The sequence below is a fragment of the Heterodontus francisci genome, chromosome 10 (assembly GCF_036365525.1).
Source record: "Heterodontus francisci isolate sHetFra1 chromosome 10, sHetFra1.hap1, whole genome shotgun sequence".
NCBI classification, from domain to species: Eukaryota; Metazoa; Chordata; class Chondrichthyes; order Heterodontiformes; family Heterodontidae; genus Heterodontus; species Heterodontus francisci.
Window position 1 is genome coordinate 35,443,641 of NC_090380.1, and position 576,716 is coordinate 36,020,356.

The 576,716-nt window shown below is 43.7% G+C and overlaps 2 protein-coding genes across 3 annotated transcripts; one reads left to right on the forward strand and one right to left on the reverse strand.

Moving 5' to 3' along the window:
• Positions 1 to 76,017: 76,017 nt before the first annotated feature.
• Positions 76,018 to 116,417, forward strand: LOC137374395 (pyruvate dehydrogenase E1 component subunit alpha, somatic form, mitochondrial). Of its 2 annotated transcripts, none has more exons than XM_068040437.1 (11): positions 76,018 to 76,157; positions 101,746 to 101,814; positions 103,713 to 103,886; positions 104,747 to 104,873; positions 105,812 to 105,903; positions 106,081 to 106,173; positions 109,725 to 109,880; positions 111,525 to 111,596; positions 113,419 to 113,486; positions 115,348 to 115,456; positions 115,910 to 116,417. In XM_068040437.1, the coding sequence occupies exons 1-11, from the start codon at positions 76,107 to 76,109 to the stop codon at positions 116,069 to 116,071; spliced, it is 1,173 nt and encodes a 390-aa protein (XP_067896538.1). In that variant the 5' UTR covers positions 76,018 to 76,106; the 3' UTR covers positions 116,072 to 116,417. The 2 variants fall into 2 exon arrangements, with proteins under 2 accessions (XP_067896538.1, XP_067896539.1); XM_068040438.1 differs by lacking the exon at positions 76,018 to 76,157 and adding an exon at positions 76,295 to 76,313.
• A 2,659-nt stretch (positions 116,418 to 119,076) lies between these two features.
• On the reverse strand, positions 119,077 to 316,487 carry map3k15 (mitogen-activated protein kinase kinase kinase 15). The gene is made up of 28 exons (XM_068039951.1): positions 316,142 to 316,487; positions 272,209 to 272,348; positions 268,229 to 268,422; positions 261,701 to 261,869; positions 260,039 to 260,145; positions 247,576 to 247,746; positions 242,940 to 243,052; positions 240,988 to 241,147; positions 237,361 to 237,511; positions 224,150 to 224,257; positions 219,547 to 219,596; positions 214,528 to 214,623; positions 209,673 to 209,757; positions 207,902 to 208,035; positions 194,665 to 194,792; positions 166,189 to 166,325; positions 165,299 to 165,404; positions 162,456 to 162,613; positions 158,113 to 158,296; positions 155,107 to 155,284; positions 148,986 to 149,160; positions 144,938 to 145,123; positions 132,203 to 132,308; positions 130,634 to 130,856; positions 129,021 to 129,133; positions 128,181 to 128,287; positions 124,470 to 124,546; positions 119,077 to 119,140 (listed from the first exon to the last, which is right to left on the reverse strand). The coding sequence occupies exons 1-28, from the start codon at positions 316,485 to 316,487 to the stop codon at positions 119,077 to 119,079; spliced, it is 3,966 nt and encodes a 1,321-aa protein (XP_067896052.1).
• Between the last annotated feature and the right edge of the window lie 260,229 nt (positions 316,488 to 576,716).

Sequence of the window (576,716 nt, forward strand, 5' to 3'; positions counted from 1 at the left end):
CCCACCTAGCTTTGTATTGTCAGCAAATTTACACTCTGCCCCTTCCTCCAAGTCATTAATATGGATTGCCAACAGTTGTGGCCCCAGCACTGATCCCTGTGGTACCCAACTAGTTCCAGCTTACCCACCTGAAAATGACCCATTTATGCTGACTCTGTTTTCTGTTAGTTAGCCAATCCTCTACCCATGCTAATATATTTCCCCCAACACCATGACACTGAATTCCCTGACTCCTGCTGAAGCGAAGTTATTCACCTGTTGCTTCATGTAGAATGTAGCTGTAGACAAACATTCTGGTATTTTGCTGTATTTATGGAGGGGGTCAGGGAGAAAGTCTGAGCAACCTTTCTTTAGGAGATTAAAATGGATTGGCTAGAGTATTTTAGAGGTCACTTGTACATAGTTTGTATCCTAGAGTCATAGAGTGATACAGCACTGAAACAGGCCCTTCGGCCAATGGGCAATTTACCTATCAACCTATCCCTCCTTTTCACTCAGGACCATAAAAACTAACTGGCCTCATGCAATATTTGTCAATTCACCTCACCTTGGAAATGTTTCTAAAGACTTCTCCCACAATAAGGTACATCATTGTTGTCTATTCAAACATCACTTAAATCTCAGCACTTTCGGGACTATTTCTTCTGGCAAATTACTCGGTCCAGTGCAAGTAAATTCTTAATGGATTTACCGGACATCCTGGTTGAGGTTCAAAGGCTGAAGCTTTGGTGGATAATTCTGAATTTAAGCCAAGATTATTGACTTTTCAGTAGTCCAAATAACCTTGTAAGTTTCCTTTGGACTTCAAAAGCATTTTTTTTCATCTTGTCAGAGAGTAAAATATATATATTTGGAAAAACACATTTATTTATGTTATCAATGCAAATATTTATTTATAACTAATGTCTTCTTAAAAAGTTCATACTGCTCTTCATCTGGGGAAATCCAACAACTGGTAAAAACCTCTGTTGGTAGCAATGTATAAACAGAACAATGTGTAAGTGTTTCACAAAAGGGGTTTGGAATTGGAGGACGGTTCAGATTCAAGTGTTTAATTTATGTCGCAGATGTTGCCACATTTTATCTGAGGGCTGTTGTAGGACACAATGGTAACCTGGGGAGACACTAGATACTGCCTGCGTCTTTTTATTACCAGAACTGACCTTTTTCTGAACCATGTTCAACTGCTTGGAGACAAAATGTCAAGTGAGATAATGTTGTCGGTTTAATACCAGGATATAGGGAGTGAGCTTGGATTCTTCGCTGTTGATCAAACAGCTGACAAAATGGAGTTTTGTTTTTTACCTGATTGTACTGCAATAATCATTCAGTAATTTATGTCAGAAAGGGAAATCTTTAGTTTGCTATTTATTACTTTGATTATGTTTTGCATTAATTAAATAATTAAAAGCTAGTAGTCTCACATTCCTTGCCATTTTGATGTTGTTGTGCAGAGAAGTTCAATGTCTACTTAATTTGGTCTAAGGTGCCGAGTATGGCTGTACCTTTGGTTCGCTTACATTGACAGTGCTCTTACTTCTGAACCAGACTGGGGAATACTACAAAGCCTATCTGCAGCACTGTTTTATCGTAATAAATTGCAAAGTATAGTTTCATAACTGATCTATGGCTAACTGTGGCTACTTCCAACGAGTTTTCACCCCCTCTATTGATCCAGCTCCAATTAAATTCATCCGAATAACTTAATCTCTAACATTGAAGTTGTGGTTTTCCATCCAGATCTATTTAACCAAAGTTGATTCGGTTTAAGTATCAATAGTTGCTCAATCAATTTTTAAAAATACTTAAAAGAACAATTATTAACCTGTTGTTGTTCTAGCTGTGGTCCCAAAGGTATCTCTCTCCTATATGGGGTAAGGTGAGGAGACAGGTTTTTCATGAATTACCACAGCCAGTACAGGAATTGAACCTGTGATGTTAGCCATCTAGCCTGCTGAGCTAACCAATTTCCTCCTCCAATCCCAGTACCTTGTGCTCACCATAAAATGCAGTTTCATAAAATATAATTGATTTAAATCACTGGAAAATTGTCAGGGCCACAAATGTGAAGCACTTGCCTCTGCACCTGATTCTTCTTTCCACACTTCCACACGCAAGGCTCTACCCAGGAAGGGAGATTTTACCAAATTGACTGTTCTTTCTTTTTTTTCTTTTGGGCCTCCTTATCTCGAGAGACAATGGATACGCGCCTGGAGGTGGTCAGTGGTTTGTGAAGCAGCGCCTGGAGTGGCTATAAAGGCCAATTCTGGAGTGACAGGCTCTTCCACAGGTGCTGCAGAGAAATTTGTTTGTTGGGGCTGTTGCACAGTTGGCTCTCCCCTTGCGCCTCTGTCTTTTTTCCTGCCAACTACTAAGTCTCTTCGACTCGCCACAATTTAGCCCTGTCTTTATGGCTGCCCGCCAGCTCTGGCGAATGCTGGCAACTGACTCCCACGACTTGTGATCAATGTCACACGATTTCATGTCGCGTTTGCAGACGTCTTTATAACGGAGACATGGACGGCCGGTGGGTCTGATACCAGTGGCGAGCTCGCTGTACAATGTGTCTTTGGGGATCCTGCCATCTTCCATGCGGCTCACATGGCCAAGCCATCTCAAGCGCCGCTGACTCAGTAGTGTGTATAAGCTGGGGGTGTTGGCCGCTTCAAGGACTTCTGTGTTGGAGATATAGTCCTGCCACCTAGTGTCTGTATCAATGGCCTTGGTGAAAGTTCCTGACTTCTTCCTACTTCTAACATTTTAAACTTGCCTTTCCTAGAGTTTGAACCCCTCGCCAGAGTAAAGAATTTATCAGATCCCTTTAGTAATTTTGAAAACATCAATTTGGTCACCTCAGGATCTCTTCTTACTAAAAGAGATAAAAAGCCAAATGGCAATATATAGACCCCGCCTGTGGAGTTTAGACCCGGAAAGTGCCCCAGACCCCAAAGAACACTGCAGATAATTTGGGGAAAATTTTTCTAGAGAGACCCCTGGTTTCATGCCCAAACCCTGGATATGTCAGTTTAAAAAGGAGGGGCAACATCTATTCATTAATGCTGTTTAAAGTATAGGATGAACCTTGTAGCTCCCTAAAACATGGTTTGATGAGAGAAAAGGGAGGGGCTGGCACTTGATCTCAAATGTTTTCTCAATGAAGTTCACAAATGCTAATAATGAGTGGATAGGTTAAAATGAGGACAGTATGTTGGCCCCCAGAAGAAACGTGTGCACAAAGTTAACACCATATTCTAATTCACCGGGCCAATGCAACCTCCATATTACTTTCAGTATTATTTTATCCAGCCTCATAAGTAGGTAGCCCAGAAAAAGTCAGAATATTTGGATCAAATGTGTGGTTTAGAGCAGTTCTTCACAGGGCAGTATTTACAGTCTCAGTGTTACTAGATATTACTACAAGAGTTTTCTGGTGTCTATAAAAGTACCGAGGATTTTATAGCATGACGTTTGAAAAAAATCAATAGTTCCTATTAAATTATTAATGAGTTTTGTGGAGCTTTTTTTGTCTTGATGTTATTTATGGGTAGTGCACCAGTGACCTTGTCCATGAACAGATCACATTTTTCTAATTTGTGACTAGGACGAGTGAGGTAAAACTGCCAGAGCATGATCCCTTTTATTTAATGAATTACTGGGTCACCCCTCCACCACCTCAAGAGTTAGAATTGTGCAAATTTAGGGTTTAATGCTTAATTTTATTTCACCCATATAAATAACCTAAATAATCCATGGTTGAGGAGGGGAACACGCGAAATGCCATTTACATTTTGCTAGCAAGGGCAACCTGTAACTCATTGTTCTAATATAGACAGTATCAGAGTTGACCACCATTCAGTGCCCTCTATTAGTTATTAAATGATGGAATGTTACTGCCACTAAAATCCAATTAAAGGTTTTTTGAAACTCTAAACCTCCAATCTACTGATCTATGAAAAAACATTTTCCTTCTAGATTTATCACAAGTCCCCCATAACCTGCTTCCAATGCTCACATTGGATTCCACCAGCTTCACTCAGCTCCTGACCTCATTATAGCCTTAGTCCAAACATGAACAAAGGAACTGAATTCCAGAAATGAGGTGACAGTGACTGCCCTTGACATTGACTAAGTGTCACATCAAAGAGCCCTCATAAAACTGAAGTCAATGGGAATAAGGGGAAAACTGGTTGGAGCCATACCTAGCACAAAGAAAGATGACTGCATTTATTGGAGGCCAATCATGTCAGCCCCAGGACATTGCTGCAGAGGCCCCTCAGGGCAGTATCCTAGGCCCAGTCATTCTTAGCTGTTTCATAAATGACCTTCCCTCCATCATAAGGTCAGAAGTGGGGATATTCACTGATGATTTCACAGTACTCAATTCCATTCATAACTCTTCAGACAATGAAGCAGTCCATGCTTATATGCAGCAAGACCTGGAGAATATTCACGCTTGGGCTAATAAGCAGCAAGTCACATTCACACGACACAAGTGCCAAGTGCCAGGTAATGACCATCTCCAGCAAGAGAGAATCTAATCACTTCCCCTTGCCATTCAATAGCATTACCATCACCGAATTCCTGGCCATCAGCATCCTGGGGGTTCCCATTGACCAGAAACTTAACTGGACCAACCACATGAATACTGTGGCTACAAGAGCATGTTGGAAGCTGGGTATTCTGCATTGAGTAACTCACCTGCTTTCCACCATCTACACACATAACATAAATCAGAAATGTGATGTAATACTGTCCACTCCAACAACACTCAAGAAGCTTCACATCATCCAAGACAAAACAACTGGATTGATTGCACCCCATCCACCACCTCATGCATTCACTCCCACCACCACAGGTGCACCTTAGCTGCAGAGTATCCCATCTGTAAGATGCACTGCAGCATCTCGCCAAGGCTTGTTCAACACTACCTTCCAATCCTATGACCTCTACCGCCTAGAAGAAAAAGGGCAGCAGGCGCATGGGAACACCACATGCAAGTTCCTCTCCAAATCATGCTCCATTCTGGCGTGGAAATATATCACCGCTCATTCATCACTGGGCCAAAATCCTGGAAGTCCCTGCCTAACAGCTCTGTGGGTGTACCAACACCACATGGACTACAGTGGTTCCAGAAGGTGGCTCACCACCACCTTCTCAAGGACAATTAGAGATGGGCAATAAATGCTGTCCTTGCTAGCAATGGTCATGTCCCATGAACAAATAAAAAAATGTATTCTGTTGCTCACTCTTGTGATTTTTTATGTGCAATCGTTGTATATTCTAACAGTGGTAATTTCCACAATAAATGAGTGGCAGGATCCCCTTCATTGTCTGCCTCAGCTTTTATTTGTGTGCAATCATATTAAGGCTGAGTTTGATGGATTTTTGATCTACAAGAAGTCAAGGGTTATGGGAGACTGGCAGGAAAGTGGAGTTAAGACTGCATTCAGATCAGCCATGGTCTTGTTGAATGGCGGAGCAGGCTCGAGGGGCTGAATAGCCTACTCCTGCTCCTATTTCTTATGATCATATGCTCTTACGAATGACACTAATATGCAAACTGTTAATTCTTCAATAAATATTTTAAACAACAAAGCAGAAGAGTTAAGCCATTGCTTCATTGCATGGTTTGTAAGGAAAAGAACTTGATGGATAAATGTCATGACTGATAAGTACTTTGGAATAGTAAGACACCTAGTCGAATTGCCAGGATACTGGCAGGAAGAGTAGGAGTAAAGATTGGATGAGTCAAGAAAAAGAGGAAGTTGAGGCATTCCTCTCTCATCTATGTTTCTTTTTGTTTAATTTTAACTAACAGGTAATGCAATAAGATAAAAGTTAGGTTTACAGTGCATGTATGCCAATACACAAAGTGTGGTAAATAAGGTTGGTGAGCTGCAGGCTCAAATAGCCACATAGGAATATGATGTCATAGTTGTTACTCCAATGTGTTTTGCTGAATGATAATTTTTGTTAATCCACTGACTGGAGATCTAAATTTGTATTTTTTTTTTTTAAAACATTTTTAAGAAGACATTTTTCAAAGATGACTTTGCTAGCAGCTTAAGATAGCTAATTGCCTAGTTTGCTACACTGTATCCTACATTGCAAAGGACAGTGAGGAGGGAGACAAAATGTCTGCATTTCCCAGCAAGAACCAAGATGCAGGAAGTTTAAAGGAACTACCTGTTCTTTTCAGCAAGCAGAGAAATACTGCTAACTGCTATGTTTGAATCACTGAGTGACTGTCATGTGATATGCCCCTCCCCATCTGTAGTTTTAAGCTGGTGTCCTCTCTGCAGCAGAGGAAAAGCAACTGGACTCTGTCATGAGCAGACACTAAGTGGGGGGTCCCTCTCTCTCTCCATTTCAGCCTGAAAGCTTTCAAATCCTGTTTGTTGACTCACCATCTTTGCATACACCAGCTACAATCTGCAACCCTGTTGGAGGAAATCATCTGCATTACTATCTCCAAGAGACTCACTGAGCCAGTCATTTAACTCTTCAAACTGAAAGCCTCGGGACCACTGAATTCAGCTAGAATGCAGCTGAATCACCAAACTCCACAGACTGTGTACCTTTTTAATGGAATCTAATTCAACCAATCTATCTTTCCTCACTGTGTACCCTATTTGTGTGCATGTAAACCACTAGTGTGTGTGAGAGTGAAAGTTGGTGTGTTGTTTATTATTTTATTCGTTCGGTTTAGGTACAATACAGTTAACCTCTTTCTTTGTTAATTCAAGAAAGTCCATCTGATTGGTTCTTGTTATGACCATAGCAAGTAATCAAACACCTACTGAGTTGGCCAGTAGATGCACTTTAAGAAAGAATTAAACCTGTCGTGGTCTAACAAGGAAAGGGAAAAGAGGGAAGCCCTTCAAACCCTCCTCACTTCACTGTTTCATAGTGATAACAGAGACCAGGCTCAAAAAAGGGATATGAAATATTCTTTGACTCAAGCTGTTCAGGAAAGATAGGGAAGGAAAGAAGGATGGATAACTGTAATGATTAAGCAGAGATATCCTGGAGGGGTCAAGGACTGAATCTATTTGGTTAGACTTAAGAAATAATAGAGCTAACATTACACATCTTCATGTATTCTGTAGGCCACCAACTAGTGAGAAAGATATAGAGGAGCAAATTTGCAGGGAAATTACAGAGAGGTGCAAAAACTATCTTCTTTGGCCTCCTTATCTCGAGAGACAATGGGTAAGCACCTGGAGGTGGTCAGTGGTGTGTGGAGCAGCGCCTGGAGTGGCTGTAAAGGCCAATTCTAGAGTGACAGGCTCTTCCACAGGTGCTGCAGAAAAATTTGTTTGTCGGGGCTGTTACACAGTTGGCTCTCCCCTTGTTCCTCTGTCTTTTTTCCTGCCAACTGCTAAGTCTCTTCGACTCGCCACACTTTAGTCCTGCCATTATGGCTGCCCGCCAGCTCTGGCGAACGCTGGCAACTGACTCCCACAACTTGTGATCAATGTCACAGGACTTCATGTCGCGTTTGCAGACGTCTTTAAAGCGGAGACATGGACGGCCGGTGGGTCTGATACCAGTGGCAAGCTCGCTGTACAATGTGTCTTTGGGGATCCTGCCATCTTCCATGCGGCTCACATGGCCAAGCCATCTCAAGCGCTGCTGACTCAGTAGGGTGTATAAGCTGGGGATGTTGGCCGCCTCGAGGACTTCTGCGTTGGAGATACGGTCCTGCCACCTGATGCCAAGTATTCTCCGGAGGCAGCGAAGATGGAATGAATTGAGACGTCGCTCTTGGCTGACATATGTTGTCCAGGCCTCGCTGCCATAGAGCAAGGTACTGAGGACACAGGCTTGATACACTCGGACTTTTGTGTTCCGTGTCAGTGCGCCATTTTCCCACACTCTCTTGGCCAGTCTGGACATAGCAGTGGAAGCCTTTCCCATGCGCTTGTTGATTTCTGCATCTAGAGACAGGTTACTGGTGATAGTTGAGCCTAGGTAGGTGAACTCTTGAACTATAGAGTACTGATAATGGGGGACTTTCAATTATTCTAATAGAGACTGGTAAAGTAAAAAGCCCGAAGGGGAACAAGTTTTTCAAGTATGTCCAGAGAAGATTTTTGTTCAGCATGTTTCCAGTTCAATGAGGGAGCAGACATTGCTGGATCTGGTTCTGGAGAATGAGGTGGGTCAAGTGGATCAAGTGCTAGTCGGGAAACATTTAAGGAACAATGATCATAGTATCATAAGGTTTAAATTAGTCATGGAAATGGACAAGGAGCAATTGAAAGTAAAAATACTAAATTGGAGAAGGGCCAATTTCTGTGTGGTAAGAATGGATCTGTCGCAGGAAAATTGTAATCAAAGATTTGCAGGCAAAACTGTAATGGAACAATGTGCTGCCTTAAAAGAGGAGATAGTTTAGGGACAGTCGAGGTACATTCCCACTGAGGGGAAGGTAAGGCAACTGAAGCCAGATCTCCCTGAATGATGAGAGAGGTAGACAGTAAGATGAAGCAGATAAAAGGGGTGTGTGACAGATGTCAGGTTCATAAAACAAGTGAGAACCAGGCTGAATATGGAAAATTCAGAGGGAAGGTGACAAAGGAAATGAGAGATGCAAAGAGGGCCTATGAGAAGAGACTGGCAACTAACATCAAAGGGAAGCTGAAATCTTTGATGTGCATATAAATAGTAAAACAGTAGTAACAGGAGGAGTGGGAGCGATTACAGACCAAAAAGGGGATCTGTGCATGGAGGGAGAGGTCATAACCGAGGTACAAAATGAATACTTTGCCTCTCTCTTTACCAAGGAAGAAGATGAAGTGAAGTCATTGTGAAAGAGGAAGTAGTTGAGATACTGGATGCACTAAAAATTGAAAAACAGAAGGTATGAGGTAGATATTGGATAAGTCACCAGGACCAGCTGGGATGCATCCGAGGATGCTGAAGGAAGTAAGGGAGAAATTGCAGAGGTATTGGTCATAATCTTCCAATCCTTCTTAGATACATGGGTCGTCCCAGAGGACTGGAAAATTAAAAATGTTCCACCCTTGTTCAAAAAGGTGTATAAGGATAAACCCAGTGACTACTGGCCAGTCAATTTAACCTTGGTGGTGGGAAAGCTTTTAGAGATGATAATCCAGGACAAAATTAACAGTCACTTGTACAAGTGTGGGTTAATTAAGGAAAGCCTGCATAGATTTGTTAAAGGCAAAACGTGTTTAACGTTAGAGTGGGCTGAATTTTACTGGCCCCTCGATGCTGCTGGTCGCGGTGCGGGAGCTGGTAAAATTCTGTGAGGAGAGGCCCGCCTCGACCCGTGACGTTGAGAAGGACCCGCCTCAAATTACCGGCGGTGGGGGGACCTAGGTGCAGCCCCTCCCCCACCCCCCTCACCACATGGCAGCAGCACCCCAATTTCAATATTTTAAATGGTACTTACCTCTGCTGATTCTGCAGCCCATGCCTCTCCATGGAAACCTCCGGATTTTTTGCTGAACGAGCGGCCGTCACGTGCTGTCCCATTGACGATGTGAAAAGCCAGCAGGTCCTCAGAGGCAGAGTTTGTTGCCAGCAAAGGTAAGTTCTGCTATTCAGGGGTCTCACTCTGCATTACAGAAGGGAGGAGGGATATTCAGGGGTCTCACTCTGTATTCTTAAACGGAGGAGGGAGGGGGTATATTCAGGGGTGTCATTCTGCATTACCAAAGCAGAGCCACTGCGATTCCACCCTCCGTAATGGTTGGCAGCACTGTGCCATTGACTGCCTCTGTCATTGAAGAAGCAATGGCACTCGAGTCACCCTCTATGTGGGGAGAGTGCCAGAGAGGGTAGGTGTGTGAAGTTTGCACGACTTGTGGGTAAATCTATGCAGCTCGTTAATTCTTTATATGGTTATGCCACTCTTAGTGGGAGCTAAGACGGGCAATGTTCTGCAATACCACACAGCTGCTGCATGAAAGCACCTGATGTTCCCCTCAACATCAATCTTTGCCCTGTCAGGAATCTTCGAAGCATTGAAGGAACCAAGTTGAACTGCAACTTGAAGATGGGGATGGTTCACCCTATATTCATCGATGCGCTTCTTGAGAGGATCCAGGCAAAACCAACAGGCAAATGCAGCCCACATAGAGGCCCCCGGTTGTGAGCAGCAGCACCCAAGGAGAGCTCGCCACTGCAGATCACCGCGCATCTACAGGTCCCACATGACATACCTGCAGATGTCAGAGCGCCAGTGTCAGAGGCGACTGCGAATGTCGAGAGAGGTAGTGACACATCTCTGTGTCCTGCTGAATGATGACCTGCAGTCCAGGGGCTTCTGGGTCATCCTATGGCCCTCAAAGTGACAGCAGCTCTCAATTTTTACGCCTCTGCATCATTTCAGGGTACCACCGGACAGCTTTGTGGGGTCACACAGTCAGCAGTGCACCGTTGCATCAGGAAGGTCACCAATGCCCTGTTCCGGAGGGCTGGTGATTATATCCGCTTCACGACGGACCCTGAAAGCCAAGCCGAGAGGGCCACCGGTTTCGGCTCCATCACGGGATTCCCACAGGTGCAAGGGGTCATAGATTCCACCCATGTGACCATCAAGGCTCCCACCGGGCGACCAGCTGAATACGTAAACCATTAGGGCTTCCGCTCAATCAATGTGCAGCTTGTATGTGATCACTGGAAGCAATTCATGCAAATCTGTGCCCGATTACCAGGAGCTGCCATGACGCCTTCAGCCTGTGCCAGTCGCAGTTGCCGTTGCTGTTCACTGAAATGGCTCGGATGGAGGGGTGGCTTCTTGGAGACAAGGGCTACCCCTTTCAGACATGGCTCCTGACACTGGTGCGACACCCCAGACTGCTGTAGAAGAGCGATATAATGCCAGCCACGGAGCTACATGAGCCACCAATTGAGCAGGCGATCGGCACGCTGAAAATGCAATTCTGCTGTCTGTATAGATCGGGTGGTGCCTGCAGTACAGGCCGCAAAGGGTAGCTCGCATCGTTGCTGTTTGCTGTGCTCTGCACAACTACACAGTCAATAGGGGGGAGGCCTTGCAGGATGAGGAGAGACATGAGTAGGACTCATCCTCGGACAATGATAACGCTGAAGTCTTACAGCAGGGAAGGCACATGGGAGGACAGAGAACATCCAGGCACTGCATGCAGGGTGAGCAGCGAGCTAGGGCTGCTTGGTAGTGCTTCATTGCTCAAAGGTTCTCCACACCATAGGAACCACCGTGGGCTCTGCACGCCACACAGCATCCTCATTCACCTATTGTGCAGCAATCCACATCTGCAACATCTTTGTCCATAGTACTGCATGTGTGGAGATGCATGAGTGATACTGGCATGGCAATGATGTTATTCCATACATTGGCAATTTTGGAAGACCAATGATGTAATGGGAGGAGCCACGATCAGTACATGCTGGAACACTTCATTCACATAGTAAAAGCACTGCCAAGTTAGTGAAGATGAATATGTTTTTGGCCTTTCTAGGGTGTTGTGTCACCCTTGTAGACCCATCTGTGTCAGGATGCTTGTTGGAAATGCTTGCAGATTCTCCTACTTGGTGCCACTGCTGCGCTAGCAGCCTGACTGTAGGAAGGCTGCTGCTATGATAGCCCTTTGGCTGTGGATGACTTTGGTGCTCATACCCTGTGCGTTTGAAGCCTAGAGGGTCCTGGCTGGCTGGGAGAGTGATCGTTCATCCCCTTCCGGCATTGGACCCTTTGATGCCAGATAGCCCCACGGCTACTCACCTTCTCTGCCACCTCCAGCCAAACTGCCTTGTTGAGGCGGGAGGGCCTCTTCTTACCATCGCTGGTGAAAAGGACCTTCCGCTTTGCCCACACAGCCTGGAGGAGAGTGAGCAGGGAGGCTTCACTGCACTGTGGGGCCACCCTAGAGTACCCCACTGCCATCCTCGGCTTTTGGTGTGCTCCTTTAAATGCAAACTCCACCGTGTAACTGCTCTAACATCTGGCTGCAAGATTTGTCTTGCACATGTTTGAAAACCAATGCAGGACTGGTGGGGAAATCTGTGCTGTTGTCATGGTTTTTCAACTCTTACATATTGACATATGTTCACGAACACTTTGCTAATGCAGCAGCTGATCATATTTATTGGTGTAATATTTCCACTTGGCAATGCAGCTAGAATATGAACATATTTTCCTGTTTTTTTAACAAAGATGGTATAATTGCTGTTACATGTATTTTCACATAACAGTAGAGAAATGAATACAGATTCCAAATGCATATTAGTCTGCGGCTTTGCACAGTCAAATGATTAGATGCTCATTGTCGGTAATTATTCTTCAAATATGGCTTTATTTCTGTTGTGTGTTTGCCTTTTATGGCCTATTTAAGTCTCACGTCATGGAATGTGCCAATTTAAGATTATTCACCCAGGTGCGGCACGCCTACAAGAAGGAATGTTACACTCGAGTGGAAGAAGTGGATTGCAACTTCACAGGACACTGGGACACAGCTGGGTAAGTATGTGACAGCAAAGCAGAAAGTGCTGAGGTACTTCAGCAAGTCAGGCAGCATCTGTGGAGGGGGAAGCAGAGTTAACTTTCAGGTCTGTGAACTTGGACAAGTTAACTCTGCTTCTCTCGCCACAGATACTGCCTGACCTGCTGGGTTTCTCCAGCACTTTCTGATTTGCTGCCAGATTGACAGCAGTCCCACTCTTCAGCAGTCAGGTAAGTATTCTTTGACATGTGTCACGAAGCAGGTGCTGGGGTGCTTAAAATAGGGCCCCAGCACCTGCTGCACACCCAAAGGGTTCCTCACTGCACCGAATGTCCTGCCTCTCCCTACGTAATATGGCGGGGGGGGGGGGGTGGTGGAGGCTCGGCGCAGTCATGCTTATGAGGCCCCGTGCGTAATATCTTGGCGGCTCTGTGGCGGCCGCTAAATGCGGGCACCCTGCCGAGTTTAAAGGGCACCACCGTGCAGTGCACGCCCAAATAAAATTCAGTCCAGTGTGTGTATATGGACTTCCAAAAGGCACTTGATAAAGTGCCACATAATAGATTTGCCAGCAAAATTGAAGCCCATGGAATAAAAGAGAGAGTGGAAGCATGTATGTGAAGTTATCTGAGTGACAGGAAACAGAGAGTAGTGGTGAACAGTGGCTTATTGGACTTCTTCTTTGGCCTCCTTATCTCGAGAGACAATGAGTAAGCGCCTGGAGGTGGTCAGTGGTTTGTGGAGCAGCGCCTGGAGTGGCTATAAAGGCCAATTCTAGAGTGACAGACTCTTCCACAGGTGCTACAGATAAAATTGGTTGTCGGGGCTGTTACACAGTTGGCTCTCTCCTTGCACTTCTGTCTTTTCTCCTGCCAACTGTTAAGTCTCTTCGACTCACCACTCTTTAGCCCCACCTTTATGGCTATCCGCCAGCTCTGGCGATCACTGGCAACTGACTCCCACGACTTGTGGTCAGTGTCACAGGACTTCATATCGCATTGCAGACGTCTTTAAAGCGGAGACATGGACGGCCGGTGGATCTGATACCAGTGGCAAGCTCGCTGTACAATGTGCCCTTGGGGATCCTGCCATTTTCCATGCGGCTCACATGGCCAAGCCATCTCAAGCGCTGCTGACTCAGTAAGGTGTATATGCTGGGGATGTTGCCCACCTCAAGGACATCAGCGTTGGAGATGCGGTCCTGCCACCTGATGCGAAGGATTCTCCGGTGGCAGCGAAGATGGAATGAATTGAGACGTCGCTCTTGGCTGACATACGTTGTCCAGGCCTCGCTGCTGTAGAGCAAGGTACTGATGACACAGGCTTGAAACACTCGGACCTTTGTGTTCCGTGTCAGTGCGCCATTTTCCCACAATCTCTTGGCCTGTCTGGAAATAGCAATGGACGCCTTTCCCATGCGCTTGTTGGTTTCTGCATCTAGAGACAGGTTACTGGTGATAGTTGAGCCGAGGTAGGTGAACTCTTGAACCACTTCCAGAGAGTGGTCACCGATATTGATGGATGGAGCATTTCTGAAGTCCTGCCCCATGATGTTCGTTTTCTTGAGGCTAATGGTTAGGCCAAATTCATTGCAGGCAGCCGCAAACCTGTCGATGAGACTCTGCAGACACTTTTCTGTGTGGGATGTTAATGCAGCATCGTCAGCAAAGAGGAATTCCCTAATGAGGACTTTCCATACTTTGGTCTTCACTCTAAGACGGGCAAGGTTGAACAACCTGCCATTTGATCCTGTGTGGAGGAAAATTCCTTCTTCTGAAGACTTGAACGCATGTGAGAGCAGCAGGGAGAAGATCCCAAACAGTGTAGGTGCGAGAACACAGTCCTGTTTCACGTCACTCAGGATAGTAAAGGGGTCTGATGAGGCATCGCCGTGCTGAATTGTGCCTTTCATATTGTCGTGGGATGAGGTGATGATAGTTAGTAGTTTTGGTGGACATCCGATCTTTGCTAGTAGTCTGAAGAGAATATGTCTGCTGACGAGGTCAAAGGCTTTGGTGAGATCAATGAAAGCAACGTAGAGGGGCATTTGTTGTTCACGGCATTTCTCCTGTAGCTGGCGAAGGGAGAACAGCTTGTCAATGGTGGCTCTCTCTGCTCGAAAGCTGCACTGTGCCTCAGGGTAGACACGCTCAGCCAGCTTCTGGAGTCTGTTTAAAATGACTCGAGCAAAGGTTTTCCCCACTATGCTGAGCAGGGAGATTCCACGGTAGTTCTTGCAGTCACCGCGGTCACCCTTGTTGTTATAGAGGGTGATGATATTGGCATCGCGCATGTCCTGTGGTACTGCTCCCTCGTCCCAGCACAGGCAAAGCAGTTCATGGAGTGCTGAGAGTATAGCAGGCTTGGCACTCTTGATTATTTCAGGGGCAATGCCGTCCTTTCCAGGGGCTTTTCCACTGGCTAGAGAATCAATGGCATCACTGAGTTCCGATTTTGTTGGCTGTTCGTCCAGCTCATCCATGACTGGCAGAGGCTGGGCTGCATTGAGGGCGGTATCAGTGACAACATTTTCCCTGGAGTACAGTTCTAGGTAGTGCTCCACCCAGCGGTCCATTTGCTTGCTTTGGTCAGTGATCGTTTCCCCTGATATAGACTTGAGGGGCCGATCTTCTTGATGGTTGACCCAAAAGCTCTCTTAATGCCATCATACATTCCTCTGATATTTCCGGTGTCTGAGGCCAGCTGAATACGACTGCATAGGTGTTGCCAGTAGTCATTTGCACAGCGCCTGGCTGTTCTTTGTGCAGCGCTTCTGGCTACTTTAAGTGCTACGGATGTTAACTCGCTGGGGCTTTCTTGTAGTTCAACAGTGCAGTGTGCTTAGCGGCTATGACAGGTTCCAGCTGTTCAAAGTGAGATTGAAACCAGTCTGCATTCTGCTTCTCACGTTTGCCAAAGGTGGTCATTGCTGAGTCATAGATGGCGTCTCTGATGTGGGCCCACTTCGTCTCTTCATCCCCTGCAGGAGTGGTTTGAAGGGCTTTTTCAAGTGAATTTAAGAACAGCTGTGGATAACAAATTCTGTTTGTGTTGATGCGTGGGCGGCCCTTCTGCTTGGAGTGATGCAGCTTCTTTGGTTTGAGTCTAACTTTGCTAAACACCAGTGAGTGGTCGGTGTCGCAGTCCGCACTGTGGAAGCTGCGTGTGATTTGGACACTGTTTATAGAGGCTCGCCTTGTGACGATGAGGTCCAGCTGGTGCCAACGACGTGATCTTGGGTGTCTCCATGAGACCTGGTGACAGGGTTTAGTATGAAAGAACGAGTTGGTGATGCAGAGGTTGTGATAGATATACGACTCCAGCAGTCTCTGTCCATTCTCATTCATCCTTCCAATGCCATAGCGCCCAAGGCAGGAGGGCCATGAGTCATGGTCGGCCCCAACCCTGGCATTATTGGACTGGAGGAAGGTATACAGTGAGGTTCCCCAGGGGTCAGTACTAGGACCACTGCTTTTCTTGATATATATTAATGACCTAGATTTGGGTGTACAGAGAACAGTTTCAAAATTTGCAGATGACACAAAACTTGGAAGCATTGTAAAGTAGGATAGTGATAGACGGCAAGAGGGCATAGACAGACTGATGGAATGGGCGGATACGGGACAGATGAAATTTAATGCAGAGAAGTGTGAAGTAGTACATTTTGGTAGGAAGAATGTGGAGAGGCAATATAAAATTCTAACGGGGTTGGGGGTGGGGGGACTGTGTGGAGATCTGTGCTTTATCAATAGAGGCAAATAATACAAAAGCACAGAAGTTATGGTGAACATTTATAAAGCTCTGGTTCGGCCTCAACTGAGTATTGTGTCCAGTTCTGGGGATTGTACTTTATGAAGGATGTGAAGGCTTTAGATAGGATGCAGAACAGATTTACAAGATAAGTTGCAGGGATGAGGGCCTTCAGTTCTGTGGATAGATTGGAGAAGCTGGAGTTGTTGTCCTTAAAGAACTGAAGGTTGAGAGGAGATTTGATAGAAGTGTTCAAAATCATGAGGGTCTAGACAGAGTAGATAGAGAGGAACTGTTCCCATTCGTAAAAGGGTCGAGAATCGGAGGCCACCAATTTAATGTGATTGGCAAAAGAAGCATTGGCAACTTGAAGCAAACCTTTTTTTAAGCAGCGAGTGTTTAGGATCTGAAATGAACATCCTGAGAATGTGGTGGAGGCAGATACAATCAGGGCTTTCAAAAGGGAATTAAGGACCTGAAGAAAAATAAAATTTCAGGGCTCTGGGGAAAGAGCAGGGCAGTGGGACTAGCTGAGTTGCTCTTGCAGAGAGCCAGCATGGACACAACAGGCCAAATGGCCTCATGTGCTTTTTTAAATCAGATTTCATAGAGGAGGATCTCTGAACGGCCAGGAGATAACTCATTGTAGACCAATGTAATCAACTGGGTTAAGGATGAGCTTAGGTAACTGTTTCCAGACAGCTTGATGTAAGGGGGGATGGTAGCATTGTGGTAATGCTGCCAGACTAGTAATTCAGCAGCCCCGACAATGCTACATAGACATGAGGTCAAATAGCACCTAGCAAAACCTAAATTCAATTAATTAATAAATCTGGAGTGCAAAAAAGCTAGTTTCATTAATAATCCTGAAGTTATCAGCTTGTCATATAAAACCATCTGGTTCACTAATAACCTTCCGGGGAGGAAATCTGCTGTCCTTACCTGGTCTGGCCTACATGTGACTCCAGATCCACAGTAATGTGGTTGACTCTTAACTATTTCTGAAATTGCATAGCAAGCCACTCAGTAGTATCAAACCTCTATAGAAAAAAAGCGCTGTGTGTGTATTTACAACACATCAACTGCTGTGGTGCAAGAAGATGGCTCACCACCACCTTCTCAAGGACAATTAGGGATGGACAATAAATGTTGGCCTTGCCAGTGACACTCACATCCCAAGAATGAATTTTTTTTCAAAAGGATCATTTTATAAGGTAAGTCTCCTGCTGTGTAACCTCATTAGATGGTCCTATAGTATTATAGCCTCACCTCCTACCCATGCTCCTGTGCCGCAGGACTCCAAGCCAGAAGTAATGTCAGTAGGCAGTAAGCCAAAGCAACAGAACTCATCATTAAAGTGCGTTCAATGTCCCAAGCCCTCAGTTTTGTCTCCTGATGCTTGGTAGGATGTTTAAGTAGACAATTCCTGATCCATATGGCCGATGTATTCATAGTTTCTTCATCTGTAGAAGATCTTCCTCATTGTTTGTACGTTGGCCCCATGAAGGCTCCTGTACCTCAGGTGACCTACTGTCAGCAGACTCTTGTCAGCTAGGTATTGGCCCATATGTGTTGGATGTCAATGGCTCTCATGTCACCTTTACTCCTTGCCCTTCATCCATCAGTTCAGATAAGATACTTTTATGCAAGTAATTTGCAGTAGTTTATAGAGTGTATGAACTGTTATCATGTAGCTTTGAGTGAACAGTTTATAAGAATAAAATGGTGGACAATGAATTACCAGAGCATTATTTTTATAAATTACACTGTAACATAAAATACTGGACTGTATTTTGCTTTAAAAAAAACTTGATGTAATGGGGGTAAAGTGGGCACCAAACTTTATTATTCTCTATGTGATGTATTTTCTTGAAATAAGTATGATGTTAGCCTGCATTGCTTGGAGTTGAGGTTTTAATGCAGTGAATGGATGATGCAATGTAAAGTAACTCCAGATTTGGTGGGTATATATTTTTGCCTCCTCTTTGAAAAAATTGGATAAAGTCACCATACTTCTATTTTCTGCAGTATTCAGTAATTCCATTCATTGGTGATGTTTCAGTCTGGTGCTTGTTTCTCAGGTAATTGTTGAAACATTTTTTTCATTGCTATCCTTTGGAGATAGTTGGGTCATTTTCAGGAGTCCTTGGGTTCTTGGTTTTGAGCTTTTGTGAATTTTTGGCAGATAGCGATGCCTGCTATTGGGACTCACAGCAGCTGTAGATAACTCCTGGTTTGATTACATCATTTTGTTTTTTGCTTTAAATGAATATGAACATACTGTTCCCTGACACACTGAGCTGGATTTTATGCTGGAGGCAGGGCTCCCAGCGCCAGGCCGAAATGACGGGGGGAATCCCACCTTTGCATTTTTTCAGACCCCTGGAGTGATCCTCTAGTCTTTTGGGGTGAAAGTTTAAGGAGGCAGGATCACTGCCCCTTTAATGTCTTTATCGGGAGGGGGATCCCACCTCCAAGAGCTGCCGGCCACCAGGAGTGGTGATCATTGCCAGTACTGCGGAGGCCTCAGACCCAAGCCCAGCACTGGAACCCCGGAGAAGAGGTGGGAAAACAGGGTCCTCGGGGCCAGTCCGGAAGGCCCCGGTGAAGGGGCGTGGAGGGGGGGCACTCAGTCCAGGGAGAGGAGGATCCCAGGAGGTACAGTTGTTCCTGGTGCGGGTCTTCCGTGAGCCACAAATTGCCCACGAAGGAGGGACCCACCCTCCGCCAAGCCCGTAGGGAGGGTGCCTCATTTTCCAAGGCATCCTCCCGCACAGCTGAGGCCTCCCGCCACTCCCACTGCTGGTAAGATCCCAGCAGCGGTGGGAAGAGGCCCTTACTTGGCGTCTGGGCAGGAAGGTCATCATCAGCCTATCCCACCCCCAGGAGAATCGGAACCAGGAATCTCTGCATTGGGTTCCGTGGTGAGCAATTCTACCCTAATTCTCCGGCCTCCCTGCCGCAAAACTCACCATCGGAATGAGAACAAAATCCAGCTTCAGTCACTGGAGCAAGTCATACTTGGTCCATCTCTGGGTTTTATAACCCATTTGTGCTTGGTGATTAAAAGCACGAGTGGCACCATAGCTGATTCTAACAATCCATATTTAGTGAAAGGTTAACAGTAAAGGGTACCACCAACTGCAGGCAGGGTGATCATGCTCTAACTGTACCAATGAACATCACTGACCCGCTAGCTATCTTGAATTTATCTGTGATGACTTCAATTTCACAAATTCACATCACCTCCATTTCAGGACGACTTATGCCTTTAACAAAATGGTGAGGTGCACAGATATAACCGTCCATTTTTTTGTTTCTGGCCTTCTCTCATCACAGGAAGTTGGTGAGAATTTGCTCCCTAAAGCCAGAATTCTCAGTCTCCCTCTCACCGAAGAAAAGTAAAGAATTATTTCAAATGATTATATTCCAAGGTATGATAAAGTGTTGTCACCACAAACATTTAGAAATTACAGTAAATGAAGGATAGATTATTAGTGGGAGCATTTCATGAGCCTGTTTCATGATTCATCCACATCCCAGGAATGTTTGGCAGCATCTGTGGAGAGAGAAACAGAGCTAACATTTCAGGTCTGTGACTTTTCATCAGAACAGTTCTGCTGCCAGACCTGCTGAGTATTTCCAGCACTTTCTGTTTATGTTTCAAATTTCCAACATCTGCAGTATTTTCTTTTTGTCACAGGAATTTTTGTATATGTACCTCTTTTTCTCCACATCACTGGCTTTCATTAACAGGGTAAGCGTTCTTGAGGTAAATGATTTGTAATTACCTGGATCAATTAAGAACCTGGCATCCTCAACACTTTCTGGAGCTTTTATTGAAAACTGCAATACTCCAGCAGTAAAGTGCAATGCATGCAGTAAACTTAGCGATTTCTAGACGCTATAGTGCTGTATCACACAGTGCCAGATCACTAGCCTCATTTTATTAAGAGCTGCTTTTGCTGGGGTGTGAGACTGTCATGAGTAAGGCATGCTAGTTTAACAATCACTGACTACTAACGTGAATGAGTTAAGAATAGCTAACTGTTTGAAAGCAATGGCTTGAATACATTATTTCTTACATCATTTGAATCAAAATGTAGAACATCACATTTGAACGATGTTTCGGATGTTACTCAATTTCCTTCAGGCGAAGAGGAGTGAGGGATGTTTTTTGTTATAATAAACTATTTTCTCTTCCTGGGAGCTTTAGTTTGATAACAAAGCTATAATTAACCAATGGAAATCTATGGTAGTGCAAATTTTGTTTAGCCCCTTGGAAAGGTCAGGTTCAAAGAGTTGAATGGTGACTATGGGCCACATAGCCTTCCTCATCCATAATACCTTGTGAGCTTCTGCTCTTATTTTGCCAAGTTTTGCCATTGGCCACATTAACAGTAATACAGAGCGAGATTAAATAGTATAATAATGGTTTGTATTTACATTGTGCCTTTGATGTAGAAAATATCTCCAGATGCTTTAAAAAGGGACAGGAGGAAAGGAAGAAAAAGAACAAGATGGGAAAGTTATGAAGTGTGACGCAAAACTTAGTTGCAAAGATGGGTTGAGAAGGTTTTCGGAGGTGGGGAAAGAATCAGAGAGGCAGAGAATTTTAGGGAGAGTTCAAGAGAGTTGGGGCAGGTAGCTAAAAGCGTTACCACAATGATGGGGAAAAGGAGGATGGAGGGGACCCACAAAAGACAAAATTGGGGGAAAAAAGTGGCTGCAAGGCACAAAGAGGTTACAAGACCATGGAGGGATTTGAAGATGAGGGCAAGGGATTATAGATTTAATGCATTGAAGACCAAGGAGCTAATAATGCTCCATGAGTTTAGGAGTGATGGGTGACCAGGGCATAGTTCAGAACAGGTGTTGAATTTATGGAGGTTGGAAGATGGGAGGCTGGCATAAAGGTAAATATTTTGCTTTTCTTTAGGATGATTCACTCGAGGGTTTGACAGTGCATGAGCAAAAATCTTCTATTTCCCCTAACTTCCTCATTGTTGAGGGATTAATTGCTTCCTTTTGGCTGAGAGTTGATTGTACTGCTGTCCTGTGATGACTTACACTTGTGCTAGAATGAATCAGATATGTGCTAGATTTGTGTAAATATCCCTGAATAGTATTAAGGAAATTTACCATTACAGATGCCATATCATTCATCTTAATGGGGTATGCCACTCAGACTGCCCAAAATAAGGAGGTAAAAATGTAAATTTTTTAACTGCATTGGATTTCCATAAAACTGCTCCAAACAAACAATGACTGGAACAATATTCATTATTCAATTGTACAAGTGTTGCTTATCACAGTCTGTTTCCTACAAAATTAAAATAGCAGCTTATTTTCGCCTAGAATTCTCTGAAAATGGCAAACTTTACAACGTAGTGATTTGTCGCAGATTGCCTAGAAATTATATGAAATATTCACAGCTTTTGTTTCTGAATTCTTTTCTCCCCTCTGCTCCCTCACAATTTACTAAATCTCTGGTCTCCTTAAACAATAGGAGGCAAACATTTAACACACTCATACATCATCCCAATGTTATTTTAATTGTTAATGTCTTCATTAAACAGTTGTCATGCACACCGGAAGCACAATGATACAAACTATGGACTAATTTTGAAGAGTTATGAAAAACTGACTTTGTCTTTAAAAAAAATGAACCTTTATTTTTAAAACGTGAACAATGGCCACTGAAGGAAAGGGACTGTCTTTTGTGTATTCAAACTGTCTAACAAAGACAGTAGACAAATCTTCAAATATAAGAGGTGTCAATTGTACCCCATCCTAAAAACATTCCAGAATTGAATGATTTCTTCTGAAACAATGAAGGTGTGAAGTAGCTATGTCCTGGGCCATTGTGCGATCACCATGCAGAAGAGATGATAATATCTCCTCCCAGGAGGTGAGAGGTGACACCGCTTTACCTCAAAAAAAAGACAGCCAAGAGCCAGAGAAAAAGAGGGAGAGAAGCAACATTCTAACAGCTTATGTTCTAGCAAGCCAGAAGGCACGTGCCCCGCTGCATCTACAGGAAGTTACAGGAGTGAACTAAAAGTGACCCACCATCTTCAACTGAACTTTCAATCAAGAAAGAAATCTACAATTATCTCAGGCCTGCACTTATTGAGAACTTGTTTTCCAAGAGAATCCAACAGATTTATTGTGACCCAGTGGATTTTGTTTTTTTTAAAAGGCGGCAGAAAACCACAAATTTGTCCAAGGTTCGGAAGCCGCTGTCTCTGCTTCAGCACCTGTCAGCTGTGAAACTGACAGCTGCAATTTAATAAAAAACTGACCAACCACAAAGCTGAGAGATCCCGCTCTCTGCAACTGTCAGAGAGAAAGAGAGAGATGGGGGCGGGGTAGGGGGGCAAGTGAGGAACAGGGGGTGGGGGGAGACAGAGAGAGGCAGGAGAGAGAGAGGGGAGCAAGAGGGGGGAGAGAGAGAGAGAGGGGAGAGAGAGGTGAGAAAGGGGGAGAGAGAGAGGTGGAGAGAGAGAGGAAGAGAGGAGGAGAGAAGGGGTAATAGAGAGGGAGGGGAGAGAGAGAGTGGAGAAAGAGATGGGCAAAAGAGGGGGAGAGAGAAAGACTGGGAGAGAGATGGGGAAGGGGATAGACACAGGAAGGAGATTGAGAGGGGGGGAGAAAGAGGCGGAAGAGAGACAGGGGAGAGCGATGGACACAGAGGGGAGAGAGTGGGAGAGAGAGAGGGGTGAGATATGGAAGAGAGGGGATAGGGTTTGACACAGAGAGGGAGAGAGAGAGCGAGAAGGGAGAGAAAGAGATGAAGATCATACCTGACAGATGGACATCTATCTGGATTCTCTGCATCGTTACATCAAGTGGGCAGGCAGACAATGACTACTTATGCGAGCAAAAACAATGTCAGGTCTCTCATTAAATAGGTAGAAATGTGTTTTAAATCGGACAGTGTTTTGATGGCATTAGGATGGCTATACACTTTATATACAAATTAATTGCCTGCATGTCTGTGTCTGAGTCAATAATTTTGTCAAATGTTCATGGTGCAACATGTTGGTGCCTATAAATGGTGTAGGAAATGTGGCAGCCAGTATGCGCACAGCAAGCTCCCACAAATAGCAATGTGATAATGACCAGATAATCTGTTTATGCGGTGTTGATGAGGGGTAAATATTGGTCAGGACATCGGTGATAAGTCCCCTACTCTTCTTCAAAATAGTACCATGAGATCTTTTACATCCACCCAGTCTCGGTTTAACATCTCATCCAAAAGACGGCACCTCCGACAGTGCAGCACTCCCTCAGTACTGCACTGGAGTGTCAGTCTTGATTTTTGTTCTCCTTTTTGTCCCATCTGTTTTACATTGGGGAGTATTCTGATGTGATTTTCAGGAGATTTGAATGGGACTTGTTGTTTCTAACTTCCAGACCATTAAATGTTCCTCCGTTAATATCATGGTGATCTCAAATTGATGTGGAGAACATACTCTTTATATGCATTTATTTTACAGGACTTATTCATTTTAAAAGTTCTGTTCCAGTTGGAAAAATAGAATTCAGTGAGGTCAGCTCTCACTGCAGTCAGCACAGCAGTAGCTTTGGTCTCGATGGATGCATATCCAGTTTTATGTGCCTTCACAACGTTAAGGACTTAAGTGTATTGACCTGTATGAACTAAAGAATTTTTATTATAAATCAAAACCATAAATATTAAATATCCCTGATAAAAGGTCATCGACCCATAATGTTGAATTGCATTTCACTCTCCACAGATGCTGCCTGACCTGCTCATTATTTCTAGCATTTTCTGTTTCTTGACCATAAATATCAAGCTATATGGAGTACACAGCTTCCCAGCTCAGAGGAAGAGGCCACATCATAACTTTATTGGCCATAAATGCCCACATTCAATAGACAGAATTATTCTGCTCTGGAAAATGGACCCCCAGTTAGTAATGTCTCCACTGACATGGATTCGATACAGGTTATGAAGCTCTTGCACATATTGGGCCTGCCATGAGTTGCATTGTGCCATAGTTTTCTGGCACATTTGCTCCGCCATCAGCCCTGCCAAAGCTAATAAAAGTCCATTCTTGCTGCTGAGCCCTCCATGGCAATCACCATTTTTTTGGATTTACACCATTGTTTGTGCTGCAGCCAGTTGGACTGAAAAATACTGTTGTGATCTAAGGCTGTCAGCCGAGGAGGTAACAAAAAGTACCTTTAAGCTGTGGGGCAAGCAGTAAATTTAGACACGCTGTTTAATGTTCGAAAGTAATTATAAAATCTCCACTACCCATTGAGTTTTAGGGTACAATTACTATAGGGTTTGACCAGTCACTGTGACTGTCCCATTACCCCGAGTTCTAGTATTATCCTGACCTCTTGGGACTTAGCACATCTCTTTGCCTTGGGAATCTGGTATGGTTTTCCGGAGACCGTTATCCACAGAGGCGCTATGTTGTTAATGTGAATTTTATCGGGATGAGGGGTAAAAATATCCGCCAGGTTGTGCTAGTATTTTCATTGCAACACACCAGAGAAAGCAACATGGCCAAACCAGTGCATAAGATCAAAGGATTTCAAGTGCAAATTGAGTTTCTGCAATCTTGTGCTGGTTTAATAAAAAAATTTGTAGCGGATACAGCCCTGCCCACACAACTGACCATATCTTCAGATAAATCAATCCCTATTCCAAGTTACTGCTAATTGCAGAACTTCAAAGAGGCTCTTAAAATTAAACCGGGATTTTTTGGGTGCAAAGGCACTAATAGACACCTTTTGAAATTTACTAAGAAACTGACAACTGTATACCAGTCTAACTAGCAAATGGCTCTGTATAGTCTTTTATGATAAAGTCTCAGTTATTTAAAATCAGGTTACTCACAAGTAGTGGGCTAGACAATGATTGCATTTTTTTTGTGTTAAACCCATTTTCAACTTTATTGATAAAACTGCACCAGGTTAGCATATATCAAGGAATACGTAACGCAAAGTTTTTTTTATATACTTACTTTTTAAACTGCTTCCCAATTGCACTGGTTTATGGAAGAATTTACATTCGGTGATATGCAATGAGTTCAAGTGAAAACTTGAGTAAAAAATTCACTTCGCAAAACTAATGCAATTTGCACCTGGATCACGGATTATACCCAAAGTGGAAATGCTTGGACCCTATTTCTTTTGACTAATTTTAGCAGTTTTATTGCTGAGTCGGTCAGACCGGGTTGTCCGCTACCAAGTTTACAGTGCTACTGGAATTAGTCAGCACCGTGCCCTCTTTACCATTTATTTTTATGGATTTAAAAAAAAATTGTGGCCTCCACATAGTTCACAATTTGCACGATGCTAATCAAATACTCCTCCTTAGAGGTGGGTTCTAATTTCTTTGATTACAGTCCATAGGCTTTTCAATGTTACAGCATCATCTTGCAATACCCTAACCCATCAAAAAACAACACCATAACAGCTTATCAAATTTAACATTAACAAAGGTTACAATGTCTCATTACAACTTCTTACTGCACTTCAGTACCCTACTTCCCCCATATAGTTTTACCCAGGATCTGTGGTTCATTGGGTTAGGAGGATGCCACAGGGTCCTGGACCAAGCCAGTTCCTCCACTGCAAGATGTCACTCGACTCCAGCCACCAATTCCTGGGTATCTACCAGCTTTCCTTTGCCAACCCCATCTCCTGGCATTCAAAGGTAGAGCTCAGATGAATCAGACCAGTACAATGAGCTTCTTGATCTTCAACAGGTTATTTGACTTTGGCTGCAGCCATCCCATTGCCAAGTGTATCAGTTCATACATTTGGGATCTTGGTGATTTCCCCACTTCATACGCCCAGGTTTGAAACCAGCAAGTTTGCTTCATGGGGGTTACTCCAGTACAGGCCAGGGTTTCCTCCTTCAGCATCTGGTAATCAGCTGTATCCATCAGTTCCAAGTCAAAGCATGGTTTTTGGGCATCTCCCACCAAAAAAAGAGCCACAGCCCCTGCCTGCTATTCTTTTGGACACTTTTTTCACTTTGCTTATCATTTGAAGGTCAGAGGTTCACCTCCATGTCACATCCAAGCAATATCTTTCCTAATGCTAAGCTAGACCAGATAGGTTGGTGGTTCATCACCCTGGATCCTCCCAACACCAGTCTGTTGATCAAATTCTGGATCTCATCTTTGGTTTTTCCCATTTTTGCCATCAATATCCAATTTGTTTCTTGTTAGAGTTCCAGAAACTTGTTAGTCTGCTCCCGTTGTGCCAATTTGGACAACATGAATGCACATACAGGGCTGAATTTTGTGCAGGAGGCAGGGGTCCTGGCATTGAGCCGGCCACCTCTGCATTCTTTCAGCCCCCCGGAGTGATCCTCTTGTCTTTTGCTTTCAAAGTTTAAGGAGGCAGAATCCCCTCCCTTCAAAGACTTTATAGGGACAGGGATCCCACCCCCGAGAGCTGCCGGTCAATCACAGGGCTGGCAGCTCAGCAGTATTGGCAGCGCCACTGGGAGCAGGTGATTCTGCCCCAACTCTCTGTCGCCCTCCCCCCGCCCCCCACCACCGGCCACAAAACCCACCGCTGTGATGAGAATAAGACCCAGCCCACCATTTCCTTCATGATGATGGATTTTGACCTTTCTCAGAGTGCCAAAATTCTACTGCTGACACCACATGTTAACAAGCTGAAGCAGGCCTAATGCTTAGTGGTCAGTTAGGTGCGCAGACTAGAGCTTGAAACAGGGAATGTTTATCCAACCACAGCAGGTGTGTCTTTAACTGCAACAATGAACTAAACAGCAACAAGGATGACTTTTTGTTCACCCTCACCCTAGTTGTGGTATGCCTTTAAGTGGGTGTGGTTATGTTTTCTGTATACATCACTAGAGGGGAAATGATGCAATGTATCATGTGACTCAGACTCTGTTTCAGTCTGCTGTGAGGGAGTAACCAGTTTGGAAACATGTACAAGTTCTCCCAGTATGTAATGCTGCTACCAACTCCTTAATAAATGAACCTACGTATTTGAGTGTTAACCAATCCCTTATGCGTGGTTGATACCTTGAAGTTTAATTGTTAGTAAGTGCAAGGAAAAGAGAACACAACAACCCTCCGCTATTTCCCTGCCTTTTATTCTCCCGGGCTGGACATTGGCCCTGATTAAAAGTAGTTAAGATCAGCATTTTCTGAAAGCTGTGCCACCTTGCACTGGTCATTCTGACATTTTATTCAATCACTTAAAACTGTACCCCTTTAGTGGATACACTATGGCTTACATTACAGTGACTACACTTCAGAAGTACGTAATTGGTTATAAAACAATTTGGTTGTGAAAAAGGTGATATAAATGCAAATTATTTCTTTAAGTACAAAAGCAAAATACTGCGGATACTGGCAATCTGAAACAAAAACAGAAAATGCTGGAAATGCTCATGACCTGAAATGCTAACTTTGTTTCTCTCTCCACAGATGCTGCTTGACTTGCTAAGTATTTCCAGCATTTTCGTTTTTTGTTCTTTCTTTAAGTCTCTCTGGCACTAAATATTCATGATGTATCAGGGCTCCTTCCTACCATTGGGTACTTACCCTTAACTAAGATTTTTATTAATCAGGCTGTTAGAATTATTACTCTTTTTACCTTCTTTTGTACATTGTATTCTTTGTGAACCATTTTCAAATGGACAAGATTGAACTGTTCAAATGGTCACATCAATTTAAGAGCCATTAAAAATACATTGAATATAAACAGCAATGTTTGAATGATGAATAATTCCCAGTAGAGAGCTTTGGAATAGGTGCTTCAATCACTGCTTGTTCAGCTGTGAGGAACTGCCAGGGTAATATTTTACGCAGGGCGTAATGCATGGAGCAAGTTTCTTAGTGTGGTTAAGTGGTGTGGGAATTAAAGCACTATTTCTTAAATTCTCAGGACACACTTCATTATATGAGGAAAACTAGATAAATGTAAGCTCTTTGTGAGGGCAGGGATGAAAAGCGACCAGAAAAACTACTTTTCTGAAGAACAGACCTATTTAAATAAAAAATTGCAATGAACTTGTTGAGTTAATCATGCGAATCTGACTAGAATTTCTGCTGTGCTTGAGATAAAATATAACAATGATAGAAATGACAACAGAGAATAGACTTTAATTTGATAAAAGAGGCAGTTACATCAGTTTAGCAGAATTGGCCACAAGTTTTCAGCAGACCTTCTGAAGGAGCAGCATGAGTCCTCTGATTAAATATGAGGTAGGCCAACAGTAGATGGAAGAGACAACGGAGTGGGAATGCAAAGGTTGACCATAGTATCTCGGGACACCAAGTCCCAAATGGCTACCTCCAGCTCACATCAGTTCCTCATGAAACTGAAGTTGTCCAAAGACACATTTAAGCTGGGTTGCATGCTCCATCCGTAATTGCAGGGTTAGTCCACTTTTAGCACTGCCCCTTCAAATAAAGTCGAGGTGACTACAGCATTCAAGTTGTTTCTGGACACCAAGACTTGATTTCCAATCTGGGGTTGGGAACCCAACACCCGGATAATTTCTAGATCCCCTCCCCGCAAGCGACGCTATTTTTAAGTGCTAACGGTTGATTGGACAGGATGCGAGTTTGGTGCCCAGTTAGATGAGCCAAGAGCCTCCAGGAGCCGTGAGTTGCTTGCTTGGCACCAGAGGCAAATGCAAGCGGCAGCTGATGGAGCCTGTCGCTGCCTTGCCGAGGAGAGCAGGCAGCTCCTCAGATGGACAGCACTAAATATTAAATGTAACAGAGGTGAAACGGCCAAAACAACTGCACTCTGCACATCGCAGCGCAGGATACCAGGGCTCCTGATAATTTTAAACGTTTGAAAAAACACTTTTCCTTTGCACCGCAGCGAACCCGACAGCTGTGCACTAACATGCACCCGATTGTTCAGGTTGCCAGAATCCCCTTCCAAACTTGCGGTGCCAACCTACCCGGCCCATTAACAAGTTCTTAAAGGAGCGATAAGGGTACATTAATTGGAGGCGAGCGGCTTCCTCATTCACTCCCCTCTACCCTGACATTGAAAATCATGGATTGTCCCGGAGGAGTCAGGTTCCGGAGATGACCTCCGGGACTGCAATCGCATCAGCTCCGGCTCCCTACCCTGCGGCCCTTTGAAAATCCACCCCTTTTGTTTGCCAACAATGAAAGTTTTTTTTTACCATGTAGGCAACAGAAGAAACAAGTGCAGTTTTACAGGACTGCAAGATTCCTCAATGTGCAGCAGCTAAATGACTGTACACACATACACTGTCCGGATAAACAGGTGAGTCACAAAGGAGCTTTACTCCATCAATGTGCCGATGATGTGCAATAACTGCATCAAGATTTGACGTGTTCATCCGTCACTAAATGGTGAGGTTGGAGCTTGGGCCCTTCTTGTTTGGCTGCAAAACTCTGCTTTCACCTACTAGTGTGAAGAGAGCACATGAGTGTACAGGCATTGTATTCATATGTAACTTATGTATAACTTATGTGTAACGTTATACTCAGATTTTAAATTGTTTTATATTTGTGGCTGCAGTAACAATGCACAAGTTACATTTGAGGGTAAATTCAAAGAGTTCACACTTCCATTATTACAGCCCAGCCACAAACTCAGGCTTCTGTTTTGGTGACATTCTGTTTCTGAATCACAGCCTCATTGATTTTGCCCTTTAGGTCACTTCGGTAAAGAAAGGGTGAATATAGTATCCGTTGGAAGCTCCATGATTCACTCCTCTCTTGTGTTGATCAACTGTTGGCACAGATTCAGTGTCAGTATAAGCCTCTGTCACACCTACTATTTGATTCCAAATGTTTGGTTTATTTCTTGTGTCAGTTTGAGGCTCAGTTGATGAGACACTGGCCTCTCTGTTAGAAAGATGTGGGTTCATGACTCATGAAAGACTTAACCAGATAATTTAGGCTGATACTTCAGTGCAGTACTGAAAAATTGTTGGCAAAGGTGCCGTCTTTTGGATGAGACATTAAATCAAGGCCCCGTCTGCAACCTTGAGTGAGTGAAAAAGATCCCATGGCACTATTTGAAGAAGAGCAGGGGTTTTCCCTCTGATGTCCTGGCCACTATTATACCTCAATCAATTTTATTAAAATAGATTATATGGTTAATATTTCAATGCTATGTGTGAGACCTTGCTCCGAGCTAATTGACTGCTACATGGTATGAGGGGAGAGTTAGCTAAGGTTGATTGGGTAAATAGACTGAAAGGTATGGCCGTAAATAAACAGTGGGAAACATAAAAAAAAAACAATTCAAATTGTTCAACAAAAATACATTCCATTAAAAAGCAAAAACTCAATAAGAAAGGTCCATCCATGACTTACTAGGGAAGTTAAGGTTAGTATTAAATTAAAAGAAGAGGCTTAAAATGTTGTAAAGAATAGTAGTAAACCTGACAATTGGAAAAGATTTAAAATCCAGCAAAGGGGGGACCAGAAAATTGATAAAAAGGGAAAAAATAGAATATGAGAGTATTCTAGTCAGGAATATAAAAACAGATTATAAGATCTTTTGCAAGTATATGAAAAGGAGAGTAGCAAAAGTAAACATTGGTCCCTTAGAGGCAGAGACTGGAGAAATTATCATGGAGAATGAGGAAATGGCAGAGACGTTGAGCAAATATTTTGTGTCTGTCTTCAATGTAGAAGACACAAATTACGTACCAGAAATAGTGGGTAACCAAGGTTCTAATAAGAGCGAGAGACTTAAGGTACTGAATATCAGCAGAGGAAAAGTACTGGAGTAACTTAAGGGACTAATAGCTGACAAATCCCAGGACCTGACAGCCTACATCCTAAGGTTCTAAAAGCGGTAGCTGCAGAGATAGTGGATGCACTGATTATGATTTTCCAAAATTCCCTAGATTCTAGAATTGTCCCAGGGGATTGGAAGTTAGCAAATGTAACACCTCTATTTAAGAAAAGAGGGAGAGAGCAAACAGGGAACTACAGGCCAGTTAGCCTGACATCAATCGTCAGGAAAATGTTGGAATCTATTATTAAGGAAGTCTTAACAATGGATTTAGACCATCATAGTATGACCAGACAGAGCAAACATGGTTTTGCAAAAGGGAAATTATGTTTGACAAACTTATTAGAGTTTTTTGAGGATGTAACTATGAGGGTAGCTAAAGGGGAGCCAGTAGATGCAGTATAGCTGGATTTCCAAAAGGCATTCGATATTAGTTTAGTTTAGTTTAGTTTAGAGATACAGCACTGAAACAGGCCCTTCAGCCCACCGAGTCTGTGCCGACCATCAACCACCCATTTATACTAATCCTACACTAATTCCATATTCCTACCACATCCCCACCTGTCCCTATATTTCCTCACCACCTACCTATACTAGGGGCAATTTATAATGACCAATTAACCTATCAACCAGCAAGTCTTTGGCATGTGGGAGGAAACCAGAGCACCCGGAGGAAACCCACGATATGGTACCACACAAATGGTTAATATGCAAGATAAGTGCTCATGAAGTTGGGGATAATATATTAGCATGGATGGAGGATTGGTTAACAGACAGGAAGCAGAGAGTAGGGATAACCAGAGCATTTTCAAGTTGGTAGGCTGTAACTAGTGGTGTGCCGCAAAGATCGATGCTGGAGATCAACTTCCTTTTCCTTCCTTTTGGCCTCCTTGACTTAAGAGACAATGGGTAAGCACCTAGAGGTGGTCAGTGGTTCGTGAAGCAGTGCCTAGAGTGGCTATAAAGGCCAATTCTAAAGTGACAGACTCTTCCACAGGCGCTGCAGGTAAAGGTGGTTGTCGGGGCTATTACACAGTTGGCTCTCTCCTTACACTGCTCTCTCTTTTCCTGCCAACTGCTGAATCTCTTCGACTCACCTCTCTTCAGCCCCACCTTTATAGCTGTCCGCCAGCTCTGGTGATCGCTGGCAACTGGCTTCCACTGCTGTGGTCAATGTCACAGGACTTCATGTCGCGTTCGCAAACATCTTTAAAGTGAAGACATGGACGGCCAGTGGGTCTGATACCAGTGACGAGCTCGCTGTACAATATGTCCTTGGGGATCCTGCCATCTTCCATGCGGCTCACATGGCCAAGCCATCTCAAGCGCCACTGGCTCAGTAGGGCGTACATGCTGGGGATGTTGGCTGCCTCGAGGACTTCTGCATTGGAGATACAGTCCTGCCATCTGATGCCAAGGATTCTCCAGAGACAGCGAAGATGGAATGAGTTGAGACGACGCTCTTGGCTGACATTCATTGTCCAGGCCTCGCTGCCATAGAGCAAGGTACTGAGGACACAGGCTTGAAACACTCGGACTTTTGTGTTCCGTGTCAGCCTACAATCTACATTAATGACTTAGATGAAGAGACCAAGAGTAATTCCCCCAGCTGGAACATCTAGAACAGGGGTGGTACAGTCTCAGGATAAGGGGTCGATCATTTAGGACCAAGATGAGAAAAAGTTTTTTCACTCAGAGTGTTGTGAATCTTTGGAATTCTCTGCCCCAGAGGGTTGTGGATGCTCCATTGTTGAATATATTTAAGCCTGAAATAGATAGGTTTTTGGTCTCTCAGGGAATCAAGGGATATGGGAAGCGGGCAGGAAAGCGGAGTTGAGGCAGAAGATTAGCCATTATCATATTGAATGGAAAAGCAGGCTTGAGGGGCCATACGGTCTACTCCTGCTCCTATTTCTATGTTCTTATGTGCATTTCCCACAGCTCAACAGTGACTACATTTCTAAAGTACTTCATTGGCTATAAAGCATTTGGGATGCCCTGAGGTTGTGAAAGGTGCTACAGAAATTCAAATCTTTATTTTCCTTGCAGGAATGGCCTGATTGAGCTGCATATTCAGTATGTAAACAGATTTCCATTTGGAACTCAGCACCTGGCAACCCTGACCTCTCAGTTTGTCTCTGCAGGGTAGGAAGCAGTGTAAAATGGGCAGAAATTATGCAAAATTGTACATATGGTGTCATCATATTATTATGCACTAATTTACATACATCCACCCACAAAATACCACTTCAAGCCACAACAAGTGAAAAATTGGAATATATCTGGTTCTGATCAGGAATTACCATTTGATGTCAAGACCATCAAGTATTCCCAATTTCAAATTGTCATCTGAACATGCAAAAGATGAAGGGCAGGAAAAGACCAGCTAGTCTATTGCACCTGCCTTATACAGTTATGATGCCTTAAGCATCATGATTCACAGCATCTCCCACCCACCAGCAGCTAATCTACTGGGAAAGGCAAACAAAAACAATTAAAAAATAGGGACAATTTAAGGAGAAAAAATCTGGAAATTCTTCTCCTCAATCCCAGTCTGGTAGAGCAGATTGACCAGGATTTGTATTCGTATTATTCCGCCTACATTTTGTATGCCATAATCTTCACCCCCAAGTATGCAGTGAATCTGTACACAATGCCTCAGCTGGCAACTTGTTCCATTGGTCAATGACTCTCTGTGAAAAGAAGAATCTCCTGACATCTAACCTAGTTCTACCCTTATACAACTTAAATTTTTTCCTGACTTAACCTACAGGAACACAGTCTCATCTCTTCATTGTTTTAAAATCTCTATCAAACCCTCCCATCCCCTCCTTGGATTAAATAGACAGTGTCTTTTAAGCCTCTTTGGTAAACTGAAGTGGTTTCAGTGGCATATCATTCTTGTATACCTCCTTTAAATCTTTTCCAATGCCTCTAGCACCCACCATGTGAGTGGCAAGTAGTACTTGCCAGGAAGCATAAAATGATTCCCTTTGGCCACTTTCAGAAGGATTACAAGCAGCTTCCGCCATTGTGCACATAAATAAATGGTAACTTGAGATTGACAACCATTCGGAAAAAGTCTCCAGTCCCATAATATTAACTACTAAGCTAAGCGTGACCTGTGATTCTGCTTCACAGATATTCAATTACATCAAAACAGGTTATTTTAATTCCTTCAAGACTGAAAATTACTGTAAGTAATGAACCCTCCTACTTAATGTCCATTCCCCAAACAGTGAAGTTGTTGTGCAATTGAAGTTTATTCTGATGACCACATCATAATCATTAACCTTGTTATTGCTGGTACAACAGTTTGTCAAGAGCACAGAGCACCATAGGCCTATTCCCTGAACTGTGAGAAGAAATGGTCGGTTGCTGTGCTCCCACGGACTAGACTAGCTCCTAACTCCTGCTAGATTTGGTAAGGACAGTTCATCTAAATAATTTACATATGTTTTCTGTGCATTTTCTTCAAGCATGGAGCATTTTTGTAGTTGGAGAGGAAATGAAGAGTACAGCGACCCTTAAAGAGTGAAATCATGTTTGACCAGCCATCCTGTGCCACCTCCCTTGCCATGGCTTCTCAGGGGAAAAGATAGACCAAAGGGCCTGTTTCTGTGCTGTATAACTCTATGACTCTATGAGGAGCTGGGATGGAGGCCACAGATGGTAGAAGTGATGGAGAGTCTGGCCGCTACATGGTCTCCCAAATAGAGGATCTTGATGGAAGGCTTCATGGTCCTTAGTGGCGGCCAAGAGTCTATCACAAGGGGTGTTCAACAGCTCAGGCATGACAGGAAGGGGCATAATTGATCTACTTACCTCTCAGGGCCATACCCGCCTGCACAAAGCAGCCCCCACCACCCCTCCCCACCACCCCCTCTGCACCCCCCTCCTCCGCCACTCCCACTTAGATTATAGCAGAGGCACAAAAACAACAGCCAACCAGGACAAGATCTGCAATGCTGGTTGTCATTGAAGGGTTAACTCATGACCCAGTAAAATGCCCCCAATTCTTGATCCAGTTTTAAAACTGCCAGAACCTCAACTCAGGAAACGAGGTTCGGCATTGATCCCGTATGCATAGCTTCTGCTAGTGTTCCTGGGTGAGACCGAGGCGTTCACAAGGAGGTCACTGCGAGTTGCAAGGGAGGGAAAGGAGATGGTCACAAGGCATTCTCCCTCTTTTGTGGGAACCAATAATGATTATTGTTGCTTCCCAAGTCTTTTATGACATTCTCCTTGGTGGCCCAGGGGCACAGCGCCAAGTTAGGGAAACAGAAGGGAAATTCATAGGGCACCCGGGCCTTGTCAATCCCTCTGCCATTTACATTTGGCAGGCAATGAAGGAGCAGTCAGCGGCCATTCCAGTGGGAGGCAGGGAAATATTGGTCAGGGAAATGAGGTGGCTTTCAGCATTTGTCCTCCCACCCTTGCAACTCCATCAGTGACCTTGTTGTTGCCTGTCCAACAGCCAGCCTAGACGACTGTCACCTGTAACAAGATGGTGGAGTCCGAATCCGGGCCCTGTAGAGTGGAAACTGCTCCAGATCATCCTGCAAGGCCATCTGCAGTTTCCCTACTCCTAGGCTGCAGCTACTGGGGGTTAGCACTGCATAGGAGCACCAGGACAGGCAAAGGCACAAGAAACACAACTTATAAGCACAAGGGTGATTGTTTATTTTTGCATGCATGATAGTTGATTTCATTTATAACTTTGTTCTGGAATGTTTACTTTGTGGTGATTCCTTTTATCTTTGCATTCCGACCAAGAGGAACTGTGATGGTCAATGACAGAGGGAAACGACAAGGGCAAACCCAGCCCTGTCGACCCTGCAAAGTCTTCCTTACGAACATCTTGGGGCTTGTGCCAAAGTTGGGAGAGCTGTCCCATAGACTAGTCAAGCAACAGCCTGACATAGTCATACTCACGGAATCATACCTTACAGACAGTGTCCCAGAAACTGCCATCACCATCCCTGGGTATGTCCTGTCCCACCAGCAGGACAGACCCACCAGAGGTGGCGGGACAGTAGTATACAGTTGGGACGGAGTTGCCCTGGGAGTCCTCAACATCAACTCCGAACCCATGAAGTCTCATGGCATCAGGTCAAACATGGGCAAGGTAAGCTCCTACTGATTACCACCTACCGTCCTCCCTCTGCTGATGACTCAGTACTCCACCATGTTGAACACCACTTGGAGGAAGCACTGAGAGTGGCAAGGGCACAAAATGTATTCTGGGTGGGGGACTTCAATGTCCATCACCAAGAGTGGCTCAGTAGCACCACTACTGACCGAGCTGGCCAAGTTCTATAGGACATAGCTGCTAGACTGGGTCTGCGGCAGGTGGTGGGGGAACCAACACGAGGGAAAAACATACTTGACCTCGTCCTCACCAATCTGCCTGCTGCAGATGCTTCTGTCCATGTCAGTATTGGTAGGAGTGACCACCGCACAGTCCTTGTGGAGATGAAGTCCCGCCTTCACATTGAGCATACCGTCCGTCGTGTTGTGTGGCACTATCACTGTGCTAAATGGAATAGATTTCGAACAGATCTAGCAATGCAAAACTGGGCATCCATGAGGCGCTGTGGGCCATCAGCACCAGCAGAATTGTACTCAACCACAATCTGTAACCTCATGGCCAGGCATATTCCCCACTCTACCATTACCATCAAACCAGGAGTCCAACCATGGTTCAATGAAGAGTGCAGGAGGGCATGCCAGGAGCAGCACCAGGCATACCTCAAAATGAGGTGTCAACCTGGTGAAGCTACAACACAGGACTATCTGCGTGCCAAACTGCATAAGCAGCATGCGATAGACAGAGCTAAGCGATCCCACAACCAACGGATCAGATCTAAGCTCTGCAGTCCTGCCACATCCAGCCGTGAATGGTGGTGGACAATTAAACAACTAACTGGAGGAGGTGGCTCCACAAATATCCCCATCCTCAATGATGGGGGAGCCCAGCACATCAGTGCGAAAGATAAGGCTGAAGCATTTGCAACAATCGTCAGCCAGAAGTGCCGGGTTGATGATCCATCTTGGCCTCCTCCTGAAGTCCCCAGCATCACAGATGCCAGACTTCAGCCAATTCGATTCACTCCGTGTGATGTCAAGAAATGACTGAAGGCACTGGATACCGCAAAAGCTATGGGCCCTGACAATATTCCAGCAATAGTACTGAAGACCTGTGCTCCAGAACTTGCCGCGCCCCTAGCCAAGCTGTTCCAGTACAGCTACAACACTGGCATCTACCCTGCAATGTGGAAAATTGCCCAGGTATGTCATGTACACAAAAAGCAGGTCAAGTCCAACCCGGCTAATTACCGCCCAATCAGCCTACTCTCAATCATCAGCAAAGTGATGGAAGGTGTCATCAACAGTGCCATCAAGCGGCACTTGCTTAGCAATAACCTGCTCAGTGACGCTCAGTTTGGGTTCCGCCAGGGCCACTCAGCTCCTGACCTCATTACAGCCTTGGTTCAAACATGGACAAAAGAGCTGAACTCAAGAAGTGAGGTGAGAGAGATTGCCCTTGACATCAAGGCATCATTTGACCGAGTATGGCGTCAAGGAGCCATGGCAAAACTGAGGTCAATGGGAATCAGGGGGAAAACCCTCCGCTGGCTGGAGTCATACCTAGCGCAAAGGAAGATGGTTGTGGTTGTTGGAGGTCAATCATCTGAGCTCCAGGACATCACTGCAGGAGTTCCTCAGGGTAGTGTCCGAGGCCCAACCATCTTCAGCTGCTTCATCAATGACCTTCCTTCAATCTTAAGGTCAGAAGTGGGGATGTTCGCTGATGATTGCACAATGTTCAGCACCATTCGTGACCCCTCAGATACTGAAGCAGTCTGTGTCGAAATGCAGCAAGACCTGGACAATATCCAGGCTTGGGCTGATAAGTGGCAAGTAACATTCGCGCCACACAAGTGCCAGGCAATGACCATCTCCAACAAGAGAGAATCTAACCATCACCCCTTGACATTCAACAGCATTACCATCGCTGAATCCCCCACGATCAACATCCCAGGGGCTACCATTGACCAGAAACTGAACTGGAGTAGCCACATAAATACCGTGGCTACAAGAGCAGGTCAGAGGCTAGGAATCCTGAGGCGAGTAACGCACCTCCTGACTCCCCAAAGCCTGTCCACCATCTACAAGGCACAAGTCAGGAGTGTGATGGAATACTCTCCACTTGCCTGGATGGGTGCAGCTCCAACAACACTCAAGAAGCTCGACACCATCCAGGACAAAGCAGCCCGCTTGATTGGCACCCCATCTACAAACATTCACTCGCTCCACCACCGACGCACAGTGGCAGCAGTGTGTACCATCTACAAGATGCACTGCAGCAATGCACCAAGTCTTCTTAGACAGCACCTTCCAAACCCACGACCTCTACCGACTAGAAGGACAAGGGCAGCAAATACATGGGAACACCACCACCTGCAAGTTCCCCTCCAGGTCACATGCCATCCTGACTTGGAACTATATCGCCGTTCCTTCACTGTCGCTGGGTCAAATTCCTGGAACTCCCTTCCTAACAGCACTGTGGGTATACCTACCCCAAAAGGACTGCAGCGGTTGAAGAAGGCAGCTCACCACCACCTTCTCAAGGGCAATTAGGGATGGGCAATAAATGCTGGCCTGGGCAGCGTCGCCCACATCCCATGAATGAATGAAAAAAAAGGTAAGGTGTGGGACTGTTTGTGAATGAAGAATTGGGGTTCAGGGCACTGGTATCTCAATTGGGTCGGTTCTTCATGAAGAGCATAGCCTGTCTACATGCTTTCTCTCTTCCTCTGCCTCCTGTTACGGACTGACTAGAGATGATAGGAATGGCTACCCCTTTTCACCTCTTGACTGACCAAAGACAGCATGTTTAAAAAAAAGTGTTTTAATGCCTGAATGCTTTAATTGTCGGGAACAGACAAAGGACAGGTTTTCTTGTAAGTTTTAAAAGAATGATAAATGTTTATTGTTCAACACTGGATATACACAAATGTACCCACTCTCACACTCAAACAGATACACACATACTCAAGAAAAGATTGCGATTATAAAATTGCATACGTTTAGGTCTTATGATTTCAAGAGTTCTCTGTTCCACTTGCTTTTCACCCGGGGTGAAGACTTGAAATGATGCAGGCCTGTAATCCTTTATTTTGTCCATTGAAGAAAAGGTCTGTAGGTTTAGGTGGACAGATTCGCCGTTCGCAGTGGCAGATTTCTTTTGTTATCCTCCAGTCAAGGTTCAATGGCAAAGCCCTGGTACAGTTCCTCAGGTGGAGAGTTCAGGGACAACTCGAGTCTCTGCCTAAATGTGGCTTAAAGGTTGTGGTCTTAGACAGGGGCTTTTCTCTTCATTGGTATAGATGTTCTTTTTCTCTTCTTGTCAGCTCAGAATATGCCTTATTAAAACCTCTTATCAGAAACTTATTTTCTGTCATGTGACCAGAGCATCTCTTTCCATTGTCCTCATAAATAATTTCTGATGGTTAGGCCATGGAGTCTGGGTGTCACTCAACCATGTACCATCCTGATAAAATAGAGATTTTCATACCCATTTTTCTGGATTGCATGTTTGGAGTTGAACAGTCCACAACAGTATTGTAAACCCAGTTTTCTTTTTTGATTGGTTGAAGGGATCAGCCATTAGCACAGGAAGGGTCATTTGTATTTTAATGACTTCTGAAAGATATGTCCAGAAAGGTTGTTTGCATTTTAGTGACTTCGCCAAGGCTTGTCCAGACATGAAAATTAGTTCAGGGTTCTTTCAGTTCCACATGTTTTTGCAGCAACAAAAGAGTCACTTGGCCTCTCAAATCTATTTTGTTTTACAGGAAAGTGTCCGTTTTGGGTTTAGACTTCATAAAGTCATATTTATAGGTAATAAGTTCATATTGTGTAAGCGTGACACTCCTCCTCCCCCCTCCTCATGCTCCTGCTCCTCAGCTGCTTACCATATAGCTGGTGGCAATAGCTGTCCCCTCATGATGACGAGGTTGTCCAGCATGCAGCAGAAACCATGAATCTTGACACACCCTCTGCTGAGTATTGCAGGGCTCCTCCAGAGCAGTCTAGACAGCAGAAGCATTGCTTTAGAATGCCAATGGTCTTCTGTTTCATATTTCATGTGGAGGCATGGGCTTTCATTGTGTGCATGCTGACCATGTGTGCATGAGTAGCATACCAGAGTCATCAGCCATGTGGTCAGCAGATAGCCCTTATCGGCCAGTAGCCACCATTTGATTTATTGTGATGGCTCAAATGCAGATGGTACAGTGGACTACCACAGAATGAAAACATTGCGACTGCTGCTAAGATACTGGGCACTGATTTGCATGATTCACTGTGTATGGTCACACACCAGCTGGACATTGAGGGAATGGAGTTCGCTTTGGCAGAGTGGATATGTGGCATCTGCAAATTGAGGTGCGTGTATTCAATGGCACCCTGCACCATGGGGAAAGCTGTAATCCTAGCTAATCCACGTACTCGCTCCACCTACTTCTCTCTGGTAAGAGAGAATGAAATCTAGTTAGCTCGCATTGTGCAGAGAACCTCAGTGACATTCCTTATGCAAAAGTAGATGACAAACTGTGAGAAGTTGCAAAAATCTCCAGCACTAGCATGGAAGGAGCCAGGCACATAGAAGTTCATCTCCATGGTTACCTTCCCAGCCACTGGCAATGAGGTCTATGCCCTGCTCTGAAGTTGCAGTTGTAGCTGCAACAGTGGCAGGTTTCAGTGAGACATCCTTAATGAAGGGCAAATGTTGTGAACATTGTTCCTCACTAAGGTTCAAGTAGGGGAATTGCTCCATGAACAACCTGGGCGAATATGGCCCCCTTCTCCACCTCCTCCTCCTCCCTCTTCCAGCAGCTTGTCCAGCTCTGTGTGCCCTCTCTTCATTCTCAGAGTCGTGCTGTATTCCAAGGGGAATGCCTACTGTGCACCCATTTCTGGGAACAACTGGTTTCTGCAGTTGCTTTGAAGTCAGCAAAAACTCCTGCAGCACCTGCCACACCACTTCCTGTAAACTTTGGCAACTTGAAACAACTCTAGAAAGCACCACATACTTGTAGAGTCAAAGCATAAGCCAGAAGAAATCAACCAACTACTAACCTGTAAGAGTTGATGATCCCTTTAAATAGCAGTGAGGGAAGTGGGGGCAGTTCTTCCTGCTGCTGAATACATGTTCAGCTGTTTGAGGTTAAGAGAGGGTGTCAGCTGCAGCATTGAGCTCCACAATGGCACTGCTGGCATCAAATCAGCATTACACGCTGATTAACATCATGATCTGCCTGCTCTGTGTACTTCTGGTGGCTGTTCACTGTTCACGTGCTAACACCCTCACCAATATGGCATCCAGCAAAATTTGCCTAAAAAGTCTGCACCTGCCACATATATCATTTTAGAACTCTAGGGGCACTTGAAGCACCCAAAAATTGAGCACAAGGAATCCCAATTTCTCACCCATGAAATGGCTGTTTAAATCTTCCATCTCTAAAAGATTCCCATGGCAAGATTAGAGTAATTTTTTCACTTCTGCATTCCCAGATCAGAGGAGTGGATATCGGAAGCACAAAAGCAGAGAATTACCAACAGTTTCAATGTGAGGCCTAGCTGACTTCCAGGTATCATGTGCAGAGCTTTCTTCTTCTCACAGGCAAGCCTTCCCCATCCATGACTTCATCCTTGATGACAATGTTAACATCCTAGACTGGATCAAACACTGTTCACCACTAGTGATATTTCCTCTCACTGAGAACTCCCAGTCTAGAAATTAATTATGTCAAAACACCTTCTCAAATCTCTATGGAAGTAATGTGGCCTCAACTAGTCTTAGTCTCATTCTCCTCCACCACCTTCTTCTTGTTCAAACATCTCACTCTCCACGACTCTTCTCAACTCTCCTTCAAGATCTCGATTATTTATCATTCTCGGTCCAAGGACTCTGGAATCTTGCTTGGTAAAATCGTCTTCCTTTTGTCCTCACTTGGCTCTGGTACAGAAGGCCTCTTAATCTTTGAAAATTTTAGCTTGTGCCTGAATTCATACAACTATCTCTGTCCTGCTCTCTCCTCTTAATCCAACCTGAATGTACAGTCTCTCACCCACATCCTTCTTCTTTCTTTCTTTCTTTTGGGCCTCCTTATCTCGAGAGACAATAGATACGCGCCTGGAGGTGGTCAGTGGTTTGTGAAGCAGCGCCTGGAGTGGCTATAAAGGCCAATTCTGGAGTAACAGGCTCTTCCACAGGTGCTGCAGATAAATTTGTTTGTTGGGGCTGTTGCACAGTTGGCTCTCCCCTTGCGCCTCTGTCTTTTTTCCTGCCAACTACTAAGTCTCTTCGACTCGCCACAATTTAGCCCTGTCTTTATGGCTGCCCGCCAGCTCTGGCGAATGCTGGCAACTGACTCCCACGACTTGTGATCAATGTCACACGATTTCATGTCGCGTTTGCAGACGTCCCACATCCACAGCTGTATAAAACGCTAGTTAGGCCACAGCTGGGGTACTGTGTACAATTCTGGTCACCACACTATAAGAAGGATGTGATTGTACTGGAGAGGGTGCAGAGGAGATTAACCAGGATGTTGCCTGAGGTGGAGCATTTCAGCTATGAAGAGAGACTGGATAGGCTAGGATTGTTTTCCTTAGAGCAGAGAAGGCTGAGGGGTGACCTGATTCAGGTATGCAAAATTATGAGGGGCATTGATAGGATAGATGGGAAGAAACGTTTTCCCTTAGTGGAGGGGTCAATAACCAGGGGACATAGATTTAAGATAAGGGGCAGGAGGTTTAGAGGGGATTTGAGGAAATTTTTTTTCACCCAGAGAGTGGTTGGAATCTGGAACACACTGCCTGAAGGGGTGGTAGAGGAAGTAACCCTCACAACATTTAAGAAGTATTTAGATGAGCACTTAAAACACCATAGCATACAAGGCTACAGCCAAGTCCTGGAAAATGGGATTAGAATAGATAGGTGCTTGATGGCCAGCACAGACACGATGGGCCGAAGGGTCTTTTTCTGTGCTGTATAACTCTATGACACCTAGCTATAATATGAGACCTCGCCATTTTCAAAATCAGGGTCACTTCCAGGCTTTCTCCAACTATTTCTTTATCTCTTCCACCCTGCCTGGCTCAAAATCCTTTCTTTCCACTCCTTGAAGAAACTACCCCCTAAACTCATCAGCATCACCTTTTCTAATATCTTCACATCTGATCCACCACTAACAATGACATTGATAATAACTTGCTTGCGACCACCTTCAAATCCCACTCAAGTGGTCTCTTATCCATTCCCATGCCCCCAGTGAACAGCATTCTCTGTGGACTCGGTTAATAGTATAACATTCACTTACTAGATGATCAGCCTAGTTATCACCCCTCAGGTCTGATTTGATCACCTCTGTGTGCCAAATTCTTGTATTACTTAAAGGATAACCTGAAACTCCTTTCACTATTGTAAACTGCCTCCCACTCCCCATGCCCCCCAAACTAGTTGTGGAAAGATCATAGACAATCGCAGGAGGTGTAATACCTGCCCTTTTACCTCCTCTCCACTCACCATCTAAGATCCCAAACACTCATTTCAGGTGAAACAGTGATTTACTTGTACTTCTTTCAATTTAGTATACTGTATTCATTGCTCACAATGCTGTCTCCTGTACATTGGGGAGACCAAACACAGATTGGGTGACCACTTTGTGGAACACCTCCACTCAGTCTGCACACATGACCCCGAGCTTCTGGTCGTTTGCCATTTCAACACCCCCCCCAACTCTCATGCCCACATCTCTGTCCTGGGCTTGCTGCAGTGCTCCAGTGAACATCAATGCAAGCTTGAGGAACAGCACCTCATTTACCGATTAGGCACGCTACAGCCTACCAGACTGAACATTGAGTTCAATAATTTCAGAGCATGACTGACCCTTTTATGTTTTAATTTTATTTTGTTTTATTTTGTTCAATTTTTTTTTGTCTTTTACCATGTGCCTACCTACTGATTTTTTCATGTTTGTGCTTTTGGTTAGGGCTGCTCATTATTCTGTCATTAACACTCCCTCTGCACTAATGCTTTGTCTTTCACCACACATGAACACACTCTCTTTGCCTTTGCCCCATGACCTCCTTGTCAGTTAATCTCTCTGGCCCTCTGACCTATCACACACCTTCCCTCTTGTTATCTTTTCCCCCACCCCTGCTTTATTTGAATAAAACCTATTACATTTCTAACCTTTGCCGGTTCTAATGAAAGGTCACCAACCTGAAACGTTAACTCTGCTTCTTTCTCCACCCATGCTGCCAGACCTGCTGAGTATTTCCACACTTACTGTTTTTATTTCAGATTTCCAGCATCTGCAGTATTTTGCTTTTATTTTAAGATCATAGACTTCTTTATTTACAAAATCAGGGCTCAAGTACCACTGCCACTTCTGTCTTTCCTCCTCTCTCCTCCCTCCTATTCTTATGGTTGCTTCAACCTCAGCTCCCACTTACCCCCTTACTTCACCTTGCACTCCCGCTGTGTTTTATAAATCAATTGTCATTTATACTATGCAGCTACTGCCCATCTCTTTCCTCATCATATTCATCACGCCAAAATGTCCACCACCTCAAGCCCGTCCCAAAATAATTCCCCTTCACTCAATTACCCCTTATCTGTCCAATACATTATCAACCCTGACACTGTCAACCTCTCCTTGCCTTCAGACGCTAGGAGCTAATTCTGACTTTGTGAGATAGTGTAAAATGAGTGATAGCAAATCAGCAGCCTGTTTTATCTCTGTCCTAATTTTTGTTTCCATTGGCTTCTTGATTGACTTTCTTCTAAGTGAGGAATGTTATACAAATATAAACTATTATTGTTGCCTCCATTCCAAACCTCCTGAATCATTCAGGAGATGCTTGGCAATGAAATTCTGTCTCTTCTCTCCTGAGTCAGTTGAACATTCTCCCATTAAATAAATTTTAAAAATTGGCACTATTTATTTCTTCTGAGAAGCAAATGACATGGGGTGGGGGAGGAGTTTTAACATTCTGACGTGCTGGGCGCTAGGTGGTGGGGCCAGTAATATGCAGGAAACCCATTTCCCTGCATGCTGTGGAGTTTTAACTCACAGCATGTGTCTTTTGTCTTTGACAGGTCCTCCACCCAGAGGTCAGCCTGATCGACCGGCTTGGCTTCCAGTCAGGTGAGGATCACTCTGGAGGAGGCTGCAGCACAAGTAGGTCAAATCTCCAATCCTGGCAAAGATGGGCTGTCCAATCTCAAAGGGGGGGAGGGGGGGGTGGGCATCCAATCCCTGACCCCAGGGTGGTCCAATCCAGGGGGAGGGGCTTGAATTGGAGAGGGGTGTCTGATGCTGGGGTAGCTTGACTGTCTGGGAGGAAGCACTTTTGCTCCTCCTGGCCCATAAGGAGCGCTGTGAAGGTACTTACGTTCTCCCGGAGGCTGTCCTCTCTGCACTGAAGGTGCCAAGTTTCCCAAGACCCAGGAAACCTGGCCAGCCACAGATAAATCTGCAAATCAGGTGAAATCTGAGGATTCCAGCCTCATTAATATATATATTAAATGACAACTGACCTCCTGGGAGGGGCTTGCCTGACCGGCCTTTGTCCCATCTGAGTAAAACCCAGAAGTCGGTTGGTTGGATTGTGTCTTTTGTCATTGACAGGTTCCCAGCTGGAAGTCAGCCTGGATTAACAGGTTTGGCTTCCAGTCAAGTGAGGAATGCTTCGGAGGAAGCTACAGGATCAGGTAGTTCTGATCCTGAAATTGAGGGGGGATCTGATCCCTGACTCAGGGATGGATCCAATTCTAAGGGAGGTCTAATTCCCATTCCCTTCCCCTTTTTGCCACTTAATCCTCCACCTCCTCCCAAACCCATCCGTTCACACATGTTAAAGTTATCCCCCCTCCACCCCATGATAATTAAATTGGTTGCTAAAGGTATGTAGCTTTTGGTATGCTTCATGTAATATGTTGCTTCACTAAATTTGCTGTACTACAATGATGGGTGAACCATTGACATAATTCAGCTGTAGTGGGCAATGATAAACACCATGGGCTGGATTTTCAGGCACCCCCAAGGTCGGGAACGGAGGTGGGGCCTGAAAATACTGGCCAGCATGTCAGTTTCAAGATGCCGTTCCCAGCACTGGCAATGTTCACCAGGGCTGGGGGAGGGTTGGACACCGATTCCAACCGTCTCCCAATTGATGCCAAATAAAGTACTTAAGCAGCTCATTATGAGCTTGCTAGAGGTGGATGTTGTGATAATGCTTTAATACTTGTTAACATATGACTGAATATGTAAATAGTTTCGTATACTTCATCACAGGAGGTGATGCAAGCTAACATGTGATACAGTAGTTGGAGCAGTGTTAGTCAGCAGGTAGCAAGAGTATTAAAGAGCTCTTCTAGAATGCTGCTATTCTTCAATAAAGAACCCTTCGTTTAGTTTGCCAATCATTATTATAGTGTTTGGTATGTTTATGTTAAGAGCCAATAACACAACAGGCTCTGTGTTTGGGCCGTCAGCTCGAGGGGCGGGCTACCATCCTCAATTGGACAGCAACCCTGGCGGCAGCCTATTAATTGGCCATCACTAACAAAGTGCCGCCCTAGGGTTCCGCCAACCATCAGACTGGGATCGGCTCCCACTTTCAGCCCCAGCAGCAGGATTTCAGCCTCCGCCAAAAAATACAGCCCCACATAACTGAACTTCCTCATCCCTGGAACGATTCTCATGAATCTTTTCTGCAACCTCTCTAATGCCTTCACATCCTTCCTAAAGTGTGGTGCCCAGAATTGGACACAGTACTCCAGTTGAGGTCAAACCAGTGCTTTATAAATGTTCATCATAACGTCCTTGTTTTGTACTCTATGTCTCTATTTATAAAATCCAGGATCAAGTATGCCTTATTCACTGCTTTCTCAACCTGCCCTTCCACCTTCAACAATGTGTGCACATGTACCCCAAGGTCTCGCTGTTCCTGCACCCCATTTATAATTGTATCCTTTATTATATATTGCCTTCCTCATTCTTCCTATGAAAATGTATCACTTTACACGCGTCTGCATTAAATTTCATCTGCTATTTGTCAACCTATTCCAACAACCTGTCTATGTTCTCTTGAAGTCTTTCACTATTCTCCTCATAGTTCACAATACTTTCAAGTTTTCTGTCATCTGCAAATTATGAAACTTTGCCCTGCACACCCAAGTCAAGATCATTAATATAGATCAAGAAAAGTAGGGTCCTAACACTGAGCCCTGGGGAATCGCGCTCAGTCTGAAAAACAACCTTTCACCACTACGCTCTGTTTCCTGTCACTCAGCCAACTTAATATCCCTGCTGCCACTGTCCCTTTTGTTCTTTACTGACAAGCCTATTATGATGTATTTGATCAAAAGCCTTTTGACAGTCCATGTACACCATAGAAACCACATTACCATAATCAACCCTCTCTCTTACCTCGTCAAAAAGTCAATCAAGTTAGGTAAACATGATTTGCCTTTAACAAATCCATGCTGGCTTTCCTTAATTAATCCACATTTGTCCAAGTGACTGTTAATTTTATCCCGGTTTATCGTTTCTAAAAGCTTTCCTACCATTGAGGTTTAACTGACTGGGTTGAAGTTGCTGGGTTTTATCCTTACCCACTTTTTTGAACAAGGGTGTAACATTTGCAATTTCCCAGTCCTCTGGCACCACTACTGTATCCAAGGAGGATTGGAAGATTATGGCTAGTGCCTCCACAATTTCCATCCTTACTTTCCACCCTTCTGAATTTAGATTTATTGGAAAATACTTCAGAAGTTACACCCTACTAGGCTCTATCACTTTCCGCTGCCCTCTCCTTCAGGAACAGTTCAAAGAAAGTGAAATGTTGCAATTGAGTAACAGAGAAGTAACAGAGAAGGTTGATGAAGGGATTACAGTGGATGTTGTGTATATGGATTTTAAGAAAGCATTTGGTAAAGTACCACATAAAAGGCTGGTTAACAAAATAGAGGCTCATGGAATTGGAGGGTCAGTGCCCAATTGGATTTTAAAAATTGGCTTAAGGACAGAAACAGAGAGTTGTGGTAAATTGTTGTTTTTCAGGTTGCAGGATGGTAGACAGTAGTGTTCCCCAAGGGTCAGTGCTAGGACCACTGATTTTTTTGCTATATATAAATGACTTGGATTACAGAGTAGAATTTCAAAATTTGCCGATGATACCAAACTTTAGGAATGACAAACAATGAGGATGATACGAACCGCCTGCAACAGGACATAGATAGGTGAGCAGAATGGGCAGACAAGTGGCAGCTGAAATTTAATACAGTCAAGTGTAAGGTGATGTAGTTTGGCAGAAGGGATAGGGTGAGGCAGTATAGACTTAATGATATAGTTCTAAAGCTTGTGCAGAAACAGAGAGACCTGGGGTGCATGTGCATTGATCTTTGAAGGTGGCAGGACATATTAAGAGAGTGGTTAGTAAAACATATGGGATCTTGGGCTTCATAAATAGAGGCATAGAGTACAAAAGCAGTGAAAATAAGCTGAACCTTTATAAAGCTCTGGTTAGGCTTCAACTAGAATATTGCGTCCAGTTCTGGTAACCACACTTTAGGAAGGATGTGAGGGTTCTTGAGAGGATGCAGAGGAGATTTACCAGTATGGTTCCAGGGATAAGGGATTTTTGTTACACGGTTAAGTTGGAAAAGCTGGTGTAGTTCTCCGTTGAACAAAGGAAATTGAGGGAGAGTTGATAGAGGTGTACAAGATTTTGACAGGCTTAGATAAGGTAGACAAGGAAAAACTGTTCCCATTAACTGATGGTACAAGGCCTCTGGGACACACATAGAAGCTTTTGGGCAAGAGATGCAGCAGTAATATAAGGAAGAACTTATTTATGCAGTGAATGGTAATGACCTGGAACTTGCTGCCCACAGGGTGGTGGAAGTGGAAACAATCAATGATTTCAAAAGAAAATTGGATAAACACTTGAGTTGCATAGCTGCAGGGATCATGCAGGGGAATTGGACTGACTGGATTGCTCTGTGAAGAGCCGGCATGGACTCAATGGGTCGAATGGCCTCCTTTCTATGTTGTAAATGACTCTATGACTCTAATTGTCAACTTGATATGCAGTAATATCCAAGTGGCAACAAGCATCCCATAATTGCTGTGAATACGCTCATATCTCCTAAAGTAATGGTGATTGCTCCATATTTGATTTAGGGACAACCACCATGCCTCGCGCACTGTTTTTATTTATCCAACATTAGAAGTGCAGATTTTTCTTTTATCGCTCCTGGGTATAAAAAAGCAGCTGGTGCAGCACGTAGAGTAAAATTGGGCAAGCTCTGCTGTGTGTTTACAATTCTCTTTGTCTGATTTTCCTCTGTACATCACACTCAGGTAAGCATTTATATCCAAGCTCTTCAAGGGGAAAATTTGCCCATAAAATAGTAGAAGCCTGGATAGAGAGGCCATTGGTGAGTACTGGAAACATGATTATGCTGACGATCTCTTCTTACTTCGAAACAATCTAGATCAAAACAGATCCTGGGATGATGTCCTCTGTTTGTTATGTGTAGCAATTTTAAAGATATTTTTTATCGTTCTGCTACACACTATAAAGCCAAAATCATCTTTGCTTATGTCTGCTTAACTAACATGCTTAGGAGATATAAAGCTGGAGTATACTCAGTGCACCTTAACGAGGTGCGAACTACTGAGTAAACACAACTGTTTCTGCTTGAGATAAACAGAGTGCTTGAGATGCTGTAACCGGCAACTTTGAAATCGATATTAATGCAAATGGTTAATGGTTATCGATTTTTGGACGATATAAGAGACTACCCATTTTAAACATAGGATTTTTAAGTAGTGGGGGCTGTATATCTGAAGCTATAATGCCATAAAAGTATTGTTTCTCCTTGAATTATAACTGCCTACCATTTTAGAGACCAAAAGAAAGTACAAATGACTTAGGAGCCCCAAAGTTAAATATAATCCTTCTATTAATAGAATTGTTTCAAAGCACCCCGAACAGATTTAAGATTCTTCTAGTCTTTCATTGAGGGAAAAGAAGCGAAGATTTTCCACTTTGGCATAAATAGGGAAATCATGCAACCTCAGTCAGTGATTTTCCATTCACTTTAATGGCCTGATGGTCACAGGTGCACATTTTACTGGTACAGGACATGCTGGCACCAGAAAATGGAAAACCTTCTCTAGCATATTTTTTTTTAAGTATCATCAGATTGCTGGTTCTGTTAAAAGTGTATTAGTTAATATGCATGTGTCAAATTGCTGTTTATTCTCTTTTTGATCAAGTTGTTAATCTGCTCACTGTAATCTGGCTAAGAACTTCATTACAATAATACATAAAGGGACTCCAAACTTCATAAACCTGTTATACTGAAAGACAGTCCTATCCAATCTGTGTGTTGGTTTGTGTTGAACAGAATTCAAAAACTCAGGTAATGAATTGGACAGGCTAATGAGAGATGCATAAATAATCACATAAAAGGCCCATAAAATCCTAAACCTTGTGTATCTGTTAGCTGACCTTGGTACAAGCTCATTATTAATCACCTTTCAGGCTCCTGGTATATCCTGTGTCAATATCTTTTACAAATAAATACAAAGCTGGTTACACAGTAGCTTCATCACACGCCACTGTTAATGGTTAACTTTTTGCTCTAAAGGTAACAGTTCAAATCAATCAATGCATTACTGGAGGGAATGCATTCAGGATTAATGCCCCAAGGACTGTGGTGTGGGTCTGTGCCCACTTAATTTTTAACATAGTCATCGAGTGGAGTGGGATGATCATCACTGCACAGTCAGTTAAATCAAAGCACTGGGGCTGATATTCATTTCTTCCAATGGGTGTGAATGGGGCAGTGACAAGGTGAAAATCATGTCAATAGTCCTCTTGATACCAATGTGCGTCATGAAATGATGGATTGCTTCTTACGAACAACTGAAACCTAATTATTGTCTATTTTTTTCTATCAGTCCAGTTTCCATTTGCACATTACTGTTTACTGGTGTAACTTTGATTCATGCCTTGGCGTATTCTTGTTGTTACGACCAGATGAGAACGGTGTCTAGGGGTCTTTTTACTGTCTTCACCTGGGCTTATGGTAACAGGGTTTAATTTTAAACACACTGTGTTTTGAGCTCCCCCTTTGTGAATCCTTGTTTACAGCTTTCCAATTATAAGGCAAAGAAATGAGCACACCAGGTTTTTTTTAGGTTTAAAGAAGAAAAGTGAAATTTATTAAACCTGAAACTTAATCTCAAATATGGTTAAAGCCTACAGATATACGACACACCCACACTACCAAGCACACACGATACACACATGCAAATAGGGACAGAAAAGAACAGAAGAAAAAAAAATGGAGAGGTTTGAGGCAGTCTATAAAAGTGTGGGGGGGAGGGGGGGGTGATCTTGTAACTGTTTCTGTGTTTCCAGCTCACCATAGAGTCCTTGATTGCAGATAGCTCTTACTTTTCATTGGGGCCCAGTATTCTTCTTAAACCTTGTTCACTGTAGGAGACTTTTCTCTCTTGGGGTTCATATGTCTTCAATGGTTTCCAAAGCTGGTGAGAGCAAACCGGAGAGTGGTGTTCTCAGTCCAGGAGCAAACAGCTTTGTGAGTTTCAAACATCCTGTGGCAAGTTCAAAATTCAAACAACTCCAACAATCAGCCAGTCATGTGACTAAACTGGTCTGACCATGTCTGTTTGTGTATTCGGCCACTTTAGTAGTTAACCTGGAATGCTTCAATGTCTGGTAATCAAAAGTCCATTGTTAATTAAATTGAAGCAGGGAATAGCTCCTTTGTCTTTTGAAGTACTTGTCTGTTGATATGCTAATATCTCTCTCCAGCCAAAGTCTCCAATTGTTTTTTTTAAAGCAAGTTCTTTCTTCACCATCAGCAATTTAAAATCAATGCTCGTGTGGTGAAATTCATTTTCCTCATTCTTGGCGGGTGGGGGGCTTGCCTGACATTGTACAAGCCTTATTCATCAGTACTCTTGTGCATAAATTCAATTCTCTGGTATCCTTTCGGAGGGATTACTGAAAAGGCATATCAGCCATTCTTCTGTGCCTATCTGGAGCCTACAGCCTGACTCACGTTTCCATTGAGTTGTTCTTTGTCTGGAGAAGGCCAGGAACCTGGGGGAGGCGGGTTCGTGGTGGAGAAGATCAGGAACTTGTAGCGGGGAATGGGGAGAAGATCAGGAGCTCAGGCAGGGCAGACAGTCGGTAACTTCGGGTGGGAGCAAGGAGAGAACAGTGGATTGGGCTGGGAGGAAGAATGTGACCCCGGTATAAAGTGAGATGGATAAGCGAAAGAATGGGATCTGGATTGGAAGATGGATCACATTCCTCCACCTCCTTTTACATCTGCACCAAGTTCTTGCTCTCCTCTTCATCACCCTGACTCCCTGCAACTCCAGACCTGGATCACACTCTTAACCAATGATCAACAGTGAGGTGATTTCTCAGAAAATTCAGCATATGTGTGGCAAGTGATATCATTGAGCTGGACAAAATCTGGAAGTCAGGACACTGCCACTAGTCACTTAAAATTGTAAAAGCTGACATGCCCACCCCACACTACCTACCCGATAAATCTGTTAACAATCTGCAACCCACATACAATGCACCATTGGTCACTGCCGCTGTCACCCACAGTATTTAGTTTGACAGCATGATCACTATCAGTGCAGGTACTTCCGGTATTTGGTTGACCCGTGATGTCATTCCGTGATGACACATAACAATATCATTCTCAGCGCATGCCAAAAATCTAGTTTTGCTGGAGATATCACTAGCAATGATTTCACCCTCATCTGCTCTCCTTGAATTAAATGCATCTCACAAAACTCAGTAGTGTGAGTGCTGTGTGCTCTCTGAATTCAGTAGTGTGAGTGCTGTGTGTTCTCTGAATTCAGTAGTGTGAGTGCTGTCTGTTCTCTTTATTCAGTAGTGTGAGTGTTGTGTGTACTCTGAACTCAGTAGTGTGAGTGCTGTGTGTTCTCTGAATTCAGTAGTGTGAGTGCTGTGTGTTCTCTGAATTCAGTAGTGATTACTCTGTGTTCTCTCAATTCAGTAGTGTGAGTGCTCTGTGTTTTCTCAAATCAGTAGTGAGTGCTCTGTGTTCTCTCAATTCAGTAGTGTGAGTGCTGTGTGTTCTCTCAAATCAGTAGTGTCAGTACTGTGTGTTCTCTCAATTCAGTAGTGTGAGTGCTGTGTGTTCTCTTTATTCAGTCGTGTGAGTGCTGTGTGTTCTCTCAATTCAGTAGTGTGAGTGCTGTGTTCTCTGAACTCAGTAATGTGAGTGCTGTGTGCTCTCTGAACTCAGTAGTGTGAGTGCTGTGTGTTCTCTGAACTCAATAATATGAGTGCTGTGTGCTCTCTGAACTCAGTAGTGTGAGTGCTGTGTGTTCTCTTTATTCAGTAGTGTGAGTGCTGTGTGTTCTCTGAACTCCGTAGTGTGAGTGCTGTGTGTTCTCTGAACTCCGTAGTGAGTGCTGTGTGTTCTCTGAACTCTGAAATGTGAGTGCTGTGTGTTCTCTCAAATCAGCAGTGTGAGTGTTGTGTGCTCTTTGAGCTCAGTATTGTGAGTGATGTGTGCTCTCTGAACTCAGTATTGTGAGTGCTGTGTGTTCTCTGAACTCAGTATTGTGAGTGATGTGTGCTCGCTGAACTCAGTAGTGTGAGTGCTGTGTGCTCTCTGAATTCAGTAGTGTGAGTGCTGTGTGCTCTCTGAATTCAGTAGTGTGAGTGCTGTGTGTTCTCTGAACTCAGTATTGTGAGTGCTGTGTGCTCTCTGAATTCAGTAGTGTGAGTGCTGTGTGTTCTCTGAACTCAGTAATGTGAGCGCTGTGTGCTCTCTGAATTCAGTAGTGTGAGTGCTGTGTGTTCTCTTTATTCAGTAGTGTGAGTGCTTTGTGTTCTCTGAACTCAGTATTGTGAGTGCTGTGTGTTCTCTGAATTCAGTAGTGTGAGTGCTGTGTGTTCTCTTTATTCAGTAGTGTGAGTGCTTTGTGTTCTCTGAACTCAATATTGTGAGTGCTGTGTGTTCTCTGAATTCAGTAGTGTGAGTGCTGTGTGTTCTCTGAATTCAGTAGTGTGAGTGCTGTGTGCTCTCTGAATTCAGTCGTGTGAGTGCTGTGTGTTCTCTGAACTCAGTAATGTGAGTGCAGTGTGTTCTCTTTATTCAGTTGTGTGAGTGCTGTGTGCTCTCTGAACTCAGTATTGTGAGTGCTGTGTGCTCTCTGAATTCAGTAGTGTGAGTGCTGTGTGTTCTCTTTATTCAGTTGTGTGAGTGCTGTGTGCTCTCTGAACTCAGTATTGTGAGTGCTGTGTGCTCTCTGAATTCAGTAGTGTGAGTGCTGTGTGTTCTCTGAACTCAGTAATGTGAGTGCTGTGTGCTCTCTGAATTCAGTATTGTGAGTGCTGTGTGTTCTCTGAACTCAGTAATGTGATTGCTGTGTGTTCTCTTTATTCAGTCGTGTGAGTGCTGTGTGTTCTCTGAACTCCGTAGTGTGACTGCTGTGTGTTCTCTGAACTCAGCAATGTGAGTGCTGTGTGTTCTCTTTATTCAGTCATGTGAGTGCTGTGTGTTCTCTGAACTCCGTAGTGTGAGTGCTGTGTGTTCTCTGAACTCCGTAGTGTGAGTGCTGTGTGTTCTCTGAACTCAGTAATGTGAGTGCTGTGTGCTCTCTGAATTCAGTAGTGTGAGTGCTGTGTGTTCTCTTTATTCAGTAGTGTGAGTGCTGTGTTTTCTCTCAATTCAGTAGTGTGATTGCTGTGTGTTCTTTTATACCAATACAAATTGAAACTTTGATTTCTAAAGTGCTTGAGTCTTAGCACCTGATGAGATGAAAAAGATTATGTCGGATCATTGAATTGGTTAAAAGGTGATTTCCATATCTAGACATCTGACCAAAATACTTGTAGAAAGAGCCTAACACATTGTTCGGCATAAAGAGCTTAACATATGGGCTTTAAGTGAAGCAGTACAGCACTTAAATCAATAAATCCAGACTTCTGTAATTCATTTAAATGTTTTATTAAATTGACAGTTGTTCTTGTAATAGGGACAGCTATCAGTAGAAAAGATAGAAAAGAGATTTGTGCATGGAGACTTTATTCTCTTAAATGTTTAATTCTTTTATCAGTTATTCATTTAAGTTGGCCTTGACTCCATCACCCTGTTGAAGTAAAGGAAGGGATTTGCATACATGTTGGAGGGGTTGATGACATATAAGACTGATAAAGGGACGGTTTTAACCTTAACCACCTACCAGATAACAGGCTGGCACATAGTTAAAATTGGCTGTGTGACTTATACGATGATGTCAGCTATTTCAAATTTAACCCATTCTTCTGAGCAAGCGGCAAGGACGCCCTCCTGAAGCCGCTGGGTCCTTCCTTAAATATGCAGATCAAAGTCTGATGACATCATTGGGCCCCGACTTCAATTTTAACTGATGGCCTGAGTGGGGACTTGACCATTGAAAGTGGATCTGGGGCCAGCAGAGACCCAAACAGGTAATTTTTTAAAATTTTCTTTTTCTTTTTTTGTGAGGCTAGGAGGAGCAGGTGTGCTCCTCTTAGTTCAATAGAAGAAAATATTAGGCATTCTCTGTCCAGGGTTTTCCCCTCTTCCTCCTGCAAAACTCTCCCAAACCCTCTCCTCATGGCTTACCTTGTCTCCAGTGGCTGTTCCTTTGGTGCCAGCTTGAAATTCAGCTCAGAGCTACCTGGCAGCTGTCTGGCAGAATGCTGATGAGGCACCAGGATTTAAAATCACCAGGGTCTCATGTTGCCAGGGTCTCAGGGGAGGTTTATTACTCACCTTGGCCCTTCCTGCTGATTCACACTCCCTATTAAAGTCAGGACTTTAGTAAATCCCTGATCCACTGTCCAGTATGAAGAGTACTACGCAACTATTCATTCCAGAGGGTGAACAGTGTCCTGGTGTGCATGGTGCCCAAGAAAGAAAACTGCAATGATCATTTCTGGTACCTTCTCTGTTGTCATCAGGTTTGAACAGTTCCAGCATTAGCCTGGAGTCCTGGTCATGAGAGAGGTGACATTCAATGCCACCCAGTTCCAGATAGTTCAAGAGGCATTTATCTGGTATTACCTTCCACGGGCACCCCGGTAGTCTATCTCTCTCCTTTGGGTCATTTCCTCCAGAAGTGTCTGAAAGTTGGCCTATTTGAAATGTTGGCCTTTTCTCTGCATCCTTTTAGTACCCTGCTTCTTTTTCTGTATTGTTGCTGCCCCTTTCTCCATTAGATGACATTCCACAAAAGTGATCCAACATCTTACGTGATTCAACAGCTATCTAACAGTCAACTGCAAAAAGTATATTACTGATCAACTGTTCCCCCAGCCCGTTTCTGAAATCTTCAACCATTCTCGGCAGCTTAAAGGCCACATTTTAATTTTCCAACCTGCCAGTGTAGTGTGTCAGCCATGGCTCAGTTGGTAACACTCTTGACTCTGAGTCAGAAGATCATTGGTTTAAGTCCCACTCCAGAGGCTTCAGGGCAAAGTCTAGGCTGACACTCCAGTGCAGTAGTGAAGAAGTGTTGCACTGTTGGATGTGGCATCTTTCAGATATAATCTGAAACCTAGGCCCCATTGCCCCACTCAGGTGAACAGAAAAGCTCCCAGAGCACTATTTTGAAGCAGAGCAGGGGAGATCTCCCTGGTATCCTGACCAATATTTATCCCTCAAGCACCATTGCTAAAACCCATTATCTGGTCATAGCTGTTTGTGGGATCTTGCTGTGTGCAAATTGGTTGATACAACAGTGACCAAACTTCAAAAATACTTCAGTGGCTGCAGAGTACTTTGCAATGTTCTGAGATTGTGAGATATGCTATATAAAATGCAAGCTCCATCTTTCTTCCTTTCCTCTTTATCACCACTGACAGCCACTTTGTGATTTACTGTGAATTATTGCCAAACACATATTGCATGGGAGTTGCGCTCAGCCAACACCACAAGGCATTTTAATAAGCTAACCAGAGATCTGAGTGGATAGGTAGGCAGAAAGCCCAGTTCAGCAGCACAACATCTGGTCAAATGGCCACATGGACATTCAGGGCCTATCACTAATTGTATGTGACATTATCTTGTACAAAAAGTTCTACATCCTGGGGAACACACTGCAATCTGTTAGCATTAAAGTTAGTCCAACTCAAATGATTACAGCATTTACTGGGTTACATTCTTTCACATATCCAATTTGTCCTTCAAAACAAACAAAAACATGTTTAGTTACTTTGTGGTTTATGGCTGGGATTAAGAAAGCTACTGGTTTTGAAATCCCTGAATAAAAATTTACACTCTTTATCACCACTGACAGCCACTTTGTGATTTACTGTGAATTATTGCCAAACACAACTATTAATTATGTAATCACAAGATAATGCCACAAATCAGTAAGAAGTAATCTGAAACCAAAATAAGAGGGCACATTTGAATAAAAGTTACTGAAGAAAGCTAGGAAGAGAATGCACCTTTGGTGTATGAGTTGCTGGTAAGTAAATAAGCTTCTCGAATTTCCCTTTTTGAATATTTCCCCATACAAACTGATCTCAGCAGGGTGGCTGAAGAATCACTACAATTGACCTCATTCATCATGGACCAGGGATAAAATTTCAGACATGGGGTGGAGGCAGTGGGGAATGTCCCGCCACGGGCAATGTGCCCAACTAAGTTATGCCCAGCTGGTCTTGAGAAACTTAATGGTATCAAGCTTCGATAGGTACGAAGAGCGGGCCCTTGGCACGTATGCTGGCAGTGAATGGGAACTCACTGCTTTGGGGCTGTGGGATCTGGTGCAGCTGAAGAAGGCCTTTATCGTTTTGTTGGGAAAATGATACTGTACATTCACGGAGAGGTATTCCATACCACAAGGATTATATTGCTATTATTTTTTAAAGTGACTGCACACCCAACTCTGAAGTGGGTAAAATTCAAATATTCTTAGAAAACAAAAGGTAGATACGTAGATGTAGAAAGATAGATCGATCAATCAATTGATAGATTGATAAATAGAAAACATATTTTAAAGTAGCATGTCATTTTTATTCTACCCCACTCCCACTCTGACCTCTCTTCAGCCTCCTACACTGTTCCAATGAAGTTCAACATAAACTTGAGGAACAGAACCTCATCTTTTGATTAGGCACTTTACAGAGTTTCGGACTCAACATTGGGTTCAACAATTTCAGATCATAACTTCAGCTCCCATTTTTTCAGACAGCAGCTGTTGATGATTCTGCTTTCCCATTTACACCTCCTGTCGACCCATCTTTTGTTTCTTTACTTGTTCCATTACCACCCCTTTTGCCTTGCACCATAATCCCTTTTGTCACTTAATCACTCCTGCCTTCCACCCTACCACAGACCTTCACTGTCCCCATCAAAGTTCTTGGGGTCTGGAGAGGAACATAGGAATTGCTAGATGATAAACGACCATGACTCATCTAATCTGCCATCTTCCATCCTGGTAATTGTATGATACTACAATAATGGAGATGTGGATTAATCATGACAATCGATCTCTCCAATTTTTTTTTATTCATTCATGGGATCTGGGCATCACTGGCAAGGCCAGCATTTGTTGCCCATCCCTAATTGCCTTGAGAAGGTGGTGGTGAGCTGCCTTCTTGAATCGCTGCAGTCCATGTGGTGTCGGTACACCCACAGGCAGGGGGGAGTTCTCGGATTTTGACCCAACGACAGTGAAGGAACAGTCATATAGTTCCAAGTCAGCATGTTGAGTGACTTGGAGGGGAACTTGCAGGTTCTCATATACCTGCTGCCTTTGTCCTTCTAGTTGTTAGAGGTCATGGGTTTAGAAAGTGCTGATGAAGGAGCTTTGGTGAGTTGCTGCAGTGCATCTGGTCAATGGTACACACTGCAGTCACTGTGTGTCAGTGGTGGAAGCAGTAAATGTTGAAGGTGGTGGATAGTGTGCCAGACAAGCAGGCTGCTTTCTCCTGGATGATGTCAAGCTTCTTCAGTATTGTTGGAGCTGTACTCGTCCAGCAATTAATCTACAACAGACGCAGACTTGACGCATATCTTACATAGGGGCTGGTTAAACAATTTCAGAAAGATAAAGGCATCAATCAAAACAGCAACAAACGTGCATTTTTGTGAAGACGTTTTAAATGAGAAGACGAATTTATTGATTTACTTTCTCGTCACTATTTTGGACACTTATTTCGTGAGATTTTTTTTGCTTGCAAAAGTAGGTCTGGATTTTACTGAACCCCTAACATTGGGTTTCGTGGTGGATGGGGGTGGAAAATGCCTCTGGGAGAGGCCGCCACGCACCCCGACGTCAGGAGGACTCAGCCCGATATTACCAGTGGTGGCAAGGCCTTGTGGCAGCACACTGCCCCCTGCCACTCAGCGACGGAACTCCAATTTCAATATTTAAATAAATTAAAATGATTGATTTAATTAAGCTCATGTTGCTGTCTGATGTTCCACTGCGATCTTCGGCCCGCAGCCGGCAATCCCATAACTTCGGATCCCCGTCCGGGGAAATCAGTGTTGGGGGGGGGGCGGCGGGGAGAGTTGGGTCAAAATAACGTCATGGGTATAGGGGATGGTGGGAACGGTTATAGTTGAAAATTTGTGCAGTTTGGGGGGCAGGTCAGATGGTAAAAGTAAGTGTTTTGGGGGGGGAAGGGCAAATAATTAATTTAATTGTGATTGTGGGTGTGAGAGGGACAAAAGGGATGTATTTATTTATTTTAATTAATTTTTCTATAAATATTTAAATTAGCCGGTAAGGCTGACAGCCCTTTAAAAATGGCGTCAGTGCCTGCGCACAGGCAGCTGACACCATTGCTGGCGACGGATAGCCTGCCCCCTCCACATGATTGGCAGGGGGTGGGGAGCTGTCTGCCCCGGGGATGCGAATGAGCCACTGCACAGAAGGTTGCAGCGGCTCTAAGGCGTGCGGCCCGCACGATCTGGCATCCCTTTTTCCATCTGGCAGCGAGAATATAAAATCCAGTCCGTGGTCAATGTCTGCCCGCACACTTGTATTCCGAATAGTTGGCTATTTTCAGGAGTAATCTTGATTGCTCTCTCTCCCTCCTCAGTCTCTGGGCTGAATTTTACCGGCCCCTCGACTCCGCAGGTCGTGGCGCAGGGGCTGGTAAAATGCTGCGGGGAGAGGCCCGCCTCGACCTGTGAGGTTGAGACGGGCCTGTCGCATTTTACCGGCAGTGGCAGGACCTCAGTGCTTCCCCTCCGCCGCATGGCAGCGGCACCACAATTAGCATATGGTAATGATGACATACCTATGCTGATTATGCAGCCCACCGCCTCTCCACTGACACGGTCAGATTTTTCGTTCAACGCACGGCTGTCACGTGCCGTCCCGTTCATGATCTGAAAAGCCGGCGGGTCCTCACTTTACATTACAGAAGGGAGGAGGGAGCGGGGTGCACACAGGGGTCTAACTCTGCATTCCTAAAGGGAGCAGGGAGGGGGGACACATAGGGGTCTAACTCTGCATTCTTAAAGGGAGGAGGGAGGGGGGACACACAGGGGTCTAACTCTGCATTCTTAAAGGGAGGTGGGAGGGGGGACACACAGGGGTCTAACTCTGCATTCTTAAAGGGAGGTGGGAGGGGAGACACACAGGGGTCTAACTCTGCATTCTGAAAGGGAGGTGGGAGGGGGGACACACAGGGGTCTAACTCTGCATTCTGAAAGGGAGGAGGGAGGGGGGACACACAAGGGTCTAACTCTGCATTCTTAAAGGGAGGTGGGAGGGGGGATACACAGGGGTCTAACTCTGCATTCTTAAAAGGAGGAGGGAGGGGGGATACACAGGGGTCTAACTCTGCATTCTTAAAGGGAGGTGGGAGGGGGGACACACAAGGGTCTAACTCTGCATTCTTAAAGGGAGGTGGGAGGGGGGACACACAAGGGTCTAACTCTGCATTCTTAAAGGGAGGTGGGAGGGGGGATACACAGGGTCTAACTCTGCATTACGGAAGGGAGGAGGGAGGGGGGACACACAGGGGTCTAACTCTGCATTCTTAAAGGGAGGAGGGAGGGGGGACACACAGGGGTCTAACTCTGCATTCTTAAAGGGAGGAGGGAGGGGGGATACACAGGGGTCTAACTCTGCATTCTTAAAGGGAGGTGGGAGGGGGGACACACAAGGGTCTAACTTTGCATTCTTAAAGGGAGGAGGGAGGGGGGATACACAGGGGTCTAACTCTGCATTCAGAAAGGGAGGAGGGAGGGGGAATACACAGGGGTCTAACTGCATTCTTAAAGGGAGGAGGGAGGGGGGATACACAGGGTCTAACTCTGCATTCTGAAAGGGAGGAGGGAGGGGGGACACACAAGGGTCTAACTCTACATTCTTAAAGGGAGGTGGGAGGGGGGACACACAGGGGTCTAACTCTGCATTCTGAAAGGGAGGAGGGAGGGGGGATACACAGTGGTCTAACTGCATTCTGAAAGGGAGGAGGGAGGGGGGATACACAGGGGTCTAACTCTGCATTCTTAAAGGGAGGGGGGAGGGGGATACACAGGGGTCTAACTGCATTCTGAAAGGAAGGAGGGAGGGGGGATACACAGGGGTCTACCTCTGCATTCTTAAAGGGAGGAGGGAGGGGGTATACACGGGGACTAACTCTGCATTCTTAAAGGGAGGAGGGAGGGGGGACACACAGGGGTCTAACTCTGCATTCTTAAAGGGAGGAGGGAGGGGGGATACACAGGGTCTAACTCTGCATTCCTAAAGGGAGGAGGGAGGGGGCACACACAGGGGTCTAACTGCATTCTGACAGGGAGGAGGGGGGGGGGGGATACACAGGCCTAACTCTGCATTCTTAAAGGGAGGAGGGAGGGGGGATACACAGGGGTCTAACTCTGCATTCTGAAAGGGAGGAGGGAGGGGGGATACACAGGGGTCTAACTGCATTCTGAAAGGGAGGAGGGAGGGGGGATACACGGGGTCTAACTCTGCATTCTTAAAGGGAGGTGGGAGGGGGGATACACAGGGGTCTAACTCTGCATTCTTAAAGGGAGGTGGGAGGGGGGATACACAGGGGTCTAACTCTGCATTCTTAAAGGGAGGAGGGAGGGGGGATACACAGGGGTCTAACTGCATTCTGAAAGGGAGGAGGGAGGGGGGATACACAGGGGTCTAACTCTGCATTCTTAAAGGGAGGTGGGAGGGGGGATACACAGGGGTCTAACTCTGCATTCTTAAAGGGAGGAGGGAGGGGGGATACACAGGGGTCTAACTGCATTCTGAAAGGGAGGAGGGAGGGGGGATACACAGGGGTCTAACTCTGCATTATTAAAGGGAGGAGGGAGGGGGGATACACAGGGGTCTAACTCTGCATTCTTAAAGAAAGGAGGAAGGGGGATACACAGAGGTCGCACTCTGCATTCTTAAAGGGAGGGGGGATACACAGGGGTCGCACTCTGCATTCTTAAAGGGAGGAGGGACGGGGGATACACAGGGGTCTAACTCTGCATTCTTAAAGGGAGGAGGGAGGGGGGACACACAGGGGTCTAACTCTGCATTCTGGAAGGGAGGAGGGAGGGGGGATACACAGGGGTCTAACTCTGCATTCTTAAAGGGAGGGGGTCTGGGATTACTGGAGGGAAAGCTGTGCTGACATGAAGGGAGGTACCGTGTATCATCCCTCCGTTAACAGTGTACAGTCTGTGTTTGTGAGGGGGCAATGGCACACTTGGCACCCTGTGTGTGGGGAGGGTGCCAGAAAGGGCAGGAGCATTAAGGTTTTATGGATGGTGGGGGCAATCGATTCAGCTTTTAGGATCTTGATGTGGTCATGTTGTGCCACTCTGAGTGTTGGCCAAGATGGGCAATGCCATGGCACACCACATCGTTGATCCAGGAAAGCAGCTGATGTACCCGTCAACACCAATCCATTCCCCGTTCGGAACCTTTGAATACATGCAGGATTCAACTTTATTTATCACATGGAAATAGGTATGGCTCATCCTACATTGTGTGATCCTCTGCACGTGACAATCCATATGCACCAGAGGCAATATCAACAGGCGGGTGCGATCTACATAGAGGCCCTCGGTTGGGCGCAGCAGCCCCCAAGGGGAGACCGCCATTACGGTTTCCGTGCATCTACAGGCCCCACATGATATACCATCAGATGTCAGAGCACCAGTGTCAGTGCATGCTTAAAGGGAGGTGGTGGGGGTGGTGGATACACAGAGGTCTAACTCTGCAATCTTAAAGGGAGGGCATCTGGGATTACTAGAGGGAAAGCTGTGCTGGCATGAAGGGAGGTGCCGTGTATCATCTCTCCGTTCACAGTATATGCTCTGCGTTTGTGAGGGGGCAATGGCACACTAGGCAACCTGTGTGTGGGGAGGGTGCCAGAAAGGGCAGGAGCATTAGGGTTTTACAGATGGTGGGGGCAATTGATTCAACTTGTAGGATTTTGATATGGTCATGTTGTGCCACTCTGAGTGTTGGCCAAGATGGGCAATGTCATGGCACACCACATAGTTGATCCAGGTAAGCAGCTGATGTACCCGTCAACACCAATCCCTGCCCTGTTAGGAACCTTTGAATACATGCAGGATTCAACTTTATTTATCACATGGAAATAGGTATAGCTCACCCTACATTGTGTGATCCTCTGCACGTGTGGATGTGTATGCACCAGAGGCAATACCAACAGGCAGATGCGATCCACGTAGAGGCCCTCGGACGTGAGCAGCAGCCCCCAAGGGGAGTCTGACATTACGGTTGCCATGCATCTACAGGCCCCACATGACATGCCATCGGATGTCAGAGCACCAGTGTCAGAGGAGATTGCGCATATGGACAGGGTGGTGACACATCTCTGTGCCCTGCTCAAGGATGACCTGCAGCCCATGAGCTCCGGTGGACATCCCATGCCTTTGTTCCTCATAGTGGCAGCGATTCTCAAGCCTGATGCCTTTGCAGCGTTTTAGGGGCCCAACAGAGACGTTTGTGGGGTCAGGCAGCCAGCAGTACACTGCTGCATCAGAGAGGTCACCAGTGCTCTGCACCAGAGGGCCAGTGAGCATGTCCGCTTCAGGATGGACTCTCACAGCCAGGCCCAGAGGCCCATTGGTTCTAGCACCGGAGAGCCATAGGTTATAATGTTCACAGACTGCACTCATGTGGCCATCAGGCCTACTGCCAGGCTACCATCTGCAGACATCACCATTAAAGGAGCCCTCTCAATCTAAGTGAAGCTGGTAATGTGAACACCGCAGATGCTTGTAGCAAATGTGCGACCGCTTCTCAGGCAGCTGCCATGACACCTGGGTCTTGCGTCAGTCCTGGCTGCCACTGCTGTTCACTGAACTGGCTCAGATGGAGGGGTGGCTTCTTGGAGATAAGGGCTATCCTTTGCAGACATGGTTCCCGACACCAGTGAGAGATTCCACCACTGCTGCAGAGGAGAGATACAAAGCCAGCCACTGAGCTACATGAGCCACCATTGAGCAGGCGATCGACATGCTGAAAGAGCACCTCCAATGCCTGTATGGATAGGGTGATGCCCTGTACTACAGGCCGACAAGGCCAGCTCCTTTCTTTGCTGCTCTGCACAATTACGCACCCAATAGGCCTGGCATCATGAGGAGAGACGTCAATGGGATTCCTCCTCGGACTATGAGAATGCTGAGGACCTACAATATGAAAGACACATGGGAGAGCAGATGGCACCCAGGCTCTGCACGCAGGACTAGCAGTGAGGTAGGGATGTACGGATGTGGCTTATCAGACAAATGCTGCCTGCTCCATAGGAACCAACATGAGCTCTACAAGCCACACATCACCCTCACTCACCTGCTGTGCACCAGTCCACATCTGCAGCATCCCTGTGTAAACCATTAGAGGCAGCAGCTGACTGAGCCAATGTCCATGTCACTGCATCTGTGGAGACGCTCATGAGTAATGGTGGCATGGCAATGATGTTATTGCATACGTTGGCTCTCCTGAAGGGCCAACGGTGCAACGGGATGTGACATTGGAGCTACATACTGGCACACATCATTCACACAGAAAAAGGGACACACATGTTGGTGAGGAACAGTTAGTGAAAGACATATTTACATTGTTGTGACATGCGTGCATTCCCATTTGTGTCAGTGTGTTCTCTGTAAACCTCTGTAATACCTGGTCTATTTAAGTCTCACGTCCTGGAATGTGCAAATTTAAGATTATTCACCCAGGTGCGGCACGCCTACAAGAAGGAATGTTTACACTTGAGTGGGAGAAGAGGATCACAACATCACAAGTCACTGGGACATAGCAGGGTAAGTATCTGGCAGCAAAGCGGAAAGTGCTGGGGTCACTCAGCAGGTCAGGCAGCATCTGTGGAGAGAGAAGCAGAGTTAACTTTCAGGACTGTGAGCTTGGACAAGTTAACTCTGCTTCTCTCTCCACAGATCCTGCCTGACCTGCTGGATTTCTGCAGCACTTTCTGCTTTGCTGCCAGATTGACAGCAGCCCCACTCTTCAACAGTCAGGTAAGTATTCTTAGACAGCTATCAGGAAGCAGGAGCTGGGGCGCTTAAAATAGGGCCCCAGCACCTGCTGCACAACTGTCAAAACACTCTCACTACGCCGAATGGCCTGCCTCTCCCTACGTAATATGGGGAGGGTGGCTCAGCGCCATGATTCTAATGTGTTTCCCCTCTCTGTGTTCCCCCACTCTATGTTGTTTCCCCCATCCCATGTTACTCCCTCCCTTCTCTGTGTTGCTCTCTCCACCCCCATCGTCCTCCCCTCTCTGTGTTTTTTTCCCCTATGTCGTCGTCCCCTCTGCATTGTCCCCGCTCTCTGTGTCATCCTTGTGCTCTGTCCCCCCTCTCTGGCTCTGACCCCCCACCTCTCTTTCTTTTTCCCCCACCTCTCTCTCTCTGTCCCCCATCTCTCTCTCTCTCTGTCCCCTATCTCTCCCCACACCCCCCTTCCTCTGTACTTCTCTGCTCTCTTTCTTTCTCCCCCACTCTCCCTCTCCCCCGCTCTCTCTGTTCCCTGCTCTCTCTCTCCCCTGCTCTCTCTCTCACCCCTGCTCTCTCTCTCACCCCTGCTCTCTCTTTCTCCCTTCCTCTCTCTCTCTTCCCCACTCTCTCTCTTCCCCACTCTCTTCTCCACACTCAACTCAATCCAAACATTGGCATGCTGGGAAAGGGGGCAGTTCTTGGTCATCCTGGAAATATCCATCAGCTGTTATGCAAGGGGGTTGCATATAAAAAATATTTTTTATAATTCCAAAATCTTCTTGAGAGGTCCAAGCCTAGACCTCAAGGCGGGCCCCACTTTTGACTTGAAGGATTTTGACCCAGCCACAGTGAGGGAACGGTGATATAGTTCCAAGTCTGGATGGTGTGTGACTTGGAGGGGAACCTGCAGGTGGTGGGCTTTCGATGCATCTGCTGCCCTTGTCCTTCTGGGTGGTAGAGGTCACGGGTTTGGAAGGTGCTGTTGAAGGAGCCTTGGCAAGTTGCTGAAATGCATCTTGTAGACACTGCTGTGCGCCGGTGGTGGAGGGAGTAAATGCTTAAAATGATGGATGGGGTACCAATCAAGTAGGCTGCCGATCTATCTTCTTGAGTGTTGTTGGAGCTGCACTCATCCAGGCAAGTGGAGAGTATTCCATCCCTGACTTTTGCCTTGTAGATGGTGGACAAGCTTTGGGGAATCAGGAGGTAAGTTACGTGCTGCAGAATTTCCAGCCTCTGGCCTGCTCTTGTAGCCACAGTATTCATATAGTTGGCCCAGTTACATTTCGGGTCAATGGTAACCCTCAGGTTGTTGATGTTGGGGGATTCAGCAATGGTTATGCCATTGAATTTGAAAGACAGATGGGTAGATTCTCTCTTGTTTGAGATGGGCATTGTGTGATGGCACTTGTGTGGTGCAAATGTCACTTACTGCTTATCAGCCTAAGGCTGAGTGATGTCCAGGTCTTGTTCTATGTGGACACAGACTGCTTCAGTATCTGAGAAATGATGAATGGTTCCGAACACTGTACAATCATCTCTGGACGTCCCCACTTCTGACATTGTGATGGATGGAAGGTCATTGATGAAGCTTCTGAAGATGGTTGGGCCTAGGACACTTTAGGACAGCTTGGCAGTTTTAGGAAAAGACACTGTTGTGGGAGCACTGTAAGGGGTTATAAGTGAAGGTCAGCAGTGGAAGTGATGTCAAGTCACACATTACCAGAGAGTTATGGGTGTAGCCCTACAGTGTGAGACGTGTGTAGATGGACTCCTGTCGTAGCTGTCCTAGTTTAAGTTATAATAAAAACCAATGTATTTGTTGGATATTACTTGTAGCCCGGTGAATCTTACAATAGTTCACATACCAAAGGAACAGGTACTATTATATGGTGGCAATATTTGGGATATATCTTTCTGAAGAACACCAAATAATATATTGTGGCAACATTTGATATTTTTCTGAAGAACACACTGAGAAAGAACAAGGAACAGCAGGTTGCTTAGGAGGACTGTAGTTGACTCCACAACATTGCAGCGAGCTAGGACTACAGACAGGCCTCCAGGAGGTGCTGAAACTCTGTGAGTACAGTAGGCAATTTGCCAGGGGATTGGAGCTTTCAACTAATCTGGCAGTGGGTTGAAAAATTTGAAAAGAACCAGCTACAGCCTTAACTGCTTTAATTTACCCAGGTTTTTTGCTTTGTGGGTGGAGTCTAAGATGAAAAGAGTGGTAAGAGCTACATAGCACAAAGTATCAGGCTGGTTGTGGCAGCTGTCGGTACTGCAAGCTGAAGCTCTCTGCAGAGAGAGAAAAAACTGCTCGCTGAGTTTTTTTTAAAAAAACAGCCCATGTAAGCAAAGAAGTCTGTGATCTCACAGTTGAAAAAGATGAGCTGTGTAAACAAAATAGCAGCTGTCATCTCACTCTTAAAGGGGCAGGCCCGCAGAAAAGGAATCTGCCTATTAAAGGAAAAAGAAGTGTGCCTATGAAAAAGAAAACCTGTGAAAAGTCCTACATTTATAAATAAAAAAGTAAGAACATCCAGAAAATGGGAGTCAGGTATCCAATTATGGATTGGAAGGTGTCGGACATAGTGTTTGAATTTTAACTGTTATGCCAGTGAATGGAACTGTGTTTTCTGGATCAAGAGGTGAGAGAACCAAAGAAAAAAGCTGTGAAAATCCAGATTTCCTTGGGCAATGAGGACCTGCAAGAGATCAACACATCAGGATTGTCAACTAAGGATCAGAAGGGCCCTAGACAAGCTATGGACACTCCTGGAGGAGCAACTGAAGGTAAAGGTCAATTTCCGAGTACAAGAGTACAAAGGCTTGAACTTATGACCTAACGGCAAAGGCAAGATGAGTCCATTGACCAGTTTGTTGCAAGCCGCCGAGACAAAGCTCATGAATGCAACTTTGCAGATATTGAATTGTTGGAACGGATTATAGAACTAGTAATGTCTACTAAACAAGAGGCCTTTCAAAAAGACCCGCTTGCAAAGAAGGGCTGCATTTTCCCACTCCCTTGATGTCGGGCTCTGTGGCGGAGGGGGAGGTTGAAAGATAGATCTGGCAGCGGTCTGCCATGGAGCCCAGCATCGAGAAGGCCCAGCCCGATCCTCCTGGTGGCGAGGCTGTGTGGTGGCCCCCCTGCTGTTAGGCAATGGGACCTGGATTTCAATATTTAAATTAATTGAATGCATACATTTAAATGGACTTACCTGCAATCTTGAGGGCCACGGCAGCCGGCACTCACACGCCTTGAAGATTTTCAGTGCAGCAGTGGCAAATGGGGTCAAATAAATGTAATGGGTGTAGGGGATGGTAGGAAGGGGTGAACTTCAAACTTTGTGCAGTCTGGGTGGGTGGGGAAGGTCAGATTTGAGAGGTAAGTGTTTTGGGGGGAAGGGCAAATCGTTATGGTAATTGTTATTGGAGGGTGGGAAAGGGGCGTTAGACAATTATTTAATACATTTTGAGGGCTGTTTCTTTAAAAATTCAAATTGACCAGCAGGGCTAGCTGCCCTTTAAAAATGGCACCAGTGCCTATGCACAGGCAGCTGACACCATTGCCGGGACGGACAGCCCGCTCGCTCCACGTGATTGGGGACGGGGTGGGGGGGGGCTGCCCCGGCTATTTAAATGAGCCGCCGCATGTGAGATCGCGGCGGCTCTTTGATGTGCAGTCGGCTCGGGCTGGCTGCCATTTTTCAAGCTCGCCGCTGAGATTGGCAGAGGGCTCATAAAATCCCCCAAAGAAAGGGCACACCATAGATGCACTCCTCAATTGTGGAAGCAAATTTGAAGCCATCATGGCTGGGTGCCAACAGTTACAAGCATTGGGGGTGGTTATGACAATGGTAATGGTAACCAAGGCTCAGAAGTCTGCTAAGCCTTGTGGCAAATGTGGCCCGACTCACCCAATTCGCAGTTGTCCGATGTACCAGGACCAGTGCAAAGCTTGCGGCATGCGAGGACATTGGGCAAGGCAGTGTAGAAGGCAGAGCTCAGATACTGCACAGAGGAATGATGGCAGATCATATGCAGAGAGAACATCTGCAAACGCAACAAAAGGTATGCCAACATTCAACAAACATCCAAGCAGGTACATCAGGTCAGCAGCGAGACAGATTGTCAGGAGGACACAGGTAAAGAGTGCACTCGTGTGAACAGTGAGCAAGTATTTCACGGAGTTAATTTGGATCAACATGTCAATGCTATTACGCAATCATATTAGCCAAGATCGAGATTATATGTCTGCAGAAGGGTGGCAAGCATAACCTCAGAATGAAAATCAATACTTGAAGCAAGTGCAAATATTCTGCCCATCTGTATACTGAAGGGCATATACTTAAAGAAATGGGAATCTATGATACGATCCACCATGACTATGCTGACTGCCTACAATGGTTCTCCAATCAAATGCAATGGAACAATGGCCTTACAGTGCAGCTATGGGAGCTCCAAATGGCTACCACAAATGTTTTATATTGTACAAACAACTGGATCAGCTGTCACAGGACTTCCAATATACTGAGGTTTACAAATTGTCACAATACATGAAGTTAGTAATGCACCAAAGATGGTAAAAAAAATATCCAGCTCGAATGTGTCGGGTCATTCCACGTAAAGGACGACACAAAGGCTGGGAGTCTTCACATGAAGAGGTGATATGACCGGGGCACTCTCCTTGGGCTTCAATCTGTTGCAGTACATGGAGGTCAGAGGGATTGCTGGTTATTGGTGGTGTTGCCAGTCTTTATTTTTCTGAGCTTTCCAATCAAGGGAAGATGAAGGAATCGTATGACAGGCAAGCAGGACCAGAATTAGCTCGATTGTGAGTAGGACAGAAGGTCAGGAATTTGGTATCCTGCAGAGGTTGCTAGGATATGTGACCAGCCCTGATGGTATAAGGTCAAGACACCCAGTGGTGCAATTTTCAGATGGAATGGAGGTCAACTCAGAGAGCTGTACGACAACACCACATGCAAGAACCCTGTAGCATCGTGGACACATTCAAAGACAAAGTCTGAAGATGAACGTACAGAGGCTACGAGCACAGAGGAAGAACATATTAACCAGAGTTCTTAGTCACTAGACTGTCAGAGGAGTCATCAAGACAAGCTCATTTCTGGGAAGAGGTTTACGATAACAAGATCAGGATGATTAAGCAAACTTCCTCTGCATTTTAGAGAGGGTTAAACTTGCTTACTTGTAAATTATGTTTTGTTTTATTCACATATAGTTAATCTGAACCACACATCGTTGTATGTAGCACATATGCTTTTATGTGAGACCACCTTAAGAGGCTGTAAGTGAAAGTCACAGGAGAAAGTGATGTCACATCACACATGAGCAGGGAGTTATTAGTATAGCCCAAAAGAGTGAGACATGTGTAGTTGTACTCCTATAGTGGCTGTGTATATATCTTTTTTTTTATATTCGTTCATGGGATGTAGGCATTGCTGGCTAGGACAGCATTTATTGCCCATCCCTAATTGCCCTTGAGAAGGTGGTGGTGAGCTGCCTTCTTGAACCGCTGCAGTTCATGTCAGGTAGATACACCAACAGTGCTGTCAGGAAGGGAGTTCCAGGATTTTGGCCCAGCGACAGTGAAGTAATGGTGATATAGTTCCAAGTCAGGATGGTGTATGGGTTGGAGGGGAACTTGCAGGTGGTGGTGTTCCCATGTATTTGCTACCCTTGTCCTTCCAGGTGGTTGAGGTGGCGGATTTGGAAGGTGCTGTCTAAGGAGCCTTGGTAGTTGCTGCAGTGCCTCTTGTAGATGGTACACACTGCTGCCACTGTGAATCGATGGTCAGTTCAGCTCTTTTGTCCTGCTTGCCCTTGCTGAAGTTATGCTGAGGTTCTGAAGAAGCAAATCCACTTCCATGGAAATGCAAACATAGCTGAATTAATTAATTTGGGTATATGCCTAATTTGACTAATTTGGATGGGTCTGCCCCTTTAAACATTCATGTACATCCAAGCAGATAAATAAATTCACACTTTAACATTGACGAGCAAACTGGATTTCGAAGGTTTGAGGTGCTCTTGACTCCACTGTAATGCATCTCCTTCAAAGTTTGTTGACATCTGTAAAGCTAAATCAAAAACTAAAATCATGGTATTATATATTTTCCAGTTGTTTTAGCAGCAGTAGCTGATGAAAATAATGCAATTCCACGGTCCTTTTTAAAATAATTCCCACATTCCAAAGGACAGCATAGCTCTTTGTTTCCCTCTGCTGGCATTTCTTGAATGCACACTGGTGCAGAGTGCAGTGAAGCAGAATCTGAATATATGAAAATGCTAAATTCCCTGATCCTGCATATCCAGAGCTGAATTTAGTCACTCCCGGCATTGGGCTGAAACAGAGGTGAGAATCCCGCCTCAGCTATTTGGAGCCCCCCCCCCCCCCCCCCCCCACCCCGACACGATTCTACGGCACCCGGGTGATTAACAGCCCAACGCCAGTATCCCCTTCCCTTTAAAGATGGGGATCCCACCTCCAGGAGCTGCAGGCCAATCAGAGGGCCAGCATTTCAGTGCCAGCAGTGCCACTGGGAGTGTGGCCACTGCCAGTACTACAAGAGACATTGGAACCAGGCCCAGCGGTGGAGACTGGGACCCCAAGTAAGTGAGGCACGTTCACCGAGGCCAGTCCGGCAGTCTCTGGCGATGGTAGGATGGGGGAGGAGGGCGGGTGTTGAGAGCAGGGGGAGAGGGGTTCAGGGAGATGGGTGGATTATCAGCGGCGGCCCTCTGTGGGCCATAGTTTGCTGCCGCAATTGTATGGGCTCCCCCCACCTCTGAATCCATCTCCAGGAGGCCCATTAAATTCAGCCCCCAGCATGTGGCAGGCACTCCAGGGATGCTCAGATTGGACACTATAGCCCTGATTCTCCAACTTCCAGCCTGGGAGTACAGAATTGGTCAATTCAAACAATAATGCTTTACTTAATAACTGTGTCAATCAAAGACTCTCAGGCTACCTTCCCTCTGAGTTGTGCAGGCTTCCTGATGTAACTGCAGCCGGCAGTGGGAGGGAAATCATGTTGGGAGTTGTTCTACTAGCTTCCCACCACCCGCTAGCATGTATGTCATATCCCACCAGAAGTAGTACAATCAGAGAATACACCTGCCCAAATAAGGGCAGGAATTTGACAATGAGATGCAAATGATCAGAGTACATTCCCCCCTCCCCCCCTCCCCCCATCAAGCCTGCAGGGAGGTTGTCTCATTTTACTGGGTGACCTCTCCGCATGGCTAAATTCCAGCAGTGGCAGGAAAAGGCCTCAGGTATAGCCCATAAAATTCAGCCCATGAGCTCAAATCCCACCATGACAGTTGGGGAATTTAAATCCAGCTCATTAATTAAATAAATCTGGAATTAAAAAGCTAACCTTAGTAATGGTGACCATGAAACTACCAGATTGTCATAAAAATGCATCTAGTTCACTAATGCCCTTCAGGGCAGGAAAGCTGCTCTGTTTACCTGGTCTGGCCTATATGTGACTTCAGACCCACGGCAATGTGTTTGACTCTGAACATCCCTCTGTAATATTTAGGATGGGCAATAAATGCTGGCTTTTCCAGTGACATCACCCCGTGAATAAATTTAAAAAAAAATCTTTTGCCTGTGGCCACAGAGGAGTTGGATATTTAAGGAATGGAATCCCTTTCTTTGTAGTTGAGGCCTTCACCAGGGGCACAAAGGGTCAGGAGATGTATAGTCGATGACCCCTTACACCTGAAGAAATCTAGTAACTTTCACAAAGCCCATCGCGCTCTCTTTGTATTGGCAGCCTCCATCCGGTAGGTGATGAATTACTCCCCAAACATAGACTTTTTCATTCTTTACTGTTGCTTTTGAGCTCAAAAAGCAGAGGGGCAGGAGTAGGGATTCCCCAGCAGGTCTGTCACCCAAACCGATTGTCCCAACTCTTGGGAGGATATTCTCTGGAGGCACCCTATACAAGGCCCACAATGGGTGGGAATATTTGTTGATCAACTGTAACAAGATGATGAATGTCCTTGGTTGCCTTGGCTAATGGGCCTAGGAGGAGATAACAGACCCTGTTGTACCAGTTTGAAATAACCTGTGAATTGTCTCATCTCCCAAACTGGTTCATGTAACTGTCATCAAGTAGTCAATGTCTGCCGCCTGATGACCTTTATTTTCAAAACCTGCATGTGTTCACTTTGTGGTTCAACCATTAAACATAACTCAATTTCAAAACCCTTTCTGTGAAGAAACAGAAAATGATCAAAAATCCCAAATGTGACAGATCCTTTTCAGTCTTTGACCTGCCCTGCGATCCCTATACATCTGCCCGCCTGACTGCAATCACAGGGGAGAACTATGAAAGCCTGGGGGCTGTCTTGTGTATGGGGAATGCTGATTTCCCAGTATTTATGGAGGTTCCAATACACAATCTCCTCTCTCCAACCATCTCTCCCCCAAAATTCAGTCACTGGTCACTCTAACACATCCATCCTCGCAGCGTAAATGCCTTCCCACATCAATCAGAAAGCAAACAGGCTGTTAACAACCCAACTGGCTGATGCCTGAATGTCAGTCAAACAGCATTTTCATTCTGTATCTAATATTCTCATAAATAATGAATGAAGGTGTTCAAAGAAAATGAAAAATTACAAACACTTAAAAAAAAACTGCATGATTTTTTTTCCCTCTGGATTGCTCGTTGCAGCATCCTGGAGATTAATCTTTAATTCCTGGAAACTCCAGGAATTGTTGATCGGTTAGCATCCTTCTATCTACGAGAGATGATGGACACGCAGCAAACAATCCATTTAGGTGGGGTGTCTTCTCTTGGTGCACCTTTGCTGATGGCTGTGAAGGCCAATCCTTGAGAGGCAGGTTCTGCCACAGGTGCCACACATGAAGCTGCCAAGTGACGCTGAGTTGTTGTTTCTAACGTAGGCGCATGTTGCCAAGCAGCTGTAGCAACTAGTCATCGTGGTACTGCAAATCAATCCACAGCGTGTGATGCCATTTCCCTCTTTCACCAGCTAGTGACTCCCAGGTGCGATAGTTGACATTTAGTGCTTTCATGTCACGCTTGCAAGTATCCTTGAAGCGGAGTTTTGGGCGCCCACTGGTCATCTGGCCTCGGCTACCTCACCTTACAGAAGATCCCTGCAGTATGCCCCCATCTTCCATTCCACAGATGTGTCCAATCCACCAAAGCTGCCTCTGTTTGATTAGTGCCAACACACTTAGGAGCTCTGCCGTTGAGAAGACTGCTGGATTTGTGATTTTGTCCTGGCAGGATATACCCATAATGTGCCGCAGACACTGAAGATGGAAATTATTGAGCTTCGTTTCCTGGTAGCTGCAAGTCGCCCATGTTTCACATACAGCAAGGTACTGAGAACACAGGCCTTATAAACCATCAGCTTGGTCCTAAGGGTCAGCTTGGTGTTATTCCATGTGCATTTCACGAGTCGGCCAAAGGTGGTAGCTGCTTTCCCTATACGTGTATAAACTCGGCATCAAGGGACAGATTGTCTGTCATTGAGGACCCAAGGTAGCAGAATTGGCTAACCACTTCCAGTGGAGTGTTATTTAGTATGATCAAGGGCAGAGATGCAATACCTTGTCCCATGACCACTGTTTTCTTGAGGCTTATAGTCAAGGAGAACAAGTTACAGGCATGGGAGAAACAGTACCTGAGTCTTTGTAGCTGAATTTCCCAGATATGCACCTCAAGAGCTGTAAACTGCAGGGCTATGGACCAAATGTTGGAAAGTGGGATTAGGCTGGGTGACTCGGTTTTGGCTTGTGCAGACATGATGGGCCAAGTGGCCTCTTTCTGAGCCATAAACTTTCTATAATTCTGTGTGAGCGACTAGTGCAGCATCATCAGCGTAGAGGAGTTCTCTGATCAGGACTTGATGTGTTTTTATCTACGCTTTCAGCCTTGATAGATTGTAGAGCTTCCTGTCTGACTTTGTGCGCAAGTAGACTCCTTCCATATCTGCAGGGCAGGCGATGGAGAAGAAGATGCCAAATAGAATGGGGGCTAGGACACCATCCTGTTTCACTCCGTTCTTCACACCAAAATTGTCAGAAGTGGAGCCATCAAACTATACAGTGCAGTGCATGTTGTCATGGAAGGAGCGGATAAGATTGAGGAGCTTTGGTGAAGAGCCAAATGTTTTTAAAACTCTCCTGGAATTACACTAGAAATAACTACCGCAGGAAATATCCCCTCAATCTGAGGTTTGAGCTGTGGTTCGCACGCCGGTGTATCTGTCAGTCGGTCACTCTGCGCTTGGAGCCTATGGTGGTCTGTAACCCCAGTGCAGCTGCCAGTTGCCCAGCCACCTCACCACACCAACCCAACCCCCGCCCCCCTCTTCACTCTGGTGCAGCTGCCAGTTGGCCAGCCACACGTGTTCACATTGATGCAGCTGCTGGTCGGCCAGCTACTGCTTCCTCACTCCGGTGTAGCTGCCGGTCGGCCTGGCGTTTGGTTTTTGCGGTGATGACAAAGATGCTGCGGCTCCTGGGCAGCTTGATCCGGAGCGGGAACACTGTGAGTACCGGGGCCGGGCTGGGCTGGAGCGGGAACACTGTGAGTACCGGGGCCGGGCTGGGCCGGAGCGGGAACACTGTGAGTACCGGGGCCGGGCTGGGCCGGAGCGGGAACACTGTGAGTACCGGGGCCGGGCTGGGCCGGAGCGGGAACACTGTGAGTACCGGGGCCGGGCTGGGCCGGAGCCGAGCCCGCCGTCTCCGTGCTCGGCAGAAGCTGTAGCTCCTGATGTGGAGGGAGGTTCCCGCTGGGCCCTGGGCAGGATTCAAGGTCACCTGGGGCGAGGGTGAGGGCGAGCTCGGTCTGCTCGGGGTGGGGGCTGGGGATGAAGGAGTTGGGGGTCGGGGAGAGCCCTGTCTGCCGAGGCCCGGGAGCTGCTGCTGGTTTAAATTCTCACCAGTTTTACTCTCTCTGCTCCTTCCAACAGAAGAATTCCAGAATAAAAGCAAAATACTGTAGTTGTTGGAAATCTCTCAGTTTCTCCGTCTCCGCATCGGCTCTGATGCTATCTTCCACAATAGTGCTTCTGATATGTTTTCCTTTTTCCTCAACTGAGGATCCCCCCTGTGGTGGACTGGGCCCTCAAACGTGTCTGGACCATTTCCCCCGCTGCTACCTTCACCCCTCTCTCTCCCAGAAGCACAACAGGGTTCCCCTTGTCCTCACTTTCCACCACACCAGCCTCCACATCCAAAGGATCATCCTCCGCATTTCCACCATGTCCGGCGTGACTCCATTACCAAACGCATTTTCCCCTCTCAGCATTCCGAAGGGATCGTTCCCTCCGCGACACCCTGGTCTACTCCTCCATTACTCCCGACACCTTGTTTTCTTCTACGGTACCTACCCATGCAATCGCAGGAGGTGTAATACCTGCCCCTTTACCTCTTCTCACTATCCAAGGCCCCAAACACTGCTTTGAGGTAAAGCAGCAATTTACTTGTCCTTTCAATTTAGTATACTGTATTCGCGGCTCACAATGCAGTCTCCTCTACATTGGGGAGACCAAACACTTTACGGAACACCTCCGTTCTGTCTGTAAACATGTCCCCGAGCTTCCTGTCGCTTGCCATTTCAGCACACCCCCTTGCTGTCATGCCCACATCTCTGTCCTGGGCTTGCTGCAGTGTTCCAGTGAGTATCAACATAAGCTCAAGGAACAGCATCTCATTTACCGATTAGGCACACTACAGCCTACCGGACTGAACATTGAGTTCAATAATTTTAAAGCATAACTGACCCCCTTTTTTTATTTTTATTTTATTTCAATGTGTTTCATCATTCAGTTTTTTCACCATGTGCCTGCCCGCTTTTTCATGTTTTTATTTTTGGTTAGGGCTTTCGTTATTCATTTAGCACCCTCTGCACTAACGTCTTTCACTACACCATGAGCAAACACTCTTTGCCTTTGCCCCATGACCGCCTTGTCAGTTATTCTCTTGCGACCCTGCCCTATCGACACCTTCCCTTTTGTTCTCTTTTGCCCCACCCCTGCTTTTTTTGATTAAAACTTGTTATATTTCCAGCCTTTGCCAATTCTGATGAAAGCTCACTGACCTGAACGTTAACTCTGCTGCTCTCTCCATGAATGCTGCCAGACCTGCTGAGTATTTCCAGCACTTTTTGTTTTTATTATAGAAGAGCTCCAGGGTTTTGGGGAAAGTGGCTACAGCAACAACACCAGGTTCAGGCAAATGAAAGAGGGAAATACGAGAGTTTAGAGAGTGATAGAATTATAAAATCAAATTAGAACGTGCTGTAAATACCGAAACAATTGCATATTGTAAAATGCCTCGGGACAGCCTGAGGTCATGTCATTGAAATAGAATTAATTCGTTCTTTCACCTATTTAAGATGCTGCCAGACATGCTGAGCATTTCCAGTCATTTTACATACGTTTCTGCTTGGTTTCACACTGTTCCTGCCTTTCTCCTAATAGTTTTCTGATCACAGCAGCTATAGGTGATGTTGCTTTAATTACCAAAGACAGCAAAAATTGTGGAAATGCCTCTTCAGGAAAGGTCTGTCTCATTCGCCACTTGTTATTCAGTGCCTGTTATATCGTCTTGTTCGCTGACTGGTATGTGTGAGACTGCTAACACTGCCACTCCTTAGCCCTGTTGCGATTTTGCCTAGTTATTTAGCTTGGTTCCTAAAGGTTGCATATTTTGGTGCCTGAAATTCAGAAAAATTAACTCTGTTACATATTTCAATGGAATTGCAATCTGTTTCATCCCCTGCCAACTTTCATGAGAAGGTACTGAGATCTTTTGTACCACCCTGCTACCACTGTTTAGAGCTGCAGAGCCCCAGTAGATCACATAATTGTATGTTTGTAGTTTTCAAGGTCACTCAACACTCAATTGTTTTGATATGCACACCAGATTATTATGTTCCTTCTAGGGGATGGGGAATTTGTTAGTACCTGGTTGATCCTAAATTGTTACTTTTCTGTCAATCAGTATGTCAGTGACAGCATACATAAAGAAATAAGTACTCTAGACTGCGGAAGGTATCACGTTGTCCTGGGGGAAGGGAAGAGAACTGGGAGTAAACTTTTGAAGAAGGTGTTCAAGCCAAATCATTTTTTATGTGGAATGTTTCTCAAGACCAGGGTTCATGGGATTGGGAGTAATATATTAACATGCATTGAGGATTGGTTAATGGACAGATAAACAGAGTAGGAATAAAGGGGTCATTTTGGAGTTGGCAGGCTGTAACTAGTGGGATACTGCAAATATCATTACACTGGGTCCCCTAAGCTATTTATAGTTTGTATGAATGACTTAGCTGAGGGGACCCAGTGGAATGTATCCAAGTTTGCTGACTATGCAACTTAGGCTGTGAGAATGCAAAGAGGCTGCAGAGGGATATAGACAGGTTAAATGAGTGGGCAAGAAAATGACATGGCATATAATTTGGAGAAATGTAAATGTCACAAGGTGGATACAAAATTGGTTCAGTGGCAGGAAACAAAGGGTAATTGTTGATGGGTGTTTTTGTGACTGGAGAGCTGTTTCCACTGGTGTTCCGCAGGGCTTAGTACTGGGTCCCCTGCTTTTTGTGGTATGTGTTAACATTTTGGATGTAAATGTAGGGGGCATGATCAAGAAGTTTGCAGACGACACAAAAATTGGCCATGTGGTTGATAGCGAGGAGGATAGCTGCAGGAAGATATTGATGGTCTGTGCAGATGGGCAGAAAAGTGGCAAATGGAATTCAGTCCGGAGAAGTGTGAGGTGATGCATTTGGGGAGGTCAAACAAGGCAAAGGAATACACAATTAATGGGATAATACTGAGGTGCAGAGGAAGTGAGGGACCTTGGAGTGAATGTCCACAGATCCCTGAAGGTAGCAGGACAGGTCGATAAAGGGGTTAAGAAGGCAAATGGAATCTTTTCCTTTATTTGCCGAGGTATAGAATATAAGAGCAGGGAGGTTATGCTGGAACTGTATAAATCATTGGTTAGGCCACAACTTGAGTACTGTGTGAAGTTCTGGTCACCTCATTACAGAAAGGATGTAATTGCACTAAAGAGGGTACAGAGGAGATTTACGAGGATGTTGCCGGGACTGGAAAAATGCAGCTATGGGGAAAGATTGGATAGGCTGGGGTTGTTCTCCTTGGAACAGAGAAGGCTGAGGTGAGATCTGATTGAAATGTGCAAAATTTGAGGGGCCTGGATAGAGTGGAGCTGAAGGGCCTATTTACCTTAGCAGAGAGGTCAGTGACTAAGGGGCATAGACATAAAGTGATTGGTAGAAAGATTAGAGGGGAGATGAAAAACATTTTCACTCAGAGGGTGGTGGAGGTCTGGAACTCACTGTCTGAAAGGGTAGTAGAGGTAGAAACCCTCAACTAATTTAAAAGGAGTCTGGATATGCACTTCAAGTGCCATAATCTGCAGGGCTACAGACCAAATGCTGGAAGGTGGGATTAGACTGGGTGGCTAATTTTTTGGCTCTTTTTGTGCCAAAAGCTTTCTATATTATCTACTTTGATAGGAAAAATAGAAAAGCAGAACATATTTTAAATGGTGAGAAACTGGGAAATGTTGATATTTAGGGGATGTGGATGATCTTGTACATGAATCACAAAGTTAATATGCAGGTACAGCAAGCAATTAGGAAGATAAATGGAATGTTGAACTTTATTATAAAAGGAGTAAAGGAATCTTACTGCAACTGTATAGGACCTTGGTGAGGTCACACCTGGAGTACTGTGTAGAGTTGTGGTCTCCTTACTGATAGAAGGTCTTACTTGCCTGAGGGAGTGCAACAAACATTCACGGGACTAATTCCTGGTATGAGGGGATTGTCCTGAAGAGATATTGAAGAGATCTTGAATAGACTAGGCCTATATTTCCTAGAAATTAGAAGAATGAGAAGTGATCTTATTGAAACATAACATTCTTAAAGGGCTTTTTTTATTTCCTGGAATGTGAGCATCAGTGGCCAGGCCAGCATTTGTTTCCCAACCGTAATTGCCCTTGAGAAGATGGTGGCGAGCTGCCTTTTTGAATTGCTGCAGTCAATATGAGGTAGGTACACCCGCAGTGCTGTTAGGGAGGAAGTTCCAGGATTTTGATCCAGCGACAGTGAAGGAACAGTGATATAGTTCCAAGTCAGGATGGTGTGTGGCTTGGAGGGGAACTTGCAGGTGGTGGTGTTCCCATGCATTGGCTGCCCTTGTCCTTCTACTCGGTAGAGGTCATGGGTTTGGAAGGTGCTGTCAAAGGGGCCTTGGCAAATTGCTGCAGTACACCTTGTCGATGGTACACACCGCTGCCACTATGCACAGGTGGTGGAGGGAGGGAATTTTTAAGATGGTGTTTGGGGTGCAGATCAAGTTGGCTGCTTTGTCTTAGATGATGTCGAGCTTCTTGAGTGTTGTTTGAGCTGGACTCATTCAGGCACATGAAGAGTATTCCAACACACTTCTGACTTGTGCCTTGTAGATGATGGATAGGCATTGGGGAGACAGGAGGTGAGTTACTTGATGCAGAATTCCTAGCCTCTGACCTGTTCTTGTAGCCACTGTATTTATGTGGCTGGTCCAATTCAGTTTCTGGGCAATGGTAACTCCCAGGATGTTCAGGGGTAATTCAGCAATGGTAATGCCATTGAATATCAAGGGGCGATGCTTCGATTCTCTCTAGTTGGAGATGGCCCATTGCCTGGCACTTCTGTGGCATGAATGTCACTTGCCACCTATCAGCCCAAGCTTGAATGTTGTCGAGGCCCTGCTGCATATGGACGCGCACTGCTTCAGTATCTGAGGAGTTGCGAATGGAACTGAATACTGCAATCATCAATGAACATCCCCACTTCTGACCTTGTGATAGAGGGACGGTCATTGAAGCAGCTGAAGATGGCTGGGCCTAGGACAATACCCTGAGGACTTCCTGCAATGATGTCCTGGGACTGAGATGATTGGGCTCCAACAACCACAGCCATCTTCCTTTGTGCTAGGTATGACTCCAACCAGAGGAGAGTTTTCCCCTAATTCCCATTGACTTCAATTTTGCTAGGACTCCTTGATGCCACAATCGGTCAAATGCTACCTTGATGTCAAGGGCAGTCACTCTCACGACACCTATGAAACTCAGCTCTGTTGTTCATGATTGGGCTGTCCTGAGGTCTGGAGCTGAGTGGCCCTGGTGGAACCCAAACTGAGCATCGGTGAGCAGGTTGTTGCTGAAATCTGTCACTGTTAAAAGCACTGTCAGTGATACCTGATGTTATAGCGGATGTTCAGCCATTGAATGAATTCATAGAAACATAGAAAATAGGAGCAGGAGTAGGCCATTCAGCACTTTGGACCTGCTCCGCCATTCAAAAAAGATCCTGGCTGATCATCTAATTCAGTACCCTGTTCCTGCTTTCTCCCCATATCCCTTGATCCCTTTGGCATTACAAAATATATCCATCTCCTTCTTGAATATATTTAATGACGGCCTCCACTGCCTTCTGCGGTAGAGAATTCCACAGGTTCACCACCGTCTGAGTGAAGAAATTTCTCCTCATCTCAGTTCTAAATGGCATACCCCGTATCCTGAGACTGTGACTCCTGGTCACCCCAGCCATTGGGAACATCCTCCCTGCGTCTAGCGTGTCTAGTCCTGTTAGAATTTTACAGGTTTCTATGAGATCCCCTCTCATTCTTCTAAACTCTAGTGAATATAGGCCTAGTCGACCCAATCTCTACTCAAACGTCAATCCTGCCATCCCAGGAATCTGCCTAGTAAATCTTCTTTGCACTCCCTCCATGGCAAGAACATCCTTCCTCAGATAAGGAGACCAAAACTGCACACAATACTCCAGATGTGATCTCACCAAGGCTCTGTATAACTGCAGTAAGACATCTTTACTCCTGTACTCAGATCCTCTTGCAATGAATTCGCCTTCCTAACTGCTTGCTGCACCTGAATGCTTGCTTTCAGCGACTAACGTACAAGGACATCCAGATCTCGTTGCACCACCCCCTTTCCCAATCTATCACCATTCAGATAATCTGCCTTTCTGTTTTTACAACCAAAGTGGATAACCTCACATTTATCCACGTTATACTGCATCTGCCATGCATTTACCCACTTACCCAACTTGTCTATATCCGCCTCGCAGCTCACATTCTTCCCCCACTCCCATCTTTTGTGTCGTCTGCAAACCTGGAAATGTTGCATTTAGTTCCCTCACCCAAGTCATTTAACATATATTGTGAATAGCTGGGGCCCAAGCACTGATCCCTGTGGTACCCCACTCGTCACCACCTGCCACCCGGAAAAAGATCAATTTATTCCTACTCTCGGTTTCCTGTCATGTCAACCAATTCTCAATCCATGACAGAGGTCAATAGATTTTTGGAGACTAAAAGAATCAAGTGGTCTGAGGATAGTGTGGGAAGTTGTTTACTGTGGCAGAAGATCAGCCACGATATTGTGGAATAGCAGAACGGGACCAAGCAGCCTAATCCCACTCCTATTTCTTATGAAAGTAGAATAGTTGTGCACCATTTTAGCCTTACAACAGTGATAGGAAGTTGAGACTGAAAATATAATAAAGGACAGTCAGCATGGATTACAAAAGGGAAGGTCATGCTTGACTAACCCCATTGAACTTTTTGAAGAAGTAACAGGATAACAGTAGATGTAATATATTTGGATTTCAGAAAGCCTCTGATAACATACCGCACATGGCTAAAGTCAGAGTATGTGGAGTCACAGGACAAGCAACAGAATGGATAGCAAGTTGGCTACAAAACAAAAACAGAGTGTAGGTGTTAAAAGTAATTACTCAGATTGACAATAGGTGGGAAGTGGAGTTCCACAAGGATGGGTACTGGGATCTCTGTTCATCATTTTACATAAATGATTTGGACTTTGGAATCAGAATTGCAACTTGAAAATTTGCAGATTGCACCAAATTGGGGGATGCCGTTAATACAGAGGAGTACAATGACAAAGTACAGGAAGACATGAATGAAGTTGCAGAATAGGCAAGTAATTGGCAAGTTAAATTCAATATAGACAAGTGTGGGGTGGTACATTTTGATAGGAAGAAAAAGGAGGTCATGTACTCTTTGGAAAATAAGTGTCTAAATGGGTTGAGGAACAGAGGGATCTGGGGATCAGATATACAAATCACTAAAAGTAATGATGCAGGTTAATAAGGACATTAAAAAAAAACAGCAAACAAAGCACTGGAGTTCAGAGATAGAATGGAAAAGCAGAGAGGTTATTTAAACTTGTACAGAACCATGGTTGACCACATTTGGAGTACTGTAATCAGTTCTGGTCTCCGTACTATAAAACGGATGTAGAGGCACTGGAGAAAGTGCATAAAAGGTTTGCAAGAATGATACAAGCACCAAAGTTATATCCATCAGGAAAGATTGAACAGGCTGAGCTCTTTTCTATAGAAAAGACTGAGGGGTGATTTGATCGAGGTCTTTCAGATTATCAAATGGTTTGATCGGGTAGATGTAGAGAAGATGTCTTCAGTTTCAGGCAAGACCAGAACTAGGGGCTGTACATATATGATAGTCACTAATAAATCCAATAGTGAATTTGGATGAAGCCTCTTTACCAAGAGAGTGGTTAAAATGTGGAACTTGCTACCACAGGGAAGTAGTCGAGGTGAATAGCAAGAGATGTATTTGAGGTGAAGCTAGATGAACACAAGAAGGAGAAAGAAGAAGGATATGTTGGCGAGGTTGGATGAAGGGTGGAAGGAGGCTCGTGGAGCAGAAACACTGGCATGGACCTGTTGGGCAGATTGCCTTGTTTCTGTGCTGTAAATACTTATAATTTTGTCACAATTATGTTGCAAGTGAAGTGTTTAAAGCAGATTTAAATTGTAGCGCTATTTGTAAGCCAAGCAACAAAAGTATTGGCCAATCACTTTTCTTGTAGAATAAATTCCGAAGAAGGGTCACTGACCCGAAACGTTAACTCTGCTTCTCTTTCCACAGATGCTGCCAGACCTGCTGAGTGGTTCCAGCTTTTCTTGTTTTTATTTCAGATTTCCAGCATCCGCAGTATTTTGCTTTTAATTTTCTTGTAGATACTGTCTGTTTAATACATTCTGTAGATTTGATTACTCAAATCTCTTTAACTCAAACTCTCCAGGGCATCGTTCCCCTATCCATTGGGTGATTATAACTGTGGGTAATTGCTTTGCCCTGCAGTTGCTAATACTGTCTTATTTTCTGTGTGCATATAGGTTGGAAATTTCTGCAGCATATATCTGTTCCAATTGAGAGACCTGACATTCACTACACCGTCAGTTCTGTCATTGCATCTGTGTAAAATCTTGGTCAATGCATTAACATTTTTACCTCCCTTCAAATCTTAAAGAATTCTTATGACAGAAAAGTTCAAAATGAAACTTTTGTTTTTATACAAATATAACTACTGACTTTATGCTGGTATCCTGCCTATTTGTGGCAGCTGTATAGAATTTGATCTTATACTGTATGCTAAAACTGGCTTAACCAAACCTTTGTATAAATTTATCATTGTTCTTTATTTGTCTGTGTCCCAAAACATGAAACCCCAAATTCTGCTGTTTTTAATGTTTTTTTCCCACCTGCACTCATACTTAGTGATGGGGCTGGATTTTGTGTCGCTGGTGGCGTTCCCAGTGCCAGGCTGAAAGAGCAGGGAGAACTCTGCCTCGGCCTTTATGAGCAGCACCCTCCCCACCGCCCCCCCGGCTCGATCTTGTGCTGTTCCAGCACTTAGTGACTGGCACTGCGATCACCATCCCTTTAAAGATGGTAATCCAGCCTCTTAAGAGCTGCAGATCAATGGCAGGGCCGGCAGCCCAGCAGTATCAGCAGTGCCACTGGGAACGGTGGCCACTGCTGATACTGCAGAGGCCTTGGGCCCAGGCCCTGCGCTGGAGATCCAGACCTCAGGTAAGTGAGGCAGTGTCGCTGGAGCCAGTCTGGTGGGGCCTGGTGAGGTGGGGGCGGGGGGGGCGGTGCAGTGGTTGGTGGTGAGGTTGCAGTGCAGAGGGAAGGGGGTCCAGGGAGTTGGAGTTTTTCCCGGCGATTGCCCGCAGTGGAGGGACACCACCCGCCCCCCAACTTCCCCAAAATCCACATGGAGGGCACCTTGTACTACTGGGCGTCCTCCCCATGTGACGGCCACCACCACTCCCCCCCCGGCCACCGCCCCTGGTTAAATCCCAGTGGTGGGGGAAGAGGCCCTTAAGTGGCTGTTAATAGGCCACAGTTGGCCTCCGGGCAAGAAGGCTGTCTTCAGCCTATCCGGCCCCTGACAAAATCGCTTGGCAACGGGGCGATGACAGGCCCTCTGCCCCGCACCCCCCCACCGGCCTACCGTTGCAATTCTATGGGCCAACCCTGCCTTGGGAGCCCATAAAATCCAGCCCGTAGAGTCATTTACAGCACAGGAGGAAACCATTCAGCCCATCGAGTCCATGTCAGCCCTCCACAGAGCATTCCAGTCAGTTCCATTCGCCCACTATAGAGAATTAATTCACACCCTTTGGCATCTTTCCATTGAGGGTACACTCCTATTCCTTACTGTTCTTCCACAATGTATTGCTTCACAATTCTCCACATTAAGTTGCATTGAGCATCTATCTGCTCATCTGGCTAACCTGCCTTGATCTTCCTAAAGTCATTTACAGTTTTGACTGTTTGCCACCACCATCTCTCTTGATGTTATGTAACATCACTGAATTTTGAGATTGTGCCCCCTATGTTTAAATCTAAATCAGTGAACACAAGTTCTGATGCAAAGCAAGAATTGGTTTTATGCCGTGTTGTTTAAAACTGGAAGCCAAATCAGTGTACACAAAGAAATTGATGCTAGATCAGGATTGTAGGCATTACATATTTAATGGAATTTGAGTTAGTAAAGCCCACTGCTGAAAATGCACAAAAAAAACCTGACCCCAGATTCATGCCTCCTCCACCTTCCCTTGTAGCAGCAGGTTTCAAGCTTATGAAGAGTTTGAAAAAGCTGATCCAGTTGAATTGTTTACAGTGGAAAGGTCCTGTACTGTAGAGGAACACATGTTAAAAGGTAGGAGAAGGAAAGTTGGGCAGGATATTTTCATCCAAAGAATAATAGTATTGTGAAACAAGTTACGAGGAAAGGTCACTGAGGCGGATACTATAATTCAGTGGAAGCGGCCATTCACAGTGTTTCTGGAGATAGAACGGATTGAGCGATATGGTGAGACAGCAGGTAAATGTAATTGTATCAAAAGATTATTGGGCCTAAAGGTTGTTTTCTGTTCCTACAGACACTCATGTTGAGTTTAGCCAAACCTTACCTATCCTGCTGCTTCTGCTGTCCCCTGACAAATTAAATGTACATCGGAAAAAAATGTAGCATGATGCATTTGTGGAATATAAAAGAGAATCCAAATGATAAATGCTATGATCATGGGCCAAGTAAATGTGTTTAACTGTCCCTTTCTACAAGATCCTGTGGAAATGCAATGTGTTGGAGCACCCAGACCTCTGGAATCTGTTACAGGTTTTCTTAAAAAGTGGCCTTTCCTCGTAATTTCTTCCTCATACACCTATTATTCAGATGTTCAGCATCATACTGACTTTGAACTATACCGTTAGATTGCTTTCTCCCCCCCCCCCCCCCCCCCCCCCGCCCCCATAGTTATATTGTAGATAAGTGACCCTTTTTGGTATTAGGATTATCCTTCATTTGTTTTTGGCATCTTATCTCAGTATTCTGTGGCAGTGATAGAATTAAATGCTATAGAAAAGGACCGGAAACTGGTTTTCTTATATTTTGCAGTAGCCAACTGTATATTATATTGTAGAACTGTAATGTGTAGTGAATGCTTTTGATGAATGATGAGCTACCGTGCAGTATACCTGGTTAATGCTGGTCTCTAAATGCTTGCGAGGTATTGAGTATGTTAACAGCCAGCACAATCCCCATCCCCTTTCCTCAAATCGGCAGGGGTGGGTTTTGGAGGTGTGCGGGAAGGCAAGGAATTTTGAGTGGATCAAATCTGACTTCACATGATGGTTATATACTGCCTGTCCTGTGTTGTTATGGTGTATGATATTGCCTGGCTTCCCTAGTTGGATTCCACCCCTGTAATTCAGTTCCGATTCCTGCTGGACAATACACTTGGCAGTATTTCTGTTGCTACAAAGGGCTCTGATGGTTAATGCTTAAAATACATATGAAGGGAATTCAATACAATGGTTTAAAAAAATCGTAAATCACAGTAGTTCTCCTGCTCATTACTCATCAGAGGGAATTCATTTTTTAAAGAAATTGGGGGCGGGGGGAGGTTATTAGTTTTGTTCCTCTAAATGTAAGGGACTAGTCTGTGGGGCAACCTGACTCTGTCACCTTAGTGATGGGACCATTTCTAGCCTAGAATGAGATAAATGTGTCCTGTTGTCTTGCTAACTGTCAAGGTAGAAAATGACCCTCGAATGAAAAATGGCTGTTCTTTTCTGTAGTTAATCTTCCAGTCTTCTCATGCATCAGAAATCACATGTATCAAAGCAAAATGTTCCCACAATTTCATTAGTTCCAAAGGAAATCAGGCAGTCTCCCACTTTTTGTTCAGAGGATTTTATCCCCTCATTGGTCATCTTATGTGGGATACAAAAATGGCTCATGCAGATATGCAAGTGTCACACTGAGCAGTCAGTGGAGGGTATTCTCAGATACTGGTAGAGATGGAGTGGGGGGGACAGTGTGGGAGGTTAGTCTGTTTCTGATGCATGGTATACCTGAACTTGGAGGGCGTGATGCCAACGCAGGGCAAAGAGTAGAAATTGCTAAGATGCTGCCTTCTGCAGCACTGAGCTCCACCTTGAACATGAATGGTAACAAAGTCAATGGTGCAGTAAGATCCAGTTTTGACAGAACTGTCTTGTACACAGGGCTGAGGCTATGTCCATAGCATTTGTGGAATGCCAGGCATGTAGTGGCCATTCATATATAGTGCTGTGTTAGAAGGTGACCTTGGATCACCTAAAGCCTGTGACTTTCAAGGCTGGATTGCTGGTAATAGCCTGCTACTCTTATCATTAAAGAGTTGATTGTGGCTATTTCCATAGCATAAGAATATTAATAATGCAATAATACCTCGGCCTGGCTCCTTATTATTACAGAGCATTTGGGTTTGAGTCTTTCGAGTCAGCAACCTGTCTTTGTGACTGTGCTGCCAGTCAGCCAAAGAGCAAGTGAGAGGGAATCTCTACATACTAAATGCAGTGTGTAGATTTGTTTTCCAAACTGGTTTGAATCTAAAAAAACGATTACTTTTATATTAGTAAAATTCTAGTATATTTGCATGGTACTTGCCATTCGATACTGGCTCCAATAGTACTCTGCAGGCAAACTATAAAAGATAAATTAAACACACAAAAAAGGTAAATCACATAGAAATAATTCTGGAGAATGTTCAAAGCAGTAAGCCGCCTTCGAGTTGACGCACGACTGGGCCTAAAATCTTCTCGACTCCTTTTTAACGCATACCCAATGCTCAATTATATAAAATTGTCTCATTAGAATTCCATTAATTTCTGTATTGTTGCTGCTTAATTAAATAAATATTTGAGATTGTGTTTGACTGTAAACTTGTGATTTGATAATGAACCTTAAATATGTTAGGAACATGTGATGTGATCACTGTTCTTAATGTAATACCAGTTATTATTCAGTGGATCCTAAAGTCTTTCAGTATATTAAATCTTGTTACTTTTGTCAGGTTTTTTTTTTAAAGAGTTGTTCAAAGATAGTCAATTCCACTTGGCGTCCAATTCCTTTTTGCAGATTCCAGTTTCCAAAACCAATCAAGTCAGAGGTGGTACCTTATTGTATAGAAATCTTGCATATATGCAAATCAACTGCACATCCCTCCCATTTCCCATCTTTAAGAACATGCTCTTTGTGCTTCTCCACCCCATTAGTTGAGGTGCAGCCAACATCAACAGTTTGAATCAGAAAGCTCACTATGGCTTTACTGTGTAGAGTTGGCAGAGCCCTTCATTTGCACTGCTGAGGCTGTCTCCCTGTAAGACTTTCTCCTTTTTCTTTTGGGGGAATCTTCACTCAAACAGCCCAGAAACTGAGACAAAGGTGGAAAATGGGCTGAGCAATGATAAGGGGGCAGAGATCTAATGAGCAAAGTACCCTTGTATTTGTAGGACTTGTGCTTGTGCAGTTTTATCTGTATCCAACATTTTTTGTGGAAAATTGTGCTGGCATAGAAGTGGGTTTATCTAATTTCTGGCCATTCTCATTGAAATCCAAATGAAATTGGGTTCTGTTTGATTTTTTTTTCTTTTTAGCCCACAGGTACCCGAGTTCCATGTTTAGTGTCCTTGAGTGGCTGGAGTTGCAGGCATAGTTTGTTAACTCATCTATGGCACACGTTAATATGAGTATCCATCATGTATTCTGTATCCCTAAAGCGCCAAATATTTTTAAAGATGTTCTTTTAGTTAAACAATTTGGAACCATTAATACTGAGTGACCAGGACCCCTTTATATTTAAAAAGTGGTGCTTAATATTGTATTTGTGAAATGTGGTTCGAGTTGCTATCATATGTAGTGCATTCACCCTACAAATTTTGTGTCTGTATGGAACACTTCAATTTTTTCTACAGATGCTGAACTTGTGTCAAGCCCCAAAGTTACTTGGCCACTTCAACTACCTCCTGAGCCAAATAATGAAAGCTGCCTAACAGCAGTACTGGTTGAATCTCCTTAGCCTTTTTAAGTTTGAAAGCTCACTATTTTGGAGAATCAGCCTGGTGAACTGTTAGATTTTCATAAAGGATTTTTTCCAGTCCAAACAAAAGTGTTTTATCTTGGAAAAAATGTATCCAGATGAAGAAATTGGAATTTACACAGAGTGCTAAGACTTCTGGTGTAGAGTAACTCATTGGCTGGGATTAGCTGCACGACTTATGAGCATTGCAGGCACCAGTGGGTTATGGTGGTTTTAGTTACTACAGAAAATAAAATGTAACTTCTCAAAAAGGGATCAATGTATTTATATTAAAGCTGATCACACCTCACATGGTTACACAATAAACGGGAGGATATTGAGAGGGCTAGAAGAAGTGAGAGACCTTGAAGTGCATATCCACAGGTCCCTGAAAGTAGATAGAGTGGTGAAGAAGGCATATGGAATGTTTTCCTTTATTGGCCGAGGGATAGAATACAAAAGCAGGGATGTAATGCTGGAACTGTATAAAATGCCGGTTAGGCCACAGTTCTGGTCACCACATTACAGGATTGACATCATTGCTCTGGAGAGAGTACAGAGGAGATTTACAAGAATGTTGTCAGGGCTTGAAAGTTGCAGCTATGGGGAAAATTGGATAGGCTAGGGTTGTTTTCCCTAGAATAGAGGAGGCTGAGGGGTGACTTAAGTGAGGTGTACAAAATTATGAAGGGGCCTAGATAGAGTAGACAGGAAGGACCTTTTTCCCCTAGTGGAGAGGTCAATTACCAGGGGTTACAGATTTAAGGTGATTGGTAGAAGGATTAGAGGGGACATGAGCAAAACCTTTTTCACCCAGAGGGTGGTGGGTGTCTGGAACTCACTGCCAGTAATGGTGGTGGAGGCAGAAACCCTCAATTCTTTTAAAAGGTACCTGGACATGCACCTGAAGTGCTGTAACCTGCAAGGCTATGGACCAGGTGCTGGAAGGTGGAATTAGATTGCGGCTAGTTTGTTCGGCTGGCACTCACATGACGGGCTGAATGGCCTCCTCTTGTGCTGTAATTTTTCTATGGGTCTTTGGTTATGAAAGGATCAGCCATTTCAATTGTAAAATTCTTTGTTTTTAATAAAAACATGGGGATAAATCTGTACATTCAATTTCTTTTATGTTTGAAGCCTTATGTAAATTTTCTGATTGGTTAGGTCTAGATTCCTTTTCCAGTTCTCTGATTAGCTGAGCCAATGGATTAGGGAATAAAATTTACAAAGCAAAATACTGTGGGTGCTGGAAATCTGAAATAAAATCAAAATTCTGGAAATACTCAGCAGGATCTGGCAGTATCAGTGGAAAGAGAAACGGGTAACGTTTCAGGCCGATGACCTAACTTTTCCCAATTCTGATGAAAGAAATATAATATAGGTTATAAGCAAATGAAGGGGGGGGGGGGAGAAGAACAAAAGGGAAGGTGTGATAGGGTGTAAGGCAAAAGAGATTAAATGACAAAAGCATTGATGGTGCAAGGTCAAAGGGAGTGGTAATGGGATAAACAAAGAAACAAAAGATGTGTCTAGAGGAGGTGTGAATGGCAGAATGATGAGCAGCTGCCTTTCTTTTTTGGGCCTCCTTATCTCGAGAGACAATGGATACGCGCCTGGAGGTGGTCAGTGGTTTGTGAAGCAGCGCCTGGAGTGGCTATAAAGGCCAATTCTGGAGTGACAGGCTCTTCCACAGGTGCTGCAGAGAAATTTGTTTGTTGGGGCTGTTGCACAGTTGGCTCTCCCCTTGCGCCTCTGTCTTTTTTCCTGCCAACTACTAAGTCTCTTCGACTCGCCACAATTTAGCCCTGTCTTTATGGCTGCCCGCCAGCTCTGGCGAATGCTGGTAACTGACTCCCACGACTTGTGATCAATGTCACACGATTTCATGTCGCGTTTGCAGACGTCTTTATAACGGAGACATGGACGGCCGGTGGGTCTGATACCAGTGGCGAGCTCGCTGTACAATGTGTCTTTGGGGATCCTGCCATCTTCCATGCGGCTCACATGGCCAAGCCATCTCAAGCGCCGCTGACTCAGTAGTGTGTATAAGCTGGGGATGTTGGCAGCTTCAAGGACTTCTGTGTTGGAGATATAGTCCTGCCACCTGATGCCAAGTATTCTCCGAAGGCAGCGAAGATGGAATGAATTGAGACGTCGCTCTTGGCTGGCATACGTTGTCCAGGCCTCGCTGCCGTAGAGCAAGGTACTGAGGACACAGGCCTGATACACTCGGACTTTTGTGTTCCGTGTCAGTGCGCCATTTTCCCACACTCTCTTGGCCAGTCTGAACATAGCAGTGGAAGCCTTACCCATGCGCTTGTTGATTTCTGCATCTAGAGACAGGTTACTGGTGATAGTTGAGCCTAGGTAGGTGAACTCTTGAACCACTTCCAGAGCGTGGTCGCCAATATTGATGGATGGAGCATTTCTGACATCCTGCCCCATGATGTTCGTTTTCTTGAGGCTGATGGTTAGGCCAAATTCATTGCAGGCAGACGCAAACCTGTCAATGAGACTCTGCAGGCATTCTTCAGTGTGAGATGTTAAAGCAGCATCGTCAGCAAAGAGGAGTTCTCTGATGAGGACTTTCCGTACTTTGGACTTCGCTCTTAGACGGGCAAGGTTGAACAACCTGCCCCCTGATCTTGTGTGGAGGAAAATTCCTTCTTCAGAGGATTTGAACGCATGTGAAAGCAGCAGGGAGAAGAAAATCCCAAAAAGTGTGGGTGCGAGAACACAGCCCTGTTTCACACCACTCAGGATAGGAAAGGGCTCTGATGAGGAGCCACCATGTTGAATTGTGCCTTTCATATTGTCATGGAATGAGGTGATGATACTTAGTAGCTTTGGTGGACATCCGATCTTTTCTAGTAGTCTGAAGAGACCACGTCTGCTGACGAGGTCAAAGGCTTTGGTGAGATCAATGAAAGCAATGTAGAGGGGCATCTGTTGTTCACGGCATTTCTCCTGTATCTGACGAAGGGAGAACAGCATGTCAATAGTCGATCTCTCTGCACGAAAGCCACACTGTGCCTCAGGGTAGACGCGCTCGGCCAGCTTCTGGAGCCTGTTCAGAGCGACTCGAGCAAAGACTTTCCCCACTATGCTGAGCAGGGAGATTCCACGGTAGTTGTTGCAGTCACCGCGGTCACCTTTGTTTTTATAGAGGGTGATGATGTTGGCATCGCGCATGTCCTGGGGTACTGCTCCCTCGTCCCAGCACAGGCATAGCAGTTCATGTAGTGCTGAGAGTATAGCAGGCTTGGCACTCTTGATTATTTCAGGGGTAATGCTGTCCTTCCCAGGGGCTTTTCCGCTGGCTAGGGAATCAATGGCATCACTGAGTTCCGATTTGGTTGGCTGTATGTCCAGCTCATCCATGACTGGTAGAGGCTGGGCTGCATTGAGGGGCACCGAAACACAAAAAGAGGGAAGAAAACAAAACCAGTAAAGATAAAGGAACCAAAATGGGGGTAGATGTTAAAATCTAAAATTGTTGTACTCAGTGTTGAGTACAGAAGGCTGTAAAGTGCTAACCTAATCAAATGATTAAAGTGCTGTTCCTCAAGCTTATGTTGAACTTCATTTGAGCACTGCAGGAGGCCGAGGATAGAGTTCAGAGTGGGAACAGGGTGGAGAATTAAAATGAAAGGCGACCGGAAACTCGGGTTCGTGCTTATGAACTGAATGGAGATGTTCTGCAAAGTGATCCCCAGTCTGTGTTTGATCTCCCTAATGTAGAGGAGATGGAGAGATACAGCACTGAAACAAGCCCTTCGGCCCACCGAGTCTGTGCCGACCAACAAAAGATAACATCTGATTGGTTCTAGTCAGGACACTGTTTCAAGCACCATCACTCTCCATTTGCAGTCCAGAAAACACAAAATCAGTAAGTTATAACTTACCTCTGTAGCACATCAGCAACGTCTCAACCCCTAGAGCGTCAGACAGAGCCTGCTTCTGACCATTTGCTCCCTGTACCTCCCTCTCTGCCATATGCCCTTTTGGCCCTCTTCAGCCTACAAACAACCTGCTAGGGGATGTGATCTTTCCATTGATGAATATTCTGAACTTGAATCAGATCTTGAATCTTTTTAATCATTGTAAGGCATTAAAAGTTCAATGTGTATTGATATTCTGGTTAGCAGCAATGGTTCCCTCAATTTTAAGGGAAGTCAGTTAGTAATTGTTCTCTGTAACCCACTGTTACGACCAGTGAGCAGTGTGTCTAGGGGTCTTTGGCTGTTTTTACCTAGTCTTATTGTAACAGGGTTTAATTTTAAACACAGTGTTTTGAGCTCCCCTTTTTGTGAATACTTGTTCACAGTTTCCAATTATAAAGCAAAGAACTGAGCACAAACAGGCTTTCTTTGGTTTAAAGCAGAAAGAGGAAATTTATTAAAACCTTAAACTTAAACTCTAATATGGTTCATGCCTACGGATATATGATGTGCCCATGCTAGCATGCACACATGATATAAACATGCAGATAGGAATAGAAAAGCACAGAAGAAAAGATAAGTAAAACAGTTTGAGGCAATATCTTGTTACTATTTCTCGAGCTTGCTGTAGTCCTTGATAGAAGATATGGTCTTGCGATTCGTTGGGGCCCAGTTATCATCTTAAAACTTTGTTCATGTGGCAAACCCTTCTCTCTTTGAGTTTCATGTGTTTTCACAAGATTCAGTTCCGTGGGAAGAGATGAAGGCAGGCAGACAAGAGAGACTGTAATTCTTGCTTCAGTGCCAGGAGAGGTGTTTACTCCATGAGCACACGGCTTTGTCTGACTTCAAAAACCCTTTGGAAATTCAAATTCAAAAACACCAGCCAGCTAGTCATGTGACCAAAACTGGCCCAACCACGTCTGTGTATTGGAGAAGCAATTGGAGATCCCCATTATTTCAACATTGTCTGTCATCATGGAAATGTCTTTCCGATCAGGGCTTGGAATTTTAAGTTTTAATGTTCATGTGGCGAAATAATGTGTGCCTCAGTCTTGGCAGGTGGTGGTTGCCTGACACCTCCACACCCAGGGGAATGAAATGTGATTTGAAGAAAATGGCACATTTCATTACAGAGTTTGAGAGAAATATAAGAAATAGAAAGAAAACCATGCATTTCTCTCATTCACTTCCATTGATTCATCAATCCTGAAGCTCATTAAGATTATCTGTTCTGCAAGGGCCAGGGCTGCTTTAATTTTCTCCTTTTGTTTTTCTCCAGGAGAGTTGGGGGTGGGGGGTGTGGGGGTCTATCCTGAACTCCCTGATTCATGCAAAGACCTTTGACTTCAGGGGATGGGTGTTTCCCTTTTCTTCTGACTGTGGGGGAGGAGTCTCTGTTATTCTCCCCTTTGTTCTCTGGGTCACTCCTACCTGCAGGCATTTGTACAGATTTAACTGCATTTTCTAGTGACCCTTCGACTAGATGAGGCATCGCCCTCATTGTTTCTCTGCCCTCTAGAGGTCTCTCTTTGTCTCTGCAGGTTCCTGTAAATGCTGTTAGCAACTCTGGTGGGGTGCTTCTAGAGTCTGCATAGGAGGATGTGGAGTCTAACTTTTCACATCTTTTTGGGTTGGTTGACCGGACAGTAGGGGTTTTCAGCCGGGATTCTTCCTGGACTTCCTTTAACCTGCCTTCTGGGCCACCTTTTCCCCTTCCCTTTCCAAACTGTGTGCCTGCCTGTCTCCTTTAATTCTTGGTGGCGGTCCCTCACAGTTCACCAGCCCTCTGCTGGAGGGTCTTCCTAAGACCGGTACAGGACTTAGGAGTGCAGGTTTCACTGTAGGTTGGGGTTTCCCCTCAACCTGGCACATGTGGCAACTCCTGCAGTACTCCACCACATCCTTGTGGAGTTTTGGCCATTCAAACTGCTGCCTTATGCAGGTTTTGGTTTTTTGTATACCGGCATGGACAGCCACTGTAGTTTCGCGGGCCCTTCTTCATATTTCTCCCCACTACCTCTGTGGCACCACTAACTGGTGAACTACTGTCCACTCCTTGCTCTCAGATCTGTGAGGAGAACTCCATTTCCTCATCAGTACCTCATTCTTTAAATAGTAGCAATCAGGGACTCCCTCTGCTTCACTTTCAGACTGGGCAGCCTGTCCAACCTCGCAATACTGGGTCGGCTCATTGAGCCTCACCTCGGGAAAATCCATTTAATTCATTCCCTGGGTCTCTTAACTTTCTAAAGAAAGTCTTGGACAGGCAGACCTCATGGTCATCTGCCTGCAGTGTCAATGCAGTCACCTCTGGGGGAAGCTGGTTTGATCATGGCCTAACCCACTACACATTCAGGGACTCTGCAGGAGACCATCTCCTGCTCCCAGTCTTTCTTTCAATACTGGGGGTGCTGCCACCTTCACCCATGCCAGATCATTACCTAGGAGCAGTTTAACCCAGTCCACAGGCAAACTAGGGACAATCCCTACAGTCAGTGCTCTCGAAACTAGGTCGCACACCAGTTGCACACCCGGTGTACAGTTACAGACATACACTGCCCTCCAATACCATTCACCACCATTTTGGTGTTTATTGCACTCTCTGGTGGAAAGGTCAGGCCTTTTCCCGGTAAAAGGGATCTGGTGGCCCCTGAGAATCACTATGAGCTTGCTTGCCCTACTCGAGTGATATGGGGTTACTTTCCCTGCAGATACATAAACCCTGATAACCTTCAGGAATCCTGTTAACTTTTCCTGCACTGGTCGTAGTAAGCTTCCTGGATTGCACCCTTACTCCAGTCAAAGTCACAGCCCATTCTGTGTTTTGTATCAGGCCCTCGTCTTCACTGAGCGGGTGTTACCCTGATTAACCCTACCGGTTTCCCCCTTAGTTTCCAGCAGTCAGCTTTTAAATGCCCTGCCATATTACAGTGGAAGCATGCAGGTCTTCGGGTCTCACTCTTGCTCACAGCACCTTGTCTTTTTTGCTGGAGGAGAGCCCCCTGTGTCTCCTGCTTTCCTTTCTCTTCCAGGACTGCCTGGGCTTCTATCACCTTGCCACCCTTTGACCTTTTCAGATTTATGGGGTTGATCAGGAAAGGTTCTCCCCTGGGAAACCGACTTATGGATTAAAGAAAATTCACTGACCAGAACGGCTGCTTGCCGGGCTCTCTGAACCCGCTGCTCCTCGACATGAATTTTTATTGAGAATGGGAGAGTGTTTTTAAATTCCTCTAACAGGATTACTTCTCTGAGTGTCTCATAGCTTAGTTGTATTTTTAAAGCCCTCATCCACTGGTCAAAAGCCAGCTGCTTCTTTCAAACTCCAGATAGGTTTGATTAGCTTGTTTTTTGAGAGTTCTAAACTTCTGGCGATAGGCTTCGGGTACTAATTCATATGCCCCGACGATAGCATTTTTAGTCAATTCATAATTTGATGAACTCTCATCTGGCAGCGAGGAATAGACCTCATGGGCTTTTCCAGTTAGTTTGTTTTGCAGTAAAAGAGACCAGGTCTCAGCTAGCCATTTTACCTGCCTTGCCAGTTTCATGAAAGACACGAACAATGCTTCCACATCTTCCTTGTTGAATTTTGGAATCAATTGGGCGAGTTTTAGCAATCTTGTACCCAAGCCTGAATTCTGATCCTACATATTGGCCATGCTTTCACTCGGGTTATTCTGTCACCCCCTAGCTAACTCAAGTTGTCGTAACACTCTCTGGAATTTTCTTTCTCTCTCTCTCTTGTTCCTTCTGTCTTTTTCTTTCTCCTGTCTTTTTTCACGTTCCATTTGAAAGCCTCTTTCTTTCTCTTCCCGTTCCTTCTGGAAGATTCTTTCTTTCTCCCTCCCTTTCCTGCCTCTCTCTCTCTTTTCCTGTCTTCTAATTCAAGTTTCTTTTGTTCCAGTTGTATCTTTGCTAGCAGTATCCTCTCTGGGTCTGCTGCTTCAGATTCAAGGAAAAAATGGTTGGCCACTAGCCTTAGGAGTTCAGACTTCCTAGCCTTGCCACGTACAGTGATCCCACACTGCTCAGCCATTTTTCTCATCTCTTCCATAGACAGTGCTTTTAACTTATCCCAAGTTACTTCACCCTGGCTTGGAGAGCTACTAGCTTCAGTTGCAGACATGTTAGTATTCAAGCACACACAACCACAAGAAAGCTTGCATTGATTTGCTCTTTTTGATTGGGAATAATTTGGCTTCCCACTTCAATTTTCACTCGTTTGTCATTGGATAACAATCCATACGCTAGCCCCAAATTTCTGTTACGACCAGGTGAGCAATGCATCTAGGGGTCTTTGGCTGTCTTTACCTGGTCTTATTGTAACAGGGTTTAACTTTAAACACACTGTGTTTTGAGCTCCCCCTTTTGTGAGTCGTTGTTCACAGTTTTCAATTGTAAGGCAAAGAACTGAGCACACACAGGCTTTCTTTGGTTTAAAGCAGAAAGAGGAAATTTATTAAAACCTTAAACTTAAACTCTAATATGGTTCACGCCTCTGGATATACGACATGCACACGGGATAGAAAAGAACGGAAGAAAAGATAAGTCGAACAGTTTGAGGCAATACTTTACTGTTTCTCGAGCTTGCTGTAGTCCTTGATAGAAGATATGGTCTTACGATTCGTTGGGGCCCAGTTATCTTCTTAAAACTTTGTTCATGTGGCAAACCCTTCTCTCTTTGAGTTTCACGTGCTTTCACATGATTCAGTTCCGTGGGAAGAGATGAAGGCAGGTGGACAGGAGAGGCTGTAATTCTTGCTTCAGTGCCAGGAGATGTGTTTACACCATGAGCACACTGCTTTGTCTGAGTTCAAAACCCTTTGATGGAAATTCAAATTCAAAAACTCCAGCCAGCTAGTCATGTGACCAAAACTGGCCCAACCACTTCTGTGTATTGGAGAAGCAACTGCCTGTCATCATGGAAATGTCTTTCCGGTCAGGGCTTGCAGTCTTAATGTTCATGTGGCGAAATAATGTGTGCCCCAGTCTTGGCAGGTGGGGTTTGCCTGATGCCCACAATTGACAATCCTACATTAAATTGAGTACTGGCTGTGCTTGCAGCATCATGTGATCTGACACAGAGCGATGTTCTGCTACATTGATATAAATGTGAGCTGCCTGTAATAACCAACCTTCCCACCAGAGTGGAACTCTTAATACCATATCAAAATAGATCTAGGCAAAATGTCTGGTCCTGTGCTACCTCTGAACAGCTGTTTTACAGCATTTAGTATGGCAACGATAGGAGACTTATGCTGATCACTGCACAGTAATACCCAAGGCATTTTAGATTCTGTGACCATTGGTTGAAATGTGCTTGCACTTTAGGTTCCATCATAATGGAAAAAGGATGTTTTTTGCATATACTGTACTACATTGAACAATGTTATTAAAGAATTAAGTATATATGTATTGGCGTCATTTAGTGTTGGGTCACATATATTCATTGCCAGCGATAAGTGGTGTAGCCTCGTAATCTCAAGTAGAGGATTATACTGTTGCAATTCATCTCTGACTTTTGTTCCAGTTGTATTCTGCAAGTTTTGTGGGACAACATCCAAATCCTGTAATTTTGAATACCTGATAATTTGTTCTACTATCAATCACCATGTATGTATAACCAACTTGCCTAGATTTAAAAACCCAGAAGGCGGGATAGGAGCTTCAGTGGAGTCAGTTGTGACTCAGTTGGTAGTGCTTTCGCCTCGAAGTCAGAAGGTTATGGGTTCAAGATGCCCTCTGGAGACTTGAGCACAAAATCTAGACTGATGCTTCAGTGTAGTGCTGAGGGAGCGCTATGCTGTCAGAAGTGCTGTCTTTTGGATGAGACATTAAACCAGGGCCCCGTTTGCCCCCTCAAGTGGTCATGGCACCATTTTGAAGAGGAGGATTTTCTCTTTGATGTCCTGGCCAATATTCATCCTTCAACCAACACCTAAGAACAGATACTGTTTGTGGGAATTTGTAGTGTGCAAATTGGCTGCCACTTTTCCTGCAATACCACAGTGACTATCCTTCAAAAAAAAAGTACAGCACTGCCTATGAAAGCACTTGGCGATGTCTCGAGGTTGTGAAAGGCACGAGATAAATACAAGTTCTTTCATTTCTTTAGAAAAGTTGCTGGTTTGGGGGGTGGGGGGGTTTGGCTTTGAGCTTGTATTAGAATTTAAAGCTGTGCCGTGTATCTACATACTTGGCAGATTCTTACCAGTTTGAAATTCAATCAGTTATTTGATATTGACGTTGAAGCTACAGTGTGCTGGTGTGTAGTGCTGTGGTCCTTCATGTCGCAGCATGTGCACACCAAATTGTTGAATAGGGGTATATGATTTCATGTGCGAAGCCCCCCTCAGTTTTGAGATGGTTCTTAACCATTTTACTAGGAAACCATGGTGAGCAGAAGCCAAGCATCCCCGGGTGGAGTGGGGGGCAGCGCCACCCCCAATACTTTGCCAGCAATTGTTTCAGAATGGTATTGATAGAGACTGATGAGCAGATTGCTGACCACTCTTGTCTACAGCAGATTGGGGAGAATTGTGGCCAAACACACACACAAGCTGCAGTGTCCTATATAAAAATTTCTTCCTTTTTCTTCTTGTCCCTTTTTTTCCCCACTGTTGTTCTACATGCCATCTCTAACCCTATTATTGATTGCACCCAGCTCTCAAGCCACCAGTGGAAATTGTTCAATGATGCAAAATCAAAGTCCCTTCTGAAGCAGAGATGGCAATTCCATATTTGAGGACTGTTGTTTTAGGGTTTGTTTTGGTTTTTTTTAATTGTTGAACAGTCAAGAAAATGTAATTGTGGGTCTGACTCTCAATCCAGGACTTGAGCAAATAATCTGGGCTGATACTTCAGTGCAGTACCGAGGGATTTGCTGTACGGCCAGGTTAAAACCAGGGTCTATCTGTCGGTTCTGATGGTTCATATAATACCTTTTGAAACGGAGCAGGGAATTGTCTGGACCAACATTCTTCCTCCATTCAACACCACCAGAAGCAGATTAATTGATCATCCATCTCATTGCTATTTTTAAGGTCTTCATATGTACAAGATATGTTCCTTAGTCACCCATCTAATAACAGTGACTGCACTTCAAAGTAATTCATCATATGCGTAGAACTTTGGGATGATTCTGATAAAGCGCTTTGGAGTAAATTCATTGATCCATTGCTCCCAATGGGAGTGAGAGTCCAAGATAACGCTATTACACTGTAATACACTGCAATTCCATTCACCAGTGTTCCTGCTGGGAGTGCAGCACTGCTAAATTTACCCATCTATAGATACGAGTTAATTCTGACACACGTTACCCTGTGTGCTTCAATTTGGATTTGATTTCTTTCCGGTATTTATCGCTAGGCATTTAGAATTCTGTATTTCATTTTTTTCAGCCTGCCAAAGTTCTAGCGGGATCTCGCAATTATGCAGACTTTGCATCTGAAGCATCGTTTGATATTAAGGTAATAAGTTTGTGTTCTTTTTCTCCTCAACCACGATGATCAGATATTAGTTCTGCATCAAATAAAGCCTGGAGCTTCTTCATTTGAATAAATAGGAAAATTAGGGAAAAGAAACCTAACTGAAATTTGTGATGTACAATGAACATGTAATAGCATGTCAGTGACTCAGAAGTAGTACTGTCAGGAGAAAATTGCTACTTTGTTTAAAAAATACTCCATAATTTGTAAGTGGAGTATTCCACATATACTCTTTAATTTTAACAGAATTCTTCAATATTTTACCATAAAGTAAATACTATCCCCTACATAATGTTTGCTATATGGACTAGTATTTGTATGTTCATTTTTACCTTGCAGAAGCATAGAAATGAATTTGTTGACACAACTGTCACTTCCCTCAACCAACACTGCCTCAACACATTTTGTTTGAGCATTAACTCATCAGGGGTAATGCCCCAGAAAGAACTTAGAGGTATTCATTAATTGGAACCCAAATTGGTCATTTTGTGCTTTAATTTTTTTGCATTTGTGGAGATGGTGTTATTAAACAGCAAACAGTACTGTGAGGGAAAGCTCACAGTGTCATCTCATTGATTTTTATTTAACATGAGTATTTCAACTGATTCTAATTTTATTCCTTACCTAGTGTACGGTATGAATGTTAATTTGGAATGGGTTATAAAGTATGAAGCACAGATTGAAATTATCAAATATTTCACAGGGTGTGATTTTTCCTGTGTCCGCGCCTCCATTTCAGAATAGCCTGCTTGCATTCTTCATCTAGGCTCACGTGTAATGAATGGGTGAGGTATAGGCAACCCTAATAGTTTGGAACTTTACCATACCTTGAGACACTACCATGGGGAGAGCAAGCGATGGTAGAAAATTGGGAAAGGAGAAAAATAAAATCTGGGCAGATGAGAGTGATTTGCTGCCATTTTTGATCATTTTTTTCCCATTTCTAACAAATTCACATCGGGTATCGGCCTACCTACACTCCCTTCGCCCTCCATGGCCGGAATTTTATCTTGGGTGGGAGGCCCCGCCCAGTGCCCGAAAAGTCATGGCGAGCCTGCTTCTGCCGGGCCTGGGGAGCCACGCTGTGATTTTTTGCTCCCCAGACCCTTAATTGGCCTTGGGCGGCACTTCCACCTCCTTGTGGCAGGACGTCCCGCCTAATGGAGCTGCCGGCCAATCAGCAGTGGGGGCGGTTCGGGCTTTGGGGGTTGCCCTCCCTGGGGCACAGAGTGCCCGATCAGGAGGGCTCCCCCCAGCCCGCAAGACCTGGCAGGCTTCTTGGGACCTTTGCCGTTCAGCCGCTGAGGGTGAAGCACCAGCGGTGGCGGGAGGAGGCCCTTAAGTGGCAGTTAATTGGCCAGTTCAGGGCCTTGATTGGTCTGGGTCAGGTGAGCCATTTATTGGCACTGCCATCCCGTGGGTCGGAAACAGCCCTCCATGCCTCCCACTGCATTTTATGAACTCCTGCCCCCGCCACCAGCCTGCTCATTGCGAGGCCATAAAACTCCGGCCTATCTGTTTCATGACAAACGTGCTGAAAAGGTGCATTATATAATCTAACATATTAAAAATCCAAGCGTTATTAGGCCGCTATGTAAAAAAAAAAAAAAATCCTCCCCAGTAATTCTGCTGAAACTTTGGTCTACTTGCCTAAACTTCAGAGACAGTCAACATTAAAATGACTGATTCCATCCACTACAGAATTCACATTAGTCCAATCTCTGATACTCTAATTATCCACTTTCTCTAGTGCAAGCTCATTATATGGAACATTTATTGGTTATGCGCTCATAATTAGCATTTTAAGGAAAGCATTTGTTTTCTGCTGTATTTATTGCTGTTTACTGACATTTGTCATAAATAATTGTTTTTAAATATAGAAATGTGACTTGCATCGTCTTGAAGAAGGTCCTGCAACTACGACCATCCTGACCAGAGAGGATGGGCTTAAATACTACAGGACGATGCAATTAATTCGCCGTATGGAGCTCAAGGCAGATCAACTGTACAAACAGAAGATCATTCGTGGGTTCTGCCATTTGAGTGATGGTCAAGTATGTATAAGAAAATGGACGGGAGTGGCTCCTTTTAAAGGAAACACCTCTGTTAACCAATCTATCAAACAATGAGTTTAGTCCTAATTAAAAGTGCATTCTAGGATCACAGTAATTACACATATTCACTGTGGTGGCTCATGAAAATCAACGGGGAACATTTCCATTGCTGGGTATTTGTAGAAAAAAGATTTTTATACACTTGTTTACGATTGTTTCTTCTTCACAGATATTGCTTGGACCTGCTGCGTATTTCCAGCATTTTCAGTTTTTATTTCAGATTTCCAGGATCTGCAGTATTTTGCTTTTGTATTAGAAGTTGAATGCTGTATTGTGTAGTGAATATCTTGATATTCATATGCTACATTCTCATTGTTTATATTTTTTTCCTTCTATTTTACTCTTTTCTAACTTTTATTTGTTTTCATTTTACTTTTGGCTATAATATTTTATCTTTTATTCCCTTTCTATCTATATAGCTTTTAGTACTGTTTAAACTTGTTAATTTTGGTATATCTGTTGGTCTGATGTGTTTGCTTTCAGAACACTATGCTGTAAAGGTACCAATTGAAGTTGGTCACAGTACGTTAACCTTAATGTTAAATCATACTGAGTCACATATCAAGTCTGGCATTTGTTCCCTTGAACGCTATAATTTCCAAGTGATGCATTATTGAGTTGTTCTTCTGCCTAGTTGCAACAGTACTTGAGTGCTCACAGTTGAGATTTAGTCTGGGTAACCTGCGTGAGAACAGACAGAAGTCCTTGTGATCTGTTGTGAAAGAGCAATGTTGGAGTATGACACACATTTTAATATGAATGAACTCATAAATGTAAGACTTCTGCATTTCTTATTGCAGGAAGCTTGTTGTGTTGGAATCGAAGTTGCAATCAAACCAACAGACCATCTTATAACAGCTTATCGGGCTCATGGCTACACCTACACACGTGGTGTCTCTGTCAAAGAAATTCTGGCAGAACTGACTGGTAAGCAACGTTGTGATTAACAATACAAAAATAGCATTATAAAGAAAATCGCCAGTGTTTTAAATGTATCTGCTTCTGCGTCATATTGAAACATTAATTTTTAGATAAATTGAGGTTTATTAAATTCAAATTTGGTTTTGTTCTGCCGCACCTTGTATGCCAACATGCTAGCCCCTGAGCTTCAGAGAAGTAATGAAGTGTGAAGTGCTTTGAGCTGTGGAAAGTGTGCTATAAAGCAAGTTTTTTTTTATATTACTGTCTAATGCGATAGTCCATTAAGGAAACAAAGGCCAGAATCATGCACTTGACATTGAATAGATTAATTTCTTATGTAGAAATGTGGTTAAGCATTGAAGTTGCACCAGTTAGTATCAGCTAACCCATATGAAATTGGTAGGAATTTACCTGCAGAAAGTATGTTTTCTCAGAAATATGATGCATCATTTAGAATAAAGTGCATAATACAGCAGTTCTTCACAACCTTCTAGTAAGCATTGCTGAGTAAATGTAGTGTATCTACCTGTGTCCCTTTTGTAATTTCCTCCTCCCATCCACAAAGCTTGCTGTGCCTGCTAACATGAATAAACAACACTCTACTCCTTCATCCAAGTCATTAGCCTGCATGGTGAAAAGCTGAGGCCTCAGTACCAATCCCTGGGGAATGCAAATTGTCACACTCCGGAGTCTAAGGAGGTTTATGGCGTCTAAGCTTAGAAAGCAGAACCTGGCATTACATGTTGATTATAAATTGCAAGAACATCACCACATACTATAAAATTCAAACACATTCTTCAAATTATTGTGCGTTTACATTATATAAATAATATTTTCCCGTCTCTCAGCTCTTGCAGCATCTTTTGTTTAATAAAAGGAATGCCATGAATATATGACACCTGGTTGCCTTTGCTACTCGTGAAAGTGATGTTTGCTCTCAACAGGTAGACGTAGCGGTTGTGCTAAAGGCAGAGGTGGCTCTATGCACATGTATACTGACAACTTCTATGGTGGCAATGGCATTGTTGGTGCACAGGTAAGGAAGGATTGATCTATAGGATCAAACTTGTTCGGAGAATGTTTTTAATTTAAAATACTGTGCAGATTAATTAATGACTGGAGTAAAGCTAAGACATGGCATCCAATAGGAATATAATTTTGCTAGACAGAAATGTTTTTGAAATAAAACCTAATTATAGTTGCTTTGAATTAGGTTCCTGTTGGAGCTGGGATCGCACTAGCTTGTAAGTACTTCGGGAAAGACGAGATATGTGTGACGTTGTATGGTGATGGTGCAGCTAATCAGGTAAAGCATGTTCTCCATTCAGTAAAATAGTTGTGTAAAATGATAGCGCTAGGTACTCCTTTAGAACAGCAGCACTACAAAGAGCAATGTGTCAATACATTGTGATGTACGGTAATAAAACATTGTCATCTCGATATGAGAATGTGGAGATTTTGGCTGTGATTGCCAGAGGCAAACCAAAATTGCTGAACTCAGCTTTGACAGTGTAATTTTTTTTGTTCTTTCACTGGATGCGGGTATCATAGGCTCGGCCAGCATTTATTGCCCATCCCTAATTGCCCTTGAGAAGGTGGTGGTGAGCTGCTTTCTCAAACCGCCGCAGTCCATGTGGTGTAGGTACACCCAAAGTGCTGTTAGGAAAGGAGTTCCAGGATTTTGACCCAGCGACAGTGAAGGATTGGCGATATAATTCCAAGTCAGGACAGATTCTTACCTGGTCTAGCCTACATGTGACTCCAGACCCACAGCAATGTGGTTGCCTCTTAAATGCCCTCTGAAATGGCTGAGCAAGCCACTCGGTTGTACCAAACTGCTAGAGAAAATTCTAAAAGGAATTAAACTGACAGACCACTCAGCATTGACCTAGGCACCAGAAACAACAATGGCAAACCCAGCCTTGTTGACCCTGCAAAGTTCTCCTTACTAACATCTGGAGGCTTGTGCCAAAGTTGTGAGAGTTGTCCCACAGACTAGTCAAGCATCAGCCTGACATAGTCATACTCATGGAATCATACCTTACAATGTCCCAGATGCTATCACAATTCCTCGGAATGTCCTGTCCCACCGGCACGACAGACCCACCCGAGTTGGTGGCACAGTGGTATACAGTCGGGAGGGAGTTGCCCTGGGAGTCCTCAACATTGACTCTGGACCCCATGAAATCTCATGGTATCAAGTCAAATATGGGCATGGGAACCTCCTGCTGATTATCAACTATCACCCTGTCACAGCTGATGAGTCAGTGCTTCTCCATGTTGAACACCACTTGGAAGAAGCACTGAGGATGACAAGGTCACAGAATGTACTCTGGGTGGGGGACCTCAATGTTCACCAAGATTGGCTCGGTAGCACCATTACTGACCGAGCTGGCTGAGTCCTAAAGGACATAGCTGCTAGATTGGGTCGTCATCAGCAGCAGAATTGTATTCAAACACAATCTGTAACCTCATGGCCCAGCATATCCCCGACTCAACCATTACTATCAAGCCAGGGGATCAACCCTAATCCAGGAGCAATACCAGGCATACCTAAAAATGGGTGTCAACTTGGTGAAGCTACAACACAGGACTACTTGCATGCCAAACAGCGGAAGCAGCATGCTATAGACAGAGCTAAGCAATCCCACAACTAATGGATCAGATTAAACTCTGCAGTTCAACCACCTCCAGTCATGAATGGTGTGGACAATTAAACAGCTAATGGGAGGAGGAGGCTCCACAAATATCCCCATCATGAATGATGGGAGAGCCCAGCACATCAGTGCAAAAGAGAAAGCTGAAGCATTTGCAACCATCTTCAGCCAGAAGTGCTGAGTGGATGATCCATCTCTGCCTCCTTCTGATGTCTCCAGAATCACAGATGCCAGTATTCAGCCAATTTGATTCACTCCGCGTGATATCAAGAAACAGCTGAAGGCACTGGATACTGCATAGGCTGTGGGCCCTGACAACAATAGTACTGAAGACTTGTGTTCTAGAACTAGCTGTGCCCCTAGCCCAGCTGTTCCAGTACAGCTACAACACTGGCATCTACCCTACAATGTGGAAAATTGCCCAGTCCTGTCCACAAAAAGCAGGACAAATCCAACCAGGTCAGTTACTTCCCTATCAGTCGACTCTCTATCATCAGTAAAGTGATGGAAGTTGTCATCGACAGTGCTATCAAGTGGCACTTACTTAGCAATAATCTCACTGACGCTCAGTTTAGGTTCCGCCAGAGCCACTCAGCTCCTGACCTCATTACAGCCTTGGTCCAAACATGGACAAAAGAGCTGAATTGCAGAGGTGAGGTGAAAGTGACTGCCTGTGACATCAAAGAACAAAGAACAAAGATAATTACAGCACAGGAACAGGCCCTTCGGCCCTCCAAGCCTGCGCCGATCCAGATCCTCTCTCTAAACATGTCGCCTATTTTCTAAGGTTCTGTATCTCTTTTCTTCCTGCCCATTCATGTATCTGTCTAGATACATCTTAAAAGACTCCATCGTGCCCGCATCTACCACCTCCTCTGGCAATGCGTTCCAGGTGCCCACCACCCTCTGCGTAAAGAACTTTCCACGCATCAAGGCAGCATTTGGCCACGTGTGACATCAAAGAGCCCTAGCAAAACTGGAGTCAATGGGAATCAAGGGTAAAACTCTCCACTGGTTGGAGTCATAGCTAGTCTCTGTGAGCTGATCTAAAGCCAGCAAACAGTTATGCTGCAGCTGCTTTCACTAGCTATGTTGCTCTGGCACGAGCTACTGTGAGTCATTTTGGAATGCGTCAGATGGGTTTATAAAGTCAATTGCACACCAGAACGTTCGTAAAGTTCTCCAGTTATAGAGTCATAGAGAGATACAGCGCTGAAAACAGGCCCTTCGGCCCACCAAGTCTGTGCCGACCATCAACCACCCATTTATACTAATCCTACATTAATCCCATATTCCCTACCACATCCCCCCAATTCTCCTACCACCTACCTACACTAGGGACAATTTACAATGGCCAGTTTACCTATCAACCTGCAAGTCTTTGGTTGTGGGAGGAAACCGGAGCACCCGGCAGAAACCCACGCGGTCACAGGGAGAACTTGCAAACTCCGCACAGGCAGTACCCAGAACCGAACCCAGGTCGCTGGAGCTGTGAGGCTGCAGTGCTAACCACTGCGCCGCCAAATGCTGTCTAAGCAAAGTGCAAGCCTGGAGCGTCCAATCTCTGGGTCCTGAACCTGACATACAGCCCAAGCAACTAAGTCCAATCTATGCTTGTTTTTTTTTTTGATATTATGTAAATTTTGTGAACTTGGAGGTTTGTAAAGGCTGCTGTTAATGCTGTTGCCTCAGTGTTGGATAAATCTTAAATCAGAAAACAAGATCTGTTTGTATTAGCAAATTGAGGTATATGCAAATTATTGGGATCCTTAAACTTGGTATGTGGCTTATTAGATTCTATTAGTACACATATTTACAGCCAGGCACATGAAAGCCTGGACATGTTGGGTGCGAGAGACATGCTGATGCTTGACTCACACCACAACATTGCTTTGAGATAATGACTGGTGAGGAATGGTGTGCAGAAATGCACTGGCTCATGGAATTAGTTTGTTAAATGTGAAATATTCTGTATAATGATGTGATTTGTGGCCAGGTTTTGAAGTAATGAGCTTGAAGAGCTGATGGGATGCATCCTAAATTTGTAAGGCTTCCCATTGGGTAGGATTTTCTGAGGTGTTGCACTGTTTGAGGGGCTGTGTAAGTGAAGTGAAAATGGCACTGGACGTTTTGGTCAATGTTTATTTTTTTCTTTTAATCTCTCTCTACTGCATTATTTATATTAATCTTCACCTTTTAGGGCCAGGTCTTTGAAACCTATAACATGGCCATGTTATGGAAGCTGCCCTGCATATTTATCTGTGAAAACAATGGGTATGGCATGGGTACCTCTGTGGAGAGAGCAGCAGCCAGCACAGACTACTACAGGAGAGGTGACTTCATCCCTGGTCTGAGGGTAAGACTGCGCAAGTATTGTAAATAAGGGACAATTCAATCTGCTTTGCATTGTACATGCTGTTCCTTACATACCTAGACTGGAGATGTCACCAGTTATTCCATTTGTAGCTGGTATTTTTAACACGCTATCTAATTACCCTTAAAATTACATGGGCATTCAATTGGACAAAAATAATATCCTAAGCAACAAATGTCCTCCTTTAAAAACAAAGGGATAAATTTGCAAGTGTTTTGTGATATATAAAGTATTATCTCCTATTTTTAATAGGTACAGAAAATGATATAAATTTATAATTTCATATTCTTTTGTTTTTCTTTCATTTATGCTAACTGTCTCAGCAAATGTGGGAAATTCCTTTACGAGTCATTGACCTTGTGACAAAATACTTTCTATCTGACCAATTAAATTACCTGACAATATTTTAATCACACTATTCAACAAGCTGGTCATTATTGAGCTATGACGCTTACTAAAATATTATAGAACTCACAGAATGTGATTGTGACATTTCTTCCCTTGGTACAATCAAACTGTATGAAGTACTGTTGGTGATAGGTCTAGTTTCAAAAACAATGCAGATATACATAGATAAGTCCTGTATCATAAATAATGCAGTTTTGTTTGATTGAAACATGTCAACATTTTGCAAGCATTGAGGTAAACTGTTACCCTTTTGATTGTCCCACAAGAACTTTGTTTAGACATGAGAATTGAATTACAGACCTGGGAGTGAGCACTGACTGTCATTTAGTATTAGTCGCGGGAAAGGTTGCATAGTGGTTATGTTATAGGTCTAGAAATCCATAGGCTTGGACTAATGATCCAGGGATGTACGTTCAAATCCCACAGTGGTAACCAGGGAATTTGAATTCAGTTATTAAATAAATCTGGAATAAAGAACTATTTTTATTAATGGTGGCCATGTATCTAAAGATTGTCGTAAAAACCCATCTAGTTCACTAATGTCCTTTAAGGATGGAAATCTGTTGTCCTTAATCAGTTTGGGCTACATGTAACTTCAGACCCAAAGCAATGTGGTTGACTCTTGACTACCCTCTGAAATGGTCTAACAAATCACTCAGTCATCAAGAAAGCAGCTCAGCACCTTCTCAACGGCAATGAGAGGGGTAGGTAATAAATACTGACTTACCAGTGATGCTCACGTCCTGTGAATGAATACAAGAAATTTGTGGAGATCCCAGTTACCACAGTGATCAGTTGTGATTTGGGTAACAATGGTGCAAAATATATGTTTTGTGCACATTTTATTTCTGTTTATACAATTCTTGACTGCTGCTTGTAATCAAAAGGAAGCAAGTTGGTTTATTGAAGTGTTTATTTTTTAATTGTTAGGGGCAGTGTGACACTACTGTTTCTTGGTGCACGCTGCCACAAAGCAGCAGGATGATGTCTGGTACCTACTGTCCATATAGTGTGTAACATTCCTAGAAGTGTCAGCCATATCCCACAGATTACTGTTAGATAGAAGCAGCACCTTTGCTCAGGAGGAAACAGGCTGCTGCTGTCTCCTGACAAAGGAACAACATGAGAGAACAAAGAATATGGGAGAAAAATAGAACAAAAACTTTGCAATTGCAACCATGTCATACTCGAATCCACCTTACACAATTCTGTTTACAGGTCGATGGCATGGATCTGTTGTGTGTCAGAGAAGCAACAAAGTTTGCAGCAGACTACTGCAGGTCTGGAAAGGTAACACACAAAATGGGTCATTATTGTGTTACGACCAGATGAGAAAGGTGTCTAGGGGTCTTTTACTGTTTTCACCTTGTGAAACACATTGTGTTTTGAGCTCCCCTCTTGGTGAATCCTTGTTTGCCACTTTTCAATTATAAGGCAAAGAAATGTGCATAAACAGGCTTTCTTAGGTTTGAAGAAGAAAAGTGAAATTTTATTTATTAAACTCTAATTTGGTTAACACCTACGGATACATGCCGCGCCCCATGCTAGCGTGCATACGCGATACTCACATGCAAATAGGGACAGACGAGCAGAAGAAAAATAAAATGGAGAGGTTTGAGGCAATATCAGAAGAGTTTCTTGTTTACTGTGCTTCGAGCTCACTGTAGTCCTTTTGTAAGTAGTTTTTCTTTTCGTCGGGGCCCAGCAGTTGTCTTAAACCTTGTTCACTGTAGGAAACTTTTTTCTCTTGGGTTTCATATGTCTTCAGTGGTTTCCTGAGCTGGTGAGAGCGTACAGAAGAGAAGTGTTCTCAGTTCAGGAGCAAACAGCTTTCTGAGTTTCAAACACTCTGCCAAGTTCAAAATTCAAATCAACTCCAACAGTCAGCCAGTCATGTGACTAAACTGGTCTGACCATGTCTGTTTGTGTATTTGGCCACTTTAGTAGTTAACGTGGAATGCTTCAACGCCTGGTAATCAAAAGTCCATTGTGCATTAAATTGGAGCAGGGAATAGCCCCTTTGTCCTTTGAAGTACTGAATGTTGATATGCTAATGTCTCCAGCCAAAGTCTCCAATTGTTTTTAAAGCATGTTCTTTCTTCACCAACAACAGTTTAAAATCAATGTTCATGTGGCAAAATTAATTTTCCTCATTCTTGGCAGGTGGGGGGCTTGCCTGACAATTGGAATAAGTGAGGGTCTCTATATTTTATTTAGAAATGGTTCAATTGATAGAGCAGTGAAGAACGTTTTAGTTTTTCCTAATGCGCGTAGCTCAGAACCATTTATGCAAGTAAGTCTATAAAAACTACTTCTGGATAAGAGACGTGCAAGCATTCAGGAGTATGTGATGAAGATGCCCACTGTCATCTGTATTTTTTATAACTTGCTGTAGTCTAGATAAAACAAATACATTCCTAATTAATGGCACAGATCTGCAATACATTAATTAGAGATTGAGAGCCTATGTGTCCTATGCATAGGAAGGTAGAGTGTTTATAGGTATCTGGGATAGCTACAAGGCATTCATCTCATTGAAGGATTCAAGCAGCACCATGAACCATTATTGCTGTCATTACTTGAGCTATAATAACACCTTGAATTCTCTCGTGTATCTTTTTTTTTCATATTGAACTAGAGATTTTCTAGAGGTTGTTTTATTCTTGCATTTTTGCTACTGGTTGGTTTTGATGACGAATGTCAGTAACCAGCACACTGTAGTTGATGACGTTCACCCACTAAGTTTACCTATTGATAACTCACAGTTGGCCCTAGGGAAATAAGCTGGACTGTTCTATAAGGGGATTATTTTACAACCTGAAATTAGAATTCTAAGGAAATTAAGGGCTGTGAATGTATTTAATAGGAATTTCAAAGGGAAAAATAACCCAATAATAGAGGAGGAAGTATTGGAAGTGCTAACAGCAATGAAGTAGTCAGATGGCATTTCTGTGGCTCAGGTGCTGTTTGAATCCTTCAATGTGATGGTTGCCTTGTAGTTATGCCAGGTACCTATTATGCTCTACACCTTCCCCTACGTATAGGAATGATTGTATTATACATAGCTTGTTGCTATGTTCATTGAATTCTAACACTTTCTGTTCAACTCCAGGGCCCTATCGTGATGGAGCTGCAAACCTATCGTTATCATGGACACAGTATGAGTGATCCCGGTGTCAGGTAAAGATGTGTTGGATCTGAGTGAGATATTGGAACCCATAGATTATAGTGCAAGCATCAACTTTGAATCAGATATTGGCCCAGGATAGATCCTGATACAAAAATGGATGTTCAGTGAATTAGAGATACATATGTTGAGTTTCTTATTCAAAGTCAGCACCATCCAAGTATTTCAGACATGTCATTGGTTCGTCCTTTGCTATTTTGTACCATGTGTACTGAGCCTTCTCTCTCCTGTGCCTCTGCTTGGTGGAGGAAATGGCTGATGGAATGTTAGAATGATGAACAGTCATGTGTAATGTAGAAGCTAGATTGCTGTTTCCTGCCAGAAGTGCAGAATTACAGATGTAAAAGCATGCTGTTTATAGATTTTGGGAAAATTAGAGGGATGAACTTTAATATAAGAGTGAAGCTTATAAATGGTAAGGTTTTGAAATGGAGCTGAATGACAGAAGTTGATATTTTTTCAGTCGCTCAGTCTGATTCTAATTGGTTGTACTTTAAATTGCACCAGCAGCTTCAGAATGAAGGAGATGTGTAAAGACAGTAATTTTGTAGCAGAATGTACTGTTTTATTTACTTAGTAACAGGTTGATCCCACACATTTGATGTCAAGAACAAGTCTACTTTGCATCATGATGGTGCCAGACCTCCTGAGTATTTCTAGCACTTTGTTTTTATTTCAGATTTCCAGCATCTGCAGTATTTTGTTTCTACTTTACATCAAGTTCAGTGATACTGCTGTTTATATTTGGTGCTTTTATAGTACTTGTTTTCGTAAAGAAGTATATTCTTCTGCATGGTAGAACAGTAGAGCACAGAAGGAAGCCATTCAGCCCATCGAATCTTTGCTGGATCTTTGGAAGAGCAATCCAGTTAATTCCACTCCCCTGCTGTTTCCCCATATCCTGTAATTTTTTCTCTTTCAAGTATTTATCCAATTCCCTCTTGAAAACTACAATTGAATCTGCTTCCACTGCACCATCAGGCATTTGTGGGATGTGGGTGTCGCGGGCTAGGCCAGCATTTATTTCCCATCCCTAAATGCCTGTACAATTCCAAGTCCTACTATTTATTGGTGTCTTTCAGTCATATTTTATTACTGTATTGAATTTCTACTTGGAGGCAGTGAGCCTGGAAGCAGACATTTTGTGCAATACTTCAACACGCCCTCTGTTCCTGTTCATAATACCACTGGGATAGAATGGAATGTCATGTCACAGGAAGGAAGTTCAGTAAAAAAAAAAAAATCTCTTCCCAGTCTGCCTCTGACTAGTAATTCTGAAATAAAAATATCAGCAAGGACAACTGAGAGGCCCCTATACAAATAACTCTTTTAATAACCATTAGTTTCATGGGACATGTTGTTTGGATATACCTCCCCTTAACTTCAGCCAAAGAACTATACCACTGCTCCAGTAAATTTGTTTTAATGTTGGGGTGCCATGTTTATCCCAGGCAGGGCTGGAAAATTCTAATTCAAGTTGAGAAGTTAAGCAACTTGATAAGCTCACAAATAACGTCCTGCATGTTTATCCTTCCATCTCCACTCAAGATATTTCTTCTGCTTTGTTGCTGCATCAAACCATTTTTAATCACCATTGATTAGTTTCACTTCCCCAACAGGCTACCTTATTCCTCCTCTGATATTCATTTCCTCAGATTAAAGTTCACAAAATAGCTTCTGATGAGTGAAAAAAGTAACTTAACCAAGTTTAAAGACATTCGTCATTAAAAATTAAGCAACAAATTATTTCTCTCTTCAATGGGATTTGGTAGAGTTCCAGATGTCAGTAAAGAACGTTGTTGTCTTGCAGCATGTTGTAAAGAAATGGTTTTGATTGTACTTCGATGTTTGCAGTTATCGTACCAGAGAAGAAATCCAGGAAGTGAGAAGTAAAAGTGACCCCATTACCTTGTTAAAAGACAGGATGCTGAACAACAACCTGGCCAGCATAGAAGAGCTGAAGGTACGTTCTTGCCCATGGTCTTTGGTGGTTTGAATTTGACAAATGATTGAGAGAGTTAAGACTTTGATTTTAAAATAATACATATTGTGACTGTTCATGCATCTCATGGCTGATGGAGAATGGTTGTCAAATTTGCCTACACGACTCATTGTACTTCATGTGAAAGGCACTATGTATTTAAAAGAGGTTAAGAAAAGAAAATGGGGACAAATAGTTACATTGTGAAGGTGAAAATAGTTTGATTTTCAAAACTGTGAGAAAGAGCACCTGACTTTTTTGAAACTGGATTTTAAATGAGTAAAAAGAAATTGGGTGAAGGCTGTATGAAACAAGAAGTAAAAATACTGGGTAGGTACATTTGGTCAGTCTGAAAGAAAAGATAAACCTTTTGTATGTGGCCTGAAATGGTAGCATGCCTTTTTTTTGTCAGGTAACACTTGTGTTGTTTTATAGGAAATTGATGCTGGTATTAGGCATGAGGTGGAGGAAGCAGCACAGTTTGCCACCACTGACCCTGAACCAGCCCTAGATGGTCTGGCCTACAACATTTACTGCAACGAAGCAGCATTTGATGTTCGTGGCACCAACTTGTGGATCAAGTATAAATCTGCCTAAAAGGAACAAAGCCCTTCACATCTGTTACACGACCGCCTACAACCATAATGTACATTCTCAACAGGGATCTGAACGTCGGGTTCATAAAAGATCAAACTTCAATCTAAAAAAGCTGCATATTAAAATTAGTACCTTTTTATTGTTTGAATTTTCCTTCAGTTTTATATGTATGTATGCAGTTTATAATCACAATGAATCATTTATGCCCCCAATTTGATCTTTATCGTCTTGCCCTAGTTAGGTGGCTTTTAATCGAGGGTGTTCTGTAGCTGATCAGAGCTACTGCTGTTTTGCTTGATAGCTGCAGTGTCTGACATCAGTGTAATAAAAATGTATCTCAAAACTAGTTGGCATTATGTAATGTGGTTTTTTAATAATTAGATTTAGAACTCTTATTCTCCAGCATCTAACTTATAGATGAATAAAAGATTGTTTGTATTTTGTTCACTAAGCCATATCTAAAGTTCCCTCTGTCCGGACAAGCCTAACTCTAGAATGCTTCCATCTGAACTAGTGCAACACATTACAACCAACGTGTATTTTTATAGCCTATTTTACTGCAAAATTGTGGCCTTTTTATCTAATAACTGCTGGAGGAGACCTAAATTCTAGTAGGCCAGACTGGATTTGACTCCAGTCCCAGAGGTGAGAGAGCCTCCACACTAACTTCAATAGCTGTTCTAGTTTATTGGGATTCTATAGGGTTAATATTATGATGTGCACAACTGTGTACATCAGGAATTCAGGCATGAAGGTCATTAACAATACACAGAAAATGCATTGGCGGCACACTAACATCTGTGTCTGAATTCCCAGTTTGTTGCAAGTAGTCCTTATATACTTAATGAGAAAAGGGTGCAGTTAATTTGCAGATTCTCTTTGGATTAGATGCGAGTGGCTGGTTGGGTATTTTTGATGGAGTCTCGCAAGACTTAATGATCTAGTGAGACACTTGCAATGTAAAATTTGATTTTAGGCTTAAACCTAAAAGGAAGATGCAGGGAGAGTGGGGCAGTAGGTTTAGTTTTGGGGTATCATAGCAAAGAGAAAGCACACTGACATGGTGGACCGATTGGCCTCCTTCTGTATTATAAGCTACTATGGCACAGTTTTTGGAACTGAAAGTGTTACAGTGAGTGTTACTTTGTACCCTCTACACGAACCATGGTTTGTAAAGTTAAGAGTTCAAGGTATAATAGCAAGCTTTTTTCCAGAAAAGTTGTTTAAATTCTAATTAACTAGAATTTTTTTACAAATATTAACACTAGGTTATTGAATGGATCAAATATTCTCTCTACTATGCACAAAATGGATTCTACTTCTGAATGTGAGAAACAAGAGTGATGTTGAAAATCTCATCCATTTTAGTAAACATTTGTCAACCTTCCATTGAAGGTTAGCACTTTTAATCAACCATTAGAAGAATTTTATACAAATGGGATGAAGCCAATATAAGTTTTCTAACAAACTTCCACAAGAATGTAAACATTCCTACTGAGTTGCTGTACCCACAGTAGCCTGGCCATCTCTCAGCAAAGCAATTGAACATCTGTACATTGTGCAATAGTTTTCAATCTGAGGTCCTTAGGATTTGGTAGAGTGGATAGGGAGAAATTATTTCCTCTGGTGGGGGAGTCCAGAACAAGGGGGTATAACTTTAAATTAGAGCTAGGCTGTTCAGGGGTGATGTTGGGAAGCACTTAAAAAGCAAGAGCAGTGGAAATCTGGAATACTCGTATAAAGCTGGTGAGGATAGGGTTTAATTTAAAATTTCAAACTGAGATTGATTAGTTTTTAAGTTAGGCAAGTGTACTGGAATCAAGGTGGGCAGGTGGAGTTAAGATACAGATCAACTATAATCTCACTGATGCTAGGACAGGCTCAAGGGACTGAATGACCTCCTGTTCCTATGGTGATAGCAGTAATTATTCTGTGACCACAACCAAGCAATATGTTTATTTACAATTAGAGATGCACAAAAATTCACCAAATACTAAATGCAGAATGTATCTATGTATAAAATAAAATAGTCCTTAATCAGATAATTACTCCATGAGAGTGGCGTCAGAAGAATATAAAAGATTCAGAGCACTTTTTCTGACAGGAAAATTCAGCATGATATTTCTGTAATAGCATCATAACTTATTATGCAGGCTAACAGTGACATGGAGTTGCTTTTATCTTGTCACTTACAAAATTTCAAAAACAATTAATAGACAATCTTCTTGATGTTGAATCCATCTATTTGGGAAACTCAATCATTGCCCTTTTCGGGCCCAAATGAAGTAAGGGCTCCTGCAAGCCAATTGGCAAATGTTTGTTTAAGCAAGAGAACAAATGTTTCTTGCATAAATTTAGTTAAACAGAGCATAGAGATTCCACTACACACACTGATTCAATGCCACATATCCTGACTGATTTGCATAGCTAAATTAAGTACAAATCTTAAACAAATAATAAAGCTGTTTCCTTCAGATGAAGGGTCCCTTGCTGTTTGTTGCATCCAGGAGACCGACTCTTGATTTATTGGTCAAAATACACAATCTGTTCTTTAATTAAAAATGAAATGAGAAATGTAAAAGTTATGGCATGTTAGGGTACTGCTGATCGTGGAATAGGAAGAGGAAGCTGTAACTAAATTGGCACTTAGTGATATTTTCGTACTGCTGTTGAGCTGAAGCAAGCAATAGGATTTGTTATAATGAGTCAGCTTGAAGTTTGAGGGTGTTTAGCCGCTCTTGGATCATTTGCTAATCCCAGATCCTGCAGGCATCCGCTATATGACTGTATTTCATTATGATTCTCAAGTGTTACTTAGCATATAGAATACACATTGTAGCCAAGGATTGTGATGGCTTCAGTACTACACATACATCAAACTAAATCTACCAACACACAAACTCAATACGTATATAATTACTTGCAGTATAATAGCAGCTTTGGTCATTTGTGTCATAAAAATATCACTGAAAAGACTACAGTGTAATTACTGTTTTCACTGTTCATCAATCCTTGCTGGTTTTTCTAAACTTTAATACACCATTCCAGATTCGGCAAATTGGTCCTCCTCTGAAACATGGAAAATAACAGTGTTAGGTCTCAGCAATAGGTCAATAGGAGCATTTGCTAGCTTAATAGTACAGTGTATTTGATATTTTGTACATAACATCCATAGTTGCCACTTATGTGCAGGCTATATGCATTTCTGGCCTCTTGGCACTACTCTCCTCTAGCCTCAAAAGCTTGCTGATCCTCTGATGTTATAAATTACCCACAAAATACATTGCACATTCTCCTTCTGCGCATGCAATGAAGCACAGCACAGGCACAGAAGACAGAATACCCAACACAGGGGCACATTTATCAGCCCTTGGAGCCCCTCAGATGAGAATGTTGGTAGGCATGAATGAAGCATATCAATGTCCAAACTGTCCAGTCTGTATGCCAGACCCTCCTGCTGATTGAGGGATCAAAAAGCTTCCAATTTGTCCGATGGTCAGAAGGCTATCTGTAGTATGCCAAGTGGTTAGGAAGGATCTTCTTATCCCTTGGCTGGTGACAGATGAGGATCTGAAATCACTGTGTGGTGCAGAGAAATTACGAAGTTGTTCTTTGGTGACTCAGTTTTATGACTGCACTACATTTTTGTGCAGTAGAATCTCAATTAGCATGGATTGGAGTATTGGTCTTGGAGTTGTGCAGCGCTTCTAATTTTCCAATGAGTCATTTTTATGACCAGGAAAATCCCCCACATGAGCGGAATAACTAACCCAATTGTTTTAGCATGTCGTGTTAGTAAAGGGCAGGTTGGCACTAAATGCTGCTTGTTTCCAAATGTTCTCATTTAAAAGTGTCATGGTGGTAACATCTGACATGTGGGAGTCTTTCAAACGTCAGCTGATTAGATTCCAGGACCAGCATGTTCCTGTGAGGAAGAAAGACAGGTTTAGCAAGTTTCGGGAAGCTTGGATAACACGGGATATTGTGAGCCTAGTCAAAAAGAAAAAGGAAGCATTTGTAAGGACTGGAAGGCTAGGAACAGATGAAGCACTTGAATATAAAGACAGTAGGAAGGAACTTAAGCAAGGAGTTAGGAGGGCTAAAAGGGGTCATGAAAAGTTATTGGCAAACAGGATTAAGGAAAATCCCAAGGCTTTTTATACATATATAAAGAGCAAGAGGGTAACCAGGGAAAGGGTTGGCCCACTCAAGGACAGAGATGGGAATATATGTGTGGAGCCAGAGGAAATGGGCGAGGTGCTAAATGAATACTTTGCATCAGTATTCACCAAAGAGAAAGACTTGGTGGATGATGAGCCTAGGAAAGGGAGTGCAGATAGTCTCAGTCATCTCATTATCAAAAAGGAGGAGGTGTTGGATGTCTTGCAAAGCATTAAGGTAGATAAGTCCCCAGGGCCTGATGAGATCTACCCTAGAATACTGAGGGAGGCAAGGAAAGAAATTGCTGGGGCCTTGACAGAAATTTTTGCATCCTCATTGGCTACAGGTGAGGTCCCAGAGGACTGGAGAATAGCCAATGTTGTGCCTTTGTTTAAGAAGGGTGGCAAGGATAATCCAGGAAATTATAGGCCGGTGAGCCTTACGTCAGTGGTAGGGAAACTATTAGAGAGGATTATTCGGGACAGGATTTACTCCCATTTGGAAACAAACGAACTTATTAGCGAGAGACAGCATGGTTTTGTGAAGGGGAGGTCGTGTCTTACTAATTTGATTGAGTTTTTTGAGGAAGTGACGAAGATGATTGATGAAGGAAGGGCAGTGGATGTTATCTATATGGACTTTAGTAAAGCCTTCGACAAGGTCCCGCATGGCAGACTGGTACAAAAGGTGAAGTCACATGGGATCAGAGGTGAGCTGGCAAGAAGGATACAGAACTGACTCGGTCATAGAAGACAGAGGGTAACAGTGGATGGGTGCTTTTCTGAATGGAGGGATGTGACTAGTGGTGTTCTGTAGGGATCAGTGCTGGGACTTTTGCTGTTTGTAGTACATATAAATGATTTGGAGGAAAATGTAGCTGGTCTGATTAGTAAGTTTGCGGACGACACAAAGGTTGGTGGAGTTGCGGATAATGATGAGGATTGTCAGAGGATACAGCAGGATATAGATCGGTTGGAGACTTGGGCGGAGAAATGGCAGATGGAGTTTAATCCGGACAAATGTGAGGTAATGCATTTTGGAAGGTCTAATGCAGGTGGGAAGTATACAGTAAATGGCAGAACCCTTAGGAGTATTGACAGGCAGAGAGATCTGGGCGTACAGGTCCACAGGTCACTGAAAGTGGCAACGCAGGTGGATAAGGTAGTCAAGAAGGCATTCGGCATGCTTGCCTTCATCGGTCGGGGCATAGAGTATAAAAATTGGCAAGTCATGTTGCAGCTGTACCAAACCTTAGTTAGGCCACACTTAGAATATTGCGTGCAATTCTGGTTGCCACACTACCAGAAGGACGTGGAGGCTTTGGAGAGGGTACAGAGGAGGTTTACCAAGATGTTGCCTGGTCTGGAGGGCATTAGCTATGAGGAGAGGTTGGAATAACTTGGATTGTTTTCACTGGAACGACGGAGGTGGAGGGGCGACATGATAGAGGTTTACAAAGTTATGAGCGGCATGGACAGAGTGGATAGTCAGAAGCTTTTTCCCAGGCTGGAAGAGTCAGTTACTAGGGGACATAGGCTTAAGGTGCGAGGGGTAAAGTTTAGAGGGGATGTGCGAGGCAAGTTTTCTTACACAGAGGGTGGTGAGTGCCTGGAACTTGCTGCCAGGGAAGGTGGTGGAAGCAGATACGTTGGCGACGTTTAAGAGACATCTTGACAAATATATGAATAGGAAGGGAATAGATAGATATGGGCCCCAGAAGTGCAGAAGGTGTTAGTTTAGGCAGGCATCAAGATCGGCGCAGGCTTGGAGGGCCGAATGGCCTGTTCCTGTGCTGTACTGTTCTTTGTTCTTTTCTAACGACCACTCCACCATCTCTAATTTGTCAGACTGCTGATATCCAGCCATGGATGAGCAGAAATTTCCTCCAACTAACTATTGGAAGACCAAAGCCATTGTCTCCATTCCCTAGCCACTGACTCTATCCTCCCCGCAACTGCCTGAGATTGAACCAGACTGCTTTCAACCTTGACGTTGTATTTGTCCCCGAGAAGAGCTTCAAACCACATATGCTCTCCATCACCAAGACCTCCTACTTCCACCTCCATAACATCGCTCGATTCCACCCCTGTCTCAGCTCATCTGCTGTTGAAACCCTCGTCTATGCCTTTGTTACCCCCAGACTTTGTGAGAACCAAACAAGTGGGCAGGAATTAAAAGGCACGTTTACTATACTGCAGCACTTCCACCAAGATACTGGCCTGGATTACATGGTCAGCAGCAAAACGAAGGCATTAACAGCCGACCACAAAGAAAACTGCTCACAAAGATGGAACAATCTCTGGAATGGATTTCCCCTTTCCTGACGTTGGTTTGAAGCTGGCACCAAGTCAAGCAGATTTCCAGACTTCCAGCAACAGTGATGTTAAGCAACTAATGTATTTTCAGATAGCAAACCAAGAAGTAAAAGTCAGTTAATCACTTCACTGTTAATGTAAATTTTGTAAAGAGTGAAATAAATGATTGGGACATACGCATGGGATTAAGGTAGAAGCTAAAATATAAACTGTTAAAAAAACTTTTTAAATAATTCTTTATCATAATGCAGAAATTTGACATTCCACAACTATAAAATTAGTTTTTCAGGGGCAGTGAGGCTGTTCAACAGTAATTATGAACTTAACACACTGTTAAAAACCCAGCTACACTTCATTCAACAAGATGTAAATTTTTCAAGGGTTTTTGCAGCAAGACAAAAAGCATAAAGAGTAGAAGTTCTCGTCAGTTCAGTAATTTCTACTTGATTGCAGTCTGGGAGATTTCAACAGTGCACCCTGAGGGGAAACAGAACTTCTGGAACCTCTGGATTCCATATTTAACTGCACAAGTGTAGCTGTCAGTTTCAGAGGAGTAATGATAGTGAATGCTGACAGTCTCACTGTCATTACTGTCACAAAATTCGAGCCAGTAAATTACAAGGAGGGCAAATGGAAATTGTCATCTGGCTTTTGTTCAACCTATGTTTCCTACTGCTGTAAAATCAGGACAATCGCACCAGTAATAGGAAAATTCCTCTCCCGTCCCCAACATCATCCATTTCACCACTCCAAATACCAAGCAATCCTCCATCAGCATCTATTCTTTGGCCAGGCAGCAGAGGGCAGTGTGCATGTGGAAACTTTCAGCTTCTTTAATCAGATTTTTGTTTGAACTACTCTACCTGGAAGTTCATTGCATATGTCAATCATTCTCTCTGTGGGGAAGAATTTCCTGTTTATCAATCATAAATGTTCCTGTATACTCATGTCTTTTTGACCTACTCTTATGCTTTTATTTGAAGTGCTTTCCTTGTCCATGCTGCTAGCCATTTTATATACACTTCCTGATGACAAGGAGCATATGAACCAACCACATCTACAATAGCAGCTACTGTCAGTGCAAACACTGACCAAGTGGAAAACTTAAACAGCAAGTGTAAAGATTCGACAGGGATTTTAAAAGTAATTCCACCTCAGGATTCAGAGGACCCTTATAAATCAATCAATCATCTTTCACTTCTGACAAATTATAATATCATTTGAATTCCTCGAATAGATTACAGCCTTGTATTTGCTAGGCATCCAGTGTTTTACCTGCATTAGCCTGTCAGGATTGATTTTCAAGGGAGAACCGCACAGATTTGAGGACAGCCTGGTCAGTGTTGTGTACAATGAATGTATTTGTGATAAGTTTACTTCATTACCAGCAGAGCAAAATCCACATCATCATTGCTGCTGAATGCTGCTTTCAGAGAAAAATTTAGCACCAGACATAAGTACTTCAACATCTGCACAGAGTTCTGCTTACCAGTGCCAAAATCCTGTGAAACCAGTTGCATTGATGTGCTGTCAGCTCTTGACTAAAACTAAAAACTTAAAGGAGGCACATGGGCCTGCCTGGGAACCTCCAAAACTTTAAGTTTTTAGGGTTTAAAAGAGTTGTTGCTGCAACAGTTACAGTTAAAGCGATGAGCCTTCCTTCCTGAGAAGGTCCTACACTTGAAGCAGAAATTCAAACTCAGGCCAATCGAGGGACCAAAACATATTTTCTTGTACTGCAAACTGTGCAGTGCCAATCTTCATCTTCTATCTCTCTGCTCAATTTAATTAAAAGAGCCACTGCAAATTTTCTTCATTGGAGCACAAAGAATGGATCAATTATTATGTAAATTTGTCACTTTAAACTGCCAAGGAGAATGTATCCACGATCATTCTCTTTCTCAATCTAAAACCACACTTACTTGAGTTGTAAGCATCTCAAGTCATCTTTAGTCATATGTTTGAGAACATCAGGCAAAGAGTAACCTTCCGCACACATCTGGAGAAGAGAAAGCTATTTACAAGTTGATAAAAGCAAAGAAGCAGTTTAACCTATTCTTCATCAACCTTGTGAAATTTCTTTTATAATTTATTTACCTGAACCTGCCCAGAAATGAAGCGATAATCATATAATAAACTTGGGAGCATTTCCTAATTATGTGATTTTAGAGCAGGATAATCAGTAAACATGGAAAAGTAGCATTTGGTAGCAAACACTCACAAAATAAGAAACATCAGTCTTTTTAACTAAAAGCATGTCATTTTAAATATTGCCAGTAGGTGGGGCAGAAGCAGGGCCTAGTAATCAAGAGATTTGATCCAATAATAGAGAATGTGAGCTGAAATCCCTTCATAGCAGGTTAAGATTTTGAATTCAGTTTAAATAAGCTGGAAATAAAAAAGCTGGTCTCAGTAAAAGTGACCATAAAATCTTGGGACACAACAGGTTCAGGAATATCCTTTAGGGAAGGAAGCCTGCTGTCTTTACCCAGTCTGACCTATATGTGACTCCAGGCCTCAGCAATGTGCTTGACACTGAACTGTCAAGACAGCCACTCAGTTGTATCAAAACCACTGTGAATAATAATAAGAACAAAACCGGACATAAGAGCACTCTGGGAGTACATTCAGCACATGGACTGTAGCCCACCATATCTTCCTCAGGGAGACTGGCGATGGACAACAAATGCTGACCTTTCCAGCAATGCCCACTGACAAAGTAAGAATTCAGATCAGGATCAAATTTACTTGCACATTACATACGTCGAATAAAGAGAGATACACTAGTGAGAGGAGGGATAAAAGAGAGAAAAACTAGAAAGAGGAGGGATAAATAGAGAGAAACCAGAGAAAGGAGTCATAGAGTTCTTTACGGCTCAGAAGGAGGCCATTCGACCCATTGAGTCCATGCCGGCTCTCCAAGGAGCTGTCCAGTCAGCCTCACTACCCTGCGCAATCCCTGTAACCCTGCAAGTCTATTTCCTTCAAATGGCCATCCAACTTCCTCTTGCAGTCACTAATTGTCGCTGCTTTCACCACACACGTGGCCAGCGAGTTCCAGGTTATTACTGTCCACTGTGTAAAAAAGAGCTTCCTCATTCTCCCTACATCTCTTGCCCAAAACCTTCAATCTGTGTCCTCAAGTCCTAATACCATTTGTTAATGGGAACAGTTTTTCCTTGTCTGACTTATCGAAGTCTGTCATAATCTTGTACACTTCAACTAAATCTCTCCTCAATCTTCTGTGCTCTAAGGAGAACAATCTCAGTTTTTCCCAATCTGTGTGGTGACCAAACCTGGAAGCAATACTCTAGTTGCAGCCTAACCAGAGCTTTATGAAGGTTCAGCATAACTTCCCTGCTTTTGTACTGAATGTCTCTACTTATGAAGCCTAAGATTCCATATGCTTTACTGACCACTCTCTCAATGTGTCCTGCCACCTTCAAAGATCTATGCACATGCACCCCTAGGTCCCTCTGTTCCTGCACACTCTTTAGAACTGTGCCATTAAGTATATATTGCCTCTCCCTATTCCTTCTGCCAAACTGCAATACCTCACACTTCATTGTCAGCATTAAATTCTATTGTGATGTCCTCTGGACTTGAGTGAAGTTTAGCCAAGTTGAGTAAAAGGTATGAGGCAGAGGCAGGGAGTCAAAGACTGCAGCAGCTGAACACAAAGGCTTTTTTATTCTGTCTGTTTTCGTTTCACTTTGTGCACATGTGTGTTCTATAGCAGCCTCTAGAGTACACAATGCACAATGCAATTGAATTTCAAAACACCACAACACGACATCCATCTGCCACCCATCTTCCCATTCTGCTAGCCTATCTATGTCCTGTTGCAGGCAGAACATATCATCCTCACTGTTTGCTGCAGCTCCAAGTTTGGTGGCATCGGCAAAAATTGAGATTCTACTCTGTATTCCAAGATCTAAGATATTTATATATAGCAAAAAAAAGTGGTCCTAGCATTGACCCCTTGGGGAACACCACTGTCTACCATCCTCCAGTCTGAAAAACAACCATTTACTATGACTCACTGTTTTCTGTCCTTATGCCAACTTTTTAACCAATTGGACACAGACCCTCCTATTCCATGAGCCTCAATTTTATTAACCAGCCTTTTATGTCATACCTTATCAAACACTTTCTTAAAATGCATATAAACAACATCCACTGCATTCCCTTCATCAATCTTCTCTGTTACTTAATCAAAAAATTCAATTAGATTAGTCAAGCATGATCTGCTTTTTACAAATCCGTGCTGGATATCCTTAATTAACTCAAACCTCTCTAAGTGTCCGTTGATATTTTCCATGATAATTGTTTCTAAAACCTTACCCACCACTGATGTTAAACTAACTGCCCTACAGTTGCTAGGACCGTCCTTACACCCCTTCTTGAATGAGGGTGTGTCACATTTGCCACTCTCCAATCCTTTGGCACTTCCCCTGTATCTAGGGAAGATTGGAAGATTATGGCAAGTCCTTCACTATCTCCATCTGGGAACCTGGGAAGTAAGCCATCCGGACCAGGTGGCTTATTTACCCTAATCATAGCCAGCCTTTTTAGTACCTCCGCCCTCTTAATTTCTATCCTATCCACTGCCTCTACTCTCTCCGCTTCTACTGGTATTTTGTCAGATTCCATTTCCTTTGTGAACACCGATGAAAAGTATTCATATAGTATTCTAGCATTGCTCTGCACCTTTAAGAATATATTACCCTCTTTGTCCCTACTAGACTCCACTGCTCCTCTTACTACTCACTTACTATTTACATGCTGGTAGAAGATCTTTGGGTTCCCTTTTATGTTGACTGCCATTCTATTCTGATATTCTCTCTATGCCAGTCTTATTTTCCTCCTCACTTCCTCTCTCAACATATTGGCCTGGTTCTCACTTGATGAGTTCATCTGACGTGCAAAGTACATCCTCTTTTTTTGTTTCATTATAATCACTATCTCCCTCGTCATCCAAGGAGCCCTCTTCTTGGTTCCCCTACCTTTCGTCCTTGTTGGAATGTACCTAGCCTGTTCCTGAAGCAGCTCTTCCTTAAAGATAAGGAGGAATACAGAGAGAGAATACAGAGAGAGGCGGGATAAATAGAGAGAAACCAGAGAGAGAGGAGGGATAAAGAGAGAGAAACCAGAGAGAGAGGAGGGATAAAGAGAGAGAAACCAGAGAGAGAGGAGGGATAAAGAGAGAGAAACCAGAGAGAGAGGAGGGATAAAGAGAGAGAAACCAGAGAGAGAGGAGGGATAAAGAGAGAGAAACCAGAGAGAGAGGAGGGATAAAGAGAGAGAAACCAGAGAGAAGAGGAATAAAGAAACCAGAGAGAGGAGGGATAAAGAAAGACTCTACAGTGAGAGGTGGAAGGGAGAGAATGAATAAAGAGTGGAACTGGAGAAGAGGAAGACTAATGGGAGCTATAAAGGAGAGAGAAGGGGAAAGAAATGAAGAAAAACAATAAGAACAATTACTAGTGGAACTAAATAGTTCTTCTCAGGTCCAATTACATGGAATAGACACCAAGCACAGCTATAAGCAGTTCCATAGGAGTAATCATCCAATGACAGGAATGTATTTTTACAGCTTTAATCAATTTTGCATTAGACGTACTACCCATTACCCTGTTTATTGTCTCTGGGTCAGCTCCTTGTTCTTGCAGCCAGTCAGTAAGCTCTTGATCCACTCTATGATGTACAGGAGGCTGTGACATTGAATGAACTGAAACGTCTAGGAATGGACAACACAGGCAATGCAGTCAGTTATTTAGTCTTAGTCTTGACCATTTGTTTTTCAGGAGTTAGCTAATACAGGAACGTTCTGAGATAGACAAAATAGATGAGGAAACTTTATTAAAAACAAGATCAAATCAGTTTTTCATAACTTTAAACAAATACAGAATACATACGAACATACGAATTAGGAGCAGGAGCAGGCCATTCAGCTCCTCGAGCCTGCTCCACCATTCAATAAGATCATGGCTGATCTGATTATAATCTCAACTCCATACTACCCCCACTAACCTTTCACTCCCTTTCTAATCAAGAATCTATCTACCTCCGCCTTAAAAATATTCAAAGACTCTATTTCCACTGTCTTTTGAGGAAGAGAATTCCAAAGACTCACGTCCCCGAGAGAAAAAATTTCTCCTCATCTCTGTTTCAAATGGGCGAACCATTATTTTTAAACAGTGATCCCTAGTTCTAGATTCTCCCATAAGAGGAAACATCATTTCCACATCCACCCTGTCAAGACCACTCAGGATCTTATATGTAAGTGTTTCATTTAGTGAACAGAAGTGGTTAAACTACTAATGCCAGTGTGTTCAGTTAGTATGGAGGAGAATATTCCCACATTCCCTTCAGTAAGAAGTAAAGGATCTAGAGGAAGAAGATAACGTGCAATGGGTAGTTTTGTGAGGGGTACTGGTCTAGAATGTTGATCCTCAGTTTTATTTAACTACCTGTTAGTTTGGATTTTAACTGGAGATGGTGCATGTCCTGCTTCATCTGCTCAATTGTTCGTTGAAGAAGCTTCTGATACTCTTTTTCCTTCCGGACCAAGTCTTCCAAAAGCCTACAGGGTCACAATGAGATCATCACACAACTCAACTCGAAAGGAATTTATATTTTTTAGAACGAGACCACTGAGTAGGCCTGTTTTTGTTTCAGATTTCCAGCATCTGCAGTATTTTGCTTTTATTCAACTAGAAAGGAAAACTTTTACGTGGTGCATTTCATGAACTCAGGGCATCCCAAAATGCTTTTGAAGTGTAGTCACTGTTGTAATGTAGGGAAGCTCGACAGTATGAGTCAGCTTCATTATCAACCCTTTCATTTATGTACAACAGAGTTTAATCACGGTATGAGCTACAGAGAACGGTATTAGGGAGTGTTAATTGAGTGGGTTCAGATTACATGATAAACAACAAGACTAAAGCTCTACCAATTTAGAATCTTGAAATTAGGTAACAGCTTTGAACATGCCATAATTCCTTTGTTTTAAATGTAATGGTGAGGGGGATATTCTTATAATTTATCAAGGAGTGGTAAAGAAGGGTGATGAAAGGTCACAGACCTGAAACTTTAACTCTGTTTCTCTCTCCACAGATGCTGTCAGACCTGCTGAGTATTTCCAGCATTTTCTGTATTCATGTGAGCACTCAGTTGCCTGTAACCCCTACTCTCCAATGAGTGAGTCTGTATCCAAATTACATACAGGGGTCAGCCACAAACATGAAAAAAAAACAGTGGGCAGGCACATGGTAAAATAATGAATGATGAAACAAACTAAAATAAAATAAAAAGAAAAAAGAAAACTAAAAAGAAAAAAGGGTGGCCAGTCATGCTCTGAAATTATTGAACTCAATGTTCAGTCCGGTAAGCTGTAGCGTGCCTAATTGGTAAATGAGATGCTGTTCCTCGATCTTTTTTTCATGTTTGTGCGTGGGGCCAGGGCTGTTCATTTTTCTGTCATTTAACACCCTCTCTGCACAAACGCTTTGTCTTCCACCACACCATTAACGCACCCTTTGCCTTTGCTCCATGACCTTCTGGTCAGTTATTCTCTGTGACCCTGTCCTATCAACACCTTCCCTTGTGTTATCTTTTGCCCCACCCCTGCTTCATTTGCTGATGAAAGGTCATTGACCTGAAACGTTAACTCTGCTTCTCTCCACAGATGCTGCCAGACCTGCTGAGTATTTCCAGCATTTTTGTTTTTATTACATTAGCTTTAGGTGTTGGTTGAGGGATTAAATATTGACTAGAAGTATGGGAGAACTCCCCTCCTCAAAATGTGTCATGGGATTTTTAACATCCATCTAAGAGGCAGTGCCTTATTTAACATCTCACCTGATAGGCAGCACAGTACTTCACTGTCTCAGTAGGGCACTGAAGTCTCAGAAGGGATTTGAAACCACAACCTTCTGACTGAGAGATATGAGAGCTACCACTGAACCAAGGCTGACACCATAGCTCAACTGTGCTTAGATTTTGTAGAACACTGAAGTTGTTGAAGCTGACACCTAGGAATGAGTTTCTATCTTGAAATTCAAGATAGATAAAGGTTCAGTACCTGTTTGTCTCCAGTCTTAGTTTGCCCAACTGCACACTCAGAATGTTCTGTAGGTCTTGGAAGTCTTGAGATTCAACTGAATGAAAAGTGCTCACTCTGGAGGTAACAGGAGGCTCCTTGGTTACAGGTTGCTCTTCCTGTTGGTACACAAGGTCTTCCACCTCATCTGCATCTTTGTCTGGCCCTTGACCCTCAGAGGCAGGGCCAAAGTGGAAACGCAACTCTAAATAAACATCCAAATATTCATTGTAATATTAGTACCTAACCATTTAACGATTAAACAAGAAGCTGTGGTCTCTTTCTAAAAACATAATTTTAAGAGGAACTGCTATAAGACAATTTATTTAGTGCACCTCATGATTTGATACAAAATGATGTTTTGCGGGTGTGGGATGGGGAGGGATTTGGGGGGAGGTAAGCAGTATTTCATTGTGCTTGTTTGGCCATCATAGTATCGGGGCAGGCTTGATGGAGCAGCTGTCTTTTCCAGTCCATCAATTTTGTCTGTTCGTAACGCCAATGATGCCAAGTGGGTGGAGCCGAAAGTGAGAGCCCAAACACAGGAAGTTTTCCAGTTCAGAAAGGACCTATCATATTACCATAGTGATGGGGCATACTGGCTTCCAAATGGGAGGTGAGCCTCCACCAGGGAGTAGCCCAGGCAAAGCAAGCTACTTGCACCTCAGGAATAAAGGTTGCTTTTTTATTAGATTGGCATTCTAATACAGGGTCTGAGGGGGAGCTGGATGGGGTCTCGGGGAAAACTTGGACACCCCCACCCCACTGTGGACAGTCACCAGATTTTCTGGCTGCTTGGAACCGATAGGCTCTGAATGTGTACTTGTAATGGCATGGGCACCCATTGGCCGCATGCAAACTTCTTGTGCGTATTGGTAGAGTCAGAAATGGAGGGCATCAGCTGGTTCAATCTTGACATAACTGCCATGATTGCAGCCAACCAATTTTCAGGACCATCATGTTTTAGCATATCATATATGGCTTGGTATAGAGCTGAGAAGATATAGCTTTACTAGCTAATTTGAAATTATATTTGTATTTTCAATGCCAATGGACATTTAAACTGGATCCATGACAAATGTTCAAATTGTATTCTTCTCAACATGCTGACTTTGAAGTTTGGGACCTATGTCAAATAAGAAATTAAGTTCAACCTAAAAACCCAAATAAGTTACTTCTGATCGGAATACTATCGACAAAGCATAATTTCACAGGTGCGTCCATTGATGTAACTGTTCCATCACACTGATCTCGAAGAAATGCAGTTTCATCAATAACTGCTCTCAAGACTCAAACAACACAGAAACCGATTATTGCCTCCCACAACCCTGATGGGCAAGACCCAATCCTTCAGTGTAAGGCACAGTCCCATCATCTTGGTCCTAGTGCTTTGTAAATTATATGGAATCAGCATGAAGTTTCAACCGAACTTATGGCAATTAAGAGGATTTAGCTACAACCGTTCCAATTTTGTTTCCAATATTTTCTTTTCAGAGCCAAAATGTCCCACAAAACTTCTGAGGCCTAAAGGAAGCCTGGGGAATTGTGTACCTGGAATGAGAATGGTGGCTGCAGTTTGCACCGCACGGCGAATAATGTTATCCATTGCAAACATCCAATGGGGTTTGATGTGATGGTGTCGCAGAACCCTATTCACCTAAAGCATACCAAAATAAAAACAAAAGAGTTATATCTTATGCCGTAGTCTTTATGCTATTGTATAGAGAAACTAAAATCAACCATTAAATCTACCAACTTCTGAAGATGAACTTCATTTATTTTGTTCTCACTGCTCAGTTACCTCCTAAAGTCAAATCAGAACAATTTGGTTTGGACACACTCTGTAATAGCTGAGTGATAATGGATGTACCCATGATTTGTGTTGCCAAACTGAGAGTAATTGATTTGGGTAATTACATAGAATTACACAGAAGTTACAGCACAAAAAAGCCATTCAGCACATGTCAGTCTAAGCCAGTGATTATGCTCCATACCAGCCTCCTCCATTCTGTTTACTTCATCTCACTCTATCGATATATATCTCTATTCCTATCTCCCTCATGTAGTTAACTCCCTCTTAAATCTATATATTGAGTGTTAAGAACAAAGGCTGATGTCTATCCAGCTTTGGTTTGACAGGGTACTACCAAGTTAATTGATATTGCTCAAGTCACATAGTATTAGTTTGTAACACTTGGGGCTGTGTTCTGTGGAATTACATCATTCTGCCAATGTGATATCAAGGTATCTAATTCAGTGGTCCACAAATAACCATCTTTAAGACCATTCAAATTCATCAACACTTGACAGCAGGATAAGTTTTGTTGATGATGACTCAGTGGGTACCATGTGATGGAAGTACCAGCATGTGATTTTGCATGACTGTGTACAGTAGCATCTTGATTGGTTATGCTTTGAATTTGACTGGTTACTTGTCAGCTCCATCAGGGACATCATCATTTAGGAACACAGATTGGTAATAGTTTCATGCAGGATTGGTTTCTTAACAGTCATATTATTAAAACATTCACACAGTGTCATTGTTAGAAGGCTGATCAGCAATCCCACAAGACCTCACCATCATGTTATTGCTTCTGCCAGCTTCCTGTCCATTGTCACTTTTCTGTTTAGGTTCATAGAATATTATAGCACAGAAGTATGCCAGTTGTTTGGAAGAACTATCCAATTAGTCTCACTCCCCTGCTCTTTCCCCATAGCCCTACAATTTCTCCCCTTTAAATATTTGCTTAATTCAATTTTGCAAGGTACTATTGAGTCTGCTTTCACTATCACTTCAGAAAATGAAAGGTTTTGCTACACAGTCACAACATTTCGATCTGTTTTTATCTCAGTTTTCCAAGTCAGCCATAAGGCATATATACCTGGATCTGTTCAATCTTCCTGCTGTAACATACTCTGTTACTACAGGCAGTTCACCCCTCCTCACTACTTTAGCAGCAATCACTATGTCCTCTCACAAGATAACCAAGCTACTTCTTGATTAGCATTCCAAAAGTATCAAGTTTGTTTCTGTGCCTACTTCAGCATTCAGCTCTTGGCACCCTACAGTACTGCCTTCATGGACTTCACTTCATATCTGTTGGTACATCTCTCCTCTTCCAAGGTTTCCATACCTTTTCAAAAACAATTACTCTTTGAACAATAGGCCTCCTCGCCTCTTTCTCATATCCACCTCCACTGAGTGTACAATTTCACAGACATGCAAACAGTTTACCCATTTCTATTCCCTCGACATCACGTCCAATTCCTTCAGTCTTGCATCTTCTTTTTACGCTCTTCCTCATTTTACAAACTTATCTTGGAAAGCAGAATCTGAAACCTCAGTCTTTATCCCTTTCCTCATGCCTCCTATCATTTCTCCCCTCTCAGGTACTCTGCCCTGCCAAATCCCTACCCCAACCCTTTAGTACTCCTTGACCTTCCTACTTTTCTGCTGTCATCCCAACTTGACTCCCTCTTCGATAAGCCTACAACTTTGTTCTGTGCCTCTCTTAGAATCCTATGAAAGGCTTATTGAGGCATTCGCCATCTGCCCAATCCTACTCTCTCGCTGACCTTTCCACCCAGCATGCCACAGGGAGCTAATTGCGCCAATCTCCTCCCTGTCCAACTCACCTCTCCCAGTGCTGACCCTGTGGACTCTGCCAGTGGATCAGCTCTCACTGCCCCTTTCCACATCTCCCTCCAGAACGTCTGTTCACTTACTCTTGCCATCCATAAGCTTAATGTGGTTGATTGCATCGAAATCATGGCCTGACTGAGGGCTGAACACATTCTCCCTAAATTAGACCTCCAAGCCTGGCTATACCTTCCACCACTTGCCCTGCCCAGACCGTTGCAGTGGCAGTCTTATCACCAAATCACACCTTGGTCAGTCCCCTTTCTTTTATGATTTCATGCGATGTGAGCATCGCTGGCTAGGCCAGCATTTATTGCCCGTCCCTAATTGCCCTTGAGAAGGTGGTGGTGAGCTGCCTCCTTGAACCGCGGCAGTTTGTGTGGTGTAGATACACCCACAGTGCTGTTAGGAAGGGAGTTCCGGGATTTTGACCCAGTGAAGGAATGGCGATCTAGTTCCAAGTCAGCTGTCATGCAGACCCCCAACTGCCAAGAATGAGGCGTATTAATTTTGTCATTTGAACATTGACTTTAAACTGTTGCTAGAATGAAGTAATGACTTGCTAAAGAGATCACGAGACCTTTGACTAGAGGACATTTGCATACTAAGAGACGGTGCTTGTGAAGACAAAGAACTACTCCCTGATCTAATTAGTCCAAATGGATTTTGATCAACAGACATTGAAAGTGTAAGGAAGCGCATTCCAGGGGCTGCTAAGATGATACAATCCACAAAAGACAGGACTGGTTAAACCATCTGGTCACATGACTAACCAGCCGATCCAGGCTTTTGAATGAGACACAGGACAATTTGAATTGAGACTAGAGTTTGCAACTGAATCTGAAACAAGAAAGCTGCTCTCCTGGCTGTCTCTCTCTTGCTTTCTCCCAAGCCACCAAACCCACGGAAGACACGTAAACCTCAAGAGAGAAAATACTCTGACATTGAAACAAGTTGAAGCGTGCACTGGGACCCAATGAATTGCAGGACTTACCGGCAACCAAAGACTCCACATTGAACTTAAAGGACTGTAATTTTAACCCAGCTATTGCCTCAAACTTCTCCCCTTTATTCTTTTCTACTTTTTCTGTGTCTATCTGCATGTGTGTTTATCACTTCTGCATGCTAGCATGGTCGCATCACATATTTATAGTCATTAACCGGATTAGAGTTTAAGATTAATAAACTTCCACTTTTCTTGTTTAAATCTAAGGAAACCCGTCTGATTTCTTTGCCTTGCAATTGGAGCAGTGAACAAGGATTCACTAAGGGAGGAGCTAAAAACACGGTGTTTTAAAATTAAACCCTGTTACGGTTAAACCAGGCAAAGGCTGAGAGGGAACCCCTAGACCCCTTCTCACCTGGTTGTAACAGCGCAGCTTGGAGGGGAACTTGCAGGTGGTGGTGTTCCCATGCATCTACTGCCCTTGTCCTTCTAGGTGGTAGAGGTCGCATGTTTGGATGGTGTTGTTGAAGGAGCCTTGGCGAGTACTTGCTGTGCATTTCATAGATGGTACATACTGCTGCTACTGTGTACTGGTGGTGGAGGGAGTGAATGTTTAAGATGATGGATAGGGTGCCGATCAAGCAGGTTGCTCTGTCCTGGATGGTGTCAAGCTTCTTGAGTGTTGTTGGAGCTGCACCTATCCAGGCAGGTGGAGAGTATTCCATCACACTCCTGACTTGTGCCTTGTAGATTGTGGACAGGCACTGGGGAGAAGGAGTTGAGTTACTCGTCACAGCATTTTCAGCCTCTGACCTCTCTTGTAGCCACAGTATTTATGTGGCTGATCCAGTTAAGTTTCTGGTCAATGGTAACCCCATGTTGTTGATGGTGGGTGATTCAGCAATGGTAATGCTGTTGAATGCCAAGTGGAGATGGTTGGATTCTCTCTCGGTGGAGATGGTCATTGCCTGGCACTTGTCTGGCGCAAATGTTACCTGCCACTTATTAGTCCAAGCTTGAGTGTTGTTCAGGCTTTGGTTCATGTGGGTACTGCCTGCTTCAGTATCTGAGGATTTGCGAATGGTACTGAACTCTGCAATAAAGGTCATTGATGAGGCAGCTGAAGATGCTTGGGCCTAGGACACTACCCTGAGGAACTCTTGGAGTGACGTCTTGGGGCTGAGAAGTTTGGCGTCCAACAACTACAAACATCTTCCTTTGTGCTGGGTATGACTCCAACCAGTGGAGAATTTCCCATTGATTTCAATTTTGCTAGGGCTCCTCAATGCCACTCTTGGTCAAATACTGCCTTCATGCTAAGGGCAGTAACTCTCACCTCACCTCTTGAATTCAGCTCTTTTGTCCATGTTTGGACCAAGGCTGTAATGAGGTCTGGAACTGAGTGATCCTGGCAGAACCCAAGGTGAGCATTGGTGAGCAGGCTTTTGCTGTGTACGTGCCAGTTGAAAGCACTGTGTGGGCGGCACAGTAGCGCAGTGGTTAGCACCGCAGCCTCACAACTCCAGCGACCCGGGTTCAATTCTGGGTACTGCCTGTGTGGAGTTTGCAAGTTCTCCCTGTGTCTGCGTGGGTTTCCTCCGGGTGCTCCGGTTTCCTCCCACATGCCAAAGACTTGCAGGTTGATAGGTAAATTGGCTATTATAAATTGCCCCTAGTAAAGGTAGGTGGTAGGGGAATATAGGGACAGGTGAGGATGTGGTAGGAATATGGAATTAGTGTAGGATTAGTATAAATGGGTGGTTAATGGTCGGCACAGACTCGGTGGGTCGAAGGACCTGTTTCAGTGCTGTATCTCTAAATCAAAAAAAAGTCTAAAATCACTGTCGACAACCCTGTCCATTACTTTGCTGATGATCGAGAGTAGACTGATGGGGTCGTAATTGGCCAACTGGTTTTGTCCTGATTTTTGTGGATAGGATATATCTGGGCAATTTTATGCATTGTCGGGTAGATGCCAGTGTTGTAGCTGTACTGGAACAGCTTGGCTGGGGGTGTGGCTAGGTCTGTAGTGCAAGTTTTCAGTTCTATTGCCGGTATGTTGTTGAGGTCCATAGCCTTTGCAGTGTCCAGCGTCTTCAGCCTTTTCTTGATATCATGTGGAGTGAATCAAATTGTCTGAAGACTGGCATCTGTGATGTTGGAGACCTCAGGAGAAGGCCCAGATGGATTGTTCACTCGACATTTCTGGCTGAAGATGGTTGCAAATGCTTCAGCTTTATCTTTTGCATTGACGTGCTGGGCTCTGCCATCATTGAGGTTGGGGATATTTATGGAGCCTCCTCTTCCAGCTAGCTGTTTAACTGTCCACCACCATTAATGACTGGATGTGGCAAGACTGCAGAGCTTAGATCTGATCCATTGGTTGTGGGATTGCTTAGCTCTATCGCATGCTGCTTCTGCTGTTTGCCATGCCTGTAGTCCTGTGTTGTAGCTTCACCAAGTTGACATCTCATTTTTAGGTGTGCCTGGTGCTGCTCCTGGCATGCCCTCCTGCACTCTTCAATGAACCAAGGTTGATCCTCTGGCTTGATTTTAATGGTAGAGTGAGGGATATGCCAGGCCATGAGGTTACAGATTGTGGTTGAGTACAATTCTGCTGTTGCTGATGGCCTTCAGTGCGTTATGGTTGCTCAGTTTTGAATTGCTAGATCTGTTCAAAATCTATACCATTTAGCATGGCGATAGTGCCACACAACACGCTGGTGGATATTCTCAATATGAAGATGGGACTTTGTCTGCACAAGGTCTTTGCCATGGCCACTCCTACCAATACAAATGCATCTGCGACAGGTAGGTTGGTGAGGGAGAGGTCAAGCAGATTTTTCCCTCTTGTTGGTTCCCGCACTACCTGCCACTGGCACAGTCTGGCAGATATGTTCTTCAAGCCTTGGCCATCTCGGTTAGTAGTGGTGCTATCGAGCCACTCCTGGTGATGGGCACTGAGGTCCCCCACCCAGAGTACATCCTGTGCCCTTGCTACACAGTGCTTCTTCCAAGTGGTGTTCAACATGGAGGAGTACTGACTCATTAGCTGAGGGAGGGCGGTAGGTGGTAATCAGCGGGAGGTTTCCTTGCCCATGTTTGACCTGATGCCATAAGACTTCATGGGATCTGGAGTCAATGTTGAAGACTCCCAGGGCAACTCCCTCTCGACTGTATACCACTGTGCTGCCACTTCTGGTGGGTCTCTCCTGTCAGTGGGACTGCACATACCCAGGGATTGTGATAGAGGACATGGGTTGTAAGGTATGATTTGGCGAGTATGACTATATCAGGCTGTTGCTTGACTAGTTTGGAGGACAGCTCTCCCAATTTTGGCACAAGCCCCTAGATGTTCGTAAGGAGGACTTTTCAGGGTCAACTGAGAAGGGTGTGCCATTGTAATTTCCGGTGCCTAGGTCGATGTTGAGTGGTCTGTTTGGTTTTATTCCTATTCAACTTTTCTGTAGCACTTTCATACAACGGAGTGACTTGCTAGGCCATTTTAGAGAGTAGTAAAGAGTCGACCACGTTGCTGTGGGTCTGGAATCACATGTAGGCCAGACTGGGTAAGGACAACAGATTTCCTCACCTAAGGGACATGATTGAACCAGATGGGTTTTAATGACAATCTGGTAGTTTCATGGTCACCATTACCAAGAATAGCTTTTATGTCCAGATTTATTAATTAATTGAATTTAAATTCCACCAGCTGCCATGCTGGTGTTCCCAGAGCATTAGTCAGGGCCTCTGGATTACTAGTCCAACAACATTATCATTACGCCACTGTTCCCTACTTTGTTGGCAATTTCTCTTCCTTTGAGCATCTCACCTTGTTCCACCCCTTTCACCTCATTTAAAATCCTCACTTTCTACTGCACACACAAGTATCATAAAATGTGCTTACTGAGATATCTTCACTGTTTTCACCCTCAACCTCGGCAATGATCGATTTCTCATCCTTGGCCATTCCAAGCTCTATCTCAATTCATCATGCACTTTCTCTGAGTTAATTTCCCTCCTATCCTCCCTTAATCTCTTCCTCCACATAAACTCTCTAACCCATTTTCATGACCATTCCCTTGACCTTGCCATCTCATGCGGTATCACCACTCCCATCATATGGCCATAAGACCATCTCTGATCACATTCCTGTAATGTTCTCTACCCATAACTTCCTTCAAACCTCCCAACACTACTTCCTTCTGTGCCCACTCCAGTCAAACTTTTTCCCAGTTCAATAACTGTTCCCAATATTTAGTTGGAGGAAATTTCTGTTCAATCAATACCAGATGTTGGACAAGCAATTTGATAACTTAGAGATAGTGGAGGGGTCAAGAGAGGTAATGGTGAGTGTTACGACCTCAGCTGAGACCATTAACTTCAAAACAAGAGATATGAACTTCCCAGACTGATAATAAAGAATTATACAAGAAGATTTCACATTTTAAGACTTTTACTATAGCAACTAAACTCAAAATCAACATTAACTAAACTGGTAGTTAAAACACTAACTTACAGAGAAAGGTATTTCCCATTAATATATTAACACACTTTAAAACTCCACACCACATTTACACAATACACAGTGTTCTTATCGCAAAGGTATCTTTGCAGTTAAAAGTCCCAAGCTCCTCCCAGTTGCAATGGGTTGGATCTCCCAGTCCTTCTCAAAGCTAATGGCCTCTTCGCTCACTTCTTCTGATCACCTTTGACTGGACTTCCGTTAATAAGGCAAACTCCAGTGACCTCATTGGTCTTTTCACCTCTGCAAACCTCGACTTTCAAACCAAGTTCAAATCTTAGCAGCCTTTTGCTGTATCGGTGATCTGAGAGCACCTGTTTCTTTCTGGCTCTCTCTAGGCTGCGCACCTCTCCTGTTCTTCTTTTCTTCCTTTCAACCTCCAGACCTAGGAAAGCCTGTTGAATTTGCCCAGATTAAAAGTCAATAGTCATTTGCCTTTTACAATTCTCAGAGACCGTATGTCTGACCGAAGCAAAATCACCTGGGCCTTCCGTTGTTTCCAGGTGTTAACAACTGCAACTCCAATTTTCATTTTCAGAGCCCCTGGCTCCCTGTTTACAATCTGTGAATTTAGGAGAGCGAAACCCATTGTCCTTTAGGTGCTACAACCTTGCACCCTGCTTTCAAAAGGGTCTTTGATCTGGGTTCCTTGTTCTCATGGTAACCAAGACCCCTGGCTTGTCGCTGGGCAAAATTCATATGAGCTCACATGCTCCCTCCGAATGTCCATTTTGCACTGCATTAAAGATCACAGTTTTTAAAACATAACCATACTACAAAGTCCAGCTTTCATAACAGTGAGGTAGAGCTGGGTGTCACCAGCGTATGTGTGGAAACTAATGCTATGTTTTTGGATGATATTGCCAAGACTGACCCTGCCACAAATATAGCCACCAACTCTATCCCTCTCCCTGGCAACTGTCTGAGCTGAAACAGATTGTTCGCAACATTTTGTTGTATTTCACCCCGAGATGAGCTTCTGACTACATATCTGTGCTATCACTAAGACCACCTATTTCCACTTCCCGAACATTGCCCGATCTGTCTCTGCCTCACTTCATCTGGCGATGAAAGCCTCATCCATGCCTTTGTTACCTCTAGACTGGACCATTTCAATACACTCCTGGCCAGCCTTCCACTTCCTATCCGCCATAAACTTGAGGTCAAAAACTCTGTTGCCTGTATCCTAACCCACACCAAGTCCAGTTCACCCATCACCCCCGTGCTCACTGATATATATTGGCTCCTGGTTAAGTAGCGCCTTAATTTTAAAAGTCTCTTTCTTGTTTTCAGATCCCTCCATGACCACGTCCCTCTCTATCTCTGTAACCTCTTCCACCCCGACCTCTCTTTCGCCCTTTAAAAATCTTCTTAAAACCTACCTCTTTGACCAAGCTTTTAGTCATCTGCCCCAATATCTCCTTACGAGACTCAGTATCAAATTTTGTTTGATCATGCTCCAATGAAGCAAGTGGAACTTTTTACCTCATTACAGGGTCTATATAAATACATGTTGTTGTTTTTGTGTTCCTTCATCTCCCAGGTTCTTTAGTCATCCTGATGACAGCAATCAAGAATGCATGTAGATTGGCACACATTGCTTGTCTTTCACCAGACTCAGAGCTGTATGCCTTCAGGGACACTACCTTCAGTGTCCTTCACACCACTCACAATATGGTCTGATTACAACCCTGCCGAACACTTTGCCTTCAACCTACTCATAAGCCTTTATTCTTTTCAGCAGAATGACTCCTTCGAAGGTTAAGGCACTAAATTTTGAAAGTCTTTGAAAGGGTAAAGAGTGAAAGATTATATCCACTTGTCAATAAATTAGTGAGACCCCCTTGCAGAGCCCCCGGGACCCCAGACCCCCTTGCAGAGCTTGCAGCAACACAGTCACACAATGGCCTCCAACCCCACCCCTTCCCCTATGCAGCAATGCTTCAGGCTGTCTACCCATCATGGCAATATGGCCTCTCGCCTTTGTGCTGCCAGGTTTTACTGGTCGTGAATCCGGAGGCACCTTATTGCCGCCTGCCAGTCACAGAATCGCTCACCAATTATTAAATCACTTTTAATTTTATTTAAATATATGGTAATTAGTATTTCAGCAATTTAAAATAGGTTCCCGTTGCATTGTGACATCAATGCTGCCATTGTACTTTCCCACCAATGACAAAATCCGGAACCAATGTCATGACGCCGGATTTCCAGGCGGACGGTTGTATTGCGATTTGCTGCCACCCCCATGCCACCATACCTGCCTCAACAGCCGCGTTAAATCCAACCCGATTAGTCCTAGTGTTTATTGAAGCTCAGTAAATAATGACATTAAAGTGGGACTCAGTTAAACACTTGAAGAGGTAGTGCGGAGAAAAAACCAGTAACCCTAGAAATGATTTATCCACATGGAATTGTAAAGAATCATGAGGTTTCCGCAGAGAGAGAGGCCTTTTATCCATTTGTATCTGCATCACTGTTAGCTCCACATCCAAACTATCTCATCTACATTCACTTCCTTGCTTTTCCATTGCACTAATGCATTCTAAATTCCAATGATCTTTTGTGTGAATAAATTTTTGCTAAATCTTATTCTTTTAAGTGGAGGTTCCCTTGTTGCCAATTCAGAGATGAGTAGATATAATCTTCCATTATTTACCCTCTCAAAGTCTTTCAAAACTTTGAGCTTTTCTATCAGATTCCTCCTCAACCTTCTCTGCAGCAGCAAACAGGTCATTCAATATAACTACATCCTCGCAACCCTGCTTTAATCCCAGTAAATTAGCATTGAACTGTTCCATAGCTTTCTAGACTGGGATGACCAAAACTGCGCACAATATTGCAACTGAGGTCTAACCAACGTCTTACACAATGTTATCATCACCTGCGTGATTTGCAGCTGGGACTTTGGATTAAGCATGTCAGTATTTCCCAGTTGTCAATGGTTCCCAATCCTGGCAACTTGGCCAAACCTAGCTCCATCATTTTATTTATGTAAAGAATGAGAGGTCCCAATATAGATATCTTCAGCACACCACTTGTTTCATCTCAAATGCTTGAGGAATATCCAATTAGTCCTTCCCTCTGTTCTTTAGCCATCACACTTATCCCTGCTGTCATTTTACCTTAATATTTACAAAAACTCATTCGTGTTTATACAATGTATTTCAAAAGTCCAAATATACCTCATCCACTGCATTTCACTTCTCCATAGGCTTAATAATTTCTCTAAAGAATTAGAATTAAAATAGTCAAATAGGACTGATCCCTTACAAACCTGTTTCAATCTACTTAAAATTTTATTTTTTGCATACTGAGAGCATTTTAAAAATCTGTCTGAATGGAAGGGCTGGATTTTATAAGCTCCCAGATGGGTATCCGAAGACGCGGGAGTGCCGGCCACCGGCAGCAATATTGCTGCGGACGGACGACGGGAGCGGGTAAGTAATTTATTCTGTAATTAATTTATTCTGTAATTAGCATTATTTTGCGTATTTAAGTTTGCCTTCCGTGAGTGGTGTGGGAGCCACCATGAGACCTCACCTCCACCTGCAATATCAGGCCGGGCCTTCCCGGCGTCGAGGCCCGTGGCGGGCCCCTCCTGGAGGCATTTTCCGGCCCCCCTCTCCACATCGCGCCACAACCCCCGATGCGCGGGGGTGGGGGGTGGGGGGGGGGTGGTGCTGTAAAATGCAGCCTGAAAGTTCTGAAGAGTACACCATGTCTTCTTCTGAAATCAGTCACTTTTCCACAGCTCCATCCAAGGTGTCCCTGCTTCTTGAAACAAAAACAGAAAATGTTACAAGTACGCAGTCAGCCAACCAGCATCGGTAAAAAGACAGCTTAAAGTTTTGAGTGTTACCCTTTGGCAATACAGGCAAATGGTTATACCCAAAATGTTAACCTGTTTTTTCACGAATGCTGACTGACCCACCATATAATTCCAGTATTTTCTGTTTTTGTTGCAGAATTCCAGCATTTACAGTTTTTTTTAAAGTTTTATTTATTCCTGCATGATACTCAAGAGCAGATTATTACACTCTTTACATTTTACAATTCCAGGTCCTTATTATCAGCTCTTCTTGCACCCTTCCATTTCCACTGATCAACTAGAATTTTGCCTTTTTGCACTTCAGTTCACAGCTACGTTTTTGCTGCTCTTCTCTTTTTAAAGCTTTTTTTTACCCTCCTATCCACACAGCTTCCACTATCTGCCCGTATTTTCCAAATGAAACTCTTCCACCATTCCAGCGTCCCTCCACACCTTCAAGCGTTTCAGCTGCAGTTCTGTATATGCTTGAGGTTTTTTCCTTTCTTCTGTCCTTTCTGCCTGTCCAATCTCCCACAACATTACTTCTTTCTCAACTGCTCTTGCTAACTTGGTCAGCTCCCCAGCTAGCACTGTCACCTTTTTAGCTACAATGTGAACCATATTCAAGAGTTGCTACAACCATTGGTAGCAGACGTGCATGATTACTTCCTCTTCACATCATTATGTTTTGCCCTCGCCCGTCACAGGGTCAAAATACATATGAGTTCATTATTAATCAACAAAGAGTTTCTTGCTACCAAATTATTGCCTTCATCTCTATAATTTCTGTGGCTGTTTTCACCAAGGATTCCTGCCTCTCATATCTCACCTTCTGAGTTCTTGCTGCCTTTTTCTGAGTCTTTCTAACATCTTGCTTTTTTTCTGCTCTTATTTACAGTTTTGACCATCTCTACCTTTGTTTCCTGTACTTCCTTTATTGGCAGAAAGGATTCTTCAGCTGCTTGTTTTGTTTTCTTCTCTTTGACCAAATAATCTTCATTGTGTCTCTACCCCAACTTCTTTATGCACTTCATAGCCTCCACTCATCCCCTTATTTGACCAGGTTAGCGGGAAGTAGTGGAAATCACCCGCTTATTACCATCCTAAACTGAAGCTGCTTTGTTGGATTTGCAGTGCATCAAGGTCCTTTCCCTGCTTCACTTACAGCTCAAATACAAAAGTCATGTCCAATTTCAGCTAATTATCTTGCATTTGGATGTGAGGCTCTCCACTCTCGGCAGTACTTAGTCAATTAAGCTTTCAATCACATTTGATGAGCTCTAGCCAGTGAGTCTCACAAATCAGCCCTGTGTAGAACAATTTGAACCTTACTGTTTACGTTATTCCATTGTCTGAGGACTTACCGCATCCTGGAAAACAAACAAAACCAACTGAAACTGGTTTATGGAGATACTATCAAAATCCAAGTCCAGTTTGAGTTTGGAGATGGTGTTGGCCATCACTCTCCGCTCCGGGGAGCGAATGAAATCCCGCAAAATACCAATAATCTGCTTTATATGGTCAACCGACAGCTTAAGCTCTTCATGACTCTACAAAATAAAACATCCAATTATTATATATATGTGGAAGATTGGTGGGGAGCAACTGTGAACTTAAAGTGAACAGCAACTAGCAATTGAGTAAAAAAAAAATTTTTGTAGATTATCTGGAAAGTCAAAATATTAGTGATTATAGAGAAGCATTGTATAATTTTAGCACGGCAATAAAAATCATATATGGAGGGCTGGATAGTAGGGTAGACACTCAGAGAATCACAGAATTCTTACATCGCAGAAGGAGGCCATTCGGCCCACCATGTCTGCACTGGCTCCCCTGATGAGCATTTCACCTAGTGCCATTCCCCCGCCTTCTCCCCGTAACCCTGCACATTCTTCCTTTTCAGATAATAATCCAATTCCCTTTTGAATGCCTTGATTGAACCTGCCTCCACCACACTCTCAGGCAGTGCATTCCAGACCTTAACCACATGCTGTGTGAAACAGTTTTTCCTATTGTCACCTTTGCTTCTTTGACTAATTACCTTAAATCTATGCCCTCTCATTCTCGATCCTTTCACAATCTTTCATTTCTTATTTGAGTTAAAATTCAACCCAAACTGATAGCATGTGAGGGTTCTGCATGAAATGAGTTTAGGCAGTCTTAACCCAAATGCTATTGGGTGTGATTTCACAGTAGAAAACTACTCCTAATTGTCATTTTTACACAGTCAGTGGGGCGCCTGGCGCCAGGCTGAAGAAGCAGGGGGAACGCCGCCACAGCCTTATCGAGCGCCCCCCACCCCCCCCCCACCCCCAGCGCAATCCTCCGTTGTTCCGGAAGCAAAGTTTCCAGCGCAGGGATCTTCGTCCTTTTAATAATGGGGTTTCCACCTCCAAGAGCTGCCAGCCAATCATAGGGCCGGTAGCTCAGCAGTATAGGGAGCGCCACCAGGAGCGGTACTGCAGAGGCCTTAGACCCAGGCCCAGCGCTGGAACCTGGGACCTCAGGCAAGTGAGGTGGGATCGCTGGGGTCAGTCCAGAAGGCCCCGGCGAGGGGGGGTGGGACAGGGATGGGTGTGATGTCTAGGGGGAGGGGGTCCATGGAGGTGGAGGTTTTGCCAGTTGGGGTCTTCTGTGGGCCACAGATTACCCATAGAGGAGGGGGCCCCCCACCCAAGACCACAGGGAGGGCTTGTATTACAAGGTGCCCTCCCTGCTTGGCAAAGTCACCCCTGCCACTGGTTAAATCCCAGCAGCGGGGGGGAGGGGAGGAAAGAGGCCCTTAAGTGGCTATTAATAGGCCACTTAAGGGCCTCAATTGACCTCTGGGCGGGAGGCCGTCATCATCAGCCTATCCCACCTCAGCAGAATCACTTGGCAATAGGGTGGCAACGGGCTCTCTGCCCCCGCTCCTCCCATCTCCCGTTGTGATTCCATGGGCCACTCTGCCTCACACACCATCTCAGTGGGCCCATAAAATCCAGCTCAATGGGTGTAGCAGCAATGAACAATGTGTTGTTGGTGCTCTCCTAAAAATAAGTGCAGGCACATTGTTGAGGAAGAGTAGAGGAAGTGGGCCAGAAGATTGAGAAAATTTTAGAACCAGCAGAAGATAACTACAAATTAATAGAGGGAGAAATTAGAGTATGAGAGTAAACTAGCGAGAAATATAAAAACAGACAGTAAAAGCTTCTGAAAAGGAAGAGAGTACTAAAGTAAATATTAGTCCCTTAGAGGATGAGACTGGGCAATTAATGATGGGAAACTAATGGCAGAGACTTGGAACAAGTACTTTGTATCTGTATTCACAGTAGAAATATTCAGGAAGTAATAGCAGGACATTTAGAAAATCATAATGCAATCAGCAGGGTCAACGTGCATTTATGAAAGGGAAATTGCATTTGACAAATTAACTAGAGTTCTTTGAGGATATAACAAGCAGGGTAGATAAAGGGGAACCAGTAGATGTAGTGTATTTGGATTTGCAAAAGTCATTGGATAAGGTTCCACATAAAAATGTTATTGCACAAGGTAAGAGCTCATGGTGTTGGGGGTAATATATTAGCATGAATAGAGGATTGGTTAACTAACAAGAAACTAACAGGATAAATGGGGGATTTTCAGGTTGGAAAACTGTAACTAATGGAATGCCACAGGGATCAGTGCTGGAGCCTCAACTATATAAGATCTATATTAATGACTTGGAAGAAGGAACCCAGTGTATTGTAGCCAAATTTGCAGACGATGCAAAGATCGGTAGGAAAGCAAGTTGTGAGGTGGACACAAAGTGTCTGCAAAGAGATATAGATAGGTTAAGTGAGTGGGTAAAAATTTGGCAGATGGAGTATAATGGGAAATGGGAGGTTGCCCACTTTGGCAGGAAGAATAGAAAAGCAGAATATTATTTACATGGAGAGACACTGCAGAATGCTGCTGAACAGAGGGATCTGGGTGTCCTTGTACATGAATCACAAAAAGTTAGCATGCAGGTACAGCAAGTAATTAGGAAGTCAAATCAAATGTTGACATTTACTGCAAGGGGGATGGAGTATAAAAGTAGAGAAGTCTTGTTACAACTGTACAGGACATTGGTGAGTCTGCACTTAGAGTAATGCATACAGTTTTGGTCTCCTTACTTAAGTAGGGATTTAACTGCATTGGAAGCAGTTCAGAGAAGGTTCACTAGGCTAATTCCTATGATGAAGGGGTCATCTTATGAAGAAAGGTTGAGCAGGTTGGGCCTATACTCATTGGAGTTTAGAAGAATGAGAGGTGATTTTATTGAAACATGGAAGATTCTGAGGCGGCTTGACAGGGTAGATGCTGAATGTTTCCCCTTATGGGGGAATCTAGAACAAGGGGGCACAGTTTCAAAATAAGGGGTCTCCCTTTTAAGATGGAGATGAGGAGGAATTTCTTCCCTCAAAGGATCATTAATCTTTGAAATTCTCTTCCCGAGACAGCAGTGGAAGCTGGGTCATTGAATATATTCAAGGCTGAATTAGACAGATTTTTGAAATACAAGGCAGTCAAGGGTTATGGGGGCTGGTAGGAAAGTGGAGTTAAGGCCACAATCAGATCAGCCATGATCTTATTGAAGGGCAGAGCATATTCGAGGGGCCAAATGGCCTACTCTTGCTCCCATTATGTTCTTATGTTCTTAGTAAGCTTTGCTATGTATCTAACCATTCTGTTTCTGATTTGGGAACATTTGATGCAAACACCAGGCAACCAAAATGGAAAAGTATTCCAATCTTCAGCATTGACATCACTCATGGTAAAGGCCCACTCGGGCCTGCATTTGAAACCTGACCCGAGCCCGACAGAACCACATCTGACCCGAGCCTGACCTGGCCAGAGTCCTTTAATTTTTTTTCCCGTGCCCGACCCGACCCGACCTGACCCGACCCAACCACCGGAATGAAGTTGATTATATTAAAGAGGTTGTGCTCTTGGATGGAATCGCTCACTGCAGACTAGTGCAGAGTCCGGATGCACGTTTCCTGCCTTGACGTCCTGGCTGTTCAAATCTGGAAGCTTTTCCATCCCTGACCAAAAGGCAGCACTGTGTCCGACACGGCCCCACCCGACCCGAGCCCGAATGCCAGACCCAGAAGAGAGACCTGACCCGATCCGAACCCGACACATGTCGTCGGGTCTGGTCACGTTCGGGTCGGTTAGCCATGCTCTAACTCATGGCAATTAGCATAATTCATACACAGAAAGAAAATCAATTGTGACTATTTGATTCAACTGGTTAACATCAGGAGTAACTGTCATGGCTCTTACTGTAATGATTTTCCGAACCTCACTGAAATAGGCAAAAATATTTCATGCAATCTTCAGAGGGAAAGTTATTCTTTGTGCACCATGTACAATGGAATTGTAAGCCCATTGGAAGAACACAATTACCTGTGTCAGACTTTCCAACAGATTGGAAACAACCTGGTCCTGGTCTGCATTCAAGATTTTATGGAGAATGGATCTGCGCTCACTGTCCTTCTTTAACAGGAAGAGGCCTGTGTCTATCTCATCAGAAGAAACCGGACTGTTTTGATCTTCAGTGGATGAAGATACATCAGGGATACTATTGAACAGTGAGAGGATTAGAATAAGTAATTTTGAGGAATTATCAAAAAACAGTACATTTTGGGAATAGTCATCTCTTAATTCTGAATTTTGTATTTATCATATTGTGACTGATGATGCATTCAGCAATGATGGATCTGCATGTATTGATTCACAAATGGAAGTTATCCCAAAGATTAAGCACATCAACAAAAACAACTTGTATTTATACAGTGCCGCTAACATAGTAAAATCTCCCAAGATGCTTCACAGGCAAGAAATCAAATAAAAAATGGACGCCTCGCCAAAGAAGAAGACATTAGGACCAAATGCTTGGTCAAAGAGGTATGTTGTAAGCAGAATCTTAAAGGTGGAGAGGCAAAGAGGTTTGAGGAGGGAATTCCAGAGCTTAGGGCCTCTGCAGCTGAAAGCATAGCTAGCAATGGTGGGGCGAAGGAAGTGGGGAATGGACAAGAGGCCACAGTTGGCAAGTTGATAGTGTAGCACTAGGTGACCAAAAAATAACTTCACGCATTCTCATCAGGGCCTGGGAAGCACCACGAACAAATCCTTGGCAAGCTTCCCAAGCCAGAAGAGTGTGACAGTAACTTGTTACACAATAATTGTGAACATAAGAAATACAAGAAGGAGTAGGCCATACAGACCCTCGAGCCAGCTCTGAAATTGGGGTCAATGTGTCAATGTCAAAAGCAGACAGCATCAGTCATTAAGCAACAAAACAAAATCGTAGGCTTTTTGGAAAAAAACAGATAACAATGCTCCTTTTAGTGTATTGTGATTATGGTCACTGCACTACTTCAAAGTATTCATTCATTCCCCTAGTAAAACTGTGCAGCATGAATAGAATATTCATAGAAATCACTGCAGAAACCAAATATTTCCATGGAACAGGCACATAAAAGTAACTGATGAAAGTCAACAGGCTCCTTTGAATCATTTTAAAGATCACAATTAATTTAATGAACTTGCTCTTACGATGAAGGGTCTTCAGAATTGTCTGTTCTAATGCAAAAGGGAGCTTGTAGCTTCTCAGCAATTAAATGTCTTCTACTTTCAGTACTTTAATCAACTGCTCTTAATATAAAATGAAACTGGCAGATGAAGAATTTGGCTCTGTAGATGTATCACATGCCGAACATAAACATTACAACTTAACTGATGAAGGGAATGGATAATTACATAGAAGCTACAGCACAGAAAAACTTTGGCCCAGCTGGTCTACGCTGCTCTTTATGTGGCACATGAACCACCTCACACTCAAATTACATCTTCCTACGCTGCTCCCTATATCCCCTTTTCATATGTGTTAGCAACAAGCCTCCCTTTAAATGTACCCATACTATCTGCTTCAACCATTCCATGTGGCGAGTTTTCAATGCTCCGTTCGGTTTTCACTTTGGGTGCTCAGCGTCAGAAGGATGAGGTAACTGTGGTGTTTGCCCGCAGTGAATCATAAGAGATTTGAAGCATTTTTATGATCTGGTCTCATTATCTTATCAGAGACAAGCCACCCATGAATTTCCAGGTGTTAACTGGAAAGCTCATCTCTGATAGAAAACAATGATACAAATAAATTGATGAAGGATTGGATAATTTCAGGTGAGCTTATCATAAAAAGAGATAGCATCTCTTAAAGCAACATGCGCTTTCTCTTAAAGCATTACAACACTGAGCGATCACACTGAACATTGGAAATGTTCCAAGGAACAGCATCATGATTCTCCAATGTAGCCCTGGAAGATTTAGTGCAGAGCGAGTATACACAAGGATGTCCTGTCCCCCTCTACGAAGACTTGTATTCCCAGAAAGACCCTGCACAGGCCTGGAAGGACATCTCTGAGCAGGTGGATGGCGTCAGCTTCACCCAGTGTTAAAAGAAATGTCATGACCATGGGTCTAACCAGGTCTCCATATATATATTTAACATTACCTCCTCTACTTCCATATTCTATTCCTCTAGAAATGAAACTCAATACTTTGATTGAGCGGAGTCAAGTTCAAAAACGTCATAATTTCTCCAACCCAATTCAGATCTCTTGACTTGCTTCTTAGCTTTCCCTTTGCAATTCAAATCAAAGTTACATTTTAGGAATTTGCACTCCTACACACAGCTTCATAGGCTGGGAGTACATTTTGTAAAAGTAAAATTAAATGCAGTGGCGAGTACAGCTGTAACTGCCATCATAAGTCCTGCATGGTGTGTTGCCTACCTGGTGCCAGGATAAAGATCCTCACAGAGGGGGTGAATATTCTGCAGAGGGAAGGGAGTGAGCCAGAAGTTGTGGTGTACATTGGTACCAATGACATAGAGAGGACAAGTATTGAGGTTCCATGGTCAGATTTTCAAGAGCTAGGGAGGAAGTTAGAAAGAGTAGGATCTTGAAGGTAGTAATCTCTGGATTACTCCCAATGCCACGTGCTAGCGAGAATAGAAATAGGAAGACAGGGAGGATCAATGCATGGCTTGAAGCATGGTGCAGGAGGGAGGGCTTCAGGTTTGTGGGGCGTTGTGAAAGGTTCTTGGGCAGGAGGCACCTATTCAAAAGAGATGGGTTGCATCTGAACAGGCCTGGGACCAATGTCCTCACAGGGAGGTTCACTAATGTGGTTGGGGAGGGTTTAAACTAAATTGGCAGAGATGATTGGCATCAGCATATAGAAATAGAAAACATAAATAAGATGCATAATGTGAGAGTGTTGGACAGTACTAGAGAACTACAGACAGTTCCATATTAGATAGGTGCCAACTCAGAAAGGCTGCGAGGAATGCAAAGACAGGATTACAATGCATGGATGTACACAAACAAAGTGTGGTGAATAAGGTTGGTGAGCTACAAGCACAAATAGCGGTATGGAAATATGATGTAGTGGCAATAACGGAAACATGGCTTGAAAATGGTAAGGACTAGGCACTTAATATACAAAGATATAAAGTGTTCAGTAACGACAAGAGAAGGAAAAAAGGAGGTTGGATGGAAGTACTGATTAGGGAAGACATTGTAGTGTTGGAAAGAGTGAATGTCCTTGAGGGGGCAAGGACAGAATCCATTTGGTTAGAGTTGAGAGGCAAAAAGGGTATGATCATGCTACTGGGGGTATTCCATTAGTCTCCAAATAGTGAGAGATAGAGGAAAACATCTGAAGGGAAATCACAGAGATGTGCAATAACTATAGAGTGGTGATATTGGGGGGCTTTATTTACCCAAATATCAACTGGGATAATGTTAGAGTAAAGGGAAAAGAGGGGGAGGAATTTCTGGAATGTGTTCTGGAGAACTTCTTTGATCAGTATGTTCTCGGCCCAATTAGAAAGGAGGCATTGTTGGATCTGGTGCTGGGAAATGAGATGGGCCAAGTGGACCATGTGTATGTGGAGGAGCACTTGGGTAAGAGTGATCATCGTATCATAAGATTTAGATGAGTAATGCAAAAAAGCAAGGAATAATATAATATAGAATGTCTAGATTAGAAGTGGGCTAATTTCAATGCAATGAGAATGGATCTAGCCAGGATAAAATGGAACCAAAGGCTGACAGAAAGAGCTGTAGTGGAACAATGGGTTATCTTTAAGGAAGGGATGCTTCAGCTGCAGACTAGGTTCATTTCAGCAAGGGCGATAGGTCGGGGAGCCAAAAATAGGGCTCCTTGGATGACGAAGGAGATAGAGATTAAGATGAAACAAAAAAATGGGTGTATGATGATTGTCAGGTGAATTCTTCAAGTAAGAACCAGGCCAAAAACAATAAGTTGAGTGGGGAGATGAAGAGGAAAATAAGACTGGCAAAGAGAGAATATGAGAATTGAATGGCAGTCAACAAAAAAGGGAACCCAAAAATTTCCTACCAGCATGTAAATAGTAAGCAGGTAATAACAGGTTGAGTGAGGCCTATTAAGGACAAAAAGGCTAATATATGCTTAGAGGTGCAGGGCTAGGCTAGAATACTTAATGAATACTTTGTATCGGTGTTTACTAAGGAAGAGGAATCTGACAAAATATCAGTAGAAGTGGAGAGCGTAGAGGCAATGGATAGAGTAAAAATTGAGAGGAAAGACTGGCTGTGCTTACGGTAGATAAGATATCTGGTCCGGATAGCTTGCATCCCAGGATGCTAAATGAAGTGGAGTGGAGTTAGTAGAAGAGATTGCCATAATCTTCCAATCTTCCCTAGATATGGGGGAGGTGCCAAAAGATTGGAAGTGGCAAATGTGACACCCTTATTCAAGAAAGGGTGTAAGGACAGTCCTAACAACTATAGGCCAGTTAGTTTAACATCAGTGGTGGGTAAGGTTTTAGAAACAATAATCAGGGGAAAAAATCATCAGACACTTGGAGAGGTTTGAGTTCATATGAATAGCCAGCACAGATATGTAAAAGGAAGATCATGCTTGACTAATCCAGTTGAAATTTTTGATGAAGTAAGAGAAGATTGATGAAGGGAATGCGGTGGATGTTGTCTATATGGATTTTAAGAATGCGTTTGATAAAGTAGCACATAAAAGTCTGGTTAACAAAATTGAGGCTCATGGAATAGGAGTGTCAGTGTCCAATTGGATAAAAAATTGCCTTGTGGTACAGAAAACAGCGAGTCGCAGTAAATGGTTGTTTTTCAGACTGGAGGATGGTAGATCGTGGTGTGTCCGAAGGGGCAGTGCCAGGATCACTACATATTTTGATATATCTGTAAGTGACTTGGAACTTGGAATACAGAGTAGAATTTCAAAATTTGCCCATGATACCAAACTTGGAGGAGTGCCAAATAGTGAGGATGATGCCAATCAATCACAACAGGACATAGATAGGCTCGCAGAATGGGCAGACAAGTGGCAGATGGAATTTAATACTGACAAGTGTGAGGTGATGCATTTTGGCAGAAGGGATAAGGTGAGGCAATATCAACTTAATGGCACAGTTCTGAAGAGCGTGCAGGAACAGAGGGACTTGTGGGTGCATGTGCATCGATCTGTGAAGGTGGCAGAACATATTGAGAGAGTGGTTAGCAAAGCAAATGGGATCTTAGGCTTCATAAATAGAGGCATAGAGTACAAAAGCAGGGAAGTTATGTTGAACCTTTATAAGGCTCTGGTTAGGCCCCAACAAGAATATTGCATCCAGCTCTGGTCAGCACACTTTAGGAAGGCTGTGAGGGTCCTTGAGAGGGTGCAGAGGAGATTTACCAGAATGGTTCCAGGGATGGGGAATTTTAGTGACAAGGTTAGGTTGGAAAAGCTGGGGTTGTTCTCCCTGCAGTAAAGGAGATTGAAGGGAGATTTAATAGAGGTGTACAAGATAATGACAGACTTAGATAAGTTAGACAAGGTAAAACTGTTCCTATTAATTAATGGTACAAGGACTATGGGACACAGATTGCAGGTTTTGGGCTAGAGATGCAGGGGGAATATGAGGAAGAACTTTTTTTTACAGAGTGAGTGATAATGACCTGGAACTCACTGCAAACAAGGGTGGTGGAAGGGAAGACAATGAATGATTTCAAAAGGAAATTGGATGGGCATTTGAAGGAAATAACTTGCAGGGCTACAGGGATCGAGCAGGAGAGTGGGACTGACTGGATTGCTCTGCGGAGAGCCGGCATGGACTCAATGGGCTGATTGGCCTCCTTTGTGCCATAAATGACTCTATGACTCTAAGTAGCTAGCAAGTATAAGTTAGATATTCCCCTTTCCCCTCCCAGTGACCAGTATGAAGGAGTATGGGGAAAGAGCAGGGGAGGGGGACTAACTGGATTGTTGAAAATTGGGTGACAATAATAAAATTGTAACTGGAGCTGTCATCGGGCATGCAAAGTGGCCATTTGCATCACTGTGCTGTCCTCTGGTTATAAATTTCGTAAAATCTTTCACTTTGCCACAGCAATACTATTCATTAAACACCAGACAATTGGAGCAGGAAAAGGAACATTTTAAACAGAACAGAATTTTTTTTTACCTCAGTAAAGGAGATCCTAAAGCACTGGTCAGATTTTCTGAATTTAGTTTTCCATTTGTCTCGAAGAACACGTCATGCTTTGAATCGGAGTCTGGTGATGCTGATCCATGATCACTTCCACTGCTGCCCAGGTTTTCGCTCTGGGCCATGATTGGAAGAGATATGCTTGAAATGGACTCTGGACAGAAAACAAAAGATAAAAATAATCGGCCTTCCTTATGTCACCATTTCTCTTTAGGGCAGTTTTCTTTTAAGCTCAGTTGGCCTACGTTTAGATTGAATAATCAGGTGCAGAGGTTCCCAGTACTCAGAACACCTAAACTGCAGAGCTCTCGACTTTGAGACCAATAATCTTAATTGAGGGAAAATCAGGAACGCAGAGAATCACATGCAGTGACCTCCATGCCCAATTCTAGGATGTGCACCCACATTGCGCGAGACTTTCTGCAGAAAGTGAACTCTCACAATTTTGGGGCTTCACATTTATCTTCACTCTTTTTGTAAATCTAAGTTCGTCTTACAGGATAATTTTCCAACGTCACACTCCCAGTCTTGCATGCCAAGAGCACCTATTGGAAATACATGTGCTGGCTCTAATTCTGAAATGTATCTTCAGTGGTTAAGGCTCCCTCCTGGAAGCATGAGGTCAGAAAATTTCCCGTTATCTTTGTTCTTTTGATCCTTTTTTTGTACTCATCAAGATGTAGAGTGTCAATTCTTGGGAGTTCAATGCTTCCTCACAGCACAGCCTGTTCATACTGAGTGTAGCAATGCAGCAAGTACTCAATTGGCTACTCATACCGATGTATGGGTGGTGAATGTGACTGTCACAGAGCTACCGACGTGCTCGCACCATTGCCCCATTGCATGCACGGTCTGTTACTCACATTGCTTTCAGTATTCCCACTCCACGTCTGACTGAAGAAAGCTGATGAATAGTTTCCTGCACTTACTATGCCTCAAATTCAGGAATTCATGTTAGAACAGGGTTCCCTGGAGAGTAGAGCCTTGTTTGAGCGGCAAAGTATCAGATGTGAATCTACACAGCAATTAACATCTACAGACAAGGTTCACAGTCAAGTCTGGCCCTTGTAGTCACCCAGCATCCACAAATATGTGCTCCTACCAGGCATCACAAGATCATGGTCAGGTGTAGGAACTCTGATCAAACTTCTACTTCTGAAACTCAAGGATATAGCCCTGGCTGAGATCAGTTACCTCAGTACAGATAGGGACTGAACTTGGGGCTTTCCACATCTGTATGGTTTAGTGCAACACCATTTATTTACATGTGCCATTGGGGGTGGTAACTGTCCACTCTTTCCAATCAGTAAAGAATAGAAAAACAAAATGGGAGGCAGTACAAGCTTTTAAAACTAGGTTACTAAATGCATCCATTTTTCACCTCAACTACTAGAAATATGCTGCTTCTATCTACCCTGTCGCATCCTTTCATAATTTTAACACTTCTATCATGTCGCCCCATCACCTATGTAAAACCGCCTTTAAATCTTACTTCCTTATAACATCAGGCAACATCCTAGCAAATCTGAATGCCTCTCGAAAGCCTGAATATCCTTTACAGTGTGGAAACCAATACTGCAAAGAGTGCACTAACTGAGGTCTTACTAATGCTTTGTATGGACTCACCTTAATCTCTTGGCTTTTATATTATGTCTCTTGTGACAAAAACTAGAATTTCATTGGCTTTTAATTTTTACAACCTTATCAACCTGAAGCGTTGTCTCGAATGTTCTGTGAAGCTGCACTCATGAATCCCTCTTCTCTCCAACAGCACCGAGCTACGTCCGTTCAAAGTATAATTACTGCCGCTTTTTTAACCAAAATGCATCATCTCACACTCACTGATATTGAATTCCATTTGCCATTTTTAAGCCTATTCTCCCATCTTATTAACATCCCTCTGGTCTTCTAAAGAGTTAACTTACACCCTATTTTGATATAATCTCTAAATCTCAACACTACACCCTCTCAGTCTATAGCCAAATTATTGATGTACACAGTAAACATGTGGCCCAGAACTGAACCCTGTGAGACACTGGTACCTAACTCTAACCACTCTGAAAAACTGCCTTTCAAACTTACTTCCTGTTTTCTTCCTTCTAACCAATTTATAACCGAGTTTGCTATCTTCCTCCTAAATTCATGCATCTTAATCTTCGCTAGTAATCTTCCACATAGGACCTAGTACTTTCGAGCCCTCACTGCAAGTGGGGAATCTCGCCTGCTCGGACTGCTTACAGGAAGTTTGAACAGCTGCTTCCCATTTTTTTCCAACTATTATGGTCGGAAAATCAGATGTAATATGTGCCCGAATTTCCAACATGTGTAGTCAATGAATAAGGCTCTGTACCTGCAGCATGGATTCATAAAATTTTCATGCTTATGCCCAGTGCATATAATATGCAGAAGCTCCAATTTAATCATATTAACACAGCATTGCCTTCTCGAAAGGATCAATATCTTTGACTACAAAAACAAGAAATGCTGGATTCACTCAGCAGGTCTGGCAGCATCTGTGGAAAGAGAAGCAGAGTTAACGTTTCGGGTCAGTGACCCTTCTTCGGAACTGACAAATATTAGAAAAGTCACAGATTATAAACAAGTGAGGTGGGGGTTGGGCAAGAGATAACAAAGGAGAAGGTGCAGAAACGTTAACTCTGCTTCTCTTTCCACAGCTAATATTTGTCAGTTCCGAAGAAGGGTCACTGACCCGAAACGTTAACTCTGCTTCTCTTTCCACAGTCTGCACCTTCTCCTTTGTTATCTCTTGCCCAGCCCCCACCTCACTTGTTTATAATCTGTGACTTTTCTAATATTTGTCAGTTCCGAAGAAGGGTCACTGACCCGAAACGTTAACTCTGCTTCTCTTTCCACAGATGCTGCCAGACCTGCTGAGTGAATCCAGCATTTCTTGTTTTTGTTTCAGATTTCCAGCATCCGCAGTATTTTGCTAATATCTTTGACTATTTGTGCATGTCTCACCACTTGGTTTGAAGGCAATTTTATTCTTCTTGCCACTATTTGTTTTCTTGAGGAAAGGGTCTTTGAGCAGTTCCGCAGCTGTGGCTCGCTTACAGGGATCAGGCTCAAAGCAACGAAGAATAAAGGACTTTGCGTCTGCTGGCATAGATTCTGGGATCTCAGGATGGATTTTAAACGTTCCGACCTGCTGAAGAAACTCATTTCAGCTGAACAGGTAAAGATCAAAACAGAACAAGCCCTCAAGGAGAATGCCACATTCAAGAACAAACACTCCTCATTACTCACACGCTCAGTATTAGGCTCTAAAAGTGGGGATATGGGAGTAAAAGAAAATATAAGCTGAAAAATTGGGCTGTGTAGCAGCCGTAGATTCGGAGTTATGGCTGCAGTTTTGGTACCAAAATGGCATCTGAGCAACGCGTGCAGACTTCTGGTGTGGTCCGCATTGAATGCCAGCCTGGTGAGGGCTTTAGTGTAGGCATTAGGAAGGTGCAGCAGAAGTATGTAGAGTAGGCAGATTGCCACATCAGTTAGTGTGTAATGCTGATTTGATGCAGTGCCACCATTTTTAACCTCGCCGTTCCAGCTGACATCCTTTTTTAAACACATTCCAGCCCCCACCAGCACTATTTAGAGATCATCAGCTACTTTTAGGTTCATTGATTGGTTTCTACTGGCTCTGTTTGACTTTTTGGAAGTGTTTTGCTTGTTTGCAATGTTGGTTAAAGTTAGTGAAGTTGACAGGGAGCATGTGGAGAAGGCCTTGGTTGTGACTGCAAGGATTCTGGTCAGACCACTTGCTCCCAGCCATGGCTGCTATAGTTACCATCCTCCTCGCGCTGCTGCACAAGAGGGAGATGGAGTAAAGGGAACAAAGAAAAAGACAAGCTGCTCACATAGGGAGAAGGAGGAGGGAGTGAAGAGCTCTCAGTAGGAAAACTTACTCAAATAAGGCCTTCAGGGAGCATGTCTCTTACCTCTACCCAGTCCAGGAGCAGTGTGTCTGTCTTCTATGTTTTATGAAGGAGTTGGTCACAGAACTCTGACACCTCTTGGAAGCAGACCTGCAGCCTCATAGCAGGACGGGGATGACATTGTCAATGGCTGTGAAGGTGACCATGGCCCTGAATGTCTTCATGTCAGAATCCTTCCTGGCTGCAGCAGGCACATATATAACATCTCCCAGTATGCTGTCCACTTCCAGGAGAGGGGAGTTCATTGTGTCCTCTCTGACCAGACAGAAGCAAGCAGACCATGCACATGGCTTTGCCAGGTTAGCGGGCTTCCAGCTGGTGCAGGTGCCATCGACTGCACACATGTCAATTCTGAGGTAAACCACAACCACAAAGGTATCACTTGCTCAATGTAACGTCGGTGTGCGATTGTGCTCAGCACAGCATACTGGTGAATGCCCATTATCCTGGTAACAGTCATGATTCTTTAATTCTGAGCAGGTCTCCTATTCCCTTGGTATTTGAGACATCACGTCAAACCAGAGGGTGACTCTACTCTGTAACCCAACCACATGGGGCCGGCTTGTATACAAGGAGAATCATGTGGCCACGCAAAACATCATAGAGCGGAGCTGCTAAGACAACTGTCCTGCTGCCTGGTCCGCTCAGGAGAAGTCCGGCAGAACTCACCAGTATGTGTGTCCTGATTCATGATGGTCTGCTGTATTCTCCACAACCTGACCATCATGGAGACACAGGACTTGGACCAGGGATATGTGAACAGATCAGGAGCAGGAGAAGGGAGAGGAGAAGGAGGTGGAAGGGAGGAGGCAATTGGTACATCCTCTTTCTAGCCCGGCTATCTGTGATTGCCTTATTTGATTACAGTTCCAACAACAATCCCACAGCTTACTATCCCTCTGATGCAGACCATCACAGTGCTCTCTTGGCCACAATGTTGATTAAAAAACACCTTAAAACAACCATTTCAAACCAACTTTATCCCTAAACCATCCAATATTCCATACGAAACTGAACTATTCACCCTTGTGCATTCCCTAGTGCCTGTCTTGCAGGTTCCTTTGCCCGTCCCTGTACTCCTACACAATGCTACCTCAGTGGCTGCAGCATGGCTGGTGGAAGGCTGCTGACTTTCAGTGAGAGAGACTGCAAATGGCCTTGCAGGACGATCTCAAGCAACTCTGGCCTTAGAAGGCCCGGCTTCGGCCTGCACCACCTTGGCATGGGGGGCAGCAATCTGGGCTGGCTGGCTGACAGGTAACAGCAAAAGTAATGGTGGAGTGGCAGTGAGGGGAGCACGAATGCTGTCATGCTGAAAGAGCCCGTGCTCCACAGAGCCAATGTCACTGCTCTGGAGCGGTAACACAACAATCCTAGTAATCTGTTGAAGGGCAGATTGCTGGACTACTGTGACACCCTGCAAGCCCCTTTGAGCACTGGTATCCGCAGCAATGATGGCAGCAGTCTGAGCTGGGCTTGCATGACCTCAGTCTGAGCTTCCACTGTAACACTCAGGCATTTGGTGGCTTCTGCTTGTGCTACAATGAAAGTTGAAACATCGGCCATCAGATGCTGTATTACGGTTGGGTCCACAAGTGTTCTCATGGAGATGTCCACCACTTCCACGCTGGAAAAGATGGGCTCCAAACTCTGTGCAAACCTCTAACCCAGGTTTGTGCGGACTCCTCCATGCTCCTTGACTGTGGCCCTGAGCTTTCTGGTAGGCCCTGTCAATGCATATCCATTAGCCTTTTTCTGTAGGTTGTATTGCCGAATCCTCATTTGACTCCCTTGCAGCAGAATGCATGTGCGACTTCATTCTCCAGTGAACTGGCACCTGCATTACCCTTGCCCCTTTCCCTTCCTGTGGACCACTCTTGCCCAGTGACTCACCATATACAGATCCCAACTGTATGCCACCCTTAAAGTAGGCACAGTGTCACTGTCTGAGCTGGTGATGGCTTGTGTGAGATCCAGTGATGGTGCTTCTTCTTCATCAGTTTCTTGTTCCTCTTAGACGTCAGGCTCCCACACCAGTACTTGACAATTCTTGGGTATCCGAAAGGAGAAAGACACAAGGGTAGGGTTGGGATTAGGGAAGAGGTGGGGGGAGGTGTAAGCTAGAGGTGCATGTTTACTCTATCTGCAGCTTGTATATCAGAAGAGACATTGGGATGAAGGGGAAGTGGGATGTGCGAAGGTGGATTAGGTAGGAACATATCATCATCCTCTATGGTTACAGCCCCATTGCTGGCCACAGCCTCAGTCATGGTTGCAACAATGATGGTGAGCACCATCTCCTCCATGGGGGTAAAGGCAAGCATCCATGCCTGTCCCCCATTGGTTAGATGCTGCCACCCTGTCCTGCAAGTGTGTCAGTGAGTGTTGGGCAACGTGAATGATGTGTCTGTCACAGTTGAAGCTGGCAGTGTGTGCAGGCTGTGAGATGTGAGTGTGAGGCTTGCAGCAGTGCTGTGTAAAAGGGTGAGCTGAGGCTATGAATGTCGAGCATGAGTCGTTATTATTGGAGATTGTTGCTAGGTGAGTGAAGGTGGGGTGCTGAATGGAGCAGTGTGTGAGACTAGTGATTCATTTATAAGGATATGGCATTTGAAGGTGCATTCACTGACCTTTGCCACTCGTGTGAAGTCATTGAACTTTTTGCAGCACTGCATCCAGGTCCTCGACTGCTGGCATTGACCGCGACAGCTATCTGCAATCACTGTCTATATAGTGTCTGTCTGGCAGCCCTGTTGACCTCCTGAGGGAAGAGGATCTCTCATCTCCTGTATCAAAGTCTCCCGTGCAGCATCGGAGAGACTTGGAGTACACTCTCCACCCTGTTGTGCCATTTCTAATCCTCTTTCTGTTCATTAACTTCTCCTTTGTCACTTCTAGCACCCAGTCCAACCATAATGCACCTCCCCTTTGAGAGGTGCAGTCTGGTTTTAAGTGGTGCAGGCTAGCTTTAAGTGGTGCTAGTCTCACACCAACTTGAGCCCCCCTCTGAGGTGTACAACCACTCAGCAGTGTCCTTAGCGCTGGGCTCCATGCTACTATCATTTAAATTAGCAGGTGGTATGAAGTTTGTGTGCTGCCTGCATCAGAAGCAACGTGTGCGAGTTAATCGCACATCATGATATCTACTCCCAATTCCCAGCCTTATCCATTTTGTCCACCAGAGAACACTTTATTGAATCATCCTGTTTTTCATTTCAAGTTTTTGTTACTGATTTCATGGAAATGAGGCTCTCAAACTCTCCCCAAGTTTGCTTTTTCATAGCAAGGTTTGAGTTGGAAATGCTTGTGATCCTTCAGCAATAAGGGTGTGCTTTGTAACAGCAAAGAGAGATTTAAGAGAAATCTTACCTTAAACATGGTTACTTGGGGTTCCCCTAATTCATAAAATGGTGGCTTCCCTGTTGCCATTTCGATAATAGTACAGCCCAAAGACCAAATATCTGCCGGGGCATCATAGCCTCGAGGACCCTTGTCTATAATCTCGGGAGCCATGTATTGGAGCGTTCCTAAAGATTGTGTGAATTAGACAGAAAAGCTAATTAAAAAAAGAAAGCTCCAAAGTCAAGATACAAATCCTTTTGTCTCATTTTAGAAGTTGGAGAATACTATGTAATGTTTTAGGGCAGATTTAGCACTGACAAGCAGGGGGCAGCTGCTTTTCCTCTGGGGAGGGAAGGAGGAAAGATTACCAGGCAAATCAGCAGCTTGAGGGATGCAGTCAGAAGCCTGGGTGTAGATTATCATTCCCACCTTCATTGATTGAACGAGAGAAAGAGCAGATAAAAATAAAATAGAAAAAGGCAAAGAAATAAATTAAATAAACAGAATGCACTTGATATATAAGACAACAAAACTGAGAACAAATTTAAATTGGAAGCAAGATGCAAACAGAGAGGGGAAGGGTAGATCTTGGTTTTGTGCAATCGTGTAAAATGGGTCATGGCGAGTCGGCAGTCCATTGTATATCTCCCCTGATTATTTCCATTGATGTCCTTGGACCTCATTATAATAAGGTTGAGCTGCTACCGCCCCTCAGACACCAGAATGTAGCTCGCTTCTTGGGGCCTTTCCAATTGTTCCCCACACTGTGGCCCACAGGTAAGAGGTCTCAGGAGAGGAGCGGCGTGGGCCTGAAGTGGCCTGCTGTTCTTTTGTGCAGTCACAAGAAGCACTCCAAAAAGATACACAAATGCTCAAAGCAATTGCTTTCCATTCCAAAGACAGATGTTATATCAGTTCAGCTCTACTGAAACACGAGGAAAGGTTTCCTGCTTTACTGTTCCTGGCACATGCCAGGTCACCCATTGGAAACTTTTGCACGCCAGCTGGTGATTTTTCACTATTAGTTTTAATGGATGGAAGCTCACTGCTGGTGTGTGCAAATTCCCAATACTTGGAAGTTCCAAAGCAGAAAATCGCTCCTTTGATCCCAGTTCTGATTGACACAATTAAAGAGGCTTTACCTTCATGAAAGATTGAAATAAAGAAAAAAATGCATTTTTATACCATCTTTCATGACGTCAGCACATCCCAATGTGCTTTCTAGTCAATTAAATGTTTTTGAAGTGTAGTCACTATTGTAACGTAGGAAGCACAGCAGCTAATTTACACAGCAAAGTTCCACAAACAGCAATGTGATGATGGTCTAATCATCTGTTTCACGAATTCTGATTGAGGATATATACTGGCCACTGGGGAGAATCCCTTCTTCTATATGCTGCCATGGTATCGTTGGACTGGAATTTAATGCCGGTGGTGGGACGGTGGCGGAGGGATGGCGTTAAATGGAGCAGGTGGTCTTCCCCAGCCGATTTTACATAGGGCGGCAGGGGCCGAAAACGGCCTGCCTGCCCCGGGCCAATCAAGGCCCTTAAGTGGCCACTTATTAAGTGGACTTTACGGGTGGCAAGCGGTGAGCTGAGGACCCAGAGAAGCCACCTGGAAACACCAGGCAGCTGCCGATCGTTCTCGGGGTGGGGGGGGGGGTGGGTTGCTGGTGCGGTGGCCTGATGATAGGGCACAGGGTGCCCGATGGAGGGCTGGCCCCGCTACCCCAACCACTCCCAATACCCAACATGCTCCACCTCCCCCATCCAACCACCCTTGCCTCGCCGGAGCCTGCCCGATTACTCCCAGTGAGGCAACAAAAAACTTTCCTTAACTCTTGGCTCCATGTCTCCCTCTGCAGTCGGCTGGGCTGCAGTCTCAGCAATGGCCACCACACCCGGTGGCGCTGCTGGGACCAAGAGCTGCCAGCCCGCTGATTGGCCGGTAGCTCAATGAGGCGGGACTTCATCCCTCAAGCGGGTGGAAGTCCCGCCTCGGAACAATTAAAGCCCGGGGACCCGTAAAATATGAAACAGATCCCCAGGGGAGGCAGAAGTGTGTCGGTGGCCAGCTCCCGTCTGCCCAACGTAAAAACCCGGCTTTGATCTCAACCTGAGAGAGTAGAGAGGGCGTCAGTTTGACATCTCACCTGAAAGATGGCACTTCCAACATTGTAACACTCCTTTAGTACTGCACTAAAGTGTCAGTCGAGATTTTGTGCTCAAGACACTGGAGTGGGGCTTGAACATACATTTCAACTTCCTGAGTGCTACTTTGATAGGCAAAGATTAAATGCTTTTCCAAGAAGAAAGAGGCAAAGCAAGATTCGATTAATAGTTTCAAGGCTACTGTCATGGATCTTTGAGCCTTTCAGGGTTGCATTGGTAGTGTCTGGGAGCCAAGTATCCTGTGTCTCCTGATGTGTGATAAGGAGGAAAACACTATTATTGCCATCAACCACTAGTCTAGTAGGCCTATCATGAGCTGGCAAGATGGTAAATTAACCATTTCTATATTTGCTTTGGAAATTATCTTTGTAATGAAATTAGTGACTCACATACAGTTCTCAGTAATTACTTGTTCCCTTGGGGCCTTTATTAAGCCCTGAATGAAACTCATGCTAGCTCTTGGCTAGCAACAGACCTGGTAGGCCAGAAAAAAAAAGATAGCTGGACTGGCTGAGGAATTCTGTTCAGGAGGGGGCAGCTGACTTGTCCACTCCTCACAAAGACTGGAATTTGGGGTGTAAATTAAATTACGTGGAAGCTCAGCACATCAGGAAGGTGATGAACCTGCTTCCTGCTCTCACTAGCACCTGGAATTTTGAGGCCTAAGAAGTTTATCCTTTGGTTCTGTCCTCTTACCAGCAAATGTTTCAATGCAAGGATTCACTCCTGCCAATCGTTTGGAGGTTCCAAAGTCTGAGATCTTCACCACACCACTGTATGTGTTTACAAGAACATTGTCTCCCTGAAATTAAAAAGATCTTCACAACTTATCTGAAGAAAATAAAAGAGGGAGGACCAGGTAGCCAATATGCTAGCCAAAGGGAAATTAGATACTCTTTTATTGCAGTTCTTTGCAAAAGAAATGGTCAATGATAGTTTAGTATCAGATATTAAGATCATAGCAACATAGGAAAGGAGTAGACCACTCGGTCCTTCGAGACTGCTTCACCATTCAATCCAGTGATGACTTATCTGTACCTCAACTTCATTTGCCCGCTTTAGCTCCAAATCCCTTGACACCCTTACCTAACAAAAATCTATCGATCTGAATCTTGGAAGCTCCAATTATCCCACAGCATTCACAGCATTTTGGGACAGAGAATTCCAGAATTCTACTGCAGAGATCAATTGCTAAACAACCATCGAAAGTCAATCAACACTATGCACCTTCAATATTAAAATGGTATAAATATCAGAAAGAAATTTATTTTCAATCTTTTATGGAAATTAAATAATATATATACAAATACTTTATACAGGATCTAATTTCTTACTTAAAACAGTTGGATTATCTTAGACTGGTGGTGCTGTAATGAAAGTATTACTGTTTATTTGCTTATATTCTGGTGCCTCCAAAATACTTAGTTTGGGGCATGTGTATCTCTGAAGGACATTGCAGGCATGTTCGACTGTAATATACCTGATGGCCTGTCTTTTTCCCAGTCAGTTCTAACTTTAATTAGATATTATCTTGTCAATCCGATTTGAACTCAGTGACACTTTTCATGCCAACTCAAATCAGTCACCTTGATGTCTCTGTGCACAATTTGGTTCTCATGAAGAAATCGTAGGCCTTCCAGAATCTGTCTGGTGTAAAACACAATGGTAGACACGTTATCTTTCAATGGTCCCCACTTTGATCTGAGGAGTGCAGAAAGGCTCCCTGCAAAGAATAAAGAAGTATGTTACAAAGAAAGGTTAACTTGTGTATTTCATTGCAACTCACCAACTGAAATCCACATCCAAGGCGATATGCTGAAGCGTTTTATTTTGGTGCGATTTATTCACAGAATTGTTACAGCACAGAGGGAGGCCCTTCGGCCCATCATGTCCGCATCGGCTCGCCGAGTGAGCAATTCACTTAGTACCACTCCCCGGCCTTCTCCCCATAACCCTGTACATTCTTCCTTTTCAGGTAACTGTCTAATTCTCTTCTGAATACCTTGATTAAACCTGCCTCCACCACACTCTTTGGCAGTGCATTCCAGGTCCTAACCACTCACTGCGTGAAAACATTTTTCCGCATGTCGCCATTGCTTCTTTTGCTAATTGACTTAAATCTGTGTCCTTTCATTCTCGATCCTTTCACAAGTGAAAACAGTTTCTCCGTACCTACTGTGCCCAGACCCCTCATGATTTTGAATACCTCTATCAAGTCACCTCTCAGCCTTCTCTTCTACAAGGCAAACAGTCCCAACTTCTCCAATCTATCTTTGTAATGAGGTTCCTCATCCTTGGAACCATTCTCGTGAATCTTTTCTGCACTCTCTCCAATGCCTTCTCATCTTTCCTGAAATGTGATGCCCAGAACTAGATTCGATACTCCAGCTGAGGCCAAACTAGTGTCTTATACAGGTTTAACATAACCTCCTTGCTCTTGTACTCTATGCCCCTATTAATAAAACCTAGGATACTGTATGCTTTATTGACCACTCTCTCAACCTGTCCTGCCACCTTCAATAACGTATGCACATATACACCCAGGTCCCTCTGCTCCTGCAAGCCTTCAGGCTTGTACCTTTTATTTTATATTGTCTCTCCATTTTCATCCGACCAAATGAATCACTTCACATTTCTCCGCACTGAACTTCGTCTGCACCTGTCCGCCTATTCCACCATCTTGTCCATGTCCTGCTGAAGTTCCATACTATCCTCCTCACTGTTCACAATGAACAAAGAACAGTACAGCACAGGAACAGGCCATTCGGCCCTCCAAGCCTGTGCCGATCTTGATGCCAGCCTAAACTAACACCTTCTGCACTTCCGGGGACCATGTCCCTCTATTCCCATCCTATTCATATATTTGTCAAGATGCCTCTTATACATCGCTATCGTATCTGCTTCCACCATCTCCCCCAGCAGCAAGTTGCAGGCACTCACCACCCTCTGTGTAAAGAACTTGCCTCGCACATCCCCTCTAAACTTTGCCCCTCTCACCTTAAACCTATGTCCCCTAGTAACTGACTCTTCCACCCTGGGAAAAAGCTTCTGACTATCCACTCTGTCCATGCCGCTCATAACTTTGAAAACCTCTAACATGTCGCCCCTCCACCTCCATCATTCCAGTGAAAACAATCCGAGTTTATCCAACCTCTCCTCATAGCTAATGCCCTCCAGACCAGGCAACATCCTGGTAAACCTCTTCTGTACCCTCTCCAAAGCCTCCACGTCCTTCTGGTAGTGTGGCGACCAGAATTGCATGCAATATTCTAAGTGTGGCCTAACTAAATTTCTGTACAGCTGCAGCATGACTTGCCAATTTTTATACTCTATGCCCCAACCGATGAAGGCAAGCATGTTGTATGCCTTTTTGACTACCTTATCCACCTGTGTTGCCACTTTCAGTGATCTGTGGACCTGTATGCTGAGATCTCTCTGCCTGTCAATACTCCTAAGGGTTCTGCCATTTACTGTATACTTCCCACCTGCATTCGACCTTCCAAAATGCATGACCTCACATTTGTCCGGATTAAAAAAAAACAAAGAACAAATAAAATTACAGCACAGGAACAGGCCCTTCGGCCCTCCAAGCCTGCGCCGATCCAGATCCTCTATCTAAACATGTCGCCTATTTTCTCAGGGTCTGTATCTCTTTACTTCCTGCCCATTCATGTATCTGTCTAGATACATCTTAAAAGACGCTATCGTGCCCGCGTCTACCACCTCCGCTGGCAACGCGTTCCAGGCACCCACCATCCTCTGCGTAAAGAACTTTCCACGCATATCCCCCCTAAACTTTTCCCCTTTCACTTTGAACTCGTGTCCCCTAGTAATTGAATTCCCCACTCTGGGAAAAAGTTTCTTGCTATCCACCCTGTCAAAATGTCTCATGATTTTGTACACCTCAATCAGGTCCCCCCTCAACCTCCGCCTTTCTAATGAAAATAATCCTAATCTACTCAACCTGTCTTCATAGCTAGTGCCCTCCATACCAGGCAACATCCTGGTGAACCTCCTCTGCACCCTCTCCAAAGCATCTACATCCTTTTGGAAATGTGGCGACCAGAACTGCACGCAGTATTCCAAATGTGGCCGAACCAAAGTCCGATACAACTGTAACATGAGCTGCCAACTCTTGTACTCAATACCCCGTCCGATGAAGGAAAGCATGCCGTATGCCTTCTTGACCACTCTATTGACCTGCGTTGCCACCTTCAGGGAACAATGGACCTGAACACCCAAATCTCTCTGGACATCAATTTTCCCCAGGACTTTTCCATTTACTGTATAGTTCACTCTTGAATTGGATCTTCCAAAATGCATCACCTCGCATTTGCCTTGATTGAACTCCATCTGCCATTTCTCTGCCCAACTCTCCAATCTATCTATATTCTGTTGTATTCTCTGACAGTCCCCTTCAGTATCTGCTACTCCACCAATCTTAGTGTCATCTGCAAACTTGCTAATCAGACCACCGATACTTTCCTCCAAATCATTTATGTATATCACAAACAACAGTGGTCCCAGCACGGATCCCTGTGGAACACCACTGGTCACACATCTCCATTTTGAGAAACTCCCTTCCACTGCTACTCTCTGTCTCCTGTTGCCCAGCCAGTTCTTTATCCATCTAGCTAGTACACCTTGGACCCCATGCGCCTTCACTTTCTCCATCAGCCTACCATGGGGAACCTTATCAAACGCCTTACTGAAGTCCATGTATATGACATCTACAGCTCTTCCCTCATCAATCAACTTTGTCACTTCCTCAAATAATTCTATTAAGTTGTTAAGACATGACCTTCCCTGCACAAAACCATGTTGCCTATCACTGATAAGCCCATTTTCTTCCAAATGGGAACAGATCCTATCCCTCAGTATCTTCTCCAGCAGCTTCCCTACCACTGACGTCAGGCTCACCGGTCTATAATTACCTGGATTATCCCTGCTACCCTTATTAAACAAGGGGACAACATTAGCAATTCTCCAGCCCTCCGGGACCTCACCCGTGTTTAAGAATGCTGCAAAGATATCTGTTAAGGCCCCAGCTATTTCCACTCTCGCTTCCCACAGTAACCTGGGATAGATCCCATCCGGACCTGGCGACTTGTCCACCTTAATGCCTTTTAGAATACCCAACACTTCCTCCCTCCTTATGCCGACTTGACCTAGAGCAATCAAACATCTGTTCCTAACCTCAACATCCGTCATGTCCCTCTCCTCGGTGAATACCGATGCAAAATACTCGTTTAGAATCTCACCCATTTTCTCTGACTCCACGCATAACTTTCCTCCTTTGTCCTTGAGTGGGCCAATCCTTTCTCTAGTTACCCTCTTGCTCCTTATATATGAATAAAAGGCTTTGGGATTTTCCTTAACCCTGTTTGCTAAAGATATTTCATGACCCCTTTTAGCCCTCTTAATTCCTCGTTTCAGATTGGTCCTACATTCCCGATATTCTTTCAAAGCTTCGTCTTTCTTCAGCTGCCTAGACCTTATGTATGCTTCCTTTTTCCTCTTAGCTAGTCTCACAATTTCACCTGTCATCCATGGTTCCCTAATCTTGCCACTTCTATCCCTCATTTTCACAGGAACATATCTCTCCTGCACGCTAATCAACCTCTCTTTAAAAGCCTCCCACATATCACATGTGGATTTACCTTCAAACAGCTGCTCCCAATCTACATTCCCCAGCTCCTGCCGAATTTTGGTATAGTTGGCCTTCCCCCAATTTAGCACTCTTCCTTTAGGACCACTCTCGTCTTTGTCCATGAGTATTTTAAAGCTTACGGAATTGTGATCACTATTCCCAAAGTAGTCCCCTACTGAAACTTCAACCACCTGGCCGGGCTCATTCCCTAACACCAGGTCCAGTATGGCCCCTTCCCGAGTTGGACTATTTACATACTGCTCGAGAAAACCCCCCTGGATGCTCCTTACAAATTCTGCTCCATCTGGACCTCTAACACTAAGTGAATCCCAGTCAATGTTGGGAAAATTAAAAAAATTAAACTCCATCTGCCATTTCTCCGCCCAAGTCTCTAACCGATCTATATCCTGCTGTATCCTCTGACAATCCTCATCACTATCCGCAACTCCACCAACCTTTGTGTCATCCGCAAACTTACTAATCACACCAGCTACATTTTCCTCCAAATCATTTATATATACTACAAACAGCAAAGGTCCCAGCACTGAACCCTGCAGAACACCACTAGTCACATCTCTCCATTCAGAAAAGCACCTTTCCACTGCTACCCTCCGTCTTCTATGACCGAGCCAGTTCTGTATCCATCTTGCCAGCTCACCTCTGATCCCATGTGACTTCACCTTTTGTACCAGTCTGCCATGAGGGACCTTGTCAAAGGCTTTACTGAAGTCCATATAGATAACATCCACTGCCCTTCCTTCATCAATCATCTTTGTCACTTCTTCAAGAAACTCAATCAAATTAGTAAGACACGACCTCCTCTTCACAAAACCATGCTGCCTCTCGCTAATAAGTTTGCTTGTTTCCAAATGGAAGTAAATCCTGTCCCAAAGAATCCTCTCTAATAGTTTCCCTACCACTGACGTAAGGCTCACCGGCCTATAATTTCCTGGAATATCCTTGCTACCCTTCTTAAACAAAGGAACAATATTGGCTATTCTCCAGTCCTCTGGGACCTCACCTGTAGCCAATGAGGATGCAAAGATTTCTGTCAAGGCCCCAGCAATTTCTTCCCTTGCTTCCCTCAGTATTCTGGGGTAGATCCCATCAGGCCCTGGGGACTTATCTACTTTAATGCTTTGCAAGACACCCAACACCTTCTCCTTTTTGATAATGAGATGACTGAGACTATCTAAACTCCCTTCCCTAGGCTCATCATCCATCAAGTCCTTCTCTTTGGTGAATACTGATGCAAAGTACTCATTTAGTACCTTGCCCATTTCCTGTGGCTCCACACATAGATTCCCTTCTCTGTCCTTGAGTGGGCCAACCCTTTCCCTAGTTACCCTCTTGCTCTTTATATACGTATAAAAAGCCTTGGGATTTTCCTTAATCCTGTTTGCCAATGACTTCTCATAACCCCTTTTAGTCCTCCTGACTCCTTGCTTAAGTTCCTTCCTACTGTCTTTATATTCCTCAAGGGATTCGTCTGTTCCTAGCCTTCCAGTCCTTACGAATGCTTCCTTTTTCTTGTTGACTAGGCTCACAATATCCTGCATTATCCAAGGTTCCCGAAACTTGCTAAACTTATCTTTCTTCCTCACAGGAATGTGCTGCTCCTGGATTCTAATCAACTGACGTTTGAAAGACTCCCACATGTCAGATGTTGATTTACCCTCAAACAGCCGCCCCAATCTAAATTCTTCAGTTCCTGCCTAATATTGTTATAATTAGCCTTCCCCCAATTTAGCACCTTCACCCGAGGACTACTCTTATCCTTATCCACAAGTACCTTAAAACTTATGGAATTATGGTCACTGTTCCCGAAATGCTCCCCTATTGAAACTTCGACCGCCTGGCTGGGCTCATTCCCCAATACCAGGTCCAGTACGGTCCCATCCCTAGTTGGACTATCTACATATTGTTTCAAGAAGCCCTCCTGGCTGCTGCTTACAAATTCTGCCCCATCCAAGCCCCTAGCACTAAGTGAGTCCCAGTCAATATCGGGGAAGTTAAAATCACCCACCACTACAACCCTGTTACCTTTACATCTTTCCAAAATCTGTCTACATATCTGCTCCTCTACCTCCCGCTGGCTGTTGGGAGGCCTGTAGAAAACCCCCAACATTGTGACTGCACCCTTCCTATTCCTGAGCTCCACCCATATTGCCTCGCTGCATGACTCCTCCGAGGTGTCCTCCCGCAGTACAGCTGTGATATTCTCCTTAACCAGTAATGCAACTCCTAAAAGTAGTAATGCTTTCATATCATCTGCAAATTTTGAAATTGTGCCCTGTACACCAAGGTCATTAATATATATCAGGAAGGGCAAGGGTCCCAACACTGACCCCTGGGGAACTTCACTACAAACATTCCTCCAGCCTGAAAAACATCCATTCACCACTACTCTCTCTTTCCTGTCACTTAGCCAATTTTGTATCCACGTTGCTGTTGTCCCTTTTATTCCATGAGCTATAACTTTGTTCACAAGTCTGTTATGTGGCACTGTATCAAATACCTTTTGGAAGTCCATGTACACCACATCAACAGCATTGCCCTCATCAACCCTCTCATTTACCTCTTCAAAAAACTATAGAAAGTGAGTTCACCATGATTTTCCCTTATCAAATCCATGCTGGCTTTCCTTAATTAGCCCACATTTGTCCATGTGATGATTAATTTTGTCCCGAATTATTGTTTCCAGAAGTTTCCCCACCACCGAAGTTAAACTGATTGGCCTGTAGTTGCTGGGCTTATCTTTACATCCTTTTTTGAACAAGGGTGCAACATTTGCAATTCTCCAGTCCTCTGGCACCACCCGGGTCTAAGGAAGACTGGAAAATTCTGGCTAGTGCCTCCACAGTTTCCACTCTCATTTCCCTCAGTAACCTTGGATGCATCCCATACGGTCCTGGTGTTTTATCAACTTTTGAGTATCGACAGCTGTTCTAATACCTCCTCCTTATCAAAGTTAAGTCCATCTCGTGTATTAATTACCCCCTCTTTCACTGTGGCCTTGGTAGCATCTTCTTCCTTGGTAAAGACAGATGCAAAATATTCATTTAATACCTCAGCTATTCCCCCTGCCTCCATGTGTAAATCCCCTTTTGGTCGCTAATCAGCCCCTACTCCAACTTTTCCCACCTTTTTACTCATTATATGCCTATAGAAGACTTTGGATTCCCTTTTATGTTAGCTGCCAGTCTTTTTTTATACTTTCGCTTTGCTTATTTGCTTTTTCACTTCCCCTTTGAACCTTCTATATTCAGCCTGGTTCTCCATTGTATTATCTACCTGACATCAGTCATAAGCACGATTTTTCTTCATCTTCATCTCTATCTCTTTTGTCATCCAGAGTGTGCTGGATTTGTTTGCCTGACCTTTCCCCTGCGAGGGAATATATCTTGACTGTGCCCGAACTATCTGTTCTTTGAAGGTAGCCCATTGTTCAGCTACCATTTTTCCTGACAACCTTTGATTCCAATTTATTTTGCTCAGAACCATTCTTACCCCATTGAAGGTAGCTTTCCCCCAGTTAATTATTCTTACTTTAGATTGCTCTTTGTATTTTCCCTTAGCCAACCTAAACCTTATGATACAATGATCACCGTCCCCCAAATACTGATATTTGATCCACTTGATCCACTTCATTCTCAAGAACCAGGTCCAGAAGTGCCTCCTTTCTCTTTGGACTGGAAACATACTGCTGTAGAAAATTTTCTTGAACACATGCTAAAAACTCCTGCCCCTCTCTACCCTTTACACTACTACTATCCCAGTCTATATTCGGATAAAGTCCCCCATTATAACTACCCTATAATTCTTGCACCTCTCTGTAATGTCCTTGAAATTTTGTTCCTCTGCATCCTTTCCACTACTTGGTGGTCTATATACTACATCGGGCAATGTAACTGCACTTTTTTTGTTCCTTAGCTCAAGCCAAATAGATTCCATCCTTGACCCCTCTGTGATATCCTTCTCTCAAGAACTGCAATGCTCTCCTTAATCAATACCACCACCCCTCCCCCTTTTCTTACTCCCTATCTTTCCTGAACATCTTGTATCCAGGAATATTTAGCACCTAGTCCTGCCCTTCTTTGAGGCAGGTCTCTGTTATAGTCACAACATCATATTCCCACATGTCAATCTGTGCCCATATCTCACCACTCATATTAACTACATTCCATGCATTCACATACATGCACATTAACCCTGATTTAGACTTTAGCACTTCCTCCCTTACTCTGCCCCTACCCAATGACTTAATTTTCCCTACTCCAGTGCTATCTATCTCTCCCAGTATTCTGTGCACCTTGGTAGTGCTGTCTAACACTCCCAATTTATGCACCTTATTGCTCTTTTCTACTTCTATATGCTGGTGCCCATCCCCTAGCCAATTTAGATTAAACCCTCCCTTACCACATTAGTGAACCTCCCTGTGATGATATTGGTCCCAGTTCTGTTGAGGTGCAACCCGTCCCTTTTGAATAGGTGCCTCCTTCCCCAGAACTGGTCCTAATGCCCTAAGAATCTGAAGCTCTCCCTCCTTTTCCATGCTTCAAAATCACTCATTGATCCTCCCCATCTTCCTATTTCTACTCCCACTGGTGTGTGGCACTGGGGGTAATTCAGAGACTACTACTCACGAGGTCCTACACTTTAACTTCCTCCCTAACTCCTGAAAATCTGGCCATAGGACCTCAATACCTGCCCTTGCTATGTTGTCGGTACCAACATGTATCAAAATTTCTGGCTCACTCCCTTCCCCCTGCAGAATATCCTGCACCCTCTCTGTGATATCCTTTACCCTGGCACCAGGGAGGCAACACACCATGCGGGACTCACAATAACGGTTAGAGAAATGCCTGTCTGTCCATCTGACTATGGAATCACCTATAACAACTGCATTTCTACATTTTGTTGCTGCCTCCTCCACAGTTCCTTGCCCATTGGTGCCATGATTTGGATGTGGCGTCACTCCCAGTAGTCTCCAAAGCTGAGTATCGGTTTGAGAGTGGCTCATACTCCAAAGATTCCTGCACTTCCTGCCTCTTCCGGATGACCATCTATCTACAATCCTGAACTCTCACTGCCTGTGGGATGACCACCTCCTGGAATATACAATCCACAAAACTATTTTGCTCCCTGATGCTCCACAGTGATTCCATCTGTACCTCAAGCTCGGAAATCCTGAGCTCAAGCTGAAGCAGCTGGAGACACATCCTACACACGTGGTCACCCAGGACACATGAAGTGTCCTGAAGTTCCCACATGGCACAGGAATTGCAAGCAACAGGTCGCAGCTGCCCATCTATGATCGAAGAAAGAAATAACCTCTGTTCCCTATTTTAAACAATCTATTTAGTACCCTGTTTAAACAATCAATTTTACTTAATACCTCTAAGTCCTGCTCTGTGTTGATACTCTTATTACAACACTTAGTGTTACACTACCCTGATTGGAACAGTTTTAAAATTTCCCATTTCCTAATTTGAACTAATACCCTCTCTGCTGGTCTCTCTCTCTCTCTTTCTCTGTGGTAAATTATAAAATCCACCTTAGTTTTTAGCTTTTATACTAATGTATCGATCAAGTCTTATTTTTATATTTGATTAACTTATATTAAATTAAAACCTTACCGGTATACTCACCCCAGCTTTCAGTTTCCCCGCACTCTCTGTTGATTGTGACGTAATGTTTAAATTTTTGATTTACCTCCAAATCTCCCGCTGCTCTCCTGCTGCTTCCCACTGAATCTCCGAGCTTTTGGTGCATTTTAAATCCTCTCCTCTCCTGCTGCTTCTCACTGAATCTCCGAGCTTTTGGTGCATTTTAAATCCTCTCCTCTCCTGCTGCTGCTCTCCGAATCTCAGCTTTTGGTGCTTTTTAAATCCTCTCCTCTCCCATTGCTTCCCTTCAAATTTTTCCAGAAAATCACCAGGGGTAAAATCTTATCAGGGCATATCCTGATGGGATTTATGTACACAGCCTTTGAATCAGTACTCATGATCAAGCAAATCAGTGCTCGTAGTCTACATTTGGATTTTAGCAAGGCTTTTGACAAGGTCCCACATGGCAAACTGGTTAAAAAAATAAAATCCCATGGATCCAGGGAAATGCAGCAAGGTGGATACAAAATTGGCTCAGTGGCAAGAAATAAAGGGTAATTGTTGGCAGGTGTTTTAGCGACTGGACGGCTGTTTCCAGTTCTGTAGGGCTCTGTACTGGGTGCCCTGTTTTTTGTGGTATATAATAACGATTTGGATGTAAATGTAGGCAGTATGATCAAGAAGTTTGCAGATGACACAAAGATTGGCCATGTGGTAGATAGCGAGGAGGATAGCTGTAGGATGCAGGAAGATACTGATGGTCAGGTCAGATGGGCAGAAAAGTGGCAAATGGAATTCATCTTGGAGAAGTGTGAGGTGATGCATTTGGGGAGGTCAAACAAGGCAAAGGAATACACAATTAATGGGAAAATACTGAGAAGTGTAGAGGAAGTGAGGGACCTTGGAGTGAATGTCCATAGATCCCTGAAGGTAGCCGGGCAGGTTGATAAGGTGGTTAAGAAGGCATATGGAATCCTTTCCTTTATTAGCCAAGGTATAGAATATAAGAGCAGGGAGATTATGCTGGAACTGTATAACTCATGGTTAGGCCACAACTTGAGTACTGTGTGCAGTTCTGGTCACCTCATTACAGAAAGGATGTAATTGCACTAGAGAGGGTACAGAGGAGATTTACGAGGATGTTGCCGGGACTGGAAAAGTGCAGCTATGAGGAAAGATTGGATAGGCTGGGGTTATTCTCCTTGGAACAGAGAAGGCTGAGGGGAGATCTGATTGAAATGTACAAAATTTTGAGGGGACTGGATAGAGTGGAGGTGAAGGGTCTATTCACCTTAGCAGAGAGGTCAGCGACTAGGGGACATAGATTTAAAGTGATTGGTAGCAAAATTAGAGGGGAGATGAGGAATAGCTTTTTCACACAGAGGGTGGTGGGGATCTGGAACTCATTGCCTGAAAGGGTAGTTGAGGCAGAAATCCTCAACTCATTCAAAAGGAGTCTGGATATGCACCTCAAGTGCAGTAATCTGCAGGGTTAAGGAACAAATGCTAGAAGGTGGGATTGGAATAGGTGGATCGTTTTTCAGCTGGAGCAGACACGATCAGCCAAGTGGCCTCTTTATGTGCCTTAAACTTTCTATGATTCTATGATTTGCATCCACATTCTTAAGGCAGCAACAAATATCTCTTGGCACTATATCTTTACCCCTGGATAAAGTGGAATGCACTAACACCTCTCTTTGTGGACCCGTTCTGAAATTCACAGGTATCTTTATGAATGGAAATGAAAGGCCTGGTGATTTTTTAAAAACAAATCCTTTCTTCACTTTGGCAAGAGTTTTCAAATCAATGTTCATGTGACAAAATTAATATGCTTCATTCTTGGCAGGTGGTGGTGGGGGGGGGGGGGGGGAGGTCTAGCAAGACACTGTGCAGAAATAGACCATTCGGCCCAACAGGTCCATGTGGGTGATTATGCTCCTCTCAAGACTCCTCTCATCTTTCTTTATCTAACTCCAACCAATATATCCTTCTATTTCTTTCTCACTCATGTTTATCTATCTTTCCCTTAAATGCATCTATGCTAGACGCCTCAACTACTCCCTCTGGTAGCAAGTTCCATATTCTATCCACTCTCTAGCTAAAGAAGTTTCTCCAAAGTCCCTTTGGACTTATTATATTTATGGCCTCAAGTTCTGGTCTCTTCTGCAAATAGAAAAATCTTCTCTACATCCAACCTATCAAACCCTGTCATAATTTTAAAGACCTTTATCAAATCGCCCCTCAGTCTTTCCTTTTCTAAAGAAAAGAGCCTCAGCTTGTTTAATCATTCCTGATAGGTATAACCTCTCAGTAAGAAATATCATATTGTGGAACAGCCAGGAAACATTCCTTTTAGCACTTTACACAGTTGAAAACCCAGTGGGCCACAGTACAGCTAGAATAGGCTGGTACTCAGTTAGACCGTGTTGGGAAAGGTTTCTGGAAATAAAAATGAGATCCCTTTTCAGACTAAAGCATGGAGACTTGATCAAAAGAGTGTTGTTGATAAAAGTTAGTGAATTGTTATTGTTGTAATAACAACCATTGTGTGTTCTTCTCCTTGTGCTTACTAACAAATAAACATCAAGGTACCAACCAAGCAAAAGGGATTGCTTAACACTCAAATACATAATAAAAACAAGAAATGCTGGAAATACGTTTCCGGTTAGTGACCCTTCTTCGGAAGAAGGGTGACCCAAAACGTTAACTCTGCTTCTCTCTCCACAGATGCTGCCAGACCTGCTGAGTATTTCCAGCATTTCTTGTTTTTATTTCAGATTTCCAGCATCCGCAGTATTTTGCTTTTACTCAAATACATAAGTTCATTTATTAAAGAGTTGAAGAGTTGGGAGCAGCATTGCAATGTAGGAGAACTTGTGCACTTGTCTGATCTGGTTGCTCCCTCACAGCAGACTGAGATAGAGTCTGAGTTACATGATACATTGCATCATTTTCCCTATAGTAATGTTTACAAAAAACATAACCACACCCACTTAAAGGCGTACCATGACAATAACCACAATGCGCAGATATGTCAGTACAGAAATACCAAGTGCTTTAATTGCCAAAAGATAGGCCATATTGCAACTGCTTGCCAAGTGAAGGCCAAAGCAGGAAAGAGAACTCTTTCTAGTAGTAATGGAAAGCAGCGTAGTAACAAGGGTAGAGTTCACAATCTCGAAGTGAATCCAAAGTGCTTAAATGAAGAGGAGTTAGGGTTGTATGGCATTTATGCTACTAGCAATGAATCAAATGACAAACTTTTGTACAAAGGTGATGGTAAATCAACAGCACCTCAACATGCGCATCGATACAGCTGCAGATTTCTCCACTATGAGTAGAGATATATACGAGTGAAAATTCAGTGAAGTACCTGTAACAGAGAGCACAGTTCAATTGAAAACCGATTCTGGTGAAGTGTTAGAAACACGTGGACAACTGGATTGCAATGTCCAATATAAGGGCAAGTCCCTCAAGTTACCTATTGTTGTAGCTAGATAAGTCAACAAACCAATGTTAATGGGCAAAGACTGGCTTTATAAGCTGAAGTTAGACTGGAAGCATGTTTTCCAAGGTGAAATAAACAAGAAGCTTAATCAGCTATTGAATAGTTACAACATTTTCAAGGAAAGCTATGAACGTATAATTTGTGTGAAAATGTATATCCCGAATCAAGCATAATGCAAAACCAGGATATTGCAAGGCTAGGCCATTTCCTTATGCTCTCAAAACCCAGGTTGAAGAGGATCTAAAGAACCTAGAGAGGAACGGTAAATGAGTGAAAATTGATCACAATGATTGGTCAACCCAAATTGTAGTAGTGCCCATGTCAGACAAAACCGTGAGACTATGTGGAGACTACAAAGTCACAGTCAACCAGGCAGTGGATGATGAGCAGCAGCTACTACCGACCTCTCAAGATTTATATGTAGAGTTAGTGGGATCCAAGCTGTTCACTAAGTTGGATTTGTCCCATGCTTATGTACAGCTCAATGTGGATTGTGAGAGTCAGCAGTATCTCACAATGAACACATACATGGGATTATACTCCTACATGAAGCTGCCGTATGGAGTGAGGTCTTCTCCAAAAATCTGTCAAGCTACAATGGATAAGATTTTTCAAGGAGAATTGCTTGTGTAATCAGGATGATGTGTTGATTGTGACTGCAACAGAAAACGAGAGTCTTCAGGTGTTAGATGAAGTGTTAAAAAAGCTCAATGATCACAATGTGAAGTTGAATAGGAGCAAGTGTGCTATCGTGCAATCTGAGGTAGTGTAACATGGCTTAAATCAATGAAAAAGGATTACATCCAGTGAAAGAAAAGATAGAGGTTAAAGCCAAAAGGTGTGTCTGAGATTAGATCTTTTCTAGGCATGGTCCAATACTACTCGTGATTTCTGCCTGGGCTTGCAACAGTGTTAGCTCCACTACATGAATTGTTGAAGAAAGATGTGAAATGAAATGGTCTAAAGTACAAGATTCTTATGATGCATGTCAGAGAAGCTTGACCAGTGATGCACTACTCATTCATTGCGACACAAATCGTGACCTGAAGCTAGCAACTTCAAACTATGAAGTTGGAGCAGTGATCAGTCATGTCATGGATGATAGTCAAGAGAGGTCCAAAGCATTTGCATCGCGTACCCTGACCAAGAGTGGACGTAACTAAATGCAGAAAGAAAAGGAAGCACTTGGAATCATCTTTGGATTCAAAGAGTTTCACGAATTTTTTTTGGGTAGAAGGATATATAAGAGTCTAGATTTGGAGGAGCGCAGAAATCTCGGAGGGTTGTAAGGTCAAAAAGAGAAAGATTTTCAAAACAACTACTACTAAAGTGGATAACAGATAACTGAGAATGGGTTACAAACCATTACTTAACTATGTGCTTCTGATAATGCTGATAACCATAAGGTCAAAAATAAGTGATTTATCTATGTCAGCAGCTCCCTCTCTCCAAAAACTGAGTGAATGTCTTGAATGCACTGCTATCTATTTTTTCAGCGACCTTTTCCTTTGTTTGCCAAAATGAAGAATGTCAGTACTGGGGAATGGAACATTCTTGTATGTCAGATATCACAGGAAAAGTTAAGGAAGGAATTATCCCTGTCAGATCCCCTTTTCAAACTATCACACCACTGCAAGAAAGTAGGATAAATGCAGACTTTTTTTATTGCTCGTCCTTTATTTATGTATCAGCAAGAGTTGTTAATATCATGTGCGATATTGCTACGGAACTTGACCGCATAAGGGAGATCTATTAATGCACATAGTTGATGCTGAAGGGCTGCTTATTAACTACAGAATCTGTGGCAACCATTTTCATTAAAATAAATATATAACTCTCCTACAGCATCTGATATTTGCTTTTTTTAGTGTCTCCTGTGTTAACAGATCAATATAATTCTGGTCTTTTGTACTGTCAAGTTACCTACACTGCTCAGCAGTTTCAATACAACAGAAATGAGTGTGTAGTTAATTTCTAGGTAGATAAACGTGTCAGTCTGTGTCACCTATAGCTCAGTTGGTAGCACTCATGCCTCTTAGTCAGAAGGTCATGAGGTCCTCTCACTTTACCACATAAGAAGTCGGAGCTGGAGAGGGCCATTTGGTGCTTTGCTTCTGCTCCGCCATTCAATAAGATCATGGTTGATCTTCTATCTCAACTCCACCTTCCTGCACTATCCCCGATTCCCTTAGTACCCAAAAATCCAGCGACCGCTGTCTTGAATGTACTCAATGACTGATTGTCCACAGCTCTCAGTAGAAAGTTCCAAAGATCACCAAAAATTTCTCCTCATCTCAGTCCTGAACGGCCAATCCCTTATTCAGAGACAGTGATCCCTAGTTCTAGATTCCCCAGCCAAGGGAAACATTTTCTCAGCATCTACCCTGTCACGCCCCTTTAGAATTTTATGTTTCAATGAGTTCACCTCTCTTTCCTCTAAAGTCCAGGGCCTAGTCTACTCAATCCCTCCTCCTAGGACAATCCCCTTATCTCAGGAATCAGTCTAGTCAACCTTTGTTGCACTCCCTTTGGGGCAAGCATATTCTTCCTTAAGTAATGTGACCTAAATTGCACATAGTGGGCTGAATTTTACCAGCCATCTCGGGAAGGACTGGGAAACAGGATTTGGGGGGGGGGGGGGGCGGGGGGCTGCCGTAAAATGACAAGGGAACGTGGGGGCTGGAGTGCCTGTTGCCTTCCTGATGCCATGGAATTTTATCAGCGGTGAGGAAGGTGGAGGATGGCCTTCCTGTCCAGAGGCCAACTGAGGCCCTTAAGTGGCCAATTAATAGCCATTTAAGGGCCTCTTCCTGCCGCCGCTGGCATTTAACTAGCAGCTGGTGGGTCCCCCGCCATGTGGGGAGACTGCCCAGTAAAACTTGGTGACCTCCCTTTGATCTGGGAGCGGCCTCCTGATCAGGCACTCTGTGGCAGCGAAAGTTAATATACCATTTGCCTTCCTAATTCCTTGCTGTACTTGCATGTCAGTTTCCTGTGATTCAGGTACATGGACACCCAGATCCATCTGAATGCAAACATTTCCCAGTCTCTCACTATTGAAAGAAAATCTGCTTTTTTTATTTTTCCTAACTTCACACTTTGTCACATTGTATTCCGTTATGTATTGGGAGGAACTAGTAAAGCAAGACAGACACCAAGATGGCCACATGTTTAATGATGTCATCACACACTGAGCATGTTCATAACATAGAATTATATTACACTGCATCCTCCTTTTTAAAAAAGGTTTTTTATTTGCTTTAATAAACTATTTACAGGTATACTGGCTATACAACTTCAAAAACAAATCTTTGAGAATAGATAACATTGATTCTTTTTCTTTAAACAATATCTATAAATCAAGTCTAACAACTGGTTTATGAGGCCTTCCTGATCTTCTGATAGATTTTGGTGTAGAGTTAGGTTTTGGACTGTCTCCCTATCTCTGTAATCTCCTCAAGCCCCACAACTCTCTGAGATATCTGTGCTCATCTAATTCTGGCCTCTTGAACATGCCTGATTTTAATCACTCAACCATTGGTGGCCATGTCTTCAGTTGCCTAGGGCCTAAACTCTGAACTTCCCTCCCTACACATCTCCGCCTCTCTACCTCGCTTCTCTCTTTTACGACACTCCTTAAAACCTACCTCACAGCTGAGGTTATAGAAAGAAAACCCATTAAAATCACTCAACTGTGAAGAGCTTTCATGCACTCAACCTGAGTTTAAAAAACTCATAAAATCGCTCAAGTGCTAAGAATTGCCTATTGAATGGCTGTTTAAACAGACTAGCAGAAAAAAAGGCACTTGAAATACCTATTGGACAGCTATATAAACAAACAGACTTAGTGCTGGAAGCTAGAGAAACAGATAATCTGCTGCTGTCAATTAAATCAGCCAAGACAGTTTCTTAAAGAGGAAACAGTACAGAATCACAGAACCAGCTCTTAAAGCAAGTTTTAGAGCAAATGAACAGCAGAAATATGGATTGCACGTTTCCCAACATGAACTGGAAAGCCATGGCCAGCTTACCTGAGTTCCAACTGTTCAAACAGAGAATGCAGTTATGCTTCACAGACCAAGTGATGTTAGAACCAGAGAAGCAAGCGCTAAAAACAATGATAGCGATTGGAAATGAGGGATTGCACAGAATCAATATCTCTGGATTATCTAAACAGGACCAGAAAGATCCCATTAAGATATGGAAAGTGCTGGAAGATCAGCTCAGATTAAGATTGAATTTTTGAATTCATTGACTGGAATTGATATCTTACAGGCAACAGCCATAGGAATCAATAGACCAGTTCATAAGAAGATGCCGATGCAAGGGCAACGAATGTGATGAATAAAGGAGCTGGTGATCGTATCAACACCCATTGACGTATTTCAGAAAGACCTATTGGGAAAAAGGACAGGTCACAGCATCGATGTGCTGCTGGCAGATGGCAAGAAATACAAAACCATTGTAGCTGGACTACAGCACCTACAAGTACTCGGTACAGCCAACAGTATCGGCACCATAACCAGGTCAAAAAGAGCAAGCAAGCCATGTCCTACTCACAGCGAAATTACCCTGCATTTTGAGACCTGTGAAAGGCATGCACTGTAAAAGAACACTGGGCCTGCCAATGCAGGAAATCTGGCTCCAAAGACGCAGCCAGAAGCCACGGTCGGACACGAGCCAACAGAAGACAGGCGCGGCAACAGGTCAACAGCAGGAACCAGAGACCTGCATAAAAGCCGGTACATGAAGTCAACAGCAAAACAGACCTGGGACAAGACCCAGAGAGAAGCAAGTCTCAGTCAGAAAATGAACAAGCGTTCCACATTGTGAACCTGACACACCATGCCAATGAAATCAAGCAATTGGAAGCTTTCACCACTATTAATATCACATGCCCAAAAAAAGCTGGCAAACACACACTCAAGGTCAAGATTGACACTGGTGCTAGTGCAAATATCCTACCAGTCCAACCGACATCTGCCAAACTATCTGCATACAATCGGTCACCCATCCCTTGCAGTAGCACGTTAACAATGCAATGCAGATATGGCAAGTCAGCTTGGAAACCACAAACATTCTATCAACAGACATGAGCGGACCAGCAGTGGCAGGACTACCAGCGTGTAAGGATCTCAGCATCATAACTATTGAGGAGAGCATTACTAGGGGGATATCTTCAACAACTGAAACCCGTTCGCAGACTCTGACCAGCATTAAATGATGCAGTCTGGAAACCCAGCAACAGCACAACTATGCTGCGCCTTCACTTCTGCTATCCAGAAAACTGCCACCACCACAATGAGCCAGAATGGACAAGTATCTCCATGGCCAGGTCTGATGAAAGGTAACAGACCTGAAGTGTTAACTTTGCCTCTCTCTCCACAGATGTTGGCAGACTTGCTGAGTATTTCCAGCACTTTTTATCCTGTTTTTGTACCCTATTCCTCTATTTATAAAGCCAAGAATCCCGTATGCCTTTTTAACAGCCATCTCAACTTGTCTTTCCAGCTTCAAAGATTTATGTTCATACACCCCAGGACCATTTGTTCCTGCACCTCCTTTAAATTTGTACTAGTTAGTTTATTTTGCCTCTGTCTCATTCGTCTTACAAAACTGCATCATGTCACACTTCTCTGCATTAAATTACATCTGTCAAGTGACTGGCCATTTCACCAGTCTGTCTATTTGCTCCTGAAGTATGTTCCTATCCTCCTCACTGTTTACTCCATTTGTGAGTTTCACGTTATCTCCAAACTTTGAAATTCTGTCTTCTATACCCAAGTCCAGGTCATTGATATATATGTAAAAGAGCAATGGTCCTAATAACGACCCCTGGGGAACAACACTGTAGACTTTACTCCAGTCTGAAAAGCAATCGTTCACCATTACTCTCTGCTTTCCTTTCTTAGTCAATTGTGGATCTTCACAACCGTTGTCCCTTTAATCCAATGGACTTTAATTTTGCTAACAAGTTTATTTTGTGTTACTTTATCAAGCATCTTTTGAAAGTCCATATAGACATTAACTGCACCATGCTCATGAACCCTGCCATTACTTAATCAAATAACTCAATCATGTTAGTCGAACATGATTTGCCTTTAACAAATATGCACTTGCTTTCACTTACTAACCCAATTTATTCCAAGTGCCAAATTTCTCTCGGATTATTGACTCAAAGTTTCCTCACCACCGTCGTCAGGCTGACTGGCCTGTAGTTGCCAAGTTTATCCCTCTCCTCTTTTTTGGACAGGGGTGTAATATTTGTAATCCTCCAGTCCAGTCCCATATTTAAGGAGTATTGGAAGATTGTGGCCAGAGCTTTGCAATTTCTACTGTTACCTCCCTTGGCAATCTAAGATATATTCCATTTGAATTGGGATGACTTGCATGCTGCCAAACTTTGAAGTACTTCCACTTTATCTGGACAAAAAAGATCTAATTTTTGGTCCTTAATCAACCCCACCCTTCTTTTGACAGCCCTTTTTGCTACTTATATCTTTACAGGTTACACACTAATCTTCTTCATATACTCTCATTGCTCCTCTCATTTCTTTTTTTTCAGTTCTGTACTGTACTTTCTGTACTCAGCTTAATTCTACACCATAACAAATATAGTAAGCCATCAGAAACCCAGAGATATCAATGAGGATACTCCTCATTGCATCTGCCACCTTACAGAAACATACCAGCGTGACTGAGATGAGGAGAAATTTCTTCACTCAGAGGAATCTGAATCTTTGGAATTGTCTACCCTATAAGTTTATGGATGCTCCATCGTTGAGTATATTTAAGGCTGAGATAGACAGGTTTTTGGTCTTTCATGGAATCAAGGGATATAGGGAGTGGGCAGGAAAGTGGAGTTGAGACAGAAGATCAGCCAAGATTGTATTGAATAGTGGAGCAGGCTTGAGGTCTGGTCTGCTCCTGCTCCTATTTCTTATGTTATGTTCTTACTTGGCAACCAGGAGTTTTGCTATCATTTAGATATTAAGATCATTGTAGATGAATTGGGCCAGTGTTGATGCTGTGCCTTTTGCCTCCAAATGATAATCCAACTCTTCCAAGGAACTGAAATAGAATTATACATATCTAGATGTGTAACTTTAAGCTCACTGCTTGGGGAAGTGGCCTACTGCCATTGGCATTCCTCCATCAAATTCTTCAGTGCAGCAGTCATGGAACCTGATTCATGTCGGACTGGAGCAAAAAGATTGCTTGTGTAACTGAGCCACATGGTTTCAGTTATCAATGCACAGATGAAGAGCATTCAGCCCAGGATGTTTACCACAATCCTGGTTTCCTAATCAAAAGAACTGAATGGTGTTGAAGTCCAGCAACTTGTCATTAATAGTGGAAGGTATGGGCACATTGCTACATTCAGGGCAACAACTCAGCTTGCTGTTGGTCACTCCTCAAGTGTAGGTACCAGTAAATTTGTGACTGATGCAACATGAAAAGCTTAAGTGGAAGCCAAGACAGATTGCTGCTTTTTGCCACATTTCCTAAATTACAACAGTGATTACACTTCCAAAGACGTCATTGGCTGTAAAGCGCTTTGAGGTCATGAAAGGAATTATATAAATGTAAACATTTATTTTTACTTTCAACGTCCAGGGTGAGAATTCCTGACAACATTGCCCTGACCTCTATGTAAAGACATCCCATGAACTTTTATCTGGATTGACTTTGGATTTCTCCTCCTATTAGTTTGTTTTTGTCTCTGTGCCTTACCCATGAATATTTCAGATTAGTCACTGATACAGGACCTCAATTAATACATCAGTTGCAGTTAAAGCAGAAAAAAGGCCAAAGGAACTGACAGAGAGGCCGTACACCGGTAGCCACAATGCAGGTCACTGCTTCAACATGCCTCCGCGTGACTTTCTAAAGCTAATCGTGTTGATGTTTATTAAAATTTCCTCGGAAGCTCTACCAGAATTAGTACAGTCAAAGGACGTCAAAGACACTGAAGATAACAGCTGCAATTGTAAATAACATGTAAAACCTTCCTACATCACTTGTAAGTCTACAAAGTAGGACTTTGCTACTCCCTCAATAATGCTTTCATATTAGGAGAATGAATACCAATGTCAAAACCTAAAAAATTAATTTCCACAATTTAAAAAGTGGTTTGTAATTATTTAGAGTTTTTTTTTTCCTTTTATTTTTCAAGCAGCATAAATGTAACAGATGTTGACAGAAGGAGAGGAAAAGAATGGATGAGAAAGGGCAGGTGGGATCTATATTGGGCTGAGCAATGGAAAGTCACGTAGCAGGATGACAATGTGCTATCAAGCCAGCACCCACCCAAACAGTCCCTTCATTTAACTGCCTTTAATCCTCACCTCTTGAAACCCTAATCTAACAAAAAATGATTGATCTCAGTGTTGAAAATTGCAATTGGTGCAGCATCCATAGCATTTTGGGTGAGAGAGAGCTGCTGATTTCCTGTACTGTTTAAGTGAAAATGTGCTTCCTGATTTCACTGCAAAATGGCCTGGCTCTAATTTTCAAATTATGTCCCCTTGTTCTGGGCTCCTCCGTCAGAGGAAATAGTTTCACTTTATCCACCCTACTGAATCTCTCATCATTTGAAACACCCCAGTTAGATTACCCTTCACCCTTCTAAACGTATGGGAATACAAATCAAGTTTATGCAAACCTGCCTCACAATTTAACCCTTTAAGTTCTGGTGTCATTCTGGTTAAACTGCACTGTACCCCCTCCAAGATCAATATAACCTTTCTGAGGTGTGAGGCTCAATCATAACTCTGAGGCATGTTCCAGAGTGGGGGGAGGGGGGGGCGAGGGGGAGCAGCGGGCTTGCAATATCGTCTGAAAAGAATTTTTCTTGCGTTGTAGTGTGCAATTTCAACAGAGCCACCTCAATCATACTGCTTCCAGGTTTGGCAACCCCACCCCCCCCCCCCCCCCCCGCCTCCAACATCCACCCCACCTCATTCTGCTTTGCCAAGCATACTCCAGCAACTTACTCCTAATTACTCTGCAGGCGCACCCATCGTTTTCTTTCTGTGCACTTCCTCATATCCCCATGGATCCATCCACCATTGCCACTCATCCTTATGTAATTTCATGCCTCTCCCTGATAGTCACCCTCACCAAATGCATTGCCTCCACTGTGTGAGCACATGCCCTTACATTTCACTCATAGGTCTGTTCCTTCCCCTATTGCAGGAGAAGAGAGTGCAGTAGACGAGGGAGAGGGAGAGGCCCTCAGATTTTGCAGTTGACAGCTGCAGAGAAGGAAGCGGTGGGGATTAGTGGTGCTTCAGTGGCCAAGGCCATCAGAGATGGAGAGACTGGGACCTCACAGCTACCTGGTGACAGAATTAAATACCAACGACTCACATGTCAGACAAGACATGGTGACTTGATTTTAGCAACAAGTGAAATATGATTATTATCACAATGCTTAGTTGCAACATTCTTACCTTGCCAGCACTAATTCATATATTTTTCTCTGTCAGGGACTTCACACATACAGGAGCAGTTGGAGGAACTCTCAGACCTCAGAGGAGGTGATTTATTTTGAGGGTACACCCATAGGGCCCTAGTTCCATGGACCAGCTCAGATTCTCACACTTTGATGGGTCCAGTTAGCAAATTAGTTGGGTTTTCACCTGGTGAAGTGCAAGCACAAACAGACAGTGGTGGCAGGGGACTGCAGTGGAGCGTCTGCATTTGAGGGTGCAGAGCCGCTGAATCCCGGGGCCCATTGATGGAAAGGATAATCATTAAGGGGCAGCAAAAAAACATTGACGTACAACATGCCTTCCATGCATGCTGTCCTCTATTGTAAAGACAATGGAGGAGCCCAGCTCAAGCATAAGTGGGTTGATGTCGCTGAGCATGGAGAGAATGATTTTTTCCATGGAGAGATTAGCATCCTCCATGGAATATCAATCGCTGCAATCAAATTAGTTCATGCAGGCCTTGACTACACTGTGCAGACTCTAAGTGGCAACATGTCTGGCACCTTATAGAGGATGAGAGATACCTTACTGGTCTCAGTAATCTGCACCAGGCTAATCTCCAGCAGACTGATAGGAATGAAGCGTCGCTGGTCCACGAGAGGGATGATTGCAAAAGGGAACATGAAAGTGGGACCTCCACTCAGTACAATTCCACTTCACACCCACTGCCTCACCACAACTCACCGCCCCCTCAGTCAGGGCCTGACCTTGTGTCCCAGTGGCTGAGACTGTCCCAGCACAGGTGCTGGTTGAGCAATCTCTGGCAGGGCCCCCACGAGCTCCAACTCACAGACTTATTGGCCAAGAGCATCTCAGCAGTCAGAGCAGGGAGCTGAGCAACTTGCCTCTACCTCTGATGAAGCCACAGGGATTGCACCACACAGCAGCATTAGAGAAAGGAAGAGAAAAGCTTTGTAGTTCACCAAGTGCCATGTACATATGGGTTTGGGAAATTGGTCAGTTATTAAGTTTCTGTTGTTTACTAGAAATACATAAAATGTATTACTTTGCACCACTTCCCGTCTTGCTCATTCTTGTTTGCCGGCTGGTAACTCATTTTTTCCGTTGCTTGTTGATGAATAGGAAGACATGGTTTGATTGGATCAATATGAGGTGGTAGGGAATGGGCAATAGGTGGTGATTGGTTACAGGACTACTTTGTGCCAGTGGGTTTGGGGAAGGGGGAGAGTGGCCATTGGATGGGATTGTTACATCAGTTCAGTGGGAGTAACTAACTGAACCTTAGAGCCATAAGGAAATCCCTGGAATTCTGGGCAGTGATGTGAGTGAGAAATAGTGGGAAGGGGACAAATAATATTAAAAAGACAAGCCTTAAGGCTTTGTGCCTTAACGTGCGGAGCATTCGCAATGAAGTGGATGAATTAATAGCACAAATAGATGTAAACGGGTATGATATAGAACGGGTATAATATAGTCGGGATTACGGAGACATGGCTGCAAGGTGACCAGGGATGGGAAATGAACATCGAGGGGTATTCAGTATTTAGGCAGGACAAACAAAAAGCAAAAGGCGGTGGAGTTGCATTGCTGGTTAAAGAGGAGATTAACGCAATAGTGAGGAAAGATATTCGCACTGACGATGTGGAATCTGTATGGGTAGAGCTGAGAAACATTTAGGGGCAAAAAATATTAGTGGAGGTTATATATAGACCCCCAAACTGTAGTGGTGTTGTTGGGAATGGCATTAAACAGGAAATTAGAGATGCATGCAATAAAGGAACACATGTAATTATGGGTGACTTTAATCTGCATATAGATTGTGCAAATCAAATTAGTCACAATACTGTAGAGGAGGAATTCTTGGATTGTATACGGGATGGTTTTCTGGACCAATACGTTGAGGAACCAACTGGAGAACAGGTCATCCTGTACTCGGTATTGTATAATGAAACAGGAATAATTGACAGGAATAGTGGTGCGAGACTCCTTGGGGATGAGCGAACATAATATGATAGAATTCTTCATCAAGATAGAGAGTGACGTAGTTGATTCTGAGACTAGGGTTCTGAATCTTAGTAAAGGAAACTATGAAGGTATGAGGCGCGAGTTGGCTATGACGGATTGGGCAATGTTACTTAAAGGGATGACGGTGGATAGGCAATGGCAAACATTTAAAAAGCGCATGGATGAACTGCAACAATTGTTTATTCCTGTCTGGCGCAAAAGTAAAATGGGAAAGGTAGCCAAACTATAACTTACAAGGGAAATTAGAGATAGCATTAGATCCAAGGAAGAGGAATATAAATCTGCCAGAAAAAACAACAGACCTGAGGATTGGGAGCAGTTTAGAATTCAGCAAAGGAGGACCAAGGGATTGATTAAGAAGGGGAAAATCGAGTATGAGAGCAAGATTGCAGGGAACATAAAAACTGATTGTAAAAGTTTCTATAGGTATGTGAAGAGAAAAAGATTGGTGAAGATAAATGTAGGTCCCTTACAGTCAGAAACAGGGGAATTTATTATGGGGAACAAAGAAATGGCTGACTAACTAAATGCATACTTTGGTTCTGTCTTCACAAAGGAGGACACAAATATCATACCAGAAATGTTGGGGAACACAGGGCTTAGTGAGAGAGAGGAATTGAAGGAAATCAGTATTAGTAGAGAAATGGTGTTGGGGCAATTGATGGGACCGAAGTACGATAAATCCCCGGAGCCTTATGGTATGCGTCCCAGAGTACTTAAGGAAGTGGCCCTAGAAATAGTGGATGCATTGGTGGTCATCTTCCAAGATTCTATAGACTCTGGAACGGTTCCTACAGATTGGAGGGTAGCTAATGTAACCCCACTATTTGAAAAGGGAGGTAGAGAGAAAGCAGGGAATTATAGACCAGTCGGCCTGACGCTGGCAATGGGAAAATTCTAGAGTCCATTATCAAAGATTTTATGGCAGAGCACTTAGAGAACAGTGGTAGAATCGGGCAGAGTCAGCATAGATTTACGAAAGGGAAATCATGCTTGGACAAATCTACTAGAATTCTTCGAGGACGTAACTAGTAGAATTGATGAGGGGGAGCCAGTGGATGTGGTTTATTTGGACTTTCAGAAGGCTTTCGACAAAGTCCCACATAAGAGATTAGAAATTAAAGCGCATGGGATTGGGGGTAGTGTATTGCGATGGATAGAAAATTGGTTGGCAAACAGGAAACAAAGAGTAGGGAATAAAAGAGTAGGAAACAAAGAGTAGGAGATTAGCAGGCAGTGACTAGTGGGGTACCACAGGGATCGGTGCTAGGACCCCAGCTATTCACAATATATATTAATGATTTAGATGAGGGAACTAAATGTAATATCTCCAAATTTGCAGATGACACAAAACTGGGTGGGAGGGTGAGTTGTGAGGAGGATGTAGAGAGGCTTCAGGGTGATTTGGACAAGTTGAGTGAGTGGGCTCATGCATGGCAGATGCAGTATAATGTGGATAAGTGTGAGGTTATCCACTTTGGTAGCAAAAATAGGAAGGCAGATTATTATCTGAATGGCTAAACTGAGAGAGGGCAGTATGCAGCGAGACCTGGGTATTCTCGTACTCCAGAGTCTGAAGGTAAGCATGCAGGTGCAACAGGCGGTAAAAAAGGCAAGTTGTATGTTGGCCTTCATAGCGAGAGGATTCGAGTGCAGGAGTAGGGATGTCTTGCTGCAATTATACAGGGCTTTGGTAAGGCCTTACCTGGAATATTGTGTGCAGTTTTGGTCTCCTCATCTGAGGAAGAATGCTCTTGCTATAGAGGGAATGCAGCGAAGGTTTACCAGACTGATTCCTGGGATGGCGGGACTGACGTATGAGGAGAGATTGAGTCGGTTAGGATTATATTCACTGGAGTTCAGAAGAGTGAGGGGGGATCTCATAGAAACCTATAAAATTCGAACAGGACTTGACAGGGTAGATGCAGGAAGGATGTTCCCGATGGTGGGGGAGTCAGAACCAGGGTCATAGTCTCAGGATACTGGGTAAACCTTTCAGGACTGAGATGAGGAGAAATCTCTTCACCCAGAGAGTGGTGAGCCTGTGGAATTCGCTACCACAGAAAGCAGTTGAGGCCAAAACATTGTATGTTTTCAAGAAGGAGTTAGATATAGCTCTTGGGTCTAAAGGGATCAAAGGGTATGGGGCGAAAGCAGGAATAGGTTACTGAGTTGGATGATCAGCCATGATCATAATGAATGGGGGAGCAGGCTCAAAGGGTCGAATAGCCTACTCCTGCTACTATTTTCTATCTTTCTATGAGTGGCCTGGGCAGTGTTGGGGGACTCCCTATACACTCCACTTTCTCCTCCTGCTCCTCTTCATTGGAATCACTCACAAGCAATGTGCGCTGAGTGACTTGCTTTTCCTGCAGCTCCAATCCTCGCTGCTTTGTAACATGGTGCAGAATGCAGCAACCTACCCGGCATTGTAGAAAATTGCCCAGATATGTCCTATCCACAAAATGTGGGGCAAATCCAACCCGGCCAGTTACTGCCCCATTAGTCTACTCTCAATCATTAGCATAGTAATGGGGAGGTATCATTGGCAGTGCTATCAAGCAGCTCTCACTCAGCAATAACTGGCTCACCAATGCTCAGTTTGGGTTCCGCTGGCACCGCTCACTCTAGACGTCATTACAGCCTTAGTCCAAACATGGAAAAAAAAGAGTTGAATTCCAGAGGTGAGGAGAGAGTGACTGCCCTTGACATCAAGGCAGCATTTGACCAAAGTGCGGCAGCAAAGAGCCCTAGGAAAATTGAAGTCAATGGGAATCAGGGGAAAACTCTCCACTGGTTGGAACCATACCCAGCATAAAAGAAGATGGTTGTGGCTGTTGGAGGCCAATCATCTCAGCGCTGTTTCTGTTGGTGATGATTATTTTGTTCCTTGTCCAAAATCAACTTTAAGGCAGCCATGGCTCTACCTATCCTGCTGTTCTGAATGCACTGGTGCAAACTGGTTCAACTGGAAACAGCAAAAGGGTGTCGATACCTTCAGAGGCCACAATTTAGCCCTGGACAACAAGTAGTCTCACCAAACCCTTTCCCGGTGGGAGAGAGGTACGAAAGCAGTTGTGAGCACTGTTTATTGATCGCCATACTTAATTAGCCCCATGAATTGCTGTGCAATCTTTTCACCTTCCTTTCAAATGGCAACTGTCAGGAAGCCAGGAAAACCTGTGCATTTCTGTTAAATTTAAATGCTGGTGAAAATCCCATTGAACTAGCCTAATTCAAATATTATAAGCAGTAACCCGTCTCTCCTGAGGGAGTTACGCACATGCATTCGAACATGCTTGAGTTCAACCCAGAGATCAGTGCATTGGAGCCAGCTTCCGGTCACATTTCCTTTATCGACAAATTTTAATCACCCTCCCGAACCCTAACCCACATGCCCTTGACTGTTAAAATTCCCCTCACGCTGTCCGTAACTGAGTGCAGTCCTCAAGCTTGAGTCTGACCAAGGCTCTAGACGACTGGAGCAGCATTTCCTCACTTGCGCAATCGAGCCCCCTTGATATAAAGGCCAACCTTTAGAATTTCTGATTACCTTCGCACTGGCTTATAGTGACACATATACATGGACATCCAAATCCCTTTGCTCCTCCACAGCCTCAAGTCTCTTAACGTTAAGAAAATATTCCCATTTGTATTTTTCAGGACTTATCTTTCTCTCAGTGAATTCATCAAGTTTACTTTTGGCTGCAGGCGACCTGTGAGCTGGGAGCTGGCAGTGCCAGCACCCACCAAACCCAATACAATATCAGTTTGAAATTGCGACTGTACAAGGAGGGATTTTATATACCTACCTCCTGGCACTTGCTCCATAAAGATCTTGATGTAGCCATCTTCAGAAACTGAACCAAGATACTGGACAATATTCTGGTGCTTAAGGTATTTGTACAGAGCTATCTCTTCATGAAGAGGTTGGGAGTACCTGGGAATAACAAATGACTATTTACTAAAGATTCAGTGGCTAGAATTTTTACTCATTCATGAATATATACAATTTTACAAGGAATTTTACGATTAATGTCAGCGCTGGAAAACTTTTGAGTTTCTGCACCCAGTATCAGCATCAAACGTTTTCAGACCAGGTAGAGCATAGGTTCAATACAGAATTAAATTACTTCCCTTTAAATGTGTCTTTTGGAACATTCACACAACAGCCTGGTTTCCCAATCCAGCAGAAATCGCAGTATGAGCATTGAGTTGCCCCCCTACCCCCCCGCCACAAATCCACTCCCCCGTTTCCCGTTGAACCACTGACCCCACTGGAATTCCATGGATCAGGATCATTTACTTGTTGCTGGTGAACTTCCCCACTTCTAGTGGGGTCGGGAGGGGGAGGAAATGGCTGTGGCACATGCTGCAATCCAGCATTGCCCAGAGTCCTAGCTAAGGAAGCAAAGGTTTACATTTTTCTTGACCTCTTGCCTTTTTGTGGTTGAATTAGACAAGCGACCCATTAATTATTAAAATCTCCTCTGCCACCTTAGCAACACCAGTGGTAGGAATGCAAAGTGCTCCTGAGGCCCAGTGATGCTAAAACATTAATGATTAGAAATCGATCAGATGACGTATTTCCATCAATGACATCTAGGACAAGATTTTGGCCCCGATATGGGGGCAGGAATGGAGGAGGGCAGGCACGGAATTTCCCAATGCTGGCCAGTGTGCCGGTTCTCCACCACCATCCCAACTCCCAGCCATTTTCTTGGAGACTGGATTGGGTAAGGAACAGGTACCTGCTCACAAGCGGCGCGTAGGTTATTAAGTTAATTAAAAGGCCAATTAACGCCAGTGATCAGAGGCTGACTGGATATTTCCAGTTGCCTGCAGGCCCCCGCAGCATCAGGAGCATTGAAAATGGCTGGAGGCGGTTTCCTGGTGGCAGACCGGGGGCCAGGGCTTCAGGATCAGTTTGAGGCCCCCACACAGCCTCCATAATGGCGGTCTGGCAGCTGTGGCCATTTTGAATTTCAACTATGTATAAAGTGCAGAAAATCTTGCCCCTTGTTTGGTCGAATTTACACGGACGTGCCCAGTGCCTGCCGACATTTTTGACAGGGAATTTCAGAACAGGCAGTGAACTTTTTGGAGCCAACATGATGGTTCTGGGCTCCTGTCCTAATCCCACCACTGCCAGCTGTGAGGAAATTGGTCCCTATAAATTTAGTGTCCATATCCATTTCAGTAACAGTGCAAAACAGGTTTTGGCTGTGGGCCCGGAATTTGCTGAAACCTTGTGCTGTGCTAATGTAGTAATGTGCAACAACTGCTTCGGCCATTGCAGTGCAGGTTTTCCAGGAAATTATGGCATGAGTGACTCGGACCATTACTTATGGCACATCAAAATTTCCTGGGCCTCTCTGCATTGCTCCACTGTGAATCTTTTCGAATGTGTGAGTACCATGGTGTCAGCTGTGGCTCAGAGATACCACTCTCATCGCTGAGTCAGAAAGTTGTGGGCTAAAGACCCACTCTAGAGACATGGGCTGGAATTTTACATTGGGGCGAAGGCCCCGCCACCAGCCAAAATGTCGGGGGCGAGCCTGCCTCTGCCGGGCCTGGAAGCCACGTCGTACTTTTACGTGGTCCAGGCCCTTAGTTGGACCCGGGCGGGACTTCCGCTCCTCTGAGGAAGGAAGCCCCGCCTACAAGAGCTATCAGCCAATTAAGGACCAGCAGCTCCTCAGTCCCAGCAGTGGCCACCAGGAGTGGATGTCGGCCTCCATAAAGGTGAGTGGGGTTTCGGGCCACGACGGGGACAATTGGCTGGGCCCTGATGAGGGGGTGGGGGTCATTCAGGAAGGTAGGGGGTGGTGCTCCAAAGGGGAGGCTTGTGCTGATGGGGGTGGGGGGCCCATGTGGGGCATAGGGTCCCTGATCAGGAGGGTCCCCCCCCATCCGGGCCTGCAAGGAGGCCACTAGATTCTACCCAGTGGTCTCTCCATGTGGCAAAGGACCCACCCGCTGCTGGTAAAATGCCAGCGGCGGCAAGAGGGGGCCTTTAAGTGGCAATTAATTAAGGGCTTTAATTGGCCTGGGGTGGGCAGGCCGTTTGTCATCTCCCCCTCATCCCCTGCTCATAAAATTGCTGTGGGGATGGGAAGGTGATGGGAATAGCAACCCCTCCCCACCTCCTACACAATTTTACACTCCCTTCCTACCCTCAAGCTCGCTAATGCAGGGGGCATAAAATTCTGGCCTTGAGTACAAAATCTCGGTTGAGATTCCAGTGCAGTACTGAGGGAGTGCTGCACTCTCAGAGGTGCCGTCTTTTGGATGAAGTGTTAAACCGCAGGCCCATCTGCCCTTTCGGGTGCGTGTAAAAAATCTCATGTTGCTGTTTAAAGAAGAGAAGGAGAGCTGTCCCTGGTGTCTTGGTCAATAGTTATCCCTCAAGCATCGCCTGAAAACAGATTAACTGGTCACAATTGTTGTGTGATTGCTTTGAGACTGATGTCCCTTTAAGAACTCAGTATGCTAATGAGCTAAGTACCAGGATGTAGTCATGTGACTAGAAGCCATGGTCATTCTGCAACTGTAATACCCTAGATAAAGATTCTGCATATAGTTTGCTCTGTACTAGTATGCTTAAGATAACACAAAGAACACATGAATGGTGGCAGTTGTGGTGAAAGGACAAGATAGAAGTTTGAAGACCACTGGTAAAGCAGCAATCAAAACTTAAAAGCAGTACAGACAACAGAAGAGAAAATTTGAAGCAACAAGTGAAGAAACTTTAAAACAAGGACCTGAAAAGAGTGAAAGAAAGCTACATACCTTAGAAGGCTGAGAACCATAGAAGCGTGGTTAAGGGGCAAGCGATTGGGTAAGTCATTGTGCCAATGATCGAGAAATCCCAGTAAAAAAAAAGCCTTTGAAGAGTTTACAAAAAAATTTATTTCCTAAAGGCTCCATGTGAGCCCGAAAATAAGGGGAAAACCTTAAAATGTGCACGAAATAAAAAAACAAAGGCCAATCAGAAAAAAAAACATGTAGGCAACTCCGTAAACTGCAGTCTCCAACAAAGCAATCAAGCTGAAAAAAATCATTAATCCATTCAAGCGTGAAGAATATAAATAAACACCAGCAAAAAAAACAAAGGAGAAAACCCTTGAACTGCCAATCGAACAGCAATGTAAACATACAAGCTGAAGTGCATGAAGCAAAATAAACAGAGAACACTGTCAAACACCTGTTACACTCCATCAAAGCAGCCAGTCTAATAAAAAAGAGATTTTTCTTAAAGGGGAAACAGTGCAGAATTAATAAACAAGTTTTGAAACCAGTTTCAAATCACAAATAGAAAAGTCATAATAAGTACAGTGCTGAAGGCACACACAGAGCTAAACAACGTTATATATTGAGCAGAAAACAAAAGAACAGCAGAAATGTGGATATCAAATCTCCCAGCATGAACTGGATGGTCATTGATATCCTATCCGTGATCAAACTTTTTAAACAAAGAATGCAGTTATGCTTCACAAACCAAGCAGTTGTGGAACCAGAGATGCAGGCTGTGAAAATACTGATAGCAGTTGGAAATGAAGGGTTATACAGAATCAATACCTCTGGCTGGAAAGATCCTGCAAAGATATGCAAAGTGCTGTCAGATCAGCTTCGGGTAAGAGTGAATTTTAGAATTCATCACCAGGAATTGATGTCCTACAGGCAACAGCCACAGGAATCAATAAATCAATTCGTCAGTAGATGGTGCTGTCAGGGCAACAAATGTGATTTTTCAGAAACTGAGCTGTTGGAGCGACAAATGGAGCTGGTGATTGTCTCAACACCTATTGAAGCATTTCAAAAAGACCTCTTGGTGAAAAAGAAAGGTCACAGCATTGATGCGCTGCTAGAAGATGGCAGGAAATATAAAGCCATTGTAGCTGGACAACAGCATCTGCAAGCACTGGCTGCAGCCAACAGCATTGGCATGATAGCCAGGTCACAAAAAGCTAGCAAGCTGTGTGGTAAGTGTGGTTTGTCCCACTCACCATGAAGTTGTACTGCATTTCAAGACCTGTGCAAGGCATGTAGTGCAAAAGGACACTGGGCCTGCCTATGCAAGAAATCTGTCTCCAAAGACGCAGCCAGAAGTCACAATAGGACACCAGAAAACAAAAAACAATAGGGCAATAGGGCAACAGCAGCAAGGATAGTGCAATAGACCTGCGTAAACGCAAGCTGATACACGAAGTCCACAGCAAAATAGACCCGAGACAAGGCTCAGATCGGAGCACTTCTCAGCCAAAAGACAAGCAGGCGTTTCACATTGTGAACCTGATCTATTGTGTTGATGAAGTCAAACAACTGGAAGCTTTTACTACTATTAACATCATGTGCCCAAAGAAAGTTGGCAAACATACACTTAGGATTAAGATTGACACTGGAGATAGTGCAAATATCCTACCAGTCCAAATCCTGAAGGATATGTACCGGAGTCATTGGAAATTAATGATACAACTGACAACTGCAAAGTAAATTCTGTACAATGGGTCACCCAACCCTTGCAGCGGCACACTAACAATGCAATGCAGCTTTGGCAAGTTGGCATGGAAACCGCAAATATTTTACCTGGTCGACACAAGCGGGACTACCAGCATGTAAGGACCTCAAAATCATGACTATCCATGAGATCACCAAGGTACCAATTACAGCAGAAGAGACCGAGGGTACCCGCATTGAGTCAGTCCAGGATCAACAACAAATGTACCGGGACAGGTTTGACGCCATGGGAAATTTCAAAGGCGATGCCATACTGCACCTCAGAGAGGATGCACTCCCTGTGTCCAGCACCCTGATGTCTGAGGTTGAGTCATTGTTCCTCCAGGATCTCAGTGGTTCTGGTTCGGAGAGTATCAGCCCCTTCTCAGAGATGCCATACCAAGAGAATGAAAATCCAAATTCAAATGGTGAAAGTTCTTTGTCAACAGGCAGTGTTTCTTTATGCTCCAGTGACTCAGAAGAAGAAATTGACATTGTAACCATTGAGAAGCAAAGGCCGGCAGTGGGGAGCATTGACAAGGGGAAATCTCCAAGAACCGGAACCTACTTGCAGACTCTGGCCAGCATCAAACAGTGCAGTCTGGAAATACAGCAACAGCACAACTATGCCCTCATCTCTGCTCTATAGAGCACCAAAATGAGCCAGAATGGACAGATACCTCCATGAGGCCAAGTACTCCTCCCCCAACAAATCCTCGACCTTGAGCCCCAGGCCTTCAGACTTAAAGGATGAGGAGAGGCGGAGGAGGAATGAGTTGAAGCATTGTCTGTTGTCTCTTCGAGATGAGGTGCTAGAACTTTCCAAGAATGACAAAGCCTCAAAAGTGGTCATCCTGAGAAAAGCAACAGAGTATCTTAGCAGGCTTAAGGCAGAGCAGTAGAAACTGAATACAGAGAGGGAGAAACTTCAGAAAAAACAGCAACAGCTTAGATGCAAATTCTCCAAGATGCAGGAGACACTACTCGAAACACAAGGGAGAATGAAGATGGTGCATGACCAATGTGCAGTGATGGAAGAACAGGACAACAACCAACACATTGACGACATGTCTGCAAACCAGGAACAGCCAAGGGTGAAATCCACATCCCCAGAAGGTTATATCATAACAAGGTCTGGAAGAGTTGTCAAACCACTGAAACGATATATGGACTCTTAAACTTCTGCATTCGTAAATTTCACAATCCTTATCTTTGTACTTGTAGATATTATAATCTCTATCCCTGTCTAACTAATTTTGATATTATCCAATTTTATGTTTTTACTTGTAGCCTACGAGACTTATCTTTGAAATGAAAGGGGATGTTGTATGATCGCTTTAAGAGTGATGTCCCTTTAAGAACTCAGTATGCTCTTGAGTTAAGTAGCAGGATTTAGTCATGTGACTAAAAGCCATCATCACTTTGCAACTGTAAAACCCTAGACAAAGGTTATGTCAATAGTTTGCTCTGTATTGTATATACTTGTTTAGCTGTTAATAAACCTTTGAGAGACCTTCAAGGAACTGGAATCCATGTACCTCATTGTGTTGCTTAAGATAACACAAAGAAACACTTGACAACAATCATCTTGCTGTTTGTGGGATCTTGCTATACGCAAAGTGGCTGCAGCGTTTCCTACATTACAATAGTGATTATATTTCTAAAGTATTTCATTAGCTGTAAAGAATTTTGGGATGTCCTAAGGTCATAAAAAATGCGATATAAATGCAAGTCTTTCCTCTTTTGTAACTATCATAGCTCCGCCTTCCTCTCTATAAAATCAATAGTAATGATCAATTTTCCTGATTAACACTGCTTTGGTTGCTACTGACATGTAGATTGAAGCAGAACAGCACTGGTGACCTGGCAGTAGTGTGATTTATTGCTCGAAGATTGATTTCCCATTAGCATAGATGTCTTTTTACTGAGTTTTGCTGATTTATTTAGCTATAAATAAATAATTGGCATTCAGTTATACTAGCTGGCCAAAAAGTTTCCTGTTAAATGAAATCAAATTTCTGAAAGCCAATTTAATGTTTATATCCATTCACTAATCTCTGACTCCTTGGCAGTGTCAATCTCTAGTTTTAACATAGAGTGTTGATTCAAATAAGTATTGCTTTCAGAATTCAGATAAATTATTGCTTTCAATTCTACATCAATGGGGTATTGTATCAGTGATTTTTTTGCTGAGGGTATCATAGAATGACACAGCACAGAATTTGGCCATTCGGCCTGTTATGCCTGTTCTGGAATAAATGTGAATTGGTGTACTTAAAGTGTTAAGATGACGCTGCAAATGCTTGGAATCTAAAGGCCCGGATGTCTGAGAAATGATTATTAAATGATTACTTCCTACAGATCTTGCATTAAGTTTTTAAAATATATTTTTAATATATTTCCTCTGCAAAACACAGGACAGATGCTTTGAATATGCTGAAAATTTAGAAGCCTTTGATTAGCTCAGGTGATGCCAATATTATACCCAGATATTACATTTCTACAATTTTAGAAGGCAGCAGATAATATGACGAACAGATTTCTGGTAACTTCACAAAACAGGACTCACAGGTCAAAGTCTGTACGCTTATAAAGCAGAATAAGATGTGGGTAAATAATGCAATGCTGTTCATCTGACTAGAATTGATGGCAAACTTTTGTCAATGGCTTGCTGCCTCACTTCCGAATCACCACAGTCCCTTGCTGTGAGGTATTGTAATCAGTTCTGCAGCAAATTCCGGTACAAGTTTACCACTGGAAGATCGGGGAGCACAACAGTCTAACTTAGATTGCTCGGAGCCAAATGCACTGTTCCAGTGCTTACGCTGTGTGGTGTAAATCGAACAGTAAGGTCTAAACTACTCCAAAGTAAAATGAATTGAGACCCTATCCTTAAAGAAGGCTCCTTTCGCGTTCACTCCAGCATCAGGCTGTATTTCGAAGATAACTACAGTGTGAGTATGAAGTGATGAATCTGTTTCACACTGACACTACAATTATAGTGCAAAAGCACCCTAAGTCTCGCCCTCAGAAGCACCCTTGGTATTATATCAACGTGAACTTTTACATTTCCTACATTGACTATCCTTAAAACCTCTCTGAATCAGACGTGCGACAAGCCTTGGCCTGTGGACCTCTAAATATTGGCAACTGATCTGAAACATTCCACAACTATTTTGCATAAAACCCTGACGGCCAACAGAGATAAAACTTCCATCCCATCAGCTTGGGTTGAATTTGAACTCCCAATCCAGATATGAAAGGAACATTCTCTAACTCACACCTCACATTGTGTATTCAATTACAGGGAACCCTCTCTCCCACTGAAGTGACAGTGCAAAAACAAAAATATTTATTAACACGAGTAAGTTGCCCATGTAGATGAAGATATTTTGGTAAAGAGTTGGAATGACCTACAGAAATTAGCTCCACAAAGCCACCTAGTGACCTACACTTACAACTACATTGTGACAGTTGACATAGGAAAATTCATAAGAACAAAAGAACATACATCCATAAGAACATAAGAAATAGGAGCAGGAGTAAGCCATTTGGCCCCTCAAGCCTGCTCCGCCTTTTAATAGGATCATGGCTGATCTGATGGTGGCCTGAACTCCACTTTCCTGCCTGTCCCTTTTACTCCCCTGTAGATCAAAAATCTGTATAACTCAGCCTTGAATATATCTAATGACCCAGTCTCCACTGCTCTTTGCAGTAGAGAATTCCGAAGATTAACGACTCTCTGAGAGAAGAAATTCCTCTTCGTCTCCATACAAATGGGAATCAAAGGTTGGCAGGAAAATCGGTAGCTGAACAATCGGCTACTTTCAAAGAAGAGAAAGTTCAGGCACAGTCAAGGTATATTGGGGAAAGGTCGGGAAAACAAATCCAAAACTCCCTGGATTACAAAAGAGGTAGAGATGAAGTTGAAGAAGAAAAAGTGTGCTTATGACTGATGTCAGGTAGATAATACAATGGAGAACCAGGCTGAATATAGAAGGTTCAGAGGGGAAATGAAAAAGCAAATAAGAAAAGAAAAGAAAGGGTATGAAAAGCTAACATAAAAAGGAATCCCAAAGTCTTCTGCAGGCATATAATGAATAAAGAGGTGGTAAAAGGTGGAATAGGACTGATTAGGGACCAAAAGGGTGATTTACGCGTGGAGGCAAGGGGAATAGCTGAGGTATTAAATGAATACTTTGCATCTGTCTTTACCAGGGAAGAAGATGCTACCGAGGCCATGGTAAAAGAAGAGGTAATTAATACACCAGAAGGATTTAAAATTGATAAGGAGGAGGTATTAGATAGGCTGTCTATGCTTAGAGTTGATGAAGCACCAGGACCGGATGGGATGCATCCAAGGATACTGAGAGAAGTGAGGGTGGAAATTGCGGAGGCACTGGCCATAATTTTCCAGCTTTCCTGAGACTCATGGGTGGTGCCAGAGGACTGGAGAATTGCAAATGTTGCACCCTTGTACAAAAAAGGATGTAAAGATAAGCCCAGCAACTACAGGCCAGTCAGTTTAACTTCGGTGGTGGGGAAACTTCTAGAAAGAATAATTCAGAACAAAATTAATAGTCACAAGGACAAATGCGGGTTAATTAAGGAAAGCCAGCACAGATTTCACAGAATCATAGAATTACTGAATGTGTTAAGGGAAAATCATGTTTAACCAACTTGCTGGAGTTTTTTGAAGCGATAACAGAGAGGGTTGATGAGGGCAATGCTGTTGATGTGGTGTACATTGTCTTTCAAAAGGTATTTGATACAGTGCCACACAATAGACTTGTAAGCAAAGTTATAGCTCATGGAATAAAATGGACAGTAGCAACATGGATATGAAATTGGCTGAGTGACAGGAAACAGAGAATAGTAGTTCATGGATATTTTTCGGACTGGAGGAAAATTTGTAGTGGAGTTCCCCAGGGGTCAGTGTTGGGACCCTTGCTTTTTGCGATATACGTTAATGACCTAGACCTTGGCGTACAGGGCACGATTTCAAAATTTGCAGATGACACAAAAACTGGAAGCATTGTGAACTGTGAGGAGGTTAGTGTAGCACTTCAAAAGGACATAGACATGTTTGTGGAATGGGTGGAAAGTGCCAGATGAAGTTCACTGTGGAGAAATGTGAAGTGATTCATTTTGGTAGGAAGAACATGGAAGGACAATATAAAATAAAGGGTACAATTCTAAAGGAGGTGAAGGAGCAGAGGAACCTGGGTGTATATGTGCCATTGAAGGTGGCAGGACAGGTTGAGAGAATGGTTAATAAATCATACAGAATCCTCGGCTTTATTAATAGGGACCTAGAGTACAAGAGCAAGGAGGTTACGTTGAATTTACAGAAGACACTACTTCAGCCTCAGCTGGAATATTGCATCCAGTTCTGGGCGCCACACTTTAGGAAAGATGTGAAGGCAATGGAGAGATTGCAGAAATGATTCACGAGAATGGTTCCAGCGATGAGGAACTTCAGGAATGAAAATAGATTGGAGAGGTTGGAACTGTTTTCCTCGGAGAAGGGAAGGCTGAGAGGAGATTTTATAAAGGTTCAAAATCATAAAGGATCTGGACAGAGTAGATAGAGAGAAACTGTTCCCACTCGTGAAAGGATCGAAAACCAGAGGGCACAGATTTAAAGTAATTGGCAAGAGAAGCAAGAGCGACATGAGGAAAATTGTCTTCACACTGCGAGTGATTAAGATCTGGAATGCACTGCGTGAAACTGTGGTGGAGGCAGGTTCAATTGAGGGAATCAAAAGGGAATTAGACTGTTATAGGCAAAGGAAGAAGGTGCAGCATTATGGGGAGAGGCGGGGGAGTGGCATTAACTGAATTGCTCATTTGGAGAGCTGGCGCAGCACGATGGGCTGTACCAATTCTGGGATTTTGGGAGACCCCTTAGTTTGAAACTGTACCTCCTAGTTCTAGATACCCCCACAAGGGGAAACATGCTCTCAGCATCTACCCTATCAAGCCCCCTCAGAATCCTATATGTTTCAATAAGATCACCTCATTCATGAGTGGGTATTGGCCCAACCTGTTCAATCCTTCCTCATAAGACAATCCCTTCATTACAGGAACCAACCTAGTGAACCTTCTCTGAACTGCCTCCAATGCAAGTATATCCCTTTTTAAATAGAAACCAAAACAGTACACATTACTCTAGGTGTGGTCTCACCAATGCCTTGTACAGTTGTATCAAGACTTCACTACTTTTAAACTCTATTCCTCTTGCAATAAATGTCAACTATCCATTACTTGCTGTACCTGCAAGCTAACTTTTTGTGATTCATGTGCAAGGACACCCAGATCCCTCCATACCCCAGCATTCTGCAGATTCTCTCCATTTCAATAATATTCTGCTTTTCTATTCTTCCCACCAAAGTGGTCAACCTCACATTTTCCTACATTATATATCTGCTATATCTGCCAAATTTTGGCCCACTCACTTAGCCTATCTATATCCCTTTGCAAACGCTTTAGGCTGGATTTTATCCTGCCCTTGGAGATGGGAACAAAGGCAGGCAGGCACACAAAATGGCATGGGCTGGCATCAGGCAGCGTGCCCAACTTTGTCCTGCCCCCATGCCATTTTTTCCTCAGCGAGGAAGTTGGAGAATGGCCCGCCTATCCAAGGTCAATTGAGCCACTTAAGTGGCAAATTAAGGGCCACTTAAGGGCAGCTTCCCATCTCCGCTCCCATTTCTTGAACCCTGGAGGGGCCCACTGTCATGTGGAGACACCGCTAGGTAAGACCAGGTGGCCTCCTAGCGGGTTACGGGGAGAGGGGGGGTCCCGCTTCTGGGGACAATCCATGGCCCATGGAGGGCCTCCCTGGTGGTGATAGATGCCCCTGCAGCAAGACTACCTCTCTGCCATCACCAATTCCCCCCCACCCCCTCACTGGGGTCTGACTGACTGGCCTTGGAGACCCTGACCCCACTTACCTGCACCCCGTGGTCTCTTCCATCTTCGGCACTGCAGGCCTCCTGAAGATGGTTGGGCCTAGGACACTACCCTGAGGAACTCCTGCAGTGATGTCCTGAAGCTGAGATGATTGACCTCCAACAACCACAACCACCTTCGTTTGCACTAGGTATGACTCCAACCAGTGGAGAGTTGTCCCCCGATTCTCATTGACTCCAGTTTTGCTTGGGTTCCTTGATGCCATACTCGGTCAAATACTGCCTTGATGTCAAGGACAGTCACTGTCACCTCACCACTTGAGTTCAGCTCTTTGGTCCATTTTTGAACCAAGGCTGTAATGAGGTCAGGAGCTGAGTGGCCCTGGCGGAACCCAAACTAAGCATTGGTGAACAGGTTATTGCTAAGCAAGTGCTGCCTGATAGCACTGTCGACAACCCCTTCCATCACTTTACTGATGATTGAGAGTAGACCAATGGGGCGGTAATTGGCCAGGTTGGATTTGTCCTGCTTTTTGTGTACAGGACATGCCTTGGGAAATTTTCCACATTGCCGGGTAGATGCCAGTGTTGTAACTGTACTCGAACAGCTTGGCTAGGGGCGCAGCAAGCTCTGAAGCACAGGTCTTCAGTACTATTGCTGGAATGTTGTCAGGGCCCATAGTCTTTGTAGCATCCAGTGCGTTCAGTTGTTTCTTGATATCACGCAGAGTGAATCGAATTGGCTGAAGTCTGGCAAGTGTAATGCTGGGGACTTCAGGAGGAGGCCGAGATGGATCATCCTTTCGGCAGTTCTGGCTGAAGATTGTTGCAAATGCTTCAGCCTTAACTTTTGCACTGATGTGCTGGGCTCCCCTTCATTGGGGATGGGAATATTTGTGGAGACACCTCCTCTTGTTAGTTGTTTAATTGTCCACCACCATTTACGATTCTCAATTAACAAGAATGACTGAATAACCTCGCAAGGTGGAAAAGGAACGCTAACTGTCTTAACCTCGTCAACAGTCAGGAAGAACTCTGTAATGCAGATGCTAGTAGCAATTGACTCACAAACCTAGCCACAGCTCCTGTCTCAGAGTACTTATCAATGTGCCTTTTTTAAAATATTCTTTCATGGGATGTGGGTGTCACTGGCATGGTCAGCTTTTGTTGCCCATCCCTAATTGTCCTTGACAACTAAGTGGCTTGCTAGGCCATTTCAGACGGCAGTTAAGAGTCAACCAAATTGCTGTGGGTCTGGAGTCACATGTCGGCCAGACCAGGTAAGGACAGCAGATTTCCTTCCCTAAAAGACATTAGTGAACCAGATGGGTTTTTACAGCAATCAATAATAGTTTCATGACACCATTACTGAGACTAGCTTTCAATTCCTGATTAAGAGATATACCTGCACCAGCACGAAGGGCTGAATGGCCTCCTTCCTTGCGGTATCATTGTATGATATACAACGAACATTCAAGCATATCGACAAGGCACCCCTCTCGGTGTATGTAAATGTTTTGTGGTCATTAACCCTGATATATCTCATAAAAGAGCCAGTAGCAAACTTCATTTACCACCGGTCTATATTTGTATTGACCCAGGAAAACTAAGCCACAAACAGTTGTCCAACACTCACCTGCTATCTTTCTCTGGTACTTCTTTGATTGCTATTCTCACTTGATTGCTGAGATCCCGGCCAGCGTAGACCACTCCGTATGTGCCTTTACTTAACACCACTCTTTCGTCAGTATCCTCATAGTCATACTCATACTGGAAGGGAAGGGAAGGGAAAACACAGTTAGCCATTGGTGGGACGTTGCAATTGTGGCTTCACTTCCTACTCCAAAGACCTGAGCACAAAATCTAGGCTGACACTCCAGTCCAATACTGAGTGGATGCTGCACTGTAGGAGGTGCCATCTTTCAAATCATACATTAAACTAAGGCTGGTATGTCAGGAGAAAATAGATAGACATAAAAGATCCCATGGCACTATTCAAAGAAGACCAAGGCACTTCTATGGGATGTCTTGCCCAATATTAATCCCTCAATCAACACCACTAAAATAGACTATCTGGTCATTATAACGTCACTGTTTGTGGGAACTTGCTGTGTGCAAATTGGCTGCCATATTTGCTACATTACAACAATGATTGCTTTTTAAAAAAAAGTTCTTCATTCACTGTCAAACATGTTGGGATGTCCTGAAGTTGTGAAAGGTGCTTTATAAATGCAGGTGTTTCTTTAATAGAAATAATCTCCACAAATATGAAACAATTAGACACAGATTTTTGGGCCCCTCAAATTCATGGGTCCTTGATTCTGGTGAAAGTGCTGAGATCAGCCTGCCGGGAACCTCTATGGTTATCCAAGTATCTGGGGTCAGAGGTCAGGGATGGGGGGTGGACAAGGTTCACCTGACCGGTGGGAGAGAGCACCGTTGTGGAGACTAGCCATTCCATTCAATTGCAGCAGCTCCAGTCAAAATAACAGAGTTGCAATGGGGCTATAAGCTCCCTCTTTGAAGGAAGCCCATCAGGCTACAAGGAGATCTGTTGTCTTTGGGGGGAGTCCAGACCAGGAACCAGGCCTGGACTCCAGGATGGGACCTCACATCCATCAGCTGAGGCCAAAATGAATGCCTGTTTTCTCCTAGCTTATTGGCCACCTGGAACAACCCAGGCCAGAGTCAAGAAAACTTGAAACTTGTAACTTGGGAGTTCCCTCTCCCTGGCATGGGGAACATGTTTAGAATGGGTGGAAGATCAACCACAAAGGGGACTTTCAGGAAACTAGCAGTTCAGGTTGAGATCAAGCGTATCTGGGTCCTAGCCTAATTTGCAGACTTTGGGTGCTGTTCCAGAGCATAATATTTTTGAAACATAATAGGTGTTGATCAGCAACTGCATTGTGACCACAAGTTTATTTTCATCATATTTCACTGTCAGACACACGGGGCCAAATTGGTCATCAGCAAAAGCTTGAAATGAGTGATAGCAGAGCAACAATTGTTTAACACCATGCCTGATTATCTTTTCTTTTCACGGTTGCGCTGAAGACCAATTTCACTTCATGAGACCATATTTAAAGTGAACTGCTTTTCCTCTATTCCCATTTTCTATTATACTCCAAAGAAGCCTCAAGGAAAGGACCAGTGATGTCATAATGTTGTCCTCTGAGTGACACGATTGCCATGAAAATGCTCTGTATGATTTGCGTAGACAAATGCTTCATACAGCCATCTGAAATGCCTCGCTAGTATTTTCAGTATAGAACCATGCACAGATCCCTAGCACAGAACCTAGCACCGAACCTTGCACAGAATTTTTTACAGATCTCTGATCATATCCTTGCACAAAGCTCAGCAAGAGACCTGCAGCCGCCATGAAGGACTGTTTACCATCATACCTCCAGTGTGTCTCCATCAGTGTCGCCCTCCAGATCCCCCCCGCTTGCTGCTTCATCATTAATTTCCTTCACCAAGTGACAAAACCTAGAAGATGGTTACAAAACAATTCAGGGTGGGTGGCAAAGAATTTAAAAGCACCCAAATGGGAGGGAGATGTGGTGTAAAATAATATTAATGCAACTTGGTTAAAATAAATTAAAAACAGAGAGAATATGAAAATTCACAGGCTTTCTGATACGTTCACACAGTCTCTCTAACAGAAGGCCCAGGAAAATAGGAAGATAGTAAAGATGGATCCGTGGCTGGAGAGATGCTGCAGGAGGAAGCGCTATAGGTTTTTGGGAAATTGGGACCGGTTCAGGGAAGATGGGACCTGTATAGGCCAGATAGGTTACACCTCAACAGGGTCAGGACCAATGTCCTTGCAGGGCAGTTTTCTAGTGCTTTTGAGGAGGGTCGAAACTAACTTGACAGGAGGATGGGAATCAGGATGTAACATTAGAAAGGAAAAACAAGGTACAAAATGATTGGGAGAGACAGATTGCATTAAAGTAAGAAATATAAAGGCATTAAGTGGGGTCAGAGTAAGAGGGAATGCAATAAGGTCTAAATTAGGTTTACAGTGCATGTATGTGAACATGAGTGTGGTAAATAATGTTGGTGAGCTGCAAGCACAGATAGCCAATTGGGAATATGATGTTGTGGCAATAATGGAGACCTGGCTCAGAAAAGGGCAGGACTGGGAACTAAATATTCCTAGATACAAGGTGTTCAGAAAAGACAGGGTTGGAAAGAAAATAGGAGGGGTGCCAGTATAGATGAAGGAGAATATTATAGTTCTGGAAACCGAGGATGTCCTAGAGCAGCCAAGGACAGAATCTACTTGGTTAGAGCTTAGAAACAATAGAGGTAGCATTACACTTCTGGGTGTATTCTAAAGGCCACCAACTAGTTAAAAAGATATAGAGGAATAAATTTGCAAGGAAGTTACAGAGATGTGCAAAAACTATATCGATATAATGGTGGATTTAATTATCTTAATATAGAGTGGATAGTAAGAGTGTAAAGGGCTGAGAGGAGAAAGAGTTTTTAAAGTATGTTCAGGAGAATTTTCTTGATCAGTATGTTTCTAGTCAACGAGGAAGGAGGCAATGCTGGATCTGGTTCTGGGGAACGAGGTGATTCAAGTAGATCAACTGTCAGTAGAAAAACATTTAGGGAACAGTGATCATAGTGTCATAAGGTTTAGGTAAACTATGGAAAAGGATAAGGACCATCCCAGGATAAAAGTCATTAATTGGGGGAGGGCCATTTCAGTGGGGTGAGAACAGATCTGGTTCAGGTAAATTGTAATCAAAGATTGGCAGGCAATACAATGAAGCAGAAAAAGGGTACATATGATACATGTCAGGTTGATAATAAAAGTGAGAACCAGGCTGAATATAGAAAGTTTAGAGGGGAACAGAAAAAAACTAATGAGAGAAACAAAGAGAGAGTATGAGAAGAGACTGGCAACTAACATAAGTCTTCTAAAGCCATATAAATAGTAAAAAGGTAATAAAAAGATAGAGGCTGATTAGGGACCAAAAAGGGGATTTATGCATGGAGGCAGAGAGCATGGCTGAGGTACTAAATGAGTACTTTGCATCTGTCTTTAACAAGGAGGAAGATGCTGCCAAATTCAAAGAGAAAGAGGAGGTGGGTAAGCCACTGGATAGGATAAAAATTGATAAAGAGGTATTAGAAAGGCTGGCTGTACTTAAATTGATATGTCACCAAGACTGGATAAAATAGGATAGACTAAGGGAAGTAAGGGTGGAAATTGCAGAGGCACTGGCCATAATTGTCCTATCCTCCTTAGATATAGAAGTGGTGCCAGAGGACCGGAGAACTGCAAATGTTACACCCTAGCTCATAAAAAGGTGTAAGGATAAGCCCAGCAACGATTGGCTGGTCAGTTTAACCTCAGTGGTGGGAAAGCTTTTAGAAATGATAAGCTGGGACAAAATTAACAGTCACATAGACACAAGTGATTTAATTAAAGAAATCCAGCACAGATTTGTTTATGGCAAATTGGGTTTAACTAACTTGATGGAGCTTTTCGATAAGGTCACAGACAGGGTTGATGAGAGTAATGCTGTTGATGTGGTGTACATGGACTTCCAAAAGGTGTTTGATAATATGTCACATAACTGGCTTGTCAGTAAAGTTAAAGCTCATGCAATAAAAGGGACAGTGTCAGCATGCATACAAAGTTGGCTGAGTGACAAGGAACAGAGATTAGTGTTGAACAGTTGTTTTTCAGACTGATGAAAGGTATATAGCGGGGATCCCCAGGGGTCAGTCCGAGGACAACTCCTTTTCTTGATATATATTAATGACCTAGACTTGGGTGCACAGGGCACAATTTCAAAATTTGTAGATGACACAAATCTTGGAAGTATTGTGATCTGTGATGAGAATAGACTTCAAGAGGCTGGTGGAATGGGCAGACACATGGCAGATGATGTTTAGTGTACAGAAGTGTGAAGTGATACCTTTTGGTAGGAAGAATGAGGAGAGGCAATATAAAATAAAAGGGTATAATTCTAAAAGGATGCAGAAACAGCGGCACCAGGGGGTATATGTGCACAAATTGTTGAAGGTGGCAGGGCAGGGCAAGGCATATGGGATCCCGAGCTTTATGAATAGAGGTTTAAAGAGCAAGGAAGTTATGGTGAACCTTTATAAAACCCTGGTTCAGCCTCAACTGGAGTAACGTGTTCAATTCTGGGGACCACACTTTCGGAAGAATGTGAAGGCATTAGAGAGGGTGCAGAAAAGATTTACGAGATTGGTTGCAGGGCTGAGGGACTTCAGTCACGAGATAGGAGATGCTGGGGCTACTTTCTTCAGAGAAGAGAAAGTTGAGAGGAGAGATAGAGGTGTTCAAAATCATGAGAGGTCTGTACAGAGTAGATTGGGAGAAACTGTTCCCATTGGTGGAACGGTCGAGAACCAGAGGACACTGATTTACGATGAATGACAAAAGTACCAAAGGTGACATGAGGAAAAACATTTTTGTGCAGTGAGTGGTTAGTATCCGGAGAGCACTGCCTGAGAGTGTGGTGGATGCAGATTCAACTGTGGCTTTGAAAAGGGAATTGGATAATTATCTAAAGAGAAAAAAATTACAAGGCTAGGGTGAAAGATCAGGGAGTGGAACTCACTGAGTAGCTCTTGCAGAGAGCCAGTATGGACACGAAGGATGAATGGCCTCCTTCTGTAGTGTAGCCATTCTATGATTCTATGAAAAGGGACCAAGGCCCCAAACATCCTGCAGCAGAGGTAACAGAGTCTATAAGGGGTACTCCCTATCCAGCCTCCTGAATGGCACAGATATGCCCTCCTGATAATTAAAGGAGTTGATAGGGTAGATAGAGAGAAACTATTTACTGCATTGAGGGTGTCCAACTCAAGGGCCATTTAGTGGTGATATCAGAAAGTACTTCTTCACAGAAAGGGTAGTGGAAATCTAGAACACTCGCCCCCAAAAGTTGTGGCTAGATCAATTGAAAATTTAAGTACTGAGATTGATAGATTTTTGTTAGATGAGGGATATGGAACCAAGGCAGATTGATGGAGTTGAGGTAAAGATCAGCCATGATCTAACTGAATAGTGGAAAAGGCTCAAGAGGCTGAATGATCTACTGTTCCGTTGTTTCTCGGGAGGATGGAGTCTGGGAAGGGGAACCATGCCAGGAAAGGAGCCTAGGCCCCTGAAGAAAATCTATTTCACTTTTTCTTTATGATCAGCTCCATTTGTAAATGGAACAAAGAGTTCAGGGAATCCTTTCTTTGAATGGAAATGAGGGGGTAATGGGGGTGAGGGGATCCCTCCCTCCGCAGAGCTGTGCCTTATGTGGATTGGTGCCATGAATCTATCATGACGTGGGTGACTGTCAGGCCCAAGCTAATTAGATGCCCCCCCGGATCCCATGTATGCTGATGTGGTCAACAATGGAAGGCACCATTTGGTGCAATGCCAGCGTCACTGTCAGCATTAAGCCCCTAAACAATTTCAAGACAATGGAGCAGAAACTGGTAAGTTTCGCCCCTAATCCAGCCATGTGCCGTGCATGGTCCAACTTGATTTTCCAGTTTTACAGCGGCTGAAAGGAGATTACCAAAGAAATGGTGAGGAAAGTTTTTCTCATTCCTCTCCTGGTAGCTGGGAGGAGCAGAATGCCTTGTCTCTCCAAGGTTTCTCCCTAGAATGGCATGGCTTAGATTGCGAACTCACCATGGTGGGAAAGGAGAGCTGGAAAGTGTATCCCAACTCACTTTGAGGACGCATTTGCAGGCGAAGTAAAGATGGGGGATTGTTGTAACTTAAAGGGTTATTATCCATTGGTAAGTTGCCTTGCAAAGTTAACAATGATGTTGTGATCAATACATAGACATCTCAGATGCAACGCGAGTAGAAACCAGCTCCATAATGCAGAAAGTACATATATTACACTTAATTAGGAGAAAACTTTCTCTGGCAGTAATACAAGTAGAAGGGGGGTAATTCCGACTTTGGATATAATAGTGTAAAATGGGTGATTAGACAGCAGCTGCCTGTTATACATCTCTCCCCATATTTATTTCCATATGAAAATGGGGAGAGATGTATAACAGGAAACTGATCTGATTTGGCCATTTTACATTATTGCCCAAGGTCTAAATTACCCGCCGTCTCATGCATCACTCCCCATTGAAGCAGTAATAGGTCTTTAATAATCAATCACACGACTATGACAAGGTGGAAAGGGTACAGCTAAAACAGAACTCTTTCTCACAACAATTCCAGGCAGTGACGGGTCACCTCACCTGCTGCACTGTGTCTCTGTGGAGAAGTAGATCTGAAAATCATCAGAGTTGTCATGGAAGTACAAAAAGCAGCAGCGCTCATCACATTTGGATATGCTGGAATGAACAGGGAGAGAAATACCCATTAAGATTCATATTGTGTATCACTAAAGTTAGTGACATTCAAACTGAGGTGCATGAGGGAGAGCTGTGATTTCAATGCACAATCTGACATTGTACAATCCTACATTACAACAACGACTACACTTTTAAGTACTTCATTGTCTGTAAAGCATTTTGGGATGTCCTGAGGTTGTGAAAGACGCAATGTAAATGCAAGTCTTACTTTCTTACTATGAAACAAATTGGAGGGCCTGATAGCCAAGAGAGACATACCATTAAGCTGATGGGTTTAGCCTGCAATTTCCAGCATTCCGCATGAAGGTGTCCCGCCTTGTTACAATGGTAACACTTAGGCTTGCGAACCTCACCCTCAGTATCTTCCTTTCTGGCCTGAGGAGGAGATCTCGGGGCATTCACAGCTGTACCTTCTTGTCCCCGGCTACTCACCATCCTTTCACCCTCCCACCTTCTATCCTTCTCGGGTTTGTGGGGGTGACGGACAAAGGAATTGGGCTTGTAAACAAGTTCGTAGTCATCAGCAATTTCCACTCCTATCTGGCCGTTGAAACTTTCTGGTTCTCTACATGGGTTCTTACTAACGGAGGGAGTGAATTTTTAAATTCTTCCAGGAGAATTACTTCCCCAAGGTTCTCATACAGGGCCTCTAGCTTTAATGTCCATATCTAACAATCAAAATTAATTTGCTTTACCCTCTCAAATTCTATATAAGTCTTTCCTGACAATCTCCGGAGGTTCAGAAATTTCTGCCGGTAGGCTTCAGGGACCAACTCATATGCAGAGAGAATAGCCTTTTCTGCCATTTCATAATCTGCAGAAGCCTCCTCAGAAAGCATGGCATAAAGTTCATGAGCTCTTCCCATCAACCTGCTTTGCATAAGCAGTGTCCAGCTTTCCTTCAGCCACTTCATCTGTCTGGCTATCTTTTCAAAAGAAATGAAAAATGCCTCGACGTCCCTTCCTCAAACTTTGGGAGACTTGTACAAATTTAAACAGCTCTCCACTGGGTCCTGGGCTGGAGTTAGATCTTTTCTCGCCAGAACTTTCACTGGAGTCTTATTTCCATCTTTTTAAATTCAAATTCCCATCCTTCTCTTTCATTTGCCCTTTCCTCTCTGTCAAGTTTAAGTTCTTCTCATTGCCAATTCTCTATCCTGTTCAAGCTTAAGTTTTTCCAATTCTATTTCTTTTTCTTTGTCTTTGTCAAGTTCAAGTTGACTTATCTGTAACTGAATTTTAGCTAATTCAACTGTACTACCATCTGGGTTCCCTTCTTCTTGTTCCAATTGTAAATGGTTTTCTATTACTTCAATTATGTCTGCTTTCCTAGCTCCTTGTTTTAACTCTACCCCCAATTTTTCAGCCAATTCCTTTAGTCTAACCTTGGTTTTGTTTCTCAAATCACTCAGGGATACATCCCCCTTCCCCAGAAAGGTCATAGCAACCAACAAAGATATTCTGGCAGTGAAGACTTTATTGCACAAGAAACCTGTTTTTTCCTTTTTCAATTATTATTACCCCATTTACAATTGTACGTCATTGGCGTTGGGTTACGCCGCAAAGAGCCCCCAAATATATGTTATGACCAAGGTGGGAGGAATGCACTGTTTTTCTAGTTTCACTTCTCCACAGGTCACAACATATATTTAAATTTTTTCCCCAGTTGCCGATGCGGTCAATCATAGACTCTAATTTTATCCCAAAAATAAAACACACCAACTAGGTTTCTTTAATAAACAAAAACAACAAAATTATCAGTTTATTAGAAAACAAGTCTTAACCAGTAAAGAAGAAAAGCATTAACACACAGACTGAAATATGAAAGTTCACTTATTACATTAGACACATACACACACACGTTAACCAAAAATAAATAAATTTTCTTTTTAGAGCCCTATTACAAAAAAAGGCGAAAAAGAATACTTTGGCCCAACACTTGCTAATTCTTGAAGAAACAGGAAAAGATATGGAAAGATGTCATATGTCCTTTTTTCTGGTTTGGCGTCCCAAATACGTGTAGACGGCTGTCACTGGGATCTTCCTAGAACAGTTCTTTTCAGGTGACATCAAAGATCAGTTTGGGCTACTTTTCTAGGAGAAATGCAGCAACAGGGGTTTCAGTATGTTTCTTATACTTGCTTCTGTAGGCTTCTTAAAGAGATGGAAAAACTGGCAGGCTTTTTCAAAGAGCGGAACAGGCTGAGTTGGGGTTTGTCCTTGGCAGGTTGATTCTTTAACTCCTTTTCAAAACTCTGTCCATCCGCCAACTGCCTATCCAAAGCGAAACCAAAAACATCTCAGGATTCAAGCCTCCTGATCCCAACAAATCTTGACCTGTTGCTGTAAACATCTTCCCCAAGTCAAAAAAGCCCCCTGTTGGGTATTTATCTAGCCGAATTGTTTTTTTTCGAGAGATGGCATGGACTCTAAAGGCCTTCTGTGCTGTTACCATTCTATGATTCTAGGGAGCCCCAGGTATCCTTTTGGGGCTATTAGGAGCACCTCTACTCCTCTTAATTCACGAGAAACCATAAAAAATTAAAGATCGTTTAGAGGTGTGAGCCATGAGTCAGTTGGTAGCACTCTTGCCTCAGAGTCAGAAGCTGGTGGGGTCATGTCCCACTCGAGAGACTTGAGCACATAATCTAGCCTGATACTCGAGCCCAGTAGTGAGAGAGTGCTGCAGTGCTGGCGATGCCTTCTTTTGGGTGAGGTATTTAAATAAAGCTGGGTGCAATCCCAATGACATCATCAGAATGCAATACTGCTATTTCAATTAGGACCCCATTACTCTAGAGCAGTTGGTCTTCTGGTGCCTGAATACAGGCAAATGAAAACAGTGGGGGATAGGAACAATCCCTCACCATTTTATCCCATCCACCTGCAAAGTCCCCACTGGCTGGGGGGGGGGGGGGCGGGGTGGTAAAATCAGCCTTCTATACGTTTTCATTCAGTCTATTGGATATGTAACCTTAAACCATTCCAATCAGATTATTGTTATGGCCAGGTGAGGAGGAGGTCCGCACAGGGTTTGACCGCACAGGGTTTATTCCTTTTATAAACAGTGATTGTGCTGACCACCTCAGTGAGTGTTTTAACTTTTACCTTTAACGTGATCACGAGAGACCTTTCTTGAGTATAAACAAGAAAGAGGTGAGTTTATTATACTTAACAATCTAAAACCGATCTAGAAAAAAAAGTAAATTTATGTTACACATTCACACACACATTCACACACACATTCACATGCGACACACAGACACAAATAGATTACAGAGGGAAAAGTAGATTTTGTGGTTGGATTAGAGTCCAGAATAAATGGAAATTAAATACACAGTCTGTGAAGTTGGATGATTAAGTGGTCTTCCAGCTGAAGTTGTATTCTTGAAGTCTTTTGCTGGTCAAAGTGCACTTTGTGGCAGGCCAGTTTGGCTCAAGGCTTTCTTGGAGGCAGACTACCCCTGGTCTCTGTCTGTATTAATCTGTAGGTTTGGAGGGTCCACAGTTGCAGCCAGAGTTCAAACTTGTGTTATCTGGAGAGAGAGGGAGAGGGGGAGACACATGGCCTTTCTCCTGCTGCACAGTCTGAGTTACTGCCTGTTTGTCTTTGTTTTAGCTTTCACAGAGATGGACAGATGGTCACATGACAGCCTCAGTGTATTTACTGGAACCTTCTAATGATATTCAAGATTCAGAATTGGCTCTCCAGGCCCCAGGATGCCAATATTTACATTTGAAGGGGGTTTGCTCTTTCAAAGTCAAGGTGTTAGGATTGCCTTGAATGCCATGCTAATGAAGAAATTTTAGGTAATTCAATCACTTAGAGCAAATCATTGTTCTGGGTCCATGCTGCTCAGACCTCTGTCTGCAGTTGGGTCTTTGGAATGTGTAAAGGTGTTTCAGATGCAAATTGCGGTGGCCATCTTGGCTGCCAGTTTTTCTTTTATGTTAGCTGCTGGATTTTAACCCCAGACATTAAAAGTTTAATGTAAGTTTCCAACCGATGAATTAAAAATCCCTCATTTGGCATATTGTGTTTTCTTGACGTCATTTTCACATACTTACAGCCAGCCTTCTGGAGCACATATATGTAGCTACTACTGGTAAAGACTAAGTGACAAAAATTAGGGGAACAAGAGTACAGGTCTGAGAATATCCGAGAACTAGTAAGGTGACAGGAGATAGCACTGTAGCAACTGTGATCTAGAGTTGAGTGGGAAAGCAGGCAACAAATTGAAAAGCTCTATCTGGAAAACTGTCAACTCATGAAATATAATCCCTGGTAGTTTTGCAAAAGACGACTATGTCACCACCATGTGCCGATGTGACGTTGGATCAGTAAACTAACTTGGACTTGCACAATGTCTGTGAGCACTGGAGGGGAGGATCTCTTGGAGGTCAAAAAGAAGCTGAAAAATTGAAGGGGATATCAATTTTGTTTAAAAGTACATTCTTCAAGCAGATGAACGCCCAAATCTTGTTCAGACAATGTAGCAGAAACAACCCCTATTTGCTGCTCATCCAGATGTAGCATTACTGGGTGAATTTTTTCACAGTACATCAGCACATGACTCAGAAAATATCAATTTAGAGTTGTGTTTGTGGGGAAGCAGTTACATTTTATTGACTTTTAAACTGAGCTAAATTCCCCTTTAAATTCTAACAACAAAAACACTTACAGACAAACTTGGGACAAACATGGCATCGGGCTCAACCAACCACTCGATCGCATTGGCAGTTCAACCACAATGCCTGTGTACCAATTTAAGCATGTAGCCTGAGATTTTCTGTGCCAGTGGAGTGGGATAGGAAATGCATACGCAGACATTCACCTTTTAGAGCAAGGTTATACTCCTGATTTTTGCTTTATGCAATACAGGTATTATTGTGCACACTCACCTTATTCCTTTAATGGATGAGGATGTAAAATTCCATTCATGAATCCCCTTCTGTTAGAAAGGTAAAAATATGTACATAAGTTACACAGAACAATGAAGCAATAACAATAAATGCAATATTAATGAAAATGTCCCACTGTTCTAACATCGCTAAATATGAAGTGTCTTAATGGCCAAGAGTTTTAATAGTTAAAAATCCATAACAAATGGAAGAGCCATATCTAAATTCGTGAATGTTCTCCAGTATAATGTATCAATAACCCATCAATTCATCTTCTCTAAATACAGAGCTAAATACAGAGCTTAATGCTGACTATTTGCTTACTCTCATCTGATTGGCTTCTGTAAGTCTGACTGTTAATTCCAATGTGTGCTTGCAGTAACCTGGCTACGGTGTGTATCCAGTATAGTAGAGACACCAAGATTGGAAAGTAAGAAGTGATGTTGAACACAGTGGAGTATTTATTTGTCACTTGGCACCTCTGGTATGAGCAATAGCTATATAAATCATATGCATCTTCTGTAGAAATCCATACGGGTTCCAATATGATTGCATGTGCGTATGGCATTGTCACTGATGCTAACCCCAACGTGCTTCTTATGTGAACAGCAATTAATGAACTGAAAAATTCGTGTTTGAATTTCTGGGAATTCTGATTTTTGGGCTGAGAAAATCAAGTATCTTAATTTGTTTGACATTTAATTCCTCGGTCTTTTTTTGCTAGGTTTTTTTCTAGATTAACAACTACAGCACTGTCAAAAAATAAAGCTTATTAGCTTACAATGGGCATCACTGCAGCCTAGAGCGAGTCTAGTGTAGTAGTGTGAAGTGGCTCATGTTATGGTGAAACATACCTTCAAGTCAGGTACCGATGAACACAGTGAACACACAAAAACAATGGGAAATGGCCAGCTGGTCCATTGGCCTTTGACAAATGGAGAGCCATGCCTAAAATTCCTGAACATTCTCCAGTGTATCTATGTATCTAGGACCCACGCATTCATCTCCTCTAAATGCATGACCCCTCATTGATCCACCTCAAGCAGTGTCCTGAGGGTGGCCAAAAAAAAATTCAGCCCAAATATGTTACATACTTTCAGAAATTCATCAATGACTCTTAAAGGTGATCAAATAAGTTCCAAAATAACATGGTGAGTGGGAGGCACATTCTCCCCCAATACACCCCACTTTTTAAATGTGGTTTTGTCAGCAGACTCAGGAATGCCTTCATCTCCCTTTTGAATGCTTGCAGCAAATCCACACTCACTGTACAAACCAATAATTTGCCCTATGGGTCACTTACCCTCTGCCAAAAGAAGATCAATTCTAGTTCTACACTGATGGAACCGATACTCACGTCACCTGATCCTCCCTAATCAAATAGCCTATCCACCTGGACCAAATCTAATCCTTTCATTATTTTAAACATTGAAGTGAGTCAGCTTGAGTTTGGATGTTTAGTTCTGTGCAGGAGCATAAATGTCCGGAACTGATTTCCTCAGAACAAAAAAAAAAGGACAAAGCTCTGATTATATCTGAATATATAACAACAACCTAAACTGGAACTACAACCTTATTGTAAGGCAGATTACAACTATGTTTGACACACCCCTGGAGCATATTGCAGAGCCCTTCCCAACCTGTCTAGGCAACAAAAATGGTCTTTAAGACTCTGATGGTCATTGCATGTGCCTTATTCAAGCAATCCTCTGTTGCTATTTGCATAACTCTTAGTGGAGTTATGGATGGGAACAGGTGTTTGACTTTTTTACTCTGAAGGTATCTGTTGACATGAGGTGGATTTTCTGTCAAAGCGCGCAAAGTAATATAGACACCACTGATTGCATCTTGGACACTGAAAAAGCCAGCAACCTTGTAAAGCTGAATGGCCCTATCTCTTGCTGTGATGCTGGAGTTGATGAACTGCCCAGCCCTCTTATAGAGTGTGTCAGTCACCTGACCAATGCATGGCCATAGTGCAGAAAGGTCAATATTGTGCAGATCCCTATGAGGATCTGAAGCAATGCTGTTCTAAAAAATTTCCATCATTGCCACAGAGAGCAGTACAGGCAGGTGAGTGTGGCTGCAGGCCCTCATACTGTAAGTGACAGAGGTGCTCTATGCCAAAGATCAATCTTCTTATGCACATCTCCTCGCAAAAGTCCTCATATGACCCGTACTGCCTGTATGTTATATGGAATATCATGCCTTGCAAGGCCTGATTGGATGTAGGATGTGTTCAAAATCTTTGAGTGGTCTGACGCTGTCAGAAGCAGTGAGAAACAGGTCCAGGTCTAGGTCAGCAGAACGGGAAAAACATTGCTGAAACAATGTTTTACTGTCTTGTTTTCGCTTTTATTTTGAATTCGGACAGCAATTGTTCAGGATTCTGCCATTCACACCTCCTCTTCGGGACCTGTTTTGTTTCTTTACTTGTCCAATTACCACTCCCTTTGGCCTTGCACCACCAACCCTTTTATCATTTAACCTCTCCTGCCCTCCATCCTATCACAGATCTTCCCATTTGTCCTTCTTCCCACCTTCCCCCTTTTCACTTGCATAAAACCTATTACAGTTGAGCTCAAGAGGTGAGGCGAGAGTGCCTCAAGGCAGCATCTGATCGAGTATGGCATCAAGGAGCCCGAGCAAAACTGAGGTCAATGGGATTTAGGGGGAAAACCCTCTGCTGGCTGGAGTCATACCTAGCGCAAAGGAAGATGATTGTGGTTGTTGGAGGTCAATCATCTGAGCTCCAGGACATCACCGCAGGAATTCCTCAGGGTAGTGTCCTGGGCCCAATCATCTTCAGCTGCTTCATCAATGACCTTCCTTCAATTATAAGGTCAGAAGTGGGGATGTTCGCTGATGATTGCACAATGTTCAGCACCATTCGTGACTCATCAGATACTGAAGCAGTCCATGTAGAAATGCAGCAAAACTTGGACAATATCCAGGCTTGGGCTGATAAGTGGCAAGTAACATTTGCGCCACACAAGTGCCAGGCAATGACCATCTCCAACAAAAGAGAATCTAACCATCTCCCGTTGACATTCAATGGCATTACCATTGCTGAAACCCCCACAATCAATATCCTAGGGGCTAGCATTGACCAGAAACTGAACTGGAGTAGCCTTATAAATACCGTGGCTACAAGAGCAGGTCAGAGGCTAGGAATCCTGAGGAGAGTAACTCACCTCCTGACTCCCCAAAGCCTGTCCACCATCTCCAAGGCACAAGTCAGGAGTGTGATGGAATACTCTCCACTTGCCTGGAAGGCCGCAGCTCCAACAACACTCAAGAAGCTCGACACCATCCAGGACAAAGCAGCCTGCTTGATTGGCATCCCATCTACAAACATTCACTCCCTCCACCACCGATGCACAGTGGCAGCAGTGTGTACCATCTATAAGATGCACTGCAGCAATGCACTGAGGCTCCTTAGACAGCACCTTCCAAACCCGCGACCTCTACCAACTCGAAGGACAAGGGCAGCAAATACACGGGAACACCACCACCTGCAAGTTCCCCTCCAAGTCACACACCATCCTGACTTGGAACTATATCACCATTCCTTCACTGTCGCTGGGTCAAAATCCTGGAACTCCCTTCCTAACAGCACTGTGGGTGTACCTACCCCAAATGGACTGCAGCGGTTCAAGAAGGCAGCTCATCACCACCTTCTCAAGGGCAATTAGGGATGGGCAATAAATGCTGGCCTGCCCAGCGTCGCCCACATCCCATGAATGAATAAAAAAAAATCTCTAACTTTTCCCAGTTCTAAAAGGGCGTCGACCTGAAGCATTAACTCTGTTTCTGTCACCACAGATGCTGCCAGACCTGCTGACTATTTCCAGCATTTTCTGTTTTTATTTCAGATTTCCAGCATCCACAGTAGTTTGCTTTTGTATTATTTTTGAAACAAGTGTTTCCCAGCTGCAGAATTCTCCAGTGAAACCCTCCAGGCTCTTGAGGCTCAGACGCTCCTCACTTCCATCTGTCTTGGTTGATACTGGCAAAAGCTGTCTCAGCCTAAGCTAGCCTGAGTGCACTGTGAATGTAAGATAACAAAACTCAGAGCTTCAGTACCAAATGCCCTCATTATCATATATTTAAATGAGGTCTCATGGGATGTGGCAGGAAGATTGCAGGGAGATCCATGAAGTTCAGGGGAATTCTGAGAGGGCGAGCAAGTCAGTGGCAGAAAACCAGTGGAAATGGCTTCTGCTCCAGTTTCCCGCTACAAAAAAATATTTGCCATGATTATGTGCCAGAACTATGCCGAAAATGGTGAGGAAATTCACCCCCTTAATGTTTGCTTCTTTTCTCAAATCTCTGTCCCCTCTCCTCAAGACACTGGTTCATTATGGCGAGTAGTTCCCAATACCTCTTCAGTACCTAAGGGTCACAACATGGAATACAATTAGCCACTGAGCCAGCAAACTAATTCCGAGCACACACTGTTTAAACACAATATATAAAGAAAGCAAACAAATAACAATTGCATTCCTTCGTCTTAAAAAGGGACACGAGTCGAACAATCAGCAAACACGAATCCAAAATACATTGTAACTGAGATGATAGGTCTGATATCTCCCAATCTTACCACTTCCTCTGACGAGACATGCCATATAGAGACTATTTTCTCATCTGTCTCACTATTTATTGATATGTAGGATGGCTGGTAGACATAGGTTGGCTCTAGAATCAAAACCTAAAACAGAACAGAGGGATCTGTTACCCTGTAACTGTAAACAAAGCAGTGATGGCTGTTCAATGCTTCCACATCATTGGGTACACTTGCATAGTGCAATATCGATATTGAGGACATTCATATGAAATTCTTTGCTATTTTAACGAACGTATTAATCTAAAACCATCCAGCAGAATCGCACACAATCCCCCCCAACATTAAGCCATTAATTACTAGTAACGCACAGCATAATTTCAACACAAATATATATTTCAAATTATTGCTTTCATCAAATACATTTTTTGCTCCCAGATGAACAAAATGTGTGATGTGGTTATCGTGACAATAATAATGTAAGTGCTGAAAAAAAAGTTTAAACAACATATCCAAGAGTGATTGCAATAAAATATTTTAAAGCTTTTTGGTTTATTCAATTAGCATAACCATTGAGTTGAAGTGTGGCAGTGAGTCTATCTATTGGTTCATATATGACATCAAGGGGAATGGTTGAATGTTTTATGATTGTCATCTAAATCCTGAGATTGTTACAGCTTACAGTTCACTCCAATGCAACTATTATTCTCCATAATAACAGCAGTCATGGTATTTGTGTAATTAGGAGTGGATATAGTATTTTTGTACTAATCATAATTCGTGGCACTGTCAGTACGGGCTGCATTTTAAGAGCCCGACGCTGAAATAGGCGGAGCTGCTGTGATTGCAAAAGCCCGGCTGATTAGCATGGTCGCGGTGCCTGCCCCCACAATGACGTGGAGGCAGCGGGCGAACTGTCGCTGGCAATGGCGTTTGGCGCCAATGTGCCAGCGCCATTTTTAAAGGACTTACAGTCCTCAATCAGCATTTAAATTTGAAAGAGACAGTGGCTTGTAATCTTTTTAAAATGAATAAAATAAGGTCTCCCACCCCCATCCCACAATGGCATTACACATCGTCCCTACCCTTTCCCCCCCAGAATACCTACCGTTAAAATGTGACCTTCCCCCGGCCCCCCAAAGTTCAGACCCTTTGTCCTTTACCTTCACCCCCCCCCCGACCTGTCCGAAGTGTTTTAACCTCAATCGCCCCTCCCGAACAGAGAAAATTGGTTCCTCCTCCATCCCCACAGGAGTCACGCCTCATTTTCCTGAATGGGGATTCGAAGGCATGGCATTGCTGGCTGCCGGAATTAAGACACCAATCTGCTGGTAGAATTGCTGCGGCTTGCATATTCATTACAGGTAAGTAGCCAGTTACATATTTTAATGCGGGTCCCGTCACCGGGCGGCGGGGTGGCTTCCACGAGGCTTCGCTGCCGACTCCGAGATGGTTACAGGGCCTGTTGGCGTCGGGGTCAGTGGCGGGTCTCCTCCATTCTGATCTTTATTGCCCACCCGCCACCATTCCTGGCGTTGGAGGGTCTTTAAAATCCAGCCCTATGTAGTTGTCATTTAATATACTGCTAAGTAATGCTGGGAGGCTTTATATATATATGTGTATGTATATATAGTCTGGAATTTATTCCTCAATTCTTAAATACGAACGTGAGATTTTAATGTTAAAAGCACTGTACACAACTCAAAAGTTAAGTGTTTTTAGTCATGCTTCTGAATATAGCTTTAGTCCTATTTGATAGATGTAGGCCTTGACAATAATATTTCTGTTTTATATCCTTTTATGGGTGTCCCGGTCATACCAAATATTGTGAACTTAAATGAATGTTGTTTAGCTGAGAGTATTCTTGAAAGAATTCTTTTCCTTTTGTGGGACACAAAGGTATTGCACAAAGACTGTCTAAGGATACATACAGGGAAGACCTGGTGACCAGTTGCCATCATTACAGTACAGGAAAATCCAGGCCAACCAGTTTAGTTGTGCATTAGTTTGTCCTTTGGTTTGCTAAGCTCAGAATCAAACTAGTGCACAACTAAACTGGTTGGCCTGGATTTTCCTCTACTGTAATTATGCAGGTCTTCCCAGTATGCATCCCTAGACAGTCTTTGTGCAATACCTTTTTCTCCCACAAAGAGAAAAGCAGGACTTCCGCCCAATCACTGCTAGCCACGCTGACCCAGGCCCACTTTTAGGGATCAGGGTACATTCATTGTGGAACATGGGTTATGGGGCTATTTAGAAAGCTATTTACTGGGCTCCCCATCTCCAGTGGAGGGAACATAGGAACAGGAGTGGGCCATTCAGCCCCCCGAGCCTGTTCCACCATTCAATGAGATTATGGCTGATTTGTATCTTAACTCCTTCCACCTGTATTGGCTCCATATCCTTTTATAGCCTTGTCTAACAAAAATCTATCAATCTCAGATTGAAAATTGCTAATTGAGCTAGCATTGACTGCTTTTTGTGGGAGAGAGTTCCAAATTTCTACCACCCTTTGCATGAAGGAGTATTTCCAAACTTCTCTCCTGAATAATCTGGCTATGATTTATTGCAATTTTCCAATCTAAATAGAGAATTCCTGAATCGAGAGAGTTTTAGAAGGTTATGGCTAAAGCATCTTCAATTTCTGCACCTACTTTCTTTAAAACCCTGGAGTAGAAACCATCAAGTTCTGGGGATTTGTCAGTGTTTTGTCAGCATTGTGTCTCAATACACGGAGTATTCACAATAAGGTAGGCATATTAACCATGCAAATGGATGTAAATGGATATGATATAGTTGCGATTACTGAGACATGGCTGCAGGGTGACCAAGGATGGGAACTGAACATCCGAGGGTATTCAATATTTAGAAAGGACAGGCAAAAAGGGAAGGGAGGTGGAGTAGCGATGTTAGTAAAAGAGGAAATCAATACAACAGCGAGGAAGGATATTCGTTCAGAGAATCCTGATGTGGAATCTGTATGGGTGGAGCTAAGAAACACCAAGGGAGGTGTTGTATATAGACCCCCAAACAGCAGTGGTGATGTAGAGGATGGCATTAAACAGGAAATTAGAGACGCATGCAATAAGGGCTCAACTGTAATTATGGGTGACTTTAATCTACATATAGATTGAGTAAACCAAATTAGCAATAATACTATGGAGGAGGAATTCCTGGAGTGCGTACGTGATGGTTTTTTGGACCAATATGTTGAGGAGCCAACTAGAGAACAGGCCATCTTAGACTGGGTATTGTGTAATGAGAAAGGATTAGTTAACAATCTTGTTGTGCGGGGTCCCTTGGGGGAGAGCGGCCATAACATGATAGAATACTTCATTAAGATGGAGAGTGAGAGAGTTGATTCCGAGACTAGGGTCCTGAAGCTAAATAAAGGAAACTACAAGGCACGAGTTAGCTATTGGGGAACGTTACCTAAAGGGTTGATAGTGGATAGGCAATGGCTAGCATTTAAAGAGCGCACGGATGAATTACAACAATTGTTCATTCCTATCTGGCGCAAAAATAAAACAGAAAGGGTGGCTCAACCGTGGCTTACAAAAGAAATTAGGGATAATATTAGATCTAAGGAGGAGAAATATAAAATGGCCAGAACAAGCAGCAAGCCTGAAGATTGGGAGCAGTTTAGAATTCAGCAAAGGAGGACGAAGGGATTGCTTAAGATGGGGAAAATAGAGTATGAGAGTAAACTTGCAGAGAACAAAAACTGACTGTAAAAGCTTCTATAGATATATGAAGAGAAACAGATTAGTGAAGACAAATGTGGGTCCCTTACAGTCCGAAACGGCAGAATTTATAATGGAGAACAAAGAAATGGCAGAACAATTAAATACATACTTTGGTTCTGTCTTCACAAAGGAGGACACAAATTACCTCCCAGAAATGTTGGGGAACATCGAGTCTAGTGAGAAGGAGGAACTGTATGAAATCAGTATTAGTAGGGAAATGATGTCAGGGAAATTGATGGGAACAAAGGCCGATACATCCCCAGGGCCTGATAATCTACATCCCTGAGTACTTAAGGACGTGGCCCTAGAAATAGTAGAAACCTACAGAATTCTAACAGGACTGGACAGACTGGATGCAGGAAGGATGTTCCTGATGGCAGGGGAATCCAGGATCAGGGGTCATAGTCTAAGGATAACGGGTAAGCCATTTAAGACTGAGACGAGGAGAGATTTCTTCACCCAAAGAGTGGTGTATCTGTGGAATTCTCTACCACGGAAAGCAGTTAAGGCCAAATCATTAAATATATTCAAGAAAGAGTTAGATATAGTTCTTAGTGCTATTGGGATCAAGGGATACGGGCAGAAAGTGGGAACAGGTTACAGAGTTTGGATGATCAGCCATGATCGTATTGAATGGCGGAGCAGGCTCGAAGGGCCGAATGGCCTACTCCTGCTCCTATTTTTTTATGTTTCTATGTTTAGTGCCATTACTTTTGATAAAACTGTTTTCTTGTTGATGCAAACTTTAATGATTCCCAGTCCTTGATTCATTATTAATTAACCTGTAATTCTTTAACAAGTCTGCCATTTCCTTATTTTCATTTTCAATATTACCTCCATCTGTTTTTAAAGGACCCAAATTACCCTTGACTACTTTTAACATAATTGTAAAAACTTTTCATATTAATCCTAATAATCCTGGCAGGATTTTTGTAAAGGAAGGGGGCAACCCCTTGTTACATCAGAGCATGGCTAGCAGTATTGGCTGAAGTCTTAAAAAATGTAATGCAGGTTCAAAACTTTATCAATCCATGGCTGAATTCCTTCCACTCCTGCCCTGGCACCACCCAAAATCAGGCAATAAAGCAGAAGAAACTATAGCCCAAATAATCATGGCATTGCCTGTGATACAACACAATGATCCAGATATTTGCTGTGGCGGGGATTAGGATGGGGGAGAGGGAGGCATTACAATCAGGAAACCCAGAATTGCGGATTTCCCCAAATGCCACCTGGGAAACATGGACAACTGTAGTTACAAATAGAAAATTAAGGCACACACCCTCCTTAAAAGGTTTCAATGACCAACCTTTATCCTGAAAGTGGATTGGTTGCTGGTCCTTTGTTCCACCTCCGTTAAAACCAGAAGTGAGCGCACTTAAGATGGGTTAGATTCAGATTTGAAACTTTCAATGTTTTAACTTTCCACCTGACCCGAACTCACCTGATTTTGGAGTTTAAAATTTTTTCCAACAACTCCAAGAGTGGCTCAGGAGCACCACTATGGACTGAGCTAGCTGGGTTTCTGCCAGACTGGGCCTGCTGCAGGTGATGAGGGAACCAACACGAGGGAAAAAATCTACTTGATCTCATCCTCATCAATCTACCTGTCACAGATGCATCTGTCCATGGCAGTATTGGTCGGAGTGACCACCACACAGTCCTTGTGGAGATGAAGTCCCACCTTCACACCGAGGACATCCTCCAATCTGTTGTGTGGCATTATCACCATGCTAAATGGGAAGCTCCCTAGGAAGCTCCCTTGCTGTTCAACTCTATCCATGGCCATCTGCTCCCATCCCTAACGTTTTCTCCCCCAATCTGCCCTCTTAAACTGTTTAAATTCCCCTGGCTCTTTAAATCAGTTCATTTTAGCCCTATCTAAAAGTTAACAGTTAGTTTAGTGTATGTTACCTGGGCCCACTGCCCTCCCCCAGCCACACCTGCTCTTTGTTTTCTCAATGAAATTGATCCGGATGAAACTGACGAGAACAGCTGCCGATACTTTAATCTCCGATCCTGCTGTCTTCACAGTCCAGAGTGTCTGCAGCCACGGCATGCGGTAAGTCCATTGAGGTGAAGAAGGAGCTGCGGGACCCGAGAGAAGTCCTGTGAAAAGGTGCCCCGAACACCCAAAACATCCACGAACGGCCCCCCCGGCCGCAACTTCAAAGCGCCCGCGGGAGATGGCTCGGAGAGCATCTGCAGCGCACTGTCGGCAATGCTGCATGCCTTTATTTAAACCACTGCAAAAAAAAAACCCTTAGCAAATGTAATCACCTCTAAGTCTGCCAAATGATGCTTCACCTCCCGAAGGACGTGGATGAGCTTTCCGGACGTCGTTGGTGGGCACTGAGGAAATGGCTTATTACCTGCACCAGATTCCACCCCCCCTCCCCCCCCCCCCTTTACCCCCCTTCCACCCCCCCTACCCTGCTCCACCCTCTCAGCTCACCCCCTCACAACCCCGTCCCAGCCCGCCCCCCCCTCGCACCCTCTTCCCCTGCACCCACCCCCTCCCTCTACCCCTCCCCCTTGCATCCCCTCCTCCCACCGGCACCATCCTACACCTGTGTAGGGGCCCCAACAACCCCACTGCCTTGTGGGCGTCTCGGGAGAGACCAAGGCTAAGGGAGTAAACCCTAACAGAAAATCCGGAGCGGAACCCCGTAGGCGGTCATGTGTCACCTTTGGCATGTTTCCGGCAGTTCCTGCAGCCATACTGGTGCCAAATGTCGTGTCCTGCACTCCTTTGGACCCCACCAGAAAGGCCGAGAGGGGGGTTTTGACGACTGGGCAACTCTCAACCTCCATAAATTTGCCCAGGCATGCGCCATGGAGAGGTCACTCCATAGTTGCCTCACAGCGACTGACACAACACGGAAGGCAGCAGTTACGGGTTATAAGTCCAGATAAATTGGCGTAGAAACTGGGCGCCACGGGTTGCCTTTGTCGGTGGGAGAGGTCATTGCACCTCACTGGACAGCTACCGCCCGCCTCAAACCGGGCAGCCCCCGGTCAATAAGGTTCTGTCCCGCCACAGTCTGCCTGCTTCAATGGGTGCTTGGAGCTCAGGGTCATTGCCCGAAAGGTGGACTGATACACCGCACCAAACAACATGAAAAAAGGAAAGAAGGTACCAGCCCTTCACTTTGCAAGCTGGAACGTCAGAACTATGTGTCCTGGCCTGTCGGAAGACCTTACACAAATCAACGATTCTCGGAAGACCGCCATCATTAACAACGAGCTCAGTAGATTCAATGTGGACATTGCAGCACTTCAGGAGACTCGCCTCCCCGCGAGTGGCTCTCTAGCAGAGCAAGACTACACCTTCTTCTGGCAGGGCAGGGATCCTGAAGAACCAAGACAGCATGGAGTGGGCTTCGCCATCAGAAACTCCTTGCTCAGCATGATAGAGCCTCCCTCAAATGGCTCGGAACGCATACTGTCCATCCGACTGCTCACCACCTCTGGTCCAGTACACCTACTCAGCATCTATGCTCCAACACTCTGCTCCGCACCTGAAGCTAAAGACCAGTTCTATGAACAACTCCATAACATCATTAGCAGCATCCCCAACACCGAACACCTATTCCTGCTGGGGGACTTTAATGCCAGGGTTGGGGCCGACCATGACTCATGGCCCTCCTGCCTTGGGCGCTATGGCGTTGGAAGGATGAATGAGAACGGGCAGAGACTGCTTGAGTTGTGTACCTATCATAACCTCTGCATCACCAACTCGTTCTTTCACACTAAACCCTGTCACCAGGTTTCATGGAGGCACCCAAGATCACGTCGTTGGCACCAGCTAGACCTCATTGTCACAAGGCGAGCCGCCTTAAACAGTGTTCAAATCACACGCAGCTTCCACAGTGCGGACTGCGACACCGACCACTCCCTGGTGTGCAGCAAGGTTAGACTCAGACCAAAGAAGTTGCATCATTCCAAGCAGAAGGGCCACCCGCGCATCAACACGAGCAGAATTTCTCACCCACAGCTGTTACAAAAATTTCTAAATTCACTTGTAACAGCCCTTCAAAACACTCCCACAGGGGATGCTGAGACCAAGTGGGCCCACATCAGAGACGCCATCTATGAGTCAGCTTTGACCACCTACGGCAAAAGTGCGAAGAGAAATGCAGACTGGTTTCAATCTCATAATGAAGAGCTGGAACCTGTCATAGCCGCTAAGCGCATTGCACTTTTGAACTACAAGAAAGCCCCCAGCGATTTAACATCCGCAGCACTTAAAGCAGCCAGAAGTACTGCACAAAGAACAGCTAGGCGTTGCGCAAACGACTACTGGCAACACCTATGCAGTCATATTCAGCTGGCCTCAGACACCGGAAACATCAGAGGAATGTATGATGGCATGAAGAGAGCTCTTGGGCCAACCATCAAGAAGATCACCCCCCTCAAATCTAAATCGGGGGACATAATCACTGACCAACGCAAACAGATGGACCGCTGGGTTGAGCACTACCTAGAACTGTACTCCAGGGAGAATGTTGTCACTGAGACTGCCCTCAATGCAGCCCAGCCTCTACCAGTCATGGATGAGCTGGACATACAGCCAACCAAATCGGAACTCAGTGATGCCATTGATTCCCTAGCCAGCGGAAAAGCCCCTGGGAAGGACAGCATTACCCCTGAAATAATCAAGAGTGCCAAGCCTGCTATACTCTCAGCACTACATGAACTGCTATGCCTGTGCTGGGACGAGGGAGCAGTACCCCAGGACATGCGCGATGCCAACATCATCACCCTCTATAAAAACAAAGGTGACCGCGGTGACTGCAACAACTACCGTGGAATCTCCCTGCTCAGCATAGTGGGGAAAGTCTTTGCTCGAGTCGCTCTGAACAGGCTCCAGAAGCTGGCCGAGCGCGTCTACCCTGAGGCACAGTGTGGCTTTCGTGCAGAGAGATCGACTATTGACATGCTGTTCTCCCTTCGTCAGATACAGGAGAAATGCCGTGAACAACAGATGCCCCTCTACATTGCTTTCATTGATCTCACCAAAGCCTTTGATCTCGTCAGCAGACGTGGTCTCTTCAGACTACTAGAAAAGATCGGATGTCCACCAAAGCTACGAAGTATCATCACCTCATTCCATGACTATATGAAAGGCACAATTCAACATGGTGGCTCCTCATCAGAGCCCTTTCCTATCCTGAGTGGTGTGAAACAGGGCTGTGTTCTCGCACCCACACTTTTTGGGATTTTCTTCTCCCTGCTGCTTTCACATGCGTTCAAATCCTCTGAAGAAGGAATTTTCCTCCACACAAGATCAGGTGGCAGGTTGTTCAACCTTGCCCGTCTAAGAGCGAAGTCCAAAGTACGGAAAGTCCTCATCAGAGAACTCCTCTTTGCTGACGATGCTGCTTTAACATCTCACACTGAAGAATGCCTGCAGAGTCTCATCGACAGGTTTGCGTCTGCCTGCAATGAATTTGGCCTAACCATCAGCCTCAAGAAAACGAACATCATGGGGCAGGATGTCAGAAATGCTCCATCCATCAATATTGGCGACCACGCTCTGGAAGTGGTTCAAGAGTTCACCTACCTGGGCTCAACTATCACCAGTAACCTGTCTCTAGATGCAGAAATCAACAAGCGCATGGGTAAGGCTTCCACTGCTATGTCCAGACTGGCCAAGAGAGTATGGGAAAATGGCGCACTGACACGGAACACAAAAGTCCGAGTGTATCAGGCCTGTGTCCTCAGTACCTTGCTCTACGGCAGCGAGGCCTGGACAACGTATGCCAGCCAAGAGCGACGTCTCAATTCATTCCATCTTCGCTGCCTTCGGAGAATACTTGGCATCAGGTGGCAGGACTATATCTCCAACACAGAAGTCCTTGAAGCGGCCAACACCCCCAGCTTATACACACTACTGAGTCAGCGGCGCTTGAGATGGCTTGGCCATGTGAGCCGCATGGAAGATGGCAGGATCCCCAAAGACACATTGTACAGCGAGCTCGCCACTGGTATCAGACCCACCGGCCGTCCATGTCTCCGTTATAAAGACGTCTGCAAACGCGACATGAAATCGTGTGACATTGATCACAAGTCGTGGGAGTCAGTTGCCAGCATTCGCCAGAGCTGGCGGGCAGCCATAAAGACAGGGCTAAATTGTGGCGAGTCGAAGAGACTTAGTAGTTGGCAGGAAAAAAGACAGAGGCGCAAGGGGAGAGCCAACTGTGCAACAGCCCCAACAAACAAATTTCTCTGCAGCACCTGTGGAAGAGCCTGTCACTCCAGAATTGGCCTTTATAGCCACTCCAGACGCTGCTTCACAAACCACTGACCACCTCCAGGCGCGTATCCATTGTCTCTCGAGATAAGGAGGCCCAAAAGAAAGAAAAAAAAAGAAAAGAAAGAAATGGGATAGACTTAGAACAGATCTAGCAACTCAAAATTGGGCATCTGTGAGGTGTTGTGGGCCATCAGCAGCAGCAGAATTGTATTCAACTACAATATGTGACCTCATGGCCTGGCATATCGTTCGCTATACCATTACCATCAAGCCAAGGGATCAACCATAGTTCAATGAGGAGTAAAGGAGAGCATGCCATGAGCAGCACCAGGCATAGCTAAAAATGAGGTGCCCACTGGTGAAGCTACAACCTTGGACTACCTGCATGCCAAACAGCAGAAGCAGCATGCAATGCAGAAGCAGCATGCAATAGACAGGGCTAAGCAATCCCATAACCAGCAGATCAGATCAAAGCTCTGCAGTCCTGCCACATCTAGTCATGAATGGTGGTGGATAATTAAACAGCTAACCAAGGAGGAGGCTCCAAAAACATCCCCATCCTCCATGATGGGGGAGCCTAGCATGAAGGTGTAAAAGAAAAGGCTGAAGCATTTGCAACTATTTTTAGCCAGAAGTGCTGAGTGAAAGATCCATTTCAGCCTCCTCCTGAGATCCCCAACTTCATAGACGCAAGCCTTCAGACAATTTGATTCACTCCACTTGATAACAAGAAATGGCTGAAGACTCTGGATACAGCAAAGGCTATGGGCCTTGACAATGTCCTAGCTGTAGTACTGAAGACTTGAGCTCCTGAACTATCTGTGCCCCTAGCCAAGCTGTTCCAGTACAGCTACAACAATGGCATCTACCCGACACTATGATAAATTGCCCAGGTATGTCCTGAAAATGGTTGTGGTTGTTGGAAGTCAATCATCTCAGCCCCAGAACATTGCTGCAGGAGTTTCTTAGAGTAGTGTCCTAGGCCCAACCATTTTCAGCTGCTTCGTCAATGACTGTCCCTTCAACATAAGGTCAGAAGTGAGAATGTTCACTGATGATTGCACAGTTTCAGTACATTCTCAACTCCTCAGATACTAAAGCAGTCTGTGCCCACATGCAGCAAAACCTGGATACGTTCAGGCTTGGCACCACACAAGTGCCAGGAAATAACTACCTCCAACAAGAGAGAATCTAATCATCTCCCTTTGACATTCAATGGTGTTACCATCGCTGAATCCCCCACTATCAACATCCTGGGGGGTACCAGTGACCAGAAACTGGACTGGACCAGCCACATAAATACTGTTACTGCAAGAGCAGGTCAGAGGCTGGGATTTCTGTGGTGAGTAACCCTCCTCCTGACTCCTCAAAGCCTGTCCACCATCTACAAGGCACAAGTCAGGAGTGTGATGGAATACTGTCCACTAGTCTGGATAAGTGCAGCTCCAACAACACTCAATAAGCTCAACGCCATCCAATACAAAGCAGCTCGCTTGATCGGTACCTTATCCACCACCTTAAACATTCACTCCCTCCAGCCCCTGACGCAGCAATGTGTACCATTTACAAGATGCACTGGAGCAACTCACCAAGCCTCGTTTGACAGCATGTTCTCCACATTACAACAGTGACTACTCTTTAAACATACTGAATTAGCTGTAAAGTGCTTTGGAACACCCTGAGGTCATGAAAGGCACTAAATGAATGCAATTTTTTAAAAAAATGATGGCATGAGCTAAATGCCTGAATAGCTTTTTCTCATTTCTGCCTTCTTATGATCTATGGAATTACAGAATTTAGAGGACATCATTCTGAAAGTCAATGAAATCTTAATAAAACATTTAGGTGCTGAGAGAAGCAGTGTCCATTCGGATCTTCTCTAAATCTGATATTAAATGTGCTGCCCTTTACTTTTCACAAATTTACCCAGGGAGGTCACTGTCTAACTGGATTCAAGGTGGCTCCTCAGAGAGTAGGGAAATGGAGGATGAGCCACCTTGCAGGGAAACTGTTCATTTCCTTGCTTCTGATCATGGGGCATGAGCAGAAGTTCAGCAGCAAGTTGGCTAACTGCCTTCCTGGTTGAGGAGAAGGTACATTTTGCAGAAGGAAGGTGGTGGGCATTCCTGACGAGAACTGGAAAGGTAATTTTAAAAGTGGGGATAAAGAGCAGCACAAATTGAGGGCCATTCTGACTGTTATAGACCTACCGGCCGTCCATGTCTCCGCTTTAAAGACGTCTGCAAACGCGACATGAAGTCCTGTGACATTGATCACAAGTCATGGGAGTCAGTTGCCAGCGATCGCCAGAGCTGGCGGGCAGCCATAAAGACGGGGCTAAAGTGTGGCGAGTCGAAGAGACTTAGCAGTTGGCAGGAAAAAAGACAGCAGCGCAAGGGGAGAGCCAACTGTGTAACAGCCCCGAAAACCAATTTTTTCTGCAGCACCTGTGGAAGAGTCTGTCACTCTAATATTGGCCTTTATAGCCACTCCAGGCCCTACTCCACAAACCACTGACCACCTTCAGGCGCTTACCCATTGTCTCCCGAGACAAGGAGGCCAAAGAAGAAGAAGATTGGATCAGCTGTTCGTTTTACATTTCATTTTCATTTCCATTGAACCTCACTATTGTCCGATGTCAAAGTTGCACTCAGTGAGTATCTGATCTCAGTTCACACAGATTGAGGAGAGCACAGTCCCCATAGGAATGGAAAACAGGAATGATCACGCGTCTCCAAACAGTTGTGAAATGCCATTAAGCACAGCTGTTAAAGCAGCTCAGCCCGCTATCACCTGCCTGAGGGCCTGATGCAAAACGTGAAGAGACCTAAAGAAAGTGGTAAAATTTGCAATAGCAAAACAAAAATAAAATTAAAAATTGGAGGGGTTGGGGTGGTGGGGAGGTTGGGGTGTGTTAAGGAAACTCTGGGACAATGGTGAGTCACTCAAATTGATTTTAGTGTCCTCAAGCTGAGGAGAGAATATAAGGATGCTATTTCCTAATTGCTATTCAATGTCTGCTTCGGGAAACTTCACACATGTGGATGTCAGATGACAAGTGAGTCAGTCTCCCAAGAGTTGATCACAGCACCAATACTCACTGTCTCGGTTTACACACCACTAATAGGGATGTGGGAGACGGATGCAAGGACTGCTAACATTGATTGTACCATATCTCAGATAGAATCCCTATCCTCAGGGCAGGAGGGGAGAAAATTTGAGAAAGACAAAAAAAAACCTCATACTGGAAAACGTAGTCCATTGGTACTGGTCTTAGTCGCTTCCACGATGATGTCCATCCAGAAGTTGAGACACTCCTGTTTGGGGGAATGATCAGTGTTGATCTTCTGGAATTGCTGCAGTAACATCAGGTTCTGAACTACTGACCTCAAATACCTGAAGAAAAGCAGAAAAGGTAGCTCAGCATTTACACTCCAGCTGTTCTTTCAATGTTGTGCGATAAGGGTCAATTTTTGTGTTAAACACTGCTACGCTTAAGCCACGTGCTGTAGTTGTTATGAGTCTCGCCATTTTGAAAATCAAGGTTGCAATTAACTCTGGAAACAGTCAACAAATGTCTGCAAAGAGAAAAACAGAGTTAACATTTCAGCTCGATGAGAGTTCCATCAACCTTAAACATTAACTATCTTTCTCGCTCCACAGCTGCTGCCAGACCATTACTACCATTTTCTGATATTATGGCAGATTTCAGTATCCACAGTGTTTTACTTTTGCTGCAATTATCTTTAGTAATTAAATTTTAAAACCTCCTCTCTTGTTTACTTAACTTGATTTTATTTTTGCAGTTTTTTAAAGCAGTGAGTGTTGATGATGTCTCCCGATAATTGTTATGTTTACGTCGGGTTGCTGGATTATAGTATGTATATCTGATTTATCTCAGAGCAATGCAGATATCACATTTGTATTAAATCACCAACTGGTTTATTTACAGCACTTTAAAATATATTAGCTCTTACACGATCTCAGTACAACGTCTCCTCAGAGCAGTATGTTTTCTTTTGCTGTAGAACCTTCTGGTTTCAGTTTTAACTCTTAAGCTTAAGCAATCAAACACAGTGAATGCAGATAAGTGGACAGACTAATACAATCAAACCCAGATCACTCAAATACTACAATAATCAAGACATGAAATCGCACAGACAGGACAGAATTCCTGGAGATGGCTATATCAAGTCACTTTCAGCAAATATGGCATTAAGATGAAGGATTATTTACATCTGATCACACACAAGCTGGAATTCCAGTGAGTGGAACTTCTGCCTCATACGAAAGATGATGGGGTTAAGAGTAGGTGTTTGCAATGGTATCTGGGAATCATCTATTGCACCAAGCACTTTGGGAAACCATCAATGCAATAAAATGGGATGATCCCATCATGCTGCTGCCTTGATGTCATATCAAACTGGAGGAACTCCCCATTTTGTCCAGTTACCCGATGGTTACAGGCCATGTGATAATGCACCATGCCCCTTGTGGCTGCTTTGAAGTGAGCTTTTTTTAAAAAAACAGTGCAGTTGTTACTTTCGCAGCCACAGGCAGAACTGTCCAGACAGAAGATCATGACCACATCTCTACATGCAGTAACTGCCACAGTTCCTTATCTCTCATGTGGAGCTCCTCACTGAGATCTTTCAAAGATCTGTATGGTCTGCAAATTCTTATAGGTACCTCCTCCTCAAATGCTGCTCCAATCTCTTTTTTTCTCCATCCTGTGCTTCCCTTCCTCCTTCATTAAAATTGCAAGCAAGGGAATACCCATTGGGACTCCCACACCTGATGCTCAGAACCTTAGTGTGGATGGGAGCAAAAGTATCCATAAGTGTTCTCCCGTGTCCTTCAGCTATCAAGAGGCAGGTCTAGCTCCATGCTGGTGCAAGGCAAAAAAAAAAACTTTAGACACTCTTTTATAACTCCAGCAAACATTTCTCAAAAGTTTTTCACAGACTCCAAAGGTAAAGTACTTCTGCTAATCTTAGCTGTTGCTAGCAACAGGTAAGCCTCTTTTACCTTATTTTTAATCAGCCTTAATGCAATGGAAGTGGAAGTCACAGATACCGGGCATTCCAATGCTGGTCATTCTAATTTTAATGTAATAAGCCCCCATAAGCATTGGCAAACACACATGTAGGCAGCCCTAGATAATAATGGGTACTACAAGGCAGAAACTTAACACCCGAGAATCCATGTCTCACCACCATCAGCAAATCTCTCACATATAGCAACTGTCAATCATTAGGAGGGCGAATCACTTATTTTGGGTGTAACTTATATGATACATGTTGCTGTTAGATTCAAATACAGCACCACTGTTTCAAGCACTTTTCAAGCTGTGTCAATCTCATTGATGACAAAGGTCTTTCAGAATATTTCCCCAGCATTAGCAGCCGTGGAGTCATAGAGTCATTACAGCATAGAAGGCGGCTATTCGGCCCATTGAGTCGATGCTGGCTGTAGCACAATCCATAGTCCCAGCCCCTGCTCTATCCCCGCAGCCCATCAAGTTTATTTCTCTCAAGTGCCCATCCAATTTCTTTTTGAAATCATTGATCATCTTCACTTCCACCACCTCATAAGCAGCGAGTTCCAGGTCATTACCACACACTGCAGAAAAATGTTCTTCCTCACACTCATTTTGTATCTCTTGCCCAAAACCTTAATCTATGTCCCCTAGCCCTTATACAATCAGCTAATGGAAACAGCTTTCTTTGTCCACTTTATCTAAGCCTGTCATACTTTTGAACACCTCTATCAAATCTCTCCTTAATCACCTTTTCTCCAAGGAGAATAACCCCATCGTCTCCAACCTAACCTGACAGCTAAAATCCCTCATCCCCAGAACCATTCTGGTAAATCTCCTCTGCACCCTCACATCCTTCCTAAAATGTGGTGACCAGAACAGGACACAATACTCTAACCAGAGCTTTATAAAGGTTCAGCAGAACTTCCCTGCTTTTGTACTCAATACCTCTATTTATGAAGCCCAAGATCCCATATACTTTACCAACCACTCTCTTAATATGTCCTGCCACCTTCAAAGATCTATGTACATGAACCCCCATGTCCCTCTGACCCTACACACTCTTTAGCATTGTGCCATTAAGTCTATATTGCCGCTCCCTATCCCTTCTGCTAAAATGCATACCTCACACTTGTCTGTATTAAATTCCATCTGCCACTTGTCTGCCCATTCTGCTAGCCTATCTATGTCCTGTTGCAGTTGACTGGTATCAATCTCATTGTTTGCCACACCTCCAAGTTTGGTATCATGGGCAAATTTTGAACTTTTACTCTGTATTCCAATATCCCTGCAATAGCCCTATAATTCTGATTTCCAAAACACATTGGAATAACTGGGACTTTGTGCGATATTGCTAAACAGGTGATAGTGATAGGCCGCCCTTTTTACAGCTCGCCCTCTTTTTATTTTCATTGAAGTCAATGGGAACAAAAATCGGGAGAGATATAAAACTGGCTGCTGCTTCGTTATCACTCATTTTACCCAATCGCACAAAGTTAAGATCTACCCTGTCGTCTTGCTACATGAATCAACATGCACCATTTATACTTTAATATATGGTTCAAACCTGCTCTATTGCTGTGGCCATACTGGGCGTAATTTTAATTTTGGGAGATAGTGTAAAATGGCCAATAACAAATTAACTGGTCATTATAGACAGCGCCCAACCTCCCTACCATTGATTCGATAGTGGCTAATTTCCACAATCACCCAAAGTTAAAGTTACCCCCATTGTATTCTGAAGTGGATCAGATCCAAGACAAACAACCAATTTAATCAGATGCAGTTTATTCATGTACGTGGTGCAATATGAACACCAATTCCTCAATCTTACCAGAAAGGGGGCTTGAGTTTAAAGAGTTTCTCAGCTGCTTGCACAGCCTTATTGATATCCTTGGCTAACATGCTGACTGTGAAGAAGTGGCCCACATCATAGTAGTTGTTCATTTGGTCCAGATTTCCTTTTCTACCCAGCAGACTGTTCAGTCGCATGCCTGTCCAAGAGATGAATTAAGAGCTGTAAGCAACAGACACTTGTGCAAGGCAAGTCCTTCTTGCTGTCACCTGTACCGTGATGTAGGAGGCTGTCTCTGAGAAAAGGTACCATTTATGCTTCATTATTTCTATGTGGTGGATGCTCATGGTTACAGGACTTTACACAATAAATGAAGCAGCTCTCCAGTTGGCTGAATGGATAAATGCACCACCAATTTGATACTGAACCATAAGTGCCAGGAATGCTCCATGTTTGATCCCTGGTCTGCCCTTAGATAACAGATTATAGCTGTGGCATCAATATGGATGCTGCAGTTAACTTCAGTGTGCCTGGGCTAGGAAGTGGAAGGTGGGGGTGGGTGTGTGGCGGGGTGTGGGGCGAATCATCAAAGTCGTCTACTTCTGTTTGCTATTCAGTCCTCTATAGTTGAATAGTCTGTTAACACTCAGGTCCAGAAAATCCAATGCAGCATGAACCGGTTGTTAGACTGGGATTGCACTGCCTCCCCCCGGATTGCAGAATTCCAACGCTGACTGACCCTGCTGCAGTTCACAGGAACAGGAATGGCACCTCCAGGAACGGGCCTTTAGTGGTTAGGGGAAGATCTGTAGTCTCTTTAGAAAGGCACCCAAGGTACAGTGAAAGCTGGATCTCAGAGGAGGGATGTTAGGTCTGTCCCACCACCCAGCCCCAAACTCTGAAAAAGAATCTGGTTGTCTCACAGCCACCTTACAAAGGGTACTGCTTTAAAAATTTCCAGCCTCTCCCCACCCCACCCCTTACTTATGGAGTCCAAGTCCCGGCCTGGACCTCCAGGTGTCCCCACTTTCATGGTTACTGCAGGATATGTGTGGTGAAGAGCAGGTGTACCTGCACTATGCTAGGCTATGACTGCAATCTGGAATCCCAAATTCAGAGGCCCCTGCCTCTGACTGGGATTCCCACCCTTTTCTTGATGGCTTTGTAGGGGTGGGCAGAGGTTCTGCACCCAAAAGGCCATATCAGAAACTTTGCCTGTGTCCCAGCCAAGTTTCTAGCCATTTCCATATTCTTCCGCCGAATCTGTGACAGGAGTTCTATCGTAAATGTCCCTTCAGTAACAAATGCTTCTGCTCTGTGCTTCATTTGTGCATTTGCAGTTATTGGCACATTGCTTTAACTGACAATCACAGAGATAAAACTCAAACTAATTTGATAGGAAATTAAATAGGTCAACACCTTGGAAAGGAAGCAAACTAACCTTTAAATAAATGTAAACAATCGTGATATAAGAGGGGTAGTTTTCCGAGGTTTGGTGGGGAGCCCCACCTGTTTGCAGTGCATCCTGGAAATGGTCGGTAAATCATGAGCAACACATACGTGAATTTCCGATGCCAAATTCCCCGCTAAGAATACCAAGTTGGAAAGTTGCCCCTAGGGTATCTGGTCAATGTGAGCACTGGGAACTGATGCTTTCCTTGGGAAGCTTCATCCAAATCAATACATTCCATCTCAGGAACCCAGAAATGATGAGTAAATATGGCCACATGTCACTAAACCTAATCTTTACACACAAAGGGAAATTGCCCAGTGGTAATTCATATCAAAAAATGTCACTGTGACAAAAAGCGATGTGGACATCTTCTCGGATTCCTTCCCTCCCTTGAAAGAGTTAGTACAATGGATGCGATATTCAGTATTGGATCTCTTTAGCTCCTACTTGTAACAGAGGGATATTTAATTACAGTGGGGCTCTGGAGCTTTAATATGAATAAAAACAAGCATTTGTAATTAAATATCAATTCACTCACCGATCTTTCTCAGCTCCATTGAGCTTTCAAACTGCTGACCAGCAGCAATTAGCAGGACGGCCAAATTAATACCTGAGTATAGGGTTGGTTGGAGCTCAAAGCCTTTGCGGTACCTAGCCATTAATAGAAACAAGCAGGGACTTATTCATTAATGTCATATTCAATAGCAGAGGAAACAGTACTGTGTACATGCTGATCCCTAAAGCTACCAATAGCTGTCCAACACTTCAAAAGCAGCCCTAAAAATAGGCCCATGGCATGTAGTTACACGAAAGGAGCAATGGAGCACTGATTCATCATGATTTAAGCTTCAGATACACTCAACAATCTGACTCTTGCATAATAGATGATTATGGAGAAAAATCACTCAGCTTCTCCCTCATTTCTTGTGGGGAAATTGCAAGCTTTTGTGGATATATACTGATACTATCTGTCGCTGAATCTCTGATTGTTAAGTTGCGTTAAAGTTTATACTTTTGTCACATTGACATGAAAGCATGCTTCATCCCCTCCCCTGTTCACGTTGCAGACATCTAACCCTCCCCCCAGTTCCTGAGGTGGAACTGGCACTGATTGTCATCTGCAAACTCAGGCAGGCAAACACTGATCTCCAAGCAATGCTTGTTCACATGGAATGTGGACACTTGCTGGGTACATTGCTGAACTTGTAGGGTATACCTCTGATTGAAGAGGAGAAAGACATTACCCCCAGCACCAATTAGTCAAATTAACAGCACAGATATTCCCCACTGGCCTACTGAGGCCATTTATTTAAACAAATTTCATATCGTTGGGAAGCTGTACTTTTGCTATTGAAACTATTGCTCCCATCTGTGGTGTAGGCGAATACAGCCAAGCAGCCCATGCTGATAAGATAAAAGCTTAGCTGGGTGACGTGGGATGGTGCGGGGGTGATGGGGTTAACAATGCCATGAACCACAGACTTGCCTGTCCTTGTGAGGCTGATGAATAGGTTTCTGGCTGCGACATGTGTATCTTGGGTATTCCAGAGTGCAGTTGCCACTTCTATCTCCAAGAAGAGGAAACTGAGTAAACCAGAAACTATTGAAGAATCGCTCTAGCACTAGTGGCTCTCAAAGTGATTCTCTGAGTTGATGTGGCATGTATATTAGGTTGTCTTGGAGTAAATTAGAAAGGAACAGGCTGGATTCCGGCCTTGTGCGTAATCAGCTGCTTGCTGATGTGCAACAGTCCTGGCACTGCAGTTAGGGACCACCCTGAAATGCTTGGAACAAATTGTGGCTTTATTGGAGATTGCAAAGCTTTGTAGGACTCAGTTTTTGACCTTTTGTAAGGCTTTTGACCTGGTGTCTCATGAAGATGTTGGAAGCTACAGGAGTCCATGGCCAAACCTTGGATTTTATCTGGGGTGTGTATGCCAACTCTATGATATGTGTGAAGGTAGACAGACCACTGTTGTAAGGAGAGTGAGGCAAGGTTGTCCACTGTCATCTATCCTATTTTTTCCTCAAAAGCATGTCAGATGACATTGTAAGCAGTGCAGTTGGAGTCTCCAAAATGGTGAGGCTCTAGTCCAAGGAAATATTAGTACAGATCAGAGAATCAGGCACAAGGAACAGTGGCCATAAAATCAGTGTGGGATATATACTGTGCATGACTATCTAAACTGCACTCCCATTGAGTAAAACTTGTGCTATTATGCAATTATAGAATCATACAACAGAGAAGGAGGCCATTTAGTCCATCATGCTTGTGCTAACATTTTGAAAGAGCTATCCAATTAGTCCGACTTCCCTCCTCTGTCCCTATAGCTCTGCCAATTTTCTTTTTCATCTACATATCCAATTCCCTTTGTATCTGCTTCCACCATCATTTCAGACAGTGTATTCCAGTTCACAGCAACTTGATGTGTATAAAAATTTTCATCCCCCCCAGGTCTTTCGCCAATTACCTTAAATCTGCGTCCTCTGGTTACTGACTCTCCTGCACTGGAAAAAAATTCTTATTTACTCTAGCAAAACCCCTCATAAGTCTGAACGCCTCTATTAAATCTCCCCCTGTCATGATTGCAATGCATTACCTGAAAGGGTGATGGAGGCAGATTGAACAGTAATTTTCAAAAGGAATTGGGTATACTCTTGAAAAGGAAAACAAATGCAGGGCTATGGTGACAGAGCAAGGGATAATTGGATAGCTCCTTCAAAGAGCCAGCACAGGCAGAATGGGCTGAATGGCCTCTTTCTATGTTGCAATATTTTACATGCTGAATCATGACTCTTCAAAATGGGTAGGTTTGGGTCAGGTCAGAGGCTAAAATGTAAATAATCTGAAACAGGAACTGAACCCAACTTAAACCTGCCCGCTTCTGGTTTTAACAGAGGCCGGAAAAGAGGCAGGCAATCATGCCACTTGTGGGAAACGGGTTAGTTATTTAAATATTATATTGAGGTTGCCTGCCTTCATTTTAATAGCTAATCTATTTTTAAATGCAGGCATCTCAGTTTCCTGAGCCTCAGAAAACTCAGCAGTTGAAAGGAGATAAGAAGGATTGAATTCATGAGGTAAGCCACTACCTTAAACATTCATTCCCTCCACCACTGGCACACAGTGGCAGCAGTGTGTACCATCTACCATCACTGCAGCAACTTGCCAAGGCCTTTTTGAAAACACCTTCCAAACCCACGACCTCTACCACTGAGATGAACAGGGGCAGGAAATGCATGGGAACACCGCCACCTTCAAGATCCCCTCCAAGCCACACACCAGCCTCATTTGGAAGTATATCACTGTTCCTTCATTATCGCTGGGTTAAAATCCTGGAACCTCTCCCTAACAGCACTGTGGGTGTACCTACACCACACAGACTCCAGACGTTCAAGAAGACAGCTCACCACCACCTTCTCACGGGCAATTAAGGATGGGCAATAAATGCTGGCCTTGTCAGCAACGCTCACATCCCATGGACAAATAACCAAAGTGCCTTTACACCACTGCTTGTGGGCCAAGAGAAGCAGAAGTGTTTCTTTCAGGTTCAACAAGCTATCCAGTAAACCAACCCCCCACACCCTGGAACACCATCAGACCCCAGCCACAATTGGAGACACCCCCCCCTCGCAATCCATATCATCCCCTCCCATCCCTACGATTGGAACAGTCATCATTATCTCTCTCACTCACCTAATACACCTACCAGCTCTTATAGGCTTTGGCCCTGTGGAGCAGGTTTCCCACCCAAAAGACCACCAGACTGTCAATCAGGCTGCCTGTGGATGGGAATTCCACAGAAAAAACATTTAAAGAAGCCCTGCAGTTCAATTCTGCAGAACATTTGGGAATGTAGGCCGGAATTTCTCCCTTGGCAGAGGGGAGCTGTCCACCGAAGGTCAAGTTGGCGGATGTAATATAATGTGAATATGTGTGAGGTTATCCACTTTGGTAGAAAAAACACAGAAAAACAGAGTACTTCTTAAATGGTGAGAGGTTGGGAGGTTTTGCTGTTTAAACATACCTGGATGTCCTTGTTCATGAGTCACTAAAATCTAGCATGCAAGTGCAGCAAGCAATTAGGAAGGCAAATGGTATGTTGGCCTTCATCACAAGGGGTTATGAGTACAGGAGTAAACAAGTCTTGCTGCAATTGTATAAAGCCTTGGTGAGACCTCACCTGGAGTACTGCGTATAGTTGTGGTCTCCTCATCTAAGGAAGGATATACTTGCCATAGAGGAATTGCAACAGAGGTTCACCAGACTACTCTCTGGGATGGTGGGACTGTCTTAAGAGGAGAGATTGAGGAAACTGTACCTGTATTTTCAAGAATTTTAAAGAATGAGAGGTGATCTCATTGAAACTTACAAAATTCTTACAGTTCGTGACAGGGTGGACGGAGATAGGATGTTTCCCCTGGCGTGTGAGTCTAAAATAAGGGGACATAGTCTCAGAATAAGGGGCAGGCCATTTAAGAGTGAGAGGAGGAGGAGGAATTTCTTCACTCAGAGGGTGGTGAGTCTTTGGAATTCTCTACCCCAGAGGGCTGTGGAAGCTTAATCATTGAGCATGTTCAAGACAGAAATCGATAGATTTCTGGACATTAATGACATCAAAGGGATATGAGGATAGTGCGGGACTGTGGCGTTGAGGTAGATGATCAGCCATGATCTAATTGAATGGCGGAGCAGGCTCGATGGAGTGAATGGCCTACTCCTGCTCCAATGTTCCTACGAAACCCTTTCTTCAGAGTAGCATGCTGCTGCAGCCCCCACCCCCCACTATATCACACAGAGCTCGTTTCCAGGCCTGTGTAGTGTGGAAGATTGAATTTGCTGTATGTTCCATTCTATTATTGCTTAGCAGGGATGTAGTAAAAAGAGAGTTCTCATCTAAAATCTATAAAATCATCAGCAATTTTTTATTCAGTTTCTAGATCTTAGTAAATCAAATAACAGGTGAGAATTTTTTTTCAATGTAAACGGCCAACTTTTAAAGTAAGAACATTACAGAAAATCTCTCCCTTTGTTCATTATATTCTGATTTTCCTGCCTTATGTATGTGCTACAAGTTAGAAAACAGCTCAACTGAAAAATACAAATAAGGAGGATTTCCTACTGAAAAGTTCATTACTTCTTGCTGCATTTCTAAGGACTTCAATTCTTTTACCATTCTATAGCACTGTCCCGGTTGACTATATCTTTGCAGTACGAGTCAAGAAAGAGATCTTTATAAATTCTTCCACACAAGCAGTACATGTCAGGGGCAGGCTGGTCGCATGAATCCAGGACCTCAAGCATTATACTTAAGGCTTTTTCTCTGTCACCCTGGTGATTCCTCCTGCACAGAATAAAAACAAAGAGCGCAACAGTTAGCATCAAACGAGAAAGAAAAAAAAAGACTGAAAGAAATAAAAGACTTGCATTTATATCGCCCCTTTCACCACCTCAGGACATCCCAACCTGCTTTACAGCCAATGAAGTACTTTTTGAAGTGTAGTCACTGTTGTAATGTAGGGAATATGGCAGCCAATTTGTGCACTGCAAGTTCCCACAAACAGCAATATGATAATGGCCAGATAATCTGTTTTAGTGATGTTGATTGAGGGATAAATATTGGGCAGGACACTGGGGGGAACTCCCTGCTCTTCTTCAAAATAATGCCATGGGATCTGTTATGGCCATCTGAGAGAGCAGCAGAGTATTGATTTAATATCTCATCCGAAAGACGAATGAAAGCTTTTGAAAGCTAAGTTACTTTAAGCACCTTTGTTCCTCAGATCATGCTGCATATTAGAAGAAAACTGACTTTAGGAGGCAGTGCTGAACATTGTTGTGCTGCGATAAAACCCCGTGCCCACAATAGCCCTGTGGTAAGATCCCCATTTTTCCTGCAGAAGCCACTTGGCCATATGGAGAGTAAGTAAACAGATAGTGGTTTTTAAGGCCTTGATTGGCCTGTGACGGGCAGGTGTTTCCCGCCGCTGCCACTCTGTGTAAAATTGCGGTGGAGGCGAGAGCGTGTCAGGAAGGGCCTCCCGAGCCTCCCACTCTATTTTAGGCACCTCTCCCCACGCCCCTCCCTTCCCACTACCATCCCGCTCTTTGGGGGCGGGGTGTGTAAAATTCAAGCCAATAGATCAATGTGAATAATGGTGCTATTAGTCCAGGGAGTTGATAACAAATTCTTTCTGCTTCTGATGTTTCAATCACCTCTCCTAACTCTCTCACTGTGACTCAGCATCCAATCCTATTATGTGTTTATTCTTTGCCCTTTATGAAGTGTCTTGGGAAGTTTTCTACATTAAAGATACTCTATAAAGACAAATTAATATTGTCACTGAAAGGCAGGCCTCTGTAATGAATTATATAAATTCCTGTCACAAAGAAGAAGGTCAAAGTGCACGGTCATGTTGCCTCAGCTCCAAATTAACAACCTTGGCCAGTCGGCAGGCATGGAGATAGGGCAGGAAAGTGAAGTTGATGTTACAGTTCATCCATGATCTTATTGAATGGCAGAGCAGGTTCAAGGGACCATATGTCATACTCCTGCTCCTATTTCTTATATTTTTTTATGGCAACAAGGTGGATGTGTGTCTGTGGGCCTGGGGAAGCAGGCCAACAACACACTGAAAGATATAATTTCATTTGAAACTGAGAAGTAGAGGCCCAACTCAAATTGTGTGAGATACAGGGATAGGCACTGACATGTTGCACCAAAGACATTTGACAAAATTATTGACTCAGCCACGGACACAGGGGCAATTAATTTGTATATAAAGTATATAGCCAATCTCATGCCATCAAAACACAGTCCAATTTAAACAAATTTTGCCCTATAAATAAAGTAGCTAAGCATACAAACATCAATGGACAGCAGCACAACTGTATTAGCTAGCTAGCAAGAAACATAGTAGGTAATGCCAATGCAAATTACTTTTGTTGACAGAATAGAGTAAGCTACATAATTTCACAGGGTGGTAGATGGACCTTATCGGATGACCTCTGATTCACACTGTGTCAGGAGTGCAAATTCATCCAATAAACCATGAAACTCAGGGAGAGGATTGTTATTGTGGTTACTGAGGTGAGGCAGTAGAAAAATCAGTAAGAAGAAGATTGACCATTTCTTCCACTGCTGTTGTCACAAGACAATTTAATCCATGATGGTCAATGTTTGTACAACTGCTCCACCTGCTTATATGTGTCTGAAGACAGGGCAACCAACAAAAGGGCAGTGACCTCCAAATCAGGAGAATTTTATTGGAAGAAGCAGATAGCACTTCAGAAGAATCATGTAAAATAGAAAAGCAGAGTGAGCCAGGAAGGGACAGAGAGATTAACAGTAGGTAGTCAAGTCCAGTTAACTCATCTTGACAGGCTGTTAAACTACGTCCTGGATTCTAAAATACAGAAACAACAGAATATCTCATGGACAAAATGTCATTTGCTCACCAAAGCTAATGACAAAATTAAATAAACACAATTACAAATAAAGAGCCCCCTTCAATTCCTCCAATAAAGCGATTCTCCTAAATTCATTTATGTCTATATCTCAGTCTGTTGATTCTGATTCAGCTATGACAAGATAATTATTAACAAAAAGCTTTTCTGCAAAAAGTTGAGCGGTTATTACTGCATGTATTATTCAGTTACACAATGTTTAGTCACTATCTGTAAGACTGCATTTATGTCCAAGCCAAATCTATTATCTGTTAGCAAAGGCACACTTTTAACGAAACATAATTAAATGATACAGACAACTTTCAAATGACATTGGCCAGTCAGGTTTTCTGCCCTCAAACTAGATAGTAAATGATGCACATTGCAATTACTGATCTTCGACATACTTGTAAAGCTTGTCCTTTAATCCAAGTTGCAGCAACAACAAAAAATCAGTTCATGACTGTTTCTAATACAGTAATTGAAACATAATAAATTTTTACTATGTCTTCGCCGACAGTTTTTAAAATTACAAATGCAGCAGAGATTTTGTTAAGGAATCGTAGACAGTTCATCATAACCTAGCAGCTAGGTTATTTTAAAGCACAAAGTTAAAGGCTTGAAGCAGGGGTGTCGAATATTTCATGTGGGGGAAAGATAAAGGCATTAAAAATTTATCTTAGTATTAATCAAAACAACAAAGGTGCATTTTTGTGAAGAAGCTTTAAATGAGAAGACAAAATTATTGACTTACTTTCTGGTCACTATGTTGGACACAGCTTTAATGAGATACATGGAATTGTTTTGCTTGCAGAAGTAGTGAATGCTTGCCTGCACACTTCTTGTAGCCATGCAGAACATTCTAGATAGACATCCATCTGTCAGGAGTAATCTTGATTGTGCTCTCCCCCACCTCTTTCTCTGTGTCTATCTGTCACTCTTTGTTTCCCTCTCTTCCCCTCCCTCTTTGTGTTCCCCCTATCTGTGTTGTCTCCCCCTTTCTGTCTCCCCCCCTCGCTCTCTGCCCCATTTCTCTGTCTGTCTGTCTCTCTCTCTCTCTCCCTGCCCCCTCTCTCTTTCTGCTCCTCTCTCTCTTTGCCCCCTCTCACTCTCTGCCCCCCTCTCTTTGCTCCCTCCTCTCTGTCTCGGCCTCTCTCTCTTTCGCTGCCCCTCTCCCTCTCTTTTTTCCCATCTCTCTCTCATTGCTCCCTCTCTCTCTGCCCCCCTGTATCTCTTTCCCTCTCCCTCTCCCCCTCTCTCTTTCCCTCTCCTTGACAGTTGCAGAGAGTCGGAACTCTCAAATTTGTGGTTGGTCAGTTTTTAAAAAAATCACAGCCGTCAGTTTCACAGCTGACTGGTGCTTAGACCAGAGACAGCGGCAACCGAACCTTAGACAAGTTCATGGTTTTCGGCCAGCTTTTAAAAAAAAATCAGAACCCATCGGCTATGAAACTGACGGCTGCAATTTTTTCAAAAAAACAGTCTGGTCTGGGAGAATAAGCCCATGGGAAATTTCTCATCCTGAAATTACCAGTCTTGTTAAAGTCAAAATGTTTACCACGCACACTGATATCTGTGTACAGACACATTGCCAACCCCTGGTGACATACTCAGCACATACAAACATACGAATTAGGAGCAGAAGTAGGCCATTCTGCCCCTCGAGCCTGCTCCGCCATTCAATAAGATTATGGCTGATCTGTTTGTGTTTCGAATACCACACTCCCATCTACCCCCGAGAACCTTTGATTCCCTTGCCTAACAAGAATCTATCTACGTCCGCCTTAAAAACATTCAATGACACCGCCTCCACCACCTTCGGAGGCAGAGAGTTCCAAAGTCACACAACCCTCAGAGAATAACATTTCTCCTCATCTCTGTCCTAAAAGGGGGACCCCCAATTTTATAACAGTGACCCCTATTTCTGGACTCACCCAGCTGTATAAGGAAAGCACTGCTGTGTAAAATGCTGTATCCCTCACGTGGATGTGTAGTGCTCACAACTGCATCAGTCAACAACTCTCAAACCGCAAGGGCTGCTATAAGTCAAAACCAAAATGCCGTAATTACTCAGACTGCCATGCATTGTGAATGCGAAACAGTGTCTGACAACAGAAGTGCTAGTGCCAAAAATGACCAGGAATGTCAACCCCACTGTCTCATAAATCAGGAGACAAACTCTTAAAAAATCAAGAGGTTTATTATCAAAGTCACGTGTTGCTATTTTTTCAAACATAAACCAAGATAGAGTGATGGTTGGTTCACAAACCTCATTCATGGGCTAATTGACTTCCAGCAGGTCAGAGTTCTTTACAAAAACTATATTACTCCTCCCATTTGGGTGTAATGAGGCCTAATTTCAGGGACAAATATCCTGTGTCCCAAGCTCCTTACGAACATCCGATTCGAGATTGAGGCCGGGCATTTGTCAGGCGTCCAGAGTGGCTGCCTAAGATGGGCTTTGGCTCCTTGAATAGACTAATGAGGGACCTAACACCTGGGAAAACTGGGGTGCCCAAATATCAGGCCTGTTGGATGGTTCAGTATCTCCCTTTCATGAGGGTCTTCCCCCGTTGCGGGTAAATGGGGGTCTCTCTCGAAAGGCTCAGTAATCTCCTTCGATCAATTTGAGAGAATTGGGATGTCTGAATGACTTAATCAGCAAGTTCATTAAAGAGATCTCATCATAGGTTCCTGACTTCATGCTTGTAAGATCATTTGTGGAATCAGTGCACTTATCTATTACATAAATAGGTACCAAAATCTATGTAATTTTTCACATTGGCAGAAAGGGTGAACCATTCATCCAGTCTTGTACAAATTGGATCACATAAGCTCCTTCCCAGAGAAGTTCCTGAAAATACTTAGACACATTGGCAACCAATCAGAAATCTATCTCATTTTGAATCAGGAGAATGTCCACATATTTAAAAAAAAAATTTTTAAAAAAACAAATTCATGCCTTTTTGTTTTAGTAACATGCATTCCCAGTGATTCCCTAAGGGGCAGCTATTGCCACTGTAGCTTAGTATGCAAAGTTAGGGTTGAGAAGATTCATATCCCTGACCAATACAAAGATGCTAATGCAAAACGAATTGTCTGATGTTTGCTTACATGGATTATTTAACAAATGTTGGGGAATACAGGGCTGACGTTCCCCTCAATTACTGCTTCTTTTCAGCTAGTTTCTGGATGGATAGATAGAAATGACAAGTGTGAGGGGTAACCATTCATGAAAGTTATTTAACTGTCATCTGTATCCCCTTAATCTGAAAAAAATCTGTTAAACTTACTTCTTATAATTGTCATTTTGTGAGGGTGAAGTCAAATAGATTACTCCCTCATTTGGTTACTTCACCACTTGACACAGGACCAGTCTGCTGGCTAGTGTTTCAACTCAGTCAGTGGTGGACCCTACCTAAAGGAAAGTCTGTGCCTTTTCTTCTTTCAATAGTCCTCAACATTAAGGAGCACTGCTTTGTCAGTTGAGGGGAGGTATGGTTGGTGATAGTCAGCAGGAGATTTCCTTGCCCCCGTTTAAGCTAAAGCTATGAGACTTTAGATTCTCAACTAAATGTTGAGCACTCTTAGTGCCAAGCCCACCCAATTGTATATCACTGCATCCCCACATCTGTTGAGTCTATTCTGCTGGTGGGGCAGGAAATACCCAGGGGTTGGAAGAACCAGGGATGCCAGCTCATAGATATGACTCTGTGATTATAACTACATCAGGTACGTGTACTCTTCCAATTTGGGCACTGGTCAGATGCTGGTGAGCAGAACATTTTCTGCCGAGTTTTGTCCTGATCCAATACATGAGTCAATGCCAATAGGACTGTTCGATATTCCTCTTAAGATTCTGATCAGTAATAATCATTGACAACTGAGTGGCTTGTGAATCCACTTCAGAAGACATTAACAGATCAAAGGAGAGAAATTCAACTCATGGCCATCTGTGTTTGACCTGAAAAACTGGTAGGCAGGTGTTAATAATTAGGGCCAGGATATTGTTGAGCTCCCGATAGAGTCATCGAGAGATACAGCACTGAAACAGGCCCTTTGGCCCACTGAGTCTGTGCTGACCATCAACCACCCATTTATACTAATCCTACCTTAATCCCATTTCCCTCTCACATCCCCACCTTCCCTCAATTCTCCCACCACCTACCTACACTAGGGACAATTTAAAATGGCTAATTTACCCATCAACCCACAAGGCTTTGGCATGTGGAAGGAAACCGGAGCACCCGGAGGAAACCCACACGGTCACAGGGAGAACTTGCATACTCCGCACAGGCAGTACCCAGAACTGAACCCAGGTCACTGGAGCTGTGAGGCTGCGGTGCTAACCACTGTGCCACTCTTTGGAACTTGGAATTCTGATGAAGGGTCACTGACCTGAAACGTTAACTCTGCTTCTCTCTCCACAGATGTTGCCAGACCTGCTGAGTATTTCCAGCATTTCTTGTTTGTATTTACAGTGTCGTGGGTAGTTGTATGCGGTTCAATTCGGTAGTTTGTGCAGGTCTGGCAGCGCTTTAAAAATGGCGCCAGCGCATATGCAGAAGCAGCTTACACCATTCACATCATTGCTAAGGCCATCCCCGCCACATGATTGGGGGTGGCGGCCCGCCCTGCATCTTTAACTGTGTCACTATGTGATAGATCACGCTGGTGTTGTGGCACGTGGTCCAAGAGTGCAGGCCACCATTTTTTTCCCACCACCGTTCTTGGCGGGGGTGGGGAAGAATAAAATTCAGCCACGGGGTGGTGGGGAGGAGCACCATGGTCACTTCATTGACACCCAAGTCCCAGCTGAAACCATATTGATGTAGTCTCGTAAATGGGCCATCAACCTGTCAGAAACATGTATAAGGCTCCTTTTCTATGCAAGTCGGTGTTTTACGTCAGTTGTAGGCCCCAATGCAAAATTCTAGTATAAATAGGTGGAGTTTGTACTGAACAAGCTCTGTCCAGTTGTACTACGTATACAGCAGCTTAATCAGTGATCCTTAGAGGGACTGCTGGTGGCTCTTCCAAAAGTTGGCACAAAACTTTTTCAAAGTTATATTTTGTGGAGCCACAAAGAGCAGTGGCTCTCCCAGCTCCACAACAATACTTCAGGCTGTTGCTGACTTAGGCACATTGTCCATTCATGCCCTCCACACCCCCCCCCCACCCCCATCCCTGAATAATTTCACCTCCTCATCTCTGAATCTAACTGTGGGCCAGCTCAGCATCAGAGCTGGTAAGACCAGCAGCTGCAATGGAAGGCCCTTTTGGCACCAGGGTTTACCACTTCCATGAGGCCTGATGTCAAATTTGGTTTAGCCTCAGCCTGGCATGGGCTGCCCACAGAATACTCACTCCACTGCTCATTTTGGGCCGAAGTCAAATTTTCCCCCTAAGATTCAGCCAGATATTGTCGAACTGGATTTTCCTGTAATCCAACCTGAGTAGAGGTGTTAGGTGCCCTTTCCCAAAGGACAGCAGTGAACCAGTTCTGTTTTTACAGACATCCAATATCTTTGATGGTCATTTATTCCTGATTCCAGATAGCAATTTATTGATGAGAAAGCAGTAAGTTAGATTTTGCAGAAAGGGAGAGTTTAACTGAACAAAATGTGAAGCTTCCTGCCAGCAAAAGCCACGACAATGTATTCGTATCTATTACTGATTAATAAAAGTGAATGATTAACAGTTAATACCACTCGTCATAATAGAAATATTAGGAACAGGAGTAGACCATTCAATCCCTGCTTCACTATTCAACTAGATCATGGCTGATAGGCACCTCAAATCAATTTTTCCACCTTAGCTCCATATTCCTGGATACCCTTACCGAACAAAAATCTATCAATCTCAGTCTTGAAAGCCCCAGTTGTCCCTCAGCATCCATAGCCTTTTGGAGGAGAGAGTTCCAGATATCTATTACTCTTTGGATGAAAAAGTGCTTCTAATTTTGCTCCTGAATGGCCTAATTCCAATTTTAAGATTCTGTTGCCTTGTACTGGTTTCTCTCACTACAGGAAATAGTTTTTCCGTATACCTTATCAAATCTTCTTAACATTTTAAACATCTCTCATAGAAATCAGCTCCCAATTAACTGAATGGTTGTGACCCATTCAGCCCAGGAAGGCTTTCTGTTCACTCTCTGGTCAGAGCCTGCTATAGTGTTTGATTGATCTGGGCTTGATTGTATTAGTCTGTCCACTGATCTGAATTGCATAAGCCTATGGGTGGAGCTGAAGAAGTTGAAACTGAAACTAAAAGACACAAGCTAAAATGTTCTACTAAACAGAAGACATGTACAGAGATCTTGTAAGAGCTGAGACAGTTTAAAGTGCTGTAAATAAACTAGTTAGTGATTTAATACAAATGTGATAACTGCATTGCTCTGAAATAAATCTGATATACATATCCTGCAACCTGGCATACACAAAACAAAAATGTGGCTACGAGGATGATTCAGCAAAATGTAATGTTATCCGCTCCAGAACCATTTCTTTCAACGGTGGGAAATCCTCCCTTGTGTTGGGAGCAATGGATTTCGGGAGACCTACTTGCTCGCTACGGTGTTGGACATCCCAGATATAGCAGCGAACCATAAGAAAGCGATACTCTTACACTGTCTAGGAGCAGAAGGCCAGCATATATTCAAGCAGCTCACAGAAGATAAGTCTACGTTTCATATGGCGCTAAGTGCTCTCAAAAATACTTTGGGCAAAAGAAAAGTGATGATAGAGCGATACGCATTCCACCAGAGATTCCAGGGACATGGTGAGTCCATTAAACAATACGTGAAAGCATTGCAGCAATTGGCGGCTACATGTAAATTTGGCACAATAGTCAACGACCTAATTTGTGACCAATTAATTGAAGAGTTCAGTTACACGAATTGGGGAACGTGAAGGATGATGATTTAACCTTTGAAAAAGCCATAACCTTGGCAGTCCAGTCGAATCTGCCATGTTAGATTCGAAGAGGTTACATACACTTCGACTCAGGGTTGCAGACACAGCTTGCTCAACCGGCTTCAGTGCAAGCATCAAGGCCAAGGTGACCTCAGCAACCTCATCAAAATGTGCCCCATCATAGTCAAATCTGTGCCCAAATTGTGGAAATGCTCATCATATCACAATGCTATGTCCAGCTCGAGGAAAAAAGTGCAACTCATGTTTAAAGTGGAATCATTTTTCAAAGATGTGCAGGTCATCAAAGTAAAAGACTTAAATAAAAACAAGAAATGCTGGAATCACTCAGCAGGTCTGGCAGCATCTGTGGAAAGAGAAGCAGAGTTAACGTTTCGGGTCAGTGACTCTTCATCAGAACTCCGATGAAGGGTCACTGACCCGAAACGTTAACTCTGTTTCTCTTTCCACAGATGCTGCCAGACCTGCTGAGTGATTCCGGCATTTCTTGTTTTTATTTCAGATTTCCAGCATCCGCAGTATTTTGCTTTTAAAGAAAAAGACTTCATTGGTTCAACATGTGGGGAAGTCTCTTCCTGAGAATGAGGTACAACATGTCTTTACCATCACAAAGATTAAAGCACCAGGTCACTTTAAGGAGGGCTCAGTCGAGATCGCAGGCATCTCAGTGTCACTTCCTATCTATTTTGAGTGACAAACTCTACCATAGATATTTTTCGCAATTCTCTCACTCCTGCAACAGACACTCTTCAAGCTTATGATGACTCTGTCATTCCAGTTTCAGGGACGATCACAGTTCCAGTACGCTACAAAAATGTCAGCCTAGACAGCTTCACTTTCTATGTAGGTAAAGGCCGAAGCCCCAGACATCCCCAGACACCTCTGGAGTGTTGCCCACATCAGGGCTCAAGCGTGCCATACTTAACCATCCTACATTTACAGTGTGGAACATTTCAGTGTTAAATAATTCTAGAGGAGATGGACCACTTTCTCAAGCATCAGACCAGCTCCAGTGGGGCCCAAAGATTTCATTTTTTTCTCTTCATCTATTTGGGCCATAAGGAATACTATGGTGAAGTGACAAGGCTGCTACTGATGGACTCTAATAGGCACAGGTAATTTGCCCTGAAAATAGGGTTTCCCCAGGATGGGCAGTGGGGTGCTTAGAACTTAAATAACTGAGAAATCAACCCCAAACTGCTTACATCATGGCCATTTCCAGTTTTAATGGAGGACGGGTTGGTGGGAGCCAGGTGAATAACCTGCTCTCCTAACTTGCAGCAGTCATTTAACTATTTTATTGAGGCTACATGCTTAAAGATTTTATTTTTGTTCCAGGTTTAACACTAGTCTGCTGGCAACAGAAGGCAGGCAACAGCAACTGGATGGAAGAAGTGCCTTTCCAGCATTGCTAGTGGGCCGAGAGAAGCAGAACTGCTTCCCTGCTGACCACTCGCACAACTACCCACAAAGCTTACCCATTTCTATCCCCGTGACAAGACCCTCACAATCAGATCCCCCCATGTCTGAGTCACTTCCCTCTAATATCTGATCTCCAATCCCCAACTCCCCTCAATGTCTGACTCCATCTCCTAACATGTCTGACTCACTTCCCTCCGATGTCCGACACCGAATCGCTGATTTCCCCCTCCACTTCATGTCCAATTCCCCACAGCGGGTCCGACCCAGAGCTGCGGCCAGGAAATGGATTCAAAAAATGCAAAAGCAGCCCTGCTGTTAAATTCATCAGGATCTTTAGGAAGCCGAAACCTCCGGGTTTCCTGGCAAATAAACATGCCCCCCAAGCACCCGTTATACCATAGAAAAATTAAGGCACAGAAGGAGGCCATTCAGCCCATCGTGTCTGCGCTGGCTGAAAAAAAACTAGCCGCCCAATCTAATCCCACATTCCAGCACCTGGTCCATAGCCTTGCAGGTTACAGCACTTCAGGTGTATGTCCAGGTACCTTTTAAAGGAATTGAGGGTTTCTGCCTCCACCACCGCTCCTGGCAGTGAATTCCAGACACCCAACACCCTCTGGGTGAAAAAGGTCTTCCTCATGTCCCCTCTAATCCTTCTAATAATCACCTTAAATCTGTGCCCCTGGTAATTGACCTCTCAGTTAGGGGAAACAGGTCCTTCCCGTCTACTCTATCTAGGTCCCTCATAATTTTGTACACCTCAATTAAGTCACTCCTGTATCTCCTTTGTTCTAAGGGAAACAACCCGAGCTGATCCAATCTTTCCTCATAGCTGCAACTTTCAAGCCCTGGCAACATTCATGTAAATCTCCTCTGTACTCTCTCCAAAGCAATTATGTCCTTCCTGTAATGTGGTGACCAGAACTGTGTGCAATACTCCAGCTGTGGCCTAACTAGCGTTTTATACAGTTCCAGCATTACATCCCTGCTTTTGTATTCTATACCTCGGTCAATAAAGGAAAACATTCCATATGCCTTCTTCGCCCTCAGGGATCTGTCGACATGTACACCAAGATCTCTCACTTCTTCTACGTCTCTCCTTTCCCAATGCCACTCTGCCCCCATTACCCCTCTAAATATCTTCCCGTTTCTTGTGTATTCCCTTACTTTGTTTGCCCTTCCCAAATGCATTACCTCAGACTTGTCTGGATTGAATTCTATTTACCACTTTTCTGCCCATTCAACCAAACCATTGATATCATTCTGGAGTCTACAGCTATCCTCTTCATTATCAACTACACGGCCAATTTTTGTGTCATCAGCAAATTTCTCAATCATGCCTCCAATATTTAAGTCCAAATCATTAATATATACCACAAACATCAAGGGACCCAACACGGAGCCCTGTGGAACGCCAATGGAAACTGCTTTCTATTAGCAAAAACATCCGTCGACTACTACCCTTTGTTTCCTGTCCCTGAGCCAATTTTGGATCCAACCTGCCACATTCCCATGGGCTGTCATTTTACTGACCAGTCTGCCAGGTGGGACCTTGTCAAATGCCTTACTAAAATCCATGTAAACCACATCCACTACACTACCCTCATCAATCCTCCTCGTTACTTCCTCAAAAAACTCAGTCAAGTTAGTAAGACATGACCTTCCCTTAACAAATCCATGCTATCCCTTCTTCATTTAACTCTATCTCTCTAATCTTCTATTCCTTTCTCCCTCATGTGTTTATCTAGCTTTCCTGTAAATAATCAATCCTGAGTAAAGCTGCCACAATACAAGAGGAAACATGTTCTCCCAGCTGTCCCACAATGGTTACTGTACCTGTTCAGTGCAAATGCGTAGTGAAACTTGATGTTGTGCTGATCGGCCAGGTCACAGGTCGGCAGCACCTCTAGGGCCTCCACCAGCTTCACCATGCCATCATAATCCTGTCAGAGGAAGAGTAGAAGAACTCATTAAAATAAAAGATTGAAGGCCAAAATAAAACCTTAACATTTCTGCTGAGGTAAAATATTTTAAAAGATCAGGTTGCTTAACTAAAGTAGACTGTGAGACTCGAAGCCATAACCTTCTGACTCAAAGGTGAAAAAGCTACCAATTGAGCCATGGCTGACATCATTTAAAGATGATGGTCTGTGGTCTGAGGTCCGAGGCTAAATGACTAACTATATTACTACTGGTATTAATTCAATATCCTTCCACAGCCTCAACGCACCCTACCTCTGCAATCTCCTCCACACAATATCCCCACACAAATGCTGCGTTATTTGTCTCCATTTACTCCATTGTCAGTGGCGAAGCCTTCGGCTAGTTCAGTCATACATTTTGGAACTCACTTCCTAAACCTCCCTGGTTCTGCAACTCTATCTTCATCTTTAAAAACCTTTGAAAAACATTTTTCACCATGCTTTCTGTTAATGTTCCTAACCTCATCAGTGCTGACACAACAACAAAAATAATTTGCATTTATATAGGATTAAACATAGTTAAATATCTCAAGGTGCTATTCAGGAGCATTATCAATCAAAATTTGACACTGAACCACACAAGGAGATATTAGGGCTGATGACCATAAGTTTAATCAAAGAGGTATGTTTTAAGGAGCATCTTAAATAAAGAAAGGAGGAGGTAGAGAAGTGCAAGGAAGGAGTTCCAGAGTTGAAGGCATTGCCGACGATGGTGGAATGATTAAAATCAGGAATGAGCAAGAGCCAGAATTGGAGGACTGTAGGCATCTGTATGGCTGAAGGAGGCTAGAGTTAGAGGGAGGAGCGAGGCCATGGAGGGATTTGAAAACAAGGATGAGAATTTTAAATTTGAGGCATTGCTCAATCAGGAGCCATTGTAAGTCAGCAAGTACAAGGGTGATGGTGAACAGAACTTGCCGTGAGTTAGGACAGGGGCAGCAGAATTTTGCATGAGCTTAAGTTTATAGAAGGTGAAAGATGGAAGGCCAGGAGTGTATTGGAATAGTCAAGAGGTAACAAAGGCATGGGTGAGGGTTGTAGTATAAGGACATGTAAGGGTTAATGTTGCAAACAGTGATAGCAACCCCTTCCACTGTAAGGATGATGATGTAATAGTCACATGGTAATAGGCTTGGGGGAAGAAGCGGTAGCAGCACGAAGCATACTAGCTAAGGAGGCTTAAGCAGAATGTAAATAGTAATATGTATATATAATAAAGAGTTATCAGTTGACCGACTATCTACAATGTCCGAGCTAAGCTACAACAACATGCAACAAGGGTTCAGCAACAGATGAACGGAGGCCGGGCAGAGTTGGGAAATGATACGGCTTAGCTTTCATTGCACCTATTTGTTAAGTAACTTGGGAAGTTTTTGATATAAAAGTGCTATACAAATGCAATTTGTTGTTGGCCCATTGTAGTGCATGCTCCTTTACTTTTTCTCAGTAAAACTTCCATGTAGTTTATGAAGAACAGCATCAAACATCTCTTCCAGCACATTTCCCTTCTCTGTACCTGGATGTCCCTGTATGAGAAAAGTAGGTTTGTGATGATGTCAGGCGTGACGACCTCGGTACTTTCTATACGCTGCTTAATGCCAGAGAGCTGTTTGGCAAGCTCTTCTCCTTGGTACTTCTCCCTCACTTTTCTAATGTCATTCAGCAGACTATCCTTGAAATATGTGCTGTGAACACAACAACAAAAAGATTACGCTTTTAAGGTATGAAAGGAGATGTGTGGCAAGCCAAAACATCAACAAGCAACTAAGATTATGTTGCAGCAAAAACAGAAAATGTGACATGAGGTTGAAATTGTAAATATTAATCTATTTTACCTATTTGTTTGGTATAATTTCCATAATGGTGTTCCTAAATCAGTACAAATTATGACTGCAGGCAGTTGCAAAAAGTCCCATTATAATGAGCAGATTGGACAAGCTGGCTACCAATTTAAATGTTGAGAGAGTAGAGAAAGCAATGGATTGAGAAACAGAATGGCATGTGTAAAAGGTAGCCACTGTTGCACAGTCTTATTTTTGGGCAAACTTTTGAAGGATTATCATTTTTAATCCAAGACTTTATTCACTGGGGTTTTACCCCAGTTTTGAGAAAATGGCTGTGAAAAGGACCCTGTTTAAAACACAAGTACCAAAGGACAGGCTGTTGGTCTCAGACCAGAAAGGACAAGCTTTTCAAATGTTAAACCAAAACCCACCCAACAGAGACATTGCTTTCTGCTCTCAGCCAGCCACCCACCTCATCACTGGCTCCAAGCTGGCTAAGGAGACAAGGAAATCCACCGGTTGATATAATCAAGTCAATCGGACTGGACAACAGAACCCATCAGAAACAGTTCACACTTCGTATAGTACTCAACTAGATGACACAAGACCAGCAGTCCCCCACACCCCCCCACCTCCCACCCCCGAAACCAGCTAGACGAGAGACAGGAAAATACTACACATTCAAAACAAAGCTTTCTCTCCAGGGACCAATCAAAGCATTTTCCACCATCTGACAAGAGCAGTCAGAAAACAAGGGAACATGCGGGTTTGGCAGAAAAAGACCACTGAAACAGTGGAACTGAAGCAGCCTGGAGGAAGGGGAGGAGGGTTGAACAGTTGATGTCAAATGGACACCAGCCATACAGCTCTACAAGACAGAAGATCAGAGCATGCTGCTCTCTCTACAATCAGGACCAAAGAAAGTCACATGCCCTAAGAAACAGGTACAGCCTCCAAGGACTGTGATCATAGAAGACACGATCCGGCAGCCAAATTCAGCAGGGTGAGCATTTCATCCGCAGCCTGCAGAATACTCAACTCACAGCCACGTGGAGAGTTACCTCTGCATGTCCTGACCAAACCTTAGAAAAGGGGGTTAGTGTAGTGTTGGGAGTTAACCGACCGTGAGTAAGGGAACAAGAAGTCCAAGGGGAAGTAATCTATTTGTTGCTAGCATCGGTTTTGTCATATTGAGATTCGCTGTACATATTAAACATATTTTTATTATTCGAAATCTGAAACCTGTGTCGATTGCATTATTCATCATCCTTCAGTGTGATTCAGAAGGGTAAGCCTAGACCTTCGACTGTAAATAAGTGGGTTCGGTCGTGACCAGCAAGGCTGAACGACCGGAAACACCCTACACGTTTGAAAATTTTCGAAAATGCAGCCGCAACACCACAAAAGTCTTTTAAACGAAAATCTATCTTTCCAGATACTTCTGTGCCTCATGAAACCTTTAGATCAATTTTTATTTTCCAAAAAACAAACATCTAGCCTTGTCTAATTTTGGACTTGGCAGCAACTGCTGCATTGGTAAAGTGGGAGAGAGACTTTTTTTTAATTCAGCTTAGCTCAACCATATCACAATTATTAAAACTGCAAGTAATTCTCGCAAAATGGAGCACAAAGATGCTGTGGAGGTGGACAAGATGAATTTTTAGATCTAAAATACTAGTCGATTTTTATTTGTACACCAGAGCTTTTTGGTTTGCTTTTTTAAAATTTCTTCTCTAAGTTTTTCTGGTATTTTCCAAGTAAATTCTAAGTGCGGATCAAAATATTCACTTCAGCTGAAACTAAATGGTTCACTGGAATTTTCACACATCAGCAATGAGAACATTCCACACATTTAGTTTGCCAGGTCCAGCCTGGTTCAGTTTGGTCCAACTTGTTTCTGTTGGTGTCACTCACACCTGCTGAATTCAGTTGTTGACTGAAGCTCCATCCCAGAACATTAGCACATTGTTTAGGCTGATACTTGAGTACAGTTCTGAAGGAGTGCTGTATTGTTGGAGGTGTCCTTCTGATAAGATATAAAACTGAGGTCCAATTTGCAGTCCCATAATGAAGAGCATTTCTCCTGACTGATATTCCTCTCTCAGCAAACCAGCACCAATTAGGTGATCATTCATCTGATTGTTGTCTGTGGGACTTCATTAACTCTCCTCTTACACTTTCATAAGCAGCACAACACACTCCATCAGACTTCTGCACACCCTCAATTCCAGATATACTTTCTTTCCCAGGCTTCTCAGTCCCTAACTCCAGATCTGAAACAAGCCATTCTCTGACCTGAATCCTCAAACAAGATTACAACTTCCGAGAGCCAACGTGTAGAGGGTATTCTAAAAACTATAAAGGGATGTCATTCTCTCCACCACATACGGCCTTCCCATCTCAAAACACTTCTCCATGGCCTACATCCTTCTCGTCTATGGTCCTCTTCAGTGGCCCACACTCGCTCACACAGCAGTGCAAACATAGGGAGGGTGATGGGGGCATAAAATCATAAAAGCACAGATAAAACAAGGAAGAGAGAGAAAGAATTTGCATCTTTTTAGGACCTCTCAAAATGCTTTACAGCCAATGAAGTGCTTTTGACGTGTACTTAATGTTGTAATGTTTTGCGCACAGGGACTTGCATTTGCCCCTGTCTCCCTCCACAGTGCTACAGTCTCACCCCATCCCTACATTTATTGACCCCCAATCTCCAGCCCTCAAAAGCTCAGAATGACACTGGAGAAGGTATGGCATTACCTATAGGCATACTTCTTTGTACCATCTTATGGACAAGGAGGAAGAACAACAGTGCATGGAGACAAAGATAATAAGGGAACATAACAGAAGACACTGGCTCACGAACTTCTACCCTCAACAGTATATCTATAGGCAGCATAGATCCTTCAAAGACCTCCTGAAGGGGCTCTATGTTTGAAGGGTGTAATTGTCAAAAGCTGCTACTGATATTTGTGCAACCTTCTTTGCAAAGATCTTCAACCGTGTTCCACTGCTACAACAGCTCTGCCTGTCGCCAAGAAAATGACCACCGTCCTGAATTATTTTGGCATCAAGGTGCCATAATGGATCTCGCAACATTACCCCAGAGTCTCTCCCTCCTGTCTCACCCACTTCTTTTGTTACCCAACAGTCAGTCCCTCTTGTTCTTCATTTCTCTCACGAGGACATTCAGGTCTTCCTGACAAATTCACAGCCTTCTGGTGAGATGCTGCCCTGTTATGGTGTCCCATGGGCATTGCTGATCTATGAATATTTTAATTCTGGCAAAAGGCACTTCAGATGAGGTGGATGATGACCCAAGTGGATAAAATGCAAATAGGCGAAGTAACTAATCTTTGGGCCATTTCTGCAATGGTTTCCTGGGGCCTAAGCACCTCACTACCTTTTCACAATGCAATTACACCACTTCATATGAAAATTAACTTATGCAGAAAACTAACATACAACTTCCGCTGCTGTTGATCAGTATAGCTTAATGGCTCCACAGACACTGAAGAAATTCAACACCATCTCATTTTTAAAAAAAGTTTCTGATCCATGTGCCATTCCTAGAATCTATGTATATATCTGCCAGTCAATGCTGTTGATTAATTTCCTATTCAAGTTTTGTAGCAGTAGGTAAAAATGCGTTTTAAAATGTGTATATTAGATAATAACTAAAGCAAATGTTTACATGTTATTTTGATCCTGCGAACTGAGTCATTAGACAACCCACTTCATATTTACCTTCCTCTCAACACCATGTTTGAAGCAGAAGATGCAAAGGGACTGCAGGATGATAAAACTATCAAAGTTATTTTAAAGGAAATTGTACAATCATAGAATCAAAGAAGTCCATTCAGCCCATCTTGCCTGTGTCGCCTCTTTGAAACAGCTATGCAATTTGCCCCATTATCCTGCTCTTTCCTATGGCTCTGCAAATTTCTTCGTTTCAAGTATACAGCTTCCTTTTGAAATGTGATATTGATAGTGCTTCCACAGCCCTTTCACTCAGTGCATTCCAGATCTTAACAGCTCGTTGCATAAAGACATTTCTCCTCATCTCTCCCCTGACCTTTCTGCCAATTATCTTAAATTTGTGCCCTCTGGTTACTGTCCTTCCTGCAAGTGGAAACAGTTTTTCCTGATCTATTCCATCAAAACCCCTCACATTTTGAACATTAAATCTCCCCTGTATGGAAAACAACACCAGTTACGACAGTCACTTCATATAACTGAAGCCCCTCATCCCTGATACCATTCTAGTAAATCTCCATCACACCCTCTCCAAAGACTTGACATCATTCCTCGAGTGTGGTGCCCAAAATTGAACACAATACTCTAGGGGTGAGGACTAACCAGCGATTTATAAAGTTTTACCATAAATTCCCTGCTTTTGTACTCTCTGCCTGAAAGCCCAGGATCCCTATGCTTTTTTTTAGCAACCTTATCCACTTGTCCTGCTACCTTCAAAGATTTCTCTGTTCAGACACTTCCTTTAAAATTGAACCATTTCATTCATATTGCCTCTCCTCATCTTTCCTTCCAAAATGCATCAGTTCACAGTTCTCTGCATTAAACTTCATTTGCCTTGGCTCTGCCGATTTCACCAATCTGTTTATGTCGGATCACTAGAAATTATAGGATACAGCTTTAGTTTTATGTGTCAAAAGCACTTTTTGGATGGCTAATGGCCAACTAGTGACTAACTTTCTTAGAGGGAGGTAAGTGGGGTCCCTTTGGTGTTGAGCTGGTTGTAGGATAGCATATTTGGTGTTGGGTGACTGAGGTCAAGTCAATGCTCTGTGGCAGACATCATTTGATACCTGTGGCAGGATGCTCTGCAGTCCTCTACATAACTGATATTAATTGATCAGCCAGCCTTGTTCATGTACGGGACCTGAAATTGTTCCCACTTAACTCTAGAATATTCTGTTCGCCAATATGCTGTTGGGTGGACAAGCATCAGGTAGATTAACAGTGCTGTGTACTGTTAAGCAGCATGATTTCAGCTGGTTAAACAACAGCTTGCAATTTTAGGAAATCTTTAACATAAATAGCATCCCAAGGAACTTCACAAAATGAAAAAGGAAGAGGAACGGACAATGAATCATGGAAAAAAGAACCTGCCAACCAAAAATTTGGTTGAAAAAATGGTTTAGTCAGAGTTGACATCTTACCATGGTGAACACAAAAACTCATCTGCATTTTCTGCTCAGATTTCAGATTTCAATTTGCTGTTTTCTTTTTAACCTCTGCAATTCAGGCTTGGAATTCGTTCCTAATTTTCCTGTATTGTGCAGTATGTAGACTGGGCAGCAGTGACAGTAATCCCATTTTCCTTGGGGAACAGGTCAGGAAAATCAGCTTTGATGAAACAATGACAAGCGGGAATTTTAACCCCTGGTTGGGTCGGGTAAGATTTTAAAATATCAAAACCAACCCCAACCCAACTCCAACTTACACATTTCCGGGTTTAATGGAGGTGAGACAGTATGCTCTGCAGCCCTCTACATTACTGATAGTCATTGATCCTGCTCCCATGAGGCAGGTTGGCCATTTAATTATTATAATGAGGCTGGGATCCTCACATTTAACCTATTTTACAAATTTAATCCTGGCTGGCCGGCTTTCCCGGGCCTCAGGAACCCAGCAGCTGAAGGCAAGTGGGACAGCTTCAGGGAACAGCATTGCTCGTGGGTCAGGAGAAGCAGAAATGCATCCCACACCCACTGCTCCCCACCTCCACCACCCACCCAACCCCCTCCCACCACCCCTGGCCTCACAAGCTTATCTCTTGGGATTGGGAATGCTCCACTAATGGCCTTCCATTCAAAGACTCCTGACCCCCAATCAGGGATTGGATTCCCTACATCCACCACACCCGCAACCCCCCCCGCCCCCACTCCCACCACCACCACTAGCAGCTACAAACTCCTTACCTGTGGCTGCAGCTACAACCTGCTCTAGAGTGCTCCATGCCCAACTGGAAGCCAAGCCTGTCAATCAGGCTGACTTCCGTGTGGGGATCCTGTTTAAAAAAGGTTGCATGTTGTGGAGTCAAAACATTTGCAGCAGGTGGGGAATACTGAGTTTCCTGACCAAAACTGCCCTCTGTCCCCTGCTTATCAAACCTGCATCTGTCAATATTGGGCCTTCCCCCACCCCTCCCCTCCCCCACCAACATACTTACAATATTTACAATTACCACCTCAAGCTAAGGTTTTAATAAATATCTCAAGTCAAATGAAAGTAGCTACCATGAGGTAACATCAGTATCTTTTAGGAGACTAATAAATTTCTCCACCAATGGTTGGCAGAAAGGTCCCAGTAAGTTGTCCCAGCTCGGTTGCAAGTACTCTGAGACTCTCCGTTGAACATCATTCTCACAGCACAGGAAATCGTTGTTAGTAGTCATCACGTAGGGGATGAAATGATAGTTCCCGCTAGCAGCCTGGCAAAGAGAAAATACATCTTCAAGTCAACTTACAAAAAAGATTGGTACTATTTGTAAAACTTAATGCTATGTGGCACCACAAGGGATTGAACCTTGCTTTATAGATTGTAGATTGGAAAAAATCAGTGAGCAGGAAGTGGATGGTGCAAGTAATGGAAGCCCAAAAAGCTGATTGTTCAGCCCAAGTGCAAGCAATTGGAAACTCTAAGTGCAGCCTTCACAACCAGAAGCTTGCAATAAGACAGCTGGGCCCTGGCTCTGAATCCATTTCAGCTCTGGCATAGTAAATTAAAGTAGGGTGAGGTGGGGTGTGACAGCCACAATAGTTGTTATTGTGCAATAAAAATGGATATAAATCCTTACATTACTTCTATGCAGTATCTGAGGTGCAAATACCATTGTATTCAAACGGTTCTAATCGTTTAGCCCCTGTAACATGTCTTTCAAGATCCAATTTTTTTCCTGCATCATAACAAACTTCAGTAGAACTTCTCCAGTACCAAGGGCCAGGTCTGATAGCCCTAAAAGTGATGCGAATGAGTAATTACCATTTAATATAAAAATGATAAGTTCAGATGGAAATGTAAATATATTTATTGATTTGAATTTGGTGGCATTGGTTGTTGTGTAATTTGTTAAGACAAAACCATTGAATAAGAAAAAAAGATTTGCATCTGTATAGCATCTTTTATGACCACAGGACATCCCAAAGCACTTTACAGCCAATGAAGTTTTTTTTGAAATGTAGTCACTGTTGTAATACAGCAGCCAATTTGCACACAGCAAACTCCAACAAACAGCAAAGTGATAATGACCAGATAATTTATTTTTGTGATGTTGGTTGAGGGATAAATATTGGTCAGGACCAAGGAATAGCTCCACTACTCTTATTCAAATATAGTTCCATGGGATCTTTTACGGCCATCTGAGAGGGCAGACAGGGCCTCAGTTTAACCTCTCATCTGGAAGATAGCACCTCCCTCAATACTGCACTAGAATATCAGCCTGGATTTCTTTTTTTGTGCTTGAAACCTGGAGTGGGACTTAAACTGACAACCTTTTGACTCAGAGACAAGTATGCTACGAACTGAGCCATGGCCGACACCTAAATATAATCTCAGGCAGATTTGTGTATGTAATAGCTCCATTAGACCCAGGATATCATTATTAAAACAAGACTGGGCATGATTACAAGCTGCCATTTCAAGTCCACTCTTAAATTATACTGGTTACCATTTACCACCAGTGACTTGTTATCACTCATCCATAGTGGTCAATAAATTTATTGTATTTTGGAAAATCTACAACTTTCTTTTGGCTCCAATTCTGTTTCTCTCACTCTCCATATACGCCAAAATTTAGATGATCATACATTCCCTGACTCTCCTCTGCTCCATGTCAAGATGAGTGGTGGCATAACATGTGAACATAACTAACATTTTCTCCAACACTTGCCTCAAGCAGTAGGCCTCTAATATCCTCTCAGGGGCAAACAGTGGGGGGTTGGATGACTGATGCAACATAAGACCTACCTATACTAGGGGCAATTTATAATGGCCAATTTACCTATCAACCTGCAAGTCTTTGGCTGTGGGAGGAAACCAGAGCACCCGGTGAAAACCCACGCGGTCACAGGGAGAACTTGCAAACTCCACACTGGCAGTACCCAGAATTGAACCCGGGTAGCTGGAGCTGTGAGGCTGCGGGGCTAACCACTGTGCCGCCCCACTGCGCCGCCCTCCAATGTCAAATGCATTGAACTCATGGGATTTTTGCACTTTGAAGATTGAATTCCTGAACAATCTTCCCCTGCTTAGAGATCTGAGGTCAATTTTGGCCCTTATTGCTGCCCCAGCTGAAATTAGCACAAACACAGGATCCATCCCAAGACCTTTGGAGAATTCAACAAATTCTAGTTATTCAATCTATCAACTAGCCTATCCATAGAGATCTAGGATCTCAAGAAGTGCACAATTTATGTTACCAATATTACATCACATTCACTTTGCCTTACTGTTGTGGTAAACTCCACTTGTGGCTTTTGGTGCAGTGTTTCTTTTGGAATGGGATCAGCAATAGATGGCTTGAGGATGTGGTTATGTATTACAAACAAAAACATTCAGTGAAGTGCTGCTTAACAGTAGATAACTTTAGCACTGATACTACACAAAGAAAAGTCTAGTCAAAATGTGTCAGTGCCGAACCTAATCTAACTTTCCACAAATCAGAGAAACATGTGTTGAGGAAGGAAATCAACTGGTTCGTATAGTTTCATGTCTTGTATAATGCCATAAAATAACATGGGGAACTTGACCTTTTCAGTAAATGAGTGGACCAGTTCAAACTTATATTTCTCCTGTAAAAAGATGCTAATTATTTAAGAATTTACAGAGGTTTAAAAGGAATTCCATGGGTTAGGGTTATGTACGTAAATGAATTTTAACCTCAATATGACTGGTATAGTTACATCAAAGGTACACTTCAGCAAGTGTTGATTTATACAATATACCAATTTCCAGCCATAAAATCCATGCGAGGCATCACCTAATCTCTCTACTTCTCACATTTGTCTGGTGTTTCTCTTGGCACTTTCCAACTTTGGCATCTTGCATTATGGGTCTTGGCCTGTCACTTGAGTTTCTCAGTAATAAAAGTAGTGCATATTAAGAATTCTCAATTTGTTTTGCAAGCTGTGTTTTTAAGTGGGTGGCAGGGCTTAAACACTGTCACCCAGCCTTTTCTGAATCCCAAAAGCTGTGTTCCCCAGGGTGAAAATAAGGAAAGATATAGCCTGAAGATAACCAACATTCAGCACATTGGTGACAAGTAGGGGAATCGTAAAACGTGCAAAAGCCAATGACCAGCATCAAAAACTTAAGGGTCCCCAGAAAACTATGGCTACTCAAAAAAAAACAATGGACAACTCAAAAATAAATCCAAATGTAGGTCTCTGACTAGGACCACTGCTTTAAAGTGACTAAAAAATCTAGTTGATGACCAAATCTTGGATTTTATCTGGGACGACCTGGCTTTTCCTAACTATATTCACCCTCCTTCTTTTAAAAGACAACAGCTGTTCCTATGACAACTACAATGCTGATCCAGAATTAAGAGAGTCTTAACAAGAGTCTCGGTCCAAGCAATCTCCTGGAGTGGTTTGATTGCCTGAGGAGGTCGGTGAAGAATTTTATAGAGTATTTTTTTCCCTTACAGGCCCTTGATTTTTTTCTTTCCTTTTTGCCTCTCCCAGGAGATTACATGACTGAGAATGGGGATGGAGATGAGGGGAAGTGTTTACCCACGAAACTTTGGCCCTTGTGGTTTACGGCAGGCTCGATGGACCAGCCTGTTAATTTAGTATGTTCTTAAGTCTGAGAACAAGTTAAATACTATGACATACAAATGAAACATGCATATTTAGAATGTAGGATTCAACCCGAGCTGGTTAGTTGATGCATCAGTGGGAAGTAATTATGGGATCTCATGCTATCAGCAAGGAGTTAAGTTCATAGGTCGCAGTGTTAGCACAAAAATCTTGTGCAATGGTTAACATTATAGGGTGTTAGGCTTTACAGAAGCCTGAATCCTGGTTATCAAAAAATAAAGCTCATTTTGAAGCTGAATTCCAAAGGGAAAAAAAAACCCCTAGATGGCTTTAATTTGAAATGGCAGAGCAATTCAGCAATCCATTCAGACATAATCTAAATGTAAAGGCAGTAACTATGTTTTAATATATGTCAGAAAAGTGACAGGCTACAATGGATAAATATGAAAGTGACTAACCTTGAGTGACTGAGCAGTTTCCAGGTCAGTGTTGTGGTAAAGAATGACATTGTTTGTCATGCTGAAGCTTTCTCGTATACCTAGATGATAAAAGAGCGTTGGCTGCCTGAAAACATCGCTCATGTCCACCACAGCAATATCTGTAAAACAAGAGCAAGGTCACAGTTTAATGAACACACACTGCAGTCCGCCATTACTGTCTGGCCACAACCATAATAGTATCTACTACATTATGACTGCAATACAACTAATTTACCATTGACTGTTGCTTTTTTATATATTCATGCTCAAGACATGGGCATCACCGAAACGGCTGGTATTTATTGTCCATCCTGAGTTGACCTGAGGAATTTGGTCGTGGGCCTTCTTTATTTTGATGCAATTGGCTGGCAATAGGGCAGCTCGGAGGGCAGTTAACAGTCAACCACATTGCTATGGCACTGGAGTCACATATCAGCCAGAATGGGTAATGACAGCAGTTTTCCTTCCATATGAACATGAGTGAACCAGTTGACTTTTGAAGACAATCCAACAGCTTCATGGTCACTTTTACTGATATCAGCTTTTTATTTCCAGATTTAAAAAAAAACTGAATTCAAATTCCCAAACTATCATTCTGACAATTTATATTTTACTGGGTTATTAGTCCAGGCCTCTGAATTAGTAGTTGAGTAACAAACACCAGACTAGCATACCTGGCGTATTTGGCTTGTAATGATGACCTGTTAAGTATTTCCAGCACTTTCTGTTTTTATTTCAGATTTCCAGCATCTGCAGTATTTTGCTTTTCTTTTAGTGTTTGGTTTGTGATGTGTTGACCTCAGCAAGAGTGGTGATGAGAGTATTACAATCAGCTTGAATGCTACTCAGTGACCTCTGTTGGAAACTTCATATAGGTGGTGTCATGAAGGCCCCCACCTCCCAAGAATGAAGCACATTAATTTAGCCACATGGATATTAAATTTCAAATTGTTGCTGGGAAGAAAAGAGGGCCTATTACAAGGAATTGCCAGGCCCCTAGTTGGAAAGACATTGTTTGCATACTAGCAGACAGTATTGGAACAAAGGAACCAGTCCCTGCTCCTAATACACAGAAAGGATGCGGTCAGACCAGTTTAGTCACAAGATTAACTGGCTGTTGCAGAGTTTTAAACTGAGAGTTTTAAATTGGAGAAAACAGTGTTTGAAAACAGAAAGCTGTTTGCTCCTAGATTGAAAAGACCCTCTCCTCTCCTGTCTGCTCTCATCGCTTTCTCACCAGATTTGGAATCCGTTGAAGATACAGGAACCCCAAGAGAGAAAAGACTCCTACATTGAACAAGGTTTAAGAAGAATACTGGACCCCAACGAAAAGCAAGATTTACCTACAAGCAAGAACAAACAAGAACAGCAAAGGAGGAAATTGAGACAAAAAAAACTCGAGACAAGGTGAGATTGCCAGAGATTCCAGTGAGGTCAGATAAGCCAAATCCTTTGGTTGGGTTGGGAATGACTCTGTGAGTGAGGACAGGACTGACTCTGCAAAGGTCAGTCAGTTTAAGAATGTGCAGGGAACAGATCAAGTCAAACCAGTGCAGAGAGCACAGGGTAGAGGTTAAACCATTGGAGTTGGTGGGTGGAGCCAGATTTAAGATGAATGTTATCTTCTGGTGAATGACATGGAGTGCAGCCAATGAAAAGGAATCAAGGCAATTGCAGAGGACAAAATTCGCCAATGAAGTCCAACCCAGAAGTTAAAGCAACAACTGTGTACTCTCACCACTAAAATTGCAGCACCGCCAGCAGGATGACATCATGTACCTTTCATGTAGAGATCCCATAATAAGGCAAGTTGAAGAAAGCCCGGGATGTTTAGTGAACTGTGATGCCAGATGTTGATCATATACCATGGTGCCAACAAAGCACATGAGAGTGGCCAATTTGTCCCAGCTGCTCTGCACATGTGGAAAATCCACACCACTCTCAGAACACTCCAGACTGAGACTGGTGGCCCATTTACAATGTAAATTCAGGACAGCAGTGTGTTTAGCCCACTTCCCAAAGGCTCAGTCTATCAGATAAAAAGGTCGAGTTACCCCTTCTGTTTTCAAACTACTTTAATTATGCTGCAATGCAATCTTACAACAGGAAGTACAGGATTAAACAGTACTTTATAGGCTGGATTTTGTGCAGCCAGCGGGGCTCCCGGCACCGGCCCAAAAAGATGAGGGGATCCAGCCTCAGCCTTTTCAAGTCCCCCCCATAAAAAATCTGATGTTGTTCCAGAGGCGACGTTTCCGGCGCGGGGATCTCCATCCTGTTATAGAAAGGGAACCCACCTCCAAGAGCTGACAATCACAGGGCCGTCAGCTCAGCAGTATCAGTCAGCAGCGCCATCCAGAACAGTGGCCACTGCCGGTACTGCAGAGGCCTTGGATACAGGCCCAGCAAGTGCTGGAGACCTGGACCTCAGGTAATTTTTTTTTATATTCGTTCATTGGATGTGGGCATTGCTGGCTAGGCCAGCATTTATTGCCCATCCCTAATTGCCCTTGAGAAGGTGTTGGTGAGCTGCCTTCTTGAATTGCTGCAGTCCTTGGGGCGTTGGAAGGAAGTTTCAGGATTTTGACCCAACGACAGTGAAGGAACGCAATATAGTTCCAAGTCAGGATGGTGTGTGGCTTGGGGGGTAACTTGCAGGTGGTGATGTTCCCATGCATCTGCTGCCCTTGTCCTTCTAGGTGGAAGAGGTCACAGGTTTGGAAGGTGCTGTCGAAGGGGTCTTGGTGAGTTGCTGCAGTGCATCTTGTAGATGGTACACACTGCTACCACTGTGCATCAGTGGTGGAGGAAATGAATGTTGAAGGTGGTGGATGGGGTACCAATCAATTGGGCTGCTTTGTCCTGGATGGTATTGAGCTTCTTGATTGTTGTTGGAGCTGCACCCATCCAGGAAAGTGCACAGTATTCCATCACACTCCTGACTCGTGTCTTGTAGATGGTGGACAGGCATTGGGGAGACAGGAGGTGAGTTATTCGCCACAGGATTCCTAGCCTCTGACCTGCTCTTGTAGCCACAGCAGTTATGTGGCTGGTCCAGTTCAGTTTCTGGTCAATGGTGACCCCCAGGATGTTAATAGTGGGGGATTCAGTTATGGTAATGCCATTGAACATCAAGGGGAGATGGTCAGATTCTCTCTTGTTTGAGGCGGGGTCGTTAGTGCCAGTCCAGAAGGTCCTGGCGAGGGGGGGGGGGGTGGGAGGGTGAGCGTCAAGTGCGAGGGGGGTGGGGTGGGGGTGGTGCGGTTCAGGGAGATAAAATTTTTCTCACAGAGGAGGGACCCCCTTCCCCAAGCCCGCAGGGTGGGTGCCTCAATTTACAAGGCGCCCTCCCCGCATGGCAGAGGCCCCCCCACCACTGGTTAGATCCCAGTGACTGTGGGAAGAGGCCCTTAAGTGGCCATTAATAGGCCACTTAAAAGTCTCAATTGGCCTCTGGGCAGGAAGGTTGGCGTCAGCCTCTCCCACCCCTTGGAGAATTACTTGGCAACGGAGCAGCGACGGGCCCTTTGCCCCCCTCGCCTCCCATCACCTGCCTCACCGGGTGCCCATAAAATACAGCATAATTGTGAAACGTTCTAGTTTCTGTATCTTGGTATATTTTTGAACCACTTTTCTGGGAGAGGGGATTACATTATTTGTTAAAAACATTCTAAAAACCACATTTCCAGCAGCCCTTGTCAACACAACAAATTTATGAAAAATTTAAAAAATTAAAACTCCATGTGAATACAGCTTAACAGCAAAGCAGTGCTTGCTGTGGTGCAACGAACTAGAGGCAGGAAAGAATATTCCTTTATCAACACAGCTTTCTGTTTGCATCCCGAGTGAAACCAAAGACTATAAGGTTACAGAGAGGCTTGTTTTGTACATAGCTGGATGCCATTTCTGGAACAGAGCTGGGGAATTCTCATTTGTAGCTCTCTCACAACTGAAAAGGAAGTTAGTATATCACCTTCACCTCTCGACCTTTTATCAACATTGCCCTGAATGTGCACATGACCAATATATCCTCTGAGCTTGTGCATGATCTTAAGCAATCCCACTCTGTTACTTCAGCACCTTCAGATGTGGTGTCAATCATGTCTGGTGATCTGCTGTGCAACTTTCGATACAACATGAACTTTCCCCAATCAGACCACCAGTACAGCTATGGCATACTCATGCTGTTACTGTTATAGTCGCATAGTTACAGGTTCAGGCAGAAGAACATTTTCGACCTATTTAACCCACCTGTCCAAAGTACTCCCTGGATGCACTTTGAATAACCCTGAATCCCAATTGTTGAAAAGAACAGGTCTAGTTCCTTCATCAAATCTTTTAAGGATTCTTGTTCCATCACATGTGCCACTAATTTGCTCATCTTACAACAGCTGCAGCTGCTTGCAGTATATCACATAAAGGCAGTCAAGGTAATGGTTGACGCTGCCCACTTTGCACAAAGTCCAGAGGCCTGAATCCTGCCATATGATGCATTAAAGGCGCATGCTAGGCTTTTTAAGCCCTTATGATCCATGCAAATGAGGCAGCCACCCACAGTAAGGCTGGAATATCTGTGGGGAGTTTGGAATGGATGCTAAAGAGGAAGTCACCATTCTAATTTTTTTTTTAAATCTGACAATCGTGTCCTCTTTCCCTCCATGGCCTATTGGTACCACTGAGCCCCCACCCCCCACCTACTTGTCTTCTGCCTCCTGAGCTAAACCTGCCCCTTGTCCAATACACCTGCTCCCATACCAGTAACTTACACTTTTCTTTCCTATATTAAAAATTAAATGATTAGGAACTGTGACAATAGCTATCAGAAATGTGTTTTATGCAAGCTTTACTAAGGCAAGGTTTCAGTGCAGTTAATTAGTAGATATTATTCTAACCCAACCCCGAGATACAGGTACTGTAGCATAGTGGTTATGTTATTGGCTGAGTAGAGTCATAGAGTCATAGAGAGATACAGCACCGAAACAGGCCCTTCGGCCCACCGAGTCTGTGCCGACCATCCACCACCCATTTATTCTAATCCTACATTAATCCCTTTTTTTTCCGCCTTGCACATCCCCACCTTCCCTCAATTCTCCTACCACCTACCGACACCAGGGGCAATTTTTTACAATGGCCAATTTACCCATCAACCTGCAGGTTGGCATGTGGGAGGAAAACGGAACACCCAGAGGAAACCCACGGGAATCTACAGGGCTGGACTAATGATCCAGAGACACAAGTTCTAATCCCACCACAGCAGCTGGGAAATTTAAAATCAGTTAATTGAACAAATCTGGAATAAAAAGCTAGTCTCAGTAATCATGAAACTACTGAATTATCATAAAAGCCCATCTGATTCACAATGTCCTTTCGGGAAGGAAACCTGCTGTCCTTACCCAGTCTGGCCTATGTGGGACTCCAGACCCTCAGCAATGTGGTTGACTCATTCATAACTGTCCTCGGAAATGGTCTAGCAAGTCACTCAGTTGTATTTAAGGAGCTGGCTCACTACTACGTTCTCAAGGGCAATCAGGAATGGGCAACAAATGTTGGCCTTGCTGGCGATGCCCATATCCTGTGAATGAATATTAAAAAAATGAAACAAAAATTGATTGCTATGACAACACTAAAGAAAAATACTTTGGCTATTGGAAATCTGAAATAAAAACATAAAATGCTGGGAATAGTCAGCAGGTCAGATGGCATCTGTGGAGAGAGAAAGAGAAAAATATTTCCAGTCGATGACCTTTCATCAGAACTGGGAAAATTAGAGATGTAATAGGTTTTAAGTAAGTGAAGGGGGGGGGAGGTTGGGGAAAAAGAACAAAAGAGAAGGTCTGTGATATGGTGGAAGGCATAGAACATAGAACAGTACAGCACAGTACAGGCCCTTCGGCCCACGATGTTGTGCCGACCCTTTAACCTACTCTAAGATCAAACGACCTACATACCCTTCATTCTAATAGGAATAGGCAGGAGGAATTATATGACGAAAGGGTTCATGGTAAAAGGCCAAAGGGAGTGGGGCAAGTAAAGAAACAAGATGTGTCTAGAGGAGGTGTGAATAACAGAATCTTGAACAGCTACTGTCCGAAAGCAGAAAAAGGAGGGAGAAACAAGAGAGAAAAGCTAAAATAAGCAGAGAAAAAGGAAATAAAATGGAGCAGGTTAACAATCTAAAATTGTTGAACTCCATGTTGAGGCCAGAAGGCTGTAAAGTGCCCAGTCGAAGGATGAGGTGCTGTTCCTTGAGCTTCTTTGGAGCACTGCAGGAGGCCAAGGGCAGGAAGGTCAGAATGAGAGCAAGGTGGAGAATTAAAATGGCAGACGACCTCGGATTCACCCTTGCAGACTGAATAGAGGTGTACGGCACTGATCACAATGGTGAGTTCTTTCAGATATCACACATTAACTTGCTGTCAAAAGGAAGGTCTCTGCTATAAAGAGTCTTTTCCTTTTTCAGTGACTAGGATGAGGCACATGGGGTGAATGACCTCCGTCATCTGTATTCATCATGACCTTGTGAAGTATGAGTGGGTTATTTTATATTTCAAAAAATATAAAATACAAAACAATGATTTGAGTAAAGCTGAATTACCGAAGGGGCAGGCGGCATAAATGTATCAGGATTTATTTCTTTCCTTCTGAGATCTGGCTACAAATACGGCCCAGAGAAAAATAATTTGTGAGAACTCTTTGTAATTACATCTTGAATATACCTTCATTCAAATCGTCCCCACAAATGAGGGAATAAAAATAATAAAGGTAAATATAGATGAGAGAGGCCATTTAATCTGTTTAGCTCATTCTTCTATAGAAATCTACAGGGCTGCCATCAGCAACAACTTACATTTATTTACTGCCTTTAACCACAGCAAGATGTTCTAAAGCACATTACAAGGGGTGGAGAATGCATGCTGAACAAGTACAGGCAGCAGGTGAAATGGTCAAAGAGCTAGGTTTTGATGAGGTTTTTGAAGGTGGGGGGAGAGATGTAGGAAGGCAGAGATTTGAGAGAGAGAATTTCAGCTGGGTGTGACAGCTGTAAGTTCAGCCACCAATGATGGGTTGAAGATTGGAGGATGCACAGTAAAGCAGAGTTAGAAGGTTGGAGGATCTGAGTTGGGACTTGGAATAAAGGTACTATCCTCTGCAACCATGTCTACTCACTGAGAAACCCCCTAACAGCAGAGGAGCACCTTGGCCCAGGGACTTCAGCAGCTGTTGGTTAGCTGAGTTCAGTGGAAAGGAGAATGTGGTGGGGATGTATAACTGGCGACCAACCCACAACCATTCATTTTGCACCGCTCGCCAAAGCTGAATTTCAACTCCAGGATATCTTGACTTCCAAAAGGCATTTACCAAATCCCACATGAAAGACCATTTATCAAACTCAAAGCTATTGGGATTTAGAGGAATAGAGAAGGGTGGAAAATGAGTGCTCGTTAGAGCAGTGGTTCTCAAAGTATGGTCTGCAAGGGTCCTCCAGGTAGTCTGCAGGCTGGTCTAAAATGCAAGTCACTGACATGCAACACTGCAGCCAAAGCCATATGACAGAACAGGCCAGAACCCTCATTCCCACCAGTCGCGTGACATCACACAACCAGAACGGCTCCCGCATGTGCGGCACAAGTCGTCATAAGCTCGAGCAACAACAATGTAGATTTATAAGCAAGGTTTAGGTTACTCTTACAATATTCAATTGTGAGATCAGATTTTCAACAATGTGGGGTTGTAAACAAAAAAGGGGCACTGGCTGAATGTGAAGCCCAACAGGAGACTGAAGCTCTCTGGCTTGGAAGCAGACATCACCTCACTGATGTCTCAGTAAAAGCAGTGCCATTCTTCCCATTAATACTGATGAGTTATTTTGGGGTGGCAAGTGAAAGCAAGTGGGGTTGGACCAGTAGGTGGTTTGCAGGAACTTTTGCCCCATCTAAGTGGCCCCCAGATGATAAAGTTTGAGAACCACTGCATTAGAGGGGTTACATTAAAGTGGGCTCAGTGTCTGCACCCACTAATATTTTTCTGCATATACAGATAACCTAGGTTCAGAACCCCAGTGCAAAATGGTCACATTTACTGATGATACCAAAGAGGCCAGTTGGAAGAGGCAGCTTGGGAATAGCAGAGTTAATTGGATAAAGTAACTACGTAACAGATCAGGGGCAGATGAAACTTAATGCGGACAAGTGGAAAATGCTGTGCATAAGATGGAAAAATAAGCATCACAGATACTGCCTCTAAAAATAGACAGGTTCGTAGAATGAACAGACGAAACCAGATGCAATTATTATTGTGTGTCCTTTCTCTTTTGCAATTGTACTTTCTTCACATTAAATTGACCAGTTACATTTGTGGCACACAAAATACAATGTGTACAATGACATTGCATGAACCTTACAAAATGGCACAGTGGTGCAGTGGTTAGCACCGCAGCCTCACAGCTCCAGGGACCCGGGTTCGATTCTGGGTACTGCCTGTGTGGAGTTTGCAAGTTCTCCCTGTGTCTGCGTGGGTTTCCTCCGGGTGCTCCGGTTTCCTCCCACATGCCAAAGACTTGCAGGTTGATAGGTTAATTGGCCATTATAAAATTGCCCCTAGTATAGGTAGGTGGTAGGGAAATATATAGGGACAGGTGGGGATGTGATAGGAATATGGGATTAGTGTAGGATTAGTATAAATGGGTGGTTGATGGTCGGCACAGACTCGGTGGGCCGAAGGGCCTGTTTCAGTGCTGTATCTCTAAACTAAACTAAACTAAACATCCTCGGAGGTTTAGTAAGTGCCTGAAGATTCCTGACTATTGTCCAGTTGGGGACCAAGAGAAAGCAAGAGGTTACTCTGGAGGCTGATCCATTCCAGTATTAATAGAAACAGTGAAAAATTGTCCATTAAAACTGTAGGGAGAGGAGTAGTGATATGGTTACATTAAAACTTTAAATCCTGGTATCATCCTGCCTCCATTAAACGCTCTTATTTTCTCTCACTCTCTAGACAGACTATGAAAGAGAAAAGAAATAAACATACAAATCCCACAGCAGGTTGGTGGTGAAGAAGGAAAGATAAATAGCAGAAATGCAGAATTAGAAGAAGACAGGTAAAAGAGGACAAGAGAGACATTCTTGTTGGCTCACACAGCTCATGTTGTACTGACATTGTAGAAGACATGTTGGGTTTACACTTTATTCTTGTCTTCAAGGCTATGTGAAAATCCTACAGGAATGTTTTGACGCACTGTGTCCAGTCTTCATGAATTTCTTTCTTGGAATCAAGTGATATCGTTAACACACAGATTGTTTGATTAGTCTCTACACTGCCTCCTAATATCATAAAATCATACAGCGCAGAAGGAGGCTACTTATCCCATCATGCTTGTGCTAGATCTTTGAAAAAGCTATCTAATTAGTCTCACTCTCCCTGAAAATTTTCCCTTTCAAGTATCAAAGGATGTTGGACAGGTACCTGAGGATGAGGAACTTACAGGATCACAGACAAAAGGCAGGGATGTGCGACTAAACGCAACTGTTCTTTCAGAGAGCCAGCGCAAGCACAACAGGCCAAGTGGCCTCATTCCGTGCTGTACAATTCTACAATGATTTTATATATCTAATTTTGAAAGTTTTGATATGAATTATTAAGCTATTTTATTTCACAGTGAGTGAACAAACAGAGCAACAATTATAATCAAATTCACTTAAATTAATCAGAATATTTTTGCATAATGATATAAACTAAGGAATACAAAATATCTTCTAATTGTTCCTCCAGAATTCCTGAATTCCTGCCTGCAGCTTTCACAATTCTCTGTGCATTAATTATATGATGGTTCAGTGCAGTCAATGTCTACATGACCCTCTTATCATCAAAGGTAATTAAGACTGAACAGAATAAAACTGTTCCAATTGGCTCAGCTACATTCATTATGCAAATTCTGGATAGTTGGGAATGATCAGAAAGCAACACTTATTTTTAAACTTTATATGACGGTTGTAAAATTCCAATTCTTCACTCTCAAGATTTATGGTAAATGAATGGCCCAAAATTTCCTCGTAACCTTTGGCACAACAACATCTTAAGAGCCTTGATACAGGCCCCAAACACTATTTCTGGAGTTTGGTAGTGATTTTCTTGCTGAATTTTCTTTAGTTTTTCTCACTGGGACCTGTAAAGATACTGCCATTCATACCTCCTCTAGACATCTTTTGTTTCTTTACTTGTCTCATTACCACTCCCTTTGGCCTTACACCATGAAACCTGCCCTTCATCCTACCACTAACCTTCCCTTCTTTTCTTGTTCCCACCCTCCCCCCTTTCACTTGCTCAAAACCCATTACATTTTTAAACTTTTCCCAGTTCTGATGAAAGGTCACTGACCTGAAACGTTAACTCTGTTTCTCTCTCTACAGATGCTGCCTAACCTGCTGAGTATTTCCAGCATTTTTTGTTTTTATTTCATTCTTTTATATATCTTGGAATGTTTCAGTAAGGTATCAGCATCTGTCACAATAAAATTCTTAACTATGCAGCAATGCCTATTGTGCATAAATGATGATTTGATGACTTCTAACTAATTTCCATAACGTCAATAAGATGAAAAGGGACTTAAAGAAGGAAGCTGACGTTTGCTTCATATGTTTCTTCGGGGCTCCTAATCATTAGGCTGTCTTTGCGCTTGTTCATACTCTGCGATTTACAGGAAAGTTTAGCATAAGTTGCTGATGGCAAGATCATCACAGATTTTGGCATAAGTCGGACCAGGGAAATTCCAGGCAAATATCTGATACTTAATATTTTATGTAATGCTGCCTATCTACAAAGCACACACAGGACAATGAAACAAACATGATGGCAGCTTGCAAGCTACAAACATTAATCAACCTATTTTGCATAATGCATAAATCTCTTCTTTCATTAACCTTTGATCGGTGCATAACAGTGCATTGCCAATCTATTAGAATTGCACACTTCCTCTGGCATCCAGCAATATATCTGAAATAAGTTTCATTTTTCTGCTAAAGGTCAATTAGCCTCAGGGTGCGAGGGATTAGTCTACCATGAATTAAAGAGGAAAGGTCAGGGGTGAATTAGACAGAGTCTTACAGGTGGGTCAGGTTACCACTTGTGCCATTTTTATAACATATCAGCAACTGTCCATGGAAAGTTATTAATAGAACTATACATAAAGATAGACTCATCTCATTTTGCAGTGCAATTAATCCTTGTGACAACAGTGTCAGAGACAAATGCAACACCTAATTACCCAAGGAGCAGTCTTCATGTACTCAAACGGCATATTTGGGCTCAGTATTGATAATTAATTGCAGTGGACTATTTCTAAACCGAGAATTTGTTTTTTTGACTGCCAGGTTTGCACAACCTGTCATATGATGTACTTTCATGCCCACGCACTTTGCACTTTGGGTGAAACAACCTGGAGAGGCAGTTTAATCTATATGGTACTATTTTGAGGGGGTGCAAAAGCAGAGGGACCTGGGAGTACATTTTCACAAATCCTTGAAGGTGGCAGGACAAGTTGACAAGGCTGTTAAGAAATCATACTTGACTTTATAAATAGGGGCATGGAATACTAAACCAAGGAGGTCATGCTAAACCTTAAAAAATGTCTGGTTGGGGTCAGCTGGATTACTGTGTACAATTCTGGGCACCAATCTTTAGGAAGGATGTCAAGGCCCTGGAGAGGGTACAGAGGAGGTTTATCAGGGTAATACGAGGGATAATGGGCTTCAGTTATACAGAGAGATTGGAGGTGCTGGGATTCTTCTCCTTAGGGCACAGTAATAAAGGAGAAACCTAACAGAGATAGAGAAAATTATTAGATGTTTTGATAGAGCAAGTCAGAAGAAACGGTTTCCTTTGGCAAGTGGGTTGGTAACAAAAGTCATCGATCAAAAATAACTGGCAAAAGAATGAGGGGGGAAATGATGAAAAATTTCTTCATACAGAGGGTTGTTAAAATTTGAAATGCACTACCTATAAATGTGGTGGAATAAATTGTCATAGGATCTTTCAAAACACAGTTGGATGTGGTACTTGAAGAGGACTAATTTGCCAGGTATGGGAAAAAGCTGGAGTGTGAGACTAAATCGGATAACTCTTTCATTGAGCCAGCACAGGAATGACAATCTGAATGGCCTCCTTCTGTGCTGTAAGATTCTATGATTCTATAGAACAGAGAACATAGAACAGTACAGCACAGTACAGGCCCTTCGGCCCACGATGTTGTGCCGAACCTTTAACCTACACTAGGATCAAACTACCTACATACCCTTCATACTACTATCATCCATGTACCTATCCAAGAGTCGCTTAAATGTCCCTAATGTATCTGCTTCTACTACCACCGCTGGCAGTGCATTCCACGCACCCACCACTCTCTGTGTAAAGAACCTACCTCTGACATCTCCCCGAAACCTTCCTTGAATCACCTTAAAATTATGCCCCCTGGTGATAGCCCTTTCCACCCTGGGAAAAAGTCTCTGGCTATCCACTCTATCTATGCCTCTCATCATCTTGTACCTCTCTATCAAGTCACCTCTCATCCTTCTTCGCTCCAATGAGAAAAGCCCTAGCTCGCTCAACCTTTCTTCGTAAGACATGCCCTCCAGTCCAGGCAGCATCCTGGTAAATCTCCTCTGCACCCTCTCAAAAGCTTCCACATCCTTTCTATAATGAGGCGACCAGAACTGAACACAATATTCCAAGTGTGGTCTAACCAGGGCTTTATAGAGCTGCAGCATAACCTTGTGGCTTTTAAACTCAATCCCCCTGTTAATGAAAGCCAACACACCATACGCTTTCTTAACAACCCTATCAACTTGGGTGGCAACTTTGAGCGATCTATGGACATGGACCCCAAGATCCCTCTGTTCCTCCACACTACCAAGAATCCTGTCTTTAAGCCTGTATTCTGCAATCAAATTCGACCTTCCAAAATGAATCACTTCACACTTTTCCAGGTTGAACTCCATCTGCCACTTCTCAGCCCAGCTCTGCATACTGTCAATGTCCCATTGCAACCTACAGCAGCCTTCCACACTATCCACAACTCCAGCAACCTTCGTGTCATTGGCAAAATTGCTAACCCAGCCTTCCACTTCCTCATCCAAGTCATTTATAAAAATCACAAAGAGCAGAGGTCCCAGAACAGATCCCTGCGGAACACCACTGGTCACCGAGCTCCAGGCTGAATACTTTCCATCGACTACCACCCTCCGTCTTCTATGGGCCAGCCAATTCTGTATCCAGACAGCCAACTTTCCCTGTATCCCATGCCTCCTTACTTTCTGAATAAGCCTACCATGGGGAACCTTATCAAACGCCTTGCTAAAATCCATATACATTACATTCACTGCTCTTCCTTCATCAACGTGTTCTGTCACATCTTCAAAGAATTCAATAAGGCTTGTGAGGCATGACCTGCCCCTCACAAAGCCATGCTGACTGTCTCTAATCAAACTATGCTTTTCCAAATAATCATCAATCCTGTCTCTCAGAATCCTCTCCAATAATTTGCCCACTACCGACGTAAGACTGACTGGTCTATAATTCCCAGGGTTATCCCTATTCCCTTTCTTGAACAAGAGAATAACATTTGCCACCCTCCAATCATCCGGTACTACTCCAGTGGACAGTGAGGACGCAAAGATCATCGCCAAAGGCACGGCAATCTCTTCCCTCGCTTCCTGTAATATTCTTAGGTCTATCCCATCTGGCCCCGGGGACTTATCTGTCCTCATGTCTTTCAAAATTTCCAGCACATCCTCCCTCTTAACATCAACCTGTTCGAGCATATCAGCCTGTTTCACGCTGTCCTCACAAACGACCAGGTCCCTCTCACTAGTGAATACTGAAGCAAAGTATTCATTTAAGACCTCCCCTACCTCCTCCGACTCTAGGCACAAGCTCCCTCCACTATCCCTGATTGGCCCGACCCTCACTCTGTCCATCCCCTTGTTCCTCACATAAGTGTAGAATGCCTTGGGATTTTCCTTAATCCTACCCGCCAAAACTTTTCATGTCCCCCTTCTAGCTCTCCTAAGTCCATTCTTCAGTTCCTTCCTGGCTACCTTGTAACCCTCTAGAGCCCTGTCTGATCCTTGCTTCCTCAACCTTAAGTAAGCTTCCTTCTTCCTCTTGACTAGCTGTTCCACATCTCTTGTCATCCAAGGTTCCTTCACCCTACCATCCCTTCCTTGCCTCATCGGGACAAACCTATCCAGCAGTCGCAGCAAGTGCTCCCTAAACAACTTCCACATTTCTGTCGTGCATTTCCCTGAGAACATCTGTTCCCAATTTATGCTCCCCAGTTCCTGCCTAATAGCATTGTAATTTCCCCTCCCCCAATTAAATATTTTCCCATCCCGTCTGCTCTTGTCCCTCTCCATGACTATAGTAAAGGTCAGGGAGTTGTGATCACTATCACCAAAATGCTCTCCCACCGAGAGATCTGCCACCTGGCCTGGTTCGTTGCCAAGCACCAAATCCAACATAGCCTCCCCTCTAGTCGGCCTATCTACATATTGAGTCAGGAAACCTTCCTGGACACACCTGACAAAAACTGCTCCATCCAAACTATTTGCACTAAGGAGGTTCCAATCAATATTAGGGAAGTTGAAGTCACCCATGACAACAACCCTGTTACTTCTGCACCTTTCCAAAATCTGCCTCCCAATCTGTTCCTCCATGTCTCTGTTGCTATTGGGGGGTCTATAGAAAACCCCCAATAAAGTGACTGCTCCTTTCCTGTTTCTGACTTCCACCCATACTGACTCAGTAGACAAACCCTCCTCGACGACCTCCCTTTCTGCAGCTGTGATACTATCCCTGATTAGCAATGCCACTGCCCCACCTCTTTTACCTCCCTCCCTATTCCTTTTGAAACATCTAAACCCCGGAACATCCAACATCCATTCCTGCCCCTGTGATATCCAAGTCTCCGTAATGGCCACAACATCATAGCTCCGAGTACTGATCCATGCTCTAAGATCATCACCCTTATTCCTGACACTTCTTGCATTAAAATAGACACATTTCAACCCATCATACTGGCTGCAACTTTGCCCTGTCAGCTGTCTAACCTTCCTCACAGACACTCTGCACTCTGTATCTGCCTGTTCAACAGCTACCCCATCCACTGATCCGTAGCTCCGGTTCCCATCCCCCTGCCAAACTAGTTTAAACCCTCCCGAAGAGCGCTAGCAAACCTCCCGCCCAGGATATTGGTGCCCCTCCAGTTCAGATGCAACCCGTCCTTCTTGTACAGGTCCCACCTTCCCCAGAAGGTATCCCAATGATCCACATACCTGAAGCCCTCCCTCCTACACCAGCTCTGTAACCACATGTTCAGCTGCACTCGCTCTCTGTTTCTAGCCTCACTAGCACGTGGCACCGGTATCAATCCTGAGATTACTACTCTGCTCGTCCTGCCTTTCAGCTTCCAACCTAACTCCCTATATTCGCTTTTCAGTTCCTCATCCCTTTTCCTAGCTATGTCATTGGTACCGATGTGTACCAAGACTTCTGGTTGCTCCCCCTCCCCCTTAAGAATCCCGTCGACTCGATCCGAGACATCCCTGACCCTGGCACCCGGGAGGCAACATACCATCGGGGAGTCTCGTTCGTGAGCACAGAATCTCCTGTCTGTTCCTCTAAACATTGAATCTCCTATCACTATCGCTCTCCTATTCTCCCCCCTTCCCTTCTGAGCCACAGAGCCAGGCTCAGTGCCAGAGACCTGGCCACTGTGGCTTTCCCCTGGTAGGTCGTCCCTCCCAACGGTATCCAAAACGGTATACTTATTATTGAGGGGAACGGCCACAGTGGATCCCTGCACTGTGCGCCTATTCCCTTTCCCTCCCCTGATGGTCACCCAGCTACCTTTATCCTGTAACTTAGGTGTCACTACTTCCCTATAACTACTCTCTATCACCCCCTCAGCCTCCTGAATGATCCGAAGTTCATCCAGCTCCAGCTCCAGTTCCCTAACGCGGGCTGTGAGGAGCTGGAGTTGGGTGCACTTCTCACAGGTGAAGTCAGCAGGGACACAAGTGGTGACCCTTACCTCCCACATCCTGCAAGAGGAGCATGCAATTGCCCTAGCTTCCATCCCCTCTGCTCTAAATTGACACAGAGATTAAGTAAAAATAAAGGAAAACCTTACCTTACCAAACCCTCCACACAAGAGTCCTTTTTTTTGGTTCGAGGAGGAGGATGGGTGGGAGACACTACACGTGTAATGTTTCGGGTTTAGCCACTGCCCGAATATATAAGTTCACTTACCCAGCAGTCCCCGTGTCCGCGTCCGCCGAATCACGAGGTAAGTACTTTATACTGAAACTTACCTTCCCAGCTGCCCCCTGGCTCGCACTCTCACTGCTACCGCTGTTCAAAAATTCTATGCAGTAACAGTCCTTTTGTAACAGCCCCCTCACATCCAATATACCCAGTTATCATGGAGAGCCCTTGTGTATCCCAGTACCATAGGAACAGCTATCAGCAGGCAGTCAAAATACCAAATCATTGGCAAGCTATATGGACTTCACATCTCAAAACACAAAATGGAAAAGAGTAAACATTTGCATGCAGCAAACGGAAACTACTCACAATGGAGATTGCCCTAGTATTTCATTGAATTTTCAAATAAAAGATATCCAGGTAGATTTAAAATAAAATAGCCCTAAATAGAGGCCTGCTCAGGTCGGGAAAAAAGAACCCGACCCGAACCCGACCGAACCACAGCGGACCCGAGCCCAACCCGGCTCGAGTCCCTCCGATTTTGCCCCGAGCCCGACCCGACCATCCCTTTACTTACCTTCCGACTGGGAAGCTCCAGGAAGCTGCAGCACATGCGTGATGATGTCATAGTGACGTCACTCGTTCACTGCGCAGACTCAGATTCATCCTGGACTCCCGGCTCAGGTAAGTTTTTTAATTTCAATACTTACCAGCAGAGCACTTACCATGTGTGTCTGGCCTGACCCGACCCGACTTGATGTGGACTTGGCCCGACCCGACCCAAGCCCGAAAGCCAGATCCGGAAGAGGGGCCCGACCCGACCCAAACCCGACACATATCGTCGGGTCCTGTCGGATTCGGGTCAGGTAACAGGCCTCTAGCCCGAAAGACCCGGATCAAATATTCTTCGCCAATCAGAAGTTATCCAATGCAAACACAAAAAGATTTTTTTTTCCCTTTCTAATTTAACATCAGTTTACATTCTGGTGCAGTTACACAAGTCATTCACAAGTCTGCAACATGGTTGTACATACCATGTGCACAGGAGTGTCACAAACTTCTGGATCAAGGACTTTGATTTTCATGGGGATGGGGATGGGTGGGGGAAGGGGTGCAGTGTGCAAGGGACAGCTGTGGGGGAACCCAGTAGTAAGCAACAGAGCCAGAAAGGCAAGGAACGTACAGACCCTACCGATCTTTACGGCAAAGACACATTTAAGTAAACCTATGCAGCATCCTGCCCAACAACTGGCCAAGTTAATTGCCAGGCTGGTGGGAGTGAGTGTGCATCTAGCAGCAGGAGGCTGTAGCCAGGCACCTGAGTGAACAGTCAGTAGAAGATGGGAGAATCTGAGCAGGATGTGGGAGTGGGGGAAGTGTATGGTTACTTTTGGGAGTAGGGGAAGTGTTTGGTAATGATCAAGAGCAGGTCATAGAGCCATTTATGGCACAGAAGAAGTCCATCCAGCTCATCGAGTCCATGCCGGCTCTGCACAGAGCTATGCAGCTGCTCCCATTGCCCCACTTGATCCCCGTAGTCCTGCAAGCCTATTTCTCTCAAGTGGCCATCCAACTTCCTCTCGAAGTCATTAATTGTCTCTGCTTCCACCACCCTGTGGGCAGTGACTTCCAGGTCATTACCACCTGCTGCATAAAAAAGTGCTTCCTCATATTCCCCCTGCATCTTTTGTCCAAAACTTTCAATCTGTGTCCCCCTAGCCCTTGTACCATTAGTTAATGAGAACAATTTTTCCTTGTCTAATGATCTACGCCTGTCATAGGATGGAATATTGTGCTGGCGGCGGGGATCTTGATGTCAGGAGAAACTGATGCCAAGATCCCAGCTTCATCTCTTGTACTGAAGGCCTGCCGAATTAGTGCCAATCAGCAGTGGGCCTTCCATCCGATTTTGGACCCCCGCCACTGCAAGCCCCGGCCTTGTAAAGCTGCTAGCCAATCAAATGAGCGGTGCTGGAATCAGGTTCAAGGGAAGGGTCTTGTGGGCTGGGTGTCGTGGGGGAGGGGTAATTACAGCTGTGGCAGGAAGAGGCCCTTAATTAGGGGTTAATGACCCAGTTAAGAGCCTCAATTGGCAGCCGGCCTTCCCACCCCAGACTAAATTTCAGCAGAAACAAGATGGTGGTGGGGTCTCCCACCACCACCGTCCCACCTTATTTTTTATACTCTCCCCACCTGCAAACCTTCTGCAGAGGAGAACATAAAATTCCACCCATAACCTTGCATACTTCTATTGAATCTCCCGTCAATCTCCTTTGTTCTAAGGAGAAAACCCACCTTTTCCAACCTAATTTCGTAACTAAAATTCCCCCATCTTTGGAACCATTCTGGTAAATCTCCTCTGCACCCTCTCAAGGACCTTTGCACCCTTCCTGAAGTGTTGAGACCAGAACTGGAGGCAATACTCCACTTGGAGCCTAACCAGAGCTTTATAAAGGTTCAGCATAACCTCCCTGCTTTTGTACTCAATTCCTCTATTTATGAAGCCCAAGATCCCATCTGCTTTAACATACTCAATAATATCCTGCCACCTTCAAAGATCGATGCACATGCAACCCCAGGTCCCTCTGTTCCTGCACACTCTTTAGAACTGTGCCATTAAATATATATTGCCTCTCACCTATTCCTTCTGCCAAAGTGCATCACCTCACACTTGTCTGTGTTACATTCCATCCACCACCTGTCTTCCCATTCTGTTAGCCTATCTATGTCCTGTTGCAGGCAGTTCATATCATCCTCACTGTTTGCCTCACCTCCACATTTGGTGTCATCAGCAAACTTTGAGATTCTATTTTGCATTCCAAAATTCAAGTTATTTATATATAGCAAAAAAAGCAGTGGTCCCAGTACTGACCCTTGGGGAACACCACTGTCTATGATCCTGCAGTCTGAAAAGCAACCATTTACCATGACTCTCTGTTCTCTGCCCTTAAGTCAATTTTTTATACAATTGGACACTAAGTCTCCCATTCCATGAGCCTCAATTTTGTTAACCAGCCTTTTATGTGGTACCTTATCAAATGCTTTCTTAAAATTCATATAAACAACATCCATCACATTCTCTATATCAACCCTCTCAGTTACTTATCAAAAAAAAATCAATTAGATTAATAGGGTGTGGCAAGGGAAACCCAAAGCTTCCTTTTAAGGCCCATTGAAGGACTCTTCCCCCTCCTGGCCACAAGGAATGCTAAACTAAAGCTTGAAAACTTACTTTCTGGGCCACTTCTGGCCCAGGATCCAGTTCCTGACAGGTTTTGCCTAACAGCAATGAGGGTGGGTGTGGAAAATTGTCATTGTCCCTTAAAATTGCAGATCAGGCCTTGATGACATCATCAGATCCAATGGCATATTTAAAGAAGGACCCTTCCTGCAGGTGTTCTGCTCGCCTGTTCAAAAGTACAGATTAATATCAGGACACAGCAGGAAGGCAGCAGGATCAGAGTGGGCAAGTGACTCGTTATTTTAACTGCATCCCCATACAGTTTCCATTAGGTGGGGGGCAATAAAAATCAGCGCCAGGGTATTTTATTGGCAATGGCATTGAGGAGTAGCATTGGTGCAAAGCACTGATACTTCACAATAGCAGTATAGTCCTGGTGTAGATGGAATCAAAATCTGGAGTCAGGACTATGGGACCCAATGGCCAGCAGCACAAGATCTCGAGAGTTGAGTTTGTTACTTGTGTGGAGTGAGTTCCCAGCAAGGAACCTGTGGGTTTTGCTAAAATTCTCTGAGTTCTTACTGCTATTCAAAAATCTACAGCAGCCATTTATAAGGAAGGTGATCACTTAAAGAGTGAGCATGTTGCATGACAAACATTTCTGGCTGTCAAAATGATCAGAATGGCAAAATCTCTTTGACCGTAAGGCAGGAGAAACAGCTTCTGGCCAAGTGATTGACCCTGACACAAGAAACAAGCCCTCGTTTGTTCCATGCCAAAATAAAGTAACTACTGCATAAGGTCGGTGCAGGAAAGGTTGCCATGTTTGACTCTCCAGGACACCCTCCAAAGAGGACAGAATTGCACTATGCTTGGTAAGATGTGCCAGCCTGGATTAATGTTGCATATCCTGCTACAGGACATATGAATAGATCCAGAACAAGATGGCAAATTTTAAGAAGCTGCTAAGGTTAAGACTACCATCTTCCAGGTGTCATGTAGGCCCCCACCTGCCAAGAGTGAGGCACATTAATTTCACCACATGGACATTAAATCTCAAATTGTTCCTGGGAAGAAGAGAAGGCCTGTTACTAGTAGTTGTCAGGCCCCCTGGTTGGAAAGACATTTTTGCATATTAGCAGACAGTGTTGGAACAAAGGAGCAAACCACTGCTCCCATACAATACAGAACAGACCTGGTCAAACCAGTCAGTCTGTGGTCACTCTGCTGGCCAACTTGGGGAGTTTTAAATTGTAGAGACAGTTTTTGCTCCTGGACTGAAAAAGACCTCCTCTCCTCCTGTCTGCTCCCATCTCTTTCTCACAGAACTCCAAAACCCACTGAAGATACATGAACCCCAAGAGAGAGAAGTCTCCTGCAGAGAACAAGGTTGAAGAAGAATACTGGGCCCCAACGAAAAGCAAGACCATATCGTCAATCAAGGATTTTACATTGAGCTCGAAGCACAGTAGCAAAAAGCCCTCCTCAGAGATTGTCTCAAAATTTCCACTTTATTATTTCTTCTGCTCTTTTCTGTCCCTAACTGCATGTGTATCGCGTATGCATGCTAGCGTGGGCGCGTCCTGTATCTTATGCATTAAGTGAGTTAGAGTTTAAGTTTAATAAATTCCACTTTTCTTCTTTAAACCTAAGAAAGCCTGTTTGTGCTTGTTTCTTTGCCTTATAATTGGAAAGCGGTAAACAAGGATTCACCAAGGGGGAACTTAAAACAGTGTGTGTAGAACTAAAACCCTGTTACAATAAGACCAGGTGAAGTCTGAAAGGGACCTCTTTCTCACCTCGTCATAACACAGGTAGTATGCATACCACAAAGTGCTGCCTGTCAAGCTGTTTCACATCGACTGCTGCCTCCGACATGTCTCCACACAGCTGCAACTTACAGGGTTTCACAAAGCAACTCATTGTAACCCAAACTGACTTCAATTACTGACACAGAAGATGGGCTGCAGGTTCAGCACATGTCTGATTCTACATGCACTTCTACTTTTGTTGAGTCACACTATTTTTGACAGGTAAAGATATCAAGGGGTAGGGAGAAAAGCTTGGTAAATGAAGTCGACCTACCATGGCAGAACAAGCTCGAATGCCTGAATTCCTGTTCCTATATTCCTCTGTAATTACATTACAAGGATACTTCTCTGCTGATGGGATAAGATGACACATAACATTAGGGAACAGACACAAAGTGACAAGTCCTTGATTCCTTTGGAGGAGACCACCTTGGTCAACTTTACTTTTTAAGATCACTGAGGGTGTAGAAGAAAGTAAAACCTGGGGCCCCACCCAAACTTAAGGTTAACAACATCTTCTTACTGGGGGAAATTTTCATTTTGAAAGGGTGAGAATGTAGGCAGTGGCAGATCAGACATCCATATACACCCCGCCTGATTTTCCGTTCCATAGAGTGGCTAATCTACTATCGCCCATTTTCCACCAATGCCGAAACCAAACTTTATCGCTGTGGTGTCTTTTCCTCTTCTTAGGCACTCACACTAAGGCATAAATAAAACCAAAAAAAGCACACACATTGGCCTAGATTTTCCTGCCAAGATTTCCTGTTTATTATTTGCAGTAAAACTGTAACTGAATTTTAAAAGAATAGGTTTACAATTCCACTAGAGATATGAATGGAAGAATTTTCCATATGATGCTGCTATACAGAGCCACCAGTGGATTTCCTACCTTACACTTTAAAAAGCTATGTTGGTAGGAATTAAGTAGGGACAGAGTTTTTGATAGTTTTAACTTTGTCAACGTTTAACTTCATTTGAGTAACGCTTCTGTATCAACTCTCCATTCCAAGTTTTTTTTTAAAAAAAGATCAGTTATCTGAATGCTTTACTATAATTCATCCCTTTCAGTTCTTCCTTATTTCCTTCTGACGCATAGTGGTGTAGCTCATCTGTAATGAAATTTAAAATTCAGATGGAAGGACGAATCTGTCTTGATATATTTTAGGGTTTTAAAACATCTGGATATGGACACATGTTTTAATGTGTCACAGCTGAACATGCGAATGTCTCACTTACTCAAATTCTTATGCAACTAGTGATGTTTTTTGCTATTCTTATCAAATGATTTACAGTAGCCAGTTAGTGAAGGGTAATAGTGCCCAATCCTTGTGAAAGGAAATGGCTTGACCTTGGAAAGAGAAAGAACAGTAACTTTGAAGAGAGAAATGTTTGTGGCCCTGGGAAATGATTGTAAGCTTGCGAGAGGGGGCCTTTGGGAAAGGAAGCAAGAGAGTCCTTGGAGACAGAAATGTTGACAGCCCTGTAAACTGAAGAAACAAAAACAAGAAATGCTGGATTCACTCAGCAGGTCTGGCAGCATCTGTGGAAAGAGAAGCAGAGTTAACGTTTCGGGTCAGTGACCCTTCTTCGGAACTGACAAATATTAGAAAAGTCACAGATTATAAACAAGTGAGGTGGGGGTTGGGCAAGAGATAACAAAGGAGAAGGTGCAGATTGGACCAGGCCACAGAGCTGACCAAAAGGTCACGGAGCAAAGGCAAACAATATGTTAATGGTGTGTTGAAAGACAAAGCATTAGTACAGATTAGGTGTGAATATACTGAATATTGAACATCAGCAAGTGCAAACCTGAAGAAAAACAACCTGAAAAAAACAGTGGGTAAGCAAACTGAACAAACTAAGATGAAATGAAATAAATGCAAAAAAAGATTGTAAAAAATGTAGAAAGGAATGCAAAAAAAAAGGAAGAAAAAATAACTAAAAATGACTAAAAATGAAAGTAAAGTGGGGGGCTGTCATGCTCTGAAATTATTAAACTCAATGTTCAGTCCGGCAGGCTGTAGTGTGCCTAATCGGTAGATGAGATGCTGTTCCTCGAGCTTGCGTTGATGTTCACTGGAACACTGCAGCAATCCCAGGACAGAGATGTGAGCATGAGAGCAGGGGGGAGTGTTGAAATGGCAAGCAACCGGAAGCTCAGGGTCCTGCTTGCGGACTGAGCGGAGATGTTCCGCAAAGCGGTCACCCAGTCTGCGCTTGGTCTCCCCAATGTAGAGGAGACCACACTGTGAGCAGCGAATACAGTATACTACATTGAAAGAAGTACAAGTAAATCGCTGCTTCACCTGAAAGGAGTGTTTGGGGCCTGGGATAGTGAGGAGAGAGGAGGTAAATGGGCAGGTATTACACCTCCTGCGATTGCAAGGGAAGGTGCCCTGGGACGGGGACGAGGTGGTGGGGGTAATGGAGGAGTGGACCAGGGTGTCGCGGAGGGAACGATCCCTTCGGAATGCTGACAGGGGAAGGGAGGGGAAGATGCGACTGGTAGTGGCATCACGCTGGAGGTGGCGAAAATGGCGGAGGATGATCCTTTGGATATGGAGGCTGGTGGGATGAAAAGTGAGGACAAGGGGAACCCTGTCACGGTTCTGGGAGGGAGGGGAAGGGGTGAGGGTAGAGGTGCGGGGAATGGGTCGGACACGGTTGAGGGCCCTGTCAACCACAGTGGGGGGAAATCCTCGGTTGAGGAAAAAGGAGGTCATATCAGAAGCACCGTCATGGAAGGTAGCATCATCAGAGCAGATGCGTCGGAGACGGAAAAACTGGGAGAATGGAATGGAGTCCTTACAGGAGGTAGGGTGTGAAGAAGTGTAGTCGAGGTAGCTGTGGGAGTCAGTGGGCTTATAATGGATATTGGTAGACAACCTATCCCCAGAGATGGAGACAGAGAAGTCGAGGAAGGGAAGGGAAGTGTCAGAGATGGACCATGTAAAGGTGAGAGAAGGGTGGAAATTGGAAGCAAAGTTGATAAAGTTTTCTAGTTCGGGGCGGGAGCAGGAAACGGCACCGATACAGTCATCAATGTACCGGAAAAAGAGTTGGGGGAGGGGCCTGAGTAGGACTGGAACAAAGAATGCTCGACATATCCCACAAAAAGACAGGCATAACTAGGACCCATGCGGGTACCCATAGCGACACCTTTTACTTGAAGGAAGTGCGTGGAGTTGAAGGAGAAGTTGTTCAATGTGAGAACAAGTTCAGCCAGGCGGAGGAGGGTGGTGGTGGATGGGGACTGGTTGGGCCTCTGTTCCAGGAAGAAGCGGAGAGCCCTCAAACCGTCCTGGTGGGGGATGGAGGTGTAGAGCGATTGGACGTCCATAGTGAAGAGGAGGCGGTTGGGACCAGGAAACTGGAAATTGTCAAAATGACGTACGGCGTCAGAAGAGTCACGGATGTAGGTGGGAAGAGACTGGACCAGCGGAGAAAAGATAGAGTCTAGATAGGAAGAAATAAGTTCAGTTGGACAGGAGCAGGCTGACACAATGGGTCTGCCGGGACAGTCCCGTTTGTGGATTTTGGGAAGGAGGTAGAAGCGGGCTATCCGGGGTTGCGGGACTATGAGGTTGGAAGCTGTAGAGGGAAGATCTCCAGAGGAGATGAGGTCAGTGACAGTCCTTTGGACGGTGGCTTGATGTTCGGTGGTGGGGTCATGGTCCAGAGGGAGGTAGGAAGAGGTGTCTGTGAGTTGGCGTTGAGCTTCTGCAAGGTAGAGGTCGGTACGCCATACAACAACAGCACCACCCTTGTCTGCAGGTTTGATGACCATGTCGGGGTTAGACCTGAGAGAACGGAGTGCCTCAAGTTCAGAGGGGGACAGGTTAGAGTGAGTGAGGGGGGCAGAGAAATTGAGACGACCAATGTCTCGCCGACAGTTTTCAATGAAGAGATCAAGAGCGGGTAAGAGGCCAGGGTGAGGGGTCCAGGTAGAGGGAGAATGCTGGAGGCGGGTGAAAGGGTCTGCTGGTCGGGGGGAGGACTCCTGGTCGAAGAAGTGAGCCCGGAGGCGGAGGCGACGGAAGAAGAGCTCAACGTCATGCCGAGCGCGAAATTCATTGAGGTGGGGGCGTAAGAGGATAAAACTGAGACCTTTGCTGAGTACAGAACGCTCAGCATCAGAGAGGGGGAGGTCAGAGGGTATAGTGAATACACGGCAAGGGGTCGGATCAGAAGGGGTGGGGTCAGAGGGACCTTCCATGACGGTGCTTCTGATATGACCTCCTTTTTCCTCAACCGAGGATTTCCCCCCACTGTGGTTGACAGGGCCCTCAACCGTGTCCGACCCATTCCCCGCACCTCTACCCTCACCCCTTCCCCTCCCTCCCAGAACCGTGACAGGGTTCCCCTTGTCCTCACTTTTCATCCCACCAGCCTCCATATCCAAAGGATCATCCTCCGCCATTTTCGCCACCTCCAGCGTGATGCCACTACCAGTCGCATCTTCCCCTCCCTTCCCCTGTCAGCATTCCGAAGGGATCGTTCCCTCCGCGACACCCTGGTCCACTCCTCCATTACCCCCACCACCTCGTCCCCGTCCCAGGGCACCTTCCCTTGCAATCGCAGGAGGTGTAATACCTGCCCATTTACCTCCTCTCTCCTCACTATCCCAGGCCCCAAACACTCCTTTCAGGTGAAGCAGCGATTTACTTGTACTTCTTTCAATGTAGTATACTGTATTCGCTGCTCACAGTGTGGTCTCCTCTACATTGGGGAGACCAAGCGCAGACTGGGTGACCGCTTTGCGGAACATCTCCGCTCAGTCCGCAAGCAGGACCCTGAGCTTCCGGTTGCTTGCCATTTCAACACTCCCCCCTGCTCTCATGCTCACATCTCTGTCCTGGGATTACTGCAGTGTTCCAGTGAACATCAACGCAAGCTCGAGGAACAGCATCTCATCTACCGATTAGGCACACTACAGCCTGCCGGACTGAACATTGAGTTTAATAATTTCAGAGCATGACAGCCCCCCACTTTACTTTCATTTTTAGTCATTTTTAGTTATTTTTTTTCCTTTTTTTTTTTTGCATTCCTTTCTACATTTTTTACAATCTTTTTTTGCATTTATTTCATTTCATCTTAGTTTGTTCAGTTTGCTTACCCACTGTTTTTTTCAGGTTGTTTTTCTTCAGGTTTGCACTTGCTGATGTTCAATATTCAGTATATTCACACCTAATCTGTACTAATGCTTTGTCTTTCAACACACCATTAACATATTGTTTGCCTTTGCTCCGTGACCTTTTGGTCAGCTATGTGGCCTGGTCCAATCTGCACCTTCTCCTTTGTTATCTCTTGCCCAACCCCCACCTCACTTGTTTATAATCTGTGACTTTTCTAATATTTGTCAGTTCCGAAGAAGGGTCACTGACCCGAAACGTTAACTCTGCTTCTCTTTTCACAGATGCTGCCAGACCTGCTGAGTGAATCCAGCATTTCTTGTTTTTGTTTCAGATTTCCAGCATCCGCAGTATTTTGCTTTTATTTTACTGTAAACTGAAGAGTTCATTTCGATACAGTGGAAAAGCCTTCAAGTAGAGTGGCCTTCAACAGGGCAGTGACCCTTGCCTTGGGGTGAAAAGTATTTGAAAAAGTTTTTAATATGATATAAAAACAGTACATGCCCCTAATAGGCAAGGCCTCCACTTGTGTAGTTGAGCAATTATGAAGCAAGAGACATTATCAAGCTAAAAGAAAGTGCTTATACAAATGCAAAGGAAAGTGCAAGTACAGTGCACTGGGAGAACTGTAAAAAGAAACAGTTACAAAGAAAGTAATAAGAGGTACAAAAAGGAATATTAAAAAATCTTCCAAAGCTAACAGTAAAATATTTTATATAGTAAGAGGAACAGAATGGTAAAGGGGAATATGGGCTGACTAAAGACAGATGTAGGTGACACTATAATAAATAATAAGGAAATGATAGATTTGTTAATGAATACTGTACCTTGCATCTGTTTGCACATAGAGGACAAAGCACCAGAAAATTTTAAAATAAGTCAAAATGGTGCTCGCACCATGCACATACACTTCTGGCTTGGCCTTTTCTGGACACGTAAGCTCTGGTTAGGGTGTTAGTGCGGGAGTTAGGAGTGTGTGCCAGAGTATGCAGAGTAGGTGGGTCGTGACATGTAATGTTGACTTGACACGAGCACTGCCATTTTCAACCTCAACACTCCAACCAATACCTATTTAAAGGGATCAACTACAATCAGGTTAGTTCCTGATTGATTTCTAATGGAAGTGCTGTCAGTTTTCTCAGGCTATTTAAAGTTGGTGAAGTCGATAAAGAGTAGTGCAGCATGTGGTGAAGGCCTTGGTTTTGACTTCAAGGTTCTGGTAAGACCACTTGCTTCCAGCTATATGTGCTGTAGTTAGCATTCCCCTTGTCCTGCAGCATGACATGGACACCAGAAGCGGCAGCGACGGCGGTGAGAGGAGCCGGGGTATAAAAGGAGCAGAGAGCCGAGGCCCAAGACCAGAAGCACCGTGGTTCAGAGCGCCATTCAAGTGGGGGGAGAAAATAGAAATGTTGTAGTCATAGGGGCTAGCATAGTTAGGGGAATAGATACTGTTCTTGCAGCAAAGATAGAGACTCCCGAAGTCTGTGTTGCCTACCTGGTGCCAAGTTTAAGGACATCTTTTCTGGGCTAGAGAGGAACTTGGAGTGGGAAGGAAATGATCCAGTTGTCGTGGTCCACGTAGGTACCAACGACATAGGTAGGACTATATGACTATGACTCAGTGACTCTCAGCAGGGAGCACATGCAAATACAAGATTTCTTAATATCTTAATGTATTAAAAGTCTTGTGTTGGTACACACATCAAGGTATTGTGATGGAATCTGTGTTTGCAAAGTTGATTTGTTTTGGACCCTGACTGAGATGGAGTCTGGAGTTGAAACAGAAACTAGAAATGAAACTAGGAACTGTGTCAGTTCCTTCTCTGTTGCTGGGTTGGGGCCCTGGGGCTCTCTCCCTGGTGCTGTGGGTGTACCTGCACTACATGGATTGCGGTGGTTCGGGGGGGCAGTTCCCCGCCATCTTCTCGTGGGCGGTTGGGGTTGGGCAGTGGATGCTGGCCTTGTCAGTGATGCTCAGATCCCATGAATAAATAAAAAAAAAATTATGCTATAATTGAGGACAGTAATGTGCAGCACAGGGAGTGGGAGTACTCTCACACCTATATTAGCTGAAAGAGGCTTCTGCCTCTGGGATTTATTTGTTATGCTTTTTAATTACACTCTTCGAGGAATCTTGAAGCACTGAATTAGTATCAGAAGTGTTGTGGAATTGTTGTGTCATTCTTCCTGGAATTTCTTTCCTGAACTCCTTCTGGGGTTAATAACCAGGGGGCATAGATTTAAGGTAAGGGGCATGAGATTTAGAGGGGAGTTGAGGAAAAATGTTTTCACCCAGAGGGTGGTTGGAATCTGGAACACACTGCCTGAAGGGGTGGTAGAGGCAGGAACCCTCACAACATTTAAAAGTATTTAGATGAGCGCTTGAAACGCCATAGCATACAAGGCTGCAGGCCATGTGCGGGAAAATGAGATTAGATTGGATGGGTGTTTGATGGTCGGCACAGACATATTGGGCCGAAGAGCCTGTTTCTGTGCTGTATAACTCTATGACTCTATGACTAAGAAAGAGGTTCTGCTGAGGGACTATGAGCAGCTCGGGGCTAAACTAAAAAGCAGAACCACAAATGTAATAATTTCCGGATTACTACCTGAGCCACATGCAAATTGGCATAGGATAAATAAGATTAGAGAGGTAAATGCGTGGCTCAAAGATTGGTGTGGGAGAAATGGGTTACGATTCATGGGACACTGGGACCAGTACTAGAGAAAGAGAGAGCTGTTCCGTTGGGATGGGTTGCACTTGAACCATTCTGGGACCAGTGTCCTGGCAAATCGTATAACTTGGGTTGCAGATAAGGCTTTAAACTAAATAGTGGGGGGGGAGGGTTCAATTGAAGGGAAGTTTAAAAAGTTGAAAAGTAATGAGAGAGCAGAGGTGCAGGGTAGTGAAGGGGCATACATCAATCAGGGTGTGACAGGTAGGGACAGAGAATACGAGCATAAGAGTACAGCAGAAATCAGAACCAGAGTAGGTAAAAATGGTAACAAGTCAAATCTTAAGGCTCTTTATCTGAATGCACATAGCATTTGTAACAAGATAGATGAGCTGATGGCACAGATAGAAATAAATGAATATGATTTGATAGTTATCACAGAGACGTGGTTGCAGGATGACCAGGACTGAAATCTCAATGTTCAAGGATATTCGACGTTCCGAAAGAATAGGCAGAAAGGAAAAGGAGGTGGGGTAGCTTTGTTATTAAAGGAAGGGATCAGTGCATCTGTGAGTAATGATATAGGTGTAATAGATCATGATGTAGAATCAGTTTGGGTGGAAATAAGGAATAGCAAGGGGAAGAAATCACGGGTGGGAGTGGCCCCCGAGGAGTTGTCTCTCTGCAGGACAAGATATTAACTAGGAAATAATGGAGGCGTGTAAGAAGGGCACTGCAATTATCATGGGTGATTTTAATCTGCATATAGACTGGACAAATCAAATTGGCAAGGGTAACATGGAAGACAAATTTGTCGAGTGCGTCAGGGATTGTTAGTACAATACGTTGCAGAACCTACCCAGGAACAGGCTATTTTAGATTTGGTAGTGTGTAATGAGGTAGGATTAATAAGAGATCTCGTAGTTAAGGATTCTCTAGGGGGAAGCAATCATAACATGGTAGAATTTCAAATTCAGTTTGAGGGTGAGCAACTCGGGTCTCAAACCAGTGTCTTCAACTTAAACAAGGGCAATTACAGAGGTATGGAGAAAGAGTTGTCAAAAGCGGGCTGGGAATATAGACTAAAGGGAAAGTCAGTAGATGAGCAGTGGCAGACTTTTAAGCAGATATTTCATAACATTCAGCAAACATTTATTCTGGTCAGAAGGAAGGACTCAAAGAAAACGATGAGCCACCCATGGATAACAAAGGAAGTTAAGGAGAGTATCAAATCAAAAACAAAGGCGTATAAAGCGGCAAAAGCTAGTGGTAGGGCAGATGATTGGGAATTTTTTAGAAACCAGCAGCGGATGACTAAAAAACTAATAGAGAGAAAATTGATTTATGAGAGTAAATTGGCAAGAAATATAAAAACAAACAGTAAGAGCTTCTAGGGGTATATAAAAAGGAAGAGAGTAGCTAAAGTAAGTGTGGGACACTTAGAGGATGAGAATGGGGAATTAATAATAGGGAACAGGGAAATGGCAGATAATTTAAACCCATATTTTGCATCGGTCTTCATGGTGGAGGATACTATAAACATCCCAACAATAATGGATGAGCAAGGTGTAAATGGGAGGGAGTAACTTGTACCAATCTCTATCATGAGGGAAAAGGTGCTGGACAAACTGATGGGACTAAAGACAGACTAGTCGCCAGGACCAGATGGCCTTCATCCAAAGGTTTTAAAAGAAGTGGCTGAAGAGATAGTAGCGGTATTGATCATAATATACCAAAACTCACTGGATTCCAGTAGGATACCAGTGGATTGGAAACTGCTAATGTGACGCCCTTATTCAAGAAAGGAGGGAGACAGAAAGCAGGAAACTATAGACCAGTTAGCTTAACATCTGTCATTGGGAAAATTCTAAAGTCCATTATTAAGGAAAAAATAGCAGGGCATTTAGAAAAACATAATGCAATCAAACAGAGCCAACATGGTTTTATGAAAGGGAAATCATGTTTGACAATTTTGTTAGAGTTCTTTGAGGAAATAACAAATAGAGTGGATAATGGGGAACCGGTAGATGTAGTGTATTTGGATTTTCAGAAGGCGTTTGATAAGGTGCCACATAAAAGGTTATTACACAAAATAGGAGCTCAGGGTATTGGGGGTAATGTGTTGGCATGGATTGAGGATTGGCTAACACACAGAAAGCAGAGAGTTGGGATCAAGGGTCTTTTTCAGGTTGGAAAGCCGTAACTAGTGGGGTGCCACAAGGATCGATCTTAGGGCCTCAACTATTTACTATCTATATTATTGACTTGGAGGAAGGGACAGAGTGTAGAGTATCCACGTTTGCTGATTATACACAAATAGGTGGGAAGGCATGTTGTGATGAGGACACAAAGGATCTGCAAAGGGATATAGATAGGTTAAGTGAGTGGACAAAAACTTAGCAGATGGTGTTCAATGTGGGAAAGTGTGAGGTCATCCACTTTGGTAGGAAGAATAAAAAGGCAGATTATTATTTAGATGGAGAAAGACTACAAAATACTGCAGTACATAGGAATCTGGGTGTTCTTGTACATGAAACACAAAAAGTCAGCATGCAGGTGCAACAGATAATTATGAAGGCAAATGGAATTTTGGCCTTTATTGCTTGGGGGATAGAGTTTAAAAATAGGGAAGTCTTATTACACTGTACAGGGTGTTGATGAGGCCACACCTTGAGTACTGTGTACAGTTTTGATTCCCGTATTTAAGGAAGGATATACTAGCATTGGAGGCATTTCACAAAAGGTTCACTCGGCTGATTCCTGGGATGAAGGGGCTGTCTTATCAAGATTGGCTAAACAGGTTAGGCCTTTATTCATTGGAGTTTAGAAGAATGAGAGGTGATCTTATTGAAACATATTAGATTCTAAGGGGGCTTGACAAGGTAGATGTTGAGAAGATGTTTCCACTGGTGGGGGAATCTCGAACTAGGGGACATAGTTACAGAATAAGGAGGCGCACATTTAAAACTGAGATGTGAAGGAATTTCTTCTCTCAGAGGGTGGTGAATCTCTCGAATTCTCTACCTTCGAGAGTTGTGGAGGCTAGATCACTAATTGTATTTAAGGAGGAGGTAGATAGATTTTTGAAATCTCGGGGATTCGAGGGTTATGCAGAGCAGGCCCGAAAGAGGAGTTGAGGCCTGGGGCAGATCAACCATGAGCTTATTGAATGGCGAGGCAGGCTCGAGGGGCTGAATGGCCTACTCCTGCTCCTACTTCTTGTCTTCTTGTGTTCTTATGAGCAGAGGCAACACAGAGGAGGAGAAGTTCCTCAGAGAGGGAGGAGGAGACGGGGGAGAGGGGCTCTCAGCAGGATGCTTTATCCACCCAGGGTCTTCATGGAGCATTTCTCTTAACTCAGCGAGGAACATTTCTGGTTTATGAAGGTGATGTTCACTTAAATTTGCCACTTCTTACAGGCAGACCTGCAGCCTCAAAGCAAGTTGAGGATGGCACTGCCAGTAACTGTGAAGCTGAACATGGTCATGAACGTCTTGGTGTCGGAATCCTTCCAGGCTGGAGCAAGTAGGATTGGTAACATCTCTCAGTTTGCCACTGCTGTATAAGAGAGATGACTTACGGTCTTTAATCCAGAAGTGGGGAGTGCATTGGGAACTCTCTAGCCAGAGAGAAGCAGGCAGAATGTGGCTTCACCAGGATAGCGAACTTCCCCACTCCACCCCCAGTGCAGGGATCCAGTGACTGCGTACAAGTGGATTTGCAGGCACTGCATGTAAATTCAGAGATAAGAAATAGGAGTGTGAGTAGGTCGTACAGCTCCTTGAGCCTGCTCTGCCATTCAATAAGATCATGACTGATCTGATCCAGGCCCAACTCCATTTTCCTGCCTGTTCCCCGTAACCCTTGACTCCCCTTGAGTTCAAAAATCTGTCCATCTCAGCCGTCTTGGACCTCAACCACAAAAGGGCTCCACTGCCTGAAGTTTGCGTGCTACCTGCATCGGATGGAACGGGTGTGGGTTAATCACGCATTATGATCTGCACACCCATTTTCGGGGGCCTTATCCAATTTTTCTCCCAAAGTCTTCAAAGCAGAGATAGGCCATTTAGGATTGAAAGTAGCAAGCACTGTTTCACACAAAGGGTAGTAGAAATATGGAACTTTCTTCCCCAAAAAGATGTTGTTGCTGAGTCAGTTGGAATTTTAAAGACTGAGATTGAGAGATTTTTGTCTTTTAAGGATATCAAGAAATATAGAGCGAAGGTGGGTAAATGTAGTTAGGGTGCAGATCATCCATGATCTGATAGAATGGCAGAACAGGGTATTCTTGTTCCTATGTTCCTCCGATCATAGCCTTTGGGACAGGCCTAAAATTTGGCATTGTGTCTAAAAGTATGCAAAATAACATTTACAGAACATAAGAGCAAAAGTTATGGGAGTCATCATACTGACTTTCAATCTTCTCTGACATAGTTAGAGGTAGCTTCCAAGGGGGAGGTCATTAGATAGTGATCCAGAGTTGGAACCCTGGCTGATATTTCCTCTTTCTTTAAGTGGAGCTATTTGTCATGTCTGCGACTACCCAGGGTGAGATCAACAACTCAACAAAGAGTGAAAGCCTTGTAGATACAACTAGGCAGCATGAAATGTTTGGTCTCCTACCCATTAATTGCTGATCCCTGTTGTGTGTGAAACTGCTTGCGTGCAGATAGGATTGGGTTCAGTTATAATAGTCCCCATGATCATATCCAGAAGAACAAGGTGAAGGCAATAGCTATTTGATAATATATTGGTTGGAATAAGGGACTGAACTATGTTTTACAAAACTACCAAAGAAATGTTATTGGACTTCTTTGAAGTGAGATGGTCCAACAAAAAAAATTATCCAAAATCCTGTCATATTGGCCACCAGTTAAAAGCATTTAATCATGTAACTCAATGACACTGATACTGAGCCATACGGACCAAGAGGATTTAAGGGCCTTGATCTGTGCTAATGGCTGCTTTATTTCTCAGAAACCAGAACTGGACAAGCAGTCATGGTGTGACCTGACCAGAACACTGTTTGGTTCAGCATCCTATTAGGTTTGTTGATTGCTGCACTCAATTTGTTAGACAGGCTGAGCTTGGAGTCTTAGGCCTCTTTCAACTTCATTCTTAGCTATTTTAACACCATTCATGGAGTAAATGCATTTACACTTTTTGCTTTTTATGAGCAATAGTTTATACGTCAGGATTAAATTTCATCTGCCATTGCTCTACTCACATACATATTTTGCCCAATTCATTTTTTTTTATTCATTCATGGGATGCGAGTGTCACTGGCAAGGTCAGCATTTATTGCCCATCCCTAATTGCCCTTGAGACGGTGGTGGTGAGCTGCCTTCTTGATCCGCTGCAGTCCATGTGGTGTAGGTGCTGTTAGAGAGAGAATTCCAGGATTTTGACCCAATGACAGTGAAGGAACAGTGATATAGTTCCAAGTCAGGATGGTGTGTGGCTTGGAGGGACACTTGCAGGTTACTGATATCTTCTACCTCTTGCAGGCAGAGCAGTGGATGAGAAGGTGAACATGCTCATGATCTTCTTGGTGTCTGGATCCTTCCAGGCTGGAGCAGGCAACACCTCTAACATCTCCCAATTTGCCGTCCACTGTTGTATAAGGGAGGTGACTGATGCTCTTTATGCCAGGAGAGGTGAGTGCATTGTGATCTCTCTGACCAGAGAGAAGCAGGCAGAGCATGCTGGTGACTTCACAAGGATGGTGGGCCTTCCCCCGATGCAGTGCACCATTGGCTGCACATACGTGGCTTTGCGGGCGCAACATCTAAATCATATGCAGAGATATACCGCAAGCGCAAAGGGTTCCACTCTCTGAAGATGCAGCTGGTGTGCGACCACATTCAGTATATCATGCTGGTGAATGCCCACTATCCTGGCAGCTATCATGATGAGGAGGAGGAGGAAGGTACGAGGAAAGCAACACAGTCCCACACCTTCCCTTCCCTCTTGGTCACAAATGTTAAAATAAAAGCCAACACAAACAAATGTTCCAAATGAAATTTCTAAATCCAAGCATATCACATTGCGTACATAAGTCAACTAATCTCCCTTGTGCATTCCCGAGTGCCTTTCTTCTGTGTGCCTTTGCCTGTCCTAGTGCTTGTATGTAGTGCTACCCTGATGGCTGCAGCATGGCTAGTGGAAGGCTGCTGACTTTCAGCAGATGGCCTTGGGGGACGACCTTGAGCAGCTCTGGCCCGAGAAGGTCCAGCTTCAAACTGCACTACCTTGGCATGGGCAGCAACAGTCTGGGCTGGCTGGTTGACAGGCAACAGCAAGGGCACCAGAAGAGTGGCAGTGGTGGAAGCACAAATGCTGTCTTCCTCAGAGAGGAGAGCAGATTCATGCATCATGGAGCTACTGCCACTCCCTCAGGGCAGTATCTCAGCAATCCTGGTAATCTGTTGGAGGACAGGTTACTGCACTTTTGCGCTGCCCTGCAAGCCCCTTTGAGTACTGATATCTGCAGCCATGATGGCAGTAGTCTGAGCTTGAGTGGCAGCAAGCTGAACTTGCATAATGTAGTCTGAGCTTCCACTGCAGCACTCAGATTTTGGGTGGCTTCTGCTGGTGCTGAAATAAAAGCTGAGGCATCAACCATTGGATACTGGATCATCGCAGGGTCTGCTCGATCCTCAGGGAGTTGGCCACCACTTACATGTTGGAGAGAATGGGCTCCAAGTGCTCCACAAAGCTCTGGACTTTGGAGCTGAACTCCTCCATGCTCCTTGACATTGACCACAGGCTTTCTGGCAGGTCATGGCACAAAGCATTTCATTGTGCACACCCATCAGCCTTTAATGTAGGCTGTTCCATCAAGGTCCTCATCTTACTCCACTGCAGCAGAACATGTGTGCAACTATGCCCTCTGGCGAGCTGGCACCTGCACTACCCTTGCCCCGTGAGCTGGCTGCAGGCCACTCATGCCCGGGATCTCACCCCATGCACATCCCACCTCTAAGCTTCCCTCAGATGAAGAGACAGAGAGTAATGTATCTAAGTTTGCTGATGATACAAAGGTAGGTAGAAAGGTAAGCTGTGGGGAGGACACAGAGAGGCTGCAAAGAAATATAGACAAGTTAAGTGAGTGGGCAACAAGACGACAAATGGAGAATAATGTAGGAAAGTGTGAAGTTGTGCGCTTTGGTCATAAGAATAGAAAAGCAGAATATTTTTTAAAAGGTGCGAAACTTGTAAGGGTCAATGTTCAAAGAGACTTGGGTGTGCTTGTACAAGGAACACAGAAAGTTAACATGCAGGTGCAACAAGCAACTAGAAAGGCAAATGGCATGTTGGTCTTTATTGCAAGGGAATTGGAGTACAGGAATAAGGAAGCATTGCGGCAATTGTTCAGGGTTTTGGTGAGACCACATCTGGAATACTGCGTGCAATTTTGGTCTCCACATTTAAGAAAGGATATACTTGCAATGGAGGCAGTGCAGCAAAGGTTCACCAGATTGGTCCCTGGAATGAGGCGGTTGTCCTACGATGAAAGACTAAGTAAATTGGGCCTGGATTCTCTGGAGTTTAGAAGAATGAGGGGTGATCTCATTGAAACATGTAATATTCTAAAGGGGCTGGATAGGGGAGACACTGAGAGATTATTTCCACTGGTCGGGGAATCTAAAACACGGAGGCACAGTCTCAGGATAAGGGGCTGATCGTTTAGGACTGAAATGAGGAGAAATTACTTCACTCAAAGAGTTGTGAATCTTTGGAATTCTCTACTCCAGAGGGTTATGGATGCTCCATCATTGAATACATTTAAGGCTGGGATAGACAGATTTTTGGTCTCACAGGGAATCAAGGGATATGGCGAGCTGGCAGAAAAGTGGAGTTGAATCCTAAGATCAGCCATGATCGTTTTGAATGATAGAGCAGGTTTGATGGGCCATATGGGCTCCTCCTGCTCCTATTTCTTGTGTTCTTGTGTTCCCCATAAGCCTTGACTCCTCTATAGTTCAAGAATGTCTATCTCAGCCTTGAATATATTCAACGACTCAGCCTCCACTCTCTGGCATAGAGAATTCCAAAGATTAATGACCCTCTGAGAGAAAAAACTCTTCCTCATCTCCATCTTAAATGGGTGATACCTTATTCTGAAACTGTGTCCCCCTGTTTTAGATTCCTTCACAAGAGGAAACATCCACTCAGCATCCACCCTGTCAAACCCCCTCAGAATCTTATGTTTCAATAAGATCACCTCTCATTCTTCTTAACTCCAATGAGTATAGGCCCAACCTGATCAACCTTTCCTCATAAGATAACCCCTTCATCTTAGGAATCAACCTAGTGAACCTTCTCTGAACTGCTTCCAATGCAAGTATATCCCTTCTTAAATAAAGAAACAAAAATTGTACACAGTACTCTAGATGTGGTCACACCAACACCCTGTACAATTGTATCAATGTAGCAAGACTTCTCTACTTCTATATTCCATCTCCTTTGCAATAAAGGCCAATATTTAATTTCCCTTCCTAACTACATGCTGTGCCTACATGCGAATATTTTGTGTTTCATGTTCAAGGACACCCAGATCCTTCTGTACTGCAACATACTGTAGTCTCTCTCCATTTAAACAGAATTTGATTTTCTATTCTTCCTATCAAAGTGGAGAACCTCATATTTTCCCACATTATAGTCCACCTGCCAATTTTTTGTCCACTCACCTAACCTACCTATATCCCTTTGCAAACTTTTTGTGTCCTCCTAATATTTGCTTCCCCGGTCATATTTGTATTGTCAGAAAGTTTGCCTACAATACACCCTGTACCTTCATCCAACTCATTTATATAGATTGTAAGTAATTGAGGCCCCAGCAGTGATCCACGTGACACTCCACTTTGCCAGTTTGCCAACCTGAAAATGACCCATTTATCTTGACTCTCTGGCCGGGATTTTGTGAGGCCACCTTGAGGCAGGGTCGGGGGCGGGGTGACACATAGTATCGCTATGGCCTTCCAGACTGGCCCCAGCAACCCCACCTCAGCTACCTCTGTTCGAGGTTCCACTGCTGGGCCTGGGTCCAAGGCCTCTGCAGTACCAACAGTGGCCATTGCTTGTAGCGGCGCTGCAAATACTGCTGAGCTGCTAGCCCTCTGATTGGCTGGCACCTCTTGGCGGCGGTATCCCCATCCCTTTAAAGTCTTGAAAAGGACAGGAATTCCACCGCCTAAAACTTTGATTCAAAAAGTCCAGAGAATCACTCCAGGGAGGCACAAAAAGACAGAGGCGGGGTCTCCCTACCTTTTTGGCCCAGTGCGGGGAGCCCCACCTCCAGCACAAAATGCAGCCCTTTGTTTTCTGTTAGTTAGCCAATCCTCTATCCATGCTAATATATTATCCCTAACACCATGAGCTCTTATCTTGTGTAGTATCCTTTTATGTGGCACCTTATCAAATGTCTTTTGGAAATCCAAATACACTACATCAACTTCATCAATGTTCCCCTTTATCCACCCTGCTTGTTACATCCTTAAAGAACTCTAATAAATTGTCAAACACGATTTCTCTTTCATAAAACCATGTTCACTTTGCTTGATTGTCATAGAGTCATTATGGCACAGGAGGAGGACATTTGGCCTATTGAGTTCATACCAGCTCTCTGTAGAGCAATCCAATCAGTCCCAATCCTTTGCTCTATTTCCATAGCCCTGCAAGTTTAGTTCCTTCAAGTGCCCAACCAATTTCCTTTTGAAATCATTCATTGTCTGCACTTCCAGGTCATTACCACTCGCTGCGTAAAAAAAGTTCTTCCTCATATTCCCCCTGCATCTCTTGCCCAAAACCTTAAGTCTGTGTCCCCTAGCCATTGTACCATCAGCTAATGGGAACAAATTTTCTTTGTCTACCTTATCTAAACCTGTCATAATCTTGTACATCTCTATCAGATCTTCAAATCTACCAAATATCATCTGTTCTAGTCTGGAAGGAACCATATTGTCAGGCTAATGCAATACAAACTTGTGAACTATAAATATGAACTTATGAAATATAAACCCGAAACGGACACTTTCCTGTAAAATAAAATGGAGTTGAGAGGTCAGGTGACCTTTTCTTTCCTGCCAATACACATGTAACTGCAAGAACCCCAAGCTAATTTTCATGTCTGGATGGGTCTTGGTGAAGTCATTAAAATGCAAACAACTTTTCTGGTCATATCTTTGAAAAGTTATTAAAATACAAATGACCTTTCCTGTGGTAATGGCTGCATTTCTGAAACTAATCTTTAAAAAACTGGCTACCAAATACTGTTGCAGACATTTTGACTCCAAATTTGAAATTTAGAAAATGGGTGTAAAAAGCTTTATTTTATCAAAATGGTGTGTGGATGAGTGATATCCAGACTCCATTGTCTGATAATGGTCTAACCATCACAAATTATTACTGAGGACAATAGAAAGAAATGCTCTGGCCTCCCATGTGGTGGCTCATTTAAATAGCCGGAGCGGCCCGCCCCTCCCCCCCCCCAATCACACGGAGGGGGTGCACTGTCCAATGCTGGCGCCAGTTTTAAAGGGCAGCCAAGCCTGCCGGGATATTTATATTTTTATAGATATACTTCCCCCAAAAATTTGTCAAATAAAATTCTAACGACCCTTTCCCAGCCCCCAATAACAATTACATTAACTATTAGTCCTTTACCACCCCCCCTCCCCCGAACACGGAAGTGCTGCCGCACAGCCCCCGCGATATTACATTTGCGAGCTGATTTAAATTGTCGGCACGGCTGCCGTGTCCCCGGCAACGGCGTCCAGTGCGACCGCGCAGACGCCGGCGCCATTTTTAAAGGGTTTCAAGCCCTTAGCAAAACTTTAAATTCTTAAAGGTATATTAGATTTGATTTGTTTTTAATAAATAATTAGAAGATGGAGGCCCTTTCCCAAGCCCCCCATGGTCTTTTCATTGCCCTATATTCACAAAACTTATTTAATTCCCGACCAGAACTCCCCCCCCCGCAATCTTCTCACATTTGCCCTTCAACCCCTTCCCACCATCCCCACAGCCAATGAAAAGTGTTTTCCCCACTCCCTCACCCCTCCCATCCTGGTAATTTTATACCTCTCCACTCCCTACCAGTGTCTTGCAGGTTGGACGTAAAATCGACGTGGGATGGTCACCGTCGGCAGGTAAGTTAATTTGCATTTCATTAATGCTCATTTAAATATTTAGATGAAGGCCCCACCAAGCGGTGGGAGGATGGGGGGGGGGGTGCACACCGAGGCCTCGCCGCTGCCACTAATATCCGGCGGGGCCTTCTCGACATCAGGGGTCAAGATGGGCCTCTCCAGGCAGAATATTATAGGACCCCCCCCACCCGCCCGACCACGAATGCTCGACGTTGAGGAGCTCATAATGTTCAGCACCCAGACTGCACTAAGTTTAAAGTTCATCCCTTCGCACCATGCCCTACACTCATTACGTTTATTTGACCCTGTTCTCCCCACCCCACCTGCCCACACTGGAAATCCTAACTCCTCCCCCCTCTCCACCAGTGTCATGCCGACTTTCCCCAGATGAGGAATTGAGGGCACCGGAGTGCCGACCGCTGCACTGAGGATCGCAGCGGGCCCAGATGATTGCGGGTACATTAATTTAAATTTACTCACGTAATTGATTTAAATATGTAGATGCAGGTCCCGTCACCCAGCGGCGGGGGGGGGGGGGGGGCTGAGGTCACCATGAGCCTTGTCGCCGTCAGGAAGATCAGGCCGGCCCCTCCCAGCGTCGAGCTCCATGGTGAACCTCTGTTGCAATCCTCTTCCGGCCACCCCGCCACCCCCCACCACCACAGAGCCCAAAGTCATGGGCTTGGTAAAATCCAGCCCTAAGTTTCTGATTTTAATAAGACACATTCTGAGCAGACAGTGGAAAAACATCTATGCCTGCAAGAGTAAAGACCCTGCCTAAGGCCACTAGCTTTAAGCCACATGTAGGCAGTGACTGAAGTTGGCTCTGAACTCTCCACCTGAGGAACCGTACCAGCGCTTCGCCATTAAACCTTGACTTGAGTATAACAAGAGAAATCTGCTACTGCCAATATAAAACAACAGTAAATCCATCCTCCTAAACCTCCAGAGCCTTCCATTAGTGGACAAAATGGGATTACAGGCCTGCATCGTTTCAAGTCTTCACCCCAGGGAAAAGCAAGTTTAACAGAGAACTCTTGAAATCATAAGACCAACTTATGCTACTTTTATAATCAAAATCTTTTCTTGAGTGTGTTTGTATCTGTATGGGTGTGAAAGTGGGTGTTGTTGGGTATATTCAGGTGTTGAACAATAAACATTTATCTTTCTTTTAAAACATATGAGAAAACCAGCCATTTGTCTGTTCCTGACAATTAAAGCATTCAGGAGCTAAAACACTTTTTTAAAACACAATGACTTCAGTCAGTCGAGAGGTGAAAAGGGAGAGCCATCCTTATCATCCCTCTCCCGTAATAAGATGCATAAATAATCATGGCCACAGTCACTGTCACAGCCACTGGCAATGCTGTCCCCACCCTGCTCTGAGGCTGCAGTTATGGCTGAGTGGGTGCTGATCTGCTCCTAGCCTACTGCATAAATACATTTCAGTTATGCCACACATGAGGCCACGAAATTTGGCTCTGTAGCACTCCTTTTTGGTGCTATGGGTGCTTTTTGGCCTCTAAAATGGCATCTGTGGAAATCTGTGGAATGCATGTACATTTCTAGTGCTAGCCTTGGCTCAATGGTAACACTCTTGCCACTGAGTTAGAGGGTTTTGAGTTTAAGCCTCACTCCAGAACTACAGCCCATAATCCCAGCTACCTCTAGCACAGTGAAGGAGTTTCATTACATCATCTTCCAGTTCTGATGTTAAGTTCATCTGTTTTCTTGCACTATTTGAAGGGGGGGGGGGGGTTGCCTATATTCTGACCAACATTTAACCTGCAACCAACATCTCAATCGCAGATTAAATAGTCATTTATCTCATTCGTGTTTGTGGGACCTTGTTGCTGAAGAAATTGGATACTGTGTTTTCCTATATTCTAATGGTAACTACACTTCAAAAGATCGTCACTGGCTCTGAAGCACTTTGGGATATCCACAGGTTGTGAAAGTTGCCAAATAAAGGCAAGTTGTTTCTTTTCTTTAAATATTGCAATCAGCACCTCAAGGAAAATTCAACCTGAGGCTAATCAATGTGGAATTTCTTCTGTCACCTATCCTATTTCACAAAATCTTTTGAAGTGCAGTCACTGCTATTAGAAAGTCAAACCAGGCAGGCAATTTGAGCACAGCAAAGCCCCGACAACAACAAATGAACAAATGAGCAGATATCCAGTATTTCAGTGAGGGAGAAATGTTGACCAGGACACTGTGAGAGCTCACACCTCTTCCTCAAATCGGGCCATGGCATGTTTCAGCTGCATGCCAGCAGGTAAAGTTGGTATAACATCCTATTCAAAAGACACATCTCTCAGTATTGCACTTAAGTGTGAGTCTAGATAGGTATTGGAGCTTGCAGTGGGCTTAACCCACAACCTTCTTATTGAGAGGCCAGAATGCTATGAAACAGGGCAGAGCCCCTCGAATCAGAACAATCTTCCTTTGGTTCATTATCTTACATTGCCACTTGGACATTGTCCTCATGGTTATTGAGGCAAAGGGTTAATAGCAACTCTTTTAAAGTAATGAACTGATATTGGTGTGTTTTCAGTAAAAAGTTAAGAATTTTTTTTTGAATTACATATATAGAAAAGATTTGCACTTAAATTGTGCCTTTCATGACATCCCGAAGCATTTTACAGCCAATGAAGTACTTTTGAAGTGTAGTCACTATTCTAATGTAGGAAAAGTGGCAGTCAGTTTACGCACAGCAAGCTCCCACAAACAGCAATGTAAATAATGGCCGGATAATCAGTTTGATGTTGATTTAGGGATAAATATTGCCCAGGACATTGGGGATAACTCCCCTCCTCTTTTTCGAAATCGTCATAGAGTCATAAAGTGACACAGCACAGAAACAGGCCCTTCAGCCCATCGTGTCTGTGCCGCCCATACAGCACCCAACTATTCTGATCCCATATTCCTGCACTTGGCCCGTAGCCCTGTATGCTATGGCGCTTCAAGTGGTCATCTAAATACTTCTTAAATGTTGTGAGGGTTCCTGCCTCCACCACCTCTTCGGGCAGTGCATTCCAGATTTCAACTACCCTCTGAGTGAAAAAATGATTCCTCAAATCTCCCCTAAACCTCCTGCCCCTTACCCTAAATCTATGCCCCCTGGTTCTTGACCCTTCCGCTAAGGGAAAAAATTTCCTCTTATCTAACCTATCAATGCCCCTCATAATCTTGTACACCTCAATCAGGTCCCTCCTCAGCCTTCTCTGCTCTAAGGAAAACAACCCTAGCCTTTTCAGTCTCTCTTCATAGCTGAAATGCTCCAGCCCAGGCAACATCCTGGTGAATCTCCTCTGCACCCTCTGTGCCATGGGATCTTCAGCAGTCAGCTAAAAGGCAGGTGGGTCCACCGTTTAACCTCTCATTTGAAAGATGGCACCTCGGACAATGCAGCACTTTCTCAGTACTGCACTGGACTGTCAGCCCAGAGTTTTGTGTTTAAGTCTCTGGAGTGGGATTTGAACCCACCACCTTCTGACTTTAACACATTGGCCCCGATGACCTTTTCAGTGAAAAAGGGTTAATAACAGATATCTTTTTTAAAGTTATTAACTGTTTTTCTTTTCGGTGAAACAGTTAATAATATGTACTTTTAAAAAAGTTATGCACAAACTTTTGGGTTCTCAGTGAAAGGATTAATAACATTTTTTTCCAAAGTAATGTAATTTTTCCTACTAACCTGCATTGTAAAAGGAGTCGAGGACTGGGGTCTCCCCGAAATCAAGCTTGCCGAAAGGGAGAGTGAGTAGCTCGGCGTCCTGGCTTCGGCAGGCTCGAACCAGGCACTGCAGCGCTCCCCACTCGCTGCTATGCAGCTTGGCTGTCTCGTTGAGTACATAGACCGCCCGCAGGGGCCGCGACCGGGGCACCGCCGAGTTCACCGAGCACTCCTCGGAGCCGCTGCTAGCCCCAGCCGCTTGCCGCTGGCCGGGCACAGCACCCAGCCTGCTGCCAGCCTGGTCCCAGGAGAGTGTCCCCTGGCCCATCTCAGCACACAGGGACCGGGTCGAGCAGCTCTTGTTCATCCTTCCCGAGGAGCGAGGAACAAACTCTCCGGCGCTTGTCACTTGTTCCACTTGGAACAGTGCTCTCCGGGACAAATTGGGCACAAAGCCACCTCTTGCTTCTTTCTCTAAGTCACCCCTTGTGTTGCTGCCGATCTGCATGTGCAGAGCTCTCTTCTGGAGCAAGGAGCATTTAATTGTAGGTTGGCTCAGCTGTCAATGCACTGGGAATACAGAGTGCAGCATCCCCCCTGGCACCACAGTGAACATCCAGCTCTCTGTTACATCGCACAGAACTTTAACATGGGAGTGGGTGTGGGTCTGAATTAAGGGGTGCATTTTAAGGAACCCTCCACCTTGGGATCGTGGCAGGGTGGGGCATCCCAAAGATGGCCCCGGATGAGGCCCACCATGGACTTCAATGCCAGCAGGACCCGGCCCGATCCTCCCAGCTGCGGCGAGGCACCGTGGCGGCCTCCCCACCACTTAGCAACGGAGCCATAATTTGAATATTTGAATCAAGTAGAATCATTAATTTATGTAAAGTTACATCGCCTCCTGATGACCCGCTGTGATCTTCGGCCCGGCGTCCAGCACTCACGCGCCTTCGGATCCCTGTCCAGGGAAACGAGGCACAACCCTGGTGGGAAGGGGGCAGGAGGTACGTTTATCAGTGTGGGAGGTGGAGAGTTGGGTCAAATTAGCATCATGGGTGTAGGGGATGGTGGGAAGGGTTGTACTTTAAAGTTTGTGCAGTTGGTGGGGGGAGGGTCAGATGGTAAGGGCAAGTGTTTTGGGGGGGGAAGGGCAAATAATTAATTTAATTGTTCTGTGGGGGGTGGGTGGGAGAGGGGCAAAAGAGATGTATTTATTTAATACTTTCCACAGATGCTGCCAGACCTGCTGAGTGATTCCAGCATTTCTTGTTTTTGTTTCAGATTTCCAGCATCCGCAGTAATTTGCTTTTATTTTTATGTATTTATTTAATTTCATTATATGTTTCTTTAAATATTTAAATTTACCAGTAGAGCCGACAGCCATTTAAAAGTGGTATCAGTGCCTCTGCACAGGCAGCTGACACCATTGCTGGGGATGGACAGCCCGCCCCTTCCACATGATCGGGGGATGGGGGGGGGCAAGCCCGCAAGCCCGCCCCAGCTATTTAAATGAGCCGCCACGCTTGGAATCACGGTGGCTCTTTGGCATGCAGCCCACATGATCAGTCTGCCATTTTTTTCACCATTTCGGTGGCGGGCTTATAAAATTCAGCCCTAAATGTGCAAAAATTACGAGGGGCTCAGGAAGCTAGTTCCAAGCTGCCCTTGTCTGAGTTTTACTTGGTGGGGCAAGGGGCGGACACCTCGCCCAGGCATTTTAAATATGTCAAGAGGCTGGAAGCTTCAGATTTAACCTGTTTTGCATATTTCCTGGGCGTTGGGAAACCTGGCAACTCAGAATCACAGAATTGTTACAGCACAGAGGCCATTCAGCCCATCATGTCTGTACCAGTTCTCCCAATGAGCATTTCACCTAGTCCCATTCCCTGCCTTCTCCCCATAACTCTGCATGTTCTTCCTTTTCATATAACTGTCTAATTCTCTTTTGAATGCTTCAATTGAACCTGCCTCCACCGCACTTTCAGGCAGCGCATTCCAGACCTTAACCACTTGCTGCGTGACAAAGTTTTTCCTCATGTCGATTTTGCTTCTTTTACCAATTATTTTAAATCTGTGCCCTCTTGTTCTCGATCCTTTCACAAATGGGAACAGTTTCTCTCTATCTTCACTGTCCAGACCCCTCATGATTTTGAATACCTCTATCAAATCACCTCTCAGCCTTCTCTTCTCCAAGGAAAACAGTCCTAACTTCTCCAATCTATCTTCACAACTGAAATTCCTCATTCCTGGAACCATTCTTGTGAATCTCTTTTGCACTCTCTCCAATACCTTCACATCTTTCCTTAAATGCAGCGCCCAGAACTGGAGATAATACTCCAGCTGAGGCCGAATTGGTATCTTATACAAGTTCAACATAACTTCCTTGCTCTTGTACTCTATGACCCTATTAATAAAGCCCAGGATACTGTATGCTTTATTAACTGCTCTCTCAACCTGTCCTGCCACCTTCAATAACTTATGCACATATACAACTAGGTCCCGCTGCTCCTTCACCCCCTTTAGACTTGTACCCTTTGTTTTATATTGTCTCTCCATGTTCTTCCTATCAAAATGAATCACTTCATATTTCTCCACATTGAACTTCATCTGCCACCTATCCACCCATTCCACCAACTTGTCTATAACCTTCTGCAGTTCTACTCTATCCTCCTCACAGTTCACACTGCTTCCAAGTTTCGTATCATCCACAAATTTGAAATTGTGCCCTGTACACCAAGGTCTAGGTCAGTAATATATATCAGGAATAGCAAGGGTCCCAACACTGATCCCTATAAACCTTCCTCCTGCCCAAAAAGCATCCATTAACCACTACTCTCTGTTTCCTGTCACTCATCCAATTCCGTATCCATGTTGCTACTGTCGCTTTTATTCCATGAGCTATAACTTTGCTCACAAGTCTTTTGTGCGGCACCTTATCAAATGCCTTTTGAAAGTCCATGTACACAGCATCAACAGCATTGTTCTCATCTATCCTCTCTGTTATCTCTTTAAAAAACTCCAGCAAGTTAATCAAACATGATTTTCCCTTAAGAAGTCCGCACTAGCTTTCTTTAATTAATCTGCTTTTGTCCATGTGACTATTAATTTTGTCCTGAATTATTCTTTCTAGAATTTTACCCATCAACAAAGTTAAACTGACTGGCTTGTAGTTGCTGGGCTGCAGTTAGGTGTGCTGCATGGTAGTGGTAAGTGCCTTAGCAGCACTCATTGTGGGCCAGGAGGAGCAGGAGTCCTTCCTCCTAGTCCTTGAAGCTCCTCTTAACTGCCCTCCCCCGCCATGCAAAGCCCCCTCCCCCATCCCAGGAACAGATCCCGTTCAAGGTCTGGGATCGGATCCTTCCAAGGTCAAGGATTGGACCTCTGGGATCGGACCATCTGGAATTGGGGATTGGAAACCCCCGGGATTGAATCCTCCTTTGGGATTGGATCCACCCCAGCGTTGGGTTTGGGACCTACCTGGCCCTGCAGTCTTCTCCAGAGTGCTGCTTGCCTGACAGGAAGCCAAGCCTGGCAATCAGGCTGACTTCTGGGCAGGGAGCCTGCCAGGGCCAATAGTCGCAAACTGTGAAGTCAACTGTGGGGAAATGCAGACTTCTGATTTTCCTGTGTGCTACCGTACCACCCCACCAACCCCATCTCCACCACCCACCCCCCCACTCCCCACCCACCCCACCCCTAGCTCCCAGCACGGCATCAAATAAAAATTTCCCCCATAGATTTTACAGCACTGTAACAGACCATTCAGCTGAACTGGTCTGTACCAGTGCTAATGCTCCTCCTCCCATACCTCTTTATCTAACCCTATTTGCAAATCCTTCGATTCCTTTCTCCCTCATGTCTTTATCTAGCTTCCCTTTAATGAATCTATACTTGAGGTTAGAGTTAGAGGTTCCAATAACACTTCGTAGCATCCCAAACCTGTTGCCATCAGCTCATTGTTGTTGTAAGAATAAATTATTTTAAAGCATTTGTAATCTGCCTTTTGGTATTTTGCTTTCTCTCTTCCTGAAATCTCACTGCTGTCAATGGTCTTACCCTGTCAGATGATGGGTCATGCGTTGATAAACTACAAGCACATTTGAGGGCTTAAAAAGTGAGACTGACTCTTCCCATACAATGCTTCCACCTGTCCTTTTACATTATAATTCCAGTTCTCAGGTGTCAGTTAGTGCAGGAAAGAATGGCTCTTGGTAACAGTGAAATGGTAGGATCAGCTGAGTGGGTTCAACTGGAAAGCCAGTGTTTGTACTGGGACGGTCACTATGTGGTCTTAACTAAAATGGTGGCTTGCATAAGATGACCAGTAAGTATATGTGCTATTTCTAGGTAAGAGTGGCCAGATGTAACAAACAACCCCTAACTGGGGTATATTGCTCACTGCAGAGGCTGCTTCCCACCTTCTCTCTGATCAGGTTTATTTATTAATGGCAGAAGCCAAATAAAATAGTAAGCTTTGGAATCAACACCATATTTTAAAATTATGAAATTAGGATCATAGAATAGAATCATAGTATCGTACAGCTATCATATCTGTATCAGTTTTGAAAAAGCTATCCAATTGGTGCCACTCCCCAGCTTTTGCCCCATTAGCTCTTCAAATTTTTTCAAATATATTGTAGGCCTGAGGCCTGTAGCCACTACTTTTTGTACTTTTTATGTTTTTGCATTTTGCTTCTTCCTTGCTTTTGTTCTGCTTTTTTAAAAAAAATACTGTATTAAACCTGCATTGAATTTTTAAAGATTACTTTGCAAACATTGATTTAAAATTAAGTGTATTGTGCTCTGATTAAGCCAAGTAGTTAATCAATTATGTAATCAATGGCAATTAATAGTATGAACTTGTTTTTCCCAAGCAAGTTTTCCTTTTATTTTCATGCTGGTCAGGCCAGGCCATGCACAGTTGTTGTTTTGACTAAACTATTTTTCCTTCTTGAAAATAATGGTTATCTCCCATTGTTTAAACAGAAGTCAGTTCTTACAGTATTCGATGACCCTTGAACTGCAAGCCACATCGAGAGTACGGCTCCAAACCTAAGTGAGAGTCTGCAGAGGACTCTGAAGTCCTACAATATATCCACTTCTTTTTGAAAAGTTACAACTGAATCTGCTTCCCCCACCTTTTCAGGCAGTGTATGCCAGACCATAACAAATTGCTGCATAAAGGGAAATTTGGGATGGGCAATAAATGCTGACCTGGCCAGCGACACCGACAAAAAAATCTCCTCATCTGTCCCCTGGTTCTTTTACCAATTATTCTAAATCTGTGTTCATATGGGTCAGTCCATAAAATGTTAAAATGCCCTTCTTGGAAGATACTTTTGTCAGGATGGTGTGTGGCTTGGAGGGGAACTTGCAGTCGGTGGTGTTCCCATGCATCTGCTGCCCTTGTCCTTCTAGGTGGTAGAGATGGCGGGTTTGGAAGGTACTGTCGAAGGAGCCTTGGTGCATTGCTGCAGTGCATCTTATAGATGTTACACACAGCTGCCACTGTGCGTCTGTAGTGGAGGGAGTGAATGTTTGTGCATGGCGTGCCAATCAAGCGGGCTGCTTTGTTTTGGATGGTGTCAAGCTTGTTGAGTGTTGTTGGAGCTGCATCCATCCAGGCAAGTGGAGAGTATTCCATCACACTCCTGACTTGTGCCTTATAGACAGTGGACAGGCAGAGTAAGAAATAGTAAGTTTCTAGGTGGGGTCAGAGTAAGAGGAAATCCAATAAGATCCTAGATTGGGTTTACTGTGCATATTATGTGATCGCACAGAGTGAGGTAAATAAGGTTGGTGAGCTGTAGGCACAAGTAGCCATGTGGGAGTATGCTGTCATGGCAAAAACGGAGACCTGGCTCAAAAAAGGACAGGGCTGGGTACTAAATATGCCTGTATATAATGTGTTCAGGAAAGAAAGGAAAGAAAGAAGGAGATACAGCAGTATTGATTAAGGATGATATTACTGTGCTGGAGAGAGAGGATGTCCTGGAGGGGTCAGGGAAAGAATCTATTTAGTTCGAGCTAAGGAACAATAGAGGTCCCATACACTACTGGGTGTATTCTATAGATCACCAACTAGTGGGAAAGATATAAAGGAACACATTTACAAAGCAATTACAGAGAGGTGCAAAAACTATAGAGCAGTTACAATGGGGAACTTTAATTATCCTAATATAAATTGGGATAGTAATAGTGCAAAGGACAGAAATGGGGAAGAGTTTCTGAAGTCTGTTCAGGAGAATTTTTTGGATCAGTATGTTTCCAGTCCAACCGGGAAAGAGGCATTGCTGGATCTGGGAAATGAGGTGGGTCCAGTGGATCAAGTGCCAGTAGGGAAACATTTAAGGGCCAGTAAGCATTGTAATGTAAGGTTTTGGTTAGCTATGGAAAAGGACAAGGAGCAATCCAGAGTAAAGTCGGCAGCGGCCGTCCCTCCATTTGAGGATGACGTCTACTCAAGGTCGCGAGTTTCTGCCAGGGGTCTTCAGGTGACTGAACAGGCCAATTCTCAACATGCAGCTCTTTGGGCACATGGGGCAGGACATCCCACAAGGTAGTGGGATCCGGAGTGCAGGATTTGCTTCCTGTTTTTTCCTTCTCTGCTGCCGCTCTGCCTCATCATTAAGGCGTTTGGACTCAAAGTATGATGCAGCTTGATGGACAAGTTGTCACCATTTTGAATGATTGGTAGCAAGCTCCTCCCAGTCATCAATGTCAATGCTGCTGCACTACAAAGAGCTTCAGAGTGTCTTTAAAGCATTTTCTTTGTTCTTCCCTGGAGTATTGGCCATTTGAGAGTTGAGAAAATGACCTGGTGGGCGAGACAATTTTCGTCCATCCGGCCACAGTGTCCAGTCCATCGAAGTTGGTTTTGCAGGAGTTTTTCCTGAATGCTTCTGGAGCTGGCTTCAAGAAGGACACTAGTGTTTGTTCGACAGTCCTCCCATTGAATCCGGAGGATGCGGCGGAGGCATTGCTGATGGAATTTCTCTTACGCTCTTATGTGTTGCTAATACACAGTCCAGGTCTCACTGCAGTACAGGAGTGTGGTGACAACATCTGCTCTGTACACCATGACTTTTGTTGACTTGCGGAGGTTTGTGTTGTCAAACATTCGCTGCTGTAGTTTGTAGAAGGCTGAGCTGGCGCTGGAGGTGTGCAAAGGCAACCCGACCCGAGCCCGAATTCCGGACCCGTAAGTCTGACCCAACCCCACCTGAACCTGACACATGTTGTCGGGACTCATCGGGGTCGGGTCGGGTGGCAGGCCTTTACATCAGTACATGGGTAAAGGCCTGCTACCTGATCTGACCCCGACGGGATTCTGATGGCATGTGTCGGGTTGGGGTCGGGTCGGGTCGGGCTTCCAGGTCCAGCATTCGGACTTGGGTCGGGTTTCCTTTGCACACCTCTAGCTGGAGTAGCTGATCTGGTGTTGGATCTCCTCGTCAATGGTGACCTTTCGAGAGAGGTGGCTGCCAAGGTGTGGGAAGTACTCAACATATTCCAGAGTCTGTCCTTCAACATATTTGGTTAGTGGAATATTTGGTTGACCAGGTATGGGTTGATATGTGAGTTTTGTTCTGGCAACATTCAAGGACAGGCTGAGTCTCTTGAATGCAGAATTGAAGAGATAGAGAGTGGCATGTAAATCTGGTGCAGAGTGGGCAACAACACTGCAATCATCCATAAACTGTAGATTGTATATGTCTATGGTGGCCAGTTTAGTTTTGGCACGGAGGCGACTGAGGTTAAAGAGTTTTCCATCTAGACGGTATTTAATACTCACACCAGAGGGCAGTTGGACTTGATGAGTTGAATAGCCACTGTCAGGTAGATTGTAAATAGTATGGGGGCTATCACACAGCCTTGCTTGTCTCCGGTCCGGATTTTGAAGGTGTCTGTTTCAGATTTCCCACTCAAGACAGTTGCAGTCATATCATCATGGAGCAAATGCAGGATTGTGATGAAGTTTCTTGGACATCCAAATCTTTGGAGCACAATCCACAGAGCCTCACAATTTACTGCGTCAAATGCTTTGGTTTGGTTAATGAATACAATGAAGAGTTCCTGGTGTTGTTCTCAACATTTTTCTTGGATTTGTCGGGCAACAAAGACCATGTCAGATGTTCCTCTAGAAGTTCTAAAGCCACATTGTGTCTCTGGGAGGATTTCCTCAGCCACAGGAAGGATTCAGGAGAATGCATGTCAGGATTTTCCCTGCTATGGACAAGAGAGAAACACCTCGATCGTCTCCCTTCTTGAAGATAGCTACAATTGTCGCATTCCTGAAGTCGGGTTGGGGGAGGGGGGAGTTCTTTTTCCTCCCAAATCCATAGGGTGAGTGCATGGAGTCTTGAAGTAAGCAAAAGCCCATCAGATTTGAAGACCTCAGCTGGAATACCATCAGGGCTGCACACTTTGTTGTTTTTCATCTGTTTGATTGCTTGTTGCAGCTCTCCCATCGATGGTGGTTAACTCATAGATTCTACCACAGGATACTGGGGGATAACCCGGTTGAATATCAGCTTTCACATTAGATTCATGGTTGAGGAGTTGTTGAAAATGTTCTTTCCAGTGTTGACGGATGTGATTGTCATCCTTAAGAAGAGAGACACCATCCTGGGAGCGAAGGGGATTTTGTCCATTTGACCTTGGTCTATAGATGGCACTGGTGGCTTCAAAAAAGCTTTGCATGTCTGATGGTCACCGTATTGTTGGATCTCTCAGGCTTTCTCTTCCCACCACTTGTCCTTTATTTTCCAGATTTGTTCCTGGGTGTCAGCCTTGAGCTTTTGGAATTCTGCCTTCTTGACTTGCGACCTTGGGTTGTTCTGCCAGGCAATGAAGGCTGCTCGTTTTCGTTCCAGGAGGTCACATATTTCAGTATCGTTTTCAGGAGTCTAGTACAGCTGACTTTATTTGTTGGATGCGTGAAGATTTCCCAGATTGGTTGTGAGCTGCACTTGGAATTCCTCTCTTCGGTCGGGCTGCTTTAGGGCTGAGACATTGATCTTCTTCCTCTTGGACTTTTGGGTCTTGCAAAACCTTGGTGCTAGGTGACTGATCGAGCAAGTTGATGATCTGTTCAGCAGACATCAGTTCCCTACATGGATCGAGTGATACAGACATGACTTAGATCTTTTACTCGAACAATGACCTAATCCAGGAGGTGCCAGTGCTTTGATCTAGGATGGCTCCATGTGGTTTTGTATTTGTCCCTCTGGTGGAAGAGAGTATTTGTTATAAAGAGGCCATGCCCAGAACACTTTGTCAGCTGGAGAACACCATTTGCATTGGCTTTTTCCACCCCAATTTTCCTAATGGTTCCTCTCCAGACATCAGAGTCACAGTCAACCTTGGCAGTAAAGTCCCCCAGAAGGATGATCTTCTCTTCTTTTGGGATGGCAGTGAGGACTTCATCAAGGTCAGAATAGAACTTTTCTTTAAAATCTTCATCTGAGTCAAGGGTCGGGGCATAAGTACTGATGACAGTGGCATATTGATTACTGCTGAGCTGTAGGTGAAGTGTCATGAATCTTTCATTTATGCAGTTGGAGAGTTCTGGAAGTGCATCCAAGATCCTGTTCCGGATGGCAAAACCAACTCCATGGACACGAAGGTCACTGTCAGCCTTTCCTTTCCAGTAGAAGGTGTATCCCCTGGCTTGTTCTTTCAGCTTCCCATCCCCAAGAAGGCGGGTTTCACTGAGGGCAGTGATGTCAATTTGGAGTCTTGATAGCTCACATGATACGACTGCAGTTCTTCTTTCCGGATGGTCACTCTTGAGATTATCCATGAGTGTTTGAAAATTCCCAGTTGCAAAATTTAAAGTTTTCTTTCTTTGATCACGAAGATAGTGATCCCGCAGTGTGTGGTTCCTCAGCCAGGAGAAAGTGGGACAGCCTATTTCTAGGGCACTTCTCTAGCCCCCTCCACATTTGGGGTGAGAAGAGGGTATCCTGAAGAGGACTGCTCATTCACAGGTGCTGCTGTCCAAAGACACCTCTGTCCCAACACAGGTGTCCAATGACCTTCATGTATCTGCTGCCTGTGTGCAGATTCTTGACTAGGGACTCCCAAGTTCACAGCCCTGTCTCCATTGCCAATTCTCCAATACCAGAGGACTTGGCAAATGGACCCTGGTAGAAACCTGCTTGTGACTTTGTTTAAGATGGGGACCTTGGGGCACTGTCATTGTCCACATGATCTTGACTGATTGGTGACCAGATTTCAGTGACATGTTGAACCACGATGACCGGGACCACCTTGCAGCCTTCTTCAGCCTTCACAGCCGGTGAGATGCAGTCTTCCTTCGCCTGTTCTACTGTCGAGGATTATTTGTACTGCAATTTGTGTGGCACCTCCCCCCGACCTTGCCACCATGGGTGGCCTTACCAGGAACAAGGAGCTCCTGACAGCATTGCTCAAGGGATCGTCAGAGCGCACAAACCTCTCCACAATGCCAAGGTGGCGATCCACGGAGGGAAAGTAAAAATAATGAATTGGTGGAGGGTCAATTTCAATGGGGTGAGAACAGATCTGGACCAGGTAAATTGAAATCAAAGATTGACAGGCAAAACTGTAATTGAAAAATAGGCTGCATTTAAAGAGTAGATAGTTCGGGTACAGTCGAGGTACATTCCCATGAGGGGGGAAGGTGGGACCAATCAATTAGGAGATTCCTGGATATTGACAGAGATGGGAAGGTGAAGCAGAGAAAGGGTGCGTATGACTGTTGTCAGGTTGATAATACAAGTGAGAACCAGGCTGAATGTAGAAAGTTCACATGGGAAGTGAAAAAAGAAATAAGAGCAGCAAAGAGAGACGATGCAAAGAGACTGGCAGCTAACATAGAAGTCTTCTATAGGCATATAAATAGTAAATGGGTGGTAAAAGGAGGAGTAGGGCCGATTAGGGACCAAAAAGGGAATTTATGCATCGAGGCAGAGGGCATGGCTGAAATAATAAATGAATACTTTGCATCTGTTTTTACCAAGGAAGAAGATGCTGCCAAAGTCATAGTGAAAGAGAAGGTGGTTGAGTCACTGAATGGTCTAAAAATTGATAAGGAGAAGGTATTAGAAAGGTTGGATGTACTTAAAATTGATAAGTCACTAGAACTGGATCAGATGCATCTGAGGATAATGAGGGAAATAAGGGTGGAGATTGCAGAGGCATTGGCCATAATCTTCCAATCCTTCTTACAGGGGTGTGCCTTGGCTGGCATCATTCCATCTACAAAAGATGATGGACACGCAGCAAACAATCCATTTAGGTGTGGTGTCTTCTCTTGGTACACCTTTGCTGATGGCTGTGAAGGCCATGGACTTCCAAAAGGCATTTGATAAAGTGTTACATAACAGGCTTGTCAGCAAAGTTGAAGCCCGTGGAGTAAATGGGAGAGTAACAGCATGGAAACAAAGTTGACTGAGTGACAGGAAACAGAGAATAGTGGTGAATGTTTGTTTCTCTGACTGGAGGATGGTATACAGTGGAGTTTCCCAGTGGTCGGTGTTAGGACCACTGCTTTTCTTGATATGTATTATTGACTTAGACTTGGGTGCACAGGGCACAATTTCAAAATTTGCAGATGACACAAAACTTGCAAGTATTGTGAGCTGTGAGGATAGTGATAGACTTCAAGAAGACATAGACAGGCTGGTGGAATGGGCGGACATGTGGCAAGTGAAATTTAATGCAGGGACTATGAAATAATACAGTTTGGTAGGAAGAACGAGAAGAGGCAATATAAACTAAAGGGTAAATAAATGGTGTGCAGGAGCCAAGGGACCTGGGGGTATATGTGCACAAATTGTTGAAGGCGGCAGGGCAGATTGACAAAGTGGTTAATAAGGCATACAAGATGCTGGGCTTTATAAATAGAGGCATAGAGTACAAAAGCAAGGGAGTTATGGTGAACCTTTGTAAAACACTGGTTTGGCCTCAAACGGAGTATTGTGCCCAATTCTGAGCACCACACTTTCAGAAGGATGTGAAGGCATTGGAGAGCATGCAGAAAAGATTTACAAGAATAGTTCCAGGCATGAGGAACTTCAGTCATGTGGATAGATTGGAGGAGTTGTTCTCCTTAGAGAAGAGAAGGTTGAAAGGAGATTTGACAGACATGTTCAAAATTATGAGGGGCCTTGACAGAGTAGGTTGGGAGAAACAGCTCCCATTGGCAGAAGGATCAAGAACCAGAGGACACTGATTTAAAGTTATTGGCAAAAGAACCAGAATTGAGATGAGGAGAAACATTTTTACACAGTGGTGCACTGCCTGCGCTTGCAGTAGAGGCGGATTCAATTGTGGCTTTCAAAAGGGAATTGGATAATTATCTGAAGGGAAAAGATTTGCAGGGCCATGGGGAAAAAACAGGGTAATGGGACTAGCTGAGTGGCACTTGCAGAAAGCTGGTATGGACATGATGGGCTGAATGACCACCTTCTGTGTTGTAACCATTCTATGATCGTATGATTTTATAAAACATAATAGAACTGGGACCCTTCCCATTATTGAGAAGAATAAGGGGCAGGTAAGTGATGCTGATAAATGTACAACTTCAGTCAGGGCTACTTGATTTGGTATAAGATAGAAAAGCAAGTGAAGATGAGTGGAAGCTGAAAAGGGAAGGATTCAGGTGAGATATAAGAAAATATTACTTCACTGAAAAGGTTTTGGACTAGTTTATCAATGGAAATTGTAGGGGCAAGTTGATTAGTTCTCTTCAAAATGAAATTTGAACAAGTGTCATGAAGAGAAAATCATTACTGTTAATAAATGCTAAGAACAAGGTCCTTACGATTTTCCACCTTTCTATGACAAATGTTATTTTAACATCCTTGCTATCAGGACCTCTGATGTCAGAGCAATGAATCATCTGTTATTAAAGACATAATAATATTTGTTGCATTGAATGCGATTGTGCAGATCCTCATATGTCATTTGGATTTTGATTGCCTGTTAATGCATTCACTGTGTACATCCAATTTGTACCTTGTATCCGGACAAATTTTCAAATTAACCAATCTGATCTGATCCTATGGATAGCTCATCTCCTGACCTACATTTTGAAATTTAATAAAGAAAGACAGCTTTCATTTGAACTCTGCCAATTACAAAAATTAAAAATGTAAAAATATTCCTATTTTGTCACAGTGATGTTGAAGTCCAACAAATCCTAATATGATTAAAAATGTGAACAGAAAGCTGAAAGGAGAAAGGGGAAGTGTAATAATCAGAGAGTGCAGGAGAGAATGCAAGGAATTATATCAGACTGAATGCAGGAGAGTGGGAACAGAGGCAGAGAGAAAGTGAGAGAGAGCAAGGGGGAGTGTGTAAGAAAGGTTAAAACAAAGAGGCAGAACTGAAAACGAACACAACCTTAATTCAGACAGTAGTATCATTGTTTTCTTTCATCAGTAATTGTCCCATTGTGCCTGTAGAGAGTCCTGGATGAATGGAGGAAAGTGAGATACAGAGCCCCAAGTGCTGAAGAGTCTCAGCCTTAACTGTGATGTAGGCACAGAGAAGCCTACTGAAGCATTAGCAATAGACCAACAGAGGAAAGAAAGTAGCTTTCATAGAGCCTGGAATGCTCATCAGCACAAAGAGAGAGAGAGATTAAAAAACAGAGTGAGAGAAAGATGCAGTGAGACCAAGGACAGAGGGATAACTACATGTACAGAGTTGGGCACGGGCAAATCTGAGATTAGCAGTGACAGGAGACAGGGACCCAACCCATGTCAAAATATACGCTTCCCCGCTTCCCGATAGTTGTGCTAATAATCCTGAACATCCCTGCCTAATTAGAAGAGGTTGCTAAAATCTGAAATTGTCAACGTATCATTGAACATTCAGAACTATCTGAATGTTGGAGGCCTTCGGGTAGAAAAATAAAACTGAGTCCTGGTCTTGAACTAGCGTACTAGGAAGAAGGATATTGAACTCTGTATAACTTAGGAAAGTGTAATGGTGTATGATATATTACAGAACTAAACTAGAGTGCAGTAATTATCATCACTGTAATGTGCAGAAGGTAATTCAGATGCACTTCAAGGTAAAGGCCTGCTACCCGACCCGAACCCGACAGGACCCAATGACGCGTATCGGGTTCGGGTTGGGTTGCACTTTTGGGTTCGGCATTCGGGCTCAGCTCAGCTCAGCTCGAGTCGGGTTGGTTCGGACACGCTCTATCACAGGTAAGTGGCTCCACTTTTAATGTAATTTTTTGACTAGAAAGGTGGTTTGTTTACAGTTATTTTAAGCTTGTGCAGATCAGCAACAAAGTGAAAAACGGAAGGTAAGTTCACCAATGGTCGGGTCGGGTCGGGTCGGGTCAGATGCGGTTCTGTCGGGCTCAGGTCAGGTATTTTTTTTGCAGACTTGAGCCGGCCTTTATTTCGAGGCATACAAGAGCCTAAAGGTTAGAATATGACCGAGTACCTTATAATACTGCTTCTTGTTGTTCAACTGGCCCCACTCTCAAGTGTCAGTGGGAAGTTTAGATATCTTTTACTGGCCTACTTCTGCTCCTTATACGTATATTCGTATTTCAATTTTATTTAAATCGTTGTACCTTCCTCCTTTGAGAGCTCAAACTTTTTTATAAATGTATATGTGGTTAAAATCCTTGAAATATAAGGTGGGTGTGGCTGAGAGGGGATGGTGGAGGATCCAGGCTGGTGCATCTGCAAGGCCAGCTAGAGATAGGGAATAAATCCAGATTGTAAGAATGAATAAAACAACCCTTCCATTGGCTCCATTCATTCACATTGAGCAACTGCCACCACATGACAGTCTTTCATCAATTCAGTGTTGGCACACAGCTCTGAGGGTAGGAGATATTCCTCTCCAACTGTGCCCCAAACTCCCTCTTAAACCAGTAATAGCTCACTTTGTGTCACACTCTGCTGCGTTTATAATATTTAATGTCCCTAGAATTGTCCCTTTGTGATTTGATAGATTGTATTGTCTTCAGCTTGCAAGTGATAACCCGGCACATTGAAACACCCACCAGACAATTGGCATGTGACCTCTGCCTTTCCATCCATTCAGCACTCCTCAGGAAAGTTATATCAGCCTTAATATAATTGAGGTGTTTAAGATAATAAAGGATTTGATAGGGAAAATAGAGAGAAACTATTTCCTCTGATCAGGAAGTACCAGAACAAGGGGACATAACCTTAAATTTAGATCTAGGCTGTTCAGGAATGATGTCAAGAAGCACTTCTTCACACTAGCAGAACTCTGGAAATCGCTCCCTCAGGAAGCTGTAGAGGCCAGGTCAATTGGAAATTTCAAAACTGCAATTGATAAATTTTTATTAGCTAAAGGTATTAGGGGATAGACTAGATTTAGGATTAAGAATAGTTAATAGATTAGATTAGAATTAAGGCCTGTGGAACGAAGTCAGGTAAAAAGAGTTACAGATCAGCTACAAATCATGAACTAATTGAATGGCGGAGCAGGTTTGAGAAGCTGCTGAATGCACTACTCCCACCCTGATGTTCCTATATGGAAGCATTTGTCTTCCAATATAATGTTGTTAAAAATGGCAGTTCACCAACAGCAGCTGGACATGAAGCAAAGCCTCCTCTACTCGGTGGTCTGAGTTTAGCACTTCACATAGCCCAGAAGTCCATGCGCAAGACTCTTATGCATGGGAATTCTAAATGTGGTGTCTCCTGAATGACCCTGTTGTGACTGACTCCTGTCCCCACAAAGGCAAAATGTGTCGATTCTTCAGCCATTCTGCTATTTTCCTTTATCACAGGAACTGAGGAACAAGATCTGTGACCTAACCCGCTTTGCCCCATATCCCTTAATATCTTTGGTTAACAAAAGTCTATCAATCTCAGTTTTAAAATTAAGAATTATAAATGTATATGATATTATATATAATAATATAGTAAAATATTAATAAAAATTTCCAAACTTCTACCACTCTTTGTGTGTAAAAATGTTTCCTAATTTCACTCCTGAAAGGTCTGCCTCTAATGTTCAGACTATGCCCCTTAGTCCCAGACTCCCCAACACTCGGAAAATATATAGTCCTGAGTGTCAAGGGTACAATTGATGTCCTCACCAAGGATGATGCCTCAGTACAGATGCAGGTAAATACTCAGTCAGGGAAGAGTAGTTGCTCAATCCTGCCATACAGACTCTACCCATTCAGTGAGTGAAGTGTCAAGGTGGAGTAAGTGCCCTGGCAGTATCTCCTTGATGCCCAATATTTCAAGTTTAAAATGGGGAATTTACACAGGGAATGTGGTGACAAGGTGACTCAAGTGGGCCTCCCCTCCCATTCAGTATATCAGTCAGCTTCATGTCATAGAGTCATTTAGGAATACATTGAGTACTTCTCCTTATGGACCGAGAAGTTGCAAAACCTCCAGTATAGTTTGCTGTTCTCATTAATATTGAGACTTGTAATGATGGTTTCATATGCCCCCTACTCTCTCATGAGCCTGAGGAGGAATATCTCCAATGTACACATAAATCGTTGTTTCACCTCTCCACAGTGAGGAGAGAGGTGGTAAAAGGGCAGGTGTTGCATTTCCTGTGTTTGCATGGAATGGTGGAAAGGGGAGAGGGTGTTGGGATGATTGAGGGTTAGGCATCCAACCTCATAGTCCTCTAGCCCTGAACAGCTTGCTTCTACCTCCTTCCGAAGATACACAAATGGGACTCAACTGATAGACCTATAATTTCAGCCTTTTCCTGTCCCACTGAACTGATTTCCTCCTATCTTGACTCTATTTTGTTTTTCCCTTGTCCAATCTCTTCCCACCTACATCCATGATTCTTCCAATGCCATCCATCACTTTAACAGTTTCCAATTTCCTGGCCTTAATTGTCTCCTCTTCACCATGGACGTCCAATCTCTCTACACCTCCATCCCTCACCATGTCAGTCTGAGGGCTCTCTGCTTCTCCCTTGACCAGAGGCCTAACCAGTCCCCATCCACCACTGCCCTCCTCTGTGTGGCTGAATTTGTTCTCACATTGAACAACTTCTCCTACAACTCCACTCACTTCTTCCAAATAAAAGGCATTGCTATGGGTACCTGCATGGGTCCTAGCTATGCCTATCTTTTTGTGGGTTATGTGGAACATTCCTAGTTTCAATCCTACTCAGGTCCCTTCCCTCACCTCCTTTTCCAGTACATTGATGACTGTATTGGTGCCGCTTCCTGCTCTTGCCCTGAACTGGAAAAGTTCATCAACTTTGCTTCCAATTTCCACCCTTCCCACCTTCACATGGTCCATCTCTGACTTTTCCCTTCCCTTCCTCGACTTCTCTGTCTGGCTTTCTGGGGATAGGCTATCAACGAACAATCACTATATGCCCACTGACTCACGGCTACCTCAACTACATTTCCTCACACTGTGCTTCCTGTAAGGAGTCCATTCCATTCTACCAGTTTCTCCATCAGCTTTGCATCTGTTCTGATGATGCAACCTTCCATACCAGCACTTCTGATACGTCGTCCTTTCTCCTCAACCGAGGATTCCCCCCCCACTGTGGTTGATGGGGCCCTCAAACGTGTCTGACTATTTCACACACTTCTGCTCTCACTTCCCCTCTCTTCCAGAATCACGATAGTGTTCCCCTTGTCCTCACCTTCCACCCCACCAGCCTCCATATTCAATGGATCATTCTCCACCATTTGTGCCATCTCCACTATGATGCCACCACCAAACACATCTTCCCCTCCCCTCCCCATCAGCATTCTGGAGGGACCATTCACACTGCAACACCCTGGTCCGCTCTTCCATCACCCCCCTACTCCTTTCTCTTCCCACGGCACTTTCCCATGCAAGTACGGGAGATGTAACCTGTCGTTTGACCTCCTTTCTCCACACCGTCCAAGGCCCCAGACAGTCCTTCCAGGTAAAACAGCTATTTATGTGTGCATGTTTAAATTTAGTATATTATATTCGTGGTTCACAATGCGGTCTGTTCTACATTAGGACGACCAAACATAGATTGGGTGACCACTTTATGGAAAACCTCCATTCAGTCCACAAACATGACCCTGAGCTTCCAGTCATCTGTCATTTTAATTCTCCACCTTGCTTTCACACTGACGTCTCTATCCATGGCCTCTTGCACTGTTCCAATGAAGTTCAATGTAAGTTTGAGGAACAACACCTAATCTTTCAATTAGACACTTTACAGACTTCCGGACTCAACAATTTCAGACTGTAATTTCTGCCCCCATTTTGTTTCCTTTTCCTTTGCAGGACTTAGTTTTACTCTCCCTTTTCTCTTGTTTTTGAATGGCTGTTGTTCATCATTCGGCCATTCGCACCTCATTTAGACACATCTTTTGTTTCTTTGCTTGTTCCAATACCATTCCTTTTGGCCTGGGACCATAGTGAGTTCTTTTATGTTGTCTGATGCAACATAAATGAGATGCATGGAGTCCAGTTGGTTGAAGATCTCTAACAGGTTTATTATAGCTAAACTATTATACAGTACAGAGCTAACTATTTACAGAACCTTACTCTGGGTGTTACAGTTGCAGAGTGACTGTGTCCTGGTACTTGGCTCAATAGCATACTAAGATCTTAAAGGGATATCATTCTTAAAAGCAACATGCACCATGGATCCTTTCGTCATTTAATCTCTCCTGCCTCCCACCCTATCACAAACCTTCCCTTGTGTTCTCTTTCCCACCTTTCACTTGCCCAAAACTTGTTACATTTCTAACTTTTCCCAGTTCTGATGAAAGGTCATCAACAACCTGAAACATTAACTCTCTTTCTCCACAAATGCTGCCTTATCTGCTGAGAATTTCTCGCATTTTCTGTTTTTATTTCAAATCTCCAGCATCTGCAGTATTTTGCTTTTGTATAAACAGGATAATGTCGCTGATGCCACCTCACGCAGTCTGGAATGACCTTATGACATAGAGATTAAGAGGTGCTATCACCTTTACAGCCACAGTCAATGCCCTGGTGCAGCGCTCCAGTTGGTGCTGCACTAGGTGACAAAGCTTAGTGACAACTTCCCTGGTGAAGTGAAGGCACTCCGCATACTGATCATCAATCAGGTTAAGGGAGGAAATGCGATTCCTAATTACCTATATAGTATAAGATCTTGTGCGTCCTCCCCTCCTTCGCCCTCTTCCAGCAGCATCTTCAGATCTGTGCATTCTTTCTTGCTGGTGCTGCTGCTCCTCATTCTCCATTCTCAGTAGTAGCCGCAGAACAACGTCAGGATAAAAATAACTGTGCTGAATTCACAGTCCAGAAAGACTCCTGCACGTTCAAATAAAGTGTTCAGGAAACTTTATCAACATTCCTACTACAGCCCACTAAAAGCCGACAATCCCCCTAACAGCCTAAAAAGACGAACAAGAGGCTGACTTTAATGGAGGTCAGGATCCCTTTAAATGGGACTTCTGTAGACTTCCCAACTATTCCTGCAATGATTTGCTGAGTGAACTTAAGAATTAGTGAATCAGTTGCTGGCACAAACTAATTTCACCGAATAGTTCTAAAACAGTCCAAGGGCCCTGATTTAAATATTACAATTGGCTCAGCATTTATTTTAATCAGGCACCCAGAATTACATAGAATGCACAGTACAGAAACAGGCCATTCATCTCAACAGATCTATACCGGTGTTTATGCTCCATATGAACCTCCTTTCAAATAACCCTATCAGCATATCCTACTATTCCTTTCTCCCTTGTGTGTTTATCCAACTTCCTCTTAAATGTTTCTATGCTGTTTGCCTCAACTGCTCCTTGTGATAGCAAGTTCCACATTCTCTGTAAGGATGTTTATTGGTCACTGTATTTTATTTATGGCCCTTGGATCTGGTCTCCTCCACAAGTGGAAACATCTTATCTATATCAGACTGATGAAATCCTTTCACAATCTTAAAGACCTCTATCCAGTCATGCCTCAGCCTAGCCTTTTCTGGAGAAAATAACCCAGCCTGTTCAATCTTTCCTGATACGTATAAGCTTTCAGTTATGCTATTGTTCAAGAAATCTTTTTAGCACTTTTTCCAGTGCCTCTATGTCCTTTTTATAATATGGAGACCAAAATTGTGCACAGTACTCCAAGTGTGGTCTAACCATGATTCTATGCAAGTTTAATAGAACCTCTTTTCAATTCTATCCCTGTAAAAATGAACTCTAGTGCTTTGTTTACTTCATCTAATCCTATCATTCATTCCTTTCTCCCTCATGTACTTATCTAACTTCCCCTTAAAAGCATCGAGAAAATGCTACAAATGCACCCAATGCTTTGGGGTGTGGCCTTTCTGAAAAGTTACATCAGAAACATTAACGCTAAGCATCTGTAGTGTTTTCTGCTTATATCCAACTGAGTATAAGTGTAGGACTCCTAAATAAATCTAAGTGCTATCGTGATTGCATCAATGCTATGACAGTCTTAATCTGACTAAGGATATTTAGAAACTTGTAAGTAAGTAAGAGAACCTGTATTTATGTGTTGAATTTTAGTGAATTATATACATAAAGCAAATGGAAAAATTATTGCAACTTTAAAATGGCAATACCAACTGGTGTTATTTGTGCAGTTGTTGGTGATCTTTATAAAGAACCACTAGATGGTGCTGGCACCATACAAGACTGTACACCACAGAATCAGGAGGTACTCCCCCCTCATCTCCTTAAAGCTCCCTACAAGAGTAGATCTACTCTACAGGACGAGCGGGAAACTATTTAACCTATGTCGCCTCCAGTCCAGAACCAAGGCCACTCCAATCTGTGTCATTGAGCTGCAGTATGCTGATGACGCTTGCGTATGCTCACACTCAGAGGCCGAGCTTCAAACCCTCGTTGATGCATTCACGGAGGCGTATGAAAGAATGGGCCTTAAGTTAAACATCCGGAAGACAAAGGTCCTCTACCAGCAAGCTCCCGCAGCGCATCACTGCCCCCCAACTATCAAGATCCATGGCAAACCACTGGACAATGTGGTTCACTTCTCATATGTTGAGAGTCTCCTCTCAGCAAGGGCAGATATTGATGATGAAGTTCAGCATCACCTCCAGTGTGCCAGCACAGCCTTCGGTTGTCTGAGAAAAAGAGAGTTTGACGACAAAGACCTCAAACCTGGCACCAAGCTCATGTTCTACAGGGCCGCAGTGTTACTTGCCCTCCTGTATGCATCAGAAACATGGACACTGTACAGCAGACATCTCAAAGCCTTGGAGAGATATTACCAATGATGTATCCATAAGGTCCTGCAACTTCAGTGGCAGGACAGGCGCTCCAATATCAGTGTCCTCTCTCAGGCCAACATCCCCAGTATTGAGACACTGGTCATGGCTAGTCAGTTACATTGGGTAGACCACATCGTCCGCGTGCCTGACACAAGACTCCCAAAACAAGCTTTCTACTCTGAGCTCCGTCATGGCAAGAAGCTACCAGGAGGGCAGAGGAAACATTACAAGGATGTCCTTAAAGCCTCCCTGAAGAACATCGCCACTGATTTATGGGAATCTCTTGCCTGACACCTTCCAAAATGGAGAAGAAGCATCCGCGACGGTGCCAGCCAGTTTGAACAACAGCGACATGCCCAGGCAGCAACCAAGTGCAAACAGCAGAAGAAGCGTTCGGAAATTCGAGCATCCCATTCACTCACCTCACCTGCCCCACCTGTGGCAGAGGGTGTGGATCCAAAATTGAACTAATTCAGTCACCTAAGGACCCACAACCCTGAAATGGAAGAAAGTCATCCTCATTCCAGAGTGCCTGCCTTAGAAGAAGGTGATCTTTATAAAGAACCACTAGATGGTGCTAGCACCATACAAGACTGTACACCACAGAATCAGGAGGTATGTAGCACATTGACAACAATACTTAATATTAAAAAAGGCGAGCATCTCTCAAAATTCACACCTAGAGGGAATGATGAATTAAAATTAAATGGGTTGACTCTTTCTTCAGTACAAGAAAGAAGGATTTACACTCCAGATAAACAACAGTCCAATTCTGTGCATGGACTAAATTACAAGCAGTTTATTGACTTTATTACAAATCTAGTTTGCTGTACTTGAGTACCTAGGCACTGTGTTGGAGTGGGAATGGTGAAGTTGATGCAAATGGAACATGCCTCAACTAAAACACTGCATCTAACTGCACAGTGTTCACCTATTGCCACATTTTGAACCTACGATAAACAACATCAATAAGCACAGCAAAGAAAATATTTCAATTTTATCTACCGATTCTATTCATCCTACCCTTTACAGTGACAGCTGTGGCTCAGTTGGTAGAACTCTCTCCTCTGACTCTGAAGGTTAATGGTTTGAGCACAAAATCAAGACTGACAGTTTAGTGCAGTACTGAGGGAGTGCTGCATTGTTGGGGGTGTCGTCCTTCAGATGAGATGTTAAACGGTGGCTCCATCTGCCCTCTCAGGTGGACTTTAATAACCATTGCCATTATTCAAAGAAATCCAAAGAAGTTCTCCCCGGTATCCTGGCCAATATTTAAACTGCAATCAACATCATTAAAACAAATTATTTGCTCATTATCTCATTGTTGTTTGTGAGACCTTGTTGTGTGCAAATCGGCTGCCACCTTTCCAAGATTACAACAGTAACGACATTTTTAAAAAGTATTTAATTGGCTGTAAAGGGTTTTAGAATATCCCCAGGTCGTGAAAGGTGCTATGTATAATACAAGTCTTTTCATGGAGAATGTTTCATTTGGGCACATTCACTAAGTTATCTTAAAACTGTTTGTATTATACAGGTTGTTGTGTTTGCTTCTCCTCGTGTTAGTGTTTACTATTCGCAAGAACCAACCATGCATAAGGAATCGGTTAACATGTAACATAGGTTCATTATTTCTAACTGTACTGCAGGTATACAATTAGGAGCTGGTCTGGACGCCTACTCACTACAGACTCCCGCTGAGTAGAAGTCATATGGTAAATTACATCATTTCCCTTACACTGTTGTACATTGAAAGCATAACCACACCTTCTTAAAGGTGTACCACAACATCCCTTTTTTTGCTAAATAAATTTATCCCCCTTAAACAAATAAACCATAACTATATACAATTCAGCAAACAGTGGTAAATTACAGATATACATAGTGCAAGGCCATAATATAAGACTTATCTATTCATAAGTCTCAAAACGCAGTGGTGGTTTAATGGTATGCCCTGACTTGGTAACTGTATATCTGCTCTCAGACTGCTGAACAGTTTCACATGAACCTTCCTTCTCAGAAGAAGTGTGCGTAGACTTTGCCTGAGACTTGGTTTTGGATCTCAGCCTGTTCGCGATGGAATCATACAGTGACCCACGTTCAGGAACTTCCCTGATCTGACCTCTGTTTTGTCTCACTGTCGCACCAATGGGTGTGATAACTTCATATGAACATAGTTCCAGACATATCTTAGAAACTTCTGCTGGACTCCACGTACCATTTGTAGGATGTTGTATTCTGGCTTGCTGTCCTACTGACAGACTGGGTAACTCGCCACTTGCATGTCTGTCATGTTTACCTTTCATCCTCTCCTGTTTGTCCAAAAGTGCATCGCGTATATCCAGATCGGTAGAATGATGGTATTAGTTATATCTGTGCATACCTGCCTTCTGAACACGAATTCTGCAAGAGTCGGAATGGTAGAACTTAGAGGACTAGCTCTAAGATGCAGCACAGCGATATGGAGATCCTGATTGGTCTGCCTGCACTTGAGAATGAGAGACTTTACCGTGCGGGTCATGCACATTAGATTTTGGGTAATGAGGTGAAGATGTGGTGTAGTGAATGCCTCGTTTCTGACATATATCACAGAATAGTGTCCAGGTATATATTAAGTTACATTGTCAGAGATTATGGCCAGAATTTTTCGCTTACCAGCCGCCTGAAGCGGATCAGGCCCCCGATCCCGCTCCACATCGCCTGGCTGCCGGCATCACGCGCTGATCACCTAATCAATGAGCCCACGGCGTAACTCTGAAAAGATATGGCGTGCGCAGGCGGGAACTTCAGCATCATTGGGGGCGGTGCATCATACGCAGAAGGCTGATTGTAAGCCCTACATAAAGGATTACTGATTTGAAACAGAGCACTGAGTTCCACATTTGATGTAAAGGAAGATACAACTGTGTTAAGGTCTGGAGATTTCAAAGGCTTCATTCATTGAAACCAAGAAAGACTGGGAGACAAAAATATTGCTGTTAGAGGCGATGGAGGGCAGAAGTAATTGCGTTGCCCCCTGATTCTCTGATGATTCACTGCAGCTCATCCTCCAGGCCGTTGAGGAGAGGAGAGACATTCTATTCAGCTCAGATGGGAGAAGGAGACCCTCCGAAGTGACCAAGAGGGCCTGGCTGGTGGTTGCAGAGGAGGTCAGCAGCCGAGGTGTTGTGAGGTGTACATGGATGCAGTGCCACAAGCACCTCAATGACCTGCTTCGCTCTGCCCGGGTAAGGGGCATTCCTCATTCATCTCATCGGTCATGTGCCAAGAGATGTTTTTTGTGTACCCGTGATGCAATGTGGAAGCCCTGTATGATCAATGTTCGGCTGCTGCCTTGAAATGGGACGCATGATGGGCAAGTCTGAGATGAACGCTGATGCTGTGGTGTTAAAGTTGCACCCAACACTGTCACAGCAGTGTATGAACACCAACCCTTTGGGTGACAGTGTCATATGCCATTGATTATGTATAAAATAAGTATCTTTGTTTATTCAGGAAAAGAGGGCACACAATGCCCGGGAGAGGTCACGTACTGGTGGCAGCGTAGCCACCCAGGCATTCCTCACCAGGATGGAGGAGGATTCCTTACCTATAGCAGGGGAGGAAGGAGGACACGCTGTGGCAGATGGCGAGGCCGGTGTACCTGGCCATGAGAGTGAGTGTTCCAGAATGTGGTGTAATACTTCATTATGGGGAGGTGGTGAGGCTGCGCTACTATGCCAATGGTCAAATGCACTAAATATTGCCCTCAATTGTAACATCACCCAGATGTCACCATGCTGGAGGCACAAACTTGTGCTTACTCTGGATTGATGATGAATCTGATCACAATGCTTTTCCCAACAGGAAGCGTTACCGTTGCCTGACCATCCACCTCTGAGGTGAATGAGGGCACCTCAGAGGGTGCACCGGCACATCATCGCGACGCACCAAGTACCACAGCAGATACTGACACTTTGGTTGGGATGACTGTGTCTGGGGAATCAATGTCACATACTGGAGTGAGCACAGCACAGTTGCTGGGCCAGACACCAGAGGCAGAATCGGCCGATGCATCACACACTCGGAGGAGAGTGGGATGCCATGCCGGTGCAGAGCTGCAAGCTGTTGATGTGCCTCTGAGATCATCCTTTCGGGCGATGTTGCAGGTGCAGAATGCGGTCCATGGAAATCTGGCGGAGTTGCCTGAGACGTTGCACGCTATGACTCATACTCTGGAGACATCCATCCAGAGTATGAGTTCAGCAAACTCACAGGCCTTTGAACATCTGGCTTCCTCCGTTGATAGACTGGCGCCTGCAGTGGAGGGACCAGTTCTTCATGCAATTCGGGACCTCAGAGCGACTGTGGCCTCCCTGGACCAGAGCATCAGAGAGCATAATCTGATGCACCTGCACCAGGTTGAGGCCACTCAGCGCTCTGATGCCACCATTGAGGACCTCACGAGGGCACAGGGGCAGCAGATCGCATATGGGAGCTCCTCTCACGGTGCTTCTGATGCATCCTGCAGCTCCTTGCTCCCTCCGCCAGGGACATGTGAACCGTCAAATCCCGGGGTGATAGAGTGCTCATGATATTTGTCATGAGAACCCTGAGATGCCAGGGCCCTCACGGCCGCGAGCATGCAGAGAACATCTGCCAAAGTCATCAAAAGCAGGGCGGCAACAAGATCAGCCACCTGCCTCTGGTAAGTCTGATGGCGAGGGATCATGCACATGAATGAGCACGCGTAAACAGATTAAGAAAACACTTTAATTTCACTACTGGTGCACTGGGTGACTTGAAATACATTTATTTGATTTGTAAAACAATAGTGTTTGATTAAATTGGAGATTTTAACATTGGACATGTCATTCCTGAAGTCAGATCCTACATAGTTAGTCAACTCAAGTTGTCTCAAATGTGAGGCCACACACTTGGGTCGCGTCCCTCTTGATGTGATGGATTGGTTATTCGCTTTGTCTCACCCCCTAAATGTTAGAGATTTTGCACTGTCAGATATTCACAATGATTAATGTCATAAAGCAGATTGAAATGTGTGAAGATTTATATCATTTCAACTGAAACGCGTTCCCATTAGAGAATCCCTTGTTTCTCTAGCAGTTAGAGCCAAGTTACATTCAGTTTCCTCTCCATGATCATCATTAGACTGATGCCCATCTTCCTCATCAGAAATGTCGTCAACATCTGATGACAGATCGCACTGACATTGATCATCCTCTAGGGCATCTCCATGTTCAATCGCCAGGTTATGCAAGGCACAGCAGATGACAATGATTCTGGAAACCCTCGACGGTGCGTACTGCAGTGATCCACCAGAGTGGTCAAGACACCTAAATCTCATCTTTAGGAGGCCTATAGTTTGCTCGATTGTCACTCTGGTGGCCGCATGGCTCCCGTTGTATCGTTCCTGTGCTTCACCCCTTGGGTTCCTCACTGGTGTCATGAGCCATGTCTTCAGAGGATAACCCCTGTCGCCAAGTATCCATCTCTCCATTCTGTGTGGAGGACTGAAAATTGCAGGCACCTGTGAATTGTGGAGAATGAAAGAATCACGACAACTACCAGGGTAACGTGCACACACCTGCATGATTCGCTTCCAATGATCAGAGACGAACTGAACCTTCATTGAATGGAATCCCTTGCGGTTCATAAATGCCCCCAACTGTCCAGCTGGTGCTCTAAGGGCCACATGAGTACAATCTATCACGCCCTGTACCATTGGGAAGCCGGATATAGTGATGAAGCCTCTGGCTCTCTCAGCCTGACTGGTATTGTCCATCTTGAACGTGATGAAATGGTCAGCACGTTGAAACAATGCATCAGTCACAACCTTTATGCAATGGTGCACTGCTGATTGTGAGACCCTGCACAAGTCTGCAGCTGAGGCTTGAAAGGAGCCAGACGCATAGAAGTTAAGAGCTACTGTGACCTTTAGAGTGACTGACATTGAATGGCCACCGAGACAGTTTGATGCAATATCCACTGCCAGCATTTCACAAAGAGATGTGACAGTCTCCCGTGACAGCCGCAATCTTCTTCTGCACTGGCGTTCTGATAGCTGCAGGTAGTTCAGATGCGTTCGGTATGCCCTTACTACTGGGTAGGTACGTCTCCTGACATTTGGTCGCTCCTGGGCAATTCTGCGAACTACTCTCCCTCCAACGGCACGAGGATGCATTGGTGCAGCTTGCTGTACGTTCCTCTGACCATTTGTACTTCTGTCACTCATTGAATCACTGTCCTCCTCATCTGATGATCCACCTCCAGAGTGAATAATTCCCATTGTTGAACAGCAGAACAAATTCTTTGACCACAGGTAATAGCTTCCAGCTTTTGTGACTGGCTCACCTCAGGTACTTCCTTTCAGGCAATAACTAATATTAGATGGGTCCCTATCAGCAGTGCATAACATTCAGATTAAACCTTCTGCACAACCTGCAAGTTACAAGCCTTGTTAGGACACACAAATAACACCAGCATGAATAAAGTTCAATAAATTCATTTTTACCTCCAACTCCCTCATGAATCAATGCCTGCTGTCCTTTTGAACCTGCCGGGTTCCCAACAGGCCCCACGACCCGATTAACGGCAATAAAATCAGATAGGTAGCGTAAAATCTCTGTCAATTGGATTCTGAATGATCTTAATTAATTCTCAATTGATGTTAGTCGGGCGACGAGCACAAACTCAATCGCACCAGACTTCCCACGCTGGTTAAATTGCGTCAGTGTGTAATGACGTCTGGGACCCAGACCGATGTCTTCGCGTGCCATTTTTCCCTCTGCACGACCCCGACGGGACCCGATTCTTAACGGTAACATTCCGGCCAATCTATTTGGGGGCTTCAAACAGGCTAAAAATGGCACTGAATGTGTGTGCCACAGCAGAACTAGATGTATCATGCAATTGGCGAATGATGGGGAATTTGGAAAACTAATTACTAACAATCAGAAAATCAGCATCATGAATGTGGAAGAGGTCAGTGGCTAATTTGGCCCCTGGATATGTAGGAACTTTGGGCAGTAGAAGTGGTTCCCTATGCTGAGTAGGCATGTTTGATTGGCATGCCTGACATTCCTTGACAACGGATTCAGTGTCATCATTAATTCCAGGCCAAAAGACTGTCTCCGAGGCCAGTCTGGTCCTGTCAATTCCCATATGTGACTGGTGCAATTGCTGTAATATATCTGCTCTCAAAGATTTCAGGATAAGAACCTATTTGCCTTTGAAGATGACTCTTGGGAATCCCAATCTCATCCCTATAAGCCCAGAATGGTCTGACATTCTTACTCACATCATGGATAGAGTCCAGCCATCCTTCTACAATGGTTCTCCACAGCTCTTGATAGGTAGAATCTGTTGCTGCTTCGGCTGCAATTGAGTGCGCCTTTGCTGCCCGAAATGTGCCAAATCAACAGGCAGAACATCCTCAAGCTCAATATCGATCAAGTCAACTTGTAGATCGATCGATACATCCACGGTCTTTGCTGGGTTGGGTAACCTGCTGAGAGTATCAGAAGTAAACATGAGTCAGCCTGATTTGTACTTTGCCTCTCAGTCATAACCCTGTATCTTGGCATGAAGTTTTTGCAGTCTTTGCGGTGCACTCGTTAATGGCTTCTTCCAGATCATTTCTAGTGGCTTGTGGTCTGTCTCTGCCACAGATCTCTTCCTGAACAGGTAGGTTATGGAAGCACATAACAAAAAGGACTAAAGCTAATGTTTCTCTTTCAATGTTGGAATAATTGGCTTGAGCCAGTGACAATACTTTGGAGCTGAAAGCTAACAGTCGCTCCTTTTGCAATATGCATGTCCCGAGGTCCTTCTGAGACACATCTACTTCCAGAGTGGTCACCTCTGCTAGGTCATAAAATTGAAGAACTGACACATCTTCAGACAATGACTTCTTTGTTTGTTGAAGATAAATTGATGATCTTCCTATCAAAGAAAAGAAATATCCTTCTTAAGCAAATCTCTAAGCAATGAAGCTTATTGCACAAAGTTAAGGATGTATGGTGATAGGAAGTTGAAAAGACCCAAACATCTTTGAAGGTCTTCCTTGTCCTTAGGTACAGGCATAGCACAAATATCTTCTGAGATCAGTTCGAATACCTTGGCTGAAATAAATTGATCCAAAGAAATTAATCTGGCATGCATTGATTTCACACTTTTGGCTGCTAAATTCAAGAACTTCTTCCCTTGCTGCCTGCATGACGGAATGTAAATTGCAGTTGTGCCCTTGTTTGATCTTCCCCACAACAGCTATATCGTCTGTGATGCAGATAGCCCCTGGTACTTGACTGGTGATTCAATTCATATACTGCTGAAACAAATCCTGGCCTACAGAGAAGCCAAAATGAAGTTGCTGAAAGCAGCAATGACCAAATGGAGTGCAGAATATGGTCAATTCTTGGGAGTGTTTTGCCAAGTGGACCGACCAATACCCATTTTTCACATCCAGTTTGGAAAAGAACTGCGCATCTGCGAACTTCAGGGTTAGTTCTTCCTGCTTGGGGATCTTGTGTGGGCAATGTTTAAGTGTCCTGTTCAATCTATGAGGATGCAAATAAACACGGATGGAGCCATCTTTCTTGACAATACAGGTAATGGAACTACACCAATCAGTGTGCTCTTGCACATTTCTAATGATTCCGTCTGCTTCCATTCTGTCAAGCTCAATTTCATGTTTGCTCTGCATGTGCACAATGTGTTAGCGTCTGATGTTCTGTCAATGAATGATAAATACCAGGTAGTTCAAGATAATAGGGTGAACAGGTGTTGGGCGTTAATTAGTTAATTGTATTCAAGTGTGTATATATGAAGAAGAGCCAGCCAGCACTGGCTGGTGGTGTTGTTTGGAGAGCAGAAGTAAGCTCTGTGACAAGCAATAAACAATCTCCACCAAAGCATCCTAGTCTCAGTGTCTTCTTCACAAGCAGGCTTGGAGATATCTCTAACACTGGTAGCAGAGGATGGTTGCCTGAAAATGAAGATTGGAGTCTAAGATTTGTTTTCAGACAGGAGATTAGAATTGGAGTTTTTTTTTGAGAAAGTTGTATTTGGAGGTTTTTTTGAAGATGACTGAAACCAAGTGTAAGGTGTTGGGATATGATTTTCCACCGCTGTTTTGTGAAGCCGATCCTTACGATCAATGGAAGAATGAAGTTGATAAATAGACACGGGTTACGTCCTTACCTAAAAGGAAGCAAGGAATGGCCCTTGCACTTTCACTTCCCGCCAGAAGCAAGATCAGGGGCAACGTATTCTCGAGCTAGAGGCTCGTCATTTGGATGATGAGGAAGGTTTGGACAAACTCTTCAAATATATGGATAAATTTATATGAAAGATGACTTATTGAGAGCCTATGAGGTGTGGTCGGACTTTGATAAATTTAGAAAAATGGATGGTTCTTCCATAGAAGAATATATTATGGAGTTTAACCAACGATATGCAAAGTTGCAGCGATTCTACTTGGAAATTCCTACATCAGTACTTGCCTTCAAATTGTTGGATTGTGCTCGGATATTGAACATGGATAGGCTCTTGGTATTAACCAGAGTTTGACTCAATGAAAATGATACGCTTTTGATCAGATGTCTGATGCCCTAAAAACATTCCTTTCCGGCCAATTTCATGGCGCAGATGGGCTCTTTAGCAGTGACGCCGAAGGTGGCAGATACAATGCTAGCAGCATTTCAAGGCCGTTCAAGTATGGGGCCCAGACATCAATATGAAAGGAGAAACACACACAATGAATGAGGATAGAGACCCCTTTGGCAGCTATAACAGACGGCAGGAATTGGGTAATCATGGCAGAAGGCAGCGCAGTGGTTAGCACCGCAGCCTCACAGCTCCAGCGACCCAGGTTCGATTCTGGGTACTGCCTGTGTGGAGTTTGCAAGTTCTCCCTGTGTCTGCGTGGGTTTTCGACGGGTTTTCTGGTTTCCTCCCACAGCCAAAGACTTGCAGGCTGATAGGTAAATTGGCCGTTATAAATTGCCCCTAGTATAGGTAGGTGATATCAGTGAAAAATGTGATATCTCTAAAAAAAAAATACATGAGGATGCCATCGTGATCCATAGTGAGTCTCCCATTAGCAAGGGACTTTAATGAAACCGTAACGAAGGACTTAGCGAAGTCTGTCAATGGTAATTTATAGTAAAGACAAAAGAGTAATAGTGAACAAGAAAATGGAAAGATGGATAGGAACAGGACTGGGAGCACCGGCTAGGTTTCTAACTGACAATGGAGGAGAATTTGCCAATGATGAGTTCAGGAGTATGTGTGAAAATATGAATATTATAGCAATGCACACGGCAGCAGAAAGTCCTTTTAGTAATGGGATTTGTGAGAGAAATCACACGGTGATTGCTGAAATGCTCCGAAAAATTTTAGCAGACCAGCCAAATTGTAAATTGACGACTGCTCTGGTGTGGGCAGTCCATGCAAAAAACACGCTTCAAATGGTTGGGGGCTACAGTCCATAGCAATTAGTTTATGGCAGGAATTCAAAAATACCTTTGGTAATGTGGGATCATCCCCCGGCTTTAGAGGGTACTACAATTAGTTCAATTTTTGCGGAACATTTGAATGCCATGCATGCAGGGAGTAGAGAATTTATTAAGGCAGAGGTTTCAGAAAAAATCAGGAGCGTTTTGAGGTATCGAATCGGGCCATCAGAAAAATATTTTGATATCGGGGATATAGTGTATTACAAAAGAGAAGGGCAGAAAGAATGGAAAGGCCCAGGAAAAGTTATAGGCACTGATGGCAACACGGTGATTTTGCAACATGGCAACCAAACTGTTAGAGTACATTCCCCGTGGCTTATTGGAACTGATTACACATTGACAGAATCTGAACAAATGATGGACACTGATGATGCAGCATATACTTCACATGCACATATGTCTGACCTTTATGAGCAGCAGATTGTGGCAGATAATGGGCTGACTGAGAATGGATCAAGTGATAGTGAAGATCCAGAAAAGGTTGTTTAAGGTCAACTACTGAAAGTTGGGACTAGAGTGACATATATGCCAGAAGGGACTAGTGAATGGAGGGAAGCCACCATTGTAGGAAAGGCAGGAAAGGCCACAGGAAAATAACAAACATTGGCTGAATGTGCAAGACAAGGGACAGGATATCAGACCTGACAGAAGGAAGTGAAAATATGGAAGGCCAGAAAACGTAGTATAAGTTCAGACAGTGGGGATGATGATGATCATAGTCCAAGGTGTTGGCCAGGGGCTGCAAGAAATACAGAATCAGTTACAAACTGCTGTGATTGTTTGTGACCTGTAGTAACCTGAAGCTCGGACACTGGCCTGTGCTGGTAAAAACCAGTTTGAACTAATTACTTTATGAGACAAGACAAAGGATCGATCACAGGAAAACAGCTTTATTTGGACATGGTGTGATACCGGGGTCTTTGGGCCTGGGCCAATTAAGGGAAGATGTGAACGATGTGAGCAGGCTTAAACCAATTGGAAAGACACAGCTCAGATTTGGAGAGATAAGAGGGAGGATAAGAAGAGAGCTTTTTGGGCATAGAGCCAGCGAAAACTCTGGCGATCAACCATCATGGAAGTGGAAGATCCTGCGTGAGCAACGCGGCGATGACATAGAAGAGAGAGAGAGAGAACGGAACGCCTGGCCAGCGTTAACTCTCCCTTTTTCGGGTATTATCCTTAGTTTTCTGTGACTCGGTCAGGGAAAGGTCAGAGGAACCTAGTGGGTGTGCTTATGAATTCTAGCTAGTTTTGTTATTAACTGTATAACTCAATTTGAGTTGCATGCTTTTGTCTAACTAAGTGTATAAGCCTTATTCTTACATTGTACAACAACGTGAATAAAGTAAATTGATAGTTAAAGAAAGGACTGAGTTTCCTCCTCTTTGTACTAAGCCATTAACTGTAGCTGTGGATTAAGCTGGAGGGTGGCTCTCCTGTAACCCGATATCCCAAACACCCAGCCTGAGCCTGAATTAAGAGGACTCAGTCCCACGTGACGGCCAGGATCAAGTGGGTTTAGGGGATAAAGGGGACAAGGGGGAATTGACTCCGCGCCACGGTTTACAAAGGAAAAAGTCACGAACTTGTGAAAGGAAGTCTGGTTGTAGGAGGGATAGGTTGAGTCGTAGCAGTCCAGAAAAGGATGAGGTCTAGTAGGGGACGTGGTTTCACTAGAGCAAGGACCAGAGAGCAGGCGAGGGGTGCCACAAGAAGTAGGAGCCCTTAGCCCTTACACTAGAGAAGCTCTAGTGGCTACTAACAAGTTAGATGGTAAATTGATAAAGGATGCCAAGCAAAAAGAGCTTGAGAGTTGGAGAGAATTTGGTATATACATGGAGGTGCCAGATAGAGGACAACCAGCCTTGTCCCATAGATGGATCTGTACAGAGAAAGTACTTCCCGAAGGTATGTATAAAGCAAAGGCCAGACTTGTAGCTCGGGGATTTGAGGAATGACTAGGCGGCCAGGAAGTTAGTGAACTCCCTAACAGCAGGAAAAGCAAGTTTGAGGATTTTCCCAGCCCTTTTAGTGACACACTCATGGGAATGTAAGTCCATTGACATCAAAGCAGCATTTTTGCAAGGGGAGAAATTTAAAAGGGAAGTATTTTTAAAGCCACCAAAAGGAGCTGGAGATATAGAAGGGAAATTATGGAAGCTAAACAAGTGTGTTTATGGGTTAAATGATGCATCCAGGGTGTGATATTTTTCATTTAGGTCCATCCTACTAAAAGTTGGTTGTATTCAACTGAAGGTGGATCTGGCAATGTTTTATTGGTACTATGGAGAAGAACTAGCAGGCGTTTTCTTGATGCATGTGGACGACATTCTATGGGGAGAATCTGAGGCATTTGAGAAATTTGTGGTAGATAAAGTTCTGCAGGAATTTAAAATTAGAAGTCAGGCTTTCGGAGCTTTTAAATATATAGGGTTAAATATTGGGCAGACTAAGTTGGGGGTAACCCTAAATCAACAGTCTTACCTAGAGAATGTTAATAGGATCCCAATAAATCAGGCCAGATCCTCACAAAAGGAAGACTCTGCAACCAAGGAAGAATTAGACCAGTTAAGGAGCTTAATTGGGCAGTTGAACTGGTTGTGCACACAAACAAGGCTGGATGCTTGCTATGATGTATTAGAATTGAGCACCATGCTGAAACATGCTACTGTTGGGGAAGTGCTGGGAAGCAAATAAAATATTGAAGAGATTGAGTTTTGATAAATGTACATTCAAGTTTACAGCATTGGGTGACTCAGAAGAGATGAAATTGGTCATTTTTAGTGATGCCTCACGTGTTAATCTTCCCGATGGTTATTGGAGTGCAGCAGGGTTCATTATATATTTGGTGGGAAGAAATGATAAACATTGTCCGTTAGCCTGGGAATTGAAGAAAATAGAGAGGATTGTTAAAAGCACCTTAGCTGCTGAGACTCTTGCACTGATAGAAGTGATAGATGTGGGTATGTATTTGTCGAGTATTTTAAAGGAACTCTTGTATAAGGGGCAATCGGAGAAGAGTTTTCCTATAGAATGCTACATAGATAAACATTCTCTCTGGGATAATGTCCATTCGACAAAAAATGTCATAGAAAAGAGGTTGAGGATTGATCTCATAGGGTCATAGAGTTATACAGCACAGAAACAGGCCCTTCGGCCCATCCTGTCTGTGCTGGCCATCAAGCACCTAACTGTTCTAATCTCATTCTCCAGCACTTGGCCCATAGTCTTGTATGCTATGGGGTTTCAAGTGCTCATCTAAATACTACATAAATGTTGTGAGGGTTCCTGCTTTTACCACCTCCTCAGGCAGTGTGTTCCAGATTCGAACCACCCTCTGGGTGAAAATTATTTTCCTCAAATCCCCTCTAAACCTCCTGCACCTTACCTTAAATCTATGCCAATATAAAAGCAAAATACTGCGGATGCTGGAAATCTGAAATAAAAACAAGAAATGCTGGAAATACACAGCAGGTCTGGCAGCATCTGTGGAGAGAGAAGCAGAGTTAACGTTTCAGGTCAGTGACGCAAAGATCCGAAGAAGGGTCACTGACCTGAAACGTTAACTCTGCTTCTCTCTCCACAGAGGCTGCCAGACCTGCTGAGTATTTCCAGCATTTCTTAAATCCATGCCCCTTGGTTATTGACCCCTCCGCTAAGGGAAAAAGTTTCTTCCTATCTCACCTATCAATGCCCCTCATAATTTTGTACACCTCAATCATATCTCCCCTCGGCCTTCTCTGCTCTAAGGAAAACAACCCCAGCCTTTTCAGTCTCTTCACAGCTGAAATGCTCCAGCCCAGGCAACATCCTGGTGAATCTCCTCTGCACCCTCTCCAGTGCAATCACACCCTTCCTATAGTGTGGTGCCCAGAACTGTACACAGTACTCCAGCTGCGGCCTAACTAGCGTTTTATGCAGCTCCACCATAACCTCCCTGCTCCTATATTCTATGCCTCGGCTAATAAAGGCAAGGATTCCAAATACTTTCCTAACCACCTTATCTACCTGTGCTGCTGCCTTCAGTGATCTATGGACAAATACACCAAGGTCCCTCTGACCCTCTATACTTCCTAGGGTCCTACCATCCATTGTATATTCCCTTGCCTTGTTAGTCCTCCCAAAATGCATCACCTCACGCTTCTCAGGATTAAATTCCATTTGCCACTGCTCCACCCATTTTACCAGCCCATCTATATCGTCCTGTAATCTAAGGCTTTCCTCCTCACTATTTACGACACCACGTGTCATCTGCGAACTTACTGATCATACCTCCTATATTCACGTCTAAATCATTAATGTACACGACAAACTGCAAGGGTCCCAGCATCGATCCCTGCGGTATACCATTGGTCACAGGCTTCCACTCATAAAAACAACCCTCGACCATTACCCTCTGCCTCTTGCCACTATGCCAATTTTGGATATAATTTTCCAAATTGCCCTGGATCCCATGGGCTCTTACCTTCTTAACCAATCTCCCAGTGTAACAGTAACTCCACTAATAAGACTACGTTAGCTACATTGCTCGTTCCTAACTGTTAGCTCATGAAATAACTGCTTTTTAGAATAAGTATACTGTAACAGAAACCACAGCTGCCAAAAATGAAACATATTAATTTCATCGTATGGAACATTATTTTGAACTGTTATTGGACTTGAAATAACTTGTTTAAAAAGACAACAGGGGCTGAGAACATGGCTGCAGATTTGCATTCGAAAAGACAGCTTCATGAAAAGACAATGGGAGTTATCCTTGATTCAATTAGCCAGATGGGTTTTGTCAATAGTGATGATCAAGAGACATTGAGAGTCATTGAGCCAGCATTCCATCAACCCCCTCCCTCCCCACGACCCCACTGAGAGTGTCTGGTAAGCTTGGTGTGATCCACAAATCTCGCAGGCGAGGCTGCTCCACATAAGGACCTAGTCACATGACTAATCTCATGATTATAAAAGAAATGTTGGGAAGAAAAGAAATTTCCAAAATAAAATGGGTTGACGCAGGTCATCAGTTGTCAGATTGTTTTACTAAGAGAGGTGCTTGTTCGAGAAATTTTTGGATGTCCTCGAAGAGGGCTGATTTGTGTTATGATAAGTTAGGAAAACGTGGAAATATTTTTACGATAAGATCGTTTTTTCTTTAAACAAGTTTTTTTTAAAAGGGGGAATATACAGCATGTTAATGGCTGGTACTGTTGAAAGTTAATAAATAATGTAAAGAAAAATGTGTCTTTTTTATTTCTTCATAATCTGTTAGGGTCTGAAGTCTCTCTGGACATCCACAGTTGTCTCTGACACTGACGCTTCGACATCTGCAGGTATGCCATGCGGGGCCCATCGACCCACTGTCCTCTCTGAGCTCGAATGCACCTTGGTGGCTGCTGCTGCTCATGTCTGCAAGCTTCCACATTGGCTGTGCCTACCTCTAGGTTCCATCTCCGATGGATATACCTCATCACGGCACGAGGATCCAGAAAGACAGGGTGGACCAGCCCTATCTCTATGCTGGAGGTCACTCGGTTCCTTCACAAGTTCAATGACATCTATCTGGGCAGAGAGTTATGTGAATTGGTACTTTGGCTGTGTTCCAACATTAGCTGTATGGTATGGCATGACATTGCCCGCCTTAGCTTTAAGTAAGAGCGGGCAGCCTGACCACCATCATATCATTCCAGTTGCCTGGAGTGGACCACCGGCAACATGAGCTTACACAGTCTAACATTTGTGCCCTCCACCAAACATAAATACTTCCATTGTCTGCCCCACCACCCGCCCCCCCCCACCAACATCATTTCCCGACTGTCGGGTCAGCCCCCTATACCGCCCCCCTCCAAGACATTCATGGGTGCATAGTGGCCCCCTTTACGGAACAAGGGCACAAGGTAATCCCCCTCATAATGAAGAGTTGAGACCTCCTTCAGGCAATTTAACTCAGCTTCGCCAAGAACAGGACAGCAGGACGGTACTTACTCACCTTTACAGGCTCTGGGAATTGACGCCTTGGTGCCACCGACTTTTCTGTGACGTGGAAGTGAAGGCACGTGAGTGCCGCACATCTAGCTGAAGATTGTAAACTGATGGTTGAATCGCATTGGATGAATATTAATATATGCAAAGAGGCTATTTAAATATGTAAAGCCGGGTCCCATTGCTGAGTGGCAAGGTTGGCGGGGGGTGGGGGGCCACCACGGAGCCTCGCTGCCACCGGGATGATCAGGCCCAGCACTCGCAGCATCGCGCTCCATGGCGGGCCGCTGTTGGCACGATCTTCTGCCCACCACCGCCCCTTGTCATGGAGCCCAACATCGGGAGCTCAACAAAACCCAGTCCTTTGTGCGTGTCCAATATTAGATTAGAAATATAAATCAACTACAAGGAAATAATCCAATCATATTACATAGTCACTGGAAGGGAATGTTATTGATATTCCAATATTAACTGAGCACTATCTGGGAATAATAGGAGTTGAACAAATCTTTCTAAATTAGGATACTGAGCTTCCCTTTGTATCCTGTCATTTTCTAAGGATCTGAATGCTGCACTGTGAATAGAGAAGGATTGTTGTGTTTGAAATGAGCTGCTTATAAAGAATTGAAGAGAGATAGCATTACCAGTAATATTACCATATGCTACAGGCTAGCTGTAAGAGGTAAATGATTAACTTGAACACGTATGAAGCTTAAGTGTGGTATGTTGGGCATGTTAGTTGATTAGCGTTAGAGTCTCCCTAACTAGTGGAACTAGGAATCGTATCAGGAAAGAGGCTGCGGAAAATCAGCTCTGGATGGTTCAACATCAATCCACAGGCATCTGGTGACTTTAATGGATCAAACTGCATTATACCTCAGGTTTGGGGTGTCAGTGAGCTCAGTTGGCTAAACAGCTAGCATGAAATGCCGAAAGACACCAACAGTGTGGGTTCAATCCCCATACTGGCTGTGGTAATTCATGGAGGCCTGCCTCCTCACCTTGCCCCACGCTTGAGGAGCAGTGACTCTCAGGCTATACATCACCAATCGTCTTTCTCTAATGGGGAGGGATGCCTCTGGTCCTTTGGGGCTATGGCTAGAACAATACCTCAGGACTGAACAAAGCACATGAAATAATACACACAAAATGACAAAAGGAGAGAAAAAAATTGCTGGAAAGTACAGAATAAAATTGAACAAAAAAAAATCAATATTTTTAGCCATCAAATATGACTAATAATGGAATATTTTGTCCATGGTTTCTTACTTCTTCTTTAACATGTTCTTGAGTGCAAATAAATTCTGAAACATGACTCAAAATATAAATGACAACCTTTTGCTTTAAGAGATGAGACATCTACAGAAATACTCGTGGGGACAAAGAATTCTTGACATGTGAGTATTTTGATTGCAAAGCTACTAAAGGTGAATCTACCACAAGAATCAATCACTTAATCCAATCAAAGAGATTGCTTTGATCTAGTACCACGAGATTGTAACAGGAGCTTAAAATGCTTTTCAAAATTCACATCAAACTCCATATGCCTGTCTTCAAAGAGTTTAATACATGTAAAAATCCTGCACATCATTCATGAGAAAGGAATAGAAGGACATGTTGATCAGGTTAGATGTAGTAAGGATGAAGAGGATGCTCATGTGGAGCATAAACACTGGCTTAAACCTGTCAGGCCAAATGGCCTATTTCAGTGCTGTAAAATTCCATGTAGTTCTATGTATCTGCAGTTTGGTCCTGTCTGATAATGGGTGTGGATATACAAAGTGGATCCGTGGGCAAGCACCAATCTGGCAAAGACTATACTTTGTTGGTTCACTAAGGAAGCAGGCTGCTGTCGGGGGAAGTATTTATTTTGTCCCAAGTTCTGCGATGAGGTTTTCAAAGGATCTCTTCTGACCAGTTTGTCTACTGAACCTTTAGTGAACTGGCTCCAAAATTCTGTTGTTGGACTGACTTGAATATTTTGTTTTTGCTGTAATTTCTGTCTATAACTCTGCTCGTGAATAAATCCATTTAATAATGAAAATAAAAGCAAAAAACTGTGCAGATGCCAGAAATCAGAAAGAAAATGCCGGAGGCACTCAGCAGTTAGTGATCCTCTGAGGAGAGAACAGAAAAGATCATATTTTGTCACCTGAAACATTAACTTGCCTGTTCTCTCCAATAATGCTGACAGGTCTGCTGATTATCTCCAGCATTTTCTGTTTAACGGTTTTGATTTATCAGAAAAGTGTTGAGCATGGTTGATCCTATCTGTTTTCTGAGGGGATGCAATCTGTTCTGCCAGAAGACATGTAAGAATAGAGTTCTTTCTTCCCTGGGATACCTGATCCCAGATCAGATTGTGTATAAGGTCACACTTTGGTTCATAAGGAGCAAGAGACTTGGCATTGGAGATGAGGAAAAAGTGCAAATCATAATGTCAGATTCTAATTATATCGAAAGACTCCTCCAGCTTGCCACTCCCTAAATCACATTTTAATACAAAATGAAAATATATTTGTAGTCTTTCAAATATGAAGACATATATATATATATATATATTTCACCTCCATGAAGATCAGTGATAAAGTCAGCTACAACAGAGCATTTATCATGCTTATTTAAAACAAAATCTGCCCAGAATATTACAAAACTGCAATGAGGCATTTTATATCAGCAGCAAATTGAACAGAAAAGATTGCATCCCCCAGAGATATATCTAGGTTCCTTGGCTCACACTTCCACTGCCCTGCGTTACTTTTTTTTTAAAATGGCTTGTTGCATATTAATATTTTACTTCTTCCTCTGTTGTATCTGAGAAGGCTGACACAGAGTTAGGTTCACTATTTTGGACGCCCATTAGGGTTGGCTGGAGAAACAAAAGCCCATTCAATGGATGACAAATTAAACCAAGCAAGAATGTCAACATTGCTCACATCTCCAACCAGGAGATGATGTATTGTTACAGCCCAATACGTGGACACCCAAGCTGCACTAAGAATAAAAAAACTCTTTGAGACTGGTATATTTTTTGCTCCCCTAGAAATTTGCCAAAAAAAATTGCTCCTTTAAGAGCTACATTGCACAACGAGCTTCCCTTAGATCCCCTCCAGTTTGGTATACAGGACAGGAAATTGCGCCGTTCTTTATTTAACGTATTTGAATACATTATAATAGATAACTTGAGTATTTTCACATTTCATTTGAGAGTACTTCAGACTACACAAAGAACAGGAATCTGGTGGTAAAAGTAATCTTGCCTTCCGGCGCCACCGTAAGTGATGGCACTTACTCCAGTTTGTCCTTCGCGGTGCATTGCAAGTTTCCATTTAATAATGTAGATACATATCTTAACATGTAAGTTGCAGAATCAGTAGATGTATAAACATGTATAGCAGGTACTACTAAACAACCTTACAACTTCTGACAATTAAAATCATCTCAAAGTCTTCTAAAAACTTAACAGAAATTGTTCCAAAAACCTTCACTGACCTTCAATACCTTAGGCTGTTATAATTAAACATTACTTCAGGCAACTGGAAATAAGTCCAGAGTCATCAAACATTTCAAAAGAAATAATTAAACCAGAAGGGATTCATCTACTACAAAAGAAGTATAAGAATATAATTATATAAATACACTGTGCTATCAGCCTCGAGACCAGAGAGAATAAATCCAATTTGTTTGTCTTTTACTGCGTTAGGCAAAAACAGTAGAAATTGTATCCACCACATTAACTTTTGTCGGCATAACCTTTAATGTAACTGGTCACAAGACCAAAAAGAATAAATCCTTGTGTGTTTTGCTGAGATAGACAGACAAGCCCGAGAAAATTTAACAATCCTTTTCCATTGATATATTCACCCATACAATACTCAATACAAGATATCACACAAAGTAATTTTTTTTTGTTTTACTCATTTTCTGTTTTGTTCTAATTGTATATTTTCAATATTGTTTACAGTGCCTTGCCAATAGTTATTGAATCATTTGAAAGTGTAAACACTGTGCTTGACTCTATAAACTCATGGCATCTAACAGATTCAAACTGGGATGTATCGTTAGTGCATTTGCTGAAATAGAAACAGAGGAGCAATATTTTTAAGAGGAGAGGTTTCTGTTCAACTTGATTCAGAACCTGGGTCCACACAGCACAATACCAATTTGGATGAGGTATTGAAGGAATGCTGGCATCTGTGGACCTATACCCCAGTATGAGGAGGCGGAGAGAGGATTGGGAAATAAATCCTGCCTTAAAAAAAAGCCTTTTGAAAGTAATTACTTTTGCACAATGTTCTTCTACATAAAGAAGATCGCTATTTGTTTTCATCACAGTCATTTTTAGAGTATGAGTTTTATCCATTGCTTCAAGGTTAGTGCAAGTTACTGAGGCAGTACAGCCATATATAAATTGTGTCTCAGATCTCCTTAATTATAGCACTAGTGATTACTTTCCATACACAAATGACTGCAATTCATCTGCTTTAAAGTTCATTATTTATATATCCCTTTTAGTGCCTGCGTGAGGTATGGAAGTTCTGGTGACTTGATCACTTGTCCAATTTGGAATCACTAACAGCAACAAACACTTCAAGGGCAGGGATAGAGCAACTCAGATGTGATGTTGTATTTCTCCACCCACCCCAGTCTCCCTCACACCAATATGTTTTCCTGTAAGTTTGTATCAGTCCTAGCTTGAGAAGAGCATTACGTCAATATGACATTTCATGTTATGGGCTTGAGCGTATTCTGACCCCACAATGAATGTTTCCAGATTCATTTCGAAAGATACTGAAAAGCTATTACTGAATGACTTTCATTTCCATCAGTTCTGTTTAGTTTAGAGATACAGCACTGAAACAGGCCCTTCGGCCCACCGAGTCTGTGCCGACCATCAACCACCCATTTATACTAATCCTACACTAATTCCATATTCCTACCACATCCCCACCTGTCCCTATATTCCCCTACCACCTACCTATTCGAGGGGCAATTTATAATGACCAATTAACCTATCAACCTGCAAGTCTTTGGCATGTGGGAGGAAACCGGAGCACCCAGAGGAAACCCATGCAGACACAGGGAGAACTTGCAAACTCCACACAGGCAGTACCCAGAATTGAACCCGGGTCGCTGGAGCTGTGAGGCTGCGGTGCTAACCACTGTGCCACTGTGCCGCCCCAATAGATTTAAAGTAAAGTCTTTAAAGTGAAAGAGCAATGGAGTTAATTTTCATCTTACCCTCTCGGGTTATTAGCCCTTGACTTGGCGTTAGATTCAAACTAACGTTGGCAAAGGGGAAATCCATGCCACAGACATAAGTAAATATTTGTTGGCAGCTTTCTTGGAACATCTAATTTATCTCAATGGCAGTCATTTTCATCTTCACCATTTGGAGGCTAAATTGGCAGAACGAATCATTCAATCATTACAGAAACTGCCTGATTTTTAATCCAACTGATTTCAATATAGAAAATCTGGCAGTTTCAATAACAGGCGAGTGACCTACCTCACCGGTTTATTACCCATGCCTTTATCTGATGTATTTTCTCTGCCTGCTCTGTAAAGTGCTTGGGATGTTTTCTATGATTAAAGTGCTACAATGCATGCCATGGCAAAGGTATTAGCCAGGCTTATAGCCCTGTCCACAAAATCGCAACGAAACAATATAGCTTGCATCATGCAGATATTTTCATTTTGATTTCACGACACTGGTGTGGTAAGCAGATGACAAAAATTTTTACAAACTTACAACAAGCTCTTTTAAGCGCATTTGCAGCAAATCATTTTTGACATTTGCAACTCACAAAATACATGGTTGTTACAGTGTACCCGAGATCTGTGGCTACATTAGAATAAAATGTAGTTTTGGCACAATCTTCAGGTGAAGACATTTGATAATGTTTCTTTCATCCACACACAGTCCAGCCATGGTTCAATGGTAGCAATCCTGCTTCTAAGTCAAAATGTTGTGGTGGATTCAAGTCCCACTCCAGAGGCAGACATTCCAGTGCAGTTCTGAGGCAACGCTGCACTGTTGGAGGTGCTGTCCTTTAGATGAGAGATTAAAACAAGGCCCCTTCTGCCCCATCTGGTGGATGTAAAAGATCCCATGGCATCATTTTGAAGAACAGCATCTCTCCCATGTCCTGGACAGTATTAACCTCTGAATCTGTACCTCAATACAGTCACACCTTTAGACCTGTACCCCATACAGTCACACCAATGGACCTGCACCCCAATACAGTCGCTCCTATAACCTGTACCCCTATACAGTCACTCCTATAGCCTGTACCCCAATATAGTCAGCAGTTATAGATTTGTACCCCAATACAGTCACACCTGTGGCCCTGCCCCCAATACAGCCACACATGTGGCCCTGTCCCCCAATACAGTCACACATGTGGCCCTGTCCCCCAATGCAGCCAACACCTTTGAACCCATACCCCATTACAGTTGGACCTGTGGACATGTATCCCAATACAGTCACACCTGTGAACCTACACCCCAATATAGTTGGAAACTGTGGACTTGTACCCAATAGTCATACATGTGGACTGTACCCCAATACAGACATACATTTAGACCTGTACCGAATACAGTCACACATGTGGACTTGTACCCCAATACAGTTGGCACGTCCCAATACAGCCACACATGTGGACCTGTACCCCAATAAAGTCACACATGTGGAGCTGTACCCCAATACAGTCACATACGTGGAGCTGTACCCCAATATAGGCACACCTAATTGTGGCCCTGTACCACAATGCAGTTGCACCTGTGAAAGTGTACTCCAATACAGTTACACCTAAGGATTTAGACCCCCAACACAGTTCACACCTGTGACCTATAACCCAACCCATAGTCACACATGTGAACCTGCACACTAATACATTCAGCACCTGTGAACCTGTAGCCCAATACAGTCAAACCTATGGACTTGTATCCCAATACAATTGGTACTTCTGGATCTGAAGCTCAATACAGTTAAACGTGGGAATGTGTACCCCAATGCAACTGGCACCTGTGAACCTGTACCCCAATACAATTGACACTTGTGATATCTATCCCAATACAGTTACACCTGTGGACTTGTATGGCCACACCTGTGGTCCTATACCCCACTAGAATTACACTTGTGAACTTACTCCATTACAGTTACACCTGTGAACTTGTACCCCAATGCAATTTGCACCCTAATACAGTCTCATGTGTGAACCTGTACCCTAATAGAGCTGGTACTTGTGAAGCTATACCCCATTACAGTTGCACCGGTTGATGTGTACCCCAATACAGTCACATCTGTAGACCTGTACCCCAAATCAGTTATACCTGTGGACCTATACACCAATTCAGTCAGTCCTGTGAAAGTGTGCACTAATACAGTCACACCTGTTGGCTTGTACCCCAATACAGTCATCAATTGTGAACCTGTACCCCAATACAGTCATACCTGTAGACCTGTACCCCAATGCAGTCATACCTGTGGACCTATGTCCTAATACAGTCATACCTCTGACTTGTACCCCAATACAGTCACACCTGGGGACCTGTACCCCAATACAGTCACAACTCTGGACCTGTACCCCAATACAGTCAGCTTCTGTGGACATGAGTCCCAATACAGTTGACAACTGTGCCATGTACCCCAATAGTCACAACTCTGGACCTGAACCCCAATACATTCTGCATCTCCACACCTGTACCCCAATACAGTCACATCTGTGGACTTATACACCAAATACAGTTGCACCTGTGGACCTGTACCTCAATACAGTCACACCTGTGATCCTGTATCCCTAAACAGTTGCACTTGTGGAACTGTACCACAATACAGTCACACCTTTGGGCCTGTATCGCTATATAGTCACACCTCTGGACCTGAACCCCAATACTGTCAGCATCTGTGGACCTGAAGTCCATTACAGTTGGTACCTGTGGCCTCATATCCCAATACAGTCATGCCTGTGGACCTGTACCCCAATACAGCCACACCTTGGTCCTGTACCCCGATACAGTTGCATCAGTGGAACTGTACCCTAATGCAGTCTCACCTCTGGACCTGTACTCCGCATACAGTCACACCTTTGGACCGGAACCCCAATACTGTCAGCATTTGTGGACCTGTATCCCAATGCAGTTACATCTGTGGACTTGAACTCCAATGCAGTCACGCCTGTGGACCTGTATCTCAATACAGTCATACCTGTAGACCATAGAGCTACACCTGTGGACCTGCATCCCATTACAGCCACACTTGTGGATCTGTACCACAATATAAATGTGTTCCTTCAAAATAGAAACAGAGAAAAATTGAGTAGATAAAATGATTAAAGTTGATAATTAAATAGTGGGAAAAGGTTAACAGTTTAAAACTGTACTATTTCTGGTGAACATTTACTGAATAATAATTATCTGTAACTGAAATAGTATTCTGCACTCAATGAACAAAATTGACCCTGAATTGATATTGCTATGGTAAGGGGAAGACCCAGGGCCAACATGCCGGTCCTCTGATTAAGCACATGTAGGAACCAATTCAAATGAAGGATGCGCTCAAGGTTTCTTTTCACTCCAATCAATGTGCAGGAACATTAGCCGTAGACTAATTTGAATTTGAATGAGCCTAATTGGTCACAGGAAAGTTGCGACTGCTGTTTAATTCATGCTTTTCTGCTTGTGCCACTTTGCAAGGCCATCACGGTTTGATGATTTATTTAATTTCTAGTACAAGCTGTGGATATGGGAAAGAGTCAGTTAATGATGTCATTACTTCATAAGAAAGCTTATGTCAGATGCTAAGAGCTCAATAATGCAGATGAAAGCCCCGAGAAGTATAGAAAGTGCAAGGGTGAAATTAAAAAGGATATTAGGAAAGCAAAGAGAGAGAGAATGAAAAAAATTGGCAAGTAAAATCAAGGAAAACACAAAGGTATTTTATAAACACAAAAAGAGCAAGAGGATAACTAAGGAAAGAGTAGGGACAATTAGAGACCAAAAAGGTAATTGTGTGTGGAGACAGAAGGCATGGGCATAGTTCTTAATTAATACTTTTTTAGATTAGATTAGATTAGAGATACAGCACTGAAACAGGCCCTTCGGCCCACCGAGTCTGTGCCGAACATCAACCACCCATTTATACTAATCCTACACTAATCCCATATTCCCAACAAACATCCCCACCTGTCCCTATATTTCCCTACCACCTACCTATACTGGTGACAATTTATAATGGCCAATTTACCTATCAACCTGCAAGTCTTTTGGCTTGTGGGAGGAAACCGGAGCACCCGGAGAAAACCCACACAGACACAGGGAGAACTTGCAAACTCCACACAGGCAGTACCCGGAATCGAACCCGGGTCCCTGGAGCTGTGAGGCTGCGGTGCTAACCACTGCGCCACTGTCTGTTTGTTTTCTGTCTGTTTTCAGAAAAGAGGGGGAACAAAGCACACATTGTAGTTAAGGAAGAGGAGTGTGAAACATTGGATGGAATAAACTCAATGCGGGAGGAAATATTAAGATGCATAGCATCCTTGAAAATGGATAAATCACCAGGCTTGGATGAAATATATTGCAAGGGAAGCAAGGGAAGAAATAGCAGAGGCTCCGATCATTATTTTATATATATAATTGTTACAGCACAGAAAGAGGCTATTTGGCCCATCGTGTCTGCACCAGCTCTCTGCACAAGCAACTCAGCAATTTTTCAAATTTTTCCAATCCTCTTTAACTACAGACATGGCGCCACAGGACTGGAGGACTGCTAACACTGTACTGTTGGTGAAAAAAGGAGGAAGGGATGGTCTGAGTATTGCAGGCCGGTCAGCCTAACCTTAGTGGTGGCAAATTATTAGAAATAAATTCTGAGAGACGGTATAAATTGTCATTTAGAAAACCATGAATTAAAGGACAGTCAGCATGGATTTATTAAGGGAAGGTCGTATCCGACTAATTTGATAGAATTTTTTGAGGAAGTAACAAAGAGGATCAATGAGGGTAGCCTATTTGATGTAGTCTACATGGATTTTAGCGAGCAATTTGGCAAGGTCCCACACAGCAGACTGCTAGAAAATTGAAAGCTCATGGGATCCAAAGGAAAGCGGCAAGTTGGATCCAAAATTAATTCAGTGGCAGGAAGCTAAGTCTAATGATCAACAGGTGTTTTTGTGACTAGAAGGCTGTTTCCAGTTGGGTTCTGCAGTGCTCAGTACTGGATCCCTTGCTGTTCGTGATATATATCAATGATTTAGATTTAGATGTAGGGGGCGTGATTAAGAAGTTTTCAGATGATATGACAATTAGGCATGTGCTTGATAATGCGGAAGAAAGCTGTCGACTGCAGGAAGATATCAATGGACTGGTCATGTGGGCAGAAAAGTGCCAAATGAAATTCCATTTAGAAAAGTGTGAGGTAATGTATTTGCGGAGGACAAACAAGGCAGAGAAGTATATAGGAACAGAGGGACCGTGGAGTGGAGATCCCTGAAGGTAGCAGGACAGGCAGATAAAGTGGTAAAGAAGACATACAGGACATTTTCCTATAGTGTAGGAGGCCTAGAGTATAAGAGCAGGGAGGTTATCCCAGAACTGTGGTAAACACTATTTAGATGCAGCTAGAGTACTGTGTACGGTTCTGGCCACTGCATTACAGGAAGGATGTGATCACACTAGAGAGGGTTCGGAGGAGATTTTATGATTATGTCTCCAAAAATGGAGAATTTTAGCTATGAAGAAAGATTGGATAGGCTGAGGTTGTTTTCTTTGGAAGAGAGGAGGTTTGGGGAGCTTTAATTGAGGTGTATAAAATTATAAGGGGCCTGGATAAAGTGGATAGGAAGGACATATTTCCGTTAGCAGAGAGGTTAATAACCAGTGAGCATAGATTTAAAGTAATTGGCAGAAGGATTAGAGGGGAGTTGTTGGGGATCTGGAACTCACTGCCTGAAAGGGTGGTATAGGCAGAAACCCTCATTGCACTTAAACAGCACTTGAATATGCATTGAGGTGCCACAAACTGCAGGCTTATGGACCAAGAGATGGAAGCTGGGATTAGACTGGAAAGCTGTTTTTCTGCCAGCTGATGGACCGAATGGCCTTCTTCTGTGTCATAAATCTTTCTACGTTTCAAAAATATAAGAGCAATGTGATCATTATGGGCTGGTGAATTTTGTGTTCATGGAAGGGAGGGATGTCAGTGGTGTGAAATGGAACATTTCCAATTGAGGTAACCAGGATGCAATTTTTTAAACGTGCACTGTCAGCAAGTGAGATCCGCAGGTGGCATTAGCATATCAGAAAATTGCCCCGCTATCCCACTAGTGCAAGCACAACACATATTAAAAAAAACACACTTCAGATACAAAGTAAAGTTCCCTTTGTTCTGCCACAATACTGTACATCAAAGGAGCACCTTCTATTGAATCACTAAGATCCTTTTTCAGTCCAACACTGCCTTTCCAGCCTCCATTACTGAGATTTCTAATTTAGTGCTGACTTTTTCTGTATTCAAGGACAGTTTTATGTTGTAGACTCACACTAATTCAGAAATGTTTTAGAGCATTTAGGACAATTACAGCCAATGGAGAGTGGCGGCCTTTAACCCATCAGTCTGGTTTCAATTTGAAGCAATTTCCTATAAGTGAAAAGTCATCCTGCTATCCCTACAGACCAGCCCATCCCCATTTTGCAATTTCAATATGTAATATAACTAGAAATTGGAAACAGGTTTAAGCAGTCGCCACCCAGTTCCTAGTGGGCGCAGGATTAAGCTAACCGTACTTTCACACTCATTGGCGATCTCACTTAGAGGGGTTATAGAGTGGCTGGTGTGGGAAATATTAAAATGTTACATTGGTGCAGTAGGCGATGCTTTATTGAAATTAGAGCAGAGACACAGTGGGACTGGATACAAAGAACTTTAATCTGCGTCTAACTGCAAGTCTAATGCTGACACTAGGAGGCTAAAATGGAAAGTATGTTATTCTGCTGCAAAAGAACTGCTCCTGCTCTGCCCCACCCCCTCCCTCATACAGTCTTCTATTTGTGGTTGGTTTAATCTAATGCTTAATTCCTTATCACCAAAGACCTGTTTGATTCCCTTGCTGCTGTGTTTTATATTTTAAAACTGCAAGTTAGAGATAGTTTTAGAAACATGAATTTTGTACAGACTCATTCTGAGATGATTTTGTGAAGTCTATTGTTCAATGGCATGGTGAATGGGAAATGTTGCTCATAGTCCAGTATCTCTATTCCCAATGTAAGATTAATAAAAGTTCATGGTGTCACATCAGGAGGAGCTCTTCAGAAAATATATGCCTCCAGCAGAAGAAATAGGTAACAGAAAGATACTGGAAGTTTACTAAGATCTTTTTTGACATTTCAAGATGATAGGTCAATTCAGTAGAACTCATTCAAGCATCAGCAATGAGTTAGAACCGGCTTCAGTTTGAAAACAAAAATACCAATTCTTTAGCAGAGAAGGACTGAGTTTTTGTGATTGTTGCAGATTTTTGACAGCAAAATTAAGGATAAGTGAAGCAAAGATTGAATTGGACATCCTCTCCGAATAATTGATATTTACCCTTCAGGTACTCTGAATGTGGACATAAATCTCCAAGCTTCTTATCAATTAGCTTCAAAAACAAACAACCTCTTGGGCAGTAAGAACTACTGAGGTAGGACATGGGCTGATTGAATATGATGACAAAGAAATGTCAAGCTCTCAAGCAGATCTACTACAGTTCCTGGATGCAATCCAGCTCACTCGTGCGTTGAAATTGGGATAAACTAGATGGAATGTTTCTACTTTAATAGGAGAAATTCAAGAGACAATTAACTCTTCAACTCTTAAATCAGAAATCATCCAGGACAGAGCAGTTTGTTTGAAAAGGTGGAATCCATATCCACCCTTTCCGTCAGTGGTATGCTGTAGCTCTGGTATAAAGATGCATTGAAGCAACTTACCAAGGTTACTTCAACTGTATCTTCCTCCCTTGTAACATCTACCATCAACAGTAGCCAGGTCCTCTAGATCTCCTCCATGTTACACATATAACTCCATTTGTTCATGGTCACAGGGTTAGAAAACCTGAGATTCCTGACCTAACACCATTGTGGGTGCATCATCCCCACATGGACTGCAGCGGTTCAAGTAGCATGCCCACCACCACCTTCTTAGGGCATCTAGGACTGGACAATAAATGTGACCGTGCCAGCATCTCAATCACATCTTGAGAATGTTGTTTTAAATTAACTATGTTATACATTATATGATGTTAAAACATAAGACCAACTATTTCTTTCCTAAACTCATATAATTTACTAAACCTACATTTTAAGATTCTGGACAACGTTCGAGGAAAGAGGCCGAATTGTACCTCAATTAGTGTAAATTTAATTGGTTACATATTGTGATGTCAATTGGATTGGCAATGAAATCAATGAAAGGACAGTTGTGAGGGGTACACAATGTGTGGCTCATCCAACATTACCCATCACTGAAAGTTAAAACTACTTCCAGTGACATCTAAATGTCTGCCCACACAGAGATGCCAACATTAAAAATGACACAATACTGAGACTTATGTTCCTTTAAAAATTAAGATCCAGGAGGTGATAGCTTGTGTGTGTTTATGTGTATGTGTATATGTGTGTGTATGTGTATGTGTTTGTGTATGTGTGTGTGTATGTGTATATATATGGGTGTATGTGTACGTGTGTGGGTGTATATGTGTGTGCGTGTGTGTGTGAGTGTGTGTGTGTGAGTATGTGTGTATGTGTATGTGTATATATATGGGTGTATGTGTATATATATGGGTGTATGTGTGTGTGTGTGTATGTGTGTGCGTATGTGTATGTGTATGTGTGTGTATGTGGTGGGGGTGGGGAGGGTTTCTTGTGCATCTCCCCCCACAACCACCCCCCACCCCCCCACCACACAGAAACTGTCCTTCACTCCACTTCTTGCAGAAGCATTCCCAAAGCAACAGCTGAAGATAGAGATGCTGCATGTTGTTGGCCTACCAGTCCACCTATCTGCCCAACCTTTAAATAGCAGTTCCAGGAGCTCCGCGCTCTTTCCTGACAGGCAGCTCCATCCAGCAGGATCAATCAGACCAAGAGCGCTCTGTGACTATGTAATGATACTGGCTTTGTAAAATCCCATGAGGTCACCCTTGTGCAATATCAGCAAGAGGCAAACTCACTGTGCTCCAATGCTGCACGCCCAAAACCCCACCCCATTTCAATGTCTAGCCAGGAAGATCCACTGTTCCGATCACAGTTCTGACCATCTTTTGTGCTGATCCATACATTATATCATTTGTTACGACCAGGTGAGGAGGGGGTCAGTCGCCCCTCTTTCCCTTCCTCTTATTTGACTGCAACAGGGTTATTCCTTTTTAAACAGTGGTTGTGCTTACCACCTCATTGAGTGTTTTACCTTTTACCTTTAACGTGATCGTGAAAGTTCCAATAGGACAGGTTTTCTTGAGTTTAAACAAGAAAGAGATGAGTTTATTATACTCAACAAGCTAAACCTGATCTAAAATAATAAAAAAAAAATGCTACACATTCACGCACACATTCACACAAGGATCACCCACACACAAATAGATTACAAAGTGGAAAGTAGGTTTTTTTGGTTGGAGTAAAGTCCAGAATAAATAACAGTTAAATACACCTGTCTGAGGTTGGATGATTCGGTGATCTTCTGGCTGGAGTTGTATTCTTGAAGTCTTGGCTGGTCAAAGTGCACTTTGTGGTTGGCCCGCTTTGCTCAGGGTTTTCTTGGTGGCTCTCTTCCCCTGGTCTCTGGCTGTAGTAGTCTGTAGGCTTGGAGGGTCCACAGTTGCAGACTGTTTTCAAATTTGGTGTTTTCTAGAGAGGGAGAAAGTGAGAAAGGGAGACACACAGCCTTCTCCTCTGCTGCACACTCGTTTACTGCTTGTCTCTTTGTATGGGCGGCACAGTGGCGCAGTGGTTAGCACCACAGCCTCACAGCTCCAGCGACCCGGGTTTCATTCTGGGTACTGCCTGTGTGGAGTTTGCAAGTTCTCCCTGTGTCTGCGTGGGTTTCTTCCGGGTGCTCCGGTTTCCTCCCACATGCCAAAAACTTGCGGGTTGATAGGTAAATTGGCCATTATAAATTGCCCCGAGTATAGGTAGGTGGTAGGCAAATATAGGGACAGGTGGGGATGTGGTAGGAATATGGGATTAGTGTAGGATTAGTATAAATGGGTGGTTGATGGTCGGCACAGACTCGGTGGGCTGAAGGGCCTGTTTCAGTGCTGTATCTCTAAATCTAAATCTAAAAAACTCCAAGTTTTACACAGCCTGGGGCGATGGTCACATGGTTGCCTCAGGGTATTCGCTGGAAACTTCTAATGAGATACAAGGTTCAGAATTGGCTCCACAGGCCCCAGGATGCCAATATTTACACTCGGAGGAATTTGCTTTTTCAAAGCTAATGTGTCAGGATTGCCTTGACTACTCTGCTAATGAAGCAATCCTGGATTATTCAATTACTTAGAGCAAGCCATTGTTCTGGTTCCAGGGCTTCTCAGACTTCTGGTTCAGGTTGGGCCTTAGAATATGCAAAGGTGTTTCAGATACAAATTGCGGTGGCTATCTTGGCTGCCAGGTTTTTTTAAAGTTAACTTTAGGATTTTCTCCATTAAAAGTCTAATGTAACTTTTCAACTGATGAACTAATATTTCTCATTTGGCATATAGTGTTTTCTTGACACATTCTCCTACTGCACCCAACCCTATTAACAGTGAAAGCATCAGCTGTCATTGTCCTGATGCTCAGCATGCCCATGCACTGTGGGGCATCAATCAGTAAAGCAAATGGAGTGCAGAAATATATGAACAAAACAGTCGGGGGGGTGTCATGCTCAAGCTGTATGGATCTCTGATCAAACCACACATTGAGTATTTCATGTTACAGAAACAAGGGAGACAAGTTAAGCTTTGGAGGTATTTCAGAGGCATATAGATGCCACAGAACTGATTGCTGGCGTCAAGGGATGGGGGTATGAGAAAATAATAGAAAAAAAAATTGTTTCTTAAACCACAATAAGGATATTTAACAGACCATCTTACAGAGTTGTATCAATTATAAATACTGTAGAAAAGGTACATTCATAACACTACTTCAAACTTGTGAACAACATTAGGACAAGGCAACTCAGCTTCAAACTAGTATCCCAATGTATGGTTACAAACTAGTAAGGCACTAGTTTAACACTGATGTCAGAAAGTTTGTGATAAAGAATGAGCAACATAGGGTAGTGGAGATGAAAACCCTGGAATCATTGCAGAAACATTTGAATAATGTGATGGGGAGAGCTGTAGAATATTTCTAGCTTTCTCAGTGATCAGCCAAATGGTCTTGCTCATTCGTATATGTCTTGTGAACTTGTGTTTTCTCAACAGTGATACTATCCATGTTTGCTGCTCATCAGCTCTCCTGTACACTTAGGGTTTTCAGTTGTTGGTTGTAACCACACATGGCGGTAACAGAATTGCATAGGAAAGGCCACTCGAGAAACTTCCAGCACCACACCTAAGTGATGACAATTCATAGGTGAACTTTGACAGTGAACACTGGCAGGTTGTTTGACTGCAGAATCAAGTCAACTTTGATCCTGTCCTCACATGATATCCATACACTTTCAGCACGGATTGTCAAATAGCAAAGAGGAGCAAAATCACTTACAGCTTTTCCTTTCCCGAAACAAGGAGTACTGAGGTCAGCTGTAGAGTTCTTATTGTTATGCTAGCTGAGGTCACTTGTTTTACTATAGACTGGAGATTCAGCATAGGTCCCTGCCATTTGTGTACCTCAGTGGATAAACTCACTGAGCCATTGAGGGAACTGAAATCTTGGGATTTATTCTTGAAACAAGAAGTACTGAATAACTTGTGAAACTATTGGCTATCGCAGAAGAAAGACTTTGCAAATCTAGACTTGATGCAAACAAAGCAATTATTACTAGCCAGTCAGCAAAATTAAACAGAGATATCCTAAGCATTAATATTTCCTGTTTCCAAACTGATGGAATTAACTGAGGTAACATTTAATATTTGCTTCATATTGCAATTTGGTTTTCAAATTTTATCTGTATACTTGTCCTAAACCTTTCTGTGCAGAATGAACAAGCACATTTATTTGTTTATATCCTTCATTTTAAAGGGCTGTTTTTCCTCCTACCTTTGAGCTCCTGGATTTTTGATCAGGTTATGATGTTTGCAAATGTTATTGCACAGACCTTATAAATGCCCTGTAGTTAAATATCTTTGCTTGTGGTTTCGTGCCTGCAGCTGTGGTGTGAGAAATTCTGAGAACCAGGAGACCATCTGTGAGCAAGTGAAGAAAGAAATCCAAGGGCAGTGAAAAGGGGAAACCAAAGATTTGGAAGAGGTTCACAGAGAGGAAGCTAGAGGTGGAAAAAATCTTGGTCCCACTAGTAACTAATAGTAACTCACTGAAATTACATTGGTACTGGTAACCCTCAGATTCCCCTTATAACCATCAGTAATACTGTAAGCTACAGATAGTATGTAAAATGTAAAAAATTGTAAAAAGTTTGTTTATCTTTATTTTAGCTTCTATGTTAATCCAATCATAGTCATTTATGTCTCTATCTGAAAACTTACATTAAAAATGAAGGATTTTAAGTCCTTTTAACTTCCTGCATTGGCTATATGTGAATGTTTCAATGTGATTGGTTGCTTACCAGCTTGCTGACATCACTGCTGCTGCACACCAAGACACCCCCTTGATTTGGCACCAGATTTAATCTGACGTCAGGAAAGGGGAAACCCACACTACAAAGATCGCTAGATTTTCATGGGAAGCTTTCTTTCAGGTCAGTGGTGAGTGAATTGCTTTCCTGCTGACTGTAAAATACAGACCAATCTTTCACTATTTACCGAGAATAAGGTTCCCAGTTTCCACCAAGCTCTTTACTGGCTGCTCTCGCGGCACCACTCCCGCTCACTTGATTGTTGCTACTGCTCCCGGCTCTTCAGTTAATACAGGGCCTGAAGCCCATCCTGTCCCACCCCACAGTCTCCCTTTGCCCGCCAAAGTCCAATCTCACTGGCTTCCAGTCCCACTCTTCCTCCTGCCCCAGTTGGGTATTCATCCCCTGACCCCCATTCCCCAGTCTCTCTCTCTTGATTGAGCCCCCATCCTCGACCCACAATTTTCAGTCACCTTCTCCTGAGTCCCCATCCCCCAAGCCCCAATTCCCAGTACCCCTTTCTTCCCTGACTCCCATTCTGCAGATTCCCCCTGTCCCCTTTCCCCCTCTCCCTCCACTCCCCCCACAAAGGTCTTCAGCCCAGACATCAATGGAAATAAAAATCAAGAGAGATGTAAAACAGGCTAACGACTCACTATCACCCATTTTACGCAATCACACAAAGTCACAATCAACCCTCAGTGTGTTTGCTTACAGCAACTAGTCTTTGTGGTGATAAAGAGTCAAGATAGTTTAAGAACTATCCCCCATTAGCAGCAGATTAATACATGGTGTATAACATGGTATAATAATCTTATTGCTATAAATCAAAGTATTGTCTGAGTCATAATGAGCAATGCCAAGGGAGATCTGCAACTAAAAACAGTTAAAAAAAAAGAGTTGGGTGGCACAATTAATGCTGGACTGTCAACAAAAGCACAGATTGTATTTAAAAACATTATAAGTCAGACTGTTAACTTTCCTTTTATATATTTTTAAGTCAAGCATTACCTCTGCTGATTTCAGCTATGGCATGGGATGCTTTACCTGGCACTCAGCTATTACTGCTCTATAATCGAGCATGTTTTATTCTGTTTCCAATCTAAGTGATGTGTGAAGAATGTGATAGTGCTACATCGTATGCCTCGGACTCCAACTGAATTGAAAACTTATCATAGTATGTGAAATGGAACGTGCTGATTTAATAGTTTGAAAATAGAATATATGAAAAACTAAGAGACAAATAAAAGTACAATATTAATAAGTTAAATAAATGTATCAGTAATGGTGTATCAGAATTGGACACATAATGCCCTCTCAAGAATTGATGCCTTACCGTAATATTCATTTTTGTGAAAGGTTCTTGGATAAGATTTATCTTCTCATATTACTTTAAAACAAGAAGGCAAAAGATTTCCTCAGTGCACTATTTGTAATGAAATTATAAATTGATTTATAAAGAACACATTCACAAATGACTCTCAGAGGGAAACTTCTCTTGGGCACATGCTCGGAAAAGCTTTGGTAAAGTCAAAGCTTGTAAATTAAGACAGCTTGAAAGAAGTAAAATTCTCATTTATCAGCTTATTCCTATTATGGGAAATTCATCAATCATGGTTGTGATGTAAGATTTAACTCCATGAGAACACACTGTGACCACAACTTTTAACCGGTTTCGGCTGTTAAAGCAATGGTTGGTATGCTTTTACTAACATTGTTGACAGCAAACAAATTGACAACCATCTACCAACAAAAAGTACAACTAATTTCAGCAGTTCAGTTCAAGTTAAACAAGACTCATGGATGTCGTGAGGACAAGCATCTTGAATGTGGACTCAACAGACTGTAACAACAACTTGTATTTATGTTCTGATGGAGTGTCACGGACCTGAAACATTAACTCTGCTTCTCTCTCGGCAGATGCTGCCAGACCTACTGAATATTTCCAGCATTTCTTGTTTTTATTTCAGATTTCGAGCATCTGCAGTATTTTGCTTTTATATTATTGTATTTATATAGCATCTTTAAAGTAATAGAACACCCAAGATGCTTCACAGGAACATTACAAAGCAAAATTTGATAACGATATTTGATGACATAAGGAGACATTAGGGTAGGGGGTCAAAGAAATCAGGTTTAAGGAGCATCTTAAAGGAGGAAAGTGAGGTAGACAGTGAGAGAGGTATAGGGAGGAAGTCCAAAGATTAGTGTCTTGGCAGCTGAAGGCACGGCCACCAATGGAGGAGCAATTAAAATTGATGATGTGCAAGAGGAGCACAAATATCTTTTGGGGTGGTGGGGGGGGAGGGGGGGTTGTGGGGTTGGAAGAGATTCCAGAGATGGGAGGGCAAGGCCATGAAGTGATTTGAAAAGAAGGATGGTAATTTTAAAATCACAGTTTTGTTTCACCGGGAGCTAATACAGCTTAGCGAGGACAAAAGTGATGAATGAATGGGACTTGGTGCAGGCAGAACCTCAGCTTGACCTATTGAATATTCCCTCAGTCTAGCTTGTGTGCTAAATTCTGGAGTGGGTCTTAAACCTACAACTTTCTTAATAAGAGAGGAGATGGCTAGTGTTACAACCAGGTGAGAAAAAAGGTCTAGAGGTTCCTCTCAGCCTTCACCTGGTCTTACCGTAACAGGATTTAATTTTTAACACACCGTGATTTTAGCTCTCCTTGATGAATCCTTGTTCACCACTTTCCAATTATAAGGCAAACAAACCAGCACAAATAGGCTTTCTTAGGTTTAAAGAAGAAAAGTTTGAAATTTATTAAACTTAAACTTCAACTCTAATTCGGTTAATGCCAATGCACACATGACGCGCCCATACTAGCATGCACATGCGATACACACATGCAGATAGAGACATAACAGAGCAGAAGAAATAAAGTGAAAAAGTCTGAGGCAATATCTGAAGAGTTCACTATAGAGTCCTTGATTGTAGGTCGACCTTGCTTCTCATTGGGGCCCAGTTTTCATCTTAAACCTTGTTTGCTGTAGGAAAGATTTCTCTCTTGGGGTTCATGTGTCTTCAGTGGATTCAGAGGCTTGTGAGAGAGAGATGGGGGCAGACAGGAGAGATCTTCTCAATACAGGATCAAACAGTCTTTCTGAGTTCAAACTGTTTGTACAATTCAGAAAACCCCAGGTTGCCAAGCAGGTTAGTCATGTGTCTAACTGGTCTGACCACATCTTAGATTGTATCACCTTAGCAGTCTCCGGAATGTTCCTGTTACACACAATACCTGGTGATCAAGGTCCATTGTGTCAGGGAATGGTCCTTTGTCCTTCCAAGCCCTGTCTGTTAATATGCAAATATCTTTTCCAGCCACGGCTGATCTGTTTAACAAGTCCTTTTTTCACTCCAGTAACAGTTTAAAATCAATGTTCATGACAAAATTAATGTGCTTCATTCTTGGCAAGTGGGGGCCAAGCATGACACTAGAAACTGAAAAATAAGACAAAACCAATTTATATTCTGACCGAATCACACCCAACATGATTCTCAAGCATTTTAGTTTTTTTTGTTTGTTCATGGGATGTGGACATTGCTGGCTAGGCCAACATTTATTGCCCATCTCTAATTTCCCTAGAGAAGGTGGTGGTGAGGCACCTTCATGAAATGGCAGGGTTCTTGGGGTGTAGGTACACCCACAGTGCTGTTAGGTAGGGAGTTCCAGGATTTTGACCCAGTGACAGTGAAGGAACAGCAATATAGTTCCAAGTCAGGATGGTGTGTGGCTCAGAGGGGAACTTGCAGGTGGTGGTGTTCCCATGCATCTGCTGCCCTAATCCTTCTAGGTGGTAGAGGTCGCAGGTTTGGAAGGTGCTGTTGATGGAGCCTTGGTGAATTGCTGCAGTGCATCTTGTAGATGGTACACAATGCTGTCACTGTGCATCGGTGGTGGAGGGAGAAAATGTTGATGGTGGTGGAGAGGGTGCCAAACATGTGGACTTCTTTGTCCTGGATGGTGTCGAGCTTCTTGAGTGTTGTTGGAGCTGCACCCATCTAGGCAAGTGGAGAGTATTCCATCACACTCCTGACTTGTGCCTTGTAGATAGTGGACAGGCATTGGGAAGTCAGAAGGTGAGCTACGTGCCTCAGAATCACAGAATCACAGAATTGTTACAGCGCAGAAGCCCATTGTGTCCGCACAGGCTCTCTGAATGAGCAATTCACTTAGTGTCTTCTCTCAGTAACCCTGCACATTTTTCCTTTTTCATGTAACAGTCTAATTCCCTTTTAAATGCTTTACTTGAACCTGCCTCCACCGTAATCTCAGGCAGCGCATTCCAGACCTTAACCACTCGCTGCGTGAAAAAGATTTTCCTCATGTCGATTTTGCTTCTCTTACCAAATACTTTAAAGCTGTGCCCTTTCATTCTCAATCCCTTCACGAGTGGGAACAGTTTCTCTCTATCTACTCTGTCCAACCCTCTCATGATTTTGAATTCCCCAACCAAATCACCTCTCAGCCTTCTCTTCTCCAAGGAAAACAGTCCTAACTTCTCCAATCTATCTTCATAACTGAAGCTCCTAATCCCCGGGACCATTTTCGTGATTCTTTTCTGTACTGTCTCCAATGCTCTCACATCTTTCCTAAAATGTGACGCACAGAACTGGACGGAATATTCCAGCTGAGGCCGAATTAGTGTTTTATATAAGTTGAACATAACCTCCTTGCTCGTGTACTCTTTGCTTTATTGTATGCTTTATTAACCGCTCTCTCAACCTGTCCTGCCTCCTTCAATGACTTATGTACATATACAACTAGGTCCCTCTGCTCCTGCACCCTCTTTAAAATTGTACCCTTTATTTTATATTGTCTCTCTATGTTCTTCTTACCAAAATGAATCACTTCACGTTTCCCCACATTGAACTTCATCTGCCACCTGTCTGCCTATTCCATCAACTGGTCTACGTCCTTTTGGAGTTCTACACTATCCTCCTCACAGTTCACAATGTTGCCAAGTCTCATATCATCCACAAACTTTGAAATTGTGCCCTGTACACCAAGGACTAGGTCATTAATATATATCAGGAAGAGCAAAGGCCCCAACACTGACCCCTGAGGAACTCTACTACAAACTTTAGACTTAGTGAGTGGGTAAGAATGTGGCAGATGGAATATAATGTGGAAAAATGTGAGGTTATCCACTTTGGTAGGAGGAATAGATGTGCAGAGTATTTCTTAAATGGTAATAGATTAGAAAGTGCAGATGTACAAATTGTCAATAAGTCACTGAAAGCTAACATGCAGGTGCAGCAAGAAATAAAGAAGTTTAATGGTAAGTAAGACTTTATCGCAAGAGGATTTGAGTACAGGAGTAGTGAAGTCTTGCTTCATTTGTATAGAACCTTGGATAGACTGCACTGGGAGTACTGCGTACAGTTTTGGTCCCCTTACCTTATGAAGGATATTATTGCCATGGAGGGAGTGCAATGAAGATTCACCAGACTTGTCCCTGGAATGGTGGGACTGTCCTATGAAGAGAGATTGGGGAAACTAGGCCTGTATTCTGTAAAGTTTCGAAGAATGAAAGGTGATTTCATTGAAACCTACAAAATACTTAAAGGGATAGACAGGGTAGATGCAGCTAAGATGTTTCTCCTCATTGGGGAGTCTAGAACCAGGGAACACAATTTTAAAATAAGGGGGAAGCCACTTTGGACAGAGATGAGGAGAAATTTCTTTACTCAGAGGGTTGTGAATCTTTGGAACTCAGGTTCTGGGTTGATTATCCAGGGTTTTTTTGTGTCAGTTGGGCGTGGCTAGCACCTGCACCTCCCCCTTCCCCCATATAGGACTAACCCTCCTGACATTTAGGACTAACCACCCTATCAACTGGTATAAAGATGGTTAAGGCCGTAGAACAAGTGTTCCTGTTGCAGCTTAGTAGATTATTAATTAGTCTGTAAAGCGTTATACCACATTTGAAGTGTGCATAAACTAACTTCCATGAATGCAGTTTCTTGGATAGTTGAGCTTGGAGCTTCAAGGCCCAAAGTTCAGGAAGGCCTTATTGGGAGGAAGAAGTGGGGCAAATAGCACTGGGCAACAGGCCTCATTTTTAGAAGCAGGTGCTGATGACAACAGCAACTTGCATCTTTGAGATTGAACAGAGGGGTCAGTGTTAAATATCCCATAGCACTACCTAATTAGGAAACTGAATTCTCCAAGCTTCATCAGAGGCAAGTACCAATGTCCATCAACAAAAGATTGGCTTGTTAGGAGCATTACTGACTGAGTTCTAAAGGATATAACTGCAAGCCTGGGCTTTTGGCAGGTGATGAGAACACCGTGAGGCAAAAGCCTACTTGACCTCATCCACATCAATCTACCTGTTGCAGTTGTATCAGTCCATAACAGCATTGGTAGGAGTGACCAGCACACGGTCCTTGTGGAGTCGAAGTCCCGCCTTTTCACTGACGACACCCTCCATTGTGTTATGCAGTACTATCAATGTGCTAAATGGAATACAATCAGAACAGATCCAGCAGCTCAAAACTGGGCAACCATGAAGCGCTAAGGGCCAACAGTACAATCTGTAACCTCATGGCCCATCATATACCTCACTCTAACTTTACCTTCAAGCCAGGAGACCAAACCTGGTTCAATGAGGAGTGTAGAAGAGTATACCAGGAGCAGCACTAGGAGTACCTGAAAATGAATTGTAACTTGTGAAGCTACAATACAGGACTACACCTATGCTGAACAGTGGGAGCAGCATGCTATAGACAGCAAAGTGATCGCAGTCAATGAATTCAGTCGTGAATGGTGTTTGACAATTAAACAACAGGAGGTGGAGGCTCAGAGAACATTCACATCCTGAATGATGGCAGACGGACATGAGAGTAAAAAAGCAAGGCTGAAGGTAACTGAAGCAATTGCAACAATCTTCAGCCAGAAGAGCTGAGTGGATCAAAGAAATCATAGAAAGTTTACAGCACAGGAAGAGGCCACTTGGCCCATCATGTCTGTGCCAGCCGATAAACGATCCACCCAGTCTAATCATTTAGTCCGTTGTCCTGCAGATTACGACACTTGAGGCGCATATCCAGACTCCTTTTGAAGGAGTTGAGGCTTTCTGCCAGACCAACCCCCCCCCCCCCCGCCCCAACCTTCTGGGTGAAAAATTCTTTCCTCATCTCCCCTCTAATCTTTCTACCAATCACGTTAAATCTGTGCCCCCTATTCACTGACCTCTCTGCTAAGGTAAATAGGCCCTTCACCTCCAATCTATCCAGGCCACTCAAAATTTTGTACATTTCTATCAGATTTCCCCTCAGCCTTCTCTGTTCCAAGGAGAACAACCCCAGTCTATCCAATCTTTCCTCTTAGCTGCATTTTTTCACTCCTGGCAACATCCTTGTGAATCTTCTCTGTACCCTCTCTAGTGCAATTGGATCCTTTCTGTTATGAGGTGACCAGAACTGCACACAGTACTCAAATTGTGGCCTAACCTATGACTTATACAGTTCCAGCAGAACCTCCCTGCTCTTATATTCTATACTTCGGCTAGTAAAGGAAAGGATTCCGTATGCCTTCATAACCACCTTATCAACCTGTCCGGCTTCCTTCAGGGATCTGTGGACATTCACTCCTTCCTCCACACCTCTCAATATTCTCCCATTAATCATGTATTCCTTTGCCTTGTTTGACCTCCCCAAATGCTTCAACTCACACTTCTCTGGATTGAATTCCATTTTCCACTTTTCTGCCCATCTGACGAGACCCTGACCCGAACTGGAAAACTTTATCAACTTTGCTTCCAATTTCCACCCTTCTCTCACCTTTACGTGGTTCATCTCCATCACTTCCCTTCCCTTCCTTGACTTCTCTGTCTCCATCTCTGGGGATAGGTTATCTACTAATATTCATTATAAGCCCAGCGATGCCCACAGCTACCTCAACTACACTTCTTCACACCCTGTATCCTGTAAGGACTCCATTTCATTCTCCCAGTTCCTCCGTCTCCGATGCATCTGCTCTGATGATGCTACCTTCCATGACAGCGCTTCTGATATGTCTTCCTTTTTCCTCAACTGAGGATTCCCCCCCTCCCCCCACTGTGGCTGACAGGGCCCTCAACTGTGTCCGGCCCATTTCCCGCACCTCTACCCTCACCCCTTCCTCTCCCTCCCAGAAACACGACAGGGTTCCCCTTGTCCTCACTTTTCACCCCACCAGCCTCCATATCCAAAGGATCATCCTCCACCATTTCCGCCACATCCAGCATGATACCACTACCAAATACATCTTCCCCTCCCATCCCCTGTCAGCATTCCGAAGGGATCGTTCCCTCCGTGACACCCTGGTCCACTCCTCCACTACCCCCAACACCTCGTCCTCCTCCCATGGCACCTTCCTCTACAATCGCAGGAGGTGAATTACTTGCACTCTCTGCACTATCCAAGGCCTCAAATACTCCTTTCAGGTGAAGCAGTGATTTACTTGTACTTCTTTCAATGTATAATACTGTATTCGCTGCTCACAATGTGGTCTCCTTTACATTGGGGAGAACAAACACAGATTGGCTGATCACTTTGCGGAACACCCCCGCTCAGTCCGAAAGCATGACCCCAAGCTTCTGGTTGCTTGCCATTTCAACACACTCCCCCTGCTCTCATGCCCAGCATCTCATTTACCAATTAGGCACACTATAGTCCGCCAGTCTGAACATTGAATTCAATAATTTCAGAGCATGATGGGCCTTCCTTTTTATTTTCAATTCTTTTTTTATTTTTTATTTTTTATTTTTATTTTAGTTTGTTTCATTATTAATTTTTCATACCATGTGCCTGCCCACAGTTTTTTTCATGTTTGTGCTTTGGGCCAGGGCTGTTCATTTTTCTGTCCATTAACACCTCTTTTAACACACCATTAACACACCCTTTGACAAGAGCAGGTCAGAGGCTAGGAATCACTTGGCGAGTAACTCACCTTCTGACTCCCCAAAGCCTGTCCACCAACTAGAGGATACAAGTCAGGAGTGTGATGAAATGCTCTCCACTTGCCTGGACGGGTGCAGCTCCAACAACACTCAACAAGCTTGATGCCATCCAGGACAAAGCAACCCGCTTGATTGGAACCCCATCCACAAACATTCACTCCCTCCACCACCGATGCACAGTGATAGCAGCGTGTACCATCTACAAGATGCACTGCAGCAATTCACCAAGGCTCCTTAGACAGCACCTTCCAAACCTGCGACCTCTACCACCTACAAGGACAAGGGCCGCAGATGCATGGGAACACCACCACCTGCAAGTTCCCCTCCAAGCCACACACCACCCTCACTTGGAACTATAGCACCATTCCTTCACTGTCGCTGGGTCAAAATCCTGAAACTCCCTTCCTAATAGCACAGTAGGTGTACCTAGCCCACATGGACCTCAGCGGTTCAAGAAGGCAGCTCACCACCACCTTCTCAAGTGCAATTAGGGATGGGCAATAAATGCTGGCCTAGCCAGCGATGCTCACATCCCAGGAACAAATAAAACTTAAAAAAAAAATGCTCCCTACATTTACGTCCAAATTGTTATTATATACTTCAACAAGTAGGGGACATAGTACTGAGCCCTGCGGAACACCACTGGAAACAGCCTTCCAGTCGCAAAAAACACCCGTCAAACAATTACCCTTTATTTCCTGCCACTGAACAATGCAGCTTGCTGCATTTGCCTGGATCCCATGGTTTTTTTTTTTAACCAGTCTGCCATGTGGGACCTTGTCAAAAACCTTGCTAAAATTAATGTAGACCACATCATCTGCACTACCTTCATCAATCATCTTTGTTACTTCTTCAAAAAAATTCGATCAGGTTGGTCAGACAAGATCTTCCCTTAACAAATCCATGCTGACTGTCCTTGATTAATCCATGCCTTTCTAAGTGACAGTTTATCCTGTCTCTCAAAAATGATTCCAGTAATTTGGCACAGTACTGAGGTTGCACTGACTAGCCTGTAATTATTCGATCTATCTCTCGCTCCCTTTTTAAACAGAGGTACAACGTTAGCAGTCCTCCAGTCCTCTGGCACCACATCTGTATCCAGTGAGGACTGGAAAGTGATGGTCAGACCTTCCGCTATTTCTTGTCTTGCTTCTTTTAATAGCTTGGAGTACATTTCATCTGGCTCTGGTGATATATCAACTGTCAAGGATGATAATCCCATTAATACTTCCTCTCTCCCTATGTTTATCACATCCAATACATCACACCCCTCTTCCTTAACTACAAGGTCTGCATTGTCCCCTCTTTTATGAAGACAGATGCAAAGTATTCATTCAGAATAATACTAACATCTTCCACCCCTACACATAGGTTATCTTTTTGGTCTTTTATGGGCCCTACTCTTTCCTTAGTTATCCTCTTACTCTTAATGTATTGATAAAACATCTTTGGATTCATCTTGATTTTGCTTTCCAATATTCTTTCATGCCCTCTTTTTGCTTTCCTAATTTCCCTTTTGTTTTCATCCCTCCACTTTCTGTAGTATAGAGTCCTCTCGGCTTTCTGTAGTATAGAGTTCTCGGTGTCGGACAAAACCTTTCCTTTTCTGCTTTATCTTACCCTGTAAGCTCCTTGACCTCCATGGGGCTCTAGATTTGGTCGCCCCACCCTTTTTGTTTGTGGGAGCATGCTTACTCTGAAACCCTTGAAACTCACTTTTGAATGCCTCCCACTGCTCTGTCACTGTAGTTGTTTCCAGTCCACCTTTGCTAAATCACTCCTCAGTTTAGTAAAATTGCCCTTGCCCCATTTGAGAACTCTTTAACTCCTGTTCTATCCTTGTTCTTTTCCATAATTATGTTAAAACAAACTGAATTATGATCACCACCACCAAAATGCTCTCCCACTTCCACTCCTTCCACCTGCCCGTCTTCATTTCCTAAAACAAAGTCTAAAACTGCACCCTCTCTTGTTGGACTTGCTACACACTGACCAAAAAAGTTCTCCTGAACGCCCCCACCCCCCCTACACCCCACCAAACCCCTGCTGCTGGGTGATGGGACCTGCATTTAAATATTTAAATGAATAAAATAAATCAATTTTGATAAACTTACCTTGAATTGTCATGGCCCACCCTGATCTTCTGAGCAGCAGCCTGCACTCCCCGTGCCATCACTTTCCCATCTGGGGAAAGCAGGCGTAACACTGGTGGGGTGGGCCAGAAAGGAATTAAGATTTTTAGTGTGGGGTGGGGTGGGGGGGAACAATGGGTCAAATAATTGTAATGAGTGTAGGGGATGGTGGGAACTTTAAACTTTGTACGTCTGGGGGTGTGTGGGTGGGAAGGTCAGATTTCAAAAGTAAGTGTTTTTGGGGGTAAGGGCAAATACTTAATATCATTGGTATTGGGGGTGGGAAAGAGTGATAGAATTTTATTGGGTACATTTTGTGGGGGTCTTTCTTTAAATATTTAAAATCACAGGCAGGGCTGACTGCCCTTTAAAAATGGCACCAGCGCCTGCATACAGACAGCCCGCTCCCTTCACGTGATTGGGGGGGGGGGTGCGGTATGGGCCACCCTGGCTATTTAAATATGCCACTGCATGGGTCATTGCAGCACCTCGTGTGTGCGGGCCACCTTTTTTTTGCCCGCCACCAGGAGCATCAGTGGGCTCTTAAAATTCAGCCCTTTTTCTCTGTCTCTCTGTCTGTATCTCAGTCAGTCTCTCTTTCTGTCTGTCTCTTTGCCTGTCTTGTTTTCTCTGTCTGTTTCTATTTGTTTCTCTCTCCCGTTGTATCTCTGACTCTATTGGTCTCATTTTCTCTCTCTCTGTCTCTGTCCAGCTATTTTTGTCTCTGTCTCTGTTGGTCTCTTTCTGTTTCTCTCTTTCAATCTGACAAGCTGTCCGACTCTTCTATCTCTCTGTCTGTGCCTAACTTGTTTTTATTTGTATCAGCCCCTGGAATACCAATTGAGTGAAAGAAGGTTGAGCTCGAAGCATCAAGCTTGACCTTGACCCTGGTCTAAGATGTGTACCCATCATCTGTTAAATCACAGTAGTGTCAGAAATATCCTGCAAAGTAACAAGTGATTTGTCTTCGGATAAGAAGAGTGAATTAACTGATAGCATGTGTGCTTGTGTTACTAAACTGCTCTGGTTCCCGCACCAGTGACCTCGAAATTCAATCAATGTAAAGGGTTATGTTGAACATGAAGGGGTAGAATTTCCTTTGTGTTTCGCCAAGTTTTTGAGCACAAAATCAGTGTTCTGTTTACCAATTTCAGAGTTGGACATCCCATGCCAGAAGCGCAGACAAAAAGTGGCCATTGCCATACTGATCAGAATGCGAGACCTAGAGTCATACAGCACGGAAACAGGCTTTTCAGCCCATCATGTCTGTGCCGGCCATCAAGCACCTATTTAATCAAATCCCATTTTCCAGCACTTGGCCCATAGCCTTGTATGCTATGGCGTTTCCAGTGCTCATCTAAATACTTCTTAAATGTTGTGATGGTTCCTGCCTCTACCACTCCTTTAGGCAGTGTGTTCCAGATTCCAACCACCCTCTTGGTGAAATTTTTTTGCCTCAAATCCCCTCTAAACCTCCTGCCCCTTACCTTAAATCTATGCCCCCTGGTTATTGACCCCTCCGCTAAGGGAAAAAGTTTCTTCCTATCTAATCTATTAATGCCCGTCATAATTTTGTATACCTCAATCATGTCCCCCCTCAGCCTTCTCTGCTCTAAGGAAAACAACCCTAGCCTTTTCAGTCTTTCTTCGTAGCTGAAATGCTCCAGCCCAGGCAACATCCTGGTGAATCACCTCTGCACCCTCTCCAGTGCAATCACATCCTTCCTATATGGAGTCGTTGAGGCCAATAGCATGGATGCATTTAAGGGGAAGCAAAACAAACTCAAGAGGGAGAAAAGAATAGGATATGCTGATAGGGTTAGCTAAAGGAAGGTGGAAGGAGGTTCATGTGGAACTTGAACACCAGCATAGACAAGGTGGGCTGAATGGCCTGGTTATGTACTGTAAATTCTACGTAACATTGGTAAAGGCGCACATTGGGCATCACTGGAGTTAAAATTAGGACCCTTTTTGGAAATTAGTGCATGGGAGCATTTGATTCACTCATTCTTATGCTAGCCCAATAAAAGTGTGGCACCGACACTCAGGAAACTGGCTGAATCAGTATTATTTAAAGGGATCCCCACTTCTATTCAGGTAAGTCTCTGGAAAGTCATTTTAGGTGACTGAAATTTTTTGGAGCAATTTTGTGTCTGTTTTAATTGAGCCTTGGCATTGTTTCATACAACTGAGCTGTTGGGATGCTGACTTCTGGCTACAGCTGCACTGTTTGATTCCATTGGCTTCAGGAGAACCAGAAAAGATGGGAATGGTGCTGATCAGAGGCATAGAAATACATTGCCTTCCTCATAGAGGCAAGTGATCAGGAGGAGAGAGCTCTCAGATTTTCTTGTATTGCTGTATTTCCCCCGGTGCAAGGTGTCATCAACTCCATACACATTTCCAAATGTTCTCACCTTCATAATCCAGTCGTGTTTTATAACAGGAAGGAGTCCCACTTCTTGAATGTTCAGCTGGTGTATGATTACAAGCAGGAAATAATGCCGGTCAGTGCCCTGTTTCTTGGTAGCAGTCTTGACACCTTCACACTGCACCAATTCTCAATCCTCCCCACCCACCCTGTCTTTGACTCAGAACAGTGGGTACCAGGCTAGCTCTTTGGAGTCAGGGGGTATTCCCTCTATACTTGGCTTGTGAGGTGTCAGGAAGCTGGGAAGACACGAAATGCTGATGCAGTGAAAGCCAAACACAAGCCAGAGATTCCACTGAGCAAACCATTGATACCCTCAAACAAAGGTTCCAGAGCCTGGACCAATCCAGTGGAGTCTGGCAACACAGCACCGAGTGAGTCTCCAGATTAGCAATGGCCTGCTACATGCTGCTCAAGTGTGCCATTTAGATGGGTGAAGGCTTGCAGCTGACACAAGAGGGAGAAGGAGCAAGATGAAGAATGGATTGAGGAAGAGGATGATGAAGACCAAAACCAAGCAATGCTGTCAGCTTCCTGAGCATTAAGGCAAAAAATTATTAAGGAGAGATTCTCCTGAGCAAAGCCTCAGCCAGTATAGCAGCAGTCTCACCATTTGACCCACTCTTTCCATTCACCTTCTGAATGCCCTCCAACTCTACTAGCTCATTGATCTTTCTCCTACATAACCTCAAATATGAAGACCAAAAGCACATCATACACATTGTGAATTTTAACAACGTTACCTACTCTTAATGTTGAAAGGAAATTACCCTTAGTACCTGGGCCTCTGTACTTGTTTACCTATTCTTGTGCTTCTATAAGATGGGTTCCCTGTCTCAGCGAGATGAGAGGCTGTTGATCATCCAGGTGGTTGTGAAAGATCCCACAGTCCTGTCCTGTATTTATCCCTCAACCAACACCACTAAAACAGATTATCTGGTCATTTAGCTTATTGTTGTTTGTGGGAGCTTGCTCTGTGCAAAGCGGCTGCTGCATTTTCTATGTCACAACAGTGACTGTACTTCAAAGAGGTACTTCATTGGCCGTTAAGTACTTTGGAACATACTGAGGTCGTGAAATATATAAATGCAAATCTTCTTTTTTTCTTGTTGAATGGAAGAGTTGCAGGGTTAACCAGGAAGGATGATGAGTCCAGCAGTGAAAATATTCTACATGTGAGCAGTTGTGGGTATTCTATGGACTCAGGTTTCCATGGGGAGATGTTGGGGTGACTTAGATCGTTTGAAGACTGATGTTGGTGATTGTTTTTTATCTGCTGCCATTTCTGGCCAATAGTTTCCATGGGTGGATCGCATTGTCAATTCAGTGGCAAACTTTTTGAACATAATTCTTAAAATGCATTCATAGTATATTCAGGAGCAAGTTATTTACTCAGAGAGTGGTAAGGATGTGGAACTCATTACCACATGGAGTGGTTGAGGTGAATAGCATTGCTTCGAGGGAGAAGCTAGGTAAGTGCATGGTGGATAAAGGGCAGTAGGAGATGCTGAAGTGGGCTGGGAGGAAGCTTGTGTGGAACATAACCACCAGCATAGACCAGTTGAGTCTAATGGCCTGTTCTGTGCTGTAAATTTTAAGTCATTAAAAATAAGTCTGCATAAGATAGCTGAATATTCTCTTTCAAAACCCCTGTATATTGATATTCAAATGAACATTGCATATCGATGGAAATGTGACAATAACTGTGTACATTCTGACACAGATGAGATTTGCCATTTCACTCCTGAGAAAGATCAATCTATTGGTTAGTGAAAGTCACATCTGGACACTCAAACACAACCTCGAACTAAATTCCATTACTAGCATTGAAAATGTATAGATAGCACAGAGCCTTCTTATAATTAAATTGCCCCAAGTGCATAACTGTGCAAACCTATTTGTAAATACCAAAAGGTTTAATGCATATCTACTTTACCCATTATAAACTAACGGCTGTGAATTGAAGATATCTGACAGGATTGTAAGATTATTAGGTCACTAAAAGTTACTAACCAGAGTACTAATTATGATAAACTAACATTTAGCTTTATTAGAACCCTTCTTTGTAGTATGGTAAAGTGGAAAACTTAGGAAATAGGGCGCAGTACAGACAAGATGTCAAGACAGAGGGATTCTGGGAGATTATGTCAAGTTTTAAAATGCTTACTTGCAGCAAAAGTGTGAGACCGTGAGAGCAGACAGTGAAAACAGCTTCTGCGTAGAGTTTGTAGTGAGATAAGACATCCTTGAAAAGTAAAAGCATTGAGATAAAGTAGTCAACACAAAGACCCCTTGTACTACTTGCGTAAATCTGAAAGGTTAGCAACCATCACAAAACGATCCTTGGTTGGTTAAGAAAGGTATCCTTTAATGCAAGACTAATCACTGATTGGGAGAGGGGAAGGTTAACTGTAAAGCTGCCAGGATAAAATGAATCCTGTCTTTGCTACTGAACAGCAGAGAACAATAACAACAAGAGCCAAGAGAAATTACAAGAGAGAGAGAGAAAGAGAAATACACTGAGAAGCTTGAGGACCCAAAGACATTGGTTCTGTCTTCACAAAGGAGGGCACAAATATCATACCAGAAATGTTGGGAACACAGGGTTTAGTGAGAGGGAGGAACTGAAGGAAATCAGTATGAGTAGAGAAATGGTGTTAGGGAAATTGATGGGATTGAAGGCCGATAAATCCCCAGGACCTGATAATCTACATCCCAAAGTACTTAAGGAAGTGGTCCTAGAAATAGTGGATGCATTGGTGGTCATCTTTCAAGACTCTATAGACTCTGGAACAGTTCCTACATATTGGAGGGTAGCTAATATAACCCCCCATTATTTAAAAAGGGAGGTAGAGAGAAAACAGGGAATTATAGACCAGTCGGCCTGATGTCAGTAGTGGGGAAAATCCTAGAGTCCATTGTCAAAGATTTTATAGCAGAGTACTTGGAGAACAGTGGTAGAATCGGACAGAGTCAGCATGGATTTACGAAAGGGAAATCATGCTTGACAAATCTACTAGAATTCTTCGAGGATGTCACTAGTAGAATTGATGAGGGACAGCCATGATGTGGTTTATTTGGACTTTCAGAAGGTTTTCAACAAAATCCCACATCAGAGATTAGCTTGTAAAATTACAGTGCATGATATTGGGGGTAGTGTATTGTGATGGATAGAAAATTGGTTGGCAGACAGGAAACAAAGAACAAAGAACAAAGAACAGTACAGCACAGGAACAGGCCATTCGGCCCTCCAAGCCTACGCTGATCTTGATGCCTGCCGAAACTCACACCTTCTGCACTTCCGGGGCCCATATCCCTCTATTCCCTTCCTATTCATATATTTGTCAAGATGTCTCTTAAACGTCGCTATCGTATCTCCTTCCACCACCTCCCCTGGCAGCAAGTTCCAGGCACTCACCACCCTCTGTGTAAAAAACTTGCCTCGCACATCCCCTCCAAACTTTACCCCTCGCACCTTAAACCTATGTCCCCTAGGAACTGACTCTTCCACCCTGGGAAAAAGCTTCTGACTATCCACTCTGTCCATGTCGCTCATAACTTTGTAAACCTCTATCATGTCGTCCCTCCACCTCCGTCGTTCCAGTGAAAACAATCCAAGTTTTTCCAACCTCTCCTCATAGCTAATGCCCTCCAGACCAGGCAACATCCTGGTGAACCTCTTCTGTACCCTCTCCAAAGCCTCCACGTCCTTCTGGTAGTGTGGCGACCAGAATTGCACGCAATATTCTAAGTGTGGCCTAACTAAGGTTCTGTACAGCTGCAACATGACTTGCCAATTTTTATACTCTATGCCCCGACCGATGAAGGCAAGCATGCCGTATACCTTCTTGACTACCTTATCCACCTGCGTTGCCACTTTCAGTGACCTGTGGACCTGTACGCCCAGATCTATCTGCCTGTCAATACTCCTAAGGGTTCTGCCATTTACTGTATATCTCCCACCTGCATTAGACCTTCCAAAATTTGTCCGGATTAAACTCCATCTGCCATTTCTCCGCCCAAGTCTCCAACCGATCTATATCCTGCTGTATCCTCTGACAATCCTCATCATTATCCGCAACTCTACCAACCTTTGTGTCGTCCGCAAACTTACTAATCAGACCAGCTACATTTTCCTCCAAATCATTTATATATACTACAAACAGCAAAGGTCCCAGCATTGATCCCTGCGGAACACCACTAGTCACATCCCTCCATTCAGAAAAACACCCATCCACCGTTCCCCTCTGTCTTCTGTGACTGAGTCAGTTCTGTATCCATCTTGCCAGCTCACCTATGATCCCGTGTGACTTCACCATTTGTACCAGTCTGCCATGCGGGACCTTGTCAAAGGCTTTACTGAAGTCCATATAGACAACATCCACCGTCCTTCCCTCATCAATCATCTTCGTCACTTCCTCAAAAAACTCAATCAAAATAGTAAGACACAACCTCCCCTTCACAAAACCATGCTGTCTCTCGCTAATAAGTTTGTTTGTTTCCAAATGTGAGTAAATCCTGTCCCGAAGAATCCTCTCTAATAGTTTCCCTACCACTGACGTAAGGCTCACCGGCCTATAATTTCTTGGATTATCCTTACCACCCTTTTTAAACAAAGGAACAACATTGGCTATTCTCCAGTCCTCTGGGACCTCACCTGTAGCCAATGAGGATGCAAAGATTTCTGTCAAGGCCCCAGCAATTTCTTCCCTTGCCTCCCTCAGTATTCTAGGGTAGATCCCATCAGGCCCTGGGGACTTATCTACCTTAATGCTTTGCAAGACACCCAACACCTCCTCCTTTTTGATAATGACATGACTGAGACTATCTACACTCCCTTCCCTAGGCTCATCATCCACCAAGTCCTTTTCCTTGGTGAATACTGATGCAAAGTACTCATTTAGCACCTCACCTATTTCCTCTGGCTCCATGCATAGATTCCCATCTCTGTCCTTGAGTGGGCCAACCCTTTCCCTGGTTACCCTCTTGCTCTTTATATATGTATAAAAAGCCTTGGGATTCTCCTTAATCCTGTTTGCCAATGACTTTTCATGACCCCTTTTAGCCCTCCTAACTCCTTGCTTAAGTTCCTTCCTACTGTCTTTATATTCCTCAAGTGCTTCATCTGTTCCTAGCCTTCCAGCCCATATGAATGCTTCCTTTTTCTTTTTGACTAGGCTCACAATATCCCGTGTTATCCAAGCTTCCCGAAACTTGCCAAACTTGTCTTTCTTCCTCACAGGAACATGCTGGTCCTGGATTCTAATCAGCTGACGTTTGAAAGACTCCCACATGTCAGATGTTGATTTACCCTCAAATAGCCGCCCCCAATCTAAATTCTTCAGTTCTTGCCTAATATTGTTATAATTAGCCTTCCCCCAATTTAGCACCTTCACCCGAGGACTACTCTTATCCTTATCCACAAGTACCTTAAAACTTATGGAATTATGGTCACTGCTCCCGAAATGCTCCCCCACTGAAACTTCAACCACCTAGCCGGGCTCATTCCCCAATACCAGGTCCAGAATGGCCCCATCACTAGTTGGACTATCTACATACTGTTTCAAGAAGCCCTCCTGGATGCTCCTCACAAATTCAGCCCCATCCAAGCCCCTAGCACTAAGTGAGTCCCAGTCAATATTGGGGAAGTTAAAATCACCCACCACTACAACCCTATTACCTTTACATCTTTCCAAAATCTGTCTACATTTCTGCTCCCCTACCTCCCGCTGGCTGTTGGGAGGCCTGTAGTAAACCCCCAACATCGTGACTGCACCCTTCCTATTCCTGAGCTCCACCCATATTGCCTCGCTGCATGACCCCTCCGAGGTGTCCTCCGGCAGTACAGCTGTGATATTCTCCTTAACCAGTAATGCAACTCCCCCACCCCTTTTACATCCCCCTCTATCCCGCCTGAAGCTTCTAAAGCCTGGAATATTTAGCTGCCAATCCTGCCCTTCCCTCAACCAAGTCTCTGTAATAGCAACAACATCATATTTCCAAGTACTAATCCAAGCTCTACGTTCATCTGCCTTACCTGTTATACTTCTCGCATTGAAACAAGTTCACTTCAGACCACCAGTCCCGCTGTGCTCAGCAACATCTCCCTGCCTGCTCTTCCTCTTAGTCCTACTGGCCTTATTTACTATGTCCTCCTCATTTACTTCACTAGCTGTCTTACTGCTCTGGTTCCCACACCCCTGCCACACTAGTTTAAACCCTCCCGAGTGACGCTAGCAAACCTTGCAGCCAGGATATTAGTGCCCTTCCAGTTTAGATGCAACCCATCCTTCTTGTACAGGTCCCATCTGTCCCTGAAGAGAGCCCAATGGTCCAGATATCTGAAACCCTCCCTTTCACACCAGCTATTCAGCCACGTGTTTAGCTGCACTATCTTCCTATTTCTAGCCTCAGTGGCACGTGGCACAGGGAGTGATCCAGAGATTACAACCCTAGAGGTCCTGTTTTTTAACTTACTACCTAACTCCCCAAACTCCCCCTGCAGGACCTCATCACTCTTCCTGCCTATGTCATTGGTACCGATGTGTACCACAACCTCTGGCTGTTCACCCTCCCCCTTCAGAATGCCCTCTGTTCATTCAGAGACATCCTTGACCCTGGCACCAGGGAGGCAACGTACCTTCCTGGAGTCTCATTCACGTCCACAGAAGTGCCTGTCTGTGCCCCTGACTATAGAGTCCCCTATAACTATTGCTCTTCTGCGCTTTGTCCCTCCCTGCTGAACAACAGTGCCAGCCGTGGTGCCACTGCTCTGGCTGCTGCTGTTTTCCCCTGATAGGCCATCCCCCCCAACAGTATCCAAAATGGTATACTTGTTAGAGAGGGGGATAGCCACAGGGGATTCCTGCACTGACTGCCTGCCCATTCTAGCGGTCACCCATCTATCTGCCTGCACTTTGGGTGTAACCACTTCTCTAAAACTCCTGTCTATGACGCTTTCTGCCACCTGCATGCTCCTAAGTGCATCCAGTTGCCGCTCTAACTGATCCATGCGGTCTGTGAGGAGCTGCAACTGGGTACACTTCCTGCAGATGTAGTCGCCCGGAATGCTGGAAGCGTCACGGACTTCCCACATCTCACAGGTGAAGCACTTCACCCCTCTAACGGACATTTCTCGCACTAATTAGTTAATTGATATAAAATAAATAAATACTTATTAAATCCTTACTAAATTATGATGCACTTCACTATGTGGTCCCTAGTGCTAGATTTCTACAATAAATATTAAATGTTGTCTAAATACAGTAATCGCCTCCCTCTGGTTTAGTTACTCTACTTATTAATTAGCTAATTAGTATTTTAATCAATTTTTATCAGTTTTATTTTCAAATTCGGTACAGATTCCCTACCAGCCAATCAGGTCACAGCTTTCCTGTGACGTCACTTTTTCAGTTTTTTTTTTACCCACTCGTGGTAACTTACCGCTCTGGAACTCCGCCCTCCGAGTCTGCTCCGAGAATCCCCGAGGTAAGTTTTTTATATTTACCGCTCTGGAACTCCTCCCTCAGAGTAGGAATAAATGGGTCTTTTTCCGAATGGCAGGCAGTGACTAGTGGGGTACCGCAGGGATCGGTGCTAGGTCCCCAGCTATTCACAATATATATTAATGATTTAGATGAGGGAACTAAATGTAATATCTCTAAATTTGCAGATGACACAAAACTGGGTGTGAGGGTGAGTTGTGAGGAGGATGCAGAGAGGCTTCAGGGTGATTTGGGCAAGTTGAGTGAGTGGACTAATGCATGGCAGATGCAGTATAATGTGGATAAATGTGAGGTAATCCACTTTGATAGCAAAAATAGGAAGGCAGATTATTATCTGAATGGCTATAAACTGAGAAAGGGGAATATGCAACAAGACCTCGGTGTTCTCGTACACAAGTCGCTGAAGGTAAGCATGCAGGTGCAACAGGCGGTAAAAAAAGCAAATGGTATGTTGGTCTTCATAGCGAGAGGATTCGAGTACAGGAGCAGGGATGTCTTGCTGCAATTATATAGGGCCTTGGTAAGGCCACACCTGGAATATTGTGTGCAGTTTTGGTCTCCTCATCTGAGGAAGGATGCTCTTGCTATAGAGGGAGTGCAGTGAAGGTTTACCAGACTGATTCCTGGGATGGTGGGACTGACTTATGAGGAGAGATTGAGTCGGTTAGGATTATATTTGCTGGAGTTCAGAAGAATGAGGGGGGATCTCATAGAAACCTATAAAATTCTAACAGGACTTGACAGGGTAGATGCAGGAAGGATGTTCCCGATGGTGGGGGAGTCCAGAACCAGGAGTCATAGTCTAAGGATACTGGGTAAACCTTTCAGGACTGTGATGAGGAGAAATTACTTCACCCATAAAGTCGTGAGCCTGTGGAATTTGCTACGACAGAAAGCAATTGAGGCCAAAACATTGTATGTTTTCAAGAAGGAGTTAGGTATAGCTCTTGGAGCGAAAGGGATCAAAGGATATGGGGAGAAAGCAGGAACAGGTTACTGAGTTGGATGATCAGCCACGATTATAATGAACGGCAGTGCAGGCTCGAACGGCCGAATGGTCTACTTCTGCTCCTATTTTCTATGTTTCTATGTTTTTAACGCTGCAAGAGAAACTAGTCGTACGCTCTACCATCCAGTTTCTGATACGGGTAGTATTATCCGTGTTAGACTGTTAATCACTGCCTGAATTTGTGATTTAATGTTTATCTGAAAACTTAATTAATTTGTTTTTACCTTTGTCTCAATAAAGTCGATTCACAACAAGCTGTTGTGCTGCCAAATCTGTTCCCACCTTAGAAGGGGGTATAAAACACCCTTATCTTAACAAATCTTACATCTGGCACCCCTGATGGGACTTGGCATATTGTGAATGCTTTTTGAGTGAAAGCAAGGATCTCGAGTTCGCGAGACCGGCCAACATGTGTCTTGGGAGAGAAAAAACTTTTGGGGAGTGTGGAGACCTTAAAAGACCCATCAGCGATCCAAAGGCACTTATATGAGAATATATAAAGAGAATAGTTGTCATGTTGTCTAAAGATGTTAAACGGGTCTTCAAGAAGAAATACAAGGAAGTTATAGAGTTCATTCAAGATAAGGTAGGCCAGAAGAAGTTAAAGATAGAGAAGGAAAAACACCTTCTAGCTTACAGAACTCAGCGGATCCAACAGACCCGCTGCTCAGAAAGATAAAGAGGTTGAGCAGCTGAACCAGCAGGTTCAAGATTTGGAGCTGTGCCACAAGTGTACGACTGTACTGTTACAACAGCAACATGCCCCTAACCTGAACACTGGCACAGCCGTGATTGATGCTGAGGAAAATAAAAGTCAGTTGAAACAACAGGAAGAGGAGAATGAATGCTTTTTTAAAAATTTGGAACTGCAGAGAAGATTGGGGAGATAATGAACAATTGTGTCTGCAGTAACTGTGGGAGGCAGTGTCCCAGTCTCCTATGAGGATGGTGGTTTGACCATAGATCGGGGAGAGCTGGAGTGGGAAAGTGAGTTATCAGATTGAGTAAAGAGGGACAACTTAAGTTTCCAGGAATGAATGTCCTTATCAGTGTAGCTTGTGTTCTGTAAAGCCAACAGTCATTAACCCTTTGTAGTTCAGCTTTAATGTTGAAAGCGTGAGTCTGTTACTTGTTCTATTTTTACACGTGTATATTTTTGTGGGAACCTTGAGTCACGTTTTGGTTGTGAACTAGTTGAACCTGTGTGTTCCTTGGGATCGGAACAGGGACTTTCTTTGAATTAATTTCTTTGGTACTTTGAATTCATAACCCATTACAGGAATCAATTTTTCTAAATTGTTTGGAATTGAGTAAGTGTGAAAGTGATTGTTGAGTGTATTCATTTCAATTTAAGATTGTGCACCCTGAAATGGGATAGAAAAATTGAATTATATTTTAAATTAAAGTTTTTATTTTTATTTTTATTTTAAAAGTTGGTTTTACAACTGTGAAAAGGCAATGAACAATTTTGTTGGAAATAAGCTTCAGCCTTGAAGGTCTGAAGATGCCTGGCAGAAATCCAATTTGCATTTTAAAACGCTGCTTTAATTGGACCAAAGCTTAAAATCTGTTCTTGCTTTTTTGCAGTTTAAATTAAAGACATGTCTTACTGACTGTTTTTAAGTAGCAAACATCAGGAATTGGATATTGGTTTAAGGGAAAGAATGGATAAACAAAGGAGATATGGGAAAGATTCTGTCTGTTTAAAGTTTGTTTAAGAAGCTGGTGTTAAATCTTTTGTTGTAAGAATCTTAAATAACTTTTTTTTTTAGTTTTTGGTTTTATTACAGTCATTTGAAAAGGCAACTGAAGTAAGAACAAGAAAAATTATGTAATTTACCTTTTCTTTTAAAAAGGCACATGCTATTCTGTTCTGTGTGTAGTTAATAAGTATTATAAGTTAATAAGTATGAATTAAGTCTATATTATTAAAGCTAACTGATCTGTTAAATGGGAAAAACTGGAATTTCATTGGTGGCTGCAATGAACTCCAAGTAATTAAGTCAAGTTTGGAGGGAGTCTTTAATTTCAGATAGAAGGCTCGCTAATATAACATTGGCAGTTTTGAATTTTAAATGTTTATTGCCATGAATTGGAATTTGGAATCATCTTTGTTGTATCAAAAAAAATCCTTGGATCAGAAACCTTTTACAAAAGATGCTAAAAGTTTGGAAACAATTGGAGTTTAATCTAAAATGCTGTCTTCTCCGATGGAGATAATTTCCTTTGACGTTGATACTGTTACTAATGATTTTGTTGTTTTCAACCCCTAAAAATACCAAAAGAATTGGGAGAAAAACAGTTTAAAGTGAAGTTTAGTTCTTTTCGATCAGGAATTCTTTAAAAAAAAATATCACGTAATGTGATGCATCTGAGAATGTTTTGCTCCGTCCCCTTGGAGACAAGCAAAGAAATTAACCCTGCTGCAGCTGTTGTTTTTCCATTTAATTCACCACACAATTATTGCATTGCTGAGAGTAAAAAAAATATGTTGGACATTATTAAATTTTAAATTTCTAAATTGACAAATATAATTGGACAAATTAACCCATTGGGCTTTGGGGCAAAGCCACAATGGATTCTTTGTATTTTTTATTAAGCAGGTGACAATGGTTTCCAGGGCCACATGAGAACTGATGCCACAGCAAGAGATTCAGCAGCTTTAAGAATTTAAGAACTTAACTGCAGCCATCACATGTCACAGCATAGTCACAATTTGGACTAAAGACTTTGCCTCTTCAAAAACCTTTTGTTATTTGTTACCTTCTAAGACAAAGTTTGAGAACAAGAGATAGTTACAAGCACTTCTGTCTTTAATGTAAAACGTCATGCAATCACACCAAGCCTGGATATAAGAAATTGGAATCGATAAACAAAATTAAATTGATATGAGTGGTTATTTCAAGCACTCAAAGGGGAATTTATTTGATATTTAAAGGGATAATCAAATTTTTAGAAAATCAAAAAAAAACAGTCTAGGTGTTTTCTATGACCAGTGAGAAATAAAGCTCCTTTGGAGATAAATGGAACATTAACAAAACCTGTTACCCCCAGCAACACTGTTATTTAAATTTGGAATAATTAGGGATGTTGAAAATCCAGTGTAATTTAGCAAGTTACTTTTAAGAAATTAACATGTCATCTAAGATATAGAAAAAAAAACAACCAACCAAAATATAATAACGCCTGGAATCAAATGGGAATATTTGATTTCTGTTTTAAAGATATTATGAATATTGGACTGTAAAGGTTTTCCAGGGTTCAAAATGAAATAGAATTATAATTAATGGGAATTGGCAATTAGATCTGGCTGATGCAAGAGCTAATAAAGGAATTTTGGGGACAAACAATGATGAAATTAGACCTTATTGAACCGTTAGGTGAACCTAATAGAAATTAAACCGTTAAATTAATATAATGTAGAGCTTCCAAGAAGTCTAGAACTTTCCAGTGGAAGTCAGGAAATTGTAGATAAGACTGGTAATTTGATAGCTTTTTCTCTTGGAGATATTTGTATCCTTGCCTATAAGATTTTTTAAAGAGAGCTACATTTGATAGTCTGGCCACTACCCAAGACCTCAGGACCATGCAGGATAAGGTAAGAAAAGATGTCAGACAGACCACCACCACCCCTCCCCCACCTTTTTGATCTGTTGGTAAGATTGCCTGAGAGTTGAGAATGTGTGGCATGATATTGGGATACCAGTGTAAGTGTGCAGATATGATTTGTTACATGTAAGCAACTAACATGCAAAATGCATGGTGAAATGCACTGCAGAACGGGTCTCAAACATGTTCACCAACTTGACAAACAGCATGTGTGAAATGGTTAATGCGGCCAGTAGAGTGAGACAACATTTTACATTATCAAGGCATTGACACATATTCCATTGAGAAAATGACTTACAATAATCAGGATAAATCAAACACATTGGTATTGATCAGAGGGAGTAAAATTAAAGTTCAGAAAGACTGTTGAAGGGCGAGAAAAATAATAATATTTAGTAAGAACTATCCACAAGATGGATACAGGCAAAGAGAGAGCTGGAGAATCTTTTAAGTCCATGCATGATGGAAGGATTGTGAAATTATAATGGATGTAATATGGCTTTTGTGACCAGTGTAATTGGGCCTTGAATCCACGGATGTTACCACTACGATTATGTTTCACGGGCGAGACAGCACAGGTTGTCATACTTGGTTAAAGGAGACAGTGATTATGGGAAAGAAGCCATAGTTCCAGTGGTACTGTGGTAGCCCCACCTACAGCAGAAGATGAGTGGGAGGTTTCTTTATGTAGAATCAATCAGGACTATGGATCAAGATATCCACACCTCATATGAATCCCATCCATCCCTTTTAATCAAAAGGAATCTAACATGGGACAGCCAAATATCGAGTGTTGTTCAGAGAGGGGAGGAGCATACATATGCTGGTGTGACATGAGGAATCCGGGGAAGCCTGCATGTGGGTTTACGTTGGACCAAGAGTCACTGACGTGCGATACAAGCATCCACAAGTAGGGTAGGAATAGCGCTATTATGTTTACCTTCGGATGGGCACATATTGTGTTACACCTAATGCTCAGACAATGTTTCATGGAAGGAGAGAATGTCCTATTTTAGAGTCTACTTTTTGTTTTCAACCCACCCAGACAACTACTATAGGCAGCCATGTCCTGTTTCCCATTGTGACCCACAATGTCACCGAGCTAAGAGTTAATTTCTCCATTCTCCATAGGCGGAAGCCCTTAGAACTGTCATGAATTTTGGGCACCCCATACCTCTGTTGTCCCTTAGCCTACGGTGCATAAGAGAATGGACCACCACCTCACAGAAACACTTAGTAAGAATGATGCAGAACAATGACCGTAGAATGCAGGAAATATAACAGCTAGCCGACCACCACTGGTGGGAGACTGTATATAATGTAGGTCAACACCCATGGCTCCGGACTCTGTCCATGTTTATAATACTAATCCAGGCCATAGTGTTATTAGTAGGACTCTTTATGCTTTGCTTTTTGAGGTGCCTTGTGCGACAAGTGCGTTACAAGACACAAAGCTTCGAGCTCGTGGCTTTTCTTTTGAAAATAGCAAAATAATTAATGATGGGTCGATAAGGATATTTCCCCCTCAACTGGGGGAATGTAAGATTATTAGGTCACTAAAAGTACTAACCAGAGTACCAATTGTTAAAATCTAATTATTATAAACTAACATTTATCTTCATTAGAACCCTTCTTTGTAGTATGGTAAAATGGAAAAACTTAGGAAATAGGGCACAGTATAGACAAGATGTCAAGGCAGAGGGATTCTGGGAGATTATGTCAAGTTTTAAAATGTTTACTTGCAGCAAAACTGTGAGACCATGAGAACAGATAATGAAAACAGTTTCTGCATAGATTTGTCTTGTAGTGAGATAAGGCATCCTCAAAAAGTAAAAGCATTGAGATAAAGAAGTCAACACAAAGACCCCTTTGTGTAGTATTTGTGTAAATCTGAAAGGTCAGCAACTATCACAAAACGATCCTTGATTGGTTTGGAAAGGTATCCTTTAATACAAGACTAATCACTGATTGGGAAAGGGGAAGGTTAACTGTAAAGCTGCCAGGATAAAATAAATCCTGTTTTTGCTACTGTGCGGCAGAGAACAATAACAACAACAAGAGACAAGAGAAACTACGAGAGAGAGAGAAAGACAGCTACACTGAGAAGCATGAGGACCCAAAGCAGCAAGAGAAACTAGTCATGCGCTCTACTGTCCAGTTTCTGATACAGGTAGTATCATCTGTGTTAGACTGTTAATCATTGCCTGAGTTTGTGACTAATAGTTTATCTGAAAACTTAACAAACTTGTCTTTACCTTTGTCTCAATAAAGTCGATTCACAACAAGCTGTTGTGCTGTCAAGTGTGTTCCCACCTCAGAAGGGGGTATAAAACATCCTTATCTTATCAGATCTTACAGGATGCATGTCGCTTATTCAACAAGCTATGGTCTCGTATCTTCTTGCAAGAATAGGTCTGTGAGCCTATTTATTTTTCCCTCTTGTGGAAGAGAATTATTTTCTCTCCACAAATGCACATTTCAATATGCTCAGTGTAAACCTGCTCTGAGAAATTTTATCAATGAACTGGAAAAATAAAGTGCTGTCCAAAGCCTCGCATGAAATTTTTCACAGTTATCTTGGGCTATCAAAGAGTGCAAATCTAGGCAGTGGAAAATTAAGGATGTCAAAGGCAAAATACACAACAACAAAACAGTCCATGCACCACTAAAAGCTAGAGGGCAGGCACAAAAATATAATGAAGACTGATGGAATGTTGGCCTTTATCTCAAGTGGGCTGGATATAAAGGGCTGGAAGTTACATTACGGCTATACAGAGCTCTAGTTAGACTTCACCTACAGTACTGTCTTTAGTTCCAGGCACCACACCTCAGGAAGGATATATTGGCCTTGAAGGGTGTGTAGAACACATACATCAAAATGATCCCAGGGCTGAAAGGGTTAAATTATGAGGCCAGGGTACAGAAACTCTGCTTTTATTCCTTTAAGTATAGAAGATTAAAGGATGATCTGATTGAGATTTTAAGATGATTAAAGAATTTGATAGGGTAGATAGAGAGAAACTCCTCTGATGTGGGAATCTAGAACAAGGGGGCTTAACCTTAAAATTAGATCTAGGCCATTCAGGAGTGAAATCAGGAAGCATTTCTTCCTACAAAGACTAGTGAAAATCTGAAAGACTCCCTCCTAATGAGCTCAGGCTCAGTCAATGGAAAATTTCAAATCTGAGCTTGATGGATTTTTGTTAGGCAAGAGATTTGAGGGATTTGGAACCAGGTTGGTGTAAATAGTGTTAAAATACAGATCAGCCAACATCCAGTTGAATGGAGGAACAGGCTGAAGGGTCTGAATGGCCTCCTCCTGTTTTGATGTTCCCATTCCATCCATGTCACTCTCCTCCTTTAAGACCCTCCTTAAAGCCCACCTTTTTGATCAATCTTTTGGTCATCCTTTCCAATGGGGTGAATGTTAACTTCCAGGAGTGAGTGGGTCTGGGAGCGAGTTGGGGGGGTTTAGAAATGCTGAAGTTGGCAGTGCATCAGGAAGCTGGCTCCAACATTTAACTGCAGCGCTTTAGACTGGGTGCAAGAAACCCCCTCGGGAGAGGCAGGCTGCCAGTTTAAATATGTTAATAAATGACTAAGATATTTTTTAGCCAGGGTTTTCAGCTTTAACTGTGGGTGCACAGGAAGGCTTCTCAGACTGGAACTCACTAGTTTACAGCAAGGTGAGAGCACAACAGCAATTGAGGGGCTGAAGAAATGGCAGGCAAAAATTCCCAGAAGTACTGAAACCTTTGTCCTTGCCTCATTGTGTGAAAAGGGTTTTGCTTTCAGTACCTGTTCTGACAGTTTACTTTCTTGACTTTACAGCTGATTTCCACTACTTTGGATGTCATTTTCACTACTTTGGAGGTTTATGCATCTGGTCTCCACTTGCCATCTGTGATATATCAGATCAGCATGGGTGCTGCTTACCTTGCTTTACCTTGGACCAAGATGATCAACAGCACCAGCAGGAAGAGCACCAGCACCTGTGAATTGAGGCACAGCCTTGCCACATAGGGACTCCATAACACCAGTTGCTTCTTCTGTTCCCCCACCTCCATCAACTGTCATCTTTGCAATGTCCCTTTAAATAGTGCAGTTGAAACTGACTCATGCGAGTCGTCACTGCATCTGCTCAGGCTAGTTGGTTGGGAAACCCAGAAGTCAGATGTAAATGTAATGGTTGGTCTAAAAAGCCACTGACAGATGCACTGCACTTACTTCCATGTTCCCATGAGCTACTGGGTCCCTCTGTTCCCAGAGCATTGCCATGTTCAATTCCTCCCAATATCTCCTACTGTGTATCAGCCTCAGTTTTTCCTCACACCCTTTGTGAAATGCCTTGAGATACTTCTTGATGACAAGTTGTTGTTGTTTCTATTTCAAAGATGATTTGCACTTGCATTGTTACATGAAGTATAACTGCTGGTAGGAATATGGGATTAGTGTAGGATTAGTATAAATGGGTGCTTGATGGTCGGCACAGATTCGGTGGGCCGAAGGGCCTGTTTCAGTGCTGTATCTCTAAATATAAATCTCTAAATGCTTCACAACTTGAGAGCACGCTGGAGATGCAATAGATGCATCATATATAGAAATGTCATGAACTTCAGCGTGTTATTTTTGTAATATATAGAATTATAATCTTTTCTTTTAGGATGTTATTACATGTGGCTCCTGAAATTCAAAAAACATATCACTACCCTCAAGTTTTCTGCAGTCTGTGGTCTCCCACTTGGGAATGATAGGATTAGAGAAAGCAACAAAAAAACTTACATTTTGATAGCACCTTTCACAATCTCAACATGCCCCAAAAAACTTTCCAGCCAATGAGGTACATTTGAAGTGTAGTCACTGTTGTAATACCTGAGGACTCAACCATGATACAACATCTGATGACTGATGTCTCAGATTCCATTGCAGCACAAGCAAGGTCTGAGTCCTGCAGTGAAAGCTTAGACTGAGATCATGAAACCTCATGTAGGCTCAGACTGCTGCCATCATGGCCATGGATCTCAGTGCCCAAAAGGGCTCTCAGAGTCTCACAGCAGTCCAGCAATGTGGGCTCCAGCAGATTACTAGGATCTGAGTCTCCCACCTGGGGTGTGACAGCAGCTCCATGGAGCACAAACCTGCTGTCCTCTCTCAGGATGGCATCATTGGTCCTCCAAACTCTGTCACTCTGTCAGTACCCTTGCTGCTGCCTGTCAGCCAGCCAGCTGAGACTGGTGCCACCCATGGTAAGGTGGTGCAGTCCAAAGTCCGACCTTCGAGGTTGTCCTACAAGGCCATCTGCAATCTCCTCCACTGAAAGTCAGCAGCCTTCTGTCTTCATGCTGCAAGCACTGGGGTAGCACTGCATCGGAGCACTAGGACAGGCAAAGTCACACAGAAGACAGGCACTAAGGGAATGCACAAGGGTGAGTACTTGACTTTTGTATGGAATATTGGATGGTTTTATTAATAAAGTTGGTTTGGAATGTTTATTTTGTGGTGGCTTTTATTGCAACATTGTGGCCAAGAGGGTGCTGTAATGGTCAGTGACAGAGGGACAGTCAGGTGTGGGACTGTTGGTGAATGGGGAATTAGGGTTGGGTTCACTGGTACTGCAGTCAGATGAGCCAATCATAGACAGCCTGGCTGGAAAGGGGATGTGTTGGTTTCCTCCTCCCTTCCTCATTTTCATCCTCCACTTCCTCCTCCTCTTGCTCCTCCTCCTCCTTCTCTTCAGCTGCTCACCATAAACCCGATGACAATGCTCTGACCTCATGATGATGAGATTGTGCAGCATGCAGCACACCATGACGAATCGTGACACGCACTCTGGTAAGTACTGCGGGGAACCTCCAGAAGGATCCAGACAGCTGAAGCATACTTAATCACGCCAATGATCTGCTTAATGACATTTCTTGGCTTTTGTTATATGCATGCTGCCCACATGTGCATGGTATTACGACCAGGTGAGAAAGGTATCTCGGGTTTCCTCTCATCCTTCACCTGGTCTTACTGTAACAGGGTTTTATTTTTAATTTTTTAAATTTTTATTTTTAAACACACAGTGTTTTAGCTCCCCCTTGGTGAATCCTTATTCACCGCTTTCCAATTATAAAGTAAAGAAATGAGCACAAACAGGCTTTATTTGATATAAAGAAGAAAGGTGAAATTTTGATTAAACTTAAACACTAATTCGGTTGATGCCTACGGATACACGATATGCCCACGCTACCATGCATACACGAAATGCACATGCAAATAGAGACAGAAAAGAGCAGAAGAAAAATAAAGTGGAAAGGTTTGAGGCAATATCTGAAGAATTTATTATGGTTCTTCAAGCTCACTGTAGAGTCCTTTTGTGGGTTGATCTTGCTTTCCGTTGGGACCCAATTTCTTCTTAAACCCTGATCACTGTAGGAGACGTTTCTTTCCTGGGGTTCATATGTCTTCAGTGGGTTTCAGTCCCGTGAGAAAGAGATGGGAGCAGACAGGAAGGGAGGAGGTCTTTTCAATCCAGGAGCACAGAACTTTCTGTCTTCAAACTGTTTTTCCAATTTAAAACTCTCAGTTCAAAGTCTGCAACAGCCAGTCAATTAGTCATGTGACTAAACTGGTCTTACCACGTCTGTTTTGTGTATTGGGAGCAGGGGATAGCTCCTTTGTTCCAATACTGTCTGCTAGTAACATGCAAAAATGTCCTTCCAGCCAGGGGCTTGGCAACCCCTTGTAATAAGCCTTCTCTTCTTCCTAGCAACAATTTAAAATTTAATGTCCATGTGGTAAAATTAATGTACCTCATTCTTAACAGGTGGGGGCCTGTATGACAATGGGTTGTGCACTGGAGTCAGGAGCCAGGTGGTCAGTGGATAGCCCTTATTGCCCGGTAGATACCCTTTGATGGTTCAAATGCTGATGGTACAGTGGACTGATGCAGAATGAAGGCATCGTGAATGCTACTGGGCATTGATGAGCATAAAGTGCTGAGTATGGTTGCTTATCAGCTGAACATTGAGTGAGGGGAACTTACTGCATTTGTGGTAGATCTCAGAAATTATGTACAATGCCCACAAATCCACATATATACAGTCAATGGCACCCTGCACCATGGGGAAGCCTGCTGTCCTGGAGAAGAAACATGCACACTCTGCCTGCCTCTCTCTGCATACACAGCATCATTGACCTCCCTTATACAACCATGGACAGAGAACTGGGAGATGTTGGAAATGTCACCTGCACCAATTTGGAAGGTGCCCGATGCTCAAGGCTACAGTCTCCTTTACAACCAGTGGCAGTGCCATCCTGCCCTGCTCTGGGGCTGCGGGGCTGCCTGCCACAGGTATCAGATTTCACTGAGCACCTCCTTCGTGAAGTTGAGTTTCACACACACTGTAGGGGAATTGTTCCCTGAAGACCCTGGCTGGATCTAGCCTCCTGCTGGGAGACGCTTTCTGAACTCTTTGTCCTCCCTCTTAAAGCAGCGTGTCCTCCTTTGTGTCACCTCTGCTCAATCTCCTTGTCATGCTGCAGGCCAAGGTGGATGGTAACTACGGAACCCATTACTGGAGGAAGTAGTCTGAGCAGAACCCTCGAAGCAAAAACCAACTCCTTTAGCACCTACCATTTCCTGTAGACTTCCCCAACTTTAAGTAGCAGTACAAATCTCTAAAAACCACTTCCACTAACTCACCAACAACCTGTAGAAATCAATCAGCAGCTAACCAGAAAATGGGTATGATCCCTTTAAATAACACTGGTGGGGTGGGGTGGGGAAGTTGGTGTTCTTTCTGCTGCTGAACGCATGTTCAGCTGGGAGAGGTTAAGGAACCACATTAGCTGGAGTGTTGAAGTCAAAAATGACACTGCTGGAGACTGACAGCAGCAGCCATAAAAGAGTGGGAGAGAGGAGGACCCAGAGACCGGCAGCAACCATAAAAGAGTGGGAGAGAGGAGGACCTGGAAACGGGTGGCAGTGGCCATAAAAGAGCTGGCCAATCCAGGCCACTGGGGCAGAACGACCGTGTTCTAAGAAAAAAATAAATGTGACATCACAGGAAAACAGGTGGTTGATTGGTTGGTGAGAGTTTTTCTCATTTATCTTTCAAAAATCTTGTATAATTGTAGTAATTAGGTTTTATTTACGAACTTTAGTAAAGCTTAATAGATTGGGTGGTGAGTATTTCCTATTAACTAAATAAATAATTAAATATTTAAAACACAATAAAGATGGCAGGGCAGGTGATGTGTTGCAGCTGTAGTATGTGGGAGTTTCTGGACACCAGTGGGATCCAGGGCAACCACATCTGTAATAAATGTCCGCGGCTCAAGGAAGTTCGGCTCAGAGTTGATGAGATGGAGGCGGAGCTGCAGACATTGCAACATATTAGGTGGGGGAAAGGTACCTGGACACTTTGTATCAGAAGGCAGTCACACCTCTTAGGATAGGGTCTTCTGATTTGGTCAGTGATCAGTGACAGGAGAGTGTGGCTGCAGCTGAGGCAGGTCAGGGGACCCAGAGCGCAGAAGTACGATTGTCCAACAGATTTCAGCTTCTTTCAGCTTGTTTGGATGAGAGTGGGGGCTGCAGGGTGGATCAGCTAACTGACCATGGCACAGTGATACAGGAAGCTACGCAAGTGGGGGAGCAAAAAGGAATATAGTGGTAGTTGGGGACAGTACAGTGAAGCGGATTGACACTGGTTTCTACAGCAAAGAGCAAGAGTCCAGAAGGCAATGTTGCCTGCCCGGTGCTAGGGTTAGGGAGATCTTCTCAGGCTTGGAGAGGAATTTACAGTGGGAGACGGTTGATCCAGTCGTCATGGTCCAAGTAGGTACCATTAACATAGGCAGGACAAGGAAGGAGGTTCTGCATAGTCAGTATGAGGAGCTAGGTACCAAATTAAGATGCAGAATCTGAGCCACATGCAAATTAGCATAGGGTAAATAAGATAAGAGAAATGATTGCATGGCTCAAAGACTGGTGTGGTACAAGTGGCTTCTGGTTTGTGGGGAACTGCACCAGTACTGGGGAAAGTGGAGTTGTACTGTTGGGATAACTGAACCATGCTGAGGCTGGTGTTCTAGCAAGCTGCATAACTAGGAAAGTAGAGAGGGTTTTAAACTAAATAGTGGGGGCAAGGGATCAAATTTCGGAAGATGTGGTAAATCAAAGAGTAAGACAAGGCAAGAGAGAAAGGTATTAATATGGGAAATGATAAACAGACCGTGACAGGAAGGGGCAGAAAGTACAAATCTAAGAGAAAATCAGCAGTCAAGGCTAGATGTTACAAAAATAATAAAAGGACAAAACTAAAGGCTCTATATCTGAATAGCATTCAAAATAAAACTAACGAATTGATCGCGCAAATAGACTAAATAAGTACGATCTGATAGCCAGTACAGAGACATGGCTGAAGGATGGCACAGATTGGGACCTGAATACTGAAGGGTACATGACATTTAGGTAGAACAGGAAGCTAGGAAAAGGTGGAGGGGTGGTTCTGTTAATTAATGATGGTATCAGCACATTAGAGAGGGATGACCTAAATTCAGGAAACTAGGATGCAGAAGCAGTTTGGGTAGAGATGAGAAATGATAAAGGCAAGAAGTCACTCATGGGAGTGGTGTACAGGCCCCCTAACAGTAACCACATGGTAGGACAGGGCATAAAGGAAAAAATAATGGGAGCTTGTCAGAAAGGTATGGCAATAATCCTGGGGGCTTTTTAATCTACATGTAGATGGGAAAAATCAGATGGGCAAAGGTAGCCTAGATGAAGAGTTCATAGAATGTTTTCGGGATAGTTTCTTAGAACAGCATGTTCTGGAGCCAACCAGACAGCAGGATATACTCATCCCAGTATTGTGCAACAAGATAAGATTAATTGATGACCTCATAGTGAAGGTGCCTCTAGGTAGCAGCTATCATAATATGCTTGAATTTTGCATTCACTTTGAGGGAGAGAAGAGTGGGTCCAAGACTAGATTTTAAACTTAAATAAAGGCAATTATGAGGGCATGAAAGCAGAGCTAGCTAAAGTGAACTGGAAAATTAGGTTAAGGGATAGGCCAAGAGAGATGCAGTGGCAGACATTTAAGTAGATATTTCAGAATACACAGAATAGATACATTCTAACGAGAAAGAAAAATTCCAAGGGGAGGACCTACTTTCGGTGGTAAACTAAAAAAATTAAAAGATAGTATCAAACTTAAAGAAAAATCATATAATTGTACAAAGATGGGTGGTGGGTCAGAAGGTTGGACAGAATATAAAAAAAGCAAAGAATAACTAAAAGATTAGTAAGGAGGGAAAAATTAGAGTATTAGGGAAAACTAGCGAGAAATATAAAAACAGTAAGAGTTCCTAAAGATATTTTTCAAAAAAAGTTAACAAAATGAGCATTGGCCCTATAGAAAGTGAGTCTGGGGAATTAATAAGGGAAAATAAGGAAATGGCAAATGAATTGAACAGGTATTTTGCATCGGTCTTCACCACAGAGGATACAAGTGACATCCCAGAAATAGCTGTAAATCAGGAAATGGAAGGGAGGGAGGAACTCAAGAAAATTACCATCATCAGGGAAGTGGTACTGAGCAAATTGTTGGAGCTGTGAACTGACAAGTATCAGGTCCTGATGGACTTCATCCTAGGATCCTAAAAGAAGTGGCTCGCGAGATAGCTGATGTGTTGATTTTAATTTTCTAAAATTCCAGAGATTCTGGGAAGGTTCCATTAGATTGGAAAATAGCCAATGTAACTCCTTCATTCAAAAACAGAGGGAGACAGAAAGCAGGAAACTACAGACCAGTTAGCTTAACATCTGTCTTGGGGAAAATGTTAGAAGCTATTATTAAAGTCAATATAGCATGGCACTTAGAAAAATTCAAGGTAATCATGCAGAGTCAACATTGTTTTGTGAAAGGGAAATCATGTTTAACCAATTTATTGGAGTTCTTTGAAGAAGTAACATGTGCTGTGGATAAAGGGGAACAGGTGGATCTACTGTACTTACATTTCTAGAAGGCATTTGATAAGGTGCCACATCAAAGGTTATTGCAGAAAATAAAAGCTCATGGTGTAGGGCATGGATAGAAGATTGGCTTGCTAACAGGAAACAGAGAGTAAACATAAATGGATCATTTTCTGGTTGGCAAGATGTAACAAGTGGTGTGCCGCAGTCATCAATGCTGGGCCTCAACTTTTTACAATTTATATAAATGACTTGGATGAAGGGACCAAAGATATGGTTGCTAAATTTGCTGATGACACAAAGATAGGCAGGAAAGCATGTTGTGAAGAGAACACAAGGAGGCTACAACAGGATGTAGATAGGTTAAGTGAGTGGGCAAAGATCTGGCAAAAGGAGTATAATGTGGGAAAATGTGAAATTGTCCATTTTCGCAGGAAGAATAACATAAAATAATCTAAATGGTGAGAGATTGCAGAGTTCTGAGATGCAAAGGGATCTGGGTGTTCTAATGCATGAATCATTAGTATGCAGGATTGACAAGTAATTAGGAAAGCTAATAGAATGTTATCATTTAGTGCAAGGGGAATTGAATGCAAAAGTAGGACAGTTATTCTTCAGCTACACAGGGCATTGGTGAGACCACATCCGAAGTACTGTGAACAGTATTGGTCTCCTTATTTGAGGAAGGATAAAAATTCTTTGGAAGCACTTCTGAGAAGGTTTACTAGACTAATACCTGGAACGGGCGGGTTATCGTATGAGGAAAAGTTAGACAAGCTAGGCTTGTATCTGCTGGAATTTAGAAGAGTAAGAGGCAACTTGATTGAAGCATATAAGATCCTGAGGGGTCTTCACAGGGTGGATGTGGAAAGAATGATTCCTCTTGTGGGAGAATCTAGAACTAGGAGTCACTATTTAAAAATAAGGGGTTGGCCATTTAAGACAGAGATGAGGAGAAATGATTTCTCCCCGAGGGCCGTGAGTCTAAAGGCAGTGAAAGAAGAGTCTTTGAAATTTTTAGGACAGAGGTAGACAGATTCTTGATAAGCAAGAGGGTGAAAGGTTATTGTGGGTAGGCGGGAATGTGGAGTCGAGGTTACAATCAGATCAGTCATGATCTTGTTGAATGCCGGAACAGGCTTGAGGGGCCAAGTGTCATATTCCTGCTCCTAATTTATATATCGCATGTCTATTCATTTAAAATATGGAGTTCTCCAGAAATATGAGGAGTTCCAGAGGTTTACAAAATATTCCCATTGTTCAAACTCAAAGCCTCAAACATGCAAACTAAATGATGTCACAAGATGTGTCATACATAAGCCTTTATCAACAAACACGTTGTATAGTCTAGACAATAATAATAGATTTTAGACATTAAAAAAACTGAGACATACACTTGGGATTAATGCTAGGAGCATGAAATGTGATTTTTTTATACATAGATGAAATACATGGTTATTGAATCAGACTATAATTTCTAAAAGGAATTATTTAACTAATTGCAAAGGAAGCAAATATAATGATAGCAAGTACAGGGAGGTGGTCACACCGCAGATAAAGACTGCTCAGGCAGAAAGGGAATGGGTGACCGCCAGGCAGAGTAGAAATACTCGGCAGGTAGTTCAGGAGTCCACTGGGTCCATCTACCGACCTAACAGATTTTCTGCTTTGAATACTGTTGGGGGAGATAGCTTCTCAGGGGAATGCAGCAAGAACCAAGTTTGTGGCATCACAGGTGGCTCAGCTGCACAGAAGGGGATGAAAAAGAGTGGGAAAGCTATAGTGATAGGGGATTCTATTGTAGGGGGTACAGATAGGCAATTTTGTGGCCACAAACGTGACTCCAGGATGGTATGTTGCCTCCCTGGTGCTAGGGTCAAGGATATCACAGAGTGGCTGCAGGACATTCTGAAGGGGGAAGGTGAATAGTCAGAGGTTGTGGTTCACATTGGTACCAACGACATAGGTAGAAAGAGGGACGAGGTCTTGCAACAAGAATTTAGGGAGCTAGGTAGCAGATTAAAAAGCAGGACCTCAAAGGTTGTAATCTCCGGAATGGGACCGACATCCTTGCTGGGAGGTTTGCTAGTGCTGTTGGGGGGATGGGGGGTTTAAACTAATTTAGCAGGGGAATGGGATACAGAGTAGGGGTACAGTAGGGTGTGATGCACAGTCAAATATAGAAGAGAAACTAAGTCAGTCTGGAAGGCAGAGCAAATATAGACCTGTTAAGGCACAAGCGAATAATGCAAGGCTGGATTGCATCTATTTTAATGCAAGGAGTCTTACTGGTAAGACAGATGAATTGAGGGCATTGATTAACATATGGGAATATGATATTATTTCTATCACCGAGACATGGTTGAGGGAAGGACAGGACTAACAGCTCAATATTCCAGGGTATAGAATCTTCAGGCGTGACAGGGGAGGGTTTAAAAAAAGAGGTGGCATTGCATATTGATCAAGGAGTCAATTACTGCAGTAAGGAGGGATGATATCTTAGAAGGTTCCTCAAGTGAGGCCATATGGGTAGAACTTAAAAACAAAAAGGGGCAATCACTTGGCTGGGAGTGTACCACAGGCCTCCAAAAAGTCAGGGAGAGATAGAGGAGCAGATATGTAGGCAAATCTCAGAGAGGTGTAAAATAATAGGGTAATGATAGTAGGGGCGCAGTGGTGTACTGGTATTGTCACAGGACTAGTAACCCAGAGACCCAGATATTGCTCTGGGGACATGGGTTCGAATCCCACCACAGCAGAAGGTGGAATTTGAATTTAATTAATAAATCTGGAATTAAAAGCTAGTCTAATGATGACCATGAAACATTGTTGATTGTTGTAAAAACCCATCTGGTTCACTAATGTCATTTCGGGAAGGAAATCTGCTGTCCTTACCTGGTCTGGCCTACATGTGACTCCAGATCCACATGGTTGACTCTTACATGCCCTCGAAATGGCCTAGCAAGCCACTCAGTTCAAGGGCAATTAGGGATGGGCAATAAATGCTGGCCTGGCCTGCGACGCCCACATCCCATGAAAGAATAAAAAAAAAACTTTCCCACTATTAACTGGGATAGTCTTACTGCAAAAGGCTTAAAGGGGCGGAATTCTTAAAGTACGTACAGGACAGCTTTTTCAGCCAGCACGTAGAAAGTCCTACAAGAGAAGGGGCAGTACTGGACCTAAACCTATGGGGTCAATAACCAGAGGGGCATAGATTTAAAGTAAGGGGCAAGAGGTTTAGAGGGGAGTTGAGGAAAAAATCTTTCACCCAGAGGGTGGTTGGAATCTGGAACACACTGCCTGAAGGGGTGGTAGAGGCAGGAACCCTCACAACATTTAAGAAGTATTTAGATGAGAACATAAAATGCCATAGCATACAAGGCTACGGGCCAAGTGCTGGAAAATCGGATTAGAATAGATTGGTGCTTGATGTCTGGCTTAGACATGATGGGCCGAAGGGGCTGTTTCTGTGCTGTATAACTCTACGACTCTATGATATGGAAAAAGTGGAGGGAGATGGGTTTAAAGTGGTGCAGTGAGCTGTAATAGATTGCTTCGACAATGTATTTTGACAGTTTCTCCCCTATCTCTATTCCTGCCTGCTGTTCACTCAGCTTGTCCACACGATCCAGAGTCAGTTCCCTCAATCCCCTCCCCACTCAGCTCCTGACCACTGGAGTGTCTGTGGTCCCCAACTGGCTGGTATAGTCCAGTTTCCTTTTCCTCTCTCTCCTTCAAAATTGCTGTCATCAAACCCTCTCTGAAAAAAACCCAACTCTGGATCAATTGCCCCAGCGGTAATGTTCCTATCCTCTCTACAGTCCTTGAGTGTTGTTGCCTCCAACCTCTGTGGCAATCTCCCCTGAAACTCTCCGTTAGAATCTCTCCAGTTTGGACTCTGTTGTCGGCACAGCACCAAACATCCCTGGACAAAGGTACAAATGATACCCTCCACCTTTGTGAATGTGGAGCATCACCATTCCTCACTTTCCTCAAACCTTCTGCAATGTTTGATATGGTTGACCACACAAACCTCCTACAATGCCTATCCTCCGTCATCCAGCTCTGTGGGGCTGTCCTTGTATGATTCTATTCCTAGGCTGTGGCTCAGTAGTAGCACTCTCATCTCTAAGTCAGAAGGTTTTGTGTTCAAGCCCCACTCTGCAGACTTGAGCGCAAAATCCAGGCTGATACTCCAGTGCAACTCTAATGGAGTACTGCACTGTCAGAGGTGATCTCTCACATTTGAGATGATAAATTGAAGCCCAGTCTGCCCTGTCAGGTTGAAGACCACACCGCACTATTTGAAGAACAGTAAAGGAGTTCTACCCAGTGTCTTGGATAATATTTATACATCAACTCATACTTAAAAATGGATTATTTGGTCACTATCACATTGCTGTTTGTGGAAGCTTGCTGTGCGTTAATTGGCTGCCACATTTCCCACAATTGACTACATTTCAAAAGTACTTCATCGGGTGTAAATTGCTTTGGGACATCTCGAGGTGGTGAAAGGTGCTATATAAATGCAAGTTCTTTGTTATTACCTATCGAATTGTAGCCAGGAATGACTTTTTTGTTCTCCTCTGCATTGGCTCCCACTGATCCATCCTCGGTGCCTTCCTCTTTTGTCTTCAAGCTGCTCCTTGGCACCATCATCTGGAGGAATGAGATCAGTTTGCCAATGGACATTGCTGACAGCCAGCTCCACCTTTCTGCTCCTACACTCGTTTGCTATCTTGCAGCCAAACTGCTTGTCCGACGTCACAAGAGTGATTTTAACCATGCTCTCCTGGTGGAAACCAGGCATGCAGGCGTTTAAAACTGCCCTTGATATTCGCCCACCTACATCACATTCCTTTCCTGCAGATCTTTATTTTAAGCTGCTCTTGTGAGCAGGCAAGGACACCTGCTGGACCCTGGTGGAATCCATCTTTAAACATGCAGATCGAACACTGAAGAAGTCACTGGGCACAACCACTCTTCTAACTAAGGCCTGAGCAGGGAACTGTTGTGACTTTCATCCCAGGTCAACTCAATCTGGAAGAGGGTCGAGGCCAGAAGTGGCCCAAAGGGGAACATTTTAGAATTTTTTTTTACTTTCTTTGTGGTGCCAGAAGGACCAGGAATTCAGTCCCACAAGGAAATTTCAGACCTGTCCTTCCCTGGCCCCTCGCCACCCCAATCACAAAGCCCTCCTAAAACACGCTCACTACGACTTACCCGATTGTCATGTCGAACCCTTCGTACCCTGGCAGTGGCCTCCACTGCCTGTCATTTTGCCCCTGACTGCCTGGTCAGCTGCCACTTCTTGCCACTCTCTTTGTCTTTCTATTCACACCATCACTGTGCTTTTGGCCTTCTTAGTCTTGTTCTTTGAAATTCCATTCTCCACTGGCCCACTCCAGCCTCCACCTTTAAAGGCCTTCTGTTACAATCAAGAGAGGAGGTATCGAAGGGCTCCCCTCTTTTTCCTCTCCTGATTTGACCACAATGGGTTTGTTTCTTTTTGAAGTGGATATACTTTCAATTCAGTGAGTGTTTAACGGTTTATGAGCCGTGATCATGAAAAGAACTAATTGGACAGGTTTTCTTGCGTTTAGCAAAGAAAGATGCTAGCTTTATTGTACTTAAGTGTATCTAAGTAAAATAATAAAATACGCTCTGTTAACGGAAATGAATCTAGAAGAATCACTCGACACTCAGGTCTGCTCCAATGTCAAACAGTTTATTTAAGTTACGCCGGCGGGGAGCAGGTCACTGGTCTGTCCAGATGCCTCTCCACCGAACAAAGGAAAATCCACAACAGATATACAGTTACTCAGCCCATTCCAGCTGGACATAATCCAATCATAACGGTTATTGATTACATATATTACATTCGTTACCAATACAATTATTAATTATGTATCATGTGGTTGTGGGGATAGCTCATGGTACGCCCCTGACCATCTCAGCTTGTTTACCAAACCCCCCCTTATCAACTATCCTTGAGTCTTCACACTGAATCCTTCTACCTCTATCAGGCCTGCAGTCCTAGTTGCTGTGTGTAGTCCACAATTAAACAGAGCAGCTGTCTTATGCACTGATATGGGGGGCCCTCCTTGGTCAGGCTAATTGCCTGTGCTAAGCAATACCATGCTCAAGGCTGCAAGCTAACTAACTTGTCCCACAATGCCTTGGGTAAATACCCCATTTTGTAACAATATGTGGCTACACTTTCATCTTATATATATATATATATATATATGTGTGTATTTATTTAGCTGCATCGGCCACAATTTTTCCCTCTACAACTTTCACACATACACACACACACTCAGTGTTCATACACGCACACAAATAGGTTACAGAGTGAGGGAGAAGGATAGATTAGAGTCCAGAGAAATAAAAAGGGGTATAGAGCCTGTGGAGGTTGGCTTCAGGCTGAATTCCGTATTCATGCGACGTTCCTTTGGTGGTCCCGAGGCTTCCAATTTGAAGACGTGGATGGCTGATTAAGTAGTTTGCCAGGAGACAGGAGTTTGGCTGATTTCCTTCAAAGAGTCTCTGTATACAGCAGGGCATCCCTGGGTCAGCAAACAGGGTTCAAAACTTGCAAGGTGGGTTGAAGGGAGAAGAAGGAAGGAGGGACCCCACCCGGGTCTCCTCTCATCAGCATCTAGCTGTTTGTCTCCCTGCTGCACAGAAAACACCAGCTTAAGCTCACGAAGGTTGGGCCTGTCTTATGACTGTCACCCAGTGATTCCAGCATAGTGGTCACTAGTGTGTATTCCCTCTTGCAACTTAATTAGTCCACGCCTAGAAATTCCCTTTTATGGTCCCATTATTCAAGTGATTAGGTTTGAGTGGTTCATCTCTACCAGTTGAATATTCAGGTAATGGCCTTAACACTTTGCTAATGGGAACAGGATATGTGGTTCACTCAGATTCTCCAGGTTACTGTTCTTGATTGGTCTGTGCAGACATGCTGGCTTCATCTCAATGCGTTGGAATGTGGAAAGTACAGTGATGCAAATTGGGGTGTCCATCTTTAGCTGCCTGCATCGAGTCACCTATTATCTATTTTTTTAAAATTCAACTCAGGTTTCCAGCTGGTCGATTAAAAATCATCAGTCATTATAAAGCATGTTTTTGTGACTCTTCTGAAAACCCATCTCTTCACTCACCTTTTAATCGACTTGCCTCCACCCTCCACTCCATCCCAGCCCTAATCTCTTTCTCTCCTGGTCCAGTGCATATACTTTTGGAGACATTTCCTCATGTTGAATATCCTGTATAAATGCTAGTCATTGCTTCTCCAATTTCTATCATTGTATACTGTAGAACTGAATACACATTGTAAAATAATGGTGAATGCAAAACAAATAATTCCTGCCATGACCATGATAACTCTTGTGAGGCTTTGCAAACAATCCACTAAGTAATTTATTTTGCGTAAAGCTGCAGTCCCTGAACCAGATCCTCAGCACAATTCTCTATTTTACCTTAATTAGAAAATTATGACATGCAATTCCACTGATGTTACTCAGAGGAAGCAAGTACATATGAGGTATATTACTGTGCTGTGTAACCTCTGAATTCATGAAGTGTGTGTACTGTATGGTCCAGCAGGGTAGAATGAGTAAATGGGTGCCTGAAGCACTGTCCATAAGAAGGTTAATGATTTCACATGCATGGCCAAGGTTAGTGACTGCCTTAAGCCCCTTCTCAACTCCCTCCCCATGCTGAAAGCTGCAAATGGTGTGACAATTGACCTCTCTCTTTCCTCCCCATTCCCCTTCACTCATTCCAGCCCTGCCATTCTGCTTTTATGCTTTCAGATGTCCAGGAACTGCTGCCTGGATGGCCTCAGCACACACAGCAGGAAGAGCTATGCCATGACAATGATGATGAGGAGGCACCGCCACATGATCTGACACTCACAGCCACCAGCTCAGAAACTGCTACTGTACATACCTGAGAAGGTAGTATAGGGTCGGGATCTGCATGTGGTGAGTCACCGGCAACACATGGGTTTCAGCCCGGTCGGGGGAAAGGGCGGCTCGTATGCCAGCTCACCAGAGGGTGAAGTCGCAGACGAGTTCTGCTACTGGGGGCTCAAATGAGGACATTTGAGGATGGCCTACAGGAGAATCTGATAAGGATGTACACTGAGATGTTTGGTGCATTGGAAGGACAACTTCCTGTCACTGTCAAGGAGCATGGTGGAGTCTGGCTCCAACTTAGCACAGGGCATCATACTTGGAGCCCATCCTCTCCAGTGTAGAAGTGGTAGTCAGCTCCATGATAGTACACGTGGACCCAGCCATGATGCAGCATCTGGCGGCCACTGTTTCAGCTTCCAATGCAACACCTAGTCGCCAGCTATGCAGTGAGAAGCTGAGGAGTGGGAGGAGGAGGAGGAAGAGGAATGGAGGGGCCAACCTTGACAGCTGCCTTTTAGTCAAGCAGCCCGTGAACAACTCATCCAGCTGCAACCAGTAACTGCAACCCCAATTCACCATTCACCAACAGTCACACACATTTCTTCCCTCTGTCACTGACCATCACAATGTCCACTTGACCAGAATGCAAAAATAAAAGTCACCACAAATTAAACATCCCAAACGAAATTTAGAAATCAAACCATGCCATTCAGCATAGAAAGGTCCTAAATCAATTTTTTTCATTCCCTTATTGCATTTCTTCTGTGCATGTCCTAGTGCTGCTACACAGTGCTACCCCAGTAGCCACAGCATGGCTGGTGGAAGGCTGCTGACTTTCAGAGAAAGAGACTGCAGATGGCCTTGGAGGATGATTCCAGCAACCCTGGGTCTAGAAGGCCTGGCTGCAGACTGCACCATCTCAACATGGGCGGCAACAGTCTGGCTGACTGGCAACAGCAAGGGACACTGGTGAAGTGGCAGTGGTGAGAGTACAAATGCTGGCTTCCCGAGACAGATCAGCAGGTTGGTGCTCCATGGAGCATCTGCCACACTCTAAGGCAGTGCCTCAGCAATCCTAATAATATGTTAGAGGACACCCTGCAAACTCCTTTGAATACAGTCATGCTCACGCAAGGAGAATCTATGAACTATATAATGAATTTATGAAACAAGCCCAAAACAGACATGTTTCCTACAAAACAAAATGGAGTTGAGCGATCAGGTGACCTTACCCTGTACTGCTATTACACATGGAAACTGCAAGAACCTTGAGCCAATCTTCATGTCTGGACAAGTCTTGGAGAGGGCATTAAAATGTAAATGACCCATTCTCTGTTAATGGCTACTTCTCTCCAATGAATTGGGTTAACAATGGCATTGCAGACTTGGCAACTCCAAATTCAAACTCAAGAGAATGGGAGTGGAAAAACTCCACTTTATCAAGATGGGATGAAGACACCCACACCCCATTGTCTAACAGTAACCTCACGATCAGACACCATTTATGGGAACAATGAGAGAAAAACTCTGGTCACAACACAGACCAAGGTTTCTGATAGGAGCTTAATAAAGGTATATGCTGGGCAGACAAAGCCAGAAGAGAGAGAGATCCATCTATGCCATCGAAGAGACAGGACACTGCCTAAGATTACCAGTTTTGAACTACATGTAGACAGTGACTGGAGTTTGACCTTTAACTCCCTACCTGAGAAATCAAAGCAGGACTTCACCAGTGACATTTGGCTGGAATATAACAACAGCAGTCTGCAGTAGTGCATCCATTTTCCTAAACCTCTCAAATGTTTCATCAGTGAACAGGGGAAAAGAATACTGGCCTGTACCGCTTCAAGTGTTCACCCCAGGGAAAAGCAAGTTTGACAGAGAACCCTTTAAAATCATCAGACCTAACACATGCTATCTTTATAAACTCTATTTGTTCTTGAGCATGTGTGTGTACCTGTATGAGTATGAGCGTGGATGTCGTTGCATGTATTTCGGGTGTTATATAATAAACATTTATCTTTCTTCTAAACTTACAAAAAAAAACCTTTCAGTTGTCTGTTCTTGACAATTAAAGCACTCGGGGGTGAAAAAACAACTCTTAAAAAGGCAAAGTGCTGTATTCGGTCAGTCGAGAAATGATAAAAGGGGAATAATTTCTATCATCTCTTTCCTGTCTATAACAATACTGGTATCCCCAGACATGTTGGCAGAAAGCTGAGATTGTATAGCTGCAAGCTGACCTTGTATGACAGACGTTTGAGCTTCCACTGCAGCATCCAGACTAGTGCTGCAATGAAAGCTGAGACATCAGCCATCAGACCCTGCATCACGGTTGGGTCCACAAGTATTCTCATGGAGTTGACCACCACTTCCACGCTGGAAAGGATGTGTTCCAAGCTCTGCACGAAGCCCTGTGTTAAGTTGGTGCCGGAATCGTCTGTATTCCTTGGCATTTCACGCAGGTTTTCTGGCAGGCTTCCGAATGCAGGAAGCATTTCACTGTATACATCCATTAGCTGTTTTCAGTAGACTGCCCCATCGAAGTGATCATCTGAATCTCTGCAATAGAACTCGTTTGTGACTTTGCCTTCCGGAAAGCTGGCACGTCCTCAGTGTTGACCCACTACACTGGCTGTAGCACACTTGTGCCCAGTGACTCACCATATGCAGATCCCACCTCTCTCCTATCCTCTAAAGTATGCAGTGTCAGTATTTGATCTGGTGGCTGCAAGTGTGAGTGCAAGAGATTTTTTTTTATTCGTTCGTGGGATGCAAGTGTCACTGGCTAGCACAGAATTTATTGTCTATCCCAATTGCCCATCAGAAGGTGGTGGTGGTGTGCTGCCTTCTTGAACCGCTGCAGTCCTTGGAGTGTAGGTACGCCAACTGTGCTGTTAGGAAGGGAGTTCCAGGATTTTGACCCAGTGACAGTGAAAGAACAGTGATATAGTGCCACGTCCAGATCGTCTGTGGCTTGGAGGGGAACTTGTAGGTGGTGCTGTTCCATGCATCTGCTGCTCTTGTCCTTTTAGGTGGTCAAGTTTGCAGGTTTGGAAGTTGCTGTCAAAGGTGCCGTGGTGAGCTGCTGCAGTGCATCTTGTAGATGGTACACACTGCTGTCACAGTGCATGGCGAAGGGAGTGAATGTTGGAGGTGGTGGACGAGGTGCCAATCAAGCGGGCTACTTTGGTCCTGGATAGTGTCGAGCTTCTTGAGTGTTGTTGGAGCTGCACTCATCCAGGCAAGTGGAGAGTATTACATCACACTCCTGACATGTGCCTTGTAGATGGTGGACAAGCTTTGGGGAGTCAGGAGGTGAGCTACTTGCCACAGGATTCCTAGCCTCTGACCTGCTCTTGTAGCCACAGTATTTATGTGACTGGTCTAGTTCAGTTTCTGGTGAATGGTAACCCCCAGGATGTTGATAGCTGGGGATTCAGCGATCGTAATGCCATTGAACATCAAGGGTAAATGGTTCGATTCTCTCTCATTTGAGATGCTCACGGCCTGGCACATGTGTGCATTGATTGTTACTTGCCACTTATCAGCCCAAGCTGGATGTTGTCCAGGTCTTGCGGTATCTGGACACAGACTGCTTCAGAATCTGAGGAGTCCCGAATGGTATGAACATTGCACAATCTGTGAACATCCCCACTTCTGACCTTATGGTGGAGGGAAGGTAATTGATAAAGCAGCTGAAGATGTTGGGCCTAGGACACCACCCTGAGGAACTCCTGCGGTGATGTCCTGAGACCAAGATGATTGACCTCCAAAAACCACAACCATCTTCGTTTGTGCTAGGTATGATTCCAACCAGCAGAGAATTTTCCCCCAGATTCCCATTGACTCCAGTTTTGCTAGGGCTCCTTGATGCCATACTCGGTCAAATGCTGCCTTGATGTCAAGGGCAGTCACTCTCACCTCATCTCTTGAGTTCAGCTCTTTTGTCCATGTTTGGACCAAGGCTGTAATGAGGTCAGGAGCTGAGTGGCCCTGGCGGAACCCAAACTCAGTGTCACTGAGCAGGTTATTGCTAAGCAAGTGCCGCTTGATGGCATTATTGATGACCCCTTCCATCACTTTGCTGATGATCGCGAGAAGATTGATAGGGCAGCAATTGGCCGGGTTGGATTTGTCCAGCTTTTAGTGGAGAGGGCACACGTGGGCAATTTTCCACATTGCCGGGTAGATGCCAGTGTTGTAGCTGTACTGGAACAGCTTGGCTAGGGATGCAGCTAGTTCTGGAGCACAGGCCTTCAGTACTATTGCTGGAATGTTGTCAGGACCCATAACCTTTGCAGTATCCAGTGCCTTCAGCCGTTTCTTGATATCAAGTGGAGTGAATCTGATTGGCTCGGTAGCACCACCACTGACCGAGCTGCCGAGTCCTAAAGGACATAACTGCTAGACTGGGTCTGCGGCAGGTGGTGGGGGAACCAACACGAGGGAAAAACATACTTGACCTCGTCCTCACCAATCTGCCTGCTGCAGATGCTTCTGTCCATGACTGTATTGGTAGGAGTGACCACCGCGCAGTCGTTGTGGAGGTGAAGTCCCGCCTTCACATTGAGGATACCCTCCGTCCGGTTGTGTGGCACTATCACCGTGCTAAATGGGATAGATTTTGAACAGATCTAGCAATGCAAAACTAGCCATCCATGAGGCGCTGTGGGCCATCAACAGCAGCAGAATTGTACTCAACCATAATCTGTAACCTCATGGCCCGGCATATCCCCCACTCTCCATTACCATCAAGCCAGGAGACCAACCCTGGTTCAATGAAGAGTGCAGGAGGGCATGCCAGGAGCAGCACCAGGCATACCTCAAAATGAGGTGTCAACCTGGTGAAGCTACAATACAGGACTATCTGCGTGCCAAACTGTGTAAGCAGCATGCGATAGACAGAGCTAAGCGATCCCATAACCAATGGATCAGATCTAAGCTCTGCAGTCCTGCCACATCCAGCCGTGAATGGTGGTGGACAATTAAACAACTAACTGGAGGAGGTGGCTTCACAAATATCCCCATCCTCAATGATGGGGGACCCCAGCACATCAGTGCAAAAGATAAGGCTGAAGCATTTGCAACAGTCTTCAGCCAGAAGGGCCGAGTTGATGACCCATCTTGGCCTCCTCCTGAAGTCTCCAGCATCACAGATGCCAGACTTCAGCCAATTCGATTCACTCCGCGTGATATCAACAAACGACTGAAGGCACTGGATACTGCAAAAGCTATGGGCCCTGACAATATTCCGGCAATAGTACTGAAGACCTGTGTTCCAGAACCTGCCGCGCCCCTAGCCAAGATGTTCCAGTACAGCTACAATACTGGCATCTACCCTGCAATGTGGAAAATTGCCCAGGTATGTCCTGCACACAAAAAGCAGGACAAGTCCAACCTGGCCAAATACTGCCCCGTCAGCCTACTCTCAATCATCAGTAAAGTGATGGAAGGTGTCATCAACAGTGCCATCAAGCGGCACTTACTTAGCAATAACCTGCTCAGTGACGCTCAGTTTTGGTTCCGCCAGGGCCACTCAGCTCCTGACCTCATTACAGCCTTGGTTCAAACATGGACAAAAGAGGTGAGGTGAGAGTGACTGCCCTTGACATCAAGGCAGTACTTGACCGAGTATGGTATCAAGGAGCCCTCGCAAAACTGAGGTCAATGGGAATCAGGGGGAAAACCCTCCGCTGGCTGGAGTCATACCTAGCGCTAAGGAAGATGGTTGTGGTTGTTGGAGGTCAATCATCTGAGCTCCAGGACATCACTGCAGGAGTTCCTCAGAGTAGTGTCCTGGGCTCAACCATCTTCAGCTGCTTCATCAATGACCTTCCTTCGATCATAAGGTCAGAAGTGGGGATATTTGCTGATGATTGCACAATGTTCAGCACCATTTGTGACTCTTCAGATGCTGAAGTAGTCCGTGTAGAAATGCAGCAAGACCTGGACAATATCCAGGCTTGGGCTGATAAGTGGTAAGTAACATTCGTGCCACACAAGTGCCAGGCAATGACCATCTCCAACAAGAGAGAATCTAACCATCTCCTCTTGACATTCAACAGCATTACCATCGCTGAATTCCCCACTATCAACATCCTAGGGGCTACCATTGACCAGAAACTGAACTGGATTAGCCATATAAATACCGTGGCTACAAGAGCAGGTCAGAGGCTAGGAATCCTGAGGCGAGTAACTCACCTCCTGACTCCCCAAAGCCTGTCCACCATCTACAAAGCACAAGTCAGGAGTGTGATGAAATACTCTCCACTTGCCTGGATGGATGCAGCTCCAACAACACTCAAGAAGCTCGACACTATCCAGGACAAAGCAGCCCGCTTGATTGGCATCCCATCTACAAACATTCACTCCCTGCACCACCGACGCACAGTAGTAGCAGTGTATACCATCTACAAGATGCACTGCAGCAATGCACCAAGGCTCCTTAGACAGCACCTTCCAAACCTGCGACCTCTACCAACTAGAAGGACAAGGGCAGCAAATACATGGGAACACCACCACCTGCAAGTTCCCCTCCAAGTCACACACCATCCTGACTTGGAACTATATCACCGTTCCTTCACTGTCGCTGGTTCAAAATCCTGGAACTCCCTTCCTAACAGCACTGTGGGTATACCTACCCCAAATGAACTGCAGCGGTTCAAGAAGGCAGCTCACTACCACCTTCTCAAGGGCAATTAGGGATGGGCAATAAATGCTGGCCTGGCTAGCGTCGCCCACATCCCATGAATGAATTTAAAAAAAATACACACCAGTGCCCAGTTTTTCTCGCTGTGAAAATCTTTCTAACTCAGTAACTATTTGTTCTGTTGTAGGTGTCTCTGGGCTGTTCCGGCAGCATGCAAGTTGCCATAACATTGCTGGTGCAGATCAGATAGAAATTGGGCAACTTGAAGAGCCTGGCAGCTTCTCTCACCAGTTCTCTTCTTCCTCAAAGCTAGCCCTCAGGGTGTTATAACCACAAAAACCTCCTTGGCTATTTGAACAATCACATGAGCCTTTTAAAATTCTCAACCTTATGTTTAAATTCCTCAGTGGCTTCACCCCATCCTCCAGCTCTACAACCTTCCAAGAACTCTGCATTCCTCTAATTCTGGCCTTTTATCCAACCCCACTTCCTTTGTTTTATCATTGGCAGTCATGCCTTCATCCATCTGATTCATCCATGGTGCCTTCTTGAATTCCCTCTCTAAACCACTATGCTTCTCCATGTCTATCTCCTCCTTTAAGATGTAACTTAAATCATGCTTCTTTCAGCAGGTTTTGGTCATCTGTCCTAATGTTCCCTTTGTTACGACCAGGTGAGAAAGGTGTCTAGGGTTCCCTCTCAGCCTTCACCTGATCTTACCATAACAGGGTTTAATTTTAAACACACTGTATTTTTAGCTCCTCCTTGCTGAATCCTGGTTCACCGCTTTCCAATTAGAAGACAAAGAAACCAGCACAAACAGGCTTTCTTAGGTTTAAAGAAGAAAATTTAAAATTTATTAAACTTAAACTCTAATTCGGTTAACACCTACAGATACACGACGCACCCCACGCGAGCATGCATATGCGATACCCACATGCAAATAGAGACAGAAAAGAGCAGGAGAAAAAATAAAGTGGAAAGGGTTGAAGCAATATCCAAAGAGTTGTTGCTACGGTTCTTTGAGCTCACTGTAGAGTCCTTGATTGTAGGTAGATCTTGCTTTTCGTTGGGACCCAGTATTCTTCTTAAACCTCGTTTTCTGTAGGAGACTATTCTCTCTTGGGGTTCATATGTCTTCAGTGGATTCAGAGGCTTGTGAGAAAGAGATGGGTCCAGATAGGAGAGAGATCTTCTCAGTCCAGGAGCAAATAGGCACTCTGCCCAAACTGTTTGTACAAATTCAAAAAATTCAAGGTGCCCAGCTGGTTAGTCATGTGACTAGCTGGTTTGACCATGTCCATTTGTGTATTCAGCCATTTTAGCAGTCAACCTGGAATGAGAGCTCCCCTACCTTCAACGTCTGGTGATCAAAAGTCCATTGTGGGTTGAATGTCAGGGAATGGCTGCTTTGTCCTTCCAAACACTGTCTTGTTAGTATGTCTTTTCCAGCCATGGGTGATCTGTTTAACAAGTCCTTTCTTAACTCTAGTAACAGTTTAAAATGAATGTTCATGACAAAATTAATGTACCTCGATCTTGGCAGGTGGGGGCCTAGCATGATACTTTCTTTAGCTTGGTGTCAATTTTTCTGTCTGATTAGGTTCCTGTGATGTTCCATGTGGCGCTTTACTATGTTAAAGACACTGTGTAAATATGTTATTGTTGCTCTTGGCGGCACAGGAGTGGAGTCAACAGCTATTGAAAAACGTTGATATTCCACATGAGACTGAAACACACTGTGGCTTTCCTTTGTGCTGCTTTCACCAACCTTCCTTTGGCACTTCACCTTCTACACCACCAACCCACACAGCATCTCCTATGTTCCTTCCAATGAGCTGCAAAACAGCAAACTGCAAACTTTGGAATGTGGGGTGTTCCTCCTCCAGTTGTATTTCCATTGCCCTGGTTATGTGCAGGAGAGAGCACTTGATGGAGATGCTAAGTGCCACTTTTCTTCACCCATGTGTCTGCATCTGTCCCATGACTACAAGGTCTGCCAGGCACAAGTTCACTTTAAACACTTCTTCAGGACCGAATCAACCGCTTGTGGCAGGCATTGCAAGTTTACACTGATAGCCTTCTCATCACTGTACAGCAGTGTTGCTCAGATCATTACTTGTATAATAATGATGCTTCCCCAATTGAAAAGGTTGGGCATCCAGTAGTAGGGAACAGTATAGTCAGGAGGATAGACACCATTCTGTGAAGCCAAGAGCAACAGTTCAGAAGGCTGTGTTGCCTGCCTGGTGCCAGGGTTCAGGACATCTGCTCAAGGCTGGAGAAGAACTTGCAGTGGGAGGGGGAGGATCCAGTAGTTGTGGTCCATGTGGGCACCAACAACATAGGTAGGACTAGGAAAGAGGTTCTGCATAGAAGGTATGAGCAGCTAGGGGTTACCTTAAAAAGCAGAACCTCAAATATAATAATCTCTGAATTATTACCTGACCCAAGAGCAAATTGGAGTAGGGTAAATAAGATTAGAGAGTTACATGCTTGGCTCAAAGATTGGTGTGATAGAAATGGGTTTCGATTTATGGGGCACTGGCACCAGTACTGGGGGAAATCGGACCTGTACCTTTTGGACCGTCTTCACTTGAACCATGCTGGGACCAGTGTTCTGATAAGTCATATAACCAGGGCAGTAGAGAGGGCTTTAAATTAAATAGTGAGAGCGAGGGATCAAGTGAGAGAAGATATGATAAATTAAAGAGAGAGGACAAGGTAAGAGAGCAAAGTAATATTGGAAATAATAATCAGAGCATGGCAGGAAGGAACAGAACATACAGAATTAAGAGTGCACAAGCAGCTAAGGGTAGAGGTTATGTAAATAGTAAAAGGACAGAACTAAAGGCTCTATATTTGAATGCACATAGCATTCATAACAAAACAAATAAATTGATAGTTCAAATAGAAATAAATATGTATGATCGGATAGCCATTACACAGACATGCATGCAACATGACAAAGGCTGGGGCCTGAATATTCAAGGATACATGATATTTGAGAAGGACAGGCAACTAGAAAAAGGTGGAGGAGTAGCTCTGTTAATGAAGGATGACATTAGTATAGTAGAAAGAGGTGATCTTAGTTCTAAAAATCAAGATGTAGAATTAGTTTGGGTAGAGATAAGTAGAGATAAAGGTAGGAAGTCATTTGTGACAGTAGTTTATAGGCCTCCTAACAGTAACCACACTGTAGGATGGGGTATACAGGAAGAAATAATGGGAGCTTGTGAGAAAGGTACGGCGATAATCATGTGTGATTTTAATCTACAGATAGATTAGATGAATCAGATTGGAAAAGGTAGCCTGGAAGATGCGTACATGGAGCGTTTTGCGGACAGTTTCTTAGAGCAGCACATTCTACAGCCAGCCAGAGAGCAGGCTACTCTAGATCTGGTAATGTGTAATGAGCAGGATAAATTAATGACCTCATAGTAAAGGCGCCCCTAGGTAGCAGTGATCACAACATGATTAAATTTTGCATTCAGTTTGAGGGTGAGAAGAGTTGATCTAAGACTAGAGTTTTAAACTTAAATAATAGTAATTATGAGGGTTTGAGGACAGAGCTGGCTAAAGTAAACTGGATAGTTAGGTTAAGGGATAAGTCAGTAGAGATGCAGTGGCTGACAGTTAAAGAGATATTTCATAAGACTCAGCAAAGATACATTCCAGTGAGAAAGAAAGACTCTTGGGGAAGGATGCACCATCCATGGATAACTTAGGCAGTTAAAGATAGTATCAAATTGAAAGAAAAAGCATACAATTCAGCAAAAGAGTAGTGGCAGGTCACAAGTTTGGACAGATATAAAAAGCAGAATAGAATTACTAAAAAGAATAATGAGAGTGAAATTAGAGTACCATAGAAAGCTAGCTAGAAATATAAAAATGGATAATAAGAGTTTCTACAGGTATTTAAAAAGGAAAAGAATAAGTAAAGTGAGTGTTGGTCCTCTAGAGAGAGCCTGGAGAATTAATAATGAAAAATAAAGAATTGAACAGATTTTTGCATGTGTCTTCACTGTAGAGGATTCAAATAACATCACAGAAATAATTGTGAATCAACAGTTGAAAGGGAGGGAGGCACTTAAAACAATTACCATCACCAGAGAAAGGGTACTGAGAAAATCATTAGAACTAAAAGCTAACGAGTTCCCAGGTCCTGATAGACTTCATCCTTGGGTCTTAAAAAAGTGGCTGCTGTGATAGTGGATGTATTGGTTTCAATTTTCCAAAATTCCCTAGATAGTAGAAATGTCCCATCAGATTGGAAGATAACAAATATAACTCCACTATTCAAGAAAGAAGGAGGACAGAAAGCAGGAATCTACAGGCCAGTTAGCATAGCATCTGTCCTAATGAAAATTTTGGAAACTATTATTAAGGAGGTTATAGCAGGTCATTTAGAAAATCTCAGTGCAATCATTTGAGTCATCATGGTTTTGTGAAAGGAAAATTGCGTTTAACTAATTTATTAGAGTTCTTTGAGTAAGTAACAAGCAAAGTGGATAAAGGGGAACCTGTGGATGTACTGTACTTAGATTTCCAAAAGGCATTTGACAAGGTGCCACATCAAAGGCTACTAACAAAATAAGAGCCCATGGTATAGGGGGTAACATATTGGCATGGATAGAGGATTGGTTAGCTAACAGAAAACAGAGAGTAGGCATAAATGGATCATTTTCCGGTTGGCAAGATGCAACTAGTGAAGTCCGACAGGGATCAGTGGTGGTGTCTCAACTATTTACGATCTATATCAATGATTCGTATGAAGAGACAGAATGTATGGTTGCTAAATTTGCTGATGACACAAAGATAGGTAGGAGAGTAAGTTGTGAAGAGGACATGAGGGGTCTGCAAAAGGATAGAGATAGGTTAAGTGAGTGGCCAAAAATTTGGTAAATGGAGTATAATATGGGAAAGTGTGAACTTGTCCAATTTGGCCAGAAGAAATAGGAAAGCAACATATTATTTAAATAGAGAGAGATTGCAGAACTCTGAGATGCAAAGGGACCTAGGTGCCCTCGTACACAAAACACAGAAAGCTAGTATGCAGATACAGCAAGTTATTAAGAAGGCAAAAGCAATGTTGTTGTTTATTGCAAGGGGAATGGAATATAAAAGTAGAGATGTTTTGCTACAGTTGTACAGGGTATTTGTGAGACCACATCTACAGTATTATATACAGTTTTGGTCTCCTTACTTAAGAAAGGATATAATTGCATTGGAAGCAGTTCAGAGAAGGTTCACTCGACTGATTCCTGGAGTGAGAGGATTATCTTATGATGAAAGGTTGGACAGGTTGGGTCTGTGTTCATTGGACTTTAGAAGGATGAGAAGTGATCTTATTGAAACATACAAGATCCTGAGGGGATTTGACAGGGTGGAAGTTGAAAGGATGTTTCCCCTTGTGGGTGGGACTAAATCTAAGGGCTCAGTTTAAAAATAAGGGGACTCCCATTTAGGTCAGAGATGAGGTGAAATGTTTTCTCTCAGAGGCTTGTGAGTCTGTGGAACTGTCTTCCCCAGAGACTGGTGGAGGCAGGGTAATTGCATGTTTTTAAGGCAGAAGTAGACAGTTTCTAGACAAACTAGACTTCTAGGGAGTCAAGAGATATCGGGGGTAGGCAGGAAAGTGGAGTTGAGTCCGCAAACAGATCAGCCATGATCTTATAGAATGGCGGAACAGGCTTGAAGAGCTGAATAGCCTACTCCTGCTCCTAGTTCATATGTTCATACATCTCTCTCCCCCACTCCCTAGCAGCTAGCTTATTTTATAACACAAGTTTAAAGGCTTGCGTTATGCAAACTCATTTTAAAATAGCAAAAGTCACTTGGGGAATGTCTTGATTTCTACACTCTGGTACGCATTACTTTCACTTGGGACACAAGCTCAGTGATATGTTGAAAGTTGCTGGACTTTTACTGTATATAAACGTCACAATTCCACTGCTATCCATATGTTCCAGAACTTGCAATGAGGGGAAAATGGGCAAGACAATCCAAGAAATCTCCAGAAGTCAGAACTGTTCCTAATGAATACAAGAGTGTGGTTTGATGGGGCTGAGTGATAATATTGGCAAAAACAGGGTGCTGCTGACCCATCTACAATAGTTAATAAATACAATGTAATGGATAGCTTTAATAAACCTTAATCTATGATGAACTGAGTACAATTCTTTAACAACATCCATTCTGCATTTGCAGTTTACCAACTATCAGGGAAGACACAGTAAAAATTTATTATGTTTCCTTTACCATGTCAGATACAGTCAATAACTGATTTTCTTTGCTGCAAATTGGATGAAAGGACAAGTTTTATAAGCATATCAAAGATCAGTAACTGCATTTACTATCCAGCTTAAGTGTAGATAACCTGAGTGGCCAATGTCATTTGAGAGCTGTCTGTATCACGTAATTATGTTACATTAAAAGTGCACCTTTGCTAACAGCTAAGAGATTTGGCTTGGACATAAATTGGTTAGTCTGGAGTACAATTTTACAGATAGTAACTAAACATTTTAGAATTGAATAGTACATGCACTAACAACTGCTCAACTTTTTGCAGAAAGGTTTTTTGTTAATAATGATCTTGACAGAGCTGAATCAGAATCAACAGTGATAGACTGAGATATAGACATAAGTGAATTTAAGAGAATCACTTTATTGGAGGAACTGAAGGGCAGTCTTTATTTGTAATTATGTTTATCTAATTTTGTCACTAGGTTTGGTGAGTAAATGGCATTTTGTCTGTGAGAGATTCTGTTGTTTTTGTATTTTAGAATCCAGGACATAGTTTAACAGCCAGTCAAGATGAATAAATGAGTCATAGAGTCATAGAGTTATGCAGCACAGAAACAGGCCCTTCGGCCCACCGTGTCCACGCCGGCCATCAAGCCTATCTATTCGAATCCAATTTTCCAGCACTTGGCCCATAGCCTTGTATGCTTTGGCGTGTCAAGTGCTCATCTACTTCTTAAATGTTGTGAGGGTTCCTGCTTCCACCACCCCTTCAGGCAGTGTGTTCCAGATTCCAACCACCGTCTGATTGAAATTTTTTTTCCTCAAATTCCCTCCAAACCTCCTGTCCCTTATCTTAAATCTATGCCCCCTGGTTATTGGCACCTCCGCTAGGGGAAAAAGTTTCTTCCTCTCTCTGCCCCTCATAATTTTGTATACCTCAATCAGGTCCCCCCTCAGCCTTCTCTGCTCTAAGGAAAACAACCCCAGCTTATCCAGTCTCTCTATATAGCTGAAATGCTCCAGCTCAGGCAACATCCTGGGGAATCTCCTCTGCACTCTCTCCAGTGCAATCACATCCTTCCCATAGTGTGGCGATTAGAACTGTACTCAGTATTCCAACTGTGGCTTAACTAGCGTTTTATACAGCTCCATCTTAACCTCCCTACTCTTCTATGCTATGTCTCGGCTAATAAAGTCAAGTATCCCATATGCCTTCCTAACCACCTTATCTACCTGTGCTGCTGCCTTCAATGATCTGTGGACAAGTACAGCAAGGTCCCTCTGACCCTCTGTACTTCCTAGGGTCCTACCATCCATTGTATATTCCCTTGCCCTGTTAGTCTTCCCAAAATCTATCACCTCACACTTCTCAGGATTAAATTCCATCTGCCACTGCTCCGCCTATCTTACCAGCCCATCTATATTGTCCTGTAATCTAAGTCTTTCCTCCTCATTATTTACAACACCACAAATTTTCATGTCATCTGCAAACTTACTAATCATACCTCCTATATTCATGTCCAAATCATTAATGTACACCACAAACAGCAAGGGTCCCAGCACCAATCCCTGTGGTCTTGGCGACCTGTTAATCTTTCAGTCCCTTCCTGTCCCACTCTGCTTTTTCTGTCCATGACTCTTCTGAAGTGCTATCTGCTCCATTCTATAAAATTCACCTGATTTGGTGATCACTGTCCTTTTGTTGGCTGCCCTGTCTTCAGACGCATATTACAAGCAGATGGAGAAGTTGCATAAACATTGATTATCACAAGTTAAATTGTCTTGTGTCCATAGCAGTGTGAGAAATGGCCCATCTTCCTATTGCTGATTTTTCTACTGCCTCACCTCAGTAACCACAATAATAATCCTCTCCTTGAGTTTCATTGTTTATTGGATGAATTTGTACTCCTGACACATCGTGAATCCAGAGGTCATTCAATAAGGTCCATCTACCACCCTGTGACATGGTGCAGGCTAGCTCTATTCTGTCAACAAAAGTAATTCGCATTGACATTGCATACTGTTTTGCCCTGCTAGCTAGCTAATACAGTTGTGCTGCTCTCCATTGATGTTTGTATACTTATCTACTTTATTTATAGGGAGAAATGTTTTTTAAATTGGATTGTGTTTTGATGGCATTAGATTGGCTGTATACTTTATATACAGATTAATTGCCACCGTGTCCGTGGCTGAGTCAATAATTTTGTCACATGTCTGTGGTGCAACATGTCGGTGCCTATCCCTGAAAATCAAGTGTTTGGTAATATTTTAATGTTCCAATATCTGACTTTTCAGAGGCATTTGTAGTAGTTGTTGGGAGTAGCCAGCTTTTTTTTGGAGGAGATTGAGACACCTTTGTTCTCCACCCAAATCTGTATACTCACAAACCCGAATAAAGAATACATACGTGATATAATTTGTAAAGCATCAAACACGATTTCCGATTGGTCCCAAATATATCCTTGAGATAGTAACACAGTGCTTGTCAAAATGCAATATAATGAACAGTTGTATCACAATGTATACACTGAAGTGACAGGCATGTGGCTATTGAAGGAGCGTGTGAGGGAGATTTTTCATGAGGGAGATTTATTCATGACTCTCTTATTGTCACTTGTTAAATTTAGCAGCCAGATACCTAACACCTAGAGCACTGTTTGCCATCAGGTAAGTAACTCAAAATTTCCCTCAGTTGGTTTGTGTTTTACATTGTTTTGCCATTGCATCAGCACCTGACTTTTATTTCTTCTAGTGTGTGGATTGGCACGGCCACAGGCATTTCAGTGAGCCATTATGACATCTCTGGTGCATTGGCTCCCGGTCCAGCAACAACTCAATTTTAAAATTCTCACCTTATGTAACACCTTTTACTATGTTAAAGGTGCTACATAAATGCAAGTTGTTGTTGTTTAATCCAAAACACGTCAACAACAACTCGCATTAACATAGCATCTTTAATGTAGCAAAACATCCCAAGACCCTTCATAAGAGCATCATCAAAAAACATTTGACTCTGAGCCACATAAGGAAATATCAGACAGATGACCAAAAATTTAGACATACAGGTAGGTTTTAAGGAGTACCTCAAAGGAGGAGAGAGAGGCAAAATGGTGGAACGGTTTAGTGAGGGAATTCCGGAGCATAGGACCATCAATGATAAAGCGATTAAAATCAGGGATGTGCAAGATGCCAGAAATGGAGGATAGCAGAGATCTGAAAGGCTTGTAGGGATGAAGTAGTCTATGGATATAAAGAGGGGCCATGGAGGGTATTGAAAGCAAGGATGAGAATTATAAAATTGAGGCGTTCTGGATAAGGAGCAAATGTAGATTCTTGTAAACTGCAAATTCTTTCTCTGGCAAGCTTTTCTTTCTTTAGGTACAGTGCACCCAATGATAATTTTTAAAATCATTATCAGGGTTTGGGGTGTCGCTGGCAAAGCACATATTTATTATTCATCCCTAGTTGCCCTTGGGAAGTTTGTTTTGAGCCTTCTTTTTTTTATACATCTGAGGGGATTGTTCGGCTTTTTCAGAGGGCAATTAAGAGTCAATCACATTAGCCTAGAACTGGAGTCAAATACAGGCCAGACCAAGGAAGGACAGCATGTTTCCTTTGCTAAAAGGCATTAAAGAAACAGTTGGGTTTTTATGGCAATCCTTTTTGCTGATGCCAACTTTTTAATTACCGTATTTTTAAAAATTCCAATAGCTAAACTACATGAGATGGAATTTCAACTCCCATTCTCTGAATTATTATTTTTTCAATTTTCAATTTTCTTTTTCAATTACCACCCTATCAGTTTACTTTTGATCATCAGTAAAGTAATGCAAGGTGTCGTCAACAGTGCTATCAGGCGGCACTTGCTAAGCAATAACCTGCTCAGTGACGCTCAGTTTGGGTTCCGCCAGGGCCACTCAGCTCCTGACCTCATCACAGCCTTGGTTCAAACATGGACAAAAGACCTGAACTCCAGAGGTGAGGTGAGAGTGACTGCCCTTGACATCAAGGCAGCATTTGATTGAGTATGGCATCAAGGAGCCCTAGCAAAACTGGAGTCAGTAGGAATTGGGGGAAAACACACCGCTACCTAGCAGAACAGAAGATGGTTATGGTTGATGGTGGTCAATCACCTCAGTCCCAGGACATCACTGTAGGAGTTCCTCAGGGTAGTGTCCTAGGCCCAACCATCTTCAGCTGCTTCCTCAACGACCTTCCCTCCATCATAAGGTCAGAAGTGGGGATGTTTGCTGATGATAGCACAATGTTCAGCACCATTCGCGACTCCTCAGATACTGAAGAAGCCCATGTACATATGAAGCAAGACCTGGACAACATCCAGGCTTGGGCTGATAAGTGGCAAGTAACATTCATGCCACATAAGTGCCAGGCAATGACCATCTTAAACAAGAGAGAATCTAACCATCACCCCTTGACATTCAATGGCATTACCATCGCTGAATCCCCCACTATCGACATCCTGGGGGTTACCATTGACTAGAAACTGAACTGGACCAGTCACATAAATACTGTGGCTACAAGAGCAGGTCAGAGGCAGGGAATTCTCCGGTGTGTAACTCACCTCCTGACTCCCCCATGCCTGGATGGGTGCAGCTCCAACAACACTCAAGAAGCTTGACACTATCCAGGACAAAGCAGCCCGCTTGATTGGCACCCCGTCCACAAACATTCACTCCCTCCACCACTGACGCACAGTGGCAGCAGTTTGTACCACCTACAAGATGCACTGCAGCAACTCCTTCAACGGCACCTTCCAAACCCACGACCTCTACCACCGAGAAGGACAAGGGCAGCAGATGCATGGGAACACCAGCACCTGCAAGTTCACCTCCAAGCCACACATCATCCTGACTGGGAACTGTCGCTGGGTCAAAATCCTGGCACTCCCTTCCTAACAGCACCTACCCCACATGGACTGTACGGTTCAAGAAGGCAGCTCACCACCACCTTCTCAAGGGCAATTAGGGATCAGCAATAAATTTTGGCCTAACCAACGACACACACATCCCACGAACTAATAAAAAAAAACAAAGGCTTGGCTGAGGGTTTCAGCAGCATTTGAGCTGAGGCAAGGTCAGAGTTGGGCAATGTTACAGAACTGGAAATAGGCAACCTTTGGTGATATAATCAGAAGCTCATCCCGGGGTCAAATACAACAAAAAGTTTGCAAATGGTCTGGCTCAACTTCAGTTAGTTGCCAGCGAGAGGGATGGAATCAGTGGCTAGGGAGCAGAGTTTGTGGCTGAGATCAAAGGCAATGTAGATGAGAAATAGAAGAGGGTTAAGGATAGATCTTTGTCAGACTCCAGATGTAACGTTGTAGGAGTAGGAAGTGATTCTCTGGGTACGATTCAATAGGTAAGAATGGATTCAGGCAAGAGCAGGTCTTCCCAGCTGGATGACAGTGGAGAGGCGTTGGGAGAAGATGCTGTGGTCAACTTTATCAAAGGCTGCAGATAGGTCAAGTAGGATGAGGAGAGGATAGTTGACCATGGTCACAGTCACATAGCACATCATTTGTGGCTTTGATACGGGCCTTTTCAGTACTGTGAAGTCAACTGTGCTTAAAGCACAATGTTGGACAGCCACGCAATGCCTGAAGGAGAGCAATGATAAAATGCTCTTGAATTTACCTTGCCCCAAAGAACAGGAAAAATCTTTTCAGTTTGACATTTCTTTCCGTCAACTCTGATTTCCATCAGTGGGATTATGTCACGCGAAGCATACACATCTCTGTCAGCTGAAAACTGGGCACCTGTGATTGACAACATGCTTCTGTCTTGAAATGCCACAGCTGTCAAAACAAATGAGGGCCATCCCTACTATCTTGTCATTAGGGAGATTTACTGAATAATTTATAAGACTGCACAACTCTTTTATCCTCTCCTACTAACTTTATCAGTCACATGCCTAACACCCACAGCACTGCTTGGCATCAAATAAGAAACTGCCTCAAAGTTTCCTTCCGTTTATTTTACATTTTACTGTCATTGATGTGTAAAGTTCAATCAAAGGTCAATCATCAAATACACACACATAGTACCGATGTTACAGCTTATGTGTTGTGTTTTTTTACTTCTTTTTAATTTTACACCGATCTCTTTTTTGGTCTTAATGTGTATCAAGTTCAATGAAGGTTCACACAGCCAGTGAGTGGGCAGAGAGATGATACTGCAATGTATTGCACTGGTCCCCTCAGGGTTGTCAGTCTGATCCTGAGCAAATTAGTCAGCCAAAGAACTGCTGTGTTGCTCTGTGGCAGGCCTGCTGGATTGTGAGAAAAATCAGCCTGTAAATTTAAAGTGGTAATTGTTACATTAAAGGAATGGCTGCAAGTTAAGACAAAGGTTGAAGGATTTCTTTCTCAACTGCATCTCAGAATCCTTTTTCATTTTTTAATGCAAAAGCTTAATAGATGCTTTAGTAGCAGCGAGTGTCAAAGGGAAACATTACAATCAAAATTTAATTACATTGCAACAACAAGCTGACAACCCGTAAACACAGCTAGACCTAGACATCAAAATCCAGCATCTCAAATTATTTTTTGTTCACTTTCCTTACTTTGGGTGCTTATTGCCAGCATCAAATTCCTGAAATCATTTTCCATTCATTTAATTCATTGTATTCATGATTCTTTTGGGCCTCCTTATCTCGAGAGACAATGGATACGCGCCTGGAGGTGGTCAGTGGTTTGTGAAGCAGCGCCTGGAGTGGCTATAAAGGCCAATTCTGGAGTGACAGGCTCTTCCACAGGTGCTGCAGAGAAATTTGTTTGTTGGGGCTGTTGCACAGTTGGCTCTCCCCTTGCGCCTCTGTCTTTTTTCCTGCCAACTACTAAGTCTCTTCGACTCGCCACAATTTAGCCCTGTCTTTATGGCTGCCCGCCAGCTCTGGCGAATGCTGGCAACTGACTCCCACGACTTGTGATCAATGTCACACGATTTCATGTCGCGTTTGCAGACGTCTTTATAACGGAGACATGGACGGCCGGTGGGTCTGATACCAGTGGCGAGCTCGCTGTACAATGTGTCTTTGGGGATCCTGCCATCTTCCATGCGGCTCACATGGCCAAGCCATCTCAAGCGCCGCTGACTCAGTAGTGTGTATAAGCTGGGGATGTTGGCCGCTTCAAGGACTTCTGTGTTGGAGATATAGTCCTGCCACCTGATGCCAAGTATTCTCCGAAGGCAGCGAAGATGGAATGAATTGAGACGTCGCTCTTGGCTGGCATACGTTGTCCAGGCCTCGCTGCCGTAGAGCAAGGTACTGAGGACACAGGCCTGATACACTCGGACTTTTGTGTTCCGTGTCAGTGCGCCATTTTCCCACACTCTCTTGGCCAGTCTGAACATAGCAGTGGAAGCCTTTCCCATGCGCTTGTTGATTTCTGCATCTAGAGACAGGTTACTGGTGATAGTTGAGCCTAGGTAGGTGAACTCTTGAACCACTTCCAGAGCGTGGTCGCCAATATTGATGGATGGAGCATTTCTGACATCCTGCCCCATGATGTTCGTTTTCTTGAGGCTGATGGTTAGGCCAAATTCATTGCAGGCAGACGCAAACCTGTCGATGAGACTCTGCAGGCATTCTTCAGTGTGAGATGTTAAAGCAGCATCGTCAGCAAAGAGGAGTTCTCTGATGAGGACTTTCCGTACTTTGGACTTCGCCCTTAGACTGGCAAGGTTGAACAACCTGCCCCCTGATCTTGTGTGGAGGAAAATTCCTTCTTCAGAGGATTTGAACGCATGTGAAAGCAGCAGGGAGAAGAAAATCCCAAAAAGTGTGGGTGCGAGAACACAGCCCTGTTTCACACCACTCAGGATAGGAAAGGGCTCTTGATACAGGCATACTTATGATGTATAATCCTGATTTAATCAGAATCAGTTCTTCATCCTTTTGTTCAGTGTACTGAAAAGTCTGAGTCATAGGCTTTTATCTTCATGTGCATGACCCTTGCTGATCAGTGAAATAGAATGGAAACGTGATCAGACTTTTGCCATGCTTTCTGCAGTTGCAGTACAAGCAGACAGACCCCCAACTGCGTACAGCAGCCACAAAACAATATACATCAGCAGAGTATTTACATGATTTCTGGCCTTCTTTCTTTACTATGAAAGAGACGTGCCAAAATTGGTGCATTTTCCACTGGTACTGCTCACAGTAAACATGCTGCCACCTGGCATGGGGACACTTTTGGCCATGTTGTATAATGGGATCAGCTTCACCCTGCACCTAATCCATGCCATGTAAGATCTCAGGGCACTTAAATACTGTCATTGAATGCAATAAAACAGGAAAGGGCTTCAGCAGCACTGACTTTCTTCAGTTGTCATGAAGTGGCCATGAGCTGAAGCTAGTCGGGTTACACCTGAGCCCCCAAAGACTAGTGACAGATCAATCACTGGGTGAAACCTTTCATAGATTTTATATCCTGAAGCACGATCAGATGCTTCCTGTAAAATACAAGTTTTTTTTAGATAACAGGAAGATATTGGAAACACACAGGAAGACGATCAGCATCTGGAAAAAATTGATATCTTCATATTTCAGCTGGAAGCCTTCATAATTCGAGTGTCTCTCTCCCAGATGCTGATTCATCTACTGTGCATTCATATGTTTTTCTTTTGGTCTCCAGCTTTTATTTTGTCTAAATTTTGGATGCTTTTTTCCTGTGTTCACACACACATATGCAACAACAAAAATGTTGAGAGTAAATGTTGAATCCTGACACTGGCATTAAAGAACTGGATGGGCTCGGAGCCAGAGGCACAAAGGCAATGAAACAAATGGGGAGGAATTGGCAATGGAAGTGAATGCTTAAGCACAGACAGAGTAAAGGGAATTGGAGGTTGGTGCATTTGGTTGAATAAGTAGCAAAACAGCAAGAGAATCAAAGGCAGACACACTGGAGATCATTGGCATTAATAAGAGATCAGGGGATAGACATTAATCGGTGCTGGCTCCTTTCTTATACGAGACAGAAGGATTGATCTCTGCACCTGAACGAGTAGACCCAAAGCTCACCTGATATTGGACCTTGGGCTTCTTATCTCCACTAAACTAGCCTGCCACCTGCAGATAGAATCAAGGGAGGAATTGAAGGCTGGTGCAGTATGAAAGCAACGTGACCACTGATAGGATACCGGGCACAGACCTACATTCACTGCCTGTGGTCACACATCAGCTGAACAGGGAGTACAACCCCTTCCTGTTATAAAACCTGGTGCAGCAATGCAGGGCAATGAGCGTGTAGTCAATGACGCATTTCAGCTAGGAAAACACAGCAATATGGGCAAATCTGACAGCTCTCTCTTCTTGACTGGCAACCTTCAAAGTGACCATCTATCATCAATGAAGAATGCTGGAGGGCATGCCAGGAGCAGCACCAGGCATACCTAAAAATGAAGTTTCAGCCTGGTGAAGCTACAACATAGGACTACATGTATGCCAAACAGTGGAAGCAGCATGCAATAGACAGAGCTAAGCCATCCCACAACCAATGGATCAGATCTAAGCTCTGCAGTCCTGCCACATCCAGTTGTGAATGGTGGTGGACGATTAAATAACTAACAAGTGGAGGAGGCTTCACAAATATCCCCATCCTCAATGATGGGGGAGCTAAGCTCATCAGTGCAAAAAACAAGGCTGAAGAATTTGCATCTATCTTCAGCCAGAAGTGCCGAGTGGTTGATCCATCTCGGCCTCCTCCTGAAGTCCCCAGCATCATAGATGCCAGTCTTCAGCCAATCCGAATCACTCCACGTGATATCAAGAAACGAAAGAAGGCACTGGATACTGCAAAGGCCATGGGCCCTGACAATATTCCAGCAATAGTACTGAAGACTTGTGCTCCAGAACCATCTCCACCCTTAGCCAAGCTGTTCCAGTACAGCTACAACACTGACATCTAGCCAGAAATGTCAAAAATTGCCCAGGTATGTCCTGTACACAAAAAGCAGGACAAATCCAATGTGGGAAATTACAGCCCTATCAGTCTATTCCCGATCATCAGCAAAGTGATAGAAGGGGTCGTCAAAGTGTTATCAAGTGGCACATGCTCAGCAATAACCTGCTCACTGACACAGTTTGGATTCCACCAGGACCACTCAAGGAGCCATAGCAAAACTGGAGACAATGGAAATCGGGGGAAAACACACTGCAGATTGGAGTCATACCTAGCACAAAGGAAGATCATCTCTGTCCCAGGTCATCACTGCAGGAGTTCCTCAGGGTAGTGTTCTGGGCCTAACCATCTTCAGCTGCTTCATCAATGGCCTTCCCTCCATTATAAGGTCAGAAGTGGGGATGTTCGCTGATGATTGCACAATGTTCAGCATCATTCGCGACTCCTCAGATACTGAAGCAGCCCATGTCCACATTCTTTTTATTCATTTCATGGGATGTGGGTGTCACTGGCTAGGCCAGCATTTATTGCCCATCCCTAATTGCCCATGAGAAGGTGGTGGTGAGCTGCCTTCTTGAACTGCTGCAGTCCATGTGGGGTAGGTAAACCCACAGTGCTATGCAGCACCCATATGCAGTAAGACCTGGACAACATCCAGGCTTGGGCTGATAAGTGGCAAGTAACATTTGTGCCACACAAGTGACCGACAATGACCATCTCAAAGAAGAGAGAATCTGACCATCTCCCCTTGATGTTCGATGGCATTACCATCACAGAATCCCTCACTATCACCATCCTGGGGGGGTCAGCATTGACCAGAAACTGAACTGGACCAGCCACAGAAATGCTGTGGCTATAAGAGAAGGCCTGAGGCTGGGAATTCTGCAGCAAGTAACTCACCTCCTGTCTCCCCAACGCCTGTCCACCATCTACAAAGCACAGTCAGGAGTGTGATGGAATACTTTCCACCTGCCTGGATGAGTGCAACTCCAACAACACTCAAGAAGCTCAACACCATCCAGAACAAAGCAGCCCGCTTGATTGGCACCCCATCCACAACCTTCAACAGTCACTCCCTCCACCACTGATGCACAGTGAAAGCTGTGTGTACCATTTACAATAAAAACTGAAAGTGCTAGAAATACTAAGCATGTCTGACAGCATCTGTGGAGAGAGAAGCAGAGTTATCGTCTCATGTCTGTGGCCTTTCATCAGAACTGGCAAAGTTTAGAAATGTGATAAGAGGGGAAAGAGAACAAAAGGAAAGTTGTGTGATAGGACAGAGGGCAGGAGAAATTAACTGACAAGAAGGTCATGGGGCAAAGGCAAAGGGAGCGTGCTAATGGTGTGGTGAAAGATAGAGCATTAGTGCATTTTGTTCTCTTTCCACTCCACCCCCGCTTCACTTGCTTAAAACCTATCATATTTCTAACCTTTGCCAGTTCTGATGAAAGGTCACAGACCTGAAACGTTAACTCTGCTTCTCTCTCCACAGATGCTGCCAGAACTGCTGAGTATTTCTAGCACATTCTGCTTTTATTTCAGATGTCCAGCATCAGCAGTATTTTGCTTTTATTGTACCATTTACAAGAGGCACTGCAGCAACTCACCAAGGCCCCTTCAACAGCATCTTCCAAACCCGCAACCTCTATCACCTAGGAGCACAAGGGCAGCAGATGCATGGGAACACCTGCAGGTTTCCCTCCAAGCCACATACCATCCTAACTTGGAACTACATTGCCATTCCTTCATTGTCGCTGAGTCAAAATCCTGGAACTTCCTTCCTAACAGCACTGTTGGTGTACCTATGCCCCAAGCACTGCAGCAGTTCAAGAAGGCAGCTCACTACCACCTTCTTAAGGGCAATTAGGGATGGGCAATAAATGCAGGCCTAGCCAGCGATGCCCACATCCCACAAACGAATAAAAATAAATCTGCGTTATGATCCTATGGACAGCACTGACTGATGTTGCTTATGCCACCTATTGCAACCTAAAGTGAGTCCTGGGCAGTGCTTATGTACCCTAGAATTTGACTCCAACTCCTGCTGTAAAGGTGACACAGATCAGTGATTGCCCAACTACAGAAGTGCAACCTTCTCACACACTGTTCTTCTGTCATGTTGAGGTAAGACATCCTGTTTGAAGACTCCCACATGATATAAGGCCTACTTGACCCTTGCTTGCTTTGCCCTCTTCTTTGACACTCCACAGATCTGTGTTGCATTGTTTACTGCTGCTGTTCCCTACCCACCCCACCCCTCCCTTCCAATCTGCTGATGTAGCAGCATCCATGGAGATCCCAGCAACATTCCCGTCTTTCCCAGCACACCAGCAGAAGTGTTGCTACAATCAAAAGTCAGCTCTCCAACAGCTCATTAAACTTGGCCAAAGAATGGCCCCAAAATTCCCATCAACAGCCAAATAACTACCCAGATCACTTTAATCAAGGCAAGGTTTCCTTTAAACATCACTTCTTCAGCCTGCTTTGTGAATGGTCACACCATTTTGTTATGGATGAGCTAAAAATGATCAAATCAAGTGCTCCCAGGAACTAATTTAGCAATAGGGTCCGAATGCAATTCAACATTTATAGCAGGCACGTTGATGCTAATGTGATTCGATCAGATAATAAATGGACATGTGCCTTCAACATGGTGAAAAGACCCACACAGAGCAACAAGCACTTTGCCAGCCAGTTTGGTGTTTTAGATGTCCAGGTCCAAAGCCATGTACCAGCTTTACTCAGCAGCAATTACATAATCCAGGTCCTTATGTAAGGGGTTTTCAAAAAAGCATGCCCACTGTGAGGGCTACTCTCCTCCTAGAGTACTCAGGAACTGGAGGTCTCCCTTTTGCAGCCATTCCTCTTTTTGGCAAAATCCACTTCATAGCATGGTCCTCAATCTTGCATATGGACAGAATGAAACTTGTCTGTTACATGCCAAGGAGCTCCGGATCAAGAAGAACTGTTTGGACACATCTTATATGCTGCAAGCATGGTATAACATTAGTGCCATTTGACTGAACATTTGACAGGCACATTGTCCTTGTGTATTATGACTGGGTTTGATGAGGTAGCCTTTAAGCCAAAACCTAGATAAAAATTCCTAATTTCTGTCACAATGGCATACTTAGCAAATGCAAGGTGTTAGTAATAATCAAATTGACACTTTCTCACCAATTTTACTTTTCCCAATATGAATCAAGCAACTTCATAGGGTCATGGAATTCACAGGTTAAATTACTAAGACTTCAACGACAGCAAAAATTGCATTCTTATGTAGATTTCAAAACGACACCCTTTTTAATAAAAAAACAGTATCTTGTAATTCCGTCATATTGATGATATTAAGGTGCTGCAGGATTGTCTGTTGAAGATATAATTCAAATAATGTGGAAGAATCTTCTTGATGCAAGCTGTAGCTGTTGCCATGGTGATAGTCAGGACCTACCTCCTTAATTATACCTTAAACTCCAGAATGCCACCCTTTTACCTGCACTCGACAGGTTTCTGTGACAAGTGGCTGTTGTCAGTAACGAGACTGTCCCCTGCCATGTTGCATTGATTGGAAATTCAGGATAGTTTCACTAACTGTAGCAGCTCACAAGCCCCAGGCAAAATTAGGGACTATAATTTTACCAGCAGACAAACAACTATGAATAAAGCGAACATACATCTCTCATTCAGTAAACTTTGGAAAGAATGACCTGTGGACAAATTTCTGTCATTTGTTAACTATAATTCCTGAAGATAGATCAAATATGATTCACCAAGTTCCTTACGTCAGAAAGAAAATGACCTGAATTACAGGTCAGTGTATAGTAAGAATACACGGTGAGGATTTTGTCAATATAACATGTGTGAAAACAGTGAACAAGTTCACGTCATTGGACAGGAAATGCCATTTAAACAGCAGAATGCATATAGCCTACAGTATGAATCATTCACAGTGAGAACTGTTATATGGATATCATTGTACATGTCACTTGTATTAAACGTTGCTAAATAAATGAGTGTAAGAAGTGCCTAGGCAAAAATCTGCCATGTACATTTCTCCTCGTACAAATGTAGCCTGTGTGGCCAGATCATTACAGAAACACTGGGATGAACTTTAAGACCCAAAAACAGATGGGTTAGAGGTCAGGTCAGATATTAAAATTTTAAAAATCTGAAATCCACCTCCAGGTTTCCCAGCTCTCAGGAAACCCTGCGCCTGAAGAGAGGCAAGGTCACCTTCAGGGAGAAAGTTGGTGTTTCCACATCCAGCCCCCCAATTTCCCCTCCCCCACATAATGACCTACCTCCTCCACCATCACCCCATTCCATGTCAGCCGTGGCTCAGAGTCAGATAGTTGTGTGTTCAAGCACTGAGGGAGTGCTGCGCTGTCTGAGGTGCTGCCTTTCGGATGAGATGTTAAACCGAGGCCCCATCTGCTTTCTCAGGTGGATGCAAAAGATCCAATGTAACTATTTCAAAGAAGACAGGGGAGTTCTCCCTGGTGTCCTGGCCAATATTTATTCCTTAAACAACATCACAAAAAACAGATTAACTGGTCTTTATCACATTGCTCTTTGTGGGAGCTTGCTGTGTGCAAATTAGCTGCCACATTTCCTACATTTCAACAATGTCTACACTTCAAAGAAAGCACTTTGTTGGCTGGACAGTGCTTTGAAACACCTGGTGGTCATGAAAGGCGCTATATAAATGCAAGGGGGGAATTTTATTTTCTCCCCCACAGCAGGTTTGGAGACAGGGAGAGTATAAAATCAGATGGGTGGTGGTGGGCAGGGAAGGTGGGGGGGGGGGGGTCGGGGTTCCCCACCACCACACCGCCATGATTTAGTCCAGGGTGGGAAGGCCTGTGAATGGCCTTCCCATTCTGCCACCAATTGAAGCCCTTAACTGAGCAATTAACCCCCAATTAAGAGCCTCTTCCCACCACAGCTCCAGTTAGCTATGCAGCTGGTGGCCCTGTCGCTGCACAGGAAGCACAGCACAAAAAACCGTGTGGGCTGCTTCCCGGCTCCAGGCCGGGGTGGGGTGTTCTATCATTAAAAGGCACTTTGTGCCTGAACGAGGGACCTGACATCAGGAAGTGGGGGGGGGGCCTGCTGAGGGCCACCCCCTGCCCCGGCTGCTGAACACCCCTTCCAGCACACTTCACAACCCTCGCCCTGCGAGACCCCTCTCGCCCTGACCTCCCTGAGGCCTGGCTCCAGCGACGATCCTGGGCTCCGGTATGTGCACCTCCAGCAGCAGCCACCGCCTCTGATTGGCCGGCAGATCTCCAAGGCCGGCACTTCTGGCGACAGGGTCCTAGATCCTGTGGGAGGCCTGCCGCTGTCCACTGAAGGGCCTCATTGGCGTTAAATTCGACGGGCCTTTCGGAGAAGAGTCAACACGGGGATCTCAATGTCACTTTCTCCAGATGTCGAGACACCCATCGCCAGAATAAAACTCCCTTCCTCAAGTCCTTCTTTCTTTCATTCCCGGGCTAGAGGGTCAGACTGCCCCCCCGCCCCCATCCCCCTACACGATTGGAACCCCCCGGGTCGTGGATCAGATATGCCTGCACCGGACCCCTCTCTGCCTTACTGGAAGCCAAGACTGTTAACCAGGCTGACTTCTAGGAAGGGAATCTGTCAAGGACAAACATATGCACTGTAAGTTAAAACCTGGACTTCCAGGTTACTCATCTGAAACTCTGCAAACCCTCCCACATAACTCATCCTTGTTAGTAGTCAAGCCACTATCCTTGGTTTGGTATTGAAAGGTTCAGATCAAAACTACCAGGGCCACCAATCCCAGACTGCTCAACATGTAGCTTCTCCCAGCTAAAAGCGCTGAGATAATCTTGTTTTTTGTTTACTCATCGGCTCTGAATTATACAACTCACTGCCATCAATGGCACTTTTTAAATTTTTTTTTTAGATTTAGAGATACAGCACTGAAACAGGCCCTTCGGCCCACCGAGTCTGTGCCGACCATCAACCACCCATTTATACTAATCCTGCACTAATCCCATATTCCTACCACATCCTCACCTGTCCCTATATTTCCCTCCCACCTACCTATACTAGTGGCAATTTATAATGGCCAATTCACCTATTAACCTGCAAGTCTTTTTGGCTGTGGGAGGAAACCCACGCAGACACAGGGAAAACTTGCAAACTCCACACAGGCAGTACCCAGATTTGAACCCAGGTCGCTAGAGCTATGAGGCTGCGGTGCTAACCACTGCGCCACTGTGCCGCCCCTAAGATTTGGTTTAAATCTTTTCAGGCATTAAGTAATGTTGATGACAACAACATGCACCTTTAATGCAGTAAATCATCACAAATTTCCTCCATACAGTGCCACACAATAGGTTTCTGCTGTGGGCATATGTGTGCTAAATTACTTTTAAACTTGCATAGAAGTACATTTAATGAGAGATTTCCCAATTCAGAACTTCCAGCATGTGCCAGGAAGAAAAGCCAGGGAATGGTACATTATAGCCTATTAAAACTAAAGGCCAAAAAATATTGGGCGCTGGGATCCACAATTTTCCAGAATGCACTGTGGATATTGATGAAGCCGAAAATCACCCAAAATGTCTTTTTTTATTATTTACCCAGACTCCTTAGTACTAAATTTGATAATTTTGGTGCAACACACCTTAGGCTCTAAATTGCTGTCGACGATATTAGTAGATAAACAGTCAGCACATTTGTGTGACCTCCCTCTCTCCCCTATTTTAATGGAGGCTTTAAAATTAAACATGGTAACACTTTCAATAAAGTATGGGACAGAGACACCTGTGAGCATAAACAGTTCACTGATGATACATTGCTGGTGTTGGACTGAGCAGGTAAAGCAGATGAATAGATGGCTCAGCAAGTAGAGCTAAAGAAAGAAAGACTTGCATTTATATAGTGCCTTGCATGATCTCAAGATGTCCCAGAGTGCTTTAAAACCAATGAAGTACTTTTAAAGTGTAGTCACTGTTGTAATGTAGGAAATGTGGCAGCCAATTTGGACACAGCAAGGTCCAACAATGTTTGATAATGACCAGATCATCTGTTTTAGAGATGTTGGTTGAGGGATAAATATTGGACAGAACACCACTGTTCTTCTTTGAAAAGAGCCATTAATGTCCACCTGAAAAGGCAGACAGGTCTCGGTTTTACATTTCAACCAAAAAGGCTCATTAAAGAAATGATAGTGAAGGAAGAGCAAGGTAGAGGGGACATTGAGTGAATAACAATAAGAAGAAGCATAAGAGAGATCGGGTATTGCAGGCTGCTCACTCAAGACACTGTAAAACACCAATGTTATATTCGCTGATGGGGAGGTGGAAAAGGGGTTTAATTAATGAGGATATGGCTGCAGGATAAAGGAATATGGAAGAAAATAGTGGTGTGAGGAAGGTGAAGCCAGGTAATAGAAGGATTTGTCTGCTGTAAAAAGTTAGCTAACAGGAGGTTGATTTGTTCACCAGAGATGAATGTTGGGAAAATCAAGTGAAGGCTGGTTAAGTTAATACAAAAAGATAAAGATGAATTGGTGGCTGTTGCCTCTGTGGGAATTAAAACATAAGAAACATTGGAAGTGTTCAAAAGGAGGTTTGGAAACTAAGTGAAACAAGAGTATTCAGTTGTATTTCTTGGGAAACCATCAACCATTGGCAAAGGCAACAAGCTCTTGAGGAGGATTGTGGAGGTAACTGGATAATTAATCAGATGGTGACTTTTTGAAGATGTTGGTTTTATAGATAAATGAGATTATGTGAAGGATAAAGCAAAGAATTGAGTTGCATGGAAGCTATGCAGAAGCTGGTAAATTAGCTGCCAAGATAGAAAATGATCTGTATAGTCTATTGGAAGGGGCAGGATAAATTGTTAAAGCTGTTAAAAAAAAGCATATGGGATCCATAGCTTTATAAATAAAGGCATAGAGTTCAACAGAGAGGAAGGTATTCTAAACCTTTATAAAACACTGATTAGGCCTTAGCTGGAATATTGTGTCCAATTTTAGCATCATACATTAGGTAGCCTGTCAAGGCCCTGAAGAGGGTGCAGAGGAGAATTACCAGAATAGTACCAGGGATAATGGACTTCAGTTATGTGGAGAGACTAGGGAAGCTGAGATTGTTCTCCTGAGAGCAGAGAACGTTAAGGGGAGATTTAATAAGGGTGTTCAAAATATTGAGAGGTTTTGATAGAATAATTAAGGAGAAACTATCCACTGGCAGGAGGGTCGGTAACCAGAGGATACAAATTTAAAAGAAATGGCAAAAGAACTGTAGGGAAGATGTGAATTTCTTTACACTGCGAGTTGCTATGATCTGGACCACACTGCCTGAAGGAGTAATGGAAGCACATTCAATAGTAACTTATGAAAGGAAATTAGGTGCATACTTGAGATGGAAATATTTTCAGGGCTATGGGGAAAGAGCAGAGGACTGGGATTAATTGGATAACTATTTCAAAAAGCCATACAGGCATGATGGGCTGAATGGCCTCCTCCTGTGCTGTACAATTTTATGATATGGGGCACAATACTATTGAGATAGAAGCCATGGAAAAATGATTGCAAGTAAAGAGGACAATGTTTATACTAATTCAAGGAGTATGCAAGTTTTTAGAACTGGAAGCATATATCTGGAAGAAAATAATAAGTGATCAGAGCATTGAGTGGGAAATTAAAATGCAGCAATGATGATTAAATGTAGATTAAGGCCAAAGGTATTAAAGGAAAGAAGGTAATGATTAGTTACTGTTCTAGATCTGAAGAGGAAGTAAAGATAAACAGGGAAATGTAGATCCAGAATGTCGATAGAAATCAGGTAGCTCTGTTAAGAGGCCTGAACATTACCAATGGGACAAGTCAATTGCCCAGACTGGGAAACCAACAGAGAAAAACTGAGGAGTGTATGTTTCTTAAGGTGTTTCAAGTTGCTTTCCTACTTAGCTTATTAGACAGCCTAATGTGGTAAGACTAATCTAAATTTCGTCTTCCAAGATGACCCAAGTATGATGCTTAAAGGTGAGGAAGCTTCGAGGGATTAGAGGTCATCAGGGGGTTGAAATTCTTTGTTATGAATTTAGATCTGCTGTAGGTATGGTTTCAGTGGTGTCTGTCACTCCCTTAGACAGTTTGAGCATCTTACATACTTTAGAGGGAGATGACTCACACTACTCTATTTGTACCAGTATGAAACAACAACTTATGCTTATATAGCACCTTTAACATAATAAAATGATCCAAGATGCTTCACAGGAGCATTATAAAACAAAATATGACACCAAGCCACATAAGGAGATATTAGGCTTCATCAAAGAGGTAGGTTTCAAGGAGCATCTTAAAGGAGGAAAGCAAGGTAAAGAGGCAGAGATGTGTAGGGAAGATATTTCAGAGCTTGAGACCTAGGCAACTGAGGGTGTGGCACCCAGTGGTAGAGCGATTAAAATTGACGCGGTCAAGAGGCCAGAATTAGAGGAGTGCAGCTATCTCATAAGAACATAAGAAACAGGAGCAGGAGTAGGCCATACTGCCCCTCAAGCCTACCCCGCCATTCAATAAGATCATGACTGATCTGCCCCAGATCTCAACTCCTGTTTCGTGCTAGCTCCTCATAGCCCTCAACTCCCCAATATTTCAAAAATCTATCTATTTCCTCTTTAAATACTTTCAGTGATCTAGCCTCCACAACTCTCTGGGGTAGAGAATTCCAGACATTCACTACCCTCTGCGGGAAGAAATTCCTTCGCATCTCAGTTTTAAATGAGTATCCCCTTATTCTGTAACTATGTCCCCTAGTTCGAGATTCCCCCATTAGTGGAAACATCTGCTCAACATCTACCCTGTCAAGTCCCCTCAGAATCTTGTACGTTTCAATAAGATCATGCCTCATTCTTCTAAACTCCAATGAATAAAGGCCTAACCTGTTTAGCCATTCTTGATAAGTCAACCTCTTCATCCCAGGAATCAGCCTAGTGAATCTCTTTTGAACTGCCTCCAATGCCAGTATATCCTTTCTTAGATACAGGGACCAAAACTGTACACAGTACTCCAGGTGCGGCCTTACCAACACGCTGTACAATTGTAACAAGACTTCCCTATTTTTAAACTCCAACCTCCTAGCAATAAAGGCCAAAATTCCATTTGCCTTCTGAATTACTTGCTGCACCTGCGTGCTATCTTTTTTGTGTTCCATGCACAAGAACGCCCAGATCCCTCTGTGCTGCACTTTTTTGAAGTCTCTCTCTATTTAAATAATAGTCTGCCTTTTGATTCTTCCTACCAAAGTGCATGACCTCACACTTTTCTACATTAAACTCCATCTGCCAAGTTTTTGCCCACTCACTCAACCGATCTATATCCCCTTGCAGATTCCTTATGTCCTCATCACAACATGCCCTCCCACCTACTTTAGTATCATCAGCAAATTTGGATATATTACACTCTGTCCTTCCTCTAAGTCATTAATATAGATAGTAAATAATTGAGGCCCTCGGGCTGATCCTTGTGGCACTCCACTAATTACGTCTTTCCAACCTGAAAAAGACTCATTAATCCTGACTGTCTGTCTTCTGTGGGTTAACCAATCCTCAATCCATGCTAATACATTACCCCCAATACCGTGAGCTCCTATCTTGTGCAATAATCTTTTTTGTGGCAACTTATCGAATGCCTTCTGGAAATCTAAATACACTACATCTACCGGTTCCCCTTTATCAGCTCTGCTAGTTATATCCTCAAAGAACTCTAACAAATTTGTCAAACATGAGTTTCCTTTCACAAAGCCATTTTGACTCTGTTCTATTGCGTTAAGCTTTTCTAAATGTCCTGCTATTTCTTCCTTAATAATGGACTCTAGCATTTTTCCAATGACCGATGTTAGGCTGACTGGCCTATAGTTTCCTGCTTTTTGTCTCTTTCCCTTCTTGAATAGGGGCGTCACATTAATGGTTTTCCAATCTGCTGGAACCCTCCCGGAATCCAGTGAGTTCCAGAATATTTCGACCAATGCCTCCATTATCTCTGCAGCCACTTACTTTAAAACCCTTGGATGCAGGCTATCAGGTCCTGGCGACTTATCTGCCTTTAGTCCCATTAGTTTGTCAAATACTTTGTCCCTCGTGATAGAGACTGTTACAAGATCTTTCCTCCCATTAGCTCCTTGCTTATCTGATATCGGCGGGATGTTTATAATGCCCTCCACCATCAAGACTGATGCAAAATATTGGTTTAGATTTCATTTCCCTGTTCCCCGTTATCAATTCTCCAGTCACATCCTCCAAGGGTCCCATGCTCACTTTAGCGACTCTCTTTTTATATACCCATAGAAGCTCTTGCTGTTTGTTTTTATATTTCTTGCCAATTTACTTTCATAATCAATTTTCTCCCTCTTTATTAGCTTTTTAGTCATCCGCTGCTGGTTCCTAAAAAAATCCCAATTCTCTGGCCTACCACTAGTTTTTGCCATTTTGTATGCCTTAGTTTTTGATTGGATACTCTCCTTAACCGCCTTTGTTAACCACGGGTGGTTCATCCTTCTCATCGAGTCCTTCTTTTTGATTGGGAAAAGTTTTTGCTGTGCATTATGAAATATCTCAGATGGTTTTGCGGCTGGAGGAGATTACAGAGATAGGGATGGGAGAGGCCATGGAGGGATTTGAAAACAAGGATCAGAATTTTAAATGGAAACAGAAAGTGCTGGAAATACTCAGTAGGTCTTGCAGTATTTGTGAGGAGAGAAACAGAGTTAATGTTTCAGATGCATGACCTTTCATCAGATCTGATTTTTGGCCTTCAAATATTTATGTATATTGTTGGCCTTTAGTATTTTCTTCTTATTTATTCATTTAGGTTCCTGACTCTGGCATTAAGAAACACAAGCATTTCCATGCCATTGGTAATGCTACTCAGCCCTCAATACAAAGGTGTATTATTTATTTATTTAGAGATACAGCACTGAAACAGGTCCTTCGGCCCACCGAGTCTGTGCTGACCATCAACCACCCATTTATACTAATCCTACACTAATTCCATATTCCTACCACATCCCCACCTGTCCCTATATTTCCCTACCACCTATCTATACAAGGGGCAATTTATAATGGCCAATTTACCTATCAACCTGCAAGTCTTTGGCATGTGGGAGGAAACCAGAGCACCCGGAGGAAACCCACACAGACACAGGGAGAACTTGCAAACTCCACACAGGCAGTACCCAGAATTGAACGCGGGTTGCTGGAGCTGTGAGGCTGCGGTGCTAACCACTGCGCCACTGTGCCTCTCTCCCTGTTTTAACCAGCTTCTCCTCCCATGAAGAGGCATCCTCTGCTGCATGTATCCGAAGGTCTGACTAAAGACTGACAAAGAATTCATTTTTCCTTTCTTTCTTTCCTGGCTTCCCTCCTTCCACTCATTCCATCCCCTATCTTCCTCCATTCGTTAGCTCAATGTCTTCCTTTATTGCTCCCACTTTCTTGAGGTCAGATTTTCTGAGGTGGGAGGGAACTTCCACCTGGACAATTGATCCAGTACTGACTTGAGCAAATTTCCTAGAATCAGCTTCAGTTAATATTTTTAGGTGAGCTTCCAGTGTTATTCCCATTTGCACTTGGGAGGTTGGCGAGGGTTAGGAATTGGCTGCTGCTACAAGAATTGGGTGCCTACACTAACTTAAAGGCTAGGCAGCCACCTTAACTGGTACCATGTGGCTGGCTCCACTACTGCCATAAGGAAATGTTAAGTCCCTCATTCCATTATAGTACCCGATATTTGATATATCTGGACATTTGCTGACTGTTGGTCTGAGTAGAATCCAACATTACTGAGGCAAATGATAGAAATTTGATGACTAATTTCAATCTCTCATTGTTGTTTCATTCAAAAGTTTTGTTTGACTGAACATAGTTACAATCTGATGCTTGAAAATATATCCAGCGCACAAATATAGTAACAGATCGCTGACCCATTTGCCACATGTACTCACCCAGTGCTTAGGATAAAGCAGTAGGAAGTGTTACGACCAGGTGAGGATGGTGTCTCAGGGTCCCCTCTTGCCCTTTTCCTGGTTTGGCCATAACAAGGTTTAACCTTTAAAACACAGTGTTTTTAGCTTAACACCTCAGTGAGTCCTCACTCACTGCTCCTTAATTGTATTTGTAAATGAACCAACTGGACAGGTTTTCTTAGGTTCAAACAAGAAAAATGTAAGATTATTAGCCTTATCACTCTAACTCGGTTAAAATTACTAAACTACACGACACAGCCATCCTAGTATGCATACGAGAGAAACACACACACAAATAGATACAGAAGGGAAGAAAGAATGTGTTTCATTACGATGCAAAAAATAGAAATTGTAACATTTTTCCTGCATTTACGCATCATTCACTCTACTAATAATTTACAGCATTTTCTTTATACCATCGCCATCTATATACGTTAACATAGTTAAATCCATGACAAAGCGTGGTGATAACATTATTTTTCCCCAATATATCAGGAAGGGCTTCCATTCCCTGAACGTCAGCCGGTCTGCGACCACAACAAGAGCTTTATGCATGTGTGCGCTCACTATGCTTGCAACTGCCACGACACCTTCATCCTTTGGCAGTCCAGGGTGCCACAGCTCTTCATATCACCACCGAAGCTCTGTGGATGGATTCTAGCAAACAAGGAATATCCCTTGAAGAGTTGGTTACTTACCCCTTTACATGACCCCGAGATGGAAGCACACAGATGCTGCAACCAAAGTCACCTGCCCACAAGGACCTCCACTGAGCAGGCCATTGGACTTCTGAAGATGTGCTTCCGGTGCCTGGACCAGTCGGGTGGTGCCCTGCAGTACACTCCTGCAAGGTGCTCGTGCATTGTGGTGGTCTACTGTGCTCTCCATAACATAGCCCTCCAGAGAGGAGTGGACCTTGAAGAGGGTGAGGCGCTAAAACGACATAGCTCATTGGAGGAGGAAGTATAGGAGGAAGAGGAGGAGGAGGAGCAGGTGGAAGATGCAGAGCAGAACAGTGCCCATGCTAACCAGGGAGGTGACCAGGATGGGCTCAGGAGTCAAAGCTTTCATCAGGATGGCGTGCACACCAGGGAACATTTGATCCAGGCAGGTTTCACCTGAGCGTTTCTTACTCAGCAAGACGATATGCTCTGAAACTCACTTTGATCTGCCTTTAAAAACGCTACCTTGAATAGATCCACCATTACCACCAATGCATGGTGCTCATCTGTCCAGCGGTCTCACTATCCCCATTGCCAAGACCATTGCTTCCCTTCACCACTTCATCCAACAGCAACTTATAGTTATGTAGCGCCTTTAACCTAATGAAATGTCCCAAGGTGCTTCACAGGAGCATTATAAAACAAAATATGACATCAAGCCACAGAAGGAGATATCAGGTCACATGACCAAAACCGTGGTTTTAAGGAATGAATTAAAGGAGGAAATCAAGGTAGAGAGAGGCAGAGTGGTGTAGGGAGGGTATTCCAGAGCTTAGAGCCTAGGCAACTGAAGGCGCGGTCACCAAGTTGGAGCAATTAAAATCGGGGATGCACAAGCAGCCAGAATTAGATAAATGCAGATATCTCAGACAGTTGTGGGGCTGGAGAAGATTACAGAGATGGGGAGGGGTGAGATATGGAAGGATTTGAAAAAGAAGAGAATTTTTAAATCGAGACATTGCTTGTCAGGGAGCCAATGTAGGTCAGAGAGCCCAGGGGTGAATGGGACTTGGTGTGAGTTAAGACAATGGCAGCAGAGCTTTGAATGACCTCAAGTTTATAGAAGGTAGAATGTGACAGACCAGCCAGGAATGCATTGGAACAGTCAAGTCTGGAAGTAATGAAGACATGAATGAGGGTTTCAGCAGAAGATGAGCTGAGACAGGGGCAACATCGGGCGATGTTACCAAGGTGGAAGTAGGCAGTTTTAGTGATGGCATGAGTATGAGGTCGGAATTTCATCTCAGGGTCAAATGTGACACCAAGGTTGCGAACAGACTGGCTTAATCTCAGACTGTTGCCAGGGAGAGGGATGGAGTCAATGGCTAGGGAATGGAGTTTGGAGCGGGAACTGCAAATGATGGCTTCAGTCTTCCCTATATTTAATTGAAGCAAATTACTGCTCATCCAGTACTGGATGTCAGATAAACAGTGCAGGAGTTGAGAGAGGTGGTGGTGAGGTAGAGCTGGGTGTCATCAGCATATGTGGGAACTAACACTGTGCTTTCGGATGATGTCACCGAGGGGCAGCATGTAGATGAGACATAGGAGGGGACTAAGGACAAATCATTGGGGACACCAGAGTTAACAATGTGGGAGCAGAAAGAGAAGCCATTGCAAGTGATTCTCTGGATACGATTAGATAGGTAAGAATGGAACCAGGTGAGAGCAGTACCATGCAGCTGGACAACAGTGGAGAGGCATTGGAGGAGGATGGTGTGGTCAACTGTGTCAAAGGCTGCAGACAGGTTGAGAAGGATGAGGAGGGAAAATTTACCTTTGTCACAGTTACATAGGATGTTGTTTGTGACTTTGATAAGAGCCATTTCGGTACTGTGGAGGGATTCAAGCATGGAATTCCGGGAAAGATGGGAACGGATTTCAGAGGCAACAACATGTTCAAGCACTTTGGAGAAGAAAGGGATGTTGGAGATGGGATGGTAGTTTGCAAGTACTGTGGGGTCAAGGGTTAATTTTTTTTGAGGAGAGGGGTGATGATGGCAGATTTAAAGGAGGGACAAAACCTGAAGAGAGAGAGTTGTTAACAATATTGGCTACATGGGGACCAAGAGTGGAAGTTGGATGGTCAGCATTTCAAATCTGCGTCCTATGGACTTAAGGGAGCAGAGATGCGGACCGTATCGGGGGAACAGCTGGGGTGAAAGAGAATAATGGTTTTATTGGGGACCAGGGCATCAAAGGTGGAGGAGAGGGTGCAATTGATCAAATTAGTAGCAGAAAGTATAATTTGTGAATATGTATATCGCACAAATACAGCAATTTCACACCACTCAATACATATAGATGGTGAAGCAGACAGTAAGATGCTGTTTTTGTGAAGCTAATGGCAGAGCGGTGCAACTTGAATGGCAACTTTTGGATTTCAGCGTTTAACCTCACATCTGACCCTCGCCTGAAGTTGTTGTAGCATTCGCTCATGAATAACGATGAGTGCCATTTGCCTCACCATTGTTTTGACAACAAATTATGGGTCAATAATTCCTGTGGCTACAGCTGCTGACTTTTTCTGAGCCTACCTTTTGCTGTTTGACTGCCTTTACAGCATGCACACAAAATGTCTTTCCTTTCCTTTTTTTAAAACCTTTCTCTTCAGACATTTATCAAAGCATTTTCCAACACAATGGGGTAGATCTTGACATCGTGCGATTAAGTAAAAGCAGTGATAATGAGACGGCAGCCTTTCTGCAGTCAATGGAAATAAAAATCAGTAGAGATGCAAAATTGTAGTGTTATAGTACCACTTCCTACCTACTCTGCCCTCTAGTGAGGCTCCACCCAAGGAACAGTCTTGCAAAATGACCTTAACTGTCTTTTAAAATTCATTCAATGTTTTAATCCCCTTTTCCAAGATAGCTAGTAATGGAATTCTAATGGTTTCATTTAACATGCTATGAAATACTATTTATTTAATCGCCAGGTTGTCAGCCAGCTTTACAAATGCAATTATTACAGAAAAGATTATATAGAGATAATCATTAACAGCGCTGTGTCAGAATATTAACAAGTCTGCCACAGACAGAAATAAATAAAATGGATGGATCAATACATTATTTGCATTGGACATATCAATTTTAGTCAAGAGGAGATTATTTTATTTCTTATGGAATAGCAAATGTGACCAAAAGTTTTAAAATTCAGGGATAGAACATATGAATTGCCATAGTTTCTTCCAGATCTAAACGCATCCTAACTATTGCAAACAAAAAAAAATGCTGGAAATACTCAGCAGGTCTGGCAGCATCTGTGGAGAGAGAAGCAAAGTTAACGTTTCAGGTCTGTAACCTTATATCAGAACTGGCAAAGGTTGGAAAAGAATAAGGTTTTAAGCAAGTGAAGGGGAGGGAGGGTGGGGGAGAGAACAAAGGGGAAGGTGTTTGATAGGGCAAGAGAGATTAAATAACAAAGCTGTCCTGGGACAAATTATTGCAAATGCTTCGATATCTTTTGCTTAACCCAATATTAACGTTTCAAGACTGCCTTGCACATATTTGACATGATATTGTGTTGCACCTTGTGTGTAAATGATTTAAAATGGCATCGTTGTTATTATAATGAAGTACATATAATGCAAAAGTTGTATGAACATTTCTTCCATGTCACTCGGCTTACTGCCTGAGATATTTAACGACTTGATGATTACATGAGATTTTAAGGATATTAAATATTATTTGTGGCTCAGAATTGAACTCTCAACAATAATGGCTTGCCTCTGAGTCACTGACAGTATTAGATATCCTTAAAGTCTACATGTAGCTACATCTACTTAGGTCCTTTGGCATAACAGAAAAGATGTAAGATTTTTTGACAATGCTTAATCCTGGTATCACAATATGGTAAAATGCCTAACAAAACAATATGCTTAGATCAAAAGCTTTGCTCTGGCCTTTTAAGAAAAGGAAAAGTATTTGCTTAACTTCAATGATCAAATCTCCCAACAGTTAGGCGGAAGTGGGATAGTTATATGAATACATGCTAGTCCCTATCCACAACTGATGGACACAGAAGAGTGAACTTAGATTGCTTGAGTACAAGAGATCGAGATGTTTGTGGTATAAGTAGGTAATGTAGAGGATCAGAGTGAGGACTATAAGGAGGGAAAGAATGATGTGAATGAGTGGAGAACCTATCACCAGTAGGAAATTGTGGAAGTCTATGAATGGAGAAAAGGTTCACACTCTGGAGTGGCTTTGGTTCTGAAAGAAGGTGGGGCGCGATTTTCCCTGGATACTTCAGGCACTAAACAGCCTCTGAGCTGACCAAGATCGGGTGTTAAGATGAAATGTTTTATAGAAGTCATCAGGGGAAAGGCAGTGCTTGGTGATCGGCATCTTGCTAGGGGTCCCCCTTGATCTGGACAAGGAATGGGAGGATGAGATGAGGCCAGGCTGAGCAGCATCCGCTGCTGCAGGAGAGAGGGGTAGGAGGAACAGGCAGGCGAGGTGGTCTTCCTCCCACAGGTATAAGTCCTCCTCCTCCTCTGAACCTCCTCCACCAGGACCTTAATTGCCACATCTGAGAACCGCTCCCTTGATCCTTCAGCCATCCTGAAATGTGTCACTGTGTGTTAGCCAGCCTGCTCTGCAACTGTGTCTAATTAGTGCTTGAGTGCTCAATCTGCTGGTATGTGTTTTAGCACCTCCAGGCAAGTTCAATTAGGACCAAAATTACTAGCTAAAGTATTTTATTCGCAGAGCACCCATTTAGTGCCTGTTTTCACCCTTTCACCAAAATCACTGCCGTGGTCGTTACCGATAATCATCTAATCAAATGTACTGCCTCCGTCTCCTCGAGGAGAATCCCATTCTGCTCCATCCCTGCCTGTTACTATTTTCCTGGGGAGCTCTGCATGGATGGCCAATTCACCCATCTTTTTCAGGCAGGAGCCTCATTCCAAGATGCTAATTGGGGTCCTATGATTTCCAAAGGATCCCAATGCAATTTTAAGATACCAAAGAGTGGACTACACATCATGCCTATTGGTACCATGCATTGAGCTAACCATCAGTCCTTAAAGTGACCACTACAAGCCACTCAAAGATGTAAGTTTTTTGAGGGCAGGAAGGGTTGAGGAGCAGTGCTAGCCTACCTGCATGCCCATCCCCACCCTACAATTGCCCCCCACGCTAAAGGAAAACATTTGTCACTCAGCTCTGTGGCAAAGCCACCCGAACCCAGCTGACAAGTGTCCCAACAGTGCTTGCAGCTCTCCACTGGGACTTTGGGTCCCCCGTAACTAAAATCTACTGCAATATGTTACTTTGCATAGCTGCAATGACTTATTAGTCTTCAGTTTTGGCTGAGTTGATCCGGTGGATTAGATTAGTCCGGTTACCTCTGCTGGTCATTAGTCAAATATTGATCACCCTCATAACGCTCTGACTCATTTCCACATGCTCCAACTCAAAGCCAGAGCTGTCCAGAGTAACTTTAATCTAGGTCATCGGCAGGAAAACCACAAGATGAAATGGAATACTGTTTACACACCCCAATGAATGTTCGTCTCAATAAACTTCAACAGAGAATAAAATCAGGCAGTGTGACGCACAAACCAATCACTTTCCTGATGGATGGAATAGATTAAAATTGCTGCTTTAATCAGTCTCAGCAGTATAACTATAGGACTGATTAAAGATCACAGATCTCTGAATCCAGGTGGCATATTCTTTTACAGCCAACAATTTTTCTCTGATGCGTTAGTTCAGAGCACCCTCATCTAATTTAGTGCCTATCTAATCACCTTTGATTGTCTCATCTAGATAATCTTGCTAGTTTAACATGCATGTGGTGAGGCTGATGAGGTGCTGTGGGACTGCCATTATAGAACTTAGTTGTGTGAGTAAAAACGTTCTAAATTTAGTTTGAAAATACCCTTACGATTAAAAGGTTTGCATCTGACGTGCACCCATGTTGTCACCATCTCAAAGGCTTGCAGTTCAGGGTGTGAGATCACCAAGGTAGCACATACTCAGAGAGGAAAAGGTTAATGATTGCCTTGAAGGACCACTTACTCGTTACCATCGGACATTGAAATAAAAACAAGAAATGCTGAAAACACTCAGCAGGTCTGGCAGCATCTGTGAAAAGGGAAGCAGAGTTAACGTTTCGGGTCAGTGACCCTTCTTCGGAACTGACAAATATTAGAAAAGTCACAGGTTATAAGAAAGTGAGGTGGGGGTGGGGCAAGAGATAACAAAGGAGAAGGTGTAGATTGGACCAGGCCACATAGCTGACCAAAAGGTCATGGAGCAAAGACAAACAATATGTTAATGGTGTGTTGAAAGACAAAGCATTAGTACAGATTAGGTGTTAATGCACTGAAAATTGAACAGCAGCAAGTGCAAACCTGAAAAAAACAGTGGGTAAGTAAACTGAACAAACTAAGATGAAATGAAATAAATGCAAAAAAAAATTGTAAAAAATGTAAAAAAAGAATGTAAAAAAGAAAAAAAGAAGAAAAAAATAACTAAAAATGAAAGTAAAATGGGGGGCTGTCATGCTCTGAAATTATTGAACTCAATGTTCAGTCCGGCAGACTGTAGTGTGCCTAATCGGTAGATGAGATGCTGTTCCTCGTGCTTGCATTGATGTTCACTGGAACACTGCAGCAATCCCAGGACAGAGATGTGAGCATGAGAGCAGGGGGGAGTGTTGAAATGGCAAGCAACCGGAAGCTCAGGGTCCTGCTTGCGGACTGAGCGGAGATGTTCTGCAAAGCGGTCACCCAGTCTGCGCTTGGTCTCCCCAATGTAGAGGAGACCACACTGTGAGCAGCGAATACAGTATACTACATTGAAAGAAATACAAGTACATCGCTGCTTCACCTGAAAGGAGTGTTTGGGGCCTGGGATAGTGAGGAGAGAGGAGGTAAATGGGCAGGTATTACAGCTCCTGCGATTGCAGGGGAAGGTGCCATGGGACGGGGACGAGGTGGTGGGGGTAATGGAGGAGTGGACCAGGGTGTCACGGAGGGAACGATCCCTTCGGAATGCTGACAGGGGAAGGGAGGGGAAGATGCGACTGGTAGTGGCATCACGCTGGAGGTGGCGGAAATGGCAGAGGATGATCCTTTGGATATGGAGGCTGATGGGGTGGGAAGTGAGGACAAGGGGAACCCTGTCACGGTTCTGGGAGGGAGGGGAAGGGTTGAGGGTAGAGGTGCGGGGAATGGGCCGGACACGGTTGAGGGCCCTGTCAACCACAGTGGGGGAAATCCTCGGTTGAGGAAAAAGGAGGTCATATCAGAAGCACCGTCATGGAAGGTAGCATCATCAGAGCAGATGCGTCGGAGACGGAGGAACTGAGAGAATGAAATGGAGTCCTTACAGGAGGTATGGTGTGAAGAAGTGTAGTCGAGGTAGCTGTGGGAGTCAGTGGGCTTATAATGGATATTAGTAGACAACCTATCACCAGAGATGGAGACAGAGAAGTCGAGGAAGGGAAGGGAAATGTCAGATATGGACCATGTAAAGGTGAGAGAAGGGTGGAAATTGGGAGCAAAGTTGATAAAGTTTTGCAGTTCGGGGCGGGAGCAGGAAACGGCACCGATACAGTCATCAATGTACCGGAAAAAGATTTGGGGGAGGGGGCCTGAGTAGGACTGGAACAAAGAATGCTCGACATATCCCACAAAAAGACAGGCATAACTAGGACCCATGCGGGTACCCATAGCAACACCTTTTACTTGAAGGAAGTGCGTGGAGTTGAAGGAGAAGTTGTTCAATGTAAGAACAAGTTCAGCCAGGCGGAGGAGGGTGGTGGTGGATGGGGACTTGTTGGGCCTCTGTTCCAGGAAGAAGCGGAGAGCCCTCAAATCATCCTGGTGGGGGATGGAGGTGTAGAGCGATTGGACGTCCATATTGAAGAGGAGGCGGTTGGGACCTGGAAACTGGAAATTGTCAAAATGACGTAGGGCGTCAGAAGAGTCACGGATGTAGGTGGGAAGAGACTGGACCAGCGGAGAAAAGATAGAGTCTAGATAGGAAGAAATAAGTTCAGTGGGGCAGGAGCAGACTGCCGGGACAGTCCCGTTTGTGGATTTTGGGAAGGAGGTAGAAGCGGGCTGTCCGGGGTTGCGGGACTATGAGGTTGGAAGCTGTAGAGGGAAGATCTCCAGAGGAGATCAGGTCAGTGACAGTCCTTTGGACGGTGGCTTGATGTTCGGTGGTGGGGTCATGGTCCAGAGGGAGGTAGGAAGAAGTGTCCGTGAGTTGCTGTTGAGCTTCTGCAAGGTAGAGGTCGGTACGCCATATGACAACAGCACCACCCTTGTCTGCAGGTTGGATGACCATGTCAGGGTTAGACCTGAGAGAACGGAGTGCCTCAAGTTCAGAGGAGGGCAGGTTAGAGTGAGTGAGGGGGGCAGAGAAATTGAGATGACCAATGTCTCGCCGACAGATTTCAATGAACCATCGGACATTGGATTGACTAAATGTTAGCAAATCAACAGTAGCATAGAGTGCCAATGAGGAACTAATAATCATCAGAAAACCAAGAAGTGAATTTTTCCATTCAAGAAACAGCAAATAGAACAGAACCAGCCAATCAAATGAGTAAAATAATTTCTTTCGTTGTTTTTGGCTGCCATTTTTCTTCAGGAAGCTTTTACATTCATAAGTAATCACAAGAAAGGGATGGAGGAGGAACACAAATAATGTTGATCTTTTGAATTTTTGCAGAGTGACAAATATTCTTCTCATTTGCCTCCCAAGCAGCTTACATTATGTAGGATGCATGTGGTCTAGCTCTGAAGGGAAATATTCGGACAATCCACAAAACACTAGACAGATTCACAGCTGACATTATTTACACAATCCTGGTGAGGGATTTTTTTTTTTGCAATACCTCTGACAATATACTTTTTACTAATGAAAGAACTACTCATTTACATTCTTACTGCTGTACGGAACAGGAAAGTACTCTTAGTACAGGAGATAATGGCTTCTTCACTTAAGCACAAGTCTGATGAGAGCAATTAAATTCTTGTAAACTGCAAGTTCTAACTCTGGCAAGCTTTTCTTTCTTTAGGTACAGTGCACCCAATGGTAATTTTTTAAATCATTATCAGGGTTTGGGGTGGCAAAGCAAATATTTATTATTCATCCCTAATTGCCCTTGAGAAGTTCATTTTGAGCCTTTTTTTATACATCTGAGGGGATTGTTAGGCTTTTTCAGAGGGCAATTAAGAGTCAATCACATTAGACTAGAACTGGAGTCAAATACAGGCCAGACCAAGGAAGGACAGCATGTTTCCTTTGCTAAAAGGCATTAAAGAAACAGTTGGGTTTTTATGGCAATCCTTTTTGCTGATGCCAGCTTTTTAATTAACGGATTTTTAAAAATTCCAATAGCTAAACTACATTAGATGGGATTTGAACTCTCATTCTCTGAATTATTATTTTTTCAATTTTCAATTTTCTTTTTCAATTACCGCCCCATCAGTTTACTTTCGATCATCAGTAAAGTAATGGAAGGTGTCGTCGACAGTGCTATCAAGCAGCACTTGCTAAGCAATAACCTGCTCAGTGACGCTTAGTTTGTGTTCCGTCAGGGCCACTCAGCTCCTGACCTCATTACAGCCTTGGCTCAAACATGGACAAAAGAGCTGAACTCAAGAGGTGAGGTGAGAGTGAAGTGATTTATGACTTTAACCCCATATAGAGACTAAACAAAACCAAATGTACATCCCTATGCGTCTCCTTTAATTAAGTTCAAACAGATTCCTACAGACACTTGTTTGGGTCTGAAGAACTGAACTAGTCTTCCCTCAAAGAAAGAAAACCAACAGAAAGCAGCCTATTTTTAATAATTATAGCTAAGTCATAAATATCCCAGATATTATAAGGGTCTGGGAAACTCTCTTTAATAAGTATCTCCCCACTTAAGGAGACACAGAGTTGTAGTTGTATACAGAATGCTACATGAGACAATTTATTAACTTTTAGATATTTATTAAAGAATTGAACATGCTACTTTAAGTGGCCAAGTGTAATACAATATCAAATATTATTAAGAGATGTAAAACATAATCTTATTTCTAAAATAGAACACAAAAGGTCAACCTTGACAATATTGACATTAAGGTCAACCTTGACAAAATATCTTAGAATATCCATCAAAATTCAAAGTAAATTGTTACCTTAAATTCCCCGAATAAGCCTCCTGCTTAACAAGATAAAACACTCTTGGTTAAGAGCAGAATTCTCTTGTCATGTAGTCAGCCGTTCTTAACATCAGTTGAGAAGCATTGATGAGGAATTCACTACTTCTGGTTTTTTGATTCAAAACTCTCATGTTTACACAGTTTCTAAACTATCATCTCATCTTTTGAATGTAGGTGTTACCTTTCTGCATGTGTTTTTCCTGCTTTTGTTATCCATATATGGTAATATCATTAGCTACCATTCCCACTTAATTTATTTGTTGAAAATTCCCTTCTCTTGAAGTTGTGAGCTTTTATCTGGTCAAAATGTTTGTAATTAGGTTTACTTGCCATCTGTTTTTGTAAGTACCATACCATTTTGTGATTTATCATCTATAATTGTCCTTTTATGGTACCTTGTACTATCCTCTTAAGTCAGTCTGTCTATATCACTAACACTATCAACTAATTAAGTTTATAGTTATCAGTACGGACCTCGTATAGCATGTCTCAGTGCGTTTCATCTTCTAATTGCATTGTAACAGAGATCTTGGAATGGATTTTTTAACTTAAAATGTGTTTCTGGTTCACATTCTATTGTAACAGGGATGTTTATGGATTTTGAACTCTGTCCTTAAAAGGGAATTTCAGTGAGTCTTGAAAACTGACCATTTATTCAATCTTTAATTCTAAAAGGTATAATATATTAATTATATCTAAATTCTACCTAATTAGGCCTATTATACCTATGTTTCATCACAAGAGTGACTGCCCTTGACAGCAAGGCAGCATTTGACCACGTATGGCATCAAGGAGCCTCAGCAAAACTGGAGTCAATGGGAATTGGGGGAAAACTCTCTGCTGGTTGGAGTCATACGTAGCACAAAGGAAGATGTTTGTAGATGTTGGAGGTCAATCATCTCAGTTTCAGGACATCAGTGCAGGAGTACCTCAGGGTGGTGTCCTAGGCCCAACCATCTTCAGCTGCTTCATCAATGACCGTCCTTCAATCATAAAGTCAGAAGTGGGGATGTTCGCTGATGATCGTATTATGTTCAGCAACATTCGTGACTCCTCAGATACTGAAGCAGTCTGTGTAGAAATTCAGCAAAACCTGGACAATATCCAGGCTTGGGCTTATAAGTGACAAGTAACATACTCACCACATAAGTGCCAGGCAATGACCATCTCCGACAAGAGAGAATCTAACCATCTCCCCTTGACATTCAATGGCATTACGATCACTGAATTTCCCACTATCAACATCCTCGGGGTTACCATTGACCAGAAACTGAACTGGAGTAGCCATATAAATACCGTGGCTACAAGAACAGGTCAGAGGCTAGGAATCCTGCGGCAAGTAACTCACCTCCTGACTCCCCAAAGCCAGACCACCATCGACAAGGCACAAGTCAGGAGTGTGATGGAATACTCTCCACTTGCCTGGATGGGTGCAAGTCCAACAACACTCAAGAAGCTCAACACCATCCAGGACAAAGCAGCCCATCCACAAACATTCATTCCCTCCACCACCGACGCAGAGTGGCAGCAGTGTATACCATCTACAAGATTAACTGCAGCAACGCACCAAGGCTTCTTAGACAGCACCTTCCAAACCTGTGACCTCTACCAATAAGAAGGACAAGGGCAGAAAATACATGGGAACACCACCACCTGCAGTTTCCCCTCCAAGCCACACACCACCCTGACTTGGAACTATATCGCTGTTCCTTCACTGTCGCTGGGTCAAAAGCCTGGGTGTACCTACCCCACATGGACTGCAGCAGTTCAAGAAGGCAGCTCACCACCACCTTCTCAAGGGCAATTAGGGATGGGTAATAAATGCTGGCCTAGCCCACATCCCATGAATGAATCAAAAATATGGAATGGTGCACAGAAACAGGCTTCATTCTGTGTCTGAATTATCATTCTGGTACCACCTGCTGCTCTTAACATTTTTGAACATTGAACACATCCATATATGGTACTGTCTGTTGCTAGTCTCATTGAAACTTGATTGAAGGATGGTGTAATAACCTTGAGATGAAAAGATTAAGGTAATTTGCTTGTTTTGGCCAAGAAATTGAAATTTGGTTGATAGATTTGTCAGCTTCATACATGTCAACGGACCATTGTATGATCTACACTGTAGTTCAGAAATTCATATAAATTTGCATGTGGGTGCGATCAGGTGAAGTTGAACATGCCATTAATGACATTTTGATAAAAATGTCTGCAGCATACAGGCCAGGCCAACTTCAGACAGGCCCTGAAACAGGTGTCTTATTTTGCTGCCGACAAAATGAAAGCAGAGAGTAGGGGTTAAAGGCTCAGACTGGCAAAAGATGGAAGTAGTGTTCCACAAAGATCAGTGCCGGAACAACTGTTACACTTGGGAATTAGAAATAAAATTTCATTATTTATAGACAACACCAAATTGTGAAATGTAGTTAAAACTGGGGAGGCTGTGACTCAATATATTAATAAACTTGCTGAATGTGCGTGTAATTGGCAAATGAACTTGAATATAGATAAGCATGTGGTCATATATTTTAGTAGGAAAAAATAAGGAATCACATACTCCTTTGAAAATCAGTGTCTAAATGGGGTAGGGAAACAGAGGGATCTGGGCGTACGGATACACAAATAACTAAAAGTAGTGATGCAGGTTAATAAGATCATAAAAAAGTAAACAAAGCACAAGGGTTCATTTCTAAAGGGACAGAATAGAAAAGCAGAGAAGTTATGTTAAACTTGTACAGAACCTTGGTTAGATAACATTTGGAGTATTGTGCACAATTCTGGTCTCTATCTGATAAAAAGGATACAGAGGCACCGTGGAATGCGCAAAATAGATTTACCAGGATGATACCAAAACTGAGAGGTTCTACCTATCAGGAAAGATTGAACAGGATGGGCTCTTTTCTCAAGAAAAGCGAAGACTGAGGGGTGACCGGATTTTTAAGATTATGTGGGAGTTTTTACTTCCAGAAATGGGAGCGGTTGGGGAGTTAAAATGGGGGGAAATGGATAATGCATCGGGAAGCTAGTTTCAACCTGGCAACTTCTGCATGTAACTGCAGTGCATTAGGCTCTGTGCAAAGAATCCCCTCTGGAGGGGCATGTGGGCAATTTTTATATGGTAATAACCCATCAAGATAAATATTAACAGGAGCTTTAGATTTAACTGTAGGTTCACAGAATAACTGGGTTTCCTAGAACTCGTCAGTGAAAAGCAAGGCAAGAGGACAGCAGCAATTGAGGGCCTGAATAAATGACAAGGAAAAATTCCCATAAGTACTGAAGCATCACATCTGCTTTCTTACCTAACTGTGTGAAACACTTTACCTCACTGTACTTGTTCTGTGAGATAAAAGCAGAAAGTGCTGGAAATACTCAGCAGGTCTGCGAGTTCACTTTCACCACCTCACAAACCACTTTCGCTACTTTTGAAGGTTTGTGCATCTGATCTCCGCTTTGCAGTTGTGATCTATCAGATCAGCATGGGCACTGCTTACACTGTTTTATTTTGGACCTCAGATGAGGCCCAAGGTTACCAACAGAATCAATAGCTCCAGCAGCAGCAGCAGGAAGAACACCAGCAGTAGCAGGGGGACCAGCAGCAGGAGCACTGCCAGCAGCACCAGCAGGCGCAACAGTAGCCTTTTCCTTACAGAGCTGTCACTCCACAGGAGAGAGGAGATGAGCAAAGAGGTGCAACTCTCAGAAGACATTATACACAACACAGGGTTTATAGGTGGAGGGTCAATTTCCTCGATATGTCAGAAAACCAGTGTTTGGAAGAAGACCTGCTGTCAAGTGAACCTGGTGGCCACACGTTACCAGTCACCACCGCCCTCAATATTTTTGCTTTGACTCTTTCCAGGGATCTGCTGATAACATTTGTAGGATTTCACAGTTGGCCGCCCACAAATGCATAAGACGGGTGACTGATGCCATGTTTGCCAGGGCAGGCAATTATGTACACATTACTACCAATCATTCCATTCAGAATGATTGGGTGCTCGTGTTTGCAGCTCTGGCTGGCTTCCCACGGGTGAAGGGAAGCACGACTGCTGCATGTGGCAATTAGGTCAGCCCCAGATCACCCAGGAGTTTTCGGGATCTGCAAGGGCTTCCACGCCATCAATGTGCAGCTGCTGTGTAAACACAAAAAAATGGTTATGCAGCTTTGTGCAAGATTCCCAGACAGTTTCCACAACGCTTTCATCCTGCAGCAGTCCACCCTCCCTGATTTCTTCACACCTTGAAACAGAATCACTGGCTGGCTGCTTGTATACAAGGGGTACCCCCTGAAAGAGTGGCTGATAACAACCTTGAGGAATGCAAGCAATGAGGCCCAGGAGTACTATAATGAATGCCATATGACAACCAGCTGTGTCATTGAGCAAGTCATCAGCATGCTGAAGATGAGCTTCAGGTGCCTCGATAGATCTGGCAGCACCCTTCATACACACCAGCAAGCAGTGAGATTTGACCTTCAGGAGGTGCAAAACACAGATAGAGAGCAATTCCAGAGGAGGAGGAGTAGGAAGAGGGATGTGATGCAGCCCATACACCAGCAGCGGCACACGTTGCTTCCCAGGATGTCCAGGATGCAAGTGATTCCCTCATTTTGGCAAGCCACATGCTAAAACCACTTCCCCGCATCCTTCCTTCCCCCGACACAAAGCTGTCCTGCAGTCAACCAAGCATCCCTTTAACAATCCTCCATTGCTTGGCATTAAGTCTTCTCTTACCATTCATCACAAGTGAGATGGCAACTTGCCAGGCAGCAGGCAAAAATGGGCAACACAGGAAAGTGGTGGAAAGGAATAATATTTATGTGGCACAAAAATGAAACAGAAATGTAACCATCTAACATTGTGTATCATACGCTCAAGGGCAATTAGGGAAGGGAAAGAAATGCTGTCCTCGCCAGCGACGCCCACACCCCATGTATGAATACAAAAAGAAATACCCATCTGCATACCATTGTCCAATTGCAAATATTTACTCTTCCTCTTCCTAAAATTTCTACATGGTGCAACCCCTGTGGCTTCAGCAAAGGTAGAGGCAGGCTGTTCAGATCCCTGCTCTGACAGCTGAGATGCTGTTGGTCATCATCCTCTGGGTTTTGGAGCCAATGAGAACCCCAGCAAAGACTGCTCCACCTGCACCTGTGCAGGGAGAGATTTGTCCATTGGGACATGTGACAGCATATGGGGTACTGGCTAAAGGTTGGCAACCGTTGAGAAGCGGAAGCGATTTGAGCCATGACCCCATTTTCATGTCCTTTTCGCCATCATCCTTCTCATGACCCACCTGCACATCCCTACACGCAATTAGCTGGAGAGCACTTTGCTGCAGATCACTGGGATGCTGAATGGCCAAGGCTAGGGTTTCATCAATATAATAAAAGCAAACTATTGCAGATGCTGGAAATCTGAAAGAAAAGCAAGGAATGCTGGAACAGCACCTCATTTACCGATTAGGCATGCTACAGCCTGCCAGACTGAACATTGAGTTCAATCATTTCAGAGCATGACGGGCCCCCCTTTTTATTTTTATTTTTAGTTATTTTTTCTTTTTTCTTTGTTTATTTTGTTTTAGTTTGTTTGGTTTGTTTCTACCGTGCTTGCCCACTGTTTTTTTTCATGTTTGTGCTTGGGGCCAGGGCTGTTCATTTTTCTGTCAATTAACACCCTCTCTGTACTAACGCTTTGTCTTTCAGCACACCATTAACATACTTTTGACTTTGCTCCATGACCTTCTTGTCAGTTATTCTCTGTGAACTTGTCCGATCAACACCTCTTTTGTTATCTGAAGAGCTGAACTCAAGAGGTGAGGTGAGAGTGACTGTCCTTGTCATCAAGGCAGCATTTGACCGTGTATGGCATCAAGGAGCCCGAGCAAAATTGAGGTCAATGGGAATCAGAGGGAAAATCCTTCGCTGGCTGGAGTCATACCTAGCACAAAGGAAGATGGTTGTGGTTGTTGGAGGTCAATCATCTGAGCTCCAGGACATCACTGCATGAGTTCCTCAGGGTAGTGTTCTGGGCCCAACCATCTTCAGCTGCTTCATCAATGACCTTCCTTCGATCATAAGGTCAGAAGTGGGGATGTTCGCTGATGATTGAACAATGTTCAGCACCATTCGTGACTCCTCAGATACTGAAGCAGTCTGTGTAGAAATGCAGCAAGACCTGGACAATATCCAGGCTTGGGCTGATAAGTGACAAGTAATATTTATGCCACACAAGTGCCAGGCAATGACCATATTCAACAAGAGAGAATCTAACCATCTCCCCTTGACACTCAACAGCATTACCATCGCTGAATCCCCCACTATCAACATCCTAGGGGTTACCATTGACCAGAAACTGAACTGGAGTAGCCATATAAATACCGTGGCTACAAGAGCAGGTCAGAGGCTAGGAATCCTGAGGTGAGTAACTCACCTCCTGACTCCCCAAAGCCTGTCCACCATCTACAAGGCACAAGTCAGGAGTGTAATGGAATACTCTCCACTTGCCTGGATGGGTGCAGCTCCAACCTCAAGAAGCTCGACCCCATCCAGGACAAAGCAGCCCGCTTGATTGGCACCCCATCTACAAACATTCACTCCCTCCACCACCGACGCACAGTAGCAGCAGTGTGTACCATCTACAAGATGCACTGCTGCAATGCACCAAGGCTCCTTAGACAGCACCTTCCAAACCCTTGACCTCTACCAACAAGGGCAGCAAATACATGGGAACACCACCATCTGCAAGTTCCCCTCCAAGTCACACACCATCCTGACTTGGAACTATATCGCCGTTCCTTCACTGTCGCTGGGTCAAAATCCTGGAACTCCCTTCCTAACAGCACTGTGGGTCTACCTACCCCAAATGGACTGCAGCGGTTCAAGAAGGCAGCTCACCACCACCTTATCAAGGGCAACTAGGGATGGGCAATAAATGCTGGCCTGGCCAGCAACGCCCACATCCCATGAATGAATAAAAAAAAAAATCTCTTTCCCCACTCCCGCTTTACTTGCTTAAAACCTTTTACATTTCTAATATTTTCCAGTTCTGTTGAAGGGTCACTGATCTGAAACGTTAACTCTGCTTCTCTGTCCACAGATGCTGCCAGACCTGCTGAGTATTTCCAGCATTCCTTGCTTTTATATTAGGGTTTCACCAATCCCATTCAAGGTGATATTCTTCGTGTGGAAGAGATTGGTGAGGGCCTGCATACACTCATTTGCTTGCCATGCTTGATATATATGACCATGTTTTCTATGGACGAAGACAACATCGCAAATTGGTGTGAGGAGAAATAGGCTTGAGAAGGCAGACTGAGGGGTTTGGCATGGTACGCACAGTGGCATGTAGTTGAATGTACGACTGTATTCACTTTTTTGCACCCTGCTTAAGTCATTAAACCGCTTTCAGCATTGAGTCCAGGAGCGTGTAACCACACTCCTCCTGCTAACCTCCTGCGAAATCTCCAGCCATGCCTCCTTGCTTTCAGTGGCAGGTGTCTTGCTCACATTGGTACAGAAGAATATCTGTCTGCGGGCCCTTCCAGCCTGTCGCGTCAGATCCAGGGTGGGTTAGGAAAGTGAAGCACACACTTGGCACACTGGGACTCCATCAGGACAGTTACTTATTTTGTTTCTTCACCTCCACAATCCTTCAACAGTCACCTTTTCAGTATTCCCTTAAATATTGCGTTGGATTTGACTCACAGGGGTCATCATCATGTCCACGCATACTAATTGGTCAGGAAACCCAGAAGTCAGATGTGAATACAATGGCTGGGTTAAAAAGTTACTAACAGGTGTGCTGCACTTAGTTTAGGTTTAACTACATGCTGCCAAACCCCCATGATCACCCCCAACCCCAACACCGACCCCCAGCGTGAGGGGCCATGATGACAACCATGTGAGTCGCTTTTAACGGCACTTTATAAAGGGACATTGCAAAGGTGACAGTTGATTGATTGTGGAGGTGGGGAATAAAAGAAGTAGCTGTCCGAATGGAATGCCAACTAAAGGCCTGCTCTGGTCTGCAAATAAAACCCGACCTGAGCCCAACAGAGCCACATCCGACCCTAAGCCTGACCCGGCCCAAGTCCTTTAATTTCATTATTGTGGGGGGTGTGGGGGTGGGGAGGGGGGTGGCATAGTGGTATTGTGACTGAACTAGTAACCCAGAGAGCCAGGGTATTGCTCTGGGGACGTGGGTTCGTATCCCACCACAGCAGAAGGTGGAATTTGAATTCAATTAATAAATCTGGAATTAAAAGCGAGTCTAATAATGGCCATGAAACCATTGTCGATTGTTGTAAAAACCCATCTGGTTCACGAATGTCCTTTAGGGAAGGAAATCTGCAGTCCTTGCCTGGTCTGGCCTACATGTGACTCCAGACCCACAGCAATGGGGTTGACTCTTACATGCCTTCTGAAATGGCCTAGCAAGCCACTCAGTTGTACCGAACCACAACGAAATCAATAAAAAGGAATGAAACCGGACGGACCACCCGGCATCAACCTGGGCACTGGAAACGACAACAGCAAACCCAGCCCTGTCAACCCCGCAGAGACCTCCCTACTAACATCTGGTGGCTTGTGCCAAAGTTGGGAGAGCTTTCCCACAGACTAGTCAAGCAACAGCCTGATATAGTCATACTCACTGAATCATACCTGACAGACAATGTCTCAGACACTGCCATCACTATCCCCGGGTATGTCCTGTCCCACTGACAGGACAGACCCACCAGAGGTGGGGGCACAGCGAAATACAGTAGGGAAGGAGTTACCCTGGGAGTCCTCACTATCGGCACTGGATCCCATGAGGTCTCATGGCATCAGGTCAAACATGGACAAAGAAACCTCCTGCTGATTACCACCTATTGCCCCCCCTCAGCTGATGAGTCAGTTCTCCTCTATGTTGAACACCACTTGGAGAAAGCACTGAGGGTGGCAAGGACGGAGAATGTACCCTGGGTGGGGGACTTCAATGTCTATCACCAAGAGTGACTCGGTAGCACCACTACTGACCAAGCTGGCCAAGTCCTAAAGGACATAGCTGCTAGACTGGGTCTGCAGCAGGTGGTGAGGGAAAAACATACTTGACCTTGTCCTCACCAATCTGCCTGCCACAGATGCATCTGTCCATGACAGTATTGGTAGGAATGACCACTGCACAATCCTTGTAGAGACGAAGTCCTGCCTTCACATTGAGGATACCCTCCATCCGGTTGTGTGGCACTATCACCGTGCTAAATGAGATAGATTTCGAACAGATCTAGCAATACAAAACTGGGCATCCATGAGGCACTGTGGGCCATCAGCAGCAGCAGAATTGTACTCAACCACAATCTATAACCTCATGGCCCGGCATATCCCCCACTCTACCATTACCATCAAGTCAGGAGACCAACTCTGGTTCAATGAAGAGTGAAGGAAGGCATGCCAGGAGCAGCACGAGGCATACCTCAAAATGAGGTGTCAATCTGGTGAAGCTACAATAGAGGACTACTTGCATTCCAAACTGCGTAAGCAGCATGTGATACAGAGCTAAGCGATCCCATAACCAACGGATCAGATCAAAGCTCTGCAAGTCCTGTCACAACCAGCCGTGAATGGTGGTGGACAATTAAACAACTAACTGGAGGAGGTGGCTCCACAAGTATCCCCATCCTCAATGATGGGGGAGCCCAGCACATCAGTAGGAAAGATAAGGCAGAAGCATTTGCAACGATCTTCAGCCAGAAGTGCCGAGTGGATGATCCATCTCGGCCTCCTCCTGCGGTCCCCAGCATCACAGATGCCAGACTTCAGCCAATTCGATTCACTCTGCGAGATATCAAGAAATGAAGACACTGGATACTGCAAAGGCTATGGGCCCTGACAATATTCCGGCAATTGTACTGAGGACCTGTGCTCCAGAACTTGCCGTGCTCTGAGCCAAGCTGTTTCAGTACAGCTGCAACACTGGTATCTACCCGGCAATGTGGAAACTTGCCCATGTATGTCCTCTACATAAAAAGCAGGACAAGTCCAAACCAGACAATTACCGCCCCATCAGTCTACTCTCAATCATCAGTAAAGTGATGGAAGGTGTCATCAACAGTGTCATCAAGCGTCACTTACTTAGCAATAACCTGTTCAGTGACGCTCAGTTTGGGTTCTGCCAGGGCCACTCAGCTCCTGACCTCATTACAGCCTTGGTTCAAACATGGACAAAAGAGCTGAACTCAAGAGGTGAGGTGAGAGTAACTGCCGTTGACATCAAAGCAGCTTTTGACTGAGTATGGCATCAAGGAGCCCTAGCAAAACTGAAGTCAATTGGAATCGGGGGAAAACTCTCTGCTGGTTGGAGTCATACCTAGCACTAAGGAAGATGGTTGTGGTTGTTGGAGGACAATCATCTGAGCTCCAGGACATCACTGCAGGAGTTCCTCAGGGTAGTGTCCAAGGCCCAACCATCATCAGCTGCTTCATCAATGGCCTTCCTTCAATCATAAGGTCAGAAGTGGGGATGTTCGCTGATGATTGCACAATGTTCAGCACCATTCGCGACTCCTCAGATACTGAAGCAGTCCGTGTAGAAATGCAGCAAGACCTGGACAATATCCAGGCTTGGGCTAATAAGTGGTAAGTATCGTTCATTCCACACAAGTGCCAGGCAATGACCATCTCCAACAAGAGAGAATCTAACCATCTCCCCTTGACATTCAATGGCATTACCATCGCTGAATCCCCTACTATCAACATCCTCGAGGCTACCATTGACCAGAAACTAAACTGGAGAAGCCATATAAATACCGTGGCTACAAGAGCAGGTCAGAGGCTAGGAATCCTCCTGACTCCCCAAAGCCTGTCCACCATCTACAAAGCACAGGTCAGGAGTGTGACGGAATACTCTCCACTTGCCTGGATGGGTGCAATTCCAACAACACTCAAGAAGTTCGACACCATCCAGGACAAAGCAACCCGTTTGATTGGCACCCCAGCCACAAACATTCACGCCCTCCACCACCAACGCACAGTGGCAGCAGTGTGTACCATTCTCAAGATGCACTGCAGCAACGCACCAAGACTCCTTAGACAGCACCTTCCAAACCCGTGACCTCTACCAACTAGAAGGACAAGGGCAGCAAATGCATGGGAACATCACCACCTGCAAGTTCCCCTCCAAGTCACACACCATCCTGACTAGAAACTATATCGCCTTTCCTTCACTGTCGCAGGGTCAAAATCCTGGAACTCCCTTCCTAACAGCACTGTGGGTGTACCTACCTCACATGGACTGCAGTGGTTTAAGAAGGCAGCACACCACCACCTTCTCAAGGGCAATTAAGGAATGGCAATAAATGCGATGCCCACATCCCATAAATGAATAAGAAAAAAAAAAAATTCCTGCGCCCAACCCGACCCGACCCGACCATCAGTTAGCCTACCTTCCGTTTTTCACTTTGTTGCTTATCTGCACAAGCTTAAAATAACTGTAACAAAACCACCTTTCAAGTCCAAAAAGTACATTAACATTGGAGCCACTTACCGGAGGTGGTGATGGAGCGTGTCCGACCCGGCCCGACCAACCCGAGCCTGAATGCCGGATCTGGACGTGCAACCTGACCCGACCCGAACCCAACATATGTTGTCGGGTCCCGTCGGGTTCGGGTCGAGTAGCCAGCCTTTAGTGCCAACATGCCAAGTGTACATCTCGCTTTACTGAAGCCATCACAGTCAAATTCCCCCATGAAAGAGTTTGATAGGGTAGATGGGCGGCACAGTGGTGCAGTGGTTAGCACCACAGCCTCACAGCTCCAGCGACCCAGATTCAGTTCTGGGTACTGCCTGTGCGGAGTTTGCAAGTTCTCCCTGTGACCGCGTGGGTTTCCGCCGTGTGCTCTGGTTTCCTCCCACAGCCAAAGACTTGCAGGTTGATAGGTAAATTAGCCATTGTAAATTGCCCCTAGTGTAGGTAGGTGATAGAGAAGGGTGTGGATGTGGTAGAGAATATGGGGTTAATGTAGGATTAGTATAAATGGGTGGTTGTTGGTCGGCACAGACTCGGTGGGCCTAAGGGCCTGTTTCAGTGCTGTATCTCTAAATAAATAAATATGGGGAAGATATTTTCACTTGCGTGGGCTGACTAGGACTAGCAGCCAGAAATATGAGATAGTCACTTGTTATAAAATCATGTTTCATCAAAAATGACTTTATTTATTGAGTGAATTGAACATTTTTAAAAATTGACTGATAAATCCTATTTTTAAGTGGCCTAAACAGCCGTTTGTAAAATGGCTGAACATTTACATGACATCACCTTGTATATTTCAAAGCTATCAGAAAGGAGTTAGGATGTCTGGATGTGAACCACCAGAACAATTAGCTTAAGCAAGTGTGAATAGCCCATTACCTGAACTACTCTCAAACATTCAGGCACAATCTGTTTATTCAGGTGAGTGTGGACCTGTCAATTAAACTCATCACTTTAGACCAGGGATCTGGAATGAGGGTTTCCCAACTGGCTTTGACATATTTGGTAACTGGCTAGATTGGGAATAGAGGTCATGTCGTAGTGTTAGAAATAGATTGCTTCTCCAATGTGGGTCAGTTTGCAGACAGACCATGAGTGGATAACAGCGAGAAGAGAACTCGTGATCTCACTCTCTTTCTTGCCGTTCTGCAAGTGTGTGCCCTGCCTGTATATGCCCAGCCAAACACTGCAGGCAGCGTCTTCAACATAAACCAAACAGCTGCTGATTTCAGAGGAAATGACAGAGATCGTCTGTCAAGACTAAATTGTCTCTGCGCAGAATGCAGGGAAAATTAACAAACATGGCCTGAAACAATTCAACACATCAACCTACAGGATTCATAAATGAGTGACTTCCTTTTGGACACTCTTGAACACTTTAACCTATTCTCCCTCCTTGTAACCTACTTCTGTGTGTGTGTGAATCCCTTGGGTGCATGTGTGAATGTGAGTTGGAGCATTTTTAAAATTAATTTTATTTATCTATTTAAACACTATTTCCTTTGCCTTTAAAACCTGACAGGAAAACCTGTCTGTGTGTGTCTTTTACAGTCACGCACTCACTAAATTGACAACCAAATTCTTTTAAAACACCTGCTGCAGTCAACCAAGAGGCAGAAAGAGAGGGGAGCCCTTCTACCACTTCTTACCTGACCATAATACACTAATAAATCCAATAGGGAATTCAAGAGCAGCTTCTTTACGCACAGGGTAATTAGAATGTGGCTCTTGCTACTACATGGAATAGTGAAGGGACGAGCATAGATGCATTTAAGGGAAGCTACATAAACACATGAAGAAGGAAGGTAAAGAAGGATATGTTGAGGGGGTTAAATGAAGAAGTTTAGGAAGAAGCTCGGTGTTGGAAAAACTATATGCATAGATCCTAATGCCTATTTCAGGAGTGAGTCATGGATATCTCCTTATCTGCCTTCATCAATAGACAATGGGCAACATACTTCCAGCACAGAATATGCATAAGCATGCTACCTTCCATCTTGGATGCTTAGGCCATTTTACACCTGTAAAATGGGCATGGTGTCAACCAATTGCTCGGCCAAAGTTTCCCCAGCTATGCTTGTAAGTACTTAACTTTATTTAAGGCATTAATACTTTGAATAAAGAAACTTTGCTTGTGAACGTCTTGTCTTGTCATCATTGAACAATCTTGCCTAAGTAAGTCAACTAGTTTATAATACACAGTCTGAGGATCTTAACAAACCAGTGTTTTAATTTTAGCCAGAACAATCTCTGGCACAGCAAACCCCAAATATCATATTCACTATTGCATAAATTTCAATGGCTATAAGTATTTAGATCCATTATTAATATTGGCAGACAAATTCCTGTTAACAACATTGTCAGTTAAAAATGGTTTAGTTCTTAGAAAAAAATTGATTGTACATCCTGGAGAAAATCCCATTGATTTTTATCTCGGTTGTTACTCTGCTACTTTTCAGCAAAAGCACTGCTTTTTTAAGCACAAATGTGAAAGATATTGACAGAAGTTCAATATATCAGTAACAATGAACAGATGCTCAAGGCCACACACTGCCACATGCACAATCTCTCTCTCTTTCTCTCTCTCTCTTCTGCAGCACTGTCTCATACACAGGGGAGGCAGTGGCGTAGTGGTATTGTCACTGGACTAGTAACCCAGAGTATTGCGCTGGGGACGTGGATTCAAATCCCACCACAGCAGAAGGTGGAATTTGAATTCAATTAATAAATCTGGAATTTAAAGCTAGTTCAATGATGGCCATGAAACCATTGTCGATTGTTGTAAAAACCCATCTGGTTCACTAATGTCCTTTAGGGAAGGAAATCTGCTGTCCTTACCTGGTCTGGCCGACATGTGACACCAGACCAACAGCAATGTGGTTGACTCTTACATGCCCTCCGAAATGGCCTAGCAAGCCACTCAGTTGTATCTAACTGCTACGAAGTCAATAAAAACAGCATTGTGGGTGCACCTATCCCATATGGACTGCAGCAGTTTAAGAAGGCAGCTCACCACCACCTTCATAAGGGCAATTAGGGATGGGCAATCAATGCTGGCCTGACCAGTGATGCCCACATCCCATGAATGAATCAGAATTGTCCAGGTCCACAGTTCTATATCATCCTTTGCCTCATTTAACAAAAAACCTTTATTCTTCATTTCAGGTTTCAAGGACCACAAGTTTAAAGAATTCATGGATACCCACACCGCTCCAGATTCTTGTTCCCCTTCACTTTCCTCTGACCTCCAACCCGTCTTGCAATTTCACCCTTTGCCATGTTTACACTATCCTCTATGAGCTTCTCCTCTCTAACCCCGAACTATCCGTCTTCAGCAAAGGCCTCAATTTAATCCCTTCAATGAATTTCGAACTGAACACAATTGTGAGTTCAATTTTCGCCTCCTTGCCCACTTTTTTGGTCAGGACCCTTCCTCCACCCCATCCTGCTCGCCACACTGCACCCTCTTTCTCCTGTCTTCCGAATTGTGTTCAGTTCGAAATTGTCATTCCACTTGAACCCTCCCTCTGGCCTTTTACCCGCTCTTGATCTTTTCATTGAGAACTGCTGGCATGACATTGGTCATCTCAACTTATCGGCTCTCCTCACTCACTGTAGCCGAGCTCCCTCTGAAATTGCAGCAGTCAGCTCTCTCAAGATACAAACGTGACATTGCACTTAAATCTGCTGATAGGTGTAAGAGGTTCTGTTCCCACTCCCGTTCCCCATTAAGATGGTTCTTGGACTTCAGGAAGTAGAAGAACAAAATGCACATGACACAGAATTTGGCTCAACCATCAATTTGTTATTTTATTGAACCTACTAATATCCCTAGTACAGACATCTCTATAATTAGTTGAAAAGAAATAAACAAACTGTCCCCAGTACAAAACCTCCTGCAGTTACCTAAAATTGACACCTCCTATTCCCCTTCTGCAATTTGACCGCGATTCCTAGTTACCCAAACAAAGTCACGACAACTTGGTTTAAATTTGCTGTCATGCAGACCCCCACCTGCCAAGAATGAGGCATATTAGTTTCACTGTATGAACGTGGATTTAAAATAGTTGCTGGAGCGAAGAAATGACATGTTTACAGATCACCAGGGCGGCACAGTGGCGCAGTGGGTAGCACCGCAGCCTCACAGCTCCAGCGACCCGCGTTCAATTCTGGGTGTGTGGAGTTTGCAAGTTCTCCCTGTGTTTGCGTGGGTTTCCTCCGGGTGCTCCGGTTTCCTCCCACATGCCAAAGACTTGCAGGTTGATAGGTAAATTGGCAATTAGCAATTGCCCCTAGTATAGGTACATGGTAGGGAAATATAGGGACAGGTGGGGATGTGGTAGGAATATGGAATTAGTGTAGGATTAGTATAAATGGGTGGTTGATGGTCGGCACAGACTCGGTGGGCTGAAGGGCCTGTTTCAGTGCTGTATCTCTAAACTAAACTAAACTTGACTGGAAGTACATTTGCATGCTGAGAGACAGTGCTTGGAGAGACAACAGAATTACTCCCTGATCCAATTAACACAAATAGATTTTGATCATCAGACATTGAAGGTGCAAGGAAGCGCATTTCAGGGACTACTAAAATGATACAATCCACAAAGCCAGGACTGGTTAAACCAGTTGGTCACATGACTAACTGGCATGTCCAGGTTTTTTGAACTAGCCACAGGACAGTTTGAACTCAGAAGGCAGTTTGCAACTGAAGCTGAAACAAGGAAGCCTCTCTCCTGGCTGTCTCTCTTTCGCTTTCTCCCAAGCCACCGGACCCACGGAAGACACGTAAATCTCAAGAGAGAAAAGACTTTGACATCGAAACAAGTTGAAGCGTGCACTGGGCCCCAGAATTGCAGAACTTAGTGGCAACCAAAGACTCCACATTGAACTTAATCCCGATATTGCCTCAAACCTTTCCCCATTATTCTTTTCTGCTTTCTCTGTCTCTATCTGCGTGTGTGTCCATAGCATATGCATGCTAGCGTGGTTGTGTTGCATATTCGTAGTTGTTAACCGGATTAGAGTTTAAGATTAATAAACTTCCACCTTTCTTGGTTAAATCTAAGGAAACCTGTCTGATTTCTTTGCCTTACAACTGGAGCAGTGAACAAGGATTCAGAGGGGGAGCTAAAAACATGGTGTTTCTAAAACTAAACCCTGTTAGTGTTAAACCAGGCAAAGATTGAGAGGGAACCCCTAGACCCCTTCTCACCTGGTCGTAACAGAAATTTGGGTGCTAGCGTCTTGGATTTGACCCACAGACAAATGAGAAATTGGAAGTGGGAAGTCAAATTGATCCCAAACAAAAAGAGAAAAGATTTCAATACAGGTTTTCTTGTGGCTGTGTGTGTTAGAATACTAACATGTCTGCAACTGAAGCTAGTAGCTCCCCAAGCCAGGGTGAAGTAACTTGGGATAAGTTAAAAGCACTGTCAATGGAGGAGTTGAGGAAAATGGCTGAGCAGTGTGGGATCACTGTATGTGGCAAGGCGAGGAAGTCTGAACTCCTAAGATAAGTGGCCAATCATTTTTCCCTTGAATCTGAAGAAGCAGATACAGGGTTAGAAATAGACTCAGACAGGATAGTGCGAGCAAAGATACAATAGGAACAGAGAAAACTTGAATTTGAGGAAAGAGAGAAAGGGAAAGAGAGACAGGAGAGAGAGAAAGAAAAAGCCTTCCGGAAGGAACGCAAAGACAAAGAGAGGGAGGAGAGATAAAGGGAAAGAACCTTCCAGAAAGAATGCGAAGAGAGAGAGCTAAGGTGACTTGAGTTAACTAGTGGGTGACAGAGTAACCCCAGAGAAAACATGGCCAATATGGAGAAGCGTAATTCAGGGCTGGGCACAGAATTGTTAAAACTCTCCCAACTGATCCCAAAATTCAATGAGGGAGACGTGGAAGCGTTTTTTGTGTCTTTTGAAAAACTGGCAAGGCAGTTAAAGTGGCCAGCTAAGGCTTGGACTCTGTTGATACAGAGAAAATTAGTAGGAAAAGGTTTATTCCAAGTTGCCAGATGAGAGTTCATCAGATTATGAACTAACAAAAAATGCTATCCTCGCGGCATATGAGTTAGTATCAGAAGCCTATCGCCAAAAGTTTAGAACCCTCAAGAAGCAAGCTGATCTAACTTACATGGAGTTTATAGAGTCATAGAGTTATACAGCACAGAAACAGGCCCTTCGGCCCATCATGTCTGTGCTGACCATCAAGCACCTTTCTATTCTAATCCCATTTTCCAGCACTTGACCCATAGCTTTTTATGCTATGGCATTTCAAGTGCTCATCTAAATACTTCTGAAATGTTGTGAGCGTTCCTGCCTCTACCACCCCTTCAGGCAGTGCAGTGTGTTCCAGATTCCAACCACCCTCCAGGTGAAAAAGTTTTCCCTCAAATCCCCTCTAAACCTCATGCCCCTTACTTTAAATCTATGCCCGCAAGTTATTGACCCCTCCGCTAAGGGAAAAAGTTTCTTCCTATCTAACCTATCAATGCCCCTCATAATTTTTTATACCTCAATCATGTCCCCGCTCAGCCTTCTGTGCTCTAAGGAAAACAACCCTAGCCTTTTCAGTCCCTCTTCATAGCTGAAATGCTCCAGCCCAGGTAGCATCCTGGTGAATCTCCTCTGCACCCTCTCCAGTGCAATCACATCCTTTCTATAGTGTGGTGCCCAGAACTGTACACAATACTCCAACTGTGGCCTAACTAGCATTTTATACAGCTCCATCATAACCTCTCTGCTCTTTTATTCTATGCCTTGGCTAATAAAGGCAAGTATCCCATATGCCTTCCTAACCACCTTATCTACCTGTGCTGCTGCCTTCAGTGATTTATGGACAAGTACACCAAAGTCCCTCTGACCCTCTGTACTTCCTAGGGTCCTTCCACCATTGTATATTCCCTTGCCTTGTTAGTCCTCCCGAAATGCATTGCCTCACACTTCTCAGGATTAAATTCCATCTGCCACTGCTCCACCCATCTTACTAGCCCATCTATATCGTCCTGTAATCTAAGGCTTTCCTCCTCACTATTTACGACACCACCGATTTTCGTGTCATCTGCGAGCTTACTGATCATACCTCCGATATTCACGTCTAAATCATTAATGTACACTACAAACAGCAAGGGTCCCAGCACCAACACCACTGGTCACAGGCTTCCAATCACAAAAACAACCCTTGACCATCACCCTCTGCCTCCTGCTACTAAGCCAATTTTGGATCCAATTTGCCAAATTGCCCTGGATCCCATGGACTCTTACCTTCTTAACCAATCTCCCATGTGGGACCTTATCAAAGCCTTGCTGAAGTCGATGTAGACTACATCAACTACTTTACCCTCATCTACACATCTAGTCACCTCCTCGAAAAATTCAATCAAGTTTGTTAGGCATGATCTCCCCTTGACAAAGCCATGCTGACTATCCTTGATTAATTTCTGCCTCTCCAAGTGGAGATTAATCCTGTCCCTCAGAATTTTTTCCAATATTTTCCCAACCACTGATGTTAGACTCACCGACCTGTAATTACCTGATTTATCCCTGCTACCCTTCTTGAATAATGGTACCACATTCATTGTCCTCCAATCCTCTGGTACCTCTTGTAGTTTGAGAGAAGTTAGCACAGGCTACCCAGTCTGAAAGTGAAGCAGAGGGAGTCCCTGATTGGAGTCCGAGAAGAACCCCAGATGAAAACCCTTACTGTCTGGTCAGCCACCCTGAAATATTTGAAAAGTCCGACCCCACATCCTGCTATGTATCATGTAAATGCAGACACTAGAAGCACCCCACCAGATTGGCTAACAGCATTTACAGGAATCTGCACAGACAAAGAATGTCCTCAAGAGGGCAGAGAAACTGTAAGGATGATGCCTCACCTAGTCAAAGTGCTGCAGGGGAGTGCAGCAGAATCTGGACAAATACCTTCAAGCAGGAGTGTCCTCTGGGACAAAGGGAAGATTAGCAAAGAATCCACCCCCGCAGTCAGTATAAAGGGAACCAGCCATCCCCTAAGATGAAATGCACTTGCATGACTCATCAAAGCACTGAAAGAGAGTTCAGAGTGGAACTGCTCACTGCCGCCGCCCCTGAGCAGAACTCCAACCTCGGGCTAATTAAATCTAACACTCCCCCTGCATACCACAACGAGAACAAAGAGACCTTAGGCAGTCATAGAAATGGTTGGCACAGTGGCGCAGTGGTTAGCACCACAGCCTCACAGCTCCAGCGACCTGGGTTCGATTCTGGGTACTGCCTGTGCGGAGTTTGCAAGTTCTCCCTGTGACCGTGTGGGTTTTTGCCGGGTGCTCCGGTTTCCTCCCACAGCCAAAGACTTGCAGGTGATAGGTAAATTGGCTGTTGTAAATTGCCCCTATTGTAGGTAGGTGGTAGGGAATATGGGATTACTGTAGGGTTAGTATAAATGGGTGGTTGTTGGTCGGCACAGACTCGGTGGGCCAAAGGGCCTATTTCAGTGTTATATCGCTAAATAAATACCACATGTTTATTGGGATGCCAAAAAGGGCCATTTAAAGCAGCAGGGCTACCAAGAAATGAGAGGCTGTAACAATTGTTAAAGTTCTGAATGAATGAGAGAGATGCAGGTGTGGTTTCCTGTCCTTATCTTCTCTCTAGTCCCTGTTAATGAAATGCTCTTTTAAAAAAATTGAATTTCATTCCACTGGGTGTGGAGATGTCATGCAGCCACCCACCTGCCAAGAACAACGCATATTAATTTCACCATATGAACACTGATTTTAAACTGTTGCTGGAGCAGAGAAATGACTTGTTTGAAGATCAGCAGACACTTGGCTGGAAGAACGTTTGCATGCTTGGAGAGACAAAAGAATTACTCCCTGATCTAATTAACCCAAATGGATTTTGATCACCAGACATTGAAGGTGCAAGGAAGCGCATTTCAGGGACTGCTAAGATGATACAATCCACAACGCCATAACTGGTTAAACCAGCTGGTCACATGACTAACTGGCTGGTCCAGGTTTTTTGAACTCGCCACAGGACAGTTTGAACTCAGAAGGCAGGTTGCAACTGAAGCTGGAACAAGGAAGCCTCTCTCCTGGCTGTCTCTCTCTCGCTTTCTCCCAAGCCACCAGACCCACAGAAGACACATAAACCTCAAGAGAGAAAAGACTCTGACATCGAAACAGGTTGAAGCGTGCACTGGGCCCCAACGACTTGCACGTCTTACCGGCAACCAAAGACTCCACATTGAACTTAAAGGCCTGTAATTATAATCCCGTTCTTGCCTCAAATTTTTCCTCATTATTCTTTTCTACTTTTTCTGTCTCAATCTGCCTGTGTGTTTATAGCATGCACATGTTAGCATGGTCGTGTCGCAAATTCGTAGTCATTAACTTGATTAGAGTTTAAGATAAATAAACTTCCACCTTCTTGGTTAAATCTAAGGAAATCTGTCTGATCTCTTTGCCTTACAATTGGAGCAGCGAACAAGGATTCACTGACAGGAAGCTAAAAACACGGTGTTTCTAAAGCTAAACCCTGTTATGGTTAAACCAGGCAAAGGCTGAGAGGGAACCCCTAGACCCCTTCTCACCTGGTCATTACATTGTAAAACACAAATAAAGACACTACGCTTTTGTCCCGAAACATTCCAAAACCCTCAGACCAATATCACTACGATGTGGCTGAGAACACTTCCAACCCCCAACACAGCTGGTCTGTCTGGTTTTTATTGTAGGTCCTGGGTCAAGTTGACCAATCTTGACCCTTCTTCTGACTACAGACACACAGTATAAACCCCTTCACCCACACGGCTGGTCGTTACCCACGTTGACTGTCGGCCTGGAGCTGGAGATGACCAGTCTCCATCCTTCTTCACCTGACTGCAGCACGGTCACTCTGATGTGCTTTCTTTTTATAATATTACAACTCAGAACATCTCAAACATATTTCCTGTTGCTTATGCTGTAGGTAACACCTTTTAGTTTATTCCATGCACAGTCCGGATGAATATGATCAGCTCATACTAGGTGCAGCAATACAGTCATTCCATGGAAGAAATAACCCAGATGAACCTAATCAGCTCCCACATCATCTACACAGTCCTCCTGTTGTTTGGGCCAATACAGTAAAAGCACCTGGCTCTGAGGTTGATAAAGGTGTGAACGTCCCATCTCTCTCCTCAAGAGGAATCAATCACAGTTACAATGGCCAGATTCCAGTACCATTGTCTATGATATAAAAACAAGAAACACTGGAAATACTCAGCAGGTCTGGCAGCATCTGTGGAGAGAGAAGCAGAGTTAACGTTTCAGGTCAGTGACCTTTCTTCAGAACTGGCAGATATAAGAAATGTAAAAGATTTTAAGCAAGTAAAACAGGGGTGGGGCAAGAGATAACAAAAGAGAAGGTCTTGATAGGACAAGGTCACAGAATAGCTGACCAGAAGGTCATGGAGCAAAGGCAAACAATATGTCAATGGTGTGCTGAAAGACAAAGCATTAGTACAGGTAGGGTGTTAATGGACTGAAAACTGAACAGCCACAAGCACAAACATGAAAAAAACACAGTGGGTAGGCACAGTAGAAACACACTGAACAAACTAAAATAAAATAAACTCAAAAAAGAAGAAAAAAGAAAAAAGAACTAAAAATAAACGTAAAATGGGGGGCCGTCACTGTTCCTCGAGCTTGCGTTGATGCTCACTGGAACACTGCAAAAATCCCAGGACAGAGATGTGAGCATGAGAGCAGGGGGGAGTGTTGAAATGGCCAGTAACCGGAAGCTCGGGGTCATGCTTGCAGACTGAGCGGAGGTATTCCGCAAAGCGGTCACCCAGTCTGCATTTGGTCTCCCAGTGTAGAGGAGACCACATCGTGAGCAGCGAATACAGTATACTACAATGAAAGAAGTACAAGTAAATCGCTGTTTCACCTGAAAGGAGTGTTTGGGGCCTTGGATAGTGAGAAGAGAGGAGGTAAATGGGTAGGTATTACACCTCTTGCAATTGCAGGGAAAGGTGCCGTGGGAAGGGGACGAGGTGGTGGGTTAATGGAGGAGTGAACCAGGGTGTCGCAGAGGGCAAGATCCCTTTGGAATGCTGACAGGGGAAGGGAGGGGAAGATGTCTTTGGTAGCGACATCACGCTGGAGGTGGCGGAAATAATGGAGGATTATCCTTTGGATATGGAGGCTGATGGAGTGGAAAATGAGGACAAAGGGAACCCTGTCGTGGTTCTGGGAGGGAGGGGAAGGGGTGAGGGTAGAGGTGCGGGAAATGGGCCTGACATAGTTGAGGTCCCTGTCAGCCGCAATGAGGGGGATTCCTCGGTTGAGGAAAAAGGAAGATATATCAGAAGCACTGTCATGGAAGGTAGTATCATCAGAGCAGAAGCATCAGAGACGGAGAAACTGGGAGTATGGAATGGAGTCCTTACAGAAGACAGGGTGTGAAGAAGTGTAGTCGAGGTAGCTGTGGGTGTCGGTGGGCTTATAATGAATATTAGTAGACAGCCTATCCCCAGAGATGGAGACAGAGATGTGGAGGAATGGAAGGGAAGTGTTGGAGATGGACCATGTAAAGGTGAGAGAAGGGTGGAGATTGGAAGCAAAGTTGATAAAGTTTTCCAGTTCAGGGCAGGAGCAGGAAACGGCACCGATACAGTCATCAATGTATCAGGAAAAGAGTTGGGGAGGGGGCCTGAGTAAGACTGGAACAAGGAATGTTCGACATATCCCATAAAAAGACAGGCATAACTAGGGCCCAGGTGGGTACCCATAGCAACACCTTTACTGGAAGGAAGTGAGTGGAGTTGAAGGAGAAGTTGTTCAATGTGAGAATAAGTTCAGCCAGGCGGAGGAGGTGGCGGTGAATGGGGACCGGTTGGGCCTCTGCTCAAGGAAGAAGTGGGAGAGCCCTCAAACTGTCCTGGTGGGGGATGGAGGTGTAGAGATGCTGATCTATGATGCTGGCCTCAATTATCATATCGATGGCATGTCCCTTGTACCATTGTGTAAGTTAATCAGTCTCTTAATTGCATTCGCCAATGGTAAGTGTGGTAGCAGTTTTGCTGACCTTGTTGTCTACAGCTCTTTGCTTTGCTGACTTGTTTGTCTGCAGCCACCTGCTAAGCAAAACCGCAACCCAGACAGACGTTATCAACGGGCGAATGTGGTATCTGGAATATGCATTGACTTAAGGAAAATAATAGCTTGTTATGTACAGCTTTATGCGAAGCTGACCTCGGATTCTGCATGGTGTATAGTCACGTAGGCCGTCCTGTGCTTATCTTGTGGTTTTGTAACTAATTGGGAAACTGTCAGCTCGGCATCTGTTGTACTATATAAATCCGCGGAGATCTGGAGCGCTTTGGAGTAGCACTGGACCGTGATTAGGAAAGGTGTGCTCCCCATGATATCATGCAATAAAATTTGTTAATGCTCAAGGTCTGAGTCCGGAGAATTTCTTTGACAATCAAATTTCTTCAACAGTAAGTGATGGCTTTTCTCTAGTATCATTGTTCATGATAGCACTCAGTCAATGTCTGAATCCCTTTTGATGAGCCACAGTCTTTTACTCAATGTCCAAATTAAGCTCTTGCTGCCCAGCCCAATGCTGCTGACCGTAGCTTGGCTTTTGTATTTTATAGTTCAAACACTGGGTCAAAACCTGTCCATGGGCCTGGATTTTTATATTCCATAAATTTCCCAGTTGAAGAGGATTCCAATCCTACATCTCTTTCAGAGATATTACTTCCGATGAATCTTCTGCCGTGATGAGTGTATTGCAGGTTCCAGTCAAATCTTACAATTCTTGGGTTCTATTAAAGCTAAATGTTAGTTTATAATAATAAGTCAGTTGTTAGTTTATAAAGCTAGATTTTAACAATTAGTATTCTGGTTAGTAACTTTTAAGAACCTAATAGTCTTACACTAGGTACTTCTGCTTTGGTCTTTGTCAGGGACAGGAGGATGTGACTACGAATAAGGCAGGTATGGGGATCCAGAAGGTAGCAATGGAGGAGCCTCAACCCCTGCATTTGTCCAACAGGTTCGCGGTTCTTGCAGCTTGTGTGGATGAGAGCGGCGGCTGCAGGGAGAATGAGCAAACTGATCACAGCATTGTGATGCAGGGGGCCATTCAAGTGTGGGGAATAAAAAGGAATGTTGTTGCAGTATGGGACAGTACAGTTAAGGGTATAGATACTGTTCTCTGCAGTCAGAAGAATGAGTCCCGAAGGCCATGTTGTCTGCCCAGTGCCAGGGTTAAGGGAATCTCCTGGGGCTGGAGAGAAACTTGGAGTGTGAGGGAAAGGATTCAGTTGTTGTGATCCATGTGGGTACCAACGACATAGGTAGGACAAGAAAGAGGTTCTGCTAAGGGAGTATGAGCAGCTAGGGACTAAATTAAAAAGCAGAACTACAAAGGTAATAATCTCTGGATTATTACCTGAGCCACTAGCAAACTGGCATAGGGTAAATAAGATCAGGGAGTTGGATGTGTGGCTCACAGATTGGTGTGGGAGAAATGGGTTTCGATTCATGGGACACTGGCACCAGTACTGGGGAAAGAAGAAGCTGTACCGTTGGGATGGCCTTTACCTGAACTGAACTGGGATCAGTGTCTTGGTGAATCATATAACTAGGGCTTTAAATTAAATGATTCGTGGGAGGGTTTAGGTGAGGGGAAATTTAGAACGTTAACAAGAAAGGATAAGGCAATAGTGCAGGGTAATGATAACCAGAGTGTGGCAGGAAGGGACAGAGCATACAAACAAAAGAGTGCACCAGCAAATAAGGTCAGAGTAGGCAAAAATGATAAAAAGACAGAATTAAATGCTCTTTATCTGAATGCATGCAGCATTCGTAACAAGACGAATGAATTGATAGCACAAATAGAAATAAATGGGTATGATATGATATGATAGCCATTACAGAGATGTGGTTCCAAGGTGACCAAGACTGGGAACTAAATATTTAAAGATATTTGATGTTTCGGAAGAATAAGAAGAAAGGAAAAGGAGGTCGGGTTGCTCTGTTAATAAAGGATGAGATCAGTACAGTTTTGAGGAATGAACTTGGCTCCGTTCAAGATGTAGAATCAATTTGGGTAGAGATACGAAACAGCAAAGGAAAGAAGTCACTGGTGGGTGTAGTTTATAGGCTCCCTAACAGTAGCTACACTGTAGGACAGAACATAAGTCAAGACACAATGGGGACTTGTAGGAAAGGTACTACAATATTCATGGGCAATTTTAATCTTCATATAGATTGGACTAATTGAATTGGCAAAAGTAGTCTTGAGGATGAGTTCATGGAGTGTATTAGGGACAGTTTTTCAGAACAATATATTCTGGAATCAACCTGGGAGCAGGCTATTTTAGACTTGGTAATGTGTAATAAGACAGGATTAATAAATGACCTCATAGTAAAGGATCTTCTAGGCAAGAGTAATCATAACATGATAGAATTTCACATTCAGTTTGAGGGTGGGAGGTTGGGGTCAGAAACTAATGTCTTAAATAAAGGCAATTACAAGGGTATGGAGACAGAGATGGCTAAAGTGGACTGGGAAAGTAACTTAAAAGGTAAGACAGTACAGAAACAATGGCAGACATTTAACAAGATATTTCATAACTCTCAACAAAGTTATATTCCATTGAGAAAGAAAGCCTCGATGAGGAGGATGCACCATCTGTGGCTAACTAAGGAAGTTAAGGATGGTATCAAATTTAAAGAAAAGGTATACAATGCTGGAAAGATTAGTGGTAGGCCAGAAGATTGGGAACATTTTAGAAAGCAGCAGAGGATGACTAAAAAATAAAAAGGGAGAAATTATGGTATGAGAATAAAACAGCAGGAATATAAAAACAGACAGTAAAAGCTTCTACAAATATGTAAAAAGGAAGAGAGTAGCTAAAGTAAATGTTTGTCCCTTAGAGGATGCGACTAGGGAATTAATAATAGGAAACAAAGAAATGGCAGAGACTTTGAACAAGTATTTTGTAACTGTATTCACAGTAGAAGACACAGAAAACATCCCAAGAATAACAGAAAATCAACAGGCAAAAGGGAGAGAAGAAATTAAAACAATCATGATCACTAGAGAAAAGTGCAAGCAAAACCAATGGGACTAAAAGCTGACACGTCCCCAGGACCTGATAGCTTGCATCCTAAGGTCTTAAAAGAAGTGTCTGCAGAGATAATGGATGCATTGGTTATAATCTTCCAAACTTCCCTAGATTCAGGAAAGGTCACAGCAGATTGGAAAACCATAAATGTAACACCTCTACTCAAGAAGGGGGGAGGGGGTGACAGAAAGCAGGAAACTATAGGGCAGTTAGCCTAACATCTGTCATTGGGAAAATGCTAGATTCTACTATTAAGATAATAGTAGCAGGATATTTAGACAATCATAATGCAATCAGGCAGAGTCAACATGGTTTTCTGAAAGGGAAATCATGTTTGAAAAATTTATTAGAGCTTTTTGGTGATGTAAAAAAGAGCGTGGATAAAGGGGAATCAGTAGATGTCGTGTTTTGGATTGCCAAAAGGCATTCAATAAGGTGCCACATTAAAGGTTACTGCACAAGATAAGAGCTCATGGTATTGGCCATCCTCCTCTCAAACAGATATATCACTTTGAATACTGTTGGTGGGATGGCCTCCCAGGGGAAAGCAGCAACAGCCAAGTTCGTGGCACCACAGATGGCTCTGCTGCACAGGAGTGGGGGAAAAAGACTGGGAAAGCCATAGTGATAGGAGATTCAATTATAAGGGGAACAGACAGGCATTTCTGTGGCCGCAAACGAGATTCCAGGATGGTGTGTTGCCTCCTTGGTGCTAGGGTCAAGGATGTCTCAGAGCGGCTGCAGGACATTCTGCAGGGGGAGGGTGAACAGCCAATGGTCGTGGTACATGTCGGTACCAACAACATAGGTAGCAAAAGGGATGAGGTCCTGCACGATGAATTTAAGGAGTTAGGAGCTAAGTTGAAAAGCAGGACCTCAAAGGTAGTAACCTCAGTATTACTTCCTGTGCCACGTGTTAGTGAGTATAGGAACAGGAGAATAGACCAGATGAATGCATGGCTGGAGAGATGGTGCAGGAGGAAGGGATTTAGATTCTTGGGACTGGTTCTGGGGAAGGTGGGACCTGTACAAGCGGGACGGGTTACACCCAGGCAGGACTGGAACCGATGTCCTTGCAGGGGTGTTTGCTAGTGCAGTTGGGAAGGATTTAAACTAGAATGGCAGGGGGATGGGAACCTGAGTGGGGAGACTGAGGAAAAGGAAACAAGGATAGAAATGAAAGACAGGAAACAAAAAGGCAAAAGTGGAAGGCATAGAAATCAAGGGAAAGAAACAAATAGGGTCATAGTGCAAAATAATGCTAAGATGACTAAGAATGTTAAAAAGACAAGTCTAAAGCATTGTGTCTCAATGTGCGGAGTATTCGCAATAAGGTCGGTGACTTAACCGCGCAAATGGATGTAAATGGATATGATAAGGTTGTGATTATGGAGACATGGCTGCAGGGTGACCAAGGATGAAAGAACATCCAGGGGTATTCAATATTTAGGAAGGACAAGCAGAAAGGGAAAGGAGGTGGAGTAGCATTGTTATTAAAAGAGGAAATCAATACAATCGTGAGGAAGGATATTAGCTCAGAGAATCCTGATGTGAAATCTGTATGGGTGGAGCTAAGAAACACCAAGGGGCAGAAAACATTGGTGGGGGTTGTATATAGACCCCCAAACAGCAGTGGTGATGCAGAGGATGGCATTAAACAGGAAATTAGAGATGCATGCAATAAGGGTGCAACTGTAATTATGGGTGACTTTAATCTACATATAGATTGGTCAAACCAAATTAGCAATAATACTGTAGTGGAGGAATTCCTGGAGTGTGTACCTGATGGTTTTTTGGACCAATAAGTTGAGGAACCAACTAGAGAACAGGCCATCCTAGATTGGGTATTCTGTAATGAGAAAGGATTAGTTAACAATCTTGTTGTGCGGGGTCCATTGGAGAAGAGCGACCATAACATAATAGAATTCTCCATAAAGGTGGACAGAGAGAGAGTTGATTCCGAGACTAGGGTCCTGAATCTCAATAAAGGAAACTATGAAGGTATGAGGCGCAAGTTGGCTATGATAGATTGGGGAACGTTAGGGTTGACAGTGGATGGGCAATGGCTAGCATTTAAAGAGCGCATGGATTAACTACAACAATTGTTCATTCCTATCTGGCGCAAAAATAAAAGGGTGGCTCAACCGTGGCTTACAAAAGAAATTAGGGATAGTATTAGATCGAAGGAGGAGAGATATAAAATGGCCAGAACAAGCAGCAAACCTGAGGATAGGGAGCAGTTTAGAATTCAGCATAGGAGGACAAAGGGATTGATTAAGAAGGGGAAAATAGAGTATGAGAGTAAGCTTGCAGAGAACATAAAAACTGAGTGTAAAATCTTCTATAGATATGTGAAGAGAAAAAGATTCGTGAAGACAAATGTGGGTCCCTTACAGTCAGAAATGAGGGAATTTATAATCGGGAACAAAGAAATGGAAGACCAATTAAATACATACTATGGTTCTGTATTCAAAAAGGAGGACACAAATTACCTCCCAGAAATGTTGGGGAACATTGGGTCTAGTGAGAAGGAGGAACTGTAATTAGTAGGGAAATGGTGTTAGGGAAATTGATGGGATTGAAGGCCGATAAATCCCCAGGGCCTGATAATCTACATCCCAGAGTACTTAAGGAAGTGGCCATAGAAATAGTAGATGCATTGCTGGTCATTTTTCAAAATTCCATAGACTTTGGAACAGTTCGAATGGATTGGAGGGTAGCTAATGTAACCCCACTATTTAAAAAAGGAGATAGAGAGAAAACAGGGAATTATAGACCGGTTAACCTGACATCAGTAGTGGGGTAAATGCTAGAGTCCATTATAAAAGATGTAATAGCAGAGCACTTTACAGCGACAGGATCGGATAAAGTTAACATGGATTGATGAAAGGGAAATCATGCTTAACAAATCTACTGGAACGTTTTGAGGATGTAACTAATAGAATAGATAAGGGAGAACCAGTGGATGTGGTGTATTTGGACTTTCAGAAGGCTTCGATAAGGCCCCACATAAGAGATTAGCGTGCAAAATTAAAGCACATGGGATTGGGGTTAAGGTACTGACATGGATAGAGAACTGGTTGGCAGACAGGAAACAAAGAGTAGGAATAAACGGGTCTTTTTCCGAGTGGCAGGCAGTGACTAGTGGGGTACCGCAGGGATTAGTGCTAGGACCCCAGCTATTTACAATATACATTAATGATATTGATGAGGGAATTAGATGTAATATATCCAAGTTTGCAGACGACACAAAGCTGGGTGGGAGTGTGAGCTGTGAGGAGGATGCAGAGAAGCTCCAGTGTGATTTGGACAGGTTGAGTGAGTGGGCAAATACACAGCAAATGCAGTATAATGTGGATAAATGTGAGGTTATCCACTTTGGTGGCAAAAACAGAAAGGCAGATTATTATCTGAACAGCAATAGATTGGGAAAGGGGGAGGTGCAGTGAGACCTGGGTGTCCTTGTGCACCAGTCGCTGAAAGTAAGCATGCAAGTGCAGCAGGCAGTTAAGAGGGCAAATGGTATGGGCCTTTATAGCGAGAGGATTCAAGTACAGGAACAAAAATGTCTTGCTGCAATTATACAAGGCCATGGCGAACCACATCTGGAGTATTGTGTACAGTTTTGGTCTCCTTAACTGAGGAAGGATGTTCTTGCTATGGAGGGAGTGCAGCGAAGGTTCACCAGACTGATTCCTGGGATGGCAGGACTGACGTATGAAGAGAGATTGGGTCGATTAGGCTTGTATTTGCTAGAGTTTAGAGGAATGAGAGGGGATCTCATAAAAACTTACAAAATTCAAACAGGACTGGACAGACTAGATGCAGGAAGGATGTTCTTGATGGCGGGGTGTCCAGGACCAGGGGTCACAGTCTAAGGATAAGGGGTAAGCCATTTAGGACTGAGATGAGGAGGGATTTCTTCACCCAGAGAGTGATGAACCTATGGAATTCTCTACCACAGAAAGCAGTTGAGGCCAAATCATTAAATATATTCAAGAAAGAGTCAGATATATTTCTTAGGGCTAAAGGGATCAAGGGATATGAGGAGAAAGCGAGAACAGGGTACTGACTTTGGATGATCAGCCATGATTGCATTGAATGGCGGTGCAGGCTCGAAGGGCCGAATGGCCTACTCCTTCTCCTATTTTTCTATGTTTCTATGTTGGGGGTAATTTATTTGCATGGATAGAGGATTGACTAACTAACAGGAGACAGAGAGTGAGGATAAATAGGGCATTTACAGGTTGGTAAACTGTAACTAGTGGAGTGCCACAGGGATCAGTGCTGGGACCTCAACTATTTACAGTCTATATTAATGACTTGTATGAAGGGACCGAGTGTATTGTAGCCAAATTTGCTGACAATAAAAATATAGGTGAGAAAGCAAGTTGGGAGGCGGACACAAAGTGTCTGCAAAGAGATATGGATAGGTTAAGTGAGCGTGCAAAAATTTGGCAGATGGAGTATAATGTGGGAAAATATGAGTTAGTCCACTTTGGCAGGAAGAATAGAAAAGCAGAATATTATTTACATGGAGAGAGACTGCAGAATGCTGTGGTACAGAAGGATCTGAGTGTCCTGGTACATGAATCACAAAATATTTGCATGCAGGTATAGCAAGTAATTAGGAAGGCAAATGGAATGTTGGCATTTATTTAGAGAAACAGGCCCTTCGGCCCACCAAGTCTGTGCCGACCATCAACCACCCATTTATACTAATCCTACACTAATGCCATATTCCTACCACATCCCCACCTGCCCCTATATTTCCCTACCACCTACCTATACTAGGGGCAATTTATAATGGCCAATTTACCTATCAACCTGCAAGTCTTTGGCATGTGGGAGGAAACCGGAGCACCCGGAGGAAACCCACACAGACACAGGGAGAACTTGCAAACTCCACACAGGCAGTACCCAGAATTGAACCCGGGTCGCTGGAGCTGTGAGGCTGCAGTGCTAACCACTGCGCCACTGTGCCACCCAAGGGGGGATAGAGTATAAAAGTAGGTAAGTCTTGCTAAAACTCTACAGGGCATTGGTGAGACCACACCGAGAGTACTGTGTACAGTTTTGGTCTCCTTAATTAAGGAGGGATATACTTGCATTAGTAACAGTTCAGAGATGTTTCTCTAGGCTGATGAAGAGGTTGTCTTATGAGGAAAGGTTAAGCAGGCTGGGCCTGAACTCATTGGGGTTCAGAAGAATGAAAGGTATTGAAACATATAGGATTCTAAGGGGCTTGACAGGGTAGATGATGAGAGGATGTTTCCCCATGTTGGGGAAACTAGAACTCGGGGACACACCTTCAAAATAAGGAGTCTCCCTTTTAAGATAGAGAGGAGGAATTTCTTCTCTCAGAGGGTCGTTAATCTTTGGAATTCTCTTCACCAGAGAGCAGTGGAGGCTGGGCCATTGAATATATTTAAGGCTGAGATAGACAGATTTTTGATCTGCAAGGGAATCAAGGGTAATGGAGGGGGAAGGCAGGAAAGTGAAGTTAAGGCCACAATCAGATCAGCCATGATCTTATTGAATAGCAGAGCAGGCTTGAGGGGCTGAATGGCCTACTCCTATTCCGAATTCTTATGTTCTTATGATCTTATATACACTATTCTTCCAACTCCCTCAGCACTTCAACAGTTTCCAATTTCCTGTCCCTAACCATCTTCTTTTCACCATGGACATCCAGTCCCTCCATTCCCCACCAGAACACTCTCTGCCTCTTGCTTGAATGGTGGCCCAACCAGTCCCCATCCACCACCACCCTCCTGCACCTGGCTGAATGTGTTCTACTTTGACACCACTCACTTCCTCCAAGTAAAAGGTGTTACTACAGGAACCCATATGGGTCCTAGCTATGCTTGCTTTTTCGTAGGATGCGTGGAACATTCCTTATTTTACTACTCAGGTCCACTCCCTTCCCTCTTTTTTCGATACATTGATGACTGCTCTCACCCCAAACTGGAAAATTTCATCAACTTTGCTTCCAATTTCCACCCCTCCCTTGTTATCACAAGGTCCATCTCCGACTCCTCCCTTCCCTTCCCCTTATCAACTTCTCTGCCCTCTTTTCTGGGGATAGGCTGTCACCCAATTTCTAGAATAGGCCCATGGACTTCCACAGCTATCCTGATTACACTTCCTCACACCCTGCTTCCTGCAAGAACTCTATTCCATTCTCCAAGTTTCTCTATCTCAGAGTTATCTATTCTGATGATGCCACCTTCCATACCAATTCTTTTGATACGTCTTTCTTTTTCCTCAACCAAGGATTTCCTGCCACCATGGTTGACAGTGCCCTCGACATGTCCATCCCATTTCCCATACTTTTGCTCTCACCCCTTCCCCTCCCTCCCAGCACTACAATAGAGTTCCCTTTGTCCTCACCTTCCACCCCATCATCCTTCACATTCAACAGTCATCCTCTGCCATTTCTGCCACATTCAACATGATGCCACCAGCAAACATATTTTCCCTTTCCCTCCCCTTTCAGCAATCTGAAGGGATCATTACCTTCGTGACATCCTGATCCACCCTTCAATAACCCCTAACACCCACTCCTTTTCCTTTGCCACCTTCCGATGCAAGCGCAGGAGATACAAATATCTCCATCCTCAGCACATCAGTGCAAAAGATACGGCTGAAGCATTTGCAGCAATCTTCAGCCAAAAGTGCTGAGTTGATGATCCATCTCGGCCTCTTCCTGAAGTCACCAGCATCACAGATGCAAAACTTCAGCCAATTCGATTCACCCCACGTGATATCAAGAAACGACTGAAGGCACTGGATGCTGCAAAAGCTATGGGCCCTGACAACATTCCGGCAATAGTACTGAAGACCTGTGCTCCAGAACGTGCCGTGCCCCCAGCCAAGCTGTTCCAGTACAGCTACAACACTGGCATCTACTCGGCAATGTGGAAAATTGCCCAGGTATGTCCTCTGCACAAAAAGCAGGACAAATCCAACCCAGCCAATTACCACCCCATCCGTCTACTCTCAATCATCAGTAAATTGATGGAAGGTGTCATCAACAGTGCCATCAAGCAGCATTTGCTTAGCAATAACCTGCTCAGTGACACTCAGTTTGGGTTGTGCCAGGGCCACTCAGCTCCTGACCTCATCGCAGCCTTGGTTCAAACATGGACAAAAGAGCTGTACTCAAGAGGTGAGGTGAGAGTGGCTGCCATTGACATCAAGGCAGCATTTGACCACATCAAAGAGTCCTAGCAAAACTGGAGTTAATGGGAATCATGGGGAAAACTCTCCGCTGGTTGGAGTCATACCTAATGCAAAGGAAGATGGTTGTGGTTGTTGGAGGTCAATCATCTGAGCTCCAGGACGTCACTGCAGGAGTTCCTCAGGGTAGTGTCCTGGGCCCAACCATCTTCAGCTGCTTCAATGACCTTCCTTCAATCATAAGGTCAGAATGGGGATGTTCGCTGATGATTGCACAATGTTCAGCACCATTCACGACCCCTCAGATACTGAAGCAGTCCGTGTAGAAATGCAACAAGACCTGGACAATATCCAGGCTTGGGCTGATAAGTGGTAAGTAACATTCGCGCCACACAAGTGCCAGGCAATGACCATCTCCAACAAGAAAGAATCTAACCATCTCCCCTTGACATTCAATGGCGTTACCATCGCTGAATCCCCCACTATCAACATCCTCGGGGCTACCATTGACCAGAAACTGAACTGGAGTAGCCATATAAATACCATGGCTACAAGAGCAGGTCGGAGGTTAGGAGTCCTGCAGCAAGTAACTCATCTCCTGACTCCCCACAGCCTGTCCACCAACTACAAGACACAAGTCAGGAGTGTGATGGAATAATCTCCACTTGCCTGGATGGGTGCAGCTCCAACAACACTCAAGAAGCTCGACACTATCCAGGACAAAGCAGCCCGCTTGATTGGCACCCCATCGTCAAACATTCACTCCCTCCACCACCGACGCACAGTGGCAGCAGTGTGTACCATCGACAAGACACACTGCAGCAACGCACCTGGCTCCTTAGACAGCACCTTCCAAACCCGTGAACCTCCACCAACTAGAAGGACAAGGGTAGCAAATGCACCTGCATGTTCCCCTCCAAGTCACGCACCATCCTGACTCGGAACTATATCACCGTTCCTTCACTGTCATTGGATCAAAATCCTGGAACTCCCTTCCTAACAGCACTATGGGTGTACTTATCCCACATGGACTGCAGCGATTCAAGAAGGCAGCTCACCACCACCTTCTCAAGGGCAATTAGGGACGGGCAATAAATGCTGGCCTAGCCAGCGATGCCCATATCCCATGAATGAATAAAAAAAAGATGTAACATTTTGCTTTTCACCTTCTCCTTTCCCACCGTTGAGTGCCCCAAGCAGTCTTTCCAGGTGAAACAACAATTTTCTTGTACTTCTTTCAGTTTAGTATTCAGTATTCACTGCTTTTATGATGCATCTGCTCTACATTGGAGAGACCAAATGGAGATTGGGTGACCACTTTGTGGAACACCTCCGTTCAGTCTGCAAGCCTGACCCTGACATATTGGGTCTAGAGAAGCTGTGAATGGCAGCAGCAGAACCATTACCCGCACATGCTGTCCTAAAATATGTGGGCAGAGGTTATGACCTGAAGTTATTGAAAGCAATGTTGAGTCTAGAAGGTTGTAAAATGCCTAATCAAAAGCTGATATGCTGTTCCTCAAGCTTCTATTGAGCTTCATTGAAACAGTGTAGGAGGCTGAGGACAGGGAGATCAGAGTGGGAGTGGTACAGACATTTAAAATGGCAAGTTTATAATGGGTGACAATCTGATATTGCCCATTTTATGCTACTACCAAGGCTAAAATGCCCTCCTTTCACATGCAATACCATGGAAAATTGGCTAATGCTTTCAAAAATAATTTGATGATATTTTTATTGCACTGATGAATCTTTCAAGAGCTCTCTGGTTTAATACTAACCAGGAATAAAGACTTTTTTCCTAAGAGATTGCACTTTCAAAAAAATTCTGATTGGAGTCAATTGTCAATAACTGCCACTATTTCAAATACTGTTCCAATCAATCACTCAATACTCTCAAATTTAATGATAATAAAATCAAAAAAATCAATACCAGTAGATATTTTAGTTATTTTGCATAATCCTCTGGTAGTCATAGAAGTGATTAGAACCTCACCCGCCTGGTGGAAAGCATCCAGGTGTATAGTTAAAATCACGCAAGTTACTTACCTGCCCTGGAGCTACTGGGAGCAGGCAGGTTTGTCTTTTAACCTGGTCTTCTGAGCAGGCAGTAAGGACGGCTAATCAAAGCCCGCGGGGTCCTCTTTAACATATTGTCATCGGGTTTCAATGGCATCATGGGGACCAGACTGCAATTTTTATGAGGCGGCTTAAGTGGGAAGTGGCAATGAGTTTTCCGCCAGGCCAACCCAGTGCCAAGATCAAGGCCTGAAGAGGCCCACACAGTTAAGTTAAACTATTTTTTTAGTTAGGAGGAGCAGGAGTGTCTTTTCAGGCCACACAAGGAATGTTTAGACCTCCTATGCAGCAATCTATTTCCATGGCCAACCCCTACAACCCCTTCCACCCCCACCAACTGATTGCTAATGACCCACAAAAACAAACGATGTGTTGATGTCACCACTTACCAGCAGTCAGTGAGTGGTCTCAGGACTCCTTTCTGCAGCTTCCTGTTGATCCCTTTACCTGGATTGGGTGGGAGGTCAGATATGGAAGGATTTAAATGAGTCCAGAGAGTGATAATACCCGGTACATAATTTTTGGAGCTGCAGGGCAGTTTTGAACTCACATCACTGATCCCCTACTCAAAAGTTGCTGCAAGTTAAAATCGGGGTCATCATTTTAGATCTTTCTGTCCAGGTCAGTAATGCCATTCAGGTTCCCTTTCAGTAATTAAATTGATTGACATCCTCTAAACCAGTGGGGCAAGGATTCCCTACCAATAAAGAGAATGTTAACCAGTCTTAAATATTGAACTCCCCAGGGTCAGTCAATATTGTCAATGTCCGTCAATTTGATGGACCATCACCCAGCTCAAGTTCACTTATTAGCATGGATAAATAATGCTTCAGAATTCAATTAGCCTCTCCTTTTTAATCTTACTCTTCTGATACTTTCCTGTTAGAAAATAAATTTACAAGTTCTGGCTGTAGTGGGGCTTTGGAATATTTCCCTCCATTTTATTTGACAGAAGTAAGTACTGTTAAAAAGTTTATGGGGTAAACTTGCATTGACATCAATCTAAAATCTGTCATTGAGATTTATGCAAAGGAACCTTCAAAAAACTTTTTAAGGACATCAAGATCATAATTCTCTGACAACTGCAATAGAAAGTTGTAATATTGTAATGTCCATTTTTTTCCGTGATTTTCCGAGAAATGTTTGACTGAAAATAAATTTGTACCCAATCTAAATATTTACACTGCATTATGTTTACCATCTTCTGATCATATTCAAAAACAGGATGAAACTTTCCACGTCATCTTGGAGTCTTTCTAATTCAATAGAGTTCTACATTTCATCATACAAACTGAAGAATAAATTGGAGACATTCACTTCCAATTAAATCTTTGGAAGTGTCAGGCTAAGCCCCCACCAATCAAGAATGAGGCATATTAATTTTGTCATGGACATTGTTTTTAAACTGTTACTGGAGTTAAGAAGGGACTTATTAAACAGATCAGCCGTGGCTGGAATAGACATTTTCATATTAAAATACAGTATTTGGAAGGACAAATCAGCCATTCCCTGGCATTCAACCCACAACTGACTTTTGATCACCAGACATTGAAGGTGGGGGAGCTCGCATTCCAGGCTGACTGATAAGATGGCTGAATACACAAACTGACATGGTCAAACCAACTAGTCACATGACTAAGCTGCCGGGCAACCTGAGTTTTGTGAATTTATACAAACAGTTTGGGCAGAGTGTCTGTTTGCTCCTGGACTGAGAAGATCCCTCTCCTGCCTGCCTGCTCCCATCTCTTTCTCACAAGCCTCTGAATCACTGTAGACACAAGAACCCCAAGAAAGAAAAGTCTCCTACAGCGAACAAGGTTGAAGAACAATACTGGGCCCCAATGAAAAGCAAGATCTACCTGCAATCAAGTACTCTACAGTGAGCTTGAAGAAATGTAACAATAGCTCTTCAGGTATTGCCTCAAACTTTTCCAATTTATTTTTCATCTGCTCTTTACTGTCTCTATTTGCATGTGGGTATCGCATATGCATGCTAGCGTGGGCACGTCATGTATCCGTAGGCGTCACCCTGACTTTTTATTAGAGTTTAAGTTTAATAAATTTCAACTTTTCATCTTTCAACCTAAGAAAGCCTGTTTGTGCTGGTTTCTTTGGCTTATAATTGGAAAGCGGTGAACAAGAATTCACCAACGGGAGCTAAAAACAGTGTGTTTAAAATTAAACCCTGTTACAGTAAGACCAGGTGAAGGTTGAAAGGGATCCGCAGATCTCTTTCTCACCTGGTTGTAAGAGAAATTTGGGTGCTAGCGTCCGGGACGGATGCACAGACCAGCGAGAAAAACTGAAAGTGGGAAGCCAAATTGTTCCCAATCAAAAAAAAGAGCAAGATTTCAATACAGGTTTTCTTGTGGTTATGTGTGCTTGAATACTAACATGCCTGTGACTGAAGCTAGTAGATCTCCAAGTCAGGGTGAAGTAACATGGGATAGGTGAAAAGCACTATGTAGGGAGGAGTTGTGGAAAATGGCTGAGCAGTGTGGGATCACTGTACATGGCAAGGCTAGGAAGTCTGAACTAAGACTAGTGGCCAACCATTTTCCCCTTGAATCTGAAGAAGCAAAAACAGCGTTAGAAGCAAACCCAGACAGGGTACTGCTAGCAGAGATACAATTGGAACAAAGGAAAATTGAATTAGAAGACAAGGAAAGAGAAAGAGAAAGAGAGAGACGGGAGAGGTAGAAAGAGAAAGCCTTCCAGAAGGAATGTGAAGAGAGGAGAGGGAGAAGGACAGTAGATGAAAGGAGAGAGGGAGGAGAAAGAGAGAAAGAATATTCTGGAAGGAATGCAAAGAAAGAGAGCTGAAGCAGCTTGAGTTAACTAGGGGGTGACAGAGTAACCCCAGTAAAAGCATGGCCAATATGGAGGAGCGCAATTCAGGGCTGGGTGCAGAATTGTTAAAATTAGCTCAATTAATTCCAAAATGCAATGAGGAAGAAGTAGAAACATTTTTTGTGTCCTTTGAGAAACTGACAAGATAGCTAAAGTGGCCATCTGAGACCACAAAGAAAGCTAACTGGAAAAGCCCATGAGGTTTATTCCCTGTTTCCAGATGAGAGCTCATCAAATTATGAACTGACAAAAAATGCTATCCTCGGAGCATATATATTAGTACCCGAAGCCTACCGCCAAAAGTTTAGAACCCCCAAGAAACAAGTTAATCAAACTTATCTGGAGTTTGAAAGAATTAAGCAGCTGGCTTTTCACCAGTGGCTGAAGGCAGTCAAAGTATAGCTCAGCTATGAGAATCTCAGAGAAATAATTCTGTTCGAGGAATTTAAAAACTCTCTCCCACTCTCCATAAAGACCCAAGTAGAGGAGCAGTGGGTTCATTGAGCCTGGCAAGCGGCCATTCTAACTGATGAGTTTGTTTTAATTTATAAGTCAGTTTCCCGGGAAGAACCTTTCCGAGTCACCCCCACAAATCCAAAAAGGACAAAGGGTGGGAAGGTAATAGGAGCCCAAACAGTCCAGGGAGAGACAGGAAAGCAGGAGACACAGAGGGCCCTCCTCCAGCCAAAAAGGAAGGTGCTGTGAGCAAGAGTGAGACCCGGAGACCTGTGTACTTCCATTGTAATAAAGCAGGGCATTTAAAAGCTGACTGCTGGAAACTAAAGGGAAAACCTGTAAGGTTAATCAGGGCACACCTGCTCAGTGAGGGCGAAAACCTGATAGAAAGCACAGCAGAATAAGCTGTGGCTTTAACTGCAGTAAGATGAGACCCAGGGAGCTTACTACTGCAAGTGCAGGAAAAGTTAGTAGGATTCCTGAAGGTTATCAGGGTTTTGTGTCTGAAGGTCAAGTAACCCCATACCCCTAGAGTGGGGCAAGCAAGCCCATAGTGATTCTCAGGGACACGGACACCACTAGATCCCTTTTACTGGGAAAAGGCCTGACCTTTCCCCCAGAGAGTGCCGTGAACACCAAAATGGTGGTGAATGGTATTGGAGGGCAGCATATGCCTGTACCTGTACATCGGTTGTACCTGGAGTGCGACCTAGTTTCGGGACCAGTGACTGTAGGGACTGTCCCTAGTTTGCCTTTGGGCGGGGTTGCCCTGCTCCTAGGTAATGATCTGGTGGGGGTGAAGGTGGTAATCCCCCCAGTAGTGAAAGAAAGACCGCAGGAGGTCAGAGAGACAGGGCAGTGGCATGGGATGGGCCCCTGCAGTTTCCCTGAATGTGTAGTGGATCAGGCTATGATCAAACCAGCTCCCTGAGAAGAGACTGCATTGGCACTGCAGGCAGATGACCATGAGGTCTGCCTGTTCGAGACTTTCTTTGGAAAGTTAGGAGACCCAGGGAATGAATTAAATGGATTTTTCCTAGCTGAGGCTCAGCGAACTGACCCAATATTGAGAGAGTTAGCATAGGCTGCCCAGTCTGAAAGTGAAGCAGAGGCAGTCCCTGATTGCTACTTTTTAAAGAATGAGGTACTGATGAGGAAATGGAGTTCTCCTCACAGACCTGAGAGCAAGGAGTGGGCAGTAGTTTACCAGTTAATGGTGCCGCAGAGGTACTGGAGAGAAATATTAAGAAGGGCCCACGAGACAGTGGCTGTACTTGCCAGTATACAAAAGGTCAAAGCCCACATAAGACAGCCGTTTGACTGGCCAAAACTCCACCAAGATATGGTGGAGTACTGCAGGAGTTGCCACATGTGCCAGGTTGAGGGGAAACCCCAACCTACAGTGAAACCTGCACCCCTAAGTTCTGTACCGGTGAAAGGAGGCCCTTCCAGCAGTGGGCTGGCGAACTCTAAGGGGCCCCCGCCGAGAACAAAAAGGGACAGGTAGGCACAAGGCTGGCAAAAGGTTATTCAGAGAAGGGGAAAAAGTGACAAAGAGGGAAGGTTAAAGGAAGTCCGGGAGGAATCCCAAATGAAAATCCCTACTGTCCAGTCAGTCAATCCTGAAAAATGTGAAAAGTTAGACCCCACATCCTCCTATGTAAATGCAGACACTAGAAACACCCCACCAGAGTTGCTAACAGCATTTACAGGAACCTGCAGAGACAAAGAAAGACCTCTAGGAGGCAGTGAAACCGTGAGGGTGATACCTCACCTAGTTGAAGTGCCACAGGGAAGTGCAATAGAGTCTGCACAAATACCTGCAGGCAGGAGTGTCCTCAGGGACAAAGGGGAGATTAGAAAAGAATCCTCCCCCACAGTCAGAGAAAGAGCGAACCACGCATCCCCTGAAGTCAAAAGCCTTTGCATGACTCAGCAAAGCACTGAAAGAGAGCTTAGTATAGACCCACCCACTACTGATGCTTTTTAAAAAATAAATTTACCTCAGCAGGAACAAAGACCCTAGGCAGCCATGGAAATGGGCATACGGAAGAAAAACTTCCCTAAAAAAAAGAACCACATGTTTATTGGGATGCCAGAAGGGGACAATTAAAGCAGCACTGGCACCAAGAGAAGAAAAGCTGTAATACGTTTTAGGATTTATAAATGCATGGGAATGAATGAGAGAAATGCATGGGTTTTTCCGTATCTTACATTTTTCTCTCGACCCTTTTAATGAAATGCGCTTTTCTCAAATCACATTTCATTCCATTGGGTGTGGAGGTGTCATGTCAGGCCCCCACCTGCCAAGAACGAGGCACATTAATTTTGTCATGAACATTGATTTTAAACTGTTACTGGAGTTAAGAAAGAACTTGATAAACAGATCAGCCATGGCTGGAAAAGACATTTGCATATTAACAGACAGTGTTTGGAAGGACAAAGCAGCCATTCCCTGACAGTCAACCTACAATTGACTTTTGATCACCAGACGTTGAAGGTGGGGGAGCTCGCATTCCAGGCTGACTGATAAGATGGCTGAATACACAAACTGACATGGTCAAACCAACTAGTCACATGACTGAGCTGCTGGGCAACTTGAGTTTTGTGAATTTATACAAACAGTTTTGGCAGAGTGTCTGTTTGCTCCTGGACTGAGAAGATCCATCTCCTGTCTGCCTGCTCCATCTCTTTCTCACAAGCCTCTGAATCCACTGAAGACACAAGAACCCCAAGAAAGAAAAGTCTCCTACAGCGAACAAGGTTTAAGAATAATACTGGGCCCCAACAAAAAGCAAGATCTACCTGCAATCTACAGTGAGCTTGAAGAAATGTAACAAAAGCTCTTCAGGTATTGCCTCAAACTTTTCCAATTTACTTTTCATCTGCTCTTTACTGTCTCTATTTGCATGTGGGTATCGCGTATGCATGTAGCGTGGGCACGTCATGAATCCGTAGGCGTCAACCAAATTAGAGTTTAAGTTTAAGTTTAATAAATTTCAACTTTTCTTCTTTCAACCTAAGAAAGCCTGTTTGTGCTGGTTTCTTTGGCTTATAATTGGAAAGCGGTGAACAAGGATTCACCATGGAGGAGTTAAAAACACAGTGTGTTTAAAATTGAACCCTGTTACATTAAGACCAGGTGAAGGTTGACAGGGAACCCTAGACCTCTTTCTCACCTGGTCAGAACAGAAGAAAGTGATCTCCTTCCCAATCCTCCCTGTGTATAAGTGACACTGAGGGCTGGATTTTGCCACGGGCTTTGGCACCCCGGCGTCATGACCAAATGAGGGTCCTGAGCCCGCACTTGCAGGCAATGAGACTGGCTCAGTAATCTTCCGGGAGGAGGCCTGCTAATTGGCTGCCTCCACGCTCACCAATTAAGGACAGCAGACAGGTTCTCGATACTGCAGCCCAGTCAGAGGACCAGTAGCACTGGAGTCTCGACAGCTCACAACATTTAAGAAGTATTAGATGTACACTTGAAATGCCATAGCATACATGGCTACGGGCCAAGTGCTGGAAAATGGGATTAGAGTAGATCAGTGCTTGATGGCTGGCACAGATACAATGGGCCGAAGGGCCTGTTTCTGTGCTGTATAACTCTATGACTCTATGACCCACCGAGAGAGGGAGGCACTGTTGAGGCAGGTCGGGGACCACAACAGCACCTCAATGTGAAGTCGCCCTGACTGGGCTGCACAACAGTGAAGAAATAAACACAATCTAGGGTGGCAGGTCCATCGGGATGGAGGGGAAACCCCTCTGCTGCATCGGGTTCAGCCACAATTGTGGAATTTCATGCTCGCAGCACCGTCGATGGGGCATGGAGCCTTTGGCTCTGATAAACCCAGCTTGCTACAGGAGGCCACCTCTATTGAGCTGGTGACTGGACTGCTTACGAATATATGAACATACGAATTTGGAGCAGGAGTAGGCCACTCGGCCTCTCGAGCCTGTTGTGCCATTCAATAAGATCATGGCTGATCTGATTGTAACCTCGACTCCACATTCCCGCCTACCCCCGATAACATTTCACCCCCTTGCTTATCAAGAATCTATCTACCTCTGTCTTAGAAATATTTAAAGACTCTGCTTCCACTGCCTTTTGAGGAAGAGAATTGCAAAGAATCACGACCTTCTGAAAGAAAAAATTCTCCTAATCTCTGTATTAAATGGGTGACCCCTTTAAACAGTGACCCCTAATTCTAGATTCTCCCACGAGGAAACATACTTTCCACATCCACCCTGTCAAAACCCCTTAGGATCTTATGTGTTTCAATCAAGTCGTCTCTTACTCTCCGAAACTCTAGCAGATACAAGTCGAGCTGGTCCAACATTTCCTCATAAGACAACCTACCCATTCCAGGTATTAGTCTAGTAAACCTTCTCTGAACTCTTCCAACACATATACATCCTTTCTTAAATAAGGAGACCAACACTGTACACATTACTCCTAATGTCATCTCACCAATGCCCTGTATAACTGAAGCATAACCGTCCTACTTTTGTATCCAGTTCCCCTTGCAATAAATAATAACATTCTATTAGCTTTCCTAATTACATGCTGTATCTGCATACTAACCTTTTGTGATTCATACACTAGGACACCCAGATCCCTCTGCATCTCAGAGCTCTCACCATTTAGATAATATGCTCTTTTTTATTCTTCCTAACAAAATGAACAATTTCACATTTCCCCACATTATACTCCATTTGCCAGATCTTTGCCCATTCACTTAACCTATCTATATCCCTTTGTAGCCTCCTTATGTCCTCTTCACAACTTATTTTCCTACCTATTTTTGTGTCATCAGCAAATTTAGCAACCATACCTTCGGTGACTTCATCCAATTCATTTATATAAATCGTAAAAAGTTGAGGCCCCAGCATGGAACCCTGCAGCACACCACTCATTTCATCCTGCCAACCAGAAAATGACCCATTTATGTCTACTCTCTGTTTCCTGTTAGCTAGCCAATCTTCTATCCATGCCAATATGTTACCCCCTATGCCATGACCTTTCATTATCTGCAATAACCTTTGATGTGACACCTTATCAAATACCTTCTGGACATCTAAGTACAGTACTTAGATACTGGTTCCCCTTTATCCACAGCACATATTACTTCTTCAAAGAACTCCAATAAATTGGTTAAACATGATTTCCCTTTCACAAACCATGTTAACTCTGCCTGATTACCTTGAATTTTTCTAAATGCCTGCTATAACGTCTTTCATAATAGCTTCTAACAGTTTCTCTAATTCTGATGTTAAGCTAACTAGCCTGTAGTTTCCTGCTTTCTGTCTCCCTCCCTTTTTAAATAAAGAAGTTACATTCGCTATTTTCCAATCTAATGGAACCTTCCCCAAATCTAGGGAATTTTGGAAAATTAAAACCAACGCATCAACTATCTCACTAGCCACTTCTTTTAGGACCCTCAGATGAAGTCCATCAGGACTCGGGGACTTATCAGCCCGCAGCTCCAACAATTTACTCAATACCGCTTCCCTGGTGATTGCAATTTTCTTGAGTTCCTCCCTCTCTTCCATTTCCTGATTTACAGCTATTTCTGGGATGTTATTTGTATCCTCTATAGTGAAGACCGATGCAAAATACCTGTTCATTTTATCTGCCGTCTCCTTATTTTCCCTTATTAATTCCCCAGACTCACTTTCTATAGGTCCAATGCTCACTTTGTTAACTCTTTTTAAAATATCTGTAGAGACTTACTATCTGTTTTCATATTTCTAGATAGCTTTCTCTCATACTCCAGATTTTCCCTCTTTATCAATCTTTTAGTCATTTTTTGCTGTTGTTTATGTTCTGTCCAATCGTCTGACCTGCCACCCATCTTTGTGCAATAATATGCTTTTTCTTGAAGTTTGATACTATCTTTAACTTTTTTAGGTAACCATGGATAGTTGGTCCTCCCCTTGGAATTTTCCTTTCTCTTTGGAATGTATCTAATCTGTATATTCTGAAATATCCCTTAAATGTCTGCCACTGCATCTCTATTGACCTATCCCTTAACCTAATTTGCCAGTTCACTTTAGCTAGCTCTGCTTTCATGCCCTCATAATTGCCATTATTTAATTTTAAAATACTGGAATTGGACCTGTTCTTCTCTCCCTCAAAGTGAATATAAAATTGAAACATATTATGATCGCTGCTACCTAGGAGCGCCTTCACTATGAGCTCATCAATTAATCCTGTATCATTGTACAATACCAGGTCTCATATAGCCTGCTATCAGGTTGGTTCCAGAACATGCTGTTCTAAGAAACTATCCCGAAAACATTCTATGAACTCCTCATCTAGGCTACCTTTGCTCATCTGATTTTTCCAGTCTATATTTAGATTAAAAATCCCCCATGATTAATGCCGTACCTTTCTGACAAACTCCCATTATTTTTTCCTTTATACATCGTCCTACCATGTGGTTACTGTTCGGGGGTCTGTACACCACTCCCACGAGTGACTTCTTGCCTTTATCATTTCTCATCTCTACCCAAACTGCTTCTATATCCTGGTTTCCTGAACTTAGGTCATCCCTGTCTAATGTACTAATAACATAATTAATTAACAGAACCACCCCTTCACCTTTTCCTAGCTTCATGTACTTCCTAAATGTCATGTATTCTTCAATATTCAGGTCCTAATCCATCTCATCTGGCAGCCATGTCTCTGTAATGGGTTTCAGATCGTACTTATTTATTTCTATTTGCTCTATCAGTTTATCTGTTTTGTTTCAAATGCTACGTGCATTCCGATACAGAGCCTTTAGTTTTGTCCTTTTATTATTATTGTTATGTCTAGCCTTGACTGTTGATTTACTCTGAGATTTATACTTTCTATCCCTTCCTGTCACATTCTGTTTATCATTTCCCATATTAATACCTTACTCTCTTGCCTTGTCTCTACTCTTTGATTTACCACATCTTGCCAAATTTGATCCCTTGCCCCTACTATTTAGTTCAAAACCCTCTCTACTTCCCTAGTTATGTGGCTCACTAGAATACAAGCCCCAGCATGATTCAGATATAGACCATCCCAACAGTACAGTTTCTATTTTCCCCAGTGCTGGTGCTAGTGCCCCACAAACTGGAACCTTCTTCTCCCACACCAGTCTTTGAGCCACGTATTCATTTTTCTAATCTTATTTGCCCTATGCCAATTTGCACATGGCTCAAATAATAATCCAGAGATTATTACCTTTGAGGTTCTGCTTCTTAATTTGGTGCTTAGCTCCTCATACTGACTATGCAGAACCTCCTTCCTTGTCCTGCCTATGTCGTTGGTACCTAAATGGACCACAGTAACTGGATCCTCCCCCTCCTGTTGTAAGTTCCTCTTTAACCCTGAGTAAATGTCCTGAACCCTGGCACCGAGCAGGCCACACAATCTTCTGGAATCTTGCTTTTTGCTGCTGAGAACAGTGTCAATTCCTCTCACTATATTGTCTGTTACTGCCACTACATTCCTTTTTGTTCCCCCCACTTGAATGGTTTCCTGTAGCATGGTGCCATGGTCAGGTTGCTCATCCACCCTGCAGCCCTCACTCTCATCCAAGCAAGCTGAAAGAACCTCAGTCCTGTTGGACAATCAGAAAGGCTGAAGCTCCTGCACTCCTGCCGTCTGGGCCCCCTTACCTGCCTCAGCTGTAGCCACACACTTCTGTACCTGACCACTGACCAAATCAGAAGACCCTATCCTATGAGGTGTGATCACCTCCTGGTACAAAGTGTCCTGGTAACTTTCCCCCTCTTAGATGTGTCGCAGTGTTTGCAGTTCAGCCTCCAGCTCAATAGTTCTGAGCCAAAGCTCCTCGAACTGCAAACATTTACTGCAGACCTGTTTGCCCTGGATCACACTGGCATCCAGGAGCTCTCATATGCTACAGCCATAACACATCACCTGTTCTGCCACCCTTAATGTGTTTTAATTAACTACTTAATTATTTTATTCAATTATTTATTTTCCTTTTTATATATTTTATTAACCTTACCACCGGTTCCTGTACTATTTTAAATCTTAGGAATAGAATAGATCTTAACCACTTACCAGATACTCACCAAACAGCTAGCTTCTTCTCCTGTAATAGAGTAAGAACCGAATCCTACAGGGTAAAAACATTAGAAAAAGCAAAGCAAAGCTTCTGGCCACAGCAGCAGCCTTTTGTCTTGGAGGCATCTTTATTGGGGCTTAGAGCCTCTGGCTCTGATGGACCCCAACCTGCTGCTGGAAGGCTGCCTCCAGAGAGCTGATGGGCTCTTCATACAACAGGAGTCCACTCTGATGGCAGGGAGATCCCATTTCCATCGGAAAATAACCTCTAATTGGGTTTTTAAGTGGTGCAATTGGCTGCTGGCCTCATTGGAACAGGCTGCTGACTTTCTTCCCCGCCCACTCCTGGGTAGCTCCCCCAGAGGTGGGAATGCGTTGTGCAGCCTTCCCAACGCAGCTCCTCACTATTTTGCCAGCTCCTTCCCCCCCGTTTCCAACTCTGTCCCCATGGGGCCAGGAAAGTTCAGTCCTGTGTGAGCAGTATATAAAAATGAGACATATAGAAGAAAGAGAGCAGAGAAAATAAGAGGCATCCAGAAAGAGCGAGAGAGGGAGAGGCAGAAAAACACAATGCTAAAGAGAGACTGCATACAAAATAAAGAAAGAGAGAGGCAGAAAGAATGAAAAACAGACAACAGTACAGATTAAAGGAGACAGAAAGAATTAGAATGGGAGAAAAGAGAGAGAGACAGTTACAGTACATTTTTCCTTTCGTCCATGAGCACTGGCATGGCAGATGAGCTAGTATTTAAAAGATATTGGAAAATGCTGTATGAGTTAATCCACAACATAAGATTATTTCACCAAAACCAGATCTTAGATTCTATCTATCACCCTGTATGCTGCCCTTATTTATCCATGCACAGGTTAAATAAATAGGATAAAGTTATACGGTTAATACTACTTTCACGATTACCAACATTAAACTCTAATTTAAAACATTGCAGATTTACATTTCTGCTGTATATGCAACCATGCATCCTTTTCCAGTGTTCCATCTCATATTATAAAACTTGTTGAGTAATTGCTACATCGAGCTCCTTATTTGTATTCCAACACACCTTCCTGGTTTTTCAAATCAATTCGTCAGTCTGACAGTGATTAATAGTCCACATTTTGTCTGTCTGATTATTCAGTCAGACACTAATAATGGCAATGAAGCAGCTTTCGAGTTGTTCAGTTACTTGTTTGTTGGAATATCATATTGTAAATCATATTTCCTGCACTTACAAACTTCTGATGGAAAGCCAGGACATTTAGCTAAGTACAGACTACAGGGCTTCAGAAATTCTAAGGGAATTCCCAAAGAACCAGTGGGGTACATTCTGATAATTAATCATAAAATCATACAGGAGGGAAGGAGGCCATTCTGCTTATTATGCCTGTGTCAGCTCTCTGAAAGAGCTATCCAATTAGTTCCATGCCCTTGCTCTTCCCTCTGAGCCCTGCAAATATTCCCTTTTAACTATTTTTCCAATTCCCTTTTTAAAGTTACGATTGAATCTGATTTCGTTACCAACTCACTGCATAAAATAAATTCTTTTCAACTTCCCCTAGACTTTTTCCCAATTAGTTTAAATCCATGTTCCCTGGTTACTGACCCTCTTGCCAGTGGAAACAGTTTCCTCCTAGCTACTCTATCAAAACCCCTCTTAATTTTGAACACCTCTATAAAATCTTGCCTTAACCTTCTCTGCGTTAAGGAAAACAGGCCCAGCCTCTCAAATCTCTCCAGATAAATGAAAGCCCTTATCCCTGCGACCACTGGGTATGGTAGCATCGTGGTTATGTTACTGGATGTGTAATCCAGAGACCTGGACTAATGATCCATGAGACACAATGGATCCCACCATGGCAGCTAGAAGAATTCAGCTAATTAAATAAAAATCTAAGCTAAAAAGCTAATATCAACACTAGCTACAAACATATGACTGAAAGTGCCCAAATTTACAAATTTTGGATGATGTTCAGAATAACCCCATCCTTTCTCAATTTGGACACAATACTCCAGCTGTGGTCGACCTATTGATTTATAAATATTTAGCATAACTTCCTTGCATTTTTACTCCATGACTTAGTTCATTAAACCAAGGATCCTGTCAGTTCTTTTTAACAACGTTACCAAATGAAGCTGCCACCTTCAATGATCTGTGTATGTGAACCCCAGGTCTATTTGCTCCTGCATCCATTCTAAATTGTACTATTTAATTGATATTGTTTGTCACCATTTTTCACTTCACACTGCTCTGCATTAAATTTCTTCTGCTATGTGTCTGCCCATTTCACCTAACTGTCTATTTCCTCCTTAAGTCAGCTACTTTCCTGATACAGTAAAGTACGTTGTAATTTTCGATAGACTCAAAAGGAAACAATTTCTGATCTGTAAGTTGCAAATTTCTCATCAGAGGCACAGGATTGGGAGCTATTCCCTGATGCTTTGGCCCTTCATCTTCAAGCATTTTTCCTGGGTTTCCCAGTGCCTTCCCCCAGTGGGACTAATTCAGACAAAGAGCCTGTGATTTCTTAAAATTTCTCTTAATAAAATCTTGGGATAAAGGGGCAAATGAAATCAGAAGAATAGCTACAAAGAGTTACAGAAGTTCAAATGTGGAACAGAGTGCCAGAACATTTAATTCCCTAAAGGCAAACAGAAAAATCATTCCAAATGAATGAATGTTTACAAATGAATGTATATAAAATTATGAGGGGCATTGATAGGTTAGATAGGAAGAAACTTTTTCCCTTAGTGGAGGGGTTAATAACCAGGGGGCATAGATTTAAGGTAAGGGGCAGGAGGTTTAGAGGGGATTTGAGGAAAAATGTTTTCACCCAGATGGTGGTTGGAATCTGGAACGCACTGCCTGAGGAGCTGGTAGAGGCAGGAACCCTCACAACATTTAAGAAGTATTTAGATGAGCACTTGAAACGCCATAACATACAAGGCTATGGGCCAAGTGCTGGAAAATGGGATTAGAATAGATAGGTGCTTGATGTCTGGCACGGACATGATGGGCTGAAGGGCCTGTTTCTGTGCTGTATAACTCTATGACTCTATTACTGAAAGCACCCCAAAATTACCAATTTTAGATGATTTTGAGAATATCTCTATCTTTGCCAAGTTTGAATCCTTTTTACCCTGTGTGCACTGACAATGGTGGTTAATTACAACCAAAGCAATTAACTTTTGTATTATTCATTCATGGGAAGTGAGTGTCTCTGGCCAGGCCAGCGTTTATTGCCCATCCCTAATTGCCCTTGAGAAGGTGGTGGTGAGCTACCTTCTTGAACCGCTGCAGTCCATGTGGGGTAGGTACACCCACAGTGCTGTTAGGAAGGGAGTTCCAGGATTTTGACCCAACAACAGTGAAGAAACTGCAATTTAAATTCCAAGTCAGGATGGGGTGTGACTTGAAGGGGAACTTGCAGTTGCTGGTGTTCCTATGCATCTTCTGCCCTTGTCCTTCTAGGTGGTTGAGGTCGTGGGTTTGGAAGGTGCTGTCGAAAGCTCTTGGTGAGTTGCTGCAGTGCATCTTGTAGATGGTACACCCTGCTGCCACTGTGCGTCGGTGGTGGAGGGAGTGAATGTTTGTGGATGGGATGCCAGTCAAGCGGGCTGCTTTGTCCTGGATGGTGTCGAGCTTCTTGAGTGTTGTTGGAATTGCACCCATCCAGGCAAGTGGAGAGTATTCCATCACACTCCTGACTTGTGCCTTGTGGACAGGTTTTGGGGAGTCAGGAGGTGAGTTACTCGCTGCAGGATTCCTAGCCTCTGACCTGCTCTTATAACCACAGTATTTATATGGCTACTCCAGTTCAATTTCTGGTCAATGGTAACCTCCAGGATGTTGATAGTGGGGGATTCAGCGATTATCATCCCATTGAATGTCAAGGGGAGATGGTTAGATTCTCTCTTGTTGGAGATGGTCATTGCCTGGCACTTGTGTGGCATAAATGTTACTTGCCACTTATTAGCCCAAGTCTGGATATTGTCCAGGTCTTGCTGCATTTCTACACGGACTGCCTCAGTATCTGTGGAGTCGCAAATGGTGATGAACATTGTGCAGTCATCAGCGAACATCTCCACTTCTGATCTTATAATTGAAGGAAGGTCATTAATGAAGCAGCTGAAGATGGTTGGGCCTAAGAAACTACCCCGAGGAACTCCTGCAGTGATGTCCTGGGACCGACATGATTGACCTTCAGCAACCACAACCATCTTCCTTTGCAATAGGTCTGACTCCAAGCAGCGGAGAGTTTTCCCCCTGATTCCCATTGACTCCAGTCTTGCTAGGGATCCTTGATGGCATACTCAGTCAAATGCTGCCTTGATGTCAAGGGCAGTCACTCTCACCTCACCTCTTGAGTTCAGCTCTTTTGTCCATGTTTGAACCAAGGCTGTAATGAGCTTAGGAGCTGAGTGGCCTTGGCAGAACCCAAACTGAGCTTCACTAAGCAGGTTATTGCTAAGAAAGTGCCGCTTGATAGCACTGTCGATGACACCTTCCATCACTTTACTATTATTGACAGAGAACTGATGGGGCAACAATTGACCGGGTTGGACTTGTCCCAGGGCATACCTAGGCAATTTTCCACATTGCTGGGTAGATGTCAGTGTTGTAGCTGTACTGGAAGAGATTGGCTAGGGGTGTGGCCAATTCTGGAGCACAGGTCTTCAGTACTATTATCGAAATGTTGTCAGGACCCATAGCCTTTGCAGTATCCAGTGCCTTCAGTTATTTCTTGATATCACACAGAGTGAATTGAATTGCCTGAAGACTGGCATCTGTGATGCTAGGAACATCAGGAGGAAGCTGAGGTGGATCATCCACTCGGCACTTCTGGCTGAAGATTGTTGCAAATGCTTCAGCCTTATCTTTCGCACTGATGTGCTGGGCTCCCCCATCATTAAGGATGGGGATTTTTGTGGAGCCATCTCCTTCAGTTAGTTGTTTAATTGTCCACCACCATTCACAACTGGATATGGCAGGACTGTAGAGCTTAGATTTGGTCCATTGGTTGTGGGATCGCTTAGCTCTATTGCATGCTGCTTATGCTGTTTGGCACGCAAGTAGTCCTGTGTTGTAGCATCACCAGGTTGACACCTAATTTTGAGGTATGCCTAGTGCTGCTCCTGGCATGCCCTCCTGCACTCTTTAATGAAGCAGGGTTGGTCTCCCGGCTTGATGGTAATGGCAGAGAAGGGGATATGCTGGGCCATGATGTTACAGATTGTGGTTGAATACAATTTTCCTGCTGCTGATGGCCACAGCGCCTCATGGATGCCCAGTTTTTCATTGCTAGATCTGTTTGAAATATATCCCGTTTAGCACGGTGGTAGTGCCACACAACACAATGATGGGTATCCTCAATGTGAAGACGGAATGTTTTCAATTTGCTTATTGGTTATCCAATACAAATTCTGTAAGTCTTTTGAGCCATTAATGACATGGGAAAGTACAGGACTCAAGACACAGCAGTTTATCTAGTCAGTCCCAAAAATTCAAAAAGGTACCCATCCTCACTAACTACTTCAAGGATCGATGTCTGTCGTATAACTGTAACTAGTGTCAAGTCCTTCTTTTACATTTAAAAACTGAAGATTAAAACTGGCCAGACAGTGCACTGCTTTAAGGCCCAATTTTAACTCTGTGCAAATGGATAGGTTTTGAAAAAGTTCCCAATTGTAGAACTTCTAACACTAATCCAAAACTAATCCATTCATAGGCTGGTGAAAAAAGTTCTATGCATCCATTGCAGTATAACTCAGTGTTGTTCAGTCTAAGCACAGATACCTGTTGTATAACTGAAGCATCAGAGAACCCACCTGATTTGGATACAAGGACCATTTTCACATTAATCAATCTTTTGTACCATAATTAATAAGCACTGAGCTAATCCCTTAATGAAATCTATATAGGTGGAAGTCTGTGGAATTGTTGTCAAGCATTATATCAGCCTACAGTGTGATTGTTCAAACCTGTTATTATTCTGACTGGTAACCATGGCAATAGACACTGGGCACTTTTATTTCATGATCTGCCAGCATTACATGACTCACACTTGGGATGTTAGTAGATGTCATGACTGAGTTATTTACAACCACTGCAGTATATTGTTCCCTTACAAACCTGGTCTTGCAGCATTGTCACTGGGCTTGATTTTTCACTGTCTTCACCTGGCATAAATGGAGCAGTAACAGCCTCATAATTGGAATCAGTAGTCTTACCACCCTGATAACACCGGCGATGTGGCCTGTCTCCATTTTGAATACAGTCTACCACTAGGTGTTCAAAGCGCACGCCTATTTCAGGAGGTCGGCCCTTTAAAAATGGAACATGGGGTCCTATGGTGTAAAGCATCCTGTTTTTTTATTGCCATTGTAGGTTGGAACTGGACAGTCGTGGGCAATGCAACCGACCAAAGGTAAGTGGCAAATTATTTTGTGGGCCCTGGGAAAGCAGGAGTCTGGGTCACGAGGCTCCCACCCTCCTTAATCATGACCGCCATCCTCAGTTTACCTGGCTGGTGGCTGCCAAGGCCCAATCTTGAGGACTCAAACTGGCTAGCTCCACGATATGCCTGTTTGACACCCCACAGCTCACATGACAAATTTAAATCAGAGCAGCCCGCACAATCACGGGGGCATCTTCACCACTGGAACAGGTGGCCAACCATTGCCCTCCACCAGTCGATTGCCCAAAAGTCAATATTGGCCTTAGTAGGCGAGCACGAACATACAATGGGGCCTGCACTCAGGAAAATCCATTCCAGCAAAATGAAAATTAATGGTAACTCCCTATGGGCTTCCTCTATTTTATCCACTATACGAAACTCACTGGTTAGCAGGTTGGTATGAAATTCTTGCTGCCTAATTACAAACCAATCATTTTAAACAGATTAACAACTATGTTGAAGTAGCACAGATAAAAAATTTAACACAAACAAATTAAGCAGTGTGCTAGAAAATAGTGCTCTGAGAGAATTAAACCTCTCTGGGATCTTTTCAAGCTCACTGCAAGTGTAATAGATATTAAAGTTGTTCAATATTTGGGAGAGTTGGGAAAAACAGACTGAACATTCTGAAGCAACTTACAGAGAAAATCGATTTAAAAACTACACTTGATGGCACTACAGAAAGCCCAATCACTCTGGAAGATTAAATTGCTCCACAGTGCATGGTTGAATGTTTATATTGGCTGTAGCTTTATTGAGATAATATTGGTGTTTGATTCAGCATCACACAATGGCTGTGCCAACTGAAAACCTGACAAAATATTTGATCCTGTGAGGCTGGAATTCTCCTGGAACAGCCAGATATCTGAGGCCTAATCCACATCAAAACACAGCTGATTAAAGCATTATGGTTAAAGACTTTGCTGTCGAGCAGTAATTGTAAAATGCAAGCACACATTTCTAACATCTTAAACTAAATGATGAAATGCATACGGGACTATACAATGTTAAAGCAATCATAGTTAAAAGAGGTAAGAAGTTTGGCAGGGGTGGGAAATGGAAGGTGTCACATTGATGCAGAAGAGGGTGCTTTTCTGAAGTATGAGCATAGAATGAAGCCATCAAATCACATCGGCTGGGATTTAACCCTGGGCGGACGGGAGCCGGCCACCGACTGAAAAGTCAATGTCGAACCCGCTTCTACCTCACCTGGGGATCCGACCCATATTTTGCAGGTCGCTGGGCTTCAATTGGTGTGAGGCGGGACTTCCGCCCGCTTGGTATAGGAAGTCCCGCCGAATAAAGCTGCCGGCCGATCAGCGGGCTGGCAGCTAACTGTCCCAGCAGCGCCACTGGGAGCAGTGGCCACTGCTGGGATACAGCCCAGCTCAAAAAAGATGTCCGGGAGCCCGGAACAAAGGTAAGTTTTGGTTGCCTTGCCAGGGGTGATCGGTCAGGCCCCAGCGAGGCAAGGGTGGTCAATTAGGAGGATGGGGGGGGTGGTGTTGGGTGTTGGGGGAGGTTGGGGAAATGGGGGCGGCCCTCTATCAGGCACAGGTTGCCTGATCACAAGGGCCCCCCTGGGCCATCAGAGAGCTGCCTGCTTTTGTCAGGCAGCTTGTCTCGGGTCGAGGACGCCTGCTTATCACAGGTAAAAGCCGCGTGGAGGTGGAGAAAAGCCCTTAAGTGGCTACTTAACAGCCACTTAAGGGCCTTGATTGGCCTGGTGCAGGCGGGCCGTTTCACGCCACTGCCTCCCTGCGTAAAGTGACGACAGAGGCGGGAGCATGTCAGGAAGGGCCCCCGGAGCCTCCCGCTCCATTTTACGTCCCCTCTCCCAGCCGCCATCCTGCTCTTCGGGTGAGGGGTGGGGGAGGCGTAAAATTCAGCCCACACTGGTTGTTAAATGTTAAACCGGGGCCTATATGCTTGGGTGGATGTTAAAGATCCCATGGCAGTATTTCAAAGAAGAGCAGAAGAGTTCTCCCTGGTGCCCTGGCCAATATTTATCCCTTAATCAACATCAAAAAAAAAGGCAGATTATCTGGGCATGATCACATTGCTGTTTATGGGAGCTTGTTATGCACAAATTGGCCGCTGTGTTTCCTACATTATAACAGTCACCGCACATCAAAAGTAATTCATTGGCTGTAAAGTGCTTTGAGATTTCCAGTGGTCATGAAAGCACTATATAAATTCTAGTTTTTTTTATTTCTATGCCGGTTAGATCATCCATTGGTTTCATCATTGCTCATCACAATAAACATGCAGGTTAATTACTGTTGGATGGTTCTGCAAACTACAGGAATGTACAGTAAGGCCTGGGAGCAAAAGGATCAGTTCAGATTCATTGTTCCTTGGAAATATTTCTTGACATCTACTTAGATATGATTCTATTCAATTTGGTCAACTTGACACTTTGCTGAGCTCTACTGTGATGACAGGTGCACTTATATGGATAAAAGCAGATCAGAACTGGACAGATAAGGCCTCACAGGCAGAGAGGGCAATGGGCTTTTCTGCCATCACTGGATTCCCCTAGGTGCAGGGCATCATCAATTGGATTCATGAGGCCATCAAGGCACCCAGTGATAGGCCAGTCAGATTCATCAACAGGAAGGGCTTCCACTCCGTGAACATTCAGGTAGTCTGCGACCTTCCTCCATTTGTGTGCTTGCTTTCCTGGCAGCTGCCATGATTCCATCATCCTCTGCCAGTCCAGGCTGCCTCGGATCTTCACTTAAACCCCCAAAATCAATGGATGGATTCCTTGAAGAGATGACAGCTCATCCCTCTATGAGAGCCCCAGACAGAGGCACAAAGGTGATACAAACAATGCCACCTGCTCACGAGGACCACCATTGAGCAGACCATCAGGCTTCTGAAGATGTGATTTTTGTGCTTGGACGGGTTGGGTGGTGCTCCGCAATATCCTCCTGCAAGAGTCTTGGTCATTGTGGTGGTCTGCTGCATTCTCCATAACATGGCCCTTCAGGGAGGTGTGGACCTTGAGGACAGTGAGGCCATTGAACCACATAGCTCATCAGAGGAAGAGGAGGAGCCCAAGGTGAGAGAGGAGGAGGGGGTGGAGGCTGAGAGGGAGGATGTAGAGCAACGAGGTGCTCTGGCTGCATATGGAGGTGGCCGGGCATGGCCTATCATATGAAGATCTCAGCAGGATGTCATGAACGTCAGGCAACATCTGAGCCAGGAACATTTGAGCTCAGCCCCTCTGACTCAAAATGAAGGGTGTGCTATGGATGTCAGCCTGAGGTACCTGAATGAATACATCCATTAAAGATGCAGTCTGAAACATCTAATCACTTAACGTCAATGAAGGATTCAGATCTGACCAGAGGCTTTGCGCTCGCTGTGGAGGGGCCCTTGACTTCCTTCACCACCTCATACCACTTTTCTTATCAGATCAGCAACAAAAAGTGTCTCAGACGTGTGGCTGCAAGTATTAATCTTTATACAGTGCAAAGAAATGGGCATAGTGCTCAGAGACAGTAACAAGACATCGCAGTGGCCCAGTCAGTTCTCCATGCTATGTGGTGTCCTCCACGCTTGGCCACTCCTACACTATTCTTCTCTTGTGGCCTCAGAGGAGGTGGAGGCAGCCTACTCACTTGCCTTTGCTGGCTGCTGACACGCGTGTGCAATTGTCCTTTCCAGATGCCCATGGGAGTATCTCCAAAGGCTGCTGGACCTGCATCATTGCAGGGTCATTGTCTGTCACTTAGCCCTGGAGCACAGCAACTTCCACTGTCTGAGGAGCCGAGGAGTCTGAGGATGATGATAGTACTGTTACAACTAAGGTGGGAGTAATACACTATTAATTCAGTCTCACTATTCCACGTGTCACAGCACATTCGTAAAGTTTCCCACCTACCGGAAAATAGCCAAATTAAACACTCGTTGTCCCCCAGAATAAAGCACACCAAACCAGGTTTCTTTAAACAACAACAAAGTTAACTATTTATTAATAAACTAAATCTTAAACAATGAGATAAATCTATATATGAAAAGATTTTATAACTTCATAATTTTCCTAATATTCAAAAACCGGTTAACTGGGAAAAAGGATTTTTGGTGTTCAACCGTTTGTTAGGAATAAAATAATTGAGGTTTCACAGTCTGGTAGGATATTTCCGGACCAGTGAGGTGTCCCAGAGTCACATAGTCAGATGCCACTCAAAGTTTCTCCAGGCGAGATTGATGAACTGTCTGTGATGGGTAGGCATTCAAGTCAATTCGTTTGCAGCAGGTGCTACACAAGGTCTTCCATCGGGTTGCAGAAACAAGTGTCAGTTCTCACATTCAATGCAAATGCCCCTTTTTTTAAAAATTGCAAGACTTCTGCCAATTCAGGACTTCTTTAAACACAGGAGGCAGCTTGATGCAGAAATTCACAGCTTAATGCAAAGATTCTTCAGAGACCTGAGGCAACAGAAATCTGCCATACTCGAAATACAAGGCTTCCTCTCTCCAGGCAGACACAGCAACATGGGTTTAGCTCCCATACATTTGAATTGCAACTCCTTCAAAGTTCTTTTAATTTCATGAAAAAATTTGAATTTCACTTGATGCAGGAATTATTTTCAAGAGAAAGAGATTCTGAGCCGTCTTTTTGGCTGGTCTCTAGCAGCAACTGAACTGAATCCAAAATGAAACTAAACTTTCAACAGTCAAGCCACCTGGCAGTCATAAATATTCCTAGTTGCTTGGAAACAGGTCCTGCAGTCTGCACTCTCTAAACACCAGCCTCAGCATTCAATGTTCACGGAAAATCCCTATCCCCAGCTTTCAAAAACACACAGAATTTCCAGCTTTCAACAAAAAAACAAAGCTCTTGTGACAGTAACACATTAAGAGTGGCACCCTCATCCTCCACAGTGATATTTTCAGCCTTTGCTGGGCACACTGGATGACTGGAGGGCATCCACTCCAAACATCTCTGTGCCACCAGTGCCACTGGCCACTCCAGGCTAGACATTGTGGCATGCATCCAATGCACTGCTCCCGCATCCACTCTGAGTGATGACGCATATGGCGCTCCATGAGGTTGGCCACTTTCTCAAAGGAGGAGCTCAATCACTCAAAGCCCTGAGCTATGGTAGCAAACATGAACTGGATGAACTCCTCCATGCTCTGCCCATGTTCCTGCACTGTGTCAGTGAACTCTGACATGTGAGAGCACATTTCCTGCTGCTGTTCCAGTAGAGCTTCAACCCTTGTGTCTCCTGAGACCCTACGTCTGTGCCCAGTTGAACAGGGCTGCGTCTGCCCTCCCTCTTCCAAGGCAAAATGCCCACAGCTCCTTTTGCCTTTGGCACCTCTTCCTGCCCACTAGTGCCATGCTCCTCACCCAGTGACACACTCGCTAATTGCATGTGAGGACCCACTGAGGTGAGCTGGTGAACCATGCACTTGTAACGTGCATTCATGTATCTTTTGTTTTGAGTTCTTCCTCCTGGGCCACTACTAGGGAGGGAGAGGGTCTCCATGGATGGATGTCTACATCTGTGGGAGATACATGAAAAGATAATGAGAGCTAGCCTTGGAGAGCAGAAGCTTCGGTAGTGCTGAGGCTTCCCAATGCAACTCAGTATTTGGCATGCTGTCAGACATGGTGGAGTGCAATGTATCCCCTCTGTTAATTGTATATCAATTGTGTTGAATTATGTGCAGGTAGAGGGCATTAATTGGGGTCTTACTTAAGCATGTATAAAGAAACACTTACTCAATTATGCGGGGGTTGAGTTAGGAGGTGTATGCTTGTAATGTGTCATTCTGTAAATAAATTTAAGACTGAGTAAAGATTGGCTTCAGTATCATCCTTCACTAACTGGCTTTCTGGACTATAACATGGTAGCACACAAAGGCAGCCTAAAGGTAAAGGTTGGAAACTAAGAAAAAAAAATCAAACAGAAGATTATAATCCTAGTAGCTGTTGTGAGAAATGGCAGAAAGCAGGTGTAAAGTGTTGGGGTAAGATTATCCTTTGATGTTCACAGAGTTTGAACTATATGACCAGTGGAAGAATGAAGTGGCTATGTGGACACGGGTTACATCCCTACCAAAGAGGAATCAAGGTATGGCCTTGCCGTTGTCGCTTCCTACCAGAAGTAAATTTAGAAATAAAGAATTTTGTGAGCTGGATGCCAGTCAAGTTGATACTGATGAAAGTCGGGATCTTCAATTAGAGTTCTTGAATGAAATTTACAAGAAAGAGGATTCATTAAATACCTATGAGACAAAGTCAGACTTTGATAGATTTCAGAAAACAGATGGTTATTCAATGGAGAAATATATCCTGGACTTTAACAAACTTTATAAAAGATTGAGGGAATTCAATTTAGAGATCCCTAGTTCAGTGCTAGCATTTAAATTGCTGGATTGTGCTTAGGGGTCACTTATGGAGAGGCTCTTGGTTCTAATGGGGGCTCAGTTCCCTTTTGGATCAGATGTCTGCTGCCTTGAAAACATCCTGTGGTAACAGTCATTTCCTGCAGCCTTAGTGGAACAAATGGGACATTCCATGGTGACACAAAACATAGAGGACTCAATGACTGCTGGATTTCAAAGTGGTGCAGATTCTAGTTGCAGGCATCAGTACAGGGGAAGAGTTACAGACAGGCAAAATGAAGATGAAAGCACCGTTAGCAGATCTGGCTATTACAGCAGAAGACAGAATTGGAACAGCAATAACAGGCAATAGCAATGCTCAAGGAACAGTTAAAGATGCTTCAGGTATGACTCATGTGATGAACTGCCCAAAGCAGAGAGGCAGGGTCCTTGAAATGACACATGACACAGAAAAGTCTCAGGTAGAAGACGATGATAATGATAAATCTGAATGAATTGCACCACTTACAAGTATTTTTAGTCCTGTGATGAATGTGTTAGTCGCAGACTCATTCAACTGTACTGTGCTAGATAGTACTTGTACCTCGACAGTATATGGAACAGATTAGTTAAAATGTTATCTTGATTCACTAAGTAGTGAGGACCAATGCAAGGTTAAGGTGTATAAAAATACTACTTGCTTTTTGTTTGGTGATAACAACTGATTGAGGTCACTAAAGAGAGTTGTAATTCTATGTAAAATAATAGAAGAGATTACTGAGAAGTGCAAAATCTGTAAAAAAAAAATTATTGGAGGATGCCGCCATGTCCCTTAAGTCTTATATTGGCATATGACTTTAAATTGGTAGTTTCCATGTATCTAAAGGTATGGGACAAAGACAGAGATGTTTTCATTCTACATTTTTGTAAACTGGGTGACTAGATTTAGTCTTTCTACAATAATATTTAGGAAGAACCAAAGGGTGATTCCAAACAAAGTCATGGAGAAATGGATAGGGATTAGACTTGTGGAACCAGCTAAATTTCTGACTGATAATGGAGGCAAATTTGCCAATGATGAGTTTAGAGCCATGTGTGAAAATATGAACATTATAGTCATGAATAGTGCAGCTGAAAGTCCTTTCAGCAATGGACTCTGTGAAAGGAATCATGTGGTGATTGATGAAGTTCTGCATAAAATCTAAGCTGACCAACCAAGTTGACAACCGCCCGGGCATGGATGGATCATGCAAAGGATTTGCTTCAGATGGATGGAGGGCATAGTCGCTTTCAAAATCCCGAAATGCCTTATTTTCTGTGCGACAGTCCTCCTACTCTAGAAGGTAGTACAATTAGTTCCATTTTTTTCTGCACATTTGAATGCTTTACATGCAGGGAGATAGATTTCATCAAGGCTGAGGTCTCAAGAGAAATTTCGGAGAGCTCTGAGACATCATATAAGACCATCCATGACAGAATTTAATTCCGCAGATTTGGTGTATTATAAAAGAGAGGGCCATAGGGAATGGAGAGGCCCTGGTGAGGTAATAGGTAGTAATGGTAAGACAGTAATTTTTAAACATAGCAATCAAACAGTTACGGTTCATTCCTCACGATTAATCAGGATTAATCACAAAATCTGAGCAGTTGTTGGAAGGAAGCGAAGCACCTTATACCTCAAATGCTTATGTATTTTGTGATAAATGTCCTGACGAATAGATTACAGTAGATTAAGGGCTGGATAGTGGTCATTTGAGTGATCATGACATATAGGGCAGAGCTATCACATCCAAAGGCCAATTTCCCAGAGTGGGTACTCCTCTAAATCTGGCCTCTTGTGTATCAATGATTTTAGTCGCTCCACCGTTGGTGGCCACGCCTTCAGTTGCCTATGCTCCAAGCACTGGAATACCCTCCCTGCACCTCTCCATCTCTCCACCTCGCTTTCCGCCTTTAAGACACTCCTTAAAACCTACCTCTTTGACCAAGCTTTTGGTCATCTGACCTAATAGCTCCTTTTGTGGCTTGGTCATATTTCATTTTATAATGCTCCAATAAAGCACCTTGGGATGCTTTATTATGTTAAAGGCACTATAAATATAAGTTATTGTTGTTGTATTTTTGGGTGAAATCATTTTGCTGAAGATAGGTTGTGTTCATAAAAGCAGATCCTACAATGTTTTAAGGGTATCATGAAAGAAAACTTTCGGGCATCTTCATAATGCATGTTAATGATTTCTTATAGGGTGGTACTGCAGAATTTGTGAAATGTGTTATTAAGATTAGAGTAGAATTTACTATTGGGAGTCAGGCTTCTGGGGATTTTAAAGTATTGGTTTAGATATTAAGCAGAATATGTGTGGAATAACTTTAAATCAACAATCCTATTCAAAGAGTGTTACTCCCACCCTGTTTAATCGTGCAAGGTCATCACGAAAGATGATGATATATCTAATGAAGGGCGAGAGCAATTGTGAAGCTTGTTTGGTCAGTTGAACTGGTTGTGCACTCAGACTAGACCAGATGCTAGTTTTGATGCATTGGAGTTAAGTACTACGATGAAACACCCTAAAGTCGAGAATGTTTGCTTGTTTTAAGGGCAAATGAAACAATGAAAAAATTAACAACACAAAAGCTAATACTGCGAATGCTGGAAATCTGAAACAAAAACAGAAAATGCTAGAAATACTCGGCAGGTCAGGCAGCATCCGTGGAAAGAAAAACAGAGTTAAAGTTTCAGGTCTGTGACCTTTCACTAGAACTGATTAGAAATGTAATAGGTTTTGATCAAGTGAAAGGGGGATGGGGGAAGATGTACAAAAGGGAAGGCCTGTGATAGGGTGGAGGGCAGGAGAAATTAAATGACAAAAGGTTTTATGGTACAAAATGGAAATTGAAAAAATTACATCTGGAGAAATGCATACATAGGTTCCCATCCTTAGGTGACCCAAAGAACATGCAACTAATCATTTTTAGTGAGGTTTCAAATGTTAATCTTCCTGATGGGTTTGTAGCTGTTTCCATCATATTTCCTGTGGGTAAAAATGGGAAATATTGTCCTTTAGCTTGGGAAGCTAAGAAAATAAAAAAGTACTTTCGCTGCTGAAACACTGGCTCTTGTGGAGGCAGTGGATATGAGGTTCTACTTGTCAAATATTTAAAGTGCGATTCTATACAAAAGGAGTACTGATGCTAGTATACCCATTGAATGTTCTGTAGATAATCGTTCTTTTGGGGTAATGTACATTTTATAAAAAGTATGAGTGAGAAAAGGTTACTGATTGACCTTACTGGCTTGAAACAAATGCTGGAGAGAAAAGATATCTCTAAAATTAAATGGGTGAATGCAAATCATCAACTGTCTGATGGTTTTAAGAAAAGAAATGCATGTACGAAGAAATTGCTAGGGGTCCTAGAGGAGAGGCATCTAGCATTGTAATATGGAATTTATTTTGTTTTGTTTCGGTTTGTTTTTAAATGTTGTTTGTGCATATTAACTAAGTTTTATTTAAAGAGGAAGAAGGGAATCTGTTAATTGTATATCATTTGTGTTTAATTATATGCAGGTGGAGGGCATTAATTGGAGTTTTACTTGAGTACATATAAAGAGACACTTATAGAAATAGTTTGGGGTTGAGTTAGGAGGTGTAAGCTTGTAATGTTTCACTCTGTAAATAAGTAAAGATTGGCTCCAGTATCATCCTTCACCAACTGACTCTCTGTGAAACAACACCCTCAATGATTGCATTGCCCTCTGTAATCACCGTTTCCATCATGACTGCCCATTTTGCCAGGGCCAACTTCCTCCTGATCAGCAATCCTGGCAATCTCCATTGCTCGATCCTCCATGGGAGTAATGACATAAAAGTAGGGGCCACCTCCTCCCATTTGGGCCCTCTCCCTCTCATTGTGTATCCGTTTCTCCTGCATAGACAAAAGAGAACAAGATAAGGCACTGCAGTGGTGTGTGGCCAATAGCAGCTGCTCCTATTCACTGACAGTTCCATGTCTCAGTGGTGACAGGTCCTCAGCAGCACTATGTTTTGAACCATTCTGAGGGGTGAGTAAGTCCCCTGGGCACACACCTCTTCCATGTTCAGGAGCAGTATGCACCTTGAAGCTCCTCAGCTTGTGTGTCTGCTGAAGAGTGATTACATACCTGTCCTGAGGGTTGGGCGTGTCACTCACCTTGCCAGAGCATATGAGATTGTTGAAGCATTTCCAGCATTGGATCCAGGATTAACATAGAACCATAAAACCATAGAAAAGTTACAGCACAGAAAGAGACTGTTCAGCCCATCTGCGCTGCGTCATGCTTCTGCTGCTCACAATTGCTCTATGTCCTGCCAGGCCTGCTACATTTGTGCAGGTGGTCTCCTCCTCCAACCCTCAGGGAAGAGGACCTTCCTCCTTCCTCCTCTTGCTCACGGCCTGCAGCATTGCATCTAGTCAGCATCAGAGAACCAACTCTCCTGGGACATCTTCCAAACATCAGCAAACTGATTTAAATGGCAGCCACAGCAATGGCTGCCGTGGTCTGTTTAAATCGAGCCCGCACTTTAGAAGTCCCACTTTCATTCCCATCCCGCGGCTGCTTCTCCATTTTAATTAAGGAGTCGGCCCCCGTTGATATCATGACCTATTTTCGTTCCCCCCTCCAGGGGCAAGTTTACTATCCGGATATCGTCCCAGCTCGTATTCCAGACCCCCAACCTGAAAATCCAGCAGCAAGTGTCTGTTGATTATTTTCCCCAGATTATTGTTTTAGAAACTTACCAACCACTGATGTTAAACTAACTGGCCTGGAGGTGCTAGGACTATCCTTATACCCTTTCCTGAATAAGGGTGGCACATTTGCCACTCTCCAATCCTCTGGCACCTCCCCAGTATCTAGGGAAGATTGTAAGATTATGCCAAGCCCTTCAGCTATCTCCACCCCTACTTCCCTTCGCAACCTGGGATGTAAGCCATCCAGACCAGGCAGCTTATCTATTCTCAGCATAGCTAACCTTTCCAGCACATCCTGCCTATCAATTTTCACCCCATCCATATCTCTACCATCTCTGCTTCAATCGATATTTTATCAGCATCCTCTTCCTTAGTAAACAGCAACACAAAGTTTTCATCAAGTACTCTAGCCTTGCCCTGCACATCTAAGCATATATGATCTTCTTTGTCCCTAATAAGCCACAACCCACCTCTTACTGCCTGCTTATTATTTACATGCAGGTAGAAGAGTTTTGGGTTTCCTTTGATGTTAACTGCTTTTCTATTCTCATATTCTCTCTTTGCCAGTCTTATTTTCCTTTCCACTTTCCCTCTCAACTTATTATATTTGTCCTGGTTCTTACTTGAAGAATTCACCTGACATGCATCATGCCCCCTCTTTTTTTGTTTCATCATATTCTCTACCTCCTTCATCATCCACGGAACCTTGGCTTTCCTTCCCTTACCTTTTGCCCTTGTTAGAATGTACCTACCCTGTACCTGAAATACCTCTACCTAAAGATCACCCATTGTTCCTGTCAGTCTTTGGTTCCATTTTACATTGACTAGATCCCCTCTCACTCCATTGAAGTTGGCCCTCATTCAATTTAGAAGTTCTACTTCAGATTGTTCCTTGCTCTTCTCCATTATTAATCTAAACCTCATGATATGATGATCAGTAACATTTTCAACAATGCTGTCCAGCACCACCTTCACTGCACCAGCCTTCAGCCTGAGGTAGGATCTTTCACTTGCCCACCGCCTCCTCTATCTGCAATGAGTTTCCTTTCCCCATATTTTTGCATGTTACTTTATTTCACTCTCTTCCCCTGCAGTCATGCTAAAAGCTTCCAAAGGGTGGAAATGCCTTTTGACCCTCTATTACATTTTCCCTGCTATCCAACATTTCTGTTCAAGTATCCTTATGACTTTAAATTGCATATAAATTATAATTGCCTGGTTCTCCCATCACACTGCTTCCCTGAATTAGGGCTAAACTCACTCAGAGCTACCAAGGAATAGGCAAATGTGCTGACCCAGTAAAATTGCATGCTACTAGCATATTACACTTCTGGCTAGACTTACACCATTTCTAAGCCATGCAAGGTTGAATTTCAATTGGCTCTGTTTTGTCATGAATGTGGTGACTGAATAGTTGGTATCGTAGATCCTGTGAAGTAAAATCACCCAAAGGATTGTTGAGACCAACAAGCCAAACAACAATTTATGGGAGAGGTATCATCTGGTCATTGACTTGATAGTTTGTGTCTTCAGTTTTAAAAAAATAACCATCAAAATTACAAACAAATACAGTAAGTTCTGGAATTGCAAGGCAGCTGCATCAACATCGATGAAGTAAAAACTTTGGCTTATACTTTGGGTGTAAATAATTTGGCAAATGCTTGTTCTCCCTCTGACTGTTTGAGGGTTTACATTACACTCCCAGCAGTACACTGCTTTTATAAAAGCAAAATACTGCGGATGCTGGAAATCTGAAATAAAAACAAGAAATGCTGGAACCACTCAGCAGGTTGAAGGATCACTGACCCAAAACGTTAACTCTGCTTCTCTTTCCACAGATGCTGCCAGACCTGCTGAGTGTTTGCAGCATTTCTTGTTTTTAGTACACTGCTTTTGTTCAGTTCAACCCATATGGCCTCATTTGATAATCCTTCTAGCATATCCTTCCTTCTCACAGCTATAATTATTTCTTTAAACAACATATTGACCCCCATTCCTTTTTTATCCCCTACTCTGTCTGAAAACCCTGTAACTAGGAATGCTGAGCTGCCACTCCTACCCTTCTTTAAGCCATGTTTCAGAAATAGCAAAGATCTCATCCTTCCAAGAGTCTTTCTGCACCCTCAGCTCATCTGCCTTATTCTCTGGACTCTTTACAATGAAGTATATACAATTAAACACTGCCAAACTCTTTTGTTGTCTGTTTTCTAGCCTTTGTTTCTATTGCCTTCCATACCCGCTTACTAATTTATTGCTTTCCATTTCCACCTTTGCTTCTCTCCCTTCTGAATCTATGGTCAGATTCCCACCCCCTGCTCAGCTTGTTTAAACTTTCCCCAACAGCACTTACAAACCCCCCTGCAACAATATTGGTCCCGGCCTTGTTGAGGTGCAACTTGTCCATCTTGTATAGCTCCCACCTCCTCCAGAACCAATTCCAATACCTAAAGAATCTAAAGCCCTCCCTCCTACACCATCTCTCCAGCCATGCATTCCGTTGCATTATCTGCCTATTTCTGCAGTCACCAGCCACTAGCGCAAGGCATTGGGAGTAATCCAGAGATTAATACCTTTGAGGCCCTACATTTTAATTCCCTTCTTGGCTCCCTGAAATCTGCCTGTAGGACATCATTCCTCTGTCTACCTACATCACTGATATTGATATGGACCACAACCTCTGGCTATTCACCCACCACATCCCAACCAACACCCACCCCCCCCCCCCCCCCCCACCCCGCAGCGCACAGAAACGCATACCTGTTCCCCAAACTATTGAATGCCCTATCACTATTGCTTTTCTGATCTTCCTCTTGTACAGCTGAGCCAATCATAGGATTGATAGGATTGTGGACTTGGTTCTGGCTGTATTCCCCATAGGAACTATCACCCTCACTAGTATTCAGAGCTAAATACCAGTTCGAAAGAAAGCTGCACTCAAGGGACTCCTGCATTATCTGGTTGTCGGTAACCCATTCATTCTCTGTCTGTGCACCCTTGAACTGTGAGGTGACCACTTCCTAAAACGTGCTATCCACATAGCTCTCAGCCTCTCAAATACACAGCAGTGACACCAGCTGCTGCTGCTGAAAACTGGAGCTCAAGGTCCTCCAGCTGATGCTACTTCTTATACCCGTGGTTGTCCAGGACATGAGAAGCATCCTGGAGTTTGCACATGGCAGATGGCATTTGATGGGACTGAGGTGCCTTGCCTTGCCTATATTTACTAGATTACTATCTAAACTCACCAGAAATAAGCTTACGACTGGTCCCTGATCTAGACAAAAATAAAACGCTCACCAGCTATGCACCAATCACCTCACAATCCCTTAGCTCCAGGCTCTCTGATTTCCCACCACCCCTCCTTGTGCTGTGATGTTACCTTGTAATTTTCTCTTTGCTGTGTTATAATCCCCTCTCTGCTGCTGTTCTGACACGCTTCAGGTTAAATCCTCGGTACCGCTCTCGTGGCTCTCCTCACTCTCCTGACTCTCTTTCCTAGAGGATTTGTGCATGCATTAAATTCCCAATATAGGCAGTAATAGCAGATCCAATGACACAGATATGTGAAGGCCTGACGAACCGTAATGTTGGATAATTCTTTGGAAGAATTATGCCCTGTATCATCGTATGCCCTGATTTCAGTGGTCTAATTATATAAACAAAATGACTCCGCTGCCAATGTAGTCTGAATGGCCGCAGCTGCCAAGGTGTCACTAAACATATCTGCAGGTTTGACACAGCGACCTGGCAATGACCTATGGACAACTGTCTTCAGAGAGTCTGGGTCTTCTGAAAGCCAGATGAGGAACTGTGCCATCTGTTGCTAGGATACCTGCCACGACTATGCAGCACTTGGATTTCAAAGCTTACTGATTAGTTAAAAATAAAGCACTGAATTTACAGAAGGAAAGTTTTTCTCGGTCATGCAAAATGCTTTGAATTTAGCAGTCAAAACTATTTTGAAACGATGTTGATTAAGGAAGTTTCATCTCCATAAGCAATCAGCAGCATGAGATTTATGAAAGATTGATATGGAGATTCTGGTAACCCAAGGGTAGTGATTAAGTTCTTTGAAGCAAAGCACTTCTAAATGATAGATCCAATTATTAACTGGGATGGATTATGTTGATGGGATTATATGCCTTCAGAGCTGAGACATCTCGCAATTATATTGGCTGCGTTATTTTGGCAGATAGGTGCTAGTTAACTAAACATTAAGTCATTTTTTAACTCCAAAAGACCAATTGATAAATCACATTATAATTATTTAGTCAGCAGCGATTAAGTGCTTAAAGAGGCAGTGTTACTATTGCAAAGTTCCTTTACCATTTACTTATATGCAGATAAATGAGCAAATACATAGTTAGTGATGTGTCAATGCCATCGTGTCAATAATTATCTCAATTGTCTACCCTTCCCAATTTCTACTGCCTTGTCCTGAAAGTGATGATTCATGCCAAGCAATGTTTTCCCCAGTATTTATTACCTTATGCTGAAGGTGGTGACTCTAATGTGGAATGGTTTGACCAGTGCTGCAGTGTTCAGTATCCTATCCTGAGGGTGGTGGTTTTAACGAGAAATTGTTTCACTGGTACTGCAGTGTCCAGTGTCTTCTGAAAATGATAATTTTTCATGGCAGCCTATGTCAGCTCAATATTTAACAATAGGGGCCCATTCCAGTTGAGCACAATTCTGTCCTCAGCCCAAGTCTACACACATGCAGTATCCAGAAAATAATAACTGAAGAGATATCAAGAATGAACATCTTAACTGACCTTTTTCACTATCAGAATAAAAATAAAAATCATTATGAAGCAGTTTGTTTTATAAGAGAGCTTCCAGAGTCACCTGGTCCAGGAACAGAATCTGCCTACTATCTCCCCAATATGACAGCAATATCCTTTAACTACTTCCAACACATTTGGACCAAAGTCTGCCTGATATTGGTGTATTAATTAGCCCAACACCATCAGTGTTAAAATTAGACTCTACCTCTGACCATGACAAAAATGAAACTGAAAAAAATATCAAGACAATCAGAAGAATGAGAAGCTAAGTTACTTTAATCTGTTCTGTTAAGTATATAAATTAAGTATATAAATGTAAAGATTGTGTCAGTGGCCCAGTACCTGTAGCAGTCGAGTATTTATTTCCTACTAAAGTTCAAATCAAAGCCTTGATTTCCATTTGAGTGACTTCTCCTAGTTGAATTATGAATTTTGAATTTTGCCTGTTCCCATGAGAGGCTCTTTGAAGGAAGACAGTGTAACAGCAAGTACTTGTTTGGAAAAGGAGTAAATGGTAGTAGCAGCCTCCCCATTCCAAACAGGCCGATTAAGCCTCACAGCCTTGATTGAAAAATGTACATTTCAGATCGTCTTGTTCTGGTTTGGAATAAAAAACAGAAAATGCTAGAAATATAAAGCAGATCAGTCAGCATCGATGGGGAGATGAAGGGTACACATAAAACATCATAACTTGTCTTTTCTCCTTTCAAATGCTGATGGACATGCTGTGTTTTTTAAACATTTCTGTTTTTATTTCATCAACAACTTGCATTTATCTAGTGCCTTTAACGTAAAATGAAAGAAGCCTTGTATAAATATATAGAGAGAGAGAGAGAGAGAGAGAGAAAGAGAGAGAGAGAGAGAGAGAGAGTGCCTTTCATAGCCTCAAGACTTCCCAAAGCATTTGACAGCCAATGAGGTACATTTTAAGTGTCGTCACTGATGTGAGTAGGAAACACAGCAGCCAATTTGCACACAAGATCCCACAAGCATCAGTCTGATAATGACCAGATAATCTGTTTTCTTTTAGTGAGCAATAAATATTGACCAGAACATCAGCAATAGCTCCCCTGCTCTTATTCGAAATAGTGCTATCTTTTGCATTCACCTGAGAGGGCCTTGGTTTAACATCTCATCAGAAAGACAGCACCTCCAACAGTGCTGCACCTTCTCAATTCTGGAATGTCCGCCTAGAATTTGTACTCTGGAATAGGTCTTGAACCCACAATTCCTGGCTCTGAGGCAAGAGTATTGCCACTAATCCATGATTAACAATTGTGAAGAAAATCATCACAAGATGCTTCACAAAGTCATTAGGAAAACAGATCCTGAGCCAAAGAATGAGATATTAGGAGGAGTGACCAAAAGTTTGGCCAAAGAAATGGGTATTAAGGAAGGCCTTAAAGGAAGAGAGGAAGGTGGAGAGATGAAAGGGCCAGATGCGAAGAGGCTAAAGTCAGAGGAACACAACACTTTCAGAGGACATGTTGTATTTGAGGATGCTACAGAAATAGGAAGGGGCAAGAGCACGGAGCAACTTAAATACAGAGCTGATAATTTTAAATTTCAGGTGTTGGGGGATCAGGAACTGTGTAGGGCTGAGAGGACGAGTATGACAAGTGTAACCTGGTGTGGAATTACAGGATATAGGATCTGACAGCAACATTTTAGATAAGCTGAAATTTATGGATTGTAGAAGGTGGAAGGCTGGCCAAGAAAGCATTGTAGTAATTGAGTATGGAGACAACAAAGGCATGGAAGAGAATTTTAGTGACAGATGGGCAGATGAACAGATGAGACAGAAGTAGCAGTGGGGGTAGGCAATGGTATTGAAGTGGGCTTCTGAGGAGAATATGGGGTCAGAAGCTCAGGTTGGGGTCAACCAGGATGTTAAAGTTGCAAACACTTCAGTTTAGTGTGAGAGACTGACCAGAGTGAGGGATGAATTCAGTGGTGAGGGTATAGGGTTTGTTGCAGAGACCGAAGGCAATCTTCCCAACGTTTTGTTGTTGGAAGTTAAGGTCATCCAAGACTGAACATTGGGCAAGCAGTCTAACAGCAAATATGTTGAGAAATGTGTTCGAGTGGTGGAGTTGGGTATCATCAATATACATTTGGAAAGTTGACCCCATGTATACAAATAAATCACCAAAGAGCAGCATGTAAATGAGGAAAAGTAAAAAGTTGCACGCCCTGGAACTGGAGCCCACTACAGATATTTTACAATATAATTCCAAGCAGCAGTGCATTAAACATTCACAAGAGAAAACGGGATGAATGCTTAACACATTTGAAAGACTTTCTGCTGTCCGCTATTTTAATAGAGGGCATTAATCCAATGTATTTTTTTAAAAAGGTTAACCCCTCTGTTAGAATAGCAGATAAAGAAATGCTTAAGCTCAATTTTGCATCTGTCCCTGTCTGTGGCACCAGGACAACCCAGAGGTAGGCCCAGGATTATATGAATTAAGAGTGTCATTTTAGTGGTGGCACAGTGGTATACAGTAGGGAGGGAGTTGCCCTGGGAGTCCTCAACATCGACTCCGGACCCCATGAGGTCTCATGGCATCAGGTTAAACATGGGCAAGGTAACCTCCTACCGCCCTCCCTCAGCTGATGACTCAGTACTCCTCCATGTTGAACACCACTTGGAAGAAGCACTGAGGGTGGCAAGGGCACAAAATGTACTCTGGGTGGGGGACTTCAATGTCCATCACCAAGAGTGGCTCGGTAGCACCACTATTGACCGAGCTGGCCGAGTCCTAAAGGACATAGCTGCTAGACTGGGTCTGCGGCAGGTGGTGGGAGAACCAAGACGAGGGAAAAACATACTTGACCTCATCCTCACCAATCTGCCTGCCGCAGATGCTTCTGTCCATGACAGTATGGGTAGGAGTGACCACCACGCAGTACTTGTGGAGACGAAGTCCCGCCTTCACTTTGAGGAGACCATCCATCGTGTTGTGTGGCACTATCACCGTGCTAAATGGGATAGATTTCGAACAGATCTAGCAATGCAAAACTAGGCATCCATGAGGTGCTGTGAGCCATCAGCAGCAGCAGCAGAATTGCACTCATCCACAATCTGTAACCTCATGGCCCGGCATATCCCCCACTCTACCATTACCATCAAGCCAGGAGACCAACCCTGGTTCAATGAAGAGTGCAGGAGGGCATGCCAGGAGCAGCACCAGGCAGACCTCAAAATAAGGTGTCAACCTGGTGAAGCTACAACCCAGGACTACTTGCATGCCAAACTGCGTAAGCAGCATGCGATAGACAGAGCTAAGCGATCCCATAACCAACGGATCAGATCTAAGCTCTGCAGTCCTGCCACATCCAGCCGTGAATGGTGGTGGACAATTAAACAACTAACTGGAGGAGGTGGCTCCACAAATATCCCCACCCTCAATGATGGGGGAGCTCAGCACATCAGTGCAAAAGATAAGGATGAAGCATTTGCAACAATCTTCAGCCAGAAGTGCCGAGTTGATGATCCATCTCGGCCTCCTCCTGAAGTCCCCAGCATCACAAATGTCAGACTTCAGCCAATTCAATTCACTCCGCGTGATATCAAGAAACGACTGAAGGCACTGGATACTGCAAAAGCTATGGGCCCTGACAATATTCTGGCAATAGTACTGAAGACCTGTGCTCCAGAACTTGCTGCGCCCCTAGCCAAGCTGTTCCAGTACAGCTACAACACTGGCATCTACTCTGCAATGTGGAAAATTGCCCAGGTATGTCCTGTACACAAAAAACAGGACAAGTCCAACCGGGCCAATTACCGCCCCATCAGCCTACTCTCAATCATTAGTAAAGTGATGGAAGGTGCAATCAACAGTGCCATCAAACGGCACTTGCTTAGCAATAACCACCTCAGTGATCCTCAGTTTGGATTCCGCCAGGGCCATTCAGCTCCTGACCTCATCACAGCCTTGGTTCAAATATGGACAAAAGAGCTGAACTCAAGAGATGAGGTGAGAGTGACTGCCCTTGGCATCAAAGCAGCATTTGACCGAGTATGGCATCAAGGAGCCCGAGCAAATCTGAGGTCAATGGGAATCAGGGGGAAAACCCTCCACTGGCTGGAGTCATACCTAGTGCAAAGGAAGATGGTTGTGGTTGTTGGAGGTCAATCATCTGAGCTCCAGGACATCACTGCAGGAGTTCCGCAGGGTAGTGTCCGAGGCCCAACCATCTTCAGCTGCTTCATCAATGACCTTCCTTCAATCATAAGGTCAGAAGTGGGGATGTTCGCTGATGATTGAACAATGTTCAGCACCATTCGTGACCCCTCAGATACTGAAGCAGTCCATGTAGAAATGCAGCAAGACCTGGACAATATCCAGGCTTGGGCTGATAAGTGGCAAGTAACATTCGTGCCACACAAGTGCCAGGCAATGACCATATCCAACAAGACAGAATCTAACCATCTCCCCTTGACATTCAACAGCATTACCATCGCTGAATCCCCCACTATCAACATCCTAGGGGCTACCATTGACCAGAAACTGAACTGGAGTAGCCATATAAATACCATGGCTACAAGAGCAGGTCAGAGGCTAGGAATCCTGAGGTGAGTAACTCACCTCCTGACTCCCCAAAGCCTGTCCACCATCTACAAGGCACAAGTCAGGAGTGTGACGGAATACTCTCCACTTGCCTGGTTGGGTGCAGCTCCAACAACACTCAAGAAGCTCGACACCATCCAGGACAAAGCAGCCCGCTTGATTGGCAGCCCATCTACAAACATTCACTCCCTCCACCACCGACGCACAGTAGTAGCAGTGTATACCATCTACAAGATGCACTGCTGCAATGCACCAAGGCTCCATAGACAGCACCTTCCAAACCCGAGACCTCTACCAACTAGAAGGACAAGGGCAGCAAATACATGGGAACACCACCACGTGCAAGTTCCCCTCCAAGTCACACACCATCCTGACTTGGAACTATATGCCGTTCCTTCACTGTCGCTGGGTCAAAATCCCGGAACTCCCTTTCTAACAGCACTGTGGGTCTACCTACCCCAAATGGACTGCAGCGGTTCAAGAAGGCAGCTCACCACCACCTTCTCAAGGGCAAGTAGGGATGGGCAATAAATGCTGGCCTGGCCAGCGACGCCCACATCCCATGAATGAATAAAAATAAAAATATCTTATATTTTAAATATATTTTAAATATATTTTAAATAGCTGCAGGAGGGGTTATTTCTGTAAGATAAAAATAACAATAACCTGGCTATATTCCCCTTTTGACTCAGTCAAGAAGACTTTATACTTGTATGGAAAATAAATACAATTGCACACATCAATCTTTTAAATATAAACAAAATAGGCCAAAACTGAGGGGTATACTTATCAGGAAACACTGAACAAGCTCAGTTCTTTTCTAAAGATTAGCATAGTCTGAGGGGGTAACCTAATAGAGGTCTTTAAAATTACAAAGTGGTTTGATAGGGTAGAAGAAAAGATATTTCCGTTTGAGGAGGAGATCAAAACTAGGGGCCATAAATATAAGATAGTCACCAATAAATCCAACAGGTAATTCAGGAGAAATGCCTTGACCCAAAACGAATGTTTAGAATGTGGGACTCACTGTGACATGGAGTCTTCTTTGGCCTCCTTGTCTCGAGAGACAATGGGTAAGCGCCTGGAGGTGGTCAGTGGTATGCGAAGCAGCGCCTGGAGTGGCTATAAAGGCCAATTCTAGAGTGACAGACTCTTCCACAGGTGCTACAGATAAAATTGGTTTTCGGGGCTGTTACACAGTTGACTCACTCCTTGCGCTTCTGTCTTTTTTCCTGCCAACTGCTAAGTCTCTTCGACTCGCCACGCTTTAGCCCCGCCTTTATGGTTGCCTGTCGGCTCTGGCGATCGCTGGCAACTGACTCCCACGACTTGTGATCAATGTCACAGGACTTCATGTCGCGTTTGCAGTCGTCTTTAAAGCGGAGACATGGACGGCCGGTGGGTCTGATACCAGTGATGAGCTCGCTGTGCAATGTGTCCTTGGGGATCCTGCCATCTTCCATGCGGCTCACATGGCCAAGCCATCTCAGGCGCCGCTGTCTTAGTAGGGTGTATATGCTGGGGATGTTAGCCACCTCGAGGACTTCTGTGTTGGAGATACGGTCCTGCCACCTGATGCCAAGGATTCTCCGGAGGCATCGAAGATGGAATGAATTGAGACATCGCTCTTGGCTGACGTACGTTGTCCAGGCCTTGCTGCCGTAGACCAAGGTACTGAGGACACAGGCTTGATACACTTGGACTTTTGTGTTCTGTGTCAGTGTGCCATTTTCCCACACTCTGTTGGCCAGTCTGGACATAGCAGAGGAAGCCTTTCCCATGCACTTGTTTAATTCTGCATCAAGAGACAGGTTACTGGTGATCGTTGAGCCTTGGTAGGTGAACTCTTGAACCACTTCCAGAGTGTGGTCACTGATATTGATGGATGGGGCATTTCTGACATCCTGTCCCATGATGTTCGTTTTCTTGAGGCTGATGGTTAGGCCAAATTCGTTGCAGGCAGCCGCAATCCAGTCGATGAGTCTCTGCAGACACTCTTCAGTGTGAGATGTTAATGCAGCATCGTCAGCAAAGAGGAGTTCCCTGATGAGGACTTTCTGTACTTTGGTCTTCGCTCTTAGGTTGAACAACCTGCCACCTGATCTTGTGTGGAGGAAAATTCCTTCTTCTGAAGACTTGAACGCATGTGAGAGCAGCAGGGAGAAGAAGGTCCCAAACAGTGTAGGTGCGAGAACACAGTCCTGTTTCACGCCACTCACGATAGGAAAGGGGTCTGATGAGGTGCCGCTATGCTGAATTGTGCCTTTCATATTGTCATGGAATGAGGTGATGATACATAGTCGCTTTGGTGGACATCCAATCTTTTCTAGTAGTCTGAAGAGACCACGTCTGCTGACAAGGTCAAAGGCTTTGGTGAGATCAATGAAAGCAACGTAGAGGGGCATCTGTTGTTCACGGCGTTGCTCCTGTAGCTGGCGAAGGGAGAACAGCATGTCAATGGTGGATCTCTCTGCTCGAAAGCCACACTGTGCCTCAGGGTAGACTCACTCAGCCAGCTTCTGGAGCCTGTTTAAAGCGACTCAAGCGAAGACTTTCCCCACTATGCTGAGCAGGGAGATTCCACGATAGTTGTTGCAGTCACCGCGGTCACCCTTGTTCTTCTCGAGGATGATGATATTGGCATCGCGCATGTCCTGTGGTACTGCTCCCTCGTCCCAGCACAGGCAAAGCAGTTTGTACAGTGCTGAAAGTATAGCAGGCTTGGCACTCTTGATGATTTCAGGGGTAATGCCGTCCTTCCCAGGGGCTTTTCTGCTGGCTAGAGAATCAATGGCATCACTGAGTTCCGATTTTGTTGGCTGTCCGTCCAGCTCATCCATGACTGGCAGTGACTGGGCTGCATTGAGGGCGGTCTCAGTGACAAAATCTGCCCTGGAGTACAGTTCTAGGTCGTGCTCCACCCAGCGGTCCATTTGCTTGCCTTGGTCAGTGATTGTGTCCCCTGATTTAGATTTGAGGGGGACAATCTTCTTGATGGTTGGCCCAAAAGCTCTCTTAATGCCATCCTTACATTCCTCTGATATTTCCGGTGTCAGAGGCCAGCTGAATATGACTGCATAGGTGTTGCCTACATGCAGTAATTGAGGTGAATAGCATAGATGCATGTAAGGGGAAGCTACAAAAGCAAATGAGGGTAAAGGAAGAGACGGATATGCCGATAGGGTGAGATTAACAGGAATGGGAAGAGTCTTGCATGGAGCATAAACCCACCAGAGATCAGTTGGGCCAAATGGCCTGTTTCTATGCTGTAAATTCCAAGTAAAGAAACATGCTTCGCAGGAATGGGGAACTGAAGCTCTTTCCCCTGAGATGGACCTGGCTGGCTAACTCCAGTTTAGGGTTTTCAAGCTATTATACTCTTATTGATTATTAATATAATTTCTCGCATCTCCCCATGAGTGGTGACCACTTTAATATGGATGGTAACAAAAGGAGTTCCATCATGAGCCAATTAATAAACCCACAGTCAAGGTTATAGAAAATAATTGGGTTATACAAGGCACTTACAAATAGAGCAATAGCCTGCCTCATGCACCACAATGTTATACTGTAGTAATATCCTAAATATGGGCATTTTGGTGCATTTTTTTTTACACGGAGCAAAATTCATTGTCATTCCAATAGTTCCAAATCCTGTCAAATCCATAGGTACAGAGGCAGGAATGGTAAAATAAAGCCTGTTAATGTACACAGACTGAGGCACAATACCATCAAAGTAGCAAGGACATTGAATAATTATCAAGCAGTTGAGAGAGGCAAGATTGAGATGGTCCTGAAATGAGGATGTACATGAAGTCACAAAGACTACTCCAGTAAATAGCATGGTTGTATAAATTAAGAAAAAAGTGAGGGAAGGCAAAGAAAGAATTGGATTGATATGTACAAAAGAGTATGGAAATTAAAGAGAAGAACCCTGCAATGTTATTGAGCACTCACAAAAGACGCTAGTGGCTCATTTTCCATGGCAAAGAACCATGATGTAGCAAAGTAAATCACAGTATTTGTGTGCTTTGTCTGGACTACTAAGAGTTACAGGAACATTGTTCTCAATCAGTTCATGGTCTAATGAATCCAAACAAAAGAGGAAATGAATGACAATTAGCCTATAATCACAAAAGCAAAGTACTGCAGATGCTGGAAATCTGAAATGAAAACAGAAAATGCTGGAAATACTCAACAGGTGGAAATACTCAAATACTCCATCATCTGTGGAGAGAGAATCAGCATTCTCATTTCAGGTCAATAACCTTTTGTCAGATCTTTGATCATGGCAGGTGGCCAGGGAGTGTTAATAGAAAAGGAAATATTACAATTCTCGTCGACTGCCTATGGCTATCTTCCCAGTAAAGTACAGATCAATCAATAGACTTGGAATTAAGTAGCGGCAGTAAACTTGGTGCTCAATAGAAGCACCAACTATACACTAAGGCTGATTTTGTGGGATTTATTCTCACATGGAGTTCCACATAGTGTGCAACTGTGTGAATGCCTCGGCGTTTAAGAATTGGTTCCTTAAAGATTTGAAGCGTTTCTCAGTAATACTTGGAAATTTTTACATTTTTGCCAATATTACTTTATTCATATTTTCAGGCTTGATTTTTTTGCATGCAAGACTTTTATTTACTCTATCCTACACTGATTTTCCTTATAGCTGCTGTGTCACTTCCAGCAAGCATTGTGGGTAGGATGGGAGTTCCTATAGGAGTTCCTAGGTTAAGGGAGGAAGTGTATTTCTTGAGGGGACAGGAAAGGCAGATACGACTCTGTTTGGGCATTATGTATATTCCCATTCTTACCCCAGGACCTACCTTTGCAGTCTCATTTACCGAGTCCTTCTGGATGTATCAGAAGTGACCTGCTTTTGATACTTCTGCTTCACAAGGGAGATTGTCACACAGCTATGCAATCACCTAGAAGCCAATCTGCAATTTCTACCATGTAGATGGCTCTTCCATAGGTGGGAAAGTCACCACTATATTACATTTTTGCACCATCAGATCCTTCTAGTCTTCACAAGCAACATACGCCAAACCAATTGGTCAGCTGTCCACAGATGCATTAAGCAAGTGACTTTTGTTTGCAAAGGGCCACATAGAATCCATAGACTCAAAGAATGATACAGCAGAGAAGGGGGCCATTCCGCCCATCTTGCCTGTGCTAGCTCTTTGGTAGAATTATCCAATTAATCCCACTTCCTTACTCTTTCCCCATAGCACTGTAATTATTTTCCCTACAAGTAATCATCAAATTCGCTTTTGAAAGTTACTCTTGAACCTGCTTCCACCACCCTTACAAGTGGTGATTCCAAATCACAGTAACTTGCTGTGTGAAAAAAAGTTTCCTCATGTCATCTACTGTTCTTTTATTATTCGCCTTAAATCTGTGTCCTCTGGTTTTCGAACCTTCTGCCACTGAAAACAGTTTCTCCATATTTACTCTATCAAAACGTTTCATGATTTTGAACAGCTCTCTCAAATCTTCCTTTAGCATACTCTGCTCTAAGGTCATCACTTTCCCTGTGGAACAAACCCATGAGCTCAACAGTGCCAAGATCTTTTCCCAGGTGACACAGCATCATAGGTAATACATATATTGCATTGGGCCAACACATTTCTTTCCTTCTCCACCAACTACCACTTACCCCTCCTCACCTGCATACTACACCTCAACTGAGCCCACCACCTCAAACTCACTAATCTCATTCTCAGCAAGAATGACCCTGGATAATGTGTGGGCTGCCTAGCTTGGCTTCACAGAATCATTGAATTGTTGTAGCACAGAAGGAGAACATTCAGCCCATTGTGCCTTCACTGTCTCTCCGAAAGAGCAATTTACCTAGTGCCATTCCCCCCCTTCTCCCCATAGCCCTGCACATTCTAACTTTTCAGATAACAATCCAATTCCCTCTTGAATGCCTTTATTGAACATGCCTCCACCACACTCTCAGGTACTGCATTCTAGATCCTAACCACTCGCAACATGAAGAAGTTTTTCCTCATGTTGCCATTTCTTCTTTTGCCAATTATCTTAAATCTATGCCCCCTTGTACTTGATCCTTCCACCAATGGGCACAGTTTTTCCCTATCTATTCTGTAGCCCTCTCATAATTTTGAACACCTCTATCAAATCTGCTCTTCTCCAAGGAAAACAGTCCCAACTTCTCTAATCTATCCACATAACTGAAGTTCCTCATCCCTGGAACCATTCTCGTGAATCTTTTCTGCACTCTCTCTAATATCTTCACATCTTTCCTAAAGTGAGGTGCCCAGGCCGAACCAGTGTTCTTTTCAAGTTTAACATAACATCCTTGCTTTTGTACTCTATGCCCGTGTTAATGAAGCCTAGGATGCTGTATGCTCTGCCATTTTTTCAACTTGTCCCGCTACCTTCAATGATTTATGTAATTCTTCCGACCAAAATGAATCACTTTTTTTTATTCATTCATGTGATGTGGGCGTCACTGGCTCGGCCAGCATTTATTGCCCATCCCTAATTGCCCTTGAGAAGGTGGCAGTGAGCTGCCTTCTTGAACCGCTGCAGTCCATTTTGGGTAGGTATACCCACAGTGCTGTTAGGAAGGGAGTTCCAGGATTTTGACCTAGCGACAGTGAAGAAACGGCGATATAGTTCCAAGTCAGGATGGTGTGTGACTTGGAGGGAAACTTGCAGGTGGTGGTGTTCCCAAGCATCTGCTACCCTTGTCCTTCTAGGTGGTAGAGGTTGCGGGTTTGGAAGGTGCTGTATAAGGAGCCTTGGTGTGTTGCTGCAGTGCATCTTGCAGATGGTACACACTGCTGCCACTGTACGTTGGAGGTGGAGGGAGTGAATGTTTATGGATGGGGTGCCAATCAAGCGGGCTGCTTTGTCCTGGATGGTGTTGAGCTTCTTGAGCGTTGTTGGAGCTGCACCCATCCAGGCAAGTGGAGCGTATTCCATCACACTCCTGATGTGTGCCTTGTAGATGGTGGACAGGCATTGGGGAGTCAGGAGACAAGTTACTTGCCAGAGGATTCCTAGGCTCTGAACTGCTCTTGTAGCCACGATATTTATATCGCTACTGCTGTTCAGTTTCTGGTCACTTCACATTTGTCTGCATTAAATCTCACTGGGATTGCTGAAAGGCTGAAAAGCTGGTCTTCCAGGTCTACAAAAGTGACTACATACCATTTATATAGTTTAGCAATTGGGGATGGGCAATAAATGCTGGCCTAGCCAGTGCTGCCCACGTCCCATGAACGAATAATAAAAAAAATGCCTGAACTTGGGGGAAGGTTTTCTCCTTCATGTTTTCCTTCTCCCTTCATGCTCTGATCCGTTTGGCAACCAGGGTGTTCTCCTTCAGAGGAGTTAAAGGCCTCTAGTTTGTTAACCTTACTGCATTTGGGACCCTTGAATTCTATGCCATTTTCTCATGTGAGCAGAAACTAGTCTTTAGATAGTGTAAGTTCGTGGAATCAAGAAGAAAAGGGATTTAGATATCCAGGTGCACACATCACTAAAAGCATGTGCAAATATAAAAAAAAATAAAGGAAATGTGGCCTTGATTCAGCTTTTGACATTGAAGGAGGTATTGGCTTTGGAGGGAGTACTGCGCAGATTTATGTGAATGATACCAGGGCTTAAAGGATTAAACCATGAGCACAGGTTGTAAAAACTTAGTTTGCATTTCCTTGAGTTTGGAAGGTTGAGGGGCGATCTAATCAAGGTAATTAAAATGATTAAGTGCTGCAATAGAATAGATAGAGAAACTAATTCAAAACAAGGAAGTGTAAGTGTGAAATTAGAGCTAGGCCATTTGACTGCTCAGGAAGCAACTTATTCACACAAATGGTCGTGGAAATCCAGAACTCTTTCCCCAGAAAGCTGCAGATGCTGGACCAATTGAAATTTTCAAAACTGAGATCAATAGATTTTTGTGGGTAAGGGCATCAAGGATTATGGATCAAAGGCAGGTAAATTTGAGATACAGATCAGCCATGTTCGAATCGAAAGGCAGAACCGGCTCAAGGGGCTGCATGGCCTATTGCTATATAAGATGCACACAATGGCAAATCCAGTAGAAGTATGCCTTACTCCAATCAATGACTATTTCTTGGAAAATGAAGTGGACATTTTAGAAACTACAAAACAAAGTAAAATACTGTGGATGCTGAAAATCGGAAATTAAAGCTGAAAATGCTGGAAACAATCAGCATGTTGGGTGGTATCTGTGGAGAGTGTTACGACTGAAGCTGGAGGAATGCACTGTCTTTCTCTAATTCCACGACTCCACTGGTCACAATGTATCTTTAAATGTTTTACCCAGTAACCGATACGGCCAATTATATACTTTATATTAGTTTCAGAATTTAAAAATCCACTTTGCAGGTTTCTTTAATAAACAAGAAAATTATTGATTTATTATAAAACAAGACTTATTCAATCAAGATGCAAAGCTTATTAACACACATTTTGAAATATGGAAGTATTAATATATAGTCTTCTAAAATAACCTATCACACATGCACACAAAGAAAAAAAAATAAAGAAAAATGAAAAAACAGGCTATGCAGAGATCAGCTTTAAAAAAATACTTTGGTCAAGTTATTGTCAATTCTTGAAAAAAAAGGTAAGATATGGAATGTTCCAAATGGCCTTTGGTCTGGCATCCGGTACACATAGACGGCTCTCACTGGAATCTTTCTGGAGCAGTTCTGTTCAGGAGACGTCCAGGAGTAGTCTTTCAGGCTTTTTGGGCAAATTACTGCATCAATGGTTTCATCTATCACACTGGATTATCAAAAGATTTTCCAAAACAGGTGGAAAAGGATGAGTTGGGTGCTTTCTCTCCTCACAGGCTACACACCAACTGAACATTCAAAGAGTCCAAGCCAAATCAAAAAGCTAAAACTCCTGACCACCATAAATCTAGACATGTAACTTCACTGTAAACAACTCCAACAGCCAGCAAGGCTCCTTATGTTTATTTTAACATTTTATTGTCCCTTCTAGTCAGTGTTTGTTTTTCAAATCCAAAGTGTCCTTCCAGTAACACTTTAAAAAAAAACAAATTCAGGCATCTTCTCAGTTTTTCAAATGAACCAATTTTCACAACCTTTGAAACATGAGTCCTCAAAAAATATAAATAATGGAAGCACCTTCATGATGCCTCCAGCCTTGGAGGAATGAAACACCATTTTAAATGTTTTTCATCATAAAGAGTGGACAAAAAATATATAAATAATATCAAAACACATTTACACACTCATTCTCATTCACTCTTTACTGTAACTAATACAGTTATGCCCTGTACCATCTTTGTACTCAGATAACTCAAAATAAAGTTAAATTCTAGACAACGCGTCAGCAATTACATTGTTTTTCCCCACAATGTAGATAATCTTTCAGTGATTGGGCTGCAATAGTAAACTCCATCGAAATAGTCTGGCATTCTGGTTTTTGAATTCTTCCACAAAGGCTAAAGGGTTATGATTAGTCTCCCTGTAGCCATGGTGGACATATACTTCAAAATGTTTAAGCGTTAGTAGTAAGACCAAGGCTTCTTTTTCCACTGTAGAGTACCTCTTTTGGTGTCGATTTAGCTCTTTGGAAAAGTATCCCACTGGCCTTTCTGTGCTCGATTCATCTTCTGGTAACAGAACTGCACCTACCCCCAGGTCACTAGCATCAACTGATATCTTGAAGGGCTTAGTGAAATTTGGGGCAGCCAACACTGGTTCCTTGATCAAAATTGCTTTCAGCCTCTCAAAATACTCCCCTGACCACACTACCTTGGTTTTCTTTTTTTGTAGCAAATCTATCAGTGGAGCAGCTGTAGTAAAATTTGGTACAAACTTGCAGTAGAAGCCACACATCCCCAAAAACCTCATGATTTCTCATTTAGTCTTAGGGGTAGGGAATTCCACTAAGGTTTGTACTTTTGCAATTGTTGTCAACACTTGTCCTCGCCCTAGTATATGCCCAAGGTAGGTTACTCTTGCTTTTGCAAATTCACTTTTGGCAAGGTTTATTACTAAATCAGCTGATTGTAATTTTATAAACAGAGCTTCCAATTGTTTCAAGTTGTCCTTCCAAGTGTCACTGTATACCAGCACATCATCAATGTAAATCACACAGTTAGAAACGCTGGATACCACTTGGTTCATTAGTCTCTGAAAGTTGCCAGGGCATTTTTTTTAGCCCGAATGGCATCACTCAGCATTGGAAAAGACTGTCTGGTGCTGATATTTCTTCAGCTTGGGGTGGTAATAGAACCTGTTTAACAAATCTATTTTTGTAAGAAACGTGGCACTGCCAACTCTATCGATACAATCTTCCAAGTGAGGAATCGGGTAGGAGTTTGCTTTTGTTACTGCGTTAACCTTTCTGTAATCTATGCAAAATCTAATTGAACTGTCAGGCTTGAGCACTAACATGACTGGGAAACTCCATTAGGAGGTTTTCCAACATGTATTGGATTTCTGCTTTCACCTGGTCTTGTTTCTCTGGATTTAAGCAATAAAGATGCTATTTTATTGGAGAGGATTCTCCTATCTACATCATGTATGGCTAAGGTTGTACATTCTGGTTTGTCCCTACAGACTCCTTTAAATGCTGTGAGTAGCCTTGTTAGGTCTTCTTGTTGTTCTGCATCTAAATATGAAAGCATAGTGTCTAATCTCCCAACAATTCAGTGTTAGCTCACTGGATAGTAGGATGTTCAATTTGGGAATTGTCTAGGCCTTCCTCTGCCTGATCCTCACTATCCCTTTTGTCCTTCACTGTCCTTACTACTTGACATACCTGTGCTTGCTTATCCTCCTCCTGGCGGTGATATTGTTTCAACATATTGATGTGATACAACCAATTCTTTTTCCAGCGATCTGGAGTGTCAATCAAATAATTTACTTTGCCAATCCTTTTGACTATTCTATAGGGATCACTGAACTGTGCTTTCAACGGTTCACCCTGTAAAAGCAGTAATACTAACACTTCATCCCCTGGTTGAAATGTTTGGGTCTTGGAATGCTTGTTTGCCCATTTCTTCATTGTTGTTTGGGAAGCTTTAAGGTGTTCCTCAGCCATTTTGCAGTCTCTCGTGAGCCGCTCCTTGAACGCAATTACGTAATCTAACATGGGAAATTCATCCCCCTCTTCTAACAACCTTTCTTTGATTAGTTTCAGACGATCTCTTATCTCATATCCATAAACTAAAAGAAATTCCAGCCCTTTGTCCCAATCATGAGGATATTCATAACATTATGCCCTGATCATCAATTTGAGGGTCTGATGTTACCTTTCTAAAGCTCCTCGTGTCTATGGGTGGTATGCTGAGGACTTTAACTGTGCTACACCCAGATTACTCATAACCTCCTGAAAAATCTTAGACAAAAAATGGGAACCCTGATCAAACTGGATCTCAATTGGTAATCCATATCTAGCGAAGAACTGGGTTAACTTCTCTACCACTACCTTAGCTGAAATTGTTCTCAAGGGAATGGCCTCTGGGAACCAAGTAGTCATATCCATAATAATAAGTAAATATCAATGTTCCACTTTTATTTTCAGTAAAGATCCCACACAATCTACCAACACCCTACTAAATGGTTCCCCAAAAACTGGTATGGGAATTAGAGGTGCCAGTTTTATTGCAGGTTGTGGCTTTATCACAAACTGACTGTAATGGCATGTTTTACAAAACTGCACCATGTCCTTGTGAAGACCAGGCCAGTAAAAATTTTGACTTACATGTATTTGGGTCTTACAGATCCCTACATGTACCGCCAAAGGAACATTTTCGGCTATCCTTAATATTTCCTGGCAGTACTTGGGCGATGCCACTATCTGGTGAACAACCATCCATTCTTCATCTGCAGGTCTTTGAGGAGGTCTCCGCTTCCTCATCAGAGTCCTATTTTTAATATAGTAGCATTCCGGAACTCCCTCTGCCTCAGTTTCGGTTTGAGCCTATTGTGCCACTTTATTTAGCTCTGGATTGGCTTGCTGAGCCTCGATCAGAGAAAACTTGCTGAACATTTCCTTTGGATTATCCAAATCCCCAAAGAAAGTTTCAGATAGCCAAATATCTTTCTTTGGTGCCAATTTGACCTCTGACAATGGAACTTGTTTGGCCATTGTTCGGGTCATTACACATGAAGGAAAAATTCCTGGAGCCTTTTCCTGCAACTGCTCTGTCTTCTTGACTTCACTTGGTCTTTCCGTGACTACTGGAGAAGCTACTACCTTTGCTCCAGCCAAATCATTCACCTGGCGTAGGTAAACTCCATCTACAGGCAAACTATGTACAACTCCTATGGTTACCGTTCCGGACAGTAGGCCACACTCCAGGTGCACCCGATACAAAGGTACGGGTATATACACTCCACCGATACTGTTCACTAAAACCTTGGCATTCAATGCGCTCTCTGGTGGAAAAGTCATGCCTTTCCCCAGCAAAAGAGTTTGGGTAGCTCCTGTATCCCTAAGTATAACTATAGCTTTACCTGCCTCATTTGAGGAATAAGGAGTTACTTTTCCTTTTGACAAGAATTTCCTATGGCTCTCAGGTATCTTGTTCATGTCCTCTGCACTCTCAGTGCTTTTTTGTACTTGGCCTTACAGCTGCAGCCAGAGCTACAGTCTGATCTGTTGTACTCTCGGTCAAGGCCTATTTCTCTGCATTAGCCTTGTGTACCCCAATAAGTCCCATTGGTTTACCCCATAACTTCCAGCAATCATACGAAGGTGTCCCATCTTGTGGCAATGGAAACACTGAGTGTCCCGGACCTCACTCCCACCCTCAACACTTTACTATCTGACCTGAGGAGGAGATCCTGGCATATTCCCAGCTGTCCCTTCTCGTCCCTGGCTATTTGCCTTCCTTTCACCCTCCCACCTTCTATCTTTCTGAAGTTTGTGGTGGTGACAGAAAAAGGGTTTGGACTTGTGGGCAAGCTTGTAATCATCAGGCATCTCAGCTGCCTGTCTAGCTGTTGAAACCTTCTGGTTCTCTATGTGCATTCTCACTAATGGTGGGAGTGAATTTTAAATTCATCCAGGAGAATTATTTCCCTAAGGGTCTCGTATGTGGCCTCTACCTTTAGTGCCCACATCCAACGATCAAAGTTAATTTGCTTTACCCTCTCAAAATCTCCCCAGGCTGTTTTGGGAGGTTCCGAAATTTCTGCCTGTAAGCCTCAGGAACCGACTCATAAGCAGCGAGAATAGCCTTTTTTGCTGTCTCATAATCTGCAGCAGCCTCTTCAGAAAGCACAGCATAAATTTCATGAACTCTGCCAACCAACATGCTTTACATGAGCAGTGTCCAGTTTTCTTTCAGCCACCTCAGCTATTTAGCTATCTTTTCAAAAGAAATGAAAAAAGCCTCTGCGTCCCTTTCCTCAAACTTCGGGAGGTCTTGCACAAATTTAACAAGCTTCTCACTGGGTTCTGTGTTGGGGTCAGATTCCTCCTCAACAGAATTTTCCCTGGAGTCAAGGCCACCCTTTTTTTTCTGCCAGCTTTTTAAGCAGGTATTTCCTTTCTCTCTCCTTTTCTTCTCTTTCTTTTTCTCTTTCTCTTGCCGTTTCTCTCTCCTGCTGCTCTGTTTGGTCCCTTTGAAATGCTTTTATTTTTCCCTTTCCTCCCTTTGAAATGCTCTCTTTTTCCCTTTCCCTTACCTGAAATTCTAGCTCTAACTGCTTCTTGTCCAACTTTATCTGTGCCAGTGTTGCCTTGTCTTCTTCCGATTCTACCTGTTCCTCTGGCCATTTCACTTCAATCTTCAGCTTTCCGGTCACTAGTTTCTGAATTCCAGGTCTCCCAGCTTTTTGTTTAATAGCTAACTTCAAGTTCTTCACCACACATAACAGCGCATCACTGGACAATTCCTTTAAAGAATCGTAATTTATCCCAGACGGCTACACAAATGCACTTGCATCAAGAGTAGCCACTTCGGTAGTATTAGCTTTACTCTAATGCACAAAAAACCTGGCGTTTTCCTTTTCCCCTTCTCAAGTATTATTACCCCACTTGCAATTGCACTGGGTGATCCTGGACGAGTCCCCAGTTATATGACCGAGGTTGGAGAAATTCACTGTCTTTCTCTAATTCCATTTCTCCATGGGTCACAACATATATTTAAATGTTTTACCGATACGGCCAATGATATAGGTTATCTATATTAGTTACAGAATTTAAAAATCCGCCAACCAGGTTTTGATAATACATAACATAATTATTGATTTATTATAAAACAAGACTTAATCAATAGAGATGCTATCACACTGGATTCTCAGAAGATTTTCCAAAACAGGTAGAAAAAGATTAGTTGGGTGGCTTCTCTCTTAGCAGACTACACACCAACTGTCCAAACAGTCGAAGCCAAATCAAAACAGCCAAGACTCCTGACAACCATAAACCTAGACATGTGACTTCTCGGTAATCGACTACAATAGCCAGCAAGCCTCCTTATGTTTATTTTAGCACTTCATTGTCATTTCCAGTAAGTTTCTTAAAATCCAAAGTGTCCTTCCAGTAACCCTTTAAAAAAAAACAAATTCAGGGATCTCCTCAGTCTTTCAAATGAACCAATTTTCACAAACTTTTAAACAACGAGTCCTCAAAAAATATTAATAATGGAAACACCTTCATGACAAGAGAGAAACAATTAATGTTTCAGGTCGATGACCTTTCATCAGAATTGGAAGAAGTTAGAGATTTAACTGTTTTTAAACAAATGCAGAGCCTAAGAAGGGGGGAATGGGGAATAATAAAGGGAAAGGCCTGTGATAGACTGGAGGGTAGGAGTGATTAAACGTTGAAAGGAATGCTTTCAGCATTTAATGGATTTATTGATCGAGCCTTTATAGTGAGAAGATTTAGAGCTGTGGTAATAATATTCCAAAACTTTGAAACATAAATTGACTGAGACTTGCTGCTTTCCTCTCCCTCTGTATTTTTATGTTTTAGTGATGCAGTTTCACATTCACTATATGCAGTATTTATACAAAATAAATAGAATAACTTGCTAAAGAGTCACTACGGTGGATTAGTTTCCATCAGAATCTAACTAGCTCAGTGTAACAACGTTGATTATATTCACACAGGGAGTTAAATATCTGCAAGATGAATAACATTTACAATCCTCTTCACTCAAGTAATTTAACATTAACATAGTGGCTTTGTCTTGGCCCTTTAAACTTTTCGCTAAATATTATGCTGATGCATACTAAAAATCTTCATCTGTGTCAGATACCAGAGCGTTGGTCACATCTTTCATGTTTAGTCTGGGCATTTCCGTGTCAAAATAGCTGCTATATTGAATCTAGCACCTGTTGTACAGACTATAACCGAGGTTGGAAAGGGGCAAAAAGACAAGACCAGTCAAGAAGTAATGATTAGATAACAGTTTTAAAAGTCAAAAATTGTAGGAGGAACCCTAAGTTTAAATTGCTTCAGGCTAGTTTCTACCTATCTTGCAGCATTGAAAATGCTCCAGCCAAAGTAATGTATGACACCTTCTGTGACTTCGCTCATGGTGTGTTTAATCCCTCCTTGATATATCCATGGCATTTGACATGGTTGACCATGCCATCCTCCTTCACATGCTCTCCTCTGCTGTCCATCTCCATGGGACTGCCCTTACAAGGTTTAATTCTTACCAATCTGAATGAGACCAGAGCATTGCATAGAATTTACAGAACAGAAACAGGACATTGAGCCCAATCTATGCCAGTGTTTATGCTCCACAGGAGCCTCCTCCCACTCTATTTACTTCAGCTCACCCTATCAACACTTTTTTTTTTGCTTTTCTTTCTTTCTCCCTCATCCTATAGCACTATTTTTGAAGAAGAACAGGGGAGATATTCCTGGTGTCCTGGCCAATGTATATCCCTCAATCAACATCACAAAAAACAGATTATCTGGCCATTATCACATTGCTGTTCATGGGAGCTTGCTGTGTGAAAATTGGCTGCTGTGTTTCTTACACTACTATAGTGACAACACTTCAAAAGTACTTTTTTGGCTGTAAAGCACTTTGGGATGTCCTGAGGTTGTGAAAGGTGCTATATAAATGCAAGCTTGTTTCTTCTTTCACCTCAACCACTCCATGGGTAGCAAGTTCCACATTCTCACCACTCTCTGAGTAAAGAAGTTTCTTCTGAATTCCTTATTTGGATTATTAATGACTATCTTTTATTTATGGCCCCTAGTTTATGTGGATTCCCAGACAAGTGGAAACATTTTTTCCTTGTCCACCTTTTCAAAACTCTTCACAATTTTAACAACATCTATTATTGTCACCTCTCAAGTCTTCTCTATTCTAGAGGAAAGGCCCTCAACTGGCTCAGTCTTTGGCTGATAGTTGTACCCTTTCAGTTTTGCTATCATCCTTTTAAATCTTCTTTGCACTTTCTCCAGTACTTCTATATCCTTTTTGTAATATGGAGACCAGAATTCCGCACAGTACAACCAACGCATCTCCAGTCATAGCTTCTGTTCCCTCCACTGCACTGTCAGCTCCAGAATCCCCTCAAAGATTTATACTTGGTTCCCTCAGCTTCCTTATCTTTATGCTTCCCATTGATGACATTATCTGAGATTAGCTTCCACAAGAAGGCTGATGACAACCAGCTGTGCCTCTCCACCACCGCTCTTGATCCCAGAATCATTTCCATATTGTTGAATTATGTTGCCAGCATCAATTCTTGGAACATTCACACTAATCATTAATTCTGCTCTCTTGCTACTGATGCCATCTCGCTCCCCAGCCTCTTGCTTAGGTACAGGGTAATGTTCATCCCAGACTTGAGCTTTGTACCTCAAATCCTCTCCATTACAAAGTTGGCTTCATTCCAACTCTGCACCATTTCCTATCTCTGACCCTACCTCAGCACCCCCATCTCTCTCCTCCCCACTGCTGAAATCTTCATCCAGATGTTTGGCACCTTTTGACTCGATAGTAGTGAAATTGGATGGTAGTACAAAACAGACGATAGTGGCCTATTTAACATTCCACCCAGCTTTCGTTATCATTTTTTTTCTTTTTTCAACAGGATGCACTTGTGGTAAGATTCTTTGTTGAGTTTTATGAACATGCTCTGTAACAGATTTTTTTTCCAAGTCTTCTATAGTAAAGCTAATTTAAAAAAATTGTTTGCAAACCCAGGTGAAAGGCAAATATAAACAGCAGCCAAGAATTCAGAAAGAATCAAGAAGCAGTCAGCAGGGCCACTGCTGTTTGTCATTTTTATAAATGACCTGGAAGAGGGTGTAGAAGGGTGGGTTAGTAAACTTGCGGATGACACTAAGGTCGGTGGAGTTGTGGATAGTGCCGAAGGATGTTGTAGGGTTCAGAGGGACATAGATAGGCTGCAGAGTTGGGCTGAGAGATGGCAAATGGAGTTTAATGCGGAAAAGTGCGAGGTGATTCACTTTGGAAGGAGTAACAGGAATGCAGAGTACTGGGCTAATGGGAAGATTCTTGGTAGTGTAGATGAACAGAGAGATCTTGGTGACCAGGTACATAAATCCCTGAAGGTTGCTACCCAGGTTAATAGGGCTGTTAAGAAGGCATATGGTGTGTTAGCTTTTATTAGTAGGGGGATCGAGTTTCGGAGCCACGAGGTCATGCTGCAGCTGTACAAAACTCTGGTGAGACCGCAGCTGGAGTATTGCGTGCAGTTCTGGTCACCGCATTATAGGAAGGATGTGGAAGCTTTGGAAAGGGTGCTGAGGAGATTTACTAGGATGTTGCCTGGTATGGAAGGAAGGTCTTACGAGGAAAGGCTGAGGGACTTGAGGTTGTTTTCGTTGGAGAGAAGGAGGAGGAGAGGTGACTTAATAGAGACATATAAGATAATCAGAGGGTTAGATAGGGTGGATAGTGAGAGTCTTTTTCCTCGGATGGTGATGGCAAACACGAGGGGACATAGCTTTAAGTTGAGGGGTGATAGATATAGGACAGATGTCAGAGGTAGTTTCTTTACTCAGAGAGTAGTAGGGGCGTGGAACGCCCTGCCTGCAGCAGTAGTAGACTCGCCAACTTTAAGGGCATTTAAGTGGTCATTGGATAGAGATATGGATGAAAATGGAATAGTGTAGGTCAGATGGTTTCACAGGTCGGCGCAACATCGAGGGCCGAAGGACCTGTACTGCGCTGTAATGTTCTAATGTTCTAATTCTAATTCAGTTAGGGGACATCAATCTTGGGTTTTTAAAACCTATAGCTTCGAAGGCAGAAGAAAAGGCCTAGTGAGGTAAGGAAAACTGAATGAGTGTAATAGTGAAGATACTGTTTAATTTATTATTATTGATAACAATGTAACAAATTGAAACTTATTTCCCTAAATTATCAGGGTCTGCAGCAACATTTAACTAACCAGACATCATTTGTCTTGAAGGTATCAGAATGTGGATTATTATTGTATAAATGATGCATTACACCGATATCAATTATAGTAAGGAGCCTGGGGCATTGCACAATATTTTGCCAAGGCTTTCAGGGATTAAATAGTATTTATCATATTTCAATCAAAACTCAGGTTGACTGGCAAGGATGTGGCACTAAAATGCCACTGAATTGTTGTGATAGCCTGAAGCAGCCAGCTGTAGAAGGATGTTTTTGTTAGAATCCCACTGTTGTATTTCCATGTTTCTGTTCTCAAACAACTATTGCACATCATTGCTGTTTCTCACAACTGACAAACATCTCTCCTCTATCAAACCACAGTAATCAATCTTATTGTGCAGTAACCCATCTCTTGGCATTGCAAAGGCAAATCGTCACAGTGGAGTCAAGCGGGAATTGAGAGAATAAATTACATTTGCGCAGCCTAATACCACCAGGCTTTTTTCATAGTCTGTCCTGATGGAGTGAAGAATGGCATCAACTATTTCAATGGCCTTTTCATTTGATCAATTTCTACCAATTTCAAGCCCTTAATGAAACAAGATTAATATAAACAGCTGCAGAATTTCAGCAATCAGGCGAATGGGCTTTGTTTCAGCAATATAAAAGCACAATGAGGAATATCCAAGTGCTTCTTTTCTCACTCGACTGAAAATAATGGAAGCTGAGCCCTCAGTAAGAGACAAGCTTCCTGGTGAAAGCATTCCTGTTAAAAAGAAAAAAAAATATTTTATTTCTCACCTTTCATAACCTCAGGACATCCCAAAGTGCTTTACAATCACTGAAGTACTTATAAAGTGTAGTCATTCATCCATATTTGAAGCTATTTGACCATGACAGGTCATGTGCACATGAGCTGTAAACTAGATGAATTCTGTAGTCAAAATAGCAGAAGTGCTAATATTTGAGAGCAAGCAGATTGTGGTGGGGATGGAGGTATGAACCAACATTCTTCTGTCTAACACGACAGTGAAATGCAGAAGGCATGTAACTAACCCTTCCCTCTTCCCACAACAATCATCTTCAGCATAGCCAGGTTTAGGAGGGATGAGGGAATATATTACACAGGGCTCCCACTCCTGATTACTGTCTGGTAGCCCATTTTGAAAGCATATGTGTAGACAAGATAGGGCATGACAGAGATGGTCGCCAAGGTGAAATTATGTGTAGTCACTTGAAAGGTTGATTTTATAAATGAGCATCTATCATATACTAAAAACAGTGCATGGTCACAGCAGGGGCCATTTTGACTTTGAGCAATTGTGTAAAATGGCGAATGTTGAATTGGCTGCCCATTGCACATCTCTCTTGATGTCCATTTCCATAGAAGTCTTGAGACCGTGCTGGGACTGTAGTGTAATATACATTCTGCTCTGTCCAGGCATTTGAAGCATTGGTTTCAACAGACAGCACAACCCAGTCATAGCCTCCCTGGGGAAGCAGAGGCTAACCCTTAAGGGAAATCCTTAAAGAAACAAAAGTCCTCTGGCCCACTGCTCCTTTGTGTTCCTATGTCAGGCACTAAAATGCTTGGCCAGCATTAAAATGTAGCCCAGAAACAAATGACACCATTAGACCCTGGCTTTTGAATTGCAGTGAGGCCTTCACCTTGCTAGTGTCAGGGCCTCACTGGCTGGCCTGAATGTGCCTGTCGTGTAGTATGAGACTAGTGAGGATCAGGTGAGTAGGTCACTGCAAGCTTTTAAACCCATCACATGCCCTGTTCCTGTTGTAGACGAGGGGTTAAAATCAGGGCTATTACTTTCGATCGCTGTAGGAAAGAGTTCATGACAGTGCAAATCATACAGTCCTTTGGAAGGATGGAAAGGTAAGAGAAGAAAGGAGTGATAAAGAATATTTGTAATAATACTTTTATGCGACTCTGAAAGATGCATTTTCACATCAGAGCAACACGTGAAAGATGTAGATTATTCCTTTAATATTTGTAGTGCAAGGTGGCATTTTTGAAACACAGTTCACACACAATTGAAATCTCATGATTAGAATTTATCCAATGTTGACAGCCCCAGTTACAATATACAAACTTAGTCGGTGCAAAGCTTTAATGGACTGAAAATTGTATGTGGCCCATGTTGCCGATTTTCCCACTCATTGGGCAAGGATCGGAGCTTGGAGCACTATTTTCTAAAATTACCCCTTTAATCTAAATTTCTCATCAATATTTTAATATGCACAATCCCACCTTTAACACAATTCTGTTTTTTGCCTGCTACTCGACTAAACTTTGCAAAGCTTCAAATCAAACTCTCTGACCAAATATAGTTACACTCAGTTTACTATTAGTTAAAATGCTGTCCTTCATTTAACATTTGAAATGCATTTCACAATGTGTCCAGAGGATGTAATTTCATTATATTTATAATTCAAGTCAATAGCTAAATCCATTCTAAATTCTAAGATAAAATTCCTTTCTTTCTCAGTGAAGAAATAAAGCTACGTCCATGGGGGAACCACACATCTTCAGAAAAGTCCATACCATTTTCGCACCTAGTTGACATAATCAAAACATATCAATCAAGAGAAAACCTTTTGTGCATCCCAGTGACAGTTGTGCATCTTAATGATTATAAAAGTTCTCAAAGGCTTATCCCAAGGACACTGGAGACAGGGAGCTGAATTTTCAGGTCTCACTGAGGTCAGAATCAGAGACAAACAGGGCCGGGTTGTTTACCAGGGCTGGAGGAGGGCTGGACTGCGATCTGCCACATCCTCCAGTAAGGCCAATTAAAGTGTTTGTTGAGCTCATTAATGGGGGGTGTTCAGAGTTTCTCAGGGGCGCACAGGCTACACACGCTGTCTGGGGCAGACCAGGTGAAGGGAGACGGGTACAAAGTGGGAAGCCAATCATGGGCGCCCCAGGGGTTACCCCAGAGCCATAAAAGTTTCAATGGCACAGAGGAGGACTCAGACATTGGTTTCTGGCAGAGTGGGCAGTAAGCACTTGGGCACTGTAGGGGATGCCTGCCTGAGATCACAGGTGCAGAAGAGCAGGGGGAAAAGCTGCGAAGGACAATTGGACAACCAGCTGAGCACAAGAAAGGCAGCAGCTGCTAATGGGAGCACAACTCTAGGATTTTGGGCACAGTGCGATGAAGGGAAACACCCTCCACAGGAAGTGCAGAGACATGGGCATCAGGAGGACAGGGGAGAGGAACCAGGAGCTGGAAGGACATAGAGGCCATATTTCCGCATAGGATCTGCTGGTGAAATCGGAATGGCAATGATGGAAACCCAGTGTTGTAGGAGACTGCGACTCTCCAGGCATCTGTGCCCTCATCGCCAAAGACCTTGCATCTCGCAACACTGTTTACCATGCCCTGTCAGTAGCCATCAAAGTCACTGTGGCCTTGAATTTGCTTCACCTTTTGCTCCTTCCAATGATTAACTGCAGACCATGGTGGCATGTCACAAATGGCTGCACACCACTGCATCTCACAGGTCACTGATTCCCTGTTTGCCAAAGCTGGCCAATATATTCATTTCCACAGACAGGCCTTCGCAGGCACAGAGGGCATTGGGTTTCGCCTCCATCACTGGATTCCCCAGGTTCAGGGCATCATCAATTGCACCCATCAGGTGGCCATCAAGGCATCCAGTAACCAACCAGTCAAATTCATCAAAAGAAATGGCTTCCACTCCTTCAATGTTCAGCTGGTCTGCGACCACAACAAAAGCATCCTCCATATGTGCACACATTTTCCTGACAGGTGCCATGACTACTTCATCATCCGTGAGTCCAGGCTGCCACAGATCTTCAGTCCAATCCCCAAAGCGCATAAATGGATCCGAGGGGACAAGAAATATCCCTTGAAGAGATGGTGACTCATCCCTCTACAAGAGCCCCAGACAGAGGCACAGAGGCGATACTATTGAACAGGCTACTGAGTTTCTGAAGATGCAATTTTATGCCTGGACCAGTAGGGTGGCACCCTCCAATAACCTCCTGCAAGGATCTCTGTCATTGCGGTGGTCTGCTGCGCTCTCCATAACATGGACCTCCAGGGAGGTGTGGACCTTGAGGACAGTGAGGCCGTGGAACCACATAGTTCATTGCAGGAAGAGGAAGAACAGGAGGTGAGACAGGAGGAAGTGGAGGCTGAAAGGAAGATACAGAACACCGAGGTGCTCTGGCTGCATTGGGGGGTGGCCGGGCAGAGGGCATGCCGTGAAGATCTCGGCAGGATGTTATGAACATCAGGGATCATTTGATTCAGGAACATTTGAGCTGAGCCCCTCTGAGCCAGAATGAAGGGTGTGCTATGGGCGTCAGCCTGAGGTACCTGTACTAATACATCCATACAAGATGCAGTCTGAAACATCTAATCACTTACCAACGAAGGATACACATCTGAGAAGCATTGCCCTCACTGTGGAGAGACCCATGATTTCCTTCACCACCTCATACCACATTTCTTGTCACATCAGCAATGAAAAGAGTCTCAGATGTGTGGCTGAAGGTATAATTATTTATACAGTGCAAAGAAATGGACATAGTGCTCAGAGACAGTAAGAAGAAACCCTAGTGACCCAGTCAGTGCTCCATACTATATGGTGGCCTCCACCCTTGGCCATTCCTATGCTGTGCTCCCCTTGTGGCCTCAGAGGAGGCGGAGGCAGCCTGTTCACTCATCTCAGCTTGTGGCTAAGATTCACGTAACAGCCGTCCTCGCCATGGAGGTGCCTGTGGAGGCATCTCCAGAGGCTGATGGGCCTGCATCATTGCAGGGGCAGCCTCTATCACTTGGCTGTGCCGCACAGAGTCTCTCTCATCCTCCTCCATAGGCGGGCACACCAGAAGCCTGGAGAGTGATACCAGCTGGGGTGCAACTGGCATCTACTCCAAACATCTCTGCACCACCAGCGCCATTGACTGCTCAAGGCTACACAGTGCGGCATGCATCCTGTGTATGCCAGTGCACTGTTCCTGCATCCACTCAGAGTGATGCTTCATCTGGTTCTCCATGAGGTTGGTCACACTCTCAATGGAGGAGCTCATGCACTCAAAGCCTTGAGCCATGGTGGCACGCATGAACTGGATAACTCCTCCATGCTCTGCTCATGTTCCCACACTGCATCAGTGAACTCTGACCTGTGGGAGCACATTTCCTGCTGTTGTTCCAGGTAAAGCTTCCGTTCTTGTGTCTCCTGAGTCACTACGTCTGTGCCCAGCTGAACAGGTCTGTGTCTGTCCTCCCTCTTCCAAGGCGAAATGACCACAGTTCTCCTGTCACTGGTGCTTCTACCATGAAGCAAGGTTCAGGTCTGGTTCCAGGTAGTTTAGGAGTGATGGGTAACCTTGTTGATATCTCTTATGACGTCATTTTCCAGAATTGTTGAAATTCCATGTGTTTATCGCAGATTAATTTTTGATTTGAGGGCACGCGAGCAGTAATGCTGTACTTTGAGCTGGGAAAATGTTCTTTGAGGAAGCACAGTTTTCAGATAAGGCTACAACAAACTGTGCCCCGTGAATGGAACTCTTTCACTTATCTTCCGAGACAGCAGGACCTGTGGGAAAAACACCAAGAGCGGAGCTAATAAATTGAGCCTGAGGATCAAGGCCCACTCACTTACCTTCCAGGAGAGCAGCGGAGAGGAGTGGACCTGTGGGTAAAACACCGAGAGCGGAGCTGATAAATTGAGCCCGAGGGTCGAGGCTCACTCACTTACCTTCCGGGAAAGCAGCAGAGAGGAGCGGACCTGTGGGGAAAACACTGAGAGCGGAGTTGATAAATTGAGCCTGAGGATCGAGGCCCACTCACTTTCCTTCCAGGAGAGCAGCGGAGAGCAGTCTAGGTGTGCCAGAGTTTGAAAACAAAGTGAGCAGTGACGTCACAGGAAAGCTGCAAGGTGAATGGTTGGTGAGTAAATGCTGTTAAGGAATAACTCTAAATATCTAGGTAAGTAGCTAAAATTAAAGGGAAAGGTCTACAGTTCTTTTAATATAGTAGGTAGTGTTTTTTTTAGGGAATCAAGGTCCCTAGTGTAAATAATCTAATTTTTGTATAATTTAAGGGGATAAATTAAGGGTAAGTCATGGCAGGGCAGCTCGGCAGAGTGGAATGCTCCTCCTATGCAATGTGGGAAGTCAGGGACACTTCCAGTGTCCAGGGCGAACATGTATGCAGGAAGTGTTTCCAACTGCAGCTACTTGAAATCGCATTTCGGATCTGGAGCGGCGGCTGGAGACATTGTGGAGCATCCGCGAGGCGGTGATCATCGTGGATAGCACATACAGGGAGGTGGTCACACCGCAGGTAAAGACTGCTCAGACAGAAAGGGAATGGGCAGAGTAGAAGAACTAGGCTGGTAGTGCAGGAGTCCCCTGGGTCCATCTCCCTTTCTAATAGATTTTCCTCTTTGAATATTGTTGGGGGAGATAGCTTCTCAGGGGAATGCAGCAAAAGCCAAGTCTGTGGCACCACATGTGGCTCAGCTGCACAGGAGGGGAGGAAAAAGAGTGGAAGAGCTATAGTGAAAGGGGATTCTATTGTAAGGGGTACAGATAGGCATTTCTGTGGCTGAAAATGTGACTCCAAAATAGTATGTTGCCTCCCTGGTGCTAGAGTCAAGGATGTCACGGAGCGGCTGCAGGACATTCTGAAGGGGGAGGGTGAACAGTCAGAGATCGTGGTACACATTAGTACTAACGACATAGGTAGAAAGAGGGATGAGGTCCTGCAACAAGAATTTAGGGAGCTAGGTAGCAGATTAAAAAGCAGGACCTCAAAAGTTGTAATATCCGAATTACTCCTGGTGCCACATGCTAGTGAGTATAGGAATAGGAGGAGAGAGCAGATAAATGCATGGCTGAGGAGATGGTGCAGGAGGGAGGGCTTTAATTTCCTGAATCACTGGATCTGTTTCTGGCAAAGGTGGGACCTGTACAAGTTGGACGGGTTGCACCTGAACCGGAACGGGACCAATATCCTTGCTGGGAGGTTTGCGAGTGCTGTTGGGGGGGTTTAAACTAATTTGGCAGGGGAATGGGATACAGAGTGGAGGTACAGTGGGGGTGATGCACAGGCAAATATAGAGGAGAAACAGAGTCTGTCTGGAAGGCAGAGCAAATATCGACCTGTTAAGGCACAAGTGAAAAATGGATTGCATCTATTTTAATGCAATGAGTATTACTGGTAAGGCAGATGAATTGAGGGCTTTGATTAGCACATGGGATTATGATATTATTGCTATCACAGAGACATGGTTGAGGGAGAGGCAGGACTGGCAACTCAATATTCTAGGGTATAGAATCTTCAGGCAAGACAGGGAGGGGTAAAAGAGGAGGTGGCATTGCACTGTTGATCAAGGAGTCAATTACTGCAGTAAGGAGGGATGATATTTTAGAAGGTTCCTCAAATGAGGCCTTATGGGTAGAACTTAAAAACAAAAAGGGGGCAATCACTTGGCTGGGAGTGTACTACAGGCCTCCAAATAGTCAGGGAGAGATAGAGGAGCAAGTATGTAGGCAAATCTCAGGGAAGTGTAAAAATAATAGGGTAATAATAGTAAGGGATTTCAACTTCCCCAATATCAAAGAACAAAGAACAAAAAATAAAGAACAGTGCAGCACAGGAACAGGCCATTCAGCCCTCCAAGCCTGCGCCGATCTTGATGCCTGCCTAAACTAAAACTTTCTTCACTTCCGGGGACTGGATCCCTATATTCCCATCCTATTCATGTATTTGTCAAGATGTCTCTTAAACGTCGCTATCGTACCTCCTTCCACCACCTCCCCCGGCAACAAGTTCCAGGCACTCACCACCCTCTGAGTAAAGAACTTGCCTCGCACATCCCCTCTAAACTTTGCCCCTCGCACCTTAAACCTGTGTCCCCTAGTAACTGACTCTTCCACCCTGGGAAAAAGCTTCTGACTATCCACTCTGTCCATGCCACTCATAACTTTGTAAACCTCTATCATGTCGCCCCTCCATCTCCATTGTTCCAGTGAAAACAATCCAAGTTTATCCAACCTCTCCTCATAGCTAATGCCCTCCAGACCAGGCAACATCCTGGTAACCTCTTCTGTACCCTCTCCAAAGCCTCCACGTCCTTCTGGTAGCGTGGCGACCAGAATTGCACGCAATATTCTAAGTGTGGCCTAACTAAAGTTCTGTACAGCTGCAGCATGACTTGCCAATTTTTATACTCTATGCCCCGACCGATGAAGACAAGCATGCCATATGCCTTCTTGACTATCTTATCCACCTGCGTTGCCACTTTCAGTGACCTGTGGACCTGTATGCCCAGATCTCTCTGCCTGTCAATACTCCTAAGGGTTCTGCCATTTACTGTATACTTCCCACCTGCATTAGACCTTCCAAAATGCATTACCTCACATTTGTCCGGATTAAACTCCATCTGCCATTTCTCTGCCCAAGTCTCCAACCGATCAATATCAACGAGGATAGTCTCAGTGCGAAAGGTTTAATGGGGGTGGAATGCTTAAAATGCATACAGGAGACCTTTTTGAGCCAGTACGTAGAAAGTCCTACAAGAGAAGGGGCGGGACTGGACCTAATCTTCGCGAATGAAGCCGGACAGGTGGTCGAAGTGTCAGTGGGAGAGCATTTCGTGGATAGTGACCATAACTCTGTAAGATTTAAAGTAGTTATGGAAAATGACAAAGAGGGACCGGAAATAAAGGTACTGAATTGGGGGAAGGCTGATTTCAATATGATAAAACAAGATCTGGCTAAAGTGGACTGGGAGCAACTACTTGCAGGGGAGTCTACATCAGACCAGTGAGAGTCATTAAAAGAGGAAATAATGAGAGTTCAGAGCCAACATGTACCCATTAAGGTGAAGGGTAGGACCAACAAGCCCAGGGAACCCTGGATGTCAAGGGATAGAGAGGATTGGATCAGGAAAAAAAGGAGGCTTATGGCAGATACAGAGCGCTAAAAACAGCGGAAGCACTAGAGGGGTATAGAAAGTGTAAGGGGGTAGTTAAAAAAGTAATTAGGAGAGCGAAGAGGGGACATGAAAAAACACTGGCTGGCAAAATAAAGGAAAATCCTAAGATGTTTTAAGGGCAAGAGGATAATCAGAGAAAGGGTAGGGCCCATTAGGGACCAAAGTGGCAATCTGTGTATGAAGCCGGAGGGCATAGGTGAGGTTTTAAATGATTACTTTTCATCTGTGTTCACTATGGAGAAGGACGATGTCGATGTAGAGATCAGGGAGAGGGATTGTGATATACTTGAACATATTAGCATTGAAAGGAAGGAAGTATTAGCTGTTTTAGTGGGCTTAAAAGTGGATAAATCCTCAGGCCAGATGAGATGTATCCCAGGCTGTTATGTGTGGCAAGGGAGGAGATAGCAAGGGCTCTGACACAAATTTTCAAATCCCCTCTGGCCACAAAAGAGGTACGAGAGGATTGGAGGACAGTGAATGTGGTACCTTTATTCAAGCAGGGTAGCAGGGATAAACCAGGTAACTACAGGCCAGTGAGTCTAACATCAGTGGTTGAGAAACTACTGGAAAAAATTCTGAGGGACAGGATTAATCTCCACTTGGAGAGGCAGGGATTAATCAGGGATAGTCAGCATGGCTTTGTCAGGGGAGAGCATGTCCAACAAACTTGATTGAAATTTTGAGGAGGTGACGAGATGTGTAGATGAGGGTAAAGCAATTGATGTTGTCTATATGGACTTCAGTAAGGCTTTTGATAAGGTTCCGCATGGGAGATTCGTTAAGAAGGTAACAGCCCATGGGATCCAGGGCAATTTGGCAAATTGGATCCAAAATTAGCTTAGTGGCAGAAGGCAGAGGGTGATGGTCGAGGGTTGTTTTTGCAAGTGGAAGCCTGTGACCAGTAGTGTACCGCAGGGATTGGTGCTGGGACCCTTGCTGTTTGTAGTGTACATTAATAATTTAGACGTGAATATAGGAGGTAGATCAGTAAGCTCGCAGATGACACGAAAATTGGTGGTGTCGTAAATAGTGAGGAGGAAAACCTTAGATTACAGGATGATATAGATGGGCTGGTAAGATGGGCGGAGCTGTGGCAAATGGAATTTAATCCTGAGAAATGTGAGGTGATGCATTTTGGGAGGACTAGCAAGGCAAGGGAATATACAATGGTAGGATCCTAGGAAGTACAGAGGGTCAGAGGGACCTTGGTGTACTTGTCCATAGATCACTGAAGGCAGCAGCACAGGTAGATAAGGTGGTTAGGAAAGCATATGGGATACTTGCCTTTATTAGCCAAGGCATAGAATAAAGGAGCAGAGAGGTTATGATGGAGCTAGTTAGGCCACAGCTGGAGTACTGTGTACAGTTCTGGGCACCAGACTATAGGAAGGATGTGATTGCACTGGAGAGGGTGGAAAGGAGATTCTCCAGGATGTTGCCTGGGCTGGAGTATTTCAGCTATGAAGAGAGACTGGATAGGCTAGGATTGTTTTCCTTCGAGCAGAGAAGGCTGAGGGGGGACATGATTGAGGTATACAAAATTATAAGGGGCATTGATAGGTTAGATAGGAAGAAACTTTTTCCTTTAGTGGAGGGGTCAATAACCAGGGGGCATAGATTTAAAGTAAGGGGCAGGAGTTTTAGAGGCGATTTGAGGAAATAAATTTTCACTCAGAGGGTGGTTGGAATCTGGAACACACTGCCTGAAGGGGTGGTGGAAGCAGGAACCCTCACAACATTTAAGAAGTAGATGAGCACTTGACACGCCGAAGCATACAAGGCTACGGGCCAAGTGCTGGAAAATGGGATTAGTGTAGTTCGGTGCTCGATGGCCGGCACAGACACGATGAGCCGAAGGACCTGTTTCTGTGCTGTATAAATCTATGACTGTAATTTAGTGGTGGAGATGGTGGGAGTGAACATAGCTGCACTGAAAACAATTGTTCTGAATGGAAATTCTTGAACTGATGAGTTGTACCGCTTGCATATACAAGTATTTAAATGCTTTCTCTTCAATGTTCAGTGCCTTACAGACATGTTAGAAACTTTCCCATGTGGTCTGAATACATCTGGCATTGCACACCATGGACATCCCAGGCAGGATTATAACTCATTCTTCTTCTTGTCATTCATTGAATTGAGAAGTGAAGAGAAACTAAGCTGATATCAAACTTCCCTCATTCCCAGCTCCTGCAACTATAAAAATAAATCCTGAACATTGCAATCGTATCTGACACATTTCAAAATTTGCAATGTTGCTTTGAAGTTGGGACAGCAGAACTGGGTTAAAATTGAGGTTCCAGACAGTTGGAAGGGGTGACCAAACGTAGATTGGGTGACTGCTTTGCAAATCACCTCCGCTCTGTCCAAAAGCATGACCCAAGCTTCTGGTTGCGCGCCATTTCAACACCCACCCGCACCCCCCAGCTTTCATGCCCACATTTCTGCCCTTAGCCTACTCCAGTGTTCCACTGAACATCAATGCAAGCTCGAGGAGCAACACCTGATCTTTTGATTAGGCACTCTATAGCCTTATGGACTGAACATTGAGTTCAATAACTTCAAAGCATGACTGACCTTTTTTATATTTTTATATTTTATTTTTTTTTTTACCTTGTGCCTGTTTTTCATGTCGACAGAGCTGCTCATTATTCGGCTATTAACAGTCTCTCTGGACTAATACCTTGTCTTTCACCACAAGCATTAACACACTCTTTGCCTTTGTCCCAGGACAGCTTTGTTATTTAATCTCTCCTGCCCTCTGCCCTATCACACACCTTCCCTTTTGTTCTCTTTTCCACCAATACCCACCCCCTTCCCCTTCATTTGCTTAAAACCTAATTCTTTTCTAACCTTTGCCAGTTTTGATGAAAGGTCACAGATCTAACATTTTATCTCTGCTACTCTCTCCACAGATGCTGCCTGACCTGCTGAGTATTTCCAACACTTCCTATTTTTTATTTCAGATTTCCAGCATTTGCAGTATTTTGCTTTTATTCCAAACAGTTCTATGTGTTAGAGAAGCAAAGAGATAATAGTCATAAGATAAAGACAGCAGGGCATCTGGTTCAACTAATTAAAGGCCTATCAAGGCCTATTATTGGAGGCCGACTGGAATTTACACTTGGCTTCCAGGTCCCTGAAACAGGGCTCAGCCTGGAGACAGCCTCCCATCGACAGACCAGCGGGCCAGCACTCCAGGTAGGCTTAGAGGTCCTTCCTGCCTGCCAGGCTTCAGCTACAGATGCAGGCTGTCCTGTGGAGGGGTGCTCCCTCCACAATGGTGGCCAGGTTGTGGAGGGCTTTTTTATTTTAAATTTTAAAAAGTTGGAGAGAGGAGGCATCCATTTTGGAGTGCCCTCTCCTTCACTTATCTGCAAAGGCTATCCTGTTGCTGCTTCCGAGCTGGAGGGCCTCCTATTGGCCCTCCAGCTTCGACAGCAAGCCTGCCCTATGGCCTCTAATTAGCCAATTCGGGGAAAATCAAGATGAGTGACTGTTCCCCACACAGTGTGGGCTTCTGACCCCCATTTCAGCCTGATGGCAGGGTCCTGAAGCTTACGGGGAAAATCCTGCCCATGGTATATACTAATCAACTGCTCAGTTGTTGCTGATACTAATTCATCACCTTGCATCTCTTTTTTTTATTCTTTCGTGGGGTGTGGGCGTCACTGGCTAGGCCAACATTTATTACCCATCCTTAATTGCCCTTGAGAAGGTGGTGGTGAGCTGCCTTCTTGAACTGCTGCAGTCTTTGGGGTGTAGGTACACCCACTGTGCTGTTAGGAAGGGAGTTCCAGGATTTTGACCCAGTGACAGTGAAGGAATGGCGATATAGTTCCAAGTCAAGATGGTGTGTGGCTTGGAGGGGAACACCAATGGGTGGTGTTCCCATGCATCTTCTGCCCTTGTCCTTCTAGGTGATAGAGGTTGCAGATTTGGAAGGTGCTGTCTAAGGAGGCTTGGTGAGTTGCCGCAGTGTATCTTGCAGATGGTACACACTTCTACCACTGTGCATCAGTGGTGAAGGGAGTGAATGTTGAAGGTGGTGTTTGGGATGCCAATCAAGCGGGCTGCTTTGCCTGGATGGTGTCGAGCTTCTTGAGAGTTGTTGGAGCTGCACCCATCCAGGCAAGTGGAGAGTATTCCATCACACTCCTGACTTATGTCTTGTAGATGATGGACAGGTATTGTGGAGTCAGGAGGTGAGTTACTCACAGCAGAATTCCCAGCCTCTGACCTGCTCTTGTAGCCACAGTATTTATGTGGCTGGCCCAGTTAAGTTTCTGGTCAATGGTAGCCTGCAGGTTGTTGATAGTGCTATCTTATGTTTGTTCCTGCCTGATCAGTAGTAATATAATCACTAAAACATGTTTGGCTTTAATTTATGAATGGTTATGAATGAGGTTTCTGTGCAGCTTTCTAAACCAGCAAAATGGGAAGACAGCACTAAGGATGAAGAGTTAAACAAACACATGGAGGGACTTAGCCTTCCAGTCATTTCAAGATTGATGGAGTAAATAATCTTTCAAGCGATTTCACTGTTGAGATGGTTATTCTTTGCAAAATTGTGCACAAGTATATATATTCAACCTCCTTTGGCATTACAGAGAGAACCTCAAATCCAAGGGTAGTGTTCAGGTGGAACAGGGTTAGACAGCAGGAGATAACTGCAATGGATTGCACAAATAACTCAATAACCATTTTAAGATCATACATTGTCTTTATTTTTAGATTAGCATTATAAATGTCTCTGGCCTCTGGTTTGAGGAAGAAGGGCGGCATATATAATTACAACATGAAAGGTTTACACAAACCATTTTAATTTCTAATGGACAAAATAGATGCAAGATGACTAATATAATTATCAATAGCATTTTCTGATTCATTTCAGACTTTCTTTGTGTTTTATCTCAGTAGTAAGATCCCAATTCATCCTGTTAGATTATCTAATGAGATACACATGCGTAGTTCGACAGCCAGGCTTCAAATGCTAAGTTGTCAGAGCATTTTCAGAGGAATGAGTTTATCTATTTATAGATTTACAGCAAATAGATTTGGTAAAATATGTAATCCTTTGAAATGCTTTCAATACATATACATTAACCATCTACATATTTTTGAGTGATACATTGCTTGGAGGGAAACCAACATATTCAGTGCATATCTTGGCCTTTTTGGAGATTCTTGGCTTCTGTTCAGCTGCTAATTGTATATTCAAACAATGGTTCCCAACAGCTTTACCTTAGAGAAGTCAGTGTGCTATATTCTGCCATGCTATTGCAGAGAAAACCAATGTCATGTGAAAGTCATTTTTAAGACGGAAAATGAGATTGATATCTCTTTTATATGTGAGGGGAATGTTAATTAGCATTCACACTTCTGTTAGAAAAGTAATTTATTTAGCCGAGATAGGGTCTTGTAAATAGCTTTAACAATATGTGAATGGAGAACTATCATTAATGAAACCAGCAGTGCATATCTACTTATTTCACAGAGCAAGGCGAGGATATTTGTTAAGAATTTATAGTCAGCAAGGCAATGACGACTGCACAAATAAAGACAGTTGATGTACGAAGGAATTGATAGTTACTTTAGGTGGCAATGAAGAGGCTAATCCTCTGACAAATATTCAGGACAGAGTCAACGCAATTTCTATTATGTCCATTATTTGTAACTGGATTTCTAAATCTGTATTCACTCAAAATGATTCCATTAGAAGTGCAAATTCACCTTTGTTAAAGTAGGGCTACATACATTCCGATGACATTTTGAAATGTATTCATTAATGCATGAAAGAAAATAGCACCCATTGCCAAGAATATATTTTGTTAGGAAGGAGATGGGGTAGATTTTCTTTCTGCCATGCTTGGGAGAAGACAGGAAAATCAGGCAGGGCAAATCACACACTCACACACACACAGCCACATACAAATGGCACACAGGCACAACGGAACTCATCCAATTACCTGTCCAATTATTGAAAAGGACAGAACATTAGGCTGGCTTCATTATATATGTGTGCTACTCTACTATCCACTATGTTCTGAGCCCAGGTGACCCTTTATAGCCAAGTGCAAATCTTCCCCCCATATTTGTTTTAATATACCAAGCTAGGTTTGAGTATCAAGCAAGGGGGTAAGAGAAAAAGAAAAAGAATCTGAAAGTCTAAAACTACAAAAGAATTTTAATGGGATAGATTGGAATCTTGCTGCAAAAATCATAAGAAAAGACAGGAACAATCTAAAGTAAAAGCAGAACTGTTTAATATCAAAAGAAATTCAGATCTGGAACATAACATGTGAAAACAAGTAATTGAGGAAAACCAAGAGAAAGCCTGAATGCAAGATTATGGAAAACATTGTGTACTCTTGCAGACACATTCAGTTAACACAAGGTTACAGAATGTGTTGGTCACAAGCATAATACTGGGAAACTGGAATAGAAAGAGAAAAGAACTAGCAGAGTAACATTTCTGTGTGCAGGAGGATGGAGGAAACTTGTCAAAGTCAGCTATCAGATTTGCACACGCTCATAAAATTCAGCCCCATGTGTCCATGAGTTTCTAAAGGAGACGGGAACTAAAATTGGTGAAGCTTTAACTGATGTTGCTGTATGAATCTGCTAATTTATGGAAGAGATTCCTAAGGATTGGAAAGTAGCCAATACATCTCCACTATTTCTTAAAAAGGTCAACTTGAATATATTAGCAGAGTAGCTTTAACATTTATTATTGGGAAAGTCTTTGAAATGACACTAAGAAATCAAAAAATGAACACTTTGAAAATCTTTTATAAGGTAAGATTTATATAAGACTTATATAAGAACAAGTCATCATGAATTCTTCAAAAAGAGGTCATACTTAACTAATTTATTGGAGTTTGTTTTTGAAGCCATTAAGTAGCTGATCTTGTATAGTTTATGATGGAGCCTGCAGTTTGCAAAACCAGTGGAGGAGCGTGTGCAAGCTGTTGTATGAACAGGTGACTTATTGAATGTTCTCTTAGGTACACAGACTCTGGTTTCAAAGCTTGTTTTTTTGAGTCCCTAACTAAAAGTGAAACTCAAAAAAAAAAAAATCAGCCTTCTTGGGAAGCTGCTGGTAACCAGATAAGACTCAGAACCAACCAAGCTCAGATCACAAGATCAGAGAGTGCAAGCAGGCTGCAGACTGTGTAAGCAGGCAGAAGAGGTGAAAGCAGGATCCAAGAGCTGGCATAGGCAAATATGAGTTATTGCAACTATTTTGGTTATGTAAGGTAATACTGGTGGATCCATGCCATCAAGACTATCATGAGCAGGGCTGAGGAAGTTCTGGAGTAATGTGCCGTTTTTGGTGGATACCGTACCTGTGGAGTTTGGGATTGAAGGGGAACTGCTGTTGGATGAGACTTGGTGGCTGTATCTTGGAAGGTAGGATCTGGAGATCTACCTGAGGAAGTTCAAACCTTAAAAGGACTTTGTTACTGTAATTGGGGTCATATATGCTGAGTGGACTGTCCAGTGTATCCGTGCGATTTATCTTTGTTGTATCTGATAGTTAACATGCAACTTGGAAGATATACATTGCCCGTGATTTGTCTGTTAAATCATGTTTAATTTATATTGATTTTGGTTTGATTGTTAAAGTAAAAGTTATACAAGTGAAATCTAGTCCATTTGGTTTTTTTATTGGGATCATTCAGTAGATTCGGTTCTTGTGGTTTGTTGATCTCCAGGAGAAAACATAACAAAATTGCAGGCTCGTCTGGGATTGATCCAAATTAGGCAGTGTAACAGGTTCAATGGCATTTTCCAGAACTTAAGCAAACAAGATTTCACATTTACTTTTGCTGTATTGAGTAGGAAATCAACATGAGTACCTTTGACGCTCAGGCCTTTGCTGAGAGAGGATTTGTCTCTTAGTGCCTTGGAATGGTTGACAAAAGAGAATTTGATTGCTGTAGCAGAGCATTGAGTGGGCGTGTAAGCCCAGGAACTAAGAAAGCAGAGATCAACCAAGAATTGGTTCATCACTGAAGCTTGAGAAAGAAAATTGTTTCTGCGAGTGCTCAAGTAGAAATAGCCAGAATTGAATTGAGAAAATCTGACTTAGAATTCAAAACAGAAAGGGAAATGAAAGAAGTTTGAATTTGAAAGAGAAAGGGGAAAGTAGAAATTAGATTTCAAAAGAAAAAGGGAAATGAAAAAGTACTTGAATTCGAAAGAGAAAGGGAAAGGGAGAAATTAGATTTCAAAAGAAAAAACCTCAGAATCCTGGATATGAAAAGTGAGGATGACCCAGAGCAAACTCCTCGTAGTTTTGATTTGGCAAAGAATATTCTCTAGGTACATAAATTTAGTAAGGACAGAGTAGAAATGTACTTTGTGTCATTTGAAAAAATTGCCACAAATCTGAATTGGCCTGAATCATCCTGGACAATACACCTACTGTGTGTTTTCATAAGGAAAGCTTTGGAGGTGTACTCATCTCTTTCAGAAGAGCACTCATAGGACTGTAACAAAATAAAGACTGCTGTTCTCAATGCCTATGAGTTGTTACCAGAGGCCAACAGACAGAAATCCAGAAATTTAAAAAGGAAACACAGCCAGACATATGTGGAATTTGCTAGTGATACGACCAGGTGAGAAGGGATCTAAGGGTTCCCTCTCAGCCTTTGCCTGATTTAACCGTAACAGGATTTAATTTTAGAAACACCATGTTTTCAGCTCCCCCTCAGTGAATCCTTATTCACTGCTCCAATTATAAGGCAAAGAAATCAGACAGGTTTCCTTAGACTTAAACAAGAAAGATGGAAGTTTATTAATCTTAAACTCTAATCCAGATAACAACTATGAATATGTGATGTGACCACGCTAGCATGCAGACGCGATAAACACACACGCAGATAGAGACAGAAAAGTAGAAAAGAATAAAGGGGAAAAGTTTGAGGCAATATTGGGATTATAATTACAGTCCTTGGAGTTCAATATGGAGTCTTTGGTTGCCGGTAAGTCCTGCAATTCGTTGGGGCCCAGTGCACGCTTCAACTTGTTTCGATGTCAGAGTCTTTTCTCTCTTGAGGTTTACGTGCCTTCCATGGGTCCAGTGGCTTGGGAGAAAGCGAGAGAGACAGCCAGGAGAGAGGCTTTCTTGTTCCAGCTTCATTTGCAAACTCAAGTCTGAATTCAAATGGTCCTGTGTCTCATTCAAAAGCCTGAATCAGTCGGTCAGTCATGTGACCAGCTGGTTTAACCAGTCCTGCCTTTGTGGATTTCAAATTTTTCGGTGGGGGGTGGAGGGGGGTGGGGGAGGTGTAGGACTGTCTCTCTTACTGACAAGATATGGAACCATTGCCCAGACCAATCTCAGTTAATTGAATCAGTGTGCAATTCTTTTGTCTCTCCAAGTACTGTCTCTTAGTATGCAAATGTTCTTCCAGCCAAGTGTCTGGTGATCTTCAAACAAGTCATTTCTTCACTCCAGCAACATTTAAAATCAATGTTCATATGGCGAAATTAATATGCCTCATTCTTGTCAGGTGGGGGTCTGCATGACACTAGAGAGAAGGAAATGGTCTTTGATAGGTGGTATAGATCGATGAAGATTGCACAAGACTCTGAGAGACTTAGGGAAGTGATTCTGATGGAAGAATTCAAAAATATCGTCCCTTCTAGAATAAGGTCCCACCTGGAAGAACATAAAGTTTGTAAGATAAAGGAAGCTGCAGTAGTGGCAGATAATCATGAATTGATTCACAAGAGTGGTAGTCACAGGACCCAATTTGGAAACTTTCAGAGAAATTGGAGAGATAGGAAATTTGATAATTAAAAGAAATCTGGTTCTATTGAGAAAGATGGCAAAGATAAAGACACAGACACTCCTCAGGTTAGTAAAAGAGAAAGTCCCGAGGACATGTTTGGTTCAAGGGGTCTGACATGCTATTTTTGTCACAATAAAGGACATGTGAAGGCTGAGTGTTGGAAGTGGAAAAACAAGCCTGTCTCATGTGTACAGTCAAATGATGTCCCCCCCCACGGAATACTGTCCTCGCGGGTATCATTCACAACAAGCAGGTAGTTTATCCCACATTCACTGATAGAGTGCATCAGTTTTTAGAAAACTATAGAAGTTTTATATTTAAGGGTGAAGTATCCCCACTTTTGTCTGGTAAGGCAGACAAATCAATTGTTATCCTTAGAGATGCAGGGATGGCACAGTCACTGATGTTGGCAGGTGACATGAATTTCTTCCCCAGTAGTTCACTGAATGCAAAGGTGTTAGTTCAGGGTATTGATAAAAATTATTTACCCATTCCCTTATATAGGGTTGATTTAAAGAGTGACTTAGTCACTGGTCCTGTTACTGGCAGTGTCATTCCTAGTTTGCCTAATGAAGTTGTGGAACCTTTGCTAGGAAATGACTTGGCTGGGGATAAGTTATTGGCATCTCCAGTGGTTGGGGGAAGCCAGCTGAGAGTGCAGAAACTGAGGTTTTGCAGGAGGAATTTCCTGGACTATTCCCGGATTCTGTTGTGACCAGGTCCCAGGCTCATTGGGTTAAACAAGATGAGATGGATTCAATTGTGGTGGACGACAATTCAGATGTTTGGTTGGCTGAAACCTTTTTCAAGGATTTGGATGGAGATGTTGGTGTTAAAGGTTCCAAGGCTAACAATGGTGAATTGTTTAGCAGATATTCCTTGGTTGAGGCACAACAGGCAGACCCTGAATTGAGAAGCTTGTCTCCGATGGCATGTTCTGATGCAGAGGCTGGATAGGTTGCTGAGTGTTATCATATCAAGATTGAGATTTTGATGAAGAAGTGGAGACCTCCCCAGAGGCCTGCTGATGATGATGATTGGGCTGTAGTCCATCAAATTGCTGTCCTCCTTGTTACCAGAGTGAAATTTTGAGAATTGCCCATGAGATTCCAGTCATAGGTCATTTGGGTATTCGGAAGACTCGGGCGAGGATATTAGTACATTTCTACTAGCTGAAGCTGCATAATGATGTGGTTGACTTTCGTAAGACATGTCACACATGTCAGTTGGTTGGGAAGCAGTCCCGTTAATACTGATACCTGCATGTGATGAACTATTTAGTAGGGTTCTAATGGATTGTGTTGGACCCTAACCTACGGCTAAGTCAGGTCATAAATATCTCCTGACCATCATAGATTTGTCCACTTGATTTCCGGAGGCAGTGCCATTGAAGAAGATCACAGCAAAAGTAGTGATTGAGGAGTTGGTCCAATTTTCACTAAATATGGGTTGCTAAAAGGAATTCAGTCTAACAAGGGGTCAAGTTTCATGTCAGGTGTATTTCAGGAGGTCGTTGGTAATTTAGGAGTGAAGCAGCTCAAGTAGTCTGCTGATCACCCGAGTCACAGGGTGCTTTGGGGAGGTATCACCAGACTCTGAAGAGTATGATTAGGGTATATTGTCTTGAGTATCTCCTAAATTGGAATAAAGGGATATCATTTTTGTTATTTGCAACCTGGGACATGCCAAATGAATCTGCTGGTTTCAGTCCCTTCGAATTGGTCAGTGGTCATGAGGTTAGGGGCCCCCTTAAACTCATTAAGGAGAGATTTTTAGCACAGGAAGAGGAAACTACCCTCCTAGATTATGTGTTAAAGTTCCAAGACAGAGTCTCAAATGCTTGTGCAGTAGTCAAATAACATCTCAAGGCTTCTCAGCAGGTAAGGAAAGCACAAGCAGATAGAACAGCTAAGGCAAACAGTTTTCAATGTGGGGATAAGGTTCTAGTCTTGTTGCCTTTGCCTGTATTGAAAGGAAACTCAGTGAGGTGAACTATATAGTTAGTACCCCATTTGGATTAAAGAGTCAAAGGATGTGTCATGTGAATATGCTGAAGAGGTACTATGACCATAAGCATAGTCAGCCAGTAGGTGTAGCCACAGTTGGTAGAGAATGTAGATGGTGACACTGGCACACGTGATGAACCTGATGATGTGTCTGAGACTGACAGTTCTCAGATTGAGCCTCCTGTGGTGAAATTGGAAAACACAGAGATGTTGGAGGGTCTGGATGAGGTGCTAACCCATCTACCTGAGCAATAGAGGAAGACATAGCTGACCTATTGAGGGAATGTAAACTGGTATGCGCAGATAAACCAGGTAGTACTTCTCTGGCGGTTCATGAGGCTGATGTAGGGGAAGGTAAACCAATTAAACAAAACCCCTACAGACTCAATCCCAGCAAATTGGCCAAAGTCAAGGAGGAGGAGGTGGAATACATATTAGGTAATGATATAATTGAACCCAGTCAAAGTAGTTGTAGCTCTCATGTTGTTTTGTACCAAAACCAGATGGTTCTCACAGATTCTGCATAGATTACCAAAAGGTC

Excerpts from the sequence above, each read along its gene's own strand:
- map3k15 (XM_068039951.1), bottom strand. The coding sequence starts at position 316,487 with ATGAACAAGAGCTGCTCGACCCGGTCCCTGTGTGCTGAGATGGGCCAG. Across the intron at positions 261,870-268,228 it reads GATACTGATGTTACCTCATG|CACATATTTCAAGGATAGTC; the intron begins GTAGCTACTTTC and ends TTGTGTTCACAG. Across the intron at positions 162,614-165,298 it reads TTGCATTGAAACATTTGCTG|GAACGCTCCAATACATGGCT; the intron begins GTAAGAGGACAG and ends CACAATCTTTAG.
- LOC137374395 (XM_068040437.1), top strand. The coding sequence starts at position 76,107 with ATGACAAAGATGCTGCGGCTCCTGGGCAGCTTGATCCGGAGCGGGAAC. Across the intron at positions 105,904-106,080 it reads ATGGCATTGTTGGTGCACAG|GTTCCTGTTGGAGCTGGGAT; the intron begins GTAAGGAAGGAT and ends GCTTTGAATTAG. Across the intron at positions 109,881-111,524 it reads ACTTCATCCCTGGTCTGAGG|GTCGATGGCATGGATCTGTT; the intron begins GTAAGACTGCGC and ends TTCTGTTTACAG.